Source organism: Vanacampus margaritifer, chromosome 4 (assembly GCF_051991255.1).
Source record: "Vanacampus margaritifer isolate UIUO_Vmar chromosome 4, RoL_Vmar_1.0, whole genome shotgun sequence".
Taxonomy (NCBI): Eukaryota; Metazoa; Chordata; class Actinopteri; order Syngnathiformes; family Syngnathidae; genus Vanacampus; species Vanacampus margaritifer.
This window is the reverse complement of record NC_135435.1, coordinates 11669896-12162500: the sequence shown is the minus strand read 5'-3', so window position 1 is coordinate 12162500 and position 492605 is coordinate 11669896. Positions and strand designations below refer to the sequence as shown.

The following is a 492605-nucleotide window of genomic DNA, read 5'->3' as shown; positions in this document are numbered from 1 at the left end:
ACCTTCTAACAGGGTTCCCCAAAAGTCATTGCACACTTCCCTTTTTTGATGTTTTTTTTATTATTATTATTTATCAGATATGATTCAGGCAGACGTGAGGCTGTGATCATGTACAGTTTTATAAACATGTAATTTCCTTTCCCACGGCTGACCATTTGACACTGACGTCGCCTTTGAACAACCTAAAGTCGGTACAAGTAAAACTTTTTGACTTTTTCAAGTAACCCTTAAATTGCCCTCCAGATAGGCTTCGCTTGTCCTTGCATTTTTCATTTTGCTGCATGGTTGTCAAGACCAGGTCATTTTTCCGGAAACTTGCCATGAAAGCGCAAATTGTACTACAGTATGCGTTGAAGCAGTGTGATGGCAATAAAGCTTCTTAAACAGGCTCTGAGTTGCAGCTGGGGATGAAACAGGCAGCCATTTTGCAATGTTGCTCCAATGCCAATTGGCCTGCCGTGGGCAAGGGAATGATATGTTTATAAAAAACTGCAAAACATAATCTGTCAAACGCTGATGGCCTGACGTCAGTCCGAATGATACCTGAAATGAAATGGGGAAATAATTGTATAGAAACTTTTGGGATATACACTGCTTACAAATAGTTAAGGATATTTAGGGCTTTAGGGTGAAATTCCTGTATGAATCTAAAAACAGATGAACTTTATTTGACCTCTAAAGCATGATGAAGTGGATTGTTTGAATACCAAATTAAACCAGGAAATGTGCTGGTCCGTTATGAATTTTGCTTTTCAGCAACAAGTTAAACAGTTTAACGTGCACAGCAAATCGGTCCCTGTTCAATTTCCAGTGTGCGAGTGAGCAGTGTTATTTTAACAAAACTTACACTGTCAGAGTAAATGTCCTTGATTGTTGGGGTAGATGATGGGTGTAACCTAAATAGCACTGCCTTGATTGTTAAATTGACCAAACCCTCATTTCTGGTGAAAGAGAAACGTTCCAGCGCGCTGTCGACATTTCAATAGCGATACAACCAGTTGTTGTTGTCGGTACGACGTGGCTCAGTGGTAGAGTGGTCGTCTCCCAGCCCTGGCAGCACGGGTTTGATCCCAGGCCAGTGTGACTACGTCAAAGTATCCTTGAGCAAGATACTGAACTCCCAGTTGCTCCTGATGCCATGTCATCAGTAGTCAAAATGTAAAACGCTTTGAGGAGGAAAAGCGCTATATAAATGAAGGACCATTTACCAGACAGTGTAAAGTGTAGCTTGAGTTAAATTTTTAACACTAACACCAGTGCAACACACTCATAAGTGTTTAAACACCAGAGCTAAGTGTCGTTTGGCAGAATTAAATGTTGAACACTGACACTAGTGTAGAGTACTTTAAACACTACTCAGTGTTTACCAGTGTATATTTTTAACACTATCCAGTGTTGCAGTAACACTTGTTAAGTGTGAAACAAGTAACACTTTGAAAAGTGTCAGATTTACACTCATTGGTGTGGACACATTTAAACACTTTTCTCGTGTTAGATTTAACACTCTCAGTGTTAATCTAACACTGGCGGTTTTGCTGTGTGCATTCAAAAGTATATTTTTTTTCCGCAAGGGATGTCTACTTTGGTGTGTTTCTGTGTCTCTTCCGGTTGAATATTTCTTCTGATGACACTCTGTGACTCTCTAAACTCATCGGCCGCAATGGTGAGTCTTCATGCATACTTAGTAGTGTAAAGGATGCTTATAGTGTCAATAGCAGGTTGCAACAAAAACTGGATGAGTCACAGAAAGACCAAAATTACAGAAACATTGAATAGTTGGACATTTAAGGTCAAATAAGTTCACGTGCAAAGGAGTTTGAGCATGTTAGATTCATCCTGAAATTTCATCCTCAAGCCTAATAGCCATAACTCGTTTTCTGTAGTGTATTTGGTTGTCACATTCCATAACTTCTAATTTCACAATCAATGTGTTATAAATAAATATAACGATGAAATGCAGAGGAAATTGGGTAATACTATGATGTGATTATACCTTTATATGTTTTTCACATTTATAACAGCCCACTAAAGGAAACTGATGTGGCCCATGATGGAAATGAGTTTGACACCCCAGATTTTGTGATTTAGTTCAGTTTAGCTCCTTCAGTACTTTTCACCAAACGAATGCAGGCTCCATGCATTTCTTTGGTGAAAGTCTCTGCCTTCGTCAATGGAACACCCCAATGCCCCTGAATGTTGGTCTGTTTTTAAGGTCACTATAGGTCAATCCGTCGGTGTAAAGCTCTCCAGAGGTTAGAATGAGTGGCACATGTTGGGATCTATTTTGGATGCGGTATTTGATTCAAAACTGCAATTAGAAGTCTCATGAGTGATAATGCTTGATGGCTAGTGCTAGTTAGGTTGTTTTGTTTTTATACAAATTGGTGGCCAAATGAGAAAATAAGTGTATTGTTTGCTTCGCTTTTCTCCTCAAGATGACTTGTTTAAAGAGAATGACACAAGAAAGAAAAAGTCATAGCTGTGAAGTTTGGGTTGTACTACTTTGGTACTAAGTACACACGATAAGGAAATACTTCAGTAACCAAGCTTTTACTGCAGGTGATTTCACATTGCTTGGGGGTAAGGGTTAAAGTAGGGGGTGGGGGGGAAATCTTGTACATTTGATCCTCATTGTTTGCCCTGTCACCCTCAACTGACTCAACAATCATCTCCTTGCTCTCTCCTTTGAAAACATTTGAAACCGTGCTGAATAAAAGACTTCTCTTTCTCTGACAATGTTCAAGTCTGTTTCATGATGCGACCCCTGCAAGCTCATATTTGGACAGCAACAAATTATGTCAACTTTGATACGCCAACACAACCGCTTTAAAAGAATAGCAATCAACATGACTGATTTGTAGACCTTCAATTTAAGAGTCACATCTCAACTTATTGAGTTGTGCGGTGCTCCCTCTTCCGTGCTCCAGTTAAGAGACGAGCAGCAGCATTTTGAACCGACTGGAGATGATTCAGAGGCCTCACAAATTTTGCTGAAACTGTCCACATTCGCCATTAGGGAATTACAAACTTATACATAAGATAAGACAATTTACAAATAAGACACAAAAACAAGGGCTCAACACATGTGCTGTGTGGAACACCAAAGGAAAAAAAAAAAAAGTGGTGGGGTTAAGGTTAAGTCATGTGCTCCCTACACAGTAAATTATGTAGAATAAATTTGACTATATTTAGAGTGGGACCAAATAGGTTCAGTTTTAGAGTAATATGGACACTAGTAAAATAAAGAATTGTAAAAAATAATAAAAGTCACTCAAAGGTTGAGGAATGAACTCGCGACCTTCAGCTACTCCCTGAGCCACACAGCTCCTGCTGCGTGTTGGTATATAACTCGTGTCGGATGGAATTTTCCTAACTCCATGTCCAAAAACGATGTTTTTGGTCTCTTCTTGGAGATAAGCAAGCAGTTGAAGGGGCATAGCCCTGATGATAGTGTGACAGTCTCCCAAGCTGAAGGTCGTGATCGAGTTCGTTCCTCAACCCTTGAGTGACCTTTATTTATTTTTTTCGACTCTTTATTTTACTCTCTTCCAAGCGTAAATATTAGCCTACTTTGAGTTTATTTGGTCCCACTCCAAATAAAGTCAAATTTACTCTACAGTATTTACTAAACATAGATGTGGACTTGATGTAATGTCAGCAACAACCCTGACGTGAAGCATTTGAGTATCTGCTTAAACAGCATCTGCAATACACGAGTGACGCACGTTATCTTCCAGAAGAGGACGCTGTTCACTCCCACACCGGTAAACTCCAACACTGCCTTTCTTTGATCTTATTAGGGCAATCTAAATTCAGTCAGTCAGGTGGGCGACAAGTGTGTTGTGTGTGTGTGTGAGCGCATTCCCCAAAACGTTTCCTTCTGCACTATTTGCGGCACACAGCCTCAGTAGATTTATAACTCTTAGGCCGGATCTCCAGACTTAAGCTCCGACTTAGGCGCAGCTGATCCCTGAGACATAAAGGCACCAAGCTCCATCTTTCACCAGTCAAAAGGGATCACAAGCACCCGGGTGTGAGATTAGCAATCGCACCCTCTGCTGGACCCTCAACACACATGGATGAAACTTGTATCCCTGGAGATGACATTAAATAGCGTGTCAAAAGTTCAGTTGAGCCTATTCAATAAACTCTATTATTCATTTTCCTCACTTATGCATGAATGTGTACTACTACAGCCTTCCTCTATTATATGAGTCACATTTACATAAATCTCTCATTCAAAAAAACCTCACATCCACCAAAAATTTCACACCCACCAAACTCACAAAGACAAAACTTTTCAAACACATACCAAAAACAACCTCTCACATTTATCAACTCATACACAAAAACTCATCCAGACCACAACAAAAAATAACTCTCAAAAAACACACAAAAACTTTTCCCACTTACCAAAAACCTGTCACACATAACCATTAGCCTCACACCCACACACAAAAAAACTTTCGCATTCACCCAAAAACTCACACACACTCATGAGAAAAACTCACACAGCAGAAATTATCTCACACAAAAAATAATAATCTCAGACTGAACAAAAAGCTCACACACACAAAAATTCATCTTCATTAAAAACACTCACACTCTCCCCAAAATTCTCTCACTCATACAAAATCAAATGTTCATATGCACAAAATGAAAAGCCAAATTCACCCAGTGGCGAAAATTCTCAAATATACAGCAAAAAAACTCCCACTCAACAAAAATCCTCTAATGTAAAAAAATATATCTTTGATTCATCAAAACTCTCAACAACACCAAAAAAAGAAAGAAAAAATTCACATTCAACAACAAAAGTTCTCTTTCAAAAAGGAAAAAAAAGCCCTTACACGAACTAAAAACCTCTCTCATTCGCCCCAAAAAAACTTTCACATTCACTGGTAACCTTTTCAGAACACACACAGAAAAAAAGAACAATGAGAAAAAAAACCTCTCACTTCACAAAATACCCCCGTCACACACCAAAAAATGGTGCACACAATCACCCAAAAACTCACCCACATCAAAAACTCACCAGAAACATCTCACATTTAAAACTTGAAGACCTCAAAACTTCACACACTCACAAAAAACTCTCACACATTGACCATTCACCTATCACACAACTAAATAAATCACACACGTCTTAAGTCTTTCAGAGAAAGAAAACTTTTTGCCTCTTGTAAAAAAATGTGGGTAAGTGTGAGAGTTTTTGTTGTTATTGTCTCATATCATATTAATATTTATATTTTACTCTCGCAGGAACAAAAATGATTCATCTTTTCTTTGTGTACTATGAGTAGTATTTTAGTAAGAGGATTTTTGGTGAAAAAACAGATCTTATTTCATGTGTATTTTACCAACAATGCGCTGTAGCTCTTTTGTGTCGTTATTCATTGGCGCTGCATTTTTGACACTCACATAAAGGAATCCGGCGTTTCCTGTGTGTGTGTAACGCACCACTCAATGTCATCTCCAGGAATATACATCCACCCAAAACACACACAGATGTCCATCACATTCCTCCGTTAATGGCATCAAGCCCGTGAACACGTGGAACATGCCAAGTATCTCTCGCTCACTCTGTTGCTCTGCCTCTCGTTTTAATTCACCACAGCTGAAGGGACACATGGCACTGATCCCTTGAGAAAGCCCAAGGTTAGACACGGGGCACCGACATGAAAAGAGGGACGGGAGGGGGAGGTGGGCGGGCTGGCTTCAGTGTTTAATCTGGTTTATTTAGTGTGATACAATCAGTAATTCAACACGTGGGATGCCTGGGATGCTGACTCTCCTATCAATGGCTTATCATTGTCACTCAAATAATACCCATTATTTTTATGGAATATAGATTTTTGTTGAAGCATAGGCCAGAGGTGGTCAACGCTATGAAAAAATCACTGCCCTACATTTACAACCTATTCAATTATTTTCATTTCATAGCATTTCTCTTTTTGCACTGCTCCCAGTATATAGATGTGGATGTTGTTGTTTTCGTCCAATCAGATTTCAGCCTCCATGTGTTGCTCTAAGGGGTGGCAAAATTAGTGTGTTCATTTTGAGCTAATTTAAAGTTCCTTTAACACCACAATTTTTTTGAACGCACGATTAATGACCATGCCTTACTTGGAGAGCCTGTTACTGGGGGAATTCCAGTCGCAACGCAGCAGACATGTCCACGTCAAAATTTAGTAGTAATAAATTTAATAATAATGCATATATTTGTGGAGACTGGGGTCAAGTTGTATTTTACAATTTTAAACATGTGTTGAAGTTCACAAATTACTTCATGTCAAAGATTAGATAGCTCTTAACATGAAAAGAAAAATGCACTGAGCTGTCACCAATGTCTTACAAATGCAATTATGCCATCTAGTGGCAGAAACATGACCAACACAAATCAATATCACACTTTTTTTTTTTACAGTACAGTACTGTACATCCTTTTAATTTTAACAAAAATTTTATGAATTATTATGAAATTACTGTATCAATGACTAAAATATGCAGCCATATTTCTATTAGTTTAACATTGTTTCCACTATGTTAATTAAAGTATGAAAACTTAGGAAAAATATTTTTGTGTACATTTTATTTATTTATTTATTTATATTTATTTATTTATTTTTTTTTTGAGTTAACATATTATTAAATATGTTTTTTTATTTTTATTTTAATAATCGCCTGACACTCCTAGTTGCTATGTCAACCTAATCTGCTCAAATCCTGACCAGTGAGGCAAAACTACTAGTAAACATTTCTACAAGAAGGAGACTACTAGTGTGTGACAGTTGTGTACTATCGGGCCAAATGTAGCACAAGAAGTGGAAAAGCGTTATACTAGTCATAGTAATTCTACTAGTGCGCTGAATTGTTTCACTAGTGAGGACAAAGAGTGTACTAGTACATGGACCTTAAGCATGATATCAAGTATATCGAATAAATGCTCTCCACTTTTACACTTTTTTATTTGCGTGAGCGGCAGAATGCAGCGCTCACAGGCGACAGTTGCTTCTGTCACTCATTGTCATCACACACACACACACATTCATGCATACTCACCCACGTTGGGATGCACACACACACATGGGCAGCGGGGTCACCCATGTGCGATAAAGGGCGCCGTTACAATGGCTTTTCTGTTCCTGTGAGCGCAGAGCTGCGGTACAACAGGCCCCAATGAATGCGGCGGCCTGACGCGGCCCCACTTCTGGCCATTTTTCACCGGATGACAGTGAAGACGTGGCAGCCGGATGGGGCAGCATGTTTTCGAAGGACGCCCCCGAAGGTGAGCACTCACATTGCAGCCATTTCCGTATGCTTAGAAGTAGTAGATTATATGATTTGTGAGAGAATGATTGATGGCATGTTGAATTTGAATGAGTGATCCTCTTTAGTTCAGAAAATAGGTGGAACGAAAACTAGCTGTAAATTAGCAGAAATGTGTCCCCTCTGGTAGGACAACAGTACGAGGACACACTAGTACAAGTGGTTACTAGTGACATTTTATTTCCACAACTTGTGCCACTTTTGGCTTATTATTATGACCTTAACTCATTCACTGCCATTGACGGCTATAGACGTCAAAAGTTCATTTGAACTATTTCTATTTGTTTAAAAAAAAATCTACTTTTGTTAACAAGAGTATGAAAACCTTTTTTTTTTTGTACATTTAGAACAAATATGAAATTTGTGATTAATCGCGAGTTAACTAGTGTAGTCATGCGATGAATTACGATTTAGAATTTGAACCGCCTCTTGACCCTCATTTTTAATATATATATATATATATTTTTTTTTAATGAATTTATGGCAGTGAATGAGTTAAGCTGTGCACAGATTTACTAATTGCTTATAGCTGTTCTGCTAGTACGCCAAAGATATCCCACTAGTGAACACAAAGCGTCTTCATTGACAGACAAATCTGTGCACTAGTTGACATCTTCACGCTACTGTTCTAGTACTGTATACAATTCTACTGGTTAACATCCGGCACTTCACAAATATTGCTAGTAGCGTGAAGATGTCAACTATTGCTCAGTCTTGCCTCGCTAGCAACTGTCTTTAGCTCTCCAACTAGTATGCTGACATGAACAAAACAATTTCACACACTGACACTTGAAGAGTGTCAAGGTGGAGCAAAAATAGAACCAGTTGAGAGGCTTGAGCATGTGGGAAGCCATTTAAGCTTAAGGTACTAGTGCGCTCTTCGTCCTCACTAGTAAAACAATTCGGCACACTCACAGCAACAGCAGGCCTTCCAATTAGAACAGCCACATATTGCAGGTGGTTCCCAAAATAGGACACCTCAGAAGGTATTGCGCAACAGCTCCCCCCAACGGTAACATGAGGAACGTCACGTTGGTTCTGAGTTGCTCTAGGTTCAAAAGTTGTGGTCAAAAGATGTTCTCTGATTGTGACCCCCACATGCGTACAACTAAGTGGGATGGGTGCAGTACTACATATCCCTAGCAGAGGGTCACTCCCTAAATGGTTAAGTATAGTATATATAGGGTGCACTAGTAAAACCACTGTGTCTTACTTGTTATATTATTTCCCACTATTTAAGCCACTTTTAGCCTAATAGGATGACTTTAAACTGGATATCAAAGATAGTAGTTTTCAACTATTAAGCCTGCATTTTCTTCACTCGTACTAGAATGACTATGTCTTGTCTCATTACCGCATGACATTTCTGCACACTAAGATAACTACATCTTACTGCTATAATGAGGCAACATTTTGCACTAGTAGACATCTGCATAATACTAATGCTAATATTAACGGATGTTCATTAGCAGAATTTTATAACATCCCTAATAGCATACTTTTGTCAACTAGAGCACAGTTTGCCAAAGTTACTATTACTCGTGAGGACAGAGTGGCTACTAGAACATGGACCTGAAGTCACTTCTTGGAAGGTTTCCATAATGGTAAGACAAAGCCATTCTACTCGTGTGATCTAGTCGTTGTACTGATTGTTTTACTAGTAAGAAGATGTGAGGAGATGTACTGGACTGGCACAAAAAAATTGGTCCTGGCATTTTGCCTTATGCCCACCGGCATGATGTTTCAGTTTGCGATCTATATTCGAACTGGATAAATGGACTGATCCCTCTAAATTGTGGGCCAGTCTCTTGGCATAAAATGTCGGAAAATAATCATTAAAAAGCACCGCATCTTCCACAAAAGAGGCCGGCCCACCGGGTATCTGCCCTGTATGCCAGATGGCCAGTCGAGCCCTGGTGAGGAGTTTACTCGTCTTAGGTCTACCTTAAGATGGATATCAATAATAATAATAATAATGATAATAATAATAAATCTAAGCATTCATTTGAAATTCTTGATATTTAATAAATGCCTCATATCCAATGCTCAAACTCCTTTTATAACCTTGTACCCATGTACTAGTACAATTTTTGTCCTCACTATTAAGACAACTTTGGCTTACTTTTAGGATAACTACATGTAACTAATGAGGCAACAGTGTGCATTTGTTAACAACTGCATGCTACTAATTTGACCTTAAAAGCATGGATAGTTGTCAGCTTGCCCAATTAGTAACATGTAGTTCTGCTAGTATGCCAACAGAGAACAAAGACCTAGAACAAAGAGTATGTGGACCTTAAACTGGATATGAAGAGTGTGAAATAAATTCTCAAGTGGCTTTCCCTGTGAGTACGATTGGTATGGTGGTGTGTTAGGGAGGGGGAGTAACAGATGGATGGGACTCCCCCAGAGAGATTGACACGGGCGTGGTGCTGAATAAAGATTCCTCCGAGTAAAGAAAAGTGATGATATTTGCCCCGCAGGTGTTTACAGTTCAACACCTCCTCATTGGTGGGGATGTCTGGTTTTGAAAGGAAGTTAAAACGTCTGGCGAGACGATGATTCATATTCAGGTGACTGGTGCTGTTAATAATTGATCTCCTGTTATGTGCCTAAGCAATAAGGCAAGAAAGGCGTTATTTACTAACGGCGTGGCCTGTCCTTTTGTCAAAGTTCACTGCTCCTACTGCTGAGCACTAGTGCTTCGCATACTGTACACAACAATACGTTACTTTACATTTCTGATTCTCCATCTAACGTGATCATCAATGTTGTCGGGGCATTTGCATACATGTGCTCTCCTATTGGTCTGTGAAGGTGTTCCTAATGTTGTGGCTGGTGAGTGTACCTTTGCACTGATGTGTTTGCGTGGAAAGTTGTCCTAAACAACATATTCAATACAACTCAAAAGTTGGGATCACTTGAAAATGTCCTTTTTAAAGTAGTGTATTAAAAATGTAATGTTCAGGTGCGCCACGGAAAGTTATCCAATTTCATATTTTACTGATTTTGTTGTGGATGAATCTTTGTTCAGATTTCTATGACATTTACATATAGTGACAGGCGTAACAATGAAATGCTCTTTCACTAGATGGCAGAAGGTACATAATACAAGGTGATGCTTTTTTTCTTTCTTCTAAGTAAAAATATGTGCCTAATGTAACATATGTTTGACCGCTAAAGGCTGCACCATTTTTTTAATGTCATATTTCTTGTAAAACTGATTTTACTTTCATTTTGGCAGAAAATCTCCAACAAAAAACACTTTAAAAAAACAACTAAATCCTTTCCCTAACATAAACTGAGCAATAGTTGTATAGGTCTACTTGAATATTTGAATATGACAACTTTCCATAACTTCTGATTTAAAGTTTAATTTTTGGGGGGGATTCTGAGAATGAGCATAAGGTTTCTCTTTATTTTAATAATTACAAAAGCAACTAATGATTAACTTAGATGTGTCAGAAAAGGTCCAGGACTAGTGTCACAAAAGACATAATGCACTTTTTAAAACCCAAACTATACAAATTGCAAGTTTCCCCTCTAACGTGGGCCAGTCGATGAACCAGCACATCTTCAAAGCAACCCTGCAGCGTTTTCTTCATTCAATGTGTGAGAAAAGGGGAGAGTTGAGGCAGAACAGTTCGTGGCTGCTTCAGATAACACACCTTTTATATTCTTTGGCTTTCGACTCAACATTGTTTTAGTGTTTTATTGTATTTACTGTCTTTATTTTATGAATTTATTGGTTTAAGTGTCTTTATTTGTATATGTCTGATTTTTACTTTGATGGTTGCGTTTAAAAGTGCTCATAAACAAAGTTGAGTTGAGTTGACTCTACTTCATGTCTCTTTTAAATTATTTAGATTTTGTATATAGATGGCAGTAAATCTAAACCAAAGATTGTGTTTTGTCTGCACCTTTTCCCAGTATTAAAAGATTTTTTTCCCCCAACACCATTCCCTTCCTCACAGAAATTGCAATTAAATATTTGGCTGTCACTCTTTCCCTTACTTCTGATTTCAAATTATATCGCTTCATTATTCACAATAAACAATGAAATGCAGTAAAAAATTAAAAGTAACTACAATAAACTACATGATTACCTATCGAAGGCTGGAGAATGGCGGCTCACGAGGGTTAAATTAAGTTGTCAGATATCGCTTCCTTGCTAACTTACCAACACGGTAGAACAGTATATTCACCAGTGTTCTCCCCGACATGAAACATTTCTCTCTCTCTCTCTCTCTCTCTCTCTCTCTCCCTCTCTCTCTCTCTCTCTCTCTCTCTCTCTCTCACACATGCTTATGACATGCGTCGCAAAAAATAATTCCAAAGGGAAAAAAACATATTTAAGCAGGATACAAGGTAAATATTCCTAATCAAACACAATATAATAGGCTATTTCAGCATGTTAAAATATATATATATATATATATATATATATATATATATATATATATATATATATATATATATATATATATATATATATATATATATATATATATATATATATATATATATATACACACACAAACAATATAGATAATCCCCAAATTAATACACAAGATACACCTGACCAAATAAATAAATACATAAATAAAGACATACATAAATAAATAAATAATACTCGGCTACAAAATCACAAAATCAACCAAAATTTGATTGACATCCCTGATCTAATGTGTGCTTTATGGAATTTTGGACAGTGTGGAAGCTTCCTCCCTTTTTCTTAAGATTTCTCAATAAGAGTGAGTACGTACGTTGACGAGTTAGCGGTTTGCGTGCGGAAGTGAACATAAAAGGCGGCCAGGTGAGGCCGCGAATCACCACCTCCTTTTCCTCCTCGTCTTTCTCTTCCCCCTCCTCCTTTGCCAGGTAAAAGTGCACGGCGGCGCGTACCCTGCGCAACACCTTCGTTGGACAAGCGCAGAAGGCACAAGGCTGGCGGACGCCTTTCACGCGTGTAAATATGAGACAAGGTGAAGTCACGTCACGGGATTACTAAATGGGGCTTCTCCTACTGGGCCTGCTTCTCTGCTACTGGATCACTACTGTGGAGGGTGAGCACACAACAACCGCTCTATAATGTAATATGTGTGTATTGTGCAAACAGAAAGTGTAAGTGTGACACTAGATAGCGACTATCCTCATATGGGTTCTTACAGAGCTTTCCCCTTGTTTGCTATATTTTGTCATTGATGAGCCTACACCTGACCTTAAAAGCAACATTAGACAGTGGGCCCCGTTTATCGCGGGAATACTGTATTTTCCAGATCCAGCCAGGTGAACATCTGCAATAGGCTATCGAGAGCACATATACAAAATAAATATTTTTATAACTCTAACCCCTTATAAGTGAACCTTATAAAACAATCACATTTATTAAAACTCAAGTTTTTATTGTGTACAAAAATTACTGGGGGGGAAAATAGAACTAAAATTGGGGGGGGGGGGGGAATATGTTTTTTGTAAATAAAAATGGAAATGTAAAAAAAAAAAAGGTTATGTTTATAACTAACTGTAACAAGCGAAGATGTCCTTCATTTTCATTTTTGTCAATTGCGAGCCTTCGGGATTCATTTAAATGTATTTATTTTGGTACTGCTGCAGGCTACATTGGTAACTACAGAGGAATCAAGGTCAGTTGTTTGAGAATTGTAGTTTAGTAGTTTAATCTAATTGTACTTCTGTGCAATGACAAATCAATTCTGGTTCTGTAAAAATGTACTGCAGCCATCCCAAAACATCCCTTAACATGGTTAAAAAAAAATAGACAACTTCAATAAGCATGAATTGTATAAAACACATGTTGCCCCAAAGTTCAGCAATTAAACTATTTTTTTTTAAGTTTTGTAATACATTTAAGTGCTATTTTTTTTAATTGATCAATCAAAAAAAAAAGTAATCAAGGAGTAAGTTGTAAATGTGAATCGTTGATTCTGTGGTTATGGTGTATGTATTCGCTGTACATCTTGTTGGAAGTGATTTCTTTTTGTGTGTGTGTTTTGCAGGTTCATGTTCAGCTGATAGCGCTGTGACTTGTGATCTATGTCTACAACTTGGTCCACAATGTGCCTGGTGTACACAGCAGGTATAGGCAGCAGCATCCTAAACCACAGAACACGTTCAACTTGGGATTTTTGCACCATAACATAATGTATATTTTCTTTTCAGAATTTCACCGACTGGTTGTCAGTCAGTGAAAGGTGTGACACGCCAGAGCACTTGCTGGCAAAAGGATGTGATGGAAGCTTATTGGAGTTTCCCATTTCGAAGAGAGAAATCCTCCAGGATCAACCACTTGGGAAGAGGAGTGGTAACTTGAATCTCACTCAGATCTCGCCACAGAAAATGGCACTCAAACTACGACCTGGTATGCAATTTTCATATTCAGAGACAGCTCTTCTTTGGATCTCCATGGAGCATGTTGGTTTTATTTTTGGACAGGCAGTCAGGTGACTTTCCAGGTGAAAATCCAGCACACCGAAGACTACCCAGTGGACCTCTACTACTTGATGGACTTGTCAGCATCCATGTATGATGATCTGCACATGATCAAGGACCTCGGCTCGACCCTGTCCAAGGAGATGGCCAACCTCACCAGTAAATTCCGCATGGGCTTTGGTTCTTTTGTAGAGAAACCCGTTCTACCCTTCATCAAGATTACAGAAGAAGAGCTCATCAACCCTTGCAGGTAACACAGAGGTGGTCAATTCTCCTTCAACATTGGCGCAATGAGTTAAAGAGTTAAAATGAGAAATCATATCTAGGATGCTTTGATAAGCCTGTTTGCAGATAGGTACAGTACAGCTAATTAATTGACTGTCATTGAAGAAGACCAGATTCAAGACTTGAGCTCTGTTTCTTCTTTCTGCAGTTTTGGGTCTGTTGTGGACATTGTAGGCCTATTGAGATTCAGGACTTGAAGTCAAACCAAAAATTAGCTTTACAATAATATGTTCTAAACACGGTTTTGTGATATATAATGTGTTTGTGGAATTAGGAAGCAAAATCAAACCGTTGTTATCCAACTCAGGGGGCGGCCATTTTGCTATTTTCTGTCGACTGAAAATGACATCACAGTTGCTCATGGCTCAGAAAATGTCACCTGTCTTCTGAGTTTGGTCATGTGACATTAGCAAGTTGAGCCGTGATTGGTCATTCCCTGAGCCCTGAGTAATTCTGTGATGTCATTTTCAGTGGCAAAATGGCCGCCACCTGAGCTGGATATAAACAGATGGGTTTTGCTGTTTGGTTCATATTGCACACTTCCCCTTTATGTTTCTTTGCATCATGTCCTCAAGCTCTTCTCACAAAAATCTGAAAATGAACTAGCTTATACCTGAGTCCAAATGTTTGCTAATAAAGCTTTGTTAGATGATTATTTTTCAGATTTTTTTTAACAGGAAGACACACTGAGCTGAATTTCTGGTTATCATTAAAAAAAAAAATGGGGGGTGTTCTTCTTTTTCTTTGTTACAGTAGCGCGGATGCGACCTGCTTGCCAACGTTTGGCTACAAACACGTCTTGTCCCTTACAAGCAACACAATCAAGTTCAATGAGATGGTCTCGATGCAGCATGTGTCTGCAAACATTGACATTCCTGAGTGTGGCTTCGATGCCGTCATGCAAGCTGCCGTTTGTGGGGTAAAGTGACATTTCAGTTCAGACACAAGTGTGCGTATTTGAGATCGCAAAAGTGAGCAGGACCAACAATGTTCTTCTGATAGGACAGGATAGGCTGGAGGAATGATTCCATGCGTTTGCTGGTGTTTGTCAGTGATGCTGACTCACACTTTGGGATGGACAGTAAAATGGCCGGCATTGTGATTCCCAACGATGGCCAGTGTCACCTGGACAGCAACAATGACTACTCCATGTCCACATTGCAGGTTTTGAGCCCATTCGTTTTAGTTTTGACCGTGTTGAAGTCTCCATGGTGATGAATCATCCCAGCTCTTCATGCTATGTATTTTTCTCTTCAGGAATATCCAACTCTGGGCCAGTTGATTGATAAAGTAGTGGAAAACAATATATTGTTGATATTTGCTGTGACAGAAAAGCAGAAGCAAAACTATGAAGTAAGATATTCCTCCTTAAAAATGATTCACATTATTGGAGTACAGTGAACACCCGTTTATCGCATGGAATAAATCCTTGATAGGTGAAAATCTACTGTATTGAGATGCTGTATTTAATTTTTTTTTTAATAGTTTAACTTCACACGCTTTAAACACATTTAAACCATTAAAACACCTCAACTTATAACATCACACTTATTTAAGTATTCCTTAGTTCCTTCTCACATAACCTCACCTTGAAGAATAGCTTAATGCTAATATACAACATGAAACACCATCGACAGGCTACGTGAAATTAGCACTGTTGTTACAGAAATTGTAATTCTTCACACATATGGAGCAGGAACACATACAAACAGAGCATATAAAAAAAACAATTAAAACTCCACATTATACGAAGAGTGCAAAATGTGAACCACGATATAGCGAGGGGTTCGCTGTACTGATGATGCCAGCCCCGCTTTTTTCATATGTTACTGCTGCTTTTTCCCACTGTCCTAGAACTATGCAAATCTGATACCTGGTGCCACCGTTGGAGTTGTGGCCACGGATTCTCGCAACATCCTCGAACTGATTTTAACGGCGTATAAAGTGAGTAAGTGTGCGAAGAAAAACTTGTTTGCGGTTGTGAGAACTTTCCCAGCCGTTTTTTTTTCTTTCTTTTTTTTCAAAATCCCTTTCATTCTTTCTCCCATTACGCTTCCTTACACCTCCCGGGAATTTGCGTCAGTGTGTTCAACTGCAAGTCTCGTCTTGTCCAGACTGTTTGATGTGTTTGTGTCTTACTCATTTTTCTCGGCAACTTGTGCTTCCTCGTTGTGCTTTTGTGTAAATCCAGCTCACGATGGCAAACTTCCCATCATTCAGTGACAGTTACGTGATTTGTGAACAATTGCAGTCTGTCAAGCGTGACAAAGAGGTGCAGACTCTCGTATTGTAGTGGTTAATGTATACACATAAATCTTGAAAAGCAGTTTGAGTATTTTTTCCTTGTACTTCATGTCCATTTACTAGTTAGTATGCGCTTCATCCTCAAAGGGAGGACAATTCATGCACTAGTAGGACTATTAGGATACAATAGTAGAATGATTGTGTTATGTTTTGTTTCCCACTACTTAATGACATTTTTGCACATTAGTAGGACTTGTCATACTTGTTAGTAGGACAACTATATGTCACTGCAAAAGGCGAAACTTTTGCTTACTTGAAGAAACCTAGTAATGTATTTTTACTTAGAAATTCCAAGTATATTTTACAAGGAGGGTTTTGAGTATACATTTGACTAGTTTAATTTAAAAAAAATCTATGTAAGCGTTAAGGAACAAACTCATGATTTTCAGCTTGGGAGACAGACATGCTACCACCTGAGCCATGCCACTTTTGCTGTTTCTAACTATACTGCATTGTTTGTGTGTCCAAAATGAGACCAAAAACGGTCTTGGAGGTACGAGGATTCCACCTGACTGCAGCAATATACTAATGTACAGGAGTGGCTCAGGTGGTAGAGTGGCTGTCACTCAAGCTGAAGGTCATGGGTTAAGCTTTTTTTTCTTTCGCTTTTTTTTTTAAATATTTATCTTGTAAAATGTAATCAAAGCCCTCTTTCTAAAATTTACTCACAATTTCTGAGTAAAAAAAACAAGTCTTTCAAGTCATACAAAAATAGAATGACTGTGCCTGAGTGATAGGAAAATTAAGCATCATGAAAGACTTGTGATTTTTTCCCCCTTAACTTATCTAGATGGTGGTCTTGGTTTAAGGCTAATACAATGGAAATTGATTACATTTCCACTGCATCTTTAAACCAAAAGTACATTAGAGGAGAAAAATAAATCACAAGTGCTTCATGAAGCTTTATTTGTCCATCACACTTAGTAAGAATTGTTTTCCTACTACTGCCTTCCACTCCTGCAGGTGTTCAAATAAGACATAATTCGTCAAACTACACCTTCACTTTAGCTCAGGTGAGCCATCAGTCTCTCCGCAGGTTATTTTTACAGCCCAGCGCACCTGGGATGATGACTCACCCTAAAAAGGAGACAAATATAGGAGGCTTAGCACGTTACAAATCACCACAAGGTGAAATTGACCATAAAACACCTGGAAAGCCCGCGGGATGAATGATATGATGACAGATTACAGTGTGGTGATTCTGATCTTTCTTTGAGAAAGACGTTGCACTTTTGGTGGTTTGCAGGAACTGCGATCAGAGATTGAGCTGGAGGTCCTTGGAGACACTGAAGATCTCCGGATGTCCTTTGCCGCTATTTGTCCAAATGGGGCAGTCCAACCAGAGCTCAAACAATGTTCTAATGTCAAACCTGGAGAGACGGTCAGTCTATTCTATTCTATTCTATTCTATTCTATTCTTTCTATCTATCTATCTATCTATCTATCTATCTATCTATCTATCTATCTATCTATCTATCTATCTATCTATCTATCTATCTATCTATCTATCTATCTATCGCTGCTGTAATGTAACGATCGTCACTTCCCGACTTTCCCCTTTCAGGTGGTGTTCAATGTGTCTGTGGAGCTTCCAGGATGCCTGTCCGGGACTAGACGCTTCTCCTTGAAGCCAGTGGGCCTCCAGGACACTTTGGACATAGAATTGGAGTCTCTGTGCTCCTGCGAGTGTGGGCGGCCTGCTGAAGCCGACAACAGCAGCCGGTGCACGGAGGGCCAAGGGACTTTCCACTGTGGCGTGTGCGCGTGTCATCCGGGCTTCTCGGGAGCCGAGTGCGAATGCAATGAGGCAAGAGCATTGTTGAGCGACTGCGTGGCAAACAATGAGAGCGACATTTGCAGCGGTCAGGGGCAATGTTACTGCGGAGAGTGTGTGTGTGACGCATCCAGCTTTGGTCACATCTATGGACCGTACTGCGAGTGTGACAACTACTCATGTGTTCGCTTCCGTGGGGAGCTCTGTGGAGGTGGGCAATTACATTTCCGTCGAATCATCTTATGGATTATTCATGTGTTTCTGTGGCGAGCCTGGTCACATTAGCGTGTTTGTGTCTTAGGCCACGGGGTGTGTGACTGTGGAGAGTGCCAGTGCCAAAGTGGCTGGACTGGGGAGTACTGCAACTGCAGCAGCAGCAGTGAGACGTGTCTTTCCATAGATGGAGTCCTGTGCAGCGGCCGGGGCAAGTGCGAGTGCGGCCTGTGTGTCTGCTTGGTACCGGGAGCATCGGGGGACTTGTGTGAGAAGTGCCCCACGTGTGGGGATGCCTGTTCCATGACAAGGTGACAGCACGCTGTGAGAATAAGTTTGAAGTGTGGCTTTTTCTCTGTTAGCTTTACACTCTAAAAACAGTTGGGTCAAAAATGGACCAATCCTCTACATGGGTCAATTCAACCCAACTTTAAATCAAGAAATGGGTCTTTAGTGTAAAATAACTCATAAATATTGGTCAGATCCTTTACTTGGGTCATTTTATATAAAACAACCCAAAAAGTTGAGTCAAATTGACCCATAAAGTGGATCGGTCCAATAATTTGGATTCTTTTGACTGGTATAAGTCTGAAAAAAAAAAAGTTTTATCGAACATCCCTATTTGTAATGCTTTTGTACTAATTGGGTCACATTTTGAAAGTACATTTAAAAAAAAAAAACTAAATGCAATTCTTTCACCTTGAAATATGATGATTTTTCATATAGATACCCAAAATACATAACAATAAAAATATTTTTAAATGTCTTTCTTTTATACAGGTGCAAACAACTGTGTGAGGCTTTTCTGGATATAATTTTATATGTACATATACATGTACTGTGGTGGTGATTGCTCTAGGACTGCAAGGGAATGTGCACTGCTGTGTGTACAATTTATGAGCTCAGAATTACCTACAAATAAAAAAAAAATACACAACTTCCTTCAAATTCATCCCTGCAGTTAAACTGCACTTTTATTTATATATATTTTTTTAATATTTTAATATTATTATTTGTTTAATTAAATTTTTATAATTTTTTATTCTTTTTAATGTTTTTTTTTTATATATATATATATATATATATATATATATATATATTTTTTTTTAAATATTTTTAAATTAAAAAAATGTTTTTTTTAATTTATGTTTTTTATTTTTTTAAATATTATTATTATTATAATAATTATTATTTTTTAAATAATAATGTTTTTGTTTTTTATTTATTTATTTTTTATTTTATTTTATTTTTTTAAATTTTATTTTATTTATTTTTATTTATTTATTTTTTTATTTTATTTTATTATTTTTATTTATTTTTTTATATATTTTTTTTAATTATTATTATTTTTTTTTTTTTACACAGTCGGACGCAGCTTTGTAGAGTGGGTTGTTCCACTGTTCAAAACTGGACGGACATTGGATAAATGCTGGGGGGTTTCTTGCCCATCGGGTGCTCAGCGCCTCTGTGGGTTTATGGAACAGACATTCGGCTACTGCGTGATAATTGGATGATCTGTCTGAGTCGTAAACAAAAAAATTGATTTTCTTCATTTGAATGACCAGCAGCTGCCACTGATGTACTGTGTATGTGTATTTTTATGATAAAGTGGTGTCCATGTTCTTGGGGGCGTTTGTAAGAATCCTGAGAACTGTCTGTGTTACCATTTGCACAATTTGCCGCTAAACACCTTTCTTGGTCTTTGGAGGGCCATGGAGAGATCTTGAAACGTTGAAAGAGTACCAAAATCACAATGGCAGATATATTTTTGCGTCTTATGTAAAATAGGACTTCACATTCTTTTATAGTGGATGTTTTTATGCAGAATAAGGGGTGTAAAACAAAAAAAAAATAGTAAATACACATTGGCCTTTCCTTTGATTATAGAAGAATCCATTACATACTATATGGGAAATGAACAATAATGTATGATGTTGTATCCTTATACCACACAATGTATTCTCTCCTGAGTAGCTATCAGGTTCAGGTTCCCTTGTTCACATGTGTCTGCGCCCTGCAGGTGACATCAAAAGACAACTAATGTCTTCAACACGGCACTGAAGGATTTCCTTTCGCTATTGCAAAGCAGCTGTTGCCTCCCGTCCGTGCCATTTGATAGCTCAGATCAATGGGAGAGGGGTGGCCTGGGGAAAACTGTTTGTGTGTGCGTGAAGATCTTGTGACTGAAGTTCCTTTAGATAATTGCAATATGTGTCATTTCCTTTGTATTTCATACCAGGACATGTGTAGAGTGCCATCTCCAAGCAAATGAGGACGCTGAGCTGTGTGAGCAAAACTGCAGTCTCCCCAAGGTTTACATCAATACAACAGCAGGTACATTGCTCAGAAAGGATCCTTGTAATTGAACTACACCAGCATTTGCCTTGATTTTAAAGGGGACATATTACAGACGTTTTAATTGGCTGTGTAATCAAATAGATTTGTCTCTTGAGTGCCTGCCCATATGGAAAGCATTTTGAGCATTTACTGTACTCGATATCCTTGATAACCAGATTAAGGACCAGGACAATTCAAAGCACTATTAGAAAAACGAGGGTGCACCAATAGAACAATTGTGTATTACTAGTTATGTTTATTTTTTTTTTTACACTTAATCACTGTATTACATTTCTGCACACTGGTAGGAAAACGTTGACACTAGTATGACAATTACATATTACTCATGGGGCAAAGCTACTAAAGAACATTGACATTGTGGTGCTGAGAAGGTCACAGGTATTTAAGTAATTTGGTTAGCGTCAAGTATTATCTGTCTGTGCTACATTGATATGCTAATGAAAAACAGTTTCAAATCTATGCATTCTAGTGGTTTTCACTTTTGTTAAGCGAACTACTCAAAATATTGTTGCTATAAGGTAATACCTCCGTTGGGTTAGTGTTAGACTGAAGATCCAAAGGTCGCTGGTGCAGTCCTGGGTTTTGGCATCGCAGAGGTACACAGGTCTGTGAGAAGGTGTTTCAGCATTTATGAAATGGCTTTGATGCACAAGCTCATTTAACACACAAGTAAATCAGGCACACAAGAGGAATGACTGTTTCATACTATATCATGACTCTAATCATGATTTAACTACATTTTGACACTATGTATTTAAAGTCAACCTTAAACATTTCTTGACAATAATATGTTATATGTGACCTTACTAGTCTAAACATGACATTCTGTTTAGTAATACAATTTTGGAATATGAGTTATGCAGCAAAATCCAGCCGTTTTTATCTATCTCAGGGAGTGGCCATTTTGCTACTTGCTGTTGACTGAAGATGACATCACAGTTGCTCAGGGCTCAGGCAACGACCAATCACAACTCACCTGTTTTCTGAAGCTGAGCTGTGATTGGTTGTTACTGGAGACTTGCGCAACTGTGATGTCATTTGCACTCGACGGCAAGTGGCAAAATGGCCGCCTTCTGATACTGATAAAAACTGCTGGATTTTGCTGCTTAACTCATATTCAATAGACACAATATTAACTCATTCACTGCCATTGACGGCTATAGACGTAACAAATTAATTTGAACTATTTCTATTAGTTTCACATTTTTTCCACTTTTGTTAACAAGAGTATAAAAAACCTAAAAAACTTTTTTTTATTGTTCATTTATAAGAGTTGAATTTAAAAAATAAATAATTATTAATTAATTAATTAAAAATTATGGGCATCAGACGGAATAAAAAAAAAAAATGTAATTAATCGCATGACTTCAATAGTTAACTCGCGATTAACCACAAATTTTATATCTGTTCTAAATGTACAATAAAAAAAATCTAGGTTTTTATACTCTTGTTAACAAAAGTGGGAAAATGTGAAACTAATAGAAATAGTTCAAATGAATTTTTGACGTTTATAGTCGTCAATGGCAGTGAATGAGTTAACCATAATACCGTATTTAGACTAGTGGGGCTGCATAGAACATATTATTGTCAAGATTTTTTTGGGGGGGGTTGACTGTGTGTTATTACAGTGGCGTACAATAATATTACAATTTACGGCTAAAACCTCAGACATGTATTTAATGAACACTTAGACCTTCTATGCTACTGCTAAAGTATTTTTCCAGGTGGTACTTGGTGTAAAAAGGTTCAGAAGCACTGCCCTATTTGTTAGTGAGCCATGTCCTTTCAGACTGTGTGGGACAATGGCCAACATATTCTTTACAGGCCCAGCTATTGTGGTGCCTGTGAGGAGTTGATGGAGCGTGGCTTCCCTAAAAGAAGAGATTATTTAAAACACGCTATGCTTGTGCAAATTGAGAACGATATCTGATCATTAAAGAGGATTTTTCAGATGGGAAACACAATAATGCAGACAACACACACAGATTGTCGTCTTTGATATGGAAATCACAATGACAGCACGACAGAGGCGAGGATATCATTTTACATTCTCGCCTCAGTGTTGAGAGGGAAGATGATATACAATTCATTGGTGGCTTCATTATATATGTTCCTATTTCTTTTCAGAAGTAGACAAGAGCGCCTCTACGCAATGCATGCTGAAGTCCCAAAATGAGTGCTGGATCTCGTTTAGTGTGCTCGGAGGGGACACGATGATGGTCTACAATCCTCGCATGTACGGTAAGATGGGCAAAAAAAGTATGCACAATCGGTGGATGGGTGGATTGGTAGATAGATGACTATAAATGGATAAAGGTATAAACTGCATAGAATGTATTTTATTCAGTATAATATTAAAATGCATAATAGTTACTGTATGTATCATGGCTGTTGGGCAGAAACCCATTATTTCAAATACTGTATGGTCAATTTGGTATTTTTCACATTGATACAGACATTGGTCTGTCCCCACATCTGTAAAGTGTTGAAAATATTTTGAGAACAAATCAGTGGGTACTTTCTAATAAGCTCTTCATCAATTCGCGAGAGCTGTGCAGCTTTATAACACCTCAATATAAAAATAGAAAATATGTTTTGTTAAAAAGGAATCGCTGTAATGCTAAGTGCAGAAGGAACTGGGCAGCTACAAAGTTAAAGGGTACTTGACTCATTGAGGAATTTTCAGCAGTAAAAAAATCTTATTTTGTCCAAAATGAATTTGATAACTTCATTATTTTTCATGTAGAAGGAATACCTTTAAAAAAAAAAAATGTTCCCACTTGCTGTGTCGACTGAAGATGACATCACCTCTACTGAGGATGTAGGTAACAACCAATCATGGTTCAGTTTGCTGGCCAAACCCAGAAAACAGGTAAGCCGTGATTGGTCGTTACCGACTTCCTCAGCACAGGTGATGTCATCTTCAGTCGACAGCAAGTGCAAAATTTAGTTTTTAAATCATTCACTGCCATTGACCAGCTATAGACTTTAAAAAATATATTTTTAACTATTTCTATTAGTTTAACATTTTTTCCCATTTTTGTTAACAAGAGTATGAAAACCTAGAATTGTTTGGGGACATTTAGAACAGATATAAAATTTGTGATCAATCGTGAGTTAACTAGTGAAGTCATGCGATTAATTACGATTACAAATTTTAATCGCCTGATAATAATGTTTTTTAAAAAACAAACAAAAACTTTTTTGTTTAGTTTTTAACAATCTTTTTTTTTTTTTTTAGGAAAAGATTATAAAAAATTAGGGGCGCCCGGCCATTACAATTTTTAATCGTAATTAATCGCATGACTTCACTAGTTAACTCATGATTAATCACAAATTTTATGTCTGTTCTAATACAATAAAAACAAATCTAGGTTTTTATACTCTTGTTAACAAAAGTGGGAAAAAATGTCAAACTAGTTTAAATAGTTCAAATGAATTTTTGACGTCTATAGCCGTCAATGGCAGTGAATGAGTTAAAGGGATTAATTCTACATGAAAAATAATGAAGTTAAGATTAATTTCTACTCATCACTTTTATGTTTTTTTTTTTAAATTTAATCATTCAAGACATTTGAAAAGGAATTTAGGAAGATGATGTAACCATTGTCATTTACGTTTGTGAAGTATGAAAAGATTTTGTTCTATCATTTTAATCAATGACAGCCTAAATAAATTTGCAAGTTTTTTATCATATTAAATCAGGACATAAACACGATTTTGGTGGGGATATAGACACAACAGTATATGATGTCAATATAATATATAGTTACCAACACTACAAGAACAATGCGGTCTTAGGTAGCTCAAGGGAGATGGTGTTTTTTTTTTGATTCCCTGAAAAGTAGTGATTGCGACGCAAGAGATGCAAAGATTCCGATCCAACGTCGGCATAATATATCATATCAATTAGCGAAATATATCTGCGACAGTAGACTCCTTTTCTTGGAGAGCTGCTCAATGTTACAACAACTATAGCCATCATAATGGCACAATCATTTGTTTCTCTTTGCTCTAATATTGGTCATAAAATATATTTAGGTGACTCACCCGCTGACGAAGAACGGCAGACAGTGACACACCTGCTTTCCTATTGATGGACCTCCAAACTTGCATTCAGTCATAAACACATCATTAAATGATTGAATTACTTTTATTGACTATATTTCATACAGGACAACAAAATTACATGCTATTTCAAAGTGTAGCATGTTAGCTTGTCTCACATTAGCTGGTTACGCATGCTAGATGGAAGTCCTGACGGGAGAATGCACATACCTGAAAGGTGTGCATGTAAAATAAGAAAAAAAGGGTGATTATGGCCTTAAGTGAGTAGTGAACAGTATAAAAATGATCTCAAAGGTTCAAGTGTGATCTTGTGTCCCGTCCTAGGTTGTCCCGAACCGCCCAACATCCCCATGATCATCCTGGGCGTCTCACTTTCCATCGTGTGCATCGGACTGATCCTGCTGGCTGTTTGGAAAGTACTGGTGTCGGTTCACGACGATAAAGAAGTGGCCAAGTTTGAGGCTGAGAGGGCAAAGGCAAAGTGGCAGTCGGTGAGATTCTGGAATTCACGTACAGTTCTACTCATTTACATTTTGCATGTAATGAAAACACAAGAGTAATGTCCCACACCTGTCAATGTTGTGTCTTGTTTATTCGAACTTAATATGAGTGCTCATGTGTGTTTTGTGTTTCCATTCAGGGGACCAATCCACTGTTCAGAAGCTCCACATCGACATTTAAAAACGTTACCTATAAGAACAGAGAGCGGGAGAAGATGATTACAATTGATCCATACTGATGATTAGCTGGAGGCAATACTAACCAGCATCTGAGTGCACTTAGTCTTTGTTTGTGTGTGTGTGTGTGTGTGTGTGTGTGTGTGTGCTACAATCTGAGAATTGACATCTCAACATGTTTTTTTTGTACTACTGCATGAAGCTCTGATTGGTTCAGAGTTGCAAGACAGAATACTGACAACCCCGTGAACAGACATGACTCTGTATCATATATTTGCTGCTGTTTAATTGCAGTTTGCCTGCAGGTGCAAACGCACGCTGACTAACAAAACACTGATCTCGTCAGTCTGCTGCGTGAACCTACAAGCTTCAACATGGCAACGCTCAGTTGAGGGAGCTAGAACACTAAAGTATTTGAGTGGTCGACTACTGAAAAAAAATAATGTTGTCCTTGTGTTCATCCAATGAATGTAAATGTTAAGTTTATGATTTTCAATGTTCCCCCCCCCCCCCCTTTTATTGTAAAGTAAGGCTGAGCCTTCAATGTTGATAATAAAATGCAATGATGTGGCACAAGTTTTATCTGTCTACACAACAGTCTCACAAAAATAAGTATACCCCTCTCATGCCCATGCTCATTATTGTATTCTGTAACTTTTCATAGGACGACACGTCCGTCCGTCTGTCTATCTATCTATCTATCTATCTATCTATCTATCTATCTATCTATCTATCTATCTATCTATCTATCTATCCATCCATCCATCCATCCATCCATCCATCCATCCATCCATCCATCCACTCAATTCTTCCGTCGGACGTGACGTCACAGCCCCCCACTCTAGAAAGTCTGCTGCTAAACTTTTGGTGCAAGCGAGCGAGGGAAAAAACGACTACGACGAACAACGAGTTGCTGACTTCCAGAACTGGCTTATCGGAATGTTTAGACATATTGGACCTTGCAACCCGCCGTCGAAATGTTCTCACGGTTGTTCCGTTGCGTGGACGTGGACTTGGTGACGGCTATTTGTGTAACTTTGTTGTTGCTGAAAACTTGTGCATGTTCCGCCCCGGAGGAGGACGACGGTGAAATTGTGGAGCATGAAGAGCTCGCCGAATTTAACAGTAAGTAACATTCCTGGCCCTGAAAAAGTACACCTATGCAGTCATTAATGTCGTAATTGTGTAAAAGTGGAAGAGAAACAATGCGGCTCGCTTGATATCTGATCTGATTTAGAGGTGGCAAGTAGCTAGCACGCTGTACCTGAGTAAAAGTAAAGATACTTGTGTACAAAAATACTCTGGTAAAAGTGGAAGCACTGATTCAAATCATTAAATTGAGTTAAAAAAGAAGAAGAAGAAGAAGCTTACTGTAGGCTATTTCTATGTCATGGTCATGAGTCATGACATTGTAGTCACACAATTAGTTTATTTCAAAATAGTGTAATTACTGTTTGACTTGGTTATATTTGATTATATCTAATGTATTTTACTTTACAAATGTTCATTTGTGCTCTATATTATTCAGACTAGGTAGAAAAAGTGCTCGCACTCAGATGCTTATGTTAGAAAATAGTAAACTTTTACTTAAGTAAAACACAAATTTTACTTAAGTAAAAGTAAAAAAAAAAGTACTGGAATTTTATTTAATAAGTTAACAGGAAAATATATTAAGTTACATAAGTTAATTTTACCATACTATAAACATTTTTCCTTGTTTGTATTGGTAGACCTATAGAGGCCTAATGTATTTTACATTAAAATGTTCAAGTGTATTTTAATGTACTATATATTAATCAGAGGCGGCAAAGGTATACACACTTTGTACTTATGTAAAGTACTGGTACATGTGCTCATTCAACCCTTTACTTAGTAAATATTAAAAAAAAGAAGTGTTGCACTATAATTTAATTATTTAATGGGAAAGGAGTTTAGTTGAATAAGTGAATTTTATATAATGGAAGCATTTTTAAAAATTAACTTTTTACATTACAAATTTTCATATGTACTTTAATGTAATGAAATAGGTCTGAATTTGAATTAAGAAAGAATTGAAAAAATCCTTTGACTTTGGTCAAAGTAAAAACGTAATGGATTTTTCTTTAATTAATTCAGAGATCATTTTTAATTATATAATTTTATATGTTATTATTTTTATACATTTTATTTAATAAATTATTATTATTATTATTATTACTATTATTATTATTTTTATTACTATTATTATGTAATAAAAACAATAAAGTACAGACTGAAATATTCTTTGGTATAAAAGTAAACTTCTTACTGTGAATTATATACAATACGATAACTAGTCATATCAATAGTTTGTCATCCGTCTTGTGTGTAGGAAAGGGTCTTTTCATCCTGGAGAGCAACATTCTTCAGCGCTGTGTGACAGTGGAACAATCCAACCTGGTGCTCGGGGACTGTCGCCGTCCCACCCGCCGCATGCTTTGGAAGTGGGTTTCCCACCACCGTCTCTTCAACGCGGGCACTAGCACGTGTCTGGGCCTCAACATGTCTGACCCCGCGCAACCTCTCGGAACATTCCAGTGCGACATGGACCTTCCCGTACTGTGGTGGCGCTGTCGAGGAAATATGCTGTACGGGGCATCCCGGTGGAAGGTGGCTGTTGCTGGGAATTTGGTGGTGGTAAAAAGAAACTCAAATCATGAGTGGAAAAGGTACAACACGCCGAAAGAGGGGCCCTGCTCGAATCCATATGAAGGTAAAAATAAATAAATAAATGAACACAAATGAGCCTTTTGTCATTTGGTTTATTATATACGGTGTCTTTGCAGATATCCATACTTTGTTGGGAAATGCACATGGCATGCCCTGTGCGTTGCCTTTTAAATACAACAACAAATGGTACTCAGAGTGCACCACTGAGGGCCGCGAAGATCTTCTTCCATGGTGCTCGACCACCACTAGATATGATGAGGCTGAAAAGTGGGGGTTCTGCCCGGTGCATGGTAAATTCTTACACTTGCAAGATAAGTCGTTTGTCATGTATGTCCATCCCAGGCACCCCCGACTATTTGTATTACTATTAGCACACAGTTGTCAACTAGTGCACTTTTTTTTGCTTCACAAGTATGTTAGATATCAAACAGTATTTTTAATATAAATGTTCCATGCTAGATTACAGCTGTGAGCACTTCTGGGAGTCAAACCATGATCTTCGTGCTTGCTACCAGTTCAACCTGTACACCATCCTCACCTGGAGTCAAGCGATGCTGACTTGTCAGGCTCAGGGTGGAAATCTGCTCAGCATCACCAGCTTGGCAGAGCACAGGTACATCAGAGGTATGAATCTGCTTGAAGATACTGGCAGGAATCAGGACAAAATATTACTGTATGCTGTGCAAGGACAGTATATGGGTCATTTCAGAATTGAAAATGGACTTTTTAAGTGATAGTCTTTTGTTATGTTTTCAAGAAATATAAACATCATACAATTTGATTTGACCAGCTCAACCAACCATCAATGGTACACTTTTAATGAGATATTTTATTTGCCACGTCAAATAGTGCAATTTGGCATTACCCAATTACAGATCCTCAGGCACCTGTAAAATAAAAATATTACTGAATACATTTAAACTGAAACAGTTAATGAAAATTTGTTTTTTATTTGAATGCTAATTTTTTTATTAATCTAATTACAGTTGATAGTGTTGGAAATTATTTGCAAATTTTACAGTTTTTGCCCAAGAGTACATGCTACCTTATACACATTGAAAAAAAACATGAAAAAATTAATAAATAGGTGAGCGTACTTACCTTAAATCTACTCGTTGTTAAAACTATTTGCTTGTTACCATTTCTGCTGAGTCTTACAGAGCATAATTACTATATTTCAGTGATCCAACAAAATGTTACAGCAACTACAGGGAAGACATCAACAAATTCGTACCAAAAAGCTAATTTCTAACCTTTATCATCAAGGGGGAGGAACAACAGAAATATGCAATTTTAGTGGGTGCTCACAAGTGATTTGGTGTTTTATTATTTTTTTCTCATGACAACTATAATTTACTCGAGTGCACATTTCTCTATTACTGAATGGAGGTTTTTTTTTTCATGAAAGGGGACAGAAAATGTCCTCCAATTCTAGAATGACCCCAAATACACCTTCCATCTTTCCATTCATGTTTATTGCCAACGTTAGACCAATTATTACCAATTTGTCCGCAACCTAAGGAAGGTTAGCTAATGAACTCACATGTGGTTCTTGTAATAGATCGGATGGATAGTGTTGGAGCAATGGCGTGGATCGGGCTGAACCACTTGAAGGACGGTCGGGGGTGGCAGTGGTCGGATGGCGCACCTCTCTCGTTGGTTAATTTCACCACAGGTAGGATTAATTTGTCTATATGAAATTGGCTAACGTCTATTTTTGTGGTGGGATAATTATCCATTACATTTTAAACTTTAATTTAAATTTAAGACATGTTTACAACTATTTTATCACATTCCACACATTTTTTCCATAATAATTGTCCAGTTAAGACACATTTGACATATTTCGTCTTCCTCCTTCCACATTTCGCAACTAATTCAAACCGTTCCAATTTCATCGATAGAATTAATTCCAAGGCACTTGACTTCTTCAGCATTCAGCCACAATTTCCACAGTAATTTCATTCTTTACAAGTGAGTTATAGGAACGGAAATATGACTTAAATTTGGAACATTGAAATGGGAAATTTTTGTAGGGAAATACGTTGAAAAAGGGGAATGTTGGGAATGTGGAAAATAGTTGCCGAGATGTCCTGAATGAGGTGAATATGTTGAAGTTGGAATGGTTTGGATCGGTGAAGAAATGTGGAAGGAGTAGAGCAGTGGAATGATAATGAGAAAAACAATTTTAGTGCCTAACACATGTGTTATTCCACATTCCGACAACAAAATGGGTTCTTCCCTTTTATATTTCCATCAGTGCTGCCGGCCAGCCCTCTGGAGGACAACAGACAGTGTGGCGTGTACAACTCTGGCCCTGACGGACTCTGGCAGAGTCTTTCCTGTGAGTCTGCTCTGCCTTACATCTGCAAGAAGACGCCCAATGACACGCGCAGAGCCGAGCCACTTGGTGAGAAACAAAATAATCCGAATCGTCTTTATTGGCTGATAAAGGACTTGGTCTCCTGTAGTTAGTTGGTGTCACATATCACATACTGTAGACAGCATGAGGAATGAAGAAGAAGAAGATCATGTCCAAGATTTATTTTATTTTATTTTTTTAGCTGCGGTTGCTGCTTTGCTGCTGAGCAGCTGCTTTGCACCTGGAGAGAAAACCTCTGACCTTCCTTTTTATGGAGTCAGTGGCAGTAAGACCAAAACAAAAAGTCTGCAGTGAATTTGTCTGGTTGGATTTTAATACACTTTCAGCTTGTTCGTGGCCATTTTTGAACCGATACAGACATAATCAGTAAAGATTATTATTATTATTTTTTTTTTTTTAAATCAATCAGCATTCAGCACCACCACCTGCACAGTAGCAAGGATGGCAGCATTATATAATCCTAAAATATACAAGATGCAGAGTGTAAAAGTATGTGGCATATTTTCACTCAAGCCCTGTTCTTTTTGTTGTTGTTCTGTTCTGTTCAATTTTACCACCTTTTCAGCTTGTTTGTGGCCATTTTTGGCCACACACAGATATTGTGCATTTTTCATATTTTGGTATAAATTATCTACCTGTATTACATTTTTGTTTTAACTCTTTAAATTCCAATTTATCTACACATTGTGCAGGTTGTAAAACAACCTTAAAAATGTCATTTTTATATACTGTATTTATTCGCAATACAGTTAGCACTTTTTCTGTTAGACATGGGTGTGGCCTGACTAAATAAAGCTTCTCTCCTTAGTTTCTTGGCACCAAGATGCCACTAGATGGTGCTTGGAGAAATATTTTCATATCAGACATGGGCATGGCTTTGAATGAGGACACAACAAGAAAAAAGGGTGAATTATTCAGCGAGTAAAGGAGGACAGGTGCTAGCCCGAACACACACACACACAAAAACACATAAAGAACTGATTGCTGAGTGAGAATATGCGGGGGTTAATTTTCTTGCTAATAGTTTACACTACTCACATAAATTACACTTTTTAAATCGGAAATCACAATTTAAATTTGGTACATTGGAGTGTATGTAGTAATGCCTATTTCGGAAACTACATGGAGTTGTTCCCTTTTCCAAAAAGTCAATAAATTATGTAAAATGTAATAAATAAGTGCATTAATAAAACAATAAACTTATTAAACTGCAAAATTTTAGGTGTTAAGACTAGAATGAAATTTGTGCAAATTGATGGACAATGATTCCATATAATTCAGTACAGTAAATTACAAGGAATTAAAGAATATAGTTTCATGAGACACAAAAGGCACAACTTGTTGTAAACACATATACAGTATTTTAAGCGCTGAAGTTAGAAATGACAAAATTAGGCAAAAAATCCCCACCCTTGGGAAGTTACACTATATTTGTTTTAACCCTGCTAAGTTGGTAGAAAAACAGGGAGCAAAGTGGACATAAACGGCCACCATAGTGCCCTGAGCTTTACAAACTTATAGACAATATCTAAGTGATTCAATCCCTTCTGATTCAGGCTCTCTTGTCCTCCTGTCCAGAGAACTGGCAGTATGTCCATACAGTGTGTGATGAAGGCTGGCTGCCTCATAACGGTTTCTGCTACCAGATCCTGGATCCTGCAGGAAGCTGGGAGGACTCTTCTCAGGCATGCCTCTCTCGTAATGCCAACCTCACCAGCCTTCACTCTCTTTCGGAGGTGGAGATGCTGCACAGCCTTCTGGCTAACTGTAAGATTTTGTTTTTTTACTGCAGGACTGTGATATTAGATTCAGCAACATCATAGTACTGTGTAAATGCTATGTTGTGCAGATTCTGGTGAGACTTCAGCAATGTGGATCGGTCTCCGGAAACTGGCTTCATCTGCAACTGTAGAGTGGTCTGACGGCTCACCGGTGACTCTCACAATGTGGCACCAATATCAGCCTCCTCACAACCTCACTGGTGCCACCCTCTGTGCCAAGGCTGACAGGAAGGTGGGCATCAGACACTGTCACTTGCTCAGATGAGCATTCAATAATTGGAATCAATACTTAATGCTTGCATCATAACTCCACCCACAATTTAGAAAATGTATATTGATCGATGCTGTCCAATGGAAATTATGGACATCTACAAATGTTTGAAAATCTGCAATATACGTAGAGACCATTAAAAAAACAAAAAAACATTTTTAAATACAAATAATGCAACATTGTTTATTTAAACACCCAAAAAATAATCCAAGCCATGGACATTTAGTGTAATAAAAGTCCATCAGCTAAATGCTAATATCTAATGCAAAACCCCATATGGAAATTAGCAAAGCTGCTCCGGTAATTGCAAACCTTCAAACAACTGCTACTTTAACACACATGGAGCAGTAACACATAAAAACAGATCATGCAACAATATATATAATTCTCTAACAAGAAGCTAAGTGGAAAAAAAATCCAAAATTGTACTGAATATCCCTAAAAAAAAAGTTTTTAGTACTGTATACAGTACCTCTCGTACTATGTCATTCACAAGAAAGTATGTTTTTTTCATCTTGTTGGTGCACTAAATAAAGTGTAAACGGTTTTACTTCGTTTTCACAGGAAGGTGCCTGGGTTTTGGTTTCATGTGACGAGCAACTTCCTGCTGTGTGCAGAAAGAAGGAACATCAGACATCGCTTCATGAACTCGGAACTTGGGATGAAGGTTGCCCTGAGGTGAAACATGGACATACAGTACATACACATAAATTAAAATATGTACAAAATTGTTTTAATATGTATCCTGTAAGTAAAGAAAGCAATTTCTATCTTTACTTTTTCTGTTGAAATTGTATGTGCGTGCTGGATGCAGATGCTGAAGAGCTGAACTGAAATGGTGTGGCATGGATGGAATTGTTGGAATGTAGAATGTAACCTGAAGTTAGAAGGGTTTAAATCAGTCAATAATTGTGGCAGAAGGAGTAAAAAAAAAAAACTCTTAATTTGGGAATTTTATTACAGAGATTTGTGAATTTGGGGAATAAATAGTTTCCAAGGGGTTTTAAGTTGGAATGGTTTGAGTCAGTGAAAAAATGTGATCAATATGAAAAATAGGTCTTACATTTGGGAATTTTATTGTAGAAATTTGAAATTTCACTAGAAAAAATATGGAATTTGGGGACTGTAGAAATTATTGTAATGAGGAACGTGATACCCTAGATGTCCTAAAGCTGGTGAATCTTTTGAAGTTGAAATGGTTTGTATTGGTCAAGAAACATATGACGAATGAGGTAAATATTACGTAAGTTTGGGAATTTCACAGTGATGAATGTATAGTTTGGGGGTTGTTTAAATTTTTGGAGTGTGGAAAGTTGTAGAATAATAATAAAAGACAATACAATCTCTGTATAAATATAATAAATAAATAAACACGTGTGAACCCTGAAAAGGTGACACTTGGTCAAAAAATGTGAAAACAGAAGGTACATTTACATATTTATTTATTTAGTAAATATGTAAAATCTCTTTATTATGTCAATATTCTCCAACATTCGCACAATAAAGGTTTCAGACAGAACTATTCGTGCTGTGTCATGACACTGACGGTTCCATTTTTGAGCAAGCTGCCAGTCAAAAGCACAATGGAGCTGATTCACTGAAATGATGACGTCGTTTCTGGCAATCGTGTTGCTCCTTGACTCTGTTGACATGAATATTCGGCCGCTGAGTCATCACACCGAAACAGGACAACACCATAAATGTGCACAAAGCAGGTCGATCGAATGACGCAGCCACTGATAATTCCCTGACTGTTTTTTAAAAAACATTCTTCTTTGTCTGCGCTTCCGTCAGTGGTAGGAAGTAACCAAGTACTATTACTTTGGTATAGTTTTTAAGTAGATTGTTCAAGTATCTTTGATTTACATGAGTACTTTTTTTCTGATGACTTTTTACTTTTCCTCCCTACATTTGAAAACAGTGCAGCTGTGATGTTCGCGGGGGGTCGAGCGTGACCTCAAATAGCAAAAATCCACAAGTTATTGTCCCAACAAATTTGTAATTGTAAATAGATGACAACAAAGCACTTACAGAATGTCTAAATAAAACTCACTCCAACATGAAGTGACCCCTGCATATTCACAAAACTCGCCTCTTTCGCGTTCACTGTTCAGTGTTTTTTCATCTGATGGCCTATTTTGGTGTTGGCTCTTGTACTAAAGTGAAACCTTTCCCTAGATTTTATTGCGATGTAGCTACTTAGCCTACTTTGCCAGGATTTATGATTGTGCATAAATACTAAAAAAGGTGAGCCAATGGCTATATGGTGCAAATGGCTAAATAAATTATTTGTGTGATGTCACGTCAGTTTGTGCTAACATATTATTTAGACTAGTATGCTATTGATGAGCCTTGTGTGAAGGTGGTTTGCTTTTGTTGAATCATTTAATTACTGAATACAGTAGTTTATGCAACATGGATTAAAGATTACGTGCATGCTAGATGCATGGTGTTGCTGCTTTGTCTGTGTTTATAGTAGACCTCAGTAAACAAGCAAGTCAAACGGCTAGTCTCTGCCAACTTATCAAAACAGGTATTGCATATAATTGACATGAAAAATTGATTTTTACTTACTCCATCTCAGAGTCTGTACTGTTTTTATTTTTATTTTTTTTTACTTTACTAAAGGAGTATATTCAGTACTTCTACTTTTACCAGAGGATTATTATTTTTTAACTAAAGCATCTGTAATGGAAGCTTGTACAGAGTGAAAGTACTTGGGCCACCTCTGGCTCTGGCTCTTTACACAATTCAGAATGTGCAATAATTCTCTCTGTGTATTTTTCTGATTAATATGAATCATATCAGGGCAAAAAAAGAGAACTATTTCTTTTGTTCAGCGTCATCACTGGGTTTCTTTTTAAATTCCTCCTGACTTCCCAGTTTGAGAGAACATGAAAGGGCAATGGTTGTGATAGGTCACAATGTTGACAATATTGTATATGTTATACCACTTGTTAAAACTACCGATAGCAGGAGATTTGTCCTGACTACCCTGCTTCCAAAATGTGTATGTTGATAATATATATATTTTTTGTCCAATCAGATTCCAGAATCTTTATGTTGCCATGTCAATCTAATCTTCCGAGGGCATTCAGAATCAGTAGTACTGACTCATGTAACTTGAACTATATTAGCAATGGGACTGTTTCTTCAACCAATCAGATTCATCCACACATTCGCTCTGACCCTCAATGAAATCAGCATTTTTCCGTCCTCTGACTGATTGGTCAGAGCAAAACTTGTTACATTTAATAATAATAATAATAATAACAATAATAATAATAATAATAATCAGCATCTTTGTTGGGTATAATATAATCTAATATATAATAAAAATAATTAAATATTTTGTCATGTTATTGGATAAGTTTTGATTCTGAACTGTTCCAGATGATATACTGTACGTGGCACAGTTGTGTGCTTTACAATTGTGTATGTTTTTTTTACATTATGGCGACATAATTGGAAACTGAAGGCCCGGGTACCAAATTTTAAAATGCTAACTAGATCGAGTGGATGTTTGTTACTGTTGCAGGGTTGGAAGCGCCACGGTCACTCCTGTTACACCATCACCAAGCATGTGCAGACACATAATGATGCACAGAGCGGCTATTACTGCAATGCACCTCTACTTACTGTCGAAAACTGGTAATGTATGAATATACCGGTAATAACTTTTGCTTTCATTTAAAAGATTAATATAGTTGTTTCACCATTTTTCCATCTCTCAAAGGTTTGAGCAAGCATTTGTCAACAGTTTGCTGAGGGCGAATGGTGCCAACAGCAGCATGTCTTATTGGATTGGACTCATAGACTCCGGGGAGAGGGCAGAATACAGATGGCTTCATCGCAATGGCTCCTATTTGCCCCTCACATTCACAAATTGGAACAAACACCAGCCAGGTATACATAACATTGTAACTGATTTGTGGGGGGTCTGGTTTATTCTGTTTCCTTCCTCTTTCTGTGTTTAAATATTCCATCCTGGGTTTCTTCTTTGACACCGTTTATCATCATGTCCTCATAGATAGGTTGTTGGATCAGATCTTTTTTATTTTTTGTTGGCCCACCGAAGTCAGTGTGTCACCCTTTACTGTGGTGTTCCTCAAGGGTCAAGCTTAAGGCCCATCCTTTCTTCTAATCATGATAGTACGGATGAGATAAGTGCATTGCATGATTGCTAGACTGATTTATTTTTTATTTGATTGTAAGTATGGATAATGGATGGATGGATAGATGTTTTTTTTTCTTATATTAATTTCAAAATGAAAAATGGTGTGTTTCTGCAATTTATAAATGTAAATGTATGAATATTAAAAAAAGAAGAAGCACATTTTAAGTAAAATTAATTTACTTACTTACTTACTTACTTACTTACTTATTACTCTTTCCCATTTTAGTCAGTGCCAACGGTTGTGTTGCAATGTCCGGTGGTTCTGCTTTGGGTCACTGGGAGGTGAAAGACTGCAATTCCCACAAAGCCTTCTCAGTGTGTAAGCAGAGCATCAACAGCTACCAGGATGTCCAGCTGTTACCTGAAGCCCACATTGATGCCTTCACTGCCTGTCCTCCAGGATGGGAATCACAGGCTGGTCTTCTCTACTGTTTTAAAGTATGATCATTAACTTTCTTTTTTTCTTTAAACATGCATCACTCTCGAAAATGTTTCCTATGGGCCCTTGATACAGCTGTATGGGAAAGCTGAGGGTCAAATATACACTACTCACAATAAATTTGTGATATTTGGCTCTTAATTAATATTCAGGATGAACAAAAAATGCACTTAAACTGAGGATGTCCACTTGTACGTCCTTCTGTGACTTTTCCATTCTCTCTGTATTTAGTACTTTTTTTACAGCTTGTTACTCTCAAGGAAGGCAAAATTCCCAACGGGTGTTTGATTTATTCAAATTTTCCCCAAATTTCTGCCTTTCTGTGACTTTTTCAGTCTCTATATCTCTGTGCCAACCTGCCGATGACACTCAAAGATCAGTGGCATGCTATGTATTTTTGTACTTATTTTGATTTTACAGAAACCGTATGAATGTATGCTAAATTTACAACAAGCATTGTTCTTTTAGGTATTGCATGACGAAAAGGTGCTCATGAAACGTTCCTGGGTAGAAGCAGATTACTTTTGCCAGGCTCTCGGGGCCCAGCTGGCCAGTTTCCGCCACTATGAGGAGCAGGTGTTTGTCAAGCAACTCCTCAGTACCATGTTTGAAGGGTTGGTATGGGCTCATAATTACTGAATGTTTATTTGCAAGATTGTGACATAAAATGCAAATGAATTTGGCGTGCTGGACACATAATCACACTTAGTATTCTGCTCCTGCTTTTCAGAACAGAGGGTCGCTGGCTCTGGGTTGGCTTCAATAAAAGAGATCCTGATCATCCAGGAGCTTGGGAATGGTCTGATGGTTCTCCTGTAAGTGCCATTTGAATGTCCTCCAAAATTCATGTGCATTCATACGCCATGTCACACAAACCGGTAAATGTACTGATTTTGATTGTTTTTTTTTTGCAGGTGATGACCTCCTTCATCGAGGATAAAAATGATGAGGATGACAGGAGGGACTGCGCGGTGTACAGTGACCTGCCCAACAGCCTCATGCCGCGGCCGTGTGAAAGCAAACACGAGTGGATCTGTAAGATGTCCAGAGGTAAAAGTCATTACCCAAAAGACAGTCATAAAGAAGGTGGAATCAAATTATTTACCAAAATGTATTCATATTTTAGGAGATCAACTGAAAAAACCATACTGGTACACTGAGCGTAAGTGCGTTATTTTTATTTATTACTCATAAAAAAACAAAAAACAGCTTTAACGCAACATCTTTACAATGCAGTACCTCAAAGTTTATCAATCATCTTCAAACTTTTCTAATGTATTTAGAAATCAATTCTGAATTCACTAAACAGGGTCTTTTAAGTTGTGATTTAATATTTGTACAGAGATAGCCACTCTAATAATAACAGATAGGGCTTTCCACAGTACTGGAGAAAGAATACAAAGTGATCTAGAACCTGTTAGTCTTTGCATTCATAGATCAAAAGTTGTGCATTTTAGGTTAACCCTTATTTTTAAGTTGAATATCCCCAACTTTTTGTGTTGTATACTGACCCGTGGCTGTCCCACAGAGAGCGAGCCGTGGGTGTTTTATCGTGGAGCTGAATACCTGGTGGCCAAGCAGCCCTTCAACTGGGACGCCGTCTCCTTTGCCTGTCAAATGATGGGAGCTTACCTGCTGTCTATTCATTCCAGAGAGGAGCTGAACTTTGTTAAGGAGCGCTTGCGGCGGGTTTGTTCCTGTTTTTGGTTTTTAAATCACACCGAATTGATTGATAGAATTACCAACAAATTTCCATACACACTAGTGTTGCTAGCGAGGCAAAACTGCACTAAAAATAATTTTTACTTTGTACTTTTGTACATTTTAGTTGGCATTACTTTGACTTTTATTAGGCTTTTTAATTTTTTACAAGTAGATGTACTTCTGCAGAGTGTGGGTACTTTGCCACCTCTGATAGGCAGAAAACAAGGCTATGGAAGAAAGTAACATAAAGGCCAAGAAGAGGAATGAATGAATGTCTGTAGTTTGTTTGACGTTTTTCTATTTGTGTCTCTCCTCAGCTCTCCCTAGGCCCCACTGACTGGTGGATTGGTCTTTCCATTGACCAGCGTGGAGAGGAGGTCAGGTGTGTGTGTGTGTCTTTGAGCTGTTGCATTTCTATAACATGCGCTTACAATTTATTATACACCATATTCAAATGATATCAGAAGGACACATGGGAAAGGAAAATCCAATCCAACTTTACTGCATTTATAAAGCACTTTAAAAATAACAGTCGACCAAAGTGCTGTACACAAATCAAGAAAAAGGCACACAATAGGCAACAGCACTAGAATTAGTAAAAACAGTAAAATAAAAAAACAATAAAAGGCACAGAAAATTAAACATTAAAACTAAAGTTACCGGTAGTAAAAACAATAACATACAAAAAAGAGTAAAAGGTACAAAAGTTAAACATACAAATGATCAGAGTCACAAAGCCACCTCTCAAGCCGGGTTAAACGCAAATGAGAATAAATGAGTTTTTAGCAATGATAAAACAGGAAGTGAGTTGATCAACCTGATGGTCAGAAGGAGATTGTTCCATAGTCTCGGTGCGCGACTGAAAAAGCCCGATCAACTCTCAACTTACTATTTGTTTTAAGAACAACCAGAAAAGCCTGACCCACCAATTTCAGAGAACGAGGCGGGAAATATGGCACCAAGTACCGAGGTGCCAAACAATGAAGACATTTAAAAACAACCATAAGAATTTTAAAAGGTGCACAGGGAGCCAGTGAAGGGAACGAAGGATTGAAGTAATATGATCAAATTTACGTGATCCGGTGAAAAGGCGCGCAGCCGCATTCTGGACCAACGAGAGACGCGTAAGAAACATTTTGCTGAGACCAGTAGTTCAGTGTTTCTCAACCCTGGTCCTCAGGGAACACTATCCAGCCTGTTTTTCATGTCTCACTATTCCAAAACAGGTGATTCCAATGATTAGCTAATCAGCAAGCTCTGGAGAAGCCTGATAACGATCCACACCTGTGTTGGTTAAGGGAGATATGGAAAACAGGATGGATAGTGTTCCATGACGACCAAGGTTGAGAAACACTGCAATAGTGTAATCTAAATGAGCAGTGATAAAAGCATGAATTAAAAATTTAAAGTCATGCCAAGATAAAACAGAGTTGACTTAAGCAATTTGGCCCATCTAGAGTAAGATGGACTTCACAATTGAAGTAATCTGGGTGTGTAATTTAAGTATTGTAAATGCTGTTTGGTATCACTTTGCTACAATGTGTTCAAATGGCTTTGTACAGACCTGAGATTCGTATGAAATCACTGCTTTGAACTGCCAAAACCTGAGATTGAAGCAGGGACCTTTAGATCTTGAGTCTAACGCTCTCCCAACTGAGCTATTTCTGCTCCTGGGACTGTTGGTTTTTAGTTGCCCATTCAACAAACGGCTGAAACAGGGAAATTGTTTAGTTTCTCACGGTTAATACTTAATGTTAAAGTATAAAGCACAATGTCAGTATTTGATTGAGCTGAAGTGTCTTCCTAGTGAGGAAGAAGAGCTTACTACTATATAGACATTAAACAAACTGGAACAAGTGTCTAAATGACTTTGCACAGAGTTGAGCTTCATGCAAAATCACTGCTTCGAACTACCGAAACTCGGGATTTAATCAGGGACCTTTAGATCTTCAGTCTAACGTTGTCATAACTGAGATTATTCAGGTCCAAGGACTTTTGGTTCTGAGTGGCTCACTCAACAAACACAGAACAAATGGCTGGAACAGAGAAATCGTGTTTCATTTTATTATTGAAAATATTTTAGGTTAACATATAAAGCACAACTGTTTTCCTATGTGTCCATATTGCTTCGCACAGAACTAAGGCTTCGTGTGAAATCAATGCTTTGCACTGCCGAGACCCAGGATTGAACCAAGGACCTTTAGATCTTTAGTCTAACGCTCTCCCAACTGAGCTATTTCAGCTTCTGGACTTTTTCTTTGTTAAAGTCAATGTACTAGTGAGCTGAATTGTCTTCCTATGAAGGAATAAGAGCTTACTGCTATATAGAAAAAAATAAATGGAACAAGTCTCCATATGGCTTTACACCGGACTGAGGCTACTGTAAAATCACTGCTTTGCACTGCCGAAACCCGGGATCGAAACAGGGACCTTTAGATCTTCAGTCTAACACTCTCCCAACTGAGCTATTTCAGCTTCTGAGGATTTTTGGTTCTGAGCGGCTCACTCAACCAACGGCCGGAACAGGGAAAATATGAATAGATTTCAGAAATACTTTGTTAAAGTATAAAGGACGAAGTCAGTGTACTAGTGATCTGAAGCGTCTTTCTATTGAGGAAGAAACGCTTACTACTATATAGACATTAAACCATCTGGAACAAGTGTCTAAATTGCTTCACATAGAACTAAGGGTTCATGTGAAACCATTGCTCTTATCTGCCGAAACCCGGGATCGAACCAGGGACCTTTAGATCTTCAGTCTAACTCTCTCCCAACTGAGCTATTCCGGCTTCTGAGGATTTTTGGTTCTGAGCGGCTCACTCAACCAACGGCTGGAACAGGGAAACAGATTTCAGAAAATACTTTGTTAAAGTATAAAGGACGAAATCAGTGTACTAGTGATCTGAAGCGTCTTTCTATTGAGGAAGAAGAGCTTACTACTATATAGACATTAAACAAATTGGAACAAGTGTCTAAATGGCTTCACAAAGAACTAAGGATTCATGTGAAACCACTGTTCTTATCTGCCGAAACCCGGGATCGAACCAGGGCCCTTTAGATCTTCAGTCTAACGCTCTCCCAACTGAGCTATTTCGGCTTCTGAGGATTTTTGGTTCTGAGCGGCTCACTCAACCAACGGCTGGAACAGGGAAATTATGTACGCGTTGATTTCAGATAATACTTTGTTAAAGTATAAATCACAGTCAGTGTACTAGTGAGGTGAAGCATCTTTCTATTGAGGAAGAAGAGCTTACTACTATATAGACATTAAACAAACTGGAACAAGCGTCTAAATGGCTTCGCAAAAAAACAAAAGCTTTGTGTGAAACCACTGCTCGGATATGCCGAAACCCAGGATCGAACCAGGGACCTTTAGATCTTCAGTCTAACGCTCTCCCAACTGAGCTATTTCAGCTTCTGATGATTTTTGGTTCTGAGCGGTTCACTCATCCAACGGCTGGAACAGGGAAATTATGTATGCGTTGATTTCAGATAATACTTTGTTAAAGTATAAATCACAGTCAGTGTACTAGTGAGGTGAAGCATCTTTCTATTGAGGAAGAAGAGCTTACTACTATATAGACATTAAACAAACTGGAACAAGTGTCTAAAAGGCTTCGCAGAAAACAGAGGCTTTGAGTGAAACCACTGCTCTGGTCTGCCGAAACCCGGGATCGAACCAGGGACCTTTAGATCTTCAGTCTAACGCTCTCCCAACTGAGCTATTTCAGCTTCTGAGGATTTTTGGTTCTGAGCGGCTCACTCAACCAACGGCCGGAACAGGGAAACAATGAATAGATTTCAGAAATACTTTGTTAAAGTATAAAGGACGAAGTCAGTGTACTAGTGAGCTGAAGTGTCGTTCTATTGAGGAAGAAGAACTTACTACTATATAGACATTAAACAAAGTGGAACAAGTGTCTAAATGACTTTGCATAGAACTAAGGCTTCATGTGAAACCACTGGTCAGATCTGCCGAAACCCAGGATCAAACCAGGGACCTTTAGATATTCAGTCTAACGCTCTCCCAACTGAGCTATTCCGGCTACTGAGGATTTTTGGTTCTGAGCGGCTCACTCAACCAACGGCTGGAACAGGGAAATTATGTATGCGTTGATTTCAGATAATACTTTGTTAAAGTATAAATCACAGTCAGTGTACTAGTGATCTGAAGCGTCTTTCTATTGAGGAAGAAGAGCTTACTACTATATAGACATGAAACAAACTGGAACAAGTGTCTAAATGGCTTCGCAAAAAACAAAGGCTTTGTGTGAAACCACTGGTCTGATCTGCTGAAACCCGGGATTGAACCAGGGACCTTCAGATCTTCAGTCTAACGCTCTCTCAACTGAGCTATTTCAGCCTCTGAGTAATTTTGGTTCTGAGCGGCTCACTCGACCAACGGCTGGAACAGGGAAATTACGTATGCGTTGATTTCAGATAATACTTTGTTAAAGTATAAAGCAGAGGTCCCCAACCCTGGTCCTCAGCGACCGGTATCCAGCCTGTTTTACATGACTCCCACAGCCAACACATGTGGGGATCGTTATCAGCCTTCTCCAGAGATTGCTGATTAGCTGATGATATGAATCACCTATGTTGGCTGTGGGAGGCATGGAAAACAGTCTGGATACCGACCGGTCCCTGAGGACCAGGGCTGGAGACCTCTGGTATAAAGAACAAAGTCAGTGTACTAGTGATCTGAAGCGTCTCTCTATTGAGGAAGAAAAGCTTACTACTATACAGTATAGACATTAAACCAACTGGAACAAGTGTCTAAATGGCTTCGCAGAAAACAGAGGCTTTGAGTGAAACCACTGCTCTGGTCTGCCGAAACCCGGGATCGAACAAGGGACCTTTAGATCTTCAGTCTAACGCTCTCCCAACTGAGCTATTTCGGCTTCTGAGGATTTTGGGTTCTGAGCGGGTCACTCAACCAACGGCTGGAACAGGGAAGCTGTGTATGAATAGATTTCAGAAAATACTTTGTTAAAGTATAAAGGACGAAGTCAGTGTACTAGTGAGGTGAAGCGTCTTTCTATTGAGGAAGAAGAGCTTACTACTATATAGACATTAAACAAACTGGAACAAGTGTCTAAATGGCTTCGCAAAAAACAAAGGCTTTGTGTGAAACCACTGGTCTGATCTGCCGAAACCCGGGATTGAACCAGGGACCTTTAGATCTTCAGTCTAACGCTCTCCCAACTGAGCTACTTCGGCCTCTGAGTAATTTTGGTTCTGAGCGGCTCACTCGACCACCGGCTGGAACAGGGAAATTACGTATGCGTTGATTTCAGATAATACTTTGTTAAAGTATAAAGCAGAGGTCCCCAACCCTGGTCCTCAGGGACCGGTATCCAGCCTGTTTTACATGCCTCCCACAGCCAACACAGGTGGGGATCGTTATCAGCCTTCTCCAGAGATTGCTGATTAGCTGATGATATGAATCACCTATGTTGGCTGTGGGAGGCATGGAAAACAGTCTGGATACCGACCGGTCCCTGAGGACCAGGGCTGGGGACCTCTGGTATAAAGAACAAAGTCAGTGTACTAGTGATCTGAAGCGTCTCTCTATTGAGGAAGAAAAGCTTACTACTATACAGTATAGACATTAAACCAACTGGAACAAGTGTCTAAATGGCTTCGCAGAATACAGAGGCTTTGAGTGAAACCACTGCTCTGGTCTGCCGAAACCCGGGATCGAACAAGGGACCTCTAGATCTTCAGTCTAACGCTCTCCCAACTGAGCTATTTCGGCTTCTGAGGATTTTGGGTTCTGAGCGGGTCACTCAACCAACGGCTGGAACAGGGAAGCTGTGTATGAATAGATTTCAGAAAATACTTTGTTAAAGTATAAAGGACGAAGTCAGTGTACTAGTGAGGTGAAGTGTCTTTCTATTGAGCAAGAAGAGCTTTCTACTACTGTATATAGACATTAAACAAACTGGAACAAGTGTCTAAATTGCTTCGCAAAAAACAGAGGTTTTGTGTGAAACCACTGGTCTGGTCTGCCAAAACCCGGGATCGAACTAGAGACCTTTAGATCTTCAGTCTAACGCTCTCCCAACTGAGCTATTTCGGCTTCTGAGGGTTTTTGGTTCTGAGCGGCTCACTCAACCAACGGCCGGAACAGGGAAACTGAATAGATTTCAGAAATACTTTGTTAAAGTATAAAGGACGAAGTCAGTGTATAAGTGAGCTGAAGTGTCGTTCTATTGAGGAAGAAGAGCTTACTACTATATAGACAACAAACAAAGTGGAACAAGTGTCTAAATGGCTTTGCATAGATCTAAGGCTTCATGTGAAACCACTGGTCAGATCTGCCGAAACCCAGGATCGAACCAGGGACCTTTAGATCTTTAGTCTAACGCTCTCCCAACTGACCTATTTCTGCTTCTGAAGAATTCCGGTTCTGAGCGGCTCACTCAACCAACGGCTGGAACAGGGAAATCATGTATGCGTTGATTTCAGATAATACTTTGTTAAAGTATAAAGGACGAAGTCAGTGTATAAGTGAGCTGAAGTGTCGTTCTATTGAGGAAGAAAAGCTTACTACTATATAGACATTAAAACATCTGTCTAAATGGCTTCGCAAAGAACTAAGGATTCACGTGAAACCACTGTTCGTATCTGCCGAAACCCGGGATCGAACCAGGGACCTTTAGATCTTCAGTCTAACGCTGTCCCAACTGAGCTATTTCGGCTTCTGAGGATTTTTGGTTCTGAGCGGGTCACTCAACTAACGGCTGGAACAGGGAAGCTGTGTATGAATAAATTTCAGAAAATACTTTGTTAAAGTATAAAGGACGAAGTCAGTGTACTTGTGAGGTGAAGTGTCTTTCCATTGAGGAAGAAGAGCTTGCTACTACTGTATATAGACATTAAACAAACTGGAACAAGTGTCTAAATGGCTTCGCAAAAAACAAAGGCTTTGTGTGAAACCACTGCTCGGATCTGCCGAAACCCGGGATTGAACCAGGGACCTTTAGATCTTCAGTCTAACGCTCTCCCAACTGAGCTATTACGGCTTCTGAGGATTTCTGGTTCTGAGCGGCTCACTCAAGCAACGGCTGGAACAGGGAAATTATTTATGCGTTGATTTCAGATAATACTTTGTTAAAGTATTAATCACAGTAAGTGTACTAGTGAGGTGAAGCGTCTTTCTATTGAGGAAGAAGAGCTTACTACTATATAGACATTAAACCAACTGGAACAAGTGTCTAAATGGCTTCGCAGAAAACAGAGGCTTTGAGTGAAACCACTGCTCTGGTCTGCCGAAACCCGGGATCGAACAAGGGACCTTTAGATCTTCAGTCTAACCCTCTCCCAACTGAGCTATTTCGGCTTCTGAGGATGTTGGGTTCTGAGCGGGTCACTCAATCAACGGCTGGAACAGGGAAACTGAATAGATTTCAGAAATACTTTGTTAAAGTATAAAGGACGAAGTAAGTGTACTTGTGAGGTGAAGTGCCTTTCTATTGAGGAAGAAGAGCTTGCTACTACTGTACATAAACATTAAACGAACTGGAACAAGTGTCTAAATTGCTTCGCAAAACACAAAGGCTTTGTGTGAAACCACTGCTCAGATCTGCCGAAACCCGGGATTGAACCAGGGACCTTTAGATCTTCAGTCTAACGCTCTCCCAACTGAGCTATTTCGGCTTCTGAGGATGTTGGGTTCTGAGCGGGTCACTCAACGAACGGCTGGAACAGGGAAGCTGTGTATGAATAGATTTCAGAAAATACTTTGTTAAAGTATAAAGGACGAAGTCAGTGTACTTGTGAGGTGAAGTGTCTTTCTATTGAGGAAGAAGAGCTTGCTACTACTGTATATAGACATTAAACAAACTGGAACAAGTGTCTAAATGGCTTCGCAAAAAACAAAGGTTTTGTGTGAAACCACTGCTCTGGTCTGCCAAAACCCGGGATCGAACTAGAGACCTTTAGATCTTCAGTCTAACGCTCTCCCAACTTCTGAGGGTTTTTGGTTCTGAGCGGCTCACTCAACCAACGGCCGGAACAGGGAAACTGAATAGATTTCAGAAATACTTTGTTAAAGTATAAAGGACGAAGTCAGTGTATAAGTGAGCTGAAGTGTCGTTCTATTGAGGAAGAAGAGCTTACTACTATATAGACAACAAACAAAGTGGAACAAGTGTCTAAATGGCTTTGCATAGAACTAAGGCTTCATGTGAAACCACTGGTCAGATCTGCCGAAACCCAGGATCGAACCAGGGACCTTTAGATCTTCAGTCTAACGCTCTCCCAACTGAGCTATTTCGGCTTCTGAGGATTTTTGGTTCTGAGCGGCTCACTCAACCAACGGCTGGAACAGGGAAATTATGTACGCGTTGATTTCAGATAATACTTTGTTAAAGTATAAATCACAGTCAGTGTACTAGTGAGGTGAAGCATCTTTCTATTGAGGAAGAAGAGCTTACTACTATATAGACATTAAACAAACTGGAACAAGCGTCTAAATGGCTTCGCAAAAAAACAAAAGCTTTGTGTGAAACCACTGCTCGGATATGCCGAAACCCAGGATCGAACCAGGGACCTTTAGATCTTCAGTCTAACGCTCTCCCAACTGAGCTATTTCAGCTTCTGATGATTTTTGGTTCTGAGCGGTTCACTCATCCAACGGCTGGAACAGGGAAATTATGTATGCGTTGATTTCAGATAATACTTTGTTAAAGTATAAATCACAGTCAGTGTACTAGTGAGGTGAAGCATCTTTCTATTGAGGAAGAAGAGCTTACTACTATATAGACATTAAACAAACTGGAACAAGTGTCTAAAAGGCTTCGCAGAAAACAGAGGCTTTGAGTGAAACCACTGCTCTGGTCTGCCGAAACCCGGGATCGAACCAGGGACCTTTAGATCTTCAGTCTAACGCTCTCCCAACTGAGCTATTTCAGCTTCTGAGGATTTTTGGTTCTGAGCGGCTCACTCAACCAACGGCCGGAACAGGGAAACAATGAATAGATTTCAGAAATACTTTGTTAAAGTATAAAGGACGAAGTCAGTGTACTAGTGAGCTGAAGTGTCGTTCTATTGAGGAAGAAGAACTTACTACTATATAGACATTAAACAAAGTGGAACAAGTGTCTAAATGACTTTGCATAGAACTAAGGCTTCATGTGAAACCACTGGTCAGATCTGCCAAAACCCAGGATCAAACCAGGGACCTTTAGATATTCAGTCTAACGCTCTCCCAACTGAGCTATTCCGGCTACTGAGGATTTTTGGTTCTGAGCGGCTCACTCAACCAACGGCTGGAACAGGGAAATTATGTATGCGTTGATTTCAGATAATACTTTGTTAAAGTATAAATCACAGTCAGTGTACTAGTGATCTGAAGCGTCTTTCTATTGAGGAAGAAGAACTTACTACTACATAGACATGAAACAAACTGGAACAAGTGTCTAAATGGCTTCGCAAAAAACAAAGGCTTTGTGTGAAACCACTGGTCTGATCTGCTGAAACCCGGGATTGAACCAGGGACCTTCAGATCTTCAGTCTAACGCTCTCTCAACTGAGCTATTTCAGCCTCTGAGTAATTTTGGTTCTGAGCGGCTCACTCGACCAACGGCTGGAACAGGGAAACTGAATAGATTTCAGAAATACTTTGTTAAAGTATAAAGGACGAAGTCAGTGTACTAGTGATCTGAAGTGTCTTTCTATTGAGGAAGAAGAGCTTTCTACTACTGTATATAGACATTAAACAAACTGGAACAAGTGTCTAAATTGCTTCACAAAAAACAAAGGCTTTGTGTGAAACCACTGCTCGGATCTGCCGAAACCCGGGATTGAACCAGGGACCTTTAGATCTTCAGTCTAACGCTCTCCCAACTGAGCTATTACGGCTTCTGAGGATTTCTGGTTCTGAGCGGCTCACTCAAGCAACGGCTGGAACAGGGAAATTATTTATGCGTTGATTTCAGATAATACTTTGTTAAAGTATAAATCACAGTAAGTGTACTAGTGAGGTGAAGCGTCTTTCTATTGAGGAAGAAGAGCTTACTACTATATAGACATTAAACCAACTGGAACAAGTGTCTAAATGGCTTCGCAGAAAACAGAGGCTTTGAGTGAAACCACTGCTCTGGTCTGCCGAAACCCGGGATCGAACAAGGGACCTTTAGATCTTCAGTCTAACCCTCTCCCAACTGAGCTATTTCGGCTTCTGAGGATGTTGGGTTCTGAGCGGGTCACTCAATCAACGGCTGGAACAGGGAAACTGAATAGATTTCAGAAATACTTTGTTAAAGTATAAAGGACGAAGTAAGTGTACTTGTGAGGTGAAGTGCCTTTCTATTGAGGAAGAAGAGCTTGCTACTACTGTACATAAACATTAAACGAACTGGAACAAGTGTCTAAATTGCTTCGCAAAACACAAAGGCTTTGTGTGAAACCACTGCTCAGATCTGCCGAAACCCGGGATTGAACCAGGGACCTTTAGATCTTCAGTCTAACGCTCTCCCAACTGAGCTATTTCGGCTTCTGAGGATGTTGGGTTCTGAGCGGGTCACTCAACGAACGGCTGGAACAGGGAAGCTGTGTATGAATAGATTTCAGAAAATACTTTGTTAAAGTATAAAGGACGAAGTCAGTGTACTTGTGAGGTGAAGTGTCTTTCTATTGAGGAAGAAGAGCTTGCTACTACTGTATATAGACATTAAACAAACTGGAACAAGTGTCTAAATGGCTTCGCAAAAAACAAAGGTTTTGTGTGAAACCACTGCTCTGGTCTGCCAAAACCCGGGATCGAACTAGAGACCTTTAGATCTTCAGTCTAACGCTCTCCCAACTTCTGAGGGTTTTTGGTTCTGAGCGGCTCACTCAACCAACGGCCGGAACAGGGAAACTGAATAGATTTCAGAAATACTTTGTTAAAGTATAAAGGACGAAGTCAGTGTATAAGTGAGCTGAAGTGTCGTTCTATTGAGGAAGAAGAGCTTACTACTATATAGACAACAAACAAAGTGGAACAAGTGTCTAAATGGCTTTGCATAGAACTAAGGCTTCATGTGAAACCACTGGTCAGATCTGCCGAAACCCAGGATCGAACCAGGGACCTTTAGATCTTTAGTCTAACGCTCTCCCAACTGAGCTATTTCGGCTTCTGAGGATTTTTGGTTCGGAGCGGCTCACTCAAACAACGGCTGGAACAGGGAAATTATGTAGGCGTTGATTTCAGATAATACTTTGTTAAAGTATAAATCACAGTCAGTGTACCAGTGAGGTGAAGCATCTTTCTATTAAGGAAGAAGACCTTACTACTATATAGACATTAAACAAACTGGAACAAGTGTCTAAATGGCTTCGCAGAAAACACAGGTTTTGAGTGAAACCACTGCTCTGGTCTGCCGAAACCCGGGATCTTTAGAGCTTCAGTCTAACGCTCTCCCAACTGAGCTTTTTCGGCTTCTGAGGATTTTTGGTTCTGAGCGGCTCACTCAACCAACGGCCGGAACAGGGAAACTGAATAGATTTCAGAAATACTTTGTTAAAGTATAAAGGACGAAGTCAGTGTACTAGTGAGCTGAAGTGTCTTTCTATTGAGGAAGAAGAGCTTACTACTATATAGACATTAAAACAAGTGTCTAAATGGCTTCGGAAAGAACTAAGGATTCATGTGAAACCACTGTTCGTATATGCCGACACCCAGGATCGAACCAGGGACCTTTAGATCTTCAGTCTGACACTCTCCCAACTGAGCTATTCCAGCTACTGAGGATTTTTGGTTCTGAGCGGCTCACTCAACCAACGGCTGGAACAGGGGAATTATGTATGCGTTGATTTCAGATAATACTTTGTTAAAGTATAAAGAACAAAGTCAGTGTACTAGTGATCTGAAGCGTCTTTCTATTGAGGAAGAAAAGCTTACTACTACATAGACATTAAAACAACTGTCTAAATGGCTTCGCAAAGAACTAAGGATTCACATGAAACCACTGTTCACATCTGCCGAAACCCGGGATCGAACCAGGGACCTTTAGATCTTCAGTCTAACGCTCTCCCAACTGAGCTATTTCGGCTGCTGAGGATTCTGGGTTCTGAGCGGGTCACTCAATCAACGGCTGGAACAGGGAAGCTGTGTATGAATAGATTTCAGAAAATACTTTGTTAAAGTATAAAGGACGAAGTCAGTGTACTAGTGAGCTGAAGTGTCGTTCTATTGAGGAAGAAGAGCTTACTACTATATAGACATTAAAACAAGTGTCTAAATGGCTTCAGAAAGAACTAAGGATTCATGTGAAACCACTGTTCATATATGCCGACACCCGGGATCGAACCAAGGACCTTTAGATCTTCAGTCTGACACTCTCCCAACTGAGCTATTCCGGCTACTGATGATTTTTGGTTCTGAGCGGCTCACTCAACCAACGGCTGGAACAGGGAAATTATGTATGCGTTGATTTCAGATAATACTTTGTTAAAGTATAAAGAACAAAGTCAGTGTACTAGTGATCTGAAGCGTCTTTCTATTGAGGAAGAAAAGCTTACTACTATATAGACATTGAAACAACTGTCTAAATGGCTTCGCAAAGAACTGAGGATTCATGTGAAACCACTGTTCGCATCTGCCGAAACCCGGGATCGAACCAGGGACCTTTAGATCTTCAGTCTAACGCTCTCCCAACTGAGCTATTTCGGCTGCTGAGGATTTTGGGTTCTGAGCGGGTCACTCAATCAACGGCTGGAACAGGGAAGCTGTGTATGAATAGATTTCAGAAAATACTTTGTTAAAGTATAAAGGACGAAGTCAGTGTACTAGTGAGGTGAAGCGTCTTTCTATTGAGGAAGAAAAGCTTACTACTATATAGACATTAAAACAAGTGTCTAAATGGCTTCGCAAAGAACTAAGGATTCATGTGAAACCACTGTTCGCATCTGCCGAAACCCGGGATCGAACCAGGGACCTTTAGATCTTCAGTCTAACGCTCTCCCAACTGAGCTATTTCGGCTTCTGAGGATTTAGGGTTCTGAGCGGGTCACTCAACCAACGGCTGGAACAGGGAAGCTGTGTATGAATAGATTTCAGAAAATACTTTCTTAAAGTATAAAGGACGAAGTCAGTGTACTAGTGAGGTAAAGTGTCTTTCTATTGAGGAAGAAGAGCTTTCTACTACTGTATATAGACATTAAACAAACTGGAACAAGTGTCTAAATTGCTTCGCAAAAAACAAAGGCTTTGTGTGAAACCACTGCTCGGATCTGCCGAAACCCGGGATTGAACCAGGGACCTTCAGATCTTCAGTCTAACACTCTCCCAACTTCTGAGGGTTTTTGGTTCTGAGCGGCTCACTCAACCAACGGCCGGAACAGGGAAACTGAATAGATTTCAGAAATACTTTGTTAAAGTATAAAGGACGAAGTCAGTGTATAAGTGAGCTGAAGTGTCGTTCTATTGAGGAAGAAGAGCTTACTACTATATAGACAACAAACAAAGTGGAACAAGTGTCTAAATGGCTTTGCATAGAACTAAGGCTTCATGTGAAACCACTGGTCAGATCTGCCGAAACCCAGGATCGAACCAGGGACCTTTAGATCTTTAGTCTAACGCTCTCCCAACTGAGCTATTTCGGCTTCTGAGGATTTTTGGTTCGGAGCGGCTCACTCAAACAACGGCTGGAACAGGGAAATTATGTACGCGTTGATTTCAGATAATACTTTGTTAAAGTATAAATCACAGTCAGTGTACCAGTGAGGTGAAGCATCTTTCTATTAAGGAAGAAGACCTTACTACTATATAGACATTAAACAAACTGGAACAAGTGTCTAAATGGCTTCGCAGAAAACACAGGTTTTGAGTGAAACCACTGCTCTGGTCTGCCGAAACCCGGGATCTTTAGAGCTTCAGTCTAACGCTCTCCTAACTGAGCTTTTTCGGCTTCTGAGGATTTTTGGTTCTGAGCGGCTCACTCAACCAACGGCCGGAACAGGGAAACTGAATAGATTTCAGAAATACTTTGTTAAAGTATAAAGGACGAAGTCAGTGTACTAGTGAGCTGAAGTGTCTTTCTATTGAGGAAGAAGAGCTTACTACTATATAGACATTAAAACAAGTGTCTAAATGGCTTCGGAAAGAACTAAGGATTCATGTGAAACCACTGTTCGTATATGCCGACACCCAGGATCGAACCAGGGACCTTTAGATCTTCAGTCTGACACTCTCCCAACTGAGCTATTCCAGCTACTGAGGATTTTTGGTTCTGAGCGGCTCACTCAACCAACGGCTGGAACAGGGGAATTATGTATGCGTTGATTTCAGATAATACTTTGTTAAAGTATAAAGACCAAAGTCAGTGTACTAGTGATCTGAAGCGTCTTTCTATTGAGGAAGAAAAGCTTACTACTACATAGACATTAAAACAACTGTCTAAATGGCTTCGCAAAGAACTAAGGATTCACATGAAACCACTGTTCACATCTGCCGAAACCCGGGATCGAACCAGGGACCTTTAGATCTTCAGTCTAACGCTCTCCCAACTGAGCTATTTCGGCTGCTGAGGATTCTGGGTTCTGAGCGGGTCACTCAATCAACGGCTGGAACAGGGAAGCTGTGTATGAATAGATTTCAGAAAATACTTTGTTAAAGTATAAAGGACGAAGTCAGTGTACTAGTGAGCTGAAGTGTCGTTCTATTGAGGAAGAAGAGCTTACTACTATATAGACATTAAAACAAGTGTCTAAATGGCTTCGGAAAGAACTAAGGATTCATGTGAAACCACTGTTCATATATGCCGACACCCGGGAACGAACCAAGGACCTTTAGATCTTCAGTCTGACACTCTCCCAACTGAGCTATTCCAGCTACTGATGATTTTTGGTTCTGAGCGGCTCACTCAACCAACGGCTGGAACAGGGAAATTATGTATGCGTTGATTTCAGATAATACTTTGTTAAAGTATAAAGAACAAAGTCAGTGTACTAGTGATCTGAAGCGTCTTTCTATTGAGGAAGAAAAGCTTACTACTATATAGACATTGAAACAACTGTCTAAATGGCTTCGCAAAGAACTGAGGATTCATGTGAAACCACTGTTCGCATCTGCCGAAACCCGGGATCGAACCAGGGACCTTTAGATCTTCAGTCTAACGCTCTCCCAACTGAGCTATTTCGGCTGCTGAGGATTTTGGGTTCTGAGCGGGTCACTCAATCAACGGCTGGAACAGGGAAGCTGTGTATGAATAGATTTCAGAAAATACTTTGTTAAAGTATAAAGGACGAAGTCAGTGTACTAGTGAGGTGAAGCGTCTTTCTATTGAGGAAGAAAAGCTTACTACTATATAGACATTAAAACAAGTGTCTAAATGGCTTCGCAAAGAACTAAGGATTCATGTGAAACCACTGTTCGCATCTGCCGAAACCCGGGATCGAACAAGGGACCTTTAGATCTTCAGTCTAACGCTCTCCCAACTGAGCTATTTCGGCTTCTGAGGATGTTGGGTTCTGAGCGGGTCACTCAATCAACGGCTGGAACAGGGAAACTGAATAGATTTCAGAAATACTTTGTTAAAGTATAAAGGACGAAGTAAGTGTACTTGTGAGGTGAAGTGCCTTTCTATTGAGGAAGAAGAGCTTGCTACTACTGTACATAAACATTAAACAAACTGGAACAAGTGTCTAAATTGCTTCGCAAAACACAAAGGCTTTGTGTGAAACCACTGCTCAGATCTGCCGAAACCCTGGATTGAACCAGGGACCTTTAGATCTTCAGTCTAACGCTCTCCCAACTGAGCTATTTCGGCTTCTGAGGATGTTGGGTTCTGAGCGGGTCACTCAACGAACGGCTGGAACAGGGAAGCTGTGTATGAATAGATTTCAGAAAATACTTTGTTAAAGTATAAAGGACGAAGTCAGTGTACTTGTGAGGTGAAGTGTCTTTCTATTGAGGAAGAAGAGCTTGCTACTACTGTATATAGACATTAAACAAACTGGAACAAGTGTCTAAATGGCTTCGCAAAAAACAAAGGTTTTGTGTGAAACCACTGCTCTGGTCTGCCAAAACCCGGGATCGAACTAGAGACCTTTAGATCTTCAGTCTAACGCTCTCCCAACTTCTGAGGGTTTTTGGTTCTGAGCGGCTCACTCAACCAACGGCCGGAACAGGGAAACTGAATAGATTTCAGAAATACTTTGTTAAAGTATAAAGGACGAAGTCAGTGTATAAGTGAGCTGAAGTGTCGTTCTATTGAGGAAGAAGAGCTTACTACTATATAGACAACAAACAAAGTGGAACAAGTGTCTAAATGGCTTTGCATAGAACTAAGGCTTCATGTGAAACCACTGGTCAGATCTGCCGAAACCCAGGATCGAACCAGGGACCTTTAGATCTTTAGTCTAACGCTCTCCCAACTGAGCTATTTCGGCTTCTGAGGATTTTTGGTTCGGAGCGGCTCACTCAAACAACGGCTGGAACAGGGAAATTATGTAGGCGTTGATTTCAGATAATACTTTGTTAAAGTATAAATCACAGTCAGTGTACCAGTGAGGTGAAGCATCTTTCTATTAAGGAAGAAGACCTTACTACTATATAGACATTAAACAAACTGGAACAAGTGTCTAAATGGCTTCGCAGAAAACACAGGTTTTGAGTGAAACCACTGCTCTGGTCTGCCGAAACCCGGGATCTTTAGAGCTTCAGTCTAACGCTCTCCCAACTGAGCTTTTTCGGCTTCTGAGGATTTTTGGTTCTGAGCGGCTCACTCAACCAACGGCCGGAACAGGGAAACTGAATAGATTTCAGAAATACTTTGTTAAAGTATAAAGGACGAAGTCAGTGTACTAGTGAGCTGAAGTGTCTTTCTATTGAGGAAGAAGAGCTTACTACTATATAGACATTAAAACAAGTGTCTAAATGGCTTCGGAAAGAACTAAGGATTCATGTGAAACCACTGTTCGTATATGCCGACACCCAGGATCGAACCAGGGACCTTTAGATCTTCAGTCTGACACTCTCCCAACTGAGCTATTCCAGCTACTGAGGATTTTTGGTTCTGAGCGGCTCACTCAACCAACGGCTGGAACAGGGGAATTATGTATGCGTTGATTTCAGATAATACTTTGTTAAAGTATAAAGAACAAAGTCAGTGTACTAGTGATCTGAAGCGTCTTTCTATTGAGGAAGAAAAGCTTACTACTACATAGACATTAAAACAACTGTCTAAATGGCTTCGCAAAGAACTAAGGATTCACATGAAACCACTGTTCACATCTGCCGAAACCCGGGATCGAACCAGGGACCTTTAGATCTTCAGTCTAACGCTCTCCCAACTGAGCTATTTCGGCTGCTGAGGATTCTGGGTTCTGAGCGGGTCACTCAATCAACGGCTGGAACAGGGAAGCTGTGTATGAATAGATTTCAGAAAATACTTTGTTAAAGTATAAAGGACGAAGTCAGTGTACTAGTGAGCTGAAGTGTCGTTCTATTGAGGAAGAAGAGCTTACTACTATATAGACATTAAAACAAGTGTCTAAATGGCTTCGGAAAGAACTAAGGATTCATGTGAAACCACTGTTCATATATGCCGACACCCGGGATCGAACCAAGGACCTTTAGATCTTCAGTCTGACACTCTCCCAACTGAGCTATTCCGGCTACTGATGATTTTTGGTTCTGAGCGGCTCACTCAACCAACGGCTGGAACAGGGAAATTATGTATGCGTTGATTTCAGATAATACTTTGTTAAAGTATAAAGAACAAAGTCAGTGTACTAGTGATCTGAAGCGTCTTTCTATTGAGGAAGAAAAGCTTACTACTATATAGACATTGAAACAACTGTCTAAATGGCTTCGCAAAGAACTGAGGATTCATGTGAAACCACTGTTCGCATCTGCCGAAACCCGGGATCGAACCAGGGACCTTTAGATCTTCAGTCTAACGCTCTCCCAACTGAGCTATTTCGGCTGCTGAGGATTTTGGGTTCTGAGCGGGTCACTCAATCAACGGCTGGAACAGGGAAGCTGTGTATGAATAGATTTCAGAAAATACTTTGTTAAAGTATAAAGGACGAAGTCAGTGTACTAGTGAGGTGAAGCGTCTTTCTATTGAGGAAGAAAAGCTTACTACTATATAGACATTAAAACAAGTGTCTAAATGGCTTCGCAAAGAACTAAGGATTCATGTGAAACCACTGTTCGCATCTGCCGAAACCCAGGATCGAACCAGGGACCTTTAGATCTTCAGTCTAACGCTCTCCCAACTGAGCTATTTCGGCTTCTGAGGATTTAGGGTTCTGAGCGGGTCACTCAACCAACGGCTGGAACAGGGAAGCTGTGTATGAATAGATTTCAGAAAATACTTTCTTAAAGTATAAAGGACGAAGTCAGTGTACTAGTGAGGTAAAGTGTCTTTCTATTGAGGAAGAAGAGCTTTCTACTACTGTATATAGACATTAAACAAACTGGAACAAGTGTCTAAATTGCTTCGCAAAAAACAAAGGCTTTGTGTGAAACCACTGCTCGGATCTGCCGAAACCCGGGATTGAACCAGGGACCTTTAGATCTTCAGTCTAACGCTCTCCCAACTTCTGAGGGTTTTTGGTTCTGAGCGGCTCACTCAACCAACGGCCGGAACAGGGAAACTGAATAGATTTCAGAAATACTTTGTTAAAGTATAAAGGACGAAGTCAGTGTATAAGTGAGCTGAAGTGTCGTTCTATTGAGGAAGAAGAGCTTACTACTATATAGACAACAAACAAAGTGGAACAAGTGTCTAAATGGCTTTGCATAGAACTAAGGCTTCATGTGAAACCACTGGTCAGATCTGCCGAAACCCAGGATCGAACCAGGGACCTTTAGATCTTTAGTCTAACGCTCTCCCAACTGAGCTATTTCGGCTTCTGAGGATTTTTGGTTCGGAGCGGCTCACTCAAACAACGGCTGGAACAGGGAAATTATGTACGCGTTGATTTCAGATAATACTTTGTTAAAGTATAAATCACAGTTAGTGTACCAGTGAGGTGAAGCATCTTTCTATTAAGGAAGAAGACCTTACTACTATATAGACATTAAACAAACTGGAACAAGTGTCTAAATGGCTTCGCAGAAAACACAGGTTTTGAGTGAAACCACTGCTCTGGTCTGCCGAAACCCGGGATCTTTAGAGATTCAGTCTAACGCTCTCCTAACTGAGCTTTTTCGGCTTCTGAGGATTTTTGGTTCTGAGCGGCTCACTCAACCAACGGCCGGAACAGGGAAACTGAATAGATTTCAGAAATACTTTGTTAAAGTATAAAGGACGAAGTCAGTGTACTAGTGAGCTGAAGTGTCTTTCTATTGAGGAAGAAGAGCTTACTACTATATAGACATTAAAACAAGTGTCTAAATGGCTTCGGAAAGAACTAAGGATTCATGTGAAACCACTGTTCGTATATGCCGACACCCAGGATCGAACCAGGGACCTTTAGATTTTCAGTCTGACACTCTCCCAACTGAGCTATTCCAGCTACTGAGGATTTTTGGTTCTGAGCGGCTCACTCAACCAACGGCTGGAACAGGGGAATTATGTATGCGTTGATTTCAGATAATACTTTGTTAAAGTATAAAGACCAAAGTCAGTGTACTAGTGATCTGAAGCGTCTTTCTATTGAGGAAGAAAAGCTTACTACTACATAGACATTAAAACAACTGTCTAAATGGCTTCGCAAAGAACTAAGGATTCACATGAAACCACTGTTCACATCTGCCGAAACCCGGGATCGAACCAGGGACCTTTAGATCTTCAGTCTAACGCTCTCCCAACTGAGCTATTTCGGCTGCTGAGGATTCTGGGTTCTGAGCGGGTCACTCAATCAACGGCTGGAACAGGGAAGCTGTGTATGAATAGATTTCAGAAAATACTTTGTTAAAGTATAAAGGACGAAGTCAGTGTACTAGTGAGCTGAAGTGTCGTTCTATTGAGGAAGAAGAGCTTACTACTATATAGACATTAAAACAAGTGTCTAAATGGCTTCGGAAAGAACTAAGGATTCATGTGAAACCACTGTTCATATATGCCGACACCCGGGAACGAACCAAGGACCTTTAGATATTCAGTCTGACACTCTCCCAACTGAGCTATTCCGGCTACTGATGATTTTTGGTTCTGAGCGGCTCACTCAACCAACGGCTGGAACAGGGAAATTATGTATGCGTTGATTTCAGATAATACTTTGTTAAAGTATAAAGAACAAAGTCAGTGTACTAGTGATCTGAAGCGTCTTTCTATTGAGGAAGAAAAGCTTACTACTATATAGACATTGAAACAACTGTCTAAATGGCTTCGCAAAGAACTGAGGATTCATGTGAAACCACTGTTCGCATCTGCCGAAACCCGGGATCGAACCAGGGACCTTTAGATCTTCAGTCTAACGCTCTCCTAACTGAGCTATTTCGGCTGCTGAGGATTTTGGGTTCTGAGCGGGTCACTCAATCAACGGCTGGAACAGGGAAGCTGTGTATGAATAGATTTCAGAAAATACTTTGTTAAAGTATAAAGGACGAAGTCAGTGTACTAGTGAGGTGAAGCGTCTTTCTATTGAGGAAGAAAAGCTTACTACTATATAGACATTAAAACAAGTGTCTAAATGGCTTCGCAAAGAACTAAGGATTCATGTGAAACCACTGTTCGCATCTGCCGAAACCCGGGATCGAACAAGGGACCTTTAGATCTTCAGTCTAACGCTCTCCCAACTGAGCTATTTCGGCTTCTGAGGATGTTGGGTTCTGAGCGGGTCACTCAATCAACGGCTGGAACAGGGAAACTGAATAGATTTCAGAAATACTTTGTTAAAGTATAAAGGACGAAGTAAGTGTACTTGTGAGGTGAAGTGCCTTTCTATTGAGGAAGAAGAGCTTGCTACTACTGTACATAAACATTAAACAAACTGGAACAAGTGTCTAAATTGCTTTGCAAAACACAAAGGCTTTGTGTGAAACCACTGCTCAGATCTGCCGAAACCCGGGATTGAACCAGGGACCTTTAGATCTTCAGTCTAACGCTCTCCCAACTGAGCTATTTCGGCTTCTGAGGATGTTGGGTTCTGAGCGGGTCACTCAACGAACGGCTGGAACAGGGAAGCTGTGTATGAATAGATTTCAGAAAATACTTTGTTAAAGTATAAAGGACGAAGTCAGTGTACTTGTGAGGTGAAGTGTCTTTCTATTGAGGAAGAAGAGCTTGCTACTACTGTATATAGACATTAAACAAACTGGAACAAGTGTCTAAATGGCTTCGCAAAAAACAAAGGTTTTGTGTGAAACCACTGCTCTGGTCTGCCAAAACCCGGGATCGAACTAGAGACCTTTAGATCTTCAGTCTAACGCTCTCCCAACTTCTGAGGGTTTTTGGTTCTGAGCGGCTCACTCAACCAACGGCCGGAACAGGGAAACTGAATAGATTTCAGAAATACTTTGTTAAAGTATAAAGGACGAAGTCAGTGTATAAGTGAGCTGAAGTGTCGTTCTATTGAGGAAGAAGAGCTTACTACTATATAGACAACAAACAAAGTGGAACAAGTGTCTAAATGGCTTTGCATAGAACTAAGGCTTCATGTGAAACCACTGGTCAGATCTGCCGAAACCCAGGATCGAACCAGGGACCTTTAGATCTTTAGTCTAACGCTCTCCCAACTGAGCTATTTCGGCTTCTGAGGATTTTTGGTTCGGAGCGGCTCACTCAAACAACGGCTGGAACAGGGAAATTATGTACGCGTTGATTTCAGATAATACTTTGTTAAAGTATAAATCACAGTCAGTGTACCAGTGAGGTGAAGCATCTTTCTATTAAGGAAGAAGACCTTACTACTATATAGACATTAAACAAACTGGAACAAGTGTCTAAATGGCTTCGCAGAAAACACAGGTTTTGAGTGAAACCACTGCTCTGGTCTGCCGAAACCCGGGATCTTTAGAGCTTCAGTCTAACGCTCTCCCAACTGAGCTTTTTCGGCTTCTGAGGATTTTTGGTTCTGAGCGGCTCACTCAACCAACGGCCGGAACAGGGAAACTGAATAGATTTCAGAAATACTTTGTTAAAGTATAAAGGACGAAGTCAGTGTACTAGTGAGCTGAAGTGTCTTTCTATTGAGGAAGAAGAGCTTACTACTATATAGACATTAAAACAAGTGTCTAAATGGCTTCGGAAAGAACTAAGGATTCATGTGAAACCACTGTTCGTATATGCCGACACCCAGGATCGAACCAGGGACCTTTAGATCTTCAGTCTGACACTCTCCCAACTGAGCTATTCCAGCTACTGAGGATTTTTGGTTCTGAGCGGCTCACTCAACCAACGGCTGGAACAGGGGAATTATGTATGCGTTGATTTCAGATAATACTTTGTTAAAGTATAAAGAACAAAGTCAGTGTACTAGTGATCTGAAGCGTCTTTCTATTGAGGAAGAAAAGCTTACTACTACATAGACATTAAAACAACTGTCTAAATGGCTTCGCAAAGAACTAAGGATTCACATGAAACCACTGTTCACATCTGCCGAAACCCGGGATCGAACCAGGGACCTTTAGATCTTCAGTCTAACGCTCTCCCAACTGAGCTATTTCGGCTGCTGAGGATTCTGGGTTCTGAGCGGGTCACTCAATCAACGGCTGGAACAGGGAAGCTGTGTATGAATAGATTTCAGAAAATACTTTGTTAAAGTATAAAGGACGAAGTCAGTGTACTAGTGAGCTGAAGTGTCGTTCTATTGAGGAAGAAGAGCTTACTACTATATAGACATTAAAACAAGTGTCTAAATGGCTTCGGAAAGAACTAAGGATTCATGTGAAACCACTGTTCATATATGCCGACACCCGGGATCGAACCAAGGACCTTTAGATCTTCAGTCTGACACTCTCCCAACTGAGCTATTCCGGCTACTGATGATTTTTGGTTCTGAGCGGCTCACTCAACCAACGGCTGGAACAGGGAAATTATGTATGCGTTGATTTCAGATAATACTTTGTTAAAGTATAAAGAACAAAGTCAGTGTACTAGTGATCTGAAGCGTCTTTCTATTGAGGAAGAAAAGCTTACTACTATATAGACATTGAAACAACTGTCTAAATGGCTTCGCAAAGACCTGAGGATTCATGTGAAACCACTGTTCGCATCTGCCGAAACCCGGGATCGAACCAGGGACCTTTAGATCTTCAGTCTAACGCTCTCCCAACTGAGCTATTTCGGCTGCTGAGGATTTTGGGTTCTGAGCGGGTCACTCAATCAACGGCTGGAACAGGGAAGCTGTGTATGAATAGATTTCAGAAAATACTTTGTTAAAGTATAAAGGACGAAGTCAGTGTACTAGTGAGGTGAAGCGTCTTTCTATTGAGGAAGAAAAGCTTACTACTATATAGACATTAAAACAAGTGTCTAAATGGCTTCGCAAAGAACTAAGGATTCATGTGAAACCACTGTTCGCATCTGCCGAAACCCGGGATCGAACCAGGGACCTTTAGATCTTCAGTCTAACGCTCTCCCAACTGAGCTATTTCGGCTTCTGAGGATTTAGGGTTCTGAGCGGGTCACTCAACCAACGGCTGGAACAGGGAAGCTGTGTATGAATAGATTTCAGAAAATACTTTCTTAAAGTATAAAGGACGAAGTCAGTGTACTAGTGAGGTAAAGTGTCTTTCTATTGAGGAAGAAGAGCTTTCTACTACTGTATATAGACATTAAACAAACTGGAACAAGTGTCTAAATTGCTTCGCAAAAAACAAGGCTTTGTGTGAAACCACTGCTCGGATCTGCCGAAACCCGGGATTGAACCAGGGACCTTTAGATCTTCAGTCTAACGCTCTCCCAACTGAGCTATTACGGCTTCTGAGGATTTTTGGTTCTGAGCGGCTCACTCAAGCAACGGCTGGAACAGGGAAATTATTTATGCGTTGATTTCAGATAATACTTTGTTAAAGTATAAATCACAGTAAGTGTACTAGTGAGGTGAAGCGTCTTTCTATTGAGGAAGAAGAGCTTACTACTACATAGACATTAAACAAACTGGAACAAGTGTCTAAATGGCTTCGCAAAAAACAAAGGCTTTGTGTGAAACCACTGGTCTGATCTGCCGAAACCCGGGATTGAACCAGGGACCTTTAGATCTTCAGTCTAACGCTCTCCCAACTGAGCTATTTCGGCCTCTGAGTAATTTTGGTTCTGAGCGGCTCACTCGACCAACGGCTGGAACAGGGAAATTACGTATGCGTTGATTTCAGATAATACTTTGTTAAAGTATAAAGCAGAGGTCCCCAACCCTGGTCCTCAGGGACCGGTATCCAGCCTGTTTTACATGCCTCCCACAGCCAACACAGGTGGGGATCGTTATCAGCCTTCTCCAGAGATTGCTGATTAGCTGATGATATGAATCACCTATGTTGGCTGTGGGAGGCATGGAAAACAGTCTGGATACCGACCGGTCCCTGAGGACCAGGGTTGGGGACCTCTGGTATAAAGAACAAAGTCAGTGTACTAGTGATCTGAAGCGTCTCTCTATTGAGGAAGAAAAGCTTACTACTATACAGTATAGACATTAAACCAACTGGAACAAGTGTCCAAATGGCTTCGCAGAAAACAGAGGCTATGTGTGAAACCACTACTCTGATCTGCCAAAACCCAGGCTCGAAACAGGACCTTTAGGTCTTTAGTCTAACGCTCTCCCAACTGAGCTATTTCGGCTCCTGGGCTTCATTCATGTTAAAGTGTAAAGGACAAAGTCAATGTACTAATGAGCTGAATTGTCTTCCTAAAAAAAAGTAGTGCACACAAAAGAAAATATTTTAAAAATGCTACACTCAAAATTGACGCTATTGGAAGCCGTGGACAGGAAGAAGCGTGAAAACAGCCCACAACCAGCCGAATTTGCATATGCAGACAATACACAGGAATCAAACTTCTCTTAGACGTCCGCGGAAACAGTCCACCAATCATGAGTGGGCCTTCACACAGCAAAATTTGCATATGCCACTGCTTTTGCCTCCGCAGCTTGGCTAGAAAAAAAAGATACAGATACATACCTAATTCTAAGATACAGTTGTTTTAGTGCACTGGCTGAATTGTCTTGCAAAACCGTACTAGTACATGAACCTTGAGCTGGATATTAAGGGTTTCCATGTAATGCAATTAAATGAAGCTCTTCAAATATTGGCTTCAAACATTACGTTAAAGTTTTTGTTGTGTTGGCAGGTGGAGTGACAAGACAGAGGTGGACTTTCACAACTGGGCACAAGGGAGTGATGGCCACAATGTTAAAAAAAATGGGCTGTGTGTCACCATGTCCTCATCAACAGGTAATCACGCAGCTGCCAGTGACACATGTGCACTAGTGTAACATGTACAACAATGAGTGTGTTGATTGTGTTCTTGTGCAATGCAGGGAAGTGGTCAACCAATAAATGCAGCGATCTTTACGGATATGTTTGTAAGAGAAAGACCGTTTCTGTAGTGGAGACTCCGAGGGAGCCACATTACATTGGCGGGTGTCCAGAAAAATGGCTGTACTTTGGACATAAGGTATACACCAGAGGTGGGGGACTCAAAAATCAGACTTAAATCACCCGTTTTCGGACTTGAGGGTTGGCTAAAACCTAAAGACCTGACTTGACTTTGACCTGGTTTTCAAAGGACTCGACTTGAGCTTGTTGACTTGGCAAGTAGTGTTGTTCCGACACCGGTATCGGGAGAGGCCCCGATACTGCATAAAAACAGCGGTATCGGCATTGGCAAGTACAAACAAGTAACATGCTGATACCATTATTTCCATCAGTAATATAGGACTTTGGATGCAGCATCTTGTGTCTTGCTTGTGCACGACATTCACTGATGTGTGATGTGTTCACTGCCTGCAAAGTTAAGATATCCTATTGGCTCTTGAATGCTCTTAACCAATGGCAGGGCAGCTTTATTCATGTTGAAAAAAACAAAGAAAAAAAATTAGCGGTAAAGTATCGGCATTGGCCGATACTGCAAAACTGGGTATCGGAATCTGTATCGGGGCCAAAAAAACGGTATCGGAACAACACTATTGACAAGTCAACTTGATCAGTAACAATATAGTTGTTTTCCAAGTGTAAATAATTAAACTAACAATGTACATTTTCTCCCCAAATTTCATTAATGCTTCTCATTCAATACTCAAATTGTGCAGTTGTTAATATTAAAAAAATAATGGAGCAGCAGGTTCTGCATGAATTGTCTTCTGAATTAATTGTAATCAAGTGGAAATCTTTCCTTGTGGCCTTTTCTTCTCCATCTCTTTAAGGCAACTGCATGCAAATGAGACATTTCCCTTTGTGTGCATGTGCATAGTGTCTCCTGCTTCACCTCCCTGACACTCCAAGGGAGGGAAAGAGCTGGAACGACGCCCGGTCCATCTGCTCCTCATTCCAAGGCTCACTCGTGGCTATAGAAGATGAGATTGAACAAGGTATCAAAAGTTTACTTGGTTGAATACAAATCATCTTTTCCCATTGAAATGAATGGTAATGCCAATAATCCTTTCCAGGCTCCACTCCAAAAAACAACAACAACAAATGGTTGCAACATGTATTTTAATGACAAAAAACTGCACTATATAATAATATACTGTACTTCTTAAAAACATTTTGGTAACATAACTACATTTAACTTGAGAAAAGTCAATACAATTTCCTAATATTAAACTAATTACTTTATCAAGTCAAAATATATGTTTATGTATGGTAATGCATTTAAAAAAGTGGGGAAAAATTCTGAAAAAAATGGTCAATTATATATTTTTACTTTGTGTAAATATACATTTTTGACTGATGCAAAAGTACTCCTTTCAATCGGAATCAAATCAAAATTTGAAGTTTGACCGAAATCTTAAATATAATGAGACAAACTAATTGAGCTTGTCCAAAATAGATCTATTTTTAGTGTATTGCTTCTTCTTTGATGTCATTGTCATGTCTCTTTTTCATGCAGCATACATCACCATGCTGCTTCAAGGAATCTCTGTCGGCGTGTGGATTGGCCTGTGGAATCAAGACACCATGAAATGGACAAACGGGAGACCAGTCATCTATACCAACTGGTCTCCTGTTGAACCAAAGAGCTACCTCAATGTAAGCTTCTGCGAAGACAGCGCATGTCCAACATTACTAAATATAAATAATAATGTCCGTCACTGAATTTGACTATTTCATTTTATTGGCTTTAATACAAATATATTGTTAAATTAATACAGTGAACCCCTGTTTATTAAGGGATAATTGTTCCTTTTAGGTGAAAATATGTTATTTAGAAGAGAAAACCATATATCACTATTTGGTACCGTTTTAAAGTTGTCAAAACACTTAAACCGTATTAAAACACATGTTTTAAAGTATTCCTGAGTGCCTGCTCTGATTTTCTCACTGTCAAGAAAAGAGAGAAAATCAATTTGAGCAAATGAAATCTGTCTTGCTTGCACTGCAGGTAGCTACACATAAATCAGAGGCAGAGTGTGCTTTCTTCAAGCTTTTTATTTGTCACTCCCAGTTGAAGTTTACTATAAAACTAACAAACCGAATCATTTTTTTCAATCAAATGTCTCCTATAGCTTAAGGCAATACGAGAAGCCATAGACAGACTTACATAAATTAGAATTGATGTTATGGTAATTATAAATCTTTAAACAACTTCTGCTTTCACATACAAGTAGTATAAGACAAAACAGAATTAAACATTCAATATTTAAAGACTATAAAGTACAACCAAACTGATTTTGTCTAATGAATGTCTGCCAGATGCTAACATAGTGAGAATTCAAAACGCCAAATCTTACGGAAATTAGCATCCAAGTTGCTGTAATTGTACTGAATGGTATCCTAACCTTTGTAGGTGGGGGTCAAAGGTCATATATAATAAATGTGCATATGTCGACCGATATGTATATTGTGATGTACCTCCAGGAGGATGAGTCGCTCACTGGCTTCGCTGATGAACCTCTGTGCACCGTGCTGTCCAACAACCACAATGTCCACCTGACAGGAAAGTGGTACGATGAAAAGTGCACTGAGGATGGCTATGGCTTTGTTTGCCAAAAACCTCAAGGTAAGAGTCCTTTTTTTTTTTTTATACCAGTTCTATTAATAATTTGTGCTTAAATATTATCATTTAACTGATTAAATAGAATGCCCCAACATGAATATGGAATACAGTGGTTCCTTGGCTTACAAGTTTAATTTTCCCATTGAAATGGATTGAAATATCATTCATTTCAGTTACACTCGTAAATCAAGGTAGTACTGCGTAAGCAACTAGTGGCCACAACTTTGGGGTCTTTGCATTTGAATGAGGTCCTATACAAGAAGAATATCAGTCACTAAGTCTTTAAAATTATGGTGATCAAATTTTACTGAAAGGCCACATGAATCTGGAAAAAGCATTATTTTTGGCTTTTGCCTTATTGAGCAGCAATACCCTTTTTTTTTTGTCTGGTGAGTATACCGTATGTTTTACTCTATACGGATGGTAAGTAATAGTACTATAGACCATCATTTGACTGTAATGTTTATGTATTGGTCCCAAGGAGATCTTATTTGCAATTATTAGTGTTCCCTTTTCTTGTTTTAGATACATCCAAACCCCCCACCCACTCTTCTCGCCACCCTCTCCCCGACAGCATTGAGTACAAAAGTCGGAGTTACAAAGTGGTTTCAGGCAACATGAGCTGGTATGACGCCATGCATATGTGCATAGACAGTGATTCGGACCTAGTGAGCATCACCGATGCCTACCACCAAGCTTTTCTTACGGTCCTTGTCAATAGATTGGGAGTCCCACACTGGATTGGACTGTACAGTCAAGATGTAAGTGACCTCTTATAACATGCCAAATATAAATTAATAAGCATCCTACTACTTGCTCATACACGCAATAAATATTTATTTATTTAGGGTTGCAAACCTGCAAGTTATGGGTCAATCGTCAATAGTGTGTATACTGGAAAGCAACATTTCTTTAAAACAAAATATTTTGCCCTCTACTTGTGTTTTTTTTAAATGTTGTTATGTAATAAAAACTGGGAAAAGACTCGTTGAAATTCCAATAGAATGTCACCTGGAATGTATTCATGCTGTGGTATGTGGTCCATCTCCACAGTGGGTGTGCACTCTAGACAGAATATGACCCTTGTGGAATGTCTTGAAATGTGGTTATTGAGCTATAAAAGAGATCTCTCTTTTCTACACCTAATTTGACACTTTAAAAAAAAATAATTGTGGCAACCTGTGAAGCTTTGTGAACTTGATGTCACTTTTGGAAAATAATGGTGGCCACACAATATATTGGCACTTTCAAGTAGGGGTCTACTCGCTTTTGTTGCCAACAGTTTTGACAAAAATGACTGTACAGCAGATTTAGGTAGTAAATAGGTAGCTAACATTTTGTGTGTAGTCATCAGGCTCCATTGCGATGTTGCATCCACGAGTGCCGCCTCATCCTGACTGAATGTGGCATAATCATGTTCCTTTACAGAGTGGCATCAACTATCAGTGGTCAGATGGCAGCGATACTGTCTACACACACTGGGACTCGGCTGAAGATGACTTTGAGACCGGAGAGTGTGTGTACATGGACGTGAATGGGGGTTGGCGGCGAGCTGACTGTGAAACTCTTCTATCAGGAGCCTTGTGTCACATTCCTCCGCCAAGTAAAATATTAACACATAAGCATGGCTTCAGATATGATTGCAGGTCTTTGCTGCTTTTATTGTGTGCTAGATACACAACTTGAGTTTCAAAGAGGTATTGAATTTCTAGTAAATTTTTTGAATATTTACATTCATTTAAAATTTCATGGGAAGTTAAGATTTTGCAAATATTCCAAATTGGAAACTTCCCATGAAAATTATTGTAATTAACGAGGAATTGAGGTTTATTTAATTAAAAGATGTCTTATTCAAACATAAATATATATTTTTTTCTCATGCAAAAAATACAATTATAATTCAACAAATTTATTTGTAAGTACAACAGTAGGTTAAGTTCCCCATTAAGATCTAATCTCCAATTCTGTTTTGTTAGTTAATTACCATAAATTCCTGTTAATTCCCATGAAAAAAATCATAATGTTAAAAATTCCCGGAATTTTGCAACCCGAAACAGAACACAATTGCTTTCTTGCAGGGAATAAGCCGTTTATCTCGTATGAGGCTGTGTGCCCCTCGACATGGGTGAAATTTGGACCTGGCTGTTACAACTTTGAGCCTCTGGTGCAGAGACTGACTTTTGAGGACGCACGTGAGCACTGCAGACATAAAGGTAGGTGGCACTCCATGTATTTTCTTACGCTTATCCTGTTCAGAGTACAGGTAAATATTGCTGGGGAAAAGATTCCAGACCAATCTACGACAAGTGAAAATCACAATAGAGAGACCATATAAAATCACATATCATCTTTACAATTTAAACCCATTAAAACTGGATTGCTGCTTTTGTGTCATTTTGCTTGTCTCTTATTCACAATCACATGGTATCGTATTGGCTCTATTGCATTAGTTTCCAGAGAACAAATCGGGGGTTATTTTGCTTTCTCCTATTTCAGAAAGAGTTCAACCATTAGCTAATGTTTTAGCAATGTGCTTAAAATTAAATGTAGTAACGCCCCCTACAGGACAAAAGTGGTACTGCTGAGCTGAAGGGTACTAGGCCAGCATTTCCCAACCTTAGTTGAGCCAAAGCACTTATAGACCTCACAAAAAGTGACGGATATTGCTTGGCTTTCAGATTTAATTCCAGTACGAACCTAAAATGCACTAGTTAAGTTGAACTTCTCTCTTTAACAATGGACTTGACCAATTGCAATGTTTCTGTACATTTTAAACAAACACAATGGACTGAATGGCAAAATATGTGCCATGAATGGACCAATGCATTTTCTTCAGAATTTGTATTTAAACATCATCATCATCATCATCATCATCACACTGTTCACATTTTGACATCATGTGGCCAAGACGCCAACAGACAACTGATAAGCAGTACCTATAATACAGGTACACATTGACGGGCATTAAACTGGATGTTCTTAGAGTGTAATTAATTCAACCCAAGTTTTAATTGTAATTAATTCAAGTTTATTTGTATAGCACTTGATCACAAAAGAGTCACATAGAGCTGCATAAGCCCACAGTTTACAAATATTAGCAATATCCACTGATCAAATGGCTCAGACACCTGTTGTGAATTTTGCTGTTCAAAAGTAACGAAACAAATTTTAATTTGATCTTTATATGTCAACTGAACGCCTACTCGCCCAGTATCTACAACTATGTCGGAAAAAAATACAGTTATGGTATTTTACAAAACACAGATCACTTGATTGAGTGTTTTTAATTTTTTAAAATTTTCCAGTCAACACTTCAGATGTCCTGTCCATCGAGAATGAAGTAGAGAACCGCTTTGTCCTGGAGCAGCTGTGGTCTTCAGGGTTCCTTCACCAGAACATGTGGTTGGGGCTTTACTTCAACATTGACAGTGAGCATCTGCTTACATGGGGCTATCATATACCATATATCATCGCCTTTTGGAAAGCCATTTGAGCATTTATTTCATATCTTTGTTATCGAGCTTAAGGTCCATGTATTAGTAGACCTCCGTAGTATGACAATTCAGTGCACTAGTATGTCTAACATGTTTCCACTATTCCACATTTGGCCTACTCCTACCCAGTTATACTTTACTAGTAAACTACTAGTAGTCTCCTGGAACCTACAGTACTAGTAGCACCAAATGCCTTTCAAGGAACATATTGTAGATGTCTTACAGTCGTGGAATGCAGTGGAGACAAAATAACACTAGTAAGACACAAGTGGTCTAGTCGTTCTACTAGTGTGCTGAATTGTCGTACTATTCCATATCCTTGATATCCATCTTAAAGTAAGTACTAGTCGGACAATTTAGTAGAGGCAGAATGACTAGGGTACACTAGTAGAACGTCTGTGTCTTACTATAATGACATTTCTGTACACTAGCATAATCGCGCAGGACAACTCTGACATACGAGTTGGACAGCTACAAACAGTATAAGGTAGATATCAAGGATATGGAATAATTAATAAACATCAGAAGAGACAATTTAGTGCCATAGTAGAAGAACTGTGCTTACTAATTTGACATTTCTCTACACAACTAGTATGCAGGACGACAATGACAAACTAGTAGGGTAACTAGATTTTACCTCAAGTAGCGACATTATAAGATTCTACTAGTTTATATCTAGCGCCTTCAGCTTTCCACAATGAAAACAGTAGCTTTCATACTGCCGAAACCCGGGGCCTTTAGATCTTCAGTCTAACGCTCTCCCAACTGAGCTATTTCGGCGTATGACTGCATTGATTTGATCACTTGCCATGACAAAAGGGAAACCCAGTAGACCAAGCTGGATTTGGATAGCTAAGTACAGATAATACTAATGGCACTAGTACATGGACCTTAAGCAGGATACCAGGGATACGGAATAAATGCTGAAACGGCTTTCCAGATCGCAACCCTCTGAAATGACACCAGTGAACATTCTCTTTTGTTTTTAGCGGATTCTATGGCGTGGGTGGACGGTTCACCTTTGGACTACAGCAGCTGGCCCAACAAAGCTCCGGACTTCAAGTCGCTGACTGCAGACACTTGTGCGACCACACGGGCGGTTGATGGAGTGTGGCGCTTGTCAGGCTGCACCGAGCGGCTCGGCTTTGTCTGCAAAACAATCTCAGGTGATCTGGAAAAATCATGTTTGGGTTGGTTGGTTGTTTTACCTCTCAGGCACACTACAGAAATGCTCACATACACACTACTGAAACACTCTCACGCGCTACTAAAGTTTTTTTCCCACTCACATACAGTATTAAAATACACTAATACACACTACTGAAACGTTCTTCTCACAGCCACTACTGAAACACTCTTGTGCACAAAACAGGAACACTCTCATGCTCACTACTGACTATTTTACACTCGCAGCTCTACAAAAACACTCACACTCACTAGTGAAATGGTCTCACACACACTTCTGATTTTTTCCACACAAACACTCTCTACTTAAACGATCTCACAAGCACTACAGCTTTTTGTTATTTTTACACACACGCTAATCAAAGGCTCTCACACAAACATTTTTTTTTTTGCTCACACATACTACAGAAGCGCTCGTACACACTCACTACTTAAAAACTCTTACACATACTGCTGAATGTTTTTCGCTCAGCTACAAATGAAATACACTCACACACTTCTGAAACGCTGGTACACCCACTACTGAAACACTCTCATACACTGTACAGAAACACTCTCATGCACACTGCGGGAACACCCTCACACTCTAAATGAAATGCTCTCACACAAATTAATGATTTTTTCCCACTGACATACACTACAGAAACGCTCTCATACACATTACTGATACCCGCACACAAACACGAATGAAGCACCCAAACACTACTGATGTTTTTCCTGCTCACGTCCAGCACTAAAACACTCTCAGGAACACCACTCAAGCACTCTCATATGCACTGAACTGAAACACTTTTATACACACACTGGCAGAGTTACTGAGAAGGTAAGAGGATGTTTGATAATGGTTATGATTTTTAAAAAAGAAAAGAAATAATCAAAGAAAGAAGGAAAGAATCAAAGAAAGAAAGACTCAAAGAAAGAAATAAACTAACTCACTTCCTATGCTCTATTATTGCAGATGTAACTACTGAGGTGGAAGTGGAACCATTCAATGGTAAAGTGGACTTTAACAACACTTCAACTTTTTATTGGGCTATATCTGTCATGTGAGGGTGTCTTCCATTGCTCTAGTTTTGATGTGATTCATGCCCTTTGCTGCCCATTAACACAAGTGTAATGCCACTTCCGAAAGGTGTTTTTTTTTTGTCTCAGTTTGTCATTTCCAAATTCAGCTCAATAAATGTGTACATGTTTACATCAATTTGTACCTTTTGGCCCTATTGTGGCCATTTTGGGCCAATTAAAACATATGAAAACTACAGTATTTTAAATTCCTTATTTACTGGATTGAATCAGTTGAATCTATTTTTGGACAAGGAATAATTTCATGTAGACTAATATTCTTACAATCTTGAAAGAGGCCTTTAATGGCTTACTGCAGTCAAATGGAGCAACTGAATGACGCCATTTTGATTTTAAGAAGGGACAATAGTCTACTCTAAACCAACCATTGTGTCCTTTGCATTTCAGGATTACATTACGGCGTCATCCTTGCTGCTGTGCTGGTGGCCGTGTTGATCTTTGCTCTGCTGGCAGGAGCATTGTGCTTTGCTTACAAGAGAAATGCGGCACGTTTTCGGGGGCTCCCTGCACTCGGTAGTGCCTATTACCGACAAACCGGCTCCCAAGCTACAGAGTCTGATGGTAATGTGCTGATCACAGAGCTGGAGGATCACTCAGGATAACGTTCAAGGCTGACATTGCCGCATTGCTTCAGAACAGTGTTAAGATTGTGATAGCAAATATTTTATAATTCAGTATTCAACGGACATGTAAGAAAGGCGTTTGAGTATTTATTCCACTGGCCCAAATACTAGCATGTACTGTAGTTCTTTGTCCAAACTAGTAAAACAATTCAGCACATTAGTAGAATGACTATGTCTTTATAGTAAAAAAAAATTCCACTACAAGTGACACTTTTGGCCTACTAGTACGACCTTAAGATGGACATCAAGGATATGTGAGCATTTATTTGATCTCTTTAAGACCCAGCTTGAAGTCCATGTACTAGTACACCCTTTCTCTTCATTAGTAAGGCATTTCAGTTACACTAGTAGAATGGTTGTGCCTTACCATTAATGTAAAATGTATTATGCAGTTGTTCTCCTAGTGTGCAACATTGTCTTGCAGTAGTGGAAAAACATTCCTACTAAAACCGTTGTACAGCTACTCTGTTTGAGTCCTTCTCTGCATTGTCTAGTCGATGGCCCTTAAGATGCATATCAAGGATATTTTCAAATGTTTTTCCACCGAATTAAGCTTCTTGTAGGAAAACAACACCTTCTTAGTGCCAAAACCTGTGATTGAACTACGGACCTTTAGATCTTCAGCCCCAACTGAGTTATTTCAGATGTACTTGAATGAAAATGTTTTCAGTAGTTCACATGACAAAAGGGAAAACTGATGTGCGCAAAATACAACACATATAGTATACAGATACTAGAAGGGTAAGATAAAATACTTAAATGCTTTGTCACCTGCTTAAAGCCACCAGCCACTCCCGGTGAGAAGATTGTAGTCAAAATAAAGCTGTTTGCAACTATTGCAATGTACTTTTGTACTTTGTACATTTGAATTGCAGTTCAATTAATATTGTTGCAACTGTACTTGTAATACAGGTATTTTGTCAGTATTACTAATATTACATGTACTGTAAATACATGTTTTATTGTTTTTGTGTGTCGAAAGCTGTCGAACCTCAAACCTTGTAAGGTTATGGAAAGCTGTTGATTCCAAGCATTTATTTAATTTTCTTTGATATCCTAATTAAGCTCTTTGTGTCCTCACTAGCAAGACAATTCAGCACATGACTGACTATTAGAATAAATAAACTAAGGTGCACTAGTGTGTCTTACTGGTCATGCTTTTTCCAGTATAATTGCCATTTTTTGGCATGCTACTAGGACAACTACATGTCACAAGTGATGCAAACTCTTAGTGGGTATTTTGATGCTACTTATTTGGGTGAATGCCACATGCCTACTAGTTGGGCCATGTCATATTACTAGAATGAATATGGTTAAATTTCAAGTTAGCAGGCCAAAAGTGGAAATAGTAGTGGAAAATAATAGTAATAGTAATAGTGGTGAGGCTAAAGAGTGTACAGTACTAGGACATGGATCCTTAGCTGGATATCAAGGACATGGAATAAATGTGTAAATAAACAGCTTTCCATATAAGATGACATACAAATGGATGTGTTATTTGTTGCAACGCAAGTTACAAGATATAATTTGCACATTTGTGTGTAATTCAATAAATCTAAGGTGGTAAAACAAACAACGTTTTGAATGATAAAATGATACGTGACTGGTGTTTAATTTGTGGGTAACTGAATACATGTTCGTATATATTCAATTTCCTACTCTGTATTATATTATACACCTCTTCAACCCCACGGTTTTTGCCTGGGAGTTTAAAGGTCAAATGATAGAGCAATAACATTGTTTTATTGGTCTCAACTGAGGTCAGCAGTTGGTAGAGAGAAATGATTCGGAAAATTGGGACAGCAAAGTGCAGCTATTGTCAGACTGAAGAGAATCCGACAGCAGGATGTGATTAATAATTCATAGCTACCTTGAAGGAGTAAAACCGCCGCAACTGTACTCAGTGAAATCAAAAGGACATCATTGTGCATGAATGTATAAGCACCAAATGTTCAAGAAAAAAAATAGTGCTGCATGTGCCATTTTTCCCATGGGAACTTGTTTGTGGTTTATGAGGGGAAATCGCGTGTGTGTTGTTCGTGAACATCTGGGAAAGTACACTACTTGAAGAAACCACCAGTCTTAATCACAAGGTTTCACAACTCACACGACATCTACCACTGACTTCTTTCCAATATGTTTTATGATCTTTTTAATAAATGAAAAATGCTACCAAAACTAAATTGAATAAACTTAAACGTTTTCACATTTTGCTTTTTTATTATAGTTAGTTAATGGAAGATTATTTAACTCAAAAATGTTGATTGTAAAAAATTACCATCATTATTTTTTCTTATATATCTATCCATCCATTGTCCGAACCGCTTACCATAATAGATGTGTGTTTACTATTTATAGTATGTAATATTTAGTTTTTACATTGCAACTTGTATTTCATTTTGTGCTGTATATTATTCAAATGTGGCAAAAGTACTCACACCCTGTACCCAAGTGGAATTACAGGACTTGTGTAAATAAATAAATAAAATACTATATTAAAAAAAAGAAGTATAAGCACTGATTCAACTACTTAAGTAAGGAAAAATGGGTCAAACTGAAATACAATAGACTTTTTACTGTCAGTTACAGTTGTGTTTGAAAGTTTGCATAGCCAAACCTATGAGTGCACTGTATGGCAAGAAAAAGGCTTAATACCCAGAAAATCCCAAAATGCTGTGGCAATTGTTATGATATTTTCACAGGTTGAAGTTGACATAAGTAGAAACGTGCATGTGAATTTTGGTGACAATTCATAGCATTTTTGTGTCATTAAGAGACATTTAGCTTTTTGCACAAAAACTGTATATGCAATGCCCATTTTGATAACATGGCGCAATGGACAACTAAACTTCTGTACACACAAAATAATTTCCCTATTTCTTAACTTGAATGTCTATCTGTACCTCTACTATGTGAGTACTTTTTGCCATGGCTGAAATGCAGTTAAACTAAAACAAAACACGTGAGAGAGGGGGGGGGGGGAGAGAGAAAAAAGTACACCCTAAAAAAAATCTACTGAAATAAAGTAACAAACATTTTGTCTTTTGTGTCATAAATTAACATTACATACAGTATTTGCAAAGATTTTCTTTTGAAGGGGTCTCGCTGATCAACGTTTATTTTGTAAGCTGCACCGGAAATTGTACTTTAGCTTACATCCTAACTTGTTGGAATCATTGGCGCTAGTACAGTTGACAGCAGGGTGAGCGATCTTTTTCACTTTCGCTTTATAGGAATTGGTCGCACTTTCTTTCACAGCTCAGTTCTTCACGGAACTCGCAATCTATATGACTCCGCCAAGTAAAGGATAATATTGCTGAAAATGTTACGAACGGCGACACTTTGTTTGTTGTTGGCGTTGGGGACAGTTGTATTGAGGGGAACGTGCTCGACTTCGGGTAAGCAGCTGCCTTCGAAACACACACTTTTCTTTGTTTTTTGTTTTTTCTTCCTCTGTAGCACAACGAAGCTTTAGTTCCTGTTAAATGTGTCTAACCTCCTGAAGATAATAGCTTCTTCCACACACGAACCAGGACAATAGCAGTTGACCTACTGCGCAACAATAAGATAAGCGCAAACAAACATATTATAAAAGTGCTATATAAATCAGTGTTTGCTTGTTTTACATTGTCCCAAAAGTTTAATGCAGCGTACTAGACTCTGATTGAATCACAGAGTCATCCCGGTTGTTTACAATGTAAATTGATACACACATCGTGTGTGCTTATGGGGGTCTCACATTTTAGGGGCGTGTCCACTGGATGTATGTCCGAAATCAGTGGCCAGAGCTCCGACGTCATATTACGCTAGAATACATTAGTTAGTGGTAAAGGTCAAGGCCAGCATCGCTCATCGACCTGCACTATTGGAATCACTGACCTACATTTATTGACACTCTCAGTAGTACTGTACTCAACTATAAGTTTGTTTTCTGTTGCAGTAGAGGACGCCTTCACCATCCAGCACTCCATCACAGGCAACTGTTTGTCCGCTCAGGACTCAGGAAGTTTGGGTGCCTCAGCCTGTGATTCAAACAGCACGTCGCACTTGTGGAAGTGGGGCTCGGGTCACCGGCTCTTCCACGTGGCTACCTCCCTCTGCTTGGCGTTGGACGTCCATTCCAAGAATTTGTCCCTGGCCGACTGTGGCTCGGACATCCTGCTGTGGTGGCGCTGCCTGGATGGCGCTGTATTCACCGTTTACCAAATGGCCCTGGTGGTCAGCGGAGGCCAGTTAACAGCCAAACGGGACGCCCGTGACACGTGGGTGAGAGGAGGCTCTCAGGATAACATCTGCCAGAAGCCATATCGTGGTGGGTGGCATGCGACAAAAGCTTTGGGAACACATTCTAATGTGTCAACCTCAAGGCTCAGGTGCCAGATCTGACCCGTGGCATCACTTAATGTGGCCCCCTAGACTCTGGTGTTTTATTATTTTTCCAGAGCTGTCTAGAGCTGGGGTCGCCATCCTTATTGAAACTGATAGCTATTTCTTGGGTGCTGATTAATGTGAAGGGCTACCAAACAAGCAAAGCAAAACTATACTTATAATATATCGCTTATCAACCACATGACCGGAACCCACCCTGCAGCCAAGAAAAATGCTACAAAATGAAGAGATTAAACTATTGGGAATCAATAAATTACATACATACAATTAATGAATTCCATTCATGACTTTGATGCTATTACTGTATATGAAAGAGAAACAACACAAACCAGGTGTGTCACTTGACTAAACTGTTTTTTCCCAACAGCTTCATTTAGGTGTTGATTGTAATTTCTCTCAGTCTGCATGGTTTTCATGACATATAATAACAGTTGAATGGGTCAAATTCATATTAGGAAGGCATATGTTGTCATGTAAATCCACACAGGTTTTTGGCTTCATACTCAGTCGTCTATGTTCTTTTATTGATAGTGTTGGAGAGGTTGTTAAACTTAAGTCCCAGTTTATTGCTGCATTCATAAAAGGTAGAGCTTTGAAAATAATCCAGTTGGAACCAGCGGAGTGTTTTTTAAAAGCTATGCTAGTATAATTAGAAATAGGTGTGTACCGAGGTATCGGTATTGGGTCGATACTCAACCGTATATCAGTACTCGCGATGTTTTACGATCAGGAACTAGAAATTAGAAGAATAGAATATTGCTATGAATTTCATGCAGTTTTAAGAAAAATTCTTATTGCTACCTGTCCCAACCTTTTTTTTTGTGGGCACCATGAAATTTACAAATATATTTTTCCCTTAAAATTATACATTTTCTCAGTTGAAGCTTTTGACCTGTCATCTATGTTCTATTCTGAACAAAATATTGAAATTTGGCACTTCTACATAATTGCATTCAGTTTTTATTCACAATTTGTATAGTGTCCCAACTTTTTGTGTATTGGGTTTGTATGTTTTACAATACTGTGCAAGTTTTCTTTATGGTGTAATTAATATGCTATTTCCATTAATGTCATGGAAAACATTGGCTTGATTAACACAAAGAGTAAAAGTCAAGATACCAGTTCCATGGTATACTGTAAATGTATAATAGTCATAATGTTATTGTATCGATGACAGACCCTCTTGTGGAGGCTAATCACACAGTAATGTCCAAATGATCTACTTTAACTTGTATCTGGTGATTTCCACTGTTGCTGCTGTTCTTCACTGCTATTTCATCAACGTAGCGTGCTGCTTCTGCTTTATCTAACCAACATACATCATATGATGTAAGTTGGTTTGTGTGTGTGCTTGCGTGAGAGTGATTATCACGATTGATAATTCTGCAATTCTGATCATTCTAAACTTTCCTTTTTTTTGACATTCTTTTTTCACAATTGGTTTTTGACTCTCCGTGTGCTCGTGTGTTTTATTCCTGCAGTCATTCACACTGCCGACGGAAACTCTGCCGGCGCTCCCTGTGAGTTCCCCTTCAAGTTCAATGGAAGCTGGCATCACGGATGCCTCCCTTCTGACTTGCCAGGACTCTCCTGGTGCGCCACCTCGTCCGACTACGATCAAGACAGAAAGAAGGGGACCTGTCTAATACCTGGCATGTTAAAAAAAAACAAAAAAACTTTCAAACTATAGGGGTCTGATTTACTGACATCTCAAATAGAGGACACTAAATTGTGGCTCACTCAATTTTGTACATGATATATTACGATTGTCTTTTACACCTTAGCCTTTTTATTGTTTTTCAATTTGAAAAGAGCTTTGCAAGCGCAAAATGAAGTTTGAAACAATGGAACTGGAAGTGTTGGAGGGAGATGCAAACAAAACATTGATATTTCTCCACAAAGTTCGACTCATTTTGAATAACACAAAGCTTGCTCATTCAAAAATGTGTCTGCTTATCGTTGCAAAAATACACTGGAAGTCAAGTTGCACAAGAGCGAATAATGTTGGGGAAGCCAGCAACTACTTAGGAATATTCTTAGGAATTGACATATTTATCCAGTCTTGAGTAACAGCATGTTTAAAATGTGGCAAAGCCCACCAGAAAAAAATGCTCTGTGAGAATGCAGCACCAATTGCCACAGTGCATTGAAAAGACCCAAATGTAAGGAAATGCTAACTTGAAAGGACTTTTGTCATAGGTGATCGAGTAAATCATGACTCCTTCTTGTGACTGCCTAAATGTTAGCCATTAGATCAATCAGAAGCTCCATAATGGCATTGTGGAATAATAGACGTCAAATATTTTTGTTTCTGGCATTTTGAGGTGTTTGCACGAAATTGCCGCAGTCTTTGTTCCACACAGTGATGCTCGTTCACCTGCCTTTCAGATTGTGTATTTGAACTGAAGACACAAAATCATCTCACATTGTGTGTGCTAAATATATACAGTATATTTGCATCAATTTTCCCACATTCATTTGCCGTTAGGTTGAAACTTTCAAAATTAATTGTGCTTCTTATATGCCCGTTTGGCCCACGCAAATGCAATGCGCTCAGTTACTACATCAGCTTCTACATTTATTTTCTGCTGTTTTGTGCGTACAAACGTTTAGTAAATCAGACCCTTAGCTTTGGTGTTCTACAAAAAAAAAAAAAACACTCACTGTCTCACTGACTTTTCAGAGAATGGTTGCCAGACTCTGTTTACCGGGCCAGAGGGAAACTCCTGCTACGAGTTTGTTCCCAATACCGCCGTGACCTGGCAACAAGCTCTCGATTCCTGTCGCAGCCAAGGAGCGGATTTGCTCAGTGTGTCTAACCCAAATGATCTCCACTCCCTCACATGTAAGAATCACACCATGGTGAACAACTTAACACAAGTGCCACACAATGGCAGCAATAATATCAAACAGATGAAGACTCGAGTCATTGTAACTTGGACTCAAGTCAACTGGAGTCACTGTTTTGATGTCGTGTGACTTGTATTGACAAAACATACAAGACTTTAGATTCAACTTGGACTTGTGTGTAAAGGTGATTGACATTTGTTTGATATTCATCTAAAAGGGATGCTTGACTCATTGAGCCATTTTTAAAAGTAAGAAGATCATATTTTGTCTATAAATAATGTGATAACTTCACAATTAATACCGTTTAAAAACTATTTTTCCCACTTGCTGTCGAGTGAAAATGACATCACAGTTTCTCAGGCCTCAGGTAACGGCCAATTACAGCTCAGCTTCAGGAAACAGTTGAGCTGTGATTGGTCGTTGCCTGAGCCCTGAGTAACTATGATGTCATCTTCAGTCGACAGCAAGTCGCAAAATGGCCGCCCCTGAGATGGATAAAAACAGCTGGATTTTGCTTCATAACTCATATTTCACAAATATAATATTAATCAGAATGTCATGTTTAGATTAGTGAGATCACATACAGTATATTATTGTCAAGAAATGTTTACGGTTGACTTCCCCTTTAAGAAAATTCAGCGCACTAGTAAAACGACATGTGCACCATTAGAACGACTGACTACTAGTGCCAGTTTTGACCAAATAGTACAAGAACTTGCTAGTATGCCAAAGTTGTCGTACTAGGTTATAGATATGTCATACATAAGTGAAAGGCCGTAGTGTAAAAAAAGACTGCGACAGACGTTCTCCAAGACTTGTGACTTGATCTCATCTCCGATACTTAATCAGCCATGTTGCCATCTTTGGCTGCGTCCCTCCACTGGATGTTGTCAGCACTGCTTCTTTAATGATCCTGACCACGCTCATTTTCCTTTTTCCTAATGAGTCCTGTGGTGTATGCTTGCTTCAGTTTTAGAAGGCCTCGACATGATGCCTGAGAGAATGTGGATAGGCCTCCATCAGTTAGACACATCTCAGGGCTGGCAGTGGTCAGATGGCTCCCCGCTCTCAATCCTCCGCTGGGAAACAGGTGATACTGCTTATCTTCATTTTCTTTGATGGTTGCAATAGGGTTGGACAATTTCTGGTGGGGATATTGGAAATACTGTATTCCAAATTGGAAACTTAGATACAGTACATTCAGTATTTACTATTAAAAAATCAGTTTGTCACTTATCATAGTATTTCCATATATTACTTTAAAGGTATAATTGATTTTTTCCCCCCAGCCCTTCAGTTGTGAACTAGACTGTATTTCCTGCTGAGTCATCTAGCTCTTTTTTTCGTATTCATCTTGATGGCTAATAAAAGTTTAGCAACAAGATGGCGTGGATGTTGAGAGACTCAACCTCAGAACATAAACATCATTTAAAATGTATGCAAAAATGTTTTCCATCAAAGTGAATTGTATGTGCAATAATGTCAAAAAATTAACTAAAATAAACATACTTTGCAGTCTGCCTGACATCTGTAAAAATAATAATAATCTGTATTTCATTTGAGACCAAACACGCATCTTGATGTAATCTGGCTCTATAAACATTTGGTGTGGGTTGTTGGTGTAACAATGTGGCCACTGGCTCGTGTTGTAAAGAAGCTCATTGTGCCTGCCCGTTGATCTGTTGCATTGGGGGTGTTACTTTTGCTGAATAAGCCCATTAATTGCAATGAATAGAAGCCTTCTAGCTATTGTAATATGGTATCACTCCTTTCAATGTCCGAAAGTGAAACACTAAACACTATTAGACTGTTACGAGTGCTGCTACTTACAACATGCCATTGGAGATTCTTGAAGATGTTTTGCCCAGACTTGCCTGGGACTTTCTGAAGAAGCCTTTTGGGTCAGCAGGGAGGGGTGCATATTCAAGAATCTGTTGTTGTTCTTGCTGTTAAATCAGCCCCTCAGATAACGGATAACGTGAACATTTAAAAGACACCCAGAGGCAAATACCACTCGTCTGCTCTGTTTTTCTATGACAGGAATGCCCCCCATCTCTCTAATCATCGAGTCAGACTGTGGAGTCCTGAACTCCAAGCAGAACTATGAAGCTGAAGCGTGCAACAAGCAACTGCCATATATATGCAAGAAGATCGTCAACGCTACTCAAATAGGACCAACAGGTAGCTTACAACTCGCATCAGATGTCAGCCTTTTTGTCATTTTTAGTTTTTTTTTTAGTCTTTACCAATCATGTTGACAACACATTTCCTGGCATTACTCTCTTTGCAGAGTCACTCATGTATAAAGAAACCGTTTGCGCACCTGATTGGGTCCCATGGAATGGCTGGTGCTACAAGTTAGTGAACGACAGCCCTTCAAACTTCACGGATGCACAGCAGTACTGTAATCGTACTGATGGAGGAAGTTTTCTGGCCAGCCTCCACTCCATTGACAGCAAGGAGATGATCAGCACCAGTTTTCATGCTGGTTTGTCTCTCAAACTTTTTTTACACTGTAAAAAAAATATATAATAATTTAAAAACGGTAAATTTACGGAACATATTTTAACAATAGATTTATGCATTTCTAAAGCATTTTGGGGATAAAATAAGAGAAATATTTTGTGTTTTCACAGTTACAGTGATTTAATGTTATTTTACATGCATTATATAAGATCGCAGTCTATTTTTGAAAATAAAATGATATTTTAAAAATATAGGAAAAATCTGTAAAATTAAATAAACATTGAAATTATGTTATTTTAGGATTATTTTGAATATCTATGCAATGGAAGCTAAAGCTGCTAAATGTCACACTTACTGTGTACTTACAATTACAGTACTCACAAAAAGTGAGAGATATCAGGCTTTTGGGGGAAATTTCAAGATAATAATAATAATAATAATGTAATTTATTAGCGTCTTTCAAGACACCCAAGGACACTTTACAGGGCAGAGTTAAGATGAACCTAATTTGCATTTTAATGAGTTTCAGTTAGAATAGTTGTTTAAACAGTCGTTGTAAACAATTGATTGAACCGTACCTCACTACTGAGAGACTGACAAACTGGATGAGTCACAGAAAGGACATCCTTGGAATGTTCCATGGTACCAACACATTGTGAATATACTAGTGCTCAGCCAGTTATCTAAAAAGTACTGAAACATTGAACAAGTAAACATGTGCCTTTAAAAGATTGCATAATCAGATGAAAAATAAAGTTCACCTGTAAATGTCATGCCTTAGGCCTGAGTTTTGAGAAAATAATTGAGGACAGGTGCCCTATGCCCCCTCCCAAAAAAATTATTGGCGATGAGGCAAATTTGCGAATGTCAAACTGTTCACTTAGTGTCTACATATTAATAATGAGTCACATGCGTTCCTGTTTGTCAGGTGGCCGGCATTTGGATGTGTGGATTGGTCTAGTCGGAGAGGGCGTGAATCCCACCGTCTTCAAATGGGTGGACCAGGCACCAGTCACCTTCACATTCTGGGCCCCATATCAGCCGCTGCAGCCTTCACAGGATACCAGCTGCGTTTTCTACTCTGAGGTGTGTTTGTGTTTGTCTTTACAAGGTCATTAAATTAGTCTATGGATGGGGAATATTTTTCTTCCAACGTTCCTCCATGTCACTGTTGTCCCTGTTTTGCCTTCAGTTAACTTTACCTCTCTGAATTAATGTCATGTCCTCATATTCAAATGTTGAAAAAAAACTAAAATTTTAATGGAAAGAGTAGACCGGTTTTCAAATGTATAGAGCAAAAGAACAATTTTAGAAAATAAATATTAAACTTGAGTACAAATACCTGAAAACACCTCTTCAGTCCTGTATTTATACTTTCTCGCTGGTCACCACTGATGTAGACCGCGATTGCGTCTCTGTGATGCTCTACACATGAGTTTGTATGAAAAATAAAAGCTCTTTGTGTGTCCTCCAAGACTCATGGTTGGCGGGTTGGACGCTGTTCTGAGAAACGAGCTTTCATGTGTCAGACGAAAGGAGAAGTCAGTGAATCATCGGGGACTGCCGGCTGTCGCTTTGAAGATGTGAGTATGGTCTGCTTACCGAATTTCAAAGTGTGAACCATACTCATAATTTGGGTTTTTGTTTATAGTAGAATTAAGCCACTGAAAACTGGATTGAGCTAACTATTTTTTTCCGTCATTTTGCACAAATTCAGTTTTTTAAAGTTGCAATAAAATCTGGTGGATTTATTTCTTGGTGATTTATGTGACAATGATAACTTCCTCTGAATACTTGGGTTTACAGAAATTCTGGGTTTCCTCATATTGTAATTATTATTATTTTATTTTTTTTAAGGGTCAAATTGTCAATATTTCATGATGATGATTAATAACATTCACTTATACATAAGTACGTAGAAGTCGCACCAGTAAAAAAAAATCATGCAGAAGAAAAAAAAACACAAGACACATGGGGGAAATTTATTTTACAATAATTGAGCCCAAGAACAACTAGAGCTTGGACTTGCACCCCAAATCCCTGTTCCCTAATCGTGTTGATGGCAGTTAACGAATTCCAGTTGGATTTGAAACTTTCGCTTCTAACTACAAAAAGTATTTCTTTTTTATTTAAAATGGTTAGAGCCAAAGTGTGACTAGCGGCTAGTGTATTGATGAAGACAGCCTACTAGCTGCGAGGACGAATGTGAATTGCACAGCACATTGACCATTGACACTTCATACGTACGACTTGCGGTAATATGTTTGAGTCTTTCTTCCCACATCAGTTTTGTGGGAGAGACTGGAGCTGACGCAGACTGTTTGTATGTACTACACCCTAAAAACAGATTGGTCAAATTGACCAAAAAAAGGTTAAATTTGACCGATCTAGCTGGTAGTTATGTGTCCGACAGATCCTTTGGTTAAAACAACCACTCTAGAATCGTAGGTGTTTTCAACCAATATATATTGGTGATTGGGCCAACCAATACAAATTGGTCATTCTGACCAAGATATTGGTTCATCTGTGTTAGAGGCTGACATCCCCCCCAAAAAAAAAAAGTTCCACTGATTCTCACCTAAGTGGGGTGAATTTCACTCTCCGCATTTGTCCCATCCCCTGAGGGAGTGGTGAGCAGCAGTGAGGCAAATGGATCCCATTTTTATAGTCTTTGTTCTAACCTGCTCAGGGTTGAACCCACAACCTCCCAGACTCCGGGGAGATACTCTACCACTAGTCCACTGAACTGGTCACACCTGCTGACCTATCTAGACACACATTTCTATTTTTAAACACTATACTATATTATAATCACTTATAATAATTAATAAATACGTTTAGAATACAATAAATAGATACAATAAGAGTTACTTTCTATTGTAACCAATTTCATTGGTTGTTTGGCTATGCCTGTAACCACCTGGAATGGTCAATGTCTGGCCAATCTATTAGTTAATCAAGCCAGTATGAGCTTAACCTACTAGATTGGTAGTTTTTTTAACCAATCCATTTTTAGAGTGAAGCACCGTGTATATCCATAGTAGACAATCTTCTGTCCAGACTGAATCAATTTACTACCTAATTGTAAATTAAAAGTCACAGTTTTAATACCATGTTTGAGGTTGTTGGTTCAATCCTCGGCGCTTATGACCATGTCAAAGTGTCCTTGAGCAAGACACTGAGCCTTAATGTGCTCCCAGTGGACCTGGCAGCCACCCACTGGTGTATGAATGAATGAATGAATGGGTGAATGTGAGGCACTGTAAAGTACTTTGGGCACCATAAGTGTTATATAAAAAGCAGTCCATTTATTATTTAGTAGAATGAAAGTTTGCCAATATGTCACTGCTTTTATATATTTAGGGCTGGAGAAGACACGGCAACTCCTGTTACCGTGTGAACACGACGCAAGTGTCCTTCAAAGATCACTGTAACATCACTATAAGAAACAGGTAGGAGTTGGTTCATCTTGTGACTTGGCTGGCACTAAGAAACACTCGAGCATGTACCATTTTGTCATCAAAATACCACAATTATGACGTGTCAAAACATGGAACTTTAAATTCTTTGTATTTTTTATTAAAATCAAAAATAATGTTAGGCAATGGGGAGGTATATCATAAATTAAATCGTGCAAAGCAAATGCAACAAGGGCATAAAGTCCTGGTACTAAAAAAGCATGGTACCAATTAATTTTTGATGACATCATTGTACTTTTCTAGTAGCTGCATTCGAGGAAGGCAGAAAATCGGATTTGTCCCTCTCGGATTGTCCAGGTTCTGACCTCAAAGTGTTCGAGGCAAATGTAAACAATGATGGCTGGTTGTTTTTCTGGACAATACAGTCATTCCAAACCACACAGTGTTACATGAACCTATGTCAAATAATTAAAACAAAGCACCAATAAAGATAAATAAATAAATGGGGTTCTCCATTGGTCCAGTAACATCAGATTGAAACCAGTCGGTGAAGTTGTGGTTCTTCTTTCCCCCGACTTCACAACTCGGCTCTCCGAGTTTAAAGGGCGTTCCCGTGCACACTTTCTGATATGAAGTCGGAAAAGTCCCACTGCAGCAACTGTGCAATAATACCGGTAGGTCTTGAACTGTCCTTCTTTTTGTGTCTGAACAGTCTTTTTTATTTCTTGCCTCTAGGTTTGAGCAGGCCTTCATCAGCCGTTTGCTTGCATCTTATATTAGTAATACGCCTCAATATTTTTGGATTGGGCTGCAAGACATTAAGAACACTGGAGAGTATCAATGGCATGGCCAGGATGATTCCCAAAGCGAAGTTACATACACCAATTGGGGCTCTTCTGAACCGGGTATGTATTTCTGCTATTTACTAAAATGTGTTCCTGAATTATTGGTCACAAATGGAATGGAATGGAATACATAGTTACAAAGTCATTTAATTCAATATGGCAGGATGGGCTAGTGACTCCCAAGATTTCCATGATCACAAAGTGCCTTGGTATTGATAAGAACAACACAACTTTCAGCTAGTTCATCTTCCTCTTTCGGCAAGCGTTGATCCATATGAACTTGAACTCATTGAACTTCAATACAATCAACATAAAGTCAAATATATTCAAAATCACACCCACGTCCCAACACACCCACACACACGCTCAAGCATCCTCAACTTTACATTTTTGGGAGGGCAAGAATGAAAACAGCTTATCTTCCTCCTCCCTTGTTGATACCTTTTCTTATGAAGTCCTGCATGTTTGTCTGTGGTGTTGTTGTTCAAAGCCTACGTCAAGAAATGGTTACATTGAAAGTTCTACTCTATGGTTCTTTTTTGTTCCAGAGCACGATGGAGGTTGTGCTGTGATTGCCACCGCAAACCACCTGGGAAAGTGGGAGGTGAAAAACTGTACGCTCTTTAAGGCCGGTACCATTTGTAGGACAGACCTCAGTCCAGTTCTGCCATCAGAACCTGAACCAAACAACACCTCACCATGCCCAAACGAATGGGTATCCATACCAGACTCCAAATACTGCTACAAGGTCAGTGAGTGAGTGTTATGTCAAGGACATGTATTTCATTAGCACTAGCACCATTGTTAGCACAGGCCAATTGGGAATTTTGTCAATATCCTTGAATTTGTACTAATACACTTTTTTTTTTCAATTTGCTCGTAAGACAATTCAGTAACTAGTAGAACAACTTGGGTGGACTAGTAATATGTTTTTCCTACTATTATGCAATTAAACCTTGAACTAGTAGCACCAACATGCCCACTCGTAGATTTGCCTCACTAGTAACATGTAGTTACTGGGAAGCCAAAGCTGTCCTACGAGTGAGCATACTAGTACATTGACCATGAACTGGGTATCGAGGATATGAAATGCCTGCAAATAAGCATTTATTCTGTATCATTGAATCTGCACTAGTGTGCCCCTTGTCCTCATTAGTAAAACAATTGACCATAATAGTTTCACTGCTGTATGAAATATCTACACTGTAGTTGACAACTACTGTACATGACACTAGTGAGTCAAAACTTGAAATGGGCATTTTAGTGCTACTAGTGCATGGCACATGCCTAGCAGTGTTTACTTGTGCAGCACAGTAGTTTACTAATAAGGTTTAATTGTGTACTAGTAGGCCAAAAGTGGCACTGGTAGAGGGAAAACGCTGCATTGTCTTACTAGCTAAGATAAAGAGCATACTAGCATATTGAGAAGGATAAAAGATGGATAAACTGGTCTGAATATCAGGGATATGGAATAAATGCTGAAACGGCTTTAGACAACCCTTAGGAAAAAACAAAAATAGACAGCACTAGTAGGTAGATAAACTTTATTCGAAAAGAAAAATACATGCATATATGTGTACACATTTATCCATATACAACAAGATAAAATCAAATTTCAGCTATACCAACCTTTTTGTTCTCCCACCAGTATACAATTTCAAAAAATAGAAGAACCGAAATGAATGCATCATTTCAATTCCCACGCTACTGTGTCTCCAGTTTCTTTTCATTTTCTTTTTAATTTCTTCAGTCAGCCCCTAAAAAAGTTTTGGGTTATCCGAGTCTGATGTTTTTTTGTTTTTTTTGTCTGCGTCAGGTGTTTCATGAGGAAAGGCTCAGCCGCAAACGTTCATGGGAGGAAGCTGAGAGGTTTTGTCAGGCCCTTGGAGCCAACCTGCCCAGCTTCACCAATCAGGATGAGATGGGAGCGCTGCATGGGATCATCAGAAACACCATCAGGTACAAACTGTGGATGTTCTACGTTTAATAAAGCATGCAACTGAATGGCAGAGACTTGTCCTAACCAGTGGATTGGCATTCAATGTTGTTGCCGCAGCGATGATCGCTACTTCTGGGTGGGACTGAGCAGAAGAAACCCGGCCGATCGCTCTTGGCAGTGGAGTGATGGCCGTCCTGTGAGTAAAACTGAAATCTTCATTTTATCTTATGTCATGTTAGTGGTCACTGTAGAGTTGTTGTTTCTAAATTGAAGATTTGTTACACCTGTAAAATTGAATTAGGTAAACAGAGAACCTCGGTTTATCGCGAGGTAGGAGTTCCAAAACAGACACATCTGCAACCGGTGAAAATGTGCATTAAAGAGAAACCATATACTTTTTTTTTTACATTGTTTCACACCTCATACACATCTTAAACACATTTTATGCTTATTAAAACACTCTTAACTTTATTAAAACACACTTTTTTAAAGTATTCGGAAGGACCTGTTCTCACTTTCTCGCAAACAAGATATGAGAGATGTTTAACATCAATGTCACTTTGAGGACACAAAACCACTCTCCAAGTAAGAGTCAAAACGTGCTTGCTTCAAGCTGTTTATTTGCCAGTCCCCGTTGAAGTTTGCCGTAAAACCAACACATAAATTACACACCAAATTTTTCAAACAATTCATATGGGTAGCTTAATGCTAACAAATGATGCCAAACGCCAAAGGCGAGCTAACGGAAATTAGGATGTTTGTTACGTTAACTATAAATCTTCAAACAACTGCTACTTTAGCACACATGGAGCAGCAACACGTGAAAACAAAGCATACATTATTGGAACTGTCCAACTTAATAGGATCTAATAAAAGAACTGCAAATTCGCTATTTTATTTTAGTACTGTAGAATGTAAGTGGTTTGATAAATGGATGGATGATCATAGTTTTTTTTTAATTATTATTTTTATTTATTTATTTTTATTGGAGCTCATTCTATTGCGAATGTATGTAAGGACATGTCCATTGAGTATACTATATATTTGAGTGATTTTATTAGGTGCAATCCTTATGTTATTTTTTTTATGTCTATACTTTAGGTAGCAATGGACGTTTTGCATCATGACTTCCACGAGGACGATGCGTACAGTCGAGACTGCACTGCGTTTAAGGTGACTTACATTGATCTGTTGGCTTTGGTTGACATCATACTTCTCCAAAATGTGAATTCTTCAAGACATGTTGGACAATTCTATGCTTCCTTGGGCAAATATTTGAGGAAAATAACACGTTAAAGTAACCAGTGAGCTTTGGATATGTGATGTGAAGTAAAGAAAAGGAAATCGATGAGCTGTTAACTGAATTGGACACCTTCTATCTTTCTGTTTTGTTTTGTCTCTGTCCACAATAGAGTTGTACTCTTTTTGTTTAAAAAAATATATATATATCACTTGGAGCAACATGATGGCAACTTTGTATCTTTTGCTGGAACGACATTAATACAAGCAATTTCTGTCCTCATTAGACAATGAAGAGAAGCATGAAGCATCTCTTTTTGTTTTTACTCCATGACCTCCTACCTGCATCTTTCTATGCATCCCCGTTTCACTGTGATGCCAGGCTGGAATGGGTCTGCCAAATCCCTCATGGTAAGCGTTATCAACATTCAACAACAAATCTGAACTAAAATTGTTATCCTAGCAAAATGGTCGCGAAATGACTTAAAAACTCGAGAGTAACCTGACACTCTCAAGTGTCCCTGTGTGTGAGTAGCATAATAATCACATAAGAAAAAAATTGATTGAATGCTTAAGTGCAACTGGACTACGAAAAATTTTGGTCTACCACATGATTTTAATCAGAATCCGAATCATCTTTATTGGCCAAGTATGTAAAAACACACAAGGAATTTGCCTCTGGTAGTATGAGCCACACTAGTAGTGCAGTAACAAGCAACTATAACAATCGACTAGAGAGTCTTCATGTCATGTAACGGTACCATTATTGTTGTAATGCTTAAAAAGTCTTCTTGCTTTGTTATTCAACAGGGAAGACACCAACGTATCCAGACTGGTACAATCCAGGTAATACAGTATTTACTTGTTTTTTGGGCTAATGGTGGTCTGTTGTGACTTTTAAATAGACTCATTATGCATGTTTGTTACTGGTTAAAATCAAACAGTCTGGAAAAGTTTGTCAAGATAAGGGTTGCAAAATTTCAGGAATTTTCAAAGTGGGAAAGTCCCATGAGAATTAATGTGAATTTATGTGAATAGATGGGAATTTATGTTTGAATCTTTTTTATTAAACAACTCTCAGTTGATTCCAATGGAAAGTTCACAATTTGGAATATCTCCAAAGTTCCACGGAAATTTACTGGAAACTTTCCATAAATGTACCATAAATCATCCACCTCTTTCCAACGCAACTCACGAGTGTCATGATGGAGATGTGTTGTGCTTCTCAGGCGTGCACCATGAGACGTCCATCTTTGTCGATGGTGGCGAGTATTGGTTTGTGAACGAGCCTCAGCTGTCTTTTGAGGAGGCGCAACTCTTTTGCACTATGAATGGTAGCAAACTTGCTTCGCCGCCGAGCTCCACTGCCGCCAGAATCATCCACGAAAACCTAGAAAAGGCAAGTGTCCTGTGATGACAGCAGAATTTAGTACCCCTAATCCTTAGTGGACATACACTAGGCACAACCTACCAATAATACGTCATGTGTTTGTCAATGTAGTTGTACTATATCATACTGAAGGGAAATTCTGATAGTTTGTCTATTTGACTAACTACATTATTTCTAACTTTTTGTGAGTAATGTGCATATTACATTTACAAACACATCATACAGTCATGCTTCTGCAATCTGCAATCTTAAAGTGAGAATCTGCAAGAAATCAATGCGCTAAAAGGCTAATGGTATTGATCGTAAAATGATTCTGAGCAGTTGTCAAGTTCTCCCAAGCAAGGTTGGTGGGTCAATCTGAGAGATCCCAAGCGGATGTTCCCCATGACGTAAGACAAAAACGCATACGCACATTCACTGTTCATTTTTGCACTCCAATTAACGGCACATGGCTGTGTGCTCATGTGTTGTAGGCATATGCGGCTACACTTGTATTATTCAGCTTTCTTAGGCAGATGCACCTCCATCAGTCCTGAGAGGTTCGTTCCAAGTGAGTAAATAAGTTTGAGCGGAGTGTGTTTGACCTGCGAGTCTTGTCGATTTTTTTTTTTTAAATACATAATTTCCATTTGTTTTAATTTTTTACCCTTTTTTTAACCAATGCAAAGGTTGCAATACAACCTCTAAAATGATGTTTTTGTATATTCTCAGTACTGTACCACCGTTTTTCTTAAAACATTTCTTTATCAATGTGTTTAACATATGATTTCCTTCATTTTTTATTTATTTGCTCTGCTCCATTACTTGCAGGGTCTGAGAACAGTTGTAGGCAGAAGTTGCCCTTTGTGTGCGAAAGGCTTAACATCACAACCGTGGAGAGCAACCCTCTGGAGCCTCATCCTGGAGGCCTGCCATGTGGCAATACCTCACTCGCCTTCAGAAATAAGGTTTGATACTTCTGAGATCCATTTGACAGAGTTTTATTCCTTGCCAGGAGCTTGTTAATAATATTGGCCATACTTGAGGTGGTGAGTGGTCATTTACAGTACAGCCAAAATTTTAATATTAATTTAATGTAATTGAATTCATTCAATCCCATAAGTCTGTTCTCTTCATTTTGTAGTTTTTCTCTTTGGCTGCACTGCTTCCAATAAATGTATGTTGCTGTTGTTGTTTTTTGACCAATCAGATTTTAGCTTCTGGGTGTTGCAATGAGAATCTACTCTGCCCAGGGCCTTCAGCATCAGCGATGGCCCATGTGCTTTAACTTTGATTAGCAATAGGAGAGTTCCTTTAGCCAATCAGATTTCAAATTTATACTCACAGGGCCAGAACGCTGACGTCAGCATTTTTCTGTCTTCTGGTTGGTTGGTCAGAGCAAAACCTGTTAAGCCAATTTTATCGAGCAAAACTTCGTCTGTAGCTCATCTGCATACTGTATATTATTATTACCTCTTTTTTTCCCGCCCGCAATGGATGACAAAGAAAGAGAAATTGACTTACCTGCTTAAAGGGGAAGTCAACTCAATTTTGTTTTTTGACAATAATACGTTCTATCCAGCTCCATTAGTCTAAATACTGTATTCTGGTTGATATTGCATTTGTGGAATATGAGTTAAGCAGCAAAATCCATTTTTGCCAATATCAGAAGCCGGCCATTTTGCCACTTGCTGTCGAGTGAAAATGACATCACAGTTGCTCCGGTCTTAGAAAACAACCAATCACAGCTCAGCTTTTCAGAAACAGGTGAGCTGTGATTGGTCGTTGTCTGAGCCCTGAGCAACTGTGATGTCATCTTCAGTCGACAGCAAGTGGCAAAATGGCCGCCTTCTGATATTGATTAAAAATGGCTGGATTTTGCTGCATAACACATATTCCACAGATGTAATATTAATCAGAATGTCATGTTTAGACTAGTGAGGTCACATATATTATATCACATTTTTAAGGTGAACATTTTCCAGAAAAGTGAGATAAAATTGGACAAAAATGAAGACTCTCTTCACAATTATTTCGGTGTCACAATCAAAACTGCTGCCTCTTTTTTTTTCTACAGTGCTACACACTGCTACAGAATGCAAAGCCAGTGTCATTTAAGACTGCAAATGACATGTGCCAGTCAGTGAGGGGAACCCTGGTCACCATATCTGACCAAGTGGAGCAAGGTAATTCTTTGTAAAGATAACTTCACGATGACTCCATTGAGCTCCTTATCTTTAGCATGTTATGTACCTCGTAATGATATCATGCTAAGTGCTACTGCTCTTTTTTGCATTTAGACTTCATCACCAGCTTGTTGCCAGGAATGAAGGACATGAGAGGCATATGGATTGGTCTCAAACACAAACGCAACAAACTGGAGTGGCTGGACAAATCGCCAGTGGATTACGTCAATTTCCATTCACTGCTGGTTGGAATGCATAAGGCCATAAATGTCAATGTGAATGGTTTTTATTCTAACTGTACCGTAAGCACAAATGTATATTTTAAATATATTTTGTATTTGATCAACATGTGTTTACTCTTTACAGACACTTGACCCAGACAATATGGATTTGTGTGTTTTTTTAATCAATAATCCTAATTCGGCCGTGATGGGTACCTGGGACTACACCTCCTGTACCCAGTATCAATATGGGGCAGTTTGCCAACACTATGCAGGTAATTCACTGCTTGTTCCCTTTTAATGACTCGGCCCTTTTGCTACCCAACAAGTGTTTGCTAGACTCTAGTCTGCTTTGTTCAACCTTCCTGAAGAAAGCACTCTCGTCATTTCAGATCACGTCGAAGAGCTTTCGGTCGCGTCTGAGCCCTTCCAGGTCAACAACCACACCTTCCAGCTACTCATTAAGAACCTCACCTGGTTCGAAGCCTTGGAGCAGTGCCTGAACCAGGACATGAATCTGGCGAGCGTTGCCGACACCCTCCAGCAGTCTGTGCTCAGTGTGCATGTGAGCCGTACACGCGAGCCCATGTGGATCGGCCTCTTCAGTGAAGATGTACGTGTGCCCGGCAAAGACAAATGTTGCTCACGTTTCAGCTTTTATTCCATATCCTTCATATTCAGCTTTATTAATGTCCATAATACTAGTGACAAAATCAGAGTACTAGTAGAATAGCTGTGTCTTACAAGGAACATGTTTGTTGCTACTAGTGCCACCTTTCCCCCCCATTCATTCGGCATCCGTCATATCCATCTTAAGGTCCATGCACTAGTATGCTCTTTGTCATCATTAGTAAGACAAAATTAGGGTACTCGTAGAATGGCTGTGTCTTACAAGGAACATGTTTGTTGCTACTAGTGCCACTTTTTTCCCCCCATTTATTCAGTATCCTTCATATCCATCTTAAGGTCCATGTACTTGTATGCTCTTTGTCATCATTAGTAAGACAAAATCAGGGTGCTAGTAGAATGACTGTGTCTTACTAGGAACATGTTTGTCGCTACTAGTGACCCCCCACCCCCATTTATTCTCTCCTTCATATCCAGTTTAAGGTCCATGCACTCCCTTTGTCCTCGCTAGTAAGACAGAATCAGGGTACTTGTAGAATAAATGTGTCATACTAGGAACATTTTTGTCACTACTAGTGCCACTTTGTTTTCATTTATTCGGTGTCCTTCGTATTCAGCTTAAGTTCCATGTATTAGTATGCTCTTTGTTATCATTAGTGCGACAAAATCAGGGTACTAGTAGAATGACTGTGTCTTACTAGGAAATTTTTTGTCACTACTAGTGATGTTTTTTTTCTCATTTGTTCTGTATCCTTCATATCCAACTTAAGGTCCTTGTACTCTCTTTCTCATCATTAGTAAGACAAAATCAGGGTACTAGTAGAATGTATCTTATTAAAAACATTTTCACTACTAGTGCCACTTTTTTTCCTCCAGCTTAAGGGCCATGTACTATTAGTGTATCCTCTTTGAGCTCACTACTAGTGCCACTTTTAGTCTACTGGGCTGAATAGCAAGGATATTGAATAAATAAACATCCTTAGGAGAATTGTTTGAGCATATATTCGATATCCTTAAGATCCATGTACTAGTTGTCCTCACCCGTAGGACAACTACCTGTTACTATTGAGGCAACTGTGTGTAACTAGTGACACTATAAAGCGACACTATAAAATTGTGCTAATTAACATCTAGCACGTAACTAGTATTGTTATTGTGCCGATATCAACTAGTGCACAATTTTGCCTCACTAGTAACATGTACTGTAGTAGTCCTACTAGTGTGCAGCCTGTCATACTGAAGTAGAAAAATCATAACGAGTAAGACAGTTGACTAGTGTTTTGAATTGTTTTACTAGTGAGCGCAAAGACCGTACTAGTGGATGGAATTTACGGATATCGAATAAATGTTGAAACAGCTTTATGGCAAAAATGTTTCAGCATTAATTTGATATCTAGTGCAAGTTTGGATTAATGGGCCAAACGTGGCACTAGTAGTGGCAAAACATTACAAGTATGATGCAGTCTTCTACTAGTACCCTGAATTGTCCTACTGGTGAGGACAAAGAGTGCACTAGTACTGGATATGAAGGAATAAATGCTGATAGTCTCTCCATGCACTCCACTCAGGACGGGATCCACTATCGCTGGACGGACCACAGTCACACCGTCTTCAGTCGTTGGTCTTCTCAGGTGATCGCAGGCTCCTGCGTCTTCCTGGACACCGACGGCTTCTGGAAGGCAACCGAGTGTGAGCAGGGGCTGGGAGGTGCCATCTGCCACAAACCACACAGTGAGTGAGGATTTCATCCCAAAACAAATGTGCAACCCTCAGGCCTTGTTCCATTTGATCACCCTTTCAGCATTTTTGGTCCTGTAAAGACATATTAACAAATATCCGTTGGACGAATAATGAAGAACAATTTTCACTAGATTTGCATTTGACAGCTAACATGGTTCAAAAACAAGATGTGACCTGGAATCAAATGTCCAGGAGAGGTTTAAATGTCCTATTTTTGTATTTCAGAAGAAATAATAACCACACCGGAAGACGTGGCAGTGAAGTGCCCCCACAAAATAAACGGCCCAAACTGGATCCCCTTCAAGAACAACTGCTACTCTTTCCAGCTGGCGGCGTCCAGATGGGAGCCGGTGGACAAAGGACCCATCCACAGAACCTGCAATAACCTTCGTGAGAATGTCACCACAAGAAATCAGATTGCTTGAGTGTCACATGAGAATTTTAAAAGGGGCGGGTCCTGTTTGTGTTCCAGACAAAGGCGCAGCCATCCTCACCATCCGCAACGCAGAGGAGAACGAGTTTATCAGGCAGCAACTTTTGCCTTTTCAAAACTTGGTTCAGTTTGTTTGGCTTGGGCTGTTCAAAAACGACAGTAGGTGTTTGAATCTGTTTGCTTTTTTTTTTGCATGCACTCTCATTTTGTAATATCCTCACCTTCCTAAAACAATAGCCTAAGTCTTTTTTTTCTTTCTTTCTTTTTCCCCGTGCGCAAATCTACAGAGCCAATGGCTATAATCTGACGTATTTACATGTAAATGCTCATTAATATGCACTGTCACTTTTTCGATATAAATTCAAAATTGCTAGTAAACTAATGTGCTGCACTAGTAACACTACTAGGACTGACTAGTAGACTTGTGTCAAGGACTAGTAGCCTCCTTGAAGTAACACCAAAATTCGTACTAGTAGTTTTAACTCAAAGTTGTTCTGCCAAGGTAGCAGAGTTTTCCTACTAGTATGCAGAAATGTTATACAGTAGTGTTTAGAAAAAGAAAAAAAAAGTTAGATACAGTTGTTCTACTAATGTGCCCTAATTTTTCCACTAATGCGCTCAAATGTCTCAAGGGTCATTAAAAGTCCTGAAATGGATTTTGCTAAAATTAAAAAGCATTAAATATGATGTCCAGAGGCATTGAAAATTTAAATACAATTGATGCAAAACATCCATGCTTTATTTTATATATAACGTTGTGCAAAGGAGTCACTATAACACAATTTAGCAATAATAAATGTGATAGAAATATATATTTATATTTATGGGGACTGGTGACTGGTGTCCACGAGTTGCTTCATGTTTCAAATAACATTTGCTCGTAATTTGAAGACAGAAAAAAAACTGTCGCCAATGTCCAACATGAAACACTAATGCCACTTAGTGGCAGAAAATTACCTCAACACAAATCTTTGACTCAAATGTTTTACAATAGTCAACCCTAATGTACTCTGTATGTATGTATGTACATGATATGTTTGTGTGTGTGTATACATGCAGTACGATATTAAATTAGTCGTTAAATTAGATTTGCTGATATCTGGAGAATCCCTGGTCTTACCAGTGACGAAAGAGTGCATCCTAGTACTTGGACCTTCATGATAGAACAGCTCTCCTTGCTTTTGATTACTTAATTTGTTAGTCTACTCTCAGGAAAGAAATTACCTGTATCTTCAAAATGTACTACTGTACTCTGTTGTCCATTATGGTACTAAAGTGTGTGTGTTTACAACGATAGATGACCGGTTGAAATGGTTCGATGGCACAAATGTCCAATATTCCAACTGGAGCAATGGTAGACCAGAAGTAGGCGGCATCTTCATGGCAGGTCTCACTCTCCAAGGCAAATGGGTTGTCGTCACACAGTCAGAGTTATTCTCCGAGTTCAGGCAAAAAGCCATCGTGACCTGCAAACTGGATAATGGTTTGTGTTGTACTGTCCTTAAAAAAATGTGTGAAAATGACCTCTTTTTTTTAAATGTTCTTTACAAAATGTATCCCCACCCGCATGCATTTCTGGTTAATACTGCATTGATGGAGTAAGAATGAAGCAGATGAATGCACCCGTTTTCATCCATTTTAGTGCACATCCATTTTGACCGCCCAAACGTTCACAATGCGATCTTGATGTTAGTCACACTCGACAGCAGAGGGCAGTGGAATGTCAAAATGTCTGCGCCTAGAGATGGATGAAAACGGGTGGATTCATCTGCTTCACTAGTTGGCACATATTGCAAAGAAGGTTTTGACCACCTTAATGCTTTTCTCCTAAGAACCCAAACAGGAATACTCCAAGTCCACCAGGGACTTTCAGCAGCTTGGCAATTTATCCTACGAGGTGGTGACGCGACGTGATCTGAGTTGGTACCAGGCTCTGGAAGAGTGCGCTCAGCGTGGTGGCCACCTGGCCAGCGTGCATGACGCCGAGCACAGGGCGCACGTGAAGCTCCTCGCAAAGACCGACGGATTCCCTCTCTGGATCGGGCTGTCCAATCAGGAGGTCAAAACTTGCAGATTAGAGTGTATGCAACTTTGACAAATCATCAGCAAAAGTCATGTCTCTGTGGACTGTGTCCGTCCGTCTGTCCATGTAGGCTGCGGGCGAGTCCTACGAGTGGTCGGACGGGACCGGCTACCGGTACAAAGCAGACATCTCGGAGTCCGTGGAGAGCTCCAGCGCCGACGAGCGAGATGTGGGCGGCTGCGTTTTTGTTACGCCCTCCGGCGCATGGGTGAGGAGCAGCTGCTACTTGCTGCTTGATGGCGCCATCTGCTACAACACCAACATCAGCACCCCATTCCAGAGTAAGAAGCATTTATTGATTTAAAAATACACACGTTTCTCTTTTTTTTCCTCTTTTTTTGTTCTTTAACATGAATTTCCATAAGGAAGTAGTATAAGAGGCGGTAGCTTTTAAAGGAACCCCGACTGTAATGACACGTTTGCTCTATTATTTATTTGGTTGTTACAAACATAACTATGAGATAAATTTTTCAAAAATCAATGCCTATAAAGAAAGCAAGGTAAACCTCGTAGCATTCCTAAACAAACGACATGTGATCGGGAGAGTCACCCTCCCCCACGCCATGCTCTCCTCGTTCACCAGACGCTTTCAAGAGTTTTGATCGTCCCTTTAGGAACGCTACGGAGGCTTACCTTGCTTTCTTTATATCCATTTCACATTGCTCGGCAGAGAGCCAGCCGTCATTCTATAAATAACAATGGCGGTGTACGTCCAAGTAAAGTTCCTACAACTTGTAACTTGGCTAACTTGTCATTACAGTCGGGGTTCCTTTTAAGATAAATAACACAAGAATACAAATTTAATTCTAAACACAGTTAAATTACAAAAAAAACAACAACAAAAACAGATAAAATTCTTAATAATTAAATAAACACAAAAAATAATTTTAAAGATTTGAATTAAATGAAGCAAAAATGTGAGTAAAATAGTAGAGCTAAATGATCAAACATTGAAGAAAAATAGACCCAAATATTGAGGAAAAATATGACGCATTGAATTGTCATACAGTACAGTATATAAACCAAAACAAAGTAAGAAAAAAAAGAAAAAAGCACATTTAATTATTTTACATTAAAGGGACAAACCAAAAAAACGACTAAAAAACAGATTAAATCATCATTTGCTCAAAAAAATTAAAAACAAACAAAAATGATTAAATTCTAATGCATTACATAAACACAATTTTTTTTAAATCAAATTTTCTCCATTAATTAAATTTATTTATAATTTGTTATTAAATAATTCAGATTGATGTGAAATATGAGCAAAAATATAAATTATCATACATTGAAGGAAACAAATGATGGATTAAATCATCATACAGTAAATACAAGACTTACATTAAATATTAGAAAAACTGCAGATTAAATTCTCATAGGCTATATTAAATATTGAAAACAAAAAAAATAAAACAAGTACATGTTTCAGATTTTACATTTTAAAAAGTATTGGTAAAAAAAATATATTTTTTTTAAGATTCTCTTTACATTACAGGAGAAACACCGAAAATGGGTTTATTAAAATACAGATGAAATCCTCATTCAATAGAGAACAAAACTTTATAAAAATCCAAATGAAATTCTCACAAATGACTACTGTCTTGTACAGCAAACACCGCATATTCACGGTGTGGCGTGATGGGAATCTATCCTCTTTCCTGAAAACTCACCTAACTATTGTTTTTGTGCTGAAGTCAGCCATGTCTGATATTTAAAAAAAAAAAAAATGCTTTGGCACCATCTGGTGGTGTCTTGGTATGTTGAACTGTGGGGAGGAGCTTCAATCCCTGTTAACCTTCTCCACAAATTGTATTTTTTTTTCTTCACTTAATCTTATCGAAAAACATCTGCGTCCATGAATTCAGCTCTGTGTGCGTTTTGGGCCACCAGGAGCCAAACTGCAGGCGAGCGCGAAGGTCAACGGCTGCCCTCAGAGCAACGGCACGTCCAAGTGGGTGCGGCGTGACGAGCGCTGCTACGCCTTCGACATGAGCTTCTACAACTACAGCGTCTACGACATGCGGCAAGCCAAGAGCATCTGTCAGAGCTTGGGTCCGTTCCACGCGCGCGCACGCACGCGTCCAAATCTTAACAAGCAACTCATTCTAACTGCCGACATTTTTGTTGCATTTTGCCAGACGCTGAACTGCTGTCCGTAAAAAGCAAAGAGGAGAACGACTTTGTGTCCAAGTACGTGACCGACGACCCTCTCATCACCAGTCGCGTGTGGCTCGGCGTCGCCATCGATGCCGAAGGTAAATTAACTGACAAAGGAGCATATAGAATTATCAGTAGCACATTACTAGTAGCGTCTTTTCCTCTACCATTACCATAACTTTGGCATGTTAACTCGTTCACTGCCATTGACGGCAATCGACGTTAAAAATTTATTTGAACAATTTCTATTAGTTTCACATTTTTTTCCACTTTTGTTAACTTTTTGTTTTGTTGTTGAGTATGAAAACCTAAAAAAAAATGTATTGTACATTTAGAACAGATATAAAATGTGATTAGTCATGAGTTAACTATTGAAGTCATGCGATGAATTACAATAAAAAAAAATAATCGTCTGACGCCTCAAATTTTTTTAATAATATTTTTGGGGTTTAATTACTTAATTATTTAAACTCAAGATTAATCACAAATTTTATATTGGTTCTAAATGTACAATATATTTTTTTCCTAGGTTTTCAAACAAACAAAATGTGAAACTAATAGAAATAGTTCAAATGAATTTTTGACTAGGTTTTCATACTTATTAACAGAAGTGGAAAAAGTGGAAAATTAATAGAAATAGTTTAAATAAATTTTTGACGTCCATAGCCCTCAATGGCAGTGAATGAGTTGAGTGGACAACTACATGTTATTAGTGACGTAAAGGTTACTAGTGCATGTCATATGGTTGGACCAAGTAGTGTTACTAGTGCCGTAATTTACTGATAAGGTCCAATTTGTGTACTAGTTTGCTAAATGTAGCACTAGTAGTGGAAGAACAATTTACTAGTTAGACAGTGGTTCCACTAGTAGGCTGAATTGTCTTCATTGTGAAGACAAAGAGCGTACTAGTACATGATTATGGAAAGCCTACTAAGTATTTATTCCATATTCTTAAACCTCCTGTTATGTTGCGGGTCAGATTGACCCATTGTAAGATTTGCAGCTTTACAAAGTAGTCATTACAATTAGTCAGAACATGTTTTTGAAATTCATTTTGCCGGTTCTGACACTTTTTGGATAACGGGTCAAATTGACCCAGGAACACGAGTAATGTTTCGGCTCAAATTGAGCCATTGCAGTTTTTTTTTGTAGTAAGCGTAATGACTCTATAAACAACTATAATTATCTACGAAATGGTGAGTAATGAAGTTTATATTTACATCTTTTTCTCTCCCAAGTCAGACACTCACTTTTTATGACGGGTCAAATTGACCCAGGAAGTCAATTGCTGATCTTTGTCACCACTAGTGCACTAGTAGAACAATTTTGTATTATTATAGTAGTTACATTTTTTTCACTACTAGTACCATTTTTGACCTGCTAGTACATTAACCTTGAGCTTATTTATTCATTACTTTTGATATCCATCTTACTAGTTTGCTGTTTGTCCTCACTAGTAAAATGACTAAGCACAACTAGCAGAACAAGTGTGCTCTGTAACGTCTTTTTTCCATTACAGCCTTAACTACTGTATGACAGCAACAACTAGAGAGGAAAAACTGCACTAGTTGACATCTGTGTTTTAGTAGTAAAGTATGTTAACTCATTCACTGCCATTGACGGCTATAGACGTAAAACATTTATTTAAACTATTTCTATTAATTTTCCACTTTTTCCACTTCTGTTAATAAGAGTATGAAAACCTAAAAAAAATGTTTTTATTGTATATTTAGAACAGATATAAAATTTGTGATTAATCGAGAGTTAATTATTGAAGTCATGTGATTAATTACAATTGAAATTTTTAATCGTAATATATCTGTTCTAAATGTACAATAAAAAAAAAATTCACAAGGTTTTCACACTCTTGTTAACAAAAGTGGGAAAAAATGTGAAACTAATAGAAATAGTTCAAATTATTTTTTTACGTCTATAGCCGTCAATGGCAGTGAATGAGTTAATAGTAGCTTTTCATAACGTTTACTCCTACTTGATATCCAGCTACAGGTCCATGCCCTAATAAGCTCTTTGTCCTCACTACAGTCCCTGACAAAAGTCTTGTTTGTCGCTTATCCATTTTGTAGAAACACCAGCTTATAACCTGACTTTTAATTAACCCATTGGTTCTGGAAATGGCTCATATAAAAGCTAAAACCCTCCCAAATGATGTTTAATATACAAAAATAAATTTGCTTCACTGAAGAAATTTTGATCATTTAATGAACACAGAAAGGTCAGATTTTGGCAAGACAAAAGTTTTGTCGCCTACAAAAAGTCATGTGAAAATGGAACAAATAATTGACTTCAAATACAAAAGAAAAGTTACATAACATCAGAGAATGAAGTAGTGGTGCTGTGAGATCCATATCTAATATCTTGTATGACTTCCATGAGCTTGAAGGACTGCATCCATGCGGTTCGGCAATGATTCATACAAGTCATCAGGAATAGCAAAGAAAGCAGTCTTACGTGCCTCCCAGAGTTCATCAAGATTCTTTGGTTTGCTCTTCCATGCTTCCTCTTTCATTCTACCCCAGACATGCTCAATGATGTTCATGTCTGGCCAGTCTTGGAGCACCTTGATCTTCTTGGCCTTGAGGAACTTTGATGTAGAGATGGAAGTATGCGATGGAGCGCCATCCTGCTGCAAAATTTGACCCCTTTTATGGTTGGGAATGTAAGAGGTAGCCAATACGTCTTGATATTTTAGGCTATTGATATTGCCTTCCACCCTGCAAATCTCTTGAAGGCCCCATACTGGATGTAACCCCCAGACCATGATTTTTCCGCCACCAAACTTAACTGTTTTCTGGTGTATCTCGGATCCATGCGGCCTCCAGGAGGTCTTCTGCAATATTTGCGGTGGCTGTGATGTCATTCAACCGAAGATTCATCAGAGAAATCCACCTTCTGCCCAGAAAACATTTTTGTATATTAAACATCATTTGGGAGGGTTTTAGCTTTTATATGAGCCATTTCCAGAACCAATGGGTTAATTCAAAGTCAGGTTATAAGTTTTAGGTTTTGTCAGGGACTGTAGGTATCAACACTTTAAAGTTGATGTTGATGATGGGTTTAAAAAGTTGTCAACATTGTGAAATCCCGCTCCAATATGTTTGTGTGGCCATTAAATGGCATGTCTTTTTGTGATCAGGATCTCCCACAGCGTGGGAGGACGGGTCGACTTTGTCCTACGCCAACTGGAGGTCGGGCGCTTTGGCCAGCACGGCACAGCGGAAGGAGGCCCCGTGCGCCGTCATGGCGACCGAGGACGGAGGAAGCTGGACTGTCGTCAGCTGTCAGGACAGCCTCAGTCGCATCGTCTGCCAAACTAAAGCCAGTGAGTGTCTCCGCTCAAGTAATCGAGTACAAATAGTACTTGGAGTCGATTTTTATCAGTCGTATTTTTACACACGTTTCTTGTACTTCTACTCACGAAGTCCTTTCCTGCTCTGCTAATTCGTTCTCTTCCGTGTTGTGAACATTTCCTGCTCGTGTCGTCAGAGTCTTCTGGATCTCCCGTGGCGGCGGGTTTCTTCGTGCTCACCGTGCTCGCGCTGGCGCTCGCCGTGGCTTTCGTCGTCTACAGGAAGAAGCGAGCCTACTTCTCCTCCTCCGTGCGCTACAAGAGGACCACCGACCAGTCGGACACCACCAGTATCATCACGGAAGGCGAATGAGCCCGCCGGAAATGCTTGCCTCAGGGAATTTGGCTGTGACACCGTCCCCCCCCCCCCCACACACACACACAACCCCGCCCTTTTAAATGTTTAATTTATTTATTTATCAACCCTCCCAACTGCTTCTATGAAGAGTGTGAATATGATCAGACTGCTTGAAAGCAGTATCTTAATTTGGACACTAGCACAGTGAGCCCCCGTTTGTCGCAGGGGATATGTTGCAGAAAATATTGTATAACTAACACACAAAACCAAAAAGAATCAAACATGTTTAACCAAATTATATAATTTTATCAGACTTAAGTCCAATAGCTAATGCTAACATATACGCTATTTGTTGGGGTTAGGGACCAAGTCCTGCCGCAAATAGTGAAAATCCACAACTGCAGACCCACCAAAAATGTTATTGCCACCAGATGGCAGCAAAGCAGTATGTTTTCCCAAATGAAACTCAATTTACTTCAACATAGTTCCTTGCCAGCAACGCACAAATAGGAGTATATGTAAGATTTTTGACAGATTAAGAATAGGTTCTATAAAACAATAATTCACCAATCAAGCTAACATAAATTAGCAATGTTATGGTAATTGGGAACCTTCAAAGAACGGCTACTAGTTGGCATTGGAGCAGCAACGAACAAACCCAGTTCCATTAAAAAAAATTTTTTTTTTTATAATAATCAATATAGTTAGTGCACTCTAAATGAACTGCGAATTTGTGGCGGGTTCACTGTACTTCTGATTATTTCTGACATTGATTAGATGTTTCAGTTCCCTAAATTGAGGTTGTTGTTTTTTTTAAGTCATAAGAACAAAGTCTTGTTTTCCTTTTTGCTTCAAATGTCCCGTTAATTTGCGCTCATGTCTGAAGGAAGAGTTTGAAGGAGATCAATTCTGTTGTTTACTTGTAATTTTAAAGAGGGGTGAAAATAAGATGGGGATTGTTCACTCACTGTGCCTTTCGGGTGTCTTGAAAAGAAATGGGAGCGGTCACGTCACTGGAAACGCGTTTCCGGCACGGCCATGGGTAACGCATGTTCACGATTACCTGCAAGTACAGTAGTTCGCCACAAGAAGGCGAGACTAGCGTTGGTTCACAACTGCTGCCTTTGGAGCTTGGAGTTACCTATGCACTTGACTACTAAGCAAGAACGCACTTTAACAGCGCCACGTGGAAGGTGGCGATCTTGTGCACGTGTTTGCTGGACATCCTTTGTACATATGCGGCGTTTGCTTTCCAAAACCAAAGATATGTCCTTTATTGAATGTCAAACACCTACGCTTGCCTTGTTTGTAAATTTGGTTGGTTTATAAGTTGTAAAAGCAGACTTTTTTTTTTAAATTAAAAAATATATATATACTCCAATAAAACGTTCCTCTCTGGTATTGTTTGGATTTTCTATGCCAACACAGAGTGATTACATATAAAGCTGGGGTGGCCAAGTTCTGTCCTCGAGAGACCCTATCAAGCCTGTTTTCCATGTTTCTCTCCACTAACGCATCTGATTTATGATCAAGATCGTTATCGGGCTTCTGCAAAACTTGACGATTAGCTGATCATTAGATTCAGCTGCGCTGAATAAGGGAGACATTGAAAACAGGCTGGGTAGTAGCTCTCGAGGACCAAACTTGGCCACCACCGATAAAGGAAACGTGCAAATATTGCAAGGAAAAGGATTGCAGACTGGCAAAATCCACACCAGATTTTTATTTTTAAAAAAGAAAAGAAAAAGGCCTATTTGTATGCCTTTGTTACTCTTCCCGTCTCTGACGCAATCTGCTAATCTGAATCTGAAGATTCCAACAGGATTTTCATAGAGGGAAGAGGCCAGTGACCTTCATAAATTCATCAGCAAGGTTCCACACAGATGGAAAGACTGGATGAGTGACAAAAACGCAAAGAAGTCAAAGTGCTTTTTCATTTACCAAAGCTGTGAGCTATCCACATAAGAAAGAGCACTAAAGACAGACAGCAAGGCCCCTTTTCAAAATCACCTTTATTTCTATATTGAAACACGTTAAACTCAATTACCGTACATAACACTTGAACACTGAAATGAAGACAATGAAAGCTGGACAACCTTACGCTCAATAGGAAAAGGCAGACAACAAAAATCAACATTAAAGCACTTGTGGTTGCATTTGTATTGAAATATACTGAATAAAGTGCACTCTCATAAAAACAAAACATGCTAAAGCAACAGATTCACCAATTCAGTTCAAGTTTGCGTACCTGTAAATAAGTGTCAAATTTTGCAGAGTGGGCAATCAAAGCCAAAACGCGTGTCAAGTATTTATTCCATATCCTCGATATCCTGATTTTAACGCCTAGGACACTTTTTGTCCTCACTAGTGAGACAATTTGGTGCACGAGTAGAATGATTGCGTCTTACCAGTTAGCTTTGCACTGCTGCAAATTTATGCACACTAACTAGCAGGACAACTTTGGCATACTAGTAAGACAACCACGTTACTAATGAGGCAACGCTGCACACTAGTTAACATCTATGCACTACTGTCAAATTGCTAGATGTCAAGTAGTGCGCGTCACTGGTAACACGTACCAGGTAGTTGCCCTACTAATGAGGAAAAAGAGAAATCTAGTATATTGTCTCTGTCGGGTGGAAAATTCATATTTCCAAATATGGACAGTTTCTCATTTTTTGACACATTTATTTCTCCACATTAGTTAAACATTATTAACATATGCAAAGTATTGAAAACCGCTTGCGATCAAATCTATTAGCATTCTGGGACACTGACTAAGCAGTGTCAAAACTCAACCAGCATGGGAGCCGTGCAGCATTACGCCGCCTCAACATCAAAAGTCTGGATGTTTTTTTTATTTTAGACAATATTTATTTGAGATACATTTGAGCACGATTGTTTTGTTAAAAATGAATGGCTGTAATTCTTCATGTAGAAGGAACAGCCACAAACTAAGTAACAATTTAACTGCTTGGTCAACTTGCCGTTTATTTATTGCGTACCTAATGAAGAAAAATAGTTGGCGTGATTATCTGAATGCGAAGATTCCGCCCAACAGCGATAATAAAGGATACAGCACAAACATCTTTCAATTTTCCGCTGATGATTATCATCAGTATTCATCCAGATCGTCGTCCAAGTCAGAGAAGTCGACAGAAGGTCGGCAATCTTGTTCCTCGTCGTCACTTTCTTCCTGAGGATCTGCAGCAACGACAAACTGCAGTCGGTCAACCAGGCATTTGCGCATGCATGCACAGAAATGTGGAAGGCCCTTTGAGTATTTATTCCATATCTACATTGAACGTAATTAGACACTTTCGGCCTACTAGTACTTCTAACACATGAAGATTAAGCTGGATGTCAATTTTCCATACACACGTCCGTTTGCAACACGTGAGGGGAAGGGTGACGTACCGGTACTTTCGAGGTCGTCGATGTGTTCTGGATAAAGTCTCAGCAATCGGCTTGTTTCAAAACCAACGCATTCCTATCAACAGTAAAAATAAATAAAAAAAAATTAAAAATGACAAGCTTCACTCTGGTGCTTGCAATTCACAATAAAAAGCAGTCAAATATACAATAGAGTTAACTTTTGTTACATTGTGTTTTTTTAAGTCATTGTTTATGAGTTGTTAAGAGTATACTGGACAGGCAAGTGTGAAGGTAGAGTTGCATGCATTCCCACATTGGAAAATATGACATGTGAGTAAGAAGTAGTGACAGTTTTCGTTTTCACATGACAAAGACATGCCTGTGACTAAAACGAAGCACTTTTTTGACTCCGAGGAGGAGGAGGGTGCTCTCGGTTGAAAGATGCAGTGAAAATGTCCTGGTAATCAATTTCCATTAGCCGTTATCTTTAAACCAAGAGCACCATCTAGAGGAGTGAAAAAATATCAAAAGCGCTCCATGAAGCTTCATTTTCTCATCACTACCTGTGACAAATATTGTATGCTCTACTTAATTACATTCTATGCTAGTTTCTGTTAGCCTTATTTATGGAGTTTCACATTATATGCTAGCAATAAGCTATCTTATGTCCTTAACTCATTCACTGCCATAAATTCGCAAGAGGCGATTACATTTTTAAAAAAAAATGTAATTAATCACATAACTTCACTAGTTAACTCACGATTAATCACAAATTTTATATCGGTTCTAAATGTACGATAACAAAAATTCTAGTTTTTCATACTCTTGATAACAAAAGTGGGGAAAAAATGTTAAACTAAAATAGTTTAAATGAATTTTTGACATTTATAGCCGTCAATGTCAGTGAATGAATAAAAAAAAGAAAGAAAAGATAAAAAAATTTGAGGCGTCAGGTAATTAAAGTTTTTAATCGTAATTAATTATAGGTTTTCATACTCTTGTATACATACTCACGACTAAGCACAAATTTTCTATCGGTTCTAAATGTACGATAACAAAAAATCTAGGTTTTCATACTCTTGATAACAAAAGTGGAAAACAGATTTAAACTAATAGAAATAGTTCAAATGGATTTTTGACGTTTATAGCCATCAATGGCAGTGAATGAGTTAATGAAATTAAGTTTGGATGAAGAGCCAATACCAGTATTGATACCTGCCCTTTTAAAATCAGTAACTAAAAATTAGAAGAATAGAAAATTGCCATTAATTTCATGCAATTTTAAGCAAACTGCTATATCAGGATATACACGTCTTTCTTAAATTGATCTGTTACTCTTTTATTTTGGGGGATTTTATGTATCAAAAGTACTAGTGGTATTGGTACGTATCAGTCTGAAAACATCCTTGCTACTTCTTATCGTGCACATGATGTTTTGCATTCTGTTAGCATTAAGCTAGCTGACGTTCAGATTTACAGGAAACGTCAACTGTGAGTGATGAATTGCTTGAGGCAAATATGCATCGCCAACAAGTGTCTTCTTTTCATCGTCTTGAGTGATGTTATGACAACCAACAGGCTCTAAGCTAAGGAATATTTTCAAGTTTGCAATTAATTTAGTGAGGTGTGAAACTATTTAAAGGACAATGTTTTTTTTAACGCTAGCCTAATAGCATAACTGCCAAAGTCATAATATGATATCAATTAAAAAATATATACACTAATGTGCTTGCTAAAAAAAATAACATAAAAAAAAAAAATCTTTAGGTCTTAGTCATCCGGGTAATGGCAACTGGATTTTAGTTGGTTGAATTTGTACCTTGTTGTCTGAAAACATTCCAAAAAGACCTAAGCAAAATGCTATTCAGCTAATAAACGCTAACTTTCACAATAATGAACACTGCAAAAAAAAAAAAAAAATCATCATCTTCATTATTCAGCATGTGTGTGTATATATATATACGTACCCCAACTGCATGGAGCGCCCCCCGAACATCGGACAACCTCTGTTCATAAAACTGCAACAGGACCACCATATACAGACCACTGCTGACCAAGCTGTCAAATTCAGACTGTGAAACAAGACGAGACATCTCAGCACAGTGTGCACTAGCATATCCAACAATATCAACATGCATATCCGTGAAAACGACATTCCTGACCTGCGCATGTGCTCTGTATAGCTGCTGGACATCAAAGTCGTCAATGTTCAAGCGCAACTTCTCCTTGCAGAGTTCACAATTTGTGATGGCCTCCAGGTCCGTGCCTACAAAGATGAAATTGGGAAAAAGTCTCTCACACTGTACATAAGTGGAAGTTTACTTGGGTTATTCATTTAAATAAATAAATCCATTGCAATACTGAAATTCCTTGCGTTTCAGGCTCCATGAATGTGCAGTCAAGTCAACAATTTTCTTTCCAACATGTTCTATGCAGCACCGCTAGTCTAAACATGGTATTCTGATGATTGTGAATGTAGAATATGAATTAAGCAGCAAATTCCACTCGTTGGGGGCGGCCATTTTGCCACTTGCTGGCGACTGAAAATGACCATCACGTGACCAAATTCAGAAAAAGGCTGAAACGTGATTGGCCATTACCTGCGCAACACTGATGTCATTGGGTCGGTTTCCATAGTATAGTGGTTATCACGTATATATAAAACATTATATGCCAAATGTTATGAGCTAGCCAGCATTGGCTCGACTTAATTATGGGACTGCTGAAAGCAGCACATATTACTCTCCACCCTAGAAAATCCCGAGATTTTTCCGCAAAAATGCGGCCCGTACCGTAGATCGCACCGGGACAAATGAGGTATCAAACGATGCGGCTCGATCTGACTCGGTGCGGCATTACTTTTCTAGGAATTCCGAGTTACCATGGCGATGCAATTCCCCAAAAACTCCCATAGGAAATGAATGGAGAAAGGGGGAACAAATTACAGATCAAGCACCTTTTACCAAGAAACGCTGCGCACGCATACGTTATCCGACCGATACGAATTTTAGCTCATTTTGTAGGAATTTTTCCCATCTTTAGCTCAGTGTCGAAATCTTTTTTAAGGAATGAAAGCTCTCCCCCCCGTGCGGGTTCAAAGATAGTGAGTGAATTAGGCTTCTACCGCACTCTGTTGACAAAGTCAAATGTGTGTGCGTGAAAGTGCATTTTTCTTAAAGGGACAGTGAGATATTTTTAGTTGATGTTGATTGTGTTTAACTTCCACATTTCTTCACCGATTCCAGTCGTTTAAAATTTAAACTGTTCAGCTCATTTACAAGAGTCAGCAGTCCCATTCAAAATTTCCGCGGGAATTTTTCTAGTTACAAAAGAAATACTCCTATAGCTTTACTACCATTGTGACCCGACTTTACTGGTAGTTAATTACAGTGACTAAGTGCCCATACTTAGTTGTTTCCGAACACTGCTGAAAGAACAATCGAAAAAGGTGTGGCGCACCTGAACCAATTTTGGAGGAGAGCCACCTCTTGATGCAGTCTTGGTGGACGTACTGCAGACTTCCTGTGCATCGACAAGGTTGAATCAAAGGGTTGGATGCAGACTCCTCTCCCATCTGGCAGATTCGGCACCGGTCTCCTTCGTCCTCGTCGGAATCTTCCAGCAGTAGCCTAGTAGAGACGGACGGCATCAGTGCCTTAATCATTCTAATATAGTCAGTGCTGTGAATGATTTAAATGGTTTTATGTCTTGTTTTAATGTTTGCTTATAATCCGGAAATTTTTTTTTTTTTAGTTCATTCAAATATGAACGGTGATATAGAAATAAACGTGTCAGCAACCTTTATTGTCAAAAGAGCCATTTTAGGACAAATTTTAAAAAAAATCTGTCTGGATCTGCAAAACATTTGGATATTGTGATTAACGAAATAGTGCATTAGCGCAAGTATAATGTACGGAGGAACCAAGAGCTATTTAGAGCTGCTCCAAAACCCAAAAATATGCAGCATCCAATATGTAGAGATTTATTTTATTCTACCTTTTGTCTTTGCATTTTTTTCAGTAATTTTTCAGACTTCGTTTTTCATACATTTTTAGACTTGCGTCAAATTTCTGACATATGGTAAATTTCTGCCTCTCCTCTTCCTTTTTTGGATATTTGATGGCTATTTTTGAAATTTTTTTCTGCCCTTTTGCCATCAATTTTCAGATATTTTGTGGACATTTTATAGTAATTTTCGGGAATTCTTTTTTTATTTTATATACTTTTTTTTTTTTTACAATTCCAAAGACTTTCTGACAACTAAAAAATTTGGACTGACATTTTTGGAAAATTTATTGATTTTTTTATCCATTTCATTAAGTCATTTAAAGAATATTTCATTTAAAAAATTATAATAATAATTCCTATAATTTTATTTTTATTTTTTTTTAATCCACAGGGAGCCAGAGGAGATAAACTTAAAGAGCCACATGTGACTCCAGAGCCGCAGGTTGCAGACCCCTGCACATGTACATGGACCATACCATATATATCAATAATATTGAATCAAACGGCTTTCTGCACATCAGTCAGGATGCGTTTTGAACAACGCATGCTGCTTAAAATAAAAAAAATTAAAACTGTCCTGTCAAACTCAAGTATACGTTTTGGAAGCATGCATGTCAATTACCTCTCCTTAATCATGCGTAGTTTCTCTTGTTTGATCCCTGCACTGTCCAGCGTCCTCTCATCGCCACCTTGTGGTAGGGAGGCCCCACTTTGAACTGGAGTCCCCCTGCGGCGCTGTGCCAAGCCCGCTAAAGTTTCCTCCATTTGGGGTACCTTGTCTTCCTCTTGCCTGCGAGGACGGGCAGCCCCATACCGATGCAAACCCGATGCCCCTTGTTCCTCTTCGTCATCATCCTCTACGTCATTCTGAGCCGCTCTCAGTTCGAGGTCATCCCATCTTCTCAGCAAGTGTTGAGGACGACTAAGGCTGGCAGATGAGTGCGCGCTTTCGTCCCGTGCGTGTCTTCGAAGACGAGAGACGAGAGGAGGGCAGCGGCTCCGCAGAGAGGAAGAAAGCCAGGAGCTCCCACCACTGGCTGCTTCTCGGGTCCCTACTTCAGGATCTCTGGGCAACGGCACCCTGGCTCCAGCCACGCCACGGTCTTTCTTCTCCCAAATGGGGGAAAGGTCCATTCTGCGCTGACTGGTCCCGGGAGCATTTGACGACCATCTGCGAGAGGCCTGCTCCGCACCAGAAGACATTGCGTCTCCCTCATCGCTGTCCAAAGACAGACTGTCGCCATCAAACGAGCGGACGCTGGATGAGCTACTGGAGGAGGGCGAGTCTTGGCTGAAATGGGTCGAGAAAAGGCGGGATAAGCGGTGCCGTCTGGAGGTACACCCTTGGGGGTCGTCACTTTTGGGGGTAGGTCTTTGAGTAAGTGGGACTTTAGGTCTGCAAGAGGAAGGCTGTTCCTGAAATGAGGCACGTCGGGATGAGGCGTTCAATAACAGCATTGAGGGGATGTTGCTGTCACGTGCGGTGGACAAACGATGGATGGAGGAGGTGGAGGCGGCATGGCCGCTTGCGGCGCTTTCTCGCGCAGCAGTGAAGGTGCAAGACGAGTAATCTTTAGGTCGCGCTCCTTGGGCGTAAGTGGAAGTTAGACGGCCAGTCTGATCTGCAAAAATAAATCAGAGCACTTGCATCAGCAACTAAACAAGTCCTCCGAGTGTTCACACAAAGAATATACACAATGGGCCCTATTTTCATTCCTGGCACAAGTCTAGCGCAAAGTCTACTTTGGGCAGCTTTGTTTGCCAGAATGCCCCAAAATGGCCTCGAACAGTGAACAATTGTGCTGGCATGAAAATTGATACGGCAATTTTTTCGCCAAGCGCACGTAGGCCAGTCTACGAAAATAGAGTTCAATAAATACGTCAGTTCCTGGATTCCACACCTGGCTCCTTTGGCGTCTCCACCTCTCTGCTTGACAACAGCGGCCTTGAGCAGGAAGCTGAAGACCGTGACAGAAAACGGCTTGAGCTCCATGATGACCCTGCTGAGAGAGAACACGATGTTCTGTATGGACCAAATATAACATTGCACCCGTCATTTCTTGACAGCTACTGTGAAAACAAGCACTAAGGAATACTTTTAAGTGTATTTTAATGTGTCATCTAATTATGATTTTTTTCATCCTCAGTATTTATTTCAATGATAAACAAATACATTATTTTGAGAAATGTTTTTATTTTTTCTATTAAAGAACTTTATCCAGGAGTATTGTTTTCTTTTGCTGTGCTGTATTTTTTGCTCATGATGTTGGTGTTCCTTCCATGAATAGTTATTTTCCCCCAGATTCTATATGCAAAATGGCGTCAGACGACTGACAACAATCAATCAATCACGGTCAGTCGACAATAAATGCTGTAGGACAAAATTTTTGGGGTGTGTGTGTGTGCGTCATAATATTATTTGTTAGTGTACACTACAGCCAACGCACCCCATCAGTCTCACATCCACAAAAAAGTATACATTACATTGAAAAATAAATAAATAAAAGTACTTCACCTAATTTGAGGCAGTGACATACCACCACCCCTTGACATATTGTTGGGGGGGATGCTATTATTCAGTGGATTTTATGATAATCAAGTTTAGCTAAATGTTGCTCCTTAGGTTTGTTCATTGTTGTATTACGAGTGTGTTAAGCAAGGTTGGAACTTGGAAGGTGTGCATTGTATTACTGTGGATGGCATGTTAAACAATACTGAACGGACATGTTCATTGAATGGAGACAATACAACAATATTACGGGTTGACATGAGGGATTGACATTTCACTGGCAGGCACTTAATTAAGCACTACTGAAATTAGTTAAACTGTGTTTAAAGTACCTTTGGCATTGTTAAGCCCACTACTGGAGTAGTTGGATCCTGTAAACGAGGTTCTGGCTGTTGAGTACTGTCCTCTTTTACTGCAGATCAATTTGGGCCGCTTATTGTCACCATCATCACTGCTGGTCGACAGATTGGAATGGCCAAACATCCCCTCCGATGTAGTCTACAGAAGAAAAAAGGTATAAAAAAAAATATTTTTTAAATTCAGTTTCAGATGACAGTGTTTTTCACTATCTTAACTGGCTGGATCTCTTCAGATCTATCGATAAAAAAAATCGTTATTGTCCCCGAAGGGCAATTTGGTGTGCAACAGTGCCTCACAAACAGAAAACAAACATTAAAACAAGTCATAGTTGTCATGATACAAGGAATAGAACTCATAATTGATTTAAAAATTTAACATAAATTTTTAATTTAATTTAAAAATTTATTGTCAGGGACAATAAAGATTTATCTATGGTAGTCACTTACGGTCTGCCATATGGAAGTAAGGCGCTTTTCCATTTCATGTTCTAAAGCAGTGGTCCCCAACCACCGGGTTGCGGACCTGTACCGGGCCGCGGGCACCTTTGGACCGGGCCGCGGGCACCTTTGGACCGGGCCGCACAGTTGAAAGAATAAAAAAAAAAAAAAAACTTACTGTACTTCCGGTGAATTGATTAGCCAAGGCTTAAAAATATTTTATTTTGAAAAGTGACCAGATTCTCTCTGTTTACGACGGACTCTTGACACATGTCAAGATGCTAATGATCTCAGTCGCGTTTTGTTACCCTTGTTATGGTAGTGGACTTGCGTTTGTTGTCGTAGCCTTTTATTAATCAGCCGACGAACAGCCAAGCAAACCCCCCCAACCCCAACCCACTGGGTTGCCGGTCCGCCAAAGTTGTGGACATGTATGAATCGGTCCGTGGTGAAAAAAAGGTTGGGGTCCACTGTTCTAAAGGGTCTAACCCAGCCTCGCCCCAATTTTGTATTTTTTGGGAGACGGCTTCCTCGTTCTCTAGCAATCTGTGTGTTTGTTGTTCCTCGAATTACATTTTGCAGTACACAGTGGCCCTAAAGAGAAAAGTGTGCATAAATTGACAGATGGGGCTGGCTCTCATTCAATTGAACGGACCAACGGAGGTTCACGCCACTCACAATAATTTTTCCCACAAGCTTCACAATTCATCTATAAATACATATGGAATTGTAAATATGATTAAGTATGGTTGTAAAACAATGCGTACTAGATATACTCTATGAGTCTGAGGTGGCTGGCAGTCAGCTTTGTCTGGCTCGCTTAAAACCAGGAAATGAGTAAATAGTGGAGTTCCTTGCCGCACGGCTTTAAAAAAAAAAAAAAAAAAAAAACGCCTACGTCTGTCGGCCAATTAGATGACAGTGACGTCACGGCCCTCCTCGGCAGTTTGGCAAGTGTAAGAGTAATTCTAACGGCCAGGCCGAGAAAAACAACCACACATGGATGAATCAGGCTATTTCAGGGTAGAACCCGTTCAAAGGAAAAGAGGCATAAGTTTTTGAATTGTTCAACAAACAGTGTGTTAAAGCTTAAGTACCAGTTTAGTCCTACTGCTGAGTGAGGAGTCTGCCCATGGACGCTCATAAGATCGGGTGGAAGATGTGAGAGGCTTCCAGGTGCTGCTACTGTGGCGATCAGAGCTGCTGTAGTCTCTGGACGAGCTCAGCAGGCGAGAACTCTATAAAATTGACATTTTAGTTAGTACATGACAAAATTCTACTGAACACAGGAAAAAAATAGTTTATTATTATCAAAGGGGGAAACAGGAATAAACCAGAAATTTCCTAAAATGATGGTTGACTCAATTGAAAATTTAGACATGACTTGATTGCATCTTTTTTTTGCACCAGAGTCTAAGTTACTTGATTAAAAGGTACTGGAAAAGGAAGTCTTAAGAGTTCTGTGCTATATTTAGTGTTCATAACATAAAACAGAAGTCACAGAACATCTGCATGGCATCTAAAAAAAAAAATTAGGGGGGAATGAGACAGCCATGTTTGTTTTTATGCATTTTTCACTGAGCCTGGATTCTTCTGGAAAGAACAGGAACATACAGAGCACTGCGACCATCAGTAACACTATCTTGTGAGAGGAGCCTTGACCAATAGCTGGACTCTGATACGCGTGTTAGCTGCCAAGGAATGTAGGATGGTCTATAAAAAGACCCCTGATGAGTCTGCTGTTGCGCCACTGACATACATGCATAGCAACACTGCTCAGATTCCCTCAGAAAGAAAATAGAGAACACCGAAGACATCTCAAATGACTGCAAGTACTGACGCAGTTTGACAGAGTGATCCGTTTAAGAATTTGATTGCAAAACTGACTTAAGCAAGTTCCAAATTACACCATCAGCTTCCGGATGAAAGTGGACTACAGAATTCACGTGAATGGACTCTTATTTGTTTTGAAACTGTCCTCTTGTTCATGTTCATTATTTCCCCACAGTAGAGTAGTGCTGAAATTTTACAGGAAATCCAAATAGCTGTCATTTTAAGCGAGCAATGAACACGTGTTAGCTACGTTCCCATGCATTTGTCGCTCAGTGAGATACATGGAACTTTTCATTTATGGATTTATTTAAATTTCCACTTTACAAAAATTATTCTGACACTGGGAACGCCCTCCACTTCTTATGAAAACAAAAACAAAATTAAAAGTAAGAAATGAAATTGAAATTTTTGAACACTTTAGGGGACTATTTACTTGCCTACTTGAAATATTGGTCATCGGTCTCCTTTGACTACTAATAATCAGTATCAGTATCAGCCTTGAAAAACAAAAAAAACATTGGTCTATCACTAAGCAAGACCACGAAGAGTACCTTTTGGTCCACATCTGCTTTGTAAGTGGATGATGCCCTCGGAAAGCGGTCATGATGAGGCAGACTCTCGCGGCTGTATAACCTGCTGGAGCCCATAAACGTTGACGAGGATGACGAGGAGGACGATGACGAAGATGAAGACACTCTGGGAGTAGACAAGTATGATGACCTTGAAGTGGACAGACAAAAGGGAAGTCGAAGAGACCTGGAGTCCATCCTGGCTCCCTGTTGAGCAAGCAAAGATGTCATACCACAATTACTGGCAGAGACGAGATGAAAAAGAGCCAAGGCGGGGCACCGACTGTCATAACCTGTTCTGGTTGACAAAAGAGGTGGCGTCATAAAGCCAGTGGGAAAGCACCAGAACAAAACAAAATCATTTATACATTCTTTCCGTCCGGAAAAAGACGTCAGCGCAACATTACCTACATCCTAACAGTTTAGAAGTTTATTGGTGTGTTTTTTAATTTTTTTTCCATTAAGGAGCAGGCAACTTACTTCTCAAATAGAGTATTTCAAAAGAACAAAAATCTTAATGCAATTTGTACACAACTTACGAGATATCAGAGAGGCTTGGGAAATTGTTCCACCAATTAGGTCAGAGAAAATAAAATATTCAAGGTTTTAAGCTGAACAGCCACAGTAACATTAACCATTTTATCAAAGTTTATCCAGCATTACAGTGTTCTGAACTGTCTTACTACTGAATACAAAGAGTGCACGATTAAATGGACCTCCGGAATGGATATCAAGGAGATGGCTTTTTCCAGGCGCCCACATTTCTGTTAAGCAATGAAGCAGTAGTGTGTTGTTACAGATGAAGCACACGTGAGTTTGTCCACTGGACTTCATCCATCAGCCTATCTTCGGTACAGTTATGGGAATATGACACTCTTAGAAGAGATGCAAATAGCAGTCTAAGATGAACGGTAATGTTAAAATAAAATCCAAATAATGCATTTATACATTAAACACAACCTAGTGAGTTCAAGGAAGCCAGAATATGAAAGCTTATTTATTTATGTTGCTTTAGCACAGTGGGTGGGCAAACCCGTTTTTATCAGTATACCCTGAAAATATTGAGTACATGCTAAAGTAGGGGTGGGCAAACTTGGTGCTCGAGGGCCTGAGTCAAGCAGGCTTTGGATGCTTCCCTGCTCCAACGCAGCTGATTCCAATCAACAGCAGAGCTTGCTGATGATCTGATCATATATCAGCTGTGTTGAAGAAGTTAAACAACCAAAATCAGCAGGACTCCGGCCCTTGAGGACCGAGTTTGCCCACCCCTGGTTTTAGCATGTACTCAATATTTTCAGCATATACTGGCAAAACACAAACTGGATTGTACATATTTTAGGATGCAAATCTCTTCCTCTCTAATAAGATAAAAAATCATCACCATACAACTTGGACAAACTAAAATTATTCACAAGAATAAAGTACAAGACAAAATCTATTCAAAGAAGCATCTGAAAGACAGTATTCAACGCAAGCTTACTCACCAGTGTTCAGCAACAACGATAAACAAGTCTTCTGTGTATAGTTGAAACCTGATATACAGTGATACCTGAATCGGATGAAAAAAAGAAAAAAAAAGATCATTGTAATTATTGATGCTTGCCAGGGAATTTAAAAAAAGGATTAACAAATATAATGAAACATCAACAGCTATCAATGTAACGTATTTTTGGGCATATCTGATAAATGCATTGCCTTGTTCACAACTTTTAAACTGTCAACCAAGATTGTATTTAACAGCCAAAGTAAGAACACAACCACCGATCACCAGACTAACTAGTAAATGACGAGACTAGGAGACGAAGGAAAGTCATGTCTCTTTTCTTTACTCTCCACACAAAATTGATTGATCACAAAGCAAGCATGAAGCTACTACCCTTCAACTCTTCTCTGTCCCCCCCTTTGATACAAGAAACCATCCTACTACAATCCCTGACTTTAATGTATACGTCCCTCATGGTGAACGTCTATCATTTGTGGGTCAACCACACTGATTACCCAAAAGGAAGACGATAGTTGCCATCTTTGAATTTGAGTATCTCCGGTTGTAGTGGTCCGATTTTAATAAGTGTGGTATCATTGTGCAGTATTTTCGAAGCTCGTTCTAATGAAAAGGATTGTGGGGAAATGTCCAAATGCCTATAAAAGTAGCCCCGGCCGTTCTGCTGTATTGGATCGTCTTCTAATGAGGCGTACTAGTACATGAAGCTAAAAGATTGACATCAAGGATATCAAATATACTTCTCAGTGACTTCCATAAGCATGTTCACATTAAATTTAGATCGTACCAACAGGCCTCATTACAAACTTTAACAATTAAGATTGCTCGTAAATGACAATTGTAAAACTCCCTGAGCGTAATGATGATATTTAGAAGAATGCAGACTTTTCTAAACACGTTTGCTTTGAAATGGCAAACCTGGACACGACAACTGCTAACAGGTTAGCTTAGCAGTGCTACCCATAACGCTAACTCGAGAAAGCCATAAGAGTTGTTGTTTTGAAATATATCTATATGGTAAATAAACCCTCGCGAAACAGCGGTCGCTTCTCATTTATAACTTATCACGATTGACAAATATAAACACGACAATAAACAGAATCGAAGGCAACAGTCTCACCTTTCCTAGTAAACCAGCTCGGAGTGACAGCTGAGCACAAGGTGTGAGAATTTGCCCCGCTTTATGTCTATGAGAGGACAGAGCTAGGAAGTCACATGGCACGGCATAAATAGCACGCACGTCTAGTGACGTCAAAATATACATTGGCGCGGAATTCTACGTCTATGTCACCGCCATATTGAATGTGGCAAATAGTGTGTGTGCGTGTGTGTGTGTGTGTGTGTGTGTGTGTGTGTGTGTGTGTGTGCGTGCGTGTGTGCGTGTGTGTGTGCGTGTGTGTGTGTGTGTCTGAGGACAAAAAATGGCGCGTTTATTAACTGTGGTTAGTAGTAATGTAACGAATACTGTACCTAATCAGCCGTCTGTGGCCCCGTCTTGTGTGTCTACTGTGGCTTGCAAGAAAGCTCTAGCGCCCGGCCCCGGAAAAAAGCATCAAAACAAAGACATAAGTTTGGACTTGCAGTGATTTGTTGTTTACTTTCGTTATAATGTTTTCAACTTCAACAGGAAAGTCTCATACACCAAATTATAAACTCATTGCAATCATTCTAATAAAAATTGAAAGTATTGGTCTCATAATTACAAATATGTTTGGGTCATGTCATGTGTCACAAGTAAAATACGGTTGTTGTTTTTTTTTTTTTGGGGGGGGGGTTGTTTATTATTGCATGTGGTGAGATGTCTTTGTTGTTTGTGATTGATTGCCTTATTTCATTTGCCTGTTGAAAACACTGAATGGAAAAGGTATCTTCAGAAAACTAACTTTACAACCCAATTAAAAACAAGCACAAAGTGCAATTATTGTGTATGAACTGTTTCTGACACCTAGTGGTGACCATTGCACACAACAAAATAAAAGAGAAGGTGGCCTTGTAACTTTTACTGTAGGTACCTATCAGCCTATTCTAGTCTACCAGTCTACTCTAAGGCATTACCGAATAACCATGATAATCATTTAGAATAAAACATGTCTGTAGATCAATAAAAACACAAAATGGCAAATATTTGCTCAGAACTTTTTTGTGGTCTAAAATGCATAAACAGTGGTGGCTGGTCACTAGCGTGCGCTTGGGTGCTGTACCACCACTGACAGTGGTCACCACATTACTTTTGTTGAAGACAAAGCATTCTATACAAATATTTACAATAAATAAAAATATTAATATTGTGAACTAGAGAATGCAATTTCTGGAGAAATTGCGTGTGTTGAAGGCTGAAAGGCTAAATGAAAAATTGTGGAATGACTTGGAATGATATTGAATGATGTCAAATGATATTAGATAACACAGAATGTTGTACAATAATGGGGAATGAGCTAAATTTGTTTAAGCTGGAATGGTTTGAGTGAGGGAGAGAGGCTGGTGTCAGTGCATCAAGAACCACCTCATACAGACGTCTGCATGACATGCGCTACAGATTGTCTGAACCCAAAACAATATCAGAAGTGTCTGTGCTGGGTGAAGGAGAAAAAGTAGGCCGCTAGTCTGTTGCCCAGTGGTGCCAAGTCCTCTTTTCAGATGAAAGTAAATATCGCATTTCCTTTGGAAATCAAGGTCCCCCAGAGTCTGGATAAGCACAAAAATCAAACTGCTTCAAGTTAAGTGTGAAGTTTGGGGAGCCATGTCATTTGCTGCTGTGGCTCCTTTCTTTTATCAAGTCCACATCATACTTCCTGCTGATGATGAGCTTTTTTGGAGAAAATATATTTTATATTATTTTATATTATTCAAACTCGCCTGACTTGAACCCCATTGAAAATTGATGTTGTATTGTCAAGAGGAAGACAAGGGAACAAAAGCCCTGAAATGCAGGCAATCTAAAGGCCGATGTCAAAGCATCCTGAGCTACAATAACACCTGAACTGTGCCAAAGGCTTATCGTCTACATGTCATGATAACTTGATGCTGTAACTAAAGTAAAAGGAAGCCCAACAAAGTAGTGAGGGCAGATGACTTGAATGCACTTTTCAGAAGGCAACAATTTCTGTGTTTGAAGGCCTTTTTTAGTTGGTCACTTGAAATAAACAAATTTTGGAAACACTGGATTTTTTTTTAGCACCTGTAGTTTCTTCCACACGCACAAAAGCACACACACAAAAAACTCTCACACCGACACTCACATTCACATCACCCCCCGACACACCAAAAAACTTACACACCAAAATAAATCTCACATAAACACCCCCCCAAAAAAACTTTCATAGACACCATAAATTCTCTCATACATACCCAAAAACTCTTGCATGCACCAAAACAAGCCTCACATTGGCCGCGGAAACCTCTCACACTCACAAAAAAGTGAGATTTTTGGCCTATACAGCACTTGTGCTAACCACTACAACAGCATACTGCCCCCGATTTCATGACCGCTGATAAAAAGATTCATTGTTTAATCTCCCTTTTAGTCGACAGCGTTTTATGGTGTTGATTCTAATAGTCACAGGTAAAGGTTTTATTGCTGTTGAACAGCACTGCTTTGACATGGGACATAAATACTTTCACATCAAATCCCCACTTTGACGTGCCACAGAATGTACTGTAATTACTTAACGAGACCATTAAAATTAAAAGATGTGCAGTGTACAATGCTGCTCGAGGCTATTCATTTAGCCTTTGTACTGACATTCACTGATACATTTTTCTCACGTGCACTACTGTGTTGAATTTGTAGCTTTACATATACCATAATATATATTTTTTGCCTTTCCAATGTATAATGTGTAGTAAGACTTAAAGCTGCATAAAACACCCCATATGAGGGACACTTTTAATAATAATTTATCCAACAAAGTTACCATTGCTGATTTTTTATTTTATTTTTAGATTTGCTGTCAAAACAGAACAAGGTCAATATTTATTTATTTATTTTTCATTTTTATTTTTAATAGATGTTTGCATCAAAGTTGGGGAAAAAATCAATAGGCATTCAATTCATGCAGATGAAACTAAATTTGCAATGTTGGAGGAACATACTTCTGAGATTGGAGAAGCATGATATTCCGATTTGTACGGCGATCTATTAAGAGATTACGTCATTGTAAACTCGGGAATATTTGAAAACCACTAGAGAGCGTTGTAGTTCACACTTTTACCTACCACAGAGTCTCAGTTTTCCAATAACTACTCCGTCTTTAATTTGCATTCCAGAAGTTGTTTGCCAAGTCAGGGGGACAATTAAATCCGGTTTCAACAAGTTTAATTAGATCAATTAGAATAATTGTTTTGAAAAGTACTGTAGATCCTGCCATCGCTGTAAATCCTGGATTAGCAGCATTCATTTGATTTGCATACTCTAACTCCTCTCTAATTTAGCAGGAAACCTTGGATCAGGTCTTCACATTCATTTATTAATCTACTTTAAATTAAAACATTTGGGTGAAGATTGACATATAGGTGAATGCACTTTCAGCAATCGTTAATTTTTCCACATTTTTCACGGGGATTTTTTTTTTTTAATGAATGGAGATGTTCATGCTGGAGAGGCTATGTCTCTCGGATGGCCTGGGAACGCCTTGGGATCCCGTCCGAGGAGCTGGTTGAAGTGGTTGGGGACAGGGACGTCTGGACTTCCCTTCTAAAGCTGCTGCCCCCGCGACACGCGATAAACGGTAGTAAATGGATGGATGGATGGATGGAGATGTTTCAAATGTAACTCATATTTCCATCTTTCACATCTTGAAAACTCGTTCTGCATTTCCAAAATCCCCTACACTTTTCATTATTCTACATTTACCCTGGCAACAACCCAAATTAATGCAGACCTTTATTACTCAACCGATTAAAAAAAACATTCAAACTCCCACATTATCAAAAAAACTAAACAAATGAAGAGATATTTGACATTTTGACCTCCACCTACTACATTTCTCACCCGATTCAAACCATTCCAACTTAAAAGTGTCCAGCTCATTCAGGATATCTTGGAAGTATTTATCATATTGCCCAAATTATTAAATAGAATCCCCAAATTTAGAGATATTTTACATATTGACATCCTCTTTCTTACCACATTTCTTGTCTGGTTTAAACCATCCCAATGTCAAACTGATCAGCTCAGTCAGGCCTTTTATATTGGGTATTATTAACAGTCTTCCTGAAATTCCACAATAAAATCTTAAATGGACAGCGATTTGACATATTTCTCTCCTGCTTCCACATTTCTTGACAGATTCAAGCCATTCCTTTTTCAAGTTCTGTGGGAATAATTGATTTGTGTAAGTACGTGTAGTATTGAGACTAAAAATTAAATTTTTCTCACAGCATTTCAGTTTAGCTTTCCAACATTTTAATGCATTTTCATAAGAAATTGCCTTTTAATGTTAAATTTGCCTTCTGATCACAGATATGATATAAGAAAAAACACTTATTTCAGAGTACAACTAATTCAAAATCTAAAGCTGTTAACACATTGTAGTGGTGTTAAATGCAAAGGGTTCCAGAAAGGTCAGCCATAATCCTTTTTTGCACAGCTACATGCATAACAATGTGAAGGTCAACAGCATACTCATCATACATGGTAAAATGTTGCACCTGAAAGCACCGGCGATCCATTATCAGTCCTGTGCATGCAGCATAACAGTGATCACCCAAATGTAAATCTACTCAAGGCTAACAGAGCAAAAGGTGAAGGAGAGTCGAAAGAAAGGGATAAATATAGGAGGGCGCTGCCGCAAATTAATTGCTGACAAAAAAAAAGGACGCGTGACCTAGACAAACGAGGAAGTACAAGGTCTGCAGAGCAGGGGAGGAGACTGCTCAACCCAATTGCAGGGCTACAGGCCAGTACCATTCACCCCCCCCCCACCCCCTTTCCTTCCTTCAGACACATGATTGTGCACACTGCTGTGTGAACAGAGACAACAAGCTCTCCTCCCCCAGTGCCGCTGATAGGATGATAATGGAGCATTCCTCAGAGCTGTTTCTCATTCATGTTAGCTGTGGCGAGGGAAGAACATGCTTGTTTTTCCACTGAAGGCAGCTCAAAGTCTTCCAGGCCAGCCTGCCGCCACTCATGGACATGTAACCTGAGATGTGTGCACAATATCCTTCTCTTGCTCCACTCCTTTTTTTATGTGCCTCGGATACCTGTGATCATTTATCACCAGTGCACACAAAGTAATGCTTCATGGCAACATGTCCAGATCTACTGTATGTAGCTGCTGAATCATTGTGAATAGGTTGTGCATTTTAGACATCCAGCTTTTTGTACTGCTTAACCACACTAGGTCAAAGTCAGAATCTGGGTGATCTTTTTTGTCAACTATGTGAAAACACAAGGAATTTGTGAAAATACACAAGTAATGGACGTCATAATTGATTAGGGATGCCACAAGATAGCATTGTAGTTCCTCAAATCATTTTAGCATAGTTCCTTAGCACCAAGATGCCATAAGGAACATTTTTAAGAGTGGGTGATGTTGGGAAGGGAATTCGGCGTAAAAACTGTGCCAAACAAATAATGCAAGTGACTCGCTGCGGTGACCCCTGACAGGAAAAAAAGATGAAAGTCAGGTCTTTATTTAAATCATACATCTAAATCATGTTTAAAGAAAGTAATCGCAAGAAGAAATAAGCTGTTGGAATGTCTGCTTGTTTTAGTGTGCATTGTACAATAGCAAGGTGGGGTGAGTAAACATACACAAAGCACGCTCTTGTGGACTACTTGTGCAATTAAGAAAATAGAAAAGAAAAATACATGCCCACGGTGTGGATTTTAAATAACTTGAAGAATGTCTGGATTTGTCCAGCAGTGTGTAATCACAAAGGAATGTCCTGAGACATTTCTGCTTTTCCTCTACAAGACCCCTATTTTCCCACGGCTCGTCCAGGTCTTAAGAATCTGTTTCCTCTCCCTCCCTCGCTCGCTTGCTCAGCTTTCCTCTCTCACTATGTTTGTGGAGACACACGGACACCACAAAGGCCGGTTCAGAGGAGAATGATCATACTAAGTTTGGGGTCTTCAAGAGTCCCTGCCATGCTTTGTGAGGAGAAATCACTCAAAGCAACATGAGGTCAAAAAGTTCAGAGTTATTTCAAGTGCAAATAAAAAGGAAGATTCAAGTAAGAGAATAACTCAAAACAGAGTGGAATAGATTTTAAAAAGTAATTTGACTAGGAAGAAAGACATTTTACATTGAACCCTCACATACCGGTATTTTTGGTTTGGTCATTCGCAAGTTCTCTTTTCACTGCTTGATTTTTTTAAATCGCTATTTGTGCTTCTGTGCTCAGGCCAAAGCATTAAAAGTGTAACTTTGCAGCCATCTTGTGGCAGGAACTTTGTTTAGGTAAAAATAGTGCATTGCCGCCATTTTGGTGCGAAGGAAGAATGTTGAAGTGAGTTGAGGAGCTTTATTTCAATAAAGGCAGGGCATCTTGGTGCCAATGAACTATGTTGAAGGGAGTTGAGGACCTTAATTTACAAAAGTGGTGCATTGCTGCCATCTCAGTGTCAATGAACTATGCTGATGTAAGGTGAGGAGCTTCATTTAGACAAAAGTAGTGCTTTGCCACCATCATGTGTAATCTATAGCCAATCGTTAACTGGAGGGTATCAATTATGCACAGGTTTTTATTATATTATGCTTTGAGAAACTCACTCCTAAAGATAATATTCGTTTCCAATGATGATGATGCTCTCAACCATCTGTTCATGGAGAGGAAATGTTTTGAAGGCATGTTTTTTTCTTACTAGCTGTTGTTTTTGGTCTGTGTAGGTATCCTTTGCAATTGGAAACAGATCAGGTAAATGAAAATGGTAAAGAGGCAAGGCCACATGTGGCAACACTTTCGCTCTCATGTCTGGGGCCGACAACTAACATGCTTGTAAGCTATTTAGGGACATTGTTGACTCCAGCAAATACATATCCTGTTGATCTGACTGTTTCATTTAAATCCACGTGTTGTAGAGAGTAATGACAAAGTAAAATGTTGGAGCCGTTTATTCTCAATTAGGGACTTTTTCCAAGCAGTGACTAACCCAACACAACCACTAAAAGGCTTCCCCCAAAACACTCAGCGAACATTTGTTGGTCTTAATGTTCCCCAGACACAAAGTGACATCTGCCTCCCTCCCTCCGTGCCCACTGCTCTTTGTTTAGAGGAGCACTGAGGGGAGCCTCTGCACATTGAAGGCAAGGATGATGTCACCATTGTGATCATTTCTGTGCGCTGTGGTGCCCTATTTTTGACCAGGCGGCACCCAGGGAAGGCCACAATGTCTGCTCACACACCGCCAAGAGCAACACAGGCCTGCCACTATTAATTAACACAAGGCCCGTGTGTTTATTTTTTAAGGACCACCCCCACAGACTCCCAACATCTACAAGTGATCGCTGGCAAATATTTTGAGCAACCTCAACATTTTGTGCAATTGATTGGAGATATTTGTAAAGGTCCTTGAATTTGTAGTATTTAAGCTATTATAGAGCATGATGTTGTTAAGTCAGAAGCTTTATGATGTACTGATTTTGGTTGAGCGTAATCATCACTGTGATCCATCTTAAGCATGCAAACTGGTGAATATTTTGTCTGCATACATGTAGACGAGATGTTTATCTGCATCAATTAAATCCACTGATTTGGTTGGTTAAAAAAACTGTTTCATGAAAATGTGAATAATACAGCTACCAACTGAATTAGGGATCATACTCAAGTAGATACTCAAGTAGATAGTCCAGTGATTCTCGAATATGTGCTGTGTGTTTGTGTGTGTTTTTATTCAGTACAGCGGGTTTGTACAGTTCAGTTGTGTTGAACTTTTCAGTATATTTGCATTTAATCATTTAGAACAGTTCACTTTCAAATATTTATTTTGATTAAGTTTTTATTTCACTTTACATTTAAAATTGATTTATTATTTCAGGACAGTTTCTTAATATATTTAAGTGCACTTAATGTTGAACCTGTGCAGACTGTTACAGTGGTTTAAATTGGTAAATAGAACCAATCAATGGCAAATGTTATGTTACAAATTATGAAATGACAAACAGCATCATGTACAGAGCTAATTATAAAATTTTCCTGTGACATCTAAATGACATGCCGCTACTTGAGTATTCTAGGTATTCTATACTATTCATACTCATGACTTAATAAAATCTCACACAAATTGTCAAAGTGTCTTTTAGCACACAATTTCTAAACATGGCGTCAGTGAAGCTGAAGCTGAGAGATGGGTCTCTTAAAAAAAAACACTTCAATCAAGCTTAGGGCCAAATGTCAGCTCATGATGAAGACAAAGCAAGCTGTTAGCTCGAGGGAGAATATGTTGCCTTGCACAGGCATGATCCAAAAGCTTCCCACAAACATCGTGACAATTCATCAAAACTGTAGGAAGAAAAAAAAGCTTTTTTTTTAATGCTGTCAATGCAAATAATGACAACTAGATAGAAGGATGCTCACATAAAGGCAATTCAACAACTTATTACTATTTCACAACCATTTTGAACTAGGCTTTCAAAAGCATTATTTAGAATGGAATCAAATGTAAAAATATATATGTATATATTATAGTATTCAGTTATGATTAAGATGTTTCAGCCAATCTAAAAAACAATAACTTACAACTTTTACTCAAAACCTTTGACGCACCACTGAAAATCCATTTACTTATTGTTTATTTGAAGACTGAAAGGAAAACAACATGTTTGTGGACATAATAGCTCCTTTTTCTTCTTACATTTAATAATAGCCATTATGGTTTATATATACAAACATGAGAGTTTGCTGAGTTTTTAAATTTTTTACATTTTTTTTAATGCTCCTGACACACAGTCTGAAAATAGCTCGTGATATGCATGGATGTTTTTTTTGTGCATTCAAAAGACTTGCTCTATAATTGGATCAGACGTAGAATTTGGGTGCTGTAGTTTATTATCATCACATTATGATTGTCTGCCTGTATTTTTTTCATTTGGGAAACAAAGACCAAGAAATGACTAACGCATCATTCACATCATAAATGTATGAACGAATCAGTCTTTTATGTTATCCTGCTATCCAAATAAATACGTCGGCACTTTGTGCTCAATTAGACGCATGTTCAAATGTGGAAAAATCAGTAATAGTTAAAAAAAAAAATGTTGAATACAGTAAGAGACTGTGTCCATGAATCAGAATGGTGAACTATGCATGCATTACCTCATTAAAAGCTGCTCAAAAACAATATGTTACAGCTATGGAATGTTTTTCCACACACATGCACTCCACATACTGTAGAATCATCTTAAATAAGATAAGGAACTGATAAACCTTCACAGCACATTTTCAACATGTCTCATTTTACAGATTTCAGGGATTCTAATCTACAAAAAACATTTAGAAACAGTTTGATTTCATTCATCATGTCGATTCTAAGTGGTACCTTGACTTACAAGTTTTATCAGTTCCACGACCAAGCTTCTAACTCAGTTTAAAAAAAGAAAAAAGTTTGGATTTATGTGTGCTTCAGACCCCCCACTGCAAGATGGCATCATTAAATGTTCCAACATCCGGACAAAATCAACTCACATTGGTTTCTTTGCGGTGGACAGATATCATCACTTGGTGGCAAAAGTGCCATGAGGCAGATTTGCCAACTGCCAGTAAACCTGAAGAACAGGTAAAACAATACATTAGGTACAGTTCTGTTTTGTGCTCACATTTTCCTTGCGTGTACGTGGAGAGCAAATGTGGAGTGTGCAATGGACCCCCGCATAAGGACCGGGACGGCCCACAAAACAAAATCAGTGTAAAAAATTCTTGACTGCGTGGGGGTAAACCTCAATCAGTGTTTTCTACCCCCAAAATGGAATTGCTAAAAAATATATATATATATATATACGACATAAATACGGAAATAGGTGAATCCATGGGTGCCGAATCATGAGTATGAGGGGGTCGTCTTGACTGTGTTTTGTACAATACCGTTAATTGCAATTTAAAAAAAAATGAAAATAGATGTTTTAAAAAATGATGTAGGTGTTTTGGGAGGGCAGGAATGGATTAATTGTATCACCATTCATTTCAATAGGGAAAGATGATTTGAGATACAAGTGTTTTGAAATAAGAGCATGGTCAAGGTCGTGAGGCACCACTGTACATAAAGTATTTTGAATTATTTTTATTTTTCGCCGTGCCTGTTTTATAATACTTTAGTAATACAGTGGTAACTTGACTTATGCACATGTTCGTTGTGTCATAAAAAACTTGAGTGTCAATCCTGTTACACGAGACGTGACTGAGTTGAGATTCGTTTGGTGTTAAATGTACCAAAAGAGCCTTTTCTGTGCTTTGAACCAAAATTTAAAGAGAACGCGCCACCAAATCAAACTGTTTGAAAGGAAGCAGAGAACATTTCTGACGACCGACTTTGCCAACAACAATTGCTGTCAATAGGAGGTGAGAGTCTCCTGTGGATTTTCTTTGTGTGGAAGCCCATGAAAGGTTTTGCTTTGCATTACAAGTCACTGCTGGGTGACTTAATAGAAAGTCAAAATGCGGAATCACAATATTGTGAAAGTATTATTCAAGCATCATGTGCCATGTGTTCTAAGCAAACTAACCAATAACCGTAACCTAGAAGAAGTCAATGATATCCAACTTAAAGGGGAAGTCACCCCTCCCGCCTACTTTGAGGTCTCCGCATGTCAACCACCGTTTAAACTGTTCCAAAGTGTGTTTGTCGATTGAACCATGTTGAGATTTCACGCCTGGGATGTCGTTCTCTTCCAAAATGATGTGTTTGCGTGTGTCGCTACTCGCTTTGTCCGACTCATGCATATTAATGAGGAAATCGTGACGTCATTTGAGATCAACCCTACTCTGGTTAATATTGTGCTAGTGGAATATGAATTAAGCAGCAAAATCCATCAATTTTTATCAATATAAGAAAGTGGCCATTTTGCCACTTGCAGGTCGAGTGAAAATGACATTACAGTTGCTCAGGTCACAGGTAACAACCAATCACAGCTCAGCTTAAAAAAACAGGTGAACTGTGATTGGTCGTTGCCTGAGCCTTGAGCAACTATGATGTCATCTTTAGTCAACAGCAAGTCGCAAAATGGCCGCTCCCTGACATGGATAAAAATGGATGTATTTTGCTATTTAACTCATATTACACAAATGTAGTATTAACAAGAATGTTGAATGAAAAGTTTGACTTCCCTCTAAGTACAATGTACTAGTATATCTTTCACGGCCAATAAGACACTTCAGCACACTAGTAACAACTGTCTTAATAGTACTGTTTGAATTGGGGGCAAATCCAGTTGAGATGTGTGCTACTAGTACTACTAGTGAAGCACTCAATATTAACGTAGAATTTATAGAGTGCCACAAGTAGTACAAGTAAGACACAGTCAATAAGTGTACAATTTTGCCTCATTAGTAATGACAGAGAACATACTAAAACTTTGGACCTAAAAAGCGCACTGGGTACCATATTTTCCTATTTAAGTTTGAAAAGGCGCACAAGGATATTAACTCATCCACTGCCATTGCCGGCTATAGACGTCAAAATATAATTTGAACTATTTCTATTAGTTTCAATTTTTTTTCCACTTTTGTTAACGAGACTATGAAAACCTAAAATGTTTTTTGAAACAAATTAATCTTGAGTTAACTAGTGAAGTAATGTGATTAATTATAATTAAAAAAATAATAATTATGCCTGGTGCCCCTCAGAAAAGAAAAGAAAATGAAAGATTATTAAAAATTAGGGGCATCAGACAATAACATTTTTTAATTGTAATTAATCGCATGACTTCAATAGTTAACTCACGATTAATCACAAATTTTATATCTGTTCTAAATGTACAATAAAAAAATTCTAGGTTGTCACACTCAAAAATGTGAAACTAATAGAAATAGTTCAAATGAATTTTTGACGTCTATAGCCGTCAATGACAGTGAATGAGTTAATTGTACTTTTTTTTTTTTTTTGTCTTGATGGCATTACTGTATTTGTACAGGACTGGTGCCAAGTATGTTCTTGGTGGTAATTGGAGTAAAAAAATCAAGAACCACTACTCACATTTAGTTTCGTGTCAGCTGTGACAAGTAAAATCCCCTCGGCTGCAGGTGTCACAAATGCAAAACAACATGAGGCATTGAACTAAAAATCATTTTGTGTGAGAATCTTTTCTTTCATGCCAGAGGATACTCCACGTTACTTCATTTTCCGTTGATCCAATTGTAAAAAAGAAAGTGCACAGCTAAGTGTATTCAGCTGCTGGGTGCTTTTTTTTCTGGGGTGATGTTCATGTGAAGGAAATAGAGATTTGATTGCCTCAGCGAAAGCACAGCACTTAGCTGCAAGATGCCGAAAATGGAAAATCTGTTTGGCGTGTGCATAAAATGACATGAGTATGAATGTCTTTTTGTTGGATTGGGGTTATTCGGCCTCGCCGGGGAGACATTTGTTTGTGAGCTCATGCTTTTGTGGAGCGATGCATCACTGAAGGGCCTCAGACTTGCTTCTGCACTTTTCCTGGCATAAGTGACTCCTCGTTCCCAGAAAAGCAGCACACTAATGCATTCTCGCTCTGTCTTTCGCCCTCCCGCTCCCGTCACACACACCGACACCATGTGCACGCATCTCACCACCGAATGACACTGTGAATACACCTCATCAACAAATGAGTCACTCCACTACTGCTATTATGATGATTTCTCCCTTCTGTGTATTACATCATGCAGAAGGGCTCTGCGCAGTTACATTCGCCACGATAAACACTGTCGAAAGTGCTCTCCTTTGGACTGTGTCGAGTTTATTAGTCAACCTGGCAGGAAAAAAAAAATTGAGATGTCTTCCATTACTTTTTACCTAGGCAAAGTACTTACAATCTTGTAAAAGCGTTGTACATCAACTTTTGATGAGGACGTGCGATTGTCTCTCAACTCTGTAAGTACGTGTAGATGATGACTAACATGCTTCTTGTTGCAGATATTTACAACCTATATGATTTTAAGTAATAAGTAAAGAAAAGGGTCCCATTCTCAGAAATTCACACTTCATGAGTGAAGACCTAAAAATATTTTTTAAAATATACTTCTTCTTTTTTAATAATAAATCATAGATTTATGGAAACTGCAGCTAACAGAAGATACAACATATGCATATATTTATACATAAAGTTTCCCTTTATAAGTCCCCAAAATCTCAATCAAAGAGTTATCAAGATCCTTAATGTGGTTGACTTTACATATTTTTTTTAAGTCATTTTGTCAGCCATGAAGGTTGAATAAAGTAATGAGTAGGGCTGGGTATTGATTCTAATTTCCTCAGTCAATTCGATTTCGATTCACAAGAGTTCAGTTCAATTCGATTTAAATTTTTCCCTACTGAATTCACTTCAATTCAATCCGATATTGATTAATTATGGAACATCAATTATTCCTAAATATTGAGGAGATGACAAAAATTCCACAAACATTAAATTCCAAATAACATTTGTAAAGGCAGCAACAGGTTAAATTATTTAGTTAATTAAAGAAAGTAAGACGTGTTATAATCACTAGGTGCTACACAAACATTGACATCAGCAAGGATGAAGTGACAATTTTTCATAATTCAAATTCAATAATTGTAAATATAAAATAAATAGTAATAACCATTGACTATTAACAGTAAGATGCTAAAAATTAAATTTTCTTATGAATGTATGGGAAAAAGAGGTATTAAAATAATCAATTAATGGTTTTATAAATCGATATCAGGCTCAAAAAGGAAAATTGATTTGATATCCATTATTACATTTTTTAAAATCCAGCCCAAGTAATGAGCCGATTTTGAATAATTAAGAAATATAAATTTCTGATGTTTGTTCTCAATGTAGGGCGTAAAAGTAAAAAGTCTACCTGAAGATACCTGGAATATCTACTTTTGTTTCCGTCTGATTTAATTGGAAGGCATTCAGTGAAAAGAAAAATGTTTGTGGTTGCATTCTGTCACTGAGGGCTAACTTTAGAACAGCTGCTCCACAAAACTCTGCCGCATATTTCAGTGCACTCCCTCTCCATGTCCCAGGGGTTAAAGGTAAAGAATGAAGGGCACTTTTTCACTGTCACATTGATTTCAATACGCCATTTTCAGAAAAGCTGAAGGAAGATCCTCAATTGGCTCTGCACACTCAAAGCCATTACATCAATTGCAAACCTTCCTCAATGACGGATGGTTGCACTCTAATCAATAAGAGTGTTCATGTAGCATAATCGCAGAATTTCATGTCATTGAGAGCGAGTGTGAGTGTTACTTGAGGCGCAGCAATATTACATACACCAGTGGCAAATTGGTCCCCCATGCTTTAATCAAGTCTGCAGTTCAAATCATTGACTTTGCAAAGCATTATATTGTGTACTGTTATATTGTGCTCAATGCTGGTGATGTATTGAAAGGATGCTGCAAAGACAGAATCTGATGTGGGGAGATTAATTGCAGTTCAATTGTGAGGTTCTTATATGAATACAAAGCAAAAGATCAAATTAAATTACCGTACGGCTGTAAGATGTTAGCGCGACAACATTGCTTAACACAGCAGAACACTGTCTTCGTTTAATTTATTGAGTGCTTAATTGTTATGATGTACTGTCGTGCCAAACGGTAAGCAAGGTGTAATTCAGCTGTAGAAAAGGGTGCGTTTCTTGTTTGAGCACTATTTTAAGATCACTTTATGTTGTTCAAATTAAGCATCTCAGAGTTGCTGGAAGCTTGCCGTGTTAATGGCATCATCCCACAATGAGGATTGTGCGGGGAGGAGGGCAGATTCATCTGTATTCCCCTGAATGTGTCTGTGCAAAAATCAATAAATGCAAGCACAGCTCCTTGCTTCTGACGGCTGTCCCTGTCTTTGCAGGGTGGACTAATAGAAAAATAATAATTAAATCCGAATCACCAGATTAATTTGTTTTCCATCAGTCTCAGGAGAGATTTTTTTCTTGTTTCTTTAGAGCTCATTATACTTTCTAATCAACACACACACACACCAAAAAAAAAACTCTTTCCGACAGACATGCGGTCTCCCTTCCCCCCTTCTCTTCCCTGTGGTGCTCTTTCTCGCATTGCAGTCATTGTGCTGGCACTTATTATGTTACAAATGACTGAGGTACGGCAGCCATTCTCAGTGTGCATGCTAAGAGGGCCCACCCTTCTTTGCGGCTAGTGCCTTCTCTTAATGACGATGCTCACAGAGTGCCCCCCTCCATAAAAAAAAAAGACACACACACTCCTCATGCTGCCCACTCCCCTCTTCCCGCCCCCACGCGCTCTCCGTAATGAAGATTCTCCAGTGCAATTAAAAAATCCTTGCTTCTCGCTGCTACTGTATGACAAACACTGTCATTCCTCACGGCCTGTCAGCACTGCGACGAGAGTAGATGGAGAAATACAGCAGGGGGGCCAGAGGCTACACAGGCAGATGGGGAGGATTTTGTTTGAAGAACAGCAGCCCCCCCACCACCCCACCTCCTCACCCCCAGCCCCCATCTCAACAGGTAATGGAAAAAGAGAGAAATCAATGACCTCGGAACACGGAGAACATGCGTATAAGGGTCATTCTACAATCAGAGGACATTCAGCTCAAATAATACATGCAGAAAATGCAGATACATGCACTTGTAATGTAAATGAGTTTTGCTGAGGGAAAATAGTAAGTGTAGGTGTAATAAAGGTGATTCATAAATAAAATACCAAAATACTCCAGTGTCCCACTAAAATTGCTTTTTTTTGTCTTGTCAGTCCATCTTGATGAAAAATCGACATATTATCCATCCATCCATCCATCCATCCATCCATCCATCCATCCATCCATCTATCTTCCGAACCATAACAAGCGTTTTAGCTGTCAAACGATTACATTTTTTAATCAGATTAATCACATCTTAGAATTTTGATTAATCGTGATTAATCACTTAGGGTGTATTCCATGGGTTTCAAAATCATATTAGCTAAGGGGCCACATGGAGGAAAATATATTACTAAGTGGGCTGGATCGGTAAAAAATGGTATATAACTTAAAAACAATTGCCGTCAATTATACGCATATTTTCACTATTTGAGGGCCAGCCCTAAACTACGGAGTTCAACTGTAATCATATTGTTCCAAAAAATAACTCAAATGCAAATAGAACGCGGCAACACTTGCGGACGTGTTAAATCTCCCCGTTTTGCATTTATATTGTTACCAGAATGATTTGTGGGATGCAGGTAATGTTGATGATGATGTTAATCCTTGTCATATGTATTTGTGCTCCCAGTAATTAAATTAGTGTCATACTTTACACGTTTATGTCTATGATTTAAAAAAAATAAGTTTTTTTTAAACAAACCATGACTTCAGTTTGTGTGTAAAATAATGACATCCAGGACGATTCTGTGTTCAAGTTGCATTGCTCATCTGAGGAATGCTTGTGCAATTAAGAATGTATATGTTTTGATTGTGGCCGGCTGATTAATTGGTCCGACCGTATAATTTTTTTTTACCTTACAAAATCGTCTCGCGGGCAGGATTAAATTAGGGGCCTAATCCGGCACGCGGGCCGTATGTTTGACACCCCTGGTGTATTCAGACAAGAAAAGTCTTTTAGTCCGCTTGTTTGGTCCGGATCAAAAGCAGACTTTTTTTTTCCGTTTGGTGCGGTTCATATTCTCAATGTGCTTTTTACAAGTGGACTATCTTGTGTAATCACGTCGACCCGCGTGACGATCTGTGCTCTCATTGAACAAAAATGACGAGGCCTGAACGCATAACCAAACACGGAAATGCTGCATTACTGCTCTGCATATTTGTGGCGTGATTAGATGCAAGATATTTGCGAGCGTCAACGGTAGCTCATTCAACAGAGGTTCTAACTTTGGAACGCGCCATCGATTGCGCGCAGTAACCGGCGGAGAAGTTGCGCTCCGCGTGCCCACCACAACATGCTGAGAGCAGCGTGGCTAAACAGAATACACATGATTATGAATGAATTTAGCACAATATTCACTACCGGCCGGGCAATATTTCCCCCCGTGATGTGTTGGCTACGGTGGCTTCTTAAGGCCAAAAAGGCTCATAAGTCTTGCAGTTGGAGCGGATCAGCCGTGGTTTGTATTTGGACTGCGAAGCAAACCGCGCAGAGTGCATTTGGAAGCGGTCCAAGACCACTTCAAAAAGTGGGTCTCGGTCCACTTGTTTGGTCCGCACCAGGATTCGTTTGCGTGTATTCAGACCTGCACAAAAGGTCCGGATCAGCGTGGGAAACAAACTCTGGTCCGTTTAAAGCGGACCAAACAGTGCAGGTCTGAATGTTAATGTTATGAGTATGTCTTCCACATTTTTGATCCACTGCACCCGCTCATCCTCCTCTTTTTCTAATCAGTTAATTACTTGCATAATTTAAAATAAAATGAAAAAAAATGACACCAACATTTTGACTAGAACAAATATTCTGAGTGTCAAACGCAAACATGTATTAAATGCTTTACTTTAATGCATGTAGTTATGTTTATTGCTCAAACACAACCTGCGCTACATTAAAAGTAAACATCCACTGTTAAAATAAAGGATAGTCTGCGGTCTAAATTAATAGTGTGATTAATCTGCGTTAATACAAGATTAATGCAATAATTTGTTTGTGATTAATTAATGAGTTAACGCTTTAACTTTGACAGCCCTAGTTTTAACCATCAAGGAGAGAAAAAACGTGAGTGACATAGCAGGAATGACATCATCAAGGTAATTGCTCTGACCATGAGTTGACCGAAGTATATTTTTAATATTAAATATTTAGAATATTTTTTTCATATTTTTTTCAAATGTTTTCAGCCATAAGGCAGTGTGTCACACAAAACAATGCAACACTGTTACTCATATTATCAGAAAAATACATTAATATAAGTTTACACAAAAAAATACTAGTGTACTTTTGAGCCAAAATTCACTAGCATTGATTTACAACTTTTTATGGAGCAGTGCTTCTCAAATATTTTTTGTTAGCCACCCCCCACCAAGAAAAAAATAAATCACACACCACCAACTCTCTGCCACGACTATACATAGTATCATTTGTACCGTATATAGATAGTACAATTTGTCTATAAAACTGTTGTAAGTACACCTCTTTCAGAAGAGCTAATACTCCTTGCACACAATGAGTGACAATGCCACCTACTGTAGTGGATGTGCAACTACACACACACACACATGGCAAAAAAAGGGAAAAAGTATATATATATATATATATATATATATATATATATTACATGACAAATAATAAGAAATCTCAAAAAGTGTTGACAGCTAAGCTGGATGCATCACATTAGATGATGGTTTACAATTTGTTTTTCTTGAATAACACAACATAATAAAATAAAATGTCTGTTTATCAAAAACGTTGGTGCCTAAATTGTCCTCTAATTCTGGAAAGACCTAAAAATGCTTCTAACGAGCGGCTAATGAAATGACCTCCTACCTTTGCAAGGATATGTATGATGATCTGTAACCCCTCAACCTACTCTTAAGGATTTGCATGCTGCAAGTACCAAGAAAAGTTTCTGTTGGGCTCACCCCACCCTGGACATCAGCCCCTTTCCTCTGGTCAGCGCTATGAAACCATTAATGGGACAGAGGTTTTATTCTGTAACATTATCACATTTTGCACACTAAAACAGCACTTAGATAAAGGAAAAAAATATCAATTTAAATGTATTGCACATAAAATTAAATGCATAATTGTACCATAATTGTACATTTTAAAAAACAGATAGTTCTTAAACATTACGTGCAAATGTACGGTATGAGCGAAATACAACTGAACTGTACATAGGCAGTGACATTTTGCACACCACTTAAATAATTGACTTGTAATTGCGCGGCTACACTTTTGTCAGTTCTCAGTGGTGATAACTATAAATACTGTACAATAAAAGATTGTACAGTATTCATAGTTGTAGCTCTGTCACTCCACCATTTTCACGATTCAGCTTTATCAAATATTACTATGCTACTTCACACTTTAAATTGCTAATGACTCTCTGTAATTTGTACATTTGTGTATGCATCCAAAATGTGTACAGTGGTTCCTTGACTTACTAGCGCCACACCTTATGAGTTTTTTATATGTCTCCACTCAAGTGAAGCAAAAAAAAAGAAGGGGCATGACATGTACAGATGCACTTTGAGCCATTTATTGAATGGGACAACCAATCAAACACATAAATACAAAATGAGCGAACAGTCGGCCACAACGAACGTCCAGATGCAGACAGAAACTAATCTGCTATATTCCCGATGTCATTCACTAGGCCACACCCCATTAAAGGCATTCAGATCAGGCACACAGACTACCATTATGGTTTTATAAAAAGTTTGACATTCTCTTACTATTGTTCTTTATTAAAGGGACTGTGCAAGATTTAGTGCCAGGGGAGCGACGTGGGTCAGTGGTAGAGTCTTGCACCCTTGAGGTTGTGGGTTTGATCCTAGGCCATTGTGACCATGTCAAAGTATCTTTGAGCGAGATACTGAACCCCAAATTGCTCCTGATACTGCATCATCAGTAGGTGAATGAGTAGTCAAAATGTAAAGCGCTCTGAGGGTCTTGTAAGGTGGAAAAGAGCTATATAAATGAAGTACCGTTCACCACCCACTGGTGAAGTAATGGGGTAGATGCCACGGACTTCCGACTTCCGGGTTTCACACATCAGCGCCGTTTCCGGTCACTGCTGGCTGCGTTCCAACACTCGCACCCCCACCCCTGCGCCCTCCCACCCGCGGGAGCACGCATCTTAGCTCTCTGAAATGCTTCGGACAACTAAGACAGACACACTCGCACCCATCAACGGAACGCGCAACCAAGGGGCACAAAGGCGGAAGCGCAAGCACTGGGACGCGGCCCACACGTCGCAAACCGGAACCGGAAACAAAGCTGATGTGTGAAACCCAGAAGTCGGAAGTCCCGCCTCCTCTATGGCATATACCTCATAGAATGCAGTGCTTTTGAATCGTTACTTCAGAGAGACCACGGTCCGCAATCCTACAACCAGTTACTACGAATTATTATTTGAAGTGAGCTGGGGCGCGAGCAGGATCTAGCAGGAGCGGTGAGCAAGAGTAGCTAGCAAGAACTCGCTGAAGTGGCTAACAAGAGCGGCTAGCAAGAACTAGCTGGAGCGGCTAACAAGCGTGAGTAGCGGGAGAAGCTAGCAAAAGCTAGTGAGAGTGAAGAGACAAGCGGAAGCACAAGCACTGGGACGCGGCCCACACGTCACAAAAAAAAAAGGAAATTAAAGCTGATGTGTGAAACCCGGAAGTTGGAAGTCCAGCCTTCTTTATACCCCATAGAATGCAATGATTTTAATTTTTTTACCTCAGAGAGACCACACTCTGCAATCCTACTACCAATTACTACAAATTATTATTTGCAGTGAGCGAGCGAGCAGGAGCTAGCAGGAGCGACGAGCAAGAGCAGCTAGCAGGAGCGACGAGCAAGAGCAGCTAGCAAGAACTCGCTGAAGCGGCTAGCAAGAACTAGCTGGAGCGGCTAACAAGTGCGACTAGCGGGAGAAGCTAGCAAAAGCTATCAAGAGTGAACAGACAAGCTGCGGAAGCCTGAATCACAGGACTCAGCGACGACCACCTGCAAGCCCCAGCTGTGGGAAATAAGCGGCAGTCATCCCATTTGGTGCAACACTAGCCATAAGCACCACCAGAGGTTAACTACATTTGCGAAATTCATCGGCTATCCGTAGCAGAAAGATGTTGGCAAAACATGTCAGCCTCCTGTAAGGTGCGGCACGACCTATATTAATATAACTAACGATAACTTCACCTAAGATTATATATATATTTTTAAATGTATCTTGATGTGATAGGACAGGTTTTTTGTGTGCATATTATTGGGATTAATAGTGGATTTTGAAAATGAGCTAATTATTAACTCTAAACACTAGATGGAACTTAATCCTTCACACTGTTGGTTTAAAACCACATAAAAATTGTATGAGTAAATTGAGTTAAGACTTAGTTATAGAATGAATTAAACTTGGAAGTCTGCATGTGGTAGTATACACACATATATATATATACACAAACACACACACACACTTTTTTTATGCCAAAGTTGTCCCCTACTAGTGAAGGCAACTTGTGTTTTCAAAATACGGGGCCAATAAAGATGATTCCGATTCATTTAAACATAAAAATATTTCCCAGGCATTAGCCAAAAAGTTTAAAAGGGGCCGCACAGGGTGACATTAGCAGAAAGTAAAAAAAGCATCAAACATTAAGGATCATTTTCAATGTTTATGAAGCGTTAACATGAATGTGCCTGTAAACCAACACATCGTGGAGCTCCTAACAATAATTAGAGTTGATTTATGGGGCGTCTACAAAGGAAGAGAAAGCAGTTTGTTAATCGCATGTAATACCAGTTAAAAATAGATGCAGCCCAGCAGTGATGTGACATGAAGCGATACCAGTTGTTTGACCCGTCCTCATCAGGGTGGGGCATTTAGGAGCAGTTGCCCACTCCATCTGCAAAAAAAAAGAAAAAAGAAATCCCCCATCGCCCCACCCCCTTGTTGTTTTCCAGTTGAATGAAATAATCTTCCTCCGTCTGGAAACCTAGTCTGGGTCAGAGGGCCTGTGCTCAGCCTGTTGCTTATTGTGTGTTCAGAAGAGGAGGTAAAGAATACAATTAGGCACAGATGGCTGTCTTTGCCAGGCAATGTATTGATCCTACCCAGAGGAAGATCTGTCCCGTTTCTGTTTTTTGTTCTGACAAATGCCTTCTCATGTTAAGCCCGTGTGCAATTGATTTGTATTTGTTTGATCACGTATCACCCCTCAAAGCTCATCAATTGGTCAGTTAGTGAGACTGTGTGCACATTAACATTTATTTTTTACCCCCATCACGACACATAGGCTGTCTGTATACATGAAAATGACAGCTTTAGTATTAGATGCTGAGGTATAATACCTGCTCTTAAAAATTTAACCTGCATGCATGTAGATAGATCGCGAGGAAGATGCAATTAATTATATAAATGTTATACTTTTTGTCCTGAAAAAAAAATGCATGCATGAAACACTTTCAATACAATCAAAGATATGCAGACTCATTTTTTATGATAGAACATTTTTGGGGGGATATGTGAACGTGATGAAGAAACAAATAGCTTTGCAGGTAGTTCATAGTCCAATCCTTATGAGTGTTTTGATTATGTATTTGTGTTTGACTGTTTCTCCCTTTCAATAAAGTGCTGAAAGTGCATCTGTAACTTTTCTTCCACTTCACTTAAGCGATTGCGTATATGAAGCTTGCTCGTAATGTGCTCACAACACAAAGCTGGGGGTGGGGGGTTGAAGTGACGGTTTGTAACTCAAAAACTCTCAAATACATCCTTATTAGTGTTTTCCCATATTTTTGAGAGAAAGCAGGAGGCAGTTAAATGCACTTAGCACAATGGGCCCCTGCTAATTACAGGGGACAGGGACTGACCCCGACTACAAATAGAGGAAATCTGCGAATAATTGATGTGACCCTAAAAGTGATTAGAGTTGCCTATATTAATAGTTTGAGCATAAATATGTCACAAACTATGATCCTAAAGTACTTAGGAAGGGGCGTATAGGATTTCATATACTTAAAAACTTATAGTAAAGACTATTTTGACACAAAACAATTTAAACTTTTGCATTTACCATAAATAAGAAACAAACAAAATCAGTGAATAGGTGAATATAGGTGGATGCCGAACCCCAAATATGCAAGGGTACTACAATACTGTATACCACTTTTAATGAATAATACTGTATGCATTATAAATGTATATTTTTGTCATATCCTTTACGCTGCATACTTGAAAACTTTTGAAGAGTCGGCATTCAAATTAACGCAATCAATCTGTCTTTTAACATTAAATGGCTGAATTGAATGGCTGAATGGGAAAAGTAGAATTTGACTACTGAATAGTCAAAATGCATGAATTACAAACGTAATCATGACATGGTGCCTTTTTTATTTATTTATTTTTTTATAAAATCTGACTTTTTAGCATGGGGAGATGGCTGCATGTAGACAAACTGTGAAGGAGATGCACTTATTTATTTATTTATTTTTATTATGAAACATGGATTGCATACTTCAGTGTTCATAAAATGACTGCATGCATGAAAAGAAAGTTTTGGACGAAGTTCACCGCACTTGGACTTGGAAAAATGTGTTGCAGGTTTGCATAGTCTATCGCATGAGATATTAATATTTCGCGGCATGCTTGGAAACGGTATCACTTTCAGAATTAAAATGGATTTAATCGATAATGACAGAGGGTATGTAAATAATTAATTGTATTGGGTTTGTAATGTAACAATTAAGTGTCAATGTGACAATTGTGTCCTTTTTTTCAATATCTTTTTTTTTTAAAAAAAAATTAGGAATTCGAGTCATAAAGTCAGTCGCATCCTCTTTTTTTAAGGGGCCGCTGCGTACATTGAACGTCTATAATGTCATGTCGCATTTCAAAGTAATAATGGTCAACGACTGCATTCTTGTTGGTTGCCAAGGGGCCGCTGCACAAATAACTTTTTCCCCCTCTTTGTGTGGCAGTAGAGAGCCGACGACGTCAGGTCGGTTCCTTGAAGTGGAGCCTGAATAAACCTTGAGAAGAGACTCTCCTTCAATCTGCTAACACACACACACACATACACACAGTGCGAGACTCAATTACTGCCCAATTCCCCTTCTTTATCATTCGTCATCGACTTCTTTCATAACCAAAAGCGACCCAGAGAGGTGGAAAAAGAAGCAAAACACACGAGCAAACCGGAGTGTTAGCTGAGCCCTTTAATCCACGTTGGAAATAAGTAAAGTGCAAAGTAAAACAAGGTAAGTGTTTTATTTCATTTCACTATGAATGACTGTCGACGTGTTTTCGCTCTCATCACATTCAATTGGAATCGCTGCTTCGTAGCTTCGCCTTTTGTCATTTACTGTACACTTACTTGAAAGCGGCATATGAGTTAAAATCCGAGAAGTTTTGTTGCTCTTAAATACATAATCTAAGTGTTCTTCTGCACTCTTCTCTTCGTGGTTATCTGATAGTAGGATAGATCGTCTTTTGTGTGCCTTGCTTGCTTCTCTTCTCACGCATCGCCTCACTTAATTCACTTGTTTTCTATTTGATCCCAATGTGTTTTTATGGAAAAAAAACAACAACTTTACGGTGGCTTCGTGGTCTGTTTTGGCTTTTCGTCAACGTACGCTTATCGCTTTGGTGGATGTTGTAATGCTGTTTTTAAAGGGCACCACTGCCGTCCAATTTACGACGACCAAACAAATTATCCACAGCTATAACTATTATTCCCCACGGTTGCTTTCGATTTAGTCCACGAATATTTGCTTATTTGTCACCATTACGTTAGTGGACTCCCCCGGTTCTGTTGGAGGTTGGACAAGACACCACTGTGTGTGTGTGTGTGTGTGTGTGGAGGGGGGGACAAGAGCTGCCATCGAGATCGCTTCCTCAAACCGAGAAGCAGCAAAACGTATCCCTTTTATGTGTGTATATTCACAATACCGTCCGTTTTCGCCGCCCCTGCCAAAAACAACAAGCCATTCGCCATCTTGGCTATCTTTAATGTTAATGTGTCCCCCCATACACAAACAACACTACTCACCTTCACACGCATCCACGTTGTGTTGCTAAGTTTTACAACAAAGTTTTCGACAAAAAAAAAAGAACAGAAAAAGGGGGTGTTGGTGACGGGGGACCACACGAGGGTTTATTGACTAGTTTGTCTTTGACGTTTATGGTAGCAAACGTAATGAGCGGCCAGCGAGTTAGCCGTGAGTGGACAAGACGTCGGTGGTTATAAAAGGCGATATAGCTCGTCATTTTCGATAGGCAGGTGGATTTAAAAGAGTTAAAGTCACAGTTTGTCTTTTCACAAACGTGTGTCTATTACTTATGTTTTCTTATAATGTGATTTCAAGTTGAACCAGTACGGACTGCTTTGTTTATCTTTGAATGAAGCAAAAGGGACCAAGAGAGGGGGAGGTAGGGAAACAAGGAAGGATGTTAATTACTATGAATCTTATTAAAGGGAGAATTGTCAGTGTCAATTCTGTCCAAATAGCACAAATTAATCTGAAATGAAATGTCTTTTAATTAATGTAAGCTTGTTAACACAAAAGTACATGTGATTGGGGGAAGACAGTATCTCTTGTCTGTTGTAATCCATGCTGAGCTATACTTTAGGTTCTAAAAAGAAAGACTCCATTAATCATCATAGCATCCGCTTATCTTTTATTATAGTTATTGTTGCACCCATTTAGTGACAGTGGAGCTAAACTTGAGCTCACATCTTATGTCTAAAGAGACAGGAATGGCCTCTTATCTCTTACTTGCGCTATTCCATGTTGTTGCACACATTGAGTCAGTGGAGCTAAACTTGAGCTCAATGTCCAAAGGGGACAGGAAAGGAAAAACCAAACAAGCAAATGCTTTGAAATGGAAAATGTGATCATTTCACCTCCCACCTCTTTTGTTTGGCCGTTTATTGCTGCAAAGCCGGAGTGCCGAGAAGCAGATGTTTAGCCAAACATGAAGGCACAGAGCCCCCACGTCCTTATGGGGATGGTGCTCCCTCCTCACGCTGCTGATGCATCGACATGACAGCTGCTTGATTTCATGGAGCTGCTTAGAAGCCATTAGTGGTATCACTGGATTGAAACACAGCAATGTACCTCAGTGTTTCAAATTCTCAAATATTGCTCTCACTTTTGTTCACAATGTATTGCAGCTGAACATACAACTAGTCATGTACAGTGGTACCTTGACTTATGTGCCATAACAAATTTCCTAATTGAAATAAACTGAAATATGCCATTAATCCATTCCAGCCCACCAGTAAAGAAAAATGGAACTCTGTTGTAAATACACAAAATATCTGTAAAAAAAATTTTTTTTTTCAAAATATAGTAGAAAATGAAACGTAACTTGTTTTATAAAGTGCAATTAGGCCAGTCCTTCTCAACTAGGGGGGTCGGCTTCCCGGGAGGGGCACGTGTGACAACAGGGAACCTTTTTTTGTTGTTGCCATACTAGAATAAAGTGTAATTACACATCCACTACAGTAGGTGGCAGTGTCGCTCTCATTGTCAAGAGAGTGCAAGCTGTATTAGCTTCTCTGTGGAGGGGTAGTTATAGCAAATTTTATAGACATGATACTATTTATAGTCGCGGCAGTAAGTTGGTGTGCGCAAAATATTCTTCCTGGGACGGGGGGTGTTCACAGCAAAAAAAGAATTTAGAAGTGCTGAATTAGGCTGAAAGTCACACACACAATGTAGTATTCAAGTGTGTACTATTAAGTTTAAGCACACTTGTACCAATGGATGGGCCATAGGGGCCAATGCCAGCCCAATAAGATCTTTGTGCCCCCACTTAAGGCATGGATCTCTCAAAAGATGTTTTTAAATTGAACTTTTTATTTTTATTTTATCATAGTAGCTATGTTTGTGTTAATTACTGTTTTTGAGTTCTTAACACTGTTTCAAAGTGCACCATTCAAGACTATTGACCGTGTGTGGCAACACTGTGGAGTACAGTATAAGATGTAAAAAATGACGAAGGGGGCGTGACCTACTGAGTGACATCAGCAGCTCTGACTCCAGCTGCATTAGGCTGTTTACCATGCTGTTAGTTCAGTGTGATGCTTGCGAGTGTTTTCATTTTGTATTTGTGTGTTTGACCCATTCAATAAATGGCTGAAAGTGCATTGATGACCCCCCTTTTTTCACTTCTTGAGCAGCTGCTCGCTGGTACAGCAAATTCGGGGATCGCAAAGCAAAAAACTGACCCAGCGACAGCTCGTAACTTGGACAAACTCATAAGATGGGGCAAGTCAAAGTCAAGGTACTACTGTACAAACATTTTGTACTTTCCCATATTTTTGAGAGTAGGCAGGAGCCAAAGTGAAAAAGGTTAACAAATCTGTCAGGGGTTGTTTGCTTTGTTGCTTTGGAATGAAAGCGCACAGTGGTACCTCAAGCACACTCAAATCAGTTTAATACTGAGTCTGGTTGTCATTCTCCTGTATTGGAACTGTTGTTTTTGAAGCGATAAAGGAGGAACTCTGCTCAACATGAACATTGAGGAATTAAGGATAGACATAGTTAAGCCCTATTTGCATGTCTACCAAAGTCACAGCAAATGGTTGCTATTGACTAAGCTGATTAGGTGAAATTAGGTTCACGAGCTCTGTGTCTTGGGGTGCTGAATCTGACAGAACGTGGACAGCTTTGGAGAATACAATCCCATGTGCACACAAAGCTCTATGCACTATAATCCTTTATTACTAAATATCTTTTGGGAGACATGAGACCTAAGCTCTGCATGTTTGAGAATATAGAGATTTATTAAGTCTGTGTGTTTAATCAATAGCTATTTGTCTCAAAATCAAATTGTTTCCTCTACTGACTGACTTCAGATGTGATGTTGAATGATGCATCTGTTGATGACCAGTCCCATAGCATGCTGCCAGGATGTTGTAATCAGTTGTTCTAAAATTTAGCAACGATAAGATTGAGTTTACTTTGATGACATGTAATTGCTGTAGAAAAAGTGAGTTTGATTTAATGTGGATTTGACTGAATGTAATGTTTAAAACAAAAAGAAGTTCATCTGACTGACAAATGAATTTGAGTATCCATATTGTTGACTGTATTGAACTAAATATTTTGAATTGGTTTACTTTAACATGCTGCTGTGTGTTCTCAACATTGTTGCATTGTTTATTTTCAACTGGCATCATACATGTCAGCATGTCACACAAGCCGCCAGTACACCTCAGTAGACCCAGGTTGTGTATTCTCCTGTTGTCAGCTGTTATGTGCTAAACCTTTTGCTTTGCAAGATTAGCTCCGTGTATGTAAAGCAAAACCTTTCACTGGCTTTTTGCAACACTTCATCGGAAATGATGAGCACAAGAAGACTCTTTACTTGTCACTTAGAGCTACCATGAAGCAAGCAAACTTGCATTCTCAGCAGAAAAAAATAGGCATTTTCCAAGTAATATGGTCCAAGATTAGTGAGCATTTCACGTTAATATCAGGAATGTACAAAGTTAGGCATACAGGCCATTTTTGGCGGCATACACATTGTTGCAGTTACTTACAAGTTTATGTATTCCATGACCAAACTCATAATTCATTTTGCTTCTATATAAAATCAATCTGTCCAATCCACTATTGAATGAGTTAAAATGCCAGTAATAAATTCCAGCCCCTTTTTAAATAATAAAAACGACTGTATTATAGAATAGAAAAATACAAACTGTAATAGAGAATGTAAAGAAATAATTTGCTTTATTTAGCTCTGACTGCTGCTCGGGTTGTCTGTCATGTGTGCTATTAGGCTAACACTTTATATTTTTTGGTTAGGTTTTGTGCCCCGTTTAATAAATGGCTGAACGTGCATCGACATATGTATGGCGTCTTATTTTCCCCCAAACCACCCGGATGCGTATATAGTGCTGTCTCGCAGCTAATAAATAAAAAACAAGATTTGTTTTCCCAAGTCAAGATACCACTGTAATTTACATTTAATATGACCTACTGGTATGTTAATGTGCTCTTACATTGGGTGGCGCTGCTGTTGAAAGACAGGTACATAAATAGTAGAATAGTGGTCGTGACGTCATGTGATTAGTGTGATAAGTGTGTATTATTATTTTGGATGTGCAAAGAAAACAGTCAAGAGGGTGTGTGTGACTGTTATGCACAGTTTTGGTGAGGGTGATTAAAGACTGATGTTAACGTAAAGAACTCATGACAACCATTTGTTGTCATTTTTCCTTTTTGAATTTTACAGCATTAATTGTAAAACTATTTGCATTGTTCGCTCCACTTTGTGCTGCTTGCCAAGGATGGATTCATGAAACATCACACTAATGATCTTCAAGTAAACACTTCAAATAAATATCAGTCAGCTTGGTGCAGTTTGCTCTTGTTTTGGTTTTATGTCTTGTGCAATTAATTGAAAGCTTTGATGGCGCAATTCTTTTGTAAACATATCATTGCATAACATCATCTTTACACACTCTTATTGGATGTTTGATAAACAAATGGCAAGCAAAGCCAAAATGGCCCCCACATCTTTCCATTTTTTTGTATGCAGCCCTTAGTGGACAAAGTATGGACATCGCTTAAGTAAACAAAACTACTGCATTAAATTGACTGGAACCCGTCCGTCTTGTAATTTTATGTCAATTCTTAATCTGACAGCGTTGAGCTCTTTAAAAATTGGAATAACACAAGGACTATTGAATAGGAAACCAAATTGCCCTTGCTTGTGAAAACGTGGCTCAAACATTTTTTTAAATTTTTATTTAGATTTGATAAATTAAAAAAAGTAGTGTGTGTTGTGTTAGTCCATGACAATAAAAAATATAATACTGTTAATGCATAATAGTCATTGCTCTAGGTTATTTGATGGGTCTGTAACAAATTATTCCAAATATAATTGAGCTCACCAGGACATTGAGTTATAATAGTCCACCAAATTGACAAGTGACAAGTGTTATGGAACAATTTGTTGGAAAACTATGCAGCACTACTGTACTACGTTCTGTGTCAGAGGTGGGCGCACTCGGTCCTCGAGGGCCGGAGTCCTGCAGATTTTGGAGGTTTCCCTCTTCCAACACAAGCTGATTCCAATAGACAGGATCCTTATCAGGCTTATGCAGGGCTTGCTGATGAACTGATCATATACCTGCTGTGTTGGAGAAGGGAAACATCCAAAACCTGCAGGACTTTGGCCCTCGAGGACCAAGTTTGCCCACCACTGTTATGTCAATGATTCGCAAAGTGGTGCAAGGGTTCCTATTAGTAGTATGCGAAAGTATGACTGAAAACATGGTAAAACTGTGCACTGTCCATATAATGGACAATTTGAATTCAAGTCAAAATGGCGGTCTTACGGGGAAAACATTTCAACATTATCCATTTATTGAAAAGCATTTGACTTTGGATTGTTGTAATTTGATTTTCGAGGATTATTTGGATTTCAAAATGCTAGTTTGACTACTATAACAATCTGCCTGCAGAGGCAAAAGTATGATCTGAACAGAAATTGGTCTTGGTCTAACGTTTGACAAATGTCCTTACAGCCAAGACTATATTATTAACCACATTACATTATTACATAAAAAAATAATAATGATGGAATCATAACCCCGTATGTATACAATTAAGTTATTTGGTCATCTGAATATTGAATATTATGCTAACAATGTAATAATAACTGTTTCATATAAAATTAAAATGTGTGATGTTACCAGGCACGGACTGGGACAATTCCCTGTCGGCCGTCCCATATTTCAGGCCGCGAATCAGCAGACAGGAGCCCATACAATGTTTCAAAATTGCGCAGGCACCAGCCCACACATAATCAGCCCGTAAATAAATAGTCACCACGCCATCTTATGTTGACTGTCTCTTAGTCAATCAACTGTAGTTCCAAAAACTCTTACAGGCCATTATATATAGCACTGACTGCCTGCCTTTGTTACTAAGGGTGTCACCAAGTTACAATAATTTTATATAAAAAGTAGCAAAACTTTAATCCACGAATAGAAACAATATAACTATATTAAACCTTGTGTGTACAAAAATAACACATAGAGAAAAGAGGGGGGGGGGGGGGCTGGTGTCTTCACTCCATTTATATAGATGATGCAAGCTGGTTAGCGCCTAGAATATGTGGAAAACAAAATAATAAATTTTATAACACTTAAAAACGATTCTTAGCACTTAAGTGCTCACTATAAAGCATTGTGGTCTTCCATTTCAAACCCAATATCAGAAATTCTTGCATGTTTTTTTAATTTAAATATAGTAAATTAAGATTTGTTTAGTACAGTTGAGTTGTATTTAGCTTTTTAAGTAAAATACTGTTGTATTTGATCTTCTAGATGAACTAGTAATATAGCCTACTACTTTGGCTTACTATAATGCTACTGTTAATTTTGGTCATATTAGTAGTCCTTGGTGAACCAACCAAGTATTATTTAGGTGGGTAGTTGGTGTGAAAAGATAGGGAACCACTGTTCTATGACACAGTTTACCAGTGTGCACAATATGTGTCTGCTGTTACCTGCTAACCTAAATCTTTAGTTGCTGTACTAGCAGGATTTTCTATTTAGACAACGATTAATTGGAGCCACAAACAATCTATTGATGGTAATGACCATCTGGGAGCCCTGTCAAATCTCTGCATGCGAGTGCTGACACAGAGCTGTGAAATCTAGAGAGGTTGCCGAGTTCTGCTCTGTGTTGCACAAACCTTTGTACCAGTCATAACTCTTGGTCAACCTTTTACATATGAATGTGCACAAGCAGAAAACAATAATTACTAATGAAATATACCAAGCAGTGAGAACTAACAGATGTTTAGTAGGAGACATTAATACTATAAGGGCTAATGGCCCTTAGAGAGGAAGATGCATTTTAGTGAAAGCTCTGGGCATCTAATTGATAATTCCTTTTATTGTTACAAATCCAGTTGGGGATTCTCAGTGTTGGCCTCAAACTGACTTGAGCTGTTTTACAGGTCCATGCAGGCAGCCTATTTATTGATATGGATGATACGTATTTACATGAAAGCACAGGCTAATGCCCTTTCAGTTGGAAAGTTGGTTCACTTTCAGATGAGCCACGTAACCTTATGTTGCCTTGCTATTTTTGGCCAGCAAGTCCTGTTAATCATCAGGCTGCCCGAATAACTCAAAAAAAGTGTCACGTGTTAACCACCTTTTAATGTGAGTTGCTAATGCTGCTTTAACAAGTAATGTATCTACCATATAAAATAAACCTGATACGTCAATGGACCCAGGGATATGTTTGCTTTTGGAGAAACAAGTGAACAAATTGAACAGTTCATTAAAACTGAACAAATCAAGCTTCATGTTGGTGTTCTTTGTTTAATGTGCTGTTTACACATGGTGGCTTAATGACCAAACAATAGGCGGCATAACGTACAAATGGGTCACCCCCGTGTTGACTTTCAGGAGACAGAAGACAGAGCAGCCAAATTTGGGAGGGAATGGCGATAAGCTGCTTCTTTTCTCCCCCCTGGGTCTTTATTTATCATTCAATGTGAGAATTTCCTTGATGAAAGTCAAGGTTGTTTGTGCACGCTCTTGTTTTCCACCACGAAGGCAGAAAGGTTGATTTTCTCCCCCCACCATCTTCCTCTAAAGCAGATGCCTTGTGAAATTCACGTTTTTTTTTTTCGTTTTTTTTTTTTTAATGAATTATCCAAAGGTCGGGGGCATTTTTTCTCTCCTTGAGGGCTGTTTTATTTGTTTTGTACATTAGTGAGGAAGTGAAAAATCTATCACCTCCAACAGAAAGCATCAATTGAATGTGCCCTTTATAAAAGGAAAGTGACAGGTAAATCAGGCAACATTGGGAAACTTATTTGTCGTTTTGAGGAAGTCGCGCAAGTGAGACGTTCACAAAGTCTTCATTTTGTTTCAGTAGGAACTTGATTATGAAAATGCCAACAAGGTCGGGAAGCCTGCCATTTTCTTCTGATGTTCACAACACCTCAATGCTCCCCTCTGCAGCGGGGGGGGGCTGTATTTACACTTTTCCACAGAATTCCTTCTCCACACTGGCTCCACTTTGATGGGGAAAATGATTCTGGGAATGGGGAAAAATCAGAAGAGGGCTTTGGTTGAGGCAATGGGAATGATATTAGTTTCTCTGTTGGTTTGCCTCCTGGGTCAGATTCTGATCCTTTAGAGAAGCTTGTTGCAGGCAGGGGAGGCTGCGGGACTTGTGGGTGCTAACAAATATGCATGAACACATACACAAGTGTTGCTAGAATACAGGCATCAGGGCTTAGGATTTGGACACACACACACACACACACACTCCCAGATACACAAATGCATACGACAGCCCCCTATTTATTGATCTTCTTCAGCATTTAAAATCTGGTCACTGATGCCACAAAGGCTTTTATTTTAGCTGTGCTGGCAAAGCCTGCTTGAGGCTGAGCCAGAATGTTAAATATTTAACTCCCACACAATGCCATGAGAAATGACAAGGGTAGAGGAAAAAAACAAACAGGAAAGCAGTTTGAAGCTGTGCAATAGCTTGATGTGTGTTTGTACTAAAGCATGCTTTATGTAAGCGGCACTTGTGCAATCATCAGCTGAACATATGCAGCATCGTTCACATTTGAAATTCATAGGAAATAGGAAACTGTTATTTATCTAAAAAATAAGTCATGACAAGGAATAAGATGTCAGTTTGAATCAGCCTTAACTCAATGCTGACCTACACAGCCATACCTTGTTAGCAACACAGGCTGAACTCTTTGCAGTGACTGGATTAGTCATTACTGGACCTGGGACAAGCTGCTGTTTTTAGCGTTTTAAGGTTACAAAAGGGGACTCATGTTAAGAGAAGTGACTCAACTATGTCTAATCCACAGAAGCCCCATCACACGTAGTGATAAGCTGAGTACATCAGTCACTGCCATCTCCATGTTTGAGTACCATTTGTTTCTTTTAGCCTGCTCTCAGTGTGCGAAACCCTAAAGTAAAAACTAACTTCTCCCTTTTTCTCATGTGGAAATTATTTGTGTGCAGCGTGTCTCAGGTGATGATGAAGAAATGGTGCCATTAGTGTTGTTCACATTTCAGCATAATATGACTAGAAAAGGTCAAAGCCCAATGTATTGTTAGTGACAGCGCAACATTGCGGAGAACAGTATGGTGCATTAACATTATCATAAAAACAAAACAAAACACCACAAGGCAGCTAAACCACAAGCGTTTGCGCATCCAGCTTGAACCTGCTACCGCCGTTGTTTTTCTGGAAAAGCCCAGCTCGCCTCAGCTCGCTTGTGGCATTGTCCCGTCCCCCCCCCCCCCCTTTTTTTTTTTCTATCTGTCCCTCGCTTGTGCTCTCGCCTCCTGAACGATGACACTGAGAGACAGCTGTAACGTGAGACGCGTCTCGATCCTGGCAGGGGCTTGGAAAGCCGAGGTGGAAGAAGGGAGGGAGAGGCCTTTATCTGAGACTGGGGCCACTGACCTCCCTCATTCCCCTTCTCCTCCTTTCTCTCTTCGTCTTTGCGTCTGGTCACATATCCTATCCTCCCCCACCAACTGAAGCTAGGGCTGCACTCTCAAAAAATGGAATGTGAGGAGGACACATGGGCTGATGGGGGTGTGCATGTCCTCCTGGTTTTGTCTTTTTCTTACTTGTACAATTTAGAGCATTTCTCAGTATCTCACTTTGGTCTTAGAGCATTTCTCAGCATCTCACTTTGGTCTTATAGATACATTCAACACGTGCTCAATTGAGCTTTTTTTTATGCTCTCTGACTTTTTCAGTGCAACACGCAGATGGAAACAGTGACACATCCCCCAAACTCCAAGCGACGGTTGCTAAATCCTCTGCGAGAGCTCCCGTGTGTAATCCAAACATTTAGGGCTAATTTAAGCATGCAGGCAGTGGCAGCATCCTTTAGGAAGCAACAGCTCTCTCACTCTCGCTCCCTTCCTCCGTCCACCAAGTGTGTGCAAAGACTTTTGTGTGTTTATGAGCGAATGTCTTTTTGTAGCTGGAGGAAAATGAAAGCACTCAATCACTCACCTGTCAGAGTACTTCAGAATCTATCACACACAAACACGCACACGCACGCACGTACGCACACACACGCGCGCACTTAACCCTGAGGGTTTGACAGGACTGGCCCTTTATTGACTCCCTTGATCAAGGAGACAGTAGATCCATTTAATAGAAGCACATATGCACGCGCATGCACACACTCATACAATTGCTGAAATAAGAATGGATCTTCATTTTTTTCTCTTCCCAACGCTAGTGTAACCTTCCACATGCTACAGAGCATGTTATGTAAAATCACTGGTGAGTTGGCTGTTGTGTCAGATTTGGAAAACGAGTACTCAAAGCTGCCATCTTGCCATCATTATGAAATTGGCTGCCAATTCTTTTATATCTGAAATGGTGCTTCCTTTTCACATCCTTGATGTTCAACCTATGGTTTCATTGGACCAAACACATGGGAAAATGTGTTACGGTCCGATGAAGTCAAGGTTCAACTTTTTGGCCATCTTTCCTCAAGGAATGCCCTAAGACACAAGGTGGAGGAAATTTTGAACATTTCTGGATTTAGTGTTAGTGTTAGTGCAAAACTTTCTCACAAAAATATGCCAGGAAGAAACATACTAGAACGACCTAACTGTATTTGGGGTTAATTAAAAGCGCTTAAAATGGCGGCACGTTTGTGCAGACTCCCATTTAACATGAGCTTGTACATGATTGGTTGATTCTGAGCACAACTATATCCACAAATATGAGGGTGCGCAACTGCATTATCTCATTTATCTAATTTCTCACTACTTTTCAATTGAGTTGTACCAGTTACAATAATGGTAAAAATTAGGTTATGAAATTGTTATGAATTTCTTGGTCTCATTTTTTAGTGTCTCAAAAACCTGGCATTTGAACAAGGGTGTGCATACTTTTTATAGCCACTCTGCATCGACCAGTCAAAAACATTAATATCCAATAAAAGAGCTATATCAAATATTCTGTCTTTACAGAGTTAATAATGCTCTGTTTTGATTGACACTCAGAGATTTATTAATGACCGGGGGACCGGTGCACATAAGCGATGCGCATGAGGACTGGAAATTGAATGTTGTGCTCCAGTTTGTTTAGGTCACTCGCCTCATTTTGCCACATTCTGTCAAAATGTCATTACGCGAATGCGGCCTGTGATGCAAAAAAAAAAAAAAAAAAAGAGTGGACACCGGATGGCTGCCCTAGAAAACTACGCAATAAGTAGATGATGACAGGTTCCCATACCACACTGCATAAGTGAGAAGTGGGCAATTAATTTTTCGAATGGGGCATGCAACTCAATTGTGGTAAATATGAATTTAATGACTTTTTTGTAGCCCTGGTAGATGATATTTAATTGTAAACTGAACACCCCCTTCCCCCGCTAAATTTATCTCTGTGCAGGAAATAAGATTGGTGCTAAAATGAGGATCACAGTTGACGTTGGCACGTTTAAATTTTTTATTTTTTAAATAATTGATAGAATGGTTGGAGAAGTCACTGACTATAATGACAATGATAAGTTGGCAAGCCACAGCTTTTGTTTGCTTGCACTGTTGACACACATGCACAACAAAATAAAAGCAATGCCTACTGTACATTTTATTTTAACTTCAGGAAGGCTGCAGAGACTATGGATAGGCTGAATGTGGCTCATGGGCCGTACCATGCCCAAATGTGCCGTAAGTCTTTAAATTAATCCATGAGCTCAGTTGGTCGGGAAAAAAATGAGGACCAAACAACAACCTTCGGTGCTCATTTGAGAACCATCCATCCATCCATCCATCCATTTTCTTGACCGCTTTTCCTCACAAGGGTCGCGGGGGTGCTGGAGCCTATCCCAGCTGGCTTCGGGCAGTAGGCAGGGTACACCCTGAACTGGTTGCCAGCCAATCACAGGGCACACAGAGACAAACAACCATACTCACAATCACACCTATGGACAATTTGGAGTGTTCAATTAACCTGCCATGCATGTCTTTGGAATGTGGGAGGAAACCGGAGTACCCGGTGAAAACCCACGCAAGCACGGGGAGAACATGCAAACTCCACCCAGGAAGGCCGAAGCCCGGACTCGATCTCACGTCCTCAGCACTGGGAGGCGGACGTGCTAACCAGTCAGCCACCGTGCTGCCTCATTTGAGAACCATACCAGAGTTTTCATGTGCACCCCTATTAATAACAATATTATTGTAGTACTCAGTGGTGTTATCATACCAAGTGCTGGAACAAATATTTTGGTTACCTTAATTAGTTACATAGAGATGTGAGACAGTTCTACAACCACAGTAATTATATTACATAGAGTTGTGCAGCTGTCCAATAGGAGACTATTCAATACATATGTTGATACATGGGTGCGGTACGATTCAAGGACAGTTTATTTTAAAGTAGAATGATTAGATTCTGTTGCATTGAGTGAGATTATGAGTCGGTTCCATACGGCACGGCTAAGTTCAAGAGGGTATGATGCAAAGGGATTATTGTTGTCATTTTACAATATGAATTGTCATTCGGTTGCAGTAAATGTGGCATTTGCTTCAGAGATATCTCTTGAATAAAAGATGATTTCATATGTCTTGAAATAGTTGTTGGAACGATTCGATCTGATGAAAACCCTGAACATTATTATCGTTTTAAAGCTAGAATATTTGATAGAGTTCTTGTATTGGACCTAATTGTATTATGCAAGTGGTCATAATGTGTTGGCTGGTTGTTTGGAAAGCTTTATCAGTTCACGCCATATCTCCTAAATCCTTTTAAAACCCACATATTGCATCTTTGACGAGGTATAGCCGTGCCACCGTCCTCTTTTGGATTTATTCTGTCGGCCCTGGCTACTTTTGGGCCCTGGTAGGTCACGTTTCAGTCTGAGTGTTTTTGGATGAGCATTGAGCCGGCAGAGTGTTTGGGAGGGAGAGAGATGTGACAGCTGTGTTGGTCATGGCTACTCTGACCTTCACACGTCATGTTGATGGATCATAAAATTTGTAACGATACACTGAAGCTGTTGTTTAGGCCCACACAAGCCCGACGATCTGTTCACATAACTGGTGCCATCACTGGTCCAAAGCAAACGGTGGACGGTCACCAAGTAGGACAGCTTGAGTGCATATGAATGACTTTTGTCTCGTATGGAGAAGCACATTTCTGCAATGGGCTCTCTGCCACAAAGCGAGAGGAGTGATGACGGCAGCACAAAAACATGCACGTGTACACAGCCAAGAACACACACGTACACACATACGCACGCGCTTGGCATTTCTTATACATTCTATCTCCCACAAATGGATTGCAGGATTGTTCAGAGCTTTTTGCCTGTCCCAAAGCGCTTTGCTCTGTGCGTCGGCTCTCCGGAGACGGCACTTGCCCCATCTAGTCAAGGAAGAAACCATTTAGTGGAATGAAAAAGGCACACATATTGGAAGGCATACACAGGGTGGCTGCTGGGAGGATTTGACTAGCATGTAGACAAACGTTTCCCACAAAGGTTTTTTATTGCTCCACCGGCTCCCTACTTTGCCCCAAACACACACTTTCTCACATTCAAAAGTACTCGCACACAGATTCTATTTTGTCAGCTTTCAGCTGCAGATCGTGTAACGATAAAAGATGCTGCCCCGCAGTTAAACACTGCCAGTAAATCACAAGGCAAAGAAAGCTAGGAGAAGCACTTATTTTTAAGCAGCATGAGAGACCACACTGGGGGAAGGGGTTAAAACAGACAGGGCAAGACACGAAGAGAGCGAGGGAGGAAGAGAGAGCTTCTTTGTGCACTGTGTACTGACATTGTGTGTGATGAAGAGATGAATCACTGCTATTTAGGGATTGGTTTCCTGCAACTGATTGTGTGACGACTGTGTGGCGGACAAGACTGTCAAGACTTGCCTGTTTTGTTCCGGGGGCTTCAGGAAAATGTCTGCGGCCAAGTTTCGCTGGCTTGCTCCCACAGGGAGCAGCAACAAGAGACAAAACACCTCACTACTGCTCCTCTACTAACAAAGCATCAAATATTCAAATGCCAGGGATTTTAGGCCAATCTGAGTTGTGTGTGTTTTAGAGTACACTTGTTTTGTTCATGTGAATACCAACATATATTTGTAGAGGCCGCAAGCAACTTCACAGCTCTTTCTGTCAGCCTTTTACCAAGCAAAATATTAAATGTAGTGATGAGATGACTGCAATGAAATGACATTTGGTTTCGTACCCAGAGTATTTTTCACTGTAACCGTGCAACAGAAACATGATGACATTATTCACCCGAGTTAATGAAAAGGTGAACATCATTTGCTTCTGTGATAACATGGTGAATCAGAGCCATTGTTCAATTATGCATCGTATAATTGTCCAATTATATCATGGTAAACACTGTTGTGATTAGTAGAGATTTTAATACATTATTTAGAAATGAATGTTTAGTGTACTAATGAGCTAGAAATGTCGATTTGCTCACAAGTTGTGTGTGAATGCTGAGATGCATTTGTCAAGTCTAAATCTTAATCACAAGAATCCTGATCTTTGGAATTGATCTTTAGGGCTGTTAGCAGCGTATGGATGACATCATTTTATTCCGATTGAACATGATTTTTCTTCTATGACATCATTGCCCCATCATTGCTTTGCCTACACAATCAACTGAACAAAAGGATTGTAGTTACGTGAAGAAATGTTAGGCACTAGTCAACTATAGTCTTTAATAACTTGGATCCATTGTTAGTCAGTTGAGTGACGCGCCAGATTTGGATCATTACCAAAAACCATGTTGTAAGGCTGACACAAACAGGTAAAGACTACATGACAAAATGAGGTTAACAATGAACAGCCGGATTTTTGCAGAGGAAAATGATTGCAGACAGCAGCGTCTTCCTTATCCAGAGTGATTCACCGGGCAAGTCATTTTTCTCTGCTTAGCCCCGATGAGAAGAAATCCTTTAATCATCCACTAATAGGTCTTTATGAAAAGGCAGGAGATGAATTCAGTCTACCTGGCGCTCTGTTATCATTATGGCTGCGGCAAGTTATCAAAGTGTGTTGCTGTGCGTCTGTTTTCTGCGCATGTTTGTCTGTCTGAGTGATTACAATCAACACTAGCAGTCCAGCTCATTCTGTTCAATGTGGCAGACCTGTCAGTTTCTCTTTCGCTGTAGATAACCCGTAAAGACAACTTCAGTTGGACTCATAAAACCATCTTCTTGCAACAAATGCTATTGACAGGAATTCTGAAAACACCACCTTAGCTTTGTGTGCTCAAGCTGCTTTTGGTAAACTGGAAGGAAGGCACGTTATTTTATGGTTGAACTGGTCTAGATTTTGTGTGTTGAACGTTTCTGTTTGATCTAAAGCTGCTGACCAGATGGATGTGTTTGTTGTCAGCAAAACCTTGTTGGTTAGTCACACGCTCACGCGCTTGACACAGCCTGTGTCTGGTAACTTCACTGGTGTTGGCGTAGAAGCTGAAAATGGTTCTGCACAGTTTTGTACCAGATTGTCTACATTTTTATTGTCAAAGAAAACTGAACATAAGCCATAAGATATAAAAGCAGGCACGGTCTGTGTATGTGTGTAGTGTCATATACGCAGCAGAGCGGCATCTGTTGTGTTGAGCTGCTTAGTTTAGGCTCAGGCTGAGAGCACAGGAGGGCCTTGGAGACAATGCATGAGAGATGGGCGTGAGAACACTGGGAGGGCTTGGTTCTCTACAAGAACTGTCTTGTGTTTGGGGAAAATATCCTCACACTCAAAGCTCCAGTGTCTAGATCCAATTCTAACAAACTGGTTTTGCAAGAAATGTCTCAGAGAGGAAGAGAGAGAAACACACACAGTGTCAGTGTGTGCGTACACACGCGTGTATCTTGTGTGAAGCCACAGATGTGTTAGGACATAATTTCCCCCCTTTTTGATGCCTGTGCACACCATGAATGTGAATTTAAAAAAAGCTGTAACTTTGATGTGTAGGTACTTTTAGGGGCCTAATCCCCTCCTGACATCCGATTCACATTCAGCATTCACATTTAAAAAGTGTCCATTTCATTTGTGGCATATATCAAAGCGATGCGTAAACATGTTTCATTCCGGTGACTCAGCCTGTGTTTTACTCGGAACCTTAGCAGTGTTTTGTTTCTCTTCTCCCCAGGTGTTACAGCAGTTATGACAAAGAGCTGAAGACACTTCAAACAGTGAGTATGTTCTTCTCCTCACTCCGCAATGTATGAAAGGTGATGCGTGACTTTTTCGAAAGCTATACATTGTCAACAGTTTTTTTTTTAAACACTCAATAACAGCCATGCGAACCCTGCCAGTTTCAGGCCTCATTTGATTTTTAATTCATTCAGCAAAACAGGATGTTTTTTCTTCTTCGTCAAATTAAATTTAACAAGAGACCCTTGAAAAGAGGTTGTTATGATTACATTACAAATTCGGGGTTCATTCAGTGAATCGAGCAATTAATTAGATTTCTCCCATTCAAATGAGAGTATTTGTATGAAACATACACAGCTAATAAGCATCCTTAGTTTGCTAGCTGCTTGGAGCTAGTGCAGAATGTAAATGGTTGTTAACTGTGCCCTACAGGGGCTTCCAGGGATGCAGGATTGCGTGCAGTTGTTTATGTGTGCTGCTACGTGCGGCGTTAATCTCCCTCTCGCCCTTCCTCCTCGCTCCCTTTTCCGTGCGCTGCTCACTCCTGTCGCTGTGTGAGTGCTATCTGTTGTCAGGGGCGCGGCTGCGTCCTCCAGGCTTCACTTCACACCAAGGTGGCAGTTTGTTGTTGCGCACGCAGACAATGACTTGCACTTTCCTCTCCTACCTGACCCGATGGCCTGCGAGTGTCTTTTATTATTATTATTTTTTTAAACTGAATGAATAGTGCATTGCTTATGTGTTCCCGGACCTGATTCTGTCAGGTTGCTGCGCCATCTCTGCCTGTAAATGAGGCATTGTGTTGCCGCATGCTGCTTGTATCATTTGTGATGAGTATTGATGAGTACTCACCCCTCTGGGGGAATCATTTACTGGGGTGGGGGAAGAGACTTGTATCTGTTTCTTACTGGGTTTTCGAGGCCTTCTTGCAGAACATAGTACAGAAGGAGTAAATAGGTCCAGCTGTCTGTTTTTTCCTCAGCTCATGGCATATTTTTTTTTAACTAAAAATTGACAGCGTTCATGTCATTTGTCTGTTATGGTGCGAGACCCACAAACTCTCTCTAAGGAAGAACCGTCAAACAGACCAAAAAGCTCTGTGGGGTGACCGCCCATTTCAGTTAGTTGGTTTGAAATGGACAGAGTTAGAGGGAAAGAAGGCGAACAATGGGCACAACAGAACAGTAAGAGTCCCATGACAGTAATGAGGGTGACACTGGTCCACTCCTAATGCCACTGTCCTGGCCACATCAAGCAGCCATAAGATTTTGAGATACTTACTAGTAAAATAGTAGCAACATTTCTATTTGTGCAGCTCTGGTGACAAAAAGTAATTCAGTTAGAATTGTGAATACAATGGTTTGTTCCACTTTCTGGTCCGTGTCAAGTCCATCTTAGTACAGATTGCCTTGCTTTGTTCGAAATGGGGGGATTCTGAATGATGTGATTCAGCTGCTGTTCACTACTGGGGTGGATACATTCTAGTTAAGATATGGCGGCTGCTGCCCATCCCAAAATTCTGAAAATTCAGCAACTTTTTGATTGATCAACTACTATTTTTTATTTTATTTATTTTTTAATAAAAAACATACCAGAGGTGAGCCTGTCAATGAATTTTGAGTGTCCGTCATTTGGCAATCGTTAACAGTCGGACACGCTTCCGTGATCGTCAATCCGAAACGTCATTTCGACGATTACATTATATTTCAAAATTTCCCGTCAATCGTCAACAAAACGGGTGTCCGTCATTGACTGATTGAAGGACCGTACGTCAATATTGATGGAATGCCCACCTCTGGGACATACAATATATAAAAAAAACAATGTGTAATTGCTGAGCATATCTTCACACACACTGTAATGTTTTTTAGTGCATTACTAGTGTATTCTAAAAATACAATTCAAATTGGGTGGTATCATAGGTGGGTGTTAAGCATGTCGGGCTCACAGTTCAGAGGTCTTGGGTTCGTATCCGGGCTCCGGTCTTCCTGTGTGGAGTGTGCATGTTCTCATTGTGCTTGTGTGGTTTATCTCCAGGTACTTGGGCCTTCCTCCCACAATAATATTCACGTTCGTTTGAAGACTAAATTGTCCTCAAGTGTGAATTATTTTCTACTATATGTGTCCTGGGATTGGCTGACGATCAGTCAAGGGTGTACTCCACCTGATGCCCAAAGTCACCTGGGATAGGCTCAAGATCATGTTTGTAATTTTGTTGACCTTTTGTTAGAGGAAGCGGCAAAGAGCAGCTTTAGTTTCATACCCAAGGGAAAATGCAAATGTTGGAAAAAAGAAAGTGTAAAGAGGTGTCATTTTGACTTGTTTGTGCACATTAACTTCATATCAATTAAGTCCATCTTAATTGATCCAAGCTTCATCAACAGTACATTGCGAGGGTTTTGGACATATTCGGTTAAAGCATCCTGGCCCTACATACCCACACATGTAGCAGTCATCCACTTTAAGATTGCTATTCTTCATCCCTAGGAAGAGTGTGTGCATACATTAAGTGCTGTAATGCATGTGGACTATTTGTACTTTAGCCAAGATGGGCGCAGTATCGCATGCGTAGCCCCGTCTGCTTGATCGGAGCTTGAAATGCACTGCCTTTTAATGACAAAACAGGGTGCCTGGGAGCTATGCAGAAAAGAAGGGTGCGTTTGCATGCATGTATGTATGCGTGTGGATACGTGCGAGGGGTGAGGGTGGATGTGCGCCGCATGAGTGTGAATTAGAGAGGAATAAAGGGAGAGGGAGAAAGAGAGAAAAACATCTCGAAGGTCAGGAACAGCAGGCGGCCGTAAGGGAGAGACACGTGAGACAGAGATAGTCTTGCGTCAGCCCCACAATTTTGCTCTTTAAGTGTGTGTGTGTGTGTGTGTGTGTGTCCTATGGGACCAACAGTTCCATCCGCATCCTACTGTGCCTTACAATGGAACAGAATCGCAGTATTATAGATAGACGGATAGACATGACAGACATTACGTACACATTTCGTAGCCAGTCAGTCACTGAACTTCATATAATTTTTCTACACGGCCCTCATGACAGTGGAAGGGGAAATTACACCTCATAGCCTGAGGGGAAGAATTTGTGTGTCTCGCTGCCTGTCACAAAAGGCGAATAGGGTTTCATCAATCAGAGGAAGCGCTATCATTTTCAGCTCTTGCTCTTTGTTTCTCTGTCTTTTTTTCCCAGTGCCCTTTAAACCGGTTCCCTGTTAGATTAAGGAAGTGTTGAGATAACGCCGAAACATTTAGTACTTTGCACTTGCCTTGGAGCTACGGTTGTTAAAATGCTGCTGCAAGCCTGTCCTCGGGATAGAGAGCAGTCTCGACAGAGGACGGCATGGATTCAACTGACACACTCAGCACTCATTGGGGCTTACCCATCTTGTGCACACACAGGCTCAAACAGTGGTGGGAAGAAAAAAAAAGTACAAATACTTTAGTTATTAAATTTTCAGTATATTTTTCAGGTATCTGTGCTTGGGTATTTCGTTTTTTGATTTCTGTTTTTTTACTCCTCCCTACATTTAAAATGTTTTAATACACATGTTCAAAAAAAAGAAAAAAGAAAATGATTAATGTAATTAATAAATAACAAAAATTCACATATTGACGCTCATTGAAATGCAGGAGGGGCAAAAAGACTTCTAATAAATTAAATACAATTCTAATAAAGCTGATAAAGATTCATAATATACCACAAAAAATAGGGGTCCCCTACAAAACAAAATAAGAAATATTTAAGAAAAATATAAAAAAAATATTAGAACAAAAATTTCCATGAGTGGAGAAAAAAAATCAGCGAGTGCTGAACCCAGAGTATGCGGGGGTCGACTAGCAATGGTTCTATGATCCCGAAATGACTGCCAGAGCTTTCTGTCACTCAGAATCCTCATGTTCACGCAAGAATATTCTGCAGGAAACGAACATATGGTGATACCGGAACTTAGACCTCTCTCGGGTCAACCTGAGGTGACAGGAGAAATTTTTGGTATGCCTCATTTGGACTGTGCCTAAAGAGAACCTTCAATGCTTTGAGCACTGCCTCTGGTGGTCAGCAGGGATAAAATAGAAACTAGTATCTATTATCCTTATTTTATCAAAATAGCTTGTTACTTTTTTCAAACTCCACCATTGACGACACAACGTAAAAAAAGATGTAAATAGAGAGTTGTAAAGTCAACTGCAGTAGATATCTTGATTAAATGATCAAGATCTTGGCATCTTATAAGTGGTGGTGGAATAGAAACCAGGGAGCCTTAACCATGATGGCAGCAGATTGCATAATATTCCCCGTCCGTGTCCGTAATTAAGAGAATTGTTTATTTCTTGCTTCTGGCATCCAAAATTTCTCAGTCCAATCTGGGAAGCACAAGTAAGGTGTATTATTTCAGTTATTTGCTAACTTAGCATTTTTTCTTACAGTGACGAATGGATGCTGTGTTAAAAGGGGTTTGTTTTGCATATAGATGACACAAGATGGGGGCAAACCATTCAAAACGGACAGGACCATAAAACACCAAAACCATGATTCTAGCTTGTTAATAATGACGTACCCATGTTACAGAAGTTACGGTATTCAGTTCAATTATTCAAGACAACCAAACCACATTCACATGCGGCTCATCTATTAGCTAACATACTAGCCTAAATAAGTAACACACTATCACAAAGTGATGTGGGCTGGCGTTGCCCTTGGGCAAATAAAGCACGGTACTTTACACATGGTATTAAGTCGTTTAATTCACCTTTTGGCGTTTACAAAGTTGAATTCGTACTTCTACTGTAGCCCATAGTCTTTTTTTCTACAAGAGTATATGTACTTCTGTTTAAGTACAGAGCATGATTACTTTAGAGACACACGCACATGTTTTGGTCCACACGGTCTTAATAGGGTTCAGACCACCAGCCAAGACTTTTGATTTACCCTGTCTGCCAAAAAAGCTTGTACTCGCCCTGTCACCAGCACAGAATGAGGCTGCTCTTTTCCAGACCCTTGTGCCATGATTCACTGCTCGCGCCCAGGGAGCCTCAGTCCGCTTGGGGGCTGCCTGCCTGGACAATAATGTGCGTGGTCATGAGGAGGCCACAATGAATTGGGGCCCAGACAAAACGAGAGATGAGAACCCAAGCTGTCCCAGAGAGGGCAACAACAGGAGGTGTATGTGTGTGTGTGTGTGTGTGTGTGTGTGCTTTTTGTAGTTTATGCTGGGATGTCGAGCACACAATGCAGAGTTTTGGGTGTCGTCATACAAAACAATTGTACCACGGTCATTTGTGAAACATTAGGAGTAGACTTTTATATACGTCATACATCTCAAACCTAGTCTCGTAGCCCAAATCCACAACTAAGTGAAACCTCTAATGTGTGGATTTAAAAAAAAATCCCCCCATGTGAAATAATGGAAAATAATAATCTGTTGCCATGGGAAAGCTGTTATTTATGTAGTTAAGTTTGTTGAACTGATTTGGTAGCTTTATTTTGGTTCGTAGGTCATAGATTCATTTGGACATCAGTAATGGTTACTAGTCATGTACAGTATTCACCATTAGTGTGTTGTTGCTCAATGTTGGGATGGTTTAGCAAATAATTAGGAAGGCATTTAAAACATGACATTTTGCTAAAAAAAATTCTGAAAGATTAATACATAACAAAGATGGGTCTGTGTGCATCGTACGTCTTGCTTAGGCTCACTGCATACCGAACGCCGCCGACGAACTGGGCAATCACGAATGAATTACAATCGGCGATTAACATGCACACACCAGGCATTTGACCCTTGCACACGAAACCAATTCGCTGCAGTGGAAAAATTACGACTCATGGTTTTCTTATCTGGAAATGGTTTTAGCCACCACACTGTACTGTATTTTTTTTTTTTAATTGAACCACAAACAACATGGCATAGTTGTCAAGGAAGAAGTGCATTGCACTGGCCTCTACAGCTACTGTATAATATTATAATACAAATTGTATGAAAATGTATTGAACACACTCATGTATTTTGGCAACAGAGACTCTCCACAGTTGCTTTTAGACAAAGGTTCATCATATAAAATTACAAATATAGTTAAGTTTTGTAAAACACAATATATACATATTGTATCTACTGTATTGGCATCTGCCAAATTATATTTTTTGTAGTAAAAGCTCATGTGATGTAACATGGCATGTTTGGCTGGGCGATATTTGCAATGTCATGACAACAGAGGCTCACATTAGTTGTGTGCGGTGGGCCATAGTAACATTCTCAATGATAACATGTGTAAAAACCTAAGAAGATGCAAAACACCCCAACATTTTTCATTGAGCAATCCGGCTAAATTGAGGTCTTGGCATATACAGTATATGCCTTCGTTTGCAAGATTGTAGGGACATTTAGTCATTAGTTCACAACTAGCTGCTTTTTTGATATGTCAAAACCTGTTGTCTCATTTTGCATAAGGTTGGGACATAGAATCAATTTAATACTGTACATCTGTTGCGGTGTTTTTTGGGTTAGACCTGCTGTTGTTAAGGACTGTTGACAATTTATAATTGCTATGCTGGCGTTTGTTTTAATGGATGAATCCATATTGCTTTAATGTTTTAGAGCCTAAACAAATGTTCTGTATGTCGTGTGTGTGCATATGCAAGGTTTGCTGTGTTTTGGCTGATCATTAAGCAGACCACACATAGTCATTCTTTTGTGACACACACACACACACACCACCAGCAGCTGTTGCACTGTGAGTCTCTTGGTTTATTGAGTCTATCTTCTGCATTTATGACCAAACCGCATCTACTCAACACTTTATTCTTTCTTTGGCCTCTTCATACCCCCTGTTGCTCAACATCCTCCACCAAATACACGATTTAATCCTTTGGAACCTTCCTTTCTAGTTCCATGCATGCTTGTTGCTGGGAAGCGTTTGTCCCTACTAGGCCTGTATGTCCGCAGGCCTGCTAGCCAGGCCAGGTTGTAACCTGGATACAGCTGCAGTCCAGAGGAACCATTAGCAGTGCCAGGAGGCCCCTTGCTCCCAGCGAGAGCTCATTACAGTATTTGTGCAGTCACACTTCTATGAAACGCAGCAGTGTGCCTGGTGAAACTAGCCAGGACGTGCAGCCTCAGGGAAGGCATTACCGGCTCCATTTGGATTGTGTGAGACAAAATGAGGTTTCATCGAAAGACAAGAACGAATGCGAAGAATGTTATTAATCATTAAACGCAAGCAGCTTTGGTTGAATGTCACTATTTGCTGTGTTTTGATCTTTTTGTTGAGTGTGTGTGAGTGTGCATGAGATTGCGACTGGGAGTGTGTGTTTGTGTGCTCTCAGAGGCCCATTTCAGCTGTCTGGTGTGGTGTGCAGATGGCTGGGCTGGGGCCTGCTGAATGAGATATCCTCTTTCTCTCCTCTTTTGCATCCTCTCCTCCTCTCCTGAGTTACATCCCTCCTTGCGTCCTCTCTTTCATCGCCACATCTGCTGAGGGGCATCTTGGGCAGAGGAGACTTTTCCGCCGCTCTATTTTTCCCTCTCCCCCTTTACTTACGTGCCTCTCAGGGCTCCGTGTTGCAGCCGCGCGGGCACAGTGGCTTTGGAATGAAATGTCTCTTAACCGAGCCATGTGCCCTGGAGCTACGGTAATTGCAGGTGAAATTCAGCTTCCTCTTTAAAATGCCATCTCTCATTTCCAGTTACTGCACCCCCCCCCCCCCCCCCCTCTGTATTTTGCTCCCGCCCCCTCCCCGCTGCACGCCCTGCACGTCTCCCCCCCTCCCCCTCCTCTCCCACTCTGGCTGTCTTTCAGAGGCGTGTGAATCCCTCAGCCCCTGTCGCGTCTCTCTGCCCCAGCAGACACTCCCACAATGCACAGCGCTGATGGTTGAACAGTGATATCAGCCATGCGGTTGCTTGGACACACTTAATGTGTATGAGTGAGCAAATCAAATATAGTATTTATGAAAAAGGTGTGTTTGTTACAGAGACAATGAGCACACCAGCTACATCATGTTGCAGAATATGAGCGCAATATTACAGCTGTAAAATATTCTCAGTGAAATAAAAGATGCTTGTTATTAATTGACATTTACCACACTGCTTTTAATAACCCTCTGGGCTGCAGTGCTGGCCATTTGTGTCCACCTGCTTTCCTTTAAAAAATGCTCTATTAAAGCAAATGTAATGAAACGTCCCAAGGATTTAGATTATGTCAGATTTTGTTATTTCTAAGTCAAATATAAAACTTACTGTTTACATCAAATTGTGTACACTTTTGACCGGTTGAAACCCTATAAAAACTGCATTAATTTACTGGATTGGATTAAATCATGCAATTGACCAAAATGCCAACAGGCATCCAGGCGCCCCCAAGGACCGCATGAGTTAGCCCGCAGGCCTGTTCTAAAAATAGCACGCCGGTGATACCGTAGACATTGCGATTCGTAATGTTGTAGAATTGATGATGATAATAAAGTATTTGTGTGCTATCTTGTTAAATCATTGTTGATAATTGTTGTGAGAAAATATTCATGGGATCAGTTTAAACATAGATTAACATAATTGATTATTAATAATAGAAAATGTGTTCTTTTTGCATTAAACTGGTAACCCTTCACATTAATCACATCAGTACCCAAGAAATAGCGCTCACTTTCAAAAAGGATGATGACCTCTGTTTTAGACTCAACACTTGTACCAGATTCCATAATTTAGCATTTTTTTTAAAGAAGGGGAAGCCCACTATGCTGGCTGTAGATCGACTCAACTTTGTTTATTTTTACTTGGAATATATATAATTATTTATTGAGTTATTTGACGAGAAATTTAAAGGTTTCAGAAATAAAAATGAATGGATATACTAACAACAATAATTGTTATTAGTTCAAATATTTTTGCATTAAAACAAGCAAATGGCCACGTACAACACACAGGCTGAGTATAACCACGATACTAAACATAATGTAACAGTACTAGCCAAAACTGAGCATTATAGTTGGATATAAAGCTAGAATCTGTGGTTCCTGATATTGTCTCATATTTTGCCTGGCCTCTGTCATTGTTCATTGCAAGGAGGCAAGAAAAAAAGCCGGTAGCCGTGTGTCTTTAGGGGAGTGTGTGCAGCGTATACAGCGTCAGCAAGGCGTGATCTGTGTGGAGGTGACATGAAGGTGAACGCGGCTTGCAGAATGCTCTCCCGACTCGGGAGGCAGCAAATGGCTCTGTGGCAGATGGGAGTCTTTGTCAGTGAAGAAAAATGGCAGTTCAAGAGCATCACAGGGACCCTCATACGCTCACTCTTTTTACACACATGTAAGCACCAGAATGCATCCAGTCTGTCACACATGCAAGCATAGATGCATGCATTACACGCATATTCACAATGCCTACACAGACAAAAAACACACATATTGACACACATATATCTGCCCCTCCCCTCTTTAGCGAGCTGGGCTGGCGGGCAGTGACCTTCCCTGCTCGAAGGGTTCCCTGGTTGTTTGATCAATTATCCCTCTCCCATTGTTTACCGGGAAGCAGAAGTGGAGAGAAGGCTCAAAATGGCCACTGTCAGGTGGAGGGATCCATTTCCCTGCCAGCGTGGGGGTTAGGAAGAGAAAGGGAGAGAAAGAGACCGGAGCTGTGAAGCGTCTTCACAGGCAAAGGGAGGAGCAGCGAGGAGGCAATGACATTATAGACAAGGTGCAGTTTGCTTGGACCTGTGTTACCGTTTACATATTAATCTGCTGCAACGATTTGTGCGTTTCAAAACTTTAAAAAGTCAAATGTTTGTTAAATGCATTGGCACATAACAATAGACTTTACTAGCCATAACATTAGACCACAATCTAGAAAGGGCCAATATAAATGTACAGTAGTATGTTGGCTAAAGAGTGCACCAATGTTAAGGGCTGTTGCTTGGTGGTGGTTGTTGTTTTTTGCTTTGTGTTATGAGACAGTATTTGAATTACGAGCAACCGTTGTTCAATTTATGTTCAGAGCGGATTTGGTGAAAAAAGAAGAATGCATGGTGTTATTTGCTGTAGTAAACCATAAAAATTGTGTTGGCTGGGATTTGGTCTTCCCCCGGTTCTTGAGTTTCCGACTGTGTGGTACATAAACACAAATGCACATTTTAGAATAGTATCACAGTGTGGTACCTTGGCTTAATGAGTGCCCCGAGTTACAAGTTACTTAGGAATTAGGTTAGTTACTTTAGTTTGTAGTTAGTTGGAACAGTCGGCTTTTAGAAAACTGCAGTTGTTTGTTTACATTCAAACTCAGCTTGTACAAACAATTGACGTCATGCATGCTGTGACGGCATCTTGGCCATCAACATCTGCGATCCTGGTGCTTTTGTTCTGGTTGTTGGAAACGTCAGTCTTGAACCTCCTACATCTACGACCAATTTCACACATGCAACAGTAGGGAATATAACTCTGCACTTCTTGTATGCTAAATACCAATGTAAAAGGAGCTCTTGAATATTTTAATTGGAAAATATTTTAAGTAGTTATTAATTAGGATTTGCATTTAAGTCTTTTATGTGCAGTACTTTGTCACAGTTGCTGCTGCTGCTGTTCAGTAGTAATGTACTGTTATGTCCTCACATGCAGTTTTAGCGTTTTTGAATGGAACCAACAGTCAAACGTAAAAATACAAAATGAAAACACTCACAAGGAGCATAGAGAAGACACACTGTGTGGTAAATGCGCGAGCTGGAATCAGAGATCCTGATGTCAGTCAAAAGATCACACCTTTTAGGGCGCACGTCAACAAAAGAATACTACCTTGTTGTGTGTGTGTGACTTACGGCTTCATTATATATTATTCTTAATGTTCTTTTTTTGTATATATTTGACAGTATAGCATATATTTGACATTTACATTTGACATATTTGGCACTATTTTTCTTCATCTAAAAACATCTAACAACAAGTTAACGTGGGGACAGGAATTGATGAATGGCATCCTAGTTCATTATGTTGGGGGGAAATTGATTTGCGACATCAATTTGATATTTTTCTCTTATTTGCAACTACATAAAATGACCAAAACATTAACAATCTTTAAAATGTTTAAAATGCAGCAAACTCACGGCACTGCAGGTACACATCCTATTTTAAGTTTTGAGCCGTAAGGAGTGGGGAACGGGCGGTGGGGGTACGTACTCTAAAGGTCAGGTGGCATGGAGAGAGAGAAAAAAGAGTGGGAACAAATGATGCACTAAGCGAATGACACTCTGAGGTCCTGCTTTAATATGTATGTATCGCAGGTTGATGGCTGATTTCATTAGCGTCTCTCATTGTTATTCATAGATTGTCCTCCTGCAGCAAAATGAATATTGTATTCACACACACGCACACACACTCTTCAATAAACACACAACAATGGCATTTTCCAGGGAATACTGTGTGTGGATCTTGCAGAAGGCTCGAAGAAAAGGCTGATGTTACCGCAGGCTGTTATCTGTGTGGGCTATAATTAAAACAATTTACAGCGCTGTCATTTTAACACAGCTTTTTGGCGCGGCTGCGGACAATTCTTGTCAGGTTGTGAGGATTTAGCACTCCTTGTTGATATTAGGGAGAATTATTTTCAGAGAAAGGTTACCTTTGTTTGAGTGACAGGAGCGCAGAATAAGGTATGTTGTGTGGAAAGGTTCAGATTACGTCACTTCAATTGACCTAAATTTGTGCGTGTGTGTGAGTGTGTGTGTGAGTGTGTTTGAGAGAGAGAGAGAGAGAGAGAGAGAGAGAGAGAGAGGTCTTGAGCGATCATTAGTAGTCATTGTGTTTATGCGACTGGGTGCATATAGAGCAGTGGTGGCCAAACAATGGCCTAACATTTGTGGCCCGCCATCCCTTTTTTTTTTTTTTTGTCGCCTGCAGCATATACTCAAAATAACATTTGACACAGCCCGCAACACTATAAAAAAAAAAGGGGGGGGGGGGAAACAACCCCCTACTTTTTTGACACCCACATTGCCAATGGATGCTACACCCCGTGACAAGTACCACTACCACTATTCCCAATAAAGTTATACAAGTTACATGGAAGCCCCATATGTCAATATGGTCAAGTCCATATAATTTCACAAATTGATACCATCGGTCTTTTCCTCATGTCATCTGTTTTTAAGGAAACAAAAAGTAACCCACCCCACCAACCCCAAAAAATAGTTTGACAACACCTATTAACTCCAATAGAAACTTGAACAGCCTGTGAAGTGTCTATAACTTAACCACTCCCTTGTTCTGTGGGAGCCTTGCGGTATTAGGCCACGTCAATATTGAAAATAATATATTTTTAAAGACATACCCGGCTGGCACCTAATGATTGTAGTTAGCAATTTGGCAGTTACACTGCTTAGTCGTCTTTGTTTTTTTGTTTTTTTGTATCACTCATTGCTCTTTTAGACCTTTGAAAAGAAGTCTGTGAATTAGTTTTTGTAACGCATAAAGCCTTTTTGCTTTGTTGTGGGGCTGATGGGTTGGCATGAGTGCAAACTGATGTGCATGGCCGCAGCAACCTGTCCGTACCATTTTAATCATTGACAGCATGATGTATTGTTAATTGATTCTGATTTTAGGGTGGTGGTGTGTTGATGTTGCTGCTATACCAACTTGAACAATGCAGTGTTCAGTAACTCAAAGAAGATGGCGGTTTTTGATTACCTGAAAAGTCGTGATTTTGGAAATGCAAGAATTCTATCTAACAGGGATGATAACTAATAACAACTTTTGTACAACTACAAAAGTAACACATTTTTACTTAATAAGGGTGTATGAACATAATTCTGTTTTGAAAGGTCAGATTTGTGAACATATATTAATGACCCTCCAGTAACTGCTTTGATCATTGTCCATTTACTACTGATGGCTTTTATTTAATTTCTTAATGTAGATCTGCTGAGTACTTTTTCAAAGTATCTGCATTTTACAAACAATGCATAATTGCTTAGTAGACTAGTTTGTGTGCAGCCTTTGGAAGAAAAAAAGTTTGGACAACGCTGACTCGAGAGTACAGATAACAAGCACATGAAAATGCCTGGCTGCTTCTCTCTTTGTAATCCTCCAAGATGACTGTTTCAAGCAGGAATTCCAGTCCTTAGCGGGACATGAGCAAATGTTCTCAAGAGAGATATTAATAGCTATTGTGGGTGGAAGAAGGAAAATTTAAGGGAATTTTTCCATATATTTTGCATGGAAAGCATCCAGGTGGATTATCTCTTGGTCTTGAGTTTTTGAAGCAGCTCAAATCCAAGAGGCGTTGGCCTTTAAATTGTTAGTAACATGTATTGGCTCACACTCTGCCTGTCTGAAGTACAACAGGCCATTACTGATTAACGTATCTGATCCCAGCCAGTACTTTTTAATTCCTCGTATGAAGAATGTTTGAAACATAACACACATTCCTTGCAGGCACACAAGATATGTTTGTCGCTTGAGAAACAATGTTGGCTTGTCTTCTCACATTTCACACTTGGTTTCATCCTCTTAACCGCGAGTGCTCAGCATGGACATGTTGCCTGACCTCTTGTCATGGATGTTGGATTCACAGACCTCACAAGGGCCACGTGTGCTTCATTTTGCCCAGTCATCCATTTTTTGATTGAACAATTATTTCAAACATGCTTTACAGAAAGACTAAAAAAAAAAAAATCTGCAAATATACTGTGCACTGGTAGGAAGAAGTTACTTTTTTCAAATTTTAGCCCTTCACCATTACCTAATAAACTAGCCATCAACAAGTGCAATTTAAGATACTTAATTTATTGCTGGCAGGAAGCGCAATCCTTGTACATCCAAAAATCATGTTTTCTAAAATAAAATGTATAATAGGGGTGGCAGGTGCTTAATTTTTTTAATCGTAATAAATCAAATGACTTCAATAGTTAAGTCACGAGTAATCACAAATGTTTTACATTTTCTAAATGTACAATAAAATGTACAGTAAAATATTTTACAGTTTTATAGTAAGTTTTCATACTCTTGTTAACATAAAAGTGGATTTATTTTTTTTAATTAATAGAAATATGTCTGTATCTTTTAGTCATTGATGCAGTAATTTAATAATAATTCATTAAATTGAGTTAAAATAAAAAAAGATGTACTGTACAGTGTGATATAGATTTGTGTTGAGGTCAATTACATTTGTAAGATGGTGACGGCGCAGTGCATTTTTCTTTTCATATTAAGAGCTATCTAATCTTTAACATGAAGTAACTTGTGAAATACTGCACATTTTTTAAATTGTAAAATACAACTTGACCCCAGGCTCCACAAATATATTCCTTATAATTACATTTATTACTGCTAAATTTTGACGTGGACGTGTCTTCTGCGTTGCAACTGGAATTCCCCCAGTACAGGCTTTCCAAGTAAGGGGCGGTCACTAATCGTGCGTAAAAAAAATATTGTGGTGTTGAGGGAACTTTAAATTAACTCAAAATGAATGCACTAATATTAATACCCCTGGTAATAAGTAGTATGTAGAATGTGAAGTGAACAAATTGTGCATCATAATTCATTGCAGCTTCTTCTGGTATGCAAGCATTGGCTGCCAGGGGCAGTGTATAATACAGTCATGGAGACACAATTGAATATGCTAAGCCTCTGGTAGGTGACTCAATAAACTGCAATAGTATTTGTTGTTTTTCCACAAAAAAATGTTATGTTTGAGTGTTGTAGTTTGTCTACATGTGTTGCTACTTGGTTTGTGTTCAAAAAATATATCACTATAGATGCTATTCATTAGCCCGTTTATGGAATTATCCACTATGTGTTAGCACTAAGCTAGCAGCAAATTTGTATGATTGCTTTAAATATGAATAATAATTGTGATCATTTACCAAACTGCTGGTTATTGTGAAGTTTGTTGAGTTCACCGTTGGAGCACACGTATCTAACACATTGGATAGATGATTAAAAAACATTAGTCCTTGTCACCATTTCTATTTTGATTTCAACCAAATCAACACAACTTAAAACTTCATGCTATTTACTCTGTGAAGCTTTAGCAAAGACAGGGACATTCCCACATGGCTTAAACAAAATTTCACACTCCCTCTTCCTTGATTTTGCCCGACACACACTCACGCACACACTGTGGTGTGACAATGTGACAGGACGTCACGTATTTGGAGTTTCACAGCAGGCTAGGATTCCAAGACAGCAAAAAAGGGCGATAATGTCAGTGAGCTGCTGGTTAACTCACTGCTTCATCCTGTTCCTGGGCCACAAAGCGTGAAGGGTGTGTGTTTTTTTGACACAAACACAGTCCACACTTACACACACAGATCACATTGCTTCTCCCAGCCTGTTAGGCGCAAAAGCTAAAAGAAACCCAACCTGAATTGACAAAAGACACCCATAGACATTATAGACATGACAAAAGATACACACACACACACACACACACACACACACACACACTCATGTTCGCATGGATGTGACTTTTCTTTTTGGAAGCAGGAAGTGGGCCACACTGAGTGACAGGATGTAGAGTGATGTCATATGCTTGGATTATGCGCTTGGAGGTCACAGCATCAACATATCCACCCCCCCCCCCCCCGTATTATAATGTGCCACACATCTGAAAAGGGCCTTTGTTTCTAAGATGGTGGGGCTATATTTAAATGAAGAAATCATAAAATTCATCTAGTCAGCAGCAGGGGAAAAAAGCGCTTCCTCTTAAAAACCACCCACACTGCTTTTCCTCCTTGTTGCGACTTGTTTGTCTGTCATTGGAGGATTTTGTCTTCTTCCAGAACAATTGCTCTCACGGTTCCTCCTCTCTGGAGAATTGAAGCTGGTTACACACCAAAAATACACAGAAAATAAGAGTGGAGCTCTTCTGCCCTCACTATATATTCTTCTTTCCCGTATATACGCATGTCAAGTGCACGCACCGTATTGTTGCCCATTCCAGGGTGTGTGTTGTCATATGCAGCTGTTTGCTCTTCAGTCTGTCTACTGTGACACGAGTTAGTGGAAATGGGCCAGTATGGAGTTTCTCTGATTTATTCTTAACATCTGTCTTTGGCAGGTGTGTGGAACCACGAGCTCCTCTGTCTGAGCCTATGATGTGGTTATCTGTACAGATAGGATGTGTGTGTGTTTTGCATTTGAGCAAAACAACAGGGAGACAGAGAAGCCTCCATGCTCCCACCCTCTGTGGGATGAGTCATATTTGAGCCCTGTGTAATCTAAGCCAATGTGTGTGAACAGACAGACCCTAAGCAGTGGTCTTAGGTCTGACTCCCTCTGGGTCGTAGAGTTGGTGAAACGGGAACAGGCTGAGACAGCTTCGGTTTCAGTCATACCACAGGCCAGTGCATACACACTTTTTGAGATATTTACTCTTTACCTATTTGGACTTTGAACAACAGGAGTTGGCCGTGCGACTGGATCATCCACAAGGAAGTGTGACGATCCTAAGAAAGGGGCCAGTGGATGTTGTTTAACTTGAAAGACTGCAATATAGTGCACCTATCATCCCAGCTGACTGTGTGTGTGTGTGTGTGTGTGATTCCACTTGTTGGAGTGTGATTGCAGTGCAGCAATGTCAAGACTGAGCTTGACTCAGTCATCGATAGAGACTCAAATATTGTGACCTCTTTTAAATACCTTTTCACTATGATGTCACATGTACATAAAAGACGCCGCTTTCTCTGATAGCACCACTAGTAAACAAACTTCAACATGTTGTTTGCTCAAGGCAAGATGATAAAAAAATTGTGAATGTTGATTTTAGCTTTATTTTGTACCTCCACATATTTAATGCTCTAAAAATTAGTAAAAAAAAAAAACATGTTACGTGATGTAAATTACTTAAAGGGGAGAAGGAATGCTGACTGTAATTTCCATTTCAACATGATTCAAAAATAAGACATGGTGGAAATGTAGACAACATGATTATTGAGGGATTGGCTTAAGTAACTGACATTGCTGTTGCTTGGATTAATGGCACAGATGCCATCTTTTGATGGTGAAATGTATAAAGTGCTCTAGAGTTGATGTTAACATGTAGGCTAGCCTTACTCAAAGATATCCCAAGCAAACCGCTTAGTGCTGTGCAATATGGATACCATTTTATATCCTGATATCCTTGACGCAATCATTTTCTTCATGTAGTCAATGGAAAATTTATTTTACCTTGTCTCCATTTGTTAAACAGTTACGAAACTCATTAAGATGAGGCAGTGCCACCGATTTTCAAGAAATTTACATTGTAGTGAAGTTTAATGTACAATGTTGTTTACATCCGTGCTCCTCTGGCCAGAAACGAGTAGTTACAGCCGGTAATGTTATGTTACATGCACTGTAGCAGTGTTGCTGCTGTTAAATTAACCTTCATTCCTTGTTCACACAAAGTTAGTGTAGTGTTGGGGGCATCTATATATCACTCAGGTCACACAAAAACCCACAAACTCTTACCCTCATGAAGCACATTTACAAGGCACAGACTGAGTTTTTTACATCCAGCTCACAATTGACCAGTTAAACAGTAAGAGTCAGCTCTTTAGCTCATAATGCCTGCCATTTGACCAATCAACAAATGCTTAATCCAGCCATTACATTTGCTATAGCACTTGTGTTGATCTAAAATCGATTAGTCATGCCTGGAGAGTGAGGCACGAGAATGACATAAAAGAAAGCTAGCTGTTGTGGATGGTGCATTAGCATAGCAGCAGCGCTAACACAATACCCTACACATCAACACTACAATATAAATGATAGAGGGTAAGATTTACATTAGAAGTTTTTATATCGTAATATTGCACAGGGGGGGGGGATTGACCATTTGAGGTAAACCTATATCTTGCGACAGCCCCAAATAATACAAGTTTTTATCATGATTTCAGTTCAGGTCAGTGGCAGTGAATCTTTTTTCTGCCATCCGGAAGTACCATGCCATGTATTGTTTACAAACATTATGAGGTGGTCTATCTGAAATCGTACAAGGGATGTGTGCCGACGCAGGAAATGGGGCCACATCACTGTGGAAAAAAACAAAGATCTCTATTCTGTGGATATTCAGCACAGCATTTCCAAGAAGCCTCTTGTCGCTGACAGTCTTTTAAAGGCACAGCTGGACGTTTGAAATGGCCTTCTACATTTGGACCCAGGGGGAGCAAAATTACCCTGGATAGAGGAGCAGAGAAGTGAAACCAGAGAATAGCAGAGTGCTGTTTCCAATGGCATACATTTATTCGTTTAGTGCAATACTTCTTCATGCATGCCCATACACAGACTATCATTGGTAACTGTAGTCAAGGAAGTGTCAAGATCATTTCCTAATGCGTAAGTGATGATGGCAAAATGGGCAGCCAGAGTGTTAAAAATTGAGCAATTTCACACATAAAATATAGCACTTTTGAACAGATTTCCCTCTTACCATTCCGTCACTGGAGCTCCATCAGACAGCTAAATCCCCCCGTAAGCCTCAGATGAAGTATGTAATTCAATTTTTATGCTATGCTAACAAAGATTGCATACAAAACAACATACATTGGGTAGTAAAGCTAACCTATGAATGTCCTCAAGCAGATTCTTTTAGTGGAGTGTGTAATTATTCTGCGCTTTTTGGTAAACTCTCCCTAACCACTGCCAAAAATTAAGAAAACATCTCTTAATTGCTCTTAATATGACATGATATTCATAGATGTGGTGGTTATTTTTTTTGCCATAAAAACATATTAAAGTAACCATAAAAAGTTGTTATGGAAATATCAAATTTCTATAAATGTTTAAATCCTCTTTTTTATTTCAATATTTTATAGTCGTCTAAGAAAAATTATTGTCATTGTAGGATTGTAATTTGCGGTTTAATATCCCCCTGATGACATAGCAATACCCCCCCCCCTTTTCAACAAACATTGTAACAGAGGTACCTGTAACAACTCAATTGGTAGAGCTGTAATCAAACTGATTAATAGTGACCTCATTATCATAATTGCATTATGAATTGGCATGTTGCCTTACTTTATTGCTTAAGCAACATATTAATGGTCCTCTAAATTTCAATGGTGAATGCTGTTTTGAGCATGGTTGTGAACTTTTTAGTCATTTTACCACTTAACTGCAATTTTGTTTTTTGGAAAATGGGATGACATTTTGATACTGACTTTTAATGCTCCCTTTGGCCTGGTGGGAGCTATACTGTCGGGAGAAAAACTGAGCTTTATTTGTCTAAATTATCTACTCAGTCCATCTTGAAAGCTTGAAAATATTTCCTGTCAGTTAGTTTGCACACAGTAAGCTGTGATACTTCATTATCAAACCCACACAAACACGTTTTGGCTGCTTTGTGTGAGTCTGGTGTAATAAGGATGTAAATAATTGCCTGATATTGCAGCTTGTGTGTATGTGTGCGTGGGCAAGCGTTTGCACATGTGATTTTTGTAACGGTACAAAGATGTCCCCAGGGGTTCTTTCCCCCCTTTTCTCATTACAAATGCTAATGTCATATTAATGAAATCGGCTTAGTTTAAGTTTATAGCGTAGCCTACACTGAGAGATTTGGCCTCGACACTTCCCACATATTTCAAGTTGAATCATGTTTTTTCCTGTGGGCATACTATTCTGGTTTACTCTAAAGTGTGTTGGCCAAGAGTGAAACTTTGGAGGGAAAAGTTTGAGCGCCAGGCATTTTAGTTATTGTCACCATTTGAAAGCCACAGACTGCCATCTGCCCAAAATATGACAGTTAGCCTTTTTACTGCTGTAATGGCCCCAATGAGGGGCTGGCTAATGTAAACATTGTGTTAATGTGGTTTGTGGAGTCGCTAGCCGTTAATCATTGCTCAACATCGCGCTTGTCAAGCACAACAACATGCCAGGGAATTAATCACGGATATGGATGTTTGATTTTATGCAGATAACATAGTAAGCAGCTATTTTTAGATGTCATTACATATGTGTGTTTATAATGTTTACATTTAAATATCCACAAGTCAAATAAGACTTGGGGTTAAACACCATTTTAAAACGTTAATGCTGATTCATTGTACATTGTTCCACAACTCCATTCACTTTATTTACATTTATTATATATATATTTACATTTGATCACTTCCATGTTAATTGGAAGACATGCAGTGTAACTAACTGCAAGAAAGAGGGACAGAGAAAGTCTCCAACTAAACTCCAGTAATAGTTGTTCCCATGGAGCAGAGAGAATACAGTGTATGCTTGTGAATATTGGTACATGCTTATGCTGTGATTGTTTGTGTTGCTGCCATGAGTGTGAGAGGTTTATAATTTATGTATAAATTACATTTAACATCTATGCTCATTTTCATTAGTATGTCCGTGTTGTAACTTGTTTTGCATTATATGTTAGCATTAGCCGACCTTCATTAACCAAAATTAGTTTGGGTGAACATTTTAGTGTTCAAATATACGGTGTTAAATTCTTTTTGTTGTTAATTCTTTATGTTAACTATGAGCAAAAATATTGCGGTTTCGTGGTATTAAAATTACAGCTCTAAAATGTCCTTTAAAAAACATTTGGTTAACCTATTTTTTTTCCATTGAGCACAATGTATTACATTTTTTTGCACAGAATATTTGGTACATTGAGAAACGTTTACCATGTTAAATTGAAAGACAAAGAGAAAGCAAGAGAAAAAAGAAAGAAAGGAGGAAGGAAAAAGATAAAGTTGAAAGAGGGAGAAAGAAAGAAAGAATGAGATAAAGACAAAGAGAAAGCAGGAGAAAGAAAAAGAGAATGTTTTAATCTACTTAGTAAGTGTCTCATCACTGGTGGACTATTTTTAGAACAAACTGGCAAGCTACTCATGTTGTCTGTGGGGTCTAACTAGTACCCGCTGGCAATTGGTTCTGTTATTGTTTTTTTTTTTTTTTATAATTTTTTAGGTTAGGTTTTAGGCTATTCTGTGAAATGGTTAATTTCAACTCCCCCCCACCCCCCACCCAATTTTTTTTTTATGTCGGGCGATTATGATTTTATAGCACTTCTTATGAATACTTTTGCATTAAGTACAGTATTGGCCATTTTAGACAGTCACGTGATCATCGCGACGTGTCGTGTGCGTAAACACGCGTGTATGACATGGCCGCTAATGACAAGACACTCACGAGGAATAATTGCGTACCACGGTGGACATCAAAGGTGGAATTACGGAACTTCTTCAAAAGCAGTACAAAAGCAGTACAGCCATGGAGAACACGCCAAAGATTTGTATCCAGCCGAAAGTGAAGCTGAAACTGTGGCTTGATAAGGAGGTTGTATTCAACCGGCACGTAGAAGTTAGGGAGTTAGCAAGTTGCGCGTTACAGAGGCTCCAATTACCAGTCAAGTCACAACTGATTTGGTCATTCCGGAAATGTAAGTTGTGGACGGTCCTTAACCTGGACAGTAAACATCCAACGTCAGGCTAGCAACATGTGTGCTCAGCACTCCTTAGCCCACATTATGAGAGGACACCACCCACCGCCCCACCCCCACACAAAATGACATGAAACTTGACGTGCTGAGCATTTGCCCATTACGTCAGCAAACTCCCTTCCAAGTGAACGACGGAAACTCTCATTTATGCATGGGATATGTTATCACAGTCACGTGACCAGGATAATGGCGTTCACAACGGTATTATTTTGATACTTAATCGGTTTAAAAGATAATTCAGGGAATAATATGCGAGAGATATTTGCACTTTTATTCTTTATACGGAATGACTAATCCAATACTGTAAATTTAGTTATTAGTGGTGTTCTTTTAAGAATGCTGGAGTGCAATTGCTTTGTCGTCTGTCTGTCCTCTACCTGAAACTGCTCACCCCTCCTCTCTCTTCCCAGCTGAGAAAGGAAAAATGTGGCTTGCCGCTCATCAGTAACTTCAAAGAGGCAACTTATGAAGTGATCTCTGCAATACACCAATCATTGTGCCTAAAAAAAAAGCAAAAGAAAAGCTCATTAGCGGTGATGAACAATTTTAGCCATATTTGAAACCTTGACTTTGATAAACCTTCAAACCGGTAATCGGCCCATGCCTTGTTGAGAGTTATAGTGATGTTATACCGTACTACGTTTTCGCTACAGCAGTGGTTCTTTTATTTTTTAATTTAATTTTTTTTTTTAATACAAGTATCACCGGAAAAAAGTCATAATGACCAACATTAAAATACAGTAGAATAGTAGGCCTAAATGTCCAGGAGAGATTTTTTCATTCCTACAAAGTACAATATATTTCATAATATCAACCTCTGTAACATTATGCACAGTTTGAACATTAACATTGTACTTAAATTTAGGGAAAATAACTGTACTGAAATAATTGATTAAAATGTATTTCCCATAAAAGTTTGATAAAATTGTACCTAAATTAAAGTTTAAAAACATTCCCTAAAGATCAAATGGAATTGTACTGTACTAAAAAGTTAAATACAACAGAACTGTGCAGGCAGTGATTATTTGGAATACTGCCAGAGGAGCCGGTGTAGCGCTAGCTTGGAAACCACAGTCGCCATCAAGCGCATTCCTGAGGCGGGGAAAAACTAACCTAACATAGTGGAGTTGCCGCAGTTGGCGAACAACTACCTACATATTCTACACATGTAGCGGATAGAAGATAATGTGAAAACACAGAGAAATCTAACCAAGTTAGGCGGCCTTAGCGAGTGGCAACGTAAGAGGGCCACCGGTGGCTTCACTATTCTCGACAGCGAGTAAGCGTCATTGGTAACTCCATCCTTAATGATAAGTCCATGTCACAAGTCACACATCTTCTTTTGAAATAAATCCAGTGCCGTCAACTGATGGGGGTCTTTTTCTGGTCATTTAAAATGGAGTTTAATGCTAAAGGAAACAACAAATCATCTCTCCCACGCGCCATTTTGAATGCACGCTGAAGAGTGACGTTGCGCAAGTAGAGTATATCTCAGCAAATAAACAAATTTGATTGCACGATTTGTTTTGTACCGGGCTGTCAGTGGCAGTTTTTCCAGTCAATTTCTTTCTTTCAAGAAAGTGGGTGTGGCTTGCCAGGCTAGTATTTGGTAGGATTTGCTAACCCCCCTCCCGTCCTGCTTCACTTTGTCAAAAAACAAAACAAAACACCAGTACAGTAAAAGCTGCAACAAAGACTGATAAAAGATTGCTCCTTGCAATTAAAAGTCAATTTGGTAAAAAATGATTACGTTAAGCTAATCACGGGCGATAGTATCGCGAAAATCAGTGGGAGAGGGAGATAGATTGTGTGTGTGTGAAGAGAGAAGTGACAGTCCAGCCGCCATTACAAGCTGCTGATTTCTGCAGAGTGCTTCATAAAATGTCAGAGCGCCTCTCCCTGAGCAAGACACTGAAAAATGGCAGCGCTGTGATGTGCTGGAACCTCACCTGCTGCACCATGTGTCTTTCTTTCTTTCTCTCTCTCTCTCTCTCTCTCTCTCTCTCTCTCACAGTGTGTGTCTGTGGAGAAAGTGTGCATTTGTGCAAATGTGTGTCTGCTTGTCTATGGACGCGTGTGTATGTGTGTACATGCTGGCCTCCCTCCCATGTTGCAGTGAAGCGGAACAGAGTGGCTGACTGCCCGCTGCTCCTTCTCCCCCTTCTCTGTCAATACAACACGATTCTCTTCCAACCAGTCTTTTTAACATTCAGTACTATTTATATCTTAGCAGACATATAATAGTTCCATGATGTCACACGTTCTCACGTGTGGCAAACGAATATTACCACTGGTAAACAAACTCTTACATGTCTTCTTACTCCTTTTCCTACTCACTTACCTTTTGAACTAGCAGTGCATGGTGTTTTCAGTAGGGGATATTTTTATGGAAGACTTCTTGTTTTTGTTGGCTATTGCATGTTCAAAATAATCAGTCAACAAAAACTATGAATTTATTATTTGTTTGTCATTAATTGGTTAATAGAATAATTGTAAAATAATAAATCAAAATCAAATCAAAAAAGCCAATCAGAAATGTATTAATTTTTTATTCATTTATGTCAATAACTAATTGGTTAATGGAATACTTTTTTTTTTTTTTTTTAATCAACAAATGCAATGGACGCCGCAGCTTGACGGTTTTGCTTTCCCAATTTCATCTACTCAATTATTTTTTGGGGAACCAATCCACGTTTTTCACAGAAAACCACACCTTTTTTAAAAAAAAAATAAATCTCATCTTCTGCTTATTTGCAGTTATTTGCCTTATTTACAGTTTTTAGAATAGAGTGATATTTCTTCGGTTCAGGTTTTTTTCCATCGCAAATAATAAGTGTGTCAATTTGCAGGTTATAGTTGTGGTCCACTGTAAACTGTTTTACATAAAAATGTTTTTATTTTATTTAATAGTTGGTTAATTATGATGAAATTAATTATATATGAATTGGAAACAGTTCTTTATTAATCAAATTATAAAAGTTTTTTGACTCATCTGTTGGTTTTTAAAAATCAAACGTGGTCCTTGTACCTAACCCTGATTTCAGGGATTTTAGCCCTCCACTCTTAACGCAATGAATGTATGAAGTTGCGTGAGTTAAGATGTATGGAAGGGAGACCAAATGCAGGCTGTAGTTTATATTTCAATTAATAATTCGTTTCAAAAATAGAAGTAGTGAAAATGTCAGATAATTAACGCAATCGTTGAGGTCTGATGAATTTTTGCAGGAGATGGCAACTAGTGAAACGCTGTAACTTTGGTCATGATAGATGTAGCATAAAGGCTAGCTTACTAGCATCATTTGTAAATGAGTTTTCTGTATCATTGTTTTTTTGTGTGTGTGTGACAACTGTAAGTATCCTGGTGCCTGTCTTTTACAAACATTCTGAGTTCTGAATCTGTGTTGACTGACATTGTGTTTAACGCTTCATTTGATCGCCAGATTGTGTGCCACAGGAAACATTTTGTTTCTTTGCCTCCTTATGTTTCCTGATTGTTTACATTAATTTGTTGTGTCAAACAGAAAGCCAAGGTCCTTTCACAAACTCATTTCACGTCCGTGGGCGTTATTAATGAAGGCCTTAACAAAGGCATCAGACAGTATAAAGGAAAAAAGGTAAAAAGGAGAACGAGAGGAGAGCCTCAGAGGGAGAAAGGTGTAAATGGGCTGTGGCTATACATAATGAACACAGCGGAGATGGAAGCCTTTTCACTTAGTATTGTTAATAATAAATGAGTGGTTTGCTATTTAGTAAGTACCAATGAACACAGTCTTTAATCAACATTTTGTATATTGGAACGGTTAAAATAAACAGGACACGTCACATTGACATTTGTCGTTCTTTTGCAGCATTTGTTATGGTTAAAATTAAGACAGAAGCTCACCTATTTCCGTTTTCCCAAAATACACAACTTTCATACATGTTGCACTTTTCACGTACAATCCAAGTTTATAACTTATTGTGTCCATTACCTTCACCTGACTTTAAAAGCACTTGGTTTCAAAATAGCCAAAATGAAGCAGACAAGCTGAAAGGGTGCTGTTTGAAAACAGTTTATATTTAAATGATTCATCAACTGTCAAAATAGGAGAGGGTGTATTTCCTTTCAGTTGAATCAGCCATCTGATTTAACCGTCTCATCGGCTAATGGTTTCTTGTAATATGAACATAGTTGAACGCAAGTGTGCTGTGTGTGTACGTGTGTGCTAGGTGGATGTAATGGTGAATAAAAACATTGTGTACTGTGTTTACCATATACAAAGACTTTGCTGCATAAAGTAGGAAGGGTTGTGTCGCTTGTGGGATTATGGCATAAAAAATATGTTTATTGATATTTCATTATTATTATTAACAAGTTTGTCAATACAGTATTCCCGATTTCTTGAAGCAATTAAAGTACAATTTAGGTTTCAACTTGAAAAAAAACCCCAATAACTTGGGAACTCATATGTCAAAGGTCAAAGTAGCACTGTAGTTGCATTAAGTGTGGTTGCTTTAGTCAGAATTAGTCTGGACTATAATTAATTTCCATTGTTTACATTTCTGGTTCATTCTCATAATTTCTTTGTTTTCAACATTGCAAATCCCTGGAATTTCCAACTGCAGTAGTAGAGTATAATGGATTTGACTACTTCAGCCAGTATTGAACAGAGGAAACCGTAAATGTTCCTGTACATGCAATAAATGTACTATTGCATGTTGGAACTGAAACTAGCCAATAACAAATTCTTGTGACACACTGGAACATCATTTTTTTTTTTAGAAAAGTAATGGACTCAATTTGCTCTTGACAGTTTGGCCAGTAAGGAAGGAAGAAATGCAGCAGCAGAAAATGACATTCTTTGGCATGATATGATTTAGTAGCTGTAAATGGTCATGGGAAGTCATGACTAAGTGAATATATTTCTACTGTCGTGCTCTGTTGGCATACTTGCATACAGGAAAATGTTTATTACAAGTGAAGTTGTTGGTTGAATGAATGAATCAAAGTGCAATAGGCACAAGTTGCTGGAACAACCGCCCAAGGAAAGGCTCACCGCTCCTTTGGCTGCTTCATTGTTCTGTCATTGTGAGTTGCCGTTTTAAATGCATGTCAGCTGCATTATGCATATGTGGAGTACTGTGCTCATTTTCTTTCCCCAATCGCTCTCACACTTGCTTATGTGCTCCATCCCCTTCATCCAGTGATAAGGCCTTCTAATAAGTGTACCATTCTGTTTTTTTGGCTGATGTTTTATAGTAATCATGATATAGTAATCATTTTGAAAATTCCGTTTTACCTCTATATTTTTAACGTGTACTGTACATCAATTTTGTGTCATTTAAAACACTTGCTTAATGTGCTGTTAAACACTAAAAATTTATATTTCTTGCATTTGATCTGTGTGTGAGGCCAGTTGTATAATTTGTATCTAAGCACAATGTTTAAAGCCCAAGGGTACAATTTCTGCAAATCATCAGTTTGGCCCTATTACACTGAGATTCATGCTCTGGGAACTGGATAGAGCAAGTGCAAAGTGTGCAAATACGTGTTTAGCGTACATGGTAATTAAAAGTACCATTTACGTACCATTTCAACCCACCTCTGAGAGGTTTTTGCCACATGTTGGAGCGACACATTGAAGTTGGGGATCATCAAATAAATCCCTTGATGTTAAATTGGGGGAAAATGCATGGGATTGCTGTGTGTGAGTTTTAACTAAGAGTAAATGATTGATTTATCATCATCATAAACAGTTTTGCTCAATTCCCAAGCACCATTAAGATACCCAATGGGGACAATGTCCTCATAATGAAGGATCAGAATATTCGGAACTGAAGTCTTAGCTCCTCAAAAGTGAACATCAAACTCTATCAACTATATTTCATTAGTCCCAAATGCACTTCATCACAAGGATCAGGAGTGTGATGCCAAAATACGAGACACCCACAAAAGCATTCTTATTCTTCAGCGGCTGGACTCCAGCCGTTGTTCAGAGTTAGAACCTGGGGAAAGCTTAGCATTTAAACTCCTGTTTTCGGAACACAAAGACTGCAGTTCTATTATGCTGAATCAGCTAAAAACTTCCATTGGTTCTTCATTGAAGTGCTGTACATTTTAGTACTGCGATACATAACATATCAAGGCCTCTGACCCAATCTGAACATTGCAGACCCCTCGGGTCTGCTGTTTGTGTACTATTGGGCTGCTACTAGAATTGAAAAGAAACATGGTGTCGCATTCAAGCTGTCTCTGTGCTGCTCAGATAGAGAGCACACTGCCAGAAGCGCTACGCATTGAAATAATACATCTCGCCAATCTGACTAACAAACAAACAGCTGATCAATACGTAACGCTTTTAATGCTGTGATTTAGAGTTTTGTCTGTTCTTGTGTTCTTGTTTGTATTGTATAATACAATTTGCATTATGTAAAACATTTGGGTATGAAATGAAATACACTGTATACAAAAAGACTTGTAGCCTGTTACCATGATTGCACTTTGCCGATACTTGGAATAACACCACAAGTGAAAACTCGAGTTTTATGAGATGGAGTTGGGAGTAGAAAGGGAAGAGGAATTTTTACTTGGATATTTCACCGCATGTTTGTTATAACCCCTTTTGAATCACATATAGAGTAGCTTGCGCATGCAAAGAATAATGTTGCTTGTAATTGATTAATTTTCAGGTGAAATCCCTCAAGAGGAGAGGACAAGTTGCACACGAGTGCAGTCTATCGCTCCAACAATTTTGGGGAAGTCAGCATAAAACTGCTTAAAACCCATGTTTCTATTGAACCCATGCAAAATTAATGTATCTGACCATCCTGTGTAACATTATGTTTAAAACTTGTGGCAGCACACCTGAAAAATTGGATCTAGTAGAGGTCAGTAGTAATTTCCACATTTCGTTGAAATAAACCAGATGCAAAAAATGTTTGAGTTAAGATGTTTCGTCAAAGGTGACATGTCATGATGACTCATTGTAACTGGCTCCAAGTCAGCCCTTAGATCATTCAGAACTCCAAAATGGCATTTCTGAATAGATGATGCTGTGATAATTTTTGTTTCTGGCATTTCAGAAATGTTTAAATGAGCCGAGAATGTCCATTCTCTCCGTCACCTCTCATTTTGTTCAAGTCGCCACATTAACGGCAGTCATGGTTACGTACAACAGTGTTGGTTTACGCCAGCAATTTTTAAAGACATCAAATCTGATAAATCATATTGTTTGAGCTAGATTAATCTATTTGCACTTACTTCTTCCGCTATTTTGTCTTTATTTATAATGTTAGCTGTGCAATGGACATACTACATTAAAGCCTGAGAGAAATGAAAGTGTATTAATTTGCTACATGTGTGTCAGTGTGTGCCTGCCTGTCTTTCTGTTCGTCACCAAAATGGTTGTGCTCTGCGCTTCAGTCATTACGGAGCTTAGTAGACAAATGTGGCGAGCAGATCACGCTCATTCTGTAGAAGTGTAATGAGTGTTGAGGCTGTCAGATGAGCGAAGAGAAAGCAGAGGGAGAAGAGCAGATTCATCAGGGATGATTGTCTGCTGCACATTGCTGTTTTGTTGATGCGAACACCCTGCTCTGTTACCATGGGGAGAATAATTAGCTCTGGCTGGATGCAGATGTGCATGAGCATAAGAGATGGGAATTTGTTATTGAGCTGACTTCATGATATTTAAAATGGTGCATTATGGGTGTGTTTGTGCGCATAAATGCATACACACATGCATGGATACAGTACACACTCACTTCTGGCTCATTCTCATCTATTTATGGACAGGAAATGGGAGTGGTGCTATAGCTGTTGGAGCTGAGTAACACTATTCTGTCACACATAGGTTGACATCAAACGCATTGTGACAAGCCTATCTTATTCCTCTCCAGCGAGTCATCACCATGTCCCAAAATCACATTATTGTCACTGGGAACCCGGCAGTGACGGATGTTGAGTAGGGGTGTTGATTCCAGCCTTTGGCAAACACAGTGCGCTTGAAAAGGCAAATAAAGCCATTTGGCTAGAGCCAATTTCTTGTTGTTTAAAAAAAACACGCACAAATACGGCGCGCTGCTGGGTTTTATAGTTTATTTAAAGCCCCTTACAGGGAAATGGATGCATGCCTTACTACTAGGACCTGTCAATCCCATAACTGGGAACATCCTTCACATATGCTTACACACTAGATCTGGATCATATCATTAACTTTTTGCCCTGGCCAGGAAGTAAGCAGCCCTCGTGTGGTAAACTGTTATACGGAGGCAGCCAGGCAGACAGCGGTGAGACTGTAATAAGACCTGTGGCCAGCAGCGCAGCCAAGGCGAGCTGAGGCGTGGTGAGCGATGGTGCCCATCCCTAACGTGCCCCGCACTGCCATCTGTCACTGGGCAGGAGTAGGGCTCAGGGAGGGGCCTGAGTCACTAGTTGTTGACACCTATACAGGCCGCGCTGGGGCATGCAGTCCATGCACTTGCTGCCTGGCCTTTTCGCCTTTGCGTTTATACTTTACAATTCATTGTTGATTTTTTTATTTATTTATTTAATTTTATGTATGTTGATGTCAGTTAAAGAGACCACATTAACACTTTTAAATGCTTTTTGTTTAAAATACATTAATAAATACTTTTACCCCCTACAAGACATTTATCTCATAAAAACACAATTAAACTTATTCAGCACTTTATGAATTATGTCTGTTATCACTCTAGGTGTTATGAAATGGGAGGAGACTATCATGTGAGGAAACAAAAAGAAATAAAACTCGCTCATGCGGTTCAAATAAAAAGCAGGGCATGCTTGCACTGTCTGTCACTCCCAGTTGAAGTTTACAGTAAAATTGAAAAAATAAGCAAAAGAGATGAAAACATAGTATATTTGAACACCAAAATGTTCAACCAAATCATACAATTTGTTTAAAGAAAGTCCACTTGGACGCTTATGGAAAATAATAATAAATTATTAATTAATATTGAAATCATGATTGATAAATACAGTTATTAATTGAGTAAAAAATATTTATTCCACTACCTAAATGTGACTTTTAGTAAAAATAATAATAAAATAATAGTGTAAATATATAAAATGTCAGTTGTTATTGCTGGCGTCTTACGGACAGTGTGGTACCAAACATGTATGTATAGGTACATGCTTATTATAAGACAAAAAGAGTAGAAGAAGAAAGTTGGGATTGAATATGTATTGTACGGTACGGGTATTTAAATATACAATGTGTGTTATTTTTTTTGTGTGTGTTAATTTTAACTGTAAACTTCAAGATTACAACATCTAAGAACGCACAGGGATAACAAAATGACATTTGTCACACGATTGCTGCACAAGCAACAAGGTGCATTCAGGTTGCTCTCAGAACGTAGAAGCTTGCAAACACACACTGCACCATTTGGATCATTAATCGATTACAATGTTTTTATGATTGTGAGAATCCAAAACTGAAATCACAATTACATTTTGATTAATTGCCCAGCCCTACGGAACATACAACAATACTCGCAGGCATGAATTTGATCTCCTCTCTGGGAACAACTATTATTACTGGCAATTAGTTGTGAACCTTCTCTGCCTCTCCTTCTTGCTATTAATTACACAGCATCGGTTCCGATAAACCTTAGTGCTACCTGGTGCTACTTTTAAGGCGCACAACTTACCTGTATGCCCTAAACACAACTAACACATGAAAACAATCACTTAAAATTTTAAATGTCTCGAGATTTCTTGCATGGGTTTTCTCCGGGTATCCCAGCTTACTACTACATTCCATTACAAGCATGGTAAGTTAATTAAAGACTATAAATTGTCCTTAGGTGTGGATGAGTGTTAAATGGTTGTTTGTTTATACTGCATGTGCCCCTCAGTTTTCAGTTGACTCCAGGGTGTACCTTGACTCTCGCCTGATGTCAGCTGGAATAGGTTCCAGCTCACCTGCCTCCCTAATGAAGACTTAATTTAATAACATTTGATTTTATACTCTTTGGAAAGCTACAATGATATTGCTTTAGACTTTTAATGACTTGTCACTAGAAAGTTTATGATCTTGGGAAAAAGTTTATTTTCCCTTTTATCCCGAGTTGCAAAAATGCGAGCAACGTGAGAATTTCAGTTGCAAAAGAATTGTCAACCTCATCCTGCCATCCATGAACGAATATGCACGGCCACCATTTTTGAAAATGTGTGTTTCTCAAGGGTTTGGTTATGGATGCAAAACAGATTTTTTTTTCTATTTTATTTTTACAACCAGTTCAGGGTGTACCCTGCCTACTACCCGAAGCCAGCTGGGATAGGCTCCAGCGCCCCCCGCGACCCTTGTGAGGACTGAGCGGTTAAGAAAATGGATGGATGGATGGATTTTATTTTTACATTTTCAAAACTTTACACTTCCTTTAAAGGAGTGACCAAAACAACACAATCATTTTGTACTTAAAAAAAAAAGAAAAAGATTCAGGCCTCTTAGTCAGAAATGGAAGTTAATCAATGACCGTTAAAAAGATGTAGCAAGAAACAAACCAGGATGTTGTACAATAGTACACATACCCTCACAAGCCAATGATTGACTGTGGCTGTAGTGTACGTACATGCTGGGAGGGGGGAGGAGAAAAGGGGTCAGGCAAGCTTGCTCGTGCACTCCGCTGCCGTAAGCAAGATGATCTTTGTCAGTTAGCGTTGATTGACAACTAGACTGCAGAGCAAACATCCATATGGACGTGTGTGCATGGCATGCCCCTCCAAATCATTCCCACATCAACTCTCATCAGCTCTCCAAATAAGAGCAAAGCCTGCTTGTGTCAAACCATTTGTCACTTCATGTTGCAGTTACTGTAAAATGGACCCATTAAACAGATATTGAAACATCAAAAATGTTTACTTGATGAATGCTAACGTAATACAGCCATAGACAGACTAATTGACTCTAGTATAGATGTTACTCTAGTGCTATTGATGCTATTCTCTTAAACATGTTTATTGAACATTTATTACTTTGGCAAATGACTGGACAGAACCGCAGGGTTTCATACTGTAAGTGTGCAGAGCTTTTTGGTAAATAAGGAGCAGATGCAGTCATGATGCCATTTTGTCAGCTGCAGTAAAGTGCAGAAAGAAAGCGAGCTGGAAGCCACCACCGTGTGTCTTTGAATGGGGTCAGGGCATCACACGGAATAATGCATTTCCCTCCCAAGCGCTCCTTCCATTACGGCCGGAGAAGAGACATTGTGTCCACACTCTGATTACCACTGATCCATGCTGATGACTCTGTTGGCAGATTATCTCTGTTAGTATCAGCCATCTGTTACTCTGTGTGTTGTGTGTGTGATTTTTGTAAGGGTAAGAAGGGGGCAGGACTGAGACACACACATTAGGAGTAGGGATGGTTTGAGGTTGGACCACATAGGCTACTTTTTTTGAGAACGCTTTAGCATTGTTTTCGTCCACTTCTCGAATGCATGCAAGACAGCCTTATAATGAGAGTTGCATGGTATAGTGGTACCTGAAAAGCAACATGATAGCCTTTAAAAATGATGCATTATCATTTCAGTACTTGTACATCTGCGCAATTGGACATAGCTTTAGCTATTTTATTCAGTCTCCGTGGAGGGGACACTACCTCATGCAGCTGTGAATGCTAAAAGTCAAATCCACAATAAGTACAACTCCCAGTTGAAGTTAAATGTAAAACCAAGACAAAGAGAACTAAACAAAGTAATGTAAGCCTGCTAACATATATTAAGAAACAGCATCAATTATATGGTGGAACTTAGGCTACGTTTACATTGCAGGGCGTGATGCCCAATTCGGATTTTTTGTTGAATCCAATCTTTTTATGTACCGCTCACATTACAAAAACAAATGCAACATCTAATGTGAACGCAACGCGCCCGTCATGCGACTCACATGCGTAAAGAGCACATGTCGAGTGACGTACACCCAAAACAACGACATCACAGTTGTCCAAGGCTCAGGTAACGACCAATCGCCCTGAGCAACTATGATGTCATTTTCAGTCCACAGCAATTGGCAAAATGGCAGCCCCCAAGATAGATAAAAATAGATGGGTTTTGCTGCTCAATTCATATTTGACAATCATAATATTAATTTTAATACCATATTTAGACTGGTAGTGCCGCATTGAACACATCAGGGGTAGAGATGGAGATGTGAGGTTTCCGCCCAAAACCAGCAATATGTAAACACTATGTGCTAATTCATTAGAAAGAAGTATGAATTTTTATTTAATGTTCTCCACTGCTCAGTGCTCAATATTAATTTTTAATACAAAAATACCTAGTTTCATTTGTTGTCATCTATCATTTCACTGCTTTTACTGGTGCTTTGGAATTTAGTCATGGTATCAGTTTCAGTATTAGTATCAAGGTACTTAATGCAGGTATAATATTGGAAGTTTCGTTACTGTAACAACACTACAAGCAGCACTTGAAAAGAAATGTGTGATGCGAGGCCACATTGGAAGCGGCACAGGGCATTACACCACCACTCTATCTCCTTTACACACCACCCCACCCCACCTCTTCCAGATGAAGCTGACATGCAAAGGCTCCTACATGCAACCATAAAACCACAGTTCTGTTTATAGCAATACAATCTCCTGAAGGGCTGTTGCGACCAGCGACTATTAGCCGCATGCATTGACAGCTGGGCGCTGTGTTGTAGGCCAACTGGTGGCGCACTGGTACACACCTTATAAATCATATCCCGTCCATTAGCATAAATTCTCTCCCTTCGCCTTGCAACGGCAAAACCTGCTGTTTTTGCTCGCAGCGCTTCTTGTTGATTGGCTGCCGCTGTTTACGTCAAATTGATTTAGCCGCTCACAGATATTGTAGCATTGGCCACCGCGGTGCATGTTGTTAATTACCTATAAAATCATGCTAATTTTGATGATAAATCCATTTTAATTTCTCATAATTCAGTCAGAATTGGACCTTTAAATACCTTGGCACTGCATTGCAATCGTTGTGTTTGGCAATACACGGCCGCTCAATGGTATTGTTAATGGATTTAATTGCTATAAGTGATCAGTTTGTGTTTGCGAGATGAAGATGGACTGGCCTCGCATTGGTTTCTCCTCCTGCTGTCCTTTCTCTCGCCATCTCTCATCCCCAGAAAGAGGCCCTTTGAGAGATGAGAGCAGATGAGGGGGAGGGTAGCGCCGCTTTACACCTCTGCAAAGGAGGGATAGCTTTTTTTTTCTTGTTTGTTAGGGAGGGGAATCAATTCTATTCACATCATCACATTCTGACAAGGCGAAGCAGTAAGCGTAGATATTGAGAAAATACAGGTTTGCCCCGGTCTTCTTTTCTTTATTAGCTGTCTTTTACCCCAACAAAATCCACGTCCTTGTTTATATTTTTTCTGCTCCATCTTTAGCATCTCCCGTTTCCTCTCTTTCCCCGTGTGCAAAAGGTAGGGAATGATGCGCTTCACTTGCCAGCTGACACCACATCAGCTTGCTCGTCCTCAGAGACACAAGCCTTTTGTTTTCATGTACATTATGATAATTATGAAGGGCCACCGTTCCCCCTCCATCTTCATCACACTTGTAATGATACTTGATTCCCCCCCCCCCCCCCCCCTTCTTCCGGAGCCACCACGGGCATCACTCTTTTTGAAAAGGAATGTTGTTTTCCAACAGTCTCAATTTTTCACCTGAAGTCTGACTCCATTCAACAGAATGTCAAGAGTGTCAGCAGTTTTAGGTGCAATAACGCTAATGTAGCTGTCCCTTGACTCAAAAGAAACAGGGTGCTTTACTTTATTTGCGGATTGGTACCAAAGTACAAATGAACTCAAGTTATAAGATCAGGATGTAATAGACGGAACCATCTGTCTTTCTAAGCACAAAAGAAAGTTACCTCATTCTACTTGCCAAAGGCACACAAACTAATCTAAGGTTCAAGAACTCAGCTTTGCTGCCATGGAATAATGATGAAAACAACAATAATACAGCAGCAAATTTACATTTGGCCTGTTTTGACTTGAAGGACTTATATTGGAATGTAAACAACACAACCATGAAGTAAGTTTAATTACAGAACGTTTACAAAAAAAATGTAGTTTGCCATGTGACATCACTTTTAAAAGAGATTTGCTAATAAAGCTTTATGACATGGAGACGAGTCTCCAAGAATACAAATAGTTCAGTCCACTAAATTGTGCAAATACCTCATTTACAGGTGAACCCTACTTTTCATACTCAAATCTACTCTTATCTAAAATGGCACATTCATTTATTTGTCACTCTGTGTCTTTATCTGTCACCTTGCGCGGGAGGTAAGATTAGCAGGACCTTTGACCTTGCTCATAATTAGACAACCGCCATGTTTTTTTTCCACTGCAGCAATGGCTGCCCAAGACGGATGGCACAGCAGCCTCCTCCCCGTGGACTGCAGCAGGTTTCCTTGTCATCTGCGCCTCTTTCTCACCCCCTCTCTCCCTCTCTCTTGTCAGTGTTGCTCCTGGCGAAAGGCTGATACTTGATATTCAGAGGATAGCAGCTTTTGTCTCAGAGATTTAATCAGTTCACTCTGCAGAGGAGAGAGAGAGGGAGGGAGGGGGTGGCGGAAAAGGGGTAAGGCAAAAGAGATGGAGGAAGAGACTGTTTATATGTAATGACACAATAACAAAGCCTGCCTGTAAAACACAATCTGCAAACTGTGCTTTTGAGGGGGATTTCCACTGCTGGATTAGTGTCAGGCAGAGGGATGTGGCAAAAGAGAAGAGAGGAAAAAGAGTCAGGTTGACGTGAGAGACCGGGGAGGTGACTGTGTGTGTGCGTGTGTGCAAATTGATGTGTTGTTTGGATTCCTCTTTTCATATTTGTTTGGCTGCATACGTTGGCGACTGTGTGGGCACATGTATTTTTTTTAAGCGAAAGCAGATTAAAGTTGGCTAATGTAAGTCTGTTTGGCTGGCAAAATTCTTCTTGTGAGAGTTTCTGTTGTTGGTTGGTTGATAATATCTGCTGGCGTGGTACTTTTCACTGTGCAGTTTTAATGTGTCTATCCATGTCGACATATGCTACAAAAAGGCCTATGAAGATTTCTTGATGAAATTTCAAAGCAGGCCAGCACAGCCATTTGTCTAGATTAGTTCCGTTTACAATCATACTTGTTTTTTGGAGTTTTGAACAGGTGTCCGGTTGATTTATTTATGTTTGTGTAATTTTGTCTTATAATGGAGTTTCAGACACTCCATCAATAGATTGCATAAAATCCAGCCACCATCAATCATTTCACGTTGTTTTCCATACAATGGCGAGAAAGCGTTGTGTGAGAGTTGTGTTTGTGCAGATATTTTGACAATTTTCTTTTTTTTTTTTTTTTTGTGAAAGTGAATGCTGAACAGAAGCTGATGAATTAAAGCATGAAATCATAGAAAAATGTGGGAGTGTGGAGAAAAATACCTTGGAAAAAATGTTGCAAAAGTATTTAATTCTTAGTTTCTATCATTACGTTATTACGGAATGTTTGTATGCAGTATACAATTATTAAGTACTGTCTGAACACTTACATTGTCAATGTGAATAGCTGTTTGTAAATAATTGTGTGTGTGCCCTGTGATTGGCTGGCGACCAGTTCAGGGTGTATCCCGCCTACCTCCCAAAGTTCGCTGGCATAGGCTCCAGCAAGCTTTGTGACCCTAGTGAGAGTAAGCAGTTCAGAAAATGGTTGGATGGTATTTTTTTTTTCAACACATCTCTATTTTTTTATTTTGGTGTGGCTGGAACAGATTACTGACATTTCCATTCATTTCAATGGGGAAAGCAAATTATAGTAGATCATTAACCACACACAACACGCAAATTCATTTGCTCCCAAAAACGTATAAATACATTCTATTTAAAATATATATTTTTAATGTTAAGCTAGAGCATACAGAAGGCTTTAATGCAGCCCGTGATCTGAAGAGAATGGTTGAAGCAATAGTAGTTATTACAAAAACGGCCAGCAGGTGGCAGCAGAGTATAAGAGATCAACCAGGAGCATGTTGCAAAAAGCTCTTTCCCCACTGTTTTAAACAGATTTGTGAATAATGAAGAAACTTAACTATATTCTGATGCTAATTGCTGCAAAATGGAAACAGATATAAATATACTTTTTTCCTGCTAAAAGAAGAGACTCTAATTTTTCTTTTGGTAGTTCCATGTTTTTTATAGCAATAGAACATAATATTCTGTGGGCCTTGCAAAATCAGTCAAAATCCAGTAAAACAGCTGTGAGCGAAGGGGGTTGCTTCAGTGGAAATGGCTGGGAGTGAATGAGTTAATTATATTCAGCAGAACAATAGTATGTGTTTTAACTGTTTTCTTGTTTAATTTCGTTCCCCCCCCTCTCCATCTGGGAGTAGTGTACAAAGAAAAGGAATCCTGCCAGTTTGTTGTGAAGGCATGGAGAGAACCACTCTTGAAATTAGCTTTTGTGTACCATAAAAGAGAGCTGTCCAGCCCTCTGTCATAAGGGGAAATGTTTAATGTATTTGTTGTGAAACAGAAATTCATTCATTCATTCGAGTGTGTGAAAAGTAGTAATATGGTTAGGATTCCAGCTGAACGATTGGAAATTAATTTTTTCCCCCCGTCAATATTGCAATTATGATTTAATATGATCATTTTTTTCAAGGCCCTCGACCCATGTATGTTTAACAAACACAATTATTCTGTATCACAATAAATATCAGATTTATTATTACTAAATAGGTTAGACTTCTAAAGACAAATGAACCATAAATTAACATAAAGGACATAAACTAGAGTTGCTAACTTACTAAATTAACACTTTGACTTGCAGTCTTTTAAGCATTCACTATGTTAGGTTCAAAAAATTGTATGTGATGTAAACATAAGTCAGTAAATCATAAATCAGATCACAGCAATAATTCTGAAATATCTATGGCTTTATCACTTCACCTAGTCATATTACATCAAAGATAAAATAAAGCCTACTGACTGAACAACATGAAGTTGTCGCATTTCCCCCGAAATTGCACCCTTGGCGATTTGGAAATTATATTAGATTACGGTATCGATTTGAATTTGATCGTTCAACCCTAGTTAGGGGTGGGACATTTCTGTTACATTTTCATGGGGAAGTTAAGATGGGGACTTTACCAAATACTCTCAATTATAATCTTCACATGGGGTTTCACATACAAGCATAAAAATAAACATTGTATTTTTTCAAGCAGACATCCACGCAAAATAGATAGCTCTCCTTGCCCACATGCTGTGGATTTCCACTTCACTTACAGGGCAGCATATCTAAAGACCACTGCACCACTGTACTTGCATGAAATCTGATTGAGTCAGGATTAGGCAAAAAAATTATTTCCTCAACAATATTTAAGTTCCTTATTAAGAGCCTATCTATCAATTTAGTAAATTCATGGTTTATTCCCGCCATGAAATGTTCTTTGAAAATTCCCGGAATTTAGAAACCCTAAATCATAGTAGAGCATTTTGCTTTGGAGTATTTTTTGCCCCAAACATCTTATGTCAACTTCCACCAGTGTGAAAGCAGAGACCGCATTTGGGACAGCTGCCGTTTTCTTGTGTCCCAAAGTCAAAATGTGCTTTGTTGTCCGCAATCGGCTCCTAGCCTGCCGTTCTCCTTGCGACCTCGCATACAATCAATAGAAGCTGAGAGGCAGTGAGCATGGCTAAATAGAAATATTGTTCAGGGGAAGTGAGATGTGAAAGGAAAAGTGTCAGCGTGTGTGTGTATGAGCTGGAAATGTTGTGCAGGTGTGGTTGTTTGCATGTGTGTGTGCACTACAGTGTGTGTGTGTGTGTGTGTGTGTGTTTTTTGCTATTGTAACCCCGCTGATTGGATTGTGTTTGACAGATATGGAGTCTGGAGAGCGGCTGGCCTCCCCTGCGCCCACCCTGTCTGCTGCGCGCACCTCCTCCCCTGTGGCCTCTTCCTCCTCATCCTCCTCTTCCTCGTCATCATCTCCCGCTCCCCACTCAAAGAGCAGCCTGGCCCCGAGCCCCTCGGCTCTGGGATCCACCCTTAGCACCTCTGGTAAGAAACACTTTTGTTTTTATGTCCAGACTCAATCTTTGGTCAGTTTAATCAATAAAAACAAGTCGGCTCAAGAAGTCACACCACGCGTTGTGCACCAAAGTAAAATACAGTAGCTAGTAGGCCTATGTGGTCATCAAATACATGTAAATTGAACATTGTTGTAAGCCACTGTAACGTTATGCATGTTTGAACATTAGCACGTGAAAATGAAAACCGTGCATAAAAAGTTATTCAATTGTTAATTCGCACATAAAATGGTTCCTACATGTTGCAAATGTTTTTGTCATATTTGTTGGAAAAGGCACTATGACTTAAGACAGTACACGATAACCTAAATCTGTGTAAAAAAAAAATAATAAATAAATAAATAAAAAAGGCTATCTCTGCACGAAACCACCGCGCGGGAGGAAAAGCAACTGATTGAGACAGAAGGCGTGAATTACAAGGTGGCAATCATTTGAGCACGGGCGTGTGCCCGGGATGAGCGCGTGACAAATGATTGACACCTTGTAAGTCACGCCTTCTTTCTCTGATGGTTGTTTTTTGTTATGCTCATTTTTTTCTCGTGTGCAGTTGTTTCGGAAAAACTCAAACCAGATGCACAAGATGGGGTCAGTCGGTCAATTTTTTATTATCCCCCCCACCAACCATATTTATCATACATCGTACTACTGTCAAGAAGTTAGAGGTTGGATGTCTGGAAGGACAGTTGTTAAATATTAAATGCAAATGTAGTGTACATACATACATACAACTGAACTGTACTTAACAAATGCACCATAATGGACTTCAAAAAGGTTTATTCTGCATAGTTTGTACATTTAATTCAGTGGATTCTTCCGCATAACACATTTTTGAATCACTATTCTAAACCATTAAAAGTGACAAATGTGGTCACCTTCATGTCGTGATAGCTTTTGGAATCCTCCTTTCTTTAGCATGAAAATGAGTTTCCTGCCGTATTAATTATACAGTTAGTGTATGAATACACCTCTTTCCCAACTACCAGGATTTTTTTTCTTCCCCCGCTGACAGCTTGGTTTGCAATTGAAAAGCTGCTGCATTAATGAATCCCAAACAATTAGGGGCTTCTTTTGTGTGAGAAACACACACATGCTTGGCCATGTCTCCTGACAACATTCAGCTCTCCGGCTCCAGCTGCCTCAGTCGAGCTCAGCACGACACAGTGTGCATGTGGATGTACTGTATGTGCATTAGTGTGTCTGTATGTCTGTGTGCAAGTGTGTGCCTGTGTTTGAGAGAAAGTTAAAGAGCGCCTAGCCCCTTCTTGCATGATTTAACATTTGTCATCCACTCAGTGTACGCCCTATCCAGAATACTTTGCAAGGATGGGCAAACTTTTGTGCTCCAGGGCCCCATTTGATTTTACAAACCAGACAGATGGGCCCATGTATTTTGATGATGAAATAATATTCAATCAGTTTTAAATGTAGTATTTATGATTAATTTAATTATAATTAATGAAGCAATTATTTAATAAACTAGCAAAAAATTTGGTTAAAATTGTATTTAATATTTTATTTACGATGTCAATTAACCAATCATTTAATAATATTAAATAAATAGCATATGTAAAATGGTTTATAGGCAGCACGGTGGGTGACTGGTTAGCACGTCCGCCTCCCAGTGCTGAGGACGTGAGATCGAGTCTGGGCTTCGGCCTTCCTGGGTGGAGTTTGCATGTTCTCCCCGTGCTTGCGTGGGTTTTCACCGAGTACTCCGGTTTCCTCCCACATTCCAAAGACATGCATGGCAGGTTAATTGAACACTCCAAATTGTCCATAGATGTGATTGTGAGTATGGTTGTTTGTCTCTGTGTGCCCTGTGATTGGCTGGCAACCAATTCAGGGTGTACCCTGCCTACTGCCCGAAGCCGGCTGGGATAGGCTCCAGCACCCCCGCGACCCTTGTGAGGAAAAGCAGTCAAGAAAATGGATGGATGGAAAATGGTTTATTTTGTGAACACAAAAATGTGGAACATTCTTTTTTCTTTTTTCCATTCCATTCTTTTCTCATTGTTTTTGATAAATCAATGAAAATAAAAAGCCTTAATGTAAAATGTTTAATTTTGCAAAGACAAAAAATTACGATTTTTAAAAAATATATATTTTACAATAAATACATTTAATAAAACAAATGTAAAATATTTATGGAATATGGTTTATTTTGCCAATACAATTTGCAATTATTAGATTAGCCAGTTATTTAACGAAATGTCTCAAAAATGTTGTGTATATGAAAAATTATTTATTTTCCATCCATCCATCTTCTTTCAGCTTATCCTCACCCAATTATCGGGTGTGCTGTCTCAGCTATCTTTGGGCGTGAGGCGGGATACACTGTACTTTGCGCCAGCCAATCACATGACACTGGTTTATTTAGGTAGTACGAGAATATTAGTTGTAAAATAAAATGTTTATATTTTTTATTTTATTTTATACATGTTTTTTTTGTATTTGCAATTAATAATTGACCTAATTATTTAATTATATAAATTAATACAAATTATGCCAATGGGGAAAATAATTTTAACTATAAACAATTTGAGGCGAAATTGGCAAATTTAATGGAAATAATAATATTGTTTTTATTTTCAATACTAAAATAATCAACTTTTTAGTTTTATTATATACATTATCATTAAATTATAATGAATTTACTAATTTCTTACAATTATTTATTTTATTATATTCAACCAATTAGAGAAGTGAATAAACAAATGCAAAATTCCTCAGTTTATTTGCCTTTATGTGATATGCAGTTGACTGGCGACCAGTCTGGGGTGTACCCCACCTCTCACTCGATGTCAGATGGCATAGATTCCAGTACACTCACAACCCTTGTGAAGATAAGTGCTTGAGAAAATGGTTGGATTATGGATTTTAATTAGCCCAAAACTGAAATGAAAGCAACAAACAAACGGGACTTTTGATAATGTAAATGCTGGCATGTAGCCCACTGGCCATACTTTGCTCACCTTCTTAACTCATTAGAGAAGTGTGCATACTTTTTCAAGATGCATTTTTGATTATCCCTGGTGGGAAATAATAAAAGATTTGTGCATACTCTTTCACCTCACCTCACTTAATCTCTTGCTATCGACACACACATTGCAAATCACATTGGGCAGGGATTTGCATGCATCCAGCCTTTTCCTGGAACAGAACCCAATTTTTCTGTTACAAGATAAAGGAAAGAAAGCGTAAAATTAAGCAGCATGTTTTTGCCTTCCCTTGTCCTCTCTGTGTTGCGCTGAAGAGGACGCCATTAAAACATCTCCTTCCTCATGCATTATACATCATTCTGATCCCTCTGTGCCATTACGTGAACTCAGATTTTCGAGATAAGCGATTTTGGGCAGAGCATCAAATGAAATGCGGGGCAAGCTCTGTGAACTTTTTGCAAGCAAACCACTTCTTTTGTACAATATCCCTTTTTGTGCAACGACTATACATTGTACCAGATGCTGTCCATTTAGGCTGAAAGCTTTTTTGTCAAGTCATCACTTTCCAGCGATGTCTAAGTTTAATTAAAAGCGGAATACAGCTGTACCTTGACATACAAGTGCCCCAATTGAGAGTTTTTGAGTTAGTTTTGCTTTTTGTTGCGAGCAAAAATTTTAATTAGAAGTGAACTTCACAACATCCGGTCACCATCAGTCATATTGGTTAGTCTTGCAGTCTAGCTAAAGTGAGTAAAATTGTTGTTTTTTGTATGGGGGCTGAAAGGGATTATTTCAATGGGGAAAGCAAATTCAGATAGGTGACAGGAACTCATGTATTGAAATCAAGGTTCCACAGTATTTTTCAGTGCGCCCCCCCCCCCCCCCCCAGAAAAAAAAACATATCCACCCACTCATATCTAATCTGTCAACTCTTTACATGACTTGTAACGTTCCCATTGCCTAGCTAAGGACTTTTTCATTGCAAGCAAACTATTTCTTCTTCTTTTTTAAAATAAAATACCTTTTTTTTCCTGTGTGCAATTACAGCGGAAATCATTGCTTGATTGTGCTCGTAACTCAAAACACTCATATCTCAAATCATCTGTACGATTGAAATGGAAATGCCATTCCAGGGGACTTTTGCATTTTGTGGGAGATCGGGTGGCAGTATAATAGTCATACAGACACAAACAAAGAAGGGTTTCTCAAATAAGTGACTCAGTAAATCAGATGCATTCACATGATTTTTTTTTTTTTTGAATATAGGACCAAGTATTATTTTCTGCCTACATGTTGTGCTATTTGTGTTCAAAATACAGTAAACTTAAAGTGTGAATGGCAATTAACTAAAAAAAAACTTGTTAGTTTGGTCACTCTTAAGTCGAGGTACCACTGTACTATATACCAGATTATGCCTATTTAGGATGAAAGGTTTTCTGTCAAGTACGTTTTTTCTTCTTCTACATTTCGATTTTAATTAAAAGGAAAAAAAGGCTCTTCTCAGGCAAGAACAAGAAAGAATGTCAAATGTACTGGTAGCAGGTAAGATCAAAGATGCAGATTCATGGCAGTATGTGCAGGCCTTGATTCAAGGTTCAATGTGCCTCTTACACTTGAGAAAAAGAACATTAATACACAAAAACAATCATTGGCTGGTACATGTGTGCACGCGTGTCATTGATGAGGATATCACTTGGAGAATAAAAAGCTGATCTACGCTCATAGCACTCTCCTTTTGGGATCAACTCACGGATGCAATTAACTTAAATCTGTCTGTGGAAATTTGATTGACTGCAACAAACAACAAATTAATCCCCCTTCGGCAGCATCCAAACATGAAAAAAGCGGGCGGTGCAGTTTGTCAGAGTGGAGGGAGGATTGAAACAGAATGAGGGCGAGAGAGTGAGTGAGAGAGTAGGTAAATCCAAGCTATGTCGTTCCTCACTTGAAATTTTTTCAGATTTAATTATTCGCCTTCCGCAAGCCTGCATTAATAATGAAGAGGCATTTGCAGATGTCACTTTGTGTTGCCTGGGAATGGAAGGGCTGAGCCTGCTGTGGGGGTGTTGATGTGGATGGGCGGGCACCGCAGGCGTAAGCCAATGCTGCGTATGTTGGCCTTTTCCGGGGGTTTGCATTGCAGTCATTTATCTTTACACACCGTAACCCGGGCTGGCGAGGCTGGCGTTACATATTCAGCATATTCTAATGACATTCACAAGGCACATTTTGCTGTCTTTGAGCTCGACAAGGGCCTTGAAGCAAACTCAAAGGGCGACACACGCATACGTCAACCCTGATTGTTGCTTAAGAATTACAGTGGAAAGCCATTTGAGCATTCATTCAATATCCAATATACTCTTAAGGTCCAGGTATGTATTCTGTTTGTCACTAGAAGGGCATGCAGCGCACAAGTAGAATCTGACTTACTAGCACAAGAAGCAATGATGGTAGTAACGACATTATAAGTTACGGCATTACTGATGAGCATTACTTTTTCAATAATAAATGAACTAATTTGCTCTCAAAAACGTACAAAAACTATTTTAAAATGTATTTTTACATTGTTTTTTTTATGCTAGAGCATACAGAAGGCTTTGATGCAGCCTCTTAAAGCAATGGTAGTTGTTACAAAAAAATGGCCAGCAGGTGGCAGCAAAGTAGAAGAGATCAATTAGGGCAATGTTGCAACAAGCTCTTTTCTCCAGTATTTTCAAACGGTTTGTGAATAATGATGAAACTTAGCTATATTCTAATGCTAATTGCTGCAAAAACGGAAACCGATACAAATATACTTTTTTTCCTGATGAAAGAAGACACTGTAATCTTTATTTTGGTATGTTCTATGTTTTTATAGCAATAGAACACAATATTCTGTGGGCCTTGCAAATTCAGTCAAAATCCAGTAAAACAGCCGGGAGCAAAGGGGGTTGCTTCAGTGAAAATGGCTGGGAGTGAATGAGTTAATTACTTTTCCATCATATAGCGATGTTACTGTTGCAACTAATCATTAAAGCTATTTTCATCAGATTAGAGAGAGAGCCCTTTTTTATTTTTACAGACACACTATACAGTGGAACCTTGATTTAACGAACGAATTCCTTGAAATTGAAATATTTTTTTGTGACCTGAAATTTTAAATAAATAGAAAAAAGCTTGAAACTATTACAAAAGTTTAGTTTATCCCAATAATAATGTCATGCAGCTGGTGGCTAGAGCCTCGATGTTAGTGCACGACCTTTCTTCACCGAAGGTAGATACAACACGATCCTTTTGAGCTACGTGCTTGCACCGATGCTAAGCTAATGTTCGTGCTTTGCCTAATGTGCATCGCTTGCCTTTGACTGTCACCAGAACCAGCAACAACCGCATATGTCCACGCATTGCCTTTGTTGGGAAAGTTGTCTATGCTGTACCAACATGGCCACCACTGAGGCACATCTGTGAGCATGCTCTAGTCTACTTTGTCTGTGACAACAGCGGCACAACCCGGAAATATGTGTACCATTCTTTATTACGCCAGCGCAGTGGCTAATGGCGGCTAATTATGGAACTGATAGACATTGATAGTTACAATACAAAGCTGCATTTTGGGTGGACTGGATACTTATTTTCTGTTTGTTAAATCCGGAGTCAGTTTTTTCTGGGTCTGTTAACTTGAGGTTCCACTGTATTGATGCCCAATAAAGTACAATTAATATCAACATTTCTAAAATACCGACTGTGTTATTTTTATTGTTGTTATTGATGTATTTTAAAAAACATAGTAATTATGTTTTATATATTGAATTTACAAGTGTTTAAAGCAATGTTGTTGAACTGTTTTTAATGTATTTTTTTCAAAAGCAGGAATATACTTAAATTAGGGCCTACATTATGTCTACCAGTTTAAAGTCCAATAAATGCAAAATTAAATAAAGTACTCGTCTACGCTGTTTTAATGTAAGTGGAAGTGAAACCCAGTCAATGACATATTTGAAAGTGTTTACAAAAAATTGTGTTTAATTTTCCTGAACTACATTTATAACGAACGGGCCAGCGTAAGTAAAATACTTTTCGTTTTGCCACAGTGCTTTCTGTTCACTGGTGGCTGTCTTGCTAGCAAAACAACTGCTAGCATGTTAGCATTGCACCAATTCTCGACTAAATAGGCTTACCTAGTGAGGGCAAAAACCTCAGAAGTACATGGACTTTAAGATGGGTATCGGATAAATGCTCAAACAGCTTTATCCATCGTGCATAAGTTTAAAAAATCCAGTTCTGCAAATTTGTTTTACCTTTTTTTAGTGTGTGTATGTGCATAGTAGTTTGACATATTTATCTGCACCTTGCACAACACACTCCTTTTCTTCAGTCATCACTTTCCCCGCATGTGTATTACTTGCTTATGCAGAGGCATCATGCAGGCGTGCTCTCCTTTTCTAGAGCAGAAATTGAATTTGCATGAAATATGCTCACACCAAATTGCATCTGACTCCTGGAGGAGGTAATACGTGGCAGCCGCCCCTGTCGGAAATGATTGTGCTCAGGAAAAATCTCGGCGACGATGATGTTGATGAAGTATTCTTCTGCGGTGAAATTGAATACCAAAAGGATAGGAAATGGTTATACACGCATTTTTTTCTCACCCATGCAAAAAGTATCTCGATGTATTTCCGTGTTCTGACATTTGGAAACCTAGAGCTCATACTAGTACACAATAGTCCAGGATGATGACACATTTCCACCAGTATAGACTTTCATGCTGATGCAGTTGGTCAGTACCCTCAAATTATTCAATTTATGGCTCAGAGTGTTAAAAAAAGTCTCAATCTGTGGTTGTCAAAATCTTATACCAAGTCCCACCTAAAAGGAAATACCACCATTGCGACCAACATTAAAAGTAGCCTAGTAGGACAGAAATATTCCTCAAAACCATGCAGTTTTATTTCTAAAAAGTATATTTAATATTTTTGTAAGTTGTAACACTGTGCTTAAATACAAGAAAATAAAACTGCCCTCAAATGACTCTTAATAAAATGTATTGGAGATATGTTGAACACAAATTGTCCCGATTTTTTTTATTTTTATTTTTTAAATCAGTTGTAAAAGATTAAATGCAAATGAACCTGTACTCACATGGAAAGTTTCCAACTTCAAAAGTTTTGCAGCACTTATTCTACATACACAACTATGACCACATTTGAATGCTTCCACTTTGTTTGATTTGTCCCAGGCCGTCTGTTTGGAGCAGCAGGAGAGCAGCCCTTCATTGGCTCCACATTGTCAAGTGCCTTTCCTCTGGTGAACCACCCAGCCTTTGGGGCCCTCTACACTGCTGGAGTGGGCAGGCCGGAGTTTGGAGGCCTTGGCTCCCTAGGCATGTCAGCTGCTCTGGCTGCCCACCCCCAGCTAGGAGCCTTGTCTGGTAAGCTGGGGTGGTGGTGAAAAAACACAGGAACCAACTGATTTTTGTCCCTTGAATTGTGTAACACGGTGTTGGTTCCCCTCTTGACAGAGTGGTGGCGAGCTGCTGAAGCTCATGGGCGAGGAGCCGCTGCCTTTCTTCCTTCTTTCATAGGTTTCCCTCCATTTTTTACCCCCCATATTCAGCCAAACCATAGCGCCAGTCCTGTTCAGATTAGAATGCCCAGCAAGAATAGCCAAGAGCCACCTAAAGGTATGTGACACTAGACTCATTTGCTTTAATGATGGAGAGCATGTTACATCACATTTCCATTTCATGTTGCAGTAGTAAGTAAAATGAAATGTTTGCAAGTCAGAAATTTGCAGTGAAAAAACAATTGACAAGCACAATACATTGCAGAAGGCTAATCAATAAATTCATTTGGATTTAGCGGAATCTTCCGCATGAAATGGTAAACCATTCACTCCAGCATCATAAAACTAAAAGCTGGACAGCATTTCTTTAATACTGTTAATATCCAGTTTAAGCTCCTTGCACAAGTATGCCCCTGTCATCACTATTATAACAATTCAGCACAATACTAGGATGACTAGTGCACACAACTATCTAGTACAATATGACTGTCTTACTAGTAAAAAAAAATGTGTCCAGTAGTGCTATATATATGACTTAAAAGCAGGACTTCAAGTATATAATATAAAAGTGACATTACTGCTTGTGCTTGGGAACCTTAACATAAGGTATAGTTTAAGAGACTGTTTCATTACCAAAAGTTGTATTTCTGGTTTTATGATCATCACATTTTTATGTGCCTCCTTCTTCTTGTTTTCTCCTCCTCCGCCTTGGTAGCATCACAGCAAAAATATTTATTTATTTTATTTTATTTTTAAAAAGCAAAACTCTTTGGGAGTTAATCATTTAGACTCTCATATGTAAACTGAAGGATATTCTTCAGAATTGCTGCGGTCTGGGAAGGGAAAAAGTCATGCCCCATATCTATTTATGCTGTTCATGCACAAATGCAGAGACATTTTTTTCCACAAAATATTAATCACAATTGTATATAACGGAAGTGACATTTTCCTGTAGTTTTCACAGTAGCCACAAATTTCACAATCATCCTCCCTTCTCCTGATCAGTTATCCCATTTTCAAGGCACATTAGTTGTTCTTGATCCAGCCGCACACACCTTGTGGTTTTCCTCTCAATCTTTTTTCTCTTTTATTATGTTAGCCGTTAGTATTGCCCTTGTATATTTTGCAGCCAGCAGGTCTGATGAGTTAGATGCTCAAATCAATATTTGCCTCAGTCCATTCTGTACTTGGTTCCAGATATTTTATTAGACTGTGTATCCACATTCTCTGAGAAGTTATTAGGTGAAACAAATATTCTTCTTTATGTTTGAAGGGGTGAATGGCGCGGTAAATGGCGGCAGTGTCTGTCCACCTGCAACGCAGCCTGGGAGCTTTTGTATAAGTCCAAACCCTGTCCAGGCATCAACCAATCTAACCAAAAAAGCAGAGCCCTCCAATAGTCCCTGTCAGAATAGCCCAGCTAAGATTGTGGAAAAACATGCTCTGAAAACTAAGGAAAGGGTAAGTTGTACTGTAATAATTTTACCAGTTAAAACAAACAACCTATTTACCATACTCTATGTCAAATGAAGATAGTGATGATTATTGTGTCCTTTTCTCAACTCAGAGGCAGCGTAAGAAAGCAGCAGATGCTCCTGGCATCAGTAACAGTGAAACAGGCTCATCTTCAGACAGCTCAAGCGATGGGTCCCTTAGCAGTGATTTGGAGGACCTCGCGGAAGATGATGAAGAGGACGATGATGAAGACGAGGATGAGGAGGAAGACAGACAGAGTGAACTGTCTGACTCTGAGAAACAGATAAAAAAGAAAGCAAAGGTAAATATGAATGGTAAACATGAGTGGCGGGCACCTTGGCCTTCAGTGGGGACTAATTAATCCTCCTTTTAGTACCAATGTTGGAATTATAGAAAGTTAGAAACCATAAATCTATACAAAGACACTTTATAATAACAGCAAGCAACTGGAGCAGCAAATCAATATTTATCTAATAACATGACAAAAAAATGTATTAAGAGGAAGTCAACCCAAAATTTTCTTTATGCCCCCACTATTCTAAACACGGCATTCTGATTAATATTGTGAAATATGAATTAAGCAGCAAAATCCATCTGTTTTTATCCATCTCTGGGGGCGGCCATTTTGGCACTTGCTTTCAACTGAAAATGCCATCACAGTTGTTCAGAACTCAAGTAACAACCTGTTAGATTAGGCCTAGATTAGATAGGTGATTTGAGTTAGGCCGTTGTTTTGCTGTGACCTGTCCTGGCGTGGCGTCTTCCTATCTATCTTCACTCTGGCACATTTATCTAGTTGAAACCTGTTAAGACCATCAGGTCACACATTTTCTCATTTGCTAGGCTGTGCCACCCCCTGTGTGGGTGAGTGGCCAAGACATAGCATATTAAAAGAAAAGGGCTCCACAACTGTGTACTTGATCTTTTTTGCATCCATCTTTCTTGCATCCAGTAAATAGTTCAACTGAGAATATGCAGTCTTCTGGTCATTACTGTTAGTGTATTACGAGCATTAAAGATAAAAGAACCGGGCAGGGGTTCATTCAGAACCTCACGGCTCAACTACTTTTTGAGTTTGGTCGTGTAACGTCCGCAAGCTGAGTCGAGATTGGTTGTTACTTGAGTCCTGAGCAACTGATGTCATTTTCAGTCGATGGCAAGGGGCAAAATGTACGCCTCCAATATTGATAAAAACAGGTGGCTTTTGTTGCTTAACTCCTATTCCATAAATGCAATATTAATTAAAAAAAAAAAAAAACCTTGTTTAGACTACTGGGAGAGCATAGGAAGTATTATTGCAAAGAAAAAATTTGGGTTGACTTGGCAGAACGATACAGATGTGCTTAGGTAGTCAAACTTGCCTGTAACAGGTTTGCTTTGACCAATCAGAGGACAAGATCTGGTAGCTAGCACCACTGATACTAAAGGACATGGGCAGATTAGATGACATAGCAACACAAAGAGGCTAAGATCTGATTGGACAAAAAAAAACCATCCACGTACAAGTACTGGAAGCAGTGTAGGCAAGGTAACATTATGAAACTAACACTGTTGGGAATAAATGAATACAATTTCATGCTGAATGTGCTTGGCTGAGGTTCAACATTTGCTTAAGTAGTTCATAACTCCTTAGTTTAAGATGACTTTTTAAATGTCTTTTTCCTCCCCAGGTTCTGATACCAATCACTGGAAAGACAGACTCTGGGGTCCACACAGCAGAAGCCCAGGACAACCACATCCCAACAATCCCTTCCAACCCCCCAACCCTGATTCCCATAGCCCACTCTGTGTCTCCCCCTGTCCTGTCACCACTGGCTATACACTCTTCCAGATCCAGACCAGAACAACACTTCAGTGTGATCCAGTCCACTGGTCTGGCTGCCAACTCAAAGTCACTGGCACTCCTCAGCCAGCCCCACAGGGAGTCCTCTCAGTCTTCCTCCCCCATCGCTCTCACCCACTCTCCAAATATGCTCGCCAGCTCTGCATCTCCCAAACGTCCCAAACTGCTGCCCTCCTCCTCATCGTCCCCTCAGCACCTGCCCCTCTCCCTCTCCTCCTCCCCCAAGCCTGTTTCGGTGCCCTCTCCCCCATCCTCGGCCTTCCCGCTGTCTACCTCCCCGAAGGATTTCACTTTAACCTCATCTGTAACGAGCCCCCACAAGTCCTCACTGAAGCCACCTCAGTACGCTGCTACGGGCAGTGCCAAAGCCAACAACAGGAGGAAACTGCTAGAAGACTCACTTGCACAGATCAATGAGTTTAGACTGAAACAGGTAAGCTAACTAACTCATTTGAATTGATTAAGAGAAAGCCGAGCAATCAAACAGTTACTTTTATTTTGCGTGTACATGGTCCAGACCTACCTGTGATAAGTGACCATTAAAAAAATAATAATAATAATAAAAAAATAAAAGCCCACAGAATTGCATTGCACCACTACTTAGACCTGCTTTTTGCGAGTTGAAAATCTAGTCTACTTTTTGTCACCAAATTGCCAGATGTGATGGAGGCACGGCAGCTCCATGTGACAAAATCCCCAACGAGGTGCAATGTGGTTCCAAACATGATAAACTAGACTTGTGCCATCATTAAAATAAAGATGCGCCTGTTTGAAATGAAAATAGGGCTTATAATGTAATAATTGACGGGCGAATGTTACAGTAAATTAGCAGTAAGGTTATGCCAATTAAAAACCTTCAAATATCTGCAGCAGCAAAAATAAATTTAAAAAATCGCTAGATAATCGGCAGTATAGCAGAGGCGCCAAAGATGAAGCATGATATGATATAGCTCAGGTTCCCCGCCATTACTATTTCTTGTGTGCAGTTCATTCAGCATTATCAACCTCTCAATCTTGCTCCCAAACATTTGTCGGTTCAAGCAAGAAACCATTGACAGAAAAAAAAATTATGAAGCTAAAATAACTTTGTGTTGTCACTGTAATATCACTGCATTTCCTAAATCATCAGTAATCAGAAATCAAAAATTAGGCTCAGCAACAATGTTTCTCAGCATTCAAAACCAATTTCTAAGAGTGTGGAGTCTGTAGTTTATATAATTTTGTTTTCTTTTTATCTCATAGCTATCATGTCTTAATGAGTATAAGGTTTTTACCAATGGTTGCTGTGAAGTTTTGAATGAAACTTAAAGAATGAAAATTCCCAAACCAATTTTTATGTTGTTTCTTGACTGAATTATCTGTTTTACAGTTAATGAACCATTATGCTTCCATAGGAAGCACTTGTAACCTTTAAGTATACTATACTGGCCATCATGGTACTGCTAGTTGATACATGAATCTAATTAAATTTGTGTTTCAAAGATTTTCAGACCGTTTTCAAAGCAAAAATTATGCTGTTAAGATTACATTTGAATGACAGCATGGCAATAATTGGCTAAAGGCAATGAGATCATCTTATTGTGTGTGTCTTATTTCCCTTTTTTCCCTTTTACAAGCGTACAGAGGCTTACAGTGGCCTAAATTCCCCCTGTGGTTCTCAGCAATTTTACTGTATTTCACGGTCTATGAAATTGATTTGTTTCACTTCATATCACATTTGTTTGAAAGTGCAATGCAAAAACGTAACCTTTTTTCAAGACAGACAAAAGGAACCTTGGTGTCAGTGTATAAACTAGTCAGCTGCTCAAACAATCAACCGTGATACAAACTGACAGCTCGAGCAACTGCACTTTGTTCCATTTTCCCCATTTTTCTTCTGACCTTTCATTGTGCCTCTCGTTTTTGCCATCCCCCCTCGACTCCCTGCCTCTTCTTGTTTTCTCTCCCCTCTTCTCCTGTTCCCAGACTCTCATGTCCCAAGGGCAGACGTTCCCAGCTGAGCTAAGGAAGCAGGGGCCAAACAAGTCTCCCAAAGGGAAGTCTCTGTCTTCTTCTCCGTTGCCACCCGCTTTGCCTCCTCCTCCACCCCAGAACAATCACTCCAACCTCTTCCTCTCGAGCGCCCTGCTCGGGCTTCCTGAACCTAATCAACCTAATGGAGTCATCCAAAGCACCACTCAGGACGCACCTTTGGCCCTCATCACCAAACCTCGCAAAAACTCTCCCTCTCAAGGCAAGTCCCCTCAGCGCGACTCTGATGGTGGGTCAATGCCTGTCAATCTTAGCACAGGGGCGAGTAGGACCCAAACAAGCGCCCAGGTCGGGCTTCCGTCGCAGCCGCCTACTACCTCACCTCATGCCGCCACCTATGGATCCAGAAAGAGCAAAATCCCCAAGGGGAAGGGACAGACCCCAGGCCCGGCACAAGGACCGGGACAAACGGGGACTTTACCGAACTGGAAAGGATTCTCTCAGAACCATTTAGTACAGTCTTTAGTGGATTTGTTTCGTGGAGGAGAATCGGGGATCGGGATCCCGGGTGTCGGCATCCCCGGATTTGGCATTCCTGGGGTGGGGATACCCGGTAATTGTAACCCTGCGGCCGGTCTCCCCGCTAATAAGGAATCTGATGACTCGGGTGATGATGAAGATGATGAGGATGATGACCTTGAAGAGGAGGAGGAAGAGGATGACGACTCTGATGACAGCTTGTCAGGTATAGGTGCTTTTTTTGTGCAGCCGTATTTGACACTTTAACACTTCCGTTAAACCCTTGGGCCATTTTTGATTTTGCTAACCTTTGAGCTTGTTTTAAATTTACCACCTTTTTCCCTTAAATTGTTAATATTACACTCTTTTTTTTCAGCTGACAAACCGGAGTTTCCACTTCTTAAAATAAAATTGTATTCCTCATCTTCAGCAGAGGGTCGCTTCACTTAAAATCCAAATTGTGTCATTCGTTTGCTCCACTGGTGTGCAGTAAGCCATTAAATGCCTCTTTTGAAAATTAAAAATATTACATGAAATTGCACCGAATTATCAAAAATGGACTAATGATCTGGTAAATTCATTTACTTTTGGCAGGAAATTAATTTACTTTTTTCATCAAATCCCTTCTTAACATAGTTTGAATCACTTTTTTTCCCTGTGTGCTCTAGCTTCATCTAATTAAATGTTAAAAATAAATATAATAATGAAATGCAGGGACATTTGTATCTACATAAAGAAATGTGGATTATATTTTTACACACATCATTATTTTTGGATTTTCAGTCACAACGTCCGTCCCTCTGTGGAAAACCATAACTGGCAACTTGATGCCTTTAAGTTGGGGATTGCCATACGAATCTCCATCTTTTCTTTTTTCTTTCTTTTTTTTCACATGTACTGAATGTTAATTTTCATTATCGTCCACAGCAAGTCATTGCAAGGTACTGTGCGCAATTCCTGGGAGCTTTAACCATTATAGCTCTTGCGTGGTCTACTTGTCACAAATCAAGCATGTTTGCACTTTTGGATTGAGAAGTGTGACAGCATGTCATAATTCCTTTCCAAGTACTGTAACTTGAGCCATCAAGGAGTAATGGATCAATATTCCCTTGAAGAATTGAGACAGATTTTTTATGTGAAGCTTTACAACATGGCTCGGATGGCACATTGGTTGTTTGCCTAGCTCGAAATTTTGAGACATGTGACCATGTTGAAACACTATTTAATCCCGATACTACATCAAAAAGTGAATGAGGAGAAAGTGTTAAAATAAGTACCTTGAAGGAAGAGAAGCACTGTACAAGTAAAAGCCCATTTAAAATAACATTCACACTGGTGGAAAAACCTTGCTCTTTGACCAACATATATTGTTTTGTTTACATCAATTACAAAAGATTGGTGTTGTTACGTTAAAAACAATCATATAAAAGACGTAAAAGCATCACGACAGTAGTAACAGAATGTGTTATGTTCTGTAAGCATCGCTTAAAAACTGTCGAGAACCACTTGCAAAAGGTGAAAAACCTTTTATAAATATATATATTTATTATTATTATTATTATTATTTATTATCTACCCCTGCCACACATTTGAAACTATTACAAAAACACTTAAGCTAATTAGAACAGTTTTATTTTAGTATTGCTATAGTGCCTGTATTGTAAAACGATACTTTGGGGAAACAAAAAGGCTTGCTTACACAGTTCTCCAAATAAGAGGCATAACAGTTTGCTTGATTCTGTCTGTCACACTTAGTAGAAGTCCACTGCAAAACTGACCAAAATGATGAACTAAAGCATACAATTTCTTGTCCGCGAGCTTACTGCTAACATCGCGTAAATGCTCTAAGACTGTCACTGTAATGAAAATTAGCATACATTTATAAACCTGCAAACAACTCTTTAAAACTTGTGGAGCAGCAGCACATACAGAGTATTCAACAAAAGATAATTACCTTAAACGTATATTTAAACACTAAAATGTTTAACCAAACCATATAATTTGTATTAACAAATCTCTATTAGCTTAATGATAGCATATAATGTCAAATGCCGTAGATGGGCTATCAAAAACATGCAGAGCAGCAATACATACATACAAACAGCGCATACAACAACACTTAAAAGGCATATATACACTTTGCTCTTTGGGAGCAACAGCTATTACTGGAGCTTAGTTGGGGACCTCTGCATCTTCCTTCTTGCTCTAAAATATCCCGCTTATCACCCAGTAGTTCTAAGTGCTGCCCAACATGCTGCAGCTACACTGAGGGTGTAAATATAACATTTGAATTGCTTGTCTGTATACTGTAAAAACCCATAAAAAAGATGAAAGCACCTCAAAATCTCTAATCTATATTATAGAGCCGGTTGCCCGTACCCCATGCTTATTGTGATCTCCTGTTTTCGTATGTCTAGAGTCAGACAGCAACTCCGACAGTGACATCTCTGGGAAGAAAGCGAAGGACTCCAAGTCGCTGTCATCCGGCTCGTCAAAGAAAGAAACGACTCCCCGCAGGCTAACCAAAGGCCCAGAACTACTGAACACCTCAGCCAATCACACGGCAACCAGCTGCTCCCCTCTCAATCTCCAGGTCATCAAGACGCCCGCTATTGTCACCAGCTCCAGTGCCTTGGCCTATCACAGCTCTCCTGGCTCTTCCTCCTACAGCCTAGCCTCTCCATTAGGTAATGCATGAACTATCTGATGCAGACTCATTGGGAAAAAAGAGGGATGAAGATTGGTTTGGTACCTCCTGCTGACTTGTTGCAAGCAGCAGATGTTCACTTTATCATCATTAAAGCCATATACGATACCGCAAAGAAAAGCTGCAGAATCGAGCGTGGCCTATGCTCTATAACACAATATGTTGAAGTAGGAATCATTAGAAGAGTACAAAGGCAGTAACCGGAGAGTCAAGGTCTTGTAGTGGCATGCCTGTGAGAGTAGTCTTTTGGCACCACAGTATCAGTGTGTAAAGATTACTTACCCACATCAGAGAAAGCAGGACATATTTTCAGCCAAAGCAGTCATCGTTGTGGAGCCTTTGTGCTCCGGCTTCTCTTTAAAGCATTGTTCATTTGCCAGTTTTATGTGTTGTAAATTAATTCTCATTTATTAACGTTCAGACCCCTTTAGACAAGAATTTGGAAATTGTGCGTGATGAACAGCATTCACGTAAACGTTGTTCTGCCTCAAATGTTTTTTCTACAACTCATTCAGTGTTACACCTTCAAAAGATGGAAAACAAATTCATGACATGCTAGGAATTGTTTTCCACTTTCCAGAAAGGACCCACTTTTCCCACAATTCCACCATATAAGTGAATGAAACATTCAACAAATAAGTTCCCCATCTTTCCCACACCACTGTTCATCCTATTCATAATTCTTTTGGGATCCACATTTCAATAATCCCCAAATTCCTCAAAATGCAATTTTCTAATAAAATTCCCAAATTTATTTGAGATATTTTACATATTTACCTCTGCCTTCCATATTTCTTGAAGTGAAACCATTCTAACTTCAAAATATTAAGCTCATTCAATATATCTTGGGAACTATTTATCTACAATCCCATATTCCATAATTGTCACCTAAAATTCCCAGATTGTAGAGATATTTTACCTATGTACCTCCATTTTGGACATTTGACATAAAAATTAAATACATTTAAACCATTAGAATATTCAAGTCATATAAGTAATTTTGGTAACTATTTATCACATTCCAAATATTCCCATAATGTTTATAATAAAACCCCCACATTTGAGAGAGATTTTAAATATTGACATCCTCCATCCGCATTTCTCGAGTGATGGAAGTCCTTCCAATAAAGAATATTGACCTCATTCAAATCTTGGGAACTACCGATCGCATTGCTCAAATTCACACATTCCCAGTTATAAAATTCCCAATTTTGAGAGCTGTTTTACATATTTACCTCCTTCCGCATTTCTTCAGATCATTTAATCTTACCGCGCAAGTCCCAACATTTTGCAATAAAATGCCCACATTAACATCTTTTACACATTAACTCTTTTAACATTTTTCCAACTGATTCAAACCCATTCGAACATCAAACATCACTCTTAAATTCTACATTTGAAAAGTTAATTATTATGCCAGCATTTCAGCTCTTGAGCATGCATACGTAATTTGTACAGAAATTACATAATCTATTTAGGACAATACCACCCCTAATATTATTGCATGTGTGCCATTTTGCGCAAGTGTATGTTTGCTATAAAAATATTAATCTTTTCCCACAGGTTTGGGGAAGCGGAAGCGGGTGATGGATGAGAAGGATTTGATGACACCTCTGGAGTTGGGGTACGGCTCACTTAAATCTGTACAGTCTCACATGCTTTTTGTTTGTGGTTTTAATTAATTACTTTTTTTTTTGTAATTGCTAAAAATCAAGATGGCGGAGAGAAACAAGAATCAAAAACGTGTCAGGGCGGCCTCAGGGGGAGGTAGCCTACTACGCACCATGTGGCAAGAAACTGCGACAATACCCAGATGTGATGAAGGTATCTATGAATGCCCAAACAAATGAATGTGCCTCATTAGTTTTAATATAATATCCACATTTGTCCCACATGTACTCCCATTCTGCTTCCAGCAACCCTAATAGTGAGAGATGTTATTCTTAGCGTCCTTTCTTGTGCCAGTTTCCTCACATCTCCTTCCACAAAGCAATGATTAATGGATAGTGTTGGGATGCACAGCTTTGGCCTCATTTGTACAGTGCACTGCAGATAATGTTTATTTGGTTCAACAGTGATTGTCAAACTGCCTTTAGTGCAGTGGTCCAAATGGAAAAATGGCTGCTCAATAGTATACACTCACTGCTCATCCATCAGTCAGCAGGCTGTAAAATAAATAAATAAATAATAAAATAAAAAATAAAGTCTGGCCACAGAAGTAAGAAAGAGCCTGAATTGTGCACCTCAAGGTCAAAACTGTTTTTCTTTCCATAAGAGCTTTTGCTTTTTATTTTATTTTTTATCATTGTCCTCTGGCTTTTTTCATGATTAAGCAAGGCCTGCACAGATGCACTGTAACTGTAGACTCCCTCCCGTCTATAGTCTAGCCTCCCAGCTGCTTTACTGTGTCGCTAATTTAACATTTTTTCTGCCTTAAACCAACGCCATTTATTATTTTCTCTTCTGTAGTATCTATCCAGAAATGGAATATGTGGCATCACACGTGATAATTTTAGCTTCAGTGCAAAGATCAGGGTTGGTGACTTCTATGAAGCCAGAGAAGGACCCCAGGTGAACGCCTTTCATCTCTCTCCCTCTCTCTCGTATGGAAAGCCATTACAGTGTTTATTCGATATCCATCTTAAGGTCAATGAACTAGTACTCTCTTTGTCTTCCGTAACAAGACAATTTGGCACACTGGTAGTCTGGTAGAACACCTGTGACTTATGAGTAATGTCATTAGTAAGACAGTAAATCTACTGGTACAGTACACACTAGTAGTTGTACTTGTGCGCTGAATTGTCTTACTAGTGAGGATAAAAAGCGTACTAGTACATGGACCTGATGCTGGACATCCTTAATATGGAATACATTCTTAAATGGCTTTCCCTACCCTCTCTCACCCCCTCTCCTTGATCCCTGTTCAGGCTGAGCCCTATGCAGCAGTCACTGTCAGGGCAGGGACAGGAAACATGCAGAACCCTAGTTAATAATCAGATGACCTTACTTCCACAGGTGGCCTGTGTTGCCATGTTATTTAGTTTCTATACCTTCCAAAAAAACCTGAAAAAAAAAAACACTTCTGTATTGAAAAAAATAATAAAGCTCCAGTGAAATATTGATTTGATTTGATTCCTAATTAAATTCTTCAAGTGTTGCATATTAACAATTTGTTCTCCACTTCCCCCTCCCAAACTCTCTGCGTGTATTTTCCGGCTCTCCAGGGTTTACAGTGGAGCCTGTTAAAGGAAGAGGATGTCATTCCTCACATCTTGGCAATGGAAGGCCGCCGGGGTCGTCCCCCCAATTCAGAACGTCAGTTAGCGGGCGACACTGCCAAAGCTAACCGGCGGAGGAAAGGTCGACCCCCAAATGTGGGCGACCCCTTGGTACCGGAAGGTCCCAGTCCCAGTGAGGTCAAACTCCTGCGCAAATTAGAAGCTCAAGGTCAGTAGAGAAAATAAGTTATGGTATCTATTGGCTTATGTTAGCAAATAATCGTCCTAGAAACAACAGATGCAGCAGAACTATTAGTATTGTCAATTGGTTGTTTAATAATATTAATTCATTCTTGAATCTTGTATTTTGAATAAATGATAGTTTTCCTTTATTGGAGGTGGCAAACATACATTCACACTTTGAATAAGTAGAGGTACAGCTGTGTGGAAGAAAATAAAAAGTAAAAGTAGAAGTGCTCATTCAGCTTAGCCTAAATAGCTAAGTTAGCTGAAGATACAAACTAAAAAAAAATACACATTTACCTGTATTGTGTTTTTACAGAATAGATGTTTTGTGTGTGTTTTTTAACACCAGAAACTGTCATTCAAGTCATTCTTGAAGCCAACATTAAAAATTCACTTAGGCTGCTAATGTGGAATTTCTTGATTGTCTGAATCTGATGTATAAATGTTGTTAAAGCTCACTGGTTCACATGCCTCTATGCCCCTGTTTTTCATTTATTTTCCACCTAATAAAGGTCTCCCATGTTCTCAATCATTTAAGATGTCAACCACGTTGCAATTTTTTTTGTTACTGGTCGTATGCCGTGTCGTCATTCATGGACGTTGAAAAAAAGTATCGAGCCTATTTTGCCAACAGGTTGTTGTTCGACTTAATCAAGTAAAGTATTTATACCTGAAAAATCTTAAGTACAGTAACTAAGCATTAGTGCTTCCCACCACTGTCCTAGTTCCACTGTCCCACTACCAAACACAACTTACTCATCACCATTCATTCAGAAAAGGAAGGTCAGGCAAAGAAATAATTCACTGACAATTTTTCTCTCTTCCGGTGTTTAGAAATAGCCCGACAGGCAGCCCAGATGAAAATGATGAGAAAACTAGAAAAGCAGGCACTGGCACGTGCTGCCAAAGAGGCACGGAAACAGCAAGGTAAAAAAAAATATATATATTTTTTTTGTCCGTTCTCTCTGGACAGTCAGCTATTTCAATACTGTACAACTTTGACCATTGATATTGTGAAAGCTGTTTGAGTTAAGGTCCATGTAGTACACAGTTTGTCCTCACTCATAAAATAATTCGATCCACTAGTAGAATGACTGCGGTAGCTAGCTAATAGTAATGTTGCCAACATTCAACCAGTAAAACACAAAAAAGATCATAATTAGACGGTTTAACATGCCTTATTTTTTATTTTTGTGTGTGTGTAAAACAAAGAACACAGTCTGTGAATAATGATTGTTATATTTAAGCATTAACAATACCATTTGGTTAAAGAGCTTCTACATACTGGTTTATTAACCATTACAGAAACATAAAATGACAATTACCAATGGTAATTAGCAATGCTCTTAATTTGTGGCAGCTGTGACACCAACCTAACACTGGGTAGTCAAATACATTTGCTAAGCAATATAAACCAGTGAAAGCAAATGGAGTGTGATTCCCCATGCAGATGAGATTAGCACGTGAATAGATATATTGAACTCATTAAGATCACCTTTTGGCATTTCAACACAATAAATGTTGACATAGTAAACTACAACTAATACTAGAGAAACAAAAACATACTTGCAGTTTAATTTTGACTGTGCACTAGGTCCATTCATATTGTAATACTGTGTGAAAAATTTAACAGAAGAAAGAATCAATTGTGTTTGAGTTTCATCGATTGCCAATCCCTAATTCACATTCAGACACACACATCTGGATCTGTCTCACACCGACGGTGGAAGCTGACAGCATAAAATATGCCAACCAAGCCTATCAGGAGCAATTAGGGGCTACTAAATCTGTCACTGGAATACATCTGAGAGTCCAGCTGTGTAGGTCAATTTTGTAGTTAATCATATAAACTCTCTTGACTTCTTGCAGCTATCATGGCAGCAGAGGAGAGAAGGAAGCAAAAAGAGCAGATCAAGATTCTCAAGCAGCAGGTATGTGGACTCCCATGTTTGCTTACCAGTGCATTTCTTTTCCTGTGGAAATCAGTAACCGAGTGTGAATAAGAAATGCTGAGCAGCTTTATTTTGATAGTCTTTTGCTTTTCAGTTTACCGTCAGCATTAAACATACATTTGTGTCTTTTCGCCCAAATGAGCAAACGTGAGGTGTAAAGTGATTTTATCCAATTATTTTTTATTTCTGACTGTTCAGGTCTTACTTACTTTCAGGTCAAAAGCATTTAATTTAACAACAATAAATATACCCTAAATGTCATTTTTTGACGTGATATAATTTATAAAAGTGATCTAAAATACACTCACACAATAATGTCATTCCTATGTACATGCGTTATAACAATTGCCTACGCTGTCAAATTTGACCCGTGTCTACTAAAATGGAGTTTAAGTTTACCAGTGTGCATTAAATCAGGATAAAATGGTGGGAGTCTTGACACTGTGAAACTGTTCATACCATAAATGTTTTTTTTTTTTTAATGGGACAGTAATAACTATGTTAAAGAGAGCATTCCCAAGAAGTGCCAGTTTCCACTAGGGATGTTCGATACCACTTTTTATTTTTTCAGAGCAATACCAGTACGAGTACTCAACTCTTGACTAATCACTGGTACTACTATAGCAAGTACTAATACCACTAGTAAAACAATGACAGGCAGTTTTAGAGAAAGACCTAGATAACCCAATATAGCATTTTTCCTTAAATTACCTGAAATTATTGGCAATTTTCTATTCACCTAATTTCTAGTTCCTGATTTTAAAACGGCCACAAGTGTATCAGCCTCCATTGCAAGTACTGATACCTTGAAACAAGGTATAATCCCGATGCTGTTACCTAGTATCAGTACCCATCAGTTTCCACCACATTTGCACTGGTTCCAGCAGAAACATGCAGTTGTTGGTCTTTGAAGGGTCATGGGAGAATCTCGAAACAACATAAATTATCTGTTCCCCATTGAAATGAATTGGAGCGTTGTGTGTCTATACTGTACTTATATTTTTGTATTTTATTACTTTTTTATAACATCATGGCCAGGGCACTACAGATGGAAAATAGCCTTCTGGCTAATTTTGGCTTTTTTAACTCATGAATTTATATGTGTTTGATTAAATTGTCTCCTTTTAAATAATTCAAATTCAAATTTAATATAATTAAATAATAATCAAAATAATTAGTTTTTTTCTCAAATGTGTTTTTTCTTCAATTCACTGGACATAGTGCTGCTCCCTCTGCTCTGTGTGCCTTGACCACCTGGTGGCAGTGTAATACAGACATACATGGTGCAGTAAAACACTTCTCAGTAAGCCACAATATTATTAATCACAAAGACAATAAAGAATATCTATAAGGACTGTGTTATCTGTCTAAATGTGTTGATTTACTATTTGTGTTCAAATATCCGTTGCTATAACAGTGACACAGATACTATTCGTTAAGTCCGTCTACCGTCTATGGCAGTTAGCATTGTTCGTTAGCATTAAGTCAAAGCGATTTACCAAAGCTATGTGGTTGTTTTAACGGGGACTGGCAATGAACAGCTTGAAGCCTTTTTTCTTATTATTATTTTTTTTTAATTTTTTTTTAAATATGTCTTGGAAAAGCCATGGGGGAATGTCGTAACATTGAAAGTATTAAAACAGTAATTATGGGGTGTCAAATATAAACTCTTCTGTAAAAATGACATTACGGATTCATCATCTGTTAACAGACTTAATACTTTTTGAAAATGTCTGTCAATCATAATTTGATATAGACAATAATTATGAGAATTTGATTAGTCAAAATCGACCCGAAACATTATGTCTGCATTGAAAATTAACACTATCTACAGGTTACAAAAAATACCTTCTTTTTTCCCCCCCAACAGGAAAAGATCAAGCGTATTCAGCAGATTCGGATGGAGAAAGAACTCAGGGCACAGCAAATTTTGGAGGTACAGAATCTGACCCAACAGCCCCTGATTAAGCAGAACATTCCTGGATAACTGTAGCCCCTCCGACTACTGTATAGTGTTTTTAATCTTCCTAAAGCTCATTACGGAATAGTGGCATGCTTTGGAGGCGTTGCGTCTTCTTAGGCATAATTCCATATGGAACTAATGCTAAATTGGTCTTGGTTGACGGCTGTTGAATATTAAAATGGCGGTTGGTGCCTCTTCAGACCTTATTTAAATTGGACAGAAAAAGTCTTTTTTCCCCCCCATCAGACAACAGTAACAGTTCAGCGTAAGTGGGTCGAGAGGAGATGGGGGGGAAAAAAAAGGTGCCACACACAAACACACAGAGATGCTTACACATACACAGACGCACATAGAAGTGCTTGCAATTATAATGCCGCAGCTTCAAAGTGTTTTAGGACTAAATCAATTTTGAGTCGACACGGTTGACAAGACACGCTTAACAGGAGGTTTCAACATTTTCACAATTACGTGTTAAAGAGATACATAATTCATTGGCAGTGTTCTACAAATTTGACTGGCATTCCCGGGGCATGGAATGTTTGCTGAAACCGCAAACCGCAAACATTGGGCTGAAGTCACGGCGAAAGCCGAGCTCATCCGAAACTGATTGACACTCGTCTGTTTTTGACTTGAATCTTTATTCGCAGGCCAAGCGTAGGAAGAAGGAAGAAGCGGCCAATGCCAAAATATTGGAGGCTGAGAAACGAATAAAGGTATGACTCACTAAAGCCCTGGATTGAATTTAACACTACATTAATTTCTGGACTATACCTGACCGCTAGCTAAATTTGGGGAATACTCGAGTTTGTTACACGTATAAGCCGCACCCGACTGTAAGCCGCAGGTATTTTAATGTTACCGCACCGGGTTCCCACTACTTTCTTTTTCATAATGAGGGCACAAATTGTCTCATTCTCGTTCTCTCTCCTACTGTATTTAGGCTCACTTGTTTTGTTTTGCTCTGCCTGACACTCTTGCGCTACCCTTATATTGCGCCCCATTGTGATCTGATGGATAAGCTGCACCTTTGTATTAGCCACAGGGTCAAATGTAAGTGAAAAAAAGTAGCGGCTTGTAGTCCAGAAATTACTGTAGTTTAAATACATGGATTGTTAAAAAACTAAAACAAAGCAAAAAAACATTGATTGAGTATCCTTCATATCACTCTTAAGGCCCATGTACTAGTAGACAATTCCAAATTAACTCATATGTTCCCAAAAAGTCTATTTTAAATGTTTTAAGTGTCCCAAAGACGTATTTATAGTTTATTTTTTTATTATTATTTTTTTAATGCTATAGCATACAGAAGGCTTTGATGCAGTTTCTCAACTGCAAATAACGGTTGAAGATATGGTAGTTATTACACAAATGGCCAGAAGGTGGCAACAGAGCAAAGGAGATGAACCAGGGCCATGATGAAAAAAACCTTTTTTTTCCTGATGAAAGAAGAGATTTTAATTTTTCTTTTGGTAGGTTCCATGTTTTTAGAGCAATAGAACGCAATATTCAGTGTGCCTTGCAAAATCTGTCAAATTCCAGTAAAACAGCCGGGAGTGAAGGAGGATTGCTTCTGTGAAAATGGCGGGGAGTGAATGAGTTAATCGAACAACTGGGTCTTACGAGTAATGTTTTTTTTTCCCACTTATAGTGCCACCTTTGGCCCACAAGTACTCAATTCAAATTTTAATAAACTGCTGTACTGCACTACAAACTATTAGTAAGCAAAGACAGTACTGAGGGGAAAAACATTGCTAGTAAGACAGTTGTTCCACTAATGCATACGAGTACAAGGACTGTAAAAAGTATTATTTATTAGCTATCCTTGATAGTCATCGGAATACAATTTTATAGTAGTAGAACAAATGTATGTAGACATTTTGTTGTTTTTGACTTTTCACACTACTAGTGCCACTTTCATTCAGCTAATATGTAATTAAACCTTAGGATAATAAACAATTGTTCCACTACTGTGCTGATGTCTTTTATTAGTGGACAAAGTGCATAAACTAGTACTTGGGCGTAAATTTTTTATCAATATTTTTTTTTCACGCCAAATTTGAAGAGCACCGGTTATGTGTTAATTCTTTTGACATTTAATGTTATGAGGACGTTTTAAAAAAAAAAATTTGATCCACTGCACACGCTCATCCTCCTCTTTTTCTAATCAATGAATTTCTTGCGTAATTTAAAATGGGAAAAAATGACTCCAATATTTTGCGGAACAAATATTCTAAATGTCATACGCAAAGATTTATTAAATGCTTTACTTTAATGCATGTAATTATATTTATTGCTCAAACAACTCGTGCTACCTTAAACATACACTAAAGGATTATCTGCGGTCAAAATTAATTCATGATTAATGCGATATTTTTGTGTGATTAATTAATCAGTTATGCTTTAACTTTGACAGCACTAATTTAAAATAGAACGTATTTATACATTTTTGAGAGCAAATTAGTTAATGTCTGATCTAAAGGTCCATGTATGAATTAACTAGTTAATGGTGGGACAACTTTGGCATACTAATAAGATAACCACATTACTAGTGAGTCAAAAACTGTTCATCAGATGAAAATGACTGTAGTATCTAGTGCTTCTCTAATCATACTAGTAGCACACAAAATTCGACTGGTGCAGTTTTGCCTCACCAGTAACATAGTAGTTGTCTCACTAATGCTGAAACTGTCATAGTACTGTGCATAAGTGTCATACAGTAGTGGAACATTGCTAGTAAGATAGTCATTGTAAGTAGTGCACACCTAATCATTCCACTACGGCGCTGAATCACACGGAGCTTAACTAGGACATCAAGGGTGTCAAATAAATGCTGAAACACCTTTCCATAAAGTTGTTCCAGCATTTTTTTTTCATGTCCTTGATAGCCATATTAAGGCCCATGTACTAGTAGTCTTTTGTCCTAATAGGACAATAACATGTTAGTAGTGATGCAAAACTGTCTACTTGTTGACAACCGTGTGCTACTAGTGACATTATAAAATTTGATTTAACATCCAGTGTTTCATTAGTATTATTAATAGTGGACAGATAGTTGTGCAATATAACGATATGTTTTAAAAATACCATATAAAATGTCTGATATAATGGTTACGTTGTTTTTTATTGTTTATTTTTTTACATGTATGGACAATGTGTGCTAAAATAAATCATTATCAACACGTGAAGAGATGCTTGCACCAGATTTAGCAGAAATGTTTTTTTTCCAACTGTAGTCTATTGCTGGAGTTCCCTCATCACAACTAAAGGATTGCTGTTTATTTTTTGCCAATAAGAAATAAGTCAGTATTTCTTTCTTTCTTCACTTTATTTAATTTCACCTCATTTTAAGGGCAAATATTATATCAGGATCATTATTGGGTTTTTAAATCACCTCTATCGGGACTATTAACATTGACTACTGGGATGCCAAAGTTGTCCTATTAGTTTGTAGCTAAAAATGAATGAGATAATTGCAAGATACTAAGTTACTGGGCTTTTTTTTTTTGTTCTTACTTTGAAGCTCGCTAGTGTTCCTTTTCAGTTGGCACGGCTTCCAAAAAAACAAAATGGGGATTGGCAGGAGTATCACAGTGTATTGATGTTCCCCCCTCATCTCTCTTTTGTCTCCAAGGAGAAAGAACTGAGGAGACAGCAGGCGGAGATCCTGAAGCACCAGGTAGGCAACTTAAACACTAACTGCTCAACAATGGAAGCATTTGCCTCTGTGTGGGTGTGCGTGCGTGCGTGTGTTTTAAGTAAATGCGTGAACGTGTGCGTGGTTAATCAGCAAACGTCAACTTGTAATGAAAGTCATGAGTAATTCTGAATATGAGAACGCCATGCTTTCTGGTTCTGGATATTACTTCTGTTTCATAATATTTTGCCAACTCTCTCTGCCAGGAGTTGGAGAGGCATAGACTAGATATGGTATGGGTATGTTTATTTTTGTACATCTAACACCTGCATCGTGTAACTGGTTGTGTTATGGTTGTCATAGCAATGCATTAAGTGTAGCACTGGCTGCTGTCATACTACATTCTTCTGCATGGCTTTCCAGCAAAACAAACAAAAGAGAAAAAAAGAGTCAGTATGCTGCCTCCATCTGCTCGTCCTGAGGGACAACTGACCCTGTCACATTGGCCAGGCAGCTTCTGTCCCCTTCCCCCATTCCCTCACCCCCCCGCCCCTTCTTCTACTCAGAATGCATTGCAAAGACTGCTAGCCCAAACCACACTCACTGTGTCTCAAAGTGCACTCGAGGAGTTTCCATCCATCACATACATTGTCTTAATTGTTGTATTGGACTAGCGTGTGTTGCTCATGAGTGGGGTTGCAAAATTGAGGGGATTTCAAAGACGGGAACTTCACAACATGGGAGTTAACGGGAATATAAAACAGGAAGCAAACCTACTCATGAGTGCTTGATTATTTGGCCCAGATGTTAAGCTTGTGTCTGTTCGTCCGTGCGTCTGTTCTGCTGTCCGAGTGCTGGACTTTAACCTGCCCAAGCCTCGTCACCGCTTCTGCACAACATTGAACGGAGCGTTACGGCGAATCGTTTTGTCTACCAGTTGGATCACCCACGTCACTGTCAGTTCATTTGGCGGCAGAAGCAGCATGTAGTCAGATCATTGCCATGATCGATTCCACCATGGGGACAAATGGGTTCTGTCTAATATTTTCTTTTGGCCTGTAGACTTTCTCACAAATGCACAGCTGCAGCTGAATCTAAAAAGGTCTGCCCTATCTGTCCCTTATGCTCTTTAAGAGCTATTGAATCATGCCCATTGGACCCTCATACAAACTTTAAGGGTGCAGATTACATGGGCAATTGAAGTGGATTTTATTGTACTTGTTTTGACACACACTGAACCCGTTATCTCGGATATTTTTCAAACTCACCGACAATAGGTTAAAATCCAAGATACAGAGAGACTAGGGGTGTAACGAAAAGTGATTTGACTCAAAAAAACACTTTTGATTCAAAAAAGTGGAGGCGTCGAATCGAATTGGCCCACACAAATAATCATCTTTGAATGAAATGCCACATTTACAGTACTGACAAGTTCATTCTTATGTACAAGAAACTCATAACATTATACCATCTTGAACTGTGCTGTTGCATATCGAATTGAATGGTAATCCCATTGAATCGAACCAAATCAACTCGTTCCACTGTATAATCAAACCGACCTTCAATCGTATTGCAAACTATATATCGAGGTATGCATCGAATTGTCTTTTGTGGAGATATGCACAACCCTTAAAAGTGACCGTATAAAAACTTTTTAAAATACTTTTGCCCCTCCATCATGAATAACACATCAAAGTCAATTGAAAACACACTATATACCAAACCCAATGCATATAACAATTCATTTTCCCCTACTAACACATTTAAATGCTATTTATTTAGTTCCATGGCCAAAACACCCCAAACGTTTTTGATTTAATCAAGAAAAGCAGGATTGAATTGTTAAATATAAAAGCATAATGAAATGTAACAGAATAATCATAAAAATAATAATTCTAAAATGTAAATTAAACCAGAAATCACAGTTTTCGTGTATTGACATATGCCTTTTAATAGGTGTGACCTAGTGAGTGATGTAAGGAGATTTGACATTTACAATGCACCATGCTCCTTGAGAGTACAGTATACTCATTTTGTCCTAACTCAGTGCACCACTATACTATAAAAAAAAAAATTAAAACCTGTGATGTCACATGGTGGCATGAACAATGACGCTCTGTATTACAGACATATAAATCACAATTACATTCCATTTTAGTAAAAAAAAAAGAAAAGAAAAATCAAACCACCACAAGGACTGCCAGGCTCCCAGCCTGTTTTTTTTAATTGTGTATCACAACGTTAAAATGCTCCTCACAACCATTTGAGTCAGTGTGCTGGGAATGTTCTTGGCAGGCTGAACTCGTGGTAATTGTGTCCTTTGGTGGATCACAGTGGGAATGACAGTCTGATACCGTCGAGGGGAAAACCTGAAGAGATCAAATAAAATGATAGTCAGTCACCGGTGATTCTCGTGGCCTTTTTTTTTTTTTTGCAGGAGACTGTGAATCATGCACCAGAGAACAAAATAGATGTCTCATCCTCCGCAGTCTCATACTGTGCTAATACTAAAGCTGCCAAACTCACTGAAGTGTAACTGCTCTGTTTGTAGCTCATCATTTCTTTTTGTCGTCCCCTCCACTAAATATTATTAGTAAAGCGTCAAATAAATGTCACCAATGACTAATACAATATATTATCGTCTGCCAACCAATATTTTGTCGCTTGTATTCTCTCCGCTTTAGCTTAGATGCGCCGTCACTGATTGCAGCTGCTTCTCTTTTTTGAGCCTGTCATCACATCTACTACGTATCGCATCTATGTGTTGCTTTTTGGTTGTCATCGTACTACTGTGCTCTTCACGTAATGCTTCCACCATACATGTGACAGTATACATGTGAAGCATCGTTTTGTGTTTGTTCCAAGTATGGTGCCTCTAATGAATTTAGAGCATTACTATTGTATTAATACACTAAAATTGTATGGCCTTGTCCGGGCTATTTGCAGTATGTGCCTGTTACTGTAATGTGCCTCTTGTTTTCTGCCACTGTAGGAGAGAGAAAGGAGGAGGCAGCATGTAATGCTGATGAAGGCTGTTGAGGCCCGCAAGAAAGCAGAGGTAGTCATAGGCTGAAAAATAAATTAAAAAACAACACACACATACACGCACACACAACATCAGGGTGTCCAAACGTTTTCCAGGCTAAAACCAAATCAATCAGGAAAATCTTTTATATTATAGTAGGGCTGGGTTTCAAAAATTTAATAATTGATTTTCCTTTTCAAGCCTGATATCAATTCATAAAAACATGAACCGGTTATTTTTAATATCACTTTTCCCCATAAATTTATAAGAAAATTGAATTTTAATGGCTTTTTTTTGTATCGTAATGATTTCTTAAAATTTACTGTTCACATGAATTGAATTTGAATTTGAATTTGTGAGAGATCTGACTTATTGCACTTTAAGACAATTGTTTTTTTTATTGTTTTTTTTTTTTTACATTTGCAATTATTGAAATATAATTATGAAAGTATTTATATCTCATCCTTATTGATCTAAATCAATTAACCCGTAATTGCCTCCGTAAAATTTAATTTGGCATTTAATGTTTGTGGAGTTTTTATCATAATATCATAAGAATTTATGTTCCATAATTAATCAGTATCAGACTAAAGTGAAGTGAATCGAATTGGGAAAAATCAAACTCAAATAGTGAGTCAAAATCGAATCGATTCAGGAAATTTTAATCGATACCCAGCCCTATTATAGTATTATATTTTTTCTGTTGTCAATGATTAAAATGGTGTGGACTCTTTTTCAAAGGTCTTAGCTATGAATGATGCAATGAATAAAACAATGAACTGACTAAGCAGTGCAATAGGTGGAAATGAGTTTGCACACAATCTTACCTTGGTTGCCAACAAGTTTCTTCAGCACCAAAGAATTACAGTTGCACCACAGTAGTTGCCATGGGCCACTTAAAAAAATGAAGGCGGACTGCAAATGGCCCCTGGGGCAGTAGTTTGGACACCCCTACGCCATGCCATAAAAACAGGAAGTCATTATTCCTTAGTCGACTCCCCATGTTCTCCCATTATTGTTCACTCTTTCCCTCCCAAGAGTCTGGCCCTCCAGCACTTTTCCTTTGAATGCATAGCTGCAATCAAACACTCGTCTGCTTTCACACACACACAAATACAAATGCAGCTATACACAAATCTACACTCTGTAGAAATACTTTTTCTCCTAATGCTTCTGCAAATTCTGGACTCCTTAGGAGCGCGAGCGCCTGCGGCAGGAAAAAAGGGACGAGAAGCGTCTCAACAAAGAGCGCAAGCTGGAGCAGCGCAGGCTGGAGTTGGAGATAGCCCGAGAGCTGAAGAAGCCAAATGAAGACATGTGCCTGTCTGATCAGAAGGTAGTTAAGATCTTTAGCAGTATGTTTATTTATATACATATGTAGATATGTTGCTTAGTGTAGGTGTATTTCCTTCATTTATCCATCACACATACTGGGGCAAATTTGACTTGTTTTGCCATTTGTCAGCAATATAAATAGCCTAAGTGTCATCCAAACTACATAACAATGTGGGTGAAACTCAAAACCATCAAAGAATAAAATAGTGTAAATTGTGTCTGTTTTGGGTCGAATAGGACATCACATTGTTTGATAGTGGATGATTTTATCCAAAAATGAGTGTTGTAAAACATAACAAAATGTGCTTTTTTATGAAGGATTAAAAATCTATTTATTAATGTCAGGCAGGCTTTTGATACATTTTGAAATGATCTCATTCATAATAAATAATTATGATGAAGATATTCTGGAACACTGTGTGAATTCAAAATGAACATTCAAGTATGTTGCTAGATATGTTTTTATAAGACATTGATGACCATAATGAGACAATAGTGAAGTGATATTTTTAGATGTATGCCACCAAGTGGCTAATGGTAGTACTACATAATATTAAAGGTCGTAACAAAGCACATTTGATACAGCTTGACCAATTCACCAAATGAGAGAATATTGCTTATTTGAACTTAACACAAAACATTATACCCTAATTGTCGTCTTCAGGCTCTCCCCGACTTCTCCAGAATTCCCGGGCTGATCCTTCCAGGGCGGGCAGTGTCCGACTGTTTGATGCTGATGCAGTTCTTGCGAGGATTTGGAAAGGTTTTGGGCCTGGACTTGAATGCTGATGTGCCAACACTGGGTATGCTACAGGAGGGCTTGCTCAATGTGGGTGACAGCATGGGTCAAGTCCAAGACCTCCTGGTCAAACTACTCTCTCTGGCAGTCTGTGATCCTGGTTTACCCCCTGGACAAAAAGTAAGTTAAGATGTCAAACTTCAGTGTTGTCTGGGATTGTTTACACTATGTTGGAATGTAATTCATTTGTGTGAATGATGTTTTTATTTATTTAATTTGAAAATCATGCATAGGTATAAATGTTCAGAATATACATAGGTCCCATGAAAGGTCCGGTAAATTTATAGAAAATGTCTTGTAAATTTTCATATGAAGTTACTGCAAACTGTGGAATTTGGGAAATATTTCCAATTGAAAAATGACCATAATAATTTATAGAACTGAGCTAACGGGGAATTGAGGGTAATTTAATGGAAAATGATTATTATATACAGTATGCTTAGTCTTGTCATTCTAAGTAACATCCATGCAAAAATAAATAGCTCTCCCTGCCCAGATGTGAGGGCATTACAGCATAATTGACTAAGCAGCTGTTTTTTGCAACCCTATGTATGAATGAAAGAAAGCTTGTAACTTCAGTAAAAATGGAACATCATCTACTTCTCTTCTAGACAAAGACCATGCTGGGTGACCATCTGACAAACGTTGGCATAAACCGGGATAATGTGTCTGAGGTGCTGCAGATGTACATGGGGGCCCATTGTGCCAATACCGATCTGGCCCCTCTGGCCCTCAGTTTAAAGACAAAGGCTTTCCAGGCCCACACGCCTTCCCAGAAAGCGTCCATCCTGGGATTCCTAGCTAACGAGCTGGCTTGCAGCAAAGTCGTTATCAGGTATCGCATGTAGTTATATATAGTAATATGTACACGTGTTACAGCATTTGGGTGAAATTTGAATGAACATAAAATAAAATGTACGAACCCTAACCCTAACCCTAAAAAAAAAGGTGTAAATATGGAGCATTTGCATTTGGTTAATTGGAATACAAGGCTCCATGTAAACTGAGCTAAGTTTTCGGTACTTTTTATTTTTTTGCACAACTTCATGTTCTCTAACAAGCTGAACAGCAGAATTCACAACAGGTGTTTGAGACAAAAAATTGTCCAACGATGCCTTTCTCAGTGGCCACTTGTAATGGCAAGGCCTCAAATAGGATTTTCTCATATGGAAAAGGCCACTAAGCTTAAGAGTACAACAGTGTCATCAGCGGGTTGCAACAGAGATAGAGGGACTGGAAGAGTACCAATAGAAAGGCATAGCTGACAGACATCCTTGAAAAAGTTGCATATTTTGCCTTTCAGCTCCATGTTAGAGAACACTCAATAAAATTTTGTAAGTAATATATGTGCTGTATTTAGAAAATCAGCCAATAGATCTCACAATATTGCACCCCTTCTTACAGTGAAATTGATAAGAGCCTGGATCAGATGGCAAATGTGAGGAAAGATAAAATTATCATGGAGGGGAAACTTAAGAAGTAAGTTATATTAGCTTTACAGTTTTTTTTCTTTTGTTTTTATAACTAGACAATATAACCCTCAAACTATATTTCCCCATGCAGATTGAGAACCATTTATGCCAAACGCACTGGGAGGAGGGAAGCCAGCGTGGGTGTGGAAGAGAACCAGTCTCTCTGTACGCCGTCTTCAGCTATCAAACGCAAGAGGAAACTTGGTGCTGACAGCGACGACGACGACGATGACGACGATGACAGTGACGATCCGGCAGATGATGATGAAGATGAGGATGAAGACGACCTTAAGAAGGTTAAAAAAGTGGAAACGTATGATGAGGTAAAAAAAAAAAAAAAACGAAAGAAATATTTATATGCATCATTAACATTTTGGAAATAACTGATTTTTTTCTGTTGTCAGGATGAAGTTGACCAAGCCACTAGTGTGGAGGAGCTAGAAAAGCAGATAGAAAAGTTAGCTAAGGTATTGTTACTTTGATCTATTTTCTTCCTTCATTGGTACTCGCTGCCAGTTTGCTAAACAAACATTGCAGAATATATGTCAATTAAAAAACGTGAATGCTGTGTCCAACTTCAGCAACATCACCAGACTCGAAGAAAGCTGTTTGAAATATCCCATTCCCTGCGCTCCATGATGTACGGCCAAGATCGTTACCGCCGTCGATACTGGGTACTTCCACACTGTGGAGGGGTCTTCATTGAAGCCATGGAGAGTGGAGAAGGTAATTGTAGTACAACAAGAGACAGTGTTGGTCTTGCATAGTCATGCTGGATTTTACAACCATTTCTGCTTGTTTGTGGTCATTTTTGGCCTCAGACAAACATAAATTTGTCATGAGTTCAAGTATTGTGTTCTTTGTTCCTCTCGCTGCATAAATAAATAAATTTTCAGGTATTTTTAACCTGGAAATTCATTTGTTTACATGATGCACAGGTTGGAAAGAACCAAAAATAGCATTTTCGTATATTCGCAGTGCCACTGTTTTTTCTTATATTGCTAGTCTTTCTACAATGACATCCCGTATCCACCAGTTACCACAAAAAAATCCTACATACATACATACATACATACATAAAGCGAAATGTAATATATTTTGTATTTGAAGTCAAGAGTATTTTATCACATTTTGTCATTACAATTTATATAGTCTACAATATAAAATAACAACACCTTTGTTATTAGTGATTGACCAAAGTCAAAATTACAGGATATGGTCTCATTATTATAATGAGATCATATCTTGTCATTTTGGCTTGGTATCTCATTACTAAAAGATAATCTCATTATGACTTTGTACGTTATCTCGTGAGTATGATCTAGCTTTTTTTTTTCTTTTTGTCTTTTTTTTTTTATAATTCCATATTTACTGCCCACATAACCTGAAATTGCTCTTATATGTAAAAAGTAAAAATTTATAAAATTGATTGATTTCTGATGTATTGAAAGAGAAAAAAGTTTAAAATCTGGCTAAAATTCCCACTCTGGGCTGCTTCATTACATTTGTATTAAATCAGTGAAAACGGTTCCAAAAGAGAATGCAAGTTGGACACAAATGGCCAATAGTGTTAATTTTATCCGCCATTTTTAAATTTAGTCTCAGGTTTAGTCCAGTTTCAATCACACTTTTTATCATAGTTACAGGTAGTCAACCTCATCCTGTTTTTATTTAATCACACTTTTAGTCAACTATAAATCTAGCATTTTAGTCTTTATTTTAGTCCAAGAAAATATCATTTTGTTTTTCTAGTTTTAGTCAACAAAAACTGTCAACGTTTTAGTCTAGTTTTAGTCAGGACAATCATTTTACCTCTGGTATTTTTATTGTCAGCAGATAATGTTGAACATCTAAAACTATTTCACATAATATTTTCTCATCTTTTCGATGAAAAAAAACGTTGCCACATATTAGTGGCTAATATGTATGGCTTCGTGCTATGAGCTAAATTAGCCAGCATTAGTTAGCGGTCAGATTAACATTGTTGGAATGTTATAGCCGTTGGATTAATGTTACATTATAACTAATTTAAAAAAAATATTTTATTTTTTACTTTCACCGTGAATCCACACCTCCTTTCTGTCCCATGTGTGTGTGCATGTTGCACTGCTAGCTGCAGATTTGAAAGGGCGTGTGTCACATGATAGGGTCACAGTGACAGGAGTTTACGAAATATAATACAATTTTCGTCTCATCTTTGTTCATGAACTAAAATGTCTATAGATTTGAGTCTGGTTTTTAATAAGTGAGTGCATTTTCATTTCGTCTTCATTAGTCGACGAAAATGCATACTGATTTAGTCCCAGTTATTGTTTATTAATGAAGGTTTTAGTTTAATCTAGTTTTTGTCTGGTGAAAAATGTGTGTTGAAGTATTTTTGTTTAGTTTTTGTTAACGAAATTAACACTAATGGCCAACATAGAACCCTGAGAGTAAAGTTACAATTCCAAGACTTGTGATATTGTCTTATTTGCATTCAGCTCCAGAGGAACTTGAGGAGGAGCGACAGAGGCGGAGAAGAGCAGCAGAGGAAGTCAAGGTCAAAGATGAACCTCTGGAGATTGAAGTGGAGAAGGACAAACCTGCCTCATGTCCTGGTCTCCCACATGGCTTGCAACAACACAGGGAAGAGGAGACCGAGCATGAAGAGAGGAAGAACTCTCCAACCACCTTCTACCAACAACAAGGCTACGTGTCTCAACTTTGTCCAGACGCTCCCAGAGAAACTGTGATGAAGGTGGAGGACCAGGGGAGCACTCACGTTGGACAGAATGGCAACCGTACATGTTCTCCTATTGCCACAACGAGCGTGATGTCATACTCCCCCTCTCACAATACCTCAGAGCCGGCAGTGGCAAAAACCGCTGTGATTGTCGGTCATGACACTTCAAATGTCCCCGGCCCGATCTCGACCTCCCTGTCGGCCCGGTGCCTGCCGGCCAAGCGTGAAAACCCGGGGGACACTCCTCCCGCCTCTTCCCCAACTCCATCCCAACAACTCTCCCTCCAGCCCAACGACCAGCTGCTTCGGGTTCTGACGGAGAGGAGCGGACACTGGTTCAGCCTGCTCCCTCGCAACCCCTGCGACCTTTCCTCCCTCACGACGACCCCTCCCGGGGCCCTTGATGACGCTCCCCAGGCGTCCTCCACACCCAGCAAGCCCAGATCTCCTCCAGCGTCACCTGCACTCCCTCTCACTCCTTCTGCGGCGTCGGCCTCGGTCAGCCCCCATCACCCTGCTGGCCTTCTCACCTACCCTCTCTCAGCACTGCAGGTGAGGCCCCTAAATTATTCATTTACAAAATTGAAGGTTGGCTCTTAGTGAAAATAAGGCTTTTAAATTTGTACACACCATAAAGAAGTATCGTTAACAATCATGACCAAATTGTATAATTAAACAAATCACCAAGTGAGGTTTCAAAATGGTGAAAAATCTAGCCGTTGTCTCCGCTCTCACTGTGAGTGTGTCCTCTGAATGCCTTGAAACCACATGCTGCTCAACTGTCAAATACCACTAACTACGACCTAGAAAAACAGAAATATATCCACTTAAATACTCCAGTGACTAGAATATATCACAATGGGTCATCGCATGGTTTTTCCACGCCACAACAATGAGGTGCTCTATAATGGTCATGTCATATGTTGGTTGTCAAGTCAGACTTCTTTCTCTTTTCGCCTTTCTCTGCGTGATGAGCATGCCCTCAGCCAACAACGAGGAACTCTAAACCATGCCGAAGGGTATCACTGGGCCCATTTGTGATTTCACTTTATGGTAAAAATATACGGTATTTTAGCATAATCTTGAAAGGGGAAGTCTACCGTAATCATTTCTTGACAATAATATCTTACATGTGACCTCACTAGTCGAAACATGACATTCTGATTAATATTACATTTGTGGATTACGAGTTATGAAGCAAAATCCAGCCGTTTTTATCCATTTTAGTGGGTGGCCATTTTGCCACTTGCTGTCGACTGAAGATGACATCGCAGATGCACAACAGCCAATCACAGCTCACCTGTTTTCTGAAGCTGAGCTGTGGTTGGTTGTTACCTGAGACCTGAGCAACTGTAATGTCATCTTCAGTCGACAGCAAGTGGCAAGATGGCTGCCTCCTGACATAGATAAAAACTGCTGGATTATTACACTAATGCAATATTTAGCCAGAATACCTTATCTAGACTAGAGGGGCTGCATAGAACATATTATCAAGAATTTATTGGGGGGGGGGGTTGACTTCCCCTTTAAATTATCAGATTTCGTGCAAGTATAATATTAGTGAACCCCTATTTTAGTTTTATCTTTTTCTTTATTTTTTATCTAGTTTGATCCGAATCAAATCCCCATCAATCAGTAAAAGTTTACACTATAAAAAAAACATCTGAAAACTATTTGCAAAATGTTTTACCCTTCCTACATGAATTTTAACCGTTTACAACACACCTCTTAATCACATTACAGGAAAAAAATACTTGCAAGCATAAAATATAAAATTATATAAAAGAGAAAATATTGTACAATGTATTGTTTTTGACTCGCAAAGTCAATACGGGGGTAACAGTTTTTAAAGTGTTATGTGCTGTGCAAGCCTCCAGATGGCAGCAATGTCTAAGAGTAGGATGGAAAAATTCTGGCAAATTCACAAATTGCAAACATTCCATAGGCATGAACATGAATTTTGGAGAATAGATTTGAATAAATCCGTAATTTACAAAACTGAAGGTTAGCTCACAATAAAGAAATTATAAATGGTTGGCAATAATTTAATTTAAAGCAGTAGTAAATTACTTGAATTGTGTTTCTGTGTGGCTGTAATCCACAATCCTCCTTTGTGTTTTCTTCTCAGGCAAAGTCTGGCGTTTCATTACTAGGAGTGTCTTTGGGGAGCTGGTCGAGTGGCATGTTAAGTCCCAGCTTGCCCCTATGCAGCAGCCCCAGTCCCATGCTGGGTCACTCTGTGGAGGGCAATACAGCAGCAAGCGGGTCCAGTAAGAGCGAATCACCTCTACCTCGCATTGAGAAAAGTTCATCCATGCCCTCACCTCCTGCTGTGGAGATTCCAAAATCTCTTGACCACCACACACCTCGGCCTATCCCAGAAGGTAAGAATCTGCCCACATATTGGAAAAATATTTAAATAAACAAATTGTGCCACTGACCTGTAAAATCTGATGAGCTAAAATATAGGCTGTTGTATAATGACAGACATCAAGTCACACGTGAAAGTTTCAAACCCAAGTCAATGGAAGTCAATTTGCAGGTCACCTTATTAATGCAGTCTTACTTGCATTATATGATCGTCATAAAGAGAGAAGACCAATAAGGGTCACTAATCACATTATTGGCCAATTTTCAGTGACTCGTGTACCCATCTCTGAATAATAGCAACTATAGTAAAAGCTGATCCGAGGAAACAGAACACACAATAAGATCCTACATAAGCACGACAGATTACAACCTGATCTGATTGAGACTGAAGCAGCTGAATGTGTTAAATTGGATTTGTCTGATTATGACCAATTATGAAAACACTGATTTGGATAATTGTCTGATTACATAACTACTGTGTGGATTCTCACCATGGGAAATACTTGGAATAAATAATCATTTTCCAGAAGGGTTGACGTATGAAAAACTGCAGTCACACAAACAAGCGATTAGAGGCAACAGTTCTGTATAGTTACATGAAAATGTGATCCATTGTGAATTTAGTGTATTCTTACTTACATTCAGCTTGTGTTAATGTCCTTTAGACATGTTGACCGGTTGGTGGCGTATATCCGACATCGAGGAGCTGCGAGCGCTGGTCGCTGCTCTCCACAGCCGAGGTATGAGGGAGAAAGGCCTCCAGAGGCAGGTGCAGAAATATATCGAGATCATCCCCCAAGTCTGCATTAAACACAAGGATGGTAAGTGCTGCAAAACAGTAATGTGCTTTGTTGCTGATTGCTACCATACAATAGGAAACGCCATAAGCACACAAAGTAACAATTAGCATCTACTGTATGTGGCACTATTGTTAGCCATTAAGCAATGGATATGTGAACATAAACTGTGCTGCAAAATATGTTGAGAGACCGTATAACAATAGTCACAGGTAAATTCTTTACCCTCTGCCAAGGACAATTAATATTACTGCCGTACTGAAAGCCTAGAGAAACTTAAGTCTCTGTGCAGTATATCCGTCATATTGCCCTCATACGGCCAAGAGGTGCACACACTAAAATGAGCAGTATAATTGAAAGAGAAAGTGACAAAAAATATCGAATTATTATTATCATTGTTATTATTATTATTGTTATTATTATGACATTACTGTATATTTTATAATTGACAGTATAATATTATAGAGTGTGCTCAGTGTGTTTTGGGAGGCTGGAGTTTGTTTCAATACGGAAAGATGATTTGAGAAGATAGTTTTGAGTACTGTAATGAGCATGGTCAATGAATTAAGCTTGTATCGAAAGGCCCCAGTATATTTAAATAGCAAAACTTTCAGCTTAACCATATAATACAAAAGTCTGCTAGCTTAATGCTATCATCCCATGGAAATTAACAAATATTATGGTAATTATAAACCCAGAAACAACTAACTAAATTCAAAAAGTGCAGTAAAAATGAACAGGAAGTTTATATCATGTTGTTGAGGACGTCTACTTCTGACGTCATCCATGTAGTGGCGATGATTGAGCTGCACGAGCTGGAGGAGAGCCAGGTCAGCGTGGAGTCGGTACGAGGCTGGTGTGTGGAGGAGCAGGCCATGGAGATGGACATTGCCGTGCTCCAGCAGGTGGAGGAACTTGAGAGGAAGGTTACTGCTGCCAGCCTGCAGGTCAAGGTATGTAGCTATGGAAGCGTATTGCTGATACACCCCCCCAAAAAAATATATGTCATGTTTTAAGGTGATAAGTTGCATATTTCAACGTGTTTAGTTTGGCAAAAAGACACAAAAAGGAAGTTGCAAGTGACCTCAACCAGAAGTCAAACTTACCGCGCTTTCTGCTACACCTGGAAAAAATAAAAATAATTATCACTAAATTTCATGTTAAAATGTGATAAGTTCTTCAAGTTATCAGGTTTTTAACATGTTAATTTTCACGTCGTAATGTGAAACTTAAACACGTTAATGATCAGGTTTAAATTTTATGTTGTAATGTGATAAGTTTGTCGTCTAATGTGATGGTTTCACATAAAACGTGAAAATGATTGCGTTTTAACACAGGTTTTCATGTAATATTTTAAAACGTTAAAATGATCTAAAATCATATATTAACGTAATTTTTTGTAATATAGTTTTACGTTTTAACGTGATAAGCTATTCTTTTAGCTAAGCTTTTCTTATAAAGATATTAAAAGGAAGCTTGACTGTCATGACAAGTTAGCTCTATTTTATTTATTTGGTTGTTACTAGCATAACTATGGGATTCATTTTTCAAAACAAAAAAATTCCAGTTTAATACATTTTGTAGAAACTTTATTTGGACGTACGCTGCCATTGTTATTTACGCCGCAACACATTCAGTGCGTGGTGACGTAGAATGGCGGCTGGCTCTCTGCCGAGCCATGTGAAACGCCTATAAAGAAAGCAAGGTAAGCCTCCGTATCGTTCCTAAAGGGACGATCAAAACTCTTGAATGTGTCTGGTGAATGACAAGAGCACGGCATCGGGGGTGACTCTTCCGATAGCATGTATGTTGTTTTTTTAGGAACGCTACGAGGCTTAACTTGCTTTCTTTATAGGTGTTTCACATTGCTCAGCAGAGAGCCGCCGCCATTCTACATTACCATTCACTGAATGCATTACGACATAAATAATTATGGCAGCGTACGTCCAAATAAAGTTTCTACAAAATGTATTAAACTGGAAATTTCACATTTTAACATTGTAAGTTACCACGTAATAATAGAGGTTTCAGTTAGACTAGTTTGACCAAAAATTTGAAAATTATTTCATTTCATAAATTACATTTCCAAGTTTCATGTTTTAGTTTGATATTTAGTATGTTATGAGTTTTGCAAGGCCCACAAAATATTGTGTTCTATTGCTATAAAAACATGGAACCTACCAAAAGAAACATTAGCTTCTCTTCTTTCAACAGAAAAAAAAGTGTATTTATATCTGTTTCCGTTTGCAGCAATTAGCATTAGAATATAGCTAAGTTTAATCATTATTCACAAATCTGTTTCAAACAGTGGTGGAAACAGCTTGTTTCAACATGGCCCTGGTTGATTTCTTATACTCTGCTACCACCTGCTGGCCGTTTTTGTAATAACTACCATTGCTTCAACCATTCTCTACGTTCAGAAGCTGTGTGCATCAAAGCCTTCTTTCTGTATGCTATAGCATAACATTTTTTTATTATTTTTTTAAAAACGTATAAATATGTTTTTGGGAGCATGATACTATTTAAAATAGAATGTATTTATACGTTGAAAATGAGAAAATGAGGTAAAAATACATGACAATTTGGTCGAAGAGCCCCAACTTTGTATGTGTTGTGCTGCAACCAGTTGTCTTTAATACTCAATAGCGAGCATCCCAATTTCCTCCACCAGGGCTGGACCCATCCCGATCCTCAGTCCGAGAGGGAAGATCTGGTGTATTACGAGCACAAGCCCCTCACCAGATCGGGCCCAGCGTCGTCATCGTCAAACGGGGGAGACGGCAAGGATCATCCCGAGGAGCGGGGGGAGAAGGGCGGGGTGATGCGTCACTCAGACAACCCTCTGGACATAGCAGTGACACGCCTGGCCAATCTGGAGCGCAACATCGAGAGAAGGTACCTGAGGAGCCCCTTAGGTACCACCATTCAGATCAGGCTGGATAATGTGGGTACGGTCACTGTCCCTGCCCCCGCACCATCCGCTAGTGCTGACAGGGAAGGGTAGGTCATCTCTCCAACCGAAAGCTCCCCCGCCCGCTCTCACGTTAAGACCCTCTCCTCTGTCTGTGTGTGCTTTCTCATATGAGTCCAAAGTTCAGGGTATTGGATGATGGGATGTCGGGGTCGTCATTTGCTGTTACCTCTCACCTAAACACACGCATGACAAACGCTCTCATTTACACTTCTGAAAAACTCTCATACACTCACACACTCTGAAACTGAAATGCTCATACACATTAATGAAACTTTGTGATACATTTTTTTCTACTCTCACACACTACTGATACTATTTTACTCACGTACACTTCTGAAAACTCATTTCCACGCTACCAAACCTATTTACGCTACTAAGACGCTCTCACACTCAACTGACATCCTCACACTTGTTAAAATGTTCCGCACACTAGTAAAAGACTAATAAACACTACTGAAAAGTCCTCTTGCACACTTTTGAAAGGCTCTCACAACTTTTCATTCAATTAAAATGCTCTCATACTTACAATTGAAACTTTTTCTCAGGCACTTGTGAAATTGTTTTCCCTCGCATTAGGCTACTAAACCACCCTCATACACACTAAAAGGCTCTCGCGCTTAAAACCAACTCACATTCATACAACTGAAACGCTCTCACACTCTACACTGACATGCTCACATTTGCTAAAATTTTACCGCTCACTGCTTGAAAGGCTCTCACATACTTTTGGTTTTATTAAAATGCTCTCATGCCCACTACTGAAATGCTCTCATACATACTACTGAAATATTCTCTCGCTTACTTACTGCTAAAAGTTTTTTTCCCCCCTCTCACGTTAGAATACTAAACCACTCTCATGCAGACTGTTTCTCTCACTCTTACTACCCAGGACCCACTCTGGCACACAAAACTGAAATGTTGTCAAGCTCACTACTGAAATGCTCTCACACGACTACTGAAATCCTCATACACACAAACACTACTAAAATGTATATGCACTATTGGAATGCTCTCTCTCACAACTGCTGAAACACTAACACAGTTGTTTTCAATCGCTCATACTAAAACACACTCATTCACACTGAGAAACTCACAATATTTTTTCCCACTCACAAACACAACTACACTTCTCTCACACGATACTAAACCACTCTTATACACAATACTCAAAAGCTCTCATGTGCTCTACTAAAACTTTCTCACACATGTTTTTACTCACATGCAAAATGAAATGGCTCTCATGGTCATTACTGAAACGCTCACTCACGCAACTGAAATTCTCTTACACATCATACTCAAATACACTCACATTATACTGAAATATTTCATTTCAGTAATGCGCATGAGAGTGTTTGAGTCATGTGTTTGAGTGGCATTAGTTGTTTGTGTGAGAGGTAATCCTGAATGATGTCCCTGATGACCCCCCCTCAGTCTTGGATGCTTTCACAGCGGACTGTTTATGGTGGCTTGTCACTTTTTTTTTTTCTTCATTAATTTTGTGCATTTTTTTCCCGAGGGGGCGTGGTATTTCCTGTGAAGGCATTGTGTGTCATCTGCATGGTGTTGTGCATCAGTAACTTTGGCTTTGGTCTACTACTCTCTCGCTTATACTTACGCAGGTTTTACCCAGTCACTCTTTTCTGCATGAATGTCCCTTCACGTGATAAAGTCGGTGTAACCTCTTCCCAGTGTGGCACACTCCCACAATGTTAATGCTTGTCCAGCTGGAGCTCTGCTGTCTTTTTGGTGCTTGGTTTAACTAATAATTTTGCCTTGTTCTTGTATACAACCATATTTATTATGCAAAGTGTTCATGTACTGTTGTGGGTGCCGTTTCTCATTATCGCCATTGCTTATTATCCGGTAACAGTGGCGAAGAGGAGGTGGCCCATGGAATGAAGGTGTGGAGGAAGGCCCTGATCGAAGTGCGCAGTGCCGCCCAGTTAGCCATGTGTATCCAGCAGCTGCAGAAATCCATTGCCTGGGAGCGCTCCATCATGAAAGTGGTGAGCAGAAGGACTGACATTCCAGAATTCCACTGACCGATCCAGAAGGTGTATATTTGCATTTAACAGAGGCTCTTGTTGTTTAGTACTGTCAGATGTGCAGGAAAGGAGACAACGAGGACCTCCTGCTACTATGTGACGGCTGCGACAAAGGCTGCCACACTTACTGTCACAAACCCAAAATCACCAGCATTCCTGAGGGGGACTGGTACTGCCCGGCCTGCATAACTAAGGTATCATCTTTTGTTTGAATTTGTCCTCACTAGTAAAGTGCCACTTACTCCTAGTGAAACCTCCAGCTAGATATATTATAAAATTTGACTAGTTCACATGTAACGCTTCAGTATTAGTACTTTTAGAGTGGAAATTTCAACTGGTTAACAGTTTTGCTTCATTAGTAACATGGAGTCGTTCAACCTAGTGTACAGAAATGCCATACAGTACTGGAAGGCATAATGAAACTGAATCTCAAAGTTGTTGCTTCTTCCTCTATCCAGGCAAGTGGTCCAACTCCCAAAAGCAAGAAGCCTCCATGCAAACCAGTAGCATCCAGCATGGGCGCAAGCAAGAAAGGCGGCGAGGCCAAGAAGAACGGAAAGCACGCCGGAAATGGGGACGTGTCTGAGGACGACCCGGCCAGCGCCGGTAGCACGCCCAAGAAAAACTCAAAAGACAACGGTCGCAATAGGAAAAGTGAGGAGAGCTTAACTACTCTGCCGGGACCAAATCAGGAGAATCCCTCGTTTGTCAAAAGAGCTAAGACTGCTCGAGACAACAACAGGGACTTGGGTTTATGCAGGTATGGACTTTATTATTGCTACTGAAGTCATCATTCATGACTCTTTTAATTAACCCTTGTTTGACTTCCTACATGTTCAGCTTGTTCAGGGCCAAAAATTGTCTTTGAATTTTTTTTCCAGTTACTTCAATTTTCTGTGTGCTACATTTGGCAGAACATTGAACAATTCTTGGGGTAAAAAAGTAAAAAAGAAGACGCGTTAAGCTTATTCTGTGCTTAATACAGTATTATGAAGTTCTTTCTTCTCCTGTCGGGGGTTAGGCTATAGATGAATGGCATTTCCATTCGTGGTCACTCTTGGCACAGCTGTACTAATTTATTTCCTACAGCACTTTTTAGACGGAGCTTCCGCTTCTTAAATCAGTGGTCACCAAACCATTTTGAATATGAAATTTCAGCTACTTTTGGGGTACTGATTAATGGGAAGGGCTTTGAATACAACCTTCTGAAATAACATTCTGCCTTTCATTGTGAACATGATTTTTCAGATGTTATTTCCTTATTTACACAAATGCAAGTGTGAATTGAAAGGGACAGCTGCCAATTGATCCAATTTCAAACCAGCTGTCAGTGGATACGTGGCCTTTTGGTGACCTAGCTCTTAAAATATATATTGTATAAAATGGATGCCAATATAGCCGACATAGAGACATGGCACAGAGCCCAAAGGAAGTGTACTGGAAGTACAATGGCATTGAAAAGGAACATCTGTTATAACGTGTGTTGACTAGGGTTCTCCTTGCTGAGCTGGAGCGGCATCAGGACGCCTGGCCTTTCCTCACGCCTGTCAACATCAAGTCAGTCCCCGGCTATAAGAAGGTCATCAAGAAGCCCATGGATTTCTCCACCATACGTGAGAAGCTCATCAGCAGCCAGTGAGTTCCCCGTTGGTTTCCTGCATGTCTACCCATCATTTAACAGTAACAATCTCAGGAATGTCTTACATCAAACTAGAAGAGCTTTGTCACAAATGTTATTTTCCAGCACAGTCGCAAAAAAATTCGGAAATTGTCACAAAATTCTGCATTTTCACAATGAAATAATTACATGTATTTACCTCCTCCTTCCACATTTCTTGATCCAAGTTTCACATTCTACATTTCTACAGTTACAGTAATGCTCCATCATTTCAGTTCAGCATCAGTTGTTGAACATTAAAAAAAAAAATGTCTTTCTCTAGTTTGTTCTGCATTTTCCCTGTGCCTCATTCTGTTCTGTGCTTATCTGAACGTAGGTATCAAAACCTGGAGACTTTCATCATCGACGTCAATTTGGTGTTTGACAACTGCGAAAAGTTCAACGAGGACAATTCCGACATTGGTCGAGCCGGTCATAACATGAGGAAGTTCTTTGAGAAGCGCTGGACTGAGCTTCTGAAACAAACAAACTAAATTCAAATGTAACAACAACAAAATTAAAAAAAATCAACATTTTCTCCTCATCCTCATTAAACCCATTCTACTTTTCATATCGGGGCACCAGGTTTTAATTTCATTCTTTGGGGTAGAATGTGGCTTTGGCAGCAGGAGAGATCGATGCCACCTTGAAATCCGAGTTGTTACACGAACTGCGCTGGATTTATTACAACAGGGATCCAAAACCCCAAAGACTCACAGAGAAATGGGGTACTGTAGTGCAATACCACTCCCTGTGTCAGAACACTGCACTGAATGAATCCTCACTGATGTGTCTGCGCTAGAATACTTTCCACTACCTGTAAAAATACTTTCTTTTGTTATTTAATCGTATTATAGTGAATGTATTTAATTTTGTAATAATTATTTATGAATCAAGGTCCACTTCATTTTCTATGAAAAGGAAGACTCTGCGTTAACTGCTTTGAATCGAAAAAAGGAATGTGTCTGTGTTCTAATATTTTCCCACCCAAATATCAAACAAAGCCAAGAAAAAAAAGCTGTTTACACTGTTCAGTGCTTTGGGTGTCAGAGGACTGTCTTCACTTGTTCAAACTGCATTTATTCATAGGAACAGCAGAGGGGCAGTTAGACAATGGTGATTCATGTGTATATACTGTTTATTAATGTCAATATTTTGTCTTGTTTGAAACGATGTGTACAAATGGTTTAAGAATATTAAGATATTGTTTATGCCTTAGAATGATTGTAGCATTCTATTTTAGTGAACGTGATGAAAACATGATAAATATTGTTTGTACAGTATATACATATCCTCTGCAAACACTGTGGTATCCTTAATCTTGGTAGTGCCTACCCTTCCAACAGGGGCATGTAGGGGATGTTATTGTTTTTTGCTTTTGTTTGTTTTTATGACATGTTTTTTTGTTTGTTTTTTATTTAAATCCAACAAGGCCTCCAAAGTTGGACAATGACACAGACATCATTCCTCGCCGTCGAAAAGTAAAAAGGAACAAGCATAGAGTGATGCTTCCGTGACGCATTTCCTCACCATCTGCCAGAGGACCTAAAGGCCATTTGTAACCACTGTGTTGAACCTTGCTGTGTGTTGTGGCCTGATGGAGGCAGCTAGATTTTTTTGTACCAAGTCAAAAGTACTTGAAGTTACTTTATTTAAGATAATGTGGAATAAAAGTATCATTCTTTTGTAGGAGCTTTATTTTTCACTAGTGTGTGGCACGGACCTATTAAAAGGATGTTTTTCAACGTAAAACTCGAACTCGTTTTCTTTTCAGTATTATCTTCCTGCACTTAACTCATCTCTAGATTCTAATTGTGACAATGGGACAAAGAGTATATTGTTAATCTTCACCAAAATTTGTATTCCCACAAATCCACATTTTAAAATCGTACCGGACACAATAGAGATTATTATTTTCTTCAAATATGACCATTCCAACATGGTCAACTCACACAGGACAATGGGAACTTAACCCACATAATTTTGAATTACTCCTCACCATGAGAGCAGTCCCAACTCAATACCGAATTACCTACAAACACAACTAAGGTTTACTACCGTCACCATTAGCTAATTATCATTTTTGTTACTTCTCAGTACAAGCACAATGTTACAAAAGTGTATTGCATTTCTTGAAAATGTTCAATTTTCTGAGTTATATTTGGGCTTTGATTTTTTTTAAATAAATATTTTGTTTTCAGAGTATTTTTTTCCTGTTTTATGGATCCCCCCACCCCTCCTATTGACATTTTTCAGTTGTTTTTTTTTCTTTCTTTGGGGAGGGGTGGGGGTCATTTTCAAATACATACAGAAAAATAAGAATATTTTTAAAAAAAACTGGATTACAGTATCCAGAAAAACGCTTTTTTTTATTCTGAGAACGATTAAAAAAATATTCTGGAACAAAACAAAACCAGTCTAACTACTAAAACCAAAAATAAAAAGGAAAGAAATCCGCATCCAACCCCATTTTGCCATGTTTGCAAAACACAGACAATGTTGACTAAAGGACAGGTGTGAATCAGTACTTTCACCAGTAACAAGCTTTTTTGCTCGTACAAGGTCGCCTGTGAGATTTTTTTTGTGCACTCACACCTACAAACAAACATTTTCAAATACATACAGAAAAACAACAAGAATTTAAAAAACGGGAAAAATAGCAAACAATTCTGAAAAATTAAAGAAAAAAAATTACACCTCCAAAAATATTTTTAAAAAAACAAACTGGATTACAGCATCCAGAAAAACGCAGATTATTCTGAGAACGATTAAAAAATATTCTGGAACAAAACCAAACCAGTCTAACTACTAAGACCAAAAATAAAAAGGAAAGAAATCCGCATCCAACCCCATTGTGCCATGTTTGCAAAACACAGACAACTTTGACTAAAGGACAGGTGTGAATCAGTACTTTCACCAACCAGTAACAAGCATTTTTGCTCTTACAAACTCTCCTGTGAGATTTTTTTTGTGCACTCACACTTACATTTTTTTTTTTTTTTTTTTTTCAGGAGAGCTCAGTATTGTTCATTCGATTTGACATCATCATTGCTCTCCTTTTTTTTCTTTTTTTTTTTAAAAACCCAACAAATCAATTAAAAAAAATTTAATAAATGTTTTTTTTTTTAAATACATATACATATATATATACATATACACACATATATATATATATATATATATATATATATACTTTTTTTTTTGTATGTGGGTGAGTATGTGTATGTGCGTGTGTGTGTGCGTGCGTGCGTGCGAGCGTGTGTGTATTCATCAGTTCACCTAAGGCCCATTAAAAAAAAATCCCATACTAATAATATAATATAATAATAAATTGCCAAATGCAGAAACATCAATGTAAGTTATCACGATGTAGTGGCTCTCGCTAACAGACAGAATTAAGTAACCGGAATTAGGTTAAAAAATTCTATATACGTAGTACGTAATTTTGATATTTGGTTTTTATTTGAGGCAGATATTTTTTCCATTAAAATGTGATTTATGAGGAGGTTAGACCATTGGTATCGACCAATGGAAAAATAAACAAACTCTGAATATCGATTCAGAGTTTGTTTATTTTTCCAGTTAACAAGAATTGTTTTTTTAGCGATAGTAAGGGCTACAAGTGTAGATTGAAATTGTTTATGTGGTAAGTCAGTTGTTGTTAGGTCACCTAGCAAACACAAGTTTGGAGATAAAGGTATCCTACAGTCCAAAATAGCGGAAAGTTTTTCTAAGACTTTAGTCCAGAAACACATAACCGGAGTACATAACCATAAAGCATGAACATAAGTGTCTGTAGTGTTTTGTAAGCATTGGAGACAAATGTCGGAGTCTGAGAGTCCCATTTTCTTCATCATATATTGAGTAATGTATGTTCTGTGAATAATTTTATATTGGATAAGTTGTAAATTTGTGTGTTTTGTCATTTTAAATGCGTTTTCACAAACTTGAATCCAAAAGTCAGGTTCCGGTGCTATAGACAAGTCTGTCTCCCATTTCGAGATGGGTAAAGACATTTTATCAGTATATGAAAGTAACTTATATATTTTTGAAAGTTTTTTTGTTGTTGTCGGAGAAAGCTTGTTAATATCTTTAGCTAAAACAGGCGGTTGGAGCGTACCCCGAAGTGTTGGAATTTTTTTCTTTATCATATTTTTAACTTGTAGATAATGTAAAAAAAATCCGTTTTTTATATTGTATTTTTGGAGCAAGGATGTATATGATATAAACATATTATCTGAGAAGAGATGGTGGAGATGTGTAATTCCTTTCTGCTCCCACACAGCTAAATGAAACGGTTGGTTGTTAAGTTGAAAGTCGGGGTTATGCCATAGGGGAGAAAGTCCACAGGGCTCCACTTGGGCTTTTGTCAATTCTAGTGCCTTCCACCAGGCAGTCACGGTGGCGGAAATCATTGGGTTTTTAAAACAATTATGGCGCTTAATCGATGTTGTAATAAAGAGTAAATCTCGAAGTCTGAGGTTATTACAATCCTTCTGTTCTAGTTCCAGCCAACAGTTAGTGTCTCTGTTGGGTTGTGCCCATAGAACGATATATTGTAGCTGGTTAGCTATATAGTAGTACATAAAATTTGGTGCCTCTAGACCACCTTTGGATTTGCTTTCCTGAAGAGTAGATAGACTAATCTTTGCTTTTTTTTTATTCCAGTAAAATTTTGTTACGGCTGAGTCCAACAACTGGAACCATTTAGCCGTAGGTTTAAATGGAATCATTGAGAAAAAATAGTTTATTTTAGGTAAAACTTTTATTTTAATGGTGGCTATTCGTCCTATTAGAGAAATAGGAAGATTATTCCAGCGCTCCAAGTCACTATAAATGTTATCCAGAAGTGGAGAAAAGTTTAAATGAATTAAATCAGTTAATTTAGGTGAGATTTTTATGCCTAAGTATTTTAAATTACCTATAGGAAATGAGTAGTGTGGGTCCTGGCTTGCAGGGTTCCATGAATTTTCTGTAATAGGTAGAAGTGTTGATTTTGTCCAGTTAATAGAATAATCTGATAACTGTGAGAATTTAGTTATTAAATTAAATACTTCCCCTAGCGAAGTAGCCGGCTTTTCTAAATAAAGTAAGATGTCATCGGCATATAGATTAATTTTATGTTCCGTTACCCCAGAGTGAATTCCTTGAATCCTTCTTTCCTGGCGTATGGCTAATGCAAGTGGCTCAATAAATATTGCAAATAATAAAGGGGATAGTGGGCATCCCTGTCTTGTGCCTCTCTGTAAAGTAAAGCTCTGAGATATAATCCCATTAGTAGTAACTGTAGCTTTTGGAGAATCATATAATACTGATACCCAGTGGATAAATGATTTCCCAAAGCCAAATTTATTTAAAACAGCAAAGAGGAAGGACCAGTTAACTTTGTCGAAAGCTTTTTCTGCATCCAATGATATAATAACTGCCTTTTTATCATGCCGCTGTGACATGCTAATAAGGTTAAAGAGTCTCCTAATATTATTAGTAGAGTGCCGATCTTTAATAAAGCCTGTTTGGTCGCTATGAATAATTGTCGAGATTACTGTTTCTAGTCTAGATGTGAAAGCCTTAGTGATAATTTTAATATCAGTATTAATTAGTGAAATCGGACGGTAACTTGATGGAAGGGTGGGGTCTTTTTCTGGCTTTAATAAAAGTTTAATTGCTGCTGTATTCATGTGTGGGCGTATGTAAACCTTAGTTTTAATTTCTGTTACTACTCTTAAGAATAGTGGAGCAAGCATTAACCAGAAGTGCTTAAAAAATATAGCCGGATAACCATCCGGGCCAGGTGCTTTGCCATTAGGCATACTATCTAGAGCACTGTACAACTCGTTTATAGTAAGTGGCGCATCTAACATGTCTTTATATTTAGTAGTTAACTGAGGTATATTTAAGCTACTGAGGAATGCCTCAATATGCTCAGGGTTAGGCTTGTTAGTTTCTAAGTATAGGTTACGATAATAGTTATAAAAAATGTGATTAATTTCTTCTGGTGATTGTGTGCATTCACCAGTTGTCCCTTTAATCGCCGTTATAAGAGACTTTTCCCGATTGCGTTGAAGTTGGTTTGCAAGAAATTTACCTGATTTGTTATTATATTCAAAGTTGTTATATCTCAATTGTTGTATTATAAATTCTGTCTTTTTAGTTAGCATATCGTCTAACTGTATTTTTGTATTTTGTAAGTCAGTCCATATTTGGTTATTTGGGTTTATTGCGTACTCATCCGTCAGTTGTTTAATTTTATCTTCCAAGTCTTTTTCTGATTTTTGATCCTGTTTCTTTTTATAAGATGAATATGATATAATTTTACCTCTAATTACTGCTTTCCCAGTTTCCCAGAGAAGAGATGGCGATAGGTCTGGAGAGTCATTTATTTCCAAAAAGTCTGCCCATTCTTTTCTTATAATTTTGTCAAACTCTGCGTCGTTTAGCAGTGAGATGTTAAACCGCCATGTCGGTGGTGGTTTAAAGGTATAATCAACTTGTAGGGAAATGGAGACTGGTGCATGGTCGCTAATAATAATAGGATGTATTTTTGTAACAGTTTTATCAGCAATAGAGTTATTTGTAAGAAAATAATCAATTCTTGAAAAAGACCGGTGCACAGCGGAAAAGAAGGTAAATTCCTTCTTATTTGGGTTTTTAAGTCTCCAGCTGTCGACGAGGCCAAAGTCATCCATATATTCCCCTATTACTTTAGTAGATTGTAATCGTCTACATGTTGTATTATTAGAACGGTCAATTAATGGATTTAAGACTGTGTTAAAGTCTCCTCCAATAATAATAGTAGAGTTCGCTGCTAAATCAAACAGCTGAGAGAAAAATTCATGGAAAAAGGCCGGATCATCATTATTAGGGGCATATAAATTACCAAGTGTATATATTTTATTAAATATAGTCACCTGAATAATAATGTATCGGCCTTCTGGGTCTGTTATTGTATTATTTAAAGTAAAGAGTAAATTCTTATGTATGAGTATACAGACTCCTCTTTGTCTACTATTATAAGGGGCAGAGTACGCTTGGCTAAAATTCTTATCAATAAGTAATTTTTCTTCAGATTTTTGTAGGTGGGTTTCTTGTAGGAGGCAAATATCTGCTTTTAATTTTAAGAGATGGTCTAAAGTTTTTATTCTTTTTGCTTCTGAGCGAGCGCCACAAACATTCCAGGAAACCAGAACTAATTTATGCATACAAACAATATAGACTCAGTCCTGTGTATATATCTGCATAGGCCATTTGTCAGTATTAGTATGTTATAGGATAGAATCAAAGTGGTTAGGTGGTTTATGTAATTTGTGTAAAATATGAGGTAACGAGTAAGTAAATATAACAGTGAAAAAACAGGTAGGGAGGTAAAAGTAAAGGAAGTTAACGGGGGATTAAACATAAAAATACACCAATAACTGGTAACCTAAGCGAGATTTTTGTTTAAATATACTTTAGATATAGTTATGTATTTAATAATATATTTATAATATCGCCTAAACATAATGAGTATTCATATTTAAGGTTTTATAACCACATATACAGTATATGTATACATCTAATGATCACACTTAGACTGCACTCACACTTACAAACAAACAAACATGGTCTCTCAGGCGGGGAAGCGAACTCGTGCCAACCTGCATCGTAGTGACGGTACCACTCCGCCACCTGGAGCCCCCAGTAACACGCGTCGAGTACATTTGCCACATTCCTGTGCGCTTCCGGTAAACGTAAACGCTTCCACTTTGGTGACGACATTTTGGGACGTCACTGAGCTGTAAACAGGAAGTAAACGGTGCCGACTCGCAGCCAAAAGCGCGTAGGAAAAACGGTAATTTGTTTTAACCTCATCAAACTGTTCAAATGTTGTACTCATTTTTGAATAGAGGTGATACATTTATTGACGGCTACATGAAGACACATGAATTCGCTTCCGTTAATGGCTACCAGCTATGCAGTATTTATGTACAGCTCTTACGTTTAATTCTAAATTGTTACGTCAATTGTTCCATATTATTAAATGAGAATACAGATACTGTTTACTCAAATTCGCACACTTGCTACTCTACACTACGCTACTCTTGCGTCGTATCAAGCTGCATGATATCAAGTACAATCGTCAAACCTTGACATCTCGTTCAAGGTACATTTGTCCTCGGTAGTAAAATTGAACCAACTCACTAGTAAAAGGACTCTGTCTATGAGTTGAAATATGTGCCACAAGAAACAGGTGTGACTTTTCGGTTTGCTGTTGTTGTTTAGCCACTACTGTATAGCATTTCTGGACACTAATAAGGTATATTGGTTGACTAGTAGGACAACAATATGTTACTACTCAAGCAAGACTGTACTGCTACTACTAGTAGTTTGTGCTTTGTGTTAGGCTTCTTGTGCGTAGCTTTAGTTGGGTTTATTACTATAATAAGGATATGAATTTGAAAATCCGTTTGAGTATTTTTTTTATCCAGCTTAAGTCAGATGTTTGAGTATGCTTTCTGTCCTCAAAACACTTGTGAGGCATCATTTTTCACTAGTACTATCAAGTCAATTTTCTCTTTATAGCACCAATTCACAAGACATTGTTATATCAAGACAATTTAGACAATGAGCACGTCAGAAACCAAATATTTACATGTGTTTATTTTTAACAGGATAGAGCGGTTACAGGAAAGAACAATGAGTTCTACAACAGCTGTATCAACAAGAGTAGTGAAGTGGTAACAGAATTTTATAAAGTAATTAACTTGTACTAGTAGCATGCAGTTGCCAACTGGGGAACAGTTTTGTCTCACTAGTAACATGTAGTTGTCCAACTGGTGTGCCAAAGTTTACCTCAGAGTGAGGAAAAAGCGCGTACTACACTAGTACTCGGACCTGCTGCATATCAAAGATATTGAATAAATGCTGAAACCACAAAAGAAAAAAACCCAAGAATAACTTCAATGTTTATGTGCTCATTCCTTGTGACAGAGTAGAACCAGCTATCCAAATGGTGTCCCTGATTTGTACTTTACAAGACCACCGAGATGACGTCAACTGGTGCGCGTTCTCCGCGCAACTGTTAGCCACATGCTCTGGAGACAAGACTGTGCGGGTGTACAACACCCGGGATTTCTCCGAGCTGGCCTTCTCGCCGCTGGAAGGACACGGGTACAGCGTGCATTGCTGCTGCTTCAGCCCCTGCGGACAGTTCCTTGCCTCGTGTTCCACAGATGCCACCACGCTGGTGTGGTCCATGGCCACCGGGGAGATCGAGGCCGTCCTGCAGCATCCTGGTCGCAGCCCCGTTAGGATCTGTGTGTTCTCTCCGGACTCCACCCATCTGGTCTCTGGTGCAGCTAATGGTTCTTTGGCTCTCTGGGATTTCCCATCCAAGCAGCTTCGCAGGTTTGTGAGTACTCTGAAACCCCATTTATCACACAGGATACATTACAGACCCACTAGCTATTTGTGAAAATATGTGATAGAGAAAAACATGGATTCGCAGGATATGATAGTGTGGAACGGTTGTAAAAGTGTCTACTGTTTGTGAAGGACCAGTTGCGTGAGCGAGACAACGATGGTGGCGTGCTCGTTCAGCCCGTGCAGTCAGTTGTTTGTCACCGGCTCCACCTACGGGGACCTTCGTTTGTGGGACCTGGATATGAACCAGCTCCATGCCGAGAAGGACGCTCACGACCTCGGAGTCACCTGCTGCGCCTTCGCTCCCAGCATCGTCAGCGGTAAGAATTGTCATTGAATTGTCATTTTGTTTATATGTTGTCATCAGCAGGTGATATAGGGAGCGGAAGTTTAAAACCTAAAGTCAGCTGGGTGAATCACTGCATCAGTGACCCTTCAATTCTGAAACTCTGTTTGCAGACGGGCAAGTTGTGCAGTTCTGCTTGGTGTCATGTGGACAGGACAGTCACGTGAAGATCTGGACCATTAACAAGTTGAGTTCTGGAGGTAAACCGCAGCAGAAGAATTCACATAGCACAAAAGGTCTCGTCCGTCAATGAGGACTTTTCTCTCATTTGTAGCCTTTAGGATGCAACTTCTGCACAGACTGACTGGCCAGTCAGCTCCAGTCCTCACATGTGCTTACTCCTCAGATGGACAACTGCTTGTCTCCGGGTAAGAAGGGAGGAAAGGAGAATTTTTTTAATTTTATTTTTATCTCATAAACGTATAGACTGCACATGTCTCCTTTTGAGAATTCTCAATGACAATGTAATTTGTATCTCCAGGGTAGTTTAATAATTTACACTAGATGTCGCAAGCTGAATAGAATGACTGTGCAGAATTTGACCACTGGAGGGAGACATGGATTAGTTATTTCTGAGCATCTGAAAGTCACTCAACATTTTTCTTTTTCTTTTTATCCCACAGCTCTGTGGACAAAACAGTGACCGTCTATGACGCAGTGAGTTCCATGTTCAAGTTGATTATCATGGGGTGCCATATAGGCTAAAAATAACATTTACCTCTCATAGTCACCCAAAGCCTCTCTCACAACATTAAACCTCAAACATGCACTAAAGCAAATTTGCATGCTCACCAACAGAAATCTCTCACCAGAAAAAAAACAAAAACCTTGCACATTCAAAACATAAATCTCATACACACCAGATTTCTCAAACACAAAACAAAAATAATTCACACACAAAAAACAACTCTCACACCCAACAAACATTAAAAAAACAAAACAAACTATGAACCCCTCAAGCGCAATCTAAATCTCACTCATCAAAACAACCGCTCAAACACACCAAAAATCCTCTCACACATAGCAACAAAACCTCTTTACATATATCTAGAGATGTGCTGGTGAAGCTTTGTGAACCTTTGAGGCTTTCTTTCAAATTGTGCCGAGAAAGATTCGGAGCGTTGACTTCAGTGAAAGCAACATATGGGACATCTAGTGGATGAAAGAAGTAAATGCAACCTATGTCATTGGAGTGTGAACCAATCAGTCACACCTATCTTTCATCAATAAAAGTTTAAATAAATCAGATATACAGCATGTATTATTTACAAAAGTCTGTGCTACTAAGAAAAGTTTTTTCATAAATAAAATATGATTGACGTGCTTATGTTCAAGTTTATTATAAACGGGAGTACGTGTGAACAGTTACAAAGGACGCAGGGCAATGGAATTATTTATTTGTCGAAGATTTTATGCGTCTCTTCACGCTCTCTAAAAATATGCGTCGTTCACTGTAATAAAAAAAAAAATATATATATACATATAGCACCAGATCTACTCAGTTATGAGGCAACAGTTACAACCAATGTAATTAATTAAAATTTACCATGCTTGGTATTGAATGATACCCTTAATATTATACATTTAATATATGTAGCTTTGAAAATTCCCCTCTCACTATGATCTAGCTCCCAGGGGGAAGCTAACCCACGTCTTGTGTACCAAAGTGAAGTGACGGTACCACTTCATCACCCGGAGGAGGCCAACTAGCATTGAACCTAACAGGACCTTCTGTCAAAGGACCGCTTAAATTCCAGCCACCAGCCACCAAAGCGTTTTGGGTCGTCAATATGCGCTGACGTATGAAGCTTCGAACGTCATCGGTCAAGTGATACTTACAGAATGATACAAGCTTCGAAGCACAATTTCGAAGCAGTGTGATTCAGGAAGTTTGATGCTCACTTCGAGGTACCTGTTTTATTTGAACATCGCTAAATATAACCAACAACTCTAAAATATATAAATAAATAAATAATAATAATAATATAAAAAAAATAATAATAATTCACCCCCAAAAAACTGTTATTCAAACCTCCCAAAAACTTCTCCCCCCCAAAAAACAAAAAACAAAAATAGCTCTAGCTAGAAAACCTCTCACATGCCAAAAAATCTCACACAAACCACAAAATGCTCACATGCACATCAGTTCTCTTCTCTTATTGACCAAAAAGTTTGATCTGATTGGCTCTGCCTATGTAATAAATCCCTCCCTTTGCATGTTGCCGATGTTAAAGGTACTGAATTTGAATCACTATTGCCACCTATCGGTCGAGTTTTTTTCTTTTGTGCTGCGTGAGAAGAAAATGTAATGTTTTTACTTATCTGGCACGTCATACATTATAGTGCCTCTCACTGTATTTATTAATACACATTAATTTTCTTTTCAACTTTGTAGAAAAATGCTGTGCTGCTTTACACATTGAATCAACATGAGCGGTAGGTCTCCCGAGAAGCAATGCTAATAGTGGATTTGATATTTAGTAGTTAATAGTTACTTTGTCTCTCCTGTAATATGCATCAACCACATTTGAAAATTCTAACAAAAATGTTGACAAAAAAATCTGAATACAATAGTGACAAACAATTGTAAAATGTACATTGTATTCACTATAGTGTATAAATAATATATAGTACATATTGTTTCACTGTACACCTGCACTATATGTATGAATCCACAGCAAATTCAAAATGTCATTATTCATATGATAATAGCCTTAAAACCACGTCGGTAAAGTTTCAGCCCTAACATTTTCATTGCCATATTCAATATGCGAAAATAGTCAGAAAGCCAACGCGCATGTTTAGTTTGCCTGTTACTAAACAGAAGCAAAGTTCCAATGACAACCATCCTCTGCCGCAGGTATGTGACTGCCTGTTCCTTCTCTCCAACGTCACCACTAATTGCAACAGGATCCATGGATAAGACGGTGAACATCTGGAGAGTGGACGATGGATACAGTGGCGATGGTTCGAGCAATACAAACTCCTTATCAGGAATTTTCCCTTTTTCATTGTTTCATTATTCATTTGTTTTCATACCTGCTTTGCTGCATCACAGCTGGGAAGTCGTTGACTGGTAAGCTTTACATTTATATTTTTGTTCCATGAAATTCTATTCATTTATTCTCATCAATCTATTATCTAAATGTTTTAACATTTTTACATTCTCTGCTGTTCGGCATACTTAACATGCAATCTTGTCTAAATTTTCACCCCACACTGTCTTATGTACTATTATTAATCATTTACCTTGAACATGCTCTATCTTACAGAAGAGTCCACTGTGATGGCAAGTCAAGGTAAGATGTTACTTTTGTTACACCAGTGATGACAAGCAGCGCAAGCATATACATTATACAGTCCCCTCCAAAAGTAATGGAACGTCTAGGTCAATTCCTTTGTTCTTGTTGTATACTGTTTCCGATCAAATAATTATGAGACAAAAGCTCAGAATTTTATTTCATAATATTTACATGTTAAATATGTTAAACAGGGCAGATCACCTTTTGTTTGAAGCCACCCAGTTTTTAAGTGAGCAAAAGCACTGGAACACACAAAATCAAATGAGCTTTAAGTGAATAGCATTTAGTATTTGGTGGCATAAGTCTTACTTACAATAACTGTATCAAGCCTGAAACCCATTGCCTTGACCAAACTGTTGCATTCTTCATTTGAAACGCTGTCCCGGCCTTTACTGCAACTCTTTCAGTTCTTGTTTGTTTCTGGGAGTTTCTCCCTTCAGTCTCCTCTTCAGGAGGTAACGTGTGCTCTATTAGGTTAAGGTCAGGTAATTGACTTGGTCAGTCTCGGACCGTACACCCCCCACCCCCCTGATAAAGTCCGGTGTTGTGTGCAGTGTTTTGGATCATTGTCGTGTTGCATGATTAACTTTGTCCCTATTAGTTTGGATGTGTTTTTGTGTAAATTGCCAGGTTTTGTAGACTTCAGAATTCATTCTGCTGCTACCATCATGAGTTACATCATCAATAACGACTAGTTAGCCCGTTCCAGAAGCAGCCATGCAAGACCAAGCCCGGACATTACCTCCGCCATGCTTCACATAAAAGCTTGTGTGTTTTGGACCTGATTGGATTTTTCAAAGTACAAAGATGAGCAACAAATGTTTTGGAACACATTTTTATGGACCGATAAGACCAAGATTAAACTTTACCAAAGTGATGGAAAGGTCGAAGTATGGAGAAAGAAAGGGAACATTTATAAAATAGCAGTTGTTTGAAGGTTTATAATTACTGTGACATCAATGATCATTTCCGTTCTATGACGTTTCACATTATAGTCTTGTATTAACATACTGGACTTTCGTTAGATGAAATCATATGGTTTGGTTGACCATTTTGGTGTTAAACTAAACAACGTTGAATTTGCTTTTGTTTTATGTGTCAGTTACAGTAATCTTCAACTGAAAGTGACATATTAATATCTTAAAGCAGGCTCGTTTTGCCTCTTTTGTGTGTGAGTCTTCTTTCTGTTACCCGGAGTGATGTTATACGATTAAAACTATATAGGCTACAGTAAAAAAGATATGGTCTGTCTATCGTGGATTTTCAGATGTCACGGGTGGGTCTGCAATGTCTCCCACATGTTAAGCGTAGGTTAACTAATTTAATACTGTATAAGACAATTAGTAAAGGCTGCATCATAACTGTGCCCCAGGGTACAAAGCAAGGTCCATAAAGGCGCATGCTCCTGACTTCTCCCCAATGTTTTTGTCTATATACAATCAGTGTGTGTATGAGGTAGTGCATGTCAGCGTTTGATCTGTTGCACATTTGCTCTCTCCACCTTTTATACTTTTATCCTTTGTCAATGAGAATGTCAATGAAAGCTCTCAGGGTGGATCCATAAAGTGTCCCAGCTACTTACGCTGCACTTCTTGAAATCAATAGTCAGCAGGGCTTCAAGATAACATTTCGCCTTTTTAAATAAAAGGGGAGAAAAAAACCTCAACTGTCACTCTTCTTTGTCCTCTCAGCGTCGACATCAGCGGGTCGGTCCAAGCTGCTGGTCAGTGATTGGTCAGAGGAGGATGTGTCCGTGTGGCTGTTGGAGGAAGGGATGGAGGGATTGGTGGACACATTCAGGACCAACAACATTGACGGGATTGAGCTGCTTGCTCTCACTAAAGAGACCCTGCTGTCAGAAATGCACATAGGTGAGAATCATTCACTGCTTACCCAAGTTCTCTAAGATCCGAATGGCAAAACTCACTTATCTTTATAAGACATGCTGCTGGCACTGGGTCTCTGCACTTTTTGTAAAAGAAACGAAAAAGAAAAAAAAAGACATTTTACATTTCAGTTAACAATCAATTTTTGGAAAACCTTATTTACTTTAGAAAACATTTAAGCTATTTTACATGTTAAGGTTTTTGTTCAACTTAAATATGCTGATGACCCTAGGAGCTCCCTGCACTTTTTGTTTAGAATTTTAAAAGAAAGCTGGCAGGTTTGACAAGTTATTTGAGCAAACAAGCATGCTAATGGCAAGTTTTGGGGGGTTTTGGACGGCTTTGGAGCCAATTATTTCCCTTTTATTTAAAATTTATATTTGCTCCAAATATCTGTTATCGGTCTCTTTGATTACTAGTAATGGGTATCAGTATCGGCCCTGAGAAAAACATATCGATCTATCATTAATTAAATTTATTTTTCATCATGCTTTTCACCTTTTGACGTCATGCATGAGACCAAGACAACACCTAACTAACTAATGACCAACAAAGTGTAATAAATATTTCGTAAAAAAAGACCCAGAGACTGGAAGAGTCACAGTAAAACAAAAGTGGACATCTGTGGAAATTAAAACAGAAGAATTGTGAATTTTGCCATTTAGCTCCTCGTTAGAAGCAAGCTGTGTATAAAGTACTGAAACATTCAGCAGTTAGACATGCACAATCAAACATTTTAATTTAAATTACGGTAAATTCACCGTCTTAGGTTCATCCCAATATTTTACCCAATATTCTTAACTTTTTCTAAGAGTAGTCTCTCTCTCTCTCTCTCTCTCTCTCTCTCTCTCTCTCTCTCTCTCTCTCTCTCTCTCTCTCTCTCTCTCTCTATATATATATATATTATATATCTACAAGGAAACGAGTGCTGAGATGAAAAATGTTTTTCAGGCTAAATGTAAAATTCAAAGGGCGTAAAATTTAATCCAGATGCTGAATATTTTTGGATCCCGGGAACAAAGTGTAAGTAATCATTTTTTTGTTTTGTACATGATGAACGATTTGAAATGTAGACAATAGGAATATAGAACTTCATTGGAAGAATGCCCGTCTTGTCAAATCCATCTTGATTTATCCCCCAAAAATTATTGCATGCGACGAATTAAGCTGCAGCAAAAAAAAATGCGACTCGGAGGCTAAAAAGGGGATTGCACTGAGTTCAGTGTGTGTCTGGGCTACATCGTGTCTGGGTAATTACACAGCCAGTCGAAAAACAAGGTAAAAGGAAGGTTAATGTGGGTTTTACTCAGTGACACGATGAGGCTGCTGAAAAAGCATTAAAGCTTTTTGACTTCAGCACTTCTGACTAATCTGGAGCGCTTTTCCTCTCTATATAACTCATTCCCAAAAGCTGCTGCTTCCCATGCAGGAGTTCTCATTAGTCCCCCTTGGTTTGAAGCCATATTTTTCTTAAATAGCACATCGTATTTTTTACTTAATTGTTTGTTGTGCTGCCACGCCATTATTGTCATCCCAAAGTCCCTGGCAGGGGCCCGTTGCTTTTACACAAGCGCCAAGCTGCATCGGACATTGCTGTCTGTTTTCGCAATCTGAGGAGAATGCTCAAAAAACTCTCAAAAAAAAAAAAAAAAAAAATAGTCAGAGCAATACAAGAAGAGGCTTCTTTCAGAAAAACTGGATGTCAAATCAATAATGGCTTCCTCTATGGAGAGCCCTTTGAGTATTTATTCAATAGTCTTCCTATACTTTCTCATTTGTAAGCCATTTCAATGTACCAGTAGACAGACTATGCTGCACTACTATACAACTGTGTCTTACTAGTAATGTTTTTCTTCTCTTGCCTTTCACTTATGGCATTTCTGCACACTTAAGTATAAGTGTAGGAACTTAGAAGTGAGGTGAAACTGCACTACTTGACATTTATGCACTAGTTGTAATAGTTGTAGTTGAAGTCAACAATTGTCCATTTATAATGTCACTTCTACTACAAGTACCATACATTTGTAAAGTTGTCCTACTAGTGTGGACAATGAACAGACATGACAGCTAGCCATTTGAGCATTTATTTGATATCTGTGATGTCAAGATTAATGTCCGTGTACTTGCATGCTTGACTATGACTTAGTATAATTTTTTTTCCCCCCACTCTCATAACCTTACTAGGAAATGACTGTGCTGCACTAGTATAAATACTAGTCTCAGTGAAAGCCAGTAGCAGTAGTAGTGCTTTCTAGTCATTCTGCCATGCTGACTTGTCTTACTAGTAAAGACCGTACTAGTAGGACAACTTTGGCAAAACTGCAATTACCAACTACAGTATGTGCTATCAATACTACTAGTGACTCTACGACCGTTACTAGTTATGAAGATAACTGGTGGTGCACAGATGCCAAGTAGTGCAGTTTGCATTATTACTTGTCTTACTAGTATGCCAAAGTTGTCCTTCGAAATGCCATACGGTAGTGGAAGACAGTAGTGGAAAAAAAGTTACTCGTCAGACAGTTGTACTACTAGTGCACTAATAGTCTTTATGAGTGAGGACAAAGAGTGTACTACTAACACATACCGTATAGACATTAAACAGCATAGCAAGACTATTGAATGAAATGCTCAAAGGGATTTCCTTATCAAAATATAATGTACCGAACCAGCAAGATTATCAGGGGTTTGTCTCAATCTTAAAATATTGTCCCTGTTTGCCAGAGGGTTTTCATTAAGTGCACATGTAAACGCAGCTGCTTGGTATTTAACTGTGACTTGGGCAGACATTCATCAGTCGTGCAGCCTTCCATGTGACTCACCCACGCTCATGTTGGCCACACAAGACTGACAAGTGCTGAACACGCAGGGAGCAAATGTTCCAAATCTTGATTCTTACATCAATGTTCTTGTGTGCTGTCACTCCACCTTGTTCCACTTCACATTCCCAATTAATGAGAGAACACAATGACAATGGGCCTCCGTGTGTGTGTGTGTGTGTGTGCAGAATCAGTGGGACAGCGCAGCAAACTCTTGAGGAAGGTGGAGGAGCTGAAGAACGCGTTGGTGTGTTCAGGTGTTCCTGATGAGTTTCTGTGCCCAATCACCAGGGAGTTAATGAGAGAACCAGTCCTCGCCGCTGGTGAGCCATAACAAGGGGTGGAACATTTCTAGTTAATTGTTGGAAAGTTTCCATGGAAATTTAATATAGGGATTATTACTACAGCGATCCCTTGAGTACACTGGACCCCACATATTCGCCATATGGCATGCACAAATTCACTTTCATGCAGATATTTTTAATCTATCCCCTGCTTGCTTATGTTTTTTTATTATTATTTTTTTATTTACCAGATCCCCCATTTGTTTTTCCTCTGCAATTAATAAGGGAACATCAATTTGCAGCCATCCCAGCCGTCGCAAAGCCCGGCCCCACGGAGGCCTCGTCATTGTTGCGCGTGGCAAATGAACCATATGTGTGGCTGAATTTCTATCACCACACGTCAACTTTACACAGGATTAAAGTGAAATATAAAGATAACACTGTTATGTTAAACAATTTGGCAGATTCACAGACGATAGTCAATAGTCTCCCTCCCAAGCACTCTCTTCCGTCCGCGGATCTATTAATGACTTAGAGATCACCTATAGCACAATGCAAAAAAACAACAACAAAAACAAGTTGGGTCACCCGCAAGTTAGGATACCTCTGTACTTGCGTGATGTGGTTCTTTTAGTCAGAATATATTTTCCCTAACTATGCTTAGATTCCCCAATTAGAGCCAAACTGCAATTTAGTAAATTCCTGGTTTTATACCCAGTTCATTCTCACCCATTGAAAGTTTCTAACTTGCAACCCTACCCGTGACACACCAAAGACACAGAAATGAACATTGGGGAATGTAGACTCAGGAAAACCAGTTGTCCAATGCAGTGATTCCGAGCAAATGTCATGATGCATTGGAATGGGAAATTATCAGTCTACTCAACTGACATCAAAGTGTGCAAAAGTAGATCGGATTAAGTTTAACTTCACTGGTCTTAGTGCCTTTTAAGTTACATCCTGAAATTTTATCTGAATGCCAAATATCCCACACATTTTGTTTGCAGTGTTTGTTCCTTGAGTCAATAAAGATTGAGAAACACTCATCCAGTGTACTTTGCACACGCCCATAGATGGCTACTCATATGAGAGGGACGCCATCACCATGTGGATCAACACCAAGAACCGCTCCAGCCCCATGACCAACCTCCCCTTACTGACGACTTTGCTCACGCCGAATCACACGCTGAAGATGGCCATCGCTCGGTGGAGGACGAGCCACTAAGCAGCCTCCACCGCCACTGCCACCACATCATTTCAGGTACACAAATAGAAGTACACAAGATGTTTCACATGCTCCACGGGCAACTTAATTTCATTAGTGTCAAGTTGTTCTGGGTGGGCAGATTTAAACACGCTGTTATAGTTTGTTCATTTGAGTGCAATCATAATTATGATGTTTGACTGGCTGCAGAACAAACTGAACATTAACAGCACGACGCAATACAAGATGACATTTTACACTCGTAATCATCATGTTCTCTTTGTATTGTATTTCAAAATGTGAGTAGCTTTCCTAACATATGCATACTTGGTCTTAAGTAGAGGTGGGTTGAGTAGTCAAAAATTTTACTTACGAGTACTTTTACTTAAAAAATAAATAAAAATATGACTCAAGTAAAAGTAAAAGGTAGTGCTTCAAATTACTTGCGTAAGACTATTCCTTATTCAGTGAAAAAAATACTCAAGTACTAAGTACTGGTGAGTAACTACTCACTCTGGAACAATATTAGATACAATCAAATTAAATTAAAATGTTGGTTTAAAATGCTCAAAGTGCAATACTGTACGTTTACCATCCCTGGTCTAGATTAGTAGTTTTACTGTTTATTACTTTAAATGCAATCCCTACAACAGTGAGCTCTTTCAAAAGGCATTCACATTGGCCGAGGCCAGGCTTGTGGAAACCAGGTCCAGAAAGTAAAAACCTTGCCACAGATTGGCTTTAGCCACAGGTGCTTCAATCTACTCAACAGGTGGAGACAAGCTTGTTTTACCAGCCAGTTGAGTAGAATTAACTGAGGCTAAAGCCAATCTGTGGCAATATTTTTACTTTCTGGACCGGGATTCCCCAAGCATTGCCTTAGCACTTGTTTGTACCTTTGCATGCAAACGTACAGAATTGGTCCATTTGCCTGTTTGGGCCATTTCGTATAATACCTTTCTAACGGTACACATTAGGTTGAATTGTAAACCCTACAAGGTACATCACTAAAAATGTTTACCTTGAAGAACAAAAATTTACCCCAAAGTGTGTGCTTTAGAAATAATTAACATTGCTTTTTCAATCAGGTCATATTGATTACCGTATTTAGCTAACGGTACATGAAAAGTACAAATTATTAGGAACGGCTCTCAACGTCTACAACATACACCACTGCAAATTAAACCCACAATAAAAAACATCATGTTAATATATTTTGTATTTTATTAAGGTAACCATTATTTGTTCTCCTTAAACATTTGCATGAGGACAATTTATTAATCCAGCATTCATAGCTGGACATTCTCTTTCATGTTCATACATTTGAATAGTTATTTTCTCTAAATCCAAAAACACCCACAAAACATACCGTTCTGTGAAAGAAGCATAAATAATGAACTACAGTCATTGTTTTACCACATCATTTGTGGCCACATTCTGTATCCATAGCATGAAAAGTGTATATGACAACTATGGACATAATTGTAATAATTTTAAGTCTGTGATGTATTTTTAATTATTGACTGCTTGTGTTCAATAAAACCAATAAACACTTTTAAGCTCTCTGCTATGCAAAAATAAATGGCATATACAGTTAATATTAAAGCAATCAACATTGACGAGGAGGTTATAAATAACATTGTCATGTCTTATCTGTATATGAAAAAAAATCAGATGTACAGTTAATATTTTTAGAAGGCTGTAATGTTGACGGAGAACCACTTACAAGGAAATATATCATCTGCAAATATAGCGTATATCATACAAATATAAATGTTTTTTAAAAGACAATCAAAATGGTCTTATCCTGTAACTAGTGTGAGGTTTGTCATGATTCGTGCACAAAGCTTTCTCAGTCTTGAATGTTTGATATGAGAAAATTGGTCATGATATCACACATTCTTCCGGGTGGCGATCGATAAAGCTTTCTTAAGAAATCAAGGTGGAGTGGAGACTTGAGATAAGACTTTAATTAATTCCGTGATCACACTATCTCCAATCAATGCCAAATGCCATTCATTTTTTTCAGCCCTCCCCCACAAAATACAATTGTTGTAATGATTATTTTAAGGAGGAAATAAAAACTCCATAATATTGTTTTTTTTATTTTTATGGAAATGGCATCAACAAGAAATTAACGAGAATTAAACAGTTGTTATACTGCATCAACTGAATGGCTGTTGTGTTGCTCTATGTCATTTAGTGTTTGCATTAAGATAGAGGGTTGAAAGGCAAATGCACAAGGTGTAATTCTTTGTTTTGTCTTTAAGATGATAATAAACCTCAATTATGAGTGGCGATAAACAGCTTGAAGCCACTTTTTAGAATAATTGTTCATAATTTTTATCTGCCAAACTGCTTCTTGTTAGTTGAGCCACTGTGTCCATACAACACTCGAATCTCAAGGCTGCACTCTCAAGTCAACGCAAAAAATTACGAAAAATATCAAAAAACTCATAAATTGAGTCACTAGCACCTTATGGCACCACTAATTAATGATTTTCTTGTTCTGGGGTGGTACGGTTAGTCGTATTTGAAATACAAAGCTTGGATGGGAGAACAGTCAAAATACATTACAGGTAAATTGATTCAGAAATAAACATGGTGGAAAGTCAGATTTAGCTCAATTGATCATTGAGAGACTGGTTAATTAACTCAGGAGATTAACAATAAATTAAATGTCTTAACTTTGGTCATGGTAGCCTAAAAAGTTTCTTTACGAGGGTGGTGTAAATATCTTTATGAAAAGATCCTATGGCAATTATAGAAAAGGGATTATTTTACTCAAATTTGAGATCTTTATCTACCGAAACTACAGTGGGTAATATGACACTTTTTTTTTAATCCATCTGTTTCGCTCCAGCACCCCCGCGACCCTTGTGAGGAAAAGCGGCCAAGAAAATGGAAGGATGGATGTTTCGGAAGTGTAATTCATTTCGATCTTGCTGTCATTTGCATCATGACACTGTTAGCATAAAATTAACACATAAAAATAATAAATAACATAATCAAATTTGAGCCCAGTAGAATTTCAGTGGGCATACAAATCATTTATTAAAAATGTTTTTTAATTATACAGAGTAATTAAACTGCCATAATGCCGTTTAAAATGCAGTTTCTGCTGTTTGTATCTAACGTAATTGCATCCCTACCTCCCCAGATCGGGTACTGTTGGTTCTTCAGGGTTGATCATAAATATGCTGGGGGTCCTGGCCCCCCAAAAAGTTTACACACATACTACCATAATTTGTAAATGAACCTCTGTGATTCTTTTGGTGGATGATGCTGTTTGACTTGTAATCTGTTATGGCTATGGTAGATACCCTATATGTTGCTGTTATCTAAATCAGGAGGCTATAATTGCTTAAGCTTGCTTGGTTTAATGGTACAGACACACTTTATGTCTCTCTTTGAAAGTGGCTACTCGGTCACTATTCACGACATTTATTTGCCTCATTCTCCTCACACACGAACCCTGTATTTCTTTTCTTTCTTTTTTTTTTTTTTTGAAATCTAAAACACCCAAAACCTCTTGGGTTATATATCTACCGGCACAACCTCAAGAGTTTTTGTCATTGATTCAGTTCAGGTCACATGTAGTTGCACCCATTCTGCCACTCACAAGTGTCTTGGTGCCTATAGTCTACAAATATTCCGAATTGGTCTATAAACTACCATTCAGTTTATGTACTAGTTATTTAAAAACCCTACTTAAGGTATGTGTGGTTTTCTTCAACACACTAGTGCGCTAGCTGTAAACATGTAAGCAGAAGCAAACCACTGGTTGGTTCTAGATTGCAAATGCGATGCTGCAGCAGAAGTCAACACACAAGCTTGCACTGTAGCTACCTCGTGGGACTTTTTGTGTTCTCCTCTGGGCTTTGATAAATTATTCAGACATTGGACTCGATAAAGGAGCGTTTGGGCTTCATGGGGGTCATATGCAGGGTTGGGTTGTCTCTGGTCAGACTCGCCTGCCTGTGCCTCCCATCGGGAAAACGTAGATGGGACGAAATGGCGGCTCTTGCTTCCCGCTGGTGGAGCCGCTCTCCAAAGTCCCGACTCTGCTGGCTGCCAGCGTGACTTCCGGAGAGCGCCTCCTGGAACGAAGAGCGCTTGTACTCATTGTTCAAGCCCTGGAACTCCATGACTGACATGTTGAAACTTTCTACACCCCCTCCTCCTTGCCCCTGTCGGCCAAAACCGGAGGTCTGCTGGCTCTGGACCCGTACTGCTTTGTCCATGACACCCATGAAGGGCCGCGGCTTCATCTCACCTTTTGACTTGAAGCTGCCGCTGCTTTTCAGGGGACACGGAGGGTCCAGTACTTGTTGCTTCCCGTTGTCTGACTGGTTCCCACTGGAGGCCTGACTGGAGCTAGAACCCCTAGAACCCGCTGTTCCTGCCCCACCAGGCTCCCTCCTGACTTCCACAACCGAACCCAGAGCAAGTGCCAGGCCATCCAGCACTACAGAGTGGGCCGAGAGTCTGTCGGAACCTCTGGAGAAGCTGGACGAGCGGGGCTGGTACATTTGAAGAGTACTCGGTGGGGAGGAGCTGCTCGGGGACATGGGATGGTAGTGTTCGGTGGGGCTGAGACCGGAATGTTCAGTGTCGAGGGCCAGCACGGGTGCATGCCTCAGGGAGGTGGAGATGTGTCTCCCTGGCAGAGGACTAGAGGGTCCGCAGAGAGAGAGAGGCCTGCCACCCACTCTGGCCCCTGATTGCAAGGAGTGGCAGTGGTGATGCGTCCTGCCACTCTGGTTTTGACTTTGCTTGTGAACAGCAAGAAGCGGGTCAGGCAGCTCCATAAAGAGCGGCGGATTTTGAATGTACTCCTCTTGAGGAAAACACGGCGTCTGATCAGCCAACCCAAAGGCCACACCTCCAGGTAGAGTCCTGTTTGGACCGTACGGATTCAGAGGCCAAAATTCTGAGCCTTTTCCACATTGCAGGCTCAGCTCCTCCCCTTCTTCCTCATCATCGTCTTGCTGGAGATCAGACTGCTCTTCTGGGATTGGCCTCTCCAGACTTCCCTGTGAACACACATCTGCCTCGTCCTCGGGGGCGAGATGGTGGTGGCAGTGAGGGTCCCTGTTATAACTCTGTGATGTGTTACTGCTGCTGGATATCCTCTGATGATGCACACATTCCTCCTCCACTCGTACCAGCAGGCGATGGATCTCGCGGTTGGATGGGCAGAGTCGTGCTGCTTCATGGAGGTCTGCCAGTGCCTCAGCAAATTGCCTGGGGAGGACATTTGAACTTTACAGTGAAACTCCGCTATACCTCAGTTCACCATTAACACACACTCAATAGCACATAATTTTCAGCAGGGTTAATAGTAAACAGTAAGGTTGAGCACGACTCTGTGGTGACTCGAATGGCCGCTGTAAACGAATGCTAATTCATAATTTTCCCATTCATTCATAATGCGGAACGTTTGAATGGAATCTCCTTTACGTGGGTATTGCACATGCGCAGAAGCAACGTCTGCTGCGTATTCCGGAAGTAGTCTGTGTGTGTGAGACATCGTCCTAAAATTCAAATCCTTTGTTGTTGTTTTTCTATAGTTGATCTTTTGTATGTGCATTGACAAATGAAATATATTCAGGGCACATATTTTGCTCTTATGCACATATTTGTCCATATGTTTAGCCTTTTTCCCCCCAACATCTAGTTCGGAAGTGTGTGGTCGTATGTAGCCTCCCAGTAACACTGATAAAAAACTGTGGCCCCTTCAGCATTTAATTGGCCCATCCCTGGTATGGATGTACCTGCTACTCCTCTTAGCCCGCGCTCTGGCATAGTAGGCCTCGTAGGACCTGGGCTTCAGCTCCAGAGCTTTTGTGGCAAAGTCCTCAGCGATGCCAAAGTCCTTAGTTTTCACACCCCAAAAAAACAAAACACATATTTTGGATTAAGCACAAGTTATGAATATGGCAAATTATAACAGTATTGAAACAATGAACAGTTGCACGTGTGAATGCAAAATTTTAGAGGGTCAAATTAAGTTTGCTTGTAAAGGTTGTAGTGCATTTTAGGTTCATCTAGAAATTTCACCATAAGCCAAAAATTCTAAACTTTTTGTGAGACGTGTATCATAGAATCATTTACCTCACATTGACAGACCCCTTTGCTATCTTTTCTTACATCTAATAAATCAGTGTGCATGATGCAGCCTTACATTGGTTTTCCTTCGGCAGCGGGAAAGGTTGAGATAGAGAGACACCCGCAGGTCTTTGAGCCCTTTTAGCTCTTCCCCTTGCCCTTCCCGAGGCAGTTTTCTCAGAGCGTACTGATAGCGCTGGCCGGCCTCCTTCATACGTCCTTTCTGCTTACCACACAAGAAGCAAGAGAAAGAAATGGATTTAAAACTGACTGGCCTTTTTGTACCTAGAAGAAGATGTAATCCTCAATGTTTGTAGTTTACCAAATCTCTGAATACTTAAAAGTCAATGTTGATTCAGCAAAGACTGAAGACTTAACCTTCTTTGTGGAGGTAGCTGTTGAGCTTCAAGTACCTTGTAAAGCAGGTTTCCTTCCTCCATGAGCTTCTGCAGCAAGATGAGGAGGATGTCTGGTTTGTTGGACGCCATGGCCCATGTGGCGTGACCTAGTAGAACGTCACAAATAATTCTCATTGGTCTCACGGAGTCGCTGTGACTTGGACTAGTTTACCTACCTGATCGATCATGTGGTGCCGTTCTGTAGCCTTGTGCTTGATGAAAGATGGAGAAGGAGAAAGGTGAAAAGTGACATAGTGAAAAGGATTCAAATTGACAGCTGTAATTTGCTGTTTGTTGTATTCAGAGCAGCTACTTTAGCTACAGCTAAACACTTCAATGTATTTTTGAAATCTTGTCCGTATGGAGTGAAAGATACATTAATGTAGGATTCAATGCCAGGCTGTCATACGTACCGGTCTTGGAGCCTTTCTTGAGTAGCGAGGCCACCAATGTCGGATTCTGGCAGCCAGGAGTCCGCTCTGCAGCCCTGCTTCCGTTGCTGTCAGTCCTTTCTAGCACTGCTCCGTGATCTAGCAGAAAGTGTACCTAACCATGAAGAGGAACATACCCATGCAAGTTACACTCTGATCACCTTACCCAAAGCTTTCCTTTTATCCTCATCAGGAATAGAAACATTTACAGTGAACCTCCTCGTGCCCCTCAGAGGAAGAAAATCAGTTACCAGAGACATAATGTTGTAGGGCCCGACAGATTATTTGGCCGGCCGATATAATTGGCAGATTATAGGGGTGGGGAGGGAAGATGATTTTTGTGGCTTTTTTTCACATTTACACCTTAAAACATAAGACAGGTAGTCACATTTAAGCAACAATTTTTAAAGATTGGCAAAACAAAGAATGACATTTTTCTCTGTTGTAAACTTAAACACTAAAGAACAAAGTACTGTATTTTAAAACAGTCAAATATTCTGCCTGTAATTCATCTTTGCAATTTTATTCTGCCAAATATCGTAATTGGCTTGAAATTGTGCTGACACGGCCGGATCTAATCATCTTTTTTTTGTTACACATCGATGTGACGAGGAAGCGCCTTTGCCCTTTTGTAGCCAGAGCCCTTCACCTTCTCGATTTAATCACATGCACAAACCCTATTGAGATATCTGTCTTCTACAGGAACAAAGACTCTCACCTTTTGTTACAATATTACATGTCCCCAACCACCTGGAGTGCCCCGGAGTCCCCACAATCTCAGGATTGAACAGAGACATCCATCACTTGTATAGTAAAATTCATCTTTTGCGGGCTTTGTAGAAAGCAAACTGTTATCCTGCGGTATTAAATGCTCAATATAATAAATTCAGCACAACACCTACTGTATCAGCATCCCCATTAAGGGCCGCGAGGTCGAGAGGAGTGCGTCCCTGTCTATCGGCTTGGTTCAAGTCTGCACCGGCATCCACCAAAGGCTGCAGAACACCTCTGTGGCCCCTCATACAGGCCCAGCCCGTTGCAGTCAGACCTTCCTGATCCACAGCAGACACAGAAGCGCCTAATTATGAGACAGAGAAACAATGTTTGAAGTGGAAGAGTCACAGAAAGGCGTAGAAGTGGCCTTCCAAGGAAATGTTGTGAAATTTTCTATTCAGCTTCTTCTTCGAGAAGTTGCACAAGTAGTACTGAAATATGAAAGTGTTTAGAACCCCTAAAAGGCTATCGTGCACTTTAGGTTCATCTTGAAATATAAAGTATGACTGGACTTTTTTTTTTTTAATTCAAGAAAAATCTCATGGCACAACACCAAATTAAAATGTCACAAAATCGATATAGTGTTTCCGTGCTATTTTGAAGTTCAGCCATCACGGCTTAATTGTACCTTGCCATCTAATGGAAGCGCATTTAATTGTTGTGCCTGTCACTCTACGTCACTGCTATGGATAAGGTAGGTGAACCCAGATACATTATTTGTAGAAGATAAGTAATCAATTCCGGGCTAAAAAAGATGCTTACCCTTGGACAGCAGCATCTCCACAGTGTTGCCGTGGCCCTCCGAGGCAGCCAACATGAGCGGTGTACGACCCTGCTTGTCACACACGCTCATGTCCGCGTCGTGTTTCAGCAGCAACTCCGCCACCTAAAATATTGGAGGTGGACTGGCTTGAATAAAAACCCCTGAGACCTTGATGAGTGTAAAAAGATGGTTTTGTATTCTATAAAGAATGATCAACAACCATAAAGCAAAAGCAGTGTGTGTTCTAACAATACTGCTCCGAGCTTCTCTGTTATACATTTGTAAGTCACACCCCATTAGCTTCACTAAACATTGACTGTGCTCTCTCTGTCTCTCTCTGTGGTGTCAAACTCATTGTCGGCGCAGGCCACATTGTAGTCATGATGTCTTTCAGAAGGCTGTTAAAACTGTGAAAACCATATACGTAGTGTTAGGGACCAAACTAAATCAGGGGTCAGCCACCTTTACTGTCAAAAGAGCCATTTTATGCAAAATAAATAACAAAAAATCTGTCTGGAGCCGCAAAACATCTGAACATTGTGTTGAACGAAAAAATGCATTAGTCAATTTCATATTTTGTCACATATCTAGATCTAAACTATTGGTAGGTCTGTTATTGTCACAAATTATTGACCAATCTAAAGTGCTAAAAATCGCTTGCCCTCTTTGACGATGCAATGCAATTGGCTCGACACACGTCTGTTTTTTCAGACGCCAGCAATATGTGAAAGTTTTAGCTATGTAAAAATTTACATAAATGAATGTATGATTATATAAATTGTCCATTAGAAAATCAAATAGAGGAATGCAGTTCTGTCGTCACCTGTGTGTGTCCGTGTTTGGACGCGCTGAGGAGGGGGACCATCCCTCTACGGTTTGCCACCTCCAGCCCTGCCCCTCGGTCCAAAAGGAGCACACACACCTCCATCCTCCCCCTGCCTGCTGCTGCACTCAGCACTGGGAAAAAAAAGAGAGTGTGAGATGAGATAAGGTGGAGAAGAATGCATCATGGAGGGAGAAGTAGAAGCTAAAGGAAGGGGACATTTATCATAATTAGTCTGGCAAAGAAAATGCAACTATTTTCAATCAGGACTTGTGCAGCGTTACATCGGATGTTCTCTTCCAGTAGACACGCCAGAGAAGTCACCTTTTAAATGCAAATTACTAAGTACTTTATTGTGCGATGCTGAACAGCAACCTATTCAGACAATAGTATACAAAGTATGAAGGAGTCTGACCACTGAGGGCTCTCTAAATGACTGTTCAAATGGGATGAAACTGAACGTGCGTGGGCCTATCATGGCCCTGCCAGCATTTCTCAAGCCCAAGAAAGATTAATGAAAGATTAATGGTCATGCAAATGTGAACATTTGAGAGGCTACTTCATGCAAACAAGCGTTCTATCTCATCACTGTGGCACTGGAGAGTACAGTGTAATCAAATTACACTCTAATGGAGCAGCAAGCACAGATAACACAGACCTCCTCTGTGATGCTCTCAGGAAATGGACCTAAACTGCGCTTGCATTTGCAATAACAGGTCAAGTGTGTTAGAATTGAATAAGACATGCTGCAAATGTGGCAGGGTAGCATGTTCCTCCTGATGAATGTGATGCTCTCCATTTTCACAAAAAAATGACAACTGAATCAACAGCTACTACTGCCAACGATTGATTGCTGTCAATCTTTACAGTCAAAGAACTTTGCTGTCCATGCACATGCAAGGCAGGAAGGTTTTTATATACAGTAGCACACAACTCCACGTCAGGTGGGTCAAATGGATGACTGTAGCACACGGAAGGGAGAAATGCTAAATGGATGTGAGCGATGGAAGAAACGCACCAGTTTCTCCCCAGAGAGAATCGTGAGCGTCCATCTGCACTGCCAGCTGTTCATCTTCCAAGTCCAGCAGGCTCTTTACCACCTGCAGGAAAAACACAATTTAGTCTCAGAGTTGTGTTGTGCACAGAGAGAGAGAAAAAACATTGTTATAAAAGCAAGGGCAGACACTGTGCTCCTTGTCAGTGATTTTCAACCACTTCTGAGGGAAAATAACCCATTTCACTGAATTGGTCAGAAAATGATTATTTACTACAAAGAAACATTTTCTTCATCTATGCCAGCGGTGAATAGTGATAGTCAGGAATATTGAATGCTCGTTCACTACATGGAAGAAGGTAAAATTAATCTGTGTTTTAGTCCATCCTGTTTTGATAAAAGTTTGGAATTTTAAATGACACCATTGATCATTTTAATCAAATTGATTTAAAAAAATAAAAATAAAATAAAATTCTGAATTTTCCTGACATTTTTTATATTTTCCAAAATTGTGAAATTTCATTGAAATGTATAGAACTGCTACTATTTGCACATTTGGTGTTTCTGGGACGTTTTGCTACATTTGAGCTATCCGAGGGTTCCAATCATGAATGATGATTACTATGACAAGTGAAACGTTACTATTCTTGGAAAATTCTGAGCAGCAGCTCCCAAGAAATATTGGGAGTAAATGTTAACATGTTTTGAGAGTGTATAGGAAAGCGACATACAACCGGCTAGGCTGAGTTGTTGTTGCTCGGTGTTGTGTACCTGTGTGTGTCCTACGCTGGCCGCGGCTGTGACCGCCTGCTGCACGGCCTGCTTTTTCCCAGTGGTCTTCTGGTGCTGCTGTGGCTCGCCGGCATTTTCGGGTCCCCAATCTTGTCCCAGCAAGATGCTGATGATCTCCATGTGGCCTTTTAGTGCACTGTGGAGCAGCGCACACTGGCCATTCTTATCAGCCTGGCCCACCTGGCAAATGGAGGAGCACACAGAGGGATTTGCGCCGATCCTGGCCATCGCTTCCAAGGCGCGCTGGCCTAGATGAGGCCTGCTGTTGTCATCTGTCTCCCAGAATAGACGCCGCAACAGGGCAAGCCAGCCAGCCAATTGCTTGGGGCTGTTTGAGCATTCAGTCCATATCCTTGATATCCAGATCCAAGTCCATGGACTACTACACTTTTTGCCCTCACTGGTAAGACAATTCAGAGCACTAGTAGAATGGCCGTGTTTTATTTGTAACATTTTTTCCCCCGCCGCTACTGTATGCCGTGTCTTCACACTAGTAGGGCAACTTTGGCAAATGAGTAGGACAACTAGTGAAGCAAAAATGTGCACTTGTTTGCTCATACTAGAATAACATCGCTAGCATGATCAGTAGCATGCAATTGTCAACTAGAGTGCTTTTGCCTCACTAGTGATATGTAGAGGTCCTACTAGTTAGGTCAAAAGTGTATTAGTACATGAGGAGTCTTGAATAAATACTCAAATAAATTTTCAAATAAGTTATGAGGAAGCCATTTGAGCATTTGTTTTTTTATATTCTTGATATCAAGTTTCAAGTCCCATGTTCTAATACTCTTCTCGTCCTCACTAGTAAAACAATCTAGCACACTTGTAGAATAATTAGTGCACCTAAACTGGATATCAAAGATATTGAATAAATTCTCAAATAGCTTGAAGCTGTACTTGAAGGATAAAAGTGGCACGAGTCGTCCTACTAATGTATAAAAATGTCACACAGTAGTTGACAGTCATTCAAAAATGTTACTAGTAAGATAATTCAGCACACTAGTAGAACAAAACAAGTAGAATTACACACAAAAAAATCTGCTACTAGTGCTACTATTGACCGACTACTATTTAACCTTACTAGTCAACTACTCTGCTGTACTAGAAACAACAGTAGGCCCAAGTAGTTGTAATGCGTCATGTATTTTTAGCTTCCTGGACCTTAGTTGTTGCATTAAATAGGAGCTTTGCCTGAACAGCTTTAATTCGATATTCAGGATATCCAACTTAAAGGCTCGTTGTGCAGTTTGTCACTTTTATACTCGTAACTGCCACCTCTGGCCCAAAGCGTAACTACAGCATCTGTGTCAGGCTCGTTCATGGTGCGCGAGCGAGTACGTGCGCCATCTTAAGTGCACGCCACATGTCCGCTACTCTGCGGGGACGTGCATGGTGTCACCCTACACCACTCCAGTCTCCACCCCTCCCCTCTCCGAAGAAACTGTGGAGTGTAAGGGTCCGCACACTCTACTATAAAGGGAAGATAAAAGCTGATAGGTGCAGTCAGAGAAAAATGTCAGGACTCAGGAGCATGCATGATGTAGAAAAAGCTTTAGTGTTACCTTTTCAAACGGCACAATGCACCTTTAAGGTCGTAATAGGAAGCGAAAAGTGGCACTAGTTGCAATAAAAAAAAGCTGAATTGTCTTATTAGTGAGGACAAAGAGTCAGTGTAGTAGTGCATGGACCTTAAAGCAGAGCAAAGCAGCATTTGGCTTTCGTTGATTATGGCGGCACCTTTGGACAAAAGCGGTGTTGTTTTCCCTTGAATTTCCCTTGAAAGAACCACATTTCCCATGAGGCCAAGCGCGTATCGTGAAATCCGGACGTCCAAGGCGTCCGCAGTTGGACTGAATTACATTGTTTCTAGTGGCTATTTTCAATTTTTTCTTTACACGGCATTGTAACGTTTCTGAAGTATGTTAACAGCAGACTGTGGTTGTGATCTTACCTTCTTTATTGTACACACAAACGGCTGCGCTCCCCCCCTCCCTCCCTTCCCGCGATGCATTCACAAGCATTCGTAAACAAGAAAGAACACAACTTTTGAGTGTTGCGTGGCCGGTCGGGTCAGTGTGGAAAGGCAAACTATCAAGCTGATGCCTAATTATTGCTACCACACAATTTTCCAATAGCTAATATTAGCATTATTATTTTTTATTTGAGCATGGAAAGCTACCTCCTAAAAAGAGCCGAGTCGCCACAAAGGCAGCGTCGTTTGGAAATCCCCCCGTCTTCCGCCTGCGTTTTTAACCACATCCAGGTAGGCTTTTTATCATCATTATTATTATTGTCGCCTCGGACAAAAATCTATATTTCTTGGGGTGTTTTTTAGCTTCTGCATGATAACAGTAATCGCGCTTAGACGTTTGACTCGACTTCGTCTGGACCGACTGGGGAAAGCATGCATGTCGTAAAGCAGTCTGCAAAAGGTTTCATTATTCTAGCTGTAAATCAATATTTCATCAGCAGAATTATGAAAATATGAATTAAAGTATTTAGTATTGCTTTAAAGGGATACTTGACTCATTTAGCCATTTTCAGCAATAAGAAGATAATTATCTATAATGAATGTGATAACTTAATTATTTTTTCATGAACAATAAATACATTTTAAAACACGTTTTGCCACTTGCTGTCGACTGAAGATGACATCGCGCAGGAAACAGGTAACATCTAATCATGGCTCAGTTTGCTAACATCACATGACCAAACCCGGAAAACAGGTGAGCCGTGATTGGTCGTTATGTTTCCTGAGCACCTGTGATGTCATTTTCAGTCGACAGCAAGTGGCAAAATGTGTTTTAAAAGTATTAATTGTACATGGAAAATGATGTTGTTAATTATTTTTTTAAATTAAATTGATTATATACAAAATATTAACTTTTTACTGGAATAACAGCTTAAAGGGTTTTCCAACGCGCGTGAGCTCCGAACCTTGGCCCCTTTCTTGCACAGCAGGCTGACGACGCCCGCGTGACCCGCAGCTGCCGCCAGGCACAGAGGCGTCATGCCGCTGTCCGTGCTCACGTCCACGGCCGCGCCCATTTCCATCAACAGGCCCACCATCTCCACGTGTCCCAGGTGGGCGTGGACAGCCAGGATAGGGGCGTGTCCCACCACCTCGGTATACCAGCTCACATTCGCGCCGCCGAGCATCAGCAGGCGGCTCACCTAGATGGGGTGGAAGGAACAACATTCACGGTGCATCTAATATTGGTCTTCTTGTAAAAAAAAAGTGTTTCTTTAAAATTCTATACACAACGCCCCATAATGACATGATTTTTTTTTTCATTATAACACATACACAATAAACCTCCCTTTGTGAAGGTCATCATGTTTTCATAGTATTGAACTCTCTCCCAATGAGGTGATAGATTCTTATTTCTCAAGCATGTGTGTTATGGAGTATTGGCTCACACTGCGGTGTCTGCCCTAACTGAGATTAATGGGTTGCCATACGACACAGGTGTCAAACGCAAGACCAGAACCAAGCAACCACATCATTTTTTGTGGCCTACTAAAGAAGAATAACTGGGGGCCAACGATTAATCTTTTCACATCAATTTGCCAATTTTTTTCTGTTGTTAAGTTAAGTGTTAAGGACCCCAAAAATATTTCTTTAATTCATTTATATTATTTTAAATTAATCAGTTATCAGAATTATATTCTGCCAAATACCAGAATTTAAATCTGCCTAAAAAATAAATTTTGTTTGGCCCCTAATATAAACTATGAAAGTTCCCCATTGGAGCCTACCTTCAATTTAGTTATTTCCTATTTATTTTTTTCCTAGAAAATTTCGGGAATTTTGCAATCCTATATGTGTATCAGATTTCACCTTGATATTAGGTGTGTAGAGGTTCCTTAGGGATGCGAGTGCAGCAGAGAGGCTGTCTGTGCTGCAGCTGACCCACATGGCCTGCAGGACAGTGGAGGACACGCCGGTTTTCTTACTCAGACCCTATGTAAACAAAAGGAAAGAGAGAAATTCAAAGGAAACACCGACCTACAATATGTTCAGGTCAGGTGTTAAATGGCTGGCTGAGGTCTAAAAGGTTCAAGAGGGAGCGAGTTCACCGACTTGCTCACCTTGAAAATGTGAGCCTTGAGGATGTGGTGTCCCAATTCCATGGTCTGCTGACGATTCAACTTGCCTTCCTGTCTGGAGAACATGAATGCCAGGAGAGCATGGCCGTTCCTGCAGGCATGCGTAAAGTTTCATTAAATGAAAACTTCCTCTGTCCCCAGGATAGATTTGGTCACATTACAGTATTTTCTTATGAGACTACAGTGAACCACCGCTACATCGCTGTCTATTGTCCGCCCCCACCCATCCCACCTGTTTTATAGCAGATTTTTAAGTGATTGTTTTTTTTTTATAGGTGTTTACAATAAATTAGCCCCTCTATAATGTGGCGTAACACCATGCTGAGAGCCCCCCCCCCCTCCAATTTTCCCCCCATCCACCGCCCACACAAGCACAAACGTTCCCGTCAGTCTTTGGAGAGAAGTGCTTTTGCAGGGCCTCCAATTTTAATATTGTGACATCTATATTAAACATTAAAAATACCACAAAAGTCTTCCAATACAATATATTCTGTTTTACAACTTTTAAATCTGTTTGAACACGCTGTGCAAAAGGCTCACTATGGCACCAAAACACAATAAAGTAATTTGCCATAGATTTGAATCCCACTAACTGCACTTCATAACAAAAATAATTTGTAGCTATACTCACTCATTAGAAGCTCATCTGCGCGCCGCGCTCAGCGAAGTCATTTACGACGCTCCTATAGGTCTAAAGTAGCCTTTGTCAGACAAACACCTGTTTCCTTGTTTATTGTATCTGGAGAATGGTCCAGAGCGCCTAAGCCAAATGCGATATTAGCTTTTTGCATTTGGCGTAAAATTCATCCCCTGAGGCTGCGTAGGCGGCGGGGACACCGGGAAGCCGCCTTTTGACCGCCGGGAGAAGCGACATGCGGCTGAAGGGTCGCTTCTGCGATGGAGCGAGCTGCCGGCAAGCTACAGCTCGACTCCGATGGGAGCGGGACACTAGATTTTGCTAATGGCCTAGACTCAAACCACGTCTATCACATCTCTTCCAATAGCTTTAACGTCATGTTTTTTTTGTCTTTTCTTTTTTGCGTGCCGCTTCTTTTTTTTTTTAGTTTGCAAAGCATGACGGCGACGATGGCAGGCACACTAGCTACCACTTTTTTTTTCAACTCGCATCACGTCGAGACTCATCGTGACTGACAGATGCCGAAGTCAGGTGATTAAATGATCATTTCCGACATCGTATTTACAAAATAACTCTGGCCGTTTATTTCCCCGTATTTGCTGTTCAACCCCCCCTCTCTCTCTGTCTCTCTCTCTACCTCTGGTTTCACATTATGCACTGGCAATTACACAAATTTAACATTAAAGTAATTACATTAAATAATTATATTATTTAATATTATTTTATTTATTATTAACTATTCATGATTACATAAAACAAAATTATTATATTTAATTTAACGTTTTATTGACAACAATGTTGAGCACAGCCACTAAGGAATACTTTAAAAGTGTGTTTTAGCCAGCCTAATTGTGTTTAATCATTTTAAATGTGTTTAATCCATGTGGGAGGAATAAAGCTGTTTTTAAAAGGTCACTCTACATCGCAGATTTGCACTTATCTGAATGTACCCCCCCCCCCCCACACACACACACACACACACCCTTCAAAAAATACTTATGTTTTGTATTTTGGTGTCGAGTCTGACCTTGGTTCACAGATGAAGTCGTTGCTTTCTCCATCTGACCTCCAGACGAGCCACTCTCTGAAGGAGGGGTGGCACAGCATGCGTGTGCCATCTCTGCGTTTCACCTGTCGGCACGTGCAAGACAACAACTTTTCAACTTTAATTAAACGACTTCCCAAAAGGCGTGTTTGTCCTTAACTGTCCTTTGTAAACGTAAATAGCAGGTGTTGCTTACCTACTGAATATCATGAATATAAGAAGTGAAGAGTTATAACCAACAGCAGATCTTCAGATTCCTATGTGCATTCACAGAACTCTTATATATTGACAAATAAAATGTGATTTATTTATTTATTTTTGGGGGTGGGGGCTCAACAATACCTGTTTTCTGGGTTTGGTCATGTGACATTTGCAAACTGAGCCACGATTGGCCGTTACATGAGCACACTTGGTGTCATTTTCAGTCAACAGCAAGAGGCAAGATGTGTTATTAAAGGTATTAATTGTACATGAAAAATAATGTAAGTTATCAAATCAATTATAGACAAAATATTAAGTCATTAACAGCTTACTGCTGAAAATGGGTCAAGTATCCCTTTAAGAACCACTGAGATTGAAAATTGCATTTGTTGTACTTGGTGCCTATGAGTTTCCTATAGTAGCTTGAGATGATATCTCACTTCATACTTAAACACTTGTGCACTTGGAATGTTGTGTAAATCAAGACCAATCTGTCTTGCAACACTGCTGCAAGGTGTATGAATGATCAACAATCTTTTTTTTTTTGTCAGGAATAAATATCCCCAAAATTCTATTTTGCTCAGGAGCAGCTCAGAATCTCACCATGAATCCAGCCAGGCTGTCCAATCTCTGCTGAAAGTCCTTCCACTCCAGCTCCCCCCTCACGTTGCCCGCATTGAGCGCCCGGAACATTTGCTCATCCGACAGCGGGTGCAGCGACGCCAGGGCCACATTTAGCACCGGAAGCACTCGCTCAAAGACGTCTTTGTCAGGGAAGCTCACGCGGCACATCAGCAGGTACACCTAACACAGGTTCACATCTTAAAATTAACGCTGTTGTTGACATACGGTAAATATCTGAACAACAAAACTGCTCAAGAGCTGAGGTGGCACTGAAATGCAATGAAATGAATTCATGTCTTTATTTATTTTAATTGAGATGTAGGCATATGTGATAAATAGAATACACAATGGATTGAGTAGAGCAAGGATGCAAAGCTTTCATGCAGTCATAAAGTGGTGGTGTTTTCAGGCCGTGCTCATCTGCTGCACTCCTTCAGACTGTTGATGACGCAACATCAAAAAGTGTCAGTCATTCGCTGGGAGCTATTTCCGTGCCCTTTCAAAATCTTTCATCCTTGATCACAGATTTGTCAACTTTGTGTGGAACATTTTGGAACAATGGCAGCCCCCCGCGTTGCTCTGCGCTTGTTTTTGTCAACACTGGGCCTCGCTCATCAACAAATGTGTTCTTTAATTCTGCTAATGCACATTGTGAAATTCTCTAGTGTTTTCTTCTCGGGGATTTGTTCTCCAGCGCACACAACAGAATGCTGGCAACACATTGGATGAAGACTTGGTACAACAAAATAACTGAATTTTACTTAGATGAACTTTCAAATCAAGACTAAGCAAATGGGATATGTATTGTAGCATTATTTTCTCAATTATAATTTTTTTTATTACTTGAACTTTTTCAATGTTTTTCAACACACAAAAATACCTCTAGCAAGCTTAAAAAACAAAACTGTCAGGCTCATCCATTCACACGCTGAAAGATTCTCATACACAAATCACATCAAAAACTCTCTCAAAAACAATACAAGGCAAAAGTCTGTAAATTACCAAAAAGACTCAGTAAAAACCTGTCACACCAAAGAACTTGCTCCACTCACACCGAAAAAAAATAGCTCACAGTCACCAAAAAACCTCCATCACACCATTAAGCCTCTCGCACTGACCTAACACCTCAACAAACAAATCAAAAAATGACCAAAAAACTCTTACACACTAAAAACCTATCACACTTACCAAAAAAAATCAACATCATACACACATAACAAAACATCTCACATTAATTAAAAAAAAAAAACATCAAAAACTCATAACAACAAAATCAGACACAAAAAATGTGTTTTTTGGCATAAGAGGTTTTTTTTGTTGACTGAGAGGTTATTGGTGAGGATGAGTCTTTTGGGGTTAGTGAGAGGTTTTTGGGGTTCGTGAGAGGTTTTTGGGTGTGAACGAGAGGTTTTATGGTAAGTCTAAGGATTTTTGGTGGGTTTTATTTTATTAAGTGTGAGATGTTTTTTCGTGTGCACGCAAAAAATGACTCACTAAAAAGAAAAAGAAAAAAAAGACTCACACTCACCAAAAATCATGCCTTTTTTTTCATACTCACAAAAACTCTCACACAAAAACACTAACACTCACGCTTGCCCAAAAAAATCCTCTCACAATCAATAAAGCCCTCACACACACCCAAAAAATGCAAAACAATACCGCTCACATTTACAAAAAAACTCTCACTTACAAGCTACACCAAAAATTTAGACAAAAAAAAATCACTAACAAAAAACCTCTCACTTAAACACCAAACAAAATCCTCTCTCAAGAAACCAAAAATCCTCAGTCTCGCCATGAAACCTCTCATTTACACCCAAAAACCTCTCTCTCAACAAAAACCTCTCACTCACACACAGAAAAACTCACATGAACACTCTCACCAAAAACCTGGTGCACAAAAAAATGCTCACTGCCACCAAAATGATCTCACACTCATCAAAAAGCTCTCACGCTTAATTAAAAAATAAAAATTTATTAAAAAACTATTAAAATGAAAAAAAATCTCTTACCCCTAAAACTTCTCTTTCTCACACAAAAATCACCCCCAAAAAACAGAAAAGCTCACAAAATAAATTCTTACTCACATCAAAAACCTTCACACACTCACCAAAAGAACACAATCGCCCAGAAAAAAGGGGGGAAAAAAACAATGCCTGATTCAACAGCACACACACTCGACAACTATTCACCAGCTGACCTCTGATAGCGACACAGGCACAACCAGGTAGTTCCCCCCTTTCAGTGCCAGATGCCCTTTGTGGAACAGATCCAGGGTCAGCTGGAGGTAGAGGATGGAGCCGTTGCTGCGTGTGGTCAGGTGACTGCTGAACTTGCTGAGGAGCAGCGGGTCGGGAGCGGAGCCCGTGGGCGTGGTGACGTTGGCGGCGACCTGGGCGCTGCCGCTCACCCGGTGATGGATGTAGTCGCTCAGGTCGGCTCCCAGCTCGCTGCTGTCGGGCAGGATGTCCAGCGAGATGCCAGAGAACGGGAGCAGGGTGGTTATTTCCTGCAAGAGAAAACATGTATCACAGCATATGTTTTCATATTTTATAGCCATCCATCCATTTCCTTAACCGCTTGCCCTCACAAGGGTCGCGGGGGTTGCTGGAGCCAATCCCAGCTGGCTTCGGGCAGTAGGCGGGGTGCACCCTGAACTGGTTGCCAGCCAATCGCAGGGCACACAGAGACGAACAACCATTCACACTCACAATCACACCTACGGACAGTTTGGAGTGTTCAAATAACCTGCCATGCATGTCTTTAGAATGTGGGAGGAAACCCGAGTACCCGGAGAAAACCCACGCAAGCACGGGGAGAACATGCAAACTCCACCCAGGAAGGCCGAAGCCCGGACTCAATCTCACGTCCTCTGCACTGGGAGGCGGACGTGCTAACCAGTCAGCCACCGTGCCGCCCATATTTTATAGCATAGTTCATATATAATTTTTTCAAACAATTTTTCATATATTTATAAAATGCTATATTATTATCATTAATTCAAATAGTGAAGACAATGAATGAATGGGCAACAACAACAAAAAGTTACCCATCTTTTCCATTCAAAATTTAAACTGTTCAACTCATTCAGAATTTCTTGGGAATTTTTTTTTTCCACATTCACTAAATTCTACACTTTTCACACTAAAATTCCCAAATTATGAGATATTTTTGATTAATACGATAAATGTGTTCATAGACTGCACTTTTAACTAAAAATATATCATCTTTTCCCATTGAAAGTAACAGAAATGCCATGAATTCATTCTTGACCCACAATTGTTCTCTGATGTGTGCACCTTGGCCACAAGGGGGCAGTGTAATATTACAGATGTATGCAATACACGAAGAAGAGTTTCACACCTGACTCAGTAAGCTGCAGAATAGTCGTTAACTACAAGAGATAAAGAATATGTGCCTATGAGTATTGCTATACTGTCTGTCTACATGTGTTGCTGCACTGCTTGTGTTCAAATATCTGTAGCCTGTCTATGGCCTTTTGAATAGTGTGTGGTATAAAATGAAATTAGATTACTACATTTCTTGTACGGTAGACTTCAGGCTTCACCTTCAACAATTTGATCAATTCTGCAGAATTTCAGTTCAGTGTTAGCTCTTTGACATTCACATGCAATTTCTTCACAACATTTTTACACATAGTTGTTATTATCTCTACTTATTGAGTCACAAGAGAATTCAGCATGTGAAAAATTCTAGGCCGGGTCCTTTTGTGCTTTAACTAAAAGCACTTAAATCAAGACCGACCGGTTGCTCAGATGTCTCTGAGTCACGCAGAGCCATGGGATGCAGTACAGTAAATAGTGTGACAATGACTCAAGCAGCAGCACAGCTCACAGGCTTCTTTCTCCCAGATACGCATATTCTCATCTCCTGCCATCTCTTGCTATCCTCAAATGCTCAACACCGGCCACAAACAGCTACGACTCATTAATTGCATGCCGGGCTTTAATAATAACAGCAATAACCATAAGCAATTAACTTGTGAATTCACACTTTTAGAACCAGAGTTGCTGGTGCTACAAAGCACTGAACTACATTTACAACATAAATGGTTGTATTTGTGCCATTAAATTGTATTTAGTTCTTCCAAATACTTTATTCTCATTTGGTAGTGTTTGACAGATGTTTTTTTTTTCTTTTTTCGTCAAGTCAATCTAATCAGCCCAGCTGGTTCACAATCAAGAGTGGTGGCCCTTGTAACTTAACGATGAGACTGATTTTTCAACCAATCAGGTTTTAATCCGCCTCACAGGGAAAAATATCTGCATTTTTTCAATCCTGATTGGTTGGACAGAGCAAAATTTGTTACAGCCAAGTTGCAATGTGAGAGTGGCGATATTAAGAGGTGGATTAAATTGGGAATATCCTCCCTGAGGTCCCAGATACCAAAAGCACCACCCAGCTCTGTTCAAAACAATGTGCAAAATTTTATATGGATGAATATATCGGTAATGCTCCAACGGGGTCTGAGAATGACAGGGAAGGTGGGATTTTTGTAGGTGTGTCTTTTATCTTTGTCCTTCAGTATCTAATGCCTGCTGACTTGTAAATGCATCATGGCCAACATGCCCTCCAAATCACTAATTCAATTATATAACCGACTGGCTGCTTGACAAGCTCCAGACTCGCAACTGACTCCGCGTAGCGTTGACATCCATTCACACTGTAATCCATACAGCATTTGGAGTTTTTGGCTCGAGCTTTTGACAGATGCAGCCACTGTTTGCTGGGATTAGCGAGCGGATTGAGCAACGGCAGCACGTGCCAAAAGCCGCAATGTCTATACCATGACAGTAAGACTGGATGTCAAACATCCAAGCAAGGGGAGTGTAGGGAGATAATGGTATGAAGAATGCCTCTGTCGGTTTGGTTTCAAGTGGTGGATAGTCTTAATTAGGATGGAGGAAGGATACACGTACACCCTGGACTGGTCGCCAGTCAATCACAGAGCGCATATCCTGAACTTTTTTGTTGAGGAGTGCGTGTCTCTCACCAAGAGGCCCGTCCTCACTGTGACCACAAGTTTGAGCCAGACGGGGAACTTGGAGACGATCTTGGTGATGAAGGTGGCAATGGTGTCCCCGTAGTCTGGTTTATGGAATTCCGCCTCATTGAGACTGTCAACCAAGATGATGTAGTCGTCTTCAGGCAGCCTTCGCTCTGGAAAGGCAAATAAAGTGCCTGTGACAAAGTGCCAATACTGCACATTGCTCTATGGGGGGGGCAAAATAAAGATGGAATGTTAGAGATATGGGTCATGCACAAAATACAAAATGTGCCCTTGTTGTGTAAATTATAGTTGTTCTGAGACCAAATGTAACTGCTGTAAAAGTATTTCTGAAAAGTAACTGAAACACCAGATAGCTCTTGATGAAAATACGTTTCAAATGTGCTTAAGTTTTCATGACTTTGTGGATATTGTCTACCATGTAATTGTTAAAACATTTTATGTTATCATGCACATTTTAAATCGTAGTAATTATGCTGTGCGTTGTGCCGCTCGTTTTTGGCCATGTAGAGAGAGAGAGAGAGAAAAAAAGGAAACTACATGACTCAGCAGAAATGATGTCATCGATCTTATTACTCTGACCCTGGTAAGTCCTTCCTTCAATATTTCTTTATTTTCAAAGTTTCCAGCCATACTGGATTGTGTTACTCATATGATCAAGAAATATAAATATATATTATATATATTGCTATGTTTGTTCTGACCAGTTATTATAGCAGCAAACACAGCTAGCATGTACTACAGCAAAGAAATCTAGCATTATCACTGATTTACAACCTTTTTACTTGTAACCCTGTTTCAGAAAATTTGAGTAAATTCATTTTTAAACAAAATTGTACTTACTTTATCTAATTGGAAAGGACTTTGAAAACATTTTTTTTTTGTCAGGTGCTTGTGATCCTGTAACAGGGTTGAGCCAAACACAGCAACTCATAAAACTGTGAATGTTTGAGCAGGATGAATAAAATTATATGATGATTTATTACCTGAATTTAAAAAACATATCGTCCATTTTTCAAAATTGTCCTTCATCCGATTCTGGAATGTCCCAAATACTGTATATACTTTATACTTTGTGTGTGCAACTTAGTTTTCCTGGAAGTCTATGTTGTGGAACCTGTAATATTGATTACATCCCACTGAAAAGGTCTGGATGGCATCGTTGTTTATTCTCACCAAACAGGAAATCCATCTTGTTTTGAATTATCGAAGCTGTCAATGCAGCCATGCAAGGACTCGCATGTTCTCAAGAGGCACAAGGGCTCTTCATTTTCCCCCTAACCTGCTTAATAGAGACGGAGGAGACACACCACTTCTTTGTTTAGCCTCGGTAGGGCTGGCCTATAATAAACACATCAATCTATCTTGACTGACTGTATCATAAGAAAGTGAGCTGGCTAATATGGCCTAAGCATTCCACCGCCTCTGCCTCAGGGAATTGAGTGACCTTGAAATCCGGTGGGATGATGATGACACCAGGGCAAAAATAACACATTTTCTATTCGTATGCAAACGACCGAGCTTTGCTTTCTCACTTTTCTGGGACCCAAATTAGTGACGTCATCGGTCAACCTATGATGGAGGCAATAAAAGGCTACAGTGATTCCATTTTAAACTTTAAATGAACTTGTCTTTAGGTGTCATTTTATTTTTACGAGTGTGCGTGTGTTGACATTATTACCCTTGCGTAAGTTGGTCATGGGTTCCAGGACGCCCTTTCGGAAGGCAGCTACGGGGTCTTGAACACAGGAGCGCAGGCTGAGCATATTCTGGAGGTGAGGTTCCTGGATTAGCAGCTCCCTGTATGGGGTGAGCTGTGGTGATCTGGCCAGCAGGGCGGCGACACTGTGAACAAATTCTGGGACCAGGCAGGTGTATGTGTTGTCGGCCTGGCAGAAATGGTAAGCGACCACCTGTCAGAACAAAGAGGTTAAAGATGTGGATGATGTCATTTTTACAAATACAGTGAAGCCTTAAACCCACGATAGGTGAACTCGCTTTTTAAAAAACATACCACAATTTATTAAGCCACACTTTTTAAAACATTATTTTTTGTCTTTCTGTGAGAATATTATATAACATCACTTTAAGGAAATGGAAAAAACAAACAAGCTCTCAATTGATATGCTTGAAAACCAGCAGATAAAACAAAGTAGAATTTAACATTGATTTAACACCAAAATGTTTAATCCATGTACAATAATTAAGTCTAACAAGAGTCCGCTAGCTTAATGCTAACATATAATGCGAGATGCCATACAATGCCATACAGCAACTGCAAACTCCCATTTAAAGTACAGTGACAAAGTGAGTAATTGTACTTAGTTACTTATTAACCACATGTCTTTCCATATACACACATAATGTAAACAGCTTTGCACATTAATAGCTAACTATCTGACTCCCTTATTCCGTCAACATTTGCAGCTCATTATATGAAACATTATTTCCTCTGTGTATGAAGTAAAGTGCAATCCATACTGTGGTGATGTAAGGCTGCCGAAAGAGACTCAATTGTGAGATTTTCTCTCACAAGTGTGAGAATACAAGCACTCATATGGTGTTGAAAGGTACCTTGTTCGCGAGGCATCTGGCAAGCTCTTGCTTCTGTGCTGTGCTATCGGCCGCTCCTGAAGCAGCACTCATGTTGATTTGGGAATCGGCTTTGGATTCGGATTTGGAGGCGGCTTTTCGCTGCCTTTCCCCACCTGAATAGAGCATAAAGTGCCATTTATACTCATTAGAAGATGTCTTAAGCGCAAGCGCGGGTATGTTGGGAGGAAACCATAAACAATTAAAACTGCTAAAGGCCTATGGATGCTTAAAAATTTTTTTTTTTTTTTTTTTTTTTACCATTTATCCAGTATAAGATCCATAGATTAGTATACTCTTTGTCCTCAATAGTAAGACAATTCGGCAAACTAGTACGAGTCTGTCATATTGGTAAGGTCATTTTTTTCCATGACTGCCTTCCACTACAATGACATTTCTGCACACTATTTGGACAACTTTGGCATCCTATTCTTTGAAAATCTTCATACAGAACATGTGCACAATAAAAATCATGGTAGAATCTACTTCAGGATGCAAAATTAAGATAGACACAGCAAGAAATTTGAGTCCCAAGCGTTTGGTTTAACTTTGAGAGCCATTACTAACTTTTGCACTGTAAGAAAGAAAGAAAGAAAAAAGAAAGAAAGAAAATAATAATAATAAAAAAGTAATAATTTACTTGGAACATATCAGAAATTCTAAGTACATTTTACACGGAAAGTACATTTGAACAGTTTATTGAAAGAATAATAATATTCAAACGTTGAGGAACGAACTCATAACCTTCATCTTGGAAGACAACCTCTCTACCACCTGAGTCATGCCACTCCTGCTGTTTGCCACTATACTGCATTGCTAGTGAGAGACCAAAAACGGGGTCTCTTGGAGGTACAAGGATTCAAAAAACACACTTGTGCATGTGTCGTAACATTAGTAAGATTGTGTCCACTTACTAATGCCACTTTTGTCCTAATATTACACAAACGTTAATGCAAATGTCTTTTACCAGTGACTGCTGAATTGTCTTTCTAATCAGGGCAAATAGCATACAAGTATTAGTATGGACCTTAAACTGGATGGATATCAATGATTTTTTTTTTCACTAAAAGTGCCACTTTTTGCCTACTAGTACAATCATCACTAGTAAGTACACTGATTTATTTGTTTATTTATTGATTTTAGTGCTTGCACTTGGAAATGAATAATATCCCTCAATAAAAATCCGACCACCCAAGAATATACTAGTATGCTTTTTGTCCTCATTAGTGGTGCAACCAGGAATGTCATACATTAGTGCAAGGCGGCAGTAGGGGAAAAACATTATTAGGGAGACACATGCATTCACATTCCTTCATTCTACTGGTGAGTACATACTAGGACTGTACATGCATCTTTAGCTGGACATCATGAATCTCGAATAAAAGATTTTCCACACTGCTGCAGCTAATTAGTGCCTATTTAAATTAAGCATGTGTGTAAAATGTGCAGTCCATCCACATAAAACAACACCGAGCGAGAGTTGCAGCACAGCCGTGGCTCCTCTCGACATCTCCAACTGGAGCCATGTTGAATATTCATCAAAAATGGCAACATACATACTGTATAGTGCAGGTGTCCATGAATAATGCAGTGATGCTGAGAAATGAACAGAGCTGTAGTCGTTATGCATTTGCACCACGTATCATCCAAACAGTATATCTTTTTGTGCCATGAGAAAAATGGACACAAGATGATGTTTTGAAAAAGGTGATGGGTGACACATTTAATTAGTATAGTAATAGTTGACTTGTTTTTGTTTAGCCACAATACAGTGGGAGTTCACTATGTTTTGCACACCTCAACTGAGATCCCCTGTACGGGATTCTCTATTTGATTCCTGTAATGAATGATAAGCAATGACTTACATTTGGGAGAAACGCTCGGACTGTGAGGGATGCCGGGCCCTCCGTGTTGCGTGTGCACGCCATGACAGCTGAGCGCCACCAGCCTCCACATGATAGCAGTTTTGCCCGAGCCGGCGTTTCCCACGATGACGGCCCCTCTTCCCTCGCAGTTGCTGCTTTTCCTCAAGACCTCATCGAGACGCGTGAAGAGCCAATCCCGGCCCACGAAAGACGTCTCCGCGGTGGTGCCGGGAACTTCGAACAGCAGCGGTTTCAGCATGATGTCGGCTTGTTTGAAATGGGCCAATCTCCCTGGAGAAAGCGGGCAAAAGTACAAGCAGAAGCAAGTACTGATTTATTGCCTTTATTTGGGTAAAAGTCAAAAGTACAAGCAGAGATTTTACTGTTACCTAACCTAACGTTGGCTAACGCTTTAATGCTTTCAAAGCAAATGAATTCAACAAATTAAAAAAATGCTAAACTAACCGAGAAAATACACCTTGAATTAAACTGGGTTCACTGTATTTTTTATATATTCATCATCATTCACTTTTCAATGAATGAAATTGAAATGGGAAGTCAACCTTAAACATTTCTTGACAATAAAATGTTATATGTAACCTCACTGGTCTAAACATGATATTCTGATTAACATTACATTTGTGGAATATGAGTTGCAAAATCCAGCTGTTTTTATCCATCTCACCATTTTGCGACTTGCCGTCGACTGAAGATGACATCACAGTTGCTCAGGGCTCAGGTAACGACCAATCACAGCTCACCTGTTTTCTGAAGCTGAGCTGTGATTGCTTGTTACTGGAGACTTGCGCAACTGGGATGTTATTTTCACTCGACAACAAGTGGCAAAATGGCCGCCTTCTGATATTGATAAAAACAGCTGGATTTTGCATCTTAACTCATATTCCACTAATCCAATATTAACCAAAATACCATATTTAGACTAGCGGGGCTGCATAGAACATATTATCGTCAAGATTTTTTTTTAGGTTGACTTCCCCTTTAACACTGCACTTATATCGCAAGGCTAACAAATAAAATACCTTTAGTGTCCTCATTTGTGCGTCCGGGTGTGTTAAACCTGCGGACGGAGTTCCTGTGCCCGCCAACCTGTTGGTTGTCCAGATAGCTCAGATCCTCCAGTCTTGTGGAGCATGTTGCTGTCAAGAGAGTCATAATGAGAGGGGCAAGAAGATACACAAACCGTACAATGGCAAAAACTCACACGTGTAAAATTCATGGCTTGACTTCATTATTGTTTCCATGGAAACCTAAGCAATAATCTGTTTTGCCGCTCCATGATAAATACTCGGCGACAAGGCCAAGTCAGGAGGAAGGAAAAGGGAAGAAACGTCGTCTTGGTTTGACACAAGCTCGGACAAAATTTTGCTTTCACTGTCACATTTCAAGACATTTTTTCATTTCGGATCCAAAGAGAGTTTTTTGCTATGAGATGCTGTATTAAACTTCCAGTATTGGAAATGGTGAAGGTGACAACCAAATTGAACACACCTGCTCCCCCTTCGCTCCTGTGACCTTGCAACACTAATGAATCACATGACAGCAAGGACGGGAAAAAAGGCAAATTGGGCCCAAAGTGGACATTTTCACTTGGGTGTGTACTCACCTTTTTTTTTTTGCCGCCGGTTTAAACATAGCCATGTGTTGAGTTATTTGAAGGGGGCCGTAAATTTACACTGTTATACAGGATATACACTGACCATGAGCAAAAATCCTGATTGTTCTACCCATTGAATAATGAATAAAAAGAAAGTGAATACAGAACATGCAGTGAAGAAGAGAAGCTACAAGCAGGAGAGATGTTTACTCCCACTCCCGCCTTTGCCATCCGCCCACTCATATGACTGAGTTTACAGGTCAGCCGTGCTTTATCTCCACAGTATTTAAGACATTTGTTGCAGTCTTACGCTAAATGATACTGTCAGCATTCTGCAAGTTCTTTTGGGGGTACAGTATCTATTTGGAAAAAAAAATCGATCTATCTATCTATACATTGATCATGTTGACAATTCCTGATCAAATTGTTTTGAGCAAATTCTTTTTCAGTGTGTTAAAGAACATCTTAGGTCATACCACACACAATGAATTCATGATGAAATTTAAAAAATGAATAATTAGGTATTCACAAAATGTCAGAGTCCAAAATTTTAAGTTGTCAGAAAAAGGGAGACAAAGGGTAGATGAAAAAGTTCTTTAAATGATCTAAAAATGTCCAAAAAAGTGATCATAAAATGTCCAAAAAGAGAAAAAAAAATCTGAAAATTACAATAAAATTAAATAGCCAAATGTGTCAGAGAATTGAATAAAAAAGGCAGAAAAGAAAATGTTTAAAAAGTAACAATAAAATGTCCAAAACCCCAAAAAAGTAATCCCAAAAATTACCATAAAATGTCCAAAAAAAAATGCCAAAAACGTCAGAAAATTCATAGCAAGAAAGGCACGAAAAAATATCAAAAAATAGCCACAAAATCAGAGGCAGAAAATTACCATGTCCACAAAATTGCCAAAACGGTCAGAAATTTGACAGAAAGACAGAAAAGCCTAATTGAATGTAAAATGAAGTACGGAAAAAAATACAAAAATAAATCCAAAAACGGAAGACGAAAGGTAGAAGAAAATGGATCTCAAAGTACTGGATGCTGCATATTTTTCTGTTATGGCGCAGCGCTAATTAGCTCTTGGGCCCTCAGTAAATTAGACGAACACAAACACACAGTTTCGTTCACCACAATGTTCAAAAGTTTTGCGGCTCCAGACTGATTTTTTGTTATTTATTTGGCCCAAAATAGCTGTTTTGGCAGAAAAGGTTGCTGACCCCTGGGCTCGACCAATCAAACAGACAGAGCATGAAACAAGCGCAGCCACTGGACAGATTAACCCGGGCCTGAGTATAATCATGGACATTCCACGTTTGACGCAGCCTCTGTTAATCTCTGAGGATCCAAGGAAGCTGTAGCACATCTCTGAGCTCTTATAAGCTTAACGCTTTTAGCAATTTTGGTTTCAGGCTGAAGAATTCCAGCCAGCAATGTCAGTAAATCCACAATATCTGATAACCTTTGTCATAACACAAAATCAAATACGTCTAATGCCTGGATGGAGCGGCAATATAGTGAAGCCATGCTAGATTGCAGTTCATTGTGCCATATAGCAATTGTTATTTATGGGGTCTGTATACAGTCAGCATACAGCCAAGACCGAATTTGGAGCTGAGCACCTTCAATATAGTGTCACGATCTACTATTGTACTATTGTCCCTAACATTATTAGTTGTAGTTTTTTAAGATAACAGATTTTCATTTGACAAAAATTGATTGAACAATTTGGTGATTAAATATACATTTTCAGGGTGTACCCCGCCTACTGCCCGAAGCCAGCTGGGATAGGCTCCAGTGACCCCCCGCGACCCTTGTGAAAAATCGATTTCGGGACATTTAAAATCTATTCTGAATCATACTAAATGAGAATCGCGATTCTTATGAGAATTGATTTTTTTGCTACACCCCTAATGTTTAATGTGTCACTTTTACAGTAAACTTGAACTTAGAGTAATAAATAAACAGCTTGAAGCAAACAAGTCACATTTGGCCTCTTATTTTCAAAATTCAGCAAACAAATGTTATTTTTGTTTACTCAAATTCAGTGTTATACAATTGTCTCTCATTTCTTAACAAGAGTGTAAGAACAGGCGTAAAAGGTGTTTTAATAAATTCAAGTGTGTTAAAAAAAAAAATCTGTTTCAATGTATTTCAAACTCTCTTTTTTTATTTTCTTTTTGCTACAGATCTCATTTGAGTGTCTTTGAGCTCCCTTGACCCATACACTTGGTCACGTAACATAGACGGGGACGCACTAAACATTTGCAAATACTGAAGATACTTTTCATGCACTTTCATAACCAACTATCAACAATGAAGAATGCAGAGGATCACGTATCAGAATGGAGGATGGAGAGAACATCTTCAGTACGAGGTGCGAACAGGAGAAACTGTGAAGGAGGTGTGGCGTGGGATGACAACGATTGCTGGCTAAAGACCGCATGGCCAAATTGCTGAGTGGACACAGAGAGAGAGAGAGAGAGAGAGATTCTGTTTTCAGCCAGTTTGACAATAGTCCAGGTCACCCACAACAAGGCTGCCTACCTTTTCATCCCCTGCTGATGACAGTGTGACTGATTACCCGCCACCTCTTGTTGATCTTTCCCCGCATTCAAAGGTCAACTCAGCCCCTGCACCCATCAAATCTCATAACACGAGCTCTGCACAACACTTGAATCACGAGCAGGCGCCGCGTCGCTCTTCAATTGGAATTTCATGCTGCTGCCTCAAAAGGTAGAAAAGCTGCTACTCCCTCAAGTCAACACAAGTGACCTCCAAGTTCCAACACAAAAAAATGATGCCTTAATAATAGGCAAACACATATTTCACACTAGGAACAATGGAGGCTCACTATGGAAGAAAACATTTTGTATTCATTTACATTTTCACTGTTGTCACTAGTGCTTCATTCTCCAAACATACAGTGGGCCGGACACATTGCAGCAATGTCTAATGATAATCAGGATTGTATACAAATCAGCACCCCCGATAGTTGGGTCGGTTATGTGCCTTGCTGCGGGCTACTGCTAATGTTGGCCTCCATCAGCTCCCAAATCAAGTTACAAAAATATGTTGAGCAATTAGGGCTGGAGCGTCTCCCTCACTGAACAGTCACAATGTCTCACTCAGAGCTCACATAAGTACACATTATACACAATCTTATGGATTAGCAGACTCTAGCAAGACAGTATTTAATATTCTCTTGCACTCCTCTTTTGAGCTGTCAAAATGAATCAATTAATCGACAAGTAATCGATTGTCAAATTAATCGACAACTATTTTAATAATCGAGTAATCGTTTGGAGCCAAATCTTCTGACTTCAGCATATCAACAGTAATTCATGAAAGAAGACTGTGCTTAATCAAAATAATACATTTGCAAACACCTCTTTTTTTTACTTTAGAAAACAATGACTGAACAGGTAACATAATACAACAACAATCCTCTTTTTTTTTTAATCACTGTACGAATACAAAGTACGAAATAACCACCAATCACTGGTTAATAAACAGTAATCAGGGGTAAAATGCTTTTGTAATACACTATTGCAAAATTAAAATGAATCCGATTAGTCAATCGATTGAATAATCGATAGAGAAATCAATTCTAAACATATTCAACAGCACTAGTGAATATATAGTAGTAGTACATAGTTAGACTTGTATATCATGTAGTGGAATCTCTCTGAATTATTCCCAACACTGTGTAAAGCAAAAACACACCGATGATACACACCACTGAACAAAATCCATATCCAGTGATTCAATATTAAAGATATCCAGTTCAAGATCATACCAGGAGGCCAAATTTGTGCCACAAGTGTGCTCAATTAGTGAGGACAAAGAACACACACTTTCCATACGTGTCCATCCTTCTGCTAAGGTCATTAAAAGAAGAACGCGATTCATGACCTAAAAGTTCAGCACGCCGCTGTCGTGTTCAACATTTGCATGCGTGTTTTTCTCCTGTAGCCTCATTTCATTTCTGTGCTGCAGCTTGACATGATCGTTCCAGCATTTTCCATCAATTAAAGGATTGTTTTAAATTTAGAGCGATACACTCTGTTCTCAACTTTCATGTGGAGTAAATATTAGCAGGCCCAGCCAGGACTGCGCAGCCCACTTTGTCTTCATCCTCAATTTCATCTCCACTGTCTAAATGAAAGCGCCAGCTGACAGAAGAAACTGGCAGGCTTTACTGCGAATCCACTCCTTGGGGAATCTCTTTTATGCTCGCACCGCAAAGCCCAAATGAACAGACATCTAAGCCAACGAGAAGAAGAAGGAGAAGAAGAAGAGGAAGCAGAGCCTTGTGCACCAGCACGGATCGTGACAGGAGATGTCGTTTTATGACAGCCTCGCGGGGTATTTCAACTGCACTGCTCACTGCCCGACACATGGCGCAAGGTATCAAACGAGAAGTTTGGACCCTAATAACAGTCCCACCAAGTGTTTGACCCATGAATGTACTGAAAAGCAGTCATCACATCTCCTAATTTGACTTTTTTCCCACACTAATAAAGCAATGCATAAGATGTACCTGCCACAGAATTTGGACGGGGCATGACCAAGGAGGACGCGCTGTGCATGTGGTGCTGCGGGAGGGGCCTCTTGGGGGCCGGTGGTGTCCTAGGCTCTTTGATATCGCCTCTCAGTGATGACTCCTCAAGCTGGATGGTGGGATTACTCCGCGGGGGCCCAAGATGGTGGCCCTCGCCCGACTGGCCCATGATGACAACGCTGCCCCCTGGGGGTTCGTCCGCAGTCAGATCTGAACTCGAGATGCTTCGCTCCTCATTCTCAGAGGAACTCGTGATGGTCGCTGAAAAATCACAAAAGGAAGATTGGAGAGGCTCGGAAACAAAAAGTGGATACAGTGCTACTTTGACTTACAAATGGAATTTGTTGGATTTAAATGTCAAAACAATACAAATACAATTATTTTTGTTATGTATTTTAATGAACAACTTTAGCACTGTATTGTATTTAAAAAAAAAAACATGTTTAAACTGGTTTTACAAAGCAGAATTACTTTTGGCCAAGCCCTAAATGGTGGTATTTTGCCTATAACTCATTCACTGCCAGCCCCGTTCAAATGGATTTTTGACGTTTATAGCCGTCAATGGCACTAAATGAGTTAAAATTTGAGACCATGCAACTAAAATTTTCAGCCACTCGTGAAGTGCAACCAGCAAATTTAGATTTTTTTTTTTTACATCTTATTATTTTAATTACTGTGAGTTTTATTACTTGTTACTTATTATTTTATTTTTCATTTTTTTGTTATTAAATATATTTCATTGCTGTCAAACCTCTGCTCCACGCTTCAGCCTATTTATCAGTAATATAAAGAATATGAGTGGGATGAATATTTACTTTGCAAGTCTATTTATAGTGTGTGCCCCTAAATGTTCTGCTTGCGCCCCTAACATATCAAGTTTGGAGCTACTGTGCTCTTTTTTTTTTTTAAAGTTAGTCTGGAGATCTGGTCTTGTGAGTGGCATCACAAGAACCCTGCTCAGCTCGTTTGCATTTGAGCTTCTGGATGAGAGTTTTGGCTTACTGTTGCTAATTGTCTTTTAATTTTGCTTGACTTGACCACTAAAAGAACATTGACTCTTTTTTTCCCCCTTTCCTTCACTCAACCAACGACATATCATATTTGTAACTCACATTTTGGCTTGCCACACAAAGCAAAATAATCAACCAACTAGGACACTGGTTAGTCTAAGTACCACTTGACAGTATTCTCGATTTCACCTATTCAAATTTTATTTCTGTGGAATCGCTCTTCAGCTATTTGCTACCTGTTTGAATATTTTTATGCTCTTTCTGTAATGCCCTCAAATGCCACAAGATGGCACCAAGGCCCTGGCTAATAGGAAAGTAGTAGGCTAATTGGTGTTAAAGTAGCACCAAGGACAACCTTAATCAAATATTTTCATAACTCTTCTGATGAAACATCGACTTAAAACTAGTTGAATGGTACCCTTTTGCATGGCCTGAGGGGGTTTGTATCATTTTTACTGGCACTGAGCAACTTTGAGGAAGATGGTAGGAACACTGCCACACAAAAAACTACAAATGTGCTGACTGCTTTATGGCATATGTCACTTCCCCCTTTCCCCATTTGTTACAGACGGAAGTCAATTTGAATGTCGAAGCACGATTACTGCTTTCTTGGCAGATGCTGCAAAACAACTAAAAAGTTTTGTCTGAGGAGACCAAAAAAAAAGAAAAAGGTAAGCTACCTGGGTGAAAGGACAGTCAAGGATCAACATTAGCCCGGCTTTCATTCGCTGGTGTAAGCTAAAAAACAACACAATGCGCTTGTCCTCATGGGAAATGTGGTCTTCCTTCAGTCATAAAAATACCGCTTTGTCCATATGGCGCTGCCATAATCAACGTAAACTGAAAGTTCCTTTGTGTTGCTTTAAAGCAGTGCTTCTCAATTATATTTTTGTTTACCACAATGGGAAGAAGAAACTATTTCGCACCCCACCCACTGAAGATAAATAAACAATTTTGCACTCCCCCCTCCCAACTCTCTACTTCAACTATAAATATTAAATATTATCATTTGTCTATAAAATTGTTGCAAGTACACCTCTCCAGAGGCTCTCCTTCTTCACATTCTCTGACAATGAGAGTATCACTGCCTTCTACTGTAGTGGAGGTGCAATTACACCTTATGCTAGTAGAGTAAAGCATTAAAAAAAAAGTGTAATGGGTTCACACCGTGGCCCTCTATTTGAGAAGGACTGATGAACAAAAGCGATCAAGCTCAACTGAGAGCAGCTACGTTTAGCCTGGGTTGTTAGTGGAAGTTACAGAGAGTCTTTGAGAGCAATGCCTTTTTTTTCTAAATCAAATTATCTGTAAGTTTTGTGGCACACAGTATATGTCGTAGTTTAAAACATCAATAGAGGTTAATAAAAAAATAAAATACAAAATTAGAATCGCATGAATTTATTTATTTATTTATTTATTTACTATTCATGGCAGGGTTGAGTCCCTATCCCCAAACAGGTTCTTGTATAGAACAGTTTCTGCACAAATGAGCACATGCCGTTACAAAGACTAAACCACCAGAATACTGAGCGAAATAAACAAACTATTTCTATGAAAAAACTCATCCATCGAAGCCTTTGATCATTCTTGATGCGGCCTTTGCCCTTTAGTATTTAACTATAAATACAGAATCTATTTCGAGAGGGGGAAAAAAAAGTGTCCTATTTTAGGAGCATCAGACCCATAAGCAAGAAAGACAGCAGTGTCCCAGTTTTGACAGCAGGGAGTTGAAGCCTTGAGGCTGAAGTGGCACAGGCGAAACGCAGAAACTGCGGGATGGGAGCACACATTTCACCAAGACTTGCAGCTAAGTAACGCTTCATCTCACTTCCTGTTTGTATCGCCTAAACGACCTGCTCCAAGTCAGCTGGGCTGATGTTCACTTAGAGTGAAACCCCGTTCACCACAGGAGATATGTTACAGACACACCCAGCATTTTTTTTAACTCTATTTGATAGTTTCACCCCTCCCACACACTTGACACTTATTAAAACACGCACACATAAAAATGACCCAATAAACGGTTAAATCACTTGTTACATCTTGCTGATCAAATCTCACCGATAATTCCGCTGTCCTTGCTCTCCAGGGTGGAGGTGGGGCTTTGAGAAGGTGGGCCGAGGCCGCTCCCAGCGACCAGTCCAGCAGGTGAACATTGGACGGGGCTGCGAACGGGGCTCCAGAGCGTCCCGCTCGGGCTGAGGGCGGAGCCGCCGTGTGGGGAAGGCGAAGGCAGGGGCAAAGGATGGCACACATTACTGCTGCTTAAGGTGGAAGAGGGGCTCTCAGGACAAGGAGAGGCGGTGCTGCAGGTCAACGTGGAGCTCGGGCTCCCTCCCTGAGCGGGAGTATCGCCCTGAAAGAGAAACACAAAGGCTAAATATAAACAAAGCAGTGTTTGCCTTTCGCCTCATTGAAATGTTACTAGTGAGGCAAAACTAAAATCATCTCACACTTTTCCCACTGTAACTGTCATTTCCCCCCATTTTTCAGAAGGACAGCTGGTTAGATTCTCAAATGAATCCTGCGCTGTTGACATTCATCGTTTGCAGAAAAACACACACTGCTGTTCAAGATGGAAGATAACCTCACTGGGATGGATATTCTTCACATTTAGGCACAGGAAATCCAATGAACACATCATGTGGACATTTGGATGGCAGTGATGCAGTTCTAGACCTACTGTAGGCTGTGCAAAGGTCACAAACGAGGAGCCAAAGATGAAGAATGAGGTAGCGCTGTCTGTGCGTTAAGAGAGTTTTTTTTTTCCAACAGTGGAAACATTGATAGAAAAGATAACTTTATTGTCACTGTCAAAGAAACAATGAGTATCAATAGGTGATGCTAAACTCTACTGTTGTTAGTTTATTTAAAGCCGTGTTTCCTAACCTTTATTGATCTCAGGCACAGAGTTTACATTTGACATTTACAGCACACCACCTAACAACATATATAGTATATGTATACAGAAATAATTAAAAAGCTTGTCTTAATTTACTCACAAATGAACATAGTGTGAAATCTGGGCCTGTTTAGTTGAACACAAAGCTATTATTGTCTTGCATGAATGTCAACAGGTGGATACATATATTCCTATTTGGAACTTCTGAATTTAATTGTTCTTCTTGTCACTGCCATAGATAGATGGACAGTAAGTCATTCACTGCTGTGGGTGTTTATATTTGTCAACCGGAATGCAATGTGGTGGGTCAGCATCACTCACTGAGCATGTCGTAGTTGTATGTTTTGAAATCAGTTATTGATTTGCGATCAAAAGTCCTTTTTTAGTCTTTCTTGTTATTGTCACAAAAACAAAAAATATCAGCGTCAAAGTCACTGTTCAGCTGTATGTACATTTTTTAGGTCAGAAACCGGTGTGTTGGTGAACCCAACCTATGTTGGACTGCTGATTACTTAAAGCAGGGGTGGCCAAGTTCGGTCCTCGAGAGCCCCTATCCAGCCTGTTTTCCATGTCCCCTCCTTCAGCGCGGCTGATTCTAATGATCAGCTCATCAACGAGCTTTGCAGAAGCCTGCTAACGATCCTGATCATGAATCAGGTGTGTTAGTGGTGAGAAACATTGAAAACAGGCTGGATAGGGGCGCTCGAGGACTGAACAATCTTCTGTGAGTTTTGAGAGGTCCGTCAAAATACTCTAAAACGGCTGGTGATATGGAGAGCTTTGCTTTAAAAATGACTGGCAGTGAATAAGTTAATTGCAGTGAACAAAAAAAACTAAGAAATGTTGGACCAATTAAATGAAACTGGATCATTCCCTCTGCCACAGTGTTTACAAATCACTACTACAAATAGAGAGGTCCCGTTTTTTATGCAAAGTTTTGTATTCCATTTTGAATAATTTCCCTGGGGTAATAATAAAAAGAATCAAATAAATGTAAATAAATAAAATACAATAAAAACCTGAAATAATAGGACAAAGGCTAAAGACGTTCATTGTGGCTTTAAACGTTCAACAAGTAAAGAAAATAGATTTCAACACGCATGAAAGAGCAATTTAGTCTAAAAATAAATCAAACGACATGTGCTGCAGGTGTGGCTTCGACTAAATGATCCCTTTTACAATGTGCATTTACGTGTTCCTTGCATCATTGCATACAGTCTAATGTGCGGGAAGCGATCCAACAAATGCTAAACGAACCTTGAAATATTTGCACAAAAGAACACGCTTGGATAGTGCTTTCTCATAATATTTTTATCTTGGTGGTTTGATCAAACGCAGTTCGGCTCTCCTATCACTGATGCAACGTTTATGCAATGCGGGGAGTGAAGAGAAATGAAGCAGCTCGCTGATGTTCCTATTATACCGGAGACTATAATCCATCTCAGCCAGCCCAGGACAAGCCACATTCCTCATATGATCCCTGCGATCTGGCTGAAAGTGACTGGATGTGGAGCTCAGGTGGTGAAATGAGGCTGGCTAAATGGGCCAAGGCACAGAGATGGCGCCACGAACACGTTCAATAACTCTCGTACGCATGCACGGGAGGACGTGAGCTATCCTATGGAAAGGCCATTCAGCATTTATTCCAAATCGTGATGTGTGTGTGGCCACTGACATTTCTGCAAACTATTAGGACACAGACATGATACTAGTTATGCAAAATTGCGACCAAGTCCTCGGTGCTACTAGTGCAGTGCTAATAGTGAAGCATATGATGTTCCCTTGAATGCTATAATGTCAGTAGTAGTAATAGTAGCACACAGTTGTCAACTACTGCATAGTTTTGCATCACTAGTAAATTTCAGTTGTCTTGCTAGTATGCCAAAATTGTCCTAATAGTGAGGACACCATGTACTAGTGCAAAATTTCAAACAATATTCTTGAACTCCATCTTAAAAGTCCATGTAGTAATATGCTCTTTGTCTTCATAAGGCAATTCAGTGCATTAATAGAACAGAGCACACTAGTAGAAAGAATTATCTTTTTTTCTACTACTGTGTAAAATGTTTGCACATTATTCAGAAGGAATGCACTTTTTTTTCAGACCGATATCAGCAAGAGTACAACTCTTGAGTAATCACTGATACCGATACCAAGTATTGATACCACTAGTACTTTTGATACATAAAATTAAAAAACAAACAAACAAACCAATAACAGATCATGTTAAAGTAAGACTTATATATCAGAATATATACAATTTCATGGCAATTTTCTATTCATCCCATTTCTAATTTCTAGTTCCTGATCGTAAAACGACCACAAGAAGGGTGGCCGATACTGGTATTGGCTGCTGTCGCCTTACAATAAGGCCTGGTACCGATACCTGGTATTGGTACTCACCCATCCCTATTAGTAGGACAACAACATGTTACTAGTGAGGAAAAACTATGTGCTAGTTGACATATACACGATACTAGTACTACTCGTGAAGTGCTAGATGATAAAAGGTAGAACTGTAAATGTCACCAGTCCAGTAGTACAAGACTTTTGGTACTACTATTAAGGTCCAGCAGGCTACTAGTGTCAAAACATGCATACAAGTTAAAGTAGTTTACTAGTAAGGTTTGATTTTGTACTAGTAGGCTACTAGTGCTATTAATGTCACCATTAGTGGAAAAATCATTACTATTAAGACAGCCATTGTGCTGTGTGTCTTATTAGTTAGGACAAAAAGTGTACTAGTGCATGGCCCTTACAATGGATAACAAATAAATGCTCAAACAAGGATTGCAACATCATTTGTATTGTAAATGTGTACAAATCTCCTCTAATTGGATGATTGAATTCAAAGATGATAATCAGCACATATTGAATTCTTCATGAAAGAAATAAGCCAGAAATGAAAATATGAAGAAAAATTAATTATTGTTTGCTTACAGCCCAACAAGAGGAGAATAAATCAAGATGCCGTCTTACCTTCTTTTCCCTCCTGTCCTCCATAGGAGAGCTAGCGATGCCGGGCGTTGCTTCTCCCAATAAGAAGCATAGTCTGGTCATCAGTTCCTGGGACGAAAGGGAGGAGCCCAGCTGGGGCTCCACGTGGAGGTCTGAAACGTACACACATGCACACACATTCAGTGTACGCACACATGAGCAGGCCACTGAAGGTGTGGTCGTGTGATGCTTCCCGCACAGCAGCCTGCGTGTAATGTGTGCATCGCATCCACAGGTCAGTGCGCCCAACTCCGACTGACAGCTGCTTTACAGTGCCTTGGTGAGGTAGCCCCGTTTCAGCAGTCATTCCATATCCTTCATATCCAGCTTAGTTCATGCACTAGAATGCTTTTTTGTCTCGTGAAACAATTTGTAGAATGGCAAGGAGGAACTAGTAGAATGTCTTACTAGTAATGTTTTTTTCCACACTTGGGTCATTTTTGGCCTATTACTACGTAATTAGAACTACCATGCTGCACTAGTAACACTATTGAGGCCGAACTAGCATGTATGTGTCATGCACTAGTAGCTTCCTGAACCCTACTGGTAGCATTCCCACTACTTGCACTAGTAGTGTAGATATGACAAGCCATGTCAGCATTTAATAGATAACCTTGATATCCAGCTTAGTCCATGCACCAGAATGTTTTTTGTTTAGTAAAACAATTCAACACGTTTGTAGAATGGCCAGAAGGAACTAGTAGAACAACTGTCTCACTAGTAATGTTTTTTACACTGCTTGCACCATTTTTGGCCTACTAGTACACAATTAAAACTACCATGCTCTAACACTACTAGGCCCAACTATTACACGTGTCATGCACTAGTTAGTAGCTGGTAGCATTCCCACTACTTGCACTAGTAGCGTAGATATGGCAAGCCATGTCAGCATTTAATCAATAACCTTGATATCCAGCTAAAGGTCCACGTACTAGTACTGTACACTCTTTGCTACACTAGTAAGGCAATTCAGCACACTAGTAGAATGTGTTACTAGCAATGTTTTATCGACCACTGTATGAGATTTCTGCACACTTATAGAATAACTTTGGCATGCTACTAAATAGGGTTGTTCAATGCCACCTTTTTTTAGACCGATACCAGTATTAGTACTCAACTCTTGAGCAGTCACTGATATTGATACCAAGTACCGATACCACTAGTACTTTTCATACATAAAATTTCCCCCAAAATCATGACAGATCATTTCTTTAATATACTGTATCCCAAGATAGCATTTTTCCTTAAAATTATTTGAAATAAATGGCAATTTTCTATTCTTTTAATTTTTAGTTGCCGATACTGGTATTAGCCGCCGTCGCTAGTGCCGTCATCTTGAACTAAAGCCATGTATCAGCCTGATACCGATACCGGGTATCAGTACTCGCCCATCCCTACTAATATAACAACAAGTGTTACAATTGGGGCATTTTTGTTCACAAGTCCGCATGTTATTAATATTACGGTTAAAGCTCTAGATGTTAGCTAGGTAATAATTGTAGCATGCAGTTGTCAACTCAGGCACAGTTTTGCCCAGGGATGGTGCTACACAGAGCTGGGCGGGGCTATAGCCAGTCAGAAATCTGTGTAGCCCCAGTTAAGTCCCTCCGGCATTTTATTTCATATTCAGCCACACAGTGCACTGAATAGTCTTAATAGTGAGTACAAATAGCATACTAGTATGGGATAAAAGCTGAAAGTGCTTTCCATAGGCATCGTCCCAAGGTTGTGTGAGGTAGAGAACTTGCCAGGTGCTCATGGTCAAAAGACAGCTTGTGAATTTTAATGAGCTTAGTGAGGAGAGAGATGCAGAGCCTTGCCTTTTGCCTTTGAGAGATTGGCTGATGCAGAACATATGCTGCATTCATTTATCACTAGTTAGAGCTCCCTGATGCTTTGACCTCCAACCCCACGACAACAACACAGGCGCTCACCTCTTCGCAGAATAGCCAATCTTAAAATGTTAAGTTTGTGTCTTTAACCAGCTGAGCAATTCACTTCTCGTGTTCTTGCACCTCATGTTCGGGGCTGAGTAACATGCATATTGAGTAGGCTTATAAACAGGATGACAGAACATCTCAGATAACAAGAACAGCTCACGCCGCCTCGCACACATCTTCGCATCCACACACCACATTTGTTTTGCACTCATTCTTTCTCGCCGTTTTAAGGTACCGCTTTGAAGCACCCTCGCATTCAAGCCAAACGCTAGCCTTAGAGAGGATGAAGGTCAGTTTTAATAGGCAGGCCTGGGCATTTTGTTTCACAAGGCTCCCCCAATTAGAGCCTTTCTCTCGATGCACTTCTCACTTCACAGCTTGGGAGAGAAGGAGGGAGGGGTGGGGTGGGGGGTGACAAGAAAACTTTGCATTTAGTCAGCAGAGCGCAAAGTCTCAAGCTGGAGTAGCACGAGGACACCGTGAATGTCCAGCGCTATTCATCAAACCATCTCGCAGTTGCCATTGGAAACGGGAAGCTGAAAGGTGCCTGGCAACCGGGATTGAAAAAAAAATTCATATAGCGTAACCTCCCTCCTCACAGACATAAGAAAACCTGTCGGCATAATTGGTATTTATTTTTTAATATCATTGAATGGAGTTGACTTAACATATTGTGAAGATTGTACTGACATCATTTGTCTCATTCACCTAAAAGGCAGAACTTCATTCAGATCCTTACAGGCGTTAATAAAACACACACTCAGTTCACATCCCTCACCTCTATCCCATTCGGTCTCCTCGGCGGTACAGCTCCTCTCATCATTAAGTACAAAACAACCACGATGCTGAACACACACACACACACTCGCACCCGTCCTCTCACCTCTGTGGTGTGTCTCGCCACAGCACAAGGCGAAGCCAAGAGGACCACTCGAGTCGCGCCAGCCGTCCACATAGTCCGGCTTCCTCGCCCGTCCTTCGGCCACAGCAGAGGGGAGAAGGAGATGGGGAAGGGGAGAGGAGGGAGGGAAGGCGAGATGGGAGGGAGGGGTTTTCAGAGTGCAGCCAGGGAGGGATATGAAAGAGAGAGAGAGAGAGAGAGAGATTAAGCCTCTCCAGATAAGATCTGCGGTGAATTTAAATCGTGTCCCAGGAGTATAAATCAATATACATATGATGGGCCATGTTAACATTTTAATGCTCACTGTAACGTGGGAATTTGTCTCTGATATATTAATTGTGTGTGCATGTGTGTGTGTGTATACATGCATAGCCAGGAACAGTGTACAACTATTGATGTGTGGGTGTGTCTCAATTTATGCAACAACATCTGAGGCTCCTCTGAGGTGCAGATTCTTTAGGACTGACTGTAGATGGCTCATAATGAAAACACGGCGATGCAATTAATTTTCACCCTGAGGACTGGTCAGTGTTTGATTCGTGTATGTATGTGGTCGGTCAGCATACATTGGCCAGGCTAGTGAAGTTAAAACGCTGATTTGACATGCATGCAGTGTCATTACAACGCTGGCATTAGTTGTTTGGCCACCAATGAAGTGGCAATTGGGCTTAATTAATAGTTTTTCATTTTATTACTGTCAAAAGGTAACACCTTAAATCTCTGTCTATGTTTCTTCTGGCTCAAACATGTCCGTCTGTATCTCTATCTATCTATCTATCTATCTATCTATCTATCTATCTATCTATCTATCTATCTATCTATCTATCTATCTATCTATCTATCTATCTATCAATCATAAATTCTACTAGTTAATCTTGTACTTCAGTACACCAGTAATATTAGTAGCACATACATGTCAACTAGTACACCATTGTGTGTCATTAACATGTAGCTTTCCTACTAGTGAACAATGAACATAAATGTCAAAGGAAGAAGTGGAAAAAAAAAAAACTTTAGTAAGACATTCTAAGCTAATCTAAGAGTGGTAGTAAATGTGTGCCATATATTTACTTCCATACCCATAGCAACTCTTAAAAAAGAAGAAGAAGAAAAAAAGAAAAAGTACTTGGGCCTTAGGATGGATATCAAAGATATGAATAAATGCTCAAATGGCTTTCCATAGAAAGACGGGTGTTCTCCTTTCTTATGGGACACTGCCACCTATTGTGTACTTTAAAACCATGCATGTTGGGGAAAAGCTATAAGGACCCAAATGTATTTGAACATCAACACACACACAAAAAGGAGAAGCTGCACATCATATTCTCCAGATGTCAGCATGAATGCACAGTACACACCCCTGAGTTTGAATCCAATTCTTGCTCAGCATGAACAATTTGCAGAATGCTGATGATGGTTAGACTCGCCTGTGATTGATTTCATGTTCACATTCATGTAAAATGAAGATTTGCTAGACTGTAATTTATTCTACATTGTCATTCATTTTGGATATATTGCTTCACCAAATGAATTTGTTATGTCACATTTAGTGTGAATGTGAGAGTGACTGGTTATTATAGCTGCTCTACGATTGGCTGGTGACCAGGGGGATTTTGAGTTCAATAATGATTCAGTTAAATTTGCTCCACATAAAGCTAAATAAAAATGGTACCAAATGTTGACAAACAAATTGTTCTTCAAGATTAAATGCATGATTTCATTTGTACTTGGTCTGCCATGATATGAAGCTTCCCGTGCTTTGCTTATGGTAGGACTGAATGTTGAACTTTGACAGTTTCTGTTCATCACGTTTTCATTTATTTAAAAAAGAAAGAAAGAAAGAAAAAAAGTGCAAAGTGCAAATTTCTGTTGTTGTTAACGTAGTAGTTTCAGTTGTATTTCCTGGTTTCCCTGGTTTATGTTATGCCATTCACAGCAGCTAACCTTCGCTGCTAACTTTAGCCACTGTTAGTGCCAGCGTACTACCCAGAAACAATTGCGATCTTTTTAAAAGGCTTAACTTAATTTTCATCTCTGTCCATATTCTTGCCATCAGTTGATAAGATATAGTTCATTTTTAAACCGTATTTTATTTGTGTAATTTATCATTTATTTAAATCAGTGATCCTTTTACTTACCACTAGAGGGAGCCATACCAAACATTGGGAATCACTGTGTGCACACTGTATGCATGTCAATGAAATTATCTAAAATTGTCTGATGCAACTTTAAATAGTTTTAAAAAATGATGCGGTATAAAACAGTCCACAACTCCATATAATCACTTCATTGTTTTTGACATGGTGTGTTTTTGTGTGTTTATTTTTTTTGGCATAGTTTACTACAGAAAGACGATGTCAATAGTTTGCGTTTGAGCTAACAGACTTAGCAGTCACATCAAGTTAAATAAAAATCAACTTTTCATCTCAACGATATCTAACCTTTTCCGGACAAAATCATATGATATGAAGTAGATTGGGTTTCCTTGCCTGAAGTCATCATGTTCAATCATTTACAGTGACAATCTGTCACGTGTTTGGGGCCCTCGGGGCCTCCGTCTGTATGCATGCATGTGTGTTTGCTGTCACATGTATGGCGCAGCTGAACGCACGGATGCTTGCTAATCATGGAAAAACCATGAAAGCAAGTGTTCCGCTTTCACTGCAGCTCAGGTTGCTGTCATTATTTCAATCAAGTCCACCCACCTGGGAACTTGGTGCACGAATGGGATGGGACTATGTTGTCATGGTGCGGGAGTAGAGGAGAGGATGGTAAAGAAATGGACATCCCCTTGGTCAGTGGCTTGGACCTTGCACGGCTTCCTTGGTAGCCGCTGTAAAGGTGATGGTGTGGAGCATGAGCACCACACCCCAACTGCAGATTGTTGGGAGGATGCACACCACCGCCTACAGAAGAAAGATTCCACATTAGTTGATTGATTGCAGCCTTTCCAATTTTAAAATGTTCAACTTATTGAGTATTCAATTCATTCTGCAGCATTTCACTTCAGCTTCACCACTTCAGCATTCATGCGCAATTTCTCCAGAAATTGCATTTGTTAAATTAGTCATATCTTTTCACATTACATAGAGCCTACTGCCAATAATATACTGTACGAGTGACTTGACACTGAGTGTTTTTAAATGAACTGTTGATTGGTGTGTGTTTTTTCTTCAGTTGCAATAATAAAAAAATATATATATACGAGTGTGGTATAGACCCCCTCCGCTAGATGGCGCCAGCAAGCTTCACAAACAACCACCATCAATTCACATTGGTTTCCATGCAGGTTAAGGACAACATCTACCGGCGTTGTTAATAAGAATTTAGCTACTTTGCCATCAATGATAATTTTGTCTATGAAAAATTTTCGTCATATTTTTCGTGACAAAATAAATGTTTCAGAGAAAAATAAAACAAACACTAAAATAAAAGCAATTCATTGAGACGATGACAATAACTAAATTGACTGAGACTTTTTGTCAATGACTAAAACTAAAATGAAAACAACACTGTGACGAAAATTAACAAAATCCAATCAGAAGAAGGAATGGAACGCAGGTGGGAGAAAGAAAAAACACTCAGAAACTGTTCATTGCACTTCATTTAATGTTCTAACATGTTTGCATTCATTGTGCAGCTGCAAGATTAATCTCAGGCTATTATGTACTGTACCTTTTCTTTTAATTTAGGTGAAATCTAAGTTTTAAGACGACATATTATTGTCAGTTCAACTTGTTTCATTAAAACAAAGTTTAATAACAACACAGTTGTGTTAAATGTGTCTTGCGTGTTAAACTACAATTACAAATGGGACCGTTTCTCGCGTCATGGGAGCCCTAGGCAAGATGTGGTGAGGTGTTTGGGGGCCCCTAGTTTGCCAAACTACAATGAAGAGACTCCTAACCCTTTAGATCAGAGGTGGGCAATCTCGGTCCTCGAGGGCCGGTGTCCTGCAGGTTTTGGAGGTTTCTCACTTCCAACCCAAGCTGATTCCAATCGACAGGGTCGTTATCAGGCTTATGCAGAGCTTGCTGATGAACTGATCACATATCAGCTGTGTTGGAGAAGGGCAACATGCAAAACCTGCAGGACTTCGGCCCTCGATGCCCACCTCTGCTTTAGATGGTCTTCTAAGATACCACAATATATTACACTTTAAGATAGAGCTGGGTATCGATTCAAATTTCCTCAATCAATTCAATTTCGATTCACAAGAGTTCAGTTCGATTCAATTTAGATTTTTTTCTGATTTGAATCACTTCAATTCAATCGATATTGATTAATTAGGGAACATCAACTCTTCTTAACTATCTATTTCAAATAAAATTTTACGAATGCAGTAACTGATTAAATGATTTCGTTTATTAATAAAAGTAACATGTGTTATAATCACTTTAGTATTACACAAGCATTGACATCAGGATGAGATGAAGATATTTTCATAATTCTAATTCAATAATTGTGAATATAAATTAAAATGATTCTGAGTTGTCTTTAAGTGCAACAAGTCAGGTATTTCATAAGTGTAAGAAAATACTTTTAAATTCATGTGAACAGCAAATTTCAAAAAGGCCTTTAAAATTATACATTTTTAAAAGGAATTTATGGGGGAAAGAGATATTAAAATAATCGATTCATGGTTTTATGAATCGATATCAGGCTCAAAAATGAAAATCGATTCTCTATCGATTATTATTAATTTAACCCAGCCCTATTTCATGAGCAAAGCAGACTACAGTTAAAATTAAACATCTTAAAGTGACAGTCCTTTTTACGTCAAAAAAATAAATAAAAATAAAACAGCTTTTGAGTGTTTAGAAAAATGGCAAAGGTTATCTAGCAAATAGACCATGAGTAAATATTTCTATGTTTTAATTACAGTAATATTGCAATAATATAGAATATTAAAATTAATCTGTTTTATATTACACTTCTGATGTACGGTGTCTCTTTAAAGCTTGTACCCAATTACAAATTTGAAATTTGTCACTTTGAAGCATTTTCTACAATAATGTGCACATTATACTAGATGAACTAGGGGCTGGCCAAGGGAAGGTTAACATCTGTAAAGAAATGCCCGAGGCTAGCAAGATGGCTAGCAAAACAAATAAACAAACTTGCTAAAAATAAAATAAAATTGAGTTTCACCTCCAACTATCCATCACCAACAAGTGCCTTACCTTTCTCTTTTGACCGTTTTTCTTCTTCAGTTTTCTTTTTCTTCTGTTTTTCCGCACTGATGAGATAACTTCTTTTTAATGCCATATTGCCATTACGGTATGTTTTGTTTAATACTCTCGCTAACGGGAAAAGTAGATGGGTAGCTGTCAATCAGTGACGTAATCACTAACTGTGACACAAAAACACCAGCCACTACTTATTATCACAGTTTATTTTATTTATATCATATGTTAATTTTTTTAAGCATAAAGGGGATGTAATAAACAAATATTAGAGACAGATAAAAACAGCACATTTTAATCGTCCGCAGGTAAGACTACAGCGCTAGGTAGAGACTATAGAGCTTGGGGGCCCCCTGGTGTCTTGGGGGCCCTAGGCAGCCGCCTACTTGTCCTCGAGCAAGAAACGGCTAGCCGGTGTGTTATAATTTTCTGTATAAAAGTTTAAATGTATGCTGAAGGAAAACATCGACTAAATTATCAATTTAGGCTACTAAAATTGGTCTTTATTTTCGGCAAGAAAACTTGGATCAAAATTAAAATACAATCAGATGACTAAATTATGACTAAAACTTTAATTAACTTTAGTCAAAAGACTATGACTAAAATTTCTTGTTTGCCATCTGCCAATAAACCACACAAAAAACGAGAACAGACAATACATTACAGTAATGTTTTCTACTTGCAATTTCCATTTGCTGGTTATGTCATTACATTGTGTTTTTATGCAAGACAATGCTGTTGAGTGCCATTTTGTTTATGAGAATTACAGTAAAAAATATGTTTGATCTGTTTTACAGGGGGCTAAAACACATTAATTGCATTTCCATTCATTTCACCAGGGAAGGATGATTTGAGATACGAGTGTTTTGAGAACGAAATAAGCTCATACATGGAGGCACCACTCTACCATATTGAAGTAGCTTTGCAAGAAGCACAATAGTGTTATGATTCTATCTGTAGTATGCCAAACAACATGAATGTGGACAAGAATTGTTTAAATCTTTGGTGGTGATCCTCCATTTTTGCCAATGATCAGGGCTGTGCAAATGTACTGTAAACACGCAGTATCATTTTAATGAGACCGACACAGTTCCTCTGCAACCCAGGGCGGCACGGTATTAAATATTAACGAGGACAATGGTTTCTCTGAGACTGAGCTCTACTTATGTTTGTCTATTATCAGAGCACCCTCTGAAATTGAATCTGTACTGCAGCAAGTGCAGCCTATGCTAGATTTCAGCAGGAAGCATTTTACATTTTTGCAATTTAGTCCAAATTGGCATCTAAAACAAAGAGCAAGGTTATTCGGAAGTAGATGCAACACGTGAATAACAAGTGGTAAATTGAATGTACTTGAATCATAGCCAATTCTTGCCTGTGATGTACTAGGTCATGATGTTTTCTTCTGACACACTTGAAATGAGGCTAACTGAACTGAATCACCCCAGAGAACTTGGCTAGCGCAAGTTCCAATAATACAACTGTGAGCAGGTTCCGTATTATACTCATATTAGTCAGGTAAGCACATTTTCTTAGATGATAATGACCCCAAAGTAGCATACGAAGCAAGATGTGTGTTTATGTATTTGTGCTTACCAGGTTGATTCTGCCTCCTCGTTTCATCTGGTTTTCCTCCTTTGTGTTTTTTGTGTCCAAACACTGCCTTGAACATTCTGCTCAGTCTGTAGAAGATTGAAGAATACTCAAATCTGCTCCTTTGGTGCTGCAAAAGCAAATTTCATAGGATATTGTTGCAGTGACTCATAAAAAAGTATTTAATTCTCAGTGTTACCTTTTAATGGCTTCTTCAATGACGTACTTGTGTAAATCCACACTTCACTGACAGGCTCCGTGCACCTCTTCTGTCGACTCGCACTGAAGAAGAGTCGACTAGCACATGCGTATCCGTTTTATGTCCCAATTTTGATGTATTAATATTTGATCGTTTGCCCTCTTAAAGAAACAATGTGACTTTTTGCTACTCAATCTACTTCATTACCAGTCCATGACTTCATAAATCCAACCCATCAGTTAAAATAGTAATCACATGAGTAGAGGATGCCATTTCAGTACAAATGGCATGTGAATGCTGAAGATCTGAAGCTGCACATAAATGCTATTGAATTACCTAAACTGTAGAATGTAAGACTCCAAATGTGGAAGGAGGAGATTCAAATGTCTTTGTTTTGTTTTTTCATTAAGAAATGTCAAAGGATAGGTAGAAAAATCAAGGCCAGAAATGGCCTGTACATTTTTTTGCTAGTATATTTAAAAAAAAAAAAAGAAGTTTAAACTCAGGTAACATCACATACCATTAGCATAACTATTAGCGCACAGACAGCGTTTCTGCTTCCATTAAGTTAGCGGCGGCGGGCGTTAAAATCCACATTCAAAAATTGGGATGGTGATTTGCCTCATATTGACATAGTTATTTATTTATTTAATTCCAATATTGGTGGGTCTTTTTGTGACTGTTTTTATTACTGAATGTCCAAGCCGACTAGTAAACATCACAGCAGTGCAATTCAAAAAGACACCCAAGACTTCTATTTCTACAAAGTTTTGTTCAAATATTTTCAGACTATGCTTAATTAGTATTCTAGTGTGCACGCAAAGGCCAACCAAGTCAGACAAATGTAGTGGTGCAATTTTTTTTTTCTCCTTTGCACACAGGGGACTGCTGACTTAACATTATTTTTGTTTTGTTAAACTTGATAGTACAGTAAGGCAAGGAAAGGAAGCTTTATTTCTATACCCCATTTCATAGGCTATAGGTGCCCGGGCACTGATGCCCAAAGTGCCCCTTTGTCCTTTTTTTTTCTTTGTTTTTGTAGTGTGTGTGTGAAAGTCATTTTGTTGCCTGTCAAAACAAAAATTCAGCAACATAATTTACATAAATTAAATTATTATTACAATATCAACCCTTTTCCCATAAATAACACTTTATTTACGGATCACTTTTTTTTTAAAAAATGTACATAAAGAACACTTTATTTACGGATCACTTTTAAAAATGTACAAAGTCCAGCATGAAAATAAAATTTTTAACAATTATAAATCGTCTGCAGCGGGTATTTGTTTGTATGCTTTTATACACTTTAATAAAGTATATATCGTGAGCACTAACAAAAACAAGCGGTTTATTAAAATAAAATAAAAAAAAAATAAAATAAAATAAAATGAAATAAAATAAAATAAAATAAAATAAAATAAAATAAAATAAAATAAAATAAAATAAAATAAAATAAAATAAAATAAAATAAAATAAAATAAAAACACATACGTTGCAATGGAATGAGTAATGGTAGCGGCATCAAGTGGAATGGAGTCGCAACATCTCCCGAAGGAAAGCGGAAAGGCAAAGGCCTCAACTGAAGCATTTGAAGCAAGCACTGGATTCGCAACATAGTTGCCGCAAGTGCCAGTCAAATGCCACTGCAACAACGGAAATGACGCATAACATCAGGAAGTGAAGTCGCTGCTGAAGTAGCTGTTGACTCCAAGAGGGACTAGCAGCTGCTACTAAATGCGCTAGCCTTTACTGAATGATAGAACAAGCAAACGTCAACGAAGAATAAAAAGACGAAAATGACGAAGTTGGTGAAATTCCCTGATGTGTTGCGTTATTTTCCATCATTAACACGTTGATTATTCGTTATTTTGTACAGTTTGTATTTCGTATAATTGAGTAAACGTCCGGTTGTAGTCGTCTTGATGCACTTTGAACCTACCCAATCCCAAAACAGCTAGTTTAAGATACGAACCAGAGACGCGGCCAGTCCAGCCTGAGCGTGAGTGTTGTTGATTATCGTGTGAAAATGTGTAAAGTCGAAATGCTGAGAACGTTGCTCAATCAGCGACTAAGTGCAGCCGTTGACGAAATATTAGTGGTGTTTCAAAGAACGATAACACAGTACGAGGAGGAACTTTGTCGGACGAAAGAGGAGAACGTGCGACAACGTCAATTACTGGACGCTGTTTACAAGCCTCAAGCTGTGTTGAACTCTCACATCGCAGGTTCGTCTTTTCCTCTCACTTTTTTTTTTTAAACAATGTGTTAAATTGGAACCACCACCGATCGAGATTAGCCATTTATTTTGAAGGGTAATGTAAGTTAGAAATGATATGAAAGTGTTTTGCGATAATAGTTTGTGGGAAACTGTCATTAGGCAATTCTTAACATTTTAAGGTGGATTCGGCCCGTATCCTGTACAACTCAGGACCCACGTGACTCTCGCAAGTTGACCCCAAGCGCAGTTGTTAAATTAGGGTCAACAAACCTTGAAACTGAAAATCGTGGAGTTGATCTTGAATTTGGCAAAACATATATAAAAATGTATTAAAAATAAGTGTGTGAAATGTTTTTCGGGTTAAAATTAATTTTGACTCACTTTGATGTTTTTTTGAATAAATTATTTATTTTCAGTTTTCGCTTCCATATATATTTTGACATTTTATGTGAGGGCGTGGTATCAATTGAGCGGGGCGTGGAATCATAAGTGACATCTTTTATGTGCCCTCCCCAAACTAAACTAGGTATTTATTTTTACCTTAAGTTATGTGAAAATGGATCATTTCCAGTGGCACACGTGAGTGAGATATCATGGTACAGTAGTTAAGAATCACTGTTAGACAATGAAATAAATGTATTTGAGATTAGTTAATCTCTCTGACCTTTTATTTTTCTGTCCATCAGATGCCAATGTAGGAACAGATTATGTGTGTTTCATTGTTTCTTTTACAGGCAATCAAGAAGATCTTCATCCCAAGCAACATGATTGGAGCTCCAGGGCGAAGCAAGAAGAGCCAGAACCCTCTTCCATTAAAGTGGAAGAGGAGGGGCACATAATCACTCAAGAGACAGAGCAGCTTCAGGTGCTGAAGTTCTCTGTGATTTGTGTCCCTGTGAAGAGTGAAAGGTATGAAGAGGATAGCCAAAGTGAGGAGAACAAAAGAGCGGAGCCAACAAGCAGCAGCTCAAGTCAACACATGGCAACAGAAGGTGATGGTGGTTCAGAAGCAGACAGATGCTTACCTCCACTGTCGGATCACGGTGACACAACATCCGACACCAGTGATGAACACGCAAAAGGTGATAAGGCATGTCACACTGACGAGTCACACTTGACTTGTCCTCAGTGTGGCAAAACTTTTACCCGCAAGAGCAGTCTGAAAAAACACACAATGATCCACAAAGGAGAGAAACCATTCATGTGCTCATTTTGTGGCAAAGGATTCTCTCAAAAGGTAAACATGATTACACACACAAGGAGACACACTGGAGAAAAACCATACACATGCTCCCTTTGCGACAAAAGCTTTTACGATTGTTCAGGTTTGGTTCAACACATGAGAACGCACACTGGAGAGAAACCTTTCTCCTGCTTAGTGTGTGGTAAAAGATTTCGCGGGAAGTCACTTTTGACAAGGCACATCAGGACACATACAGATGAGAAAGTGTTCAGTTGTAGTGTGTGTGGCCAAAAATTCTCTTACAAGTATCAACTTGACAAACACACATGTGCTGGTGAGAGCAGCACAACATGAAGCTGTAGGACTTTAAATATAAAGAGGGAACTCTCTTTATTGCTTTTGCCCACTCTTTTTCAGGTCGTCATTGTTATTTTTATTGTCATGTGACACCTGCAGGAATTTTGCTGATGCACTTTTCAACTATATAATGATTGGGACAAATGGTAATACAAAACAACATCACTTGAAAGGAGCTGTTGTAGACAACAGTTTAGAAAACCAGTTTTTCTTTATATCCACTTTTATATTTTATGTTTTTATAGAATAAAGTACTATTTTTCTCATTAAAGGCCACAAAAATGTTTTTTTTTTTTGTGGCTGTCTGTAACCTTTGCTAATACTGGTTGAAGTATTGGAGGGGTGGGGGCTTTTCCTAACTTCGGACCCCTCACTCACAGCAGGATGTCTCTTGGTGACAGAGACAGAAATCACCCGGAAAAATTTGGTCAACAGTGGGGCGGCTATGCATGCGGAAGCAACCACCCTGTTGGCCCCATCCTCTGTACGCCCCTGCATGAGCACTACTGTACTTTTTAGGAACTTTGTCGGACAAAAGAGGAGAACGAGAGACAACGGCAACTACTGGCTTCTGTTTTCAAGAAGCCTCAAGATGAATCACACCAAGCAGGTTTGTTCACTAGCTTCCTCTCCTCAATTACACTCAGAAAACATTTCACTTGTGGTATCAGTGTAATCTCATGGCAAAATTATTGGCTACTTATATTTTCTGTAAAATCTTTTTACTATAATTTGACCCCAATTACTGCGTACATTGGGAATTATTGCCTTTATTTTAATTTTAAAATATAGATATAGATGCCATTGCTGGACTGGCTATCTGGCATAGAGAGCAGATTCCCGGTGGGCCAGCATCTTTTGGAGCCGATGCGGTGCCATTTAATTATTTTTCCTCCGTTTACCCCCAAGAGACCGGCCCATAATTTCAAGTAGCCCTGGATGCAGAGTGCAGTTCTAGGCGTGCCGCCACGTCGGGTGAACTTAAATGTTTGACTCTTGTCTACACGGATTTTACAAAATGGTATAAACATATTTTTTTTTACAACAAAATTTGCACATTTAATGATGCACTGTCTTAGGACGTAAAGCTATTTTTTTAAACAGATTATTGAAAATTACAAACACTCAACCCTCAGTCAGCCGGGGCGGGGCTAACTAGTGGTTTGATGGAAGAGGTCGGAAGTGCAGTACTACATGTTCCCAGCAGATAGCGCATCCCTGGGCGGTTGAGTTAGTATTTGGGTTTCGGTCAGTTTTTAATTTTTGTTGTTCAATAAAGTGTTCAAACAATACTGTAATCGTTATGTGGTAGGGTTGGTGTTATAAGATGGCACACAAAGCCGCCAGGGCAATAGTTTAACAACAAAGAGGGAAAGAAGGCCCTTTGAGGTCAAAAAAATGTGTGGGCAGTCAAACGTTTAGGTCAACTCCACGTGGCAGCACGCCTCGAACTGAACTCTGCATCCAGTGCTTACTCCACAATTTAGAGGGAGCAGTCCGTTCATTTCTGTCCAAATAAACAGCAAACTGAACCAATCAATGGCAAATTAAATTAAATTTTCTAGTCAATATCAGAATTATTATTTTTAAATAGACTTGATCCTGCATGTTTTATTAGTGTTTTGATCAAGGTTTTGGTTATATGTGCATTTTATTCATGATACCCTGACTGGGGATGGTATGACAAATAATTGGCCGGTCTAAGCCAAAAATACCCAGGCTAATTTTTTTCTCCTTTTTTTTTCTTGCAGTCCAGCTCTGATAGAGGCTGATCCCAGCAAGTCACCATTCTATTGTGTCATTGTGAAGACTGAAGATAATAAAGAAGCAGGTGGTGGAGACCATTGTCGGGGATCACAAGCAGACGGCCTCGTAGCTCCGCTATCAGAGGGTGACGAGATAACGTGGCGTTCATTGGACACTATTGATGAGGAACACTCTAAAGATGCTACGACATGTCATCAATGTGGCAAAACTTTCGGTACTAAGTCTGCTCTGAAAGTGCACATGAGAATGCACACTGGAGAGAGACCCTTATCCTGCTCAGTTTGCGGTCTGAAATTCAAAACTCAAAAGTCTAATTTAACAAGTCACATGAAAACGCATACCTGAGAAAAACATTTTACTTGCTCAATTTGTGGTAAAAGCTTCTCTATCAGGACGAGTTTAATAACTCACTCAAGAATACACACTGGGGAGAAATATTTTTGTCGGCTCAGTGTGTGGTAAAAGATTTGCTCAGAAGGCACAATTAAACACACACTCCAAAACGCACAGAAGTCCTTTGACGGCTCAGTCTGCACTTTTAGATTCAGTGAATGTTTAGAATTGATTAGACATGAGAATTTGCAGTGTGTCTGATTAAAGTTTCTCTTATAAGTGTCACTTTGATAAACACGATGAGTCTTAAAAACAAGGTGGGTTTGGGGGGAGTGCAATAAATATGCTCTGAAGATGGACAGAAAACACATGCTCAGACTTTGTCGTAAATCTTTAGACATGAGCAGTTGGCATGTGTCCCGTTAAACTAAAGTTTTTGACCTTATCCCACACAATAAACGAAGGTCTACTGTAAATGCTTTCCTCGTTTCCCTGTGTTTTGTGTCATCGTGGAGAGTGAAGATGATGAAGGCAAAGGTGAAAGTGAGGAGAAGAGATTGAGAGGGGCTGATTTAGCCTTTAAGTAGAAGGTGATAATGTGCAATAGAACTACAGTATTATGCATATCAAGTTTCACGCTGTGAAGATATTAGGTGTGCTATAATTTGTCATCGTATAATTTAAATTGTATATCAATGTCAATATACTTTAATTTTGCACAAATTGTACACATATTTCTGTGGCACATGACTGTCTAATTAATAACAAAGTACTATACAAAAACTGACAATTGAACATTTGTTGTAAATTTCTAAAATTGGCAATTATGCTATTTGTATTTGTTTCAACTGTGTTGGGTGTTTATTATCAGAAGTACATATGCATGAATATTGCTGCTGTGATGTCTGTTTAAACATCCATCCGTCGTATCTTTTGCTGTCTGTCTATAGTGTAATGTCGCCACCATAGCAAAAGAGGCAGTAAAGCACTAGAATGCGTCTTGTCGAGCGCCCACCGGAAGTAAAAGCAAAAACGTAAAGGCTCCAACTAGCTTGTTACTGAGACAAAGAGTCACTAAGCAGAGATCGAGTTAGTGTGAGTGTAAAGTGTTGTGTTGATTATCGTGTGAAAATGTGCAAAATAGAAATGCTGAGAGCGTTGCTGAATCAGCGGCTAAGTGCGGCCGTCGAAGAAATATTTGTAGTGTTTGAAAGAACGATAAAAGAGTACGAGGGGGAACTTAGTAGGACCAAAAAGGAAAACGAGCGACAACGTCAACAACTGGACGCTTTCGAGCATCAGGATGTGCTACGCAAAACAGGTTTGCTTAACTATTACTCTTATTTGTTTAGGAAATATTGGGGCGGGGGAAGAGGACTACAGTACTCTGTTTATTTTCGTAATAGAAACCGACGGTAATCGACCATGGCGTCACTTGGCAAAGTGCATCCTCTGACGGGACCAGTTAAAAAACATCCGTAATGACCGAGGCACAGTGATTAACAAAACAGTGTATGGCTCACATGTTACGTGAGGTAAATTGCTTCCTAGCGAAACGGTTCTAGTTGACATTACAGCAGTTGATTTAAAAATAGATATGCTGGAAATTCAGACTTAGTTATGAGGGCAGTGTTGGGCAAGCTACTTGTGAAAATGTAGTGAGCTAAGATAAAAGCTATTCTACATTATTAGTTGCTTACTTCAAGCTTCCCACCAGAGAATTGTACCAAGATAAGCTACAATGAAACAACTAAATAAATTGGATTAAGCCTGTTTAAAAATAATAATAATAATAATACATTTTTTAATTTGTGTGGGGTATAAATAAACACTTCTTTACAAAATCCCTGTGTAATTGTGCCTCTTATTACCACTGTAATACCAATGTTTTTTGCTAATGCAGTGACAATGTGTTCTTAGTATAACTGAATGGTGTGTGTGTAATCTAAACCATGTGTGTTCATCTTCTTGTGTATTGCAGACACCAGTGAAGTATATGTCGCACCTGAGCAGCATCACAGGAGTTCAAGTATAAAGCAAGAGCCGCTAGAGCCCCTCCCTATTAAAGAGGAGGAACATCTTCAAGAGCTTGACTTCCCGGTGTGTAGTGTTATTGTGAAAAGTGAAGATGATGCTGAAGGCAAATGTCAACGTGAGCAGAACAGAGCGGAGGAGCCTTCAGGCAGTGGCTCAGGTCAACACATGACAGCCGAAGGTGATGCTGACCACCGCATAGGATCACAAGCTGAAAGCCTCTTCGCTCCATTATCAGATAACGATGTCATAACATCTGACACTGATGATTATGAACACTCTAAAGAGGATTTGACATGTACCACTGACAATGAACCATGGAAATGTTCTCAGTGTGACAAAACTTTTGGCCACAAGATGAATCTGAAACGACACATGATCATTCACACTGGAGAAAAACCGTTCAGTTGCTCAATTTGTGGCAAAAAATTCACCCAGAACGTGCACCTGACGTCACACTTGAAAATACACACAGATGAAAAACCTTACACTTGCTCACATTGTGGTAGAAGTTTCAAGCGCAGGACACACTTAACAATACACGTTAGGACACACACTGGAGAGAAGCCGTTTTCTTGCCCGGCTTGCAACAAAGATTTTATTGATTACTCAGCAATGATTAAACACAAAAGAACACACACAGGAGAGAAACCTTACTCCTGCTCATTCTGTGATAAAAGTTTTGGTGCAAGCTCAACATTAGTCAGCCACCTGAGAACACACACAGGAGTGAAACCTTTTTCTTGCTCTATCTGCGACAAAAGCTTTTATGATTGTTCCGGTTTGACTCACCACATGAAAACACACACGGGAGAAAAACCTTTTTCCTGCTTGGTGTGTGGAAAAAGCTTCCGTGAAAATTCTCTTTTGACCCGACACATGAAAACACACACTGGTGAGAAAATGTTTAGTTGCAATGCGTGTGATCAAAAGTTCTCTTCTAAGTATCAGCTTGACAAAAATGCATGCGTTGGTGAGAAGAGCAGCAGTGCATGAAGCTGCATACATACAGTGTTTCCCGCTACATCATATCACAGATTTTGAAGTGATCGTTTGATAATGGATTTCTGCAGTTTACAGGCTCGTCCAAATATGGAGTGCCACGTTGTGCCACAACATTTCACGCAGCAGCACTGAGGTCTACTGAGAGAAATGTGGTATGTTACAAAGAGATAGATGAAGAGCCGGAGATGGTCTTCAACTATTTAAACTCCAATAATAGTCATTGAGCACAAATAATACTTAAATGTATAGTTAAATGCTTTGCATGTGTTGCTGTTCCATGCATGTGCAAGTAGCAGTTGTTTGAAGGTTTATTGAATTGTTGTTAACGTCTCGGCTAATTTCCATTACCACCTATTTTCGCAATATACGGTATGTTAGCATTAAGCAAGTGGATATTGATTAGACAAAACTATGGTTTGTAAAGGTGACTGACTTGACTTATATATGCAATGTTTGTCTCTTTCAATGTCTATTTTCAACAGAGGAAAAAATAAATAGCTTGAAGTAGGCACACTTTTGTCTCTTATTCGAACTGTAAGCGAGAGTAAGAATGGGTGCTAAGGAACACTGAGCTCAATTGTGTTGAGCTTGGGTTATACTAAAATGCTACATGGTCTCTACATTTTTAAGTCATTCATGGCGGTTAGGCCTGGAACATATACCTCCATATGGGGTTAGTGAAGGTTACATCAACTGTCATTAAATCAGTCCAAACAAACAAACAAAAACAATAAACCACACAGGGGTCGAGATCGTCAAGATGACCAATCCTGTGACTCAATTTTAAGATGGTCATGTGGCACCATCTTACGAGAACACAGCATGTCAAACACAGGCGAAGTACCTATTGCCCTTTGGTGAATTCACCTATTGCAAGTTGTTTTTCCGGTGGTCCTTGTCCTCAGCTATTGACCATTTGCACCAACGTCACGTGATCACGTGACTGCTCTATGTCGGACGGCGGAAGGAAATGATTGTTAAATGGAAGTGGACGTGACCCGGAGCGACTTATTGACTTAGCGACTGCTATTTTACAAATTAAAAGTTATTATTGCCCACAGAGCCATAGAATCTATTACTTCAACCGGAGGTCGCCTGTCAGTCAAACTTGCACATTTAGTTGGGACTCATAGAGCGCGATATTTACTTAAGTTGGAGATCGCTAGTTTGAAAACAGATAAAGGACTTAACGCTGTACGAGATTCAATGATCACAATACAGGCAAGTGGCTCTTTTGCTGAACACTTTGCCTCTTTTTGATACTCCCTAAAATGCCACAAGATGGCGCCCAAGCCTTGCCATTCGGGTCTTTGTTAAAAACAGAACAGTTGTGCAAAAAAGAAAAATGCAGTACTGAAAGACGTGCATTCAAAAGTTAATGTATTTTCGGTTATTTATAAAATGTCCTCACAAAGCCTAACTTTTGTGGGTTTAAGTGCGACCAGAACCTCTAAGAATTGGCACAATTGTTTTATGATTGGATGTGACTGAAGTAACATTCTGCTTTTCTTGAGGTGTTGCACAAATAAATATTAGCAAATACTGATAATATACATGAAATATTAGTCACTTATGTAAATTTTCAAGCATTTGAGCAATGTGGATGTAGGTTCCTTAATTTAAAAAATAGCTTCACGCTCTAATCCTTCATGAAAATCTTTTCCACAACGTCATCAACAACGTCATCAGAGAACCAAAAACACTGATTCTACAATATTCTAGGTACAAACATTAAGAATTGGGTGTAAAAAGAGCAGTGCCAAAAAAAGAAGGAGGGGGAAATCCCCCCGTTTGACTGACCACATTACCAGCCAGGTTTCCACACCACTCAGATATTTTAATTTCCCCCTTAACTGGGGCCGCCCTCTGCAAGAACTACGTGGGTCGGGCATGACGTGGACGTGTTGGTGACGGCACTTTAGACCAAATTGTAATGTGACGCTCTCGTATATGGGTAAATGATGACACGTCACAGTTGCCGAGGGTCTCCTGGCTCGTCTTGGTCTACGTTTGATATAGCATAACTCTATTTTTTTTCTTAGCATAACTCTCCTAGTTTATTTGTATTTTTTTTTGAGCACACACATATATGGTCTCCCAGGCGGGGAAGCGAACTCACGCCAACCTGCACCGAAGGCAACATAACTCGTCTAGTGATGCCTGGATACGCGCAAAGGTGACGTAATAAAGAAGCGACAGTGCTATGTTAACAAATCTGCTAGCAGCATATCATTAAGCAGAGTGTGAAGTGTTTCGAAGACCGTGTGGAAAAAAATGTGTAAGGTAGAAATGCTCAGAGCATTCCTGAATCAGCGACTAAGCGCGGCCGTCGACGAAATAGTTGTAGTGTTTGAAAGAACGATAGCAGAGTACGAGGAGGAACTTTGTCGGACAAAAGAGGAAAACGAAAGACAACGTCAACTGCTGGATGCTATTTTCATACCCCAAGTTGCGGTTCAGAGAGCAGGTTTGTTGACCTCGTACTCCCACTTATTCCTGAAATATTTTAAAATCAGGCATAGTAGCTGACATTTTCAGAAGTAGAGGTGTGCGAACAAATTGTTCAGCTACGGGCCGTGCTTTTAAGAATCCACTTCATAATACAACCACCACTGCCACGTAGCAATTGTAAAAATAATAATAATAATAATAACAACAACCCGTCAATACTGTACTAAAACTCATAAAAACAGTGCACAACTGTGCTCGTAAAAAGAAAAGAATATCCTCGAAAAGTTGTAATAATAATAATAAATTGTATAATTTCCACAATTCCATTCAAAAAATCTAACATTCATAGATTATATATCCATGGTCCACAATTTATGTGATTTAAAATATTGATTTGTTTATCTTTACATTATTTGTGCTTCCAGCTCATAAAACCCACGAAAACAGGATTTCAAAATATTAGAATGCTGTGAAGAAATCACCATGCATACTTACCAGTTTTTTGCATGGGGTGAAAAAGGATGGATGGATGCATGTTGTTTTCAAAACGATGTCAATCTAATAGTTGGTTGGCAATCCCTTTGCCTTAATCACTGCCTCGATGCGCCATGGTATTGCCTGGGGGTCTTAGTAGACCAGGTTTTCTTGATGCTTGCTATCAGCTCTTTGTTTTTGGGTCTGGTGGCCCTCATTTTCCTCTTGAAAGCACTGTATTGCAAGAGGTAAACGAGGGCCAAATGTTTCTGGCAGCAAACTTAAATGAGTGCTGAAAAAAAGAACTCCTCACGTGGAGAGGATGTGGAAATTGTCCCCCTAAGGACAATGTAAAGTCTTCAGTTCGACTTTGCCAAACAAAGTGTGTTTGTCTTCTTATGCCCTGCAGATGTGAGTGAAGAAACCCTTCATCCTGTGCAGCAGGAGTGGCGCGCCCAGGTGGAGCCGCAGGAGCCAGAGGCCCCCTTCATTAAGGAGGAAGAGCAGGAGGATGACATCACCAATTTGCCATTGACAGTTGTGCCCGTGAAGAGTGAATGTGATGAAGACAAATGTCAGAGTGAGCAGAACAGATGGGCTGAGCCTCCAAGCAGCAGCTCGAGTCACCACATGACAAGAGACGTTGATGGAGGCCACTGTGGAGGATCAGGAGCAAAAAGCTCCTTGGCTCCACTATCAGACAATGACTACATTATGCCACACTCACCTGACACTGATGATGAAGAACACTCCAAAGGTGATAGGACGTATCACACTGGCAAAAAAAAGTGGAAATGTTCGCAATGTAACAAAAGCTTTGGCGTCAAGATAAATCTGAAAAGACACATGGTCATTCACACAGGAGAGAAACCTTTTGCCTGCTCAGTTTGTGGTAAAAGATTCTCTCAGAAAGCACACTTGACATCACACTTCAGAACACACACAGGAGAGAAACCTTTTGCCTGCTCATTTTGCGGTAAAAGATTCTCTCGAAGTGAATGTTTGATAACACATACAAGAACACACACTGGCGAGAAACCGTTCCGTTGCAATGTGTGTGATCAAAGATTCTCTTATAAGTATAAGATTAAGAAACACAAGTGTCCTGGTGAGAGGAACAACACTTAATGAAATTTGGGAAATTTTCTGACATGCTGACAAATTTTGAATGGTTGTGGTTAGTTTGAAAAATGTACATTTTACCACCAAAAATACTACTCTGAGTCCTCACAACTACAGTATCACACATTTTGTATTATTTTGCATTGATACTTGGCAATTAATCTTAAATAAAGCAATCAAGATGTGACTGATGTGTAACTTTCTACAAATTTTCCATCAAAAAAAGATAATCTGCATAAAATGCCTGCCATTTTATGCATATCACATACACAGTGCATTGAAAAAGTATTCATACACTTTTTCAAATTTTGCCACATTTCAACCACAACCTTCCATTTTTTAATGACATTTTATAAGATTCATTAACACAAAGTAGCACATTAAAGTGGAATGGAAATGATGCATATCTATTTTTTTCATTTAGGCAAATAAAAAGCTGAAAAAATTTTTGTCCAGCCACCTTCTATGCAATTATGCGGTGAGTCTTTTGTGTTATGTGTCTACCAAATTTGCACATCTAAACTCTCATTCTTTGGAGGGGGGATAGCCCAAAATAAGCCAAATTGGATGGAGAGTGTCTGAACAGCAATTTTATTCGTTGCATTGTTAGTGACAACTTCTGTTTGTTTGTTTTGCTGACACCGGTGCGTGATGTATGTCAGGATCCCTGAATGGAGTCTTGAGACCGCTCAAAGAACAAACTTCAGTCTTTGCATCAACCATTTAGGGCAGAGGTGGGCAATCTCGGTCCTCGAGGGCCAGAGTCCTGCAGGTTTTGTAGGTTTCTCACTTCCAACACAAGCTGATTCCAATCAACAGGATCGTTATCAGGCTTATGCAGAGCTTGCTGATGAGCTGATCATATATCAGCTGTGTTGGAGAAGGGCAACACGCAAAACCTACAGGACTGCGGCCCTCGATGCCCACCTCTGATTTAGGGTATAATATCTTAGTATTGTGTATCGTACTTAGACATGACCAAAATGGAGCCCTAAGTGTAATTTTATTTGGAGGCCTCCCTACCCCATCTCTCCCCATCCCAAATCTATCAGAGGTGCAAAATTGCCATGCAAAACATGCCTTTTGACCATCTTTATCAACGGTAGACAGGTAATAGCTGTAATCAAATAAATAAATTTAACCTGTATGAAAAAAAACATTTAATAAAAATGCCAAACTAAAATAAATACAATAAATCTAAAGCGAATATGCATGCATGCCTTTTACAGAGACACAAGTCCTCATTTTCTGGATGCATAGCCATCAATGAGGTGCAATGTCATAAATGTTGCCTATGATTACTGATGACAAACCACTTCAGTGCTGTGGAGTGTGTGTGTCGGGGGGGGGCTACTGACAGAGGTGTGCCTGCAGATGTTTTTGACAAGACATTTGATGAGCTCACAAAGAACAAGTCAGTCAGATCAGTCGCAAAGACACATGGTATCTGCAAAGAAACATTGGCAGATATTGCAAATCACTGCAGAAGCTAAGAGATCATTGGTCCATTTATTTTCCCAGTGCACTTCAACCATTGGATTAGAGCAGTGGTGTCCAAACTCGGTCCTCGAGGGCCGGTAGTCCTGCAGGTTTTTGAGGTTTCCCTGCTCCAACGCACCTGTTCCAATCAACAAGGTCGTTATCATGCTTATGCAGAGCTTGCTGATGAGCTTCAGCTGTGTTGGAGGAGAGAAATATCCAAAACCTGCGGGACTACCGGCCCCCGAGGACCGAGTTTGGACACCACTGGATTAGAGTGTCTAAGGCCCATTTAAGAATATGTTGAACACTGCAATTGATGCCTGGATGAAGATAAATCCTGCCACGACGATGACAATAGATGACATTCCAAGTATTGTGAAGACTGCTCTGCCTGTAGCTGAAAACCCCAAAACATTCAAGCCTCTTTCCTACCTACAAGTATTTGGCCCTTTAATCCTGACATTTTTAAGGACTATGACAATGCACCCTCAGAAGTCCAAGTCACGGACAGTCGACACCTTGATATGCAAGGTTGGGGGATCTAGATCTACAAAGTAAAAAACCTGCCACAGAATGGCTTTAGCCACAGGGGCTTCTACTCAACTTGCAAGTAAACCAGCTCGTCTCTACCTGTTGATTAAAAGCACCTGTTTCAGGATTTACTTTCTGGACCTGGATTCCCCAACCCTGCTGGTATGTCACTGAAGCATGTGTTAAAACCTATGCAGGACCAAAACTGCCAAAATTAAACACAAATAAATGACTAGAAGTGAAAATAAAAGCATGTATACAAATATATAATTCGAAAATTAAATTTAAAAAAAATAAGTCGAAAATTTAATTTAAAAAACATATACAAACTTGAGTACTGTACTTTGTAATAAAATTAGAGATATCAAACGCAAACATTCAGATGCCGAAGCAAAATGGGTTACACCATACCTGGTTTCTCCATTGCACACCATCAAATAGACGACTCGCACCCGTATAATTTGTCCAAATGGTGTTTCCGTCGTCAATCTCTGTACGTCTTATTCCAACAAGCAAAATGATGTGACTGTAGATTTTTTATACCCTTCGTTACGGCGTCCTTTTCGCTTTTCTTTAGGCTTTTTCATTGTCCTATTACATGGCATAGCAAACACTTTTAGTTTTAACACCATTAACCTTACGCCTCGTCACGGTGCTCTTCCTCAAACTGGTTTAGCTCGCTAGCTGCGAACAAAGACGCGTTTGTTAGCAACGCATGCTAACAAGGCTAACATGTTGACAATCGAAAAATGAAAGCGTTTTGATGTCGTCAGTAAAGTCTGACTGGTGAAGAAATACGCGAAGAATGATAGCCGAGTACGAGGAGGAGGTTTTTCCAGCCAAAAAGAACGAGCGACGGCATCGTTGCGTGTTGCACACAGCAGGTTTGTTTCTTCTGCAAGTCCTTACATTGTTTACTCATTCCAATGTGGGAATAAAAAGTCCCACATGTGCTAAGGTCTTAATATTTAAGTTTCAAGCATGCCACAAATCACTGTGGCAAAAACCAAGCAAGTACAGTAAAGTTATTCTTTGGGCGATGCAAGACTACGAAGTCATACAACACTTGTGCTCAGTCCAACTGCTGAGAAAAAAAGTGAAGTTTGACGTGTGTTGCCCTTGTTACATATGCAAAGTTTAGGTGGTCTTTTCAAAATAACATTTTAGCCTAAATTTGTGTTCATCATTCTGGGTGCTGGCAGTGGGCACTGGAAAGTCCAGATTATCAAAAAAACATTCTGTCCTTGTCTGGGGTGCATCTTCAAAACATTGCTCTTTGCCAATACATTTTTAAATGCTATGAGGTCTTGTGGTCGTTTAGAAAAGGAAACAAAAACCATTCAAATAAACCGTTATGGGAGATGAAAACTTTTGTAAGAAATGCCTCACTGCTACTTCCGGTGTCTTGCAGAAAGTCGTGCCCATTGTTTCTACAGTACATCAGAGCCGTCAGGAGTAAATTGGATTGTGCATTTTAGGTTAATTCTGAAATTTAAAGCCCCATAATTGGTGACTTACTGTAAGTCTGACTCAAGTCAAGTCATGTGACTAAAGTCCCACACCTCTGTTCACCATTGTTACAAGCTGAGGGGAAATCAGCAGTGTTTCCCCAAACTTAATAGCTTGAAGTTGGATAAATCTTGTGGTACATGAGAAAACAAAACATAATCAAAGTATGGTGAAATCATGATCTAATCTCTGTTTATTCACAAACTGACTTGGAGTGAAATCTGGGTATGTCTTGTTAAACATAAAGCTATTATTCAGCTGTACGAATGGCAACAGAATAGGTGAATTATATATATCATCTCCTTGTGCAAGAGTTTTTCATGTTTCTGCCTGTCACTGCACGTCACTGAAATAGATTAACCAATATGTGTTTTCAGTTGTAGCCTAATATATAAATTTGAATTTTAGGACCAAATGGGGGGTAATTGGATGATTCAGCAAATTTATTCGGAAAAATTTATAGATTTTTTTTACTCCTTTTTATATATTTTTTAATTAAGTGAAAATGCATTTAATCCGTTTTAGAACAAGAGTGTACATTAAAAAAAATCTGAAAAAATTGAAGCACGAAGAATACGTTCCCAATGACCTCAACCAGGGCTCGAGAATGTGACCAAATTCCACAATGGTGCAACTGCAACAAATCAGAGGTTGTGTTCAACCCGTGCAACCGATCGAAGGGGGGTCGATTCCCTCGACTCACAAAGCCTCTTTAGTTCATCAACAAACTCACTTACTCTATCATGGTTTCAGCCAATCAGAGATAGTGAAGGGTGGGACTGACCTCTGATTGGCCGTGGTCCAAATATTCCTATCTTTTTTTTCTTTGTTTAACTTTATTGAATATCTATTGATATACAAGTTTATTGAATTTTGGTGCCCCTACCTTTTATGCTGGTGCCCCCAAGAAAAAAAAAAGTTGGGCTCACCAGTGCAAAAAGTTAGTCTAGAGCCCTGCCATTGACCATGCAACAGCTGTTAATAGTCATTGTATTATTTATCATCTTCATTTAGTGAGTCTTTAATTTTCTGCCCCGTAGATGTCAGTGAAGATGCTGTTTCTCCTAAGCACCAGGAGCCGGAGCCCCCCTGCATTAAGGAGGAAGAGGATGAACATAGCATCAATGAGGAGGGTAAGCAGCTTGAGGAGCTGGACTTCCCGGTCATTCGCGTCATCGTGAAGAGTGAAGACGAAGAAGACGAGCCTCACTCTTCACGGCTTCATGGCGCTGATGGTGAGAAGCGATACCAAGCTGACAGCCTCTCAGCTCCACTATCAGAGAGTGAGGACACACGCTCTCACTCTCCTGACACTGATGGTGATGAAAGATCAAAAGTGGATCGGACGTGTCACGCTGATAACAAACATTTGACGTGTTCCGTTTGTGGGAGAAGCCTTTACGACAAGAAAACGTTGAAAGTCCACATGAGAACGCACACAGGAGAGAAACCTTTCATCTGCTCAGTTTGCGGTAAAACGTTTGCTCAGAGGGGGAATTTGATCAAACACACTAGAACGCACACTGGCGAGAAACCCTTCACTTGTCCCTACTGCAGCACGAGTTTCAGTGACAGTTCGACATTAGTGAAGCACATGCGGAGACACACGGGTGAAAAACCTTTCAGCTGCTCGGTGTGCAGCGAAAGATTCTCCCGGAAGTCCAATTTGACGACGCACACCAGAACGCACACCGGAGAGAAACCTTTCGCATGCTCTGTGTGCAGCACGACGTTCAGTGACCGTTCAACGCTGAATAAGCACATGAGAACGCACACCGGAGAGAAACCTTTCAGCTGCTCAGTGTGCGGCCAGAGATTCTCTCAGAAGGGACACATGACGACGCACACGAGAAGACACACCGGAGAAAAACCTTTTGCGTGCTCAGTCTGCCACACCAGTTTCAGTGACCGCTCAACTTTTGTCCGGCACGTGAAGAGACACAGCGGGCAGGTGCGTTTGTCTGTCGGAGAGGAAAAGACGAACTGAAATGTCACGTTTGGTAACACTTGGTGAGACAATGTTGAGTTGCAGTGCGTGTAAGCCCCGATTCTCTTGTAGACTTCTCATAAAAAGCTAGGGATTTGGTGCTCCCAGAAATTTTCAGGATGGCCCTAAAATGCACGGCAAAGTGGTTGCTTGCCTTCCTTGATTTCTCCGCACTTAGGTGTGTTCCTTCAACCTTCAAGTCCAATATCCCAAGCTTTTTGTGAGTAGTTTTAGTGTCATGTTAAAAAACATACAGTAAGTGTGTTGGTGCATGACGTTGCAGGACAGACGGTTGGATTGGTCGCATGATTAGACAAGCTTAAGTCAAAATAGGCCCGTCAAATACTAAAACTTATAGTCATACTTACAATCACACTTTTTCCTCAAAAAGTGTTTGCTAGAATTATTTGGCCATATCAATCCACCTCATTGGACCAAATAGATTGCATTTGTCTGGGGTGAGACACATCTGGTGAATAATTGGGGTACGGCGTCTGTTCATTAAAGGTGAGACCGAAATACGCTATACTGAACCAGATTTGTCACGGTTATGTTTGGCTTGTGTAATAGCCCCACACATGACGAAAACAATTCCGTTGTGGCTATAGTATACTAAATTGTAGCCACAAAATTGATATAAAATGCTCACAAAATACTTTTGCAGGTTTTATATCATTCCCAATAACTTGGATGTCGGGGTAAGCAAATGGAGCGCACCATCACTTGAAACGGCTATAATGTCTAGTCTTCCTAGGATATCTATATACTGTCCAAAATGTAATATTTTTTGCCACGTCACAGCTGGGCTTTCATATTTGTGTATTCTGTTTTCATTGCAAAAGAGGAGATACATATTATGTGTGTTTTTCTTAAAACATTTGCCATCTTAAATACGATACAGACTTGTACATAAGCACGTATGTAATATACAATCATAACTTGAAGTTTCTAATAAATCACAACGTGAAGTATACAGAATGTTGTAATTGTGCTTCACTGTCTGAAAAGGACTTTTGTCATTGGGCCACGAAACGTGTAGGCCAGAAATAGCATTTTCCTCTCACACAGACCTAAAAAAAAAAAAAGCTCTTATGCAAAAAAAAATTACTCACGAAAAAATCCTCTCATATACACACCAAAACAAAAAAAATCTCAGACCAAAAAACACTCATAAACCGAAAAACATTTCAGACAGCGAAAAAGTGCCGTTTGGAAAGTTCGTTTTTTTTGTTTTTTTATTAAACACTTTACCGAGGACGGGTCAGTGTTGACACAATCTTTTAGAAAAGCTGCATGATTAATCGCGTGTGAAACCCCCCTAATAGGCATCCCCTGCGCGCGCGCACCCGAGCTCTCTCGCCCGCTTCCTTTGTCACGTGAACGCTCATTACCCACGGTTGCGGTGTGGGGCGGACAGACACACGCCTCTCCTTCCCCTGCTGCTCCACCCCAGCCAGGTAACTATGTTATGAATCCAGTGAAATTGTATTGTTTGTTTGCCCTATATTCCCTACCTATAATCATTTTGTTGTGAAGTAGCATGTCTCATACAGCACAAACAACTGACCATAAATTAGCCCATATTAGCTACCTAATTTAAAATGCTAGATGCTAATTCAATAATAGATAACGCGATAACCATCACTTAGTAATGACGGTGGAAGGTGATCCGTGCATTGAAAAGCATTGGACTTTGGATCATTGTAATTTGATTTGTGGGGATTATTTTGACTTCAAAATGGGATAAACTGTTGTTTGTGTCTGGTTTGTATAATGCTAGTAGTCACAGGCAAAAACAATCCAAGACGTCATTGGTGATCGAAGCATTTGCATTGAGTTGCATTGTGGCAATATCAGAAATGCCCGGATGTTTGGAATTGTCAATTGCCTGTGAAAAATACCCTTTTGCCTTTTTCTAATTGGTCTGTTTGTTTACAATTGGTCTATTTATTTAATAATTGTAGCATAATGCCTAGAAATTAGAAGATGAAAAGGAGCTACAGCAAGCAGTCAAGGGAAGCATCTCTCTGCTCTCTTGGATGAAATCAAAGACGCACGAAGATGAAAGGCCAGACTCAAAGTCAAGACCTTAGAGAGTCATGTTAACTAGAGTTTAGCACCTTTTAAAGATTCCATTTTAACATTGATTTGCTCCTTAAGGTTAATTGTATTGAAAAATATATCTTTTTTTAAAGTAATTTGTACTAAATCAGCAGGCCTGAAGCTATTATTATTAGCTAAATTATTAGCTATTATTTAGTACAAACCATAACTGTAAGTTACTTCTATGCTACAAGTCTTGCAGTCAATAGGCTGTTATTAAAACTAGCTGTGGGGTATTATTAATTATTATTATATGTGTATAATGTTTATTTAAAAACTTCTATTGACATTTCTGAACATCCGGGCATTTCTGATATGTCCCCAATGCAACACAATGCAAATGCTTTCTTTATACAGTGAAAACAAACGGCAGATTGCAATGCTTTTTCTTGTGACTATCATACAAACGACATCTTATCACATTTTGAAATTAAAAAAATCCTCACGAATCAAATGACAACAATCCAAAGTCCAACGATTTTCAATGAGCAGATAGATTTCGTTCGCCAATTTGACGGCCATCTTGACTTGTGACGTCATCTCGGAATTGTCAGTAAGGTAAATTCCTTGTGCACAAAAGTGCCCTTTTTCCCCCCGCAACACTTGCCCTCCCAAATCTCTGTGCACGCCACTGCACACACACACACACACACACACACACACACACACACACACACACACACACACACACACACACACACACACACACACACACACAAAAAAACTCGCTCACACAGTGACTTACAAAAAGTCACACCACCAACAAACTGGCACACTAAATAAACTCACACATGATAAATTAGCATCTCAAAAAAATTGTCTCACGAAAACATTTTTGCGCCTAAACAGACAAACTTGGAAAAACTTTGCACATGCAAAAAGCTCTCTCACTCACAAAATAGACCCCCCCCAAACACTCAAACACAATAATAAAACATGCACAGAAAACTTTTATGCACGCTTGTTTTTTTAGATTGCCATTTTTGAGTGAAATATTTTCATATTCTGACAATGAAAAATGTGTCTATTATCCTGTAAATTTACTTTTGTGTTTTTCATTTGACATTTGGACATGCCTGAGTTCTTGCGTACACAAAGAGGATGTGCTCTTAGTTTCGCTTAACCAGCAAAGTGGCAGCAGCTCTGTGGCTTTTCTTACTGAAATGATCAACACCTCGTGTTAGGAAACTTCCTCTTTTTTTCTCGACTGATGTTAACACCCACACACCAAAATCAGCATTTTTTCCTGGACATATGTTTAATCATTTTTTGGGTTCTAGATGGGCGATCAAGACGGGGTCAAGCAAAGCAATGTGTTCTTAAATTTTTTGGAGAACTTTTTACAAGGACCCTAAAATGTCAATTCAACTTAACTACCACACTACCCCTAAATTCTGTAGAATTTAAAGTATTAAAATACAAGTGTTGTGTGCTTGTACACTTGTCATTTCCTGCAGATCTGATTTAAAAAAAAAAAAAAAACTCATTTGCGCATCACTTCCTGTCCTCCCACTCTCGGCACCAGTTTCATTTATAGTGATGTGGCTCTTGTGACACGCGTCACACAAGGACATGTCGGCATCGGATTGGGGTCCCGTGATGCAAGTGCTCGTCCTTCTCTTCTGGCTCGCGTTCTCTTCCGCTGTTGAGGGTGAGTTTGTCCGAATCCTCCCGGGTGCTCTGTGTTTTTTTGGTGACCCTACTTTTCTGTCCTTTTGGTTTGGAAAACAAACAGATGGACCATGTCATTCAATTCAAGAAATTGCATTTTGTGTGTAAACTGTGTAAAAGTTTATTTTAATACCAGTTCAGGGTGTACCCTGCCTACTGCCCAAAGAGAGTTGGGATAGGCTCCAGCACGCCCGCAACCCTTGAATTAGGGGTTAAGTTTATTTTATAAGCGGCGTAATAACATGTCATTTGAAGAAAAAAAAAAAAGGTTTTATAATTAAATTAACTCGTGAAGCAATTATACTGTATATGTACAGTATATATGGTTGGCGTTGTGCCAAAATATTGTACCTCCAAAATGGTCACTTTTCAAGGGACTCAAAAACGGCATGTTTGTTCAACCAGTAACATTATTTGCATCATCAAAGAGAGCAAGCCATTTTCAACACTTTAGGTTGATAAATAATTCGTAAAAATTACACTCACATATGTGGACTGACCAAAAGTATAGATTTTTGAAAAAATATCAAATTTGCCAAATTATGGCTTATGAAAATTTGTACAGTATATGCATATATGCGAATTGTGCATGTGCGTGTATATATATATGTGTATATATACGTTTATATGTATGTACCATGTGTATACTGTATGTGTATATACATTTTACAATTATTTTGTATTCTAAAAAATTGTTTAAAGTTTAGAAATTGCTCATATTTTCCCCGTTTTTCATTTTATAATTTGCAAATAAATCTTAAATGATCTCATTTAAAAAAGACATATATTCTATTTTGCAATTGTATTTGTAATGAATCTAGCCATCATTAAAAACATAATATTTAATATAATAAATATTAAATGTATACAAGATTTATTTATTTCACTTTTTCAGTTTTATTATTTGCAATAAATCATTGTAACAAAATTGTGATTTTCATTTCATTATTATTTTATTTTATTAAATTAAATTTAATTCAGAAATCTCTACTTTCCCCAACCCCATTCTAACCTTTTCTTCTGTGATGGTGTTAAGGTTGCCAGGAGTCCAACGATCTCCCTACCGGTACCGAGCTGAACCCCAACTGTGAGAAAAACTGTGAGTGGACCCTCCCCATAATCTCTGTATTTCTTCTCAATGCCTCTGACCTTCCCCATCTTTGTCCCCCATTTGACAGTCTGTGAAGACGTCCTCTCTGACTGCCATGCTGAAATTTCCTGGACCAGGTAACCTCCTTTAAGCGCATTCGCAGATCATATGTTCAATACTAACAATGTACATGGTGTCTCAAAAAGTGACACTATTCCCAGTCGATGGAATGATGAATGAATGGATCAATAAATAGCACATTCAATCCTTAAATGCACCATTTAAACATCTTTTTTTTTATTATAAAAAAATATATACCAAAAGTAAATTCAACAAGGAATAGTCATATTTTCTTAAACTATTTGAAAACAATTGGATTCACATTTCAGACCAGAATGAGAAGAAAGAAAATATAGTCGACTAAAAATAAATAAATCACACAGTATGACGTCAGTGTGTACCAAAAGATGAAATAAAAGTGAAGTAAAGTAATGATTCAGACTTTGACGTCAGGTGTTGGCGTAGGAAACACAGAAGTGATACAAATGATGTCTTGTCTGGCACTTTATCAGTCTTGCCTGTCAAAAATCAAGTTAACCAACCACTTTATGCTTGAATAAATTAGAACAAGTTTCCCTCTATTTTGGACCACACAAAGTGTATTAGAACAACATTTAAATGTTGGCCTAAATGGCATAGAAGTTTATGAAGCCATGTCACATGAATTATTGTGTTTGAAGGTGCTATAAGCAGCGGATTGTTAAGTGCACACCGAGAGGGCGATTCAGTAATGGATTCATTTTAAGAACCGTTGACCCTTCCAAAGAGGTAAGATGATTTTTTTTAATGTGTTTTCATTTTGTTTTGACTGTCACTCACTGAACAAAGAATATTTTAGTGCCGGTTTTGATGGCTATTTAAAAGTTATGCATGCATGATTATTGAGTGGAGTGACAATCGTTAAAATTGACTCAAATACGGCTTGGATGTGACCATTGAGTCGGATCCGGCATAAATAGAACAATCAACTCAAAATCAGGCATCAATTTAATTAATTCAGTCTGGCACGAGTGTTTAAAAATCAGGCCCAATATTACAATGGACTCAGATCAGACATAGATCAATCAGCAATTAATATTGCGTATTTCTTCTTGAATGGCAATCAGAGTGAGGAGCGCCCGACTCTGCAACATGGCGTTCACATCCCGTCGTCAGCCCTCCAGAGAAGCAGAACGTCCGAGTCCAGGGACCACGTCTTGGTGGTGGTCACCGTGGTCAACAGCACATATTTCAAGGTCAGTAGAGAGCGTACAATATTTTTGGGGCTATTTTAATGTTCAATCAATCTTGAATCAAATATGAAGCAAGGAAGCACGTTCTCAAGATCTACTGTACTGTACTCACCCACATAGACAAATCAAAATCAAACAAAGAAATGTTCTTTGGCTTTTTATTTACTGGCCTACTTTTGTACTGTATTCCACAGCCCCCAAGTAGAAAACAAGGGAGAAGACTTCTCCCTAGCCCTCCTGGCCTGACAGGCACAGTTTTGGGGGAAACCGTCTTGGTGGTGCAGGCAGGTTTACACCCGCTCCAGGACCTCCCAGAACCCATCACACTGACCTTCAAATACAGCAAGAAGGTAAAAATCAATCATGTGTGCATTTGGTGAGGCCACTCAATCCCCATCGACTGTCCTCTAACATTTTAAGCAAATGTTTCAGCTTGCCGACGGGGCTTGTGTGTTCTGGGAGGAGTTAAATGAGGAAGACGGAACTGGTGGGTAATGTGCTCTGACTTACGTCTGAGTCTTCTTTTCCAAGCACCGCCACCATCATGAAGAAGCATTTGCATATTTTTTAGGTCAGTGGAGCAAGTTTGGCTGTAACACTAGCAACACTGGGAGTGAATTCATTTGTCGTTGCAACCACTTGAGCTTCTTTGCTGTACTTGTGGTAAAAACACAATTTTTCACATTTTCAGAAACATGAGGTGAATGTATGAGCGAGAAACAGAGTAACTTGTACAGGTCAAGAGAATAACGTTTGGACCTCCGCCAAGGCCATATGTGCTTTTTGTAAACATCAGTCCTTCTTTCCCCCTTCTTTTTTTCTGTTTTAAAAATTGCTGACAACCTAACATTTATTTTTGTCAAATGAGGATTTTTTCGACTTTCAAATCTCTTCACAGATGTTCGATGAACCACTCAAAGGCATTCACAAGAGTTGTTTTTGTAAATACCAAAGACAACAAAATATTTAGTTTTTTGTCAACATGAAGATTACCTACATGTTTTTGTAAACATTAAGACAGTTGCAGTCTTCCATGAATGTAGTGTACTTTTGTTTTCGTAGCAGTCAGAGGCAATCTAACGTGGCCTGAACTTTTCCTTGAACAGAACCCTGATCTCTCGCTGAGTAAAGAGGACGCCTTCAACCTGAGTTTGATCACATACGTCGGATCAGCGCTCTCGGTCGTCTTCACCATCATCAGCTTGATCGTCTACTCGTGTCTAAAGTCAGTCCTTCAACTATTTCTTACTTTACATTGTGGAAGAAGTCTGAGTAGCAGTTTAGCAAGTAATCTACAAAGTACCCCCAACAAGAGCAAAAGCTTTCCAAGACTCTTTTGTAATCCTAACGCCAATTAAACATAAAAGTCATGCTAGTTATAACAAATCCACATTTTTTAGATTTGAAAAATTCCAATGTTATAATATATATATATGTTCTTTTTTGTTTTTTTAATAGAACAATAAGTTATAAAGTTGACAAAAACTAATTCACTTTTTGTCGAGATGAAAGTAGTACTCTACTGAGAGAAAAAAGTCACATTTTCCATTCTACTGTCTTGATATTGAAGTCAAAGTTTAACAAGGCAGAAGGTCATATAGCATACAACTATTTTTGTTATATTGCACGCTTCATTTCAGAAAAGGAGCTTTTACAGTAGGTCTCGTCTATTCACGGGGGAGGCCAAGCCCTATTGCGTATCCTGAAAAAATAACTCTTGAGTACACACCCCACACACAAATATATCATAAATTTTACATTAATAGTTTAAACTAAATAGTCCGCAAAGTATTATTCTAAAACTGTTTAATATCATTTCAAACTCATCTTACATTACCTTAAAAAATAAATGTTGTATAGATCATTTGATTTTGAAAGAAATGCACCAGAAGTGTGTATACCGGTATATTAGGGGTGTCAAAATTAGTGCCTAACTTTAAATTAATTAAAAGTTCCTTTCATGCCACAATTTTTTTAATGCACAATTAATGGCCACCCCCTTACTTGGAAAGCCTGTACTGGGAGAATTCCAGTCGCAACGCAGCAGACACGTCCACTTCAAAATTTAGCAGTAATAAATTTAATAATAATGCATATATTTGTGGAGACTCGGGTCAAGTTATATTTTTACAATTTTAAAAATGTTCAGAATTTCACAAGTTATTTTCTGTTAAAAAATTAGATAGCTCTTAATATGAAAAGAAAAATGCACCAAGCTGTCACAAATGTCTTACAAATGCAATTATTCCATCTAGTGGCAGAGAAGTGACCTTAACACAATCAATATCATATTTGTTTTTTTACAGTACATCTGTTTTTATTTTAACTCAATTTTATGAATTATTATTAAATTCCTGTATCAATGACTAAAAGATGCAGCCATATTTCTATTAGTTTAACATTTTTTTCACTTTTATGTTAACAAGTCAATGAAACGTATATTTAATTGTACATTTAGAACAGATATAAAGTTGGGGATTAATCGTGAGTTAACTATTGAAGTCATGTGATAAATTACGATTAAAATTTTTAATCACCTGACACCCCTAGTATGGGGTAGATGCCACGGACTTCCGGGTTTTTCATACATCAGCGTCGTTTCCGGCCATTAATAGCCGCGTTCCAACACTCGCACCCCCACCCCTGCGCCCCCCACCCGTGCGTTCCCGCCATCAACTCTCTGAAATGCTTCGGACAACTGAGACAGACACACTACATACTCGCACTCGTCGATGGGAACGCGCAACTGAGGGGCACAAAGGTGCAAGAACTGGGACGCGGCCCACACATCGCAAACAGGAAACGGGAACAAAGCTGATGTGTGAAAACCAGGAAGTCGGAAGTCCCGCCTCCTCCGTGGCATATACCCTATATATACACATGATAAAGACTCTTCAAGGTTAGCTCATTCCAAACATACACAGCTTGTCTTTTGAGTAAAATTTGATCACTTAGTCATACTTGGGACCAGTTGCTGTTTAGACAGTGCTTGGAGCCATCTTAAAGCACAGAAAAGGCTGAGTGGTGACTTTTTCAGCAAATAATGGAGGACAGGTTCCAAATGAGAATAGATTAATTCACAAATATGTAAATAGCAGACTGCAACCAGGTGAGGAATTACTGGATTCTACATCAAATCTGACTATAGTCTGACTATAGTCTTTAAAAAAAAAAACTTTTTTAATGCAGGGATGTCAGATTAATGTGACTGTGACACATCACAATAATATCAGAGGTTTTAATTGTCCCAAAGATAAGGTCAGGAGGAGTAACTTGATTATTATGTTTGTTTTACTGATGCACCAGTCCCACTTTTTAATGATACAATACAATTTATTTTCTATTATTTTGATCACCAACGGGGATCCGGAGCTCCCAATTTGAGAACCACTGAGCTACAGTATTCCAATGACGTCTGTCTCATTCAGCAAGTGGCAGCCAGAAAGAGCGGTCGCCCTGCACATGCACCTGACGGGGGCGCTGCTGTGCCTGCACCTCTGCTTCCTGCTGTGTTGCTTGTGGGCCTGGAAGCTCGCTGAGGAGCCAGCGGACTGGTTGTGCGGGGGTCTGGGCCTCCTTTTGCACTGGTCTCTGCTGGCCACCGTCTGCTGGTCAGCCCTGGAGGGCTTCCACCTCTACCTCCTGCTGGTGCGCGTCTTCAACATCTACATCAGGAGATACCTGCTCAAACTGAGTGCGGTGGGCTGGGGTAAGCGCACATATAAATCTTTCGCACTTAAAACACACTTTTTAAATACATTGTAAATGTATTTGAACACAGGCAATAACTTGCTGGCAAATAATGTATACAAAATACTGTACAGTCTTGTTAAGTGGAGTTCCATCTTCCATCCATATTGAGTCTTCTCAATATAAATGTTGACATTTATTTATAACAATCTTTTTCTTTCCCTTCAGGTGTGCCCACACTGATTGTTCTGATATGTGGCGTGTCCGGTCTGTATGGCAAATACACGCTGGAAATTCGGGACTCCGACAACAACAATTCAACAATACAACTGTAAGTAAGCCAGCATCCTCATCACTGGTTTTGGAAATTTAATATACTGTATTGTATATGTATACATACAGTATAATCCAGAAACATTCTAAACTGTTACAATTCACATTGGAATAATGGAAATAAAAATGGTGGCTAACCATCATACTGTACAAGAAAAAAAAAGAATTAATGGTACTATGGTACTAATCTCTAGGACAAGCTTGAAAAATGCCTAAAATTGCTGCTTCAAACCAATTTGGTTTCTTTTCAGGAATGCTTCTTTAGGCTTTTTCGGAGGCCACCTTATGACATTTCAACTGAATTTCATAATTGAAACAAGCTTAAGGGCCTCAATTTAAAAAAAAAAAAACAGAGGGTGATATGCTTAAATCAACCAAAATTAGCCCATTTCCCCCCTTCAAAATCTTAATAAGGTATTATAACTTCTTATCGAAGTTCTATTGCTTGTTAGGAGTAATCTTAGCTTAGTTGACCATTTGCACCGACGTCACGTGATCACGCGACTTCCTTATGACGGACGGCGGAGGGAAATGATAGTTGAATGGAAGTGGACGTGACCCGGAGCAACTTAGTGACTGTTATTTTACAAATTAAAAGTTATTTTTGCCCATAGAGCCATGGAATCTATTACTTCAACCAAAGTTTGCTTGTCAGTCGGAGTTGCACATTTAGTCGGGACTCATAGAGCGTGATATTTACTTAAATTGGAGATCGCTAGTTTGAAAACAGCCCCTTACCTTCTGTATCCTGCTGTTTTTACCAAGTTAATCAAATTGACGACTTTTCCGGAATTCACAGCACACGACCTTAATCATTATGTAGTCAATGCCGTCTTTTCTCCTTACACCGGGGCTGATTTAAAAGCTTGTCGCTGGCTGGGTCTCTGGGACGAGATGCTACGCTCACACCGGGGGATAATATACCTCGTAATGCAAAGGTAAAACTTGTGTATCATGCTAACTGACTTATTTTTACGCATTCCGTTCTATACTGAAACGCTGTGATGTTATGTTACTAAGTTTACTAGCATGGAACAAATGACTATCGTAGTGGCAAGCTATGCGGTAATTTCATGAATATGACTCCGGCTCCAGAGTAAAAAACTCCAAGCACAAAGACGAAATCCCCCATTATTAAACATTATTATTAAGTGCATTTAACATGCACTTAATAGTTTTAAAAAAAAAAAAGGTACACTTTAAAACTAAGCTGTAATTTGACTCCTCTGTTGCAATCTTTGTTAGAGTGTATGTTTACTGGTAAAATGTATGAACATTTATATACTAAACTTGCAAAAAATGATCCCTGCAAATCCGTGAATACTTTGTGGGCTGCCAGTCCTTTCTGTTGATTGCTCCTATCAATCGACGTCGTTCGTCTTCATTAGTAGGTATGCGATAAAAAGCAACATTTGGTTTACTCTTTTGTGCCATGAGGGCGGTGACGTCACGTGCAAAAGGTCAATACCAGTCTGTCACCTTTAATGGGCTCTTCTTGCGGAGTTGCTTGCAAAGAAGAAGTCTCTTTGAAGATAATTGCTTCTCCTGCAAGTGGAGGAAGTGGAGGAATGAGACACACATCTGGTCTAAAAATAGCTCACCAGTGATGGGACAAGGACTTGCTAAGAAGAATTAAAAGAAGAAAAGTGTCAACATTTTTTAAAACTTACAATGGGTACATGTTTCTTAATTTACCAAATGTTGTATATTTTGATTAAAAATGTGTTGAATGAAAATAATAGCTGTTGATATTTACTCAAATATTACACAAAAGGAAAAAAATAGCAGCATAAATAAAGAATTTTATGGAGTACTCATTGAAAATGAGGGGGGGGGGTCCACAATAGAGCGAATCGGCAATAAGTGAACCTCAAGTAGCGAGGGACCACTGAACTTGTTTTAAAAATTCTTGCAAATAAAATTTTCCTGTTCTATTGCAGATAATTTGACATAAACTAAGTCATATATTCTGCACTCCATTCCTTTTTTTCTTGTTTTGTAAACCCAATTTTTCAGTGTAATTATTCTACCAACCAACAGATGCTGGATGAGCAGCAATTTCCTTCATAGGCAAGCGGTCACCTACGCCACCACGGTGGTCTTCCCATGCCTGGTGGTGTTCTTCAACTCCTGCATGTTGGGCGTGGTGGTCTTCAAGCTGTGGAAGCTGCGAAGAGGCGGCGCAAAAGACTTCGGACCGAAGGGCAGCAGGGACAAGGCCAGCAGGTTGTGGAAGGACTGCGTGACCGTGCTGGGCCTCAGCTGCGTGCTGGGCTTACCTTTTGGCTTGTCTAGCACCACCTACGTTTCACTGCTGGGCGTCTATATCTTCACCGTGCTCAACTCGCTGCAAGGTCAGTTAGTAAAAAAAAAAAAAAATATGCTGGGGTTTTCAAGCTTTTTTGGGCCAGGGACACTTTACAGAGGATAATTTTTCCATTTTTCCAAAGTCCCCTTCATATAGTAATACCAATCAAGTCAAGTCAAAACGTATATCTAGAAAAGACACATTTTTGACACAATATTCTAAAAAATATACCCAGTTTGTTCTTAAAAAGACCATTCCTTTAAGGAGGAAGTCAACCTAAAAAAATTATCTACATTAATATGTTCCCATTTTAAGAACCTGTGGTTCAATGTCTGCACATATTATTCACTATAGTATCATATTGATCTCTCTTTAAGGGTTCTTTGTGTTCCTGTGGTCTTTGGCGTTGACGTACAAGTCTCAGTCGGACACCGCCTCCTCTTCAAAAGACACTTCCTCTCAGAGAATCATGATCACCAGCTTCAACAGCTGACATGTCACACACATGCACTATTGCCTATGTTAGGTGTGTGTGTGTGCGCGCGCGTGTGCGTGCACTTCCATGCATGATTAAATAGTCAAGTCATACATTTTCTTTACAATAATATGTTCTATAAGCCCCCACTATTCTAAATACGGTATTCTGAAACCCACCCGTCTCAGGGGGGCAGCCATTTTGCTACTTGCTTTCTGTCGACTGAAAATGACATCACAGTGCTCAGGCAATGGACGCAATGTCGGTAGCAGATGTGATTGGGCTGCTAGATTGTATCGGGGTCGCCTACAGATGATGTCAGGCTACAGGATTGACTGGAAATTGTCCATTTACGATTGTTCAATAAAGTTATATGGAAAAAAATTGACGGTAAAACATTGGAAAGAAATTATTAAAGATGTCATTGAAATAACAAAATGTATGAACTAAAATTGTAAACACGTGAGTAAATCTAAGAATACAAAAGCAGGATACTTTAAGATTGAAGAAATAATAAAATAGATAGAAGCGCCTTCGCGTTTACCGGTGACGTCACTACTGAAGCGCTAACAAAATGCGCGATTCACTTCGGTTTGGTTACCGGAACTTGCCTATGACCATGTTTGTATTTGTGTGTGTTTGTGTGTGTGGAAGAAAAAAAAATCATCGGTTCGGTTTCTTTTTTAGCTGTTCACAATCACAATACATCACAAAAACAGTCTTAATGATAATAGGAACAATTAACAATCTAAACTGACAACATTTGTCAGGCAATTTATTTGTGTATTTATCATTTATTCAAACAATTTATTATTTATTCAATATATCTTGCGTTTAGATTTTTGGGTTTATTAACTTTTTTACAATTTCAGTCCGTGCATTTTTATCATATCATCTTTAATATTTTCTTTCCAATGTTTGATGTCAATTGGATAATTTCCGGCCAATCCTGTAGCGTAACGTGTTCGTTAGGCGACTCCGATACGATCTGGCAGCCCGATCACATCTGGTACTGACAACGGCTCACCTGTTTTCTGGGTTTGGTCATGTAACATTTGTAAAATAATCTCATAGGCCCTGTGATGTCGTTTTCAGTTGACAGCATGTGTCAAACTGGACGCCCCCTGAGTTGCATAAAAACGGGTGGAATTTTCTGCGTAATTCATATTCCACAAAAACATTATTAATCGACGGGGTTCAATAAACGACGGCTTCAACCCGCCAGCCATTTTTTTCGGATGTAAATGAGATGTTAGGCGGCGGAGTCTGTTGTAATAACATGTCCAAAAGAAGAAGAAGAAAAAACTATTTTTAACCCTCCCTTTAGCTGATCCAGGTTTGGTTTATTTCAATGTTGTAATGTTTTACAGTTACAATCTTTTTAATTCATACAAATGGAAACTGTTGTCTTCCAAGTTCCACCATGTCTTCAACTTGAGACTGAGGATTCCACTTCATTGTACAATAGTGTATTATTGTAATAAACGTTAATAAATGTTTGTTTATATCATTAAAAAAATTGCAAGAGCCTGGTATTTCTTCATAGCGCAACATTTCGCAAGTTTGTCGTAAATATGTGTTAATCGTGTTTCTAATTTGCAAGTTGACGTTTGAATCTAGTTTGGCCAAGTGAAGTCGCCGTACAAGTTTCAATGCAGCTTTACTTCCGTGCATGTTTTGGCTAAACAAAAGCGCGCTTCACCCAATAATTCGTCTCGAATTAATAGTAAAACTGAAGCCTGCCGTCACTACTTACCTGGAGAGAAACATTTCCTAAATCAGTGTCCGGATAAACTCGTCTCGGTGCAATTTGGAGCTGCTCCAGCTAACTTAGCTTGCTAGGTGCGTACAAAGAGACGCCTTTGTTGTCGACACACTGCTAAACATATATCAAGTGAGGTGAAGGAGTTGTGATTGTCGTGTGGAAATGTGTGCAAAGAGTGTTAAGGAAGAGGATGAGGAGATTTTTGTTCGAACAAAAGAGAACGAGCCACAGCGTCAACTACTGGACGTTGTTTTCAAGAAGCCTGAGGGTGCGTTAAACAGAGCAGGTTTGTATACTTTTAGCTCTTTTGTTAAGATCTGGCAAAGCAAGGCAGCCAAAAGACAAGAGTTAAAAACAAACAAAAAACAACCCTGTAACATTTACAACAGGTTCAGATTACAGGCAAGTTATTAGACGCATTTGCACCTTCTGTTGCGGTTGCTTTCTGTATATTTTATAACAGTCTTAAATTCTCCCCAGGTAACCACCTAACTAGGACCTGTAAAGCTAAATGGCCCTTTTACCTAATCTGGTTCGCATTCTTGGAACAACCAGTTGAAGAGCATCTTGGGATCGTAGGGCATATTGAATCTGCGTGATCCTTAAAAATACACTAAAGTAAATCCCCATTAGGAGATCAAAGATGGGAGATACGGTGGATTCTAATATGAAGTGAAATGCAGGGCCTGTTTCTAAAAAATAAACTGAGTTTTAGCTTCAATTCTGAAATGTGACTTCAATGTTCAGTTCTCATTGACAGTGACGCTTCAGTGTGGTCCCTTTTGCAGTCAAAAGTTTGGGGATATCTGATGGAAGTTTTAATATTACATGGTTTGATTTACTGCTAATATTGCTTTTTTTGTTTTTTTCATGATTCTCACCACACAGATAATGAGTTATATATATATATATATATATATATATATATATATATATATATATATATATATATATATATATATATATATATATATATATATATATATATATATATATATATATATATGACTTTGTGATCACGGTTGCCGTTTTTCACGATATTGCTTAAAAAATTAAAGAATACTCTATGTATATTAGGGATGGACAAGTAGCAATAACTGGCCTTATTTCAAGGTATCTGCTCGCCATGGCGACCATCCAATACTGATATTGGCAGCCCTCTTATGGCCATTTTTTGATCAGGTATTAGAAATTTGACAAATAGAAAATTGCCAGTAATTTCATGCAAATTAAAGGAAAAACACTATACTGCCATATACTGTATAGGTCTTTCTTTAAAAATATCTGTCATTGTTTTGTTTTTGTATAAAAAATACTAGTGGTATCGATTATATCTACTTATACATTATACATTGCAGAACAAATAGAAATCACAGTGTCTTAAATATGACTTAAACGAACATTTGTACTTAGTATTCGAGTTTCTTAACTCTGCCCTTGCCAGTAGTTATTAAAACACTTAAGCTTATATTTTTATAGCTTTATATTTTATAACTGTGGCGTTCGAGACGTTCTAAAAAATAAAGTGTTAGTGTTTATATATTTTGAACCCACTTTAAAATGTGATTTGTATGTTTTAAGCAGTGCCCGGACAAAGTGGCCTGACCAGTGTAACTCCTACTTTGGCTGATGATGTTTCAGACAAAGGTGAGCTTTTCAACCAGTGTGTAAAAATTTATAAATTTATACCCTGCACAAACAGTTATCTATTATGCTTTGTAAAGAACATTGAGTCAAATATTGCAATACTATTTATATATAGATTTTACGGAAATTTAGAATTATAGACAACAGTACAGTCAATCAAAACGTGTGTGTTTGTCTTCTTATGTCTTGCAGATGTCATTGAAAAATATGTTCATCCTGAGCAGCAGGACCCAGAACCCTCCCACGTTAAAGAGGAATTGCAGGAGGCCGTTGTCGCCGAGTTTCCCTTGACTGTCATTGTCAAGAGTGAAGATGATGAAGAAGAAGAGGGTGATGGAGACCATGGAGTGTCCCAAGCAGAGAGCCTCTTTCCTCCACTATCTGACAGCGGTGACATAACAACACACTCTTCTGATACTGATGATGATAAACATTCAAAAGGTGATGTGGAACATCAAATTGACAAAAATCCCTGGAAATGTTATGAGTGTGAGAAAATATTTTCTTCCAAGTCAGGTTTGAAAGAACATGAAAGAATACACACAGGGGAAAAACCTTTTGCCTGCTCAGTTTGTGGTAAAACATTTACTCAGAAGGGACATTTGGTAACTCACACAAGAACACACACCGGGGAAAAACCTTTTACCTGCTCAGTGTGTGGCGTTATATATGCTCGAAAGATTATTTTGACAAATCACATGAGAACACACACCGGAGAGAAACCTTTTGTTTGCTCAGTTTGCGGTAAAAGATTCTCTGGAAAGGAAAACTTGAGAGTACACACGAGAACACACGTTGTGGACAAACCTTTTGCATGCTCAGTTTGTGATAAAAGATTCTCTGGAAAAGGAAACTTAAGAACACATATAAGAACACATACTGGAGAGAAGCCTTTTGCCTGCTCACATTGTGGTCAAAAGTTCTCTGAAAGGGGAAACTTAAGAAGACACAGAAAAACTCACATTGTAGATAAACCCTTTGCTTGCTCAGTTTGTGGTAAAAGATTCACTCAGAAGGTACATTTGGGAACACACACAAGAACCCACACTGGGGAGAAGCCTTTTGCCTGCTCAGTTTGTGATAAAAGCTTCTCCATAAAGAGAAGTTTGATACGCCACATAAGAACACATACTGGAGAGAAACCTTTTGCCTGTTCAGTTTGTAGCAAAAGCTTCTCCTTAAAGGCACATTTAAGAACACACACAAGAACACACACTGGGGAGAAACCTTTTGTCTGTTCAGTATGTGGTAAAGGTTTCACCCAGAAGGGAAATTTAGAAGCACACACAAGAACACACACTGGAGTGAAACCTTTTTCCTGTTCGGTCTGCAACTTAGCTTTCATTGATAGCACAGGACTAGTTCAACACATGAGAACACATACTGGCGAGAAACCTTTTGCATGCTCAGTTTGCGGTAAAAGATTCTCTCAAAGACGCACTTTGACAACACACACAAGAATACACGATGATGAGAGAGATGAGGCACAAGTGTGATAGTGAGAAAAGCAACACTAAATAAAGCTTACTGTAAATAAATTGTACATTGTATGTGGTGAGATGGAAAATATATTATGTGATCCTGAATAAAATACGAGTCTTCAAATGACAATAGTGGTCAAAATCTTTCTTCTATATTTTAATTCTAACAGCTTTACATTTGAAGTCAGAAGTGTACATACACTTGGCTTGAATGTTATACTTGGTGATTTATCTTAGCTGTCCTTTTCTAGTATGGAATAATTTTACAATGTACATATTAAATGACCTTTTAAAAACTAGAACTGTTGGCCCTCGTTTAGATTTTCTTTATGATTTTCTTTCATCCACACAGGATCAAATTTATACTGTATATAGAAGTTATTACTCCCCTCTCTATCTCTAAACACTTGCCTGTTTTGATAAAATATTAACTTTGTACATGATCTGTACTGTTAGAGGAATTTTAACTATTGTGTACATGCTTGTTTTAATCATTTTACCTGCAATAGGAGTGAATGAGTGTGATCCAAGCGGCCGTCCAGTGTAGTGGATGATATGTGTTATCTCACTTGTTTTAATGAGTCATTAATGGCCTGATTGAACTTGTAGTTATTACCTCTAAATCATATATACAGTAACTGAAATACTGTACAGATGCCAACAATACAGAATGTTTAGCTTTATTTAAAATTGAAATATTTCTATTGGGTTTGTGTATACATAATGTGTACAATACAGAAATCTTTGCACAATGATGTTACAACGTTTTCAGCAATTTATGATTTTGATATTGATCTAATAATCCCAATATAAAGGATGATACAGGCATAGGTCCTTTTAGCTTAAATTGGCAATATCATACAGAGACATAATACACAGCCTGCTATTATTATGCTCACCTAATAATTCAATCCAGCTATGACGAAAACGAACTGTGTCCGTTCGGCTAATCAAATGCGCTTCGTTTTAATAGTTTTCATCCGTTGGTACTGAATGTTTTTAAGACTCATCATCATATCACTAATACAGGTATACTGTAGTAAAACATCATCCATAAGGGCAAGGCTTAACATTTCCTGACAAGATTGTGTCTGTGCAAGCTGACACATAACCAATTAGCTTAGCTTGCTAGCTGCTACCAATAATGAGACGCGACAAAACATTCGCCTATATGTCTTTTTTGAAAAAGCATATGATGCTTCACACTGGAGAGAAACCTTTTAGCTGTTCACTTTGCGGTAAAAGATTTACAAAGAAGGGGCAATTGAACGCCCACACGAGAACACACACTGGAGATAAACCTTTCAATTATTCAGTTTGCAAAAAACAATTTGCTCAGAAAGGACATTTGAGTGAGCACTTAAGAACACATACTGGAGAGAAACCTTTTTTTCTGCTTAGTTAGTGGGAAAGGAATGAATGAAAGGGGACATTTGAAGGCACACGCGAGAACACACACTGGAGAGATACCTTTGTTCCTGCTCAACAAGAGTAGCTCAAAGGTCTACTTTAACAAATCATATGAAAACGCATACTGGAGAGAAACCTTGTGCCTGCTCGGTTTGTGGTAAAATGATTGCTCGTAAGGCCAAATTAACATACAAACAAGAATGCACACCGGCGAGAAAGCTTTTTAATTTTAAAAAGTAGTTAAAACATTTGTTTTAGCAGGCATTCCAGTAAGACTTATTTAATATATATATATTTTTTACTCCATTTAATTTTATTTATTTGTGTGTGTTTTTTATTGCATAACTTATATTAGCTGTAAAATAAATAACCATAATTCTGTATTTTAAATGTGTATGACTGCATGAGTTTGTGAGTCCTCTCTGCGAGAAGAGCAACAGTATATAAATAAAATTGACTTACTTATTTCCGTTCAGTCTGCAAATTTAATTCAGGATTGGAACATCTTCATGCGGACTCTCTAAGTCACAATTAAAGTATAATTTACATATGTATAAAGAAAAATTTAAGACCCCATTGAAGAAAACAGACTGTTGCAGGGTGTAAAGTGAATTGTGTGGGACACCAATAGCTGCTATAAGGTGGAAAAGAAATAAAAGTTTGAAAGTGAATGAGATATAAGAATCACAAACCTGCTGAGTCGACTTGTGGCGGTAGCAATCAATTAGCCTGGTTAAACACAGAGGAAGTAAAAAACGAGAATGAAATAATCATAATAGTAATAATTTTCAGCCAAAGTCGACAAACTGACCATAGTACTCTGAAAGAGCTGCCGTAACATACAGCATGACCACTGCGAGGCGTGTATCTGTGGCTGTGCTTATTCTTCAAAAGGTGAAGAAGGAGCTGGATTGCGTGGTATTCAAACGAACCAACATAACAGTGTGCTCCAAAGGTTGCTGTGTCCAAAAAGAACAAAGACCAACCAAGACTCGGTGTGGACTTCAAGAAGCAATGAAGCGGTAGAAGTATGTCTTGCTTATTATTGATGATATATTACAAAAACTTGCAGGAGCCAAAGTATTTTTCTCTTTTGGACACAGTAATGACTACGCAAATTGAAAAGGAGTGCCTTGCCACAGTCTGGGCTTGTGATAAGTTTTGCAGATATTTATATGGCCAAGACTCCTTTACCTTGCAGGGTGATCATAAGCCCCTCATTCTTCTAATAAATTTAAAAGACAGTCACATAAACATAGTTTCCCTAAGGCGTCAGAGCTCTGACCCAAGTAGGTGAGCTCAATCAAAGTTAAAGTGTGCACTTTGAGATTTATTTTATAAATGTAGTGCGTTAAAATATATTATTATTGATGTTCTGTCTAGTTAAGAAAATGTTCATGTATAATGGTGTTGCTGATTAAGATGAGTCCAAGTGACTCAAAGAAAGGATGGTATGTTGTACGTATGGTACGTTATTATGTGATGTCATCATCGGTATGTGTAAACTAGATGATTTGTCAAGCTACGTCCAGTCAGTCGTTCTCGGAGGTGTTATGGTGAAAACTCAAATTAAAGCTCACCCCAGCTAGTCAACATTTTGTTATCATCTGTTTAAATACACAAACACTACAGGTGCCCTCATATGGTCAGTGGGGACTTCATTCATCAATCCCCAGACCACAAATACAATAATTTAAGTATGAAACTCTCCTGGCGCTAAAGTACACGCCACCATGGTTCTTTTGTCACATGTGAATTTATTGGTTTAAAGTTTTTACACCATCGCCATCAAATCCACCGTCTCATTTTATTCAGTATTAAGTATACATTTTTACAGCATAGCACTAAGTCTGTTTAAAGTTCATTGACCACTGCTAGTCTCGCCGGCAAAATTGGCTGTTGTAACATTCTTACTAGATAAACTTTTAGGACGTAGACTGCAAATGAATGGTTTCTCCCCAGTGTGTTTTCTTACATGTGTTCTTAAGTTTCCCCTTTGAGAGAATTGTTGACCACAAACAGAACAGGCAAAAGGTTTCTCTCCAGTGTGTGTTCTTGTGTGTCTTATTAAACTTTCCTTTAAAGAGAAACCCTTACCACAAACAGAGCAGACAAAACAATTCTCTCCAGTGTGTATTTTTGTATGTGTTCTTAAGTTTCCCCTTTGAGAGAATCTCTGATCACAAACTGAGCAGGCAAAGGGCTTATCTCCAGTGTGTGTTCTTGTATGCCTTGTTAAGCTTTCCTTTATAGAGAAGGTTTTACTACAAAATGAGCAGTTGAAAGAATTCTTCTCGGTGTGTGTTCTTGTATGTGTTCTTAAGTTTCCCCTTTGAGAGAATCTCTGATCACAAACTGAACAGGCAAAAGGCTTCTCTCCAGTATGTGTTTTTGTGTGCCTTATTAAACTTTCCTTTAAAGAGAAACCCTTACCACAAACAGAACAGGCAAAAGAATTCTCGCCAGTGTGTGTTCTCATGTGTGTTCCTAAATTGCCCCTTTGAGAGAATTTTTTACCACAAACTGTGCAGGCAAACGGTTTTTCTCCTGTATGTGTTCTTGTGTGCCTTATTAAACTTTCCTTTAAAATGAAGCCCTTACCACAAACTGAACAAACAAAAGAAGTCTCCCCAGTATGTGTTTTTGTATGTTGAATTAATCCTGAGCGAGCACTGAAAGTTAAATTGCAGAATGAGCATGCAAAAGGCTTCTCGCCAGTGTGTGTTCTCATGTGTATTTCCAATGATGACTTGCTGGAAAAGGTTTTGCCACATTGATAACATTTCCAGCGTTTGTTGTCAGTGTGACATGTCATATCATCATCAGACTGTTCATCGCCATCAGTATCAGGAGACTTTGACACGGTGTCGTCATTGTCTGATAGTGGCGCCAAGAGGCTGTCTGCTTGTGCTTCTGTTGTCATGTATTGACTGCTGCTTGAAGCATCCGCACTTTGACCTTTTTCTTCATCGTCTTCACTCTTCAAGGGTGACAAAATGAACGGAAACTTCGTGAAGGCTTCCACATCTACCTCTTCCACTTTAATGTGCAGATGCTCTGGGTCTTCTTCCTCTTTAATGTGGAGCGGCTCATCTTTCACTTCCTCCTCATTGTGAGGGGACTGTGGGTCCTGTTGCTCAGGAGAAAGATATTTTTCGCCAATATCTGCAGGACATAAAAAGACACACACGGAATAGTTAAGAAAAATCTAATTTACATCTCGCAAATGTCCCCATTAAAATTAACAGAACAAATGCATAACCATACAGTAACGTCGACTCACTTTGGAACGTGCATAAAATGCAAAAGTAGAATGGAATAAAACTACAATTTGGAAGGCTACTTGAAGTGCTTGATTTTTGCCACAGTATATGCAGTCTTCTTATGACTGGCACATGTGTAAATAAATAACAAGTAAGAGTATGAGTGAACAAACCCGCTCTGTGTAACACAGCTTTTTGAAGCTTGTTGAAAACGTCATCCAGTCGTCGACGTTGTGGTTCTTCTTCTTCTTTAGTCCAGCAATGTTCATCCTCGTACTCTTCTTTTACAGTTTTTGCACACATTTTCCGATGGTAATCTTAATACTTGTGTTTGTATCAAACGCGTCTCTTTGTTAGCGACTAGCTAATGTCGCTAGGGTAGATCAGGAATCTAGTCAGCTTCAACAACGTGCATCGGTACAAATTTACTCCAACACGAAGATTTAATGATAGATATTTTAATCCAGAAAAAATGTGTTTTTTTGACGGGCTGCGTCAATGTTTAAGAAAGTTCTGTAATAATCCGGGAAGAATTATTTCGTGAAACACGAGCTGCCATAACGAAAACTAAGTACGTAGTAAAACGTAGTACGGCAAACCCGTTTGGACAAACTTCCTGTCACAGTCACAAAGCTAAATAGCTAAACTTAACTTTGCGTTAAGAAAAATAATAAAGTGTTTAAAAAAATAAGACAAAACTACTTCAAAATCTAGTATTCAATTGTAAATTCATTTGGGAAAGGCAAAGACAAAGCACGACGAAAAAGACCACATAATAACATACTAACAGACTAGACAGGGACGTTTATTGAAATTAATTATCAGGATACACAAGATACACAACATAACGACAACACGTCTGTTACATGGCATAAATATGTACATAGTACAGAACAAACACGGTTTGATAATAACAAAACACTGGCAGACAAGACAATTGTGCAATAGTGCCTCCCGCAGGTGCAGCATTGTCATTACACGTTTGACCTACAGATAGCGCAAGTTTACAAGGATTAACTGTTTACGTACAGATCTTCACTTTGCAGTAGGCAATGCACTACTAAATGAATGGCAGTTTACAGCTCTGTAGTAGCCAAAATGATCCAATGATTATGGTGTCCAGAAGTGTGATAATGCTGATACAAATCCCAAAACATACTTCCTAGACGTGCTCTACAAAAACTTGGATGACCGAAGGCCTCCGACAGACTCTTGTTTACTGACTTCTCCTCGGCTTTCAACATCCTCACATTCACATGCTGGCCCACATATACTCTCCTCCGTCCTTCTCCTTTTACCAGGATGACCAACTCATCCTGTGGCTCCTAGATTTCCTCACCCACATGACATAGACATAGAGCGTGTAGCAACATTTTCTCTAGTGTTCATCCTCAACACCAGATCTTCCCAAAATGTGGTATGTCTTTAGTGGTATGCGGAAAAACTTGTAGGCCGACTCCTGTAGGCTACCTTTTTTCTGTTGAACTCTAACCCGTTAATATCACATTTCCATTCTCCTCAGATGTACAGTATTCCGATGGAGTATAACGAGTTGACAGAGTAAGGAGAAACTTTGGATACAGTGGCAAAGGTTATTAGTACGATGGATTCCTCCAGTTCAAACGTCTAAGAAAACAGCTCCAAATGCCTGGAGTGCACACACACTCAAATTACAGCTGCCACCTATATAGTGTCAGAGATGCAGAATGTCTAAGTTACTCCTTGTCAGACAATAACTCAGAGACACATACTTATTGGAGCAAACGTAGACACTCACTTTATTTAACTTTGGTCACGTGAATAGCTAATAGTCACCTTTTTGTTGCGCCATCCTTGGAAAAAGACTGCTCAAGCCAAACATGAAAAAAAAGTACAAAGTCTGAAATGTGTGTAAATACAAAAGAAAAAGTTTTTTCCTGTCAAGGCACATTTGATAACTTGGCAGTACAACAAAAATCTCTGCACACTAATTTGATTCCTTCCGTCATTTAGTTGTATAGTGCTTGGACTGAGAAGAGGAAAGGGGTAAAAATAAATAAAATGGACATGCTATCAAACCATTTGACAAACGAATTAACTATATAGCCCACAGTAAAAATTTCCCCATACAGTGATTAGGGAGTAGGAAAGGCGTCAACAATGTCCAACACAGCCTCAGTTTGTTCTGCAGCTTCACTTGTGCTGCTCTTGTCACCAGCACACTTGTGTTTCTTAAGATGAAGTGTATCATTAAATTCTAAATGACACACACTACAACCGAATGGTCTCCCACCATTGTGTGTTTTTGTGTGTGTCGTTAAACTTGTCTTTTTAGAGAATCTTTTACCACAAACTAAGCATGCAAAAGGTTTTTCTCCAGTGTGCGTTCTTGCATGGATGTTCAATTTTTCCTTACGCGTGAATGTTTTACTGCAAACAGAGCAGGCAAAAGGTTTTGCTCCTGTATGTGTTCTAGTATGTATGTTCAATTTTTCCTTGCGTGTAAATGTTTTACCACAAACTGAGAAGGCAAAAGGTTTCTCTCTACCATGTGTACTTGTGTGAGCTGTCAAACTTGTCTTTTCCGAGAATGTTTCACTGCAAACTGAGCATGCCAAATGGTTTTCTACAATATGTGTTCTTTCGTGTATGTTCAATTTTTCCTTACGCGTGAATCTTTTCCCGCAAAATGAGCAGGCAAAAGTTTTCTCCCCAGTGTGTGTTCCCATGTGTTGAGCTAATGTTGAACGCACACTGAAACGTAAACTGCAAACTGAGCATGCAAAAGGTTTTTCTCCAGTGTGTGTTCGTGTGTGTGTTGTTAAATGAGTCTTTCTAGAAAATCTTTTACCACAAACTACGCAGGCAAAAGGTTTCTCTCCAGTGTGTGTTCTTGTGTGCGCTGATAAATTTGTCTTTGAACAGAAACTTTTCTCACAAACTGAGCAAGCAAAAGGCTTCTCTACATCATGAATTCTTGTGTGTGATGTTAAACTTGCCTTTGTATAAAACGTTTTTCCACAAACTAAGCAAGCAAAAGGTTTTTCTCCAGAATGCGATTTTGTGTGTGTTTTTAAATTGGTCTTTTGAGTGAATCTAAGCCCACATACTGAACAGGAAAAAGGTTTCTCCCCCGTGTGTGTTCTTTTGTGTGTTGTTAAATTGGTCTTTTTGGAGAAGCTTTTACCACAAACTGAGCAGACAAAAGGTTTCTCCCCGGTGTGTGTTCTTTTGTGTGTTCTTAAATCTCCTTTTCTAGAGAAACTTTTACCACAAACTGAGCAGGAAAAAGGTTTATCTCCAGTGTGTGTTCTTGTGTGTGCTAATAACTGTCCATTTTGGGTGAATCTTTTACCACAAACTGAGCAGACAAAAGGTTTTTCGCCTGTGTGCGTTCTTGTGTGAGTTTTCAATGATGACTTGTTGAAAAATGTTTTGTCACACTGAGAACATTTCACACGTTTGTTGTCAGTGTGACACGCCATATCACCTGCAGAGTGTTGTTCATCATAATCATCATCATTATCATCATCATCAGTGTCATAAGATTGGGGTGTCATGTTGTTGTCACTATCTGAGACTGGAGCTAAGAGGCTGTCTGATTGGGATCCTTCCTCATGGTCAGTATCACCTTCACTCTTGACAATGTCACCAGTCAATAACACCTTGGTGATATCATCCTCCTGCTCTTCTTCTTTAATGTCCAGGGCCTCTGGCTTCTCTTCCACTTTAATGTGTAAGAGCTCTAGCTCCTCTTCCTCTTTAATGGGGTTGGGCTCCTGCTCCTGCTGCTCCATTCTGGAACACCACTCTTGCTACTCAGGGCGATGATCTTCTTCACTGTCGTCTGCAGGACACAAGAAGACAAAGACATGAGGTTTGGTAAAGTACAGCAACAAAGTCTAATGTTGTACATTGTTTATCTTGATTTTAATTTTGGAATAGATTTTAGAAGCACAATTAGACCGTGCAAAATGACAATGACTCTAAACTAACCAGCCAAAGAGGGTAAAACCAGTTACTAAGGAATAGGGTGTTCAAACATTTTTCTCAGTTAGACTAAGCATTTACATTGATTTTGTTTAATGAGTAAAACATTTTTTTATTTACCTGAGACTAGATCACTTTTAGACAATCACCAAAATAGAAATCGTACCTACCATAATCCCATGTCATCCAACGGAATAACATTTAATTGTTCTGCCTATCATTCTACGTCGCTGGCATACATAGATGAACAAATACTTTTTTAAAGTAACAAATATTTTTAAATTAAGTACAATTTAATGATGATCTCTTAAGGCACACCTCGTTCGCGACTTTTCAAACAAGCCCGCTAGATGAGTAAAAATGCTACATCTTGATAATGTGGCCAATTTACGACAAATTTAAAGGTGATGTAACGTAGAGCGGAATCATTATTACAATGAAAAGCTCACTGACAAGGAGATGTCAAAATTTGAATTCAAACCTCACCCACATACTCTTTCTGGTCAAAAACTTGCGAAATGCTAGCTACGCCCCATCATATCCACGAGTACAGAATGATTATTGGATGTTAACAAATGAGATGTAATACCTTAATGAGGATTAAATTAAAAACAAATGTGAGAGTAATAAATGTACTAACCTTTTCCGTGTAACAAGTCGAGGCAACTTGAAGACAACGACCGTTGATGCTGCCGCTCGTTCCTTTCGTTAATGGCAACAAGTTCCTCTTCGTACTCTTCTTTTACTCTCTTTCACATAAAACACACTTGATCTCTAGCGTTCATAACAAACGCATTTCTTTTGTTACCTAAACCAAGCTAGGCTAGGCTAGGTCTATGGGGCCGAGAAGCTACAACGTGCACTTTTACTTCATCCCGAATATTTAGTTAGTGATGTCTTAGTGCAGCAAAGTTGTGGTGGACGTACTGTGTCGATGCTGCAGTACATTCAGTATCGATTTGGAAAGAAATGTTTGTCAAATTCGTATGATAAGGTGAAAAAAAAGTTGTCCTGCCCGCAGCGGAAGTAGTACTACGGCAACCTCCTTTGGACAAACGTTCGCGGTTTGGGTTTAAAGCGGCACACATTCTGAAGTTTGTTCTTGAATGGGAAGTCACCCATGAGTGCCAGCTGCTGTAAACTTTTTCCACCTTTACTTTAGACAGAAAGAGGGCGCTGTTAGTGACGAATAATTACGTGTCCATTTGGGGGAAGAGTTCAATTCACTCTCCAATTTTTGTTCCATGTACAACCAAATGAAATCAAATGAATCACATAAGCGATCTTTCCCAAAAGACCAGACAGCAAGTAGCTGCTTGGTAGCAGGCAGCTAAGCAGATGCTAACCTGGCAGGCTGAGAGCTCAGAATGCAACAGTGTATACTCATTGTCTTTAATTACAAAATGCTTCCTTTTTTTTAATAACACATCTGTGAGATGAACATTGCCTATAAAGGGTGAAATAGCCCATCTTTCAACTTGTGGCCATGAGAATACCCAACTTGCCTTGTCAGTTCTCAAATGGGATTTTACTGGGAACCAGGCCCTACCCTTCTCATCTTTCAAGATCGGAAATTCCCATGATAGTGTGGCCACAAGCTAAAAGGTGTAGAAAATGTAGTACTTCATAGGTCATTCTCATCTCTAAAAATTTATTTGGGGGAAAAAAACAAACACAAAACTTTTTGTAATTCTTCTGTTGATACGATACTCCCCTTTTCCACAGCCAAGGGCTAGCGACTGTTGGCATTCTGAGCCTGTCATTTAATTTTCCACTGACCAAAGTCGCCTAGCAAACTCTGTAATAGAACAGCTAAAACTACGGAATCTTTTCTGCTTAAAATATCAAAATTACCCATACAAATTAATATATAGAGGTGTCGTTCAGAAAATTACAATAGCAAGAAAAAGTCCATGTATTTCAATAATCTGTTTCAAAAAGTAAAACTACTATATTAGTTCATCACACACAAAGTGAAATATTACAAAAGTCTTTATTTGTTTCAAATTTTATGAGTATGGAAGAAAGACACCAAAATAAAAATAACAAATCCAATGTTTCACCAAATTTGAATATTGTAACAAAGTTCAACATTATACGCTCCTTGTATCCTAATCTTGTCAGCTAGTTAATGCAAAACAAGTGCAGAGGTTTTCCCTCAGCCTTTAAATGGTCTGTCTGGTTTAGTAAACTTTAGAATCATGGGGAAGACAGCTGACTTGCTGGTTGTGCAGAAAACGATCATTGACACCCTCCAAGAGAAAAGGTCTCCAAAAGAATTTGCTAAAGATCCTGGATGTTTACAGAGAGCTGTATCAAAGTACACAAACAAAGTGTGAAGACGAAGGGGAAAATGTGCACAAGTGACAAAGATGGAGAGGATGTCAGCAACAGTGATTCCAAAATCTGGAATCCATGAGGGGTGGCCGGAGGCTGGTGTCAGTGCATCAAGAACCACCACATACATTATGTCTGCATGAAATGGGCTACAGTGTAGAATTCCATGACACAAGCCACTCCTAAACTAAAAACAACATCAGATGCGTCTGTGCTGGGATAAGAAGAAAACATACTGGTCTGTTGCCCTTTGGTCCCAAATCCTTTTTTCAGATGAAAGTAAATTTTGCTTTTCATTCGGAAGTCAAGGTCTCCCAGAGTCTGGAGAAGCACAAAAATCAAACTGCTTCAAGTCCAGTGTGAAGTTTCTACAGTGTTGGGGAGCAATGTCATTTGCTGCTGTTGTGCCATTCTATTATCAAGTCCACAGTCAACACACTTCAGACTTGCCGCTGCTGCTGAGATTTTTGGAGACAAGGATTTTATTTTCCAGCAGGATTTGGCACCTGCTCACAAAGCCAGAACTACCGATACCTGCTTTAATAGCAATAACAGCACTTGATTGGGCAGCAAACTCACCTGACTTAGTTGAACCCCATTGAAAATTGATGTTGTATTGTCAAGAGGAAGACGAGGGAACAGAAACCCTGAAATGCAGACAATCTAAATGCCAATATCAAAGCATCCTGAGCTACAATAACACCCGAACTGTGCCAAAGGCTTATCGTCTCCATGTCATGACAACTTGATGCTGTAACTGAAGTAAAAAGAAGCCCAACAAAGTTTGTGAGGGCAGATGACAAACATGCAGACAAACATTTCTGTGTTTGAGATCTTTTTGTTGTTGTTGGTCACAGAAATTTTTTTCTAATTTTGTGAAACACTGGATTTTGTGTGTGTGTGTGTGTGTCTTTCTACCATAATCATCAACATTAAAACAAACAAAGGTTTGAAATATTTCACTTTGTGAAACGAATTTGTGAAATAAATGTTGAAGTTTCTCATTCCCTGTTATTGAGCTTTCGATCCACATTTGTGTTGCTGTCCTAGGAGTCCCTCTAAAGGCTTCCGCCTCTCTTAGCACAGTATAAGTTTATATAATATGGATAGAAGAAAAAGGCATTTTTGAAAAATGGCATTAGGAGCTTTGTAAATCATTCCAACAAAGCAACAACAACAAACTATTCTGAATTATAACAGCTGACGAATTGAAAACTACACTGAGTGCATAGACTATAAAAAACAGAGAAAAACAATTTGCATACTAAATTGGAACGTGGTGTCTTGGGGTGGAGCTATCTCGCCTGTTGAGTTGCAAAGTTGGCCTGTCAACAACATCGCCTCAGGCCTTGCAAGCGTAGGACACAAAACACCGTCAAGGATGGACATGCAGATGAAGGTAGCAAAAAAACAAACAAAAAAAAACAAAACAAAACAAAATGCCCCGTGTACTTAAGTATTGTTGCTTGTGCGTGTTTAGGAGGCTGTTTCCTCCCCGGGTAAATTGTGTATATTTAGTTGAATGTAAACACAGCTAGTTGGCCTTCAACAAATTGACGAGCATGGCATTGTTGTTGGCGTTTAGGCCTACTAATGTACGGTTTCTACTCGTTGGAAAAGTGTCCCGCAATGTGCTGTAGGTCTGTAAAGCACTGTAACTCGTTGGAAAAGTGTCGTGCAAGGATGCTGCATGCTTCAATCGACTTAATGTTGCATGACTTTTGGTGTGTTTTCTATTTGCCGAGCGTGCTCGTTTAATGACGCACTATTAAATCAACATACTGCGCAATTGTCGCGTCTCAGACAGTTGATCTCTTTACGATTGACCATTAATTACCGACAAATAATTCTGTAAAAATTATGGCGATATAATTTAAACACATCAAGTCGTTTACTTAATCCATACAAACCGTTTTAGGGGCCAATTAGATAAAGCGATTTTTGATGCATTTCGGTACTCTTGATTTTTTTTTGCTGAACTGAATGAATTGGGGGACATAACTGTAGTTATAAAACCATCAACTATTTTATTATTATTATTATTATTTTTTAACTTTTAAACCAGGGTGTCGAACATATGGCCCGCGGGCCGTATCAGGACCGCACATGGCTTTAATCCGGCCCGCAAAACAATTTTGTAAAGTAAAAAAAAAAAAAAAAAAAAAAAAGAGTAATGTCGGACCAATTAATCAGCCGGCCACAATCAAAGTATATAAATTCAGAATTTCACAAGCAATCCTCAGATGAGCAATGCAACTTGTACACGGAATTGCTCTGAATTTTTTAACCTAATTCCGGTTACTTAATTCTGTCTGTTAGCGAGAGCCACTACATCGTGATAACTTACATTGATGTTTCTGCATTTGGCAATTTATTATTATATTATATTATATTATTAGTATGGGATTTTTTTTAATGGGCTTTAGGTAAAAAAAAAAAAAAAGGAATTGCTCTGGATGTCATTATTTTACACGCTACTTAAAGTAGGGCTGGGCGATATGGCCCAAAATTCATATCACGGTATAAACTGCATCCCTTCACGTTAACGGCATATATCACAGTATAGAATTAAGTTGTTGGTTTTTTTAAATAAATAATTTGCTTATGGGTTAACATTGTCCTTTATAAAAGCTATATGGATAAAAAAAACAATGAAAGAATAATTTTACTTTGGATAACAACATATATTGTGCAAATCTCAAATCCAAATTAAAAGTCAGCACTCTCTGATGCAAAATAATCCAAACAAAAAATATTCAGGGCTCTACACTAACTTTTGCACTGGTAGCACTAGCCGGGTTTACATGGAGACTTTTTAGTCATTCCGAATGAAGATCTCTGCTCATCTGTTTACATGTGACGTGATCCATTCCGATCTGCCGTTTATATGCTCAGATCAGCCCTGTGGCAGCCGCAGGACGCACGGACATCAATCACGTGATTTATAAAGATGGAGTTCATTTGTCATTTAGCACAGTAGTTGTGATAGTGTTAACACTTTTATTGAAGCAACATCTTGATTAAAAAAACAACAAGTTTTAAGTACTTAAAAACAAGTTCTTCCCTTGCAGACAAGCTCATTTGTGATTTACCAAATGTGAGTCACAATGTGTAGCCATACTAATTTACATGAAAGGGTGCCGGTGCCAATACCAGTGACAGAGGACGTTTTAAGTTTTCTATTTTTTTACACCCATTGTTTATCGTTTAAAATTGTTTTAAATCATTTGGTCTTTCAGATAGAACACAAGTTTTCTATAAAAAAATAAAATGTTTTCCTTAACTCATTTTTTCTCAGAAGATATTCCACATTATGTACTTTACCTTCATGGGTGCCAATAATGGTGAGCAGGACTGTATATGCAAAATAGGTAGATATAGCATGCCTGGAACTCATACGGGCAAAGTGTTGCCGCGTTCCATTTGCGTTATTTTTTTGGGACAATATATTCACAGTTAAGCCCTGCAATTTTAGGGCTGGCCCGCAAATATCGAAAATCTGCGTATAATTGACTGCAATTGTTTTTAAATGATATACCATGATTTTTCAGATCCGGCCCGTTTGGTAATATATTTTCCTCCATGTGACCCCTGAGCTAATATGAGTTTGACACCCCTGTAAACAACATATAAAATGTTTGGCAAAATGACAAATTTGCCATTTTAAGTTTAAATAAATAAATGTTCACATCATTATATAGGACTGGGCAATATAACTGAAAAGTGTATCATGATATGAGTACATATTAGCCGATATAGATGATTTATTTTTATTTTTTTTACACAATTCAAAATAAAAGACCCAGAGAAAATGGCTGAATTTAGGTCCTTTTATTTAAACATATAATATTTAACTATCTAACCAAATTCAATGCAACTATGAAAATAGCAAATAAACTTAAACCATTTAAATTGATTCAAGATCAAATTAAATACAACTATCAAAAGGAAAAATACCATTCAAAATGTCTGGTAGTAAAACAAATGTTCTGATTTTGGAAAAAGATAACCAGTTGATCAAAAATCTGTAGTGGAAACGGTTCAGCTGCTGGAATCATCAACAAGCTGTGATTTAGACCTTAAATACATTTGACAAATTTTAACGGAATATGAACCCAGTAGGGCTCTTAGGTTTGCAGGCTCAGATCAATTAGTGGAGCCCAGAGTTCAAAGTAAACATGATCAATTAGTGGAGCCCAGAGTTCAAAGTAAACATGGTCAAGCAGCATTGAGCTGTTGTGCTGCATGCAAATGGTAATTAGCTGCGAACAGAAGTGAAGTCAGCCCCAACTGAATGCTTTTAAAACTGGGCTATAAAAATCTATTTTTTAACATATTTTTCTGGCACAGTATCTTTTAGTAATTTTAGTTGGCTAATTTTTAATTCTTTACTTTGTTTTAAAATTTCTTCAGTTCATTTATTTGTAAATACTTTTAATAACGCGAATCACAGTTTGAACGTGTGTATGAAATGTGCCTTATGCCCATTGTATATAAACTTCTGACTACAAACATATGATGAACATTAGAGTTTACCTTAAATGTTACAGGTGTGAACTAGAACTATTCAGCCTGCCTCTGAAGAATCTGAATACAAATAGATCTTTCTTTTTACAAAGAACATTTCTTAACTTAAGTCATTTAAAAAATATTTTTAATTAGTTCTACTTTCTGAATTTTCACAGTGAGTTTCTTCTTGGTTTCTTCTTAGATGGTGGGTAAGGAACGTTTGCTGGCACTGGAAACCTGGCTTAAAGCAACAAATACAAAGATCTCTCAAGTTAATGGCCAGCGGAAGTATGGGGGACCACCTGAGGGTGAGAATGAACTCTTTGCTCTCACCATTCCCACATTTGGGTATTAACTTCCGGTCGCTAGACTAATGTATAACAATAACAATGAAAAAAAGTGCTCACGCAAGTCCATGTGTACAAAAACTTTCACATCTTTTTCAGATTCTCAACTCATTTGTTTATAGACGACAAAATCAACAACTTTTACAAAGTGCTGCACAGAAAGTGTAAATGATATCAAATAGAAAGCCTTTATTGTCACGTTCTATGGTGCAAATGCAGCAAAACTGAGGTTATTGTCTGGTGCTCTAGAACAGTGTTTCCCAACCTTTTTTAGCCGTGAGGCGTGGGGAGACGTCCCCACAGGAACCTCGTCGTGGTGAAGAAATAGCTGAGCCAAAAGGCGAAGCTCTCAATTTACCGGTCGATCTATGTTCCTCCCCTCACTCACCTATTATGGTCACGAGTTGTGGGTCGAAAGAACAAGATTCCGGATGCAAGCAGCCGAAATGAGTTTCCTCCGTAGGGTGTCCGGGCTCTCCCTTAGAGATAGGGTGAGAAGCTCGGTCATCCGGGAGGGACTACTTCTCCGCGTGGAGAGGAGCCAGTTGAGGTGGCTTGGGCATCCGTTTCGGATGCCTCCTGGACGCCTCCCTGGAGAGGTGTTCCGGGCATGTCCCACCGGCGGGAGGCACCGGGGGTGACCCAGGAAAGACTGTCCCTCGGCTGGCCTGGGAACGCCTTGGGATCCCGCCGGAGTTGGTTGAAGTGGCCGGGGAGAACAAAGTCTGGGCTTCTCTCCTAAAGCTGCTGCCCCAGCGTGCCGACCCCGGATAAGCGGTAGTAAATGGATGGATCAATAACCTATAGTGATATTCAGTTTTATCTCTAATGATGTTTATTTATATAATAACAAACTATTACTACTAGTTCCACACGGCTGAAAGTAATTTCTTCATACTCCGTGCATACAATTAATGTATACAAGATTTAAACTACAATGCATACAGTTCTCCAGAATTTCCTTCGTTATGAGTTTTAAATGTGAAATTCTTTTAGAATGCATCTTGCAATTATTAGTAGATTTAGCTGCTCGATGGTGGTTTTTTTTTTAATTTAGTTTGTTGACTTCCTGTCTTAGCTCGTCAAACCCTCAAAACTTTTTTTTAAATTGAATTATCACTTGCTATCTCTTTCTCTCCATTGCAATGAAAGTGTGGGATGACCCAGCCCCTGGATTTAACTGTGAGGTTTTCATCAACCACATCCCACGAAACGCCTTCGAGGACACGCTGCTCCCCCTCTTTAGCTCTGTGGGGCCACTGTGGGAGTTTCGACTCATGATGAACTTCAGCGGGCAAAACCGTGGATTTGCTTATGCCAAATACGGTTCAGCAGGTGTAGCTAAAAATGCTATACGCCAGCTAAATGGTCACATGCTTGAGCCAGGTTTTCAGATATTTGTATGCCAAAGCACAGAGAAGAGGCGCCTCTACATCGCAGATTTACCAGCCGACACCAAGCAAGAAATGTTTCTTCAGGTACTGCAGGGTTCTCACTACCCTTGTATAACAATATGTACTGTATACTGCTGGATGGTTGGCACTGGTCGTGCAGTAGAACATGGCTATTGTGTAGACAGCATGAATTTTATTCTTCAGCTACTTATATCCTCCTGTGGCAGCTAGCTCACGAGCTAACCGGGGCTCCTCTCGGCCAATGAACAGGCACCGGGCTTTTTCACAGCATCATCTTCTTGCCAACCCCTAACCCTTGGCTCACACTACATGACTTCCTGATGGTTTACCCACAATGCTTTGCATTACAACATATTACTGTAGCCTAAATAACACAAAGTGCATAACATTTGGGAGTTAAAATAAATTTAAATTGTAAATTGTGGCATCCAAGGAAGATGCACTTACAGGACAAAAGCATAGCGAGCTAGCTAGCTATCTTGCTAACTGCACACTGTAGTGGTAGGAATTGGCCAAGTAATTCTAACTAAGCAACTCGCCATTGCCACAGAGAGCAAAGGTGCTCAATTCATGAATTGTTTCATTGGGTGCCGTTTTAGCCACGCAAAAAAATTAAAACATCAGGAAAACCAAGATGGTGAAAAACAGTTTAACGTTCCAGTAAGTTTCCGCAGTTCAGAACTACCGTGCATTGCTGTCAGTCTTGGCAAGTTTTCAGCAATTATCTTCAAACATATGTAATGAATTTAGAAACAAATCTCTGAATTCATTTTGCTGTATTCCAGGATTTATCTCTTTCCGGGATCTCATTTGTGAAACAGCATGTTTTACAAGGAAATGTTTCATTAGCATAATTATACTATTGATGATCAAACTTACTAATCTTTTCTAACATTTTTCTAACCACCAGGTACTCCGCGGACTGATTCAAGGGGTTGAGAGCCTTTCTCTGAGGTCTGGACCTGAAATAGAGGGTGTATCCGCTGTCGTTGTCTTCTCATCTCACTATATAGCTTCTATGGCAAAGAGGGAACTGGTGAAAGGTGAGTGAACTGCAACTGCAGGAGATGGACATATAGTTGTGGTCAGAAGTTCAGGCTACGTTTATACGAGGACGATCTGAATAGAAGACTAAAAAATGGCGTCTCGTCTCCACTTTTTATTTTGCGTGTAGACAAGCGTTTTTCAGAGAACATTTGCATACATACGGTGACGCAAGCGTGTATGGAATTCTACCAGGCAGCAAGGTGATGCCTTGATTTCCGTCCGTGCACATGCTTGAAAAACCTGGGCAGAGGGCGCAGTGCGGTGATTCTGTTGCAGCGGCTCGACCAAGAGACCGTCCCCCAGGCTGCCTGCTCACTGCCGGCCATCGCCGCTGGCCTTCACTGGTCCAGGCCGGGCCACGGCACAATCTGATCTCTTATCTGATTGTCACTCATGTGCCACGAATGAGTGACGCCAAAATGACCGTTACTAGTAGGGGGAAAAAAACTTGACGCTGGAACGACTCCTGTTGGTTTATTATAGCAGCAGCTGGCTGGCCGTCACATGTATAATGTGACGGAAATGCGTACGTGACGTGAGCAGAGTTTTGCGTTTTGGACCGTGTATATGGGAACGCAACGACAGAGCGTATTCAACTTTTCCATTCTGGTGGGTGGTTTCAAACGTTTGCGTTTTCAAGACCCCAAAACAACATCACCGTCTAAACAAAAGGCACTTTTTTGGGGGTTTCTTCCCCCAAGCGTCCTCGTATGAACGGGCCCTTAGACTCAGCAACCTTTCACATTAAAAGAGTCATTTGAGCACGTTATCATTCAATTAAAACACACTTGGAGCAGCCAAACAAAAATTTGACTACTAACTTGAAGGTAACATTAACAGTGTTCCCTCGTTTTCCGCTGGGTTAGGTTCCAAAGAATGCCCACAATAAATCTGTGAAGTAGTTAGCTTTATGTTTTACATTTATTATAAATGTTTTAAGGGTTAGGGTTAGGGTTAAAACCCCTCACCACACAGTTTATACACTTTTCTCATTGAGGCATTTACATTTTTCATATTTCTTGTTTAAACATTATCAATGTTCAAACCTTCATAAATTTTCTAAAATGGGTACATTACTGTAAAAAAAAGCATGCAAAATTGCACCAAAACAAAACGCGAAACAGCAAGGCCACGAAGAGTGAACCGCGTTATAGCGAGGGAACACTGTATTCATAGTTTCATGTCAAAAAACTACAAACAAATGACTGACTCATTTCCAGGTTTAACAAAACAATCACCAAATTTCTATACAATCTGATGTAGGCCAGGCCCACATAATTCAGCCAAATGGAAGAGTAGAAAAATGAGTCTTAAGACGCGATTTAAACGTTTCTACAGCGGAAAAGCGGCTCTGCCCTTCCGAGGGTAGGGCATTCCAGAGCACTGGAGCCCGAATCAAAAACGCTCTTGAACCCGCAGACTTCTTTTTGGCTCTTGGATCACCAAAAGACCAGCGTGTTGCGAATTAAGGTTTTGTGTCGGAACGTACGGTACTATTAAATCGACAAGATGGGAAGTCACTAATCCGTGTAGTATTTTATATGTAAGTAACAAAACCTTGAAATCGTATCTCAAGTGGACCGGAAGTCAATGCAAGTTGGCTAGTATCGGGGTAATATGATCGAACTTTCTCGTCCGCGTCAAAAGTCTAGCTGCAGCATTTTGTACTAACTGCAGACTTTTAAGACTGGTTATGGGAAGACCAGAGAGTAATACATTACAGTAGTCGAAGTGAGACGTAACAAACTATTAATTAAATTATAGTCTCTGCATCTCCATCAGACAAAATAGGATGAATTTTAACAATATTGCAAAGGTAAAAGAAAGCAGTTCTACTAATATTTTTAATTTGCATTTGGAAAGAGAGAGATAGGTTGAATATAACATCAAGATTTTTTACTGAGTCACTTTGGCCTATAATACATTTATTGAGGTTTAAAGAGGTGTTTGTAAACAGATGCTGATGACAAGCGGGACCGACAATCAACATCTCGGTGTTGTCTGGGTTGAGGAGCAAAAAATTAAACGAGATTCATTGTTTAATGTCGGCGAGGCACGACCCCAGAATACAGCAGTTGTGCGGGTTTGTTATTTCTAGAGGCAAATATAATTGAGTATCGTCGGCATAACAGTGAAAGTTTGTTATATTTACGTATAATAGCACCGAGCGGAAGCATATAAATGTTAAACAGTAGAAGGCCAAGTACGGACCCCTGCGAGACTCCAAATGCATAGCTCAGAGGTCGCACAGCCATGGATTACACGGTGCATTCTTTCTGAACGGTAAGAACGAAACCACGAGAGTGCATGTTTGAAGGTGTTCTAGCAGCATGTTGTGATCGACGGTATCGAAGGCAGCGCTAAGATTGAGTAATAATAATATTGACGAGGTATTGGAGTCCATTGCTAGAAGATCATTAGTCACTTTAGCAAGGGCTGTCTCAGTAGAGTGAACGGCCCTGAATGCTGACTGAAAAGGTTCATATCGATTGTTAGTGGACACGTAATCGTTCAGCTGTTGCACGACTAGGAGTGTCAGGCGATTAAAGTTTTTAATCATAATTAATTGCATGACTTCAATTGTTAACTCACAATTAATCACAAATTGCATATGTTCTAAATGTACAATAATATATTTTATATAATTTTATATTTAAGTTTTCATACTCTTGTTAACATCGAAGTGGAAAGAAATGTAAAATAGTAATATGGCTGCGTCTTCAATATAGTAATTTCATAATCATAAAAATTTTGTTAAAGTTAAAAAGGTGTATTGTACTATAAAAAAATTGTGTGATATTAATTTGTGTTGAGGTCATTTTTCTGCCACTAGATGGCAAAATTGCATTTGTAAGACATTGGTGACAGCTCAGTGCATTTTTCTTTAACATGAAATAACTTTAACATTAAGTTCTTTTTTTATTGTAAAATACAACTTGACCCCAGTCTCCACAAATATATGCATTATTATTAAATGTATTACTGCTAAATTTTGACGTGAACGTGTCTGCTGCGTTGCGACTGGAATTCCCCCAGTACAGGTTTTCCAAGTAAGGGGCGGTCATTAATCACGCGTAAAAAAATATATAGGGGCGTTAAAGGAATTTTTAATTAACTCAAAATGAACGCACACATGTTGACACCCCTAATTTATACACAACTTTGCCCCATCCTTGCTTGTGAACAACTGAGCCTTTTGGGGATGCTCCTTTTACCCAATCATGTACAAGCATTGACCTGTTCACTTGTGGAATATTCCAAACAAGTGTTTTTTTTTTTCAGCATTCCTCAAGTTTTCCAGTCATTTCACACTTTTTTAGAACATGTTTTTGCATATTCAAAATAAGAGAATATTTGCCAAAATCAATAATGTTCATCAGTTTCTACATTATTGTTTTCTTTTGTAGCTGATTCAATTTTTACGCACCATCCCAACTTGATTATAATTGATCCTCTTTTCACGCTTTGTTAAATATAACCTACTAATGCGCATGATTTTGTCACTAGCGTTTCAGAATTTGTTTGCCTTGCGCATCTCAGTCAAGTGGATGCGCCCAATGAAGCCAAGCTCAGATGAGTCGCTCCTTCCTCAGAAATCGAAATCCCTCGTGGCTCCAACCCCAAAGATTCCATACTCCAAGGCGAACGTCTCTCAGATTTTAGCCGAGCCTTCTCCTGGTCCAGAACTCCCTTCGTTCTTTTCCTCGGATTTCTGCAGAAATGTGGGAGGACCCATTATCCGCCGTACACCAGCTTCCCATCAGCGTCTCTTGCCTGTAGCATTGTCACCCTCTCCAGTGACTGAACTTCAAAATAAATGTGCCTTGGCTGGAATAGCTATGCCACGATTTGAGTTCATCCATAACCGTGTTATGCCTGATGGATTCCTCCACCTTAACTATCAGGTGAGTATCCTTGGGCTAGGTGTCTTCCCAGGGCAGGTTAGGATCTTGCCAGGACCTTCTGCTACAACCACACTGGAGAGAGCTAGAGAGGCTGCAGCTCAGCAGGTGCTGCAAATTCCAATGGGTCTGAAGGTTTCCCACTCCTAAATCTGATAGGAGCCTCCACACCTTGTACTTGTTCATGCAGGTTGACTGTCTTAAAATAGGTATTTAATGTTGATTGTTGTATGTTACCCTATGCATGTTTTTTTTTATTACGAGCTGCAGTGTAATGTTTGAGCTTGTTTTATTGTTTCACGTGTTTTATTGCTTGTTACCCTATGCATGTTTTTTTTATTACGAGTTATAGTGGAGTGATTTGACTTAATTGGCTGGAATTGTTTTAGTCTTGCATGCTTTTGTTGCTTGAATGCTTCCATTATAAATGTGAAAAGAAAATGCACTGGTGGCGTCTTTGTAAAAACATAACATGAAAATAATTTCCCACTGAATTAGTAGTACTATGGACAATTCCCAACATCCGGGAATTTCTGGTATTTCCACAACGCAACACCTCTTACACGGTGAAAACGTATTGTATTGCTTTTGCCTGTGACTAACATACAAAGCTCTTAGAAAATCATGCCTAAAAGTTGTTGTACGGTTGGATGTTCCAATCATAACAATACGGAAACTGAATTATCATTCCATGTTTTTCCCATTGACCTTGAGGGTCAGAGAAAATGTGTATAAGTAGTGAAAGAGAGTGACTGGACAGTTTTAAATGTAGGCTAACCAAGATCACACTGCTTTGTAGTTTGCACTTCCAAAGTTAATGATAAGAATAATTTTTGAGTGTGCATTAACTATATTATTGTGTTTTCTACGTATTTTAGGCGTTAACCAACTTACATCATTATCTATATGCAGTGGAACCTTGTCGTTTGAACGTCTCGGAACTTGTACAAATTGGACATTGACCAAAAAATCTGAGTAAAAAATGTCTCGGAGTTTGACCTCAATTTCGGCATTCGAACACCCAAACAAATCAAGCAAAGTCGAACGTACCTTGAACGGGTAACCGAGTAAAGCCGAGCGATGCCGAATGCTCACGTTGCGGTAGTCGAGACGAAGCGTTGCTCATTTCCAGTCAGAGCGGGTGAATACTCCCGGAGGTGCTCCGTACATTCGCAAGTGCATTTTAATTTTTTTCAGGGCAATTTTATTCGACATGGGCCCAAAGAAAGACAGCAGTGCCAGTGGCAGCAAAGAAAAACGTACAGTGCTACAAACCATAGTGGATTTAGGCGTCGTTGTAACTATCGTGACTACTTCCGTAAATACCAGCACAATAACCCCTTTTAGCTGTTCAACAATGTGCCTGACGCTAAACAGAGCACATGGACCCCTTAGTAGTCTTAATATGCATAAAGTAAAATCCACTAACTTAGCACGAACTAAAGCATGCATTAATACAGCATTTTTCATTCTGATGCATCATACCACAACAAAAAAGGTAAAATATTTTTTTGGCAGTGTTTTTTTAAATGTTGGAATGAATGTACATGTTTTTATTTATTTATTTTAACATAAATATAATTTGAAATAGGAATTTTCTGTTTTTTGGAACTTGGGAACGGATTAATTGCATTTACATTAATTCTTATGGGGGAAAAAAATGGTTCAGATGTTGAACAATTTGGACTTTGAGCACTTCACAGGAACGAATTGTGTTCAAACTCCGAGGTACCACTGTAAATGAAGTAAACCTCTTCGAAGTGACTTTCACCCATTTTTCTTCATCTGAATTGCTGAAATTGACGCAAATGTCTTATTCTTGGCCCGACCAGGCTAACTTAACCCGAGATCAAACCACGACAGCTCCGTACTAGCTAACATGACATGCTAGTTTTTGTTTGTTTGTTGTTTTTTTACATCTAAACTGACATGTTGCAATTTTAATTTTCTATGGCTTTACATGTTAGTATACAGTAATGTACAATATTCAGATGACTTAAGACCTAAATTGTATGCACACATGGTTTTGATTCTTTGATTTTTAATAATGTACAAGTGACTTTGGCTGTTTGTAAGGACATTCATCTAAGGCAGTGCTTCTCAACCCTAGTCCACAGGGACCCCTATCCAGCCTGTTTTCCATGTCTCCCTCAGCCAGCACAGGTGAGGATTGTTATCAGGCTCATGCAGAGCTTGCTGATTACCTGATCATTCAAATCCACCTGTGAGGGAGTCAGTAGACATGGAAAACAAGCTAGATAGAGGTCGCCGAGAAACGGGGTTGAGAACCACCGATCTAAGGTCACGACTAATTTCTGTTCATATAGCACTTTTGCCTCTGCAGCCAGATCGTTATAGTAGGTTGTTACAGTATAGTATTGTACATTTCAGCACATTTTGAATTCAAAATAATCCTCACAAATAACAATGATCCAAAAAACAATGCTTTTTCAAAGAGAGAAGAGCTTGTATTTACTGAGGAAGACCGCCATTTAAACTTGTGACTTAGGCTCATACAATTAATTGAGGCCTTGACACGGCATATCTTCTCACTGGAGAAAAACATCCCAACTAAATCTTCGTGTCTGGATAAACTGGTCTCGGAGCACTTTGAAGTTTCTCAAATAAGCTTAGCTTGCTAGCCACTAACAAGAAGACACAAATGTTAAAAACAGATTGCAAAGCAGAGCTGCAGTTTAAGTGTAAAGTATGGTGCTAGGCTGTCAAGGTAGGAATTTAATAGAGCGAGGGCTTCAAAATAGGGTTTAAATGACATTAGGCACTGTAGGCCCATCTGATAAACAAAAAATTCACGCAACAATACAATACACAAACTCTCGCTGGGAGATAATATGCGTTCCAAAAAAAAAAACATAAAAGAAAAGAAACAGCAAGGCATTCTTACATTTCTATAAGCCAACTATGTAGTTTCACATATCAAAAACACAAATATTTTGAGACCTCTTCACAAACCATCTGAAAGTCCGTGTGACTGCAATTCAACTTTAAACAAAACAATGGATGGCTTTCTAGTTTTCCATTTACATTTATGAATATGGTATTTACCAATAATTATTATTGTATTGCAAACTCTCCTTCCTTTGATTGGTACATTAGTCGAACCATGAAGGATTTGGTCCAAATTTAGTTTGTCCAATTTAATTTGCATCCATAATGTTACATTATTCCAAAATTATTTTTTTATACTACAAGAGAAAAATAAATGAGCAATTATTTCCTTCTCTCGATCGCAAAAACTGCATGGGTCATAGGCCCAAACTGCTTTTTCAACATAGCTGCAACTGGATAAAAAACATGTAAAATTTTAAATTGCATTTCTTTTATTTCAGGAGAAATTGGCCATTTAAAAAAAATTCACATCATCCTTTGTAAGTTTACTTTCCCTGTCCCGAATTTGAACATTTTCATCAAAATCATAAAATCTATTTATTTTAAAATGTTTGACACTTTTTTTTTAACTACACTTCTTATCTTTAAGAGAAATGTGCTTTAATTAAATGTTTGGCAGCAAGATTTTTCTTTTAGAATAAAGTATGTAATTTTTTTAATCGTGTTTGTTAAGGCCACAGGAACCGCTTTACAAACGTTATTATATTCTCTTATAGAGCTTCTTATGTTAAATTTTCTCTCCAAACCTTCCAAACTTAAACATTGACCACCTTTATCTAATATATCAATCACAAAAATAATATTTTTCTCATACCATTCTTGAATAAACATTCTTCATATTGGATGTAATTACTCTGTTGTTCCATAAGGTAGAGCCATGCGGTGAAAAATTATAGGTAAATACCATTTTCCAAATATATAACACCTGTTTATGATACTCAGATAATTTCACTGCCAGTTTAGATATTTCAAAATCACATTTTAAAAGAAATTCAAAACCCCCTACTTTGTCAAAAAATACTCTTTGGAATGTAAAACCACAAAGAATGGTTTGTCTAGAAATGCTTTAAATCTATTGTTTTTAAACCGCCTTTGTCATACTCTTACAAGTTGTGATTTTTTTTTTAATATAGTGGGTTTTATTGCGCCAAATGTATTGATATATTATTTTAGTAGTCTTTTTGATATTTTGTGGAGTGACATTTTGTGAATAACATGGGTATACTAATTATGAAATACCTTCTGATTTTAATAAACTCCTATCCAAAATGGTCAGATCCCTAGTTAACCAGTGATTAAAATTCTTAGTATTTTTTTTAAATTTTTTCCTTTATATATTTTTATTCCCGTAGTTGTACATCTCGTAATGTCTATTCCCAAATATTTTATTTGAGTCTTCACCGGAATGGATTCTAAGCTTATGTCCAAACAATCATAGAGTGGTAATAATTGGCATTTTTTTAAGATTGATTAAGTTGAAGGCCTGATGACTGAGAAAACTTAGAGATAACATTTAAAGTCTTGGAGCGTTGCTTTATCTTTTAAAAAATATTACAGTGTCATTTGCAAACGGACAAATTTTAAATTCTTTATTATTAACTTTAATGCCCTCTAACGCTTGATTGTTTATGATAAGATAGGCCATTAATTGTGTGCATAGTATGAATAATTCCTGTGAAATTTTACATCGTTGTCTAATACTACAAGATACATAAATTCTTGGTGTTACACCCGGGTTTAGTGCAACATAACTGTAAATTTCCTTGAAGAAAAAAAATATTTTGCAAAATTTTTCTCCACAACCAAAAATTTTCTGGGATTTTATCAGAAAATTATGTTCAATAGAGTCAAACGCTTTGAAAAATAAATCAATAAACAAAATTAAACTTAGTCAGTGACAGAATAATAGTCTAACAAGTCTAGGATTAATCAAACATTATTATGAATTTGCCTTCCTTATACATGTACATATACATACGTGGTCCTAATACGCCGTCGTATTGAATAATACACCCTATTTTATTTTATGCTTTCTTCATTCAAAAGCCAAGCTGGCAGCTAACAAACAGACGCGGATGTTGTTGATTTTTTCCCCGGAAGCGGATGTTCTTGCCTTCATACGTGGCCTTTTGCGACGCGCGTTGTTGTGAATTGTCCCCAATTAATTTATAATTGAACGTTTTGTTGTTAAAATTGTTTGCAGATATCATTTGTTTTATCTAGTTTAGCATTGTTTCGTTATTTATTCGTTTCATTGGCAAAAAGGTTTGCCCAAGACTACAAGTGAAGTTAATGTCAAACAACTTCCGCTGCTAATTTACTTCCGTGTACGTTGTGGCTATTCACACGCGCTTCACGAAATAATTATTCCCCAATCATTACAGAAGTACGGAAAACTCGACGCAGAAAGCCATAGCACCACCTCACTGGAATAAAACGTCTGCCATTAAATCTTGGTGTTGGGGTAAACTCGTCTCGGTCCACGTTGTTGAAGCTTTTTTAGCCTAGTTTGGTTTAGCTTGCTAGCCGCTAACAAAGAGACGCGTTGGTAGCAACACATAACTAAACACGAATCAAGTGTGAGTATGAAGTGTTGAGATTATCGTCGGAAAATGTGTGCAAAAACTGTAAAAGAAGAGTACGAGGAGGAGCTCTCTCGGGCAAATGAAAACGGGCCACAACGTCAACTATTGGACGGCGTTATTAACCAGCCACAAGGTGCGTTACACAGAGCAGGTTTGTTCACGTATACTTGTTTATTAGCCAGCAAGAAACATATCTTTTTATTGATTTATTTAGTTTTTAAAACGACGTGCATCATGTGTAACCCATGTCCGGCATAGACTGGGCCTGCATTAATGTGAAATAATACACAAATACCTTCAATTATCTTCTCAAATCAATTTGTAAAGACTTCCACAAACAAACAAAAACATTTAATGAAGTGAAAATTATTTTGTACCTTTTTCCTGACTGATGCCTTTGAAAAGGGAGATTCCTCTGTTTATGTGGAAGCTCTGTACAAACCATGACTTGTGCTTTGACGAGAAAAATGACTGAAAAAAGACAACTAGAGCATCTAAACTTTATTTGAGGGTTAGTCAGAAGCATTTAAAATGGCGGCAGATTTTTGCTTACATCTTACATACAAGAGTGATCATTTAAAAAATGCACCTTGAAAAGGTTAGATGAACAACTGAATCATTTTAAAGCTTATGTTAAACAGTTTAGATAATGGATATTTGTAAACTAAACAGACTGCTGTGCATTTTGCGGTTAAGTGGCAGCTACTGTTGCGAAGGCCATTAAACAGCCTATACAAGAAAATATGCAAAATTGATCCAGCATATATGGATTTGTCCTATGAGATGTATCCTTTTGCTTTTTTTCTGTTGATAAAATATAATTGCATGTGTTTGTAACATTGCTAATAGAGAATTTAAGGCAGCAGTAATGTGACATAAAAATGAGTGCTGTCACTGTAAACTTTTTTTTTTTTTAATGGAGTTGCCTAGAGATTATTCCATCGATTAATCGACCCCCCCCCCCCCCAAAAAAAAAAGATAAGGTTGAACGTGAGTTGAATTTAGTGGATATAAATACTCGTTCCTTATCTTATGCACACATATGCACATTTTACACAAACACCAACAAAATTACCGTTATGTTTTTCTACGTTTGGTTCCATTAAAATCCATAAATGTCACAAAGCGAGTTCGTTTCTATCGCCAGCGTCCGTGTTTGCAAAGTGCAAACTCTCTTGCGTCTGTTGTTAAGTCCATTGTGGCCAAGTTGGCTCGTTTATTACACAATTGATGGCGTAAAGCTCTATTAACAGAACTTATGGCAAATGCACGGTATGTTGCATGTTACATGTTGCGTTTTTGTGTCTTGCAGACGTTAGTAAAGGATGTCTTCATCCTGACCAGCAGGACCCGGAACCCCTCCACGTTAAAGAAGAAGAGTTGGAGACTTATATCACCAAGCTGCCAGTGACTGCTGGCGTTCTCAAGAGTGAAGATGATCGTCAAAGTGAGGAGAACAGAAAGGTCGAGGCTCCAAGCAGCAGCTCAAGTCAACACATGACAGCAGAAGGTGATGCAGACGTCAGTGGAGGATCACAATCAAGCAGCCTTTTAGCTCCGCTATCAGATAGTGACGACTTATCTTCACACTCGCCTGACACTGATGATGATAGACACGCTAAAGGTGATGTGACAAGTCACGTTGACAACAAACACCGGGAATGTTCTCAGTGTGACAAAACTTTTTTCAACAGGTCATCATTGAAAAGACACATGAGAACGCACACTGGGGAGAAACCTTTCTCCTGCTCAGTGTGCGGTCTTATAGTAAACCAGAAGTGTAGTTTAACAACTCACATGAGAACACACACCGGGGAGAAACCTTATGCCTGCTCATTTTGTAGCCAGAGATTCTCTGAAAAGGGAAATTTGACAAAGCACACAAGAACACACACTGGGGAGAAACCTTTTACCTGTTCGATTTGTGGTAAAAACTTTACTGAGAAGGCCAGTTTAATAAGCCACACAAGAACGCACACTGGGGAGAAACCTTTTTCCTGCTCATTTTGTGGTCAAAGATTCTCTGAAAAAGGAAACTTAAGAACACACGTAAGAACACACACTGGCGAGACACCGTTTGCTTGCTCCGTTTGTGATCAAAGATTCGCTTGGAAGGGTCTTTTGAACGCACACTTAAGAACGCACACTGGGGAGAGACCTTATGCCTGCTCAGTATGTGGTCAAAAATTCTCTGCAAAGGGAAACTTGAGAATACACACAAGAACACACACAGGTGAGAAACCTTTTGCCTGCACAGTTTGTGACCAAAAATTCTCTGTGAAGGCAACATTACGAACACACTTAAGGACACACACTGGTGAGAAACCTTTTACCTGTTCAATTTGTGGGAAAAGCTTCTCTGTAAAGGGAAGTTTAATAAGCCACACAAGAACACACACTGGGGAGAAACCATTTGCCTGTTCGATTTGTGGTAAAATATTCACTCAGAAGGTTCATTTAACAAGACACACAAGGACACACACAGGAGATAAACCTGTTAGCGCTTCAGTCTGCAACTTAAGTTCAGGAGTGAAAAATGTTCATCCTGAACAGCAAGAGCTGACCCCCAATATTAAAAAGGAAGACGTGCAGCTGGAGACCTCTCACATTAAAGAGGAAGACGATGAGGAGGATGTCACCAAGTTTCCATTGACTGTTGTCACTGTGAAGAGTGAAGATGATGACAAAGTGAGGAGACCCGAGGAGCTGAGCCTCCAAGCATCAGCTTGAGTCAGCACATGACAACAGAAGGTGATGGAGACCACTCTGGACGATCAAATGCCGACTATCGCTATCATGTATTGACAACATAATGTCACACTTGCCTCACACTGATCTTGATGAACAATTAATAGGTGATATGACCTGTTCCACTGAGAACAATCCATGAAAATATTGTTTTTATAAGCACAAAAAAAAACTGACAAAGCTTTTCATTAGCAGATGTTACAGTCTATCAAATGTAACTGCTTTTGATATTTTTACTTTTATGTAATATATTTAATGTTTTTTTTCTTTCTGTTTTAACATGTATTAGTTTTCCTAATTGTTAAAACACTAAAATGACATGTATAGCAGATTTATTTAAACTGACACAGAGTGCAAAACATCTTCTCAAGTCTCAAAAACTAATAAAAAACATTTTCAGCTTAACACACATTTTGCAATTCAAAATGGCACTTTTTAAATGCACTGACACAACAATCCGACATAAGGTCATGTTTGCCATTTCAAAACACTGCCATTTAATATGACGCTACATGAGCTAATTGGCCAATATATGTGCCGCCTGGCCAAACACCTCATTGGTTAATTGTTACCACCTCAATCAGGAAGTAAGCACTATAAAAAGACCACAGATAAACACTTTTTTTTTTTTTTTACAAAAACAATGGAAGAGGTGGCAGCAAGAGGAGGGTGAGAGCTAGAGGTAGAACTGGTAGAGGAGTTCATGACCAAAGAAGACAACAACTTTCAAAAGAAAACAAAGCAACCTTAGTTGATTAATGTCATCAACCATGGACTGACAATGCGAGAGAGAGGCTGCCTAATTTTTGTTGCCTCTCTTTTATATATTTTGTTCCTGCAATTTTCAGTTTACTGTTTCGTGAGCATATATTTGTTCACTCCAATGTAAACATCTGCTGTGCATTTGTTGCACTGACTTGGTGAAAAAAAAAATAAGTAAATTCAAATTGTTAAAAAGTTTCAACAGCATGTGTGTATCTTCAAATATTTCTGTGCATGTGAACAATCTGAAGAATGTTCTACAATTTGAACTATTTTAGTATTGTGGCAAAGCATTCTAAAGATGAGAGTGCTTTTCATTATGCCCAACTGTGTGTAGTTGATGTGACAGAAATCTGGTAATATGAATGACGTGTGTGCCACTTGGTATAAAAGTTTGATTTTGGTAAAGCTATATGTAGTTTTGGTTGCAGTGCTTCATTTTGCAGGATATGTGAGGGATTTTGCAGTTTGGGTGTGTGGTTTTGTGAATTGTGTTAAGTAGTTTGATAATACGAGCCTAGTTTGCAAAATTGTGTTTTAGCAATTGGGAAAAAAAACTGTAAATGTAAAATGTTGTATTTTATACAATGGTACCTTGACTTACAATTCACTCTGTGACCAAAATCGTAAATCAAATCAATTTTACTTGTTAAAATAAATGCTATCACTTTGTTCCAAACACAACAAAAAAACTAACATGCTTTCCATTAAGACAAAACAACTGTATTATAAAATAATAATATGAGAACATAGTCAAACATAAAAGCGAATGTAGAAGAAATGAAAACAGGTTTTGTGAATTGCAATCAAGTCGAAAGCCTCACATATACACAGTATCTGTTGATGAGTGCCTTTAAGGGGCGTAACCTAGTGAGTCACATCAGGAGCTGGAGACAGTCGGGTAGACCGTTTACCACATTCAGTGTGATGTCTGCCTCATACTCCTCGTGAGTGTTTCTTATTTTGTTTTTGTCCCATTCAATAAAGAGCTGTGGCTCTCCTTGCCCACATGTTCGGGCATTACCGTTAGTTTATTGCTATTTTTTTACTCCACCTCACTCAAGCGGAGGCATATCTGAATTCAAGAACTTGCTCCACATCTTCTTGAAGGAGCCGACTTCAGATGATGAACAGATAAAGACGTGGTTCTGATTGTGCTGTCTGTGCCTTCAGAATGGTCATGAAAAAAGGAGTCCCTTTCCCGTTTACATAGAAGTAACTGCAGAAGGGCTCCCGGTGGTGGAGTGGTACCATCACTTACCTGTGGTGCAGGCACTACAGGCTGTGTGGGTTCGCTAGCCCACCCGGGAGGCCATGTTTGTGTGTTTGCCCGACTAAGTAAAAGAAAAAAGTGACTGCAAAAGTTTGCCTGCAATTATCTTGTTTCTCAATGATGACACTCACAATTGCAGATGACAATCTGTGGAACATTTCCTAAATACTACTTCCTCTGCCTCTTGATCGATGTCCACTTGTACCTTCAACCTCTCCTTCCCCTTAAAGAAACATTCAAAACATGTTTTTCAATTATTTTTAAATTAATAAAGTCTGAATGCATCAGAATTTCTGACTGGGTTGTTCAACAGGATCTTAGATAGTGAGAAGATGCCTGAGGAATGGAGGAAAAGTGTGCTGGTGCCCATTTTTTTAAGAACAAGGGAGATGTGCAGAGTTGTGGCAACTACAGAGGAATAAAGCTGATGAGCCACACAATGAAGCTATGGGAAAGAGTAGTTGAAGCTAGACTGAGGGCAGAGGTGAACATTTGTGAGCAGCAGTATGGTTTCATGCCACAAAAAAAAAAAAGTACCACAGATGCAGTATTTGCTTTGAGGATGTTGATAGAGAAGTACAGAGAAGGTCAGAAGGAGCTGCATTGTGTCTGTGTAGATCTGGAGAAAGCTTATGACAGGGTAAATCCCCAGAGAGGAACTGTGGTTTTGTATGAAGAAGTCGGGAGTGGCAGAGAAGTATGTTCAAGTGGTGCAGGACATGTATGAGGATTGTAAAACAGTGGTGAGGTGTGCTGTAGGGGTGACGGAGGAGTTCAAAGTGGCGGTGGGACTACATCAGGGATCATTTCTGAGCCCCTTCTTATTTGCTATGGTAATGGACAGGATGACAGACGAGGTTAGACAGGAATCTCCATGGACTATGATGTTTGCAGATGACATTGTAATCTGTAGTGAGAGCTGGGAACCGGTGGAGGAGAAGCTAGAGGTGTGGAGGTTTGCCCTGGAAAAGAGGGGAAGGAAGGTTAGCCATAGCAAGACGGAGTATCTGTGTGTGAACGGGAGGGACCCAAGTGGAAGAGTGAGGTTACGGGGAGAAGAGACCAAGAAGGTGGAGGAGTTTAAGTATTTAGGGTCAACAGTCCAGAGCAATGGAGAGTGTGGAAAAGAAATGAAGAACCGTGGGCAGGCAGGCTGGAGCGGGTGGAGAAAAGTGTCAGTTGTGACGTGTGATAGTGATAGAGTTTCAGCTCAAATGAAAGCAAAGGTTTAAAAAACTGTGGTGAGACCAGCTATGTTAATTGGTCTGAAGACAGTGCCACTGAAGAAAAGACAGGAGGCAGAGGAGGAGGTTTTAACGATGTAATTAAAGAGGACATGAAGGTAGTTGGTGTGAGAGCAGAGGATGCAGAGGACAGAGTTAGACAGAGGCAACTGATTCGCTGTGGCGACCCCTGAAGGGAAAAGCCCAAAGGAAAAGAAGAAGAAGAGGAAAAAGAAGAAGAATGCTTTTAAGGGTAGGTTGAAAATTATTATCACTCTCTGGAACGACCGCCACGACATAAACATATCTGCTGTGCATATGTTGCACTGACTTGTTGGTGAAAAAAATAGTAAATTTAAATTGTTAAAAAGATTCAACAGCATGTGTGTATCTTCAAATATTTCTGTGCATGTGAACAATCTGAAGAATGTTCTACAATTTGAACTATTTTAGTATTACGGCAAATCATACTAGATGAGATTACAATTCATTATGTCCAACATTGTGTAGTTGATGAGACAGAAATCTGGTAACATGAATGACGTGTGTGCTACTTGATGCAAAAGTTTGATTTTGGTAAAGCTATATTTAGTTTTGGTTGCAGTGCTTCATTTCGCAGGATAAGTGAGGGATTTTGCAGTTCGGTTGTGTAGTTCTGTGAATTGTGTTAAGTATTTTTGATTAAATGCGCCTAGTTTGCAGAATTGTGTGTTTTAGAAATTGGAAAAAAAGGAAATTATGTAATACACATCGAGTTACCTTGTGTATGAATTGTGCTGTATAAATAAAGCTGCCTTGCCTTGCTTTAAGTAGTCTTGGAAATGCCTCCACTATCTAATCATTTCTATCCTTTTGTTTTAGTTAAATAACAGTATGATGCAAGGTGGGAAAATGAAACTTGCATTTTTTACTCCTCTAGATGGTGCTCTTGGTTTAAAGATAAAGGCTATATAGTGCAATGGAAATCCATTTATTTTCCACCGCATCTTTATTTGTCATTTGTCCATCACTCCTTAACACGTCTTTGATTGTTTAACAATAAAATATGAACATAACAATATTATATTTAAAAAAAGAAGGGGGACTTTGTGCTATTGGCTGGGCCGGAGCTAACTGATTCAAATAATCAGCTCATCAGCAAGAATAGGCCTCATAACGATCTTGTTCACTGGAATCAGGTGTGTTGAAGAAGGGAAACATCTAAACCTGCAGGACTCCGGCCATAGAGAACCAATTAGCCCACACCTGGCGTTGCGTATTAGCAGTTTGGCATTCACAAAGCACTTGTCATTTTGTTTCTTTGTTATTCACCCAAAAACTCGCCAATTTGCTTTTTTTCTTTTTTTTTTGTTGATGGTTCTGTCCAGGCCATTTCAAAATAAAATACTGCCCACAGGTTTTAAATACATCTTTTTATGTTTCAATCAGAGGAGTACATTTTACAGATTGCTTAATAAAGCAATCTTAAAAGATTGTCCCTCAAATGTACGCAGATGCACCGAAGGGTTGCATTCACACCACTAGCAGTTAAACTAACTGTGAAGATGGCTCATAAAATGGAGTTATCAACACATGATCAGAAGAAGGATCAGGATACAGCAAGTGAAGTGTGTCATGTAAAGGATAACTACTGCGCCTGAACATCTAGCAGATTAAATTATTAGACAACAGACAAACTGCTTGAAATGAAGAGAGAGAGAGGTTCCCGTTTTAACTTAAGCTACTGCTTGGAGGCTCTGCCCTTTAGTTCTGCTAACTTTGGCTGTCTTCATCATCTTCAGTCTTTACAATGACATCAGTCAATGACAATTCAATGATATCTTCCTCCTCATCTTTAACACGACATGGCTCTGGCCCTTCTTTCTCTTTATGGTGGGATGGCTCTGGCTCCTGTTGCTCCACCCTGGAGCTCCACTCATGCTGCTCAGGATGAACATTTTCCAATCCTAAACTTAAGTTGTAGACTGAATTGGTAAAAGGTTTCTCTCCAGTGTGTGTTCCTCTGTGCCTTTTTAAAGTATCCTTTTCCGTGAAGCTTTTACCACAAACTGAGCATACAAAAGGTTTCTCCCCAGTGTGTGTTCTTGAGTGCCTTATTAAACGTCCATTTAAAGAGAATGTTTTGCCACAAACTGAGCATGCAAACGGTTTCTCACACGTGTGTGTTCTTGTGTGCCTTTTTAAAAGCCCATTTACAGAGAAGGTTTCACCACAAACTGAGCAGGCAAAAGGTTTCTCCCCAGTGTGTGTTCTTGTGTGTTCTGATAACCTTACCCTTTGAGTGAAGCTTTTACCACATACTGAACAGGTAAAGGGTTTCTCTCCAGTGTGTGTTTTTGTGTGTCTTATTAAATCTCCCTTTACAGAGAAGCTCTTACTGCAAACTGAGCATTCAAAGGGTTTTTCCCCAGTGTGTGTTCTTGTATGCCTTATTAAACCGCCCTTTGCAGAGAATCTTTGACCACAAACTGGGCAAGCAAAAGGTTTTTCCCCAGTGTGTGTTTGTCTGTGTGTATTCAGTTGTACCTTCCACATGAATCTTTGACCGCAAATTGTGCAAGCAAAAGATTTCTCTCCAGTGTGGGTTCTCGTGTGTGATCTTAAGCTTCCCTTAACAGAGAACCTTTGACCACAAATTGAGCATGCAAAAGGTTTCTCTCCAGTGTGTGTTCTTGTGTGTTTGATTAAAGCTTCCCTTCCAGAAAAGCTTTTGCTACAGACTGAGCATGCAAAAGGTTTCTCTCCAGTGTGTGTTCTCATGTGAGCTGGTAAACTACTCTTGTAAGTTAATCTTAGACCACACACAGTACAGGAAAAAGGTTTTTCCCCCGTATGTGTTCTTGTGTGTGTTATCAAATTGGCTCTTTGAGTGAATGTTTTACCACAAACTGAGCAGGAAAAAGGTTTCTCTCCAGTGTGGATCATTACATGTCTTTTCAAGAGAGACTTGGAGACAAAGGCTTTGTCACACTGAGAACATTTCCAGTGTTTGTTGTCAGTGTGACACGTCGTATCACCTTTAGAGTGTTCATCATTATCATCATCATCATCCTTGGTGTCATCATCAGTGTCAGGTGACTGTGACGATATGTCATCACCATCCGATAGTGGAGCTAAGAGGCTGCCTGATTGTGATCCTCCACAAATGGCTCCATCACCTTCTGGAGTCATGTGCTGACTTGAGCTGCTGCTTGGAGCCTCAGCCCTTCTGTTCTGCTCACGTTGAACTTTGTTTTCATCATGTTGCGTCTTTAAAGGGATAAACCTCAGCAAATTAGTGACATTAGCTTCCTCTTCCTCTTTAAAGTAGGGGTGCTCTGGCTCCTCTTCCACCTTAATGACAGAGAGACCTTCTTCCTCCTCTTCCTCTTTAATGTGAAAGGGCTCTGCCACCTGCTGCTCAGGACCAACATATTCTCCACGGATGTCTGGAAGATGCAAGAAGACAAACACAAAGTTTATTGTGACTTTAATGTTGTGAATTATTGTTTACCCATGTTTATCAGGTACATGTATAGATCTGATGTTAAAAAAAATCACAATGTTTCTTTCAAGGGCGCTTGAGCAATTCAGAAACTGGAAGTAGAAAACCTGAGATTTTCAGGATGGCAAATAATTCATGTGTTATTCATTGTATTGTACGCCAACGAACCCAAATAGTGTATAATTACTGGTAATAATAATGTTATATTAAATATGATTAAAGCTACTAATGTACAGTCAGTCAGTGATTCTTATCGAGACAAGCATAGAACCCCTACATCTGGCAATGTAATTTCCACAATCAATATGGCAGCACTAGTGACTTTGTAGAATTCCCACATGCTGGATTTAACTAATGTTAATAAAAATCATTCAGCGTAAAATCCGTTTCATTGCATAATGGTGTACAGTATATTAATTGGAATGGAAAGCTTGTTCTCGTTATAAATATATAAGTCCCAGTCCGCCCCTTTGTTATAACTACTCTACATTTTATAACACATTTACGTGGGACATTAGTGACACGTGAATACTGTTTTAAAAGAGAGGAAAGAAAAAAGTAGTGGTAAACAAGTGAGAATTTAAGAAATGAACAAACCTGCTCTGTGTAACACCGGTCGAGGTAGCTCAAAAACAGCGTCCAGGAGTTGACGATGTCGCTCGCTCTCTTCTTTTGTTCCACAAAATTCCTCCTCGTACTCTTCTTTCAAACTTTTTGTGCACATTTTCAGACGACCATCATATCACTTTACATTCACACTTGATCTCTGCTTCGCGATGTGTCGCCAACAAACGTGTCTCTTTGTTCGCGGCTAGCCAGCTAGCATTCGCTAAATTTAGCTACACTAAGCTTCAAAATGCACCGAGAGGAGTTCCGGACAGGAATGTTGAAGTACTGATGTTTAACTCCAGTGAAGTCGTGATAGGATGTACTGTGTAGCAGCTTCTCTACATTCAGGACCAAGAAGAAGAGAGACAAGAAGAAGAATACTAACGTACTTCGTCGAGCAATGGATTAGAGCTTCAGTGAGTGGAGGACATTGTACGGCAACACCACTTGGACATTGTTCAAACCTCAAAACATCGAATTGACTTAAAATATAAATTCTGATTATAATTATAATGTCCGAGAAATAATGGAGACGTTTTGAATATACCATATCAAAAACAAAACAAAACAAAAAAAAGACCACACATATACAGAATAATTGACTTGAGTGACTCACGCTTTTAGTGCATGGTTTGCACCCAGCTGATACACAAAAAGAACAGCAGCAAAGACAATAATAATAATAATTCATGAGCAGTTAAGCACAGAATGTCCTGTTTTTTTGTAAACACCACAATCGTTTTAACATAAATGTCATATTGGATTTGCTTATGTCGTACCATACATAGTATGAAGCACAAATTAATCATAAAAGCATTCATTGCAAGAAGGAACTCCACAAGATCTAATAATGGTGTTTTAATTTCGGTCATTGTTCCTTATGAGCACTTATTATGCAAAATTGCTGGAGAAAAAAAGCTAACTCACAGTTTAAGTGACAATCAAGGTTTTGGCCAGCAAGGGGGCAGGGGGTTGTGTGCACACTAATAACCGTACAGTAATTTGTTTATATGTACCGGTAACCGGTCAGTGGCATGAAAAAGGTTGGACACTTCTGATTTGGAGCGTCCAACTAAGTTTAACACTTTAGAATCCTAAATGTAAGTCAAATAATTGTGTGTTTAGACTTAAGAAAAAGAACGGAACCTTACAATTACTTGAAAACAACTACAATTTAACTTTACCACATTCAGGCACTAACAATAGGCTGAACACCATCACGGTTTGAAAACTTGTATTGAGGATCCCATACCTGTATACACAATCTCAGCTCACGAAAAAATTCACAAGTTTTGTTTCAAAAGCGAGACCGTTTTGTAGCAATTTATTTCAAGCCATTTACTGCTGCACCTCTCAGTAACACAACTCAACAAACATGATTCTTACTGATATGAATGTGTGTGATGTCATGCATGCTGTGACCATGACATCTGATTAACTATTGAAAGGGGATCAAATCTCTCCTCTTTTTTCTATAACAGCTTCAAACATAACAAAAAAATGGATAAAGATTTGTTGGTTTGTTATGATTTTATTAATATTTTATGTTATTTGTAAAGCGCTTTGTGACAGCTATGGCTGTTTGGAAGCACTATATAAATTAAGATGTCTTGACTTATCTAGAATAATTTATCACACAGGCTGCAACTGAAGGGTTTCCCATACATTCTTGTGTCTTGTCAAATTCTTGCTCTACCCTCAAGTTCCACTTCTGCTGATGAACTAAAGTTGCAGACCGAACAGACACATTAAGCATTTTCCCCCCATACATTTCTTAGAGAGAGCAGAGCACTCACAAAGTGTTTTACACAGTTAAAATGCATTCATACATATATACATCCTGAATCACATTTTACAATTAATAAACTAAAAACAACGCATTTTAAAATGCTTGGAAAATAAATTAAAATGTTTTCTCTTCAGTGTGCATTCTAGTGTGTATGTTTAAAGTTGCCTTACGAGAAAATATTTTATCACAAACTAGGCAAGCAAAAGGTTTCTCACCAGTGTGTGTTCTCATGTGTGTGTTCAAATGTCCTTTCTCAGTGAATCTTTTGCCACACACTGAACAAGAAAAAGGTTTCTCTCCAGTGTGTGTTCTCATGTGTGTATTTAAGTTTCCCTTGACAGAGAATCTTTGACCACAAACTAAACATGCAAAAGGTTTCTCCCCAGTATGTGTTCTTGTGTGTGTGTTCAAATGTCCCTTCCTTGCAAATGTTTGACCACAAACTGAGCAGGTAAAAGGTTTCTCCCCAGTGTGTGTCCTTGTGTGTGTTCTTAAGTTTCCCCTTGCAGAGAACCTTTGACCACAAACCGAGCAGGCAAACGGTTTCTCTCCTGTGTGGGTTTTAACGTGTTTTCTTAAGTTTCCATTTTCAGAGAATCTTTGACCGCAAACTGAGCAGGCAAAGGGTTTTTCTCCAGTGTGGGTTTTGGAGTGTTTTCTTAAGTTTCCTTTTTCAGAAAATCTTTGACCACACACTGAACAGGCAAAAGGTTTCTCCCCGGTGTGTGTTCGTTTGTGAGAGTTCAAATGTCCCTTCCAAGCAAATCTTTGACCACAAACTGAGCAGGCAAAAGGCTTCTCTCCACTTTGTTCTCTTAAAGAGCGTTCTTCATCATCACCATCATCAATGTCAGATGAGTGTGACGCCATTTCGTCACAATCTGATAGTGGAGCTAGCAGGCTGTCATCATGTGATCGTCCATGGTGGTCTCCAACACCTTCTGCCTCAGCCTGTCTGATCTCCTCACGTTGACCGTCGTCTTCATCATCTTCACTCTTTAAAAGCACTACAGTCAATTGCAACTTGGTGATCTCATCATCCTCTTCCTCTTTAATGAGAAAGGGCTCTTCATCCTCCTCTTCCTCTTTAATGTGAGAGAACGCTGGCTCCTGATGCTCAGGATGACGACATGTTTCACTGACATCTACAAAACACACACAAAACAAACACAGGGTTTGAAAAGTCTCCTGCTGTGACTGTTGCACGTTACTGTTAATGGGGTATGTTGTTGGTAATGTCTATCAAGAAAAAGTACAATTATGAGGTTTGAGAATCATATCATTACTTCCGAAGGCACTTGGGTGGTATAGTATTTCTAAGTATAAAATCAGCAATTTTAAAGATGATAAATTATTGATGTGTTGTTCCTTGCAACATAAGAGAGGACACATAGTAAAGAACAACTGGAGCTTGGTTTAACTGGACCACATCTGTCATTGAAGAATAAAACAACACCCTTCAGCTATCTGCTGATTTTCTCACAGGTAAGGCAAGTTCAGCAAAATACTTGCAGCTATGTAACACATAACACTTTTGAGCAAGTGGATAAACACCACTGTATATACCGTATGGCTACCATACCTTAGGTAGGTAGCCATGTTGTTGCGCAATTCTATGCTGTGTGTATCTCTGTGATGGAAAAAAATGGAGGAAATATACAGACACTTTTGGGGGTGAAAAATCAAAACAATTTATGTTTAAAAATATATATACTGTATATATATTTATAATAAATATATTTATTTGATTTATTGAAATGTTTTTTTTTATTATCTCAAATTAAATCGCTCACAGAAAAAAAAAAAACGTAATTGTTAAAAGGAATATATTGCCCAGGCCTAATACTATTGGGCTCATTTGTAAAAATTAGAAAGCTATAAGGGCTGGTTTATGGCTAAGAAATGTTATGAAGGATAAATGCCAAATGCCATTGACCTTTGTAGAGAGGTAAGATGAGTTAGGAATTGTAACTTTTTGTAACCCGTCTACTGTATTTTGTGTTATTAATTTATTGATATTCATTTTATTTGGTTATTAATATCACCTAATTCTTGTGTTATTAACTGTATTTACTTATTTATTACTGACCCAGTTATGATATTTATTAATTTGTTTTTGTGTTATTTTGTTTAACCTATTTTTGTTCCATGAATGATATAAACCCTTTTAGTTTTATATTTATGTATGGATTTTTTTTTTAACCATTTTAATTTTTTAATTTGCCAATGAACCGAATAAAACATTTTTATTCATTCATTAATGTCATGTACTCTTTGTACACAGCGATCATTTTAAAGTGCTTTATAAAGTTGAGTTGAGTTAAATGTGAGTAAAATAACTTCGCCCTGTGCGGTTCACGGAATATCTGGGGAGGGATAAATATAATAGCTATTTTACTATAAAATTACTGTTCTTTGTTTAATTGTGTTCCAAGTAATGGTTTATAACGTCAACAATGACTCTGTGACCATTGGCCAAATGACAATGTGAATGGATTATATTACATTTCTGCTGAATATGAAAAAAATATTGGTATGAGGTGATCTGGTTTTCCTGTGCTCTCTCTTACTGGTCTTGTGTTTTACAGTCTTTTGCCATATTCGGTGATGCCTCTTTTATTGATTCATGTTAACAAGGATGAAGCTGGCTTTAGGTGTGTAGTTCGCGTGATTAATTACAGGCCAATAGCTTTAGCCAGTGTACTATCCAAAAGTCCAGATGATTAATTTGGGTTTGAAGCCAAACTTAAAAATATCACGTTTTGTTTTCTTTAGTTTGCCTTCAGGCCATGTTTTTGTTTTAAGGGGGAATCCGTGATCCTTCACGCTTGAGCCCCCTGAGGGATTAGTTAACCCCAAGGACAATTCAGTTTACACTACTAACCACTGCAAAAACTACAATAAAGCTACGACTGGGAGACACGTGAGTTTAGTTGTTACTGTTTTAGTTCAAGAAATCAGCTCATAAGGCAGAGTCAGATGTGGACAAACCTGTTTTGTGCAACAAAGCGTCCAGGTTTTGTCGTTCTCGGTCATTCTCCTTAGTTCCAAAAATGTCCTCCTCGTACTCTTCTTTCACACTTTTATCATACATTTTCTCGCAATAATCACAACACTTAACACTCCCACTTGATTTCTGCTTAGCGACGTGTTTATAACAAACGAGTCGTGCCTAGCAAGCTAAGCTAATTGGACAAGCTAAGCTAACCGGAGGAAGTTCAAAATGTTCCCAGACAAGTTATCCGTAAAACAAGGACTTAGTATTATAATTTTGTTTGGTCTCGTAAACAGTAACGGGCCGTACTGTGTCAAGGGTTCAGTACACTAAGGATACAGACGCAGTATAGAGTAAAGCCGTTTTTGGTTAGCCAAACCGTACATGGCAGTAGAACTGGGGCTGAAATTGTACGGCAAGCCCACTTGGACAAACTCCAAGTGCAGAGCAAACAAAATACATATACTGTATTAACAATAATAATAATTAAAACTATTAGCTTGCTTTGATGATATGTTCATGCATATTGTGTGCCAAACACGTGCAACAATTTTGAGTTATAATGGAATATATCATATGTAGCCTATATCTATATATCCATCCGTCCATTTTCTTAACCGTTTGGTCGCTGGAGCCTATCCCAGCCGGCTTCGGGCAGTAGCCTGGGTACACTCTGAACTGGTTGCCAACCAATCAAATATTATATTATATTTCAAGCAGCTATTTGAAGTAGCAACTTCATGTTATGTTTAGCCTCTTGGCTTATACATACATTTTTAATTGCACTCAAATTTCTACATTTATACTGACTTATACCTGATTTAAATATTGTTGTTGTACTTTGTTTTTATACATCTTTTTAAACATAACCAGTGATTCACACCTTTTTAGGTTAATTCCAAAATGTTTCCACAAATTTACACCTATAATTCAAATACACCTTTGATTAATATTTGTTCTTATTTTGATTTTTTTTTTAAATAAACACTTGTACCACTTAAATCATAGCCACTCTCTGATTTCAAACTATTTCTTAATATTGTGGCAAAGTAGGTTGTTAGGTCCTTTGTGCATTATTTGAGCTATTTTAAACTCAACTAGATCATAAAATTTAATTGAGTTTAATTTGATAAATAGTGGATTTGTTGGTTCTGTATATTTTGATTGGTTTATAATTCTTATTGCTCTTTTTTTGTAATTTGAAAAGAGGGTAAGTATTTGTTTTGTAAGCATTTCCACATATTTCCACACAATATGTTAGATATGAGCACGGTGGCTGACTGGTTAGCACGTCCACCTCCCAGTGCAGAGGACGTGAGATCGAGTCCGGGCTTCGGCCTTCCTGGGTGGAGTTTGCATGTTCTCCCCGTGCTTGCGTGGGTTTTCACCGGGTACTCCGGTTTCCTCCCACATTCCAAAGACATGCATGGCAGGTTAATTGAACACTCCAAATTGTCCATAGGTGTGATTGTGAGTATGGTTGTTCGTCTCTGTGTGCCCTGCGATTGGCTGGCAACCAGTTCAGGGTGTACCCCGCCTACTGCCCGAAGCCAGCTGGGATAGGCTCCAGCACCCCCGCGACCCTAGTGAGGAAAAGCGGTCAAGAAAATGGATGGATGGATGTTAGATATGGTAATTATAATGATGAGCAATTTAATATATATAATGACTTCTTTTTCAAAACATCCTTTGTTTTGTAGAGGATCCCTATAATTGTTGTTGTTGGTGGTGGTGGGGTGGGGGGGGCATATACACACACACACAGTTGTAGTGCGGTGCATTACACAAGCAAGGTAATATACACAGATAAAACATTTCAGGTTAAAAATAGTTGCATTATTGCTTACTTTACTTTAAAATGGCTTGAAATTCATTCCAAACATTTGGTGCTCATGATGAAAAAAACGTTTTTCCAAGTTCTGTTCTTGTCAATTGTATGTGTGGTTAATAGCACCCCCCCCCTGATGACCTTGTCCTGTAAACACTATTGTGGTATGAAAATACATTTGAAATATAAAGGGGTAGTTTGCCCCATAAGTGTTTTTATTTATCAATAAAAGTCAGTGAATAGTAGAGAGAGGACCATTGCACATCTTCATACAGAGTGCAGTGGTGAGTCGCAAAGCTAAGTGGCAAATCACATCTAGTTTGTTTTTGTTTTTTTAAAGAAGCATGCATATAAATTAGGTCACCATAACCCAACACTGATCAGAAAATGCTTTTGGCTTTACTATTTAGGCTTCTACAGCTGATATGGAGCACTATGACAGAATATTTTTATTTAACAGTACATGTAAAAATTTATAGCTTTCTTGAAATTAAAGTTTCTTTACAATTTACTGTCCCGTCTCTAAAATATTGGAATGGAAAGTCCAATTCATTTGTTTTTGTTGTATACTGAAGACATTTATTTTTCAGATCAAAAGAGGAATATGACACAAAAGTTCAGATATCCAGCTTTTATTTTATGGTACTTACATCTAGATGTGTTAAACAACTATGGACAGAACACCTTTTGCTGAAAAGCTTATCTTTGTGTCATTTCCATTCTGTCTTCACATCAAAAAATTTGTTACATTGAAACCATTGTCACATTCTCATCGTCTTCACTTTTCACAATGACATCAGTCAATGGAAATCTGATGATATCCTCCTCTTTAATGTGGGAGTTCAGTTCCTGCTGCTCAGAACGAAGTTCTTCCAATTCTGAACTAATGTTAGACACTGAACCTGTGCAAGGTTTCTTCCTTGTGTGTGTTTGTGTGTGTTTTCTTAAGGTTCCTATTTCAGAGAATCTTTGGTTGCAAACTGAGCAGGAAAAAGGGTAGTCTCCATTATGGGTTCTCGTGTGAGCATTTAACTGTCCCTTCAGAGTGAACGTTTTCCCACAAATTGAGCAGACAAAAGGTTTCTGCCCGGTGTGTGTTCTTGCGTGTTTCGTCAGGCTTCCCTTTTCAGAGAACTTTTGATCACAAATCGAGCACGCAAAAGGTTTGTCCCCAGTGTGTGTTCTTGCATGTGTATTCAAATGCCCCTTCCGTGTGAAACTCTTCCCACAAATTGAGCAGACAAAAGGTTTCTCCCCGGTGTGTGTTCTTGTGTGCATTCTTAAATCTCCCTTTAGAGAGAATCTTTTACCACAAACTGAACAAGAAAAGTGTTTCTCCCCGGTGTGTAATTGTGTGTGTATTTTTAAATATGAACGACTTCCAAAACTTAAGTTGCAGATTGTACAGACAAAAGGTTTTTCTCCAGTGTGTGTTCTCATGTGATCAGTTAAACTACTCTTTCGAGTTACCTGAAGACCACACACTGAGCATGAAAAAGGTTTCTCTCCACTGTGTGTTCTTCTGTGCGCATTCAAATGTCCCTTCCGGGTGAATCTTTTGCCACAAATGGAGCAGGCAAAGGGTTTCTCCCCAGTATGTGTTCTTGTGTGTATTCTTAAATCTCCTTTTAGTGAAAATCTTTTACCACAAACTGAACAAGAAAACGGTTTCTCCCCAGTGTGTAATCGTATGTGTATTTTTAAATATGAACGATTCCCAAACCTTAAATTGCAGACTGGGCAGGCAAAAAGTTTCTCTTTCGTGTGTGTTCTCATGTGATCTGTTAAACTACTCTTTTGAGTTACCTGAAGACCACACGCTGAGCAGAAAAAAGGTTTTTCTCCAGTGTGTGTTCTTATGTGTCTTTTCAATGATGACTTGTTGAAAAACGTTTTGTTACACTGAGAACATTTCACGTTTTTGGAGTCACTGTGACCTGTCAAATCACTTTTAGAGTGTACTTCACCATCATCATCATCATCATGTGTGACGTCACTGTCTGATAGTGGCGCAAAGAGGCTCTTTGGTTCTGATTCTCCACAGGTGTCTCCATCACCGACTGTTGTCTTATGTTGACTTGAGCTGCTGATTGAAGGCTCAGGCACAATGTTCTCCTCAATTTGACCTTTGTCATCGTCACTTTCCATAAGGACAACAGTCAATGGAGGCTGTGTGACATCATTCTCCTCTTTGTTGCTTATGTAGTGGGGACCTTCCTCCTTCTCTTCCTCCTTAATGTGAGGAGGCTGTAGCTGCTGCTGCTCAGGGCAAATATATTCTTCACTGATGTCTGCAAGACACAAGAAGACATACACATGGTTTGGAAAAGTCAAGTCTCATGTTGTGATATAAATGTTGCGTATTACTGTTAATAAATGTTTTAGGCAATTTCTACCAGCAAAGTGTATAACTCTCTAAAATTTAGATTCCATGATAGATTAAGCAATTATTTAAATAGACTGAATGTTTTCACTGCATCTCAGTTTGGCTTAATGAAGGATAGGACCACCTGCATGGCAATACTTAATGAGCTTGTACTTAGTTAGCAGTTGTACTAAAAAAAAAAAAAATGCAAGTGATGGCTGGGAGTGATTGTGGAGATGGAGGTTTGTTTTTTACTCGTCCGAAGCTTTTGATATACAATCAATAATGACATCCTGATCGTGAAGTTGCAACATTGTGGTATCAGAGGCATAGCGTATACATGGAAGGGAACAGTATGTAGCACAGTCATGTTTTTGTCTACATGAATGTAAAATATGTGGCATTGCGGCAAATCCTGTATTTATTTAGCAAACTTTGTATTTATTTAGTTTTTATTTTATTTTCGGTACACGGAAAGAGCATCTCTCAGACCGATTGTACACAGTATTGTCTGCTGTTATTTATTTAGTTTTAGTTCAAGAAAGTAGTTCACAAGTCAGAATCAGACGTGGACAAACCTGTTCTGTGCAACACAATTCGAGGCATCTTGAAAGCAGCGTCCAAGTGTTGACGTTCTCGTTCGCTCTCCTCTTTAGTCCCAGTAAAGTCCTCTTCATGCACTTCTTTCAGCCTTTTATGACACCTTTTCACACGACAATCACAACACTTAACACTCCCACTTGATCTCTGCGTAACGATGTATTGATTGTAAACAAGTCACTTTGTTAGTTGTTACTTGCTAGCATGCTAACCTAAGTGGAGAAACAAAGCTAATCGGAGAAATTTCAAAGTGCTTCGAGACAAGTTTATCGCCAATCGAGGACTTAATTATGTTTTAGTCCCATAAAGTAGAAATGGGAGGTAACGTTTCGAGGCTTCAGTAAGATAAGGACTAAATATGATAAAGAAGCGCCGTTGGTTAACCAAACCGTACGTGCAGTAGAAATAGAGCTGGAGGCTGGGAGTGAAGTTGTACGGCAAGCACACTTGGACAAACTACAACATGCGACTCGACAATTTAAAACGTAGTCGTGGATTTAGGCACAACAAAACGTGTAACTGAAGAACTAAAAACAAAATGTTATGAATAATTTTTATTTAAGCATGAGGCCAAAGAGAGTGTTAAATGGGCTGCATGTAGATGAAACGCCCTTCCACAGTATCGCCCGGGGATTATCAGTGTGGTACGGGCTCTCTCTAGTGGTACGCGAAAGGGTGGATCAAATGATGAACCTGCATGTACTGTAGCCCAGAGGTCCCCAACCCTGGTCCTCAGGGACCGGTATCCAGCCTGTTTTCCATGCCTCCCACAGCCAACACAGGTGATTCATATCATCAGCTAATCAGCAATCTCTGGAGAAGGCTGATAAGGATCTCCACCTGTGTTGGCTGTGGGAGACATGGAAAACAGGCTGGATACCGGTCCCTGAGGATCAGGGTGTAGGACCATTGCTGTAGCCTACATGATACAAATAATGTTACAGACGAGTGGCTTCATTTTTTTTTAGTTCAGTCCAATAATACCGGTAGTAGTAGTAGTAGTAGTAATAATAATAATAATAATAATAATAATAATAATAATAATAATAGTAGTACTGTACTAGCAACAACAAATCAGATTTGTATGGCAAAGTACAGTTCATTACATATCCATTTAATATTTTAAAACTGTTAATAAGCATTTATGTATTTTTTTATTTATTGTTTTTGTGCAGTTTCTCTTGAATTTATTGAAACATTATTTTATTATTTTTCTTCCTATATTAAATGCAATGTTAACATTACAAATGTACATGTTACAGTGTTTTAAAAATAATATTTGGCCCTACTATATTAAAAAAAAAATATATATATGTTGGTTATTAAGCCAAGTATATTTTGAAGTGGTACTTGGTGTAAAAGGTTCAATTAAATTACATTTATTCATTTAAATTTATTTCACTCTTTAAAAGAAAAAGAAATGAAAGGGGACAGAAAGAAGTAAAACTTGTGAGATCTGCCCCTGATTAGCCCCCCACTTCCAAAAAAATAAAATAAATAAATTATGACATCAAACAGTCAAGATGCTTTTAATGTAACAATTCTATAAAATAATTCAACAGCATGTCCTTGTGCTATATATATATTTCTAGTAATTGTGCTTTTATACATTAAAAAAATAAATAATACAATACAAATGAGATTACTTTGTTTTACAATCCAGATTGTTCCACAAACTGACACTTTGAGTTGAAATACATCGTTCTTTTTGTTTTGTTCTATATTTAGGTTTGGAAAAAATATATTTTCCTCTTAATTTGTACTCCCTTTCTCCTTTTTTATGTGATTAGCATGTTAACTGGTAAAATTTCATTATGGGCTTTATACATTATTTTGAGGCGGTTAAACTCCATCAATTCAATACATTTTTTAAGTTTTTAGTTGTATAAATAATTGATTAGTGTGGTCTCTGTACATCTGAAAATGACACAAATAGCATGTTTCTGTTGAAGAAAGATTTTAATATAGGTTTTACAGGCGCACCCCCACACTTCAATGCAATAGGTCAGGTATGGAACAATCAATGAATTATATAACAATAACAACGCATTCTTACCTACTGGAGAGATACCTTAGATTTAACTATGTGTTTTCCATGTTAAATGTTCACCAATAATAATACCTAGAAACGTTATTTCATTAGTCCTTTCTATTTATTTTTCCTGCATTGTCAGCTTTGCTTCAACATCTATATTTATGCAACTGAAAATCATAAATCTGGTTTTACTAATATTTATAGACAGTTTGTTGGCATTGAACCACTTCATAATATTCTTAAACTCTTTCTCTAATACTTGATATACATTAGGGGTGCTTAAGTTCGGTCCTCGAGAGCCCCTATCCAGCTTGTTTTCCATGTTTCTCTCCACTAACACACCTGATTAATGATCAGGATTGTTTTCAGGCTTCTGCAAAGCTTGCTGATTAGCTGATCATTAGATTCAGCTGTGAAGAAGCGAACCCACGCTAACTGCATTCTAGGTAAGTGACGGTACCACTTTGCCACCTGGAGCCCGGCGAAAGCGCAAGTATTGAGACACGGCCCGCACGTCGCAAACCAGAAACGGAAACAAAGTTGATGGGTGAAAACCCCGAAGTTGCGCCTCTTCCGTGGCATATAGTCCATAATACAGCAGAGCTGTAAATAAGCAGCTATTGGATGGCCTGGCTATAATCTATCAGAGTTTCCATCTACTGTAAGAAGATTGTGGTGCTACCAGCACATTCTGTACCGACAGATAATGTGACCTCTTCAGTGGCAAGAAAGTTGGATGGTCTGGCAAATTTGTATACCTGGGAGTGACTTAAGGTTGCTTCTAGTCACTTTATTGAACCAATTTATTTCAGTGAAACATTTAAGATTGGTGGTCAAGAGATGTAACCTCTGAGCACACGTGCGATAAGTATCATGTAATGCTGCGAAAAACACAAATAGAATATAGAAAGATATTGAACACTGTCACTGTTTGAAGACTTGTATTTTATTTAAGATGACATAAACACTTTTCCATCAGACCACAAAAAGTCAATGTTCCATTAGGGTCTATTTGGAGCTTCATTGATTGCTGCGATTCTCATCAGCAGGCTTGTGTTTCTTGATCTGATCCTTACTTGGCAGTCTTTTGCCAAAAACTGAGAAGGAAAAACATTTCCGCCCTTCTACTGCTTATGCTCACTAGTGTCACAGGTATCCCAGATGACTTGGGGCGAGAGGTGGTGCATACTCGAGACAATCGGAGGACAGAGGAAAACAACCATTTACACTCATATTCACACCAATACACAACCCAAGAATCATGTTCTGGAATGTGGGAGGAATCTGGAGGACCCAGAGAAAATCCTCGCAAGCACAGGAAGAACATACAAACTCCACCTAGGATGGCCGGAGCCCAGATTCAAACAGTCACCCTCAGAACTGTGTTCGAATGTGCTCACCACTCAGTGATCCGTGTAGGATTTTTTCCCCTTTGTCCTCTTAAATCTGGCTTCATTAGTGTCGGTTGGGCTGATCTTTTTTAAAATTATTTTTTAAGTCAGATGGCCGACAAGCAATCAATCACAAAGTGGATTAGTTTTAGATGTTAGGTTCTTGGCTGTTACTCACACTGGTGACATGCTGGCCAGTAGCTGCGTTGAGGATGCTCTTTTTTGTTTTGGAACTTTAAACAGAGATAATCATAATAAAAGACAAAAAACAAAATTGATTATATATTCAATATACAGTTTAATTATATTGAAATTTTGTAAAACTTTATTTATTGTAGAAAACTTCCGGGAGCTATTTATTTACTGATGTTTTCATTTCATTTTATAAGACATGCTATTAAGCCTGCTAGCTCCTTGCACTTGTTAGATTTAAAAAAAAAAATTACTCTATTTCCTAAATTTGAGATTTTTTTCAAGTCTAAAAAGGCATTCAACCATTCAAACCATGCGTTCTTACGTGTGCAGCTAAATTTGGCTTTTGAGAGAATCTTTTACCACAAACTGAGCAGGGGAAAGGTTTATCTCCAGTGTGTGTTTTTGTGTGTCTGATTAAACCATCTTTTGTAGAGAACGTTGTACCACAAATTAAGCATGCAAATGGTTTCTCCCCAGTGTGAGTTCTTGCGTGTGTAACCAAATTTGGCTTTTGAGAGAATCTTTTACCACAAATTGTACAGGCAAAAGGTTTCTCCCCAGTGTGAGTTCTTGTGTGTGTCCTTAGGTTTCCCTTTATAGAGAATTGTTTACCACACACTGAACAGGCAAAAGGTTTCTCCACAGTGTGTGTTCTTGTATGTGTTCTTAAGTTTCCCTTTCCAGAGAATCTTTTACCACAAAATGAGCAGACAAAAGGTTTCTCCCCAGTGTGTTTTCTAGCATGTGTTCCCAAATGTCCCCTCTGAGTGAATGTTTTACCACAAACCGAGCAGGCAAATGGCTTCTCTCCAGTATGGATTCTCATGTGCACTTTCAAAGTATACTTGGCATCAAAGGTTTTCTCACATTGACAACATTTCCAGCGTTTGTTGTCAGTGTGACATGTCCTGTCACCTTTTGACTGCTCCTCGTCATCAGTGTCAGAAGTATGTGACGGTTGGTTGTCACTGTCTGATAGTGGAGCTAAGAGGCTGTCTGCTTGGGATCCACCATTACCTTCACCTTCATCATCTTCTTCACTCTTGATGACGACATCAGTCAATGGTTGATTGGTGATAACAGCCTCTTGTTCTTCTTCTTTGACATGGGGAAGTTCTGACTGTGTCTCCTCTGTGATGCAAGACGAAACTCTCTCTTCTTCCTCTTTAAAGAAAGAGGAGTCTGGCTCCTGCTCATCTGGGCTAAGATATTCTTGACTGACATCTATAGGACACAAAAACACATGGTGGTTAAGTAGAGTCTCATGCTGTGATTCTAAAATATAATGTTTTGTTTTTTTATCATGCATGTTGATTATGAAGAAATGTGCACTGTTCTCATCCTAGGTTGCTGTATGCTTCAGCAATAACTGAAACCACTGGCCGGGAGTCAAACCTGCCCCGTCTGCACGGAAGGCAGCAGCTTGTACTACCACACACTAACAGTTGATGATGGTAACGTCATAAAAATAAATTCCTGTCGCCCTTATAGGGATGATTCTAAGAAGTGTTTCATCTACCTAATTGAGTTTCAGGAAAGTACTTCTTGTACAAATACATAAATACAAAAGACAGAAAAGGAAAGCTTGGCTAAAGACGCCATTTCCTTTCGAGACCTCTGACTCTGCAACAAAGCAACATGCATAAGAGAAACGCACTGAACTCGACAAACAGCAGATGATTTAACTCAAGAAGAAAATCAGTAGACTTGAGCGAGGTGGAGGAAGTGGCCGTTAATCAGGAAATCACCAACTTCAACTGCTGTGCAAGTTGTGCAACTGAAGAAAAGTTCATCCTGCATCTTCTTCCCCTCAGTCAACACACTTTCCATAAACTCAATTGCAAACAAGATTAAATGTGTCAAATCAATATATGTGCTTGTTCTTTGTCTGCCAAGATATTTTGTCTTGTAGGCATAAACAACGCAAGTATAGCTGCTACGTGAAAAGCAGCTAATGTGCAAATATGTTACAAGCGGATTAACAAAAACTAATGTAATAACTTGTTAATGAAATAAAATAAAAACAAAAATACTTTTAAAAACTTAAACTAATTGAAATCAAACTAACTAAAACTAACTATAATTATAGCGCATAATATATGATAATATTATGTCCTGCGCTTTTGCCTTTTTCAATTAATGTCATATGTGAGTTTTCAGGATCCATTTTACTTCTATTTATTTCGGTATTGCTATACATCCGTTCAGAAGAAGGAAAGTCAAACAGCGAATTGAGATCTGTCGTTTACTTTATTGCACAATACTTAGTGACCGATTTTTTAAAATTATCTTTGCACTCGACAAACATTTAAAAAAAATAAAATAATAAAATGAATATTATAACAAGAACAAAACTCAGCATTTTTTAACAAATAAAAACCAACAAACCTGCTCTAAAACCTCATCAAAACTAATTGAATTTAAGAAACAAAAGTTAAAACAAAAATAAAATAAAAACTAACCATAATGAAAACTCCAAAACTATATCCTGATGTGAGACTGAGCAAGAATAAACGAGTTGCCTTATGGCTGTTTAAATCCAATTAATGACTTGACTCGTCTTGCTTGGATTTTGCCACAGTAACTAACTAGAACTTAAACAAGTTAAAAGAAAACCAACCTGCTCTCTGGAACACAACTCGAGGCTTCTTGAAAACAGCGTCCAGTGGTTGACGTGGTCGCTTGTTTTCTTTTGTCCGAGAAAGTTCCGTTTTATACTCATCTTTCACAATTTTGGCAGACATTTTCCCACGACAATCACAACACTTTATACTCGACAAACCGAGTATTTTTTTTCGCAGCTAGCAAGCTTTGCTAAAATGAGCTAGCTGGAGACGTTTCAATGTGCTTCGAGACGTGTTTATCCCGACACGAGGACTTAATTCATGATGTTTTTGTCCAGTAAAGAAGTGATCGGACGTACTGTGTAACTGCTTCAGTAAATTCAGTTAATTTGGGTGGAGTTATTTTGTTAATGCCGTTCAGTTTGATAATCTGTACACAAAGGTAGAGCTGTAGCGGATTTGAATTTTGTACGGCAATTCCACTTGGACAAACAACTTGCCAGTTGCCACAGACATGAACACTGATGAAATAACGATTATAAATAAATCATGAAAATGACATTATTTATAAGTCTGTGGCATGGAGGCCATTGCTTGTTCCTGCATTGGGTCTGAGATAATCACAGGAAATTTAAGAAAAACCCTGTTTGAATAAATGAATTTCTGTCTGTTGGCCGTAGAGAAATTGTGCTATTGTATTGTCTCCTTTCCTATTATAAAAGTTGTTCAGGAATAACTATGACAAAAAAAGATTAAACGTCGAACCCAGGAACCGTTCCTAATATATTCCGAAAGTCAAGGAAGTCTCGGGTCGGTTCAGGGTGGAAACGACAATATATTGTTTCCAACTACAGTTTGTCCAAATGGAGCTGCCGTACCTTTACCGACGCAGCTTTACTTCCGTGTACGTTTTGCTTGCTCGCTCTGGAAACAAAAACAAGTGTTCTTGATTAGTACGGCCTGAAGCCTCGATGCATTATGTCCCATTAGTTCTTCACATGAGTAAAACTTCACTCATTAAATCTTCGTGTGCTGATAAACTCGTCTCGGTGCACGTGGAAACAATCTCGGCCTAGTTTATCTTAGTTTAATTTGCTATCTGTAAACAAAGAGGCGTGTCTGTTATCATTTATCAGCACGTAGTTAAACAGAGATCAAGTAGGAGTCAAAAGTGTCACGAATACTGTTCGAGAATGTGTGTCAAACGTGAAAGAAGAGTACGAGGAGGAACTTTGTCGAAAAAAAGAGGAGAATGAGCAGCAACGTCAACTATACAGCGCTGTTTTCAAGAAGCCTCAAGATGAACCACAAAGAGCAGGTTTGTTTACTCTCGCTTGTTCAGTAACAATGTTAGTAATAACAGTAAGCTTGGTGTTTATGTACTGTGTGACGTCACTGCTACCGTTGTACGTGTTAAGCTGTGTTTTTGGTGTGTGTTTTTGCTCACCTCTAACATTCATTTTACCTTGTGTCATGCAGACATCAGTGATAACGTTCATCCTGAGCAACAAGAGTAAAATTCTAGTGTGGTGCAGGAGAAGCCAGAGTACCAACATGTCCAACAGGAAGAGGAGCCAGCGCCCCTTAATATTAAAGAGGAAGAAACTGATCTCACCAAGTTGCCCTCTAGTTGTATCATTGTGAAGGTTGAAGGTGATGATGATGATGATGAAGAAGAATGTGATGGATACCACTGTGGAGACTCACAAGAAGATAGCCTTTTAGTCACACCAACAGGTAGTGATGACACAATGCCAAACTCTCCTGGCACTGATAACGGTGAGCACTCTAAAGGTGATATGACATGTCACACTGTCACACTGAAAACCTTTTGCGTTCTCAGTTTAAAGTAAAACATTCTCTATGAAAGGAAGTTTAATAACACACACAAGAACACTCACTGGAGAAAAACTTTTTACTGCAAGACAAGTTTTGGTTCTTTCAGGATTGGTTAAACACTTGAGAACACACACTGGGGAGAAACCCTTTTCCTGCTCAGTTTGTAATCAAAGATTCTCTCAAAAGCGCACCTTGACAAGACACACAACACACGTCAAAGATAAGTCTTTCTCTTGCACAGTCTGCAATTTACGTTTCATGGCTCGTGCTGGATTGGTTTATCACATGAGAACACATCCCAGCGGGAAATCTTTTTCTTGCTTAGTATGGAGTCAAAAGTTCTCTCAAAGACGAACGTTGACAAGACACGCAAGAATGCACACTGGCGAGAAACCATTCAGTTGTGTTGTGTGTGATAAAAGATTCTATGACAAGTTTCGGATTAAGAAACAAGTGTAATGGTGAGAAGAACGGCGATAAATTAATCTGTGATAATTTGCTAAGAAACTTTGGCTCTTTGTGATAAGATGTAGAAGTGGACTTGTCATGCTCAATAAAATTCAAATTTTCAAACAGGGATTAAGTTCAATCAATGCTTATTGTCCTTACCACACTCTCTTCAATGTTATCCTTATCTCATATAGATTACATGAATTACAATGCTTGTTCATTAATTTAACACAGAGAATAGCACAAACGGATCATACAAAATACATGGACCTCACGGGGCTGGACGGGCAATAGGGTGTACGGGCATTTGGTGAGCTGTAGCCTATCCCACCTGACTTAATGCCAGAAGCATAGATGTATCCTGAAATATTCACTACCAGCACAGAATGCATACAACCATTCAGATTCATAATACCTCCACATAATTTTTAAATCTTCAATTAACTGAAGATACAATTTTTTGGGAATGTGGGATGAATCTGGAGTACACAGCGATAACCCACACAAGCAAGTGGAAAACATGCAAACCCCACACAGTAAGGCCAGAGCCCTGTGTCAAACTCTATCCTTCCAAGTATGAGATTGAAGATTTGCTAACCACTTTTTCAAATTGATGTAGAGAATTTAATAAATGTGCACAATTTCAATTTAACTGGATTTTAGTCAATATTGGTTTCCATTTGAACTTAGATGATACATTTAAAAATATACTATTTTTAAATGTATCACATAGCAGTAGTATTTAAATAGTTAAAAAAAAAAAAATCAACACAAACATACCGGTAGGCAATAAGTTGCCACCTTATGCATGCCTGAACATGTACGTGCTGAAATAGGTGGAGAAAAAAAGTATAAACTTACTTAGTAAGCGGTTCAGGTTTCTGTCTATTCAGAGAGAGAGAGAGAGAGAGAGAGAGAGTGTGAGAGAGTGAGAGAGAGAGAGAGAGATAGACCAGTCACGGGGAAGTTTTATTTCTGTTTTAGTCCAAATACTTATATTTGTTATTATTATTATTATTATTAAAGGTGCATTGTGCCATTTAAGAAGGTACTATTAAAGCTTTTTCTACATTATGCATGCTCCACCACTGTCCAGATGAGTACGAAGAGCCCTAACTGTTTTACTGGGACTGCATCTATCAGCTTTTATCTTCCCTTTATAGTAGAGTGTGCGGACCCTGCACACTCCACAGTTTCTTTGGGGAGGGGAGTGTCAGAGTTTTTCTTACCTCATTTGAAGTCATGTTTTCGTTTGTCAACTGTGGCTGTCGCTTTAAAATCGTGGACTACTCGCACGCGCGCCATGAATGAGCTTGACACAGATGCTGCAGTTACGCTTTAAGCCAGAGGTGGCAGTCATGAGTAAAAAAGTGGCAAACTGCACATAGATCCTATATTGAGTTACGGCGATGTAGTTTGTCCATATGTGTTGCCGTAGGTTGACATCACCTCCTGGACGCTCTTTTCAAGCCACAAGATGAAACACACACAACAGGTTTGTTCACACTTTTGCTGTTTTCTCCTTCAGACTTCGGAGAAGTCGGACATCCCCACAAAGTGATATCTTTATGGACAATTGGATAGAGAAATTCTTCCAAATTTGTACAAAATTAGTAGCGGATAATGAGATTTGCGATCCAGTTTATCCCAATTATGTTTTAATAAACCCTGATGTAATTTGTACCTTTTCTTGATGAATGAGTAGCCATTTTTCTCATAATTTTGATAATGACAAAGTACATTGTATAGGTCTTCAAAAGATTGTTTTGTTCATGAAAAAAAAATACAACTATTCTTACACCTTTTTTTTCTTCAAAAATTTGCTTTTTCACAAAACTTGGCAAATTTTAAATTTGAGAACTGCTGCTCAAGAGGGATGATGTGACCTACAAATTCTTGCAGAGAGAGATGGTGCTTCACAATTTAATACTTTGTAGGTGATGAAAATTACTTATTATATAAATTATAATATTTTGATAATGTATTCTCCATTTACAGGGAGACAGGATACAAAATATCTGTTTATTGAGTTGTGGTCTGCATTCAAGCAGCAGCGTGGAAACTTTACAGGCAATATTCCAACCTTATGATCAATAGGCATGATACACTCTAGACTGGTCACCATGACAATCCCGGCGCATTTCAGTAATCTAGCATTCAAACTTCCACTCTTTACTGACACCGAAGCAATGCTTTTGGAATGTGGGAGGGAAACAACATTGCCAACAAAGTCTTGGCAGAGAGCTCATATGAGAAATGTGCTGCGATCTTCCCTTATAATTTCTTGTCCTTATTCAACAATGGTTGTGATACAGCGTTCTTATTCCTTGGCCACATCTCTCTTGGACTTCTGGACACTGCGGGTATTTTTTTTTTTCAATTTTGAAAGCATGGTGACCAAAGTACTTACACTGTGTTAGGGGTGTAAACATTAGTGACAAATAAGACTCAGGTAAAAGCAGAAGTAGTTATTCAACTCCTGTACTTGAAGTCTTGAATGAATGTTTAATGTAAATTCTATACAAAATCAATTTTGATAACAGGACAGAATTGGGAGAAAATGTATTCATTGTTTATTAACTTATATAGTGTTCATTCTGATGATCGAAAAAAACCCCACTTGTTTTTTCTAAACCAAGAGCTAGCTAGCCTGGTTCTGAGTGTTCTCTGGCTTTTCTAAAAAATGTTTCTCTCAATCCGTTTCCATTGTCAAATTAGGTGACTTGAGCTAGGCTGTGTTCAAGTCCCCACCACAGCGGTTCTTTTTAACCTTGTAGGAGGTACTAAACCCCATCAGTTTCATATGCATATTCACCAAACCCTATACTATTGCCTAAAAAAAATAAGTTCCGAGCACCATATTTAACATCTTTATTGAACAATGTTATGCCATTATTGTGGCGTCAGATGGTGGAAGCTTAGATATACTGATGAGTGCATGAAAATGAGAAAACATGCATCAAGAAAAAAAAGCATACTGTATATCTCCAGGACTATACATAACACGAGTTTAACACATCACAACATATCGCAGAAGTCCACATATACAATATAAATACACATCCTCTGGCTTACACAGTCACATGCATCAATGTTTGTTTGTCATGTACACACCCGTTGCTGTCTGTGGAAAATCATTGGAGCATTTATCGCTATTCTTGATATCCTATTTAAGGTATGTACTAGAGAGCAAGACAATTTGGTGCACTAGTAAAATATGTCTTACTAGTAACACTTTGCTACTACTGTATGACATCTCTAGAAGGACAAGGACATGTTACTAATGAAGCAAAACCGTGCACTAGTTGACTGTGTCAAGTTAGTGACATGATCAAATTCTACTAGTACTGCTAGTAAACAAGTGTAGCTTACCTCACTAGTAGCATGTAATTGTAGTACTACTAGTGCACAAAAATGGCACTCAATATGAGAAAAACGTGGCTTGTTCTACTAGCACTAATTGGTCCCACTAGTGAGGGCAAAGAACGTACTTATACATGGAACTTCAACTGAATCCCAAGAATATTGAATAAATAAATGTTCAAACTGCTTTCCTTATCTGTTACTTTGGTGTTTATACATTTGGTGTTGTTCTAAATGAAAGGGCTGCTAATCACACACACTTGAGCGCGACACTCTCGCCGGTGTGTTTCTTCATGTGCTTACTCAAACCGGACTGATAGCAGAAACTTGTGTTGCAGATGGAGCAGGAGAAGGTTTTTTCCCCAATGTGTGTTCTGATATGTCTGATCAAACTTCTCTTCAGGGAGAATCTTTCACCACAGAATGAGCAGATGCATGGTTTTTCTCCCGTGTGTCGCCTCATGTGTCTTATCAGGTTTCTTTTGTTGCCAAATGTTTTGTCACATTGAGGACATTGCGGTTTCTCCCCAAAGTGCGTCTCCATGTGTTGAAATAACGCCGACTGAAAAGTAAAACTTGAGTTACAGACTGAGCAGCAAAAAGGTTTTTCTCCCGTGTGTTTCCTTGTGTGTGTTATTAAATAATCCTTCCGAGAGAATCTTTTGCCGCAATCGGAGCACAGGAAAGGTTTCTCTCCCGTGTGACATCTCATGTGTCGTTTCAGATTCCTTTTGTTTCCAAACGTTTTGTCACACTGAGTACATTTCACATGTTTGTCATCAGTGTGTCCTGTCACATCCCCTTTAGAGTGTTCATCATCCGTGTCAGACATTGTGTCGCCACTATCTGACAGCGGAGCTAAGCGGCTGTCTGTTTGTGATCCTCCGTCACCTTTTGTTGTCATGTGACGACTTGAGCTGCTGCTTGCAGCCTCTAACCCTCTGTTCTCCTCACGCTGACTTTTGTCTTCGTCATCTTCACTCTTCACAATGACACGATACACAGAGAAATCCAGCCCTTGAAGATGCTCTCCATCCTCTTCCACTTTAATGTAGGGCGGCTCTGGCTCTTCTTGCTCCACCCCAGATCTCTGCTCCTGCTGCTCAAGATGAAGATCTTCTTCACTGACATCTGGAGGATACAAAAAGACAAAGTCAAACTTTGCTCAGTCAATTAACATGTTTTTGTGGCATCACCACAATGAGTAGAGTGAACCCCCGCTATATCGTGGTTCATCGTTTATGCCACCACTATAATGCAGACTTTTATAGTACATAGGTAGGTCTATTGTGTATACATTATTTTCAAAATATAGACCTTAAAGGATAGGCCTTCGCTTGGTTCAACATGTTGGTGTTTAAATATACAGTATTTATTTGTTTTATGTGTAAGTAACACATAAACAGATTAAAGTAAGCGTTATTATTTGGAGATTTTTTAAACAATGTCTTTCAGGGGGATGCACACAAACTGCAACGTGGTACTTCTAAAACTACACACAGAAACTATTACTAAACGTTACTAAAGTTAACATGTGACAGGAAGAAATGAACAAACCTGGTACGTGTCGAGGCTTCTTGAAAACAGCATCCAGTAGTTGACGTTGTCGCTCGTTCTCCTCCTTCGTCCGACAAAGTTCCTCTTCGTACTCAGCTATGGTTCTTTCAAACACTACAAATACTTCTTCAACGGCCGCACTTAGTCGCTGATTCAGCAACGCTCTCAACATTTGGACTTTACACATTTTCACACGATAATCAAAACACTTTAGTTTACACTCACACTCGAGCGCTGCTTGGCGCTATGTTGCTATCTTCGCAGCTAACAGACTAAGATAGCTTGAGGAGCTTCTATGTGCAATGTTTATCCAAACATTAATAACTAATTGTAATTTATATGTTATGCAAACGAAATATTACCTACATAAAGAGCGAAAGGTACGGCAAAGAACGCAACGACGAAGACTTATCTAACCGCTGATAATGTGTTTTCGTTTATTTTTATTTACTTCCGGCACAGGAAAAAACGGTGCTTCGATCATATTGACGCATTACTGCCTCCCTCAGGTGTGAACGTATCATTACACGCTTTAATTTTCACGGAACAAAATGAATGAATTATAAACGTAAATAAACAAAATAAAACATGAAACATTCTACTGTACATCCAAACTATGATGTGAGAGAGTCGGAAACATCCTCCATTTACTGTGAAGATGCGGGACCAAGATTTAGCGTGAAATGACACATCCACACAAAAGGAGGCAGTAATGCACTTAAATGTACTAACGGTGTCTTGTCTACCGGAAATGAAAAACTAGTCAAGGAAAATAATGCGACAGGACAATGTTATTAATATCGCCGTTATTATTTGTTTACTCGTTATCTGTTTATGTTTCTCTCACGTAATCGATTAAACGTATTTTCACTGCGTGTCAGTCCGTTCTGATGTGCCTGTTAAGTTATCGTTGCACGATAGATGCGAAAAAGGAGACGTGTTTGTTTGCAACACGTCGTTAAACGGAGATCAAGTGTGAATGTAAATAGTTGGTGGGGGGAATGTGTGCGACAACGACAGCAGAGTATGATGAGGATTTCAAGAAGCAAGATGAAGAACACATAGGTTAGTTCACTTTTTCCTCTCATAATCGTAATTTTGTTTCCATAAAAATAGCATGATTTGACTGAGTAAAGATGGACTTTTTCTAAACCATAGGTGCTTGTAATCTTGTGTCCTGCAGACATCAGTGAAGATCTTCATCCTGAGCAGCGGGTGTGGAGTTCCAGGGAGCAGGAGGAGTACAAGCTCCCCTACATCAAAGAGGAAGCGAAGGATCCAGAATCTACAGGCATTAAAGTGGAAGAGGAGGAACACGTCATCAGTCAAGAGGGAGAACAGCTTCAAGGGGTGGAAGAGGACGACATCGCCAAGTTTCGATTCACTGTTGTTCATGTGAAGTTTGATGATGATGACGATGATGAAGAAGATGATAGAGGATCCCAAGTCGACAACTTAGTTCCAATCTTAGATTGTGATGACATAACGTCACACACTTGTGTCACTGATGATGATCAACACTCGAAAAGTGATGTGACATGTCACAATGACAAAACACTTTTGACATGTCCTCAGTGTGACAAAACTTTTACCAACAAGAGGAATCTCAGAAGACACATGATAATTCATACGGGAGAAAAACCATTTATGTGTTCAGTTTGTGGGAAAAGATTCTTTCAGAAGGGATCTATGATAACACACACAAGAAAACACACTGGAGAAAAACCTTTTTCCTGCTCCGTGTGTGACAAATGTTTTAGTGATTATTCTACATTGGTGAAACACATGAGAACACACACCGGTGAGAAACCCTTTTCATGTTCAGTCTGCAGCAAAACATTCTCTCAAAAGGTGGCGATGCAAACGCACGCAAGAACACATACTGGAGAAAAATCATTTTTCTGCTCCATCTGCAACATGAGTTTTAATGTTCGTTCAACGTTGGTTCACCACATGAGAACACACACAGGTGAGAAACCTTTCACCTGCTCAGTGTGCGACAAAAGTTTTGCTCATCCTGCAGGATTGGCGAGGCACATGAGAACACACACTGGGGAGAAACCTTTTTCCTGCTCGGTCTGTAACAGAAGTTTTTCAATTCACAAGACGTTGATTCAACACATGAGAACGCACACTGGAGAGAAACCGTTCATCTGTGCAATATGCGGTCAAAGTTTCTCACAAAGTGGAGCTTTACAAAGGCATGTACGATCACACACTGGCGAGAAACCGTTTGGTTGCAGTGCGTGTGATAAAAGATTTAATGATAAGTATAAGATTAAAAAGCACAAGTGTGCTGGAGAGAAGAGCAGTAACACATGAAGTCCAGGAAAATGTGACGAGAAAATTAAAGCAGTTGTGGTTAGCTGGAAAAGTGTGATTCCAAAATTGCTATCATGAACCTGATGTTCAAAAGCATTTGGACTTAAAATTTTATAATTCACCACCATTGATTTAAAATAAAGAAATCACGATGTGACTGAAGTTTTGCATTTCTGCTTGAAAAGTTTCACTGTAAAGACTGGAAATATTGATAGGCTGCTTGAAATGGCAGACATTTTATGCAGAATACATCAGTTTTTAGGTGTTATTAAATATTTGAATAAATTGATTGTCATCCTTACTAATACAGAAATACCTTGACAGAAAAGTTTAATACATTCTGTGACCGAGCTCATAAACTCATTTATTCACAAAGGAAATATTTTTTCCTATTTTATTGAATTAAAATGTCATTATACATTCCTAGTATTCCTAATAATGAAAATACTAACTGCATTGTAATAATATATGAATTCCATTATGAAACAGATTAAAACATTGTAAAGAAATAAGATGGTTTTGAATGGAAAGTGTTATCTTTTTTTTTTGTTTTGCTGCACCCCTTAAAGGTATGCAGATGTTCGAGTTTTTATTTTCCTCTCTCTTTTTTTTTGTTGTCTAATCAGATTTTAGCCTTTGTGTTCTTTCTTCCATTTCAATATTATCTGCCTAAAGCTTTCAGACTCAGCAGCGCTGGTGCTGGCCCAGAAATCTTTACGATCATTCTTTAACCAATCAGATTTCAAATTTGCCCCAGAAGGCGAATGTTATTAATAAAAATACAAATAAAAGTTTTTATTGTGAAAATGCCCCAGCTGGTGCACAAAACACAGTGTGATACTGCGTTTTTGTTTAGTATTGAGGTTTTTCGACCGGACCAGAGAGAGGTGGAAGTCGGATCCCCACTGAAGGCCCCTGTACCAAATGCACAAACACAATTTTAGTATACAGTACTGTAAATTGCCGCTACCATAGTGTAATGACGCGTCCTCACCAAAGGAGTCAGTAACGCACCAGCATGGGCCAGCTGTGTCTTCTCTGCAGGAAATTGAATGTAGGTCAGAACTGCAGGAAGCGAGACTGTGCAATTATGCCCCTAATATTGGCATTAATATTGTGCCGTTTGCTTTGTCATCTATTTATATTTAGGTCGTGTAACCGATTACGTAGCCCACTCTTCTTGTCGGCGCACGGTGACGCTTCACCTGCTATTTTAGCCCGCTAGCTGCTAACAAAGAGACGCGGAAGTTAGCCTCATACGGTACCTCGGCGATCCAGTGTGTGTCTTAATTTTTGGGATTGATTGATTATCGGATGACAGTTTGTAAAGAATGATAGCTGATTACGAAGAGGAAAATTGCCGATCAAAAGAGGAAAACGAGCGACAACATGAACTACTGGACGCTGTTTTCAAGCATCAAGATGAAAGATCAGGTTTGTTCATCTGATCATCTCTCAGATTTTCATCACTTTTGGGTCTAGGGATTCCTTACAGGGAAGATTGTCCCCGATAGTTACAACGTGTCAACAAATGGCATGGGATTTTTCTCACTTATTTACAAGAACAAATGTTTTTAGTTTGTTGTCTCGCAAAGTAATTGCAATAAAATTGTAAAGGTTTCTTTTCCTGTGTAAACTGATCAAATTACCTTTTAAAAAAATATTGCTTTCTACCCTCACTATGCTTCAAAATCATAATATCGTAACTTGACTCAGCAAAGTTACTTTTCCAAACCACATGCACATGTCTTGTTTCTTGCAGATGTCAGTGAAGAAGAGCAGCAGGAGTGGAGCCCTAGGACAGAGCAGGAAGAGCCTGATTCAGCATGCATTAAGGAGGAAGAAGACGAGCACAGCATCGGTCAGGAGGGAGAGCAATTTCAAGAGCTGGAGGAGGCTGATCTCACTCGGCTCTCTTTTAACTGTGTCGTTGTGAAGAGTGAAGATGAAGGTGATGGAGATCACTGTGGAGAAGCAGACAGCCACTTTGCTCCACTATCAGATGGTGACAACACATCACACTCTCCTGACACAGAAAATGACGAACACTCTAAAGGTGACAACAAAGGTTTGGCATGTCTTCAGTGTGACAAAACGTTTAGCAACAATGCAAATCTGAGAAGACACATGATGATTCACACGGGAGAAAAACCTTTCATGTGCTCAGTTTGTGGGAAAAGATTCTCTCAGAAGACATCGATGATAACGCACACGAGAACACACACTGGAGAAAAACCCTTTTCCTGCTCGGTGTGCCACAAATGCTTTGGTGATTATTCCACTTTGACCAAACACATGAGAACACACACGGGTGAGAAACCCTTTTCATGTTCTATCTGCGGTAAAAGATTCTCTCAGAAGGCAACTATGAGAACACACACGAGAACACACACTGGGGAAAAAGCATTTTTCTGCTCGTTCTGCAATACCCGTTTTAATGTTCGTTCAACATTGGTCCAACATATGAGAACCCACACTGGTGAGAAACCCTTTACCTGCTCAGTGTGTGCCAAAAGTTTTGGTCATCCTGCAGCGCTGGCTAGACACGCAAGAACACACACTGGGGAGAAAGTGTTCAATTGCTGTGTGTGTGGTCAAAGATTCTCTTACAAGTATCAGGTGAACAAGCACAAGTGTGTTGGCAAAGAAGAGCAGCAGTGAATTAAGATGGATGACTTTAAATAAACTGAAGAAATGCTTACTTTAACTTGGCGCAAACGCTGTTGATGTTCAATTGCAAATGAGCTGCAATGCTGGATTTAGGGTGTACAGTATTCAAATGTTACTAACTATGTTGTTATATTACTCTATAGTGCCTTTCAAAGGACCTATGGATGCTATTCATTCATGTTTAAGATTTCCTATACAGTCAATGGTTGTTGTCAAATGAACAGTTTGAATTCAACATAATCAAACATATCCAGTATTTAATAATAAATAAATAAAACTTAAAGACTGTACGTGTGGCTCCAACAACGGAAACACAAAATAGACTTTAAAGAACACAGAGGCGCAAAGGTAGCAAAGAACTCACATTGGACTTCAGGCAGAACTACACAATATACTCTGGGAAGGGTGATGTCTGAACTGCTTTTATTAATAGTGATAATAATTAAATGTAGAAAAGTACAGACTTAAAAATGTAAATGAATTTTACTGTTATTTATATACAATACCAGTTTTGATAACTTGATAAAATACTGGATTAGCTAATGTAGTGATCCTTAAAGTGTGGTACCTTAACCCTCTGGTGATACTTGAAAGAATCACTTAAAGGTTGAAATTGCATAATGTTAAAATGCTTAAAAATGTAGCACAGTGCTTTTATTGTATTTTTAAATGCAATACATTTGCATTTAATAATTTAGAAATTCTCCATCTCAAGCATTTATTAGTTTTTTTTAGTTTTGCTTTTCTATTCAATAAATTTAAATAATATCGGTAATTCAGTACAGTTTCTTATTTTGCTATAGTTAATTAAGTGCAGCGTTAATGTTCAAACCTTTTTTTAAAGGGCGGGGCCAAATTCCGAGAAAAGAACTCGCAAATTTGCCACTTTATAAAGTCGTAAATTCGCGAGTTTATGAAGTGGCAGATTTGTAGGAATGAAACCTCGACCTAAAAAAATATAAGTACAGTAACGTATGACTTGTTTTTTGTGTCAGAAGCTATAACGTGTAATGACTCCTCCACACTTGTGGCGGCAGTAATGTACTGAAAGGTAACAATTGCGTCTTGCTTGCCGGAAGTAAATGCAAAGAAAAGCAAAGTTAGCATGACAGCGTTTAGCATGTGTCCGGATAAACTCGTCTCGGTTCGGTGCTAGCTTAGCTCGTTAGTTGCTAACAAAGAGACGCGTTTGTTATCGCGAAGTAAACATGAAGTGTGAGTGTAAAGTGTGAAAATGTGTACAAAAAGTGTGAATGAAGATTACGACGAGGACCTTTCTCGAACAAAAGAGGGAAACGAACGTCAACGACTGGACGCTGCATTCAAGAAGCATCAAGTTCTGTTACCCAGAGAAGGTTAGTTCACTCTCTTGTTCATAACTACTGTACAGTAGGTTTGATAGTAGTAAGTTAATTTTCGTAATATAATCCTCTGTTGGAAAGGTAAACATCAGGTATTTTGTGCCTGGTACGATGCCCACCAGAATAGCATTGGCAGCTCTGAGGGTTCTCGTTCATATAACATTAGTACAGTAACAAGACTCCACACCACGAGGCACTTAAAAGTGTTCAAGGACTTTCTGCATCATTGGATATTATAATTACTCCATTACTGGTCTTGAAATGGTTCAACGGTTCTCTACATCATATGCACAACTGTCATTATATTATAGTTACCGCACTACTGGTCACTTTATTTTTGCTTGATGGCTCTCCTCATTGTTTGCACAGCTGTCATTAGCCTGTACTTCAGTACTAATACTCATACATTACGTAAATACTTTGTACATATGTGTCACTTCTTTATTTGTCATAGTTGCTTGTTACTGCAAAACTAGTGTAGCGCATACTACCGGAGACAAATTTCTGGTGTTTTTTATTTATTTATGTTTTTAATAAATATATATGCAACTCCTATGCTTTGATGTGCAATCAGATGGTCATTGTTTTACACACGCATCATCACCATCATCATCACAAATGTCACATGTAGGCTCTTTACCACACTGTTCTTTCTTTTCTTTTTTTTTAAGGGTACAGCCATAAAATTTGTTTTTCTTGTCTCCAGGAGACAACAGCGAAGAATATCTTCATCCTGAGCAGCAGGAATGGAACTTCAGGGTGGAACAGTATGAGCCAGAGCCCCCAAATGTTAAAGAGGAAGAGGAACAGCTAGACTACCCTTACGTAAAAGATGAACAGGAGCCAGAAAAACTTCATATTGAACACGATGATGACGTGCCCCTCAACATTAAAGAGGAAGAAGAGGAGGATGATATTACCAACTTTCCATGGACTTGTGTCATTGTAAAGGGTGAAGATGAAGAAGACCAAGATGAGTGGTCAATGCTTCATCCCAGTGAAAGTGAGGACAACAGAGGGGAGAAGCCTCTAAGCAGCAGTTCAAGTCAATACATGACAACAGAAAGTGGTGGAGACCACTGTGGACAAGCAGACAGCGTATTAGCTCCACTATCAGAGAGTGACGACATAACGTCACACACTTCTGACACGGATGATGACAAACATGTTAAAGGGAAACCTTTTGCTTGTTCAGTCTGCAGCACACATTTTAGTGTCCATTCACGTTTTGTTCAACATATGAGAAAACACACTGGGGAAAAGCCCTTTTCCTGCTCAGTTTGTGGTCAAACATTTTCTCAAAGAGGCGCGTTGACAAGACACACAAGAACGCACTCTGGGGAAAAACCTTTTTGTTGTTCCGTCTGTGGTAAAGGATTTACTCAGAAGGAACATTTGGTAACACACACCAGAACACATACAGGAGAGAAACCTTTTTCCTGCTCAGTGTGTGGTAAAAGTTTCTCTATAAAGGGGAATTTGATAACGCACACAAAAATACACACTGGCGAAAAATCTTTTGTCTGCACAGTCTGCGATTTAAGTTTTGTTGACCGTTCATCATTGGTTCAACACATTAGAACACACACTGGGGAGAAACCTTTTTCCTGTTCAGTGTGTGGTAAAAGATTCACTCAGAAGGGACAGTTAAACACACACTCAAGAACACATACTGGAGAAAAACCTTTTGCCTGCTCAGTCTGCAACTTGGGTTTTGGAGATCGTTCCACATTGGTTCTACACATGAGAACACACACTGGGGAGAAACCGTTTTCTTGCTCAGTTTGTAACAAAAGATTTGCCCAGAGGGCACATTTAAGAACACACACAAGGACGCACACTGGAGAGAAACCTTATGCCTGTTCAGTGTGCAACACGAGTTTCGCTGATCGTTCATCATTGGTTCAACACACGCGAATACACACTGGTGAGAAAGTGTTTGGTTGCAGTGTGTGTAATCAAAGGTTTTCTTACAAGTATCAGATGAACAAACACAAGTGTGCTGGTGAGAAGAACAGCAGCACAAGAAGCTGAGGATTATGTTAGATCCTAAATGAAACATCTTCAAAGTAATAGCATATAATAATGTCTATGTCAGAACATTACATGATAGTTTGATTGACCAGAATCAACCTTACTCTTTGCACAAAAAGTTTGTAGCATTAGTGTCACTTGAGTATGATAGCAACACAACACTGTATCAGACTCCTGCATGTGATCAGAAAATAATGTACTGTTTTTGTCTTTAGAATTTGTGACATATTAGGTGGCACTTCAGTCAAGGCCATTCTCGTAAATGTCTTTTGTAACTGCAAACAGATTCTGTCACGATCACGGATCTGCAATTGCTGTTCTGCTGAGAATACTTTGTGTTTTGCATCCTGCAAGCTGCTATGTCCAACTTCTGCTCTTCTATGCATAGAATATAATAAAATGATAAAAAAGACCAATCCTCATGTTTATTTTGCTAACATACAGTCATACTTAAAAAAATAAAAAATAAATATAGAGGTAATATTCAATTTTTTGGGAGTACATATGACAGTGTTAAGGCAATGAATTGTGCCATACAAAAAAATAACAGACATATGTTTTGAGCATGACTGTAGGTTAACCACAATACAGTAATACTAGGCATTACGTACAAAAATCTACGTTTAAGAGTGTATGCACAAAGAGGGCATACGTCTGGCTCACATTTTGGAGATCCGGGTAAGAATCTCCTTTGGAACAATGTTGCCTATATGAAGATCTTGTGACTACAATTTTCGCGTTTGTAACAAACTAAAACATATAAAAATCGGTAAATTCAACGAATTACTATTGCAAACTACGACCAAGGATAGCAGAGGACTCCCGGTTCAAGATGGCCGCTGCGTCGTAACGTCATCAACCCGCCACCACGATATGCCGCAGGTGGAGCATGCGCTTTCTCTGCTGTCCATCACGGCGCCATCTTGAGTCCTTTTTCCTGTTAGCTTTGCTGCAAACAAAGACGATAAGACGTGGGGAAGCAAAGCTCAAGTTTATGACGTGTTGGGATAATAGTTTGAAAATGTGTAAAGTAGAAATGCTGAGAGCGTTGCTGAATCGGCGACTAAGTGCGGCTGTCGAAGAAGTAGTTGGAGTTTTTGCAAGGACGATAGCAGAGTACGAGGAGGAACTTTGTCGAACAAAAGAGGAGAACCAGCGACAACGTCAACAATTGGACGCTGTTGTCAAGAAGCAAAACGTGTTACACGTAACAGGTTCGTTTATTAACCTTATACTTTAACATTAAACACGATTCTTCCTGTGGTGGGAATTTCTGTTGAGCCTAGTTCAATATTAACAGCAAGGCAAACATTCAAAAGCATAAACAATAATTGCTCAGTAAACTTGAACACTAGCATTAGGGTTGTAGCCTTCGATTGGCTCAGAAGTTCTTGAACAAAATTTGTGAAGCTGGGTGATCTAACGTCAGACCATTTTCTTACGTCCTGTTCGGGCGTCCGGGTTTTTTATAAATTTATGAAAATGTCCGGTTGGCATTGCGTCACTAATAGGAGGTGACATACACTGTGTAACTGCGACTGGTACTACAATTTCAAGGGAATATGGTCACCCTAGTACAGACGCTCCCCAACTTACGAACGAGTTACGTTCCGAGCGATCGTTCGTAAAGTGAATTTGTTCGTAAGTTGCTTCAGTGCTATATTTTGTATTATAATTTATGTTTAAAGAGAATACGTACAGTACTGTACTACGTATGTTAGAGAGAGAGAGCGAGAGACACACACAGCATGTACATGTACGTAATAAGATAAATAAAATGAAGTTTAACTTACTTTTGGAAGATGTACTCGATGCTTAAGGATTTGATGGAGGAGGAGGAGGAGGAAGAGGAGGATTTTATATCATGAGAGGTTCTTCGTCGTCGCTGGAATGGGCTTCAAAAGTTACTTCCTCCTCCGTAACTTCAATGTAGGAAGAAGTTGAGGGTCGCAGAGAAGAAGATGAGGGTTGATGAGTATCTTCCTTGGAGGATTTACTAGAAACTGGCCGAAAGAAGCGATCTAACTACGATTGCACAGTTTTCTTCTTTTTTCATCATAAATGATGCGGTAGCACTGTATGGCATCATTCAATTGATTTGCAACCTTTGTGCAACGTTCAATATTTGGGTCTTGCTTCTCGAAGAGTGCGATGGCTTTATCTATGAGCGACAGGCGTTTCTTCTTCTTCCTCCTCCTCGACACGTTGCTGAGCCTCCAATGCTGGGTGAGCTCTCACAGCGCCAAGCGTCGGTATTAGCGGCGGAAAGAAGCACTACAGTACTTGGAAAAGGGTGCGCAATAAAAAATCTAACTTACAGCATCTCTTTCCGAACATTTTTTGACATGCGCGCAGACATGTTCGTATGTACCGTTGTTCGTAACTCGAATGTTCGTACGTAAGTAGGGGACCGTCTGTATCTCGAAATGTTTGGGCATTGTTTGTGGTGTCCCCTAGGGTTCAGTGCTGAGACCAATATTATTCACCCTGTAATGATTTATTATACTTGTACAGTATGTTCCAATTACTGAAGTTTGTGTTGTTTCCAGATGGCACAATTATCTCAGCTTACGGTGTGAAAATTTTAGGAAAATCCAAGTTCCTTCTTTTATTTTATACATTTCCCACTAATGACGTAATGGTACATTTGTTTAACTGTCGTTAAACTACAAAGCACAATCAAACAAACTTGAATGGCTTTTCCAAACTGCATTTGTCTTCTTGTGTCACACAGACATCAGTGAAGAAAATTGTCATTCTGAGCAGCAAGAGTGGATTTCTAGGGTGGAGCAGCAAGAGCAAATGCCTCCCAACATTAAAAAGGAAGAGAAGGAGGATGATATCACCAAGATGGCGTTTACATATGTCCCTTTGCAAAGTGAAGATGAAGCCAAAGGTGAGAATGAGAACAACAGAGGGCTGGAGCAGCCAAGCAGCAGCTCAAGCCATTACATGAAAACAGAAGCTGATGGAGACCACTGTGGAGGATCCCATGCAAACATCTATTTACCTCCAGTCTCATATGGTGACAACATGTCTGCCACATGTGATGAACACTCTAACAATGGTACCACATCTCACATTGATAACCAAGTTTTGACTTGTCGTCAGTATGACAAATCCTTTGGCTTCAAGCCATCTTTAAAATGTCACTTGAGAACTCACACTGATAACAATGACTTGAAATGTCCTGAGTGTGACACCACATTTCCTAACCAGGCAGATTTAAAAGGACACATGAGAATTCATACTGGAGAGAAGCCATTTTCTTGCTCAGTGTGTTCAAAAGAATTTGATCACAGAGGAACTTTGACAGCACATATGAGAACACACACTGGTGAGAGACCATTCGCGTGCTCAGTATGTGGTCAACGATTCACGGTGAGATCGAATATGGTAAAACACATGTTAATACACACAGGGGAGAAACCTTTTGTTTGCTCGGTGTGCGGTCGCAGAGTAAATCAAAAGAGTAGCTTAATTACTCACATGAGAACGCATACTGGAGAGAAACCATTTTCCTGCTCAAGCTGCAGGAAAAGTTTTTCCGATCGCTCCTCAATGATTCGACACATGAGAACGCACACGGGTGAGAAATTGTTCAGTTGCAGTGTGTGTGATCAAAGATTTTCTCGTAAGGACAAGCTGAACCAACACAAGTGTGCTAAGAAGAAATTTAGCTGAGCGAGAATGACTTAATTTTGTATTTTTTAATTTTTTTTTAGCAATACTGCACAAAATGTTTGATCCTGTCATTGTGTGTGTTACCTGTGGATATGCATCAAACATTTGAAATTTGTACAATAAAATGTATTTTCCAGTCTTCGTCTTCACTGTCTTTTGTATCATTCAGGTTATTGTGGGCCGTTAGGACATCAATTAGAAGGAAAGGTAAAAAAAAAAATCGTATTGCACAATACAGTACATACAAAAGGCAATTAAATAGTGCTTTATAAGGTAAAAGATATATATATATGTATACAGAGGCTTGAAACGTTTCCCAGTCAAATTATGTTGCATGAGTGCAATTTACAAAAAGAGAAAACCCCGCCATACAACATTTCCTGGGGACTTTTAAATTGTGTGGAAAATGCAAAATGTCTCAGAGAAGAAAAAAGGTGTGGCATACTAGATAGTGTGGGAAGTAATAATGTTTAAGTTGGAAAGAGGACTACATATGGACAAGTTTCTTGAAGACTGTGGTCTGATCCAGTTGAGTGAAATACTGCTGGTGGATACAAATTGAGATGGGAAATGTGAGGATTATGGGCTGTGGCGTCCTGGACAAAGAAAAGCACATCATGCAACTGTCTTCATAAATCATGTTACACCAAGTAAAATAAGGAATTACTAAAAATAATTTGGGGTGCTGAATCAAAAGTTTAATGTGTGATTACACTCTGCAAACTGAAAGAGCCCAGGATAGTCTCACTGTGAGACAACTACGTCAGAAACTAGATAGTGTAATGACACCTCCTCACCTGAGAGAGGCAGTAAAACACTAGAGTGTGCTGTCTTGTTTGCCGGAAGTAAACCTAAAGGAACGCAAAGTTAGTTAGTGTTTAGCCGTCACAACGGCCTTTATTTTGTTGTACCTTCTTGTTCTTGTTGTTGTTTTTATATTCTGTTAGTATTTCTGTCATAATCACACAGCTGATAAAATGTAGATTTTTGCATCTGGAAAAACTCTTCCCCGCTTCTCCAGTTAGCTACTAGCTAAAAAAGGGACACCAATACGTTGCCAAGTGTGAAGTGTTTTGATAATCGTGTGAAACAACATGTATAAAATAGAAATGCTGAGAGCGTTGCTTAATGCGCGACTAAGTGCGGTAGTTGAAGAAATATTTAGTTGTGGAAAGAACGATAGCAGATAACGAGGAGGAACTTTGTCGAACGAAAGAGCAGAATGAAAGACAACGTCCGGACTACCGGACGCCTTTTTTAAGGCTCAAGATGAGTTGCACATACCAGGTTTGTGCACTTTTTCCTCTCAATATAATAAGTACAGTATATTTTATTAGCACGTGTGTGTGTGTGTGTGTGTTCTCTGCAGCTACGTTATGGGAAAGCACTCCCAATGGTATTCCTACCCAAGTAACTTGTGTATAAAAAGTTAAGCACGTCAAAAAGCCTGGTAACGCGTGTTTGTATTATTGTGTCTTGCAGATGTCAGTAAAGAAGATCTTCCTCCTGAGCCGCGGCAGAAGAGCTTCCGGGTGGAAGAGGAGGTGGCAAAGCCCCCCAGCTTTGAAGATGAAGATAAGGCCATGCGAAAGAGACATGAAGGAGAGCATCTTCCGGGCTTCCCTGTGATTCGTGTTATTGTGAAGACCGAAGGAGTTCATGACAGAGGGTTGAAGTCACATCTTCATTCTAGTCAAAGTGAGGAGAACACAGCACGCAGCTCAAGACAACACATGACAACAGAAGGCGATGGAGACAACTGTGAGGGATCAAAAGCAGATAGCCGCTTAGCTCTACTATCTGATCGTAGCGACACAAAGTCTAACACTGGTGATGAGCACTCTGGAGGTGATATCACAGGTTCCATGGAAAACACACACTTGACATGTCTTCAGTGTGACAAAACTTTTGGTACCAAATACACTTTGAGAGTGCACATGAGAACACACACAGGACAGAAACCTTTTTCTTGCTCATTTTGCAATAAAACATTCTCTCAAAAAGTAAAGTTGATAACACACACAAGAACACACACTGGAGAGAAACCCTTTTTCTGTTTAGTCTGCAACAAGAATTTTCGTGATCATTCAGCGTTGGTTCAACACAAGCGAACGCACACTCGTGAGAAACCGTGGCCAACACTTCTCGTTCAGATCAAATATGGTAACACACATGAGAACACACACTGGAGAGAAACCTTTTGCCTGCTCAGTGTGTGGACTGAGAGTAACTCAAAAGATTAGTTTAACAAATCACATGAGAACAAACACCGGAGAGAGACCTTTTGCCTGCTCCATCTGCAACAAAAGTTTTTGTGACCATTCAACATTGGTTAGACCCATGACCACTCACACTGGGGAGAAAGTTTTCAATTGCAGCGTGTGTGAAAAGAGATTCTCTTGTAAAGAGAAGCTAAACAACCACAAGTGTGCTGGAAAGAAATGGAGTTGTGGGACTTTAATAAACTGTGAAGACCCTTTGGATCAGTGTCACCACTTATAACTAATAGTAAATATTATGACGTAAATGGAAATGCCCTGGAGACAGGATGGTGATTGGTGGAGAACGAGGAAGTGAGCAGTGTGCAGATATGTTTGTTTGGTTGGTTTGGAGACGGTGCTCTTCTGAAATCTTTCCACATTCCAAAAAACATGCATGTTAGCTGCATTCATTTCCATTGAAAAATTAAGAAGTCTGATGTTGTACTTTATTATTTGTAAAATAATAGTTTATTAAATGTAAACATGTTCGTAATGTATTGCTTTTTAATAAAATGATAGAGGAAAACACCACCTTATTGTGATTTATATTCATTATGCTATAACTTGACATCAATTTCGCAAGATAAATTTGACCAGTCTGGGCCGGTTTACTCCACCTTTCACAGTTAACTGAGATAGACTCCAGCATACCCGCGCCTTTCCAAAGAAAAGTAAGTAAAATCATCCCAAACTTTGGACGTGGAATGTTGAACAAAATGCTATGACTTTATAAAAGCTCAACAGAGTGGTTGGTATTCAAGTTTCGTTTTGTTGATTTCGTGACCAAAAAGTAGTTCGACTTGATTATTGGTATATTCGTGTAGTATGGGTCTTGTTTTGATCCTTACATTGAATTTAAAAGATAAAGTCGCAAGGCGTTTGTGTTGCAGCCGGATTTCTGCAATGTTGTTTGTCGGCCACAAGAGGGCCTCATAGACTGTCAGATTATTGTATTTAGTTATGTAAATCACTTTACGTCATAAAACGGTGCATCATTAAATCTGCACATTTTGTTGGAAAAATAAATATTTTAAACCATTTTGAAAATTTTGTGAGCAGAGTTAAACGTTTAAATCCACCCGACGTGGAAGCACGCCACGAAATGCACTCTGCATCCAGGGCTAATTGGGCGGCCCTGCTGGTTGTTTAGTTTGTCCTAGTGGAGTTGCCGTAGTACTTCCATTGCGGCTCTATTTCCGTGTACGTTTTTGGGAACCAAATCCGATTCACGAAAAAAATGTTTCCAAATTACTGAACGTACTGAAGCCTCGACACAGTACGCCCTGAGTTTACAGCATTCATTAAATATTCGTGTCTGGATAAACACGTCTCTGTGTATTTTGAAGCTATTAGCTAATTCTTCCGTTATTTTAGCTTAGCTTGCTAGCCTTTTAACAAAGCGACGGATTTATCAAATACACAACGCAAAGCAGAGACCAAGTGTGATTGTAAAGTCATGTGATGGTCGTCCGAAAATGTACGCAAAGAGTGTGAAAGAAGAGCACGCGGAGGAACTTTTTGAAACAAAAGAGGAGAACAAGCCACGACATCAATTGGACGCTGGTTTCAGCAAGACTCAGGATAACTCACACAGAGCAGGTAGGTTTGGTCACTTCTTTCTCACCCTTTGACCCGCAGATGTTGACTCCCTTCATCATTTATATGTGTCAACTTAACACCCGAGACTGAGGTATGTACTGGAGATACTTAACAATACTGTGTGTTTACTTTGTGTCTTTGAAGAATCACTGACAAATAGCGTTTAATGTAACATTGTGATGGGACCAGCAAGACCCCTCTACTGGCTGAACCATAGAAAACCATCAGAAACACTGCATTTATAACCTAAATGATAATATTTGGTCCGTGAAATTAAACTGCTTTATTCCCAATAGTCACTGCTCTTCTTTTGCAGTATTTCGTTTGGCTGTTCTGTTTCCAGGAGCTTGATTTATTTGTCCAATCAGATTGTCAAGTCAATCTATTCACCTAGGACCTTCAGAATCAGTTGTGCTGAACAGCCTGAACTTTCTTTGCAATCGGACTGTTTCTTACAATCAGACAACTTTGAGAGTTGACTAAGCAAGGTTTGACATTTTCAAAACGCGTGTTTGTCTTCTTGTGTCCAGCAGTCGTCAGTGAAGATGATCCTCATCCTGAGCAACACGAACCCAAGCATCCTCACATTAAAGAGGAAGAGGAGGAGGCTGATATTACCAAGTTGCCGTTCACTTGTGTCATTGTGAAGGTTGAAGGTGATGATGATAATGATGAAGAAGAAGGCGATGGGGACCGATGTGGAGAATCAAGAACAGATAACCTCTTAGCTCCAGTAACAGACAGTGACAACAAGGTGTCTGATTCTGATGATAATGAACCCTCTAAAGGTGATATGTCTTGTCAAACCGACAACAAACACTGGGAATGTTCCCTGTGTGACAAATCTTTCTCTGCCAAAAAAAATCTAAGAAGACACATGATGCTACACACGGGCGAGAAACCTTTCAGCTGTTCCGATTGTGGTAAACGATTTGCTAGTAAAGCACATTTGGATAGACATACAAGAACACACACTGGAGAGAAACCTTATTCTTGCTTAGTGTGTGGTCTTCGAGTAAGTCAAAAGATTAATTTAACAAATCACATGAAAACACACACCGAGGAGAAACCTTTTTCCTGCCCTTTTTGCAGTAAAGCTTTTGCTCGCAAGGCACATTTGAACAGACACACAAGAATACATACTGGCGAGAAAGCTTTTGCCTGCTCAGTCTGCACCGTAAGTTTCAGTGACCGTTCAAGTTTGGCAAAACACATGAGAGAACATACTGGGGAAAAACCCTTTTCCTGCACAGTTTGTAGTAAACGTTTCTCTCAGAGACGTGCTTTGACAAGACACATAAGAATGCACACAGGTGAGAAACCATTCAATTGCAATGTGTGTGATAAAAGATTCCCTCAAAAGTATCAGGTCAAGAAACACAAGTGTGTTGTTGACAAATGTAGCAGCTAATAAAGCTGCAGAACTTAAGATAAACTGTGAAACCTTGAGTGGGTGTGGTAACGTGGATAGGAATCCTGAATAAAATACATTGTCAGGGCCAGCAAGGTCTTGAAGACCAACAACACAAATATTTCACTTTATTGTCACCATTTCATAGTGTGTCTTGGCTGCCCAGCTTCCAGTAGTGTGTGTGTTTCTTTCTTTCTTTCTTTCTTTCTTTCTTTCTTTCTTTCTTTCTTTCGTCAAACCAAATTTCAGCTTCTTTCTTCCTTTTTTTTGTCAAACCAAATATCAGCTTTTTTCTTTCTTTCTTTTCCTTTTTTGGCAAATCAAATTTCAGCTTCTTTCTTTCTTTCTCTTTTTTTGTCCAATCAGATTTCAGCTTCTCTGTGTTGCCCAGACATTGTATCTGCCCATGGCCTGGTTGTACCTCTTGCTATGATAAATAATGTTGTGAACATACTGTAACTGTCCAATCGAGTTGTAAAAATGGCTGCTGCACAGTGAGTAAAAAACAAAAAAAACAGAATCAATAAACAATAACAAACTATATAATAACTATAAATACACAAGTACCTCCCTGGGTTTTCTGACAGTTAGAGTATGGCAGAACCAATCAGCTTTTTAGATTTTACATAATTATGTCAACAGTTTTGAGCTTCCTTCATAAAGACAATTTTTGTGTCTCTCTCTCTCCCTCACACACATGAAAGCTCTCACAAAGAAAATAAGGCCGCTTTTGGAAAGGTGATGGGGTTCAGTAAGGAGGTCTTGGTTGAATAAGACACATTTTTAAAAGTAAATATTCTCAGTCATTTCATAAGCCTAAAAATAAAAAGGTATCTGTGTGTGGCGCTATCCCTGGTTCCACTTGGGATCAGAAGGCACAATTTATTTGTGTATTCACCTGCGCTCCGGGATAAAAAAAAAAGTGGCAATAACGACACTTTTTTTTTTAAAGAAAAAAAGTAACTGAGAATAAAGAAGATAAATAAGAACTTTAACTAATTTACTTTATCTTGTGAAAAGATCAAGTAAATTAGTTAATGTTCTCATAATGGTGTTAACACCTTTTAGTACAGCGTCTTTATTTATTCCCTTAATATAGTACTATACTCTTTAAAAACAACAACTATATATTTTGTTTGTGTGGCAAAAACCAAACCTTTTCCCATTTTATATTATCAACAAAGGAAGACCAATATGATATTGTAGAAGGTGCTTGTCTATACAATGTCTTGCTGAAAAAGAAAAAAACTGATTAATCTTCATAATTCTGCTGTTGCTTGTCAAACATGTTTTTCCAATAAGGGTTTACGTAACATCCAATATCCATATTGAATAATCTTTCCAATAAAACCTTCTATTCCCAAAAATGCAATGTTACCTGGAGGAATGGCATCAAACAATAGAAAAGTCTTTCGGAGAGACCGGGAAGTGTGATCCAGAAATTCTGATTAAGTTGTCCATTTGGATTACATAGTAGACTTAACAGGATATCATAATCATCATCGCTGTAGAAAGATTGACGGTCAACCTATACAGTTTGTTCATTGTTCCATATGAAAAAATGTATGATCAGTAAAGTTGTGTTTGAACATGAAGTTCCAGGCTAGGACCATTTGTTTATGGACTAGGGGACAGTTTAAAACAAGAGTGGCCAAGTTCGGTCCTGGAGAGCTGCTACCCAGCCTGTTTTCCATGTTTCTCTCCACTAACACACCTGATTTATGATCAGGATCGTTATTAGACTTCTGCAAAGCTTGTTGAGCTGATCAATTAGATTCAGCTGTGGGGAAGGAGGAAAACATGGAAAACAGGCTGCTTAGTGGCTCTCAAGGACCGGACTTGGGCACCACTGTTTTAAAAGGAAGAATGTGCTGATATCACACAGAAAGGAGGGGTGGTGTGGTAGGAGAGGGGGGAGGCACAGTAGCCTTAATTTAATGTTGCATTGCTGTTAACCCACCCAGCGAAAATTGGTTGAAATTATGAGAAGTCTGAATTTGGTTGAAAAGTTAAAGTTGAAAAGTCATCATTTTCAAGATGTTGAAAAGACGTCCTTAAAAAGACGTCCTTACAGGATAGGTGTCAAACTCCGGTCCACGAGGGCCGTATTCCTGCAGGTTTTGGAAGTTTCCCCTCTTCCAACACAAGCAGATTCCATTCAGCAAGATCGTTATCGGTCTTATGCAGAGCTTGCTGATAAGCTGATTATATATCAGCTGTGTTGGAGAACGGAAACATCCTAAACAGGACTGCGGCCCTCCAGGACTGAAGTTTGACACTTATGTTTTACAGTCTAAATTTGGTTGAAAAGGGAACCAAAAAGTCTAACTTTGGTTGCCAGGACATCCCTAAATTATTCATTAATTCTAATTATTCCAATCCAATAAAATATTTAATTACAAAGGCATAACTGGATTTTCAATCAAGATTGAAACATTAAAAAAAAAGTAAATTTATTGTCAACATGACTATAAATAACAAATAAATCATTTTGTAACTTTTCCAAAAATAGGCAAAAATACTAAATAAAAACTAAAGATGAACATATTTTTTAAGAACATTATATAAACATTAAAACACTTGAAAATTGAAACTTCTTAAAATATAATTTAAGATTGTTTTTGTTTTTGGTGTAACCTCTGCACCCACAGACCATGCAGCGGTACGTTTCAGATGGTCAGCCATGGCGTTATAATTTTTTTGTTCTGTGGCCTTCCATCCACTTCTGACAGCAATTGTAAACACAAAGAAACACAAACAAAAAAAGCACGTATTCCTGAAAACTGACAGGTTTTTCGAAGATTGGCGCACGTGTGCTCGGCGTAAAAACGGGCGCATTTGAATTTTTGTGTTAATATGATGAGAGTGATAATGAGAGCACAGCAAATGTTACAATTACCCTTTAGTGCTTTATCGCGAGGGAGAGCAGTACTTGCTTGACAAGACACAAGCATGAAGTTGAACAACCAAAGTTTTTTTTTTTTTATTGGCTGATTACAAACCGGATCAACTATATAAAAAAAGTCACACAAAAAACAAAACAACGCATGCAATTGTTGGGGGGTAATTGTTAAAAATATATAAATTCATATTTTCATAAAAAATGAACAAATGACACATTCTACTATAGAGGCAGCATGACTATTATATTACCACAACACAAAACTGTTAGGGACTGGTGCGCAGTGTGTTTGTGAACGCTACGCCTCTAAAAAGTGCACCTGCCGCGCCGATCAGCGCATCGCCAATTTGGTGACAAAAAGTAGACTAATTCTAGATTACTCAAAAGGAAGTCAATTTTGAATGCAATCCATAAATTCTATCATAAACATTTGAAACAAAATGTCTCCTTGCCGCAAGAAATCGTGGAGGATGAGCGCAGGAGAGGGAAGAAGAGAGAGAAAAGAAAGAGGAAAAAAAAAACCTGAGCAGGTTGCAAACCAGTTACCTGCTGCTTACAGGGCGACTACTACTACACTATTCCTTCAGTTAGGTTCTGCAGCGCAAAGGTTTTACTTGTAGTTTACACAAGTGCCAGCCAGAACCCTTTCTGGGATTTTAAGATGGCTATGGGGGTGGGGCTGCACCTAATGACATCAAAAAGTTCCAATAGATCGTTTTTTTAGGTTGGGAGGGGCTGGTGCTTGGAAAGCAGAATGACCTAGAATTATTTATAGAGGGGCTAATGGAGGAAAACACCACTTCGGTGAGGAATCAACATTTTAACATAGCTAAAAGCTCCAAAAAGCTGTTTTTTTTCACGTTGCTGTCCCTTTAATTATGGAAAAAAAATTCATTACACATTTTCTAAAAAGAAAGATTTTTGTGGTTGTTTGGATTGTGTGGTCACCGAGCGACATCCACAAATTCAGAAGTTTCTCAGGGTGAACAATGTCACACTCTAGTACCATGTCTGGCACATCTTATTTCATTACAACAAATGTTTAAAAAAAAATAAAAATAAAAATTATATACAGATAGGCATTTCAAAGAAACTCGAGAAGATCAGTAAGATGAAAGATTGTGAGAAGCTGCAGAAGTGGATGAAAAGCATAAACAGTCACATCTACCGGGCAGCAGCTACATCCACCACTGGGCCTGAGAGAGTGGCAAAGTGGGCCTCAATTCACTGCGATTGACGGCTATAGACGTCAAAAATTCATTTGAACTATTTCTAGTAGTTTCACATTTTTTCCCACTTTTGTTAACAAGAGTATGAAAACCTAGAATTTTTTTTATTGTTGTCACACTCTTGTTAACAAAAGTGTGTGTGTGGGGGGGGGGGGGGGGTGAAACTAATAGAAATAGTTCAAATGAATTTTTGACATCAATAGCCGTCAATGGCAGTGAATGAGTTAATCATGTACAGGACATTCATGAACATGACGACCCTCTTTTCCTGCTTGCTTGCATTAGTCACACCAGACGGGCAATAAAAACAAATGGCTTTCAGCAGGTTTGGATAAAAATGTATTCCTCTTTTTTGAGTTATTGTTCAGGGTTATTATCAAGAATGTCTCACTTTGGGAATTAACTGTAATTGTTGTCATTTAAAAATGTTACATATAGAATTTAGAATTATGATTTTATCCTTTGCAGAAACTACATTTTTCTACAGACTTGAGAAGGTGATGTCAAACGAAAGTATTCTCAAGGATGTAGCTAAACTTAGCCCACACTTTCAGACTTTATCTTTGGATGCATTCCATAGTGTCATTCTCCACTTTGTCCCGAAGGACATTTTATTTCCATTTCTCGGAATGCTATGCAGGTAAATAGAACTATGCATACTTGTAACTTTGTTGACGTGTGTAACCTAAAATTTGAGACATCTTTGATTCTTTTCTTTTTTCTTATTACAGACTATACTTGGCGGCGATGCATTACAATGAAAACGGCAACCGACCACAAGCTCAGATAGACTAGGTGCACTTCCCAAAGGCATTGGAGGGAGAGTTTAGAGCAAAACCCCTGAAGATGGAGCCGACATTTCGTAAATTTAATTTAAAAAAATCTTATATAGTAAATACAAATTAGACACTTTTGACTGTTGCATCTATAATGAATAAACATTTCAGTAATATATAGCAAGAAGTAAGTGTCAAATGTCAGGTGGTACTTGGCAGAAAAACTTCGTTTTAAAAAAAAAATCTAAAGTGTTTGTTTTTATATTGTGTAAAATAGGGTATGTAGTGGATAGGATGGTGTAGGTGACAACATGGTGTTTGTGGACCCACTTCCCTACACTGAAGCAGTCCTGGAAATCAACGTTCCTGAAAATCAATTTGACCGGCCAGGCAAGGAGGAGATCATTGAAGGTTATGTGTCACTTCAGTCAAACAGTTTGAATCCCACGTAGTGACCTGTTATTGATTCGAAGGATCACACAAGTTGGGATGACGACCTTGATTCTGTATCCCAGCAAGTCCCAGCACCAGCTCATGAAAGATCAATATGCCAGGTACTTGTAAGGACGACAAGATACTTAGTGCAGTGGTTATATAACTTTTTTTTACGTAACAATTTATTTTTGTTGTTTTGCATGCTATAACATATTGCTAATACTAACCTTTTTTTTTTTGCTCTCCTCTATTCTCTCGCAATTTTGATACTAAAGTATATATAATTAAAATTGTCAATAATATCTGTCTTAAACATGTTCCCCCTGGCTCTACTCCCACAAGAAGCTGTCATTGTTAGCTCCTATTTCACTTTTTTTTGTGTAGTTGTAAATAGTTTTCTTGTATGATATTTCCTCATTTGATGTGACGGTCTAAGGATACTGTGTTGCAATGATCACATTTAGAACTTATCAGTAAACAGTTCAATGGCAATAAATGTTTGAGTGTGTATACTGAAATGACTCGTCAATTATTTAGTTACACATCGCAGTGACAAACTATTTTATGACAAGTCCAATTTGAACGGACACATGAGGATCCACACAGCAGAGAAACCATTTTCTTGCACAATTTGTGCTAAAAGTTTTAAGCTGAACGACTCTCGTCCGACACACAAGAATCCACACGGGAGAGAAACCATTTAGCTGCTCAGTGTGCGGCAAAAGATTTTCTATTAAGTGAACTTCGAATACACATGTACGAACGCACACTGGGGAGAAATCACATCACTGCTCAGTCTGCAACTCAAGTTTTAGCTGTCATTCAGGACTGGGTCCACACATGAGACGACACACTCGCAGGAACGCTTTTCTCACGTCACCGCCTCCGACATACATGATGAAAGAGACAGAACCATGAACTGAAGCCAGCCTCCGAGTCCTTTCTAGAAATGTTTCACACACGATCTATGTTGAAGTGAAGAGAAGTGCTTTATTTTGTAGGCAATAACCCTGTCAGAACTCAGAACAATAGCACTTGGTCACCATCTTGTGGCATTTATGGGTTATTACTGCAGCAGGACTCGGGCTCAAGTGGGGAAACACTGCACCCCCCAGTAGGAAAGTGAGCTGAGCACCGACCACCACCAACATTATGACCATCAGCTAGATCCAATACAAGAGCGTGATCAACAATTCTGCCTTTAAAAAGATGAGAACGGTAGACACCGTCGGAAACATAGTTTATTAATTTGGTTGTTCAATTAATAACGCTTTTGACAGTTTTGTGTTATTGATATGATCGAAACGTTGTGCATTTGTATAGACCAGGGGTGCTCAAGTTCGTTCCTCGAGAGCCCCTATCCAGCCTGTTTTCCATGTTTCTCTCCATTAACACACCTGATTCATGATCAGGATCTTTATCAGGCTTCTGCAAAGCTTGCTGATTAGCTGAGCATTAGATTCAGCTGTGCTGCAGGAGGGAAACATGGAAAACAGGCTGGATAGGGGCTCTCGAGGACCGAACTTGAGCACCCCTGGTATAGACTGACTTAATAGAGTTCAGCTATAAACTGATAACTACCCGTATAGGTGATACTTTTATATTGATTCACAAAAGCGTTAGCCTTTATGAATTTTGAAGTCAGGTAGAATATGCATATATATTGACGTAGTGCTGTGTGTTGTGAAGTGAAGCTGTCTGTTTGTTCACTTAATTTGACAGTCATGTACATTGCTGTAAAATTATACCTGTTGACTGAACATTGAGTGATGAAGAAGAGAGGAAAACAATGTCAAATTTTCTTCCAATTTAATTCAAGTTGGTTTACACATAATACATTTATGCTTCTAGAAAGCCTACTCTTCAATTATGCAGGATTGTTGGATTAAGCATGCTGCAGTACCCCGTGTCTTAAGTGGCATTAAACGCCCATACTTATATATATAAAAAAAAGAAGAACCAAAAAAAAGTCAACTTCCCTTCCCTTATATCCAGCCCAATGTCTATAAATTTTACGGCATTTGAGGTGGGTGCTGAAAGTACTGTACATCGTTCTGTACTCTGCAGCCAGCTCCAGTTCACAACAGCTGTATTTTTTTTTTATTAAACAGCTTTGTAGATCTGTGCCATTAACAGGCACAGCACCTTTCCATTTGAAATCCCGCTCTTGCAAAATTCAAGCATTTTAAAATATGGCTCCAATGCAAGTACTTGAAAACTTAGGAATAACTTACAATTAAGGACTCATAACTTTTTATTTAGGTGTTAACAAATAACGCGTCACATGCAATTGAAAACAAGTTTGAGTAACACCCTGTGCCGATATAGTGTAATAATACACAGACAATAAAACATTCAACCGACTCCAAATCTTTCTCCATAGAACATGAGAAATGCAAACTGAGCACACAACATAAAATAGAACCGTGCATTCGAACAAGACAAAAGGAAAAGAAACACAAAAGAGGGACAATAAATTCTTTAAATGATCAAATATCGACAATGCTTGTTTTGTTTTAACCCTCCTCAATGTCCTTCCAAAACTTTCGATTTCCTTTTTTTATTTTTTTATTATTATTTTTTTAAAGTCGACATTAAAATCACGGTTGATTTGAGGACGTTGTACATGCACGCACTGTACGCGTCTGTACGTCGGGCTTCGTTCAGAGGCAACGCGTTTCCGATGGAGTTGTGTTGTTGATGTTGTATACATTGTTTATATTCAAATTATCTACATGTTTGTATACTGCTTTGTTCAAACTAACTACATGGTTTATAAAGTTATTTATTTGATTAATTAAAAAAAAATGCGTTTCGTGCGTCGCTCGAAGTCACGTGGTTGCCGTAGCGGTCACGTGTTTCTGGTAAAGCTAAAAGAAGAGTCGCCAGTCACGTGACGGTGGTGGTTACGCTTTGGTTAAGGCTGTAGCGGCACAAACTGAGACGAGCACATGCTTAGCAATCATTGTGTTCCAGTCTCTACTTGTACTTCTTTATAGAAGAGTAAACATTATTAGTTATTCGTATTCTGATAAACTCGTCTCTGTAGCTGCCCTGGATAGCTTAGCTGGCTAGCTGCTAACAAAGTGCGGCGTTCGATATCAACACATCACTAAACAGATTAAGTGCGAGTGTAAAGTGTTGTGATTACCGTTTGAAAATGTGTAAAGTAGACATGCTGAGAGCTTTGCTGAATCAGAGACTAAATGCGGCTGTGGAAGAAGTGTTGGTCGTGTTTGAAAGAACGATAGCACAATACGAGGAGGAACTTTCTCGTATAAAAGAGGAGAACGAGCGACAACGTCAACTGCTTGACGCTGTTTTCAAACCTCGAGATGATCTACTGAGAACAGGTATGTTCACTTAAATTCTTTACAAACCAGGTCACGGAATTTCCTCTAAATTGATCTACAATGTTCTCCACAAGGATTTTTTTTCTCGCCCGGGGTCTAAAGGGGCATCGCAGATACATAGGCTGAGAAAATATTTCAAAATATGCAGTATGTAAAGAAAATAAAAATAAAATAAAAAAATGTTGGAGAAGTTTAGTAATCCGCGGATGTGGGAAAATAGAGAGAGTTAAAGTCGTCATAAAATACTAACGTAAAGACATGCTTTAGGGCAGTAAAAGTATTTGTATTCCATTACTTCCCATCAGGTCAAAAAGGGTGGTACATTATGGCAATGAAGATAAATCATCATGGGTGTCTGTCTTGTGTCCTGTAGAAGTCCGTGAAGAAGAGCCAGAGCCCACGCATGATAGAGATTCAGAGGAAGAGCCTATCTTCATAAAAGAGGAAGAAGAGGAGGCTGATGTCAGTGACATTCCAGTGATTTGTGTTCCTGTGCAGATTGACGACGCCAATAATGAAGTAAAAGAAGGTGATGGAGACCACTGCAGCGGATCCCAATTAAACAGTCGTTTAACCCCGGTGTCCGGTAGTGACAACACAACGTCACACTCCCCCGATACTGATGATGAAGGCACAAAAGAGGACATGACATGTCACGCTGACAACACATGCTGGAAATGTTCTCAATGTGACAAAACGTTTGTCTACAAGTCTCTTTTGAAAAAACACATGATTATCCACACTGGAGAGAAACCCTTCAACTGTTTGTATTGCGGCAAAGGATTCTCTCGAAAGGGACATTTAATAAGACACACAAGATCACACACGGGCGAGAAACCATACACCTGCTCTGTCTGTGGCACAGGTTTTACTGTTCGCTCAGCGTTGGATAACCACATGAGGACACACACCGGAGAGAAACCGTATTCCTGCCTGGTGTGTGGCGAAAACTTCTCTCAAAAGGGAAATTTATTGAGACACACAAGAACACATAATCAGGATGATGTTTTTAGCTGCCCCATCTGTTTGAAAACATTCTCCCAAAAAGGCTATTTGAAGATACATTCCAGAACGCACACCGGAGAGAAGCCGTTTCCATGCTTAGTCTGCGGCGCACGCTTTAGCGTTCGCTCAGTTATGGTCAAGCACATGACAAGAAGGCACAAGCATGACAGAGTTCAGTGTCAGTGACATTCTATGTGAAGGATTAATATTAGTATTTAAAAAAAAAAAGCATGTGTGTTTAGTTGGTTTTCATTTTTAACTGCATTTTTGAGGAATTTTTTTGTAGGCCAGATTGCTTTTTGCACACATATATCACAACACCACACATCATCTTAAACTGTAAGTCACTTTTATGTGTGTATTCAAATCTCCACAGTGTTATTAATGGTCCTGACTCCTTAATCACTGAATGCCTTTAATATTTTGAATCACATTGTGTGAGCATACATGAAATAAAACTTAAAAACAGAGAAAGAAAATCCTGAGAGGCTGTCTTTACTTGCATTAGCCTTTGCTATTCATTCATCCATCCATCCATTTTCTTAAAGGTGGGGTCTTTAGATTGGTCCGTTTGTGTTTGTAAACAACCAATTCAAAACTGACTCCTCCCATGGCTCAAACCCCACTCTTCTCTTCAACATTGCGCCTGCCTTCAGCGACACGCACCCTGCTCTTTGATTGGCTGGAGGGGTAAACATAGACTTTCCGCCCACAAACGTCCCTCACATGGCAAAACACAACAAAATGGCAAAATTTACCTTTTGCACGTGACGTCACAGCCCTCATGGGAAAGCCACCTCAGGGACACTGGACGGCAAAAGAGCCACTTGCCTGTATTGTAACCACTGAATCTCATACAGCGTAAAGTCCTCTATCTAATCGGTTATCTTATAAAATGGTCATATCATATATAACAGACAGACAAAAGAGTAAACCAAATGTTGCTTTTTATCACATACCTACTAATGAAGATAAAATATGTTGATTGATAGAAGCAATCACCAGAAAGGACTGGCAGCCCACAAAGTATTCACGGATTTGCAGCGATATTTTTTTGCGAGGTTAGTAGATAAATGTTGTAATTAGTAGATAAATGTTCATACATTTTACTAGTAAACGTACACTCTATCTGTAGCCTATCCCAGCTGGCTTCGGGCAGAAGGCGGGGTACACCCTGGACTGATTGCCAGCCAATCCAGGGCTGTTTATATTTACTTAATGAGCCATGTTTGCTCCCACCTACAATGCAAGCCGTCTGAAACAACAGTTTTTCTACAATAATGGTCCACTGTAAAAAGGAAGTTGCTGGTGGATGAAGAATGGAAGTTTGTAATGATGTATTTTTTTAGAGAGTCTTTTGGATGTCTAGTTTTGATGTTTAGTTCATTCACCTGTATCACTCGTTTGAAAAACCACGCCAGATGGGAATTTCAGGTTAAAGATGAACAGTGCCTTCGTTCAGTCAGCAATGAGTCTACTCTGCACTACCCACCAGTACTTATTGCTTCCGGTAGGTCAATGGTGTTGTATTCATTTGTGTTTGTCTAATTGTTGTTTAGTTATTTGTTGTTGTGTTTTTGATATGGTGTTGTGATTACGTTTCTGTTTTGTTGAGTCATTTGTTGTTTTATTATTTGCTGTTGTGTTTAGTTTTTGTTGTTGTTTGTCTTCCATATGCTGTCATGGTTAGCTATTTGTTGTGATAAGCAATTATCATGAAATTGAGACATTTTGGAATGATTTGCAAATCCTTATCAACCTAATACACTACAAATACAAGATAAGTATTGTTCAAATGGATTACCCCCCCCCCCCGCCAAAATATCCACTCATTTTGAATTTGATGCCTGCATAAGTTAAAAGCAAACAAAACAAAACACAACTTGCTTGGTGTTAAAGCTTTAGTTTCTCTAGTCACAATAATCATATTTTGCATTTCATAATGCACCCCACATTTCCAATGGGAGACGGGTCTGGAATAAATAAGTTAAACCATTATATGTACTTGTACCAGTGTGTCTTTGTTTCTGTTCTTTTTATTTTTTAAACACAAGTACAGTAGTACTTTTGCCCACACCTATGCTTTTTTACCCGGTAGACGGCAGAGTCGCTATACGTGATATGTGCGAGTTTCCTAAATGATAAACGAAGAAGAAATGCGGAAGTTCGGTAGTCATAAAAATTCAGCACTCAAAATCGTGTTTATTGTACTAAAATATTGCGTTCGGTATTTCATTGGTTCACATTTCTGTCAAATGACGGAGCGATTATCATCGATTATAAACATCCGGTCAGAATAAAGCTGTATTCCCTATCTGGAGATGTCGATTTAGCTTGTTAGCTGCTATCAAAGCGAGGAGTTTGTTAGCATTATATCGTTAATACAGAGCTCGAGTGTGACTATAGTGTGGTTATCGTGTGCAAAAAAAATGTGTTAAAAACGGTAGAGTACAAGGAGAAACATTCTCGAACAATTAAGAGGAAAACGAACTACAACTTGAACTACTGGACGCTGTTTTCAGGACGCACACAGCAGGTTTGTGCACTACACTTCTCAATTGTCAAGAAGCATACACAGTGTCTAGTGATGTTCCTGACATAATGATAATCTGGATTAATAATCATGATTACAATATATATCAATAAAAAATAATCCTGACTATCAATTTGGCCGCAATCGGCTGACTAACTGGTTGAAAAAAATATTGACTATAAAGCAGAGTCCGCATTTTAAATACAACCCTTATCATGGTTAAAATTTGATTGATTGTGCAGCTTTGTTTAAAAGCATATTCCAGTTCCTTGCCTCCAATATCCAGCAATATGGTACATCCATTCAAGTGTTGTCTCCTTGTGTCGAGCAGATGCCATGGAAGAAGATCTTAATCGTGAGCAGCTTGAGGAGTGGAACTCAAGAGTGGAAGAGCAGGAGCTGGCACTTGCCCATGTTAAAGAGGAAGAGGAGGAGGCTGATATCAGCAGGCTTCCAGTGATTCGTGTAATTGTGAAGAGTGAGGACGATGAGGACGAGCCTCACTCTTCGCAGCTTCATCACGGTCAAAGTGAGAAGAGAGGGTCCCACGCAGACAGTCTTGTAGCTCCATTATCAGATAGTGACGACACATTGTCACACTCTCCCGACACGGAAGAAGGTGATATAGAATGTGACACTGACAACAAACACTTGACATGTTCTCAGTGTGACAAGACTTTCCTCAACAAATCAACATTGGAAAGACACATGCGATGTCACACAGGAGAGAAACCTTTCATGTGCTCACTTTGCGGCAAAGGTTTCACACAGAAAGGAAGCCTGACGACACACACGAGAACACACACAGGAGAGAAACCACATTCCTGCTCAATTTGCAGCACCAGTTTTAATGATAGCTCAGCATTGGTACGACATATGAGAACGCACACTGGGGAGAAACCTTTTTCATGCTTATTCTGTGGGAAAAGCTTCTCTATAAAGGGGAATTTTGTCGCACACACGAGAACGCACACTGGAGAGAAGCCATATTCCTGCTCGGTCTGCAGCACGAGTTTTCGAGTTCGTTCAGGTCTGGTTCAACACATGAGAACACACACTGGGGAGAAACCTTTCACCTGCTCAGATTGTGGTCAAAGATTCTCACAAAAGGCGACTTTGAGAGAGCACATGAGATCACACAGTGGAGAAAAACCTTTTTCATGTTCAATCTGCAACACAAGTTTTAGTTACCATACGTCATTCATTCACCACATGAAAAAACACTAGGCAGAGTGTTTAGCTAAATTGTGCAATTAAACATTTTCAGGAAATGTTTCAGAGCCAAAGGATACATTTACCGTTACAGTTTATTGTTTTTGTTGTTGTATTAACCGGCTTTATAGTTGATTTATCCCAACATAACCCTTATGAAATAAAACAGTTCACTTACTGGATTTTTCATTTGAAATTCCACAATGTGATTCTTTACACATGTTGACTTACATTTGTTTGCTTCAATCATTTCTGCATTGCGGTCATAAAACATACGTATGCTGGCTGTAAACTAGCACAAAAACCCGATACCAGCATTCTTTCCTTTCCTGGAATGGGACTGTACCAGACGCCATCTATTGACAGCAGAGTGTAATGAGTCCTTCACTTTCACGAGGAAAGCATTTTGTCTTTTCCACCGGAAGTAAAATGGTAAAACATCCGGTTTATGCTCATCGTGGAGTATTTCTTTCCTTAGGTGCACATTTCCGTCATAAAAAGGCTAATCGCATAGCTATTTGTATTTGATAACTGCTTTTTAAGAGACTTGGAAGAGTCTCCAGTTATATTAGTTTAGCTTACTTGTTGCGACAAAAGAGACGCGTTTGCTAGCAGCGAATTGGTAAGCAAACGTCGTGTGAGTGTCAAGTGTTGTAACCCCGTGTGATGTGTGCAAAAAAAAGCGTGATAGAAGAGTATGGAAAGTATTGAACCAACAAGCGACAGCGTGAACAACTGATAGCTGTTTGTAAAAAGCCTTAAATTGTGCTAAACACAGCAGGTATCACTGGCGTGCTCAGGCAGACTCCTAGTGGTGATGACACCCTTGCCCCTCTGCCCTCTCGCAAAAAAGTGCCCTTTGGAAAGTTATTTTAATTAATGTATTTATTTAGTTAGTTATTAAATAAGCAGTTTACTGAGGACAGGTAAATGTTGACACAATATTTTAGAAAAGATGCACGATTAAACGCTTGGGTGGCGATGTGCGCCGCACACACGTACACGCACGCGTACGCACGCACGCACACGCGTTATGTCTCCTGCTATACCTCAGCCAGGTAACTGTTCTGAATCCAGTGAAATTGTATTGTTTGTTTGCCCTCGCTCTATTCCAATAATTTTGTTGTGAAGTAGCATGTCTCAAAGCGCACAAACAACTGAGCACTGGCCACCTAATTATTATTATTATCATTATGTGTGTGTAATGTTTATTTAGTTTTTTTTATAAACTTCTATTGGCAATGACGCAATGCAAATGCTTCCTTTATACGGTGAAAACAAACGGCGGATTGTAATGCTTTTGCCTGTGACTATCATACAAGCCACACCGATTGTTATAGTAGTCAAACGACATCTCATCACATTTTGAAATCAAAATAACCCTCACAAATCAAATCACAACGATCAAAAGTCCAATGCTTTTCAATGAGCGGATGGATTTCGTTTACCAAATTGACCGCCATCTTGACCTGAGACGCCATCTCGGAATTGTCAATAAGGTATTATATATGCGCACAAGTTATTCTAATAAACACCACCCTCATCAAAAAGTTCAGAGAAAAATTCAACATAAAAATGTGTCAAAAGTCGAATGTTATGACACACTTACAGTTAGATTACATTTAATTTAAATATAATTTATATTGTATATATTTAATAAGTACTCATATTTTCATTTGAAATAGTAAACCATTAAATAAAGTGTAATATATGCAATTTTATAATTTAAAAAATGTGGATGGATAATGGGTAGATAATTTCAATACATTTTTGCTTTGTCACCCAAAAATATTTTCATGAACTTTAAATGCATTTAACTGCATAATTATGTTGACCTGCAAACCCTTCTTTCTTTTTTATCTTTTAGTGCGTCCCATGTATTTCAAGGCCAAAAAATACTAAAGCTGTGACTACGTACCGGACACATGGGTAAGCAAATTGAGCGCACCAACAAATTGAGGTAGAAGCTTGGGTTCAAGCTACACAATGGACAGACATGGTATGGCATTAAAAAAAAATCATAGTGCACACATGGAGATACAAAACAAGTAAAAGATGAAAAGTCGTGATTTAAATTTATTAATATTATTCATTTTTCACATATTAGGAAGAATATACAGTTTGTGAAGGCAGGCATGGTCAGATTTTTTGTAGGAAATATTAAAATAACCGTATTAAATGTTTAGTCATACCTAAATCTACAATGCTAACATTAAAAATAATGGACTTGAACAAAAATAATGATAATATTGTCATTCATTCTTGAACAAAAGTTGTTGATTTAAGAAAAACTCAGATTTCATGGGTGCAAAAGTATGTGAACTTCTCACTTAATCAGACATTGCACCTCCTTTTGCAATGAGAACTTCATCCAAACACTTTCTTTAGTGACTTATCAGTCTTTCACATCTACTTTGGGGATTTTTTTGCCACTCTTCCTTGCAAAATGCAGCCAATTGAGAGAGGTTGGTGGGTGTCCCGCCACAGTATTTTTGAAAGAATTTAAATCAGGATTTTGACTGGGCACATCCAAAACATGAATCTTGTTGTTCTTCAGCCATTCCTTGGCTATACTGCTGGAATGCTTTGGAATATTGTCATGTTGCATGATCCATCGTCTACCAGGCTGTAACTTCACAAAGGATGGCTTCAGGTTATGTTCCAGGATTTCACAATATTCCTCTGAATTCAAATCTAAATATTACATTTAAATACATTTTGACAAGTTTGAAATATTTATTTTTAGACTTTCTACATAAATGATTGGTTTGTCTTTTTGTGTCCTGCAGATGTCCATGAAGAAGGTTTTCATCCAGAGCAACAAAAGTGGAGCTCCAGGGTGGAGAAGCAGGAAACAGAGTCCCCCCATGTTAAAGAGGAGGAGAAGGAGACTGAAACCACTGAGCTGCCGTTTAATCGTATCATTGTGAAGAGTGAAGATGAAGGTGATGATGAAGAAGAAGGTGATGGAGACCAAGCAGACGGCCTCTTAGCTCCACTATCAGATCGTCAAGATATCATGTCACACTCACCTGACACTGATGATGAACATTTGAAATGTCACACAGACAACAAACGCTTGAAATGCTCTCAGTGTTTTAAAACTTATGGCAACAGGAAAATCTTGAAAAGACACATTATGACTCACACCGGAGAGAAACCTTTTGCATGCTCAGTTTGTGCGAAAAAATTCTCTCAAAAAGGAAACTTGAGAACCCACATGCGTATACACACTGGAGAGAAACCCTTTTCCTGCTCAGCCTGCGACAAACGTTTTAGTGATGGTTCCGCGCTGCTTCAACATAAAAAAACGCACACTGGGGAGAAACAATTCATGTGCTCAGTTTGTGGGAAAGGATTTGCCCAAAAGGGAAATTTTATTACACACACGAGAACACACACTGGAGAAAAACCCCATTCCTGCTCGGTCTGCAGCACCAGTTTTAATGATAGTTCGACATTGGCGCGGCATATGAGAACACATACTGGGGAGAAACCTTTTTCATGCTTATTCTGTGGGAAAAGTTTTTCCCTGAAAGGGAATTTTGCATTGCACACTAGAATGCACACGGGAGAGAAACCTTATTCCTGTTCAATCTGCCAAGCAGGTTTTCGAGTTCGTTCAGGTTTGGTTCAGCACATGAAAAAACACGCTAAAGTATGTTAGCTGAAGTGTGTGTGATTTAAAACTAGCGGGTGTTTAATTTTCAATTGGTATTTATACACTGAATTATACAGACATTTAATACTGCATTTTTTTACACTGCATAAAAGGACTTACCATTACAAGAAATTCTGATGTCATAGAGACATGGGCAGTAGAGTTAGTTGAGGGTAACGTGCCATGTTAACTACATTAATAGGTCTACAATATAGATGTTCAACCTGATTATTTATTTATTTTTATAACTGCAGACTTTGTGGCATCATCTGGTCTGCCACAAGTTTTAACTTCTTGCTACACGTTTTGATCCTTGCTTTACCTTGTGTTTCAGTAAAGGATTTTTCATGAAATGCGTATTCGAAATAAACATTTACATCAGTTAAAAAATAAAAGGAAAAAAAGCTCTAGTTATCTATCGACAGTATGTGCATTTAAATTGCTCATTGCTGCTCATTTTTCTTTAACTAATTTTGGGAGTGGATCACTATATGTATAAATGTCCTTAATACATATTTTGCTATACAGTACTGATGGTTTTTGGCCTGACTTGACAAAAACTAAATGACTTGTGACAATTTGGAACATTGATTTGATTGGATGTGGACTGTTCTGGTTGTGTTAGCAGACGTTTCCATCATGTGTCACAAATGATGCGGGACTAGTGTCATTAAAAAACAAACAAAACAAAAAAACATGCTGGAGTCTAGCTCACTTTCTTTTGGGATCCCCGCAGCTCCACAGCCATCAAGATGTTGTCCTCATCGTGAGGAGAGTGGGGGTTGCATGGAGCCAAGTTTATCGTTGCTGTCTTTGTATTCTTTCACAAATTCATTCTATTGGTCTGGTCCCATGCTGTTTGTCATTTTCACTCATTATTAAATCAAAAGGGTTGAAAATAGCTGGAGAACAAATATATTAACTCTTGAACACTGAACAATCTTAAGTGTTTCAAAACTCGGCCTCTTCCCTCTGATCTGTGAAGTGAAAAAGTTGTAAAGATTTGAGTAAGCCTGTTTTATTAAAATGGAGGTTGTAGTGCTTTGTTCCAGAATGTTGCAGTCGACCATGAAGACAAATTTTTTTGTGCAGGTTTATTTCCATCTAGTGGTATTACACAGCTTAGTCAGCTAGTCCTTTAATCACATCACTCATGGCTCTAAGACCTTTGAAAAAGAGTTTGGAAAGGTGACGTAACAAGTTATTGGCTACGAGTCTGTAATCTTCTAATCAATGACAATGAATAAAATATATATATATTTTTTTAAAGCGATTTCTGTATGCTGTATGGCATGTACTATAATACCAACTTGAATGATGTGTTGGGTAACTCAATCAAGATGGCGTTCCTGTGATTTCCTGAGATGGTGATTTTGGAGATACGGGGGTTACATCCAACAATGTCTATGGCTCTGAATACGCAGTAAACCACACTTAAGTCAGCCTAGAAGTCTTAGAATAACCTTCCTACTAATGTTATTTGCTAATTTTGGTTAATCCACTCAATGTACTGTGTGTAAGAGGTATTGTCGTATGCTGCCACTAAACTGCCTGAAACACTACTTTTTTTTTAAATGAAAAATTAAGCTCTAAATTCGGAGTTTTCTACTCATGTTATGCCATGTAACTAAATAGAAGAAAATTACGATCCTGTTGCCAATCTCAATTAAATGATAAAACTATCACAACATACAGTATCTGAGTCTAAGAAATCAATGTTTTTTAAGAATACAATATATGTAAAACAAAAAAAGATTTAAAAAAAATGGCGATTTGCTCATAACCAATAACACCAACCCCCCATTTTTTACTTCCAAAAAGAGCCACATTTTAAGCAATGTAAAAATACATCAACATTTAAGTGTGTTAAGTACGTATACTTGGCAAGGTGACGGATCGGGAAGATTTTGCTTCTTTATTTTTTTTCATTGTATTTTTTTTTTAAGCACACACAAATTCTCTGTTCATGGAATGATACACTGAAGATTAAGAAGGAATATACTGCATGTCCAAAATGTATTTTCCATTTTTAATAATATTGGTTGGTTGATACATCACAGCATTTATTTGCAGTCCACATGCACAATAATATATCCATTATTTGGTTTCACTACAACACATCACCGTCTGATTCATTAACTGTTTTCCTCCAGAATGCATGTAATTGTGCACACAAGTAATTGACGGCCCCCAAGTCTTAGTCATCTTAACTGTAAAATTACCACAAACTATAATTCTCAAACACTTCATCATTTGATTTTGATACTGCTGTGGAAGTGCACATGTACTGTACATGCAACAAACATTAACTGCCATTAACAACCCAGGCTAAATGTGGCTCCTCCACCTTTGATTTTAAGTAACACTGCGTCAATGTCAAATGCAACTGTTAAAAATGATGCCCTGGGCTTGGGTACTCTTTATTGCCACAAACTGCACAGTTAAACACTCTCACCAGTGTGTGTCCTCATATGATTCCTCAATGTTGAATTGGCACAGAAACGTTTATTGCAGACGGAGCATGAAAAAGGTTTCTCTCCAGTGTGCGTCCTCATATGAGTTATGAGTGCCGACCGAAGCCGAAAACTTGTGTTGCAGACCGAGCAGGAATGTGGTTTCTCTCCCGTGTGCGTGCTGGCATGTCTCATCAAGCAGATCTGGTAAGCAAATCTCTTATCGCACACTGAGCAGCTGAATGGTTTTTCCCCGGTGTGCGTCCTCATGTGTTGAACCAAACCGAACGCAACGCTGAAACTTTTGCTACAGACTGAGCAGGAAAAAGGTTTTTCTCCGGTGTGCGTCCTGGTGTGAGTTATCATGTGTCCTTTCTTAGAAAAGGTTTGACCGCAATCTGAGCACATGAAGCGTCTCTCGCCCGTGTGCCATCGCATGTGCTTTTTAAAATCAGTCTGATTAAAGAAGGCTTTGTCACACTGGGAGCATTTCCAGCATGTGTCATCGGTGCGCTCAGATCTCGCATCACCTTGAGAATGCTCATCATCAGTGTCCAGCAAGTGTGACGTCGTGTCATCACTAACAGAAAAAGGAGCGAAGCGTCTGTCTGCTTGGGACCCTTTAGCACTTTGCGTTGTCATGGGCCGACTTGAGCTGCCGCTCTGAGGCTCCGCCCTTATGTTCTCCCCACTTTGACGGTCTTCCTTCTTTACGACAACGCAAAGCACAGGCAGCTCCGGCCCTTGAGGTTGCTCTCCCGCCTCTTCCTCTTTAATGTGGGAGTGTGCTGGATCCTGCTGCTCAGGATGACGCTCTTCTTCACTGACATCTGCAGTACACAGGACACATAAAATCTTGCCGTGTGAGCCAGGCTTAAGAGGAATCATGAATGAATGACGCCATTTGAGAGGAGCTAGGTAATGGATCGTACAGTACAGTAGAGACAGTACATTACATACAGTGCCTCCCAAGGTCGATGGATGACTGTATAATACTTTCTCACACGTTGTAGGAACGTCTGCACGAAATCTAATTAACAAACGGTAGAAAAGAGCTAACAAACCTCTGTTCAGTCCACTTTTAGGCTTGAAAACGGCGTCCAATAGTTGACGTTGTCGCTCGTTCTCCTTCTTTGTTCGACAAAGTTCCTCCTCGTATTCTGCGATTGTTCTTTCAAAAACTACAAATATTTCTTCGACGGCTGCACTCAGTCGCTGGTTCACCAACGCTCTCAGCATTTGAACTTTACACATATTCAGCTCTGTAAGGTGTCGCTGACTTTCTTAGCAGCTAGCAAGCTAAAAGCAACTCTGGAAAGCTAATGGCGATCTTATCCCCGCAACAATAAAACCAAGTAGAATGTTTTTCCTCATGACACAAGGACAACCGGCAACAAGCACAATAACATGGATTTTGCAATTAAATAAATGTTAAAATGCCAAGTGAGCTTGGAGTTGTTGTGGTTGGTTGGAGCTAGCGGTGCGCTCGCCTACCAGAAGTGCTACGGCAAGCCCACTAGAACAAACTAAAGCATTGAATTCCAGGCGAACTGCATTGCGTGTGCGTGTGTGTGTGTGTGTGTGTGTGTGTGTGTGTGTGTGTGTGTGTGTGAGAGTGACGACTATTAGAATCATTATTAAATCACATAGTCAATACATAATTTATTTTCTGCTGCATAGTTCAAACATGCAAATAAATACCCATATTAAAAGTCTCTCTCTCTCTCAACTGTTCTTGTTCGGTGTTCAACATTGGTTATCATGTGTCCTTTCTTAGAAAAGGTTTGACCGCAATCTGAAAAAAAAACCACACACCGGAGAGAAACCTTATAGGTGCTCAGATTGTGGTAATAGATTTATACAGAAGGCCGATTTAAATATACACACTAGGGGTAAGCGTTTTGCCTGCTCATTCTGCTCTTTAAGTTTTAGTAAGCGGTGCAATTTAATAACACACACAAGAACACACCCCGGGGAGAAACCTTTTGCCTGTTCCGAGTGCAATTTAAGTTTCAGTGTACGTTCAACATTGGCTCAACGTATGAAAACACACACTGGGGAGAAACCCTTTTCCTGCTCAGTTTGTGGGAAAAAAATCACTCAAAGTAGCAATTTGACAACACACTTTAGACGTCGCACTGGTAATAAACCATTTTGTTGCAGTGTGTGTGATAAACAGTTTACTTATAAGTATCAGATGAACAAACACATGTGTGATGGTGAGAAGAGCAGCAGCAGTGAAGCTGTAAGTTAACCATTAACCACCAACATTCATGACTAATTTGCGGCATTAAAAAACAATTGTATCTAATTCTAATGTTTAACCCTGTAAGTAGCCTTAGGTGACCTTGAGTGATATGAATGGAGTCTAAAAATAAATTATAATTATTAGTAATCTGATAATTCTGTTTAAAATATTGCATATTTAAGTTTGAAAGCACATCCGCAAATCTAACGAGGATTAGCAGTTCCGAAAATGGATGGATGTTCTAAGCTTTTTTTTTTAAATCTTTTTGTATGTTACAGCATCGACAATCTGTACAGACACGCAACATAGGTCATGATTTGTAATAAATAGATGAAATAAACATTTATGTGGCGAGTAGATAACAAAATGCCATGGCGTGGTAATGTGCCCTGATGTTGGACTTTACGAATGAGGATTCATTATAAAACATCCACTCGAATATTGTTGTAAAATGGTAACGTTTTAACTTCTAAGAAAGTGATAGCAAACTTGAGGCTTCTTGAAGACAGCGTCGAACGGTTGACGTTGTCGTCCTTCTAGGAACTGTATACTGCACATAATGCACACGTTAAATTATGTAATGTTCAACACTATTTACTTATGTCACAAGGTTTGTGACCATAACCGTGGTTAAAGACAACTGTATTTAGATTGCATTATGACTGTGGCATGAAATTTGTCCTAGTGGCGTTACGGTATAATTTCCGCTTTCTACTTCCGCTTTCGTTTTTTTGCAACCGCACGCGCTTGACAATTTTTTTTTCTCCCTGAATTATCTTTGAACGTGCTGAAGTTTCGACACAGTGGGAATCATCAGTACTTTACTGATATAAAACAGCATTAATTAAATATTATCTCCGTGTCCTCATATAGTCGTCTTGGTGAACTTTTCGAGATAGTTTAGCTTAGCTTGCTAGCTGCGAACAACAAGACGCGGAACTGATCAACACATCGCTCAGAAGAGATCAAGAGTACGTGTCAAGTGTTATTATCGCGTGAAAATGAATGTAAAACGTGTGAATGAAAATTACGCGGAACTTTCTCGGACAAAAGAGAAGAACGAGCGACAAGGTCAACTGGATGCTGTTTTCAAGAAGCCCCAAGTCTTGCTACGAAATGCAGGTTTGTTTATCTCTCGTCTTTAGTAGGTACAATTTATGTGGTAACTACAATTGTTATGTGTTTATTTCTTAATCCTTATTTGTGAAGGCGAACTTCTCTATGGCCATACTTTATAATGTGTGAAGTGTCAGTCGAAAATAAGAGGTACATTGCTAAAACGGACAGATTGCCGATGTGTCTGGTCAACTGGAGGCCAGAATAAAAGAGAGAAGTTCGTTTAAAAACTGCTGGTAAGGTTTGAACGTAGCAGCACTTCACAACTTCCTTCCCCTCTTTGTGTCCCTCACCAAAGCCACACGTCTCAGTCCTCACTCACATGAACATCCACTGTACATAATGTGCAACAAGCCTACGTTAATCACGGCTGCTACATTGGAAGCAAGACTTGTAGTGGAGTGTTAGTACAACAAAAAATGTTATTGATTTGAACTTGTATTTTTTGGAATGAACAATCAATTGAAAATGAAAAAGTTGCAATAAATTTGCTAATTCCACTTTGCCTCTGAATCTGTGGTCCCTTGCTTGTCTTATGCCCAGTTAGCAAATGAGGGATGGACATTTAAAAAAAAAAAATTTTGGAGGTGGATATTTTGCCATAGATTCAACAAAGCTCCTTGAGCGCCATGGTAATACATCAATGTGAGACTGCGTGAGTTTGTCGGTGATGGACTTGACTGTGCTCAGAAGTGCATGGTAAACGGTTAACACCTCATTCAAATGTACTTTTGACAGGTTTATATTGGCAGTTTTCCTAAATATGACAAAAAGTGATATTTTTAGATTACAATCATGGCTTTTGGGGCAACTATTGCCCACTGATCTTGAAAATCGTCTTCCTAAATGATGATGTGTCAAATCATTATACCGCTGTCTGCCTGTTAGGAACAGGCTGCAAAAAAGCGCTGATACTCTACGCCAAATAATGGTATGCTGAAAATACTAAAAACAGTACAAAGCGGGTTTACACATTGCAAAACAAGCACTAAATTACAAAAAATGTGGAAAATAACAAATTAATGTGAATGATAGCAGAGACAGTACACAATGCCACCTCAGAGGCACTTCTTTATTTCAACATCCTATCATCAGTCACAACCTGAAACTTGACATGACCAGACCATTTCTGTTTGTCTTGTGTCCTGCAGGTGTCAGTGAAGAAGATCTTCATCCTGAGCAGCACGAATGGCGCTCCACAGTGGAGAAGGAGAATCCGAAGCCCCTTCACACAAATGAGGAAGAAGAGCTAGCGCTACCCTTCATTAAAGAGGCTGTAGAGGAGACAGCGCTACCCCACATTAAGGAAGAAGAGGAACCAATGCCTGTCCATATTAAAGAGGAAGAGGAGGAGGAATATATCAACAACTTTCCATTGACTGTCATTGTGAAGAGTGAAAATGATGATGATGATGAAGAAGAAAGTGACAGAGACCATTGTGAAGGATCACAAGCAGACGGGCTCTCAGCTGCACTATCCGATGCTCCTGATGTAACGTCACACTCTCCCGACACTGATTATGAGCACTCTGAAGGTGAAGACGCGCAATGGAAGTGCTCGCTGTGTGGGAAGACATTTGGTTCAAAGTGGGGCTTGAAAGTACACATGAGAATACACACTGGAGAGAAACCTTTTTCCTGCTCACTCTGTGGTAAAATATTCACACAGAAGGCACATTTAATAGCACACACAAGAACACACACTGGAGAGAAAGCCTTTGTCTGCTCAGTCTGCTCCTTAAGTTTCAGCGAACGTTCAAATTTAGGTAAACACATGAGAACACACACTGGAGAGAAACCCTTTGCCTGTTTATTTTGTGGTAAAAGATTCTCTATAAAGGGACATTTAAGAACACACACAACAACGCACACCGGTGAGAAACCTTTTGACTGCTCAGTTTGTGGTAAACAATTTTCCCGCAGGGCACATCTAAACATACACGCAAGACGACACACTGGTGAGAAACCTTTTACCTGCTTGGTTTGCGAGAAACGATTCGCTCGTAAGGCTCATTTAAACATACACACAAGAACACACACTGGAGAAAAACCCTATGGCTGCTCAGTCTGCACTTTAAGTTTCGGTGAACGTTCAAATTTGGTTAAACACACGAGAACACATACTGGTGAGAAACCGTACAGTTGCAGTGTGCGTGATAAAAGCTTTTCTCAAAAGTATCTGGTTACAAAACACAAGTGTGCTGGTGAGAAGAGCAATGGTAAATGAAGCTACAGGATCTCAAATACACTGTACTAGTGTATTTTTCTTGTCTGTAAAATTGGATTTGTGACTGTGAATAAAAAGACAAGTAGGTAAACAGTAATAACCTTTACCCATTATTAGGTCCCTTGAAAGGCGTTAAACGAATTCATAAACTTTTAAATGGTTTGCATCATGAAAGAAATACCACAAATCTTTGTTTTTCAACAATCATTTGGAATACTGTAAAAATGGTGTTGATATCGCAACGTACGTATAATGCAAACTTGGGCCCCAGACCTGAGAGACTAACTAGGTTAGCACTAGCTAGGACAAGGCCAATAGCAACATAGACGGATTTTAAATATGATCAATGATGATTTTTTTTTTATTTCTGCAGTTAGCCAGGGTACAGTACGGGATCCTTAAGGTTCAAGTAAGTGATTTTTAACTGAAAAGGATAACCTTTGAAAGTATGTTTGAATGGGACAAGTAAATATAGGTCTGTAAACATGATCAGGAAAAAGTGCTATACAAGTGCACTCCAGCTACCATTTGATCAAATTGAATTTTTCATTTGTTTGGACTATCATGTGTATCAAGATAGTAAAATAATATACTGTTGTGCAAGCGGTAGGGTTGAGGACCCAAATGCAGGGAAGCAGTCAGGCAAGGAAGGTGTGCTCACTGCTCACCAAAATATGTTTAATTATGTAAAAGGAAACAAGGCACTTTGAAATTAACAAGAAACTAAATTAGGCTATTATTATTATTATTGTTGTTATTATTATTTGTATACCCCTGTTGTCTGTGTATGCTATGTCAAGGCTATATGTGAATTTTTCGAGCTATGTCGTGTACCAAAGTATTAAGGCCATGTTAAGCACAATATGAGTCATATTAAAGCTATACAGTATGTGTGCTTCATTGACGTGTTATGTAGTCAAAACTATCCTTCTGTGTTGGCATCATAACCAAACATCAGGTTCAATTTGTGGAGTTTGCATGTTCTCTCCATGCCTGTGAGTTTGGAGTCTGGTTTCACTGTGTGAGTTCATAGTATTGTGCACATGTCCATGTAGAATTCATGTCTAATTCATTAATTCATATATCTGGAGCCAGATTATTTAAATTTGTGCAACCACTTGACAAAATAAAATTGAGCACCATTACCCACACCTTTCATGGGGGGGATGCACTAATAATGCAAGTAATTAAAATAAAAAAACATGTGAGAAATTGACACTCCCACATATTTTTTTAAATAATTGCCTATATTATTATTTTCATTATTATTATTATACCTTTGAAAATAATGCCTTAAAAATTTTAGAATTTTTTTGTTAACCACTCAGCAGAGCAAAAACCTACATAAAAATGCGTCAAAGACTCGTGACTTCTTCTAACAACTGCAGCTAAATTTAGCTCATCCCTGACACAGATATTTTAGTCTCAATCCAGGTGTATTATTTCAACATAATTCTTTGACACCAATGACTACTTTCCTATTAACCAGGGGCCAGCTTTGGTGCCATGTTGTGACATATTGGGTAGTTACAGAAAGAGCACAAGATACTGGCCATATCGACCTGGAAATTGGTTTAACCACAGAGTTAGTAAATTCTGTTCACAAAATTATATTTTTATAATGGCCAAAACAATCAAATGTCGTTTTTTGGGTGTCATTTTTCAGTCTTAATCCCATGAAGTCTGATTTTCATGGATGCAACAAGTAGCAAATCAAATGAATGAGGCATCTTCTCACAGCGCTCAATCCGCTCATCAATATTGTTCACGTACTGAAGAATCGTTCCTGTTCTGCACTGTTTTTAATAAACCCTTTTAACCCTTGAACGACTTTTTGTGTGGAATTGATGTAGCCCAGACAAAACCAGATGTGCCCCACACAAATTGAGTGTGACACCCCTGATTTCAAACATGAATACTGTAGGTCAAACATATTAGAATTAATCTTGTAGATATGCATAGAGTTAGTTTAAACGTTTCAAAATCCATTCATGACCAGAGTTGTGAAGGACAAGAGTGGTGATCATTTTTGAGTTGGATAATTCCACCTGAAACAAAGAGGCCTGAACGCGTATGACGCGCGTCAATGATGTTACGTCATCTTTAATTGCCGTCGCCATGAATTGACGACATTGAAGACTACCATCTAATTTCTCTAAATGTTTGTCTCTCCTCAATAGGATTGTCGGGAATTCTAAACAGGAGTAAGGCTTAAGGACCGAGAAAGGGTAAAATAATAATAAAGAAATGCCATTTGGTCAATGAGAAAACTGTGTAGTGGGCGCAGCGAAATTCTGAACGTGTCGTCACTTAGTGAGCCCTCTTAACGTTGTTACATGGCTGGACAAGCGGCCTTAGCTTCATTAAATACATCTTTCTGGAGTACAACTGAACGTACTGAAGTATCGGAGCAATATGTCACTTCACTACTTCACTAGACTATAACATCACTACCAACGTAAACTCGTTTTAGTGGCGTTTGTTGAAGTCTCATAGCTTAGCTTAGCTCCCTAGTTGCTAACCAAGCGACGCGGAAGTGGTCAATGCATCGTTAAACAGCTCAGACGTCAGTTTAAAGTGCTGTGAATATCGATTAAAAATGTGTAAAGTCGAAATGCTGAGAGCATTGCTGAATCAGCGATTAAGTGCGGCCCTTGAGGAAGTGATTGCAGTGTTTGAAGGAACAATAGCAGAGTACGAAGAGGAACTTTCTCGAACAAAACAGGAAAACGAGCGACAGCGTCAACTACTGGACGCTGTTTTCAAGAAGCCCCAAGATGAATTAAACAGAGCAGGTTTGTTTGTCTTTGTTACTTCTCATTTATTTCGGATTTGGGGTTTGGATCTCTGCGTTGTGTAAGTTTGCGTTTTCCTGCCTTGCTTGCTTTTCTGCCCACATTTCCCAAACATGCTTTTTAGGTTAATTGAAGGCTTACATTGTTGTTTGTCTGCGATTGGCTTGCGCCTAAAGCCAGTTAATTAAATACGCTAAATTGTACATTAAGGTGTGTAATGTATTATTATGTGCGTCTCAAATACGAAACAGATGGATGAACATCCATAAATTGTTCTTCCTTCCCGCAGTGACGTGTCGATGTTGTTGACCTTCACATCTTTCTTGCACCTGCATCATCCTGTTGTCTAATCACAAAACTATCTAATTGACACAGCTGTCTTCTAAAAAACAAAGACATTGATAACAACATTAGCAAATCAATGGTTGTAGGATTATGTGAAAATACAATTATGCCCCCTTTATTCAGACTCAAACGTCATAAGCCACATACTTTTAACTTGATTAACAAGTGTATTTACTTTTTTATTACCAAATTTCAAACTCATTTTAAACACATTTCAGCACACATAAAAACTTCAATAATAAAATGAATGAAATATGCTGTTCATATGTAATAGGTAGGGCCCGACTGATTAATCGGCCGGACGATTACATCATCCAATTATGGCCCTTCAAACATCAGCCAAAAAAATCAACCAAATGGCCATGTTTACCGATTAGTTTTGTTTTTGTTCTTTACCTCTATCTATTCTGTCACGTTTATTGTTATTTATTTAAATTGTGTAATTTTTAAACATTTATTTTTATTTTTTTACAGTGTTCACAGTGTTGATGGAGATAGGATTCCTTTGTTAATCCAGTTCCTATAAAACCACTTGTGTTTGTCATTCTTCTTTTCTAACTGGTGTACTAGGGATTCCTAGCCAGCAAAATACCACACACACGACCAAGTCAGTCATGATACCAAGACTAACCTGTGAGAGCATTAGTAATAAGTAATTCCACATATTATATATCTCTGTTTGGTTTCAGATGATCAACTTCAGCTAAATTGTCTATAAATAGTTGATGTGTGAAAAATAAACCAAAAATTCTACCAGAGTTCAGTTTATGAAGCGATTTCCATCCATCCATTTTCTACGCAGTCATTTCTGGGGTCATTTCTGGGTTCACACAGGTTAAAATCATAAGAGAACTCGACAGTGACAAAGATCAAGGCGAAGTGACAAAAGTGACTCCAGAATGTCTTCAAAACTGCACTAGTGATGAAGTTGGGAAAAGACGAAGACTTGAAGAATTCTTTATCAAACTTTCTGTTTTTGTCTTCTTGTATCCTGCAGACATCAGTGAAGATCTTCACCCTGAGCACTACGAGCCAGAGTTCTCCCACATTAAAGAGGAAGAGGAGCCAGAGCTCCCCCATGTTAAAGAGGAAGAAGAAGACAATATCACCAATTTGCCATTCACTATCATCCCTGTAAATAGTGATGAGGATGAAGACAACGTGCCAAGTGAGAAGAACGAAGGGACTGAACCTCCATGCAGTAGCTCAAGTCAACACATCCCAGAAGGTGATGGAGACCACTGCGGAGGATCACAAGGAGACCTCCTAGCACCACTGTCAGATAGTGACGACACAGTGTCACACACTCCTGACATTGACGATGGACACTCTAAAGGTGATATGACGTATCACACTGACAACAAACGGTTGGAGTGCTCTCAGTGTGGGAAAACATTTGCTGCCAGGCATAATTTGAAACGGCACAAGAGAACACACACGGGAGAGAAACCTTTTTCCTGCTCTGTCTGCACCTTAAGTTTCACTGACAGGTCAGGATTGGTTGAACACACAAGAACACACAGCGGGGAGAAACCTTTTGTGTGTTCAGTTTGTAATAAAAGATTCACACAAAGGGGAAGTTTAATTAAGCACACGAGAACACACACGGGAGATAAACCTTTTACATGTTCAGTCTGCAACTTAAGTTTCGGAAATCGTTCAAATTTAAGAACACACACAAGAACACACACTGGGGAGAAACCTTTTGCCTGTTCAATTTGTGGTAAGAGATTTTCTGTAAAGGGAAATTTAAGATCACATACAAGGACACATACTGGAGAAAAACCTTTTACCTGCTCAGTCTGCAACATAAGTTTTCGGTATCGTACAGGATTGATTCAACACACAAGAACACACACTGGTGAGAGACCATTTTGCTGCCTAGTCTGTGGTCAAAGATTTTCTCAAAAGCAGAATTTAACATCACACACAAGAATACACACTGGCGAGAGACCTTTCAGTTGCAGTGTGTGTGACAAAAAATTCTATGTTAAGTATCATGTGAAAAGACACAAGTGTGCTGGCGAGAAGAGCAGCAATCAATGAAGCTGCAAGATTTGAAGCAAACTCAAAAGACCTTTGACTATTTTACAAATTCATCTAGTTTGAGTGTTTGTGGTAATGGTGGAAATGTGTGTTTATGATCTTGAATAAATAACCTTGTATTCACAAAGTAAGTTCTGTCTGTCTATAGTGTGAATATCTTTGTACATTGCACTGGTAGCAAAATAGGTGCAGTTCGTGGCAAACTTGATATTCCTAAACATCCTAAGAAATTTGCTTTCATCATATGCCAGTTGCACGCATAAATCCTGGTTTTGCCCCTTCTCAGCCAAGTTTAACTTGTGGCTTGTAAGACTGTCCGACGCACTTGGACAAAATAGAAGCTGTGCCTCTGTTAATGAAAGAAAAACCCACAGTGGTCACAGAAACAATCTTTGTGTGTGTGCCGGGCCTTAGTCACCAAAAAAGCAGCATGTTGTGAGAGTAAATCACATCTTTATTTATCATTGACAAAGGACACACAAAAACATGGCTCTGGCTTTATGCTTGAGGCTGGTATTCAAGGCTGTGAGCAAATTCTTGTACCGTTTTGAAACCACAGCAAACAAAGTGACTTTTATAGACGTAGCTGTTTTATAACTTTCTTGTTACAGCTACATTTCCACATTATATTACGGGGTAGGCCATTGTAATACCTGGCTGGAGCTAATGCAAGATGGGCAATATAGAGGTAATAATACTGTATATGATCAAATGTTCTAGTTACTGTCAGTATAGTCTTGCTGCAGTATTTTGTACTAAATACTGATTGCAAGATTTAGTTGACATGGGAAGACCAGTAAGAAACGTATTACTATAGTCAAGGTGGACTGTCACAAATGCATGAACTTTGGCAGAGGCCCTTACTAGGCAATCTTGAAGCTGGAGTATCACTACTATGAAAACTTACTGTAAAAGGAAACGACTGGTTGTGCAAAAGGCCAGGGTATTTCTGTTCTTGCAGTTTTAGCTTTCCCTGGTGGCCAATTACCAATATTTTTAATTAGGCATCCTTTTGGGCCACCCACGTCTCGAGCCAGGCTAATTTTACGACCAAAGGAAATGTGACAAACTGAAAACGACTACAATTTGTATCTGTGCTGCGTGCATTAGCAAGTGCATCAATATGAAGACTGAGCTACTTTATTATGTAATTGGTGTTCATATTTGGTTCCACAGAAACCACACAGAGTAAACATTTTAAAATAAACTAAATAACTGGCCTTGTTTTCGTTCAAATGGAAAATTATGTACTAGGTGTCTCACTAGCGGCCCTAGAGAGTCCCTATCCAGCCTGTTTTCCATGTATCTCTTGTCTAAAACATCTGAATCGGATAATCAGGACTGTTGAGCTGCTGCGGAGCTTGTTGAGCGGATCATTTGATTCAGCTGTGTTGAAGGGGAAGACGTAAACACAACAGGCTAGATCGGGGCATCGTCACAATAGATGCTTAAAAAAAAAAACCTTCCCCCATTTATTTAATTGGCGTTTCGTAGTTTGTCCAAGTGGAGTTGCCGTGTACCTTCCGCAACTGCTCTACTTCCGTATACGTTTTGTGTTACTAGCCCCACTGAAAACAATCTTCCCGAATTCATACAAAATGGTCTTAAACCTTGACACAGAACGTTCCATCACTACTTTACCGGTGTAAAATATAATTAAGTGAAACGTCATATGCGTGTGCACTCCTCTCAGTGTACTTTTAAGCTTGTCACGATAGCTTAGCTTGCTAGCTGCGAACAAAGAGAGGCGTTTGTTAGCTACATCGCTACACAAACATCAAGAGCGAGTGTAAAGTGTTGGTCATTGTCGTGTGAAAATGTGTGCAAAAGGTGTGAAAGGTGACTACAAGGAGGAACTTTGTCGAACAACAGAAGAGAACCAACGACAACGTCAACTACTGGACGACGCTGTTTTCAAGAAGCCACAAGTTGTGCCACACGGAGCAGGTCTGCTCACTTCTTAGTTTCAAATGCTTAGCAAATCATGTATTTTAAAAACATTGCTGTTTTTTCTTTTCTTTTCTTTATTTTTAATTGATTCTTCAGCTGTGAAGTTGTACATGCGGGCGCTGTGTGACGTAATTGTCACGTAATTTTTTTTGGGTGAAATGAGACGATCCCTCATTTGCCATCATTTGATGGAAACTCAAGTACTAAATATAATGGCAAAGGCAACTATATGTGTATCAAAAATTATTACGGTCACCACAAAGGTCCATTTTGTGATGTTTCAAGTAAACAAATTCAAATACCAACACTTGTGTTTTGCAACTTAGCAGATGCAAAGGCTAGGGGTCACAAGCTCATCTCCCACGGTTCTAGTGCACGTAGTGTACGTTTGGAATGACTTGTAAATGCGTAAATAAATATTTTTTGCATTATGTTGAATGCGAAAAAACTGTAGAACAATCAAAAGGTTTGTATCTTTTTTATGTGGCCAAATGCATTTGAGAAATATCAGCCCAATTACTACAAAATACAAACCATAGAAACTGGCTGTTGCTTCAGTGTGGTGTAATCAAATCATTTTGGTATAAAGTACGCTTCATACCCACTTCCAAATGGACTCTAGTGTGGTTCGCTTCAAGTGTGAATACAAACCACGGTCGATATGAACCAACTCCAGGATACATGCGCCATTTTGGGCTTAAGAAGCACGTAGCAGACATCATGGTGGGATCCTCTGTCTTCTGTTTAGCCACACTGCTGCCGGCATGTTGTGGGTCAAAACTGCACCAAACAGAATACAGAAGAAAATTAAGTCCGCTTTTGGTTTGGACCAAACACGTGGACTAAAGGCCTAATCTGGTGCGAATACACCCTTAGTTTTTTTTTTTGTGGTCAAGATTTTGTCAACTGTAGAACTAGTTTTTATTCAGTTATGCAATGAACACCAGCCTGTCTGAACCTGATTGGCTCCAGAAAAACCTGTGACATACAGTACAGAAGGAAAGTGAACAAAGGAAAGGCACAATGCAAAGAGTTGCTGAAACTCTTTCCAGAAATGCACATATTTTCAAAGGAGGCTCATGGCCTTAAGTCACACAAGTACGTTTCAAGTCTTAACCTTTAATTTAAGTTTGACTCAAATCCCAAGTAACTACAGCAAAAATCAAACAAGTTTCAATATATTTCAAGTTGAGTCTAGTCATTAATTAATCCTTCATGTTCCAAATTTTAAAACTGGCAACTTAAATCTGACTTGAGTCAAGTCATATGCTTCGAGTCCCCCAACTCTTGATTGTACCTGTTCATGACATCTTCACAACATGTATCTTGCAGACATCCTTGAAGAAGATCATCACGCTGAGCAGCAGGAGCAAGAGACCTCCCACTTTAAAGAGCAAGAGGAGCTACAGCCCCACTACATAAAAGAGGAAGAGGAGGAGCCAGAGACCCCGGACGTTATAGAGAAAGAGAGCCCGGAGCCCCCAAGTGTCGACGAGGACAAAAACCAGGATCCCCCCGACATTAAAGAAGAAGAGGAGGAGGCCGATATCACCAAGTTGCCTTTTAACTGTGTCATTGTGAAGATTGAAGGTGATGATGATGATGAAGATGATGGAGACCACTGTGGGGGATTACAAGCAGGTGGCCGCTTAGCTCCATTATCAGACAGTGACAACACAACATCCCACTCAACTGAAACTGATGATGAGCGTGCGAAAGGGGATGCGACGCGTCACACTGACAGCAAACGCTGGGAATGTTCTCAGTGCGGCAAAACCTTTGATGCCAAGTATACTTTGAAAGTACACATGAGAACGCACACCGGGGAAAAACCCTATTCTTGCTCAGTCTGTAATTTAAGTTTCAGCGTTCGTTCTTCATTAGTTAATCACATGAGAACACACACTGGGGAGAAACGTTACACCTGCTCAGTGTGTGGTAAAAGATTCGCTCAGAAGGGACAGTTGACAACACACATAAGAATACATACAGGCGAGAAACCTTACGTATGCTCAGTCTGCAACTTAACTTTCAGTCTCCGGTCGTCGTTGGTTAAACACATGAGAATACATACAGGAGAGAAACCTTACGCTTGCTCGGTCTGTAACTTAAGTTTCAGTATTCGATCGGGGTTAGTTCGCCACTCAAGGACACACACGGGGGAGAAACCTTTTGCCTGTTCATTGTGTGGTAAAAGATTCACTATCAAGGGAAGCTTAATAACACACACAAGAACACACACAGGAGAGAAACCTTTTGCCTGCTCAATATGTAACTTAAGTTTCATTGACCATTCAGGGTTACTTCAGCACAAAAGGACACATACTGGTGAGAAACCTTTTCCCTGCTCAATTTGTGGGAAAACATTCTCTTTAAAGGGAAATTTAACTACACACACCAGAACACACACTGGTGAGAAACCTTTTCCTTGCTCAGTCTGTGACTTAAGTTTCACTGACCGCTCAGGATTGCTTAAACACATGAGAACACACACTGGGGAAAAAGAGTTTTCCTGCTCAGTGTGTGGTCAGAGATTCTCTCAAAGAGGCACCATGACAAGACACTTGAAAAGACACACTGGTGAAAAACCGTTCAGTTGCAGTGTGTGTGATAAAAGATTCTATGATAAGTATGAGATAAAGAAACACAAGTGTGTGAAAGCAAATAAAACACAAGTCAATGATGCTGCAGGACTTCAAATGAACTGTGAGGAAACTATAACAAGTTCAGAAAGTTAAGCGGGAAAATACTTGCCACTTTTACAATTACAGTACATTTAAATTGTACTTGCTTTTTATTGCTTTCTTTTATGCACAATTAAAAAAACAACTGTTGGCCAGTTAGTGTACATAAAAAAAAACCTGTATGTTGTCGTTGTTGTACTTGCTTTAATGTGTTTCTGATTGCTTCGACTGGACACCAGAATTTCCTCCTGGATCAATAAAGTATTATTTCCAACAACAGCCAGTACTTGCTAGACATTACCGCAGTTCCTTCAATGTTGCTGTTAGCCCCATGGGAATCTTCCTTAACCATTTTCTTCTTGTCTTTTCATCAGTTTTGGAGGGACATCCAGTTTATGATAATTAATATCACGGTTATGCCATATTATCTCCACTTGACACAGGTGGCTGCAGACAGTTTTACCTATATGGTGGCGAAGGGGTGGCAGGGCAGATGTTAAAACATCCCACACTCTCACTTAACTGTTAACACTTTTCAGACTCATGTCACGCTGTTTCATTACTCGTGACTGTCCACTAGGGGGCGACAAAAGATCACATTAAGTTCCCCAAAAGGGATCCTGCGTTTGACTACAATTAAAGCGGCAAAATATGAACTGAAGAAAAGCCTTTGATTAAAAGAAATATTCTCCTAGTTGTTTCATTTACACATCTTCTGAACGATGCATATTACATCATTCATCATCATACAACATCAGCATTGTGTGGTCAATCCATCTTTTTATGGCAAGCCAAGGGTTTGCCATATCTTCTATCCTGCTTATCCTCACAACTTGGTGGGTGGGCACATTGTGAAGTGCATGTCAAAGCATCAGCTGAGAGAAGCACATCTCACATTAGCACAGCATTCAATAAAGACGTTCAGGTTATGCCACTACAACTCAGAACGCTAATCACTGTGGCCAAATACAAAAATCACCAAAGCAAAAGTTATTGTATACTTATGGACGGTATTATTTACACAGAAGATCCACATCTACCTCAATAAATTCTATAATGATGAAGGACGTTTACTCATGTCAGTAGTTCACTACAAAAAATGAAATTCAAATTAAACACTTATGAAATTGTTTTACAGAATTTTTACATTGAAAATAAATGCATTTTTTTTAACATCTTGAGAGATTGAATGGGTTTTTGTTAACTAAGCTATAATAATCAAAATCATACAAACTTAAATTACGCAATATTCACTATGTGTGAGTTGACATAACTGGTGTGGAGCTGAAACCTCGTATGTCATAGTTCGGTCAATTTCATATTTTTCACAACTTGAAATTATTGGCCAGTCCTCATATGTGTTTTATTTATTTATTTTTTTAACCACTTGTCCTCACAAGGGTTGCTGGAGCCTATCCCAGCTGGCTTCGGGCAGTAGGTGGGGTACACCCTGAACTGGTTGCCAGCCAATCGCAAGGCACACAGAGACGAACAACCATCCACACTCACAATCACACCTATGGACAATTTGGAGTGTTCAATTAACCTGCCATGCACGTTTTTGGAATGTGGGAGCAAACCGGAGGAAACCCACGCAAGCACAGGGAGAACATGCAAACTCTACCCAGGAAGGCCGAAGTCTCGATTTCACGTCCTCTGCACTGGGAGGCGGATGTGCTAACCAGTCAGCCACCGTGCCACCCTTCTTTCTTTCTTTCTTTCTTTCTTTCTTTCTTTCTTTCTTTCTTTCTTTTTTTCTTTCTTTCTTTCTTTCTTTTTTTCTTTCTTTCTTTCTTTCTTTCTTTCTTTCTAATTTATTGACATGCACCTGTCAAGGGTTCTTAATGGGCGGACTCCAGTCTGGATCTACAAACCTTTCCAGGACTATTATTAGATTATATTGCAGAACACTTTTAATTTTACTAATGTAACATTTAGAGGATTTACGTTCTGTTCTATGTATACAGGGTATCCACAAGCGAGTCACATTCATTGTAACTCCTTCCGTGAGGCAAACTCTTAATTCAGAGCAGCTTTTTGAGCTGGAAGAGTGGGTATGTGCAAGGGAGGTAAGCAGTGTGGAAGACTGACAATGAAAAACAAAAACTCTTGTTGTTCTTTGGTGTGAGGGTGAATTAGCTCTGTTGACTGTGCCGTACCTAATTTATCTTTCATGTACCACGCTGCACACTCCAGTAGTATTTTAGAGAGTGATTGTTATTTGCAGCCAAAAACTATTATCCATTTATTTTATATACCACCTTTACTCATTAGGTTCAATCGGTCACATCTCAACATATCCTCAGCAAGCTTCAGCATAGGAGGGAAAATTGATATTTAAAAAAAAAAAAAATCTCTGCAGTTGTCACCATGTGGTCCTCTCTTGGAATCGCTCGCATGCACACACGCGTAAATCCACACATGGATGCACGCACGCACACACAGAGCGTACGGTATACTATCTCAAGGACAGTCAATACAAATCTCTTGGTCCACCTCCATTTGATCACAGACCAATTTCTGTTCTGCAGTGGTCAGCAGCAAGAGGAGGACAAATGAAACGGCGTATTTTAGTTTTGATTTCTTACATTACAAATATGACCAAATATATATATATTTTTTTACTGTTTTACGTTCATAAAAACATTGGAAAACCATACAATTGAAAAGTATGCACAATATACTATATCATCACCTTCTTAAAATAATTGCCTATGTCTAAATCATCTCCTCATGATGCAAATGGTTCAATTTTTTAGTTTTTCCTGAAAAATCTGAAAAAATTACTTGGGCCATTATTTTAAGAAGGCGTCAATATCCTTGACACACTTTTTAGCCATATTGCCCAGCCATAGCTGTGTGTATTGGAAATGATAGGAATTGGGGCATTAAAAAAAAGATAATGGTTGATCATGTTGCCCTGGAGTGGACCAACCGTTCCCAATTGCCACCACACCCATGAACAACACCCAGAAAAGTCGCCAAGTAGAAAATTGCAGGGTGGTCTGATGAGTTCACATCTCAAATTGTTTTTGGGATTCATGGACCGAGTGTCCTCCTGGCCAAATAGGTAATGGACCATCCAGATTGTTATCAGCACAGAGTTCAAAAGTCAACAGTGGGAAATTGCTTCAATGAATTCTCACCACATACCTCACCAACTACATTGAAACAATAGCAGCACATGAAGCTGATTTCAGAAACAGAGAGAACATCTTCTGACTTTTGCAAGAAATTCACAGAAGCTTTAGTATAAAGTGAATTATCTTGGCAAATTTGACAATCAAGGACGTTGTCTCCTCTTCCATGTCCACAGTTTACATCCCCCAAGTGAGTCCCCTTTGCTTCCTGATATATAGCTCAGACATTTATTACCTCCAAATAAATGATGACCTTTTGCTAATGGTCCAACTACAAATCCATGAAACTAGCAGCCAAAGAAACACAACAATGCATGCCAGGAATTCAAACATTTAGACAAAGACTAACGTCCAGAGCAATGGTGAGAATGGTAAGGAGAAGAAGAAATGTATCCAACCACATTGGAATGGGTGGATTAAAGTGTCAGGTGTGTCATGTGATAGAAAAATCTCTTCTTGGATGAACTGGAAAGTTTATAAGACAGTGGTGAGGTTGGCCATGATGTACAGATTAGAAACAGTGGCACTGACGAGACAACAGGAAGCAGAGCAAGAGTTGGCGGAAATGACGAAAATGTTTTTTACGATTGCATGAACACTAAAAACAAAAGAATTACATAATTATCAAAACCTTACACTGAAGGAGCAAAACATTGGACCAGATTTTCACCACTATAAACACAGAGTCAGCCTTACACTTTTTTCAGAACAACACACAGTGATTTGCGAAACACTCAATACACTTTTATACATTAGAGACAGAGGTATGTTATAATGTCACTTCCTTGCAATTCCAAAGCACTGACTGACAAATTACCACACACATGAGCCAGTTGATTAAACACACGCACATTAGCTGTTTCAGCACATGATTGCTTTATTGTAGACAAACAGATCAGGTTTGAACACTACAAAAATGCAGCAGCTAAGATGACCTGATTTCAACCAAAAGGTGATTCAAAAGATCAAGTCATCAGCAAACATTCTTGAAACTTGATTGTCGTGTTGTCTAAAAATGTGAATAATGGGGTTATGTTCATATAATACAAAAACGATGTATCAAAGTAATAAAATACAACTCTGCGTTCTTTAGGAAGAGATGTAAGAGTCTTAATGATTATTAATCACTTGTATTAACACACTCGGTTGCTCCATCATACAATTGATGCTTTCCATGAGTACATTTTCAAATTCATGAGCCGTGTAAACTTGCTGTTACACGATTAATTAGACAAATTATTTTGGTCTGCTACAAGGTTCTCTCAAATTAAATGAATGGGTTGTACTTGGAGAGGATTTTAGTCGAGTTAGATTTTTAACAAATCACTGGAGACACAATTTTCTAACGTTATCAACATTGTTATTACGGATTGAATAATCATGGCAAAGTATTGCCTATATGTTAGCATGGCACGCTTAATTTCCAAGGCTTTCACATTGACTGTGAAATATGGGTCTGAACATTTTTAAAATGTTTTGACATGATAGCTTTTGACCCTGCGTAGTCCTAAACATTCAATTTTATAATCATTGCAATTGCTCAATTTAATAATAATGGTAATTGGTCAGACCTTCTTCATACAAAGCAAATGTTCAATTCTAATTGGATTTTACAAAATGTAATCTAGACTATGATGATGTTGTCCATACCAAAATGCCATCCATCCATCCATCCATACATCCATCCATCCATCCATCCATCCATCCATCCATCCATCCATCCATCCATCCATCCATCCATGAAAGGCCAAACTTTCCTGGAGATATACTCTTTCCATTCCAGCATGTTCTGGGCCCTTCCCAAAGCCTCCTTCCAGTAGAACATGCCTGAAACACCTCACCAAGTTTTTATTTGTGTGAGATTATCCTTTAGTAGACACTCAACATTGAATTTGACAGTGTTTAAGAAGCTTCCATCCTCAGTGTTAGTATAGTAAAATGTACAAGTATGTGTGTGACTCTTTTTTGAAATGGTGAAAGAGAGGCAGTACTGTAAAATGCTGTCATAAATGCACTCTATTTGAACTCTGAGAGAGCAGTTTTCAAATGAGATCATAAGGTATTATGACTAATGGGGTACACAGCCATTAGGGCTTTGAAGGTAAGAAGAACAAGTATTTTTAAATTGTACTCCAGATTTTACAAGGGGGGGAATAAAATAAATCTACCATTAATGTGCTCTCCTTTCATAGTTCTTGTCACTGCATATTTGGCATAGTGGATTGCAGCAGAGACTTTAGGGACATGAAGTGCCAGCAAATATTGTAAAGAATTGCAATAATCCATCTTGTATAAATACATGGCCTGCCTTTATACATTTTGAGGCAGTGTTTTGCCTTTTTATGAAATACTGTTTTATGTGTCTGTAAAAGGAACATTTTGTTGAGGGGTGTAAATCTCTCCAATCAAGACGATTCGATACGCATCTCGATACATGGGGTGCGATCTGATACAAAGACGGTTCAGTTTTAAAATGGAACGATTCAGTTCGGTTCGATTCAGTAGGATTCCGATTTGATTCGTTTCGATTTAGTGTAGCGGTGCAACTATTATTTGATTTCTCGACAACCAGTCAATTGACAAATTCATTTATAATTATTTTGATACTCCATTAATCGTCTGAATCTCTTGTTTAATTTTAAATGATTCCAAATCTCATAATTTGCACATTTCCAAACATCTGCTTTTATTTTGGAAAACAGTGATCAATATTTTTGCACATGTAATTTCAGTAGGATACTTGAATGCTAAAATGTTTGACATTCAACCTTCCCGTTTTACAGTATTGTCGTATTTTAATTTTTGGATAAAACCGCTGTTCCTGGCATTAACCTGCAAAAAAATGCTCCACAAAATGATTAAACTGCTCTTCAAATTAAGTCAATGATCAACAAAGTTAATATTCAAACTAACTTATAAAGAATATTTCAAGCCTTGATATAGGGCTTCATTTTGCTCGACCGCGCACCTTGTCACAGATGCCGGTATATACAGATTTTTATATCAGCACAAGGCATCCTGCCGCTTTGCCAATTTGGCAGAGCAATCTCAGTCTAGCTGGGAATATTGGTGTGGAGAGGTTGTGTGAATTTGGTGGCAGAATGTCGGTCTGAATTTAGGCCCGCTCAAACCACGTCTAAATACTGGCGCAGCTGGTCTAACGCGATTATGATGAATTTGATCGAGGCACAGGCAGACAGATTCTGAGCTCTGTTGACATATGTGGTCAATGTCAGATGTTAATTTATAAATATGCAAACAGCGGGCATCAAACCTGCTTAATTATTGCTGATTTTTTCTTTTTTATATTCAATTTTTGGGGGGTTCATGTTCACCAATCCAAGCTTATCAAAACAATGTTTTATTGGTCATCAATAAGGAGAGGTGTATGTATTAGTAAATGAAACAAACTGCAGTTCAAATAAGACAAAGTAAATGGTGCTAGTGTGAAAGCATCGCTAAATTAGCTTCAGCTCGTTGACTTGCTATTACTTTTGAATAATTTACACATGGAATGGACTTCATTAGAACGATACCCTCTGTATTTGCGGCATCAGTGCTGACAGGCCCTGAGCGGATCCCTACTAATGAAGAGACTTCAAAGACTAGTGATTAAAGATAGATCTCATTGGGACCCTAAGAAGCCCCACTTCATATGGAAAATTCTCAACTCCAACAAAAAGATACGCACATTTCTAGTAATCAGCACTACAAACGAAGACTTAAAGAAGGAAAATAAGCCCAAAAATGTCTTCACGATATGTTCCATACACTCCCACTAGTTTAAATATGTCATTCTGATTAATATTGCGTGTGTGGAATATGTGCTGTACAATTCACAGTGGTCATCGCAGCCACTATCTGCCTTGTGAATCAATGCTTGAGCCGCTAATCACACTGTGTGTATGTCAGCCTGCTTGCAACATCACTGGCACAGCACAGGGCATTTGGGGCCCAAGGTCAACACAATCATGAGCGATGAGTGAGTCGGGGGCAGGGGAATTGAAGTTCGTACTTCCGTCTACAGCATAGGTGTCAAACTCCGGTCCTGGAGGGCTGCTGTCCTGCAGGTTTTGGATGTTTCCCTTCTCCAACACAGCTGATATATGATCAGCTCATCAGCAAGCTCTGCATAAGCCTGATAACGATCCTGCTGATTAGAATCAGCTTGTGTTGGAAGGGGGAAAACTCCAAAACCTGCAGTAGTCTGGCCCTCGAGGACCGGAGTTTGGCACCTATGGTCTACAACTTTCAGCTTTCCACTGCAGAAGTTTGATTGAGCGGACAACTAGTTTGAGATTTTTATGGCGTGGTGATGGCTGATATTATCCATTTGTGGTCAGTGACACTCATTCAATAATTTATATTGTATCCTCAATCAGGATAGAAGTGGCTGTGCTATTGTGCATGCTGCTAACCAATGCCGCCTGAGTTCTGGTAAAGTACATTTTTAATAATTATAATACTCATAATTACTTGACGGTTACTACATTTTACACTCTGTGGTAGAAATAAGAACAGACAGTCACTGTCCAGGACATTTAAACACACCGTGTATATGTAAATATATAATTTTTTTGCTGATCAGGTAATATAGTATTCCAATTACAGGTTCACTGTAAAAAAAAATGCTGTTGTTTTACAGAAAAATGTCACCTGTGGTTGCCAGAGAAATTCTGTAAAAAAAAGTGTAAATGTAAACAACTTTACAGAACAACTTGTACATTTTACTGGTATCTAATGTAAAATAAACAGTAACTGCTTCTAAATTTTTACCAGGATCAGTCACACTGCATTGGGATTGAACCAACCACCTCAAGGTTGCAAGATGACCATTCTACCACTGATCCACACCACCCTGTGGTTATTAATTTATCATTAAAGGACTGTTGAATCGGCAAGTTTAAAAAGTACAAGTAGGATATATAATATGCAAGTTATTCTGTAAAGTTGTTTATATTTGCATAGTACATAATTATACTGGTAGCCACATCTGCCAGTTTTTTTTCTGCAAAACAACATCATTTTAAAATGTGTACTGATAAATTAATAATTAGGTCTACAGTATATCCATTTTAAATTAACATAATACATTGAGTTTAAACTTTATATTCACATAGTTTTACTGAATATCTAAATATTATTATCTGTAATATGACTTTGCAAAATGCATGTTTCTTTTGACATAAACAAAATGTACCAAAGAACCTACTGACAAAAAGTGTTATTCTAACACTGCTATGATTTTAACTGTCTCCCAATGTTTTCTTTTGTTTTACAGTTTACCTGTGTTTAAATAACAGTAATTTCAGAATTCTCCCAAAAATGTGTTCTTTTTAACATTTTATTGCTGTCAAATCAACAGCTGTGTTTGGTTCAAAGTTTTACAACATATTGTTGTAAATTACATAATGCTTCATTGTTTTTGTATTTACAGTTTTTTTTTTTAGGATTTTACAGAAATTTTCTTTTTACAGTGATATTTCTATGAATCAGATAATATTGCCTCCCTGTTCACTGTAAACTTCTTTCACTCTCTGTTCCATTCTGAGTTGTCCATAATAGTCATAATTTCAACCTTTATGAAGATCTAATGTATGTTCCACACCGCTACACCTGCTCTGAAAAACTTTAATGACAACCATTCTTGATTGTTGGTAACATTTATGTTTTTGTTACAGTCCGAATTTTTTCCCCCTGATCGCTTCTTTGTCCCTTATCTGCTTTCTCCAATTCATTAAGTGGCTGTATGAAAGGAATAGCTAATTATTGCAATCTTCTGAAGATGGCACAACCATGTATATGTATACCAAAACAACAGGGTTCAGCGAGAGGGTAGTCAAACTCATACCTCAGGCCATGTCAATATTTTTCTCTTTGGATAAAGAGAGGGTGCCTAATGGACATTGACTATTGTTACTGAGGGTAGCAGCAAAATATTCCGAACCATTATTGGATAATAGCGACAAAACCATTTGTAAGCTACTTTTGTGTGGCAGTGATGTACTAGGCCTCTTCATGGTAATGCATCCACAAATCTAACACAAAGCTTGTGCCACAGTTACTTACAGTTACATGTTGTTGTTTTTTAATAGTGATACAGAGAGCAATTAATTGGAGACATCAGTTTTTCAGTGTACTGGAAAAGTATGTGTTTGTTTATTTGAGCTTAATATGTATGCTTAATGTGCAAAAAGCTTTCTGCAAGTTTCCCCTTCAGTGATACCACAGCAACAGTAATCATTGACAAGAAGGGCGAAAAAAGGGAATATTACTTAAGAACTGTTTTATCAAATCTAGTGCATGTCCATTGCATAGACTACTGCATTAAATTCAATTAATTGTTTGAACAGTTTCAGTTTCCTGCATGAAAGTCATTAAAGCTCGAAAATATGCAGCTGGGTAATCACGTCCATTCTACTGTGGCTGTCTCCTTCTCCAAAAACGCTAGATTATTCTGCTGCTGACACAGTAGGTGCTGTCGTATCAAAAATGAACTCTCCAGATCTAATCAAGTAATTAATTGCATTTAGAAAAGGAGCCGACGCCGTGGCTGATTTGCCACTTATTTTGTGACAATTTAAAAAAAAAAATGCATTCATGTCCAATCACAAAAAAGACATCTGAGTTCATTACGAGTATTGCAAATATTTTAGATGCAAGTCACAAGTTTTCAGTAGTTCTTCACGGCTACCAAATGAGGTAGGCTAAATAATATTTTCAATCTTACTTGTTTTGGCCCTCAGGCTAATTTATTGCTTTCTAATTCATGTCCTTGCTGAACAGATGGATTTAGGTTTTTATAAACTGCATGAATTATATTGCTGAAGGCAGAGCCTGTTTACAGTTGAACAAAATCCATTATTGGATGTTGGTAGACCTTTGTTTTGACCTCTGAATGTTTTGGTAAAGGACAAAGGAAATTGAAGTAATTCATTACAGAGTCAAACTGTTCATCACAAAATGATCATTAACTCAACATGCAATTTTTAAGTGCCATTTTTAACTACCATAAAATGCAAAAAGAAGTTGAACTGAGCAACTTTGACAGGATTAATAAAATAGTAATAATAATAGCCTGTTAGCGAGAGCCACCACATTGTGATAACTTACATTGATGTCTCTGCATTTGGCAGTTTGTTACTAATGGTTGTGTTTTTATAGTCAGGAACCCAGTTGCTGCCAACAGGATCGAACAGATTCACCTCCAATGGGCACTAAAGGCTAATATTCGGATTCACTGCATGCCAGGGGACTAACGCTACAGGTGCTGTCCCCCCTGGCTGGGCGTGGGCGGGTCTGCCCCTCTGTTGGCTGCTGGGTGGCGGCTGCGTCTTGGTCGTTCCCTGGGTCTCGTGGTGGGTGCTGTGTTGCGGGGCTCTCCCTGGTGTCCGGGGCGGCGCCGCCCCGGCGCGGTCCGTCGCTCTGGGTCCGGCGACGCGGGTCGGGGCCTGTGGACCGCCGGGGTGCCCCGTGGTTCCCTCTCCCCTCCCCCTTCCTCCCCCTTGCTTCCTCTCCCTCTTCACCTCTCCCCGCCCGTCCTCCGCCTCCCTGTCCCTTCTCCCTCGTCGCCCTTCCTCCTCCTCTCCCCCTCTCTCTGCGGCCCTGCTGCTGCCTCCTGCCCTTCCTGTCGTCTCCTTCCCCCGTCCCCTCCCCCTCCCCTGTCCGCCCTCCTCCCCCTCCCCTAGGCCGGGGGTTCCGTCCGTGGCCCGGGTCTCGGCGCTCCGGGAGCCGGGGGAGTGGGCGGGATTGGTGTTGTGCCCGCCCCGCTCCGGTGGGCCTCCGGGCACTTCGGGCGGGCCCCGGTATCCGGGGGGCAAGCCCCGCCGGGGTCCCGGTGGGGTGGGTGGGGGTTTTGGTGGGCGGGTGCGCCTCCCCCCCCCCGCCCGGTTGGGGGGGGCCCAGCTGGTCGCTCCTCTTAACTCACTGCACTAGTTTTGCACAATACATTTTAGGGCACATAACACACTTTGGGGGGGAGTGGGGTGGGGTGGAGACACCGTCTCCGCCCTGCAGCTCCCCTCCAAATTTTAATGCACCACACAACTGGGGGGGGGGGGGCATCGGTTGGGGCGGCCGCGGTATGAAGCAGTGCTGCGGTCGCCTGTCCGTGTGCACCCCCCCCCCCCATTAATTTATTTTAATGCACCACATACGCTCATTGACATGCCTGGGGGGCGGATGGATCGGAGCAGGGGGGGATATCATTTCCCTCTGCTCCGGTTCACCTGCCCCCAATTTTAATGCACCACACACACACACTTATGTATATACACTGGGTGGGGTCACACACACGGTTTAGGGGTAGAGTTCGCCAGTCGGCGAGCTGGCGAACTTAGTAACAGGGTTAGTTTTTCACTTTGATCGTTGGGGTGACGACCGGGGCCTCTCCCCGCTGGGCCTGGGGTTCGGGGATGCCGCCCGTCCTCCGGTGCCCCCATCTCCCCTTCTGCCCCTGGTGTTCCGTCCCTCCGCGTGGTGGGGTGGGCGCGGGTGCCCTCTCCGCTCCGCTGCCCGGCCCCCTCTTCGGCGCGGATGCCTGGGTGCGGTGTGTCCCCGGGGTCTGGGGTCGGGGGCTGGGGGGCTGTCGGTTGGTGGGGGTGGGGGCGGGGGGCGGGGGCGGCTTGGTTGGTGGGGGGGTGGTGGTGGGGGTGCCGGGGTGGGGGGTGCTGGGGTGGGGAGGGTGTCTGGGGATTTGGGGACCTGGGGGCGGTTGGGGCTGGGTTGGGGTGGGTGGCGGGGGTGGGGGGCGGGGGGGTCGCGGGGGGAGCGGGGGTTGTGGGCCGGTGGGGTGCCTGGTGGGCCTGCAGTGCCCCGTCCTGCTGCGTTGGGTTGGGGGCGCGGGCCGCGTTGGGGTGGGGGGCGCTCCTGCTCCGGGGTTTGCTCTCCGGCCGGTGGCCCCTGCGGGGCCCGGGGGTCGTCCTTTGGCGCGGCCGCGACCTGGGGGGCCCTGAGGTGTTGCGCTTGCTCTGTCCTGGCGGAGGTCGACGGCTCCCCTCTTTGGTGGAGATTTTCATGCATGCTAGATCCACCACACCAGCATCTATCGAGACTCAGACACAATTTGTTTCTCCCTCAGGTCATTGATTCGGTGGAGGCTGGTGTCTGTGGATCTCACTCTGCTTCGTCTGTCCTTTCTACCTTTCCTCAGTTTCTCCTTTGGGCCCTTGAGGTTTCCCTGTTTTGTTGGAGTTGGGATGTCTTTGGGGTTGGTGAAGGTTAGTGGCCCGGTGGGTGGTGTCTGGTCGGTGCTGGGCTTCGCTTTTCTTTCTTTTCTTTGGTCCCCCTTTGGGTCTCCTGGCGGCCCCACGACTCTGGCTGGATTTTGAAGTGTTCGGTTTAGGTGAACGGTATGGGAATTCTTATTTATTTTTATTTTTTTTCGCACGCACGCACGCACGCACACACACACGCACACACACACGCACAAACACACATACAAAAAAAAAAAAAAAAAAGGGAGAACAATGATGATGACATTTCAAATGATCAATACTGAGATCTCCCAAAAAAAAGAAAAAAAAAAAAAAAAAAAAAAAAAAAAAAAAAAAAAAAAAAAAAAAAAAAAAAAAAAAAAGGATTAATAAAATATATCCATCTCAATATAAAACATATAAAAGTACTCATGCTTTTATGTTGTGTGATGGAGGAATACTGTTGAAGTGGTGCCAAATGTGGTTTAACTTTAATTGTGTACTCAGTATTAGGGATAAAGATGTACTATATGAATAATGTTTGTATCTGTTTGTTAACTCGTAAGCTGATGATGCTGTCTGCTATTTTTTAATTAAGAGTTCTGCTATGGCTCAAGTTTGCACACCACTGAGCGATATTTATAAATGGTCAGTACTGTATAGAATTACAGATGATGTACAGATAATCCTCATTACCAATATTATTTCTTTCCATATTAGTTTACAATTACAAGTCATTTTGCAAATAGGACAAAATGACTTTGATAATCCTATTGCTTTTTGCATCTTCCCCACTGTTGCTTGTGACAGATCGATGCTGTTTTCTTTCAGCTTCCCTTTGCAACAGTATTCTCCTGGTAATTGAGCTCAGCTGGTCTCCCAGGGGACCACCGATTTTCCCAGACGCTTCTATGAGCTCACTCTCACTCCTCTGTGGTTTACCTCACCACTTGCTTTGGAATAGCAAGCGGGAATCGATCTTTTCTTGCAGCCTTTTTCCTCCCAAATACCTAAAACTAATAACAAATATCTGGAACTGGGTCCTTCTTTCCAACTGCAATGTCATATGACAAATCTCAACTGTAGGGTTTTCATTTCAGGGAGTGTATAAGAAGTCTTTGAGCGTCTGCGGGTAGGGACATGCACAGGTATTTTGGGGGAAGGGGCTCGAGTGAGAAAAAAGGCACTTCTTGCTATTTATTCATAAATAAAACACATGACATCTCTGCCTTACTTACCTATTTATTTCACTACCCTTACACTCACATATGTGCTGAATGCTTAGCAGATTTGTGTGTTTTGTATGCAAATCGTGTCTAGTAAATATTTAGAGTAACTGACTTCACAAGAGACAGGTACATGGTGCAGTCATTTTCAAATATACTATCAAAATCAATCAAAATGTGTTTATTTTGCATAAGACAGTAATTTTTTAATTACTGGTATTAGTGGGAAAAAAAATGGTATTTTAAACTAACCCTAATTTTCATGCAAAAATGAAAAGACTGAAAACTGACAACAGAAAATATAATTTCCTGATCCATTATTAAAATTATTATTATTATTTTATAGATCACATAATTACCACTGCAATTCTCTCTCCAGGTACACCTGAACTTAATTCAATGTTTGTCTGTATCAGGCATTGATAAATTTCTTGCAACCAATTAATTAGGGCATTTTAATTCATTAGTGCTAGGGCTGGACAGGCCATTGGGTACACAGGTAAATGCTCGGTGGGCCGGACATCCTCTAAAGGCGATGTGAGCTCTTTTTTCCCCCAAGAGACCCAATTTAAAGTAGGTGGCCTATTGGTTGATCTGTAATATAGACAGTAAACTGAACCAATCAAGATGTAGTTTCAAATCTGTATTTGTTTAAATCGGTTCAAACATTTTTGTGTGTATTTCTGATTGGGTGTTAGATCTGCAATGGTGCAGCACCACGCACTGGCAAATACAATTTTTGAATTCTAGAAAAAGCTGTGCCCATTTGTTGGCTACTCATAAAAACTAGTTGCCGAATTCAGCTCAATATGCAACAGTTCAGTCCGTTTCGGCCATGCCACTCCTTTTGTGGTGTGATTAAAGTACAGTTTTTTTCATAGTTAAAACTTGGTTTTATTTATTAGACTCTGCACTAAGTACTGTAGAGATCCATTAATCTTTTTATAGTTTGCTTTTGGACATCAGAATTATTGGATTGAGTGCCTCATCCAAGAGTCTCTCACAAAGTTTTATAGATTCATGAGCAGCAGAGAACATGGACAATAAATTATAATGTGCGGCGCACGGGTTGTATTGTGAAGACGCCGACGCAAGATTCATGGTGGTGGAGCGTATTCACCTGCATGTTGCACAAAATACCATAGTTGCAAACCAAGTACAGTCTCAAGATGGCCTAACGACCTTGAAATGTTGTGCTAATGATATCCTCAGAATGAGCTATGCTAGGAAAATGTGGTGTTGTTAATGAGATGAGCCTACGTTCATTTGCAGGTGTGAAATGTTTTTTTGTATATCCATGATGGTGTGTGTCAAACTAATAATAATCATTTTTATGACCCTTAGAGCAACACATCATTGTATCTGGGCATATTTAACACATCTTTTTCATCATCCTAATGGGAACTAATTTGGCTTTATTTTATTTTATTTTATTTAAATTAGCCATAAACATTAGGAGTCACGAGGAAACTTCTGCAGGGGAAAAAAAGGATAACCAAACAAAGAGGCATTATGAATATGCTGTATAATCAGCAAAACCAACATTAAGTGCAAGAACTCACTAGGATATATTAGCCTCCCCTCGTGCTTTATCTACCCACTAAGATATATATATATATTTTTTATAAATATATATATATATATATATATATATATATATACGTAACACATACATATGAAATATATTAGCCTGATTATGGAAAACAAGAATGCATTTGTAAGTGTCTGAAAACATATTGGGGATGTGGGGGGGACAAAAAAGGCACTTGCCAAGTGCTTCATGTCTTTGTACAGTAATTTTACCGATAGTTGGTGCTGTTGAACTATGCTCGTTTTGCTTTATGAGAGAGATTGAGGTGAGGTGAGGTTAGCTGCTTGTTGACTCACTTCTCACCGCACCTATGTATTTAATCAGAAAATATGCACATTCAGGCATTTTAATGAGGGAATCATGCGTTCTATTGAATTTTAAAAAGTAAAATGTATCTCACAGGGCAGAGAGCGAAAATGGAAAATAATGTATGTAATGATAATTACATTTTTTTTTTTTTAAATCTTCATCTGCAGTTGAGGCAGTGCCTCCCCTGCCCACACGTCCCTGGTGCTGAGTTTGCATGTTCTCCTTGTGCTTGTGCAGCCACTGTCCGAAAACATACATGCTGGGATTGTCGGAAACTCGTATTTGCCAGTGTGAATATAAATGTAGTAATGGTTGCCTGCCTGTCAGTCCGTTGACAGCACCTCTCACCCAAAATAAAATGGGAGAGGCTGTAGCTTTCTCAGCTGTCACCTACGTCAGTTTGCCGCATTGCCGTGTTGTCGTTATGGACGAGCTTCTTGTCACAAATGTAAGCTAATTTTCACACAGTAAAGGAACACTTTGCTGCACCTTCATTTCTACATTTACGAGGAAATAAGGATCTGCTGATGATGTAGAGTTGACCAGGAAGCTCACTGATCTGTGATATGAAGTGGAGACCGTTTTCCACCATGATCGTTTGTGACCTTGTGCGTGTGTGTGGATTGGTGGTGAATCAAGTCGGTTGTGTTCATTCCCACAACGGCGCAATATTTTCTAGTTTGCCACACTAAGCTATGATGGGGCCAGAGAGGGATGATTTCTCAAAAGATAATTTTAGTAATATTCTACTGTGATGTCATACAGACAGTTATAACACAAATGACAAAAGGTGTTTAAAAAAAACAGCAAACTCCCCTTTTAATGATGACATCATGGATGACGTACAAAAGGAGGATATGATTAAGTAAACAGAACAGCTATCCTGTATTTTGTTTGTATTGTATGAAGATCTGAAATGCAGCATAGCTGAAGATATGACATCAAAAATGTGGTAATGTCATGGAAATAATAACAGTAGCAATGAGAAATGATATATCTAAAAATATTCAAATCAGCCCTGTAAACAGATCGCCAGGCTCCTGTGTTAAGACATTCACAGATAAAACAACAGACTTATTAGATGAAATCAACAGCAAAACTGTGCGTGGCGATTTTAATTAACATTGATTTGGAAAACTCAAGTGGACAGAAAACATCAAATGGTGTTCTTCTTAATTACAAAACCCATCCAGAAATACATCACTAAGTGCTACTGTAATTGAATTAATTAAAAAGGTGAAATTATCAAGAGTGGAATCTTGATGACAGATGTTAGTGATTATTTTTCCTGTTTTCTCAGTATTTAATTAAATAAACGTGGACTTACTCACACGTCAATAACGAAAAGTTGTTTTGCAAGTGACACAAATGTTACACAGTTCTTTTGCACACAACATCACATCAGAAGTTCTTATGCACCATCTTAATAACATCTTCTTTCAGACTGTTTAAAGTTAAATCCAACCTAATTAGGAAAGCCAAACTGACCCCCGACCCACCAAGTTCAACCACTTTGGTGATGATACTGAGAGAGTAATTGAATGTCCGAATACTTGGCAGCTGTGGTGACAACTCCAATAGTTATACCCGCATGGTGTGACAAGTCTTTAAATGAGAAATTTTGAGAGTGGAAAAAGAATAGAGAGCGGGTCAGATAATCCCTCTCGGTCGATGGTGTTAAACACCAGAGCTCATGTCTAAGCACATGCAAATTTAGCCCACTTAGAGAAAGAGAGAAATTGATGTGTGCTTTATGCCGAGAAGAGAAAGACAAATCAGAAGAGAAACAAAAAACAATCATTCAACAGGATAACTCTACATGCTTGCTTACAAAACCCCAGTAAAAACAATTTGGTTAAATAGATGCCGGCATCGAACTGTGTTCAAAACTGAAATTTATTTATTGTTACACTTATAAACTAGCATCATTGCTATTTTGTTGATGTGGCTTTTGAATTGAATCTCCTGGGGTTGGGCTGGTGTATGTACTGCTGTTGGCAGTGAGTATAAATCAAGATAATTAATTCATGACAAAAGACTTCATGTGGACATTGTGCCCTGATTAACACACCATGTCTGAGGGTCCCCTTATGTGCAAGAAAACAGAAATGGACATTGTCAGTTTTGCGTTTTTCTTGTTTATTTGCCAAGATGCTAAGATATACAGCAGGTGCTAAAAAATGTAACACAGTAAATTTTGTAGAGTATATTTTACTCTAAAAAGAGTCTATTTGGTCCCACTCTAAACAGAGTCAAATTTACACTCGGAAGAGAGTAACGTATTTTGTGTACAAGAGAATGTTTTTGGCCTCCTTTTGGATATTAGCAAACAGTACGAGTGGCATAACACAGGTGGTAGAGTGGCCGTCTAACAAGCTGAAGGTGGTGAAACTTGTGTATTTTTTTTCTTTTTTAATGAACTAATACAATCTACTCCAAAAAATGTCCTTCTAAAATTTACTTCGAATTTCTGTGGAAAAAAAAAAAAGACAAGGTTTTTATCCTGGAATAGGCCAATCCTCTCGAACACAAGTAAACATACTTTAAGTAAAATTTACTCTGAATATTTTACTCTCTTCCAAGTGTAAATTTTACTCTGGAGTGGGACTAAATAGACTCTTTTTAGAGTAAAATATAGTCTAAATTTACTTTGTATGTGTTAAACACATCAGCAAATACATGTTTGACTGTGATGCACCAGCACATCGTTTACTTTAGATTTAATAGCCTTTGCACAAACATTTTTTTTTTTGCATCATGTTTACAATCCCTTCCTGCTAAATCATCAGTGAATGAATAGCATTGAATCACCCAAGGGACTTGTGGATTCTCGCAATCAGGTTTTACATGCTCATCAAGTGCGTCCGACCAGTTACTGCTGTCCTCTGTCAACACACTAGAGACTCTGAATAAACAAGCATTGAAAGGTTGTGTAGAGCAGGAAATGCGATCAATACAAAGCAGTGATATGTGCTGCTGGTTCAGCGCCACGTTCGAGTCTGGAGGCCATTTTTACGACAATCGATAGACGCACGGCTCTCTTGCGACAAGATCATAAGTACCAAGAGGGAGATGAGACCCAGCTAAATGACCTCAGACACATTTTCCTGTGATAGGACTGACTGGCTAAGCATGGCACGGACTAAACTGTTCCAAAAGAAAATGGTTCATCAAGTCCCCTGCATAAGAATTAGGTTTCACGGAGCTGTCACACAAAAATAAACACACAAGAACATGTCTGAAATGAACATGGACTTTATTTAGAACTTACTGAGTAGCAATTCAATTGTCTGAAGAAACAAAAGTTGATGCAATTGCATTAACACTGCATCTCATCACCGTTTTCTTATTATAGAAAATGTGTTCAGCCTCGTTGAAAGGAAACAAGCAAAAGATCATCTTTAAGATGCTGACACTGTATGTCTTATACTTAATAGATTTTACCTGATGAAACAGTCAGCAAAAAGTGGAGTGTACGCAGGACTCAGCTCACTGAAATGTTATCAGTTTCATCACAACTGTAACCTTCTTGTCATTACCCTATAGAGACAAAGTACAGGGCCAGTGTACTGCATATTCATGACTTTAAATACTTTTGAAAGCTGGTGTCATCATCTGATAAGACCTTTCCTTCTGCTTGCTTCTCATTGGGTTGTTGTACGTTAGAGACTTTCTTACCTGGGAACTTTTGCTGAGTGTGCACACCTTAAAAGGTTTTCTTATTATTCAGGAAAAACTCAAGACATGATGAAAGAAAAAAAAAAGGCCGCATGGTGTACAGTACACCTCAAAAACAGGAATCTTAAGTAAGATATAATACCAAAATTTATTTATTTTCCTTTGGCAAGTTATTTTTTTACTTAAAATGAAATTGCCAGACAAGATCATTGTGCTTATTTTAAGATACTTATTACTTAATTATCTTATTTGATCAAACAGTCCTGGCATTGAGTGTTAACAGATGGTTTTAAGTACTTTAAGGCGTAAAACAAGCATTTTCCACATTTTAAGATGACAACTAACCAACATCAAAGGCCCTGAACTGGGGTTTCATGAGTTGAATTTTCTTGTTTTAAGATTTTGCATTATCTAGTAAAAAGATAAATGGAAAAAATACAATTATGAAAAAAGAGCAATCTCAAGTGGTTCGTTTTGTTATATTTACTAAGCTCATTTCCCCCTTTCCAGTACCAGCTGAGTGGTCTAGTGGTAGACTGTTCACTTTCATATTTGGAGGTTGTGGATTCAATCCCTTGTTGGCTCATACCAAAGACAATAGAAAGGGGATCTGTTACCTCCCTGCTTGACACTGAGGCAAAGTTAGCCAAACATAAATAAATACTTTTTTAGAAAAATAGTTCTATTTATTACAGCTTGAAAAAAAGCCAATATTACTTGTTTTTAGTCTAAAAATACTTTTTTCAAGACTGCAGTGGTTGATATGGGACTAGTATTATTTTCTTATTTTATTTTTTTAAATCTTACAGTTAAATTTAAATACAATTTTCTTGTTCTATTGGCAGATAATTTTGCTTATTTGAAGTAATAATTTTCTTATTTCATTATATTTGTTCTTAAATGTTCTACTGTCCTTTTTGCAGTGTATTATTTGGTAGCATGTTTGCCTCACAGTGAAGACATCCAGGGTTTGAATCTCAGATACCTGGCCATGTTTCAAGGCATCTGTACTCACGACAGCAGCCGATACCAGGATTGGCTGACATCCTGAGGCCATTTTACAGTCAGAAACTAATTAGAAGATTAGAGAATTGCCATTAATTTTATGCAAATAAGGGAAAATGCTGTATTGATAGATATTGTTTCACTATCACAGCTATTCATTACCTTATACTATCGCTTACTATACTTACCTGGCAGGGGCGGCACCATGATCAAGAAGGTGGTTGACCCAGGGCGAGGTGCAGCCATTGCACCGGCGGCTGCATAGACCCTTGCGAATTCTCCAAATGCGAGAATCTCTAATTTCTGATAGTGGGGTACTGCGTTCGCGCTCTTCCCTTAGGCGGCATGGTGGATGACTGGTTAGCATCTCCGCCTCCCAGTGCAGTGGACTAAGATCAAGTCCGGGCTTTGGCCTTCCTGGGTGGAGTTTGCATGTTCTCCCCGTGCTTGCGTGTGTTTTCGCCGGGTGCTCTGGTGTCCTCCCACATTTCAAACACATGCAAGTCAGGTTTATTGAACACATTAAATTCTCCCTAGGTGTGCTTGTGAGTGGGGATGGTTGTTAATCTTGTTTGTCTGTGTGCCCTGCAATTGAGTGTGTGTGCATAACTAAATTGATATCGTGATTCATTATATTAAGGCAGATTATTTGATATAGTGCTTGTATTGGATAGCATTGTATTGTGCAAGTGTTCATAATGTTGACTGGTGGGTGCAAATATCTTGCAATACTAAGTTATTTGTTGTACTTTTTATATCGATTATTAAATTAAATCAAATTAAATTAAATTCAATTTAATTGAGTTCAATTGAATCATGCGTTTGGAGTCCCAGGTCACTACACAAAAAGAATTACAAATTAACGGCATGTGCCCTGCGATTGGCTGGCAACCAGTTCAGGGTGTACCCCACCTACTGCCAGCTGGGATAGGTTCCAGCCCCACCGCGACCCTTGCGAGGAATAAGCGGTAAAGGAAATACTGTAGATGGATGGATGGATGCTGTATTGAGATATATAGGTCTTTCTATAAAATTATTTGTCATTGTGTTTTGGGGGGGAATTTTTATGTATCAAAAGCAATAGTGGTATCGGTACTTGCTATAAGTGACTACTCATGAGTTGAGTAATGATACTGGTATCGGTCTGAAAAAAAGTGAAAGAAATATCCCTAAGATATATAACGTTTTAATACTGTCTAATAAATATATAATGAAACAACGTATAATAAAATCACTTTTCCTGTTGCAGGCAAATAAATTAACACGGGTCACAGTATGTTGGCTTTTTATGTTAAAAAAACAAACAAACAAAAAAACAACAAAAACATCTATGCCATTACCTTGGCCTATAATGTTCGCAATTACCAAGGTGCTAACGTTCTAATGTTGGCTCCCATGTGTGAAGCAAATTAAACAGCAAATCAACGCTTGGTGCAGACAACATGATGACCTTTTAGTTGTCATTACTCTGAAGATGATAATTCGTTTGATGTGGCTCCAGTCTAAAGTCTGTGGGTGTGTCACTCTCATTTTCAAGTCACCATCTCTGATATTCAAATATCTAATTGTACTCAGCTACAGTACATTGGAAACATTCATTAAACTGTTTAAAGCTTAAAAAAAAAGACTACAGTTGCTCCAATTCAAGACACTTCCATGAATGTTCAGATATGATTTTGGAGAAAAGATAATAACAGTAATTGGATGCACTGTAATCTACCATCTTGACCATTTCAACTTTTTAAATTATTGCGGTGAACATGAGGTCAATGCACTAATGCTGAATGGTGGAATTCTTCAAAATCAAGTTGTGTCACTATAGCCGGGCTTAACACAGTTCTAATTACAGCTGAATCTAATGACTACACAATTCACATCTAAGCATAAAACAATTATCTGATGCACCACAGAGGCGGGGGGAATAATTACTGTACACAGATGACTCCTTAATACCGTTGGAGGCAAAGGTGGCTTCATGACGGTTAATATAACCTCTGCTCACAAAAGGTCAAATTGGAGAGCTGTTACATGCTCACGTGAAAAGCTTTATTAGAAATATTTCATTAAAGCATTCTTAGTGTAGACCACAAAAAATGCAAATGTGAAATTTCAGATAATTGAATTTAGTTCATTCAACAGGTTATTTGGGATTCTACGCCTGAGATATATGCCCAAGTTAGCAGTGTGCTTTGTTTTCCGATGAACACTTGACAATGCCCACATAGTAAGCCCGAATGTTTCATGTAATAGAGAGAAACGAGAGAGATGCAAAGCACTTTGCTTCAAGGTTAGGATGTGTGTACAAAACCAAAATCGTATTTACTCCTGCAACGATCCCATTATATACTCACACATAGTGGAACCTTTGATGTCTTTTATGGAGATACGTTCTGTCAGTATGAATAACAATGGCATTTGGCAATGCTTATGCATGAGAACATATTGGAAAAAATCCAATCAGGAGCAGGATACAACAACTGTGTGGTGAGCCATCCCTCCTCTGCAGTATATTAACAGAAAAAAAAACCCTACAGTTAAAAACAAGTCAGAACCCTTCATTCTCTCATGTGAGGAAGAAAAACCATCTACCCTCCCCCTCTCCACAGTCCTAGTCTTTCTCCTCTCCCTGCGCACTGTTATTTTTGCAGGTGCATCTGCAGTGATCTATTTTCCTCTTCACATTTTTTAATGATTCATGCTTTGAGGATACCCACCCCTTCATTCGAAAAGGCTTAGTGAACAAAGAGACAGAACTAGAGGAGTGATCAGAAAAATGAAAAAAGTGTACATTCATCAGGATAATAGCAGAGGGTGGAACTGAAGAAACAAGTGAAAGAGCAAAGCATCGCTAAAAAAAAAGCCGTTTTATTTTTCCTTTTTTATGTGATAGAATTTAGGCTGCGTTCAAACTGCAGCTCAATTCCGATTTTTTTCAAAAATTTTTTGGGCCTCTTTTGTATGTGGATATAAATTGGATATGTATGCGATGCGTCTGCACTGTGAACGCTCATCCGCGCACTTCCGATTCATACATCATCAAAAGCCTGATTTGCGCTCAGCGTTGGCGGGAGAGGGTGCTTGGAAAGGAGACTACTGTCACGTCTTTGAATATATACAAAGCTGTTTTGAGTAACAGTGTTAAATTTTTACTTGTCTTTAATTTAATCACACTTGAAACATGAAGCATGAAGTTCAGCCCTGCAGACGGTTCATCACGAACGGCGATGACGCGACGTCATCTTCGGTAGACTTCTCAATGAATTGAGGAGGTCGAGGAGTGTCCCATCATTTCCCCCAAATTACCTCTCCCAACCTCGCTACTCTGGCGACATGAGATGAAAAAAATAAGTCAGATGGAATTCTGTTGCTGTTTGTAAACAGCACATTCAAAACTGACGCACGAGGAAGCCGAGGATTGCAGCCAACCAGGAGCGCGGGCGTTCGCACAGCTGGATTTGCATAATGAATGCAGACAAGACATATGAATCGAACTCCTAACACGTCCGCGAAACGAGTCCACCAGTCCACCAATTTGTAGCGTGCGTTGGCACAGCAAAATTTGTATATGACACTGAGAAAAGTCGCTTGCGTCAGTGGCTTGGCTGGCGGTAAAACGTTGCAAGTCGGGACAATATTTACTTTCGTGAACACCGCAACGTGGCGACGTGGTTTAGGGTGTACGTCACTTGACGAGTGCTCTTTGCGCATGCGAGTCGCATCACAGGCGTGTTGCGTTCACATTAGATGTCGCATTTGCTTTTGTAATATGAACGGTACATAAAAAGATCGGATTTAACAAAAAAAACCGAATTGGGCATCACGCCCTGCAGTGTGAACGTAGCCATAGTCCAAACATGGGGTAACACATTTGTCATAGTACCTTACACACAAATAATAATAATAATATAAAAATAAATAATTAATAATAATAATAATAACAATAATAATAACAATAATAATAATAATAATAATAATAATTAGGGATGTCAGGTGATAAATTTTTTAAAATTGTAATTATCGCATGACTTCAATAGTTAACTCACAATGAATCGCAAATTTTGTATCTGTTCTTAATGTACAATAAAATGTACTTTAATTTTTTCCTAAGTTTTCATACTCATCATAAAAATGGAAAAAATGTTAAACTAATAGAAATATGGCTGCATCTTTTAGTCATATAATTTCATAATAATTTATAAAATTTAGTTAAAATTAAACAGATGTACCGTACTGTAAAAAAACAAGTGTGATATTGATTTGCGTTGAGGTAATTTATCTGCCACTAGATGGTATAATTGCATTTGTAAGATGTTGGTGACAGCTCATGCATTTTTCTTTTCATCATATCATAAGAGCTATCTAATCTTTAACATGAAGTAACTTGTGAAATTCTGCACATCTTTAAAATTGTAAAATACAACTTGACCCCAGTCTCCACAAATATATGCATTATTATTAACTTCATTACTGCAAAAATTTTGACGTGGACGCGTCTGCTTTGTTGTGACTGGAATTCACCCATTCCAGGCTTTCCAAATAATAATTAACCGCGTGTAAAAAAAAAAGAAAAAGAGTGGCGTTAAAGAAATTTTTTATTAATTCAAAGCTATCACACAAATTTTGACACCCCTAATAATAATACATTCAAAAATGAAACTGGGACTTTAAATGAGATGTTTTAGGGATTTTTTGTCAGTTGGTTCCACACGGTTGCATTGTATTAGTTAATCATCACCATATTGAGTTGCCCAAATATTAATTACTGTTGCTACTGTTAATATAGTTGTGTTGACACAAATATATTAAATAATTTTTTTGAGTGTTAACTCATTTACTTAACATTCTTTGAAATCGGGAAGCGACATATTTTTTAATTTTTTAAATTTTTATTTTTTTTAATTCATCATGTCTTTGTGTTGCCAGCACAGTGACCAAGTAGTTCTAAAGTTAGGAGCTCAAACTCAGAACATGCAAAGACACAACATAATAACAGGAAAAAAACAAGACAATACAAATACGTATTGCCCTTTTTGAGGAAAATACCATAATCAGCTCTAATACTACAGACAGCGTGACAGATGTGGTCTCCAGATGCACATTAAGCTGCCAAGGCTCAACTGTGATATAGCAATATTAAATGCAGAGCTGAACTGTGAGCCTTTCTAAATATTTTGTGATGGTGGAAGTTGGAGCTTTTTCTGGGCACAAGAGTGATAGTGTCTGAATTAAGGCAAATTTGTGTTACAGACTGCAGTAGCAAAAGTCAACGATTCATCTCACTCACATTGATTTATGGGTCAAAACAAGCAAAGTTACAAGATGCTGTCTGAAGAGTCTGACAAATATGTATCCGGTGAGTGTTTTGATTCATTTCCACATTACTGAAATTTTTGCTGTAAGAGTCATCCTCGATGCGCTGCATGTACCGTATTTGTGCATAGTCTTTTTGATGACTCTCTGCAAGGACGCTCTTGATTTTTGTGAACCTGCTGCTCTCCTGACTTGAAGACATAATTGTGTGCACTGGGCAGGGAGGGCGCCTTGCTGTTCAGCCAATGGCTTCTGGTTTGGGAAAAACTTGATGGAAGAGAGCACGATAAACAGAGTGCGATGACGACTAGACACTACAGACATAATCA

The 492605-nt window shown here is 39.1% G+C and overlaps 30 protein-coding genes, 1 long non-coding RNA gene and 62 other non-coding genes across 128 annotated transcripts in view; 23 read left to right on the top strand and 70 right to left on the bottom strand.

The window, feature by feature from the left end:
• The window catches only part of LOC144050551 (RNA-binding motif, single-stranded-interacting protein 1-like), a 27191-nt gene extending 24455 nt beyond the window's left edge, over nt 1-2736 (top strand). Inside the window, exon 14 of the mRNA XM_077563911.1 lies at nt 1-2736. This exon is cut by the window's left edge and continues 1265 nt beyond it. The gene's annotated coding sequence lies outside the window, so the exon portion shown is untranslated.
• A 4438-nt stretch (nt 2737-7174) lies between these two features.
• itgb6 (integrin, beta 6) lies at nt 7175-26001 on the top strand. The gene is made up of 16 exons (XM_077563506.1): nt 7175-7288; nt 12211-12395; nt 13347-13426; nt 13510-13708; nt 13783-14029; nt 14818-14983; nt 15067-15228; nt 15322-15417; nt 15919-16008; nt 17615-17749; nt 17933-18353; nt 18444-18666; nt 20595-20689; nt 22841-22954; nt 25106-25272; nt 25422-26001. The coding sequence occupies exons 2-16, from the start codon at nt 12341-12343 to the stop codon at nt 25518-25520; spliced, it is 2349 nt and encodes a 782-aa protein (XP_077419632.1). The 5' UTR covers nt 7175-7288; nt 12211-12340; the 3' UTR covers nt 25521-26001.
• A 330-nt stretch (nt 26002-26331) lies between these two features.
• Nucleotides 26332-75769, top strand: pla2r1 (phospholipase A2 receptor 1). Its single transcript, XM_077563363.1, has 30 exons — nt 26332-26583; nt 27809-28189; nt 28263-28436; nt 28606-28770; nt 29708-29821; nt 30407-30556; nt 32108-32296; nt 32379-32542; nt 33146-33259; nt 36120-36232; nt 36318-36487; nt 36985-37196; nt 37666-37811; nt 37928-38012; nt 38112-38247; nt 38324-38359; nt 38726-38886; nt 39219-39283; nt 64071-64174; nt 64261-64397; nt 65193-65310; nt 65832-65971; nt 66800-66941; nt 67464-67699; nt 68367-68541; nt 69017-69151; nt 70244-70366; nt 71422-71598; nt 72576-72611; nt 73088-75769. The coding sequence occupies exons 1-30, from the start codon at nt 26436-26438 to the stop codon at nt 73300-73302; spliced, it is 4461 nt and encodes a 1486-aa protein (XP_077419489.1). The 5' UTR covers nt 26332-26435; the 3' UTR covers nt 73303-75769.
• On the bottom strand, nt 40497-40569 carry trnal-caa (transfer RNA leucine (anticodon CAA)). The gene has a single exon. It is a non-coding gene; the product is annotated as a tRNA-Leu (tRNA).
• trnaf-aaa (transfer RNA phenylalanine (anticodon AAA)) lies at nt 41072-41144 on the bottom strand. Its single transcript has one exon. It is a non-coding gene; the product is annotated as a tRNA-Phe (tRNA).
• On the bottom strand, nt 41304-41376 carry trnaf-gaa (transfer RNA phenylalanine (anticodon GAA)). The gene has a single exon. It is a non-coding gene; the product is annotated as a tRNA-Phe (tRNA).
• On the bottom strand, nt 41618-41690 carry trnaf-gaa (transfer RNA phenylalanine (anticodon GAA)). The gene has a single exon. It is a non-coding gene; the product is annotated as a tRNA-Phe (tRNA).
• Nucleotides 41926-41998, bottom strand: trnaf-gaa (transfer RNA phenylalanine (anticodon GAA)). Its single transcript has one exon. It is a non-coding gene; the product is annotated as a tRNA-Phe (tRNA).
• trnaf-gaa (transfer RNA phenylalanine (anticodon GAA)) lies at nt 42244-42316 on the bottom strand. The gene has a single exon. It is a non-coding gene; the product is annotated as a tRNA-Phe (tRNA).
• Nucleotides 42561-42633, bottom strand: trnaf-gaa (transfer RNA phenylalanine (anticodon GAA)). The gene has a single exon. It is a non-coding gene; the product is annotated as a tRNA-Phe (tRNA).
• Nucleotides 42875-42947, bottom strand: trnaf-gaa (transfer RNA phenylalanine (anticodon GAA)). Its single transcript has one exon. It is a non-coding gene; the product is annotated as a tRNA-Phe (tRNA).
• Nucleotides 43192-43264, bottom strand: trnaf-gaa (transfer RNA phenylalanine (anticodon GAA)). Its single transcript has one exon. It is a non-coding gene; the product is annotated as a tRNA-Phe (tRNA).
• Nucleotides 43730-43802, bottom strand: trnaf-gaa (transfer RNA phenylalanine (anticodon GAA)). Its single transcript has one exon. It is a non-coding gene; the product is annotated as a tRNA-Phe (tRNA).
• trnaf-gaa (transfer RNA phenylalanine (anticodon GAA)) lies at nt 44049-44121 on the bottom strand. The gene has a single exon. It is a non-coding gene; the product is annotated as a tRNA-Phe (tRNA).
• Nucleotides 44587-44659, bottom strand: trnaf-gaa (transfer RNA phenylalanine (anticodon GAA)). Its single transcript has one exon. It is a non-coding gene; the product is annotated as a tRNA-Phe (tRNA).
• On the bottom strand, nt 44911-44983 carry trnaf-gaa (transfer RNA phenylalanine (anticodon GAA)). Its single transcript has one exon. It is a non-coding gene; the product is annotated as a tRNA-Phe (tRNA).
• Nucleotides 45223-45295, bottom strand: trnaf-aaa (transfer RNA phenylalanine (anticodon AAA)). Its single transcript has one exon. It is a non-coding gene; the product is annotated as a tRNA-Phe (tRNA).
• trnaf-gaa (transfer RNA phenylalanine (anticodon GAA)) lies at nt 45533-45605 on the bottom strand. The gene has a single exon. It is a non-coding gene; the product is annotated as a tRNA-Phe (tRNA).
• Nucleotides 45857-45929, bottom strand: trnaf-gaa (transfer RNA phenylalanine (anticodon GAA)). The gene has a single exon. It is a non-coding gene; the product is annotated as a tRNA-Phe (tRNA).
• trnaf-gaa (transfer RNA phenylalanine (anticodon GAA)) lies at nt 46174-46246 on the bottom strand. The gene has a single exon. It is a non-coding gene; the product is annotated as a tRNA-Phe (tRNA).
• trnaf-gaa (transfer RNA phenylalanine (anticodon GAA)) lies at nt 46491-46563 on the bottom strand. Its single transcript has one exon. It is a non-coding gene; the product is annotated as a tRNA-Phe (tRNA).
• On the bottom strand, nt 47113-47185 carry trnaf-gaa (transfer RNA phenylalanine (anticodon GAA)). The gene has a single exon. It is a non-coding gene; the product is annotated as a tRNA-Phe (tRNA).
• On the bottom strand, nt 47431-47503 carry trnaf-gaa (transfer RNA phenylalanine (anticodon GAA)). Its single transcript has one exon. It is a non-coding gene; the product is annotated as a tRNA-Phe (tRNA).
• trnaf-gaa (transfer RNA phenylalanine (anticodon GAA)) lies at nt 47748-47820 on the bottom strand. The gene has a single exon. It is a non-coding gene; the product is annotated as a tRNA-Phe (tRNA).
• Nucleotides 48062-48134, bottom strand: trnaf-gaa (transfer RNA phenylalanine (anticodon GAA)). Its single transcript has one exon. It is a non-coding gene; the product is annotated as a tRNA-Phe (tRNA).
• Nucleotides 48379-48451, bottom strand: trnaf-gaa (transfer RNA phenylalanine (anticodon GAA)). The gene has a single exon. It is a non-coding gene; the product is annotated as a tRNA-Phe (tRNA).
• Nucleotides 48696-48768, bottom strand: trnaf-gaa (transfer RNA phenylalanine (anticodon GAA)). The gene has a single exon. It is a non-coding gene; the product is annotated as a tRNA-Phe (tRNA).
• On the bottom strand, nt 49013-49085 carry trnaf-gaa (transfer RNA phenylalanine (anticodon GAA)). Its single transcript has one exon. It is a non-coding gene; the product is annotated as a tRNA-Phe (tRNA).
• On the bottom strand, nt 49330-49402 carry trnaf-gaa (transfer RNA phenylalanine (anticodon GAA)). Its single transcript has one exon. It is a non-coding gene; the product is annotated as a tRNA-Phe (tRNA).
• trnaf-aaa (transfer RNA phenylalanine (anticodon AAA)) lies at nt 49952-50024 on the bottom strand. The gene has a single exon. It is a non-coding gene; the product is annotated as a tRNA-Phe (tRNA).
• On the bottom strand, nt 50560-50632 carry trnaf-gaa (transfer RNA phenylalanine (anticodon GAA)). The gene has a single exon. It is a non-coding gene; the product is annotated as a tRNA-Phe (tRNA).
• trnaf-gaa (transfer RNA phenylalanine (anticodon GAA)) lies at nt 50870-50942 on the bottom strand. Its single transcript has one exon. It is a non-coding gene; the product is annotated as a tRNA-Phe (tRNA).
• On the bottom strand, nt 51180-51252 carry trnaf-gaa (transfer RNA phenylalanine (anticodon GAA)). The gene has a single exon. It is a non-coding gene; the product is annotated as a tRNA-Phe (tRNA).
• trnaf-gaa (transfer RNA phenylalanine (anticodon GAA)) lies at nt 51490-51562 on the bottom strand. The gene has a single exon. It is a non-coding gene; the product is annotated as a tRNA-Phe (tRNA).
• On the bottom strand, nt 51800-51872 carry trnaf-gaa (transfer RNA phenylalanine (anticodon GAA)). The gene has a single exon. It is a non-coding gene; the product is annotated as a tRNA-Phe (tRNA).
• trnaf-aaa (transfer RNA phenylalanine (anticodon AAA)) lies at nt 52422-52494 on the bottom strand. Its single transcript has one exon. It is a non-coding gene; the product is annotated as a tRNA-Phe (tRNA).
• trnaf-gaa (transfer RNA phenylalanine (anticodon GAA)) lies at nt 53030-53102 on the bottom strand. The gene has a single exon. It is a non-coding gene; the product is annotated as a tRNA-Phe (tRNA).
• trnaf-gaa (transfer RNA phenylalanine (anticodon GAA)) lies at nt 53340-53412 on the bottom strand. The gene has a single exon. It is a non-coding gene; the product is annotated as a tRNA-Phe (tRNA).
• On the bottom strand, nt 53650-53722 carry trnaf-gaa (transfer RNA phenylalanine (anticodon GAA)). Its single transcript has one exon. It is a non-coding gene; the product is annotated as a tRNA-Phe (tRNA).
• trnaf-gaa (transfer RNA phenylalanine (anticodon GAA)) lies at nt 53960-54032 on the bottom strand. The gene has a single exon. It is a non-coding gene; the product is annotated as a tRNA-Phe (tRNA).
• trnaf-gaa (transfer RNA phenylalanine (anticodon GAA)) lies at nt 54270-54342 on the bottom strand. The gene has a single exon. It is a non-coding gene; the product is annotated as a tRNA-Phe (tRNA).
• trnaf-gaa (transfer RNA phenylalanine (anticodon GAA)) lies at nt 54587-54659 on the bottom strand. Its single transcript has one exon. It is a non-coding gene; the product is annotated as a tRNA-Phe (tRNA).
• Nucleotides 55209-55281, bottom strand: trnaf-aaa (transfer RNA phenylalanine (anticodon AAA)). Its single transcript has one exon. It is a non-coding gene; the product is annotated as a tRNA-Phe (tRNA).
• Nucleotides 55817-55889, bottom strand: trnaf-gaa (transfer RNA phenylalanine (anticodon GAA)). Its single transcript has one exon. It is a non-coding gene; the product is annotated as a tRNA-Phe (tRNA).
• trnaf-gaa (transfer RNA phenylalanine (anticodon GAA)) lies at nt 56127-56199 on the bottom strand. Its single transcript has one exon. It is a non-coding gene; the product is annotated as a tRNA-Phe (tRNA).
• On the bottom strand, nt 56437-56509 carry trnaf-gaa (transfer RNA phenylalanine (anticodon GAA)). Its single transcript has one exon. It is a non-coding gene; the product is annotated as a tRNA-Phe (tRNA).
• Nucleotides 56747-56819, bottom strand: trnaf-gaa (transfer RNA phenylalanine (anticodon GAA)). The gene has a single exon. It is a non-coding gene; the product is annotated as a tRNA-Phe (tRNA).
• Nucleotides 57057-57129, bottom strand: trnaf-gaa (transfer RNA phenylalanine (anticodon GAA)). The gene has a single exon. It is a non-coding gene; the product is annotated as a tRNA-Phe (tRNA).
• On the bottom strand, nt 57679-57751 carry trnaf-aaa (transfer RNA phenylalanine (anticodon AAA)). The gene has a single exon. It is a non-coding gene; the product is annotated as a tRNA-Phe (tRNA).
• trnaf-gaa (transfer RNA phenylalanine (anticodon GAA)) lies at nt 58287-58359 on the bottom strand. The gene has a single exon. It is a non-coding gene; the product is annotated as a tRNA-Phe (tRNA).
• Nucleotides 58597-58669, bottom strand: trnaf-gaa (transfer RNA phenylalanine (anticodon GAA)). The gene has a single exon. It is a non-coding gene; the product is annotated as a tRNA-Phe (tRNA).
• trnaf-gaa (transfer RNA phenylalanine (anticodon GAA)) lies at nt 58907-58979 on the bottom strand. Its single transcript has one exon. It is a non-coding gene; the product is annotated as a tRNA-Phe (tRNA).
• trnaf-gaa (transfer RNA phenylalanine (anticodon GAA)) lies at nt 59217-59289 on the bottom strand. Its single transcript has one exon. It is a non-coding gene; the product is annotated as a tRNA-Phe (tRNA).
• On the bottom strand, nt 59527-59599 carry trnaf-gaa (transfer RNA phenylalanine (anticodon GAA)). Its single transcript has one exon. It is a non-coding gene; the product is annotated as a tRNA-Phe (tRNA).
• Nucleotides 59844-59916, bottom strand: trnaf-gaa (transfer RNA phenylalanine (anticodon GAA)). Its single transcript has one exon. It is a non-coding gene; the product is annotated as a tRNA-Phe (tRNA).
• trnaf-aaa (transfer RNA phenylalanine (anticodon AAA)) lies at nt 60466-60538 on the bottom strand. The gene has a single exon. It is a non-coding gene; the product is annotated as a tRNA-Phe (tRNA).
• On the bottom strand, nt 61074-61146 carry trnaf-gaa (transfer RNA phenylalanine (anticodon GAA)). Its single transcript has one exon. It is a non-coding gene; the product is annotated as a tRNA-Phe (tRNA).
• On the bottom strand, nt 61384-61456 carry trnaf-gaa (transfer RNA phenylalanine (anticodon GAA)). The gene has a single exon. It is a non-coding gene; the product is annotated as a tRNA-Phe (tRNA).
• On the bottom strand, nt 61694-61766 carry trnaf-gaa (transfer RNA phenylalanine (anticodon GAA)). Its single transcript has one exon. It is a non-coding gene; the product is annotated as a tRNA-Phe (tRNA).
• trnaf-gaa (transfer RNA phenylalanine (anticodon GAA)) lies at nt 62004-62076 on the bottom strand. The gene has a single exon. It is a non-coding gene; the product is annotated as a tRNA-Phe (tRNA).
• Nucleotides 62314-62386, bottom strand: trnaf-gaa (transfer RNA phenylalanine (anticodon GAA)). Its single transcript has one exon. It is a non-coding gene; the product is annotated as a tRNA-Phe (tRNA).
• On the bottom strand, nt 62637-62709 carry trnaf-gaa (transfer RNA phenylalanine (anticodon GAA)). Its single transcript has one exon. It is a non-coding gene; the product is annotated as a tRNA-Phe (tRNA).
• trnaf-gaa (transfer RNA phenylalanine (anticodon GAA)) lies at nt 62954-63026 on the bottom strand. The gene has a single exon. It is a non-coding gene; the product is annotated as a tRNA-Phe (tRNA).
• trnaf-aaa (transfer RNA phenylalanine (anticodon AAA)) lies at nt 63492-63563 on the bottom strand. Its single transcript has one exon. It is a non-coding gene; the product is annotated as a tRNA-Phe (tRNA).
• Nucleotides 75770-76500: 731 nt separating the features above from the next.
• On the top strand, nt 76501-106352 carry ly75 (lymphocyte antigen 75). The gene is made up of 35 exons (XM_077563362.1): nt 76501-76721; nt 77264-77635; nt 79194-79364; nt 80396-80557; nt 81533-81652; nt 82603-82743; nt 82853-83050; nt 83957-84114; nt 84504-84611; nt 86392-86480; nt 87183-87352; nt 87841-88040; nt 89109-89251; nt 89349-89427; nt 90333-90404; nt 90758-90881; nt 91281-91316; nt 91700-91869; nt 92182-92249; nt 92334-92410; nt 92671-92807; nt 93917-94025; nt 94140-94300; nt 94392-94521; nt 94639-94859; nt 96442-96604; nt 96839-97003; nt 97086-97205; nt 98344-98529; nt 98879-99105; nt 99200-99410; nt 101020-101181; nt 101268-101384; nt 104441-104626; nt 104791-106352. Exons 1-35 carry the CDS (start codon nt 76646-76648, stop codon nt 104964-104966), a joined length of 5205 nt encoding a protein of 1734 aa, XP_077419488.1. The 5' UTR covers nt 76501-76645; the 3' UTR covers nt 104967-106352.
• Nucleotides 106353-106945: 593 nt separating this feature from the next.
• Nucleotides 106946-120759, bottom strand: marchf7 (membrane-associated ring finger (C3HC4) 7). 3 transcript variants are annotated; one of them, XM_077564295.1, is made up of 13 exons: nt 120664-120759; nt 119527-119591; nt 118194-118249; nt 118025-118106; nt 116738-116878; nt 115176-115341; nt 114236-114337; nt 112957-113956; nt 111786-111955; nt 110489-110592; nt 110294-110398; nt 108369-108441; nt 106946-108155 (listed from the first exon to the last, which is right to left on the bottom strand). In XM_077564295.1, exons 3-13 carry the CDS (start codon nt 118238-118240, stop codon nt 108067-108069), a joined length of 2079 nt encoding a protein of 692 aa, XP_077420421.1. In that variant the 5' UTR covers nt 118241-118249; nt 119527-119591; nt 120664-120759; the 3' UTR covers nt 106946-108066. The 3 variants fall into 3 exon arrangements, with proteins under 3 accessions (XP_077420421.1, XP_077420419.1, XP_077420420.1); XM_077564293.1 differs by having other exon boundaries at nt 118025-118249; XM_077564294.1 differs by having other exon boundaries at nt 114236-114334; nt 118025-118249.
• A 23541-nt stretch (nt 120760-144300) lies between these two features.
• On the top strand, nt 144301-249857 carry baz2ba (bromodomain adjacent to zinc finger domain, 2Ba). 14 transcript variants are annotated; one of them, XM_077563730.1, is made up of 38 exons: nt 144301-144506; nt 161422-161464; nt 200692-200871; nt 209055-209246; nt 209337-209498; nt 210654-210841; nt 210948-211157; nt 212527-213132; nt 214665-215415; nt 217607-217876; nt 219460-219520; nt 219612-219720; nt 220366-220467; nt 221121-221343; nt 222195-222287; nt 223230-223291; nt 225183-225248; nt 225923-225988; nt 228907-228951; nt 229176-229202; nt 231902-231967; nt 233130-233270; nt 233934-234188; nt 234680-234903; nt 235473-235547; nt 235632-235863; nt 235945-236007; nt 236122-236266; nt 238021-238814; nt 240391-240646; nt 241298-241453; nt 242222-242382; nt 244101-244324; nt 246274-246409; nt 246496-246642; nt 246907-247208; nt 247940-248083; nt 248443-249857. In XM_077563730.1, exons 3-38 carry the CDS (start codon nt 200694-200696, stop codon nt 248597-248599), a joined length of 7089 nt encoding a protein of 2362 aa, XP_077419856.1. In that variant the 5' UTR covers nt 144301-144506; nt 161422-161464; nt 200692-200693; the 3' UTR covers nt 248600-249857. The 14 variants fall into 14 exon arrangements, with proteins under 14 accessions (XP_077419856.1, XP_077419846.1, XP_077419847.1 ...); XM_077563720.1 differs by having other exon boundaries at nt 244101-244429; XM_077563721.1 differs by having other exon boundaries at nt 161422-161468; nt 244101-244429.
• Nucleotides 249858-255770: 5913 nt separating this feature from the next.
• On the top strand, nt 255771-285514 carry wdsub1 (WD repeat, sterile alpha motif and U-box domain containing 1). Of its 6 annotated transcripts, XR_013293850.1 has the most exons (15): nt 255771-255933; nt 257073-257489; nt 257637-257824; nt 257964-258050; nt 258125-258218; nt 258474-258507; nt 260246-260286; nt 260711-260817; nt 260909-260926; nt 261123-261149; nt 262844-263023; nt 266046-266180; nt 267215-267402; nt 285009-285222; nt 285458-285514. XR_013293850.1 is itself a non-coding variant. In XM_077563739.1 (14 exons), the coding sequence occupies exons 2-13, from the start codon at nt 257092-257094 to the stop codon at nt 267364-267366; spliced, it is 1461 nt and encodes a 486-aa protein (XP_077419865.1). In that variant the 5' UTR covers nt 255771-255933; nt 257073-257091; the 3' UTR covers nt 267367-267402; nt 285009-285409. The 6 variants fall into 6 exon arrangements, 5 of the variants coding, with proteins under 5 accessions (XP_077419865.1, XP_077419867.1, XP_077419866.1 ...); XM_077563739.1 differs by lacking the exon at nt 285458-285514 and having other exon boundaries at nt 285009-285409; XM_077563741.1 differs by lacking the exons at nt 285009-285222; nt 285458-285514 and adding an exon at nt 281390-282032.
• Nucleotides 268547-317514, bottom strand: LOC144050462 (protein TANC1-like). 2 transcript variants are annotated; one of them, XM_077563735.1, is made up of 29 exons: nt 317440-317514; nt 317244-317370; nt 313167-313367; nt 310444-310536; nt 307603-307733; nt 303783-304077; nt 300691-300972; nt 295575-295691; nt 294535-294825; nt 292652-292785; nt 291759-291990; nt 290063-290229; nt 287249-287557; nt 285028-285228; nt 284206-284309; nt 282524-282632; nt 282273-282395; nt 281369-281605; nt 278411-278611; nt 277664-277745; nt 276646-276779; nt 275822-275945; nt 275188-275363; nt 274268-274400; nt 274031-274066; nt 273870-273961; nt 273533-273682; nt 273123-273223; nt 268547-272592 (listed from the first exon to the last, which is right to left on the bottom strand). In XM_077563735.1, the coding sequence occupies exons 2-29, from the start codon at nt 317317-317319 to the stop codon at nt 271239-271241; spliced, it is 5685 nt and encodes a 1894-aa protein (XP_077419861.1). In that variant the 5' UTR covers nt 317320-317370; nt 317440-317514; the 3' UTR covers nt 268547-271238. The 2 variants fall into 2 exon arrangements, with proteins under 2 accessions (XP_077419861.1, XP_077419862.1); XM_077563736.1 differs by having other exon boundaries at nt 273533-273679.
• Nucleotides 317515-319142: 1628 nt separating this feature from the next.
• On the top strand, nt 319143-323847 carry LOC144050803 (uncharacterized). Of its 7 annotated transcripts, none has more exons than XM_077564400.1 (4): nt 319143-319664; nt 320392-320739; nt 321599-321807; nt 322949-323832. In XM_077564400.1, exons 1-4 carry the CDS (start codon nt 319466-319468, stop codon nt 322967-322969), a joined length of 777 nt encoding a protein of 258 aa, XP_077420526.1. In that variant the 5' UTR covers nt 319143-319465; the 3' UTR covers nt 322970-323832. The 7 variants fall into 7 exon arrangements, 6 of the variants coding, with proteins under 6 accessions (XP_077420526.1, XP_077420527.1, XP_077420525.1 ...); XM_077564401.1 differs by having other exon boundaries at nt 321717-321807; nt 322949-323830; XM_077564399.1 differs by having other exon boundaries at nt 320392-320894; nt 321717-321807; nt 322949-323828.
• Nucleotides 323848-324318: 471 nt separating this feature from the next.
• Nucleotides 324319-336870, top strand: LOC144050311 (uncharacterized). Its single transcript, XM_077563446.1, has 6 exons — nt 324319-324618; nt 325279-326319; nt 327242-327275; nt 328586-328803; nt 329671-330369; nt 334946-336870. The coding sequence occupies exons 1-6, from the start codon at nt 324429-324431 to the stop codon at nt 335890-335892; spliced, it is 3129 nt and encodes a 1042-aa protein (XP_077419572.1). The 5' UTR covers nt 324319-324428; the 3' UTR covers nt 335893-336870.
• A 2646-nt stretch (nt 336871-339516) lies between these two features.
• LOC144050787 (adhesion G protein-coupled receptor G3-like) lies at nt 339517-350366 on the top strand. Its single transcript, XM_077564370.1, has 13 exons — nt 339517-339646; nt 340703-340765; nt 340845-340893; nt 341497-341584; nt 341923-342051; nt 342243-342398; nt 342481-342535; nt 342620-342711; nt 343155-343273; nt 345477-345757; nt 345967-346069; nt 348112-348425; nt 348757-350366. Exons 1-13 carry the CDS (start codon nt 339568-339570, stop codon nt 348870-348872), a joined length of 1644 nt encoding a protein of 547 aa, XP_077420496.1. The 5' UTR covers nt 339517-339567; the 3' UTR covers nt 348873-350366.
• A 140-nt stretch (nt 350367-350506) lies between these two features.
• LOC144050791 (uncharacterized) lies at nt 350507-356761 on the top strand. 3 transcript variants are annotated; one of them, XM_077564380.1, is made up of 3 exons: nt 350507-350887; nt 352204-352266; nt 352459-356761. In XM_077564380.1, exons 1-3 carry the CDS (start codon nt 350782-350784, stop codon nt 353760-353762), a joined length of 1473 nt encoding a protein of 490 aa, XP_077420506.1. In that variant the 5' UTR covers nt 350507-350781; the 3' UTR covers nt 353763-356761. The 3 variants fall into 3 exon arrangements, with proteins under 3 accessions (XP_077420506.1, XP_077420505.1, XP_077420504.1); XM_077564379.1 differs by having other exon boundaries at nt 350507-350905; XM_077564378.1 differs by having other exon boundaries at nt 350507-350905; nt 352201-352266.
• Nucleotides 354407-359009, bottom strand: LOC144050793 (uncharacterized). The gene is made up of 2 exons (XM_077564384.1): nt 358594-359009; nt 354407-358322 (listed from the first exon to the last, which is right to left on the bottom strand). Exons 1-2 carry the CDS (start codon nt 358721-358723, stop codon nt 357019-357021), a joined length of 1434 nt encoding a protein of 477 aa, XP_077420510.1. The 5' UTR covers nt 358724-359009; the 3' UTR covers nt 354407-357018.
• A 291-nt stretch (nt 359010-359300) lies between these two features.
• LOC144050786 (uncharacterized) lies at nt 359301-363482 on the bottom strand. The gene is made up of 2 exons (XM_077564369.1): nt 363030-363482; nt 359301-362246 (listed from the first exon to the last, which is right to left on the bottom strand). The coding sequence occupies exon 2, from the start codon at nt 362194-362196 to the stop codon at nt 360535-360537; it is 1662 nt and encodes a 553-aa protein (XP_077420495.1). The 5' UTR covers nt 362197-362246; nt 363030-363482; the 3' UTR covers nt 359301-360534.
• A 2521-nt stretch (nt 363483-366003) lies between these two features.
• On the top strand, nt 366004-376391 carry dnd1 (DND microRNA-mediated repression inhibitor 1). Its single transcript, XM_077564390.1, has 5 exons — nt 366004-366125; nt 369438-369543; nt 370735-371060; nt 371908-372040; nt 375552-376391. The coding sequence occupies exons 1-5, from the start codon at nt 366108-366110 to the stop codon at nt 376094-376096; spliced, it is 1128 nt and encodes a 375-aa protein (XP_077420516.1). The 5' UTR covers nt 366004-366107; the 3' UTR covers nt 376097-376391.
• Nucleotides 376392-380953: 4562 nt separating this feature from the next.
• LOC144050789 (uncharacterized) lies at nt 380954-385652 on the top strand. Of its 2 annotated transcripts, none has more exons than XM_077564376.1 (2): nt 380954-381574; nt 382754-385652. In XM_077564376.1, exons 1-2 carry the CDS (start codon nt 381469-381471, stop codon nt 384169-384171), a joined length of 1524 nt encoding a protein of 507 aa, XP_077420502.1. In that variant the 5' UTR covers nt 380954-381468; the 3' UTR covers nt 384172-385652. The 2 variants fall into 2 exon arrangements, with proteins under 2 accessions (XP_077420502.1, XP_077420501.1); XM_077564375.1 differs by having other exon boundaries at nt 380954-381592.
• A 1879-nt stretch (nt 385653-387531) lies between these two features.
• On the bottom strand, nt 387532-396719 carry LOC144050310 (uncharacterized). The gene is made up of 4 exons (XM_077563445.1): nt 396321-396719; nt 393450-394474; nt 391529-391673; nt 387532-390875 (listed from the first exon to the last, which is right to left on the bottom strand). The coding sequence occupies exons 1-4, from the start codon at nt 396421-396423 to the stop codon at nt 389200-389202; spliced, it is 2949 nt and encodes a 982-aa protein (XP_077419571.1). The 5' UTR covers nt 396424-396719; the 3' UTR covers nt 387532-389199.
• Nucleotides 396720-398768: 2049 nt separating this feature from the next.
• Nucleotides 398769-401889, bottom strand: LOC144050788 (uncharacterized). Of its 3 annotated transcripts, none has more exons than XM_077564374.1 (3): nt 401811-401889; nt 401096-401220; nt 398769-400443 (listed from the first exon to the last, which is right to left on the bottom strand). In XM_077564374.1, the coding sequence occupies exons 2-3, from the start codon at nt 401121-401123 to the stop codon at nt 398897-398899; spliced, it is 1575 nt and encodes a 524-aa protein (XP_077420500.1). In that variant the 5' UTR covers nt 401124-401220; nt 401811-401889; the 3' UTR covers nt 398769-398896. The 3 variants fall into 3 exon arrangements, with proteins under 3 accessions (XP_077420500.1, XP_077420499.1, XP_077420497.1); XM_077564373.1 differs by lacking the exon at nt 401811-401889 and adding an exon at nt 401512-401550; XM_077564371.1 differs by lacking the exon at nt 401811-401889 and adding an exon at nt 401330-401536.
• A 2202-nt stretch (nt 401890-404091) lies between these two features.
• On the bottom strand, nt 404092-408070 carry LOC144050800 (uncharacterized). The gene is made up of 2 exons (XM_077564392.1): nt 407359-408070; nt 404092-405962 (listed from the first exon to the last, which is right to left on the bottom strand). Exons 1-2 carry the CDS (start codon nt 407480-407482, stop codon nt 405034-405036), a joined length of 1053 nt encoding a protein of 350 aa, XP_077420518.1. The 5' UTR covers nt 407483-408070; the 3' UTR covers nt 404092-405033.
• Nucleotides 408071-408205: 135 nt separating this feature from the next.
• LOC144050805 (uncharacterized) lies at nt 408206-409720 on the top strand. The gene is made up of 2 exons (XR_013293934.1): nt 408206-408620; nt 408782-409720. It is a non-coding gene; the product is annotated as an uncharacterized LOC144050805 (long non-coding RNA).
• A 2728-nt stretch (nt 409721-412448) lies between these two features.
• LOC144050799 (uncharacterized) lies at nt 412449-414944 on the bottom strand. Its single transcript, XM_077564391.1, has 2 exons — nt 414512-414944; nt 412449-414085 (listed from the first exon to the last, which is right to left on the bottom strand). Exons 1-2 carry the CDS (start codon nt 414696-414698, stop codon nt 413205-413207), a joined length of 1068 nt encoding a protein of 355 aa, XP_077420517.1. The 5' UTR covers nt 414699-414944; the 3' UTR covers nt 412449-413204.
• A 306-nt stretch (nt 414945-415250) lies between these two features.
• Nucleotides 415251-417256, top strand: LOC144050796 (uncharacterized). The gene is made up of 2 exons (XM_077564387.1): nt 415251-415576; nt 415695-417256. The coding sequence occupies exons 1-2, from the start codon at nt 415513-415515 to the stop codon at nt 416831-416833; spliced, it is 1203 nt and encodes a 400-aa protein (XP_077420513.1). The 5' UTR covers nt 415251-415512; the 3' UTR covers nt 416834-417256.
• Nucleotides 417257-417842: 586 nt separating this feature from the next.
• On the top strand, nt 417843-423310 carry LOC144050792 (uncharacterized). 2 transcript variants are annotated; one of them, XM_077564383.1, is made up of 3 exons: nt 417843-418267; nt 418596-418901; nt 421571-423310. In XM_077564383.1, exons 1-3 carry the CDS (start codon nt 418165-418167, stop codon nt 422896-422898), a joined length of 1737 nt encoding a protein of 578 aa, XP_077420509.1. In that variant the 5' UTR covers nt 417843-418164; the 3' UTR covers nt 422899-423310. The 2 variants fall into 2 exon arrangements, with proteins under 2 accessions (XP_077420509.1, XP_077420508.1); XM_077564382.1 differs by lacking the exons at nt 417843-418267; nt 418596-418901 and adding an exon at nt 419518-420858.
• Nucleotides 423311-423790: 480 nt separating this feature from the next.
• LOC144050794 (uncharacterized) lies at nt 423791-426720 on the top strand. Its single transcript, XM_077564385.1, has 2 exons — nt 423791-424112; nt 425633-426720. The coding sequence occupies exons 1-2, from the start codon at nt 423893-423895 to the stop codon at nt 426580-426582; spliced, it is 1170 nt and encodes a 389-aa protein (XP_077420511.1). The 5' UTR covers nt 423791-423892; the 3' UTR covers nt 426583-426720.
• A 3270-nt stretch (nt 426721-429990) lies between these two features.
• Nucleotides 429991-433466, top strand: LOC144050802 (uncharacterized). Of its 2 annotated transcripts, none has more exons than XM_077564395.1 (2): nt 429991-430442; nt 430976-433466. In XM_077564395.1, the coding sequence occupies exons 1-2, from the start codon at nt 430319-430321 to the stop codon at nt 431851-431853; spliced, it is 1002 nt and encodes a 333-aa protein (XP_077420521.1). In that variant the 5' UTR covers nt 429991-430318; the 3' UTR covers nt 431854-433466. The 2 variants fall into 2 exon arrangements, with proteins under 2 accessions (XP_077420521.1, XP_077420520.1); XM_077564394.1 differs by having other exon boundaries at nt 429993-430442; nt 430973-433466.
• A 6578-nt stretch (nt 433467-440044) lies between these two features.
• On the top strand, nt 440045-445460 carry LOC144050309 (uncharacterized). The gene is made up of 3 exons (XM_077563443.1): nt 440045-440548; nt 440922-441737; nt 444418-445460. Exons 1-3 carry the CDS (start codon nt 440356-440358, stop codon nt 445311-445313), a joined length of 1905 nt encoding a protein of 634 aa, XP_077419569.1. The 5' UTR covers nt 440045-440355; the 3' UTR covers nt 445314-445460.
• Nucleotides 445461-445734: 274 nt separating this feature from the next.
• On the top strand, nt 445735-450154 carry LOC144050804 (uncharacterized). 2 transcript variants are annotated; one of them, XM_077564403.1, is made up of 3 exons: nt 445735-445920; nt 447166-447227; nt 448088-450154. In XM_077564403.1, exons 2-3 carry the CDS (start codon nt 447224-447226, stop codon nt 448963-448965), a joined length of 882 nt encoding a protein of 293 aa, XP_077420529.1. In that variant the 5' UTR covers nt 445735-445920; nt 447166-447223; the 3' UTR covers nt 448966-450154. The 2 variants fall into 2 exon arrangements, with proteins under 2 accessions (XP_077420529.1, XP_077420530.1); XM_077564404.1 differs by lacking the exon at nt 445735-445920 and adding an exon at nt 446672-446797.
• Nucleotides 450155-450974: 820 nt separating this feature from the next.
• Nucleotides 450975-452924, bottom strand: LOC144050801 (uncharacterized). Its single transcript, XM_077564393.1, has 2 exons — nt 452477-452924; nt 450975-452242 (listed from the first exon to the last, which is right to left on the bottom strand). Exons 1-2 carry the CDS (start codon nt 452664-452666, stop codon nt 451401-451403), a joined length of 1032 nt encoding a protein of 343 aa, XP_077420519.1. The 5' UTR covers nt 452667-452924; the 3' UTR covers nt 450975-451400.
• Nucleotides 452925-454392: 1468 nt separating this feature from the next.
• Nucleotides 454393-457903, top strand: LOC144050797 (uncharacterized). Its single transcript, XM_077564388.1, has 2 exons — nt 454393-454782; nt 455928-457903. The coding sequence occupies exons 1-2, from the start codon at nt 454662-454664 to the stop codon at nt 457001-457003; spliced, it is 1197 nt and encodes a 398-aa protein (XP_077420514.1). The 5' UTR covers nt 454393-454661; the 3' UTR covers nt 457004-457903.
• Nucleotides 457904-459110: 1207 nt separating this feature from the next.
• LOC144050795 (uncharacterized) lies at nt 459111-462321 on the top strand. Its single transcript, XM_077564386.1, has 2 exons — nt 459111-459798; nt 461141-462321. Exons 1-2 carry the CDS (start codon nt 459603-459605, stop codon nt 462187-462189), a joined length of 1245 nt encoding a protein of 414 aa, XP_077420512.1. The 5' UTR covers nt 459111-459602; the 3' UTR covers nt 462190-462321.
• A 1281-nt stretch (nt 462322-463602) lies between these two features.
• On the top strand, nt 463603-467102 carry LOC144050790 (uncharacterized). The gene is made up of 2 exons (XM_077564377.1): nt 463603-464136; nt 465472-467102. Exons 1-2 carry the CDS (start codon nt 464007-464009, stop codon nt 466875-466877), a joined length of 1536 nt encoding a protein of 511 aa, XP_077420503.1. The 5' UTR covers nt 463603-464006; the 3' UTR covers nt 466878-467102.
• Nucleotides 467103-487146: 20044 nt separating this feature from the next.
• On the top strand, nt 487147-487304 carry LOC144051133 (U1 spliceosomal RNA). Its single transcript, XR_013294009.1, has one exon. It is a non-coding gene; the product is annotated as a U1 spliceosomal RNA (small nuclear RNA).
• The last annotated feature ends 5301 nt before the right edge of the window (nt 487305-492605 follow it).

Bases quoted from the DNA above. Each gene is read 5' to 3' on its own strand.
- itgb6 (XM_077563506.1), top strand. From the start codon at position 12,341: ATGGGGCTTCTCCTACTGGGCCTGCTTCTCTGCTACTGGATCACTACT. The intron at 14,030-14,817 runs GTAACACAGAGG...TCTTTGTTACAG, and splicing joins GAGCTCATCAACCCTTGCAG to TAGCGCGGATGCGACCTGCT. The intron at 15,418-15,918 runs GTAAGATATTCC...CCACTGTCCTAG, and splicing joins AGCAGAAGCAAAACTATGAA to AACTATGCAAATCTGATACC.
- pla2r1 (XM_077563363.1), top strand. From the start codon at position 26,436: ATGTTCTCACGGTTGTTCCGTTGCGTGGACGTGGACTTGGTGACGGCT. The intron at 33,260-36,119 runs GTGAAACATGGA...TTACTGTTGCAG, and splicing joins GGGATGAAGGTTGCCCTGAG to GGTTGGAAGCGCCACGGTCA. The intron at 38,887-39,218 runs GTTTGTTCCTGT...GTCTCTCCTCAG, and splicing joins TTAAGGAGCGCTTGCGGCGG to CTCTCCCTAGGCCCCACTGA.
- ly75 (XM_077563362.1), top strand. From the start codon at position 76,646: ATGTTACGAACGGCGACACTTTGTTTGTTGTTGGCGTTGGGGACAGTT. The intron at 91,870-92,181 runs GCAAGTGTCCTG...GATTCTGAGCAG, and splicing joins TCCACGAAAACCTAGAAAAG to TTGTCAAGTTCTCCCAAGCA. The intron at 92,808-93,916 runs GTTTGATACTTC...TTTTTTCTACAG, and splicing joins CACTCGCCTTCAGAAATAAG to TGCTACACACTGCTACAGAA.
- marchf7 (XM_077564293.1), bottom strand. From the start codon at position 118,240: ATGGACTCCAGGTCTCTTCGACTTCCCTTTTGTCTGTCCACTTCAAGG. The intron at 116,879-118,024 runs GTACTCTTCGTG...TCAATTTTATAG, and splicing joins AAGCAGATGTGGACCAAAAG to AGTTCTCGCCTGCTGAGCTC. The intron at 110,593-111,785 runs GTGCGCCACACC...TCATCTTTGTAG, and splicing joins CTCCTCCAAAATTGGTTCAG to GCACGGACCTGGAGGCCATC.
- baz2ba (XM_077563720.1), top strand. From the start codon at position 200,694: ATGGAGTCTGGAGAGCGGCTGGCCTCCCCTGCGCCCACCCTGTCTGCT. The intron at 219,521-219,611 runs GTACGGCTCACT...CTAAAAATCAAG, and splicing joins ATGACACCTCTGGAGTTGGG to ATGGCGGAGAGAAACAAGAA. The intron at 225,989-228,906 runs GTATGACTCACT...TTTGTCTCCAAG, and splicing joins AGGCTGAGAAACGAATAAAG to GAGAAAGAACTGAGGAGACA.
- wdsub1 (XM_077563739.1), top strand. From the start codon at position 257,092: ATGGTGTCCCTGATTTGTACTTTACAAGACCACCGAGATGACGTCAAC. The intron at 263,024-266,045 runs GTGAGAATCATT...GTGTGTGTGCAG, and splicing joins GCTGTCAGAAATGCACATAG to AATCAGTGGGACAGCGCAGC. The intron at 266,181-267,214 runs GTGAGCCATAAC...ACACGCCCATAG, and splicing joins AGAACCAGTCCTCGCCGCTG to ATGGCTACTCATATGAGAGG.
- LOC144050462 (XM_077563735.1), bottom strand. From the start codon at position 317,319: ATGTTCAAGGCAGTGTTTGGACACAAAAAACACAAAGGAGGAAAACCA. The intron at 310,537-313,166 runs GTGGGTGGACTT...CTGTGGCCGAAG, and splicing joins TTCGTGCACCAAGTTCCCAG to GACGGGCGAGGAAGCCGGAC. The intron at 275,364-275,821 runs GTAAGCATCTTT...TCTCATAATTAG, and splicing joins GGAGATGCTGCTGTCCAAGG to GCGCTTCTGTGTCTGCTGTG.
- LOC144050803 (XM_077564396.1), top strand. From the start codon at position 319,466: ATGTGTAAAGTCGAAATGCTGAGAACGTTGCTCAATCAGCGACTAAGT. The intron at 319,665-320,391 runs GTTCGTCTTTTC...TTTCTTTTACAG, and splicing joins GTTGAACTCTCACATCGCAG to GCAATCAAGAAGATCTTCAT.
- LOC144050311 (XM_077563446.1), top strand. From the start codon at position 324,429: ATGTGCAAAATAGAAATGCTGAGAGCGTTGCTGAATCAGCGGCTAAGT. The intron at 327,276-328,585 runs GTGACTGCTCTA...CAGAGTGTGAAG, and splicing joins CACCAACGTCACGTGATCAC to TGTTTCGAAGACCGTGTGGA. The intron at 330,370-334,945 runs GTGAGAGGAACA...TCTGCCCCGTAG, and splicing joins TAAGAAACACAAGTGTCCTG to ATGTCAGTGAAGATGCTGTT.
- LOC144050787 (XM_077564370.1), top strand. From the start codon at position 339,568: ATGTCGGCATCGGATTGGGGTCCCGTGATGCAAGTGCTCGTCCTTCTC. The intron at 339,647-340,702 runs GTGAGTTTGTCC...GATGGTGTTAAG, and splicing joins GTTCTCTTCCGCTGTTGAGG to GTTGCCAGGAGTCCAACGAT. The intron at 340,766-340,844 runs GTGAGTGGACCC...CCCATTTGACAG, and splicing joins CCCCAACTGTGAGAAAAACT to TCTGTGAAGACGTCCTCTCT.
- LOC144050791 (XM_077564378.1), top strand. From the start codon at position 350,782: ATGTGTGCAAAGAGTGTTAAGGAAGAGGATGAGGAGATTTTTGTTCGA. The intron at 350,906-352,200 runs GTTTGTATACTT...GTATGTTTTAAG, and splicing joins GGGTGCGTTAAACAGAGCAG to CAGTGCCCGGACAAAGTGGC. The intron at 352,267-352,458 runs GTGAGCTTTTCA...TATGTCTTGCAG, and splicing joins TGATGATGTTTCAGACAAAG to ATGTCATTGAAAAATATGTT.
- LOC144050793 (XM_077564384.1), bottom strand. From the start codon at position 358,723: ATGTGTGCAAAAACTGTAAAAGAAGAGTACGAGGATGAACATTGCTGG. The intron at 358,323-358,593 runs GTTTGTTCACTC...TATGTCCTGCAG, and splicing joins AGCTGTGTTACACAGAGCGG to ATATTGGCGAAAAATATCTT.
- LOC144050786 (XM_077564369.1), bottom strand. From the start codon at position 362,196: ATGGAGCAGCAGGAGCAGGAGCCCAACCCCATTAAAGAGGAAGAGGAG.
- dnd1 (XM_077564390.1), top strand. The intron at 369,544-370,734 runs GTGAGAATGAAC...TTGCAATGAAAG, and splicing joins GTATGGGGGACCACCTGAGG to TGTGGGATGACCCAGCCCCT. The intron at 372,041-375,551 runs GTGAGTGAACTG...TTTTGTCACTAG, and splicing joins AAAGAGGGAACTGGTGAAAG to CGTTTCAGAATTTGTTTGCC.
- LOC144050789 (XM_077564375.1), top strand. From the start codon at position 381,469: ATGTGTGCAAAAACTGTAAAAGAAGAGTACGAGGAGGAGCTCTCTCGG. The intron at 381,593-382,753 runs GTTTGTTCACGT...TGTGTCTTGCAG, and splicing joins AGGTGCGTTACACAGAGCAG to ACGTTAGTAAAGGATGTCTT.
- LOC144050310 (XM_077563445.1), bottom strand. From the start codon at position 396,423: ATGTATGATAAAAGTGTGAAAGAAGAGTACGAGGAGGACATTTTTGGA. The intron at 394,475-396,320 runs GTTTGTCCACAT...TGTGTTTTGTAG, and splicing joins CGCTTTGTTGCACAAAACAG to ATGTCAGTGAAACATGTCGT. The intron at 390,876-391,528 runs GTTTGTTCATTT...TGCATCTTCCAG, and splicing joins ACCGGTGTTACACAGAGCAG to ACATCCGTGGAGAATATGTT.
- LOC144050788 (XM_077564374.1), bottom strand. From the start codon at position 401,123: ATGCCTCGAATTGTGTTGCACAGAACAG. The intron at 400,444-401,095 runs GTTTGTCCACGT...TGTGTCTTGCAG, and splicing joins AATTGTGTTGCACAGAACAG to ACATCAGTGAAGAATATATT.
- LOC144050800 (XM_077564392.1), bottom strand. From the start codon at position 407,482: ATGTCTGCCAAAATTGTGAAAGATGAGTATAAAACGGAACTTTCTCGG. The intron at 405,963-407,358 runs GTTGGTTTTCTT...TGTGTCCTATAG, and splicing joins AGTTGTGTTCCAGAGAGCAG to ATGTCAGTCAAGAATATCTT.
- LOC144050799 (XM_077564391.1), bottom strand. From the start codon at position 414,698: ATGTGTAAAGTCCAAATGTTGAGAGCGTTGCTGAATCAGCGACTAAGT. The intron at 414,086-414,511 runs GTTTGTTCATTT...TGTATCCTCCAG, and splicing joins GAAGCCTCGACACGTACCAG to ATGTCAGTGAAGAAGATCTT.
- LOC144050796 (XM_077564387.1), top strand. From the start codon at position 415,513: ATGTGTGCGACAACGACAGCAGAGTATGATGAGGATTTCAAGAAGCAA. The intron at 415,577-415,694 runs GTTAGTTCACTT...TGTGTCCTGCAG, and splicing joins GCAAGATGAAGAACACATAG to ACATCAGTGAAGATCTTCAT.
- LOC144050792 (XM_077564383.1), top strand. From the start codon at position 418,165: ATGATAGCTGATTACGAAGAGGAAAATTGCCGATCAAAAGAGGAAAAC. The intron at 418,268-418,595 runs GTTTGTTCATCT...TGTTTCTTGCAG, and splicing joins GCATCAAGATGAAAGATCAG to ATGTCAGTGAAGAAGAGCAG. The intron at 418,902-421,570 runs GTTTGGCATGTC...TCTTGTCTCCAG, and splicing joins CTCTAAAGGTGACAACAAAG to GAGACAACAGCGAAGAATAT.
- LOC144050794 (XM_077564385.1), top strand. From the start codon at position 423,893: ATGACGTGTTGGGATAATAGTTTGAAAATGTGTAAAGTAGAAATGCTG. The intron at 424,113-425,632 runs GTTCGTTTATTA...TGTGTCACACAG, and splicing joins AAACGTGTTACACGTAACAG to ACATCAGTGAAGAAAATTGT.
- LOC144050802 (XM_077564394.1), top strand. From the start codon at position 430,319: ATGTACGCAAAGAGTGTGAAAGAAGAGCACGCGGAGGAACTTTTTGAA. The intron at 430,443-430,972 runs GTAGGTTTGGTC...TCTTGTGTCCAG, and splicing joins GGATAACTCACACAGAGCAG to CAGTCGTCAGTGAAGATGAT.
- LOC144050309 (XM_077563443.1), top strand. From the start codon at position 440,356: ATGTGTAAAGTAGACATGCTGAGAGCTTTGCTGAATCAGAGACTAAAT. The intron at 440,549-440,921 runs GTATGTTCACTT...TGTGTCCTGTAG, and splicing joins AGATGATCTACTGAGAACAG to AAGTCCGTGAAGAAGAGCCA. The intron at 441,738-444,417 runs GACATTCTATGT...TGTGTCGAGCAG, and splicing joins TGACAGAGTTCAGTGTCAGT to ATGCCATGGAAGAAGATCTT.
- LOC144050801 (XM_077564393.1), bottom strand. From the start codon at position 452,666: ATGTGTAAAGTTCAAATGCTGAGAGCGTTGGTGAACCAGCGACTGAGT. The intron at 452,243-452,476 runs GTTTGTTAGCTC...TGTGTACTGCAG, and splicing joins TAAAAGTGGACTGAACAGAG to ATGTCAGTGAAGAAGAGCGT.
- LOC144050797 (XM_077564388.1), top strand. From the start codon at position 454,662: ATGAATGTAAAACGTGTGAATGAAAATTACGCGGAACTTTCTCGGACA. The intron at 454,783-455,927 runs GTTTGTTTATCT...TGTGTCCTGCAG, and splicing joins AGTCTTGCTACGAAATGCAG to GTGTCAGTGAAGAAGATCTT.
- LOC144050795 (XM_077564386.1), top strand. From the start codon at position 459,603: ATGTGTAAAGTCGAAATGCTGAGAGCATTGCTGAATCAGCGATTAAGT. The intron at 459,799-461,140 runs GTTTGTTTGTCT...TGTATCCTGCAG, and splicing joins AGATGAATTAAACAGAGCAG to ACATCAGTGAAGATCTTCAC.
- LOC144050790 (XM_077564377.1), top strand. From the start codon at position 464,007: ATGTGTGCAAAAGGTGTGAAAGGTGACTACAAGGAGGAACTTTGTCGA. The intron at 464,137-465,471 runs GTCTGCTCACTT...TGTATCTTGCAG, and splicing joins AGTTGTGCCACACGGAGCAG to ACATCCTTGAAGAAGATCAT.